We start from the raw sequence: 539871 nt of genomic DNA, 5'->3' as shown, positions 1-539871 counted from the left end.
TAAAGAACTTACTCAACTCCACTCTAAGAAGACAAGAAACCCAAGTAAAAAATGGGCAAAGGACTTGAACAGACACTTCTCCAAGGAAGACATACAGAGGATCCAGAGACACATGAAAAGATGCTCAGTATTGCTAGCTATCAGAGAGATGTAAATTAAAACCACAATGAGATACCACTTCACACCAATCAGAATGGCCATCATAAACAAAGCAACAAACAAGAAGTGTTGGAGAGGTTGTGAAGAAAAGGGGACCCTAGTGCACTGTTGGTGGGATTGCAGACTGGTACAACCACTATGGAAAACAGTATGGAATTTTCTCAGAAAACTAAAAATGAATCTGCCTTTGACCCAGCAATTCCACTGCTGGGATTATATCCTAAGAACCCTGAAACACCAATCCAAAAGAACCTATGCACCTCAATGTTCATAGCAGCACAATTTACAATAGCCAAGTAAGAGAAGCAACCTAGGTTCCCATCAGTAGATGAATGGATCAAAAAACTATGGTACATTTACACAATGGAATTCTATGTAGCAGAAGGAACTGGAAAGCATTATGCTAAGCGAAATAAGCCAGACAGTGAAAGACAAATACCAAATGATCTCACCTTTAACAGGAATCTAATCAACAAAACAAACAAGCAAAATATAACCAAAGACACTGAAATAGAGAACTGGCTAACAGTGACGAGAGGGGATAGGGGAAGGAATTTCAGGGGAAAATGGGAAGGGTTTGCAAGAATGAGTATAAAGGACACATGGACAATAACAAGGGGGGGGGGTGGAAATGGGAGGGAGGTGGGGAAGGCTGGAGGTGGGCTAGGATGGGGGTAAAAGGCAGAAAACTGTACTCGAACAACACTTAAAATAAAAAAAATTAAAAAGATACTCTTGCTCAATAGAATAGTTTTGGTTGCATATCTTTGCTTTTCATTAATTGAATACCTCATGCCAATCATTCCTAGCCTGAAGTGTTCTATTGAGAAATCAGCTGACAGTCTTATTGGAGCTACCTTGCAGGTAATTGACTATTTCTCTCTTGATGTCTTTAATATTCTCTCCTAGTCCTTAAACTTTGCCACTTTAATTATAATTAAAATGTGTCTATGATTGTGATGTGTCTTGGTGTGGGTCTCTTTGGGTTCCTCTTAATTAAGACTCTCTGTGCTTCCTGGACTAGTGTGACATCTTTCTGCACCAGATTAGGGATTTTTTTTGTATTATTTCTTCAAACTATTTTTTTATTTCTTGCTCACTTTCTTCTTGTATCACCATGATGGGGATACTGTTACATTTCACATTGTCCCCAAATTCCCTTAAACCATCTTCATTCTATTTTTTATTTTTTTATTTTTGTTGCTCTGATTGTGTGGGGTTTTTTCCACCTTGTCTTCCAAATCACTAATTCAATCCTCTGCTCCATCTGCCTGCTTTGAATTCCTTCTATTGTTTTCTTCTTTTCAGATATTGCATTCTTTATTTCCAACTGGTTATTATTCATGGTTTCTGTGTCCCTTTTCATAGTTATGAAGTTCCCAATAAGTTCCATGTATTTCTGACTAAGTTCCTTTTAACCATTATGACCATTATGAGCATCCTTATAATTATTACTTTGAACTCTATGTCTGATAAAGTGTGTGTTCCTTTCCTTTTGTTTGGGGGTTGTTTCTTTGTTTCCTCATTTTAGCTGATTCTTTTTGTTTACTTCTACATATCAGATAGTTCTGTTTTGACTGTCTGTCTTCATGGGGTATCTTTATTCAGTGGGCATCTTGTGGGACTCAGTGGTACACTTCTGAGTATATCACTCAGTGGTATACTTCTTGATATCCTGAGTTGGATGCTCTAGGAATGCCCTTTATATGGTTTATGTGGGCTCTCCTATTGTATTTGGGTCTTGATTATTGTTGGGCCATTCAATGGTAGATTCTCTAGCTGGATAACTGAGAGGTTCAGTCTCCACCACATCTTGTTCACTGTTATACTAGTGCTGACAGAACAAAACAAAATAACTCAGAAAATTAAACCTACACAAGCCTAAATACCCCCAAAGACAACAACAAAATCAATGACAAAAGAACTAAGACTAATAAAGGTGGAAAGGGAATAAGAATATTATAAGAAAAAAAAGAATATGAGATGACCAAAGGAAAGAAAAATGATTATGAAAGGATAAAGGGAGGAGAAACAATAAGAGTATAGAATAGGAACAGGGAATTGCTACAAAAAGTCAAAGAAAGGAAAAAAAATTTAAGTGAAATAGAAAAGAAGGAAGAAGGCAAAATGGAGTAAGAAAAGGGAACGGTAAAATATGAGAATTGAGAGGAAAATGAGAAATAAATGAAAAAGAAAATGGTAAAAATATATGTGAAATGAAAAATAACACAAATAAAGACAAAGAATGAAGTGGGTTCTTCTCAGCAGAATTTAGTGTTTGTGTGCTGGGTTTTTCCTCTTGCTGTGACTCTGATGTTGTCTGAAACTTGTGTAAACTAATGTCAGATGCTGTCCGTGTCCAGCTCTAGGCAGCCTGTTTGAAAATACAAGCAATCCACAGTTTGCATCTGTCTCCTTTGGGCATAGCTGCATCAAGGATGGGCCTCACTGCTCCGCAAGGCTATATTTTTATCAGCACAGGACCCAGGGGTGGGTCAACTAATGACCAAAGAAACCATAGGAACTTCCACCTGCACCTGTCTATGATCCTACCATTGGCCTTAGTCTAGCCTCTGACACATCTGTTTCTGAGAGGGCTTCTCATGGATTCAGGAAGATGGGACCCCTGAATCTCCTATGGGAGGTGTCATTTAGACTGCAGGAAATATAGTGGGTATTTCTCTGTCCCTATACCACACGTGTGAGTCTATCTTGGATTATTTCCCTGAACTCAGCAAGGTAAAGACCCTAGTAGAAAAGTGGGTTGGACTTTGAGAGCCCAGAGTTTGGACCTGTCAGAAATTGGGGGGGGGTGGAGGCATTTCTAAGCTCTCTCATGAGGAGAAAGTGCCAGTCTGGTTCCCTTGAAAGTGTATGGAATGGCTGTGCCCAAAAGTCAATCTCTAACACCACTGAGTCTGCCTATGTTGCTATCTCTTCAATAGAGGATAAGATGCAGGTTGGGAGATAGTAAGAAAAGAAAAAGTAAAAATAAAAAAATGTTTAAAGGATGCATGGTGGGGTGAGCAGGATTCCAGAGTATGTAGTGAGTGTGAGTCCTGATGATGGAGCTAAAATGATTCCAGGTGTGGGGCTGTTTCCCACAAGGTGAGGTAACTGTTTTTCCCCTAGAAGGGTTTTACTCTTCTCAAGAAAAATGGCTGCTATAGTATGGTGTTATATCTTGGCAACAGGAACATAGCAACTCTTCCCCATGCCTATCCCCCAGGCTTCCCATTCCAGACTGTCCTCCCACGACTCCAGACTATGCTGCCCTCCCTTTGCCCAAGCTCAAGGTGAGTGGCTGAGAACACTCAATGTGTGCATTGGCACTTTAGGAAAAAAAAAAGAAATGAAAAAAAGTGGCATTGTCTCCAGCAAGCTCCATCTCTCTCTGTTGGACAAAAACCCTGTGGTCTTTCACCACTGAATGCTGTGTGGGCAGGTGGTCCCAGCACTGGCATTCTGTGCTTGCAAGGCCAATATGGGGTCCAGGCTTCCTTCATCTCAGGGAGAAGCTACCACAGCCGTGCCACTCACTTGGCCTGCAATTGTGAAAGCAGTGCCAGCCCCTTTCACATCCCTGTCTTTTCTACTGGTTCCAAGGTGGTTTCTGCCTGTCCTTGGTTAAATGTCTCCTCTTCAGGTAATCTTCATTGTTTATTTTGGGTGAATGTTTCCATCTTTGTATTTATTTTCAGTTTGGTTCTATGAGACTGTGAGACAAATCCTATTCTGCCACCATCTTTGTTTCCCTGGGTCCTGATAGAAATATTTAATATTTGTCCCAGCTGAAACCTAATATGGTATTCAAAAGATTTTTTTACGTAGCTCTATGGTCAGAAGTTGGCCAAATTGGAAGCTAATATTCACAGCCTAATGGAAAGCCTTCTTCCCTAAGCTAAAATGAAAGTATGTACCTAAGGGAAAGAAAAACATTCTAATGCCTTTATAAAAGGATTTACTAAAACATTCCAAAGATATACAGCTCTAAATCTAAAACATAGAAATGTTATGATCTATGTTTTGTGAAGATCTATGTTTTGTGAAGATCTTCTCCCTGATATAAAGAAGCAAATTGAGCATAATATAATTAAATGGGTGGGGCAACCTCTTGATATCATTGAGGTTGTAATACAATTGCACTTGTCTTATAAATTTACTCTTTGCAAGACAGATATGAGGCTCTAGACACAGTACAAAGCCTGCCTATCCTTTTTACTAATCCTCAAACTTTTCCTATTTGTCTCACAAGATTTGCAGACATTGTAAAATATCTGGGCTTAGGGAACAAAAGTCCTTCTTGGTGGAACTTGCATCCTTTCTCTGCCTTTGAGAATTAAATACTGTACCTGGTCTTCTCTAAAACCAAGGTAATTCTTATCAGAAATAGAAAGAAAAGGAAAGGTAATTTTGAAAACTATGCCTATAAAAAATCTTAAAAGTCTCATTCACAAATATCAACAAAAAGCTTTAGCCCTCTGAGCAGGTAACCTTATCTAATTTCACTTGTACAAAGTACAGTTTGGGAGAGTTCTGGTGAAGATGGCAGTGTAGGTAAATGTGGTACTTGCATCTACTTGCATCCACCCACAACCACATTAAAACTACAACTAAACTACAGGACAAATATCATCCAGAACCTCTTGAAATCTAGCTGAATAGAAGTCCTACAACTAAGGATAAAAAAAAAAGAAGCCTCATTGAGACTGGTAGGAGTGGTGAAAACAAGGAACAGACTCACCCCACATCCAAATTTGATAGATAAAAACATGGAGAGTTCCATATCCAAGTGTGATAGATAAAAACCTGGATGAATATCTCAGCTGTGGAGGTACACCCTGAGGCACAAGGGATCCCAAGCCCCACAGCAGGCTTCCCAGCCCAGGATTCCAGTACCAGGAAGAGAAGTCACCATACCTTCTGGCTATAAAAAAAAGCCAGCTTGGAATGTGGCTGAGTGAGATGGAGGGCTGCTAACCATCCCAGGCATTCCTCTTAAAGGGCCCACACATGAACTTTACCTAAACTCACTCTCTCTGACTTCCAGTGGTGGGACACCAGGGACATATGGGAAGGAACTGAATTGTCTGGAATCAGGGTAAGAATGAAGGGGCAGCTTTTTTCCAAACAGACATGTTGGCAAAGGCCATTGCTCCTTTTCTGGGCCCTCCTCACACAGAGGTGGCAGGTGAGCACCATATCTGAGTCTCCATCAACATAGCTAATACCATTCATCCTGCCCTGTGATTCCCTGAGACCTCACCTCACCCAACTTGCAGGCCCACTCAAGCTGTTTCCAGTGGCTTTTTTGTACAAATGACCCATCGTGGCTCATGCTTTGAATTTTCCTAAAATCTCTCAAACAAGCACCATTTGGCCTTGGCATGTTGCATACCTCCAACTAAGTGGCTCAGCACTAGTGGCAGCCAGCCTTGGATCACAGCTTGGCCTCTCCTGGGCACCTGCAAGCCCAGCATAAATAACAAGTAGCGTCCATGCGCAGATCACCTTGTAACTCATGCTGAGGGGCCTGGGGTAGAGCACAAATTGTGGCTGACTTTGGCCTGTACCTCTTAGGAGGCCAAGAGTGAGCACACCAGGTGGACAGCTTCAGAAAGCACAGAAGAACCACTACAACATCCACAAGGGACACTCAAGGGGCAGACTCAGCAGGCACCAGAGACTCACTGAAGTAAGTCTTGCTCGGTGGGGTTGGCCCTGGCACAGCTGACTCTCCATGGTGGTCATAATAAGTTCTCACAACCAATCAGCCTGAAAATAAATCTCTCCCATTGAGGTACCAACAACAATCAAGGCTCAACTACAACAAGATGGTATACACAAACTATACAGAAGGTACACCTAAAATGCCCAGCTCAAATGAATGAGGAGGCTGTCATCTGAACCCTACAAGACATATACCAGGTAAGTCCACTCTACTATGAACAGAAGATGTAGAAGCTCTATCTAATGCATAGAAACAAACACCGGGAGGCTGCCAAAATGAAGAGAAAAGAGACATGTCCCAAATGAAAGAAACATAACAAAACTCAAAAAAAAAAGAACTAAACAAAATGGAGACCAGAAATCTACTAGGTGCAGAGTTCAAAATACTGGTTATAGAATGATCAATGAACTTAGGGGAAGAGTAGATGAACTTAGTGAGAACTCCAACAAAGAAATAGTTCAAATGAAAACAGAGATGGAAAACATAAAAAAGAGCCAGTCAGAAATTAAGAATATGCTAACTAAAATGAAGAATACATTACAGGGAATCAATAGTAGACTACATGAAGCAGAATGTCAAATCATGAATATGGAAGATAAGGAAGCATAAAACAACCAATCATAACATCAAAAAGAAAAAAGAACCCCCCCAAAAATGAGCATAGTATAAGGAATCTTTTGGACAATTTTATATGTGCCAACATTCACAACATGGTGGTACCAGAAAGAGAAGAGAGAGACATCAAGTAATTGAAAACCAAAATAGCAATAAATACATATCTATCAATAACTACTTTAAATGCAAATAAAATAAATGTTCCAATCAAAAGACGTACAGTGACTAAACGGATAACAAAACAGGACGCTTTCATATGCTGTCTACAAGAAACTCACTTCAGATTAGAAGATACCTGCAGACTAAAAGTAAAGGGATAGAAAAATATATTTCACAAAAATAGGAGCATTTGAACAAAAAAAAAGCTGGGGTAGCAATACTTATCCTAGACAAATAGACTTTAAAACAAAGACTATAACAAGAGACAAAGAAGAACACAGCTATTCCACTTCTGGGTATTTATCTGAAGAAACCCATAACACTAAATCAAAAGAATATACATCCATATGTTCATTGCAGCATTATTCACAATAGCATAGATATGGCACAACCTAAGTGTCTATCAATAAATGGATATAGAATAAGAGATGCATAAAAAATAATGAAACCTTGCCATCTACAGAAACACAGATGGACCTAGAGGGTACTGTGCTGAGTGAAATAAGTCAGATAAAGGAAGACAAATGCCTTATGATTTCACTATATGAGAAACCTAAATAAATAAAGAAAGAAACCAATAAGCAGAACAGAAAAAAATACAATTTGGATCCAACTATTCTTTTATAAACTAGTGAGTTTTGCCTTATTGCACCAGTTTCATTGCTAAAATTTTAGAACAAAAGCTATAAGGTCTCTGTTTGCATGTCTGTCTGTTTATGTATATGTATTTATATATGCTATAAATGTACAGTTTTCTTCGTACTTCTACATGGTATTAGCAAAATTAATGTGCAAAGAGTTATTTTTAATTGCCTTAGAGACAAACAAGTATTTATATAAATCAAGTATACTCTTAAAAATATAGAAACTAATCCAAATACTTTTCAAGTTTACATGATCTAGAATAATCTTTGGTAAATAAAAGCTACTTTAAATTTGCTGATTTAATTTGAACCAGCGTGCCTTTAAAGCTTTCAGAATTAAATATAATAATTTTATCACCTAGACATAATAAACATCAAATTAGCTCAGGTTATTTTTATTACAGAATTTGTCACCATGAAAGATAAGATGATGATTAGCTGTTTAATGTCTCATGAAATTTTCATGACTAATCTAAACATAATTGTTAAGAATAAGTGAATTAAATAGATGTAAAATTTAAGTTTATCTATGTACTTTTCAACAATAATTGTGATTTCTGGTATGTTTAGTTAAAAATAGTTTCCAAAATCATTTTGGTACCTTGAAACCTTCAACTTATACCTAGATGAGATAAATGATGGATACTCATTGAATATCAAGATCATTTCCACACAAGAAAAAATATTGAAACATTAAGTTTTAAACACAACTTTCTCTACTTTTAGTTTCTTATTACAAAGTAACCAAAGATATTGTCTATCAATAAACATGCCTTGTAGATTTCCAGCCAAGATGGAGACATAGGTGGACACACTGTGCCTCCTCACACAAACAAAATAAGGACAACAACAATTTAAAAATAAAAAACAACCAGTACTGACAGAAAATTGAACTGTATGGAAGTCCAACAACGAAGGAGTTAAAGTGGATACATTCATCCAGACTGGTAGGAGGGGCGGAGTCAGGCAGCTGGAACAAAGAGGGCTCGAGGCAAAGCAGCAGCTGTTGAAACCAGAGAAGTGCCAGATTGTGGAGGGGTGTGGTGTGCTAGGCGGCTGGTGGACTGTACGGTCCCACATTCATACCTAGATAAACCAGGCAAAACTGAAGAGCAAGACAGACTGTGTATCCCAGGGTGCCAGTGTGGGGAAATAAAGCCTCAAAGCACCAATTCAAAACACCTGTGGGGGTTGAGGTGCCAGGAGAAACTGTCACCTCACAGGACAGTTCATTGGAGAGACCAACAGGGTCCTAGAAAGTACATAAACCAACCCACACAGGAATCAGCACCAGAAGGGTTCAATTTGCTTGTGAGAATCAAGGGAAGTGACTGAAATCTGGCAGAGAGTGGAGTAAACTCAATTGTTCCCTCTCAAATCCCTGCCAAACATACAACCCAGCCACATGGATGGCCCCACCCTGGTGAACACCTAAGGTTCCACCCATCACTACATAACAGGTATGTAAAGACAAAAAAAAATGGCCCAAACAAAAGAACAGATCGAAGCTCCAGAAAAAATATAACTAAGCAACAAAGAGATAGCCAACCTATCAGATGCGCAATTCAAAGCACTGGTGATCAGGATGCTCACAGAATTGGTTGAATTTGATCACAAATTACATGAAAAAATAAAGGCTACACTAAGGGAAATAAAGGCAAATGTATAGGGAACCAATAGTGATGGGGAGGAAACTGGGACACAAATCAATGGAGTGGACCAGAAGGAAGAAAGAAACATCCAATCAGAAAAGTTTGAAGAAACAAGAATTTAAAAAAATGAGGAGAGGCTTAGGAACCTCCAGGACATCTTTAAATGTTCCAACATCTGAATTAATAGAGGTACCAGAAGGGGAAGAGGAAGAGCAACAAGTGGAAAAGTTATTTGAACATATAATAAAGGAGAATTTCCCAGTCTGGCAAAGGAAATAGATTTCAAGGAAGTCCAGGAAACTCACAGAGTCCCAAAGAAGTTGGATCCAAGGAGGAACACACCAAGGCACATCATCATCACATTACCCAAGATTAAAATGAAGGAGAGAATCCTAGAAGCAGCAAGAGATAAGGAGATAGTAACCTACAAAGGAGTTTCCATCAGACTGTTAGCTGACTTCTCAAAAGAGACCTTGCAGGCAAGAGGGGGCTGGAAAGAAGTATTTCCGGTCATGAAAGGCCAGGACCTACATCCAAGATTGCTCTATCCAGCAAAGCTTTCATTTAGAATGGAAGGGCAGCTAAAGTGCTTCTCAGATAAGGTCAAGTTAAATGAGTTCATCATCACCATAGCCCTTATTATATGAATTGTTAAAGGGAATTATCTAAGAAAAAGGAGACAAAAAACATGTACAGTAAAATGACAGCAAACTCACAATTATTAACAACCACACCTAAAACAAAAACAAAAGCAAACTAAGCAAACAACTAGAACAGGAATGGAACCACAGAAATGGAGATCACATGGAGGGTTAGCAACAGGGGAGTGGGAGGAGGAGAGAGGGGGAAAAGATACAGAGAATAAGTAGCATGGATGGTAGGTAGAAAATAGACAGGGGGAGTGTAAGAATAGTATGGGAAATGTAGGAGCTAAAGAACTTGTATATATGACCCATGGACATGAGCTAAATGGGGGGAATGTGGGTGGGAGAGGGTATGTAGGGTGGAGGGGCATGAAGGGGAGAAATGGGACAACTGTAATAGCATAATCAATAAAATATATTAAAAATAAATAAAAAATAATCCTGCCTTGTGCCATATTGAAAAATTTACCATGCACAATATACTTCTAGAAATTATAAAATATATTTATAAATTTGCCAATCAACAGAGTAGTAGTTTAACAGAAAATCCACACTTGCTTACTACTTGGTTTTAACTAGAAATAAAGGATTCTAATGTTAAGAATTGTAATCAATATATGTATTTAAAGTTACTGAGAAATAACAAATCAAAGGAAACACCTGTATTTGAAAAGTAAATAGGAGAAGTAAAATGACTGACTGTACCTGAATAAGAAAAAAGAAAATAGAGAGGGAGGATGGTGGCGTGGTAGGAGAGAGCAAATTCCACCTCTCTCTACACATGGGAGAAAAACCTAGCCAATCTACAGAGAAATAGAGCAAACAGCCAACAGTATCACAGCATATATGAAAATAGGAGATCAAAAACTGTAGTGGACGTTGAAAAACCAGATGGTAAGGAGAGTGATTCAAGACAATAAGGGTCCAGGGATCAGTGTGGGGACTAGGGAGGCTGCAGCCCCAGGCCGGGCACCCGCTGGGTTTGCCACGGGGTACTTGGGAGAGAGCCAGGTCAGCTGCTCCCTCGCTGGCCAAACAAGGCTTGAACAGCACCGGGGCAGGCCGGGCTGCTGAAAGGCACAGAGAGGGGAATGAGGACTGAGTGGCAAACACACAGTGGCTGTGAGTACCCATGCATAGCCCTGGGAAGAATGTGCACCCGAGTCCATGCGACCAAGGTCAGCCTACCCGAGTGCCCACGCCTGCAACCCGGGGAGAGTGTGCTTTGTGGAAGACCCAGAGCCCACACCCATAAATGCAGGGAAAGCGAGCTCTCCACAGGATCCCCACAGAAGACAATTGTAAACCCAGGGAAAGCGCACTCTCAGCAGGAGCCCCAGAGCTCACATTCATAAACACAATGTGTGCACGTGCTCCACAGGAGACCCAGAGCTCACACCTGTAAACCCGGGGAGAACACATTTAGGAAGGCCAGGGTCCCACACCCAGAGCCCTGCAGAGAGGTGCCAGATTGGCTCTGGGGAGAGTGCATGGCTAGCCCTGGGGAGAATATGCAGGAGGCTGACTGAGTGCTGAACAGAAAGAGAGAAAAGTGAAACCAATCGCCTTCAGCCTGCTGCAGCCAGCAAGACCAGAAAAACCGGTTTGGTCAGTTTGAAGCCAACAAGAGATTTTTGTTTGTTTGTTTGATTTTTTTAAGTAATTTTTTATTTTTTAATTTTTATTATTTTTATATCTCTCAATTCCCTTTGCTTCTCTTTCTTTCTACTTTTATTCCTTCTTCCTTTCTTTCCAATATTATCTCTTCTTCCTTCTTCTGCTTTTTTTCTTTCTTTTCCTTTTTCTTTTTTCTTCTTAAATACCCACAAGTGAGACAAAAAAACCCAGAACTGTGAAAAGACAAGAGTTGGATCCAATGAGGGGGAATCCCAACAGCTGAGACAGCAAAACAAATTTCACTTTGCTATTACAGAGAATCTGCGAGTTATTGCATATTTATATTATTATATTTTCATTATTATTACATCTTTTATTTTAATAGTATTTTGGTATTCCTCCTCTTTCTGTCTAGTCATCTTTGCTTGGCTGGTTAAATTGTATTGTTAGACAGGTTTCCCCTGTTCTCTCTTTCATAGTATTGCTAATTTACTGTCCTTCACTTCATTTGTGTTCCATTCGTACACTAATCAAGGTTCTATACTCCTTATTCTTGTTATCTAGATCTCATAGATTCTGTCATATGATTGTTGCTCTAATATGACTGTAAATAATAGCTATTCCATACAATTGTAAATACTACACAACACCCCTTCCCCCAGATCTTAGCCCATCTCACAATTTCCTGAACTCTATTACTGTAGTGGTTAACTCTATTCTCTCACACACTATACATATTTACTATCCTTTACCCTCACCTTACCTCAGAATCTGACCTGCCACAACCTCACTGCTTTCTAGATCCAACTCACAATTCTTCCCTACCCAACAAGAGTCTTATCTTCTTTCCATCTTTTCTAGAAACTGGCTAGTTGAGTGGAATATCACTGTTAAGACTATACACAGCCAAAGGATCTCCTATCTCTTCTCTATTGGCTGCTACTGAGAATATCATAGAATACTCTCTTGCTCTCTTAAACCATTTTGCCTTACCCCTCCAACTGATCATAAAAAAGAGTAGGTAGAAGCTGTGAACACCAGGATACCCAAAGGAGACTGCACCACTGAATCTCACAGGTATTCTACCACAGAAGTTCACACCATAAATCCAGGGAGCCAAAACAGATCAATTTAAGAAGCAGGGGCTAACAAGAAGAGTCTCACAAACAATTGGAAGACAAGAAACAATCCCCAAATGAAAGGAAAGGAGGAAGCTTTAGAAAGAAACCTAAATGAAATAGAGGCAACTCAACTATTAGATATTGAGTTCAAAGCAATGGTTATCAAGAAGCTCAATGAGCTCACAATGAGCTACCAAAAACTACAGGCAAACTACAATGAACCCACTGCAAACTATATCAACATAAAAAAGGAAATAGAAACTACCAACAAAGGCCAAGAGGAAATGGAAAATACAATTTCTGAACTGAAGAACACAGTAGAAGGAATCAAAACCTTGGACAACCTTGTATAAAAGATCTATACAGACTGAGTGAAGGGCTGGAAACAAAATTTCCAAGAAATGGACAGGAGAAAAAAGCTTGGGTAGCAATACTCATATCAGACAAAATAGAATTCAAAAAAAGGTCCATAAAGAAAAACCCAGAAGGTTACTTCATAATACTCAAGGGAAGAATCCACCAAGAAGACATAAACATTGCAAATATATATGCGCCCAACATAGGAGCACCCAAATACATAAAGAAAATCTTAGAGGACTTAAGGAAAGATATTGACAGCAATGCAATTATAGTAGGGGATTTTAACACCCCACTGTCAAAAATGGACAGATCTTCCAAACAAAATATCAACAAAGATACTGTGGCATTGAACAATGCCCAGATGAAATGGACTTAATTGATATATATGGAGCCCTTCATCCCAAAGAAGATAAATACACATTCTTTTCAAATGCACATGGAACATTTTCAAAGATAGACCACATGATAGGACACAAAACAAGCCTCAACAAATTCAAGAAAACTGAAATCATAACAACCATTTTCTCCAACCACAAGGGATTGAAACTAGAAACCAACCCCAAGGGAAGAAACCCAAAACACTCAAAATCATGGATATTGAATAGCATACTATTAAACAATGAATGGGTCAAGAATTAAATTAGGGAAGAAATCAAAACATTTCTGGAAACAAATGAAAATGAACTCACAACAATGCAGAACTTATGGGACACAGCAAAGGCAGTCCTGAGAGGGAAGTTCACAGTAATACAAGCCTACCTAAAAAAGACAGAAACATTTCAAACAAACAACCTAACCCTACACCTACAAGAACTCGAGGAACAACAACAAAGGCAGCCCAGAGCAAGCAGAAGGAAGGAAATAACCAAGATCAGAGCAGAAATAAATGACATAGAGACTAAAAGCACAATTCTAAGGATCAATGAATCCAGGAGCTGGTTCTTTGAAAAGATAAACAAAATCAACAAGTCTTTAAGCAGGCTCATCAAGAAAAAAAGAGAAGACCCAAATAAACACAATCAGAAATGAAAGGGGAGAGATTACAATTGACACCACAGAAACACAAAGCATTGTAAGAAATTACTACGAAGAACTGTATGCCAAGGAATTTGAAAAAAACACACTGAAATGGACAAATTTCGGGCACAATATAATCTTCCAAAACTCAATGAAGAAGAAGCAGGAAGTCTGAACAGACCAATAACAGCACATGAAATTGAAGCAGTATTCAAAAAACTCCCAACACACAAAAGCCCTGGACCAGATGGTTTCACAGGAAAATTTTACAAAGCATTTAAGGAAGAGCTAACCCCTATCCTTCACAGACTATTTCAAAAAATCCAAAATGATGGAAGACTCCCAAACTCTTTTTATGAAACTCACAACTCTCAACAACTGAACCTAAAAACAAAAATGAACTAAGCAAACAACTACAACAGGAACAGAATCACAGAAATGGAGATCCCATGGAGGGTTAGCAGTGGGGAGAAGGAGGGGGGAGGATGGGGAAAAAGTACAGGGAATAAGAACCATAAATGTTAAGTATAAAATAGACAGGGGGAGGTTACGGATAACATAGGAAATGGAGAAGCCAAAGAACTTATATATACAACCTGCAGACATGAACTAAGGGGGGAATGCTGGTGAGCAGAGGCATGCAGGACAGAGGGGAATAAAGGGGAGAAAAGAACAGGACAACTGTAATAGAATAATCAATAAAATATAGTTTTAAAACAGAAAAAAAAATTAAATGCATTCTGGTCAAGATGGACGCATAGGTAAACATGGCTTGCCTTCTCACACAAAGACATCAAAATGACAGCTCAACTATAGAACAACCGTCATTCACAACCATCGGAAATTGAGCTGAATAGAAGTCCTACAACTACAGAATTAAAGAAGAAACTACATCAAGACTGGTAGGAATGGTGGAGATGTAGAATGGGTTGGTTTCCACCCACATGTCGTAGATAAAAACTAGGAGGGATATCTCAGGAGCAAAGGGGCCAAGCTCCACACCAAGCACCCCAGCCCAGGGATCTAGTGCCAGGAAGTTAAGTCCCCACAACTACTGGCTGTATAAACCAGCAGAAATTGAGACTGTGAAAAACAGGACCTGCTGGACTCCCCAGCAAATCCTCTTAAAGGGCCTGTGCACAGACTTACTCAGACTCACTCCCTTTGCTATACAATGTGAGGACAGCAGATTGAAAGGCATCAGAGACATATGGGGAAAAACTGAATTGATCAGGGCTAGAGGTAGGGGCAACTTTCTCCCAGACAGAGTGCTATCAGGGGCCACTGTTCCTTTTCTGAGAGCCCTCTCCCAAAGAGCCACAGAGCCAGCAGGAAGGTACCATATCTAAGACTCCATCAATTGGGCTCACACTGTTTGCCCCACCTTGGTGACTCCCTGAGGACCTGCCCCATCCAACTTTTGCACCCACCCAAGCTGTATCCAGTGACTTTTCCATACGAATGACTTGTCTTGGCCCATGCTTCAGATTTTCCTAAATTATCTCAAACAAGCAGCATCTGGCTTCAGGGAGCCCCATACCTCTCGCTAAGTTGCCCCATGCCCAGCACTACCAGCAGCTAGCCTTGGTTCATAGCTTGGCTTCACCTAGGCACTTCCAAGCCCAGTGCAAGTAGCAGCCATCTGTAGATCACTTTGTAGCTTATGCTGTGTAACCCCACAGACAGAGCACAGATGGTAGGTGACCTTGGATGTGCCAATAGCAATCAATTAAAAACAGAGGCTCAACTGCAAAGGAGGGTGTACACAGCCCACACAGTGAGTACTCCTTGAGTACCCATTTGGTTGATAGTGGAGGCTATGCCACTGGACCCTACAGGACACCTACTATATTAGGACATTCTACCAAGCCTTGGAGATGTAGCAGCTCTACCTAATAGATAGAAACAAACACAGGGAGGCTACCAAAGTGAGGAGACAAAGAAATATGGCCTAAATGAAAAAAAAAAAAACTCCAGAAAAAGAACTAAACAAAATGGAGACAAGCAAACTACTAGATGCAGAGTTCAAAACACTAGTTATAAAGATAGTTAACTTAGCGAGAACTTCAAAAGCATAAAAACAACTACTTACAGGATATCAACAGTAGAGTAGATGAAGCTGAGAATCAACTCAGTGATTTTCAGTATAAGAAAGCAAAAAACAACCAATCAGAACAGGAAAAAAAAGAATCCAAAATAAAGATAGTGTAAGGAGTTCTGGGACAACTTCAAGCATACCAACATTCATATCATGTGGGTGTCAGAAGGAGAAGAGAACAAGAAATTGGACACCTATTTGGAAAAACATGACAGAAACTTCCCTAACTTGCTGAAGGAAATAGACATACAAATCCACAATGTGCAGAGTCCCAAACTAAATGAACACAAAGAGGCCCACCCAAGACAATCAATTAAAATGCCAAAGGTTAAAATTAGAAAATGGTGGCAAGGTAGGTAGGAGCTGAACCCACTTGCTCATGCACCTAACTGGGACACTTAGCTGACATTCCAATGAACAGAGAGAACAGCCAACAGAATCCCAGCTGATATGCAGTTTAGAAGTCAAAGATTGCAGAGGACACTTAAAAATGGACAGTAGGGAGATTTTGTAGGCTGATGGGAAGCTCCCTGGGCCTTGTTCCAGAGACCACAGCTGCCATAGGTACATTGGAGGAAAACCAGGTCAGTGATTGCAGCTTAGCAGCTCCCTCCCTTCCCAGAGCAGGGAACTCACAGACCCATGCCAGGAGAGACCTGGACACTTAAAGTCACTTAAGGGATAAAGAGGCAGTAAGAGACACACAGCCAGCAGCATACCTGGGCTGGGACTGCAGTCACCAGCTGGGGCAGTGGTCACCAGCTGAGACAGTACCAGAGAAATTAGGGAGCCAAGTGACACTTGGAGGTGGGCAAAGAGATGGGCTGGGTTTGTCAGAGACTTAGTCTGTGTGGAAAGCCAAGCACTTGGTAGGAACAGCAGGCCATACCCAAGGGGACTTTTCTCAAAAGAGGATCTTAGCCACTGTGAAAGGACTGCACACACAGAAAACCTCATGCTCACAGGGTCCTCACATGCACAGCAGCCAGGCCAAGGAAGAGGGAGGAGTGAGGGTGTGATTTGGTCCCACTCAGGGCAACTCATGGATGAATCAATGTGGGCAGCAGGGACTTGGAGAAGTAGCGGCACCCAGAGAGACTTCTTTCAATATGGGAACTGAGGTACTCTGCAGCGACATCTCACACATGCAGTGCCCAGGCCAACAAAGAGGGAGGGGGCGCAATTTGCTCTCACTCACTGCACCTCATGGACTGATCCAAGTGTTGTAAAACAAGGTGAATTATCAGAGCCAGCCTGGTGCATATGCACAGTGTGGATAGTGTGGGATGCACATTGCTCTGAGGGCCTGGGCTGGAAACTGGGCACCTGTGATTACTGTAGCCCAGACTGAGCCCCCATCCTGGGGGAACCACAGGAAAAGAAAAAACCAGAGCCCACCCACCTCTGCCTGCAGGATCTGGGAAGACCTGCCTGCAAAACCCACTTGGCAGGTTTAATGTCAACAGGAGGCTTTTTTCTTTTTTTAAGAGTAAGACAGTAAGATCTGTAGCTATGAGAAAACCACAGACACATCCAAAAAAAAGTCAGAAGGTGAAGGCCAACAGCTGAGACAAATTTCACTTTGCTCCTTCAGAACTTGCATTTTTTTGTTATTCCTCTTCTTGATGTTTAATTAGTTTTGTTTGTTTGATTTCATTGTTTGATTTGTTTTCTGTATTCTCCCTTTCATTTTGCATTTTAATTTTTCTTCATTCACTTCACTTATATTCCAGTAGCATACTCTTGGTCTTTTAATTTTTACTCTTTTTATTCAGATTATACATTTCTTATCATACTATTGTTATTCCAAATCCCACACAGCAATCTTCCCTGGTCTTAATCCATTTTGCCATCCTCCTGAGACTTATTATTGTTGTAGTTAACTTTATTTTCTCACACGCTATGCCAAGTTTCTATCCCTTACTCTATTTCTGCTCCATCTAAGCTCATATAAGCACTTTGCTTTCTAAAGCCAGCTCACATTCTTTTTTCCTTCAAACAGGAGTCTTAATTCTTTTCCACCTTTTATAAAAAGTGGCGAGTTAGATGAAATATCATGGTTATTGCTGTACTTCTCCAAATGATCTCCTGTTTGTTCACTATGTGTTAGTACTTTAAATTCAATAGAATAATCTCCCACTGTCTTTCTCCATTTTGCCTTCACCCTGCCCCTGATCAGTTGAGTAAGGAGTATTATCTCATGTTTTCTCTCTTTCTTTTTTCTACTCTCTCAACCTGAAATTTACTCCTTACTCTTATTAGTTTGCTTCCCCCATCCTGTCAAAATCACTTTTCTTTACTGCAGACATCTCATATTCATTTTTCCCATTTGACAATATTCTTATTCCCATTCCACCTTTATTAAATTTCATTCAGCTGTCATTGCTATCAACCCTGCTGTGGGTTTTCTGCATTTTTGCTCCTGTTGGACCAGTATCTCTTCAATTTTACTTCACATCTCATAGTATACTCTTCCCTCTTCTTATCCCATTGTTCCTATTGTCATTTTGTGTCTTTCTTGCATTGTAAACATTGTTCTCTCCCCTTCTTCACCTTTGTTTTATCCCAACTCATCAATTCTCCTCCCTCTTACCACACAACAACATTTTCCCCTCTTCTAGTCATTTCATATTCCTTTTCTCATATCATATAATATCTGTAATTCCTATTCATGTTTATTAATCTTAGTCCTATTGCAGTTGAGACTGCTGATGTAGTTGGGTGGTTCTTTTTGCTGGCATAGGTTTGGTCATCTGGTAATACTGCTTTGTGAACCAACACCTGTACAACAGCATACAAAACAAGGTGGAAGTTGTGAATGCTAGTAAACACACCAGAGGGGAAAACCCAGCAATGAAGGAGCCACCAACAGGTAAAACCCAAGTACAACAAGAAAGCCCACACAAATGGAAGATAGGGCAACCCCAGGGCATCCAGACAAGGAGATCAAAGAGACTGCACCACTGAGTGCCACAGAACTCTTACCACAGAAGTTGACCCTATGAAGATAGCTGGCAAAAATAGAGCATCACAGAATCACAGAATAGAATCACAGAAACAAACAAAAAGAGGCACCCAAAAGGGGAGACAAAGAAAGGACATTCAATCAAAAGGAACAGAAGGCTCCCCAAGAAAAGAGATGAATGAATTGGAAGCAAGCAAACTGTCAGATATGGAATTCAAAAGAATGGTTATAAGGGTGCCCAAGGAGCTCACTGACAACTGCAAGAAATTGAATGGGAACTACAACTGTATGAAAAAGGAAACAGAAACTATAACAAAGAACCAGGAAGAAATGAATACAAGATCTGAAATTTTAAAAAAAAATACACTAGAAGGAATTATAATCAGGGTGGACAAAGCAGAGGACTGAATTAGAGAGCTGGAAGACAAGCTAGAAAGAAATACCCACATAGAGCAGTTGCACAGAAAATGACTAAAAAAATATGAAGATAGCTTAAGGGGACTGCAAGATAACATGAAACGCAACAACACTTGAATCATAGGAATACCAGAAGGAGAAGAAAAGGAACAAGGGGTAGAAACCTTGTTTGAAAAAAATAATGGCAAAATACTTCCCTAACCTGGAGAGGGGAAAAGCCATAAAAGTTCAGGAAGCACAGAGGGTCCCAACCAAGATGAACCCTACTCCACAAAGAGGCCTACTCCACAACACATCATAATTAAAATGCTGAGTTTTGAAGACAAAGAGAGAATCTTAAAGGCAGCAAGGGAGAAACAAGAAGTAACTTATAAGGGAAGTCTGATAAGGCTAGCATCTTACTTCTCAACAGAAACAGTATGAGCCAGAAGGGAATGACAAGAAATATTCCAAGCAATGAAAAACAAAGGCCTGCAACTCTATCCAGCAAGGCTCTCAATTAAAATGGAAGGCCAAATAAAGAGTTTCCCAGATGAAAGAAGGCTCAAAGAATACACTCCACCAAACCAGCACTGCATGACATGCTAAAGGGACTCCTTTAAGAAGAGGAAGAAAAACAGTGAGAGAAAGAGAGGAACAAAGGTAAAAATGGTAGAGAATGAATAAGTGTCTATCAATAATAACCTTAAATGTTAAGGGATTACATTCTCCAATCAAAAGATATAGGATAGCTGAATGGATAAGAAAACATGACCCACACATATATGCCTACAAAGAGATGCAATTCAGAACAAAAGACCTACACAGACTGAAAGTGAAGGGTTGGAAAAAATATCCTAAGCAAATGGACAGGGGAAAAACAGCCAGGGTAGCAATACTTATATCAGACAAAATAGACTTCAAAACAAACACCACAAGAAGAGACAAAGAAGGACACTTCATAATACTTGAGGGAAAAATCCATCAAGAAGACATAAACATTATAAACACATATGCACCCAATGTAGGAACATCCAAATATATAAAGAAAGTCTTGAAGGAAGTCATGAATGATATAGACAGCAACAAACTATGCTAGGGGATTTCAACACCCTACTGTCAAAAATGGATAGATCTTCCGAACAACATTATCAACCAGGATATTACAGCATTGAACAATACCCTACATCAAGTGGACTTAACTGAATATATATATATATATATATATATAATATATAATGGATATATAATGGATATAATATATAATATATAATGGTTATATAATGGATATATATATCATCCCAAAAGTCCTAAAGGAGAACATAGGCAGGAAAATCTCAGATATTCCACATAGCAATGTTTTTACCAATACATCCTCTAGAGAAAGGGACATAAAGGAAACAATAAGTAAGTGGAACTTCATCAAAGTGAAAAGCTTCTGCACAGCTAGTGAAAACATTAGTAAAATGAAAAGAGAACCAACTATATGGGAAAATATATTTGCCAGTGACACCTTGGAGAGGGTTTGATTTCCAAAATATATAAAGAACTCACACGACACCACACCAGGAAGACAAACAATCTAGTTTAAAAATGGGTAAAGGACCTGAACAGACACATTTCCAAGGAGGACACACAAAGGACCCAGAGACATATGAAAGGATGCTCAGCATCACTAGCCATCACAGAGCTGCAAATTAAAACCATAATGAGATACCACTTCACACCAGTCAGAATGGCCATCATAACCAAATCAATAAACAAGTGCTGGCAAGCTTGTGAAGAAAAGGGAACCCTAGTACACTGTTGGTGGGAATGCAGACTGGTACAACCACTGTGGAAAACAGTATGAAATTTTCTCAGAAAACTAAAAATAGAACTGCTTTTTGACCCAATAATTCCACTACTGGAATTATACCCTAAGAATCCTGAAACACCAATTCCAAAGAACCTATGTACTCCAATGTTCATAACAGCACAATTTATAATAGCCAAGTGCTGGAAGCAGCCTAGGGGCCCATCAGTAAATGAATGGATAAAAAAATTGGTATATTTACACAGTGAAATACTACAAAGCTGAAAGAAAGAAGGAGCTCCCACCCTTTGCAACAACATGGATGTATCTGGAGAGCATTATGCTAAGTGAAATAAGCCACGTGGTGAAAGACAAATGCCATATGATCTCACCTGTAAGTGGAACCTAATCAACAAAACAAGCAAGGAAAATATAACCAGAGACATTGAAATAAAGAACTTACTGGCAGTAACAAGAGGGGAGGGAGAAGGTGGATAGCGGGAGTGAAAAGGGTAAGAGTCATCAAAGAACATGTATAATGGACACATGGACAAAGCCAAGGGGGGTAGGGTGGAGAGTCAGAGGTGGAGATGGGTGGGGTGGGAGGGAGTAGTGGGAGGAAAATGAAGACAACTATACTAGAACAAAAATATTGGTGACAAAAAGTGGTGACTCTGGGCCAAGATGGAGGCATATGTAGATACACTTTCCCTCCTCACACAACCAAAAGAAGGACAACAACAAATTTAAAAACAAAAATAACTAGAACTGCTAGAAAATCAAACTGTATGGAGTTAAAGAAGAAACATTCATTCATATGGGTAGGAGTGGTGGAGATGGGCAGCTGGAATGGAAAGGACTCATGGCAAGGCAGTGGCAGCTGGTGGAGCAGGTGATTCCACATTTGTGTGCAGATAAACCAGAAGGAACAACTTGGGAGTGAGACAGACCATGCTACCCAGAGTTACAGCACGGGGGATGTAAAACCTCAAAACCTTTGACTGAAAAAATCTTTCATGGTTAAGGCAGCAGGAGAAACTCCCAGCCTCACAGGAGAGTTCATTGGAGAGACCCACAGGGTCCTAGAATGTACACAAGAAAACCCACCTGGGAATCAGCACCAGAAGGGCCCAATTTGATTGTGGGTAGCGGAGCACGTGACTGAAAGCTGGCCAAGGGCTGAGCAAGTGGCGTTGTTCTTCTTGGACCCATCCCCCACAAACAGCACCAAAACGTAGTGACCTGGGTTGAGCTGCCCTAGAAAATACCTAAGGCTCTACCCCTTACTACATAACAGGTGCACCAAGACAAAAAATAAGGCCCAAATAAGAGAACAGATCAAACTCCAGAAAAAATACAACTAAGCGATGAAGAGTTAGCCAACCTATCAGATGCACAGTTAAATACACTGGTAATCAAGATGCTCACAGAAATGGTGGAGTATGGTTGCAAAATAGAAGAAAAACTGAAGTCTATGAAAATTGAATTAAAGGCAAATGTGCAATCAACCAACAGTGAAGGGAAGGAAATTGGCACTCAAATCAACAGTTTGGAGCAGAAGGAAGAAATAAACATTCGACCAGAACAGAATGAAGAAACAGGAATTCCAAAAAATAAGGAGAGTCATAGGAACCTCTGGGCCAATTTTAAACGCCCCTACATCCAAATCATAGAGGTGCCAGAAGGAGAAGAGGAACAGCAAGAAATTGGAAACTTATTTGAAAACATAATGAAGGAGAACTTCCCTAATCTAGCAAAGAAACAAAATTCCAACAAGTCCAGGAAGCTCCGAGAGTTCCAAAAAAGCTGGACCCAAAGAAGCACACACCAAGACACATAATAATTATATTACCCAAGATTAAAGAGAAAGAGAGAATTTTAAAAGCAGCAAGAAAAAAAAGGAGATAGTTACCTACAAAGGAGTTCCCATAAGACCAGCAGCTGATTTCTCAAAAGAAACCTTGCAGGCCAGATGGGGATGAAAATAAGTATTCAAAGTCATGAAAGGCAATGACCTACATCCAAGATTATTCTATCCAGCAAAGCTATCATTTAGAATGTAAGGACAGGTAAAGTGCTCTCCAGATAAGGTGAAGTTCCAGGAATTCATCATCACCAAGCCCTTATTATATGAAATGTTAAAAAGATTCATCTAAGAAAAAAACAAGATGAAAAATATGAACAGTAAAATGACAACAAACTCATGACTATCAACAACTGAACCTAAAAACAAAAACAAAAACAAAAATTAACTAAGCAAACACCTAGAAAAGGAACAGATTTACAGAAATAAAAGAGCACATGAAGGGTTATCAGGGGGGTGGGAGCAGGGGAAGAATGGGGGGAAAGGTACAGGGAATAAGAAGAATAAATGGTAGGTACAAATAGACAGAAGGATGTTAAGAATAGCGTAGGAAATGGAGAAGTCAAAGAACTTGTATGTATGACCCATGGACATGAACTAAGGTGGGGGAATGATGGTGGGAGGTGGGTACAGGGCGGGATAGGGCAGGATGGTGGGAGGACAGGAACAGAGGGGAATAAAGGGGAGAAAAATGTGGGACAACTGTAGTAGCATAATCAAAATATATACTTTAAAAAGAAGGAGGAAAAAGAAATAACAGCAATAAATAAACACATACATACATACATAAAATCCCAAAAGTTAAAGACAAAGAAAAAATCTTAAAAGCAGCAAAGGAAATGCAAAGTAGCCTACAAGGGAATCCCGCCTAAGACTTCACCTGATTTCTAAAAAGAAATTTTGCAAGCTAGAAGGGGTTAGCAAGAAGTATTCAAGGTGATGGAAAGCAAGGACCTACAACCAAGATGACTGTCCTCACAAAAGCTATCATTTAAAATTAAAGGGCATTTAAATAGCTTCCCAGATAAGAAAAATCTAAAGGAGTTCATCACTACCAAACCAGTATTATATGAAATATTAAAGGGTCTTTTTTTAAGAAGAAGATAAAAATATGAAAAATAAAATAGTAACAAATATGTATCCTTCAACAGTTGAATCTAATAAACAAAATAAATAAACAAGCAGAACAAAAACAGAATCATAGATACAGAGAACATTTTGATGGTTGCCAGATGTGAAAGGTGTTGGGGGATGGGCAAAAAAGGTGAAGGGATGGGGATGTAAAATACAGTATAGGAAATGGACTAGCCGAAGAACACATATGAATGACCCATGGACATGAACAATGGTGTGAGGATTGCCTGAGGGACTGTGGTGGGGGCTGGGTGTAGAGAGACAAAGGGGGAAATTGGGACAACTGTAAGAGCATAATAAAATATAATTTTTAAAAATTTAAATGAGTTTTATCAAAAGCATACATCAAAATTAGAATTTGGTTTTCTCTGTTAATAAGAGAAAGGTTTTTGTTTTGTTTTTTTGGACTATTAGTCTTCTCTTGATAAGAGATTGCAAAAGGGATTTTTTTCACTTTGGGGTAATCTACCTATTAAGCAAAGATTTTGCGTCTTAACAAAATAAATTACCATGCTTCATGTTGTCTCTGGCATGCCTTTTACTAGTTAACAACAATCAGTCTTCACTTTATTAAAAGAAGTAAGTTTTGTTCACAAATATGTAACCTTCTGTATTTGCCTTTAAAACTTTTATTGCATTTTGCTTAAATATATATTATTTCAAAATAACCTATGATTCTATTTAGTCAAATATTCAAACCTTTTGACAACTTCCCAAAATCTTGCTTAGTCTTTTTGACCTCAAAGTAGCTTAGAGATTTCCCAGACCATCCCGGGAAAATTTCAAAGGACTTGTCTTCCACTTTATAGAAGAGAGATGTTAAACTAATTAGGTTTATTCAGTATGTTAAATTACATGGGAAGCACTGTCAAATAAGTGATTATAAACCTTCACAGGTTATATTGGTATGGATGTATGTTATTAATAGGTGTCCTAGAAATTGTATAACATTTCTAAAAAATTGATATGCTCTGGTATAATGTTATCAGTTATAATTTCAGTTATCATCCTAAAATGTTTAAGTCACAGATGTAACCAAATTTCCTTATTGATTACATGATAAATTCTCATCAGATCTTTAAACAGGGGCATTTTTAAGTCTTTTTTCATTCATACATAGTTATTGTTTTACTCAGATGCTTTTGCAAAAGAAAGATTCATGGAAAGGACCCTACCAAGTACTCTTGACAACTGACACCACTGTCAAATTACAAGGTATCAAAATTTGGGTACATATTTTACAACTAAAAAAGACTCCACCTGTTGCCTGGTCCTGTGCAAACACTGGGGAGCTCAAAATCAAATTGACTAGGAAGAGAGTTAGCCAAGCTTGAGGTAGACTACTTTCTCCTTCCTTCCTTTTATTTTTTTATTCTTATTTTTTAAAGATTTTATTTACTTTTAGACAGAGAGGAAGGGAAGGAGAAAGAGGGAGAGAAACATCAATGTGTGGTTGTCTCCCACGCACCCCCTACTGGGGACCTGGCCAGCAACACAGGCATGTGTCCTGACTGGGAATCTAACAGGGGACCCTTTGGTTCACAGGCATGCTCAATCCACTGAGCTACAGCAGCCAGGGAAAATTCTACTTTTAGTGGAAAACTGAAACAAAAACATTTGATTGCATAAACTCATAAACGGATTTTTTTTTCTGAGAATCTGTGACTGTGCTTAAGCACTGGGGGGTGAGAGGTGACTGCCCCAGACAAGAGAGAGCTACCAATGACAGAGGAGTACGTCACACTCACAGAACCGGGGGACAGGGGGCTGCCCTCGGTGAGCCAGGCCCCGTGGGGGACTGAGCTCCCTGGAGGAAGGCCCTAGGGGCTGGTGGTCCAGCGCTGCTCTACCCCCGCCCCCAGCATCTCCTGTCTTTGTATTTGCGCAGACATAAACGCTGTACTATCTGGACCAGCTGGTCTCGGCCCTGAATAAGCTGTCTCTTCACGAGCTCATGGTCCCGGTCCTGCAGCTGGGGGCTCTGATTTGGACCTGTGTGGTGGGTGGCAAGAGCCTCAAAGACCTCTACCACCTCTGGTTGGTGCACCTTCCTTATTTCCAGGGAAAATAAATTCCTCAGAGGGCTTGCGTGGCTTTTCTGCCAGCTTCAAATCCTTCCAAACTGCACTGCAGCCTTGCATGGAGACAGGTGGCTGGTTCTGTCACCATCAGATTATAAAACATTTCTTTCCATTTCTCTTTCCCTCGCTGAACATCCTTTTACTAATTCTTACACCCTGATAGTCTTTAACTTTTCTTTCATTCACCTTTTTTCTTGCTCTAGCCTGGAAAGACAATGCCACTGTTCACGTATCTCAAGGTATTGCAAGGGAGTGTAATCCAGCTTCCAAAGGACTGTTCAGTTTACTGTGCTGCTGCTGATCCTGTAGTTCTGCCTGTCACAAACTTCTCCATGATTTCCAAAGCCTCATTCATTCCTTCTGGAACACATTCATTCCCCTCTCTATCATTTACCTCTCACTGATCAACAACTCCAAATCAGGCTTGTATCCAGACTCTATACAGAGGAAATGACACAAGGCAAGGGTAATCAGAATAAAAACAGCTGTGAGGTCTACAGACCCTTGCATTTTACTGGCCTCCATGGCTGTCACCTTTCCAAGTCCTGAGAGCCACAGATTCAAATTGGAATTACCAGGAGCCATTCATAATTTAAAATTCACCTCCTTTGGCAGATCCCTATTCCTCTGACTTGGAGTAAGTATAAATGAGGCTATGATCAGGAACCTCTTTTTAACTCTTGAAGATAGTGCAGAATCTGCTGCTAAAGCAGTAGCTACCCAACAAAAATCCCTAGACTCTGGCAGAAGTTGTTCTTGATAACAGGGTAGCCCTTGATTATCTTTTAGCTAAGTAAAGAGGTATTTGTGTTGTGGCCAACACCACTTGCTGCATGCACTTGGATGAACACTTCTGGCAAAGTTGGGACTCAGCTGCATAAGATCACTGAACAAGCCAGATGACTTAAGAAAGTGACTCCTTCACCAGCCTTTCTCTGATGTCTTTGATTGTGATTAGTTTGGGTCTTGGGGACCATGGCTGCAAGGTGCACTCCACACATTGGGAATGATCCTGATTATCATAATCAATAATCCCTAGTGCACTATATTTTTCTCAAAATCTTTAAATACATGCTTGTAGCCACTAAGCACCAAGCAAATGATCTCCCTAAAACCAGAATGTCAGAAAAAGATAGAAGAAAATGATCAACTTAAAGAAAGTGAACCTAATGTCATGACCTGTGACTACCATGCAGAGGTTTAATAAAAACTACTAGAACTCCAGAGCAGGAGCTGGGAATAGAGCTAATGCTTTAAATTTTGATCAAGTCTCTCAGGCTGAGAGTCTGGTAAAAGAAGAGAATTGTTTTTAAAAAAAGATAACAGAAGGCCCCAAAAAAGCCCCATGTCACAAAACTGCAACTTAATTACAGTTTTAGCTCTCCCAGAAATGGAATCCTAAACCAGTCATTCAAGAATCACCTGATTAGCACTAGGTAACCTGCCTAATAAAGCCCTATCATTTCCTAAAGGAAAATAACCTTTCAATAACCAACCCACTTTTCTGCCCCATACAGCTTTTTTGTTCTGCTCCCTTTTGCCTATAATAGTCTTTCATCCTGTACAGCTCCTCTGAGCTTCTGTCAGCTAGGTTGGATGCTGACCAATTTTAATGGATTTTTGCTCAAATAAACTCTTAAAATTTGTAATATGCCTTAGTTTTTCTTTTAACAACACACATACACATCTCTCCCCACCAGCAGCCTGGAGCTTAAGTTTATAATGATTACATTCTTCTTTTCATGTCCACAACTCCTTGTCATAGGCAAAGGTGGTAATAGTTTCCCTCTGTGCACAGTCCCAGGAAGGTTCCCTAAGTTGATCCTCCACTTAGCCCACTGCATATACCTTCTCTTTCTTGCTCAGTTATTAACCAATACAACTTCCATGACAATGCACTGTATCTATGAGAGGAGAAAGAAACTGAGCTGAGTTAGTTCTCCTATTAAACCCTGATTCCCATCCACATGTGGGCACAGCTTTGTTTCTTGACTAACCAGTAATAAGGAAAGAACTCAAATTTCTTACTCCAAGAGGATGAGACATGGAATAGGAATGTTTTGATGAATGTACAAAATCAGTTTGCTGAGTGCCCACAGTGGTGAACATGGAGCAACTGGGGACAGCAGGCAGAGCAGCAGCTGGGAGGAGGGACTTTCCAAAAGAGAATGGGGAAAGTAGTAATCCTTCTCACACAAGATACCAGAGAAAGGACCTGACCCCCCACTTTTCAGTATTGCCTATGGCTAACTCTGCTTACCCCTTAATATCCTGTAATTTTTTAACTCAAAATTCAGTGAGTTCAATTAATAAAAACTATTGCTCTTTTTTAAATCTATTCTTTCTTTAATTTTTCTGAAACTTAGACCTTAGTGCCTGTTTTCTGTTTCTGTAATATGTATTTCATAAGATCCAAACAAAACTCATATTCTGCCTAGTGGGAGATTCCAAGATTAATATGATCACATACAAAAATAAGCTAGGATACAGGTGTGAATCAGCTATTATATTTCATATCTGTAAACACAATTTCCTTTCAACTTGCAACTCATGCCACCTAGTGATGTTATCTGGTCTTACAACTTGACATTTCCAACAAGTATACTGATTTCACCTCTGAAAAAAAACAACTTGTAATTCTTGGTTTCCTACTTAAATTAATGATTCTAAAAAATTTCTTATATTATGCCATCATGTGCTAAAAGCATTCCACAGAATGATACCAGATAAAGGCCTACTTTTTAAAATTAAAGCTAATTAAAATAAACATTAAAACCTTTTGTCTTATGATTCTATCTTACTTTTTTCTTCCCTTAATGTTAAGGCCAAGAGTCATTTAAATAAATTTAAGGCAAACATGTTTGAAAATCAGCATTATGACTGTCTTTGACCTATCTCTATTGCAGTTAAAAAATTGTTAAAAACTCTCCAGAGTTCCAGTCAAACTGTTATCATCCTATTTTATGTTATTTACTGCAAAACAATTTATAATATATTTTTAATTCAGAGACAGAGAGTTAAAGCAATAGCCACTTTTACTTTTTCATATACAACATTCTTTCAACTTCAACATTTATTTTGTGTAAGGTGCTGTTCTAGATCAATAGATTAATGCAGGGGAAGCAGACAAAATTTCAGCTTTCACTTAAGTTATAAATTATATTCTTGAATACTCTTAGAATTATAGACTTGTATGGTTGGGAAGATATCTTAGAGATTAGTTAATTCAACCTAATTGTCTGATTTGTAATACAAAGAGGAAAATACAAATGCACAAAGTGGACATGCACAAGTGTATCTTTGAGCATTCACAATACTTTGGGTTTATAACAAAGTTGTTTTCCAACAGACCTGGTACTTATATGAGAATAAGCCTTGGATGTAGACTCCACACGACTGCTTTTCCAAGTCCCATACCACCCTGTACTAGCTCCATCCATATTGGACTCCTCCTGCTTGTGACTATCCTGCGCTCTTCCCAGTGAACACATATACTTTTCTAGTCTGTCCCCAGCACTGGGGGCTTACCCTGAAAACCAGCCTGCTTGAGTAAAGCCCTGATACCTCATCTGATTTCCACTAGTCCTCCCTCAACTACAGGGTCAGATCCTTCCTGCTTTTTATTTGCTTTATATGGGCTTCCTAATGAGACTAGAAAGAAGTCCTGCAAGTCCACCTGAATTTGAAAAATACCTATATACATAGCTATTGAATTCATTTTCCAGATCCTGGAAGTGACACTTTAAAAACCATGCATGAGTGTAGCATTCTCTTTGGACATTGTGTCTTGAGTTTTCCTCATCAGCACCAGCCATTGCATATCAACTGCTCTATGACATCCCAACTGTAAGAATACTATTTTATGAAGGTTATACTCATTTGTTGATTTTAATTTATTTTATATATTATATTTTCACTATTTCCTAAAATTTGATCATGACATACTGAAGACAAACTCTGAAAGAGCTTCCCAGTGATTCCAATTATTGAAATGTCCTGTGTTCCCAGCAAACTGATAGCATCACTATCAAAAATTAAAGCACTAATTCTGTTACATTTGACCTGTACTGACCCTAATTCATCAATGTCAATCTTCATCATAATGCTTTATTGAGGCCAGAATGTTCAAAGAAAATGATAGACTCTTTCTTCCCTGACCAGGTCCCCCATGGAAAATAAGTGACAGTGTTATGACTGTCAGCTGCTTTCTCAACAGAACTTTTCAGGCCAGAAGGGATGGGCAAGAAACATTCAAAGCGATGAAAAACAAGAACCTATGACCAAGATTACTCCACCTGGCATAACTATCATTTAGAATCAAAAGACAAATAAATAGCTTCCCAGGCCAAAAAAAAAAAAAAAAGGTAAAAGAGTTCATGACCACCAAACAAGTATTACAAGAAATGTTACCGGAAGATGGCGGCTTTACTCTAGGCAGCGTTTTTCTCGGCTTCTGTGAAGAGGAGGGAAACTTGCGGATCGGTGGAGAAACAGAGCAAGTGGACTAGGTTACCGAATAACTTTTGAAAGCAGGACATCAAAAATTATTGTGATCACGGAAAAACCAGACAGTAAGGAGATTTCTTCAGGACAAAAGGGGCCCAGGGATCGGCGTGGGGATTAGGGGTGTGCAGTCCCCAGGCCCGGTGCTCTGGGCTCCTGGGAGAGGGGAGTCGCTGCTCCCTCCCCCGAATACGGGGGTGAGAAACTCCAGGGAAGAACGTGTTGCTAGAAGGAACAGATTGGCCAGTTGGACTGGGAAAAAATCGCCCAGGGACTATGAACACCCGCCCAGAGACTTGGGAGAAGTGAGGGCCTATAGCCGACAGGACCAGGAGCAGCCTGGAAGAGCGCCTGAACCCCTAGTGTGCACCCCTAGCCCAGAGGAAGTGCAGATCGGTGGAGAGCACAGAGTCGGAAAGCGCTGGGTTCGAGCCCCATAGGGAGGCCTGAATCTAGCGCCAGGATCCTGGGAGGGACGTGGTGCTTGGTGCGTTCCTACAGTAGTGGCTCAGAAATTTCCAGCCAGCCCGACCGGGGACCGGGAAAGGCGCCAACACCCAGTCAGAGTGCAGTTCAATGGTGACTACGGAGCTGGAAAGGGCTCGGCTTTCACACCATCGGGAAGACTGTCTCTCCCTCTCTGTGAACCCGGAACTGGCGCAGCGAGGCGCTTAGGGCGGTCCTAGACCCCGAATTTCAAAAGTTTGGGGGAAGGGCGCACCCTTTTACGATTCCCAGGGAGGGCACAGTGAATCCCAAAAAGTCTCGGGTGCCTCCTGAGATCATAGAGCTGGAATCCTGCAGGACCCCAGAGTCTGGAAGAACGTGGAAGTGAGAACCAGAGAGCCAGCATGCTCCGGAGCACCCAGGGTACAGCAAGTCTGTATTCTGACAGACTTACTGAGATTTGGGCTGGGAGAGAGAGAAGCATTTCAAAGGTCCCGCAGCCAGCTGAAGCCAGCAAGATCAGAAAAACTGGTCTGGCCAGTTAGAAACCAACAAGAGGTTTTTTTTTTGTTTGTTTTTGTTTTGTTTTGTTTTGTTCTTTTTTTTCTTTTCTTTCTTTTTTTCTCTTTTTTTTGTTTGGTTTGGTTTGGTTTGGTTTTTATGGCTCTTGTTAGTTGATTGATTTTATCTCGTGTTTTATGTGACATTTTATTTTTCAATTCTTATAATTTTTATCTCGCAATACCTTATGTTTCTCTTCCATTCATCCTAATATTATTCTTTGCACTCCAAATTTATCTCGCCTGCACTACATCTTCTGCTTTTCTTTCCTTTTTCTTTTTTTTATCTTGCAAGTTACTGAAAATTTCTATTATCGTTTTCTCACTTTTCTGACATTTTTTATTTTAATAGTATTTTGGTATTCTTTTACTTTCTGTATAATCTTCTTTGCTTAGCTGGTTATACTGTCATTTGATAGGTTCCCCCTGGTATCTCAGTTACAAGGTGTTGATAAGTTACTATCCTTCATCAGTGTTCCATTAACACAACTCTCAAGGTTCTACACTCTTTATTCTTGTTATCTAGACCTCATCGATTCTGCCACAAGACTGTCACTTTACTATTACTGTTAGTAAGACCTAGTCTATACAATTGTAAATACTTCTCAATACCCCTACCTCATCTCACCCCACTTTGCAATTTTCTGAACTATACTATTGTGGGGGTTGTGTCTATTCTTTTACACACTACTCCTATATACTAATCTTTAGTCCAACCCTACCTTAGAATCTGACCTCCCACAGCCTCACAGCTTTCTAGATGCAAGTAACAATCCTCTCGTCCCCAATAAGAGTCTTACGTTCTTTCCACCCTTTCTAAAACGTGGATAGTGGGGTGGAGGATCACGGTTAACACTATAAGGAGCCAAAGGATAACCCATCTCTTCTCTACTGGCTGCTAATGTAAATATCATAGTATACTGTCTTGCTATCCTAAACCATTTTGCCTTATTCCTCCAACTGATCACAGAAAAAGAGTAGGGGGAAGCTGTGAACACCAGGATACACGAAGGAGATTGCACCACTGAATCTCACAAATATTCTACCACAGAAGTTCACACCATAATTACAGGGAATCAGAACAGATCAAATTGACAAACAAGAAGAAAAAAGAAGAAACACAAGAACAATGAGAAAACAATGAAACAACCGCCAACTGAAGGGAAATGCGGAAGCCTCAGGAAAAATGCTAAATGAAATAGAGGCAATTCAACTATCAGACAGTGAGTTCAAAACAATGATTACCAGAAAGTTCAATGAACTCACATTGAGTTTTCAGAAATTAGAGGGAAACTACATCAATCTCACTGCAAACTATATAAACATGAAAAAGGAAATAGAAACTCTCAACAAAGGTCAAGAGGAAATGAAGAATACAATTTCTGAACTGAAGAACACAGTAGAGGGAATGAAAATCATGATCAATGAAGCAGAAGATCGGATTAGTGAGCTGGAGGACAAAGTAGAAAACAACATCCAGAAAGAGCAAGAAAAGGAAAAGAGGCTCAGAAAGAATGAAGAGGGATTAAGAGAAATGTAAGACAATATGAAACGTAATAATATCTGTATAATAGGGATACCAGAAGGAGAAGAAGGAGAGCAAGGGATCGAAAACCTAGTTGACCAAGTGATGAAGGAGAACTTTCCTAATTTGATGAGAGAAAAAGTCACACAAATCCAGGAAACACAGAGAGTCCTAATCAAGAGGAACCCAAAGAGGCCCACCTCAAGACACATCATAATTAAAATGGCAAAATTTCAACAAAGAGAGAATATTAAAGGCAGCAAGGGAGAAAACGGAAGTAACATACAAGGGAGCCCCAATAAGGCTAACAGCCGACTTCTCAATGGAAACACTTCAAGCCAGAAGAGAATGGCAAGAAATACTCCAGGTAATGAGAACCAGAGGTCTGCAACCAAGGCTACTATATCCAGCAAGGCTCTCGATCAAGATAGAAAGGCCAAATAAGAAGCTTCCCAGACAAAAGCAGTCTAAAAGAATACGCCTCGACCAAACCAGCTCTGCAAGAGATCCTAAAGGGACTGCTTTAAGGAAGGGAAGGAAAAGAGAGAGAGAGAGAGAGAGAGAGGAACACACGTACGTGAAAGAAAATGAATAAGTACCGATCAATAATAACCTTAAACATAAATGGATTAAATGCTCTAATCAAAAGACACAAAATAGCTGAATGGATAAGAAAAAATGACCCACATATCTGTTGTCTACAAGAGACCCACCTCAGGATAAAAGACCTACACAGGCTGAAAGTGAAGGGCTGGAAACAAATCTTGAAAGCAAATGGACAGGAAAAAAAAGCCGGGGTAGCAATACTCATATCAGACAAAATAGAATTCCAAAAAAGGGCCATAAAGAGAGACCCAGAAGGTCATTTCATAATACTCAAGGGAAGAATCCATCAAGAAGACATAAATATGGTAAATATATATGCACCCAACATAGGAGCACCCAAACAATTAAAGAAAATCTTAGAGGACGTCAAGAAACATACAGACAGCAACACAATTATACTGGGAGATTTTAACACCCCACTATCAAAAATGGACAGATCTTCTAAACAAAATATCAACAAAGATATTGTGGCATTGAACAATACCCTTGAGGAAATGGACTTTACAGATATATACAGAGCTCTCCATCCAAAAGAAGCTAAATATACATTCTTTTCAAATGTACACGGAACATTCTCAAAGATAGACCACATGATAGGACACAAAACAAGCCTCAACAATTTCAAGAAAATTGAAATCATACCAAGCATTTTCTCAGGCCACAAGGGACTGAAGCTAGAAACCAACCCTAAGGAAAAAAACCAAAAACACTCAAAATCATGGAGATTAAATAGCATGCTATTAAGCAATGAATGGGTCAAGAATGACATTAGGGAAGAAATCAAAACGTTTCTGGAAACAAAGGAAAACGAACTCACAACAAACTAAAACGTATGGGACACAGCCAAGGCAGTCCTGAGAGAGAAGTTCATAGTGTTACAGGCCCACCTAAAAAGGTTAGAAACATTCCAAACAAACAACCTAACCCTACGTCTAAAAGAACTTGAGGAACAACAACAAAGGCAGCCCAGAGCAAGCAGAAGGAAGGAAATAACCAAGATCAGAGCAGAATTAAATGACATAGAGACTAAAAGCACAATTCTAACGGTCAATGAATCCAAGAGCTGGTTCTTTGAAAAGATAAACAAAATCCACAAGCCCTTAAGCAGACTCATCAAGAAAAAAAGAGAGAAGACCCAAATAAACACAATCAGAAATGAAAGAGGAGAGATTACAACATATACCAAAGAAACACACAGGATTGTAAGAAATTACTACAAAGAACTATATGCCAAGAAATTTGAAAACCTAGGTGAAATGGACAAATTTCTAGAAAAATATAATCTTCCAAAACTCAATGAAAAAGAAGCAGAAACCCTGAACAGACCAATAACAACAAAAGAAATTGAAGCAGTAATCAAAAAACTCCCAACACACAAAAGCCCAGGACCAGATGGTTTCACAGGAGAATTCTACAAAGCATTTAAGGAAGAGCTAATCCCTATCCTTCACAGACTATTTCAAAAAATCCAAAAAGATGGGAGACTCCCAAACTCTTTTTATGAGGCCAACATCATCCTACTTCCAAAACCAGATAAAGACACAACAAAGAAAGAAAACTTCAGGCCAATATCACTGATGAACATTGACGCTAAAATCCTCAACAAAATACTGGAAAACCGCATCCAACAATACATTAAAAAGATCATACATCATGACCAAGTGGGATTGATTCCAGGGATGCAAGGATGGTTCAATATTCTCAAGTCAGTAAATGTAATACATCACATAAACAAAAGCAAAGACAAAAACCACATGATCATATCAATTGATGCAGAAAAAGCATTTGACAAGGTACAGCACCCATTCACAATAAAAACACTCGGCAAAGTGGGAATAGAGGGAACATTCCTCAACATAATAAAGGCCATATGTGAGAGACCTACAGCCAGCATCATACTCAATGGGCAAAAATTAAAATCGTTTCCACTAAGATCAGGAACAAGGCAAGGCTGTCCACTTTCACCACTTCTGTTCAATATAGTACTGGAAGTTTTAGCCACAGCAATCATACAAGAAAAAGAAATAAAAGGCATCCAAATCAGAAATGAGGAAACAAAACTGTCACTGTTTGCAGATGACATGATAGTATACATAGAAAATCCTATAGACTCTACCAAAAAACTGCTTGACCTAATAAATGAATCTGGCAAAACAGCAGGATACAAAGTCAATATCCAGAAATCAAAGGCATTTCTGTACACCAACAATGAAACAGTAGAAGCAGAGATCAAGGAAAAAATTCCATTTGAAATAGCAAAAAGAAAAATAAAATACCTAGGAATAAACCTAACCAAAGACATAAAAGACCTGTATTCAGAAAACTATATAACACTGGGGAAAGAAATCAAGGAAGACACAAACAAAAAAATATATACCGTGTTCATGGATTGGAAGAATTAATATCATCAAAATGTCCATACTATCAAAAGCAATTTACACATTCAATGCAATTCCTATTAAAGTACCAATGGCATATTTCACAGACATAGAACAAACACTTCAAACATTTATATGAAATTTAAACGACCCCGAATAGCCGCTGCAATTTTTGAGAAAGAAGAGTAAAGTAGGAGGGATCACAATACCTGACACTAAACTATACTACAAGGCCACTGTAATCAAAACAGCGTGGTACTGGCATAAAAACAGTCACATAGACCAATGGAACAGAACAGAGAGCCCAGAAATAAACCCAAGTCTCTATGGCCAATTAATATTTGACAAAGGAGGCAGCAACATAAAATGGAGTAAAAATAGCCTCTTCAACAAATGGTGTTGGGAGAACTAGACAGCCACGTGCAAAAAAATGAAACTTGAGCACCAACTTCCACCTTATACAAAAATAAATTCAAGGTGGATAAAACACTTAAATATAAACCGTGACACCATTAAAGTCCTAGAGGAGAATGTAGGTAGGAAAATCTCAGATATTTCACGAAGAAACTTTTTACTGATTTGTCCCCTAGAGCAAGGGACATAAAGCAAAGAATAAACAAATGGGACCTCATCAAAATTAAAAGCTTCTGCACAGCCAAAGAAAACAGTGTCAAAATTAAAAGAGAACCAACAGTATGGGAAAACATATTTGCCAATGATACCTCAGACAAGGGTTTAATCTCCAAAATATATAAAGAACTTATAAGACTGTACTCCCAGAAGACAAGAAACCCAAGTAAAAAGTGGGCAAAGGACTTGAACAGACACTTCTCCAAGGAGGACATACAGAAAATCCAAAGACACATGAAACAATGTTCAATATCGCTCGCTATCAGAGAGATGCAAATTAAAACCACAATGAGATACCACTTCACACCAGTGAGAATGGCCATCATAAACAAAGCAACAATCAACAAGTGTTGGAGAGGTTGTGGAGAAAAGGGATCCCTAGTGCACTGTTGGTGGGACTGCAGACTGGTACAACCACTATGGAAAGCAGTATGGAACTTCCTCAGAAAATTAAATATGGATCTGCCTTTTGACCCAGCAATTCCACTGCTGGGACTCTATCCTAAGAATACTAAAACACGAATTCAAAAGAACCTATGCATCCCAATGTTCATAGCAGCACAATTTACAATAGCTAGATGCTAGAAGCAACCAAGATGCCCATCAGTAAATGAATGGATCAAAAAACGATGGTACATTTACACAGTGGAATTCTATGCTGCAGAAAGAAAGAAGGAGCTCCTACCCTATGCAACAGCATGGATGGAGCTGGAAAACATCATGCTAAGCGAAACAACCCAGGCAGTGAAAGACAAATACCATATGATCTCACCTTTAACAGGAACCTAAATAACAAAACAAAAAAACAAACAAAATGTAACCAAAGACACTGAAATAGAGGACAGGCTGACAGTGACCACAGGGGAGAGTAGAGGGAATTTAAGGGGACAGTGGGAAGGGTTCACCAGGAACAAACTTAAAGGACACATGGTCATAAACTAAGGGGAGGGAAGTGGGGAGGGGTGGGAGGGGAAATGGATTGGGAGTAAAAAGGAGAAAACTGTATTTGAACAATGATTAAAAATAAATTAAATAAATAAATAAATAAAAATTAAAAAAGAAATGTTAAGAGATCTTTAAGAAGAATGAAAAGATTAAAAAATATGAATAATAAAATGGCAATACATACATACTTATTAACATTGCCTTAAATGCAAATAAATTAAATGCTTTCATCAAAAGACATACTGTGGCTGAAAGAAGAACAAAACAAGACCCTTATATATTCTGCCTACAGGAAACTCACTTCAGATCAAACAACACACACAGACTTAAAGAAATAAGAAAAGATATTTCATAAAAATGGAAACAAAAACAAAAGCTGTTGTAGCAATACTTATATCAGGCAAAATAAACTTTATTTTTTTATTTTATTTTAATCATTGTTCAAGTACAGTTTTCTCACTTTTACTCCCATTCCCGCCCACCCATCCAACCCTCCCCACTTCCCTCCCATTACCACCCTCCCTAGTTTTTGTCCATGTGTCCTTTAACTTTGTTCCTGTAAACCCTACCCATTCCCCCCTGAAGTTCCCTCTTCTCTCCCCTCTGGTCACTGTCAGTATGTCCTCTATTTCAGTGTCTTTGGTTATATTTTGCTTGTTTCTTTGTTTTGTTGTTTAGGTTCCTGTTAAAGGTGAGATCATATGGTATTTGTCTTTCACTGCCTGGCTTGTTTCACTTAGCATAATGCTTTCCAGCTCCATCAATGCTGTTGCAAAGGGTAGGAGCTCCTTCTTTCTTTCTGTTGCATAGAATTCCATTGTGTAAATGTACCATCGTTTTTTGATCCATTCATTTACTGATGGGCATCTTGGTTGCTTCCAGCACCTAGCTATTTTAAATTGTGCTGCTATGAACATCGGGGTGCAAAGGTTCTTTTGTATTGGTGTTTTAGTGTTCTTAGGATATTGTCCCTGCAGTGGAATTACAGGGTTGAAAGGCAAATCCATTTTCAGTTTTCTGAGGAAGTTCCATACTGCTTTCCATAGTGGTTGTACCAGTCTGCAATCCTACCAACAGTGCTATAGGGTCCCCTTTTCTCCACAACCTCTCCAACACTTGTTGTTTGTTGCTTTGTTTATGATGGCCATTCTTACTGGGATGAAGTGGTATCTCATTGTGGTTTTAATTTGCATCTCTCTGATAGCTAGCAATATTGAACATTGTTTCATGTGTCTTTGGATATTCTGTATGTCCTCCTTGGAGAAGTGTCTGCTCAAGTCCTTTGCCCATTTTTCACTTGGGTTTCTTGTCTTCTTAGAGTACAGTCTTATAAGTTCTTTATATATTTTGGAGATTAAACCCTTGTCTGAGGTATCATTGGCAAATATGTTTTCCCATACTGTTGGTTCTCTTTTTAATTTGATACTGTTTCCTTTAGCTATGCAGAAGCTTTTAATTTTGATGAGGTCCCATTTGTTTATTCTTTGCGTTATGTCCCTTGCTCTAGGGGACAAATCAGTAAAAAGTTTCTTCGTGAAATATCTGAGATTTTCCTACCTATGTTCTCCTCTAGGACTTTAATGGTGTCACGGTTTATATTTAAGTGTTTTATCCACCTTGAATTTATTTTTGTATAAGGTGGAAGTTGGTGCTCAAGTTTCATTTTTTTTGCACGTAGCTGTCCAGTTCTCCCAACACCATTTGTTGAAGAGGCTATTTTTACTCCATTTTATGTTGCTGCCCCCTTTGTCAAAAATTAATTGGCCATAGAGACTTGGGTTTATTTCTGGGGTTTCTGTTCTGTTCCATTGGTCTATGTGACTGTTTTTATGCCAGTACCAGGCTGTTTTGATTACAGTGGCCTTGTAGTATAGTTTAGTGTCAGGTATTGTGATCCCTCCTACTTTACTCTTCTTTCTCAAAATTGCAGCAGCTATTCGGGGTCATTTACGGTTCCATATAAATGTTTGAAGTGTTTGTTCTATGTCTGTGAAATAAGCCATTGGTACTTTAATAGGTATTGCATTAAATGTGTAAATTGCTTTTGGTAGTATGGACATTTTGATGATATTAATTCTTCCAATCCATGAACACAGTATATGTTTCCATTTCTTTTTGTCTTCCTTGATTTCTTTCCCCAGTGTTATATAGTTTTCTGAATACAGGTCTTTTATGTCTTTGGTTAGGTTTATTCCTAGGTATTTTATTTTTCTTTTTGCTATTTCAAATGGAATTTTTTTCTTAATTTCTGCTTCTACTGTTTCATTGTTGGTGTACAGAAATGCCTTTGATTTCTGGATATTGACTTAGTATCCCGCTGTTTTGCCAGATTCATTTATAAATCATAGGTCAAGTAGGTTTTTGGTGGAGTCTGTAGGATTTTCTATGTACAATATCATGTCATCTGCAAACGGTGACAGTTTTATTTCCTCCTTTCCAATTTGGATGCCTTCTATTTCTTTTTCTTATCTGATCGCTGTGGCTAAAACTTCCAGTACTATACTGAATAGAAGTGGTGAAATGCTGGACATCCTTGTCTTGTTCCTGATCTTAGTGGAAAAGATTTTAATTTTTTCCCATTGAGTATAATGCTAGCTGTAGGTCTCTCACATATGGCCTTTATTACGTTGAGGAATGCTCCCTCTATTCCCGCTTTGCTGAGTGTTTTTATCATAAATGGGTGCTGTATCTTGTCAAATGCTTTTTCTGCATTTATTGATATGATCATGTGGTTTTTGTCTTTGCTTTTGTTTATGGGATGTATTACATTTACTGATTTGCAAATATTGTACCATCCTTGCACCCCTGGAATGAATCCCACTTGGTCATGATGTATGATCTTTTTAATGTACTTTTGGATGTGGTTTGCCAGTATTTTGTTGAGGATTTTAGCGTCAATGTTCATCAGTGATATTGGCCTGAAGTTTTCTTTCTTTGTTGTGTCTTTATCTGGTTTTGGAAGTAGGATGATGTTGGCCTCATAAAAAGAGTTTGGGAGTCTTCCATCATTTGGATTTTTTGAAATAGTCTGTGAAGGATAGGGGTTAGCTCTTCCTTAAATGCTTTGTAGAATTCTCCTGTGAAACCATCTGGTCCCGAGCTTTTGTGTTGGGAGTTTTTTGATTACTGCTTCAATTTCTTTTGTTGTTATTGGTCTGTTCAGGGTTTCTGCTTCTTTTTCATTGAGTTTTGGAAGATTATATTTTTCTAGAAATTTGTCCATTTCACCTAGGTTTTCAAATTTCTTGGCATATAGTTCTTTGTAGTAATTTCTTACAATCCTGTGTGTTTCTTTGGTATATGTTGTAATCTCTCCTCTTTCATTTCTGATTGTGTTTATTTGGGTTTTCTCTCTTTTTTTCTTGATGAGTCTGCTTAAGGGCTTGTGGATTTTGTTTATCTTTTCAAAGAACCAGCTCTTGGATTCATTGACAGTTAGAATTGTGCTTTTAGTCTCTATGTCATTTAATTCTGCTCTGATCTTGGTTATTTCCTTCCTTCTGCTTGCTCTGGGCTGCCTTTGTTGTTGTTCCTCAAGTTCTTGTAGGTGTAGGGTTAGGTTGTTTTAAATGTTTCTAACTTTTTTAGGTGAGCCTGTATCTCTATGAACTTCCCTCTCAGGACTGCCTTTTCTGTGTCCCATATGTTTTAGTTTGTTGTGAGTTCATTTTCCTTTGTTTCCAGAAACGTTTTGATTTCTTCCCTAATGTCATTCTTGACCCATTCATTGTTTAATAGCATGCTACTTAATCTCCGTGATTTTGAGTGTTTTGGATTTTTTTCCTTGAGGATGGTTTCTAGCTTCAGTCCCTGTGATCCAAGGAAATGCTTGGTATGATTTCAATTTTCTTGAAATTGTTGAGGCTTGTTTTGTGTCCTATCATGTGGTCTATCTTTGAAAATGTTCCATGTACATTTGAAAAGAATGTGTATTTAGCTTCTTTGGGATGGAGGGTTCTATATATATCAGTAAAGCCCCTTTCATCTAGGGTATTGCTCAATGCCACAATATCTTTGTTGATATTTTGTTTAGAAGATCTGTCCATTTTTGATAGTGGGGTATTAAAATCCCCCACAATAATTGTGTTGCTGTAAACATCTTTCTTGAAGTCCTCTAAGATTTTCTTTATGTATTTGGGTGCTTCTATGTTGGGTGCATATATATTTACCATATTTATGTCTTCTTGATGGATTCTTCCCTTGAGTATTATGAAATGACCTTCTGGGTCTCTATGGTCCTTTTTTGGAAGTCTATTTTGTCAGATATGAGTATTGCTACCCCGGCTTTTTTTTTCCTGTCCATTTGCTTGCAAGATTTGTTTCCAGCCCTTCACTTTCAGCCTGTGCAAGTCTTTAATCCTGAGGTGGGTCTCTTGTAGGCAACATATGTGTGAGTCATGCTTTCTTATCCATTCAGCTATTCTATGTCTTTTGATTGGAGCATTTAATCCATTTACGTTTAAGGTTATTATTGATAGGTACTTATTCATTTTCTTTTATGTACGTGTGTTCCTCTCTCTCTCTCTCTCTTTTCCTTTCTTTCCTTAAAGCAGTCCTTTAGTATTTCTTGCAGAGCTGGTTTAGTGGTGGTGTATTCTTTTAGACTTCTTTTGTCTGAGAAGCATCTTATTTGGCCTTCTATCTTGATTGAGAGTTTTGCTGGGTAAAGTAGCCTTGGTTGCAGACCTCTGGTTCTCATTACTTGGAATATTTCTTGCCATTCTTTTCTGGCTTGGAGTGTTTCCATTGAGAAGTCAGCTGTTAGCCTTATTGGGTCTCTGTTGTATGTTACTTCCTGTTTTTCCCTTGCCGCTCTTTGTCTTGAAATTTTGCCATTTTAATTATGATGTGTCTTGAAGTGGGCCTCTTTGGGTTCCTCTTGATTGGGACTCTCTGTGTTTCCTGGATTTGTGTGACTTTTTCTCTCATCCAATTAGGGAAATTTTCCATCATTACTTTTTCAAATAGGTTTTCTACCCCTTGCTCTTCTTCTTCTCCTTCTGGTATCCCTATTATATGGATATTATTACGTTTCATATTGTCTTGCATTTCTCTTAATCCTGCTTTATTCTTTCTGAGCCTCTTTTCCTTTTCTTGCTCTTTCTGGGTGTTTTCTTCTACTTTGTTCTCTAGCTCGCTGATCCAATCTTCTGCTTCATCGATCCTGCTTTTCATTCCTTCTACTGTGTTCTTCAGTTCAGAAGTTGTATTCTTCATTTCCTCTTGGCCCTTGTTGAGAGTTTCTATTTCCTTTTTCATGTTGATGTAGTTTTCAGTGAGTTCATTGTAGCTTCCCTGTAGTTTCTAGTAGCTCATTGTGAGCTCATTGAGCTTCCTGACAATCATTGCTTTGAACTCAATATCTGATAGTCGAATTGCCTCTATTTCATTTAGCATTCTTTCTGAGGCTTCCTCCTTTTCTTTCATTTGGGGATTGTTTCTTTGTCTTCCCATTGTTTGTGAGGCTCTTCTTATTAGCCTCAGTTCTTAAATTGATCTGTTCTGGCTCCCTGGGTTTGTGGTGTGAACTTCTTTAATAGAATAGCAGTGAGTTTCAGTGGTGCAGTTTCCTTGATCTCCCAAGCTCACTGGTCTTGGCCTGTCATTTAAGTTGGCTTTGTGTTTGCCTTTGGGTTTTGATTGTTGTTGAGTCTTTCTTTGGTGGTTCCTTCCCACCAGCTGGTTAAATGAGGGTCACTCTGTTCACCACCTCCTGTATTTTGTTGTGCTGGTGAAGGCAGGTTGTGTTGAAACTGGTTCTTCTGTGTGTATAAGGTTTAAAGAATTCTCTCTTGCTCTTGTTCAGTTGTTTGTATTGAGTACTGTCTCTACTGTTTAGCTGTATTTCCAGATAGGTCCTGGATTGAGATTTGTGTGGTTACCACTCCCTCCTTCACCTTCTTCTGTTGTTATCTGTTAGTGGTTACTTTGTTGTTGGGCTTCCTCTTCCAGTGGGTATCCTGGTGTTCACCACCTCCACCTATTCTTTTTTGTGATCAGTTGGAGGAGGAAGGCAAAATGGTTTAAGAGAGCAACAGAGAATTCTATGCTATTTACAGTAGCAGCAAGCAGGGAAGAGATAGGGGATCCTTTGACTATGTATAGTGTTAACTGTGATTTTCCACCCTGCTAGCTGATTTTTAGAAAGGATGGAAAGAAGATAAGACTCTTGTTGGGGAAGGAAGGATTGTGATTTGGATCTAGAAACAGGAAGGTTGTGGGAGGTCAGATTCTGAGGTAAGGTGAGAGTAAAGGATAGTAAAGAGGTGTAGTGTGTGAGAGAATAGAGTTAACCACTACAGTAATAGAGTTCAGGAAACTTTGAAATGGGCTAAGATCTGGGGTGGGGGTGGGTGTTGTGAAGTAATTACAATTGCATGGAACAGCAGTTATTTACAATAATATTATGGCAACAATCATATGACAGAATCTTCGAGGTCTAGGTAACAAGAATAGGGAGTACAGAACCTCGAGTAGTGTGCTAATGGGACACAGGTGAGTTAAAGGACAGTAGATTAACAATACAGTATGGAAGGAGATATCAGGGGAAAGCTGTCAGGTCATACAATATATACAGCCTAGCAAAGCAGACTATACAAAAAGGAGAGGGATACACAAAATAAACTTTAAAACAAAAGCTGTAAACAAGAGTCAAGAAGAACCCAGCAATTTCACTTCTGAGTATTTATTTGAAGAAACCCAAAACACTAAATCAAAAAGCCATATGCATCGATGTGTTCACTGCAGCATTATTTAGAATAGCCAAGATATGATAGCAACTCAAGTGTCCATCAATACATAAATGGATACAGAAGAAGTGGTACATTTATACAATGGAATATGACTCAGTTATTTAAAAAATTAAATCATGCCATCTGCAACAACATGGATGGACCTAGAGGGTATCATGCTGAGTGAAATAAGTCAGACAGAGAAAGACCAGATGATTTCACTTATATGTGGATACTGAAAAAATTTAAAAATTTCCCTGGCTGGTGTGGCTCAGTGGACTGAGCACCAGCCTGCAAACCAAAGGGTCGTTGATTCGATTCCCAATCAGGGTACATGCCTGGGTTATAGGCCAGGTCCCCTGGTGCACACGAGAGGCAACTACACTTGATGTCTCTCTCTTTAACTCCATCCCTTTCTTTCTCTAAAAATAAATAAATAAAATATTATAAAATAAATTTAAAAAATAAAAAGTATAAATCTGTATCGGGGTGGTGAACATACAATATACAGATGATGTGTTATAGAATTGTGTCCCTGAAAATGTATATAATTTTATTAACCAATATCACTCCAATAAATTAAATTTAAAATTAAAACTAAATATTAAAAGAGCACAAAGTGGTAGTTACAGAATAGTCATGGGGATGTAAAGTACAGCACAGGGAACATAGTCAACAATATTGTGATAACCAGGTAGTGTCAAATGGGTACTACATCTATCAAGGTGACCACTCAGAAAATTATATAAATGTCTAATCACTGGGTTGCACACATGAAATTAATATAATATTATATATCAACTGTAGCTGAAAAATTAGAAAAGGATCTTATGCATACTGCCACTATTTGGTGCCACTGCCTTGATTCACTCAGAGATGACACACACCACTATTTTACTCATCACTGCTTGTGCCATCAGTGTAAATGCCACTGAAGAAGAAAAGGCACATGTTCTTTTAGTGTTATTATAAAAATAGTTCTGATCTCACATATCCCAAAAAAAGATCTTGGGAATGCCCAGGAGTGCATGGATCACACTTTCAGAACCACTGCTCTAGTCTTCTTGTATGTTACAATTAGATTTTCCTAAATGATTGCTTTCCTCCTGGTTGATTGTTCTCCCTCATCTATACAGCACAGAACTCAAACTTCTGAACTAGGTTTCAAAAAGATGTATCATACTCTAGCATCAATCTATAGTCTCAGTGTTGCTTCTCAGAATCCCTCTACAGTCACCAATAATACAGTCTCCTACCTTATAAGTGAGTCTGTTCTATTCCTTAGGTTTACACTTTTTCCTTATTTTAATATTGCTCACACTATTTGCTTGCATGGGACGCCTCACTCTTACCTCACTGGCCATAAAATCATAACCAGCTGAAGTTCACCTTCCTCCACAATGTTCTCCTTGATTGCTCCTACCCAAATTAATTTGTCCATCCAAACATTCAGCATTTATTGTCTAAATTGTCCTTTCAGCCCTTCTTACACTGTCTTTGTTGAAGATATCCTTTGTGGTTCTTTGTCACAAATTAGTCACACTTTTATGTGCTGATGCCTTCTCTCCTTAGTACCCTAAGGGCTGAGAGCATGTGGTACAAATCTTTGTATACAGTCCAATGAGGGATAAATAGACTCCAAAATAGTTTTTGGATGAAAAGTTGTGGTTGCCCCTGATTGTCTGCCCCTTCTCAATCTTTAAGAAACAGTTTGCTATGTAATCATTTATGAATATTTTTTTCTGCAGTGTTAAATAGAAAGAAAAAGAGCCATAAGTTTTTGCCACAATTATTTATATTACTCTAATACGGCCTTTAGGACTACACTATTTGAGATACATATTTCTTAAGAATTATAAGCTTGACAAAGAATATATACATGTCAATAAACTATCTAATGGTCATTTCTCTTCATGACAATACTGTTGTCCCACTGCAAAGAAAAGAGAAAGCTAATTAATTTTGTGCTCTTTTCTAGATACATTTTTACCAACTAGATGTTTAAAGACAATGCTGCTTCTGGGAACATTTGACAGCTTCCACTCTCTCTCTGAAGGTTTGTCATAGAAGAAACAAACAAAAGGATGCTTCAGCCATTGTAAGTGGTGAGAATGTTTTGTTTCTACCTCTCTAAGCAATGATATTGCACTGCGTATTCAGCAAACTCAGGCAAGAAGTCTTGAATTTCATAATACTTTAAGGCATTGTGTTCTCTTCAAAGCTATCACTGCATGCTGGAAGTTTATTTTTAAGTCATCAAAAATGTTTTTATAAACCTAGCCTTTTAAATGAGCAATTTTGGGAAAAATAAACATGCTCCAGCCAGATTTTAGTTTATCAGAAATTAACACTAGGGGGACCCAAGATGATGGAGGAGTAAGTAGAAGCTACACTAACCTCCTCCCAGGACCAATGCGGAATTATAACTATATTACAGAGAAATCATCTAGAATAAACAACTGAACAATAGTGGGAGAGAAACCTTATAACCACAAAGAGACAGAACAAGCTGCTTCACCATAGCATGACTGGTAGGAAGTGCAGAGGAATCATGAGAGGGCTGGCTGGGCTCCCATGGGTGGCAGCTGAAGTACAACAGGAATATTTCAGCAGCTGGCAGGTTCCCCCTGAGAAGTGTGGGGTCTAAACCCCAAGCAGAGCTCCCCAGCCTACAGCACCAGAGCCCAAAAAGAACCCAGATAACATCCAGCTGTGAAAAGCAGCAAGGTTTATCTCTACCAGGGACAGGCAGCTGGCAACGCAGAGAGCTTTTTAAAGGGCCATTTACCTTGGGCTCTAGCAAAGGGGGGAGGCAGAGTGGACTAGAGACACTTGAGAAAAGACTGGGGATGGTGGTCTTGGGGAGAGAACTGAGAGAGCAGTAGCAGGATCCTTGATGCTGAGTCATCCCTCACATTGCATTAGCCATCTTTCTCAGGCAGACCACCCCACTTCTAGTAGTATCAACCTGAAGCGAAGTAATAGCCCCACCCAGAGGAATTACTCTGCCCTACACTGTGGTGCTTAAGCCTCACTGCTGATTACAGATTGACTAGACACTACACATAAGTTAGCCATAGACTGTAGATCCCTGGTAGACTCAAACAGGTAGCCTATTGATTGGGACACCATCTGACATCATCAGAGGTGGATCAAGAAAGAAAAAACAGTGGTAAATACTAGATGCTACTGAAATTAATTCCACCATGGTCTTCTTCATGATTTGTGATATTATCTATCCTGCAAACTTTTAAATATTCATTTCTTATTGAAATCAAAGGCATTTTTGTGCACCAACAATCAAATATCAAAAAAATTCTGAATAAAATTCCCTTACTATAGCAACAAGAAAAGTAAAGTACCCAGGAATAAACTTAACCAAGGAGTTTAAAGACCTATACTCAGAAAATTATATGATGCTGAGGAAAGAAATTAAGGAAGACAAAAACAAGTGGAAGCATGTACCATGTTCATGGATAGGAAGAATTAACATAGTTAAAATGTCCATACCAGCAATCTATAGATACAACGCAATCCATATCAAAATACCAATGACACATTTCACAGATATAGAACAAATATTTCAAAAATTTATATGGAACCAAAAATGTCCCTCAACAATCTTGAGAAAGAAGAACAAAGTAGGAGGGATCACCATACCTGATATCAAACTGTTTTACAAGGCCACTGTAATCAAAACAGTCTAGTACTGGCATAGGAACAGACACATAAATCAATGGAACAGAATAGAGAGCCCAGAAAATAAACCCATATCAATTGATATTTGATAAAGGGGACAGAAGCATAAAATGGAGTAAAAATAGCCTCTTTGATAAATGGTCTTGGGAGATCTGGACAGCTATATGAAAAAAATTAAACTTGACCACCAACTTACACCATGCACAAAAATAAATTCAAGATGGATAAGAGACTTAAACATAAATCACAACACCATGAAAGTCCTGGAGGTAAACATAGGCAATAAAACGTCAGATATCCCACACAACAATACTTTTGCCAATACATCCTCTAGGGCAAGGAAAATAAAGGAAAGAATAAACAAATGGGACTACATCAAATTAGAAAGCTTCTACACAGCTAAAGAAAACATCATCAAAATGAAAAGAGAACCAACTGTATGGGAAAACATATTTGCCAATGATACCTTGGATAAGTGTTTGATCTCCAATATATATAAAGAACTCACACAACTCAGTGCCAGGAGACAAACAATCCAATTAAAAAATGAGCAAAGGACCTGAACAGACACTTCTCCAGGGAGGACATATAGAGGGCCCAGATGCATATGAAAGGATGCTCAACTTCATTGCCATCAGAGAGATACAAATTAAAACCACTAGGTACCACCTTACACTGGTCAAAATGGCCATCATTAACTAATTAACAAACAATAAGTGCTGAGGGAAATGTGGAGTAAAGGGAACCCTAGTGTACTGTTGGTGGGAGTGCAGACTGGTGCATCCACTATGGAAACCGGTAAGGAATTTCCTCAGAAAACTAAAAATGGAACTGCCTTTTCACCCAGTGATTCCACTGCTGTGATTATATCCTAAGAATCCTAAAACACCAATTCAAAAGAACCTATGCACCCCTATGTTCATAGCAGCATTAATTACAATAGCCAAGCGCTTCAAATAGCCTAAGTGCCCATCAGGAAATGAGTGGATCAAGAAACTGTAGTACATTTACACAATGGGATACTACGCAGTAGAAAGAAAGAAGGAACTTCTACCTTTCGCAACAGCATGGATGGAACTGGAAAGTATTATGCTAATTGAAATAAGTTAGGCTGCGAAAGACAAATACCATATAATCTCACCTATAAGTAGAACCTAATGAACAAAACAAACAAGTGAGCGAAATGGAAACAGAAGCATGGAAACAAGGAACAAATTGACGGTGACCAAAAAGGAGGCCAGCAGGTGATAAGGAAAGAAAGGCAAGGGCCTAGTTAAAAAATAAGTATAAATGACTCGTGGATATGGATGACAGGGTGGGGATTGACTGTGGGAGCAGGGGAATGGGCAGGTCAGGGGAGAGCAATGGGGAAAATTGGGACAAATGTAATAGAACAACAATAACATAAATAATATATATAAAATAAAAAATTATAAAGTCTTAATAAAAGTGAAAAAAGATAGATAGAAAAGAAATTAGTGTTAGAAATTCATCATTAATATAATTTGTAATCTCAGGTCACTTCTGAAGAATCAAATACATGAGCAGGAGCCTGGAAGGGAAATGGAGGAAGTGGTGGGGAAAGGTATTGAGACGAATTTGGAGGTGAAACTTTACATTTGCCTGAATACAATTTAATTTTTTGATGAAGTATATAACATACCAGATACTCTTCTGCATAGCTATTATGAAAAAGATAGGGGTTGGAGGTGTTAGCAACACTTTATCTGCACTTTTCAGTCCCGTGTGTCAGAAGTATCTTACGTAGAATTAAATTTGGCCTAATTCTTAGTGTCAGAATCAATTATTAATGATATATTTTTTCAGTTAAATAAAAATATTCCATTTAGGTATACAATTTACCTGTTTTTAATGACAGAAGGACATAAAAAAGAGTAATTATTATATAAAGCTTAAAGAAATTACATTAATCTGCAAATAAACCTTAAAGAGCCCTGCAGATTATTTACTCCAAACCATGTGATTTCAACGAGGAAAAAACATAAGTTCAAAGAGGTTGCGATTTTTTTAAAACCATATTCGTGATTGTAAGTAGAGTTAGGACTACACCTCAGGCTCCTGGTTCTTGGTCTAGTACTCTCCCCTTCAGTACACTGCCTCTTTCATATCACATTTGCATAATCAAGTATGCCCAGGAGTGACAGTTATTATAAATGCCAATATTGATTAACCACATTCTCAGTATTTCCTAAGTGAATACAAATTTCATCAATACGATTACTACAAAGTGAGGGAACTAGCTTTCCTCTTTAGCATAGTGATACCTAGACTAAATTGTAAGAAGTAATTGTCTGTGTTAATAAAAATCTAAATTACAAAGTATTTTGATTGTGACATATCTCAACTCATCCCACAGAGTACTTGGAGCTATTTATAGAAGTGCAATTGTTAAATATAAATAAAAATTTATATGTTTATATAAATAAAAATTTATAATCAGAACCACAGAAAAGTATAAGTTGGAAGAAAAAATTACAGATTTGGGTGGCATAAGGAAAGGGTTGTATGGAAGAATTAAAATATCTATGATGATAAAATTTATAATTGTTGCTCAGTTATCAGATTCATGCAAAGCTGCCTGAATGCCAAAATGAAAAAGGAAGCACAGGCAGTTACACATTGCATTATTCACTAAGATAAAATATTCTAGTTCTCCAGGGAAAGTAAACATTCCCCACATCTCAGACTAAAATTAACTTCTCACGGGGTTCATATATGTCATCTACTCTAATGAACACCTAAGGTTTTCTATACATTTGCAATTTTAGTGGTAGTTAGTAATAACAAGATTAAGTTTATAATGTTAGTAAATGCCAAATATATAAAATCTAAAAACAAGTGCTTCACAAAATATGGAGGAGCTATGACCATTATTAAAACCACTTGTTGTTTATTTAAAATGCAGATTCTTATGCACCTCTCTAAATCTAAAGAATCTGACTTTCTCAAAGTGGGGTCAGGAATCTGTATTTGATAAGTTCCATAGGCATTCTAAAGTTTAAGAACCACTGACCTAAACAATCTAGAGTTTTGATGAGTATGGAGATCTATGTAGTCTTCCCAGCATGACCACATGACTATGATCTAATTCTGAATGCAACTTCTGTGTTGTTAAAACTACAGGAAACTGAAATCAACCAATGTTCAGATTTTCCCATGGGAAAACTGGTGGTCATCACCGTAGTTCAAATAAACCTGTCAAATAGGGTTTTGGAAAGTGTTGAACAGTAGACTGCTATAGGCTATAGAACATACACTCATAAAAACAGCAACTTTGCTTTACTGCTACATCCTCCATGTCTGGAACTGGGTTGATCCCAGAGAAGGCACTCAGTAAATATTCATTCATTCATTTTTTTGTGTCAAGAACCCAGGAAATAAATATCCAATATTGTTGAATGTATATTTTAGCAATCAATTTTTTAGAATATTTTCACTTTTCTTTTAGGAAATTCTACCACCATCATTTGGAAACACAATAAAATCCCTTAACCTGAACTTTTTTTCTGTTTAGAGAAAAATGTAGATTAAAGCTATGGTTTAATGAGCATTGCAGAATGATTAATAATGATTTGTAACTGCCATTTTAAAGTCATCAGCTTAACAAGGAGATTGTTCTTATTTTGTCATTACAATGTTTTCATTAAAGTTGATTCTAAAATAACGTATTGCCTTAGGTAACTATCTCATTATGATCTTATTTTACTCTAACATTTTATGGCTACCACAAAAATCAAATTACAAGAGATCTTAGGGTCAAATAGTAAAACAAATATATTGCATATAAATTATTGAGGTCTTTTTTCTCATAGTTTCTCTTTTATGTCATAACAAATCCTAAATTACATGCCTGTGGTTTGTCACTACACTCCTTTTAAAAACCTAATGATGAGTGTCGATACTAATGTTACTATCATTTTGTTGACAAAACATTTCATTTTCCTGTGGAGATAATATTAAAACCTCTCAGTTAAAGCAATGAAATTAAAGCAATACATAAGCCATATACTATTTTTCTGCATTATAGAATTTCAAGCAAATTCTAAAAGGAATTGTTACCAGGTAATAATGACATCATGTCTTTTGCAACATCTAAACATCACAACTATAATTCTCTGTATATCACATCAGATTTTTTAAAAAGAACCGTTCATATGAACTCTTATAGTACTATTAAGTGTAAACCTAGGTGATTACAAACTCCATACACTGATCAGTGGACATAGTACATTTTACATCCTAAAATGGCCTCATTTTCAATAACACAAGCAGTTTCATGACATTAACAGATTGGTATACAGCAGCAATCAAGAACAAAGAACTAAAATCACCACTAGAAAGAAAACATCAGCTGTTCACAAAACCTAGTCAGGATCCATGTAATGTAGAAAGCTCTATTATAGTAACTATGGACTTAATTATTATTATGATAAGATTACCAATCAGAAATTAGTCCAGATGTATAAAGATAAACTAAGTAATTCTCTAAGAAATTAGGAGTATTTTGAAAATAGCTGTTAGAAGATATACTGCTCTAAGAACTGACTGATGAATCTTGGCCAATACACTAAGAGTTCTAGGATTTAGTAGAATAAATGTTAAAAAGCATTGTTCTAGTTCCACTGTATAGCACAACTCTGGCAAATGAAAAAGAATAATCTCTAAACTAGATGTGGAACTGAGGATTTATTATCTTAAATAATAAATTTATTATCTCCTCAGTAAAGGAAATAGTCAAGGGTCTTAGACATTTACATTTTTCATCCAGAGATTTTTATCCCAATGAAATTATTGAACTATGTCAAGGTATTAAGAATTAAAATAACCTACACTTAACTTATTAAGGATTTTTATAAAGTATTGTTATTACTACTCTTCTATAGAACTCTTTAAATCACTTTTGCATACACTATTCAATTTATCCTTCAAAAATCCCCATAGGGACTAGGCTGGAAATATGCTATTTCTACTACTTACCAAAAAAAAGGCTAAAAGGAAGAAATTTTCCAAAAAATTTTGCATTAGTTTAAATTCAGTTTGCTTCAGAATGATATATACAATTCAACCTAAAGATCTAAATCTTCTAATTTCCAGTGCTTATGTTTCTATAATTGAAGAAATTTGGAAGATTACTGTAAATTATGAATAATTCAAGTCATAACTAATAATTATAAAACAAGCAAAAAAGATTCAATTAGAAGGTTTGTTCACTTACAAAAACAATTCCTAGAGGATTCCTGTAAATGGCATTTTAAGAGGGAAAGAAAAGTACCTAAGTCAACTATGCACCAAGTAGGTTGCCAGGAACTTTCATGTTTTTCTTAAATTTATTTCTTATTAGTCCTAAGAGGTATGTATTATTATACCACTTTATATAAACTAGCTCAGTAAACTTCAAAAATTAAGAAGTCCAGAGCTTTCTCCATTGACCTGCTACTTCTCAAATTTAATTCCCCAAGTACCTGTAATAACAGAAGAAAAGGAAGAACACAGACGCTGAGGCTGAGGGTCTCAACTTCACTTTCCAGCCTTATCTCTTATTAAGATATTAGCAGTGACATCACTAACATTCTTGTCACACCTACACACAGCCTAGGTTACATCCCACAAGGCCACACCAGGTCAACACATATTCAGGCCATTTCACAACTCAGAGTTTCTGACTTCCTTCTCCCTTCTTCCTAGTGTATTATTTGGTTACCTTAGTACTCCAACATCTCCTAGTCCTCCCCTCAAAACCCTATTGAAATGTCACCTCCTGGAGGAATCCTTAAGCATTTTTGACTCAGACACAGTTTGTTCTGTGTTATAATGTTTTTATAAGAACGTAACTACTTCTATTGTGCTTTATTTACTTCCTATCTACCATGTCACTAAAATTTAAGCTGTCTGGGAGCACAGATCTCTCTGATTCATTCTGCTATCTTTAGTGCCAACCACAGTTCCTAAAACAAGATAGATTTTCCATACATATTTGTCGAATGAAGTGTCACTCATTAGTAGGTAAAACAGAAAGCCTTGTAACCACCAGCTGTTTGAATGTAAATATGCTCCCAAATTATTTTTAGGTAGAGGATGGGGAATAGTTAAAAAAAGTGTATTCTCATTACTCTTTGCGACATTCTTTCTACAATTTTGTTTTCTCAATGTATTTACTCTACTACAGATTTAAGACCTACTAAAAAAATTTACCCAGCCTAAACTATGAAAAATTTCTAATTAATATCACCCAAATTTATGAGGTTTAGGTGTTTTTTAAAGGAAAAAGAGTTACCAAAAATACATGAGTAGTTGTTTTCTTTTAATAATCAGAATAATCAGGTTTAACTAACCTATTCAATATTTTTTATCCTGTTGCCATGGAAATATATTTGAATAGTCTTTCTCAAACAAAAACCTTAATGTCATGAGAATAAATTTTATGAGGTGCTTAAAAGTAGATGATAAATTTCAAACATTAATGTATATCTTTTACAAAGTTTTAACAGAGCATACCAAATAAAACTTCTATTGAAAGGAAGGAATTAATAAATATCACTGTCCTCTTTTTTTAATGTATTTTATTGATGATGCTATTACAGTTGTCCCATTTCCTCCCTTTATTCCCTTCTGCCCCTCACACCCACCCACCCACATTTCCCCACCTTAGTTCATGTCCATGGGTCATACATATAAGTTCTTAAGCTTATACATTTCCTATACGTTTCTTAACCCCCCTATCTATTTCATAGACCATTTATGCTTCTTATTCCCTATACCTATTCCCCTGTTCTCTCTCCACCCCCTCCCCACTGATAACCCTCCTTGTGATCTCAATTTCTGTGATTCTGTTCTTGTTCTAGTTGTTTGCTCATTTTGTTTTTGGTTTTGCTTTTGTATGTTCGGTTATAGATAGTTACAAGTTTGTTGTCATCTTACTGTTCATAGTTTTGATCTTCTTTTTCTTAGCTAAGTCCCTTTAACATTTCATATAATAAGGGCTTGGTGATGATTAACTCCAACTTCATCTTATCTGGGAAACACTTTATCGGCTCTTCCATTCTAAATAATAGCTTGCTGCATAGAGTAATTTTGGATGTAGGTCCTTACCTTTCATGACTGAATACTTTTTTCTAGCCCCTTCTTGCCTCTAAGTTTTCCTTTGAGAAATCAGCTGCTAGTTTTATGGGAACTTCTTTGTAGGTAATTGTCTCCTTTTCTCTTGCTACTTCTAAGATTCTCTCCTTATCTTTCATCTTGGGTAATGTAATCATGATGTGCCTTGGTGTGTGCTTCCTTGGGTCCAACTTCTTTGGGACTCTGAGCTTCCTGGACTTCCTGGAAGTCTATTTCCTTTGCCAGATTGGGAGAGTTCTCCTTCATTATGTTTTCAATAAGTTTTCAATTTCTTGCTCTTTCTCTTGTCCTTTTGGCACCCCTATGATTCAAACATTTAAAGTTGTCCCGGAGGTTCCTAAGCCTCTCCTCATTTTTTTGAATTCTTGTTTCTTCATTCTGTTCTGGTTAAATGTTTCTTTCTTCCTTCTGCTCCAAACCATTGATTTGAGTCCCTGTTTCTCTCCCTTAACTGTTGGTTCCCTATACATTTTCCTTTATTTCACTTTTTATAGCCTTCACTTTTTCCTCCATTTTTCAACCATACTCAACCAATTCTATGAGCATCCTGATTACCAGTGTTTCAAACTGTGCATCTGATAGGTTAGCTATCTCGTTGTTGCTTAGCTGTATTTTTCTGGAGCTTTAATCTGTTCTTCCACTTGGGCCAATTTTTTTTTTGTCTCAGCACTCCTGTTACATAGTAAGGGGCAGAGCCTTAGGTATTCACCAGTGTCGAGCAACCCATGTCACTGCATTGTGGTGCTGTATGTGGGAAAGTGGTCTGAGAGGGGAAAATGCCACCTGCTCAGCTTTTTGCCAGCTTTCAGTCACTTCCTCCACTACCCATAAGCAAATTGGGCCCCTCTGGTGCTGATTCCCAGGTAGGTTTTCTTGTGTACATTCTAGGACCCTGTGAGTCTCTCCAATGAACTCTCCTGTGAGGCTGGGAGTTTCTCCTGCTGCCTCAACCCCCATGGGTTTTTTCAGTCAAATGTTTTGAGGCTTTATATCTCCCGTGCTGGAACTCTGGGTAGCATGGTCTGTCTCACTCCCCAGTTCTTCCTCCCAGTTTATCTGCATGCAAATGTAGGACCACCTGCTCTGCCAGCCACCACCCTCCCTGGTCCACGAGGCTCACCCTTGTCACAATTCCTCTCAGCTAGCTGCCCATCTCTGCCACTGCTACCAGTGTGGATGAATGTTTCTTCTTTAACTCCTTGATTGTCAGACTTCCATACAGTTCAATTTTCTGTCTGTTCTGGTTGTTTTTTGTTTTTAAATTTGTTGTTGTGCTTCTTTTGGTTGTGTGAGGAGGCACAGTGTATCTACCTATTATAGGGAACCATTTGGTGTGGCAGTGGCGAATGTAGCCCAGCCCCTGATTCAGAAAATTGGTGGGGAAAAAGTTGTCACAGAGGAAGCAAGCCCATGGATCAGTTTTCCTGTGGGGAATCAGGCCTGTATTGTACCTAGGCTGCTATGAGGCTTGTTTTTGCTAAAACTCCCTCACCCTGAATTGAGGCAGAAAATGTTTAATGCATATCTTTAAGGTAACTTCCTAAAATCTGTGCTAAACCTCCCAAGTATGGAGTGTAACCAGTTCAACCACTTTTCCCCTTGCATTTGCAAATATCCTTTTTCTTGATGCAATTAGCAATATCCTCTCCTTTGTTTTCTGTAAAAGGTAACCACTTAAAGAGAACCTGTGCACGGTAAGTGAGGACCATCTTCGATGTAATGTACCTAGGAAAACAATAAAAACCTGTCCAGGAAGGGGTCAGGGCCCTCCCTCTCACTTAGAGAGCAGCTGTGCCATTTCTTTTCTCCACAGGACTTCTGTAGTCCATGTGAATTTGTTTGTTACAGCCACAACACACGGACCCTTTGGGCCAGAGCCCACGTCAGCCTATGCCTCCATCTTGGCCAGAAGTCTATATCGTTGCCCTCTTGTTATTCATCTTTCTGCCTTAGAGAAATACACATTTTTATGGATATTACACACATTTTAAAAACCTACAAAGCAATGACAAGAAAACAAGATTGAAAAGCTTCTCAATTAAAATGAAAAGGAAGTTGTTTTCCTAGACTTCCATAACTTTGTCTAAGATTGTTGTTCCAATATTTCAATATAACAATGTTAATAATATGCTGAAAGAGGTGCTATCTTTTGGAGATTTGTTTTATTATGGGGTTCCTCTATCCCAAACCAGTAAACGATCCCCTGACCACCCCTAAAACGATCACAGTATATGAACCAAGGAGTATTGTAAGGAGTACTACAAGGCAAAGAGTACTGTAATGGGTTGCAGAGCCGAGAATTCCCCCAAAGTAGCAAAGCATATTCCCCACAGTCTAAGAGAACCTATAGTCAGGTCTTGGCCACATGGGGCAGACCAACCCTGGAGCATGGCTGTGAGGACCTCCCAGTCTCAGGGAATTGCCATGCACCCAAGCTCAAGGCACCAATCACCAGGAAGGCCAGAATGGTGTAAGTAAACAGGTTTGAGAAGGAAAGGAACCCCTGGAATCTGTGAGCCAAACCCACATGCATACTGGGGGTCAGACACTTAGCCTAAAGGGTGAACTACCTTTTGGGGTAGGTCATGTGAATGTTCCACCATGGAGGATGAGTCATGTGAGCATACCGCCATCTTAGATCTTGACAAGGTGGTGGGCTGGGCATGCCCTTCAGCTTATGTTCCACATGGCATCGCACTAGTTGGGGTCTATGTGCAACTGGGTTCTGATTGGTATGGCTCTTGTCCTGAAGGCCATGAACTTGTATCCAATGGGGAGAGTTCTGGTTCTGTAGAAAGTTATAAAGGCTATAAGAGATTGTGAAAGTCTTAAACCTGGAGGAAAGAAAGCCTCAGCTCTTGGGTGTGTTTTTTCTTCATTTGCTTGTTTTCTGAGCTTATGTGAATGTGGTTTCAACCCTGCTGTTTTGAGTATATCAGGAATCCTCTCTCTCTGCTTTTTAGCCAGTGAGACCTAGGAGAACTCACCTGTAAACTGGATGGGGAGAATTCCTTTGCTATTTGAAACCTTAAAAGGGTCATTTGGTGCTGGTGGAACTTGCACTGGGGCAAGAAGGCATGTCTCTGCCAAGAGACCTGGGCGACAGGGCACATGTCTGCCAGGAGACCAGTGAACACACTGGTAGATGAGAGAGTGCCTCTATCAGCCAAGCTTCAGCCCAGGTAAGACCTAGGAAATCTTACCTGTGTAACTGGTTAGTGGGACTAGTGGGAAATGAGACAAGATTCTAAAGATAGTTCTCATCCCCCTTCTTCTTTTGGAACTCTGACTTTGCTTTGAATTTTGCTCTGAATTTTGCTCTGTGTCTTTTCTGGAAGGAAATTGAGGTTTCCTAGGAAAAGTTAAAATTTTACACTATGTGGAAAAATGAACAAGTGAAAGTATAAGGCATGGAAATGCAATTTTAGTAGACAAAGACTGAAAGTGAATTAGGCTTCTTAATAGGTAAGAAGGTTTGTAAAAGATATATAGAAGGTTGTAGAAGTCTGTGAAAGTATTGGGGAAAAATTGTATAGTTTTAGTAATAGAAGGTATAATGCATAGAGATGCAATTTTGAAGGGCAAGGATTTTCCTTCACACTTTATATGTTTCTCCTTACTTGATCCCTCCAAAATTTAGCATTCTGAAGGACTAAGTAACAACATAAGGTTTCTTTGCATAAAACCAATAAGACCAGTTTCCAATGGTGGTTTTGTCAATCAAGACTTTAACTGGAATATCATACCTGAAGAAGACAGGCCTGGACCCTGGTTGTTACCAGAAAGCCTTGATGAACCAGGATTGGCTTTCAAAGATAGTAGAAGCCCACTGGAAAAAGCTTAGTATCTTATTCAGTTGTGCGGTTCATGGCAGTCTTCCAGGGAAGAAACAAGTTTGCTTTCCTGAAAGATGTCAAGGAGGAACCTTGAGGCACAATGGAGACATCAAGGACCTGAGAGAATCAGGTGCCATGAGAGAGGCTAGATGGCAGGTGTGTGGCTCAGCTTCTGTGCCCTGAAGAGTCACAGGGCACAGATGGGCCAGAAGGGCCGACTAAAGAGTCAATCTAAATGTTCTTTGTGTACGTTCTAGCAAAGCAGACTTAAAGATCATATGTGATCAATTGCTGCTCTTGTTGTATTTATGTAAATGAATAGGCTATACTAAAGCTGGATGTAAAGCAGTTCCTTTAATGACAATGAGGGTGATCTTAAGGAGAAAAATTGTGATTCAAGGAAAATCACAATGCTCAGTGGTAGACATTAGACTAGTGCAACTAACTCTTCAAAGTTTGTTTTCATTTGGAAGTTGAAACTGGGTTTGTGATATCATCAAAAATGCTCAATTTACAGGCAAGAAAGTTCTGTCAAATTGACACTGTTAAATGTCATGCTAGCAAAGGCCTTGCAGCTTCAGGTCTTCCCAAGAGACAGTCTTGCAGACTCAGAGACTGGTGTGTGGATTGTGTAAGGAGATGCCACATAGTTTTGGATTAAGAGTTAGAGTAAGAAAGAGGAGACACACTGGGAAACCTGCTTGGAGAACACAGCAGCAGAGCTGATGGAGCTGGGAATTGCAGGGACCTGCCTAGTGCTGAACTGTGACTGGGAATGCTGAGCCATGGACTTCTGCTTTTCTGAAAGGTAGTACCCCTGACCGGCATATTCTGAAACTGGCTCCTGGGTTGGCAAAAGGGAGAAGTACTATGTGTTTTGGGGTGTTTTAAAGGGAGTGGGACTTAATGGCAGAAATCTGCCATTATTCTGAATCTGTATAACCTGTAAATAAACAACCCTTTTTCTTTTTTACCAAACTCTTGCATTGGGTGTCACACTTCTTGGCGGTGGGCAATCAAACCTCACAGCTGTTCCAGAACAGCATAGGCAGGGTTCTGTAACAGTGCCTCAGAGGACTAGAGTACATTTGGCAGCCTTCATTTAGTTCTCAGAGCCACTTTTATGAGAGTAGATGTCCAATCATGGCGAACCACCAGAAAAATGACCAGAACCACCAAGCCACAGGAAAAGGTATAAACTAGTTAGAGAACACTTACTAATTCCTAAGTATGTGTGGCTGAAAGCTGCAACCACCACTCCTGGCAGAAGGGCTTCTTTGAGGGCAGAGTGACTGGTGAACATTTTTGACATTCATTAGCAAAATACAAAGGAAGAGAGAAAGGTAAAAAGCAACCTCTTGGGGTTGATTATAGTAAAAATATCATCCAGTCTCCAGCTCATGAAAGTGTTCTTGGGAACCCACCTGCTGCTTCCTCTTCCTTTTCCTTTCAGAGGATGTAAAGGCAGCCAATCAGAAGCAGGTACAGGTGCCACCCACCTTGCCACTCTTCCCTCATAGGCTGGCTAGAGAAAGTGAAAAAGGAGATAAATGCCACCCCCCTCCTACCTTTGCAGACAGGGTTAATACTGATAATTATTTGGTCACTAGTGAGTCTGCCACAGTAATTGCTACCTTTTCCTTCCTTCTCACATTTGCATTTTGATAGTCTTCATCCTAATACTGAAATGGCTCAAAGCTTTATTTTGCCTGACTTTGTATGGATAGCATGTACTTCCTCATAATCAGTCACTAGCTACCATCTGAGTCTTCCTTGAAAAATGGCTGGGTAATGTCCTCTTCTCCAAGCAGATGTTCTAAAAATAAGCAGGCTATTTTTTATAAGCACAAGTGCTTATAATATATGCATGTAAAATGTATACATAGGTACATATATATTTATATGTATGCAACCTAATTATATGTGCATTTACTTGCAAGCTGTTTGGTGATCACTCAGCTTTAAATGTTTTTTTTAAAGATTTTATTTATTTATTTTTAGAGAGGGAAGGGAGGGAGATAGAGAGAGACAGAGAAACTTCAATGTGCGGTTGCTGGGGGTTATGGCCTGCAACCCAGGCATGTACCCTGGCTGGGAATCGAACCTGGGACACTTTGGTTCCCAGCCCGCGCTCAATCCACTGAGCTACGCCATCCAGGCAAATGTTTTTATAAACAACATATTTTCATTTTGATTGAAGGTGAGAGTTTAATTCTATCTGTAAAGGAACTCTTAAATTACAGTATATTTATACAGTAAAGCTCGATAGCTAGGAAAGTCAAAGTGTGAGCTTCACTAACAAATATGGTTTGCCAAGTACTTTCATAATATTTGAGACACTAAATTAGACACTTGCTGCAGCCAGAAAAAAAAATAGCAGTCTTTTCCCTTGTTGGGTTTATATTCTAACAGATATCACCATCTGCTACTTATCTCCTTATTTTGAACAGGATATCACAGAGACAAAATAAGTTTAAATGAATTTACAAAATTTCATAGTTAACTTATTCCATCCAGAGAATAAGGAAGTTAGGTTTTTTGTTTTTGATTTTGTTTTTTAATTTGCTTTTATTGGAAGACATTCTTTCTCTTACACTAGGATAAGAGCACATCCTCTAAAAGCAGACCATCTGAGTTTAAGTTTCACCTAGCTCTACAATTTGATGGTTGTGGTAGCATCTTACTTCACTCTCAGTTTCCTCATCCACCAAGTGAAAATAATAGTCAAACTACTTTCCCAAGTTGTGGTCAAGGGTTAAATGTGTGGATGTATATACAGATTCAGGTTCACAGTAAATACCATGTCATCACTAATCATTACCCATCAGCTGGGAAGCCACCTAAAAGCTATGTCTTGAAATTCCAATGTCCAAGTCTACATATTCACCATTTCTTTATATCATTTTCAATTACAAACACAAGCCTAATTTAAATGTGAGTACAGCAACATTTCCTGAAAGCCCATTGTGTGTGTCTTTACCTGCTTCAACACTGTTAGTTGTATCCAATAACCAATCCCACTTTTTCCATACCCACATAATTCTTTTTATTTAGGAAATAGCAATATGCAAAAACATTTCCCAGACTCCTATTCAGATGGAAGATTCTTGTGACATAGTTGGGCCAATGAGATGATAAGTGGAATCTTTTGATTGAGATTTCTGAGAAATCTCCTTAAAAGGAGGTAAATCACTGTCATGTAGTTTTTTGCTCATCTTCTTTTATTCTGCCTGGAAAGCAGATGAAATAGCTGGAGCCCCAGCAGCCACCAAGTGATCATAGTAAAGAGCATAGTCCAAGGCTGGCTAAAAGAAAGGGTGGCAAAAGTCTGGGCCATGATTGCATATTAGACCTGCCATACAGCCTCTTCTAACTGATTTCTTTATATTAAATAGTAAAAAAAATCCCTTATCTTATTTGATAAGGGATTTGAACTACTCTATTTAGATTTTCTACATGCAGCAAAACTTATATCCCTAATATATCCATTTATATAAGTGGGGACAAGTCCCCATTCACAGACAAGGTTAAGATACATCTTGTGATGACAAAACTTGGAGATGACAGCCTGGATTTGGAACTGAAGAAGTTTGGGTCTTAATTATACACTGCATGTCTCTTTAAAAAGTACCAATGGATTAGATTTGGAAAACAAAAACTAACTTTTTCTCCTATCTGTAACATTTCTTACCTTGACCCACCATTCATTCCTTTGGACAACCAACAACCATCTAATGTATTAAGTACCAAACACGATGTACTGGGCACTAAAGATACCACACTGAACAAGCAGACAATATCCCTGTCCTCATACAGCCTACATCCATGAGTGGATATAGATAAAAACATAGACAACTGCAATATTGTAAGCACAGGTATGTGAGGAATACAAGGTACCATGTTTTCTCTCCCTTCCCCAATTTAGTTAGTAATTGTCCTGATACGCAGCAAAACTTCAACAATAGTGAACTATTTTACTTGAATGGGTTTTTTAGATGATTTTCTCCCCAAGGGGAGGAGAAGTAGCCTGGGCAACTTTCCCTTGCACCATTTTGATTAGACATGTGATTCCCAAGGCTTTTTCCACATTTACTATAGATTTACCCTTTCTCCTATTTATAATTGTTCTTACCCTTGACATTCGAAGGTGAGGAATGTTTTCCTATTCTCCCACATATGGTATTGAAAGGGCTGTTACTCTCTTAGGTCAGTCCTGCTTGTGTCTGTGCACAAGCTGGGTTGCTGTCAGTGCCTAACACCATCCCTTCAGTCTATTTTGTTTAGCGCTCTCACCACTGTATTTGACTTCTGGGTGGAGTGGCAATTGCAATGACAATGAGGACTTTTCTTTTAAATCTTCAGTATCAAACCTGAGTAAAATAATCCCCTTCTCTGGATCAGAAAGCCTGAGCTTCTCTTCGGACCCCACCTCAGGCTTCCTCTGTGATCCACATACCTAATATGTAAAGCCTTCCTTTGGTTAATCCCCTCATTGGGAAATCAAGTAGAAATGACTGGACTCTTTTGTTCTCACCCTCAATACCCTTCTCTCTCAATAGAGCAATATAGCTCAAAAGATTCTAAGAAGGAAAGGCAGAATGAGATTGCTAAAAATTCTGCGGTATTGTGATCTTATTTTATTTGGTTAATTGTCCACTCACCTTTTACCCACTGAATGTGAAACATAGAAAAGTGACACATCCTGAGAATATTATGCTCTACTTTGATGGTTTCTACCAATGATAAGAGTCACCGAGGAACCACTTGACAAACCTAAAAGGAAGAACAGGATCCCAGCAATAGAGACTGCACAAATAACAACAGCAATAAAAAATTAAAGATATATCATTGCTTTACTTGTCCCTCATAGCTTAAAGGCATGGCACAGACTACATTTGTTGCATGAATAATGGCTCCTTTTATCTTCCAGCTTTGTGCATCAATGGACTTCTGTGCATGTCCCACTTCTTAACACATTATCTCTGGTCATTCCATTTCTCCCTATAATTATGTGACTCAAAGGGCAATAATCTGGTTAAGCAAGGACTGTTGAGTTCTCATCCTGACTAAGCCAATAGTCTCTCTTATGACCTTATAGAGTTATCCAAGCTCTACATTAGCATCTTTAGAATGGAAGTGACAGTAATCTACCTCATAGGCTTCTGTGAAAACAAGATTTTTAAAATTATGATTATCAGATGTGTGCTACATTTCCAATTATAGAATGAGTTAGTTACTGATTAATTATTACTGGAGCAGTCATCTCATCCCATGAAGTACAACCACAGGGCAGAAGAGTGCCAAGATGATATATGCACTGAAATGTTGCACTCTCAACTTTGGATACCAAAAGCTGTGGTCAGATCTTCCCATTGTCATAGAAAGAACATGGGCTCTTTGCATCAAAAGCTTTTGTGTAGGGAAGCTTTTTAGGTGGGAGTCAAGGGTCAGAACATTGATTTATCTTTGCCGTGTTGAAGGAGAATCAGCAATGAGCATGAAACAGAGGCTGTTATCTCCCAGTCTTCTCACCTGTGCTCCATGTCCGACTGTAGCAAGTTTTAGCACATGAACAGAAAATTCAGATGCAGATGGTAATGGCAAAATTGTGCCTGTCACAAGACCCTGGTTTGCTAACCCTTTTCATTTTTTCCTCTTTCCTTGTTCATTTGTGTGTTTCTGGGTAAATTTTTGTACACTCTAGTTCTTGTCCTGCTCCAAAATGCTGGACTCTTTCCTTATTCCCAAAATTTCAGGATAAATTTCTATTTACAAAAGGTTTATATATGGTGAATATTTATAGTTATTAGAGGCAAAATGTGGTAGCAGCAATTAAACTTAACCCACTGGAATCATCTCTAAAGTTTTCTATGGTTTCTGCCTTGATATTTCCCACTTCTTCTGGGCCTGAACATTTTCTGGTTGCTTCATTGCCTTCTCTCTTGATCTATAATCCCTTCAGATTCTCAAGTGAAAGCTTGGAGTAGGATGAAAAAATTAGGAGCATAGAAAACAATTGCCAAGCTCATATGTTCTTGCTCTGATGCTTGCCCACCTGGCCCTTTTATGCTTTTCTCCACAAAGCCACTAGGGGAAGATATAGTAGAGTCTATTCACAGGATTACTGGGAGGCTTAAATCACATATAATATGTAAAGCACTTAGAAAAACGCCTGACATTTACTAAGGACTCAGTAAATATTAGCTATTCATAGTAGTTGAAATCCTGAAAGTTTCCTATAAATGATAGTTATTGCTATTATTGGGACAATAGTCATCTCTATTCCTTTTTTTGGGGGGAGGGGGGTCTCAATTCTTTTTTATTTAATTTCTTGGGGTAATGTTAATTATTAAGATTATATAGTTTCAAGTGTACATTTCTATGATACATGATCTGTATATTTCATTGTGTGGCCACCGCCCAGTCAAATCATCTTCCATCACCATATATTTGACCCCCTTTACCCTTTACTGGTCCCCCACCCCCCTTCACTCTGGTAACCACCTTACCGTTTGTGTCTGAGGGGGAGCCTGTCCCACAGTTTCCCCCAGTATCATGGATAAAATAAGACTTCCAAGACATGATCTTCTTGGGGAGAAAATGTTGGCTTATCTCTCAGAGGAGAAGAGCCTTGAGCACCTCTTTCCCTGGGCTTTTATTGGGTTTGTTTGCATAGGAATACAGGGAGTATATGTAAAGCTCATCAGTCATTTTCAGGCAGTAATGATCAAGGAAGAGAAAACATTCAAAGAACTAGAAGGGCTTATTCTGAGTCAGGGTCTGATAAATAGAGTGCCACCAAAGGGCCATAAAACTTTGGGAAACAAACTCATTTTATGTTGCAGTCTAAATAGCTAACATTGATTAAGCTAAGGGTATTCTTAGCAAAGCAGTACTCACAGGAATTCATGCATTCTTCTTCAGGCCTGATTGCCCCCAGGAACTGCTTGTAATAGTATAGGGCTGCACCCTGCCTTGTCTGGCATTCTTTCAACTTGAATCAGGCCAGAAAAACAAAGTAGCCAAGATAGTAGAAGACTTCCTGTAGTGGAATGAGGACTCAGGCTATAACAAAGCTGAGGGGTGAAGGTTATCACCCCTTTTCTATAGTCCCCTAAGTCCTTTCCTGATGGTCTCTTCACAACTGTGCCTTTCTTAAGTTGATCCTCCCTTGAAGAATCTTACCCATCATTGGCTAACCAGTCATCCACCTGGGCCAAGTAGGAGGATATGAGAGAGGGGATAAGTTTTTGTCTCCTTAGCAGCTTATGTCCCTAAGGCCTTTTTACTCAGCCTTAGCCATGGCAGGGTACAGCCTCTGAAATCAGGCAGGGTGGTTTCGAACATGTGTCTATGAGTTTTTGTTTGTTTGGGGGGTTTTGTTTGTTTATTTGTTGCTTTCAGTTTTATATTCCACATATGAGTGAAATCACAAGGTTCTTAACCTTTTCTGTCTGACTTAATTTACTTATTTTACTAGCATGATATTCTCATTGTCCATCCATGTTGTTAAAAATGGCTTTGAAAAATTAAGAATAGAGTTACCAACTTCTCTTCTGAGTATCTACCTGAAAAACTTGAAAACATTTATTTGCAAAAGTACATGCACCCCTACATTCATTGCAGCATTATTCACAGTGGCCAAGACATAGAAACAAAGTGTCCTCAATAGATGATTGGATGAAGAAGATATGGTACATATATACAATGAAATAATATTTCATCTCTATTCTTAACCTCTCTCTATCGCAGGGCCCAAGTCTTGCATCACTGATATTTTTATTGCATTGTCAGAAAGCTTCTTCAGAATTGTATACAATATATCTCATTTCAGCTAAATGAACTTATAAAAGTATAAAATACATATATACACATTATTTTAGAGTAAAATAATTTCTTGATATATTTTGAAAATCTTTTATTTGGGAAATAGAAATTATAAAGGAGGAGGCTTATTAAGGGAAAAGCTCTCATATCTGAGCTATATATGCAGGCTGAGGAAGATAGGGAGCATGAGGATCAGGATGTTGTTGGAGGCAGGTCTTCTTGAGAGATGATGTTTTAGCAAAAAAGTTAAAGAAACCAGCTGGAAGAAAACTAATCTAGAGAAAGAAAAGAGTTGAAAAAAGCCCCTTACATGGAAAGATTCCTAGTGTATAAGAACATCAAGAAGGCCTACAGGAGCTTTGCTTGTGGCTTTCAGTGTAGAGTGAAAGGGGAAAGCAGTAGAAAAGGGGTCAGAGGGATAATAGAGCATCAGAGTGTCTAAGGCCTCTGAGACTATTTTTTTTAAAGGCTTGATTTATTTTTTAGATAGGGAAGGGAGGGAGGAAGAGAGAGAGAGAGAAAGAGAGAGAGAGAGGGAGAGGGAGAGGGAGAGAGGGAGAGAAACATCAATGTGTGGTTGCTGGGGGCCGTGGCCTGCAACCCAGGCATGTGCCCTGACTGGGAATCGAACCTGCGACACTTTGGTTCGCAGCCCGCACTCAATCCACTGAGCTATGCCAGCCAGGGCTGCCTTTGAGACTATTATAAATACATTGGATTCTTGATATATTTAAAAACATAGCCAAATATTTCTTAACAGATTGTATATGAGCTACTATAGGCAAAATGAAGTCAAAGATAATTTCAAGAATTTTCACCTGAGCAAGTAAGCCTGAAGACAGAGTTGTCATCAACAGAAATAGGAAGGGCAGTGGGTAGAGGACAGGATATAAGTAGTTTAGTCTTTAACATGCTGATATTTATGTCTAGTAGGAAGCTGTATATATGAATCTAGAGTTCAGGAGGAAAGTCTGGACTTAGAAACCATAGGCCTGATATTAGATGACAGAATTAATATAGATAGAAAAAAAGGAGAAAATCAAGGAATGCAAAGTGCTCAGTCCTAGAGCACCCTAACATGGCAAGTTTAGAGCAGAAAAGAGTAGGGGACAGACAGAGGAGTTAATAGTGAGGTCTGAGGAAAACCAAAAGAGGGTGGTGTAATGGAAACCAAGTAAATAAATTGAATCAAGGAAATGATATAATAAGCACATGTCAAATGTGCTGATAGATAAAACAAGATGAGTACTAAGAACTGGCCACCAGATTTAATCATTAGTAAGATGGAAATCATTGGTTACCCTGACAAGAAATTCTTTGGAGTTTCTGAAGAAGATATCCTGATTGGAATGAGTTGAAGAAGAACTGAGAGAAGAGAAACTGAAGATAGTCAATGTAAACAACTCTTCTCAGAAGTTTTATAGCAATGAAGAGGCAAAAAAAGGGGGTAGCTATTAAAAGAATGAGGAAAAGAGAAGATATTATTTTAGGTGGAAGATGGTCTTGGAGATGGGATGCTCTGGTAGAGAGAAAAGAAAATAGGTAGAAGATAAAATTGCTAACTGAATGTCAGTGTAGCAAGAGGGAGAGGGACCAAGTGCACAAGAGGATAGAATGACTTTAGATAGAGCACGGCTAAGCTAAAGGGCAGGAAGGCAAAGTATAAAGATTTATGATGCAGACACCAGCCCTCAGTGTCCTCATCATTAGGGATGAAATGAAACATTCACACAGACTACTGAGTACGGTGGAGGAAAAAAGACAGCGTGGCTTTTCTCTCAAGGGGAGCAAAAGCCTCGGCCTCTGCCATGACAGGCCTTTAGTGGGTTTCCCTGCCCATTACATGATGGTCCTCATTTACTATACACAGGCTTGCTTAAGCTGGTTACCTTTTACAGAAAAAGGAACCAATGCTGCTAATCACATCATGGAAGAGGGATATTTGCAAATGAAAAGGCAAAAGTAGTCGAACCAGTTACACTCATCCTTGGAAGGTTTAGCATGGTTTTTAGGAAGTTACTTTGCAGTAAATGTTTGCCACTGGGAGCTGGGCCCACACCACACAGGATGATCTACTACAATTTAGATACTGGCCAATATAATGGTGGACATTCCATGGAAGCTGTCTTTTTATTTCTTTGATTGCCTTGGTGAGGAACTTGTGAGTGACAACAGAAAAGAAAAGAAAAGAAAAGAAAAGAAAAGAAAAGAAAAGAAAAGAAAAGAAAAGAAAAGAAAAGAAAAGAAAAGAAAAGAAAAGAAAAGAAAAGAAAAAGAAAAGAAGAAGAGGTTATAGGCTTCAGGGTGGAAGAGAAATGTGAAGAAGTTGTATAGGAGAATGGATGAGCTGCTACAATTGTCTGGCAGCATGAAAGGCCCACTAGATTTTCTCCAGCAATGCTCAGCTGCATGGTTGTAGGTTCAGAGAAAGAAGGATTTACCCCAACTGTAGTTTCATGAAGTAGTACAATGAAGAGAGAGTAGGGACAAGGGAGTCAAGAGTAAATGTGAGGGAGGTTATTATGATCACCCATAAATTACATTGGGTAAGAAGGGTAATGAAGATGTCCCAAGGAACAGTTTAAAGATGGTGGAACAATGAACTGTAGGTCCCAGTTGAAGTCAAAGGATGGCTTACGTGAACTGAGAGGAGGAGGTACAGATTAGAGAGTGAGATTATGAAGGGTTTGCATTTATTTCTAATCACAAGGCCTAGAACATAACCATGACAGTGAAAGGCTGTGCTAAGCTGGAGACAAGTTGTAGAGCATGCAATGAGGTGTAAATTTGAATGTGATAGGCAATAAGTTGAAAACAGCCATATGGTAATCATGATTTTTATAAGCCATTATAGACAATTTTATGCTTTTAACCATGTGTATGTTTTATTTTGATTAATATTTTAAATTGAATATTATTTTCTAAAATCCTGTATCCATACTGTAATTCCCTGATTTTCAGGCCTACCTATTAAGTATTTTCTCTTAGATATCCCACATGTACCTTAATTTCATAACTGAGTCATTCTCTTCCACTACTGCTCTAGAGGAATCCCATTTCTGCTTCTGCTCCTATCTTTTTGTTGTTGTTGTTCAGCTATAGTTGTCCCCACTTTCTCCCCATTTCTCTCCTCTGACCCATCCAACCCCTATTTCACAAAGACAATCCCTATCCCATTGTCCTTGTCTGTGGGTCCTTTGTACGTGTTCCTTGACTTGATCCTTCCCCGAAAGGAATTTCCTCAAAAATCTAAAAATGGAACTGCCTTTTGATCCAACAATTTCACTGCTGGGATTATACCCTAAGAATCCTGAAACACCAGTTTAAAGGAATCTATGCAGCCCTATGTTCATAGCAGCGTTATTTGCAATAGCCAAATGTTGGAAATAAGTGCCCATCAGTAAATGAGTAGATCAAAAAACTGTGGTGCATTTATACAATGGAATATGCAACAGAAAGAAAGAAAGAACTCATACCCTTCGCAACAGCATGGATGGAACTGGAGAATATTATGCTAAGTGAAATGAGCCAGGCAGTGAAAGACAAATACTATATGTCTTGTCTCACCTGCAAGTGGAAACTAATCAACAAAATTAACAAATGAACAAAAAAGAACCAGAGACATGGAAATAAAGAACAAACTGACAGTGCAGCCCTAAATCAGAAGGGTAAGAGATCATTTAGACACCCCCTACACAATCAGACACATTGATATAAACATTGCCACACACATTCACACTGCCACACACACTAATACACACACATACCTACATCTAGTTTGTCACTAAGTAAAATTATTCAGTGTTCTAATCTCTTTAAATTATTTCCTCCTTTGCTTTCCTTCGGCCTTACTTTAGACCCACATTGTCCTAACAGCCTCTTAATGGTCTTGTCACCACCCTCCAACATACTAGCCTGTACTTCACACTGCTGCCAGGAACACTTTTCAAAATTCAAAACATATGCTACAAAACTACAACATTCTACAAAATTCATCAACCAACCACCCTCAACTGCTTTCAGAATAGAATCCAAGTCTTTCACATGGTACACAGAGGCCTCTAAGGTTCTGGCTGTTTTTCTGGCCTTACTCTCATAAATCACCCAGGTGTATCTTATGCTCCAGTCACACCAAACTTTAGGCATTCCTCCAACAGAAAAAAATAAGCTTTTATAATGGGAAGCAGTTTGTATATAATGCAATCAATTAATTATGAAACCTACTTTGCATTTTGTAAACTATTGATTATAAGTCAATCTCTTTTGGGAATTAATAGCTCACACGTTGAGAGGCAGGGGGCTCATATGGACGAAGCAGGGAAACACGTGCCTGCTTTGAGTGCACAGCCAGATGCTCTACCAACATCTTTCTTTTGACTTTTGTTCTCAGGCTCTTTTTTTTTTAAATCTCTGGCAACTGTGATTAATGCGGTAAGCATAATCTTGAAGTCAGGGCTCAGCAAGAGAAGGAACTTAGGCTGTGTGGACCAAAGAGGAAATAAGAAAATGTTTAGTCTTGATGTTGCCTGTTTTAATTTTGATTTTGTATTGTTGTTTATTATAAACATATCCTTATAACAATAGAGATAGGTCATTATTAAAATTCCTGCAGGAGGGAAAAACTTCTATTACAATCTTGAGGATCTCTAACTATCTTTTTCTACCTATATTTTTTCACTGAAGCAGTTACAATGTGACTTTTAATAATGGGAGATTTCTTAGGCATGCAGCCAGACTCTACTTTCTCTGTCTGGCTTATTTCTGCTGGTCCTCCTTGACTTAACAAAAATATCACCTTTGGAAAGCCTTTTCTGATTCTTTCAGCCTAAAGCCAGTGTTCCTTTTTCCTGCTACCAAATCTAGAAACATTTCTCTCACTGAACTTCACACTTTATGTTACAATTATTTACTTAACACACTCTCTTTCCTGCCTGTTTAAAGTGGGAACTCCAGAGCAGAAGCCTTCCTCCATCTGTATATCACCATGGCTTTAAGTGGTGCTTCGTATATAGTACATTCACAGTACATGTTTGCTAAAGTGAAATGATAGATTGTAAAATGGCTATTGGTTGATTGTACAACTGTTATTCTTATTTATTTTGAAAATTTTAAATGGCTCAGGAGCCCCTTCCTGAAAATTTTCTTGAAGGTTCCAAATGTCTACACTACAATAATTTGCTCCCAGTATTTATTATGATAATTCACATGCAAATAAGAATAGTGCACTGTGGAAAACCATTCTATTCACTTCACATTCAGGGAGCTGGACCACACTTAAACCATTATCTTGGTTTAATTGGTAAAAAGAATGAGCTGGCATTGTCCTCTAAAATCTGATTCTCTTGCCAAATTGTAACGACATTTAGAAATCAATAACTCATAAAACATGCTAATAGCTTCAAATGAGCTTTTTCAGAATTGTACCATTAATGAAATTCCCTGGATAATATGTACTCTATCCACCTTCTCCCATATACATCAAACTAAATTACCAACTGTGTGCATTTATTTATTCATTTATTTACTTAAGATTTATAGTCTACCTTCCTAAAAGTAATTTTATAGGAGGGACTAGCTAGGATTATCTATGGTATCTATATTTCACTGACCTTATAACTCATGGGTATGTGGCAGTAGCTAATAGTAGCTTGACTCTAATCAGTAACTTAGTTTTATACCTGCCTTCTCCGGCTTTTGTATCAGCAATTTTTCAAGAATACTTTATAGATCGAGAATATTGTGATATCACATAGCTTGTGTGCAGAAAGTGACCGTGTGAGTCAGTGTGTATAGAAAACAAAGAGAATTTATTTAATGCTTTCTTACATAACAAAATGCTTGGTAAGTTTTTTTTTAAGATCAATAACTACAGTTGAGAATTCAGGAGAAAAATTATAGAGTAATTTTAATTTTAAAAAATTAATGGCTATGACAAACTGCACACTTGAAATGGTTGCATTATCTTGTACATAAATTATTCCTCACTAATTTGAAAAAATCAGTATTTACAGTGACAGAAAGTAGATTAGTGGATTCATAGGACTGAGGAGGTAGGGATAATACAAAGGAAGATGAAAGCACTTTGGGGGTTATTGAAATGTTCTATAGCTTGATTGTGTCTAGTGATTTTTTGGGTGAATATATTTGTCAAATGTATCAAACATAATAAGGGTTTATTTACTTTTGTGTAAATTATACCTCAATAAAGTTGAACAAAAAAATAATGGCTAAGCAAAGAAAATTATTATTTTATTCAAGTGTCATTAAATTACTATTTTAAAGATTTATAATAAGTTAATGCTGAGTACTGTATTTTTATGGTGGTGACTTTTCTTAGCCAGATATCTCACAGACAAAAATAATACACATAGATCTCATTAAATGACTAACATCATAAAATTTCTTTCTCTGTGAAAAAAAATTATTAATGTCCCATAATGCAAGGTCACTGAGTTGGTCATGTATATTAATATGAGTATAACATTCCATACATACAACAACTTACCATTCAGTTCTGAGGCCTGTTTAAAAGAAATGCAAATAGCTGATAAATTTGTGAATTCACAAATATAGTTCATACTGTGTTATATTTAGATGGAGAATTGTCACTTCAAAATGGAGAAACTATAACTGTAACACTTATCAATTAGATGATATCTGAATAAGAGCAAAGTGCTGTAAGTATGGATGGCACATTACAGTAGAGACCTCTCGGGTGAGGCCTCCCATCATTTTTTCAGTATCTTCTACATTTCATGAGTTTCTCCATTGTGAGTTTTGCCTTCCCATTATACAATCCAAAAAATCAAATCCTTTTTCCCACCATCCTATGCATCTAGGATCTTAAAGCAAAAGACCTTGGTACTAACAATCAGATGCACCCACATTAGGTTTCAATTTATAGTGAGAGGAAACAGAAAATGTGTTAGGCATCCATTTTCCTGGTGAAAGTGACAGCTGAATAGCTTGCTGTAAGGGGTAGCAGTAGAAACTAATTTGAAGTTGAGTACCTGGCATCTAGCAATCTTAGAGATGTTGCATTCCTTGTGTCTCACGTCTTGGTCGTGGCAGCAATGATGGTGGCAGTTTCCATGTGAGGCAAGTTCTGGAGTCAGAAGCAGCCATGGTTTGTTCACCCAGCCAGTGTGTGACTGGTTGTGAACATGGTTTTTGTTAATTTAGCTTGGTGCCTACTTCTTCAGACCTGTCAAGGATTCTGTGAGCTACTTCATTTTCTCTACTAAATTCTTTGTTAGTTTAAGCAGGGTGGATCGAATTATGTTTGCCCCTTTGATCAGCATGCACATTTTATATAGGCTTTGAGCAGCAAGGAGTAATCTCAGTGTTAGACATTTTCTAGGAAGTTAAGACCATGTGGAAATCACTCGATTCTAGCTTATTTCTGGGAAATTCTATTTTACTCTAGTGCCACAACAAGGAAACCATCTCACAAGCTCTTCCAGAGAGTTAACTGCTGTACTCCTAACCAGACAGTCTTAGTGTTTACTTAACTACTTAGGTTCTTTTTATCAGTAGTTTACCCCAGTACTCTGGGGCACACACTAAACCCCAGTGCTATGTGTGATAATTATAAATGTTATCTTTCAGGACTTGTCTACTTCTACTGTCTCTTTCTCTGTGAGTGATCCCATCAAGTCCCAAGGTTTTCAAAACTATCTACACATTGATTACATCCAAATTTCTATCCAGTTTTATCTCTCCTCTGAAATCCAGACACATATGCAACTCCTGACTTGCTACATCCATTTGTCTAGTAGGTAACTAAAATTTAACCTGCACATTTCTTAGATATGCCACAAAAAGCAAAAATGACAAAAGAAAAAAGTAGATAAATTAGAATACATCAAAATTTAAAACACTGTGCAGCAAGTAATACCATCATGGAAGTGAAAATACAACATAAAGAACAGGAGAAATTATTTACAAGTTAAATCTAAAATATGTAAAGAAGTCATACAACTCAACAATAAAAATTAGAAGAAACAATTTTAAAATGGGCTAAGGATTTGAATAGACATTTATTCAAAGAAGATACACAAATGAAAGAATCTAGCCATAAAAGGCCACACTTTATATAATCCCTTAACAGGAAATGCCAAAATGGACAAATCTATACAGACAGGAAGTAGGTTAGTGGTTGCCTAGAGGCAAGGTAATAGGTATAGAAGTGATAAAATGTTCTAAACTTAGATTGTGATGATGACTGCACAGCTCTGTGGGTATACTAAAAACTCATTGAATTGTGCACTCTAAATGTTATGTGAATTTTATGGTATGTGAATTATATATCAATACAGATAAAAAAACAACAAACCTTAACAATGCTAAAACTGAATGCTTAACTTCTTGTTCCCTCAAACCCAAACCTGTTTCTCTTATGATTTCTCCTTAGTTGTCCAGGACAATAGCATAAAAGTCATTCTTGACTCTTCTTTATACATCCCCTACATTTAATCCATCTATAAATCCAGTTGTTGTTACCTCAAACTGTATCCCAGTTATAAGAACCTCACTCCTTCGAAGCTCTAGTCTAAGTCACCATCATCTGTATTTCCACATAAATGCCTTCTAACTGTCATTTCAGCTTCTATATTTATCTTTATGAAAGTTTCCTCATGATAGCTAGCTGACATTTTGAAAACTGTAGATCAGACCATATCATCCCTGCTTAAAATTTCTGTTGCATTTAAATAAAATTCAATCTCTTTTCTGTAGCCCAGCAGTCCCTAGTGCTGCCTTCCTCAGAATTCACTATGTGCCCCCTGAATGATGCCTTCAATAGGCTAAATTTGTTTTGACCTCATGACCTTTGCACTTAGTACTCCTTTTGACTCTCATGACTGGTCCATGTCATCACTCAAGTCTCAGCTCAAAATTCTTCACCTGGGCTTCCTAAAATATCACTGTCTCTCAATGACTATCCTGTTATCTTGTTTTACTTTCTTTAAAGATTTTTTATTTTTATTTATTTTTAGAAAGAGGGAAGGGGGAAAGAAAGAGAGGGAAAGAAACATCGATTGGCTGCCTCTCACACACCCCCAACCCAGGACCTGACCCACAACCCAGGCATGTGCCCTGACCAAGAATCAAACCAGTGACTCTTGGGTTCATAGGCTGGGGCTCAATCCACTGTGTCACACCAGCCAGGGCCTACTTTACTTTCTTTTTTTTTAAATATATTTTATTGATTATGCTATTACAGTTGTCTCATTACCCTCCCTTCATTCCCCTCCACCCTGCACACCCTCTCCCACCCATATTCCCCCCTTTAGTTCATGTTCATGTGCCATAAGCTCTTTAGCTTCTACATTTCCCATACTATTCTTACCCTCCCCCTGTCTATTTTCTACCTACCATCTATGCTACTTATTCTCCATACCTTTTCCTCTTCTCTCCTCCTCCTACTCCCCTGCTGATAACCCTCCATGTGATCTCCATTTCTGTGGTTCTGTTCCTGTTCTACTTGTTTGCTTAGTTTGTTTTGGTTTTTGTTTTTGTTTTAGGTGTGGTTGTTAATAATTGTGTTTGCTGTCATTTTACTATACATGTTTTTTATCTTCTTTTTCTTAGATAAGTCCCTTTAACATTTCATATGATAAGGGCTATGGTGATGATGAACTCCTTTAACTTGACCTTATCTGGGAAGCACTTTATCTGCCCTTCCATTTTAAATGAAAGCTTTCCTGGATAGAGCAATCTTGGATGTAGGTCCTTGCCTTTCATGACTTGGAATATTTCTTTTTAGCCCCTCCTTGCCTGCATGGTCTCTTTTGAGAAATCAGCTGACAGTCTGATGGGAACTCCTTTGTAGGTTATTGTCTCCTTATCTCTTGCTGCTTCTAGGATTCTCTCCTTCATTTTTACCCTGGTTAATGTAATTATAATGTGCCTTGGTGTGTCCCTCCTTGGGTCCAACTTCTTTGAGACTCTGTGAGTTTTCTGGACTTCCTGGAAGTCTATTTCCTTTGCCAGATTGGGGAAGGTCGCCTTTATTATTTGTTCAAATAACTTTTCTACTTGTTGCTCTTCCTCTTCTCCTTCTGGTACCCCTATAATTTGGATGTTGGAATGTTTCAAGATTTGGAGGTTCCTAAGCCTCTCCTCATTTTTTTTCCATTCAAATTTCTTCATTCTGTTTTGATTCTATGTTTTTTTCATCCTTGTGGTCCACTCCATTGATGTGAGACCCAGCTTTTATTCCATCACTATTGGTCCCCTGTGGATTTTTCTTCATCTCACTTATTTTAGCCTTCATTTGTTCATCTAATTTGTGACCAAAATCAACCAATTCTGTGAGCATCCTGATCACCAGTGCTTTGAACTGTGCATCTGAAAGGTTCCCTATCTCTTGGTCACTTAAAAGTACTAATTGTGAGGCTTTCATTTCTGTTTGAGCTATCTTTTTCTTTTTTCTTTGTTTCCTTTGGTCTGGTCATGCCTGTTATGTATGAGGGGTGGAGCCTTAGGTGTTCACCAGGGTGGGGCACCCCAGTGGCTGGGTTGTGACATTGTGTGTGGGGGCAGGGTCCGAGAGGGAACAATGGTGCTTGCTCCACTCTCCGTCAGACCTGTCCCTTCTGCTGCTTCCCCCAAGCAAACTGGGCCCCTCTGGTGCCAATTCCCATGTGGGTGGGCTTGTGCACCCTGTGGGACTTTGCAAGGACCTCTCCTGTGAGGCTGGGAGTCTCTTCTAGAATCTCAACCACCACAGGTGTTTTCAATCAGTGCCCCAAGGCTCTATTTCCCAGCGATGGGATCCTGGGTTGCCCACAGTGCCTTGCTTCACAATCACCACCTCATTTGATCTGCCAGTTGCCACCCCTCGGCCGGGGTCTGCCAGCTGCTGCTTGTGTGCTCCTGGTCCATCTGCTCCAGTCTTGCACACCTCGGATGCCTTACCCACCCGGTCTCAATGCTCTCTGCTCTCTACGCGGCAACCTGTGCCCCACTGCCCGACTCCACCCCTCCTACCAGTCTGGATGAATGTGTCTATTTTAACTTCTTGGTTGTCTGACTTCTATACAGTTCAATTTACTGTCAGTTCTGGTTGTTATTCTGTTTCTAAATTGTTGTTCCTACTTATGCCTCCATCTTGGCCAGACCTATTTTACTTTCTTAATAACACTTCTAACTAGTTGAGATTATCTCAATTATTTCCTTTTTACTGTGGTAGAAACATAAAACATAAAATTTACCACCTTAATCATTTTAAGTGTACAGTACAGTTTAATTACAAGCACATTGTAGTGTAACAGTTCTCTAAAACATTTTGATCTTGCAAAACTGAAATCCTATACTCATTGAATAACAACTTCCTTTTTCCTCCTCTCCCCAGTCCCTGGAAACCAGCATTCTACTTTCTGTTTCTATGAATTTGACTGCCCTAGGACCTCATAAATGGGAAATCATGCAGCATTTGTCTTTTTTGATTGACTTATTTCACTTAATATAATGTCCTCCAGGTTCATCCATGTTGCCCCTTGTTAAGGCTGAACAATATTTCATTTATGTATATATTGCATTTTCTTTCTTTGTCGATCTGATTATTATCTGTCTCCCCCACTTGGACTGTAAGCACTGGAAGAGCAGAGACATTGTCTACCTTGTTCATTGCTGTATCTTCTCCACCTAGAACAGTTAAAGAAAGTTCCATAGGACTTCCAGTCAAGAAGGAGGCATGCTTCACTTGAGCAACCACAAAGAGAATTACAACTAAATCTCAAAACAAGACCCAGAATTGTCAGAAAATGAATTGTATGTAAGTCTGAGAACAAAAGATTTTTAAAAGTCACATTTATCCAGACAGGTAGGAAGGGCAGAGATGGAAGGATGGGCAGAGAGGCACTGTTTGGTGTGGAGATGCATCAGCAGTGGCAGAAATGGCATGGGTGGTCCCACATTCATGTGTGGTGGATAAAAATCAAGAGGGATACCTTGGGAGTGAGCAATCCCAGCCCCAGGCCAGACCGCACAGTTCAGGGTTCCCATGCTGGAAAGATAAGTCCCCCTAACTTCTGGCTATAAAAACCAGTGTGGGTTGGAGAAGTGGAAAAAACTGCTGAATTATCAGGAAACTCCACTTACAGTTACCTACAAAGGAATACCTGTAAGACTATCAACTGATTTCTCAAAAGAAACTTTACAGGCAGGAAGGGACTAGCGAGAAGTGTTCAAAGTGATGAAAAACAAAGACCTACAACCTAGATCACTCTATCCAGCAGAGATATCATTTAGAATGGGAGGACAGATAAAATGCTTCCCAGACAAGGTAAAGCTAAAGTAGTTCACCACCAACAAGCCATTATTACATGAAACATTAAAGGGACTTATTTAAGAAAAAGATCAAAACTATGAACATTAAAAAGGCAACAAATATACAACTATCAGTAACTGAATCTAAAAAAATAATTAAACAAACAACTAGAGCAGAAATAGTATCATAGATATGGAGATCATTTGGAGGGTTATCAGCTGGAAGAGGGAAGAGAGAGAATGGGGAGGAAAGGTGCAGGGATTAACAAGCATAATTGGTAGGTACAAAATAGACAGGGAGGTATAAAGTATAGTATAGAAAATGGAGAAGCCAAAGAGCTTATATGCATGACCCATGGACATGAACTAAGGGGCAGGATTGTTGGAAGGGAAGGAGATACCAAGCAGAGGGGAGCAAAGGGGGGGAAATTGGAACAGTTATAATAACATACTCAATAAAATAAGTCAAAAAACAAAAATTCCATAAAAGTGGCAAGATTGGACTTGAAAATCAGAACATTTAATCAAATAGAGGAAGTGGTATTCCCCAAGAATAGAGAGCAGGAATGGTGGCAGAGATATTAGAATGAATGTAGCCTATTTGTGGCATAAAGAGATTTGTGTAATTAAATAATAATTGGAAATTAGTGGAAAATAATTTGATATAGGCATTTAGAGCCAAACTCTTATGATATTGAATATCAGTCTGAATTTCCAGACTTTATCCTGGAGGCAATGAAAAGTTTTTAACATGAAAACATATTGGTAAAGATCATTTACTGACTTTGAGAGTTCCAGCCAAGGCAGAGGTGTAGGTAGAAACCATTTGCTTCCTTGCACAACCAAAAGGAGGATAACAACCAATCTAAAATCAATAAACAACCAGAAGTGCCAGAAAATCAAAGTGCCTGAAACTCTGACAACCAAGGAATTAAAGAAATAGTCAACCAGAACAACCAGACCAGTAAGGTAGCAGATGGAGAGAACTACCAATGAGGTAGGGGACCATGTGGGCAGGGCTGGCTGAACAGGAAAGTGAGACTCAGAGCTGACTGTGGACTACAGCGGTTGCTGCAATGGGAGAAACTCCCAGTCTCACATGAGAGTTCTTTGGAAAGTGGGCTAGAGACAAGCAGGTGACCTGCATTGTTCCCTCTCTGGCCCCTGCCCAGCAGGCAGCACTGCAGTACAGCAAGGAGAGTTGCCCTGCCATGGTGAATACCTAAGTCCTCACTGCCTTAAAACTTAGCAGGAGCCCCAAACAAACAAATAGGACCCAAATGAAAGAACAAAGCGAAACTTCAGAAAGAGAGCTAAGCAATGAGAAGATAACCAACCTCTCTGATGGAGAATTTAAAGCCCTGGTAATCAAAATGCTCACAGAACTGATTGAGTTTGGTCGCAAAATGAAAGAACAAATGAAAGATACCCAAAATGAAATAAAACAAAATATTCAGGGAACCAACAGTGATGGAAAGGAAAACCAGGACTCAAAGCAATGATTTGGAACAAAAGGACGAAATAAACATCCAACTGGGACAGAAAGAAGAAACAAGAATTCAAAAAAAATGAGGAGAGGCTTAGGAACCTCTCAGATAACTTGAAATGTTCCCGTGTCCTAATTATAGGTGTGCCAGGAGGAGAAAAACAATAGCAAGAAATTGAAAACTTATTTGAACAAATAATGAAGGAAAACTTCCCCAATCTGGTAAAGGAAATATACTTCCAAGAAGTCCAGGAAGCCCAGAGAGTCCCAAAGAAGTTGGACCAAAGGAGGAACACACCAAGGCACATGATAATTACATTAGCCAAGATTAAAAATAAGGAGAGAATCTTAAAAGCAGCAAGAGAAAAGGAGACAGTTACCTGCAAAGGAGTTCCCATCAGACTGTCAGCTGATTTCTCAAAAGAAACCTTGCAGGCAAGACGGGGCTGGAAAGAAGTATTCCAAGTCATGAAAGGAAAGAACCTACATCCCAGATTACTCTATTCAGCAAAACTTTCATTTAGAATGGAAGGGCAGATAAAGTACTACCCAGAGAAGGTCAAGCTAAAAGAGTTCATCATCACCAAGCCATTATTATATGAAATAAATGTTAAAGCAACTTGGCTAAGAAAAAGAAGATCAAAAATATGAATGGTAAAATGACAACAAACTCACAACTAGCAAAAATGAACCTAAAAAGATGAAAACAAAAACTAAGCAAACAAGTAGAACAGGAACAGAACCACAGAAATGGAGATCACATGGAGGGTTTTCAGTGAGAAGAGCAAGGGGAGAAATAGGAGGGTAAAGGTACAAGGAAGTAGAAGTATAATTGGTAGGCATAAAATAGACAGGGAGAGGTCAAAAATGGTATAGGAAATAAAGAACTCAAAGAACTTATATGTGCAACACGTAGACATGAACTAAGTTGGGGGGAAATGCTGGAGAGTTGAGGGGTTCAGGGAAGAGTTGCAATAAAGGGGGAAAAATTAGGAAAACTGTGATAGCATAATCAATAAAATATACTTTAAAAAAGATCATTTACTTAGCATCTTGTATATGCTACATATTCTGGCATACATTATCTCATTTAAAACTTATAGCAACCCTATTATTATCTTAATTTTCCTGGAAAATATTTTGAATAAACAATTAGTAAAGACAGTTGAGACTACAGAATAAGAATATTTATTTATTTATTTGTCCTCACCCAAGGATATGTTTATTGATTTTAGAGGGAGAGGAAGGGGGGCAGGAGAGAGAGAGAAACATTGATGAGTGGCCTCCCATGTGCACTCCAACCCACAACCTAGACATGTGCCCTGGGAACTAAACCCTCAACCTTTGGCTGTATGGGACGATGCACCAACCAACTGAGCAAACTGGCTAGGGTAAAAGTATTTAGATATTTTATTTTAATATTTAAGTATTTAATTTTTCAAAGGAAAAATAATAATATATGGTAACAGACTATGAACAGAGGGGGAAAAAAGGAAAAACTATTCCAAAATTTGTAACCAGGGTGTCAGTTGATTGGGAGAGTACAAAATTTGGTTTGTAATAGAGGGCAAAGTTTTAGCAGAAGACCTAAATAGAAAAGTCCTATAGATACACCCAAAAAATGAGGCACAAGTATTCACAAAAGACCTAAGCTGGAGATGAGCATTTGAGTATTTTTTCTCCACAGAATGATATAATTTTTAAAATGAATTCATAGCTTAGAAAAATTAAAGGTTGCCTCCTTTTCCTTTGAATATTATAACAAAAGCAAACTCTAGCTTACTCCCAATGATTCTACAAAGTTCTGTCCATGTGAGCTTCAACCTTAGGCTCAGCCTCTAGAGTCAATTGGCTAGAGACACACAGGGGAAGGAAGTAACACAGAGTGAGATCAGGTAAACAAGGAAGAGAGAGTAGAAGAATGGTGTGGTTTAAAGTAATAGTTTCAAAAGGCCACACTCACTCTTTTGCCCCAAGTTTACTTTTAAATTTTCCAAAACCAAACAAATACAGCAGATGTGTTCAGATGACCACAGATCAGTCTGTCATGGAAGCCTTCCAATGTATTTCAAATAGTAGAACCTGAAGTCTAAAATGTGTAATCTTTTTGTTTTTCTGATCATCATTACTTTTCTTCATGCTTTTTCATATCTGCTACCCCTGGGACTTTGTTTCATACTTGTGTTCACATCCAGTTAAATGCTAATTATTGTTCAACATCATCTTTTGGATTTTCTTTCCTAAATTATTATAGTATTGCATTGGGGAGCTTGAGGTTTCAAGGAAGTTGTCAAAAGGCTTAACAATGGAGATAAAAATAAAGAATAAGCTTTGTCAAACCCAGCTTCCCATTTGTTTTTCCAAAATTAACTTTTTGGTTCTATGTGAATATATTTGAATACATAAAACTTTTTTTTACCTATTTATCATTTACCAGTGTGATGAAAGTTTGAGTGTGCACACACACACATAACACAATGCACATTTTGTTTAGTCGATACCTTTTCAACCACTCCCTGTGCACTAGGCACTACACTGTTATTCCAAAAATAATCTTGTTCTTCCTTATATTAATATGTAGTTAATCATTCTTAAATAATACTTATACTTTCTTCCCAAAACCAATATCTCTACTAAAAATAAGACTAACATCATTAATCCTGCTATGATTCTTAATAATGTTCTATTACTAAAACTTTGTTATCTTACCAAAGTCGGTTTCCCTTCAAAGTGTAATAATCACCTACTGTCTGCTAGGTACTGGCCTTGTGAAGGCTCATTCCAAAGTCTGAGGCATTCAGCATTTTTCCTACAAGACTTGCACATGGGCCATATTACAAACTAGCTCTAATCTACCTTTTTAACCACCTTTTATTTCCCTATATACTCATGGGCTGTCTATTCCAGCCATATATAACTATTTCCCAAATTTTTGTGCAATTAAGTCAGAAAAGCCAAGAAGCTATATTAACATTTTATATTGATCAGAGAGATTAAATTTTACTGACTTAATTACTTAAGAGAGCAACACCTCTTCTTGGAGAATCTGTCACTTGAGGATCTCAAGGCACTTTATAAACCTTTAGTGAAAAATATCTTCTCTCCACTTTAAATAGTGAGAAACAAAGGCACACTTCATTTTAATAAAAATTTTCCAATAGAAAAAGATAGATGTTTGCTCTGACTTTAACACATTAGAACACAATTAAATTACCCGCAGTATTTCAAATTAGTATTAAATAAAACCTTCAAATAACAAAAGAGCTCCCTTTGTAAGGTATGAAAAAAACATCATTCCCCCTTAATAGTAAACCTCAGAGGAAAGCAGAAAGATAACTTACCCCAAAAAATTTTTGTGAAGCTTTGTGGTGGATTGTGCAAGGGCTATGAGCCAGGCAGATCTGGATTTAATTCACAGGACCAACTCCTAATAATTGTGCAACTTAGGCAAGGTATTTAACTTTTATAAGTCTCATTTGCCTCCTCTATACAATGAAGATAATAGCAGTAGTTCCCTCACAGGGTCAATGTGAAAATTAGGGTGTAAACTGAGTTGTACCTTGCCTGGCACATGGTGAGCACTCAATTTAGTGTACTTATCATTATCATCATCATCATCATCATCTCTAAGCACCTGTGAAGATTAATTTTATGTGTCCAATTGAAGGGCCATTTTGAATGAGATCAACTTTTAAATTGGTGAACTTTGAGTAAACAGATTTACCCTCCAATTCAGCCTCATTCAATCAGTTAAAAGCCTAAATAAAACAAAAAGACCTGTCTCCCCAAACAAGAGGAATTTTTCAGCAGTTTGCCTTTGGGCTTCATTTGCGTTCTTAGCTCTGCTGAGTCTCCAGCCTACTGGCCTTTGGACTACAACCAGAACATCAGCTCTCCTGGGTCTCTGCCTGCTGGCTCCCCCTGAAGATTTGGGCTTACCAGCCTCCACATAATCATGTAAGCCAGTTCCTTATAACAAAACTCTTTCTTTATGTATACATCCTATTGGTTCTGCTTCACTGGAGAGCCTTGCCCAATATAGTACCATATACAAGCTTGAGAACCTAAATAATAAAATAGATTTAATGTCATAAAATAGGTACTATTATCACTTGGAATACAAGGTCCCTGAGGGCAAAGATCAGCTTTTAAGTATTGACTATGCAACAAAAGTTCAGTAAATACCTAAAGAGGAATTTAATCAATCAGTATTTTTATCATAATCATGCAAATATTGTACTATTTTTAAAAAGTATATGTAAACTAATATGCATTAGACATAGCCTTAGGATTATAATATTAAAAAGGTATAGATGAAGAAGTGCTCAAGTCACTAGCTCTGCCACATGGCTAAGAGAGTATATGAGCTGCCCCAAATGTCATCCTAGGAAACAGAATGTCTCAAAGGAAATAGAAAGCTAGGGAATGGATGAATTACATTTGCTGTTGTCATGGATACTGTTCATCTTATCTGAGTGAACTTGAAACCTGAAAGCACTTAGGTAGATAGAGTGGCTATCTCTCTAATTGAGGCCTCATCTGTTGCTAAAGGACCTGGTTCAACAGAAGCATCCTTAATATCTAATATGCACTCAAAGTGTAGTTGGCCTTGTGCAGAATGTGCAAATTGTACAGAGTTTTTATTATCCTGCCCAATTGTTCTCTACCCTGGGTGCTCATTAGAGTCATCTGGAGAACTTTAAAAAATAATTTTGACAGAATCACATCCTCAGATAATCTGACATGGTGCAATGGGTTAAGACCTCATGAGTATTTTATTGTTTTTAATATTTTTATTTATTTATTTTTAGAGAGCCGGGAAGAGAGGGAGAAAGAAAGGAAATAAACATTGATGTAAGAGAGAAACATTGATCAGTTGCCTCTCATATACTACAACCGAGGAGAGAACCCACAACCTAGGTGTGTGCCCTGATAAGGAATCAAACCTGCAACCTTTTGCTTTCTGAGACAATGCTCAACCAACTGAACCACCGGTCAAGATGGTCAGTGAAACCTGACTGATATTTTAAAAGATCCTCAGGAGATGCTAATGTTATGCAACCAGGATTAAGAATTGTTGCTCTGGGCTCCTACAGTCTAAGTAATACCCAGAGACACACATACTGTGCACACACATTAAACCCTTTCACATATTAACACTTTCATAATCCTTCTCATATTCAACTCAAATCTTCAGAGAATAATTATCTATGACAATTTTCTCTCTTATAACTTGAGATCTTTTCTATCTTCTAGTTATTTCAATGCCCCTCATTTCCCCTTTCAGAGAGTCTATCAAGGTCAGCATCTAGGCAAATGGAAGGTAGTAGACTTTACTATGGATGAGAATAGGGCACAGATGGCAAACACAAGGCTCATGGGCTGAATTGAGCCCTCCACTTTATTTTATCCAGCCCAACACCTCATTTTTCCCTGGGGGCAGTGCCAAGATCCTTGCCCCTAGTTAAGGAGTAGTTACATTTATACAGTCCTAAAATTACACTCAACCTTTTGATGGCAACTGTGAGGCTGATGTGGCCCCCTGTGAAAATGAGTTTGACACCCGTGGAATAGGGGCTTAAAGCTAGTATTTAAAAATCAATAGATCTGTTAACCTGTGAAACCTAAGAGAATCACATAAACATCAAAAGACTCATAGAAGTCAGAGACAAAATAAAGTGTGCTTTTAAAGTGATCATTACCTGAAAATAAACTAATTTATGAACATGTATAGGGGACCAGTTTGTTTCAGTCTGGCAAATGTGACTCAGCTCTGTATGGAAAACCTACAGAAGCAAAGTGGTGGGCAGGAGCCAGATCTTCAAACGGAGTTTTCCCGTGGGAATCAGGCCTAGAAAATGCATGCTGACTGTTATGGCTTACTCTTGCTAAAACTCCATCACCCTGGTCTAAAACAACAAATGTGTATTGTCTGTCTTCAAGGTAATTTCCAAAGCCTGTGTGAATTCACCCAAGGACAGAGCTAATCAGCTCATTGCCATTACCCTCCACATGTTATTTTCATTTCCTTGATTGTACCTAAAATGTAGACAATAATATTCTATGTAATAGATAATAAATCTTTATTTGATGTAAGACCTAAAAAAAACAATAAAAGCTTGTCAAGGCAAGGGTCGGGGCGCTCTCCTCTTGAGGGAGTGGCCGAGACACTCACAGTCACTCTCCCCTTGAGAGAGTAGCTGCACCATCCCCTTTTTCTCCACAGGATTACTGTTGCCTGTACATTTATTCTCATCTCCAATCACAACAGGCGGACTCTGCTGGCCCGGATCTGCCACAAACATGTATTTACAATAATATTACAAAGCTCTGGAACATCTGCACTTACAGGATTTCACTGAATTTTCAATGATTTTTTTAAAAGTTGTCTCATTTTGACCACATATGCTGTGTAAGAACTTTAATTTGTGGAACATGTGATCATAATATCCAGTAAAAATATTTGTCAAATATTTTATTTAGAAAATTTATATTTGTATATTTAGTTATTTGTTTGCTATGTTTCCTATGCTAAAGGAATTGCTTATTTTTGACAATATTTATAGTTTGTCAGTATAGTATAGTTTGGTATACCCATAACAAATAGAATAATACTCCTTAGTTTAATTGATTTTCACTTTTCAGTAACAAATGACAGTGAGAAATTCCACTTTTGAGTATCCAAAATAATTGAAAGCAGGGGCTCAAGCAGATATTTTTACATCTACATTCAGAGCAGCATTATGCACAATAACCAAAGGCGGAAGAAGCAATCCAAGTGTCCATCAACCAAGAAATGAATAAATAAAATATGGTATAAACATGCAATGAAATATTATTCAGCCATAAAAAGGAAGGAAATTTTGACACATACTATAACATGGATAAACTCTGAGGGCATTGTGCTAAGTAAAATAAGCCAATCACAAAAAGATAAATACTGTATGATTCCACTCATTTGAGGTACCTAGAATAGTCGAATTCATAGAAACACAAAGTAACATGGTGGTTGCCAGGATAAGGAGGAAGGAGGAATGGAGAATCATTGTTCAGCACATATGAAATTTCAGTTTTTCAAGATGAAGAGTTCTGAAGATGAATGGTGATTATGGTTACACAACACTTAAAAATGGTTAAGATAAATTTTGTTATGTGTTTTACCACAATTAAAAATAATAAAAAATTAAAACACCAACAATCGTCATTTACTCTGCTTATAAACCCACAGTTTGGGCAGGACTGGATGGGAGTGGCTCTGCCCTATTGTGTGGGGTGTCAGTTGTAGCAGCTCAACTGCACCTGGAGGATCCACCTCTGTGATGGCTTATTCACATGCTTGGCAAATGGGTGCTGCCACTGGCTGAGAGCTCATCCCAGGCTGTCAAGGGGCCTGGGGCCTAAAGTCAGGGGCCTTAGCTCTCCACATGGGCCTTTCCATGAACCTTCCTGGTGCCATAGTATGTTACTTATTTCCTAGAGCAAGTATTTGAAGAGACTAGAATTGGATGCTAACAATCTCTTGAGGTTCCAAACTGGCATAGGATCACTTCCATTGTATTTTATTGGTCAAGCAGTCAAAAAAAAAAGTCCACCAGATGAAAAAAGAGAAGATATAGGCCTCACCTTTAGATAAGACAGTGTCCAAGAATTTGCAGCCATCTTTAGTCTACTACACCAAATAACCTAGTTTTCTCTCTCTGTATTCTAGAACTTTTATTCACCAGATAACTTCTTATAATTCAGATTGTCCTGCCCCTTCTTAAATCTAAACCTAATCCCTTATCCATGGCTCCAAATATATCTTCAGGGTTTCTCTCTATGTATCTTTGGCTTCAAGCCACCATTAACTGCCTGATTTTTTCTTTTCTCAACTCATGTAAATTGTACTAAGTGTATATTTGTCCCAAATCAACATTTTTCAACCAGTGTGCTACAAGAGTTTTTAAAACATTCAATACCTGACTAGTTAGTCAGGGGCACTGACCTATTTATCCTTAGATTGTCAAATGAAAAAATGATAACAGCCAACACAACAACAGCCATCCAGTGTGAATGAATCAAAATTATACCTATTTTTTTGTAAGATGGGCAAAAAATTATATATTTAGGTGTGCTGCAGAACTTTAGTAATTAGTTTATGTGTGCCATGAGATGAAAAAGGTTGGAAATCAGCAGTCCAGATGATCATTTCATGCTGTTATGCATGTCATAAGTCACAGACAGAACTATGCATTGGTGACCATTAGATCAAGTGCTCCTAATCCCATACCTGTAGCCAAAGGAGTAGGGTCATATAATATAAAATATGGCTGTTCAGTCTCATCGTTTTCATATATGCTGAGGTATTGATATGAAGGACATGGATAGAGTTGTGCAAGGATTGTGAATGCATCAGGCACCATAATTCATTTTTCTAGAATAAAATAAAGCTCCTAGTGGTTTTGATAACACTTATCTACTCCTTCCCAGGTCATTAAGGTATTGAAGGTTTAGCTGGTTTATTGCTTCTTATGCCTCCTTTGAAAAAAATGCATGTGGCTTTTCTATAACATTTTCCTTTTCCCTTAGGACTGCCTTTAACATCCTCTTAATAGTATTGCCTCTGAATAAAAATCATAGTGTGATTTTTTTCCTGGACCCTGCAGTCTACACAAGAATAATCCTTCTTATTCATGTTAGTAATGCAAAGGTAGCAATATATGTGTGATTATTTCTTCCTGGCTGACAAAGACTCTATGTGAACACCCTGGCCTGTTCTCAGAAGTACTCTTGTCAAGTTGGTTTAGCCAGAATCCTCCTTTATGCCTGATATTTCCTCTTAGGAATTTACCATAGTGACCCCCACCCTGCTCCTTGGCTCTAAATCCCAACTTGTCCTTATTGTACTCAGGACTGCCTGGTGTTAGACTGACATCTCTTTTTCCCTATTATAAAAATGCCTGAATAAATGTTTGCCAGCTTAATAAAATCTATGTTTACAATGAAGCTCTAGTTTTTCTTTAACGGTTCATTATTATTTGATTTTATACATTACCGTACTTTTTTTCATTTCCACCTTTACCTGTTCTCATTTAGAGGAGATAATCTACACAATAGACTTTGACTGGAGGTTTAAAGAAAGAGAAATCCTTAACAAGGGAAATGTTTTCTAATTTAGATGAGATACAGGGAAATAAGAAACCTCCAAAGGACATGGAAGATAAGAAACTAGAAAAATGAGTGAAGTCATCAAAAAGAATCACATTAATATGAGTTCTAGACATTCATCTAATCTAATGTGTGTGGGTTTATGAATGTGTGTTTAGCAAAAGCCAATATGGCCCAAAGGAGCAACGACTACCAGTAGAATCAGCATTTCTAGATTTTCCAGTATGTAAAGAGGTGTGGTGACCCTCCTTCTTGCCTATGCTATAGTTCGTTTTCCCCTGCTGATGCAGAGAAATGAATCCTCTCACTACTCCCCTTTCCATGTTCTGTACTGAAGCCAGAGTGATCTTTAAGCATTCATTAGATTCTCTCTCTCCTCTACTTAAATGCCCCCAGTGGCTTTCAATTACAATTAGAAAAAAAGACACAAGGGCATCCATGATCTGGCTCTTGCTTACCTCTCCAAAGTGATTTTGCACCATGCATGCTTTTAATCTAGCCATATCACTATTATTTTGGGGTTTTGCACCCCTTGTTTTCTTTAGTTTTTAATCTCAGCTCTAATGCCATTTTATCAAGAAACTTTCCCTGGCAGTCCTTCAAAGTTGTCCCAGTTACTCTGTGTACCATTTCCTAGTGCTTTTACAGGACCTACTTTTATCAGAATGACCTTATATTTGTATGTTCCTTCATTGTCCTCACCTATTAGCTCCATAATTACCAAGATTCCTTGTATTATCAGTTTCTAGATGGTTACCTAACATATCATAATGAGGCATAATTAAGAAGCTAGGAAAGTTCCTTGTCAAGTGGAATGGGAAGACTGAGACGGATAGATACAAGGTCACTGGGGCAGAAAGCCCAGATACCTAACAGGCAAGGTGTGGACCCTCCCCTGACCTTTCCTCCCTAGAGACAACATCTAGGCCTCAGTTGTATATTTAACTCCAGGCCCAGAAAAGCAGCAAAACCAGGCCTTCAAGGCCAGGGTCAGCTGCAATGGTGAATGCCCCACTGCCCTGGTGCCAACCAATCAGTGAAGAGCACAACCCTGAAAGGGCACACCTGGGAAAGCTGATGAATATTCTGTTGAGGTCTCCTCTGAGACCTCCCCTAAAATCCTTACCTTTGGAAAGCAGATAAAACCCCTCTAGAGAAAGAAGCCAGTGCATGCCCTTGTTGGAGCATGCTCATTCGAATCTCCCTTTCAAGTCAATTTTTTTTCTACTAGATTCTAAAGGTCCACACAAGACTTGCAACCAGAGGAGCAATGGGCAGTGGCAGCTTGTCCCCAAGCTAACCCCCAGAACCTGTCTCGAAGGCCCCCTTTTCTCTGGCTTCCCAGAGAGCTGACAGCAGCCCCACCTTGGCTCACTTCTTTCCCATAATGTTTCTAGAGAGACAAAGCAGCCCCACCTAGTCTCTCTCTTATTGCTTCTTCTGTCCTAACCCCTCCTTGTTTCTCTGTCCCCAGCTTTAACAAACATACTCTAAAAGTCACCGGAACTTGTGTAGTAAAATCTTTCCTGCATGAAGTGAAGAACACACACACTACTGGCTGGCCCAAGGCAGACTCACTCTGGGCCTGGTCCCCTTGCACTAACAATAAGATTTTAATAAATATTTGTTGAACACATGAATAATAAATGCCATCTTTTACAAATACCAAGCTTTTGACTGTAAAGCTCTTTCTCTGAGATATATAAACTTCTAATGACACAATATAGTAATGCTAATAAGGATTTCCTGTTTTTCACTGTGTTTTTAAATTATAATACAAAGACAGACACAAAAACTCAGCTTTAGAAAGACTAAGCCTTATTAATACTGATGCTTAGGTTCAATTTGAACATTGCTATAAATCATACCATAACTCAATTGAATTCAGAGCTTCCCCTTTTCTTATCTGTTATTGTGCCCAGACTTGTTAACATTCATTGTAAGAGCTACAATGCAAATTTACTTTTTTAAATTGGTCCACCCAGATGGAAAATAATGAAAATTCAAACAAGTGTATTGCCAAGTAATCTAATTCAAAAAGGTAGTCATTTTGAGAAAAGCAATATAGGGAATGCAATAAGCATCACACTGATATGTTATAAAAGAACTGGAACACCAAAATGATATATTTCATATTAATCAAGTTCTCAGAGAACTTAGAAACTTGGATTAATAGTTTTCATTTAGAAAGATACAGGGACCTACAGCATAAGAAAAAAAATCATTAGGAAGATGACAAGTAAAGAGGAAATTATGAGAATAACATATTGTTCCTAAGCAACATCTTTAAAATTCCTAATTTACAAGATAGACCAACTAAGTCATAAACCAAGGAAATAGACAATATATGATCTACATATCTTTATAATATTTAAAATACAGTGGGCACAAACAGTAGAATTTTAATATACTCTAAAACTTCATAAGTACAACATCAAATTATGCAAGCCTGTATCTTGTATTTGAGTTTATCATGTTTATGATAGAGCAATTTATTGTATTTCAGGCCCAGAAGGAAGACCTGCATGTTCTTCATAACAACCTAATCTTATCTACAGGAGATAAGAGAAATAAAAATCAGCATACAGCATCTGTTCTCAACATTTGGTTTGTAGCAGTGATCAGCTGATTACAGCTGAGATACTATATAGTGTGTGAACATTCCTCTTTCCACTGTGATAAATTCCAAAACCAAAATTCCATGGTTAGTAGGAAAGTGATGAAAACAACATGGGCAGGTATAAGCCTAAATGATAAATGTAACTTCAATATTAGTAGTAATCCTACTTTGTGAGAGAAAGTAGCAATTATAACTGAGATTCTACAGTGTGTGAATTTCTACCTTTACTCTGATGAATTTCAAAACCAGAATTCCATAATTAGGGGAAAATGGTAAAATTAACATGTGCAAGTATAAATAAAATTCCAATGCCAGTATTCTTCATATGGGAGAGAAATTAATAGCTAGTACACTTTTACTTCTATAGTTACGAGTTCAAGAAAAATTCTTCCTAGATTTTTAATATATTTTATGATCTCTTAGCAAATCACAACAAGCTGGCTCCTGAGATGCAGCACACCAAAGTAAGAATACATCTAGACTACCTAAATTACCCAGGCTATTTACAGTTACTACATGCTAACAAGAGTTTTTCGAGGCTACAGGAAGTAATCAGATTAACATGAATTTAAGGACACTATCTAAAATGACTTTATCCTATAGATCTCAGTTGCACAAATACTAGCCCCACTTGCAACCACCTTTCTAGTTCATTTTGAATCAGTTTCACTCTTCCTCTTATCTTCATGTAGTTTACATTCCAGTAAGGAGAAACAAACAATAAACAAATAAATACAAGGTGTATTACATATACATGCAAATGAGAAGAAATAATCTAATCAGAGAGATGGAAGACAAGTAACAGGAGATAAAACAGAAATGTAAAATAAAGTGGTTGTACACAACCTCACAGGAAAGTGACATTTGAGAATACAAACATGATAAGGAATCAGTTGAGTGGATACCTGGGAGAAACTTGTTCCAGCAGGAGGTAGAAGCATACTTAGACTGTTCTAGAAATAGAAAGAAGACCAGTGTGGTCAGATTGAAGAGAAAGATGGTATCATGAGATGAGGTCAGAGAAACTATAAAGACCAGATCATGTGGGTGAATGCTAAACTTTACTGGGCAATTGAAGGATTTGGGCAGAAGGCTGAGACCCAAAGTGTTTACAATTGCAACTCATACCATCTCACATACCCCAGATATCTTTACCCTGCACATTTTATTGAACCATATACATCATCTTCTTACATATTTTACTTTAACATATATATTATGTTCATTACTTAATTGCCTGTCTCCCCCAGCTACAACTTAAGTTCCGCAAAGGCAGGACATTTTTCCTCTTTTTTTCTTTCTTGTTTATTAATGTGTTCCAGGTACCTAGCACAAAGTAGGCTTTCAATAAGTAAGTATTCATAGAATGAATAACCTGATTTTTATGCAGCTACTCTGAGGCAAAGTTGAAGTAGGGAGGAACCAGACCATGTAAACATAAGAGAGACTCTCTAGGGGCCAAGCTATAAAATACCTAAGAACAGGATGAGATAGCAGATTCTATATACCACAGAGTAGACAAAGGTCATTGTTTTTGTATCTAGGCAAGATAAATTCTCCACTAAAACAAAACTAACAGTCCTTTGAACAAAACAGAATACAGAAACTAGAAAGCTCCTGGAAGAAAACAGGCATTAAAATCTCAAACATTTCTCTTAGCAATATTTTTTTCTGATATATCTCCTCAGGCAAAGGAAACAAAAATAAATAAGCAAATTAAACTACATAAACCCAAAAAGATTTTGCACAACATGGAAAATGATCAACAAAATCAACAAAGTGAAGATAATCTACTGAATGGAAGATGTTCAACAATGATACTTCCAAAAAGGGATTGATATCCAAAATTTATAAAGCACTCAGACAATTCAACACCAGAAAAACCCAAACAACCCAATTAAATAGTGGGCAAGGTCCTCAATAGATATTTCTCCAAAGAGGACATATAGCTGGCACAATTTCAGATGGCCAATAGACATATGAAAAGATGCTCAACATCACTACTCATCAGAGAAAGTTCTATTAAAAGAAATTCCTATTAAAACAACTTCCTATGAAACAAATTAAAAGAAATCCCTATTAAAATTAAGACAGAATATTTTGCTTATCTACTTGAGAAAAGTTTTTTTTCATAATTTACAGGGCAAGATTATGAGGACTTATAAACCTATACACACTGCTATTTAAAAAATTAATACAGCTTTTGTGGAAACTATCTAGTGTGATTGGGTTTTCATTTTTTAAAGTTACTCTGTCAGTGCAGTTGTGAAATATCAGAAAATACCACACTGAAGGCATTCCAGTTGTTGAGGTAAGATCATGTTTACCTGGTCTCCCTAGGGTGGTAGCAGTGGAAATGAGAGAACTGGATGGACTAGACAGATATTTTGATCATGGGGATAACAAAATTAATGACTGATCAAGAAGTGAAAGGTAACAAAAAGGAGGAATCAGGAAGAGCTTCCAGGTTTATGGCTTGAGTTTCTGGGTGGATTGTGACACACTCACTGAATACAGGACCCTAGAATAGGAGAGGGTTCTTAAGGGAAAATGATGGCTTTGCTTTTAAGAAAAATGGAATTTTAAATGCTTAAGAGAAAAGGTGATAAATGGCGGGGGGGAAGGTTAGTTTTGTTTTGCTGTTTTTGCCTACCTAACACCAATTTTGCCTTTTTGATAACACCCAGGTTTTTCCCTTCAAGGACTTATGTCTTCATCTTTAAACAAAATCCACTAAGAATATCATCAGAATCCTGCCCTTCTAGTTAGGGAGGAGACATATAAGCCTACCTGGGACAATTGGATGCTATCTTACCAGAAAGTGAATCTTGAGCGGAGACACTTAAATATAAGTAGAGTTCTTGCTCTAAGTTAATTTTAGTGGTTTCTTTTCTGAATCCTTGCCTGGTTCCTACCATTGTACTTTGACCAAATTCCACAACACCTAATATTCTGCCAACAATGTTTCCTTTGATTAAGTTAGCCATATTTAGTATCTGTTGCTTACAACCAAACAACCTAAATATTCATAGTTGGATATGAGCATCCATGGTTCAGGAAGATATTTGCCCAAAGTAATGAATTTAGCAAATAAGATGATAATTGAAGTCATGGATGAGACCACATACTGAGATTATAAAAAATGAGCAGAGAAGCACACCCAGGTATGAGAGTTTAGGAATGTGAACAGTGTCAGGTAGGTGAAGAGAGGTCAGCATAATAAAGGTAAAAGGAACAATCAGAGAGGGAACAGGAAAATCAAGAGAATATGGTAGCAAGAAAGCCCAAGAAACCTATAGCAATACTAATAAACATAAACTATTAAACTTTGTAAAAGATGTTCATTTTATTATTGTCTCTAATATCAAAACATTAGAAACAATCTAAACATCCAATTTAAATAATTTAGAGAGTAACCTAGCTATGGAATTCAATGCCATTATTGAAAATGACATGAAAATATTTAAGAGCATGCTTACTCAGTAAACATGATATTAAGTGTTACTGTTACTTTGAAAAATTGAAAATTCTCTATTGGGCTCAAGCATACGAGAAAAGGTTACTTGCTTTTCACTTGGAAAATAGTTTTCCAATAAAATAAATACAGGTAATGATCTTAGTAAAAACCTAAGATACATATTTATTTCTATAGTGCTACCTTTAACAGACTCAATAGACAAGAATTTGTAAACTACTGTGTTTAACCATTATGCCAGGATCTCTGAGAAATACCAAAAAATACAGAATAAAGTATTTTCGATTACAAGGAAATGGCACTAGTACTTGTAGTTTGTGAACTGAAGTTGTATCTCAAAAAGATGAAGAATTTGCCAAATTTTGAGCATCCTCCTCAGACTTTGGCTGAGATAAGCCTGCGGGAAATGCAACCTTTTTATGTGAACACAAGAGTGGATCCATACGGGCAGCACCTGGGGCCATCAGTCAATTGTGCTGCCTACAGTAGGAATCCTGAGTGCTGCATTTTCATGACCACAAATAAGGAGTAGCTACAAAGGAGGCCACAAAGTAGGTAAGCAAGGGTTAAATGTAAAGTACCTTATATTCAAGTGCTACAAAGTTTAGAATTTATACTTTTGGTCTTATTGTATAAGAAAGGGGTTGAAAAATTAACTGGTCAGAATGGCAAATTAGACTTGATAAAAAAGAGGCTTGGCTCCTAAAATTCCTGTCTTGGGAATATCTTATAGATATTGAATGAGGTTAATATTTTGGGGGTGAGATGACCTGGAATTTATCATTTACTATCAGGAGGGAAATTGCACACAGGCTTAAAGCACTGTTATCATATCTGACTCAATCTAGCATTGTTAAATAACTACATAAATAATATATCATCTCTGCCTTCCAGGGGCTTGTTCCCATCAGTAATTATAGCACATTATTAAATCTAGTAACACACTACTGTTTAAAAATAATCTGACATACATTTAAATTTTGAAGAGTTCATTTGAGCATACATCAATTTAAATGAGGCAGCATCAACCTCAAAGTGGCTAGGGGTGCTCCACCAATAGGAGGCAGATGAAAGACTTCTTTCTACACAGCAGAGGCACAAGCAAACCAGGGAAATTATTTTATTGGCTATAACTTAAGCAGTTGCCTTATTTGGTGAAGCTTGGTTGTTTGTTATTGGTTGTCCTTAAGTTGCAATTTCTCAACCCTGAGGTGTTCATAGGAATTGACTGTGGCTTAGGTTTTGATTTGTTCACATAGGCTGCCAAGGCATTAGAGCCACCTTGGTCTCGTGGCCTCCTTGTTTAATTACTTTAACCCTACTTACTATTTACTAAAGCTTCACATTGGAGTAATTGTAAGAGGAAAAATCTAAATTTTTCATGTTGGGAATAGACTGGTTTTATGTTTTTGTTGTTATTGTTTTTATTATTTATGCTACCAGTTGTCCCAATTTCCCCCCTTTACCCTCTTCCTCCCAGCCCTCCCATTCCTCAGGCAACCCCCACACCATTGTCCATGTCCATGGATCATACATGTATGATCTTAGGCTAATCACTTCACCTTCATTCAACCAGAAATAAACTGGTTTTTAGAAGAAAACTAAGATAGGTAAGTTGTGGTTTTGCTTAGGTAAATTCAAGAGGAAATCAACCTCACTGTTGGTAGAGAGCCTGAAGCAAAGTTCAAACATCCACCAACCCAGCTGCTGCTCCAGAAAACAGCACCCCTCCTGTGCCTGCAGGCTGAGAGACTGTAATCAGAAGGGAAGTGCTTGCCCACTGAAACCTATGACAGGAGAACTGATAGGAGGTATGAATGGCTCTGGGGCCAGGAGTCCCTTATGATTCTTCTGTTACACAGAGAGGGTTGTATTGGGTCTCATGTCACCCAAGGAGACATGAAGACAAGGGAAAGGGGAGTACTCAATAGAGGGACAGCAGGCAGAAGACAATGAGAGGAGAAAAAATTGGGAATGAAGATGAGAATGGGTCTTAAAATAAGGCTTCATCACTTTTCTGTGGAACACAGGAGAGGATTCAATTAATTAACGTAAAAACTCCCACCTTCCAATATTATACTTCTTTAGGATACCTATCTGAATACTTCAATTAAGAAAATGAAACAAACAGGACTTCTGGCCAAGATGGAGGTGTAGGTAGACACACTGTGCCTCCTCACACAACCAAACTAAGAACAACAATTTAGGAACAAAAAACAACCAGTACCCACAGAAAACTGTATGGAAGTACAACAACCAAGGGGTTAAAGTAGACACATTCGTCCAGACCAGTAGGAGGGGCGGACACAAAGAGCTGGAATGGAGAGGGTTGATGGCAGGGAAGCTGGCAGACCCCAGGCGTGACAAGCTGCAGCCGGCAGGCCCAGTGGAGGCAGCAGACTGTGGAGGAGCGTGGTCCACAAGGCAGCTCCCAGGCTGGGCAGTCCCACATTCATATGCAGATAAACCAGGCGAAACTGGGGAGAAACACAGACCTCCCAACCCAGGGTCCCAGCTTAGGGAAATAGAGCCTCAAAACACCAATTGAAAACACCTGTGGGGGTTGAGGTGCCAGGAGATACTCCCGGCCTCACAGGAGAGTTGGTTGGAGAGACCCACAGGGTACCAGAATGCACACAAACCCACCCACACAAGAATCAGCACCAGAAGGGCCCAGTTTGCTTGTGGGAAGTGGGGGAAGTGACCGAAATCTGGCAGAGAGTGGAGCAAGCACCATTGTTCCCTCTCAGACGCCTGCCCCAAATACAGCATCACAACCCAGCCACATGGGTTGCCCTGACCTGGTGAACACCTAAGGCTCTGCCCCTCACTATGCAACAGGCATGTCAAGGCAAAAAAAAAGTGGCCTAAATGAAAGAACAGATCAAAGCTCCAGAAAAAATACAACTAAGCAACAAAGAGATAGCCATCTTATCAGATGTGCAGTGCAAAACACTGGTAATCAGGATACTCACAGAATTGGTTGAATTTGATCGCAAATTAGATGAAAAAATGAAGGCTACACTAAGGGAACTAAAGGAAAGTGTACAGGGAATCAATAGTGATGGGAAGGAAACTGGGACTCAAATCAATGGAGTGGACCAGAAGGAAGAAAGAAACAGTCAAACAGAAAAGAATGAAGAAGTAAGAATTTTTTAAAATGAGGAGAGGCTTAGGAACCTCCAGGACATCTTTACACGTTCCAACATCTGACTTATAGGGGTACCAGAAGGAGAAGAGGAAGAGCAACAAGTGGAAAAAGTTATTTGAACAAATAATAAAGGAGACCTTCCCCAATCTGGCAAAGGAAATAGACTTCCAGAACTCCAGGAAGCTCACAGAGTCCCAAAGAAGTTGGACCCAAGGAGGTATACACCAAGGCACATCATAATTACATTACCCAAGATTAAAATGAAGGAGAGAATCCTAGAAGCAGCAAGACATAGGGGGACAGTTACCTACAAAGGAGTTCCCATCAGACTGTCAGCTGATTTTTCATAAGAGACCTTGCAGGCAAGAAGGGGCTGGAAAGAAATATTCCAAGTCATGAAAGGCAAGGACCTACATCCCAGATTGCTCTATCCAGCAAAGCTTTCATTTAGAATGGAAGGGTAGATAAAGTGCTTCCCAGATAAGGTCAAGTTAAAGGAGTTCATCATCACCATAGCCCTTATCATATGAAATGTTAAAGGGACTTATCTAAGAAAAAAGAAGATAAAAAAACATGTATAGTAAAATGACAGCAAACTCACAATTATTAACAACCACACCTAAAACAAAAACAAAAACAAAAAACAAACTAAGCAAACAAGTAGAACAGGAACAGAACCATAGAAATGGAGATCACATGAAGGGTTAGCAACAGGGGGAGTGGGAGGAGCAGAGAGGGGGAAAAGATACAGAGAATAAGTAGCATAGATGGTAGGTAGAAAATAGACAGGGGGAGGGTAAGAATAGTATGGGAAATGCAGAAGCTAAAGAATTTATAAGTATGACACATGGACATGAACTAAAGGTGGGGAATGTGGGTAGGAGAGGGTGTGCAGGGTGGAAGGGAGTGAAGGGGTAAAATGGGACAACTGTAATAGCATAATCAATAAAATACATTTAAAAAAAAAAGAAAATGAAACAAACAAATAAAAAAAAATGTCTGTCTTACCAAATGTTGGTTCACAACCTTGCAGCCTCCCCTAGTGAAATTTGAAATTGGACCCAGTAAAGGCAAGGAGAGTCTGAAAAAAGAGGCCAGTTCTCCTTGCTGGCTAGCCAATTATTGGTTCATACTCTCAGGAGCTTCCCAGGTGAAATAGGAAATTAGTCTAGATACAAGACGGGAATCAGAGAAGAACAGAGAGGCAGGCCACTTGGTAGGTGACATGTTTAATCAGAAAAGGAACTTAACATAAGAGGCTTATCCTGTGCATTCACAAAACAAAGAAATCTCCAGAGCCAGTGGAATCTTGAGTTTATATAGAGGCCTTATCCAGGTTCAGGCCTTATCCAGGTTCAGGAGAGTAATAGTCTGTGTTCAAGTTCAAGTTCAAGGTCCAGTTCGAGTCTGTGCTTGAACTGGACCACACTAGAATAGGAAGAGTTGGCAAAACTTACTTTCCATCAACAGAGAAGGCAGTAAGGATTCTCCATTTGCCTGTGTTCAACTTGCAGGTCAACCAGCGATCACAGCCTCTGGATAACCTTCTCCAACACAATACAATGGTGAGGGGAAAAGTAACATACAAGAAGAGGGGAGCAAAACTGCCTACTTACCTGCTGTCCCACCTTCATCAGCCTTGCTCTTTGACATTAGTAGGTTTATAAAGTTTGCCTTCTACAGAAGGTATTGAGAAATACTGTATTTTTCAAACCATAAGACGCACCTAGGTTTTAGAGGAAAATAGGAAAAAAAATTTTGAAGCAAAAAAAGTGGTAAAATATTTAATAACGTAAATAACATAATATTTCAACAATGTAAATGTAAACAGAACTCAACAGTGGCATTAACAATCATTATTCCTCCCAAATTTGGGGGGGTGCATCTTATAGTCCAAAAATAGGGCAATCTGTATATTTCTCCTGCTATGTGACATGAGAGAATAACCCAATTTTGAGTATTAAAGTGCAATGACTATTGTAGATGCTCAATCAAAATAACCAGAGACAAAAGTTAGTGTTTCCCAAAGCTTTTTTGAAATACAGCTTTGATTTAACTCAAAAAGTCAATAAACTTTTAACTTTTTAGTCAACTGTCATACATTTTTGTCTTAAAATATAATAAACAATTTGTGATGCTTTTTCTAGAGAGTAACAAAGAAGAACATGCCTTTACCTTATGACAAGAATAAGTTCTCAACATTTATGCTAAAATTACAAATATAATAAACTAGAAAAATTTTGATGGATAATTTCTAAGTGTAATAGTCACCTTATTCCTAAAAGCATTAGTTACTTACATTTTAGCACTTGTTCTGTATCCACATTACAAACCCCTTGAGGGCAGAAATGCAATTTTATTTTTGTATCCCTTCCATTTCCTAGCCAGTGCCCTGCAAATTGTAAAGTCTTAATGCTGGAACAAATCAGAGATGATGCTGATATGTTAAACCTAAAGGGTAGAAACAAGGAAAATGAAATTGATGAAAGGAAATATTAAGGGAAGATGATTTTAGACAAGTTGGGCCATTCACAATTGAAAGTGGAAACAAAGTATTACTCCGTAAAACAATATGTTATACCTTCATAAAGCCTTCTATTAAACAATACTATTGATTCGTTCTGGTGATTTTCTAAAGCTGCTCTTACAGAACAACATAGTCATGAGAGCTGAACCAGAGTATTATACCTCTCATGCAAAATAATGATGCTGATATTTGTATATATTCTAAACTTGTGATGATCATAATGGATTTATTGTGGAGGCTGAAAGTCTGATATATGATTTATATTGCACAGGAGGCAGAATGGCTGTTGAAATTTCAGTGCTATGGCTATGTTAAAAATGTTTCTTTCTGTATAATCTATTCTTATTCTCATTTTATTTCTTCTTGCTCTATTTTTGCCGAAAACATAACATGCCCTTTCAATGGAGAGGCTCAGATTATTACCTTAGCTGGAGGGTTCATGCAGATTATGCAAAACAATGGTTGCATGTTGTGCATATGGTATTCAAGTTTGACACATTCTCATTACAAGTCTCACTCTTTGAGAATTTTTCCCTCTGTGTATCGGACAAATCCAAGCACAAATGCTGCACTAATATCTGATTTCCATACCAGTCACACCTCCATGAAAATCTCATCCCTCAAATACCACCTTGAGGTTTACAAAAACATTAAAATGTATAAATATTCCCTATATTTTTTCAATAAATTCATGAAATACAGAGTGTATAATTTCCCATATGGTAATTTTTAAACTGCTCTCTTCTAAGTTCTGCCAGAGCTTCTCTCATGGGAGTGACACCCAGAAACAGGGGCAGAGCAATGTGCCCATGGATAGTGATGTCACCAAACATCAATATTTAGAATATTCTGTCAAATTAATATACAATGATAATAATTATCTTATGTAAATATTTAAATAATAGATAAAATGTTTAAATAATCCGCTATTTTGGACATTGTTTTATGTTTTGCTGTTTGTTTTTATTTTATTAGATACTAGTGTTGATTCCAATTTTTGCAATTATACACAAAGCTGGGATACTTGCAAGTAAATCTTTGAGAATACTCATAATTTTAAAAATTAAATTCTTACAAGAAAAATTGCTGAGCCAAAAATAGGGCAGAGATTAGCATGTATCCATAAAAATTTGTTTCTCCTCCTTTCACTTAGCTGCCCAGCAAATCTCCTTCCCCAGCATTCCGTGCAGATTGCTGTGGCCATGTAACTACATTTTTTGCCAATAAAATAAGTGGAAGTGATATGTGTCACTTCCAAGTCAGATCCTGACAACATTGGTCATGCCTCCTCAATGTTCCTTTTCCCCTTGCTGCCAGCTGGCAGTTGGATGTAGTGGTGACAGCTTTGACCATGCACATGACAACAATGCCTTGTATTGTGGCAGAGGCTCCTGCTAATCTGGCTTATTTAAGTCATTGCATTGTAGAGTATCTTTTTTACTGAAGAGAAAATATTTTTAAGGTTTCTATTGTGATTTGTTAAATTACTATCCAGAAAGCTTATATCACTTTGTATTCCCTTTGGCATTGTATGGAAGTTCCATTTTCCTATAACCTATTCCACAATGGGGCCATCAGTTATTTGGACCTTAACTTCTTATAATTTGAAAATGAATTATTGTGAAATTTGAACACATTTCCTGGTTTACTAATCACTTGTAATTCCCCATTTATGGAGTTCTATTTCCTGTCCTTGCCCATTTTTGTATCATATATTTTCAAGAGCTTTTAATAGAATGTGTACAAACTAGATAACACAAGATAAACAAACATTGATATCTGTTAAAACTGTATGTTGGCACATGAGGGATTTATTATGCTATTCTCCATCTTTTCAGTATATTTAAAATTTTCTGTAAGAGCTTAGCTCTATCTACTGAAAACATCTAAAAACAATGACCACAGCTAGTGTCAGAATGTGAGTGCTAAATTATATTCTCCAATAAAAGAAACTAAGGCTCCTTAGGGGAGTGGTCAGATTCTGGTCCAGGTAGAGAAATTTATACAATGAGCTTTAGACATTCTGCAGAGACCAAAGACAAAGACAAACCATCAAACTAATGGGGTTATACCAAAAGGATGTAAGAGCCAGCTTGGCCAAAGATAGGATACTTTGAGTATAAAACCAATAACTCCTCACAATGGAATACTACTTAGTCATAAAAAGGAAGGATCCTTTTACAATAGCATGGATGGGTCTGGTGAGTATTATGCTCAGTAAAATAAGCCATTCAGAGAAAGACAAATACCATATGATTTCAGTTATATGTGGAATCTAATGAACAAAATAAATGAATAAACAAAATACAAACAGACACATACATACTGAGAATAGATTGACAGCCATCAGAGGGAAGGGGAGTGGGGCTAGGTGAAAAAGGTGAAAGAATTAAGAAAAAATAACTCATAGAAACAGACAACAGTCTGGTGATTATGAGAGGAAAAGGTGATGTGGGAAGTAGAAGAGGGTAAAGGGGATATAAATGGTAATGCAAGGAGAGTTGATTTTGGGTAGTGAACATACAATACAATATATAGATGATGTAATATAGACTTATACACTTGGAACACATATCAATGTATTAACCATCACCTCAATAATTGAATGAAAATTTTTAAAAAATAATAAATTCAATTCATTGAAAATATTTTTTATAAAAATGTATGAGTCATAATATGTTCCAAAAGAGGAAAAGAGAGAGTCAAAAACAAAATATTAAGAAGAATCCATCAAAAATCACTGGAGGTTAGAACACTGACATTAGTTTGAAGATGACAATTAAGTAGAAAGAATTAAGCTTTTATCCTAACATTCCTGTATAAAATAGTCCTAGCTAATAAATGAAAGTTGTTCAGAGAAAAATTCCATAAAGTAAATGTAAAAGAAATGAGGGGCCCTGACTAGCGTGGCTCAGTTGGTTGGGCATTGTTCTGAAAAGCATGAAGCCACCAGTTCGATTTCCAGTCAGGGCACATGCCCAGATTGCAGATTCAGTCCCTGGATAGGGAGTGTCTGAGAGGCAACCATTTGACATTTCTCACAATGATGTTTCTCTCCCTCTTTTTTCCCTCCCTTCCCCTATCTCTAAAGATAAATAAATAAAATATTTTTTAAGAAAAAGAAATGATGGAATGAGAAAAATCCATTTGGAGAAAAATTGAAAGGAAAGCAATGGAAGGCCGACTAGAGATGCATGGTAAGTAGTTGTAATAACATTTGTCATTGATTTTATTTATGCATATCATTTATAAATAACACATAGAGGTACCTTAAATATAAATTTCTTTCATGTACATGAAAAATGCAGGTCACACCACTTTTAGAATATTGGTGCCTGTGTCCTGTAGAAATATTAATATATGATTTTTTTCACCCTTCCCCCTGCCTTTGATTTCAGTCTTTGCCAAATACAAGCTGCAGTTGGGGCAGCAGCTGATCTTCGTTTAACTCCACACAGCTTATTTTTTTGTTGTGTTCAGAGAAAGTAAATGACATGAAACAAAATTTAACAGGAAATGTTTACAGTGGAATGTTCAATTTGTCACCACCTAAAACCAGTCATCCAACACAAGCAACACTCAAAGTTGGACAACAACATACACTGTGTGTTTAGATACAATGTGATATGGAATATACAGCACAAGTAGTCCTACAAAAATCATAATGATGATCTGAATCTAATTAAAGCTTTTTTAAAAATTTGGTTTATTGATTATGCTATTACAGTTGTCCCATTTTACCCCTTCACTCCCTTCCACCCTGCACACCCTCTCCTACCCACATTCCCCACCTTTAGTTCATGTCCATGTGTCATACTTATAAATTCTTTAGCTTCTGCATTTCCCATACTATTCTTACCCTCCCCCTGTCTATTTTCTACCTACCATCTATGCTACTTATTCTCTGTATCTTTTCCCCCTCTCTGCTCCTCCCACTCCCCTGTTGCTAACCCTTCATGTGATCTCCATTTCTATGGTTCTGTTCCTGTTCTACTTGTTTGCTTAGTTTGTTTTTGTTTTTGTTTTTGTTTTAGGTGTGGTTGTTAATAATTGTGAGTTTGCTGTCATTTTACTATACATGTTTTTTATCTTCTTTTTCTTAGATAAGTCCCTTTAACATTTCATATGATAAGGGCTATGGTGATGATGAACTCCTTTAACTTGACCTTATCTGGGAAGCACTTTATCTACCCTTCCATTCTAAATGAAAGCTTTGCTGGATAGAGCAATCTGGGATGTAGGTCCTTGCCTTTCATGACTTGGAATATTTCTTTCCAGCCCCTTCTTGCCTGCAAGGTCTCTTATGAAAAATCAGCTGACAGTCTGATGGGAACTCCTTTGTAGGTAACTGTCCCCCTATGTCTTGCTGCTTCTAGGATTCTCTCCTTCATTTTAATCTTGGGTAATGTAATTATGATGTGCCTTGGTGTATACCTCCTTGGGTCCAACTTCTTTGGGACTCTGTGAGCTTCCTGGAGTTCTGGAAGTCTATTTCCTTTGCCAGATTGGGGAAGGTCTCCTTTATTATTTGTTCAAATAACTTTTCCACTTGTTGCTCTTCCTCTTCTCCTTCTGGTACCCCTATAAGTCAGATGTTGGAACGTGTAAAGATGTCCTGGAGGTTCCTAAGCCTCTCCTCATTTTAAAAAATTCTTACTTCTTCATTCTTTTCTGTTTGACTGTTTCTTTCTTCCTTCTGGTCCACTCCATTGATTTGAGTCCCAGTTTCCTTCCCATCACTATTGATTCCCTGTACACTTTCCTTTAGTTCCCTTAGTGTAGCCTTCATTTTTTCATCTAATTTGCGATCAAATTCAACCAATTCTGTGAGTATCCTGATTACCAGTGTTTTGCACTGCACATCTGATAAGATGGCTATCTCTTTGTTGCTTAGTTGTATTTTTTCTGGAGCTTTGATCTGTTCTTTCATTTAGGCCACTTTTTTTTTGCCTTGACATGCCTGTTGCATAGTGAGGGGCAGAGCCTTAGGTGTTCACCAGGTCAGGGCAACCCATGTGGCTGGGTTGTGATGCTGTATTTGGGGCAGGCGTCTGAGAGGGAACAATGGTGCTTGCTCCACTCTCTGCCAGATTTCGGTCACTTCCCCCATTTCCCACAAGCAAACTGGGCCCTTCTGGTGCTGATTCTTGTGTGGGTGGGTTTGTGTGCATTCTGGTACCCTGTGGGTCTCTCCAACCAACTCTCCTGTGAGGCTGGGAGTATCTCCTGGCACCTCAACCCCCACAGGTGTTTTCAATTGGTGTGTTGAGGCTTTACTTTCCCACACTGGAGCCCTGGGTTCTGTGTCCTGTCTCACTCCCCAGTTTCGCCTGGTTTTTCTGCATGGGAATGTAGGACCACCAGGTCTGCCAGCCACTTTGTATGCCAGGCCCCTCCACAATCCACTGCCTTGCTCAATCTGCCCACTGCTGCCGTGGGTGCCCGGGGTCTTCCAGCCGCCACTTTGCTGCAAGCACTCTCTGCCCAACTACCCAATTCCACTCCTCCTTCCAGTCTGGGTAAATGTGTCTTCTTTAACTCCTTGGTTGTCGGACTTTTATACTGTTCAATTTTCTGTCAGTACTGTTTGTTTTTCTATTTCTAAATTTTTGTTGTATTATTCTGGGTGTGCAAGGAGGCACAATGTGTCTACCTATGCCTCCATCTTGGCCAGAAGTCCCCCAATTAAGGCTTTAAAACCAACTTCTAGTTTTAAAAAAGTGTAAGGGATAAAAGACAAATTAAACAACAGCACAAGTAAATAATGAGACAAATTCAGAAAGTTAATAACCAGAGAGGAGGGAGGAGGGGACAGTGGGGAGAAGGATTTTCAGGAACTACTATGAAGGACACATGGACAAAACCAAAGGGGAGGGTGGAAGCAAGGGAAGGAGGTGGGTTTGGCTGGGGTGGAGGGAGGGATGGTGGGGAGAAAATGCAGACAACTGTAATTGAACAACCATAAAATAATTTATTAAAACAAAGACCTAAGACAAATGACCCAGTTTCTCCAATAAATTAATGGATCAATGACTACCAGATGATATCTCAAAAGAAATCTTGCAGGCAAGAAGGGGCTGGGAAGAAGTATTCAAAGTCCTGAAAGGCAAGAACCTACATCTAAGATTACTCTATCCAACAAAACTATCATTTAGAATGGAAGGGCAGATAAAGCACTTCCCAGGTAAGGCCAAGTTAAAGGAGTTCATCATCACCAAGCCCTTATTATATGAAATGTTACAGGGACTTATCTAAGAAAAAGAAGATCAAATCTGTAAATATTAAAATGACATCAAACTCACAATTATCAACAACTGAACCTAAAAAAGAAACAAAAACAAACTAAGCAAACAACTAGAACTGGAACAGAATCACAGAAATGGAGATCACTTGGAGGGTTATCAGTAGGGAAGGGGAGATGTGAGAATGGGGGGAAAAGATACAGGGAATAAGAAGCATAAATAGTAGGTACAAAATAGATGGGGGAGGTTAAGAATAGTATAGGAAGTGGAGAAGCCAAAGAACTTACATTTACAACCATGGATATGAACTAAGGTGGGAGAATGCTGGAGACTGGGGAGGTACAGGGTAAAGGGAGGGAAGGGGGAAAATGGGACAGCTATAATAGCATTATCAATAAAATATGCTTAAAAATGAAAAAAGTGAGACTGATCTAGATTAAAATAAAGCAAATAATATGTATGGCAAATCAACCATAAAAAGTTATTTGATGCAACTAGAGAAATTTAAATGTGGACTGTATATTAAATACTATTTTTAAATGTGTTCATTAAAATTAACATGATGGCCCTGACTGGTGTGGCTCAGTTGGTGGGGCAAAGTGAAAGGTTACCTGTCTGATTCCCAGTCAGGGCATGTGCCTGGGTTGCAGGTTTGGCCCTGGCTGTGGCATGTTGCACAGGCAAATGATCAGTGTTTCTCTGTCACACTGATGTTCTCTCTCTCTTACTCCCCCTCATCTCTTCTCTCTAAAAATAAATAAAATCTTCTAAAAAATAATCTCTGTATGTCATTTGCATATTTTGTGAGGATGAGTCTGCTTAAAAAATGGGCCTTTAATCCTCTCAACTAGGTATATGCAAGCTGCTCTGTGCTGTGATCCACTAAGAGGAGCAAACCAGAGAGGACCTCTGTGAAGTTGTCTGCATGTGCAGCTCCCATACCTCCCTTCAGAAACCTCTTGTACTCAGGCAGGGAGCATGATCACCTGACGTACAAACTGTTCAGCATGCAAGGGTCAGTCTATGTATTAAGTGTCAGTAAAATTTAATTTTATCTTACTTTCAGGTTTAAAATATAGAAGTGAGTGTTGTTTCTCACATTTAGTGGATTTTTTGTGCACCCCTTGATTCCATTGGGTAGAGACCAGTGGAGACCTCATGAACCTTTGGAGTAAAAGTAAAGAAACAACAACAAAAAAACTTAGAAATGTTACTTAACCTCTTAGCTCTATTTATTGTTCTTTAAGATGGTAATAATACTAATAATAATTCCATGCAGACTTACTATCAACATCAAATTAAACATTATGTAAAAGTATATTATAAAACATTATTAATTTTAGTTAATACTAATAAACATTTCAGTGAGACTTAAAAAAGCCTTTCAGGTATTAAAGCATAAGGTGAGTAAAAGTATTATATGAGATGATCTGTGTAATGTTATTTGTGTTAAAGTTTAACTGTTCCTAGGACTTTTAAAAATGACATTAAGATGTCCTATTATTGTTAATAGAACTGGGGGTGGGGGTGGAAGAAGATGTTTGATATATCATGGAATGCCAAAACATGGCAAATAATGAATTGTCTCAAAGAAAGTGATGTTATATTCATATAACATATGTATAAGAGTAGACTCAAACAATAAATAAGATTCCATGTCTAAGATTCAAAACCTATCCCACCTTGAAAACCATGAGGAAAGGATGGAGTGCCTTTACTCATCCTTAGTTCCATAAATATACTTCATGTCTGTTTAATACATTTATTTAAAGAGGTTACAACCAAGTTGACTTTTTTGGTAATGTGGGAAATAATTGTGAACACTAATTTGATAACCTTATTTTCCCCTCTACATTGTCCACAAATGACCAAATTTAACATAGATAATCCCAAAGTATAATATTTTTTTAAATTTTATTTTAATCATTGTTCAAGTAGTTTTCTCCCTTTTACTCCCATTCCAGCAGTATAATTTTTATTGCTCCTGTTTTTCTCCCAGTATTTCTTTTAGAGATATCTTCCACTCTCTAAAAATCATCTATTCTATACAGATTACTAGCAAATGTTTAGTTTTGATTAGGTTTAGTTCCTCATTTTAAACTGTGTGTGTGATATTTATGTTTATATAATTCACAATCTCCTTAAAATTACATTTTTAAAATTTATTTCTAATGCCTTCCCCTCCAAATCTGATACAAGTTCCTCTGTCACTGGCAATGGAATGAACAGTGTTTTTGTGATCCTGACTCTGAATGAGAAAGTCATCTTTCAAACAGTTCACCTGTGCTCTCCAAACCCAAACATAACAAAAATCCTCATCATTTTCCCTTCAAAACATTTCTTCCATCATCTCTACCTTGCTATTCTGGTACTATCACTCAAGTCCAGGACTTATTTTCCTTTATATCTCACATTTCAACCTCCAATCCCTCTCTAAAGCAGACCTTGCATTCTACCGACAGATTAATCTTTCTAAAGCATTGCTTTCCCATGTCATTCTTTTATTACCAATAGTTCAAACTTCCTACTATAACAAAGACCCAAACTCCTAAATCTAGCAATCAAAATGGGATTGAAATTTGACCACATTCAACCTTTCCTAATCATACATATTACAACTGACAAGCAAGCTGGAAAAATGCTTTATGCTAAGTATGCTTTTCTTTTTCTTTTCTTTTTTCCTTTTGCTTTTTGCCTCTCTGTTTTGTCATATCACAAACCAGTGGAAATGCCTTTTTTCAGCCTCTGTCCTGGCTGTTCCCTCCATAGCCACTGATTTATTCATTAATCAAATACACTCTGAGCATCGCCAATGTTCCAGACTCTACATAGAAGTGAGCAAACCATGGACCCTGACTTTTTAATCTGATGTATTAACAAGACAGGAAAATAGCTAATATAATAACCCTATAATGGAGGCATTAACAAATGAAATAATGCTCACATACAATTAGCTATTCTGCTGATTTTACTCTATTTTTATATTTGGTAAGAATGCCTCACACTTTTGATTTGGGAGTCCACATTGTCCACCATGAAGCCAAAGTAAGGACAGGGCACATAATTCAGGGAGGGAGGGATTGAAGCCAGTAAACCATAACTGAGAAAAACCAAATTATTCAAAGTGAATAAAAAATTCAGGAGGACTTCCAGTCAAGATAGAGAGAGGTGTAGGTAACATGGCTCACCTCCTCACACAATCACATCAAAATTACAAGTAAACTATAGAACAACCATAACTCAAGCCTACCAGAAATCGAGTTGAATGGAAGTCCAACTATAACTATGGAATTATAAAAAAAGACATCCATCCAGATGGGTAGGGGGGGTATGGTTGTGGAGATGCAGAGTGGGCTGGTCACATACCCATGTGTGGTAGATTAAATTCAGGAGGGATATCTCGGGAGCAATGGATCCCAGCCCCACACTAAGCCCTCCAGCCCAGAGTTCCAGTGCCAGGAAGATAAGTCCCCATAACTTCTGGCTGCAAAAACTAGCGGGGCTTGAGTTAGTGGAAGAAACTTCTGGAATCCCAAGCAATTCCTCTTAAAGAATCCATACACAAACTTTTTCAGACTCACTCCCTCTGAGCTCCAGCATTGGGATAGCAGCTTAAAAGGCACCAGTGGCGTACAGGGAGGAACTGAAGTGTCTGGCATCAAAGTAAGAACTAGGGGACAGCTTTCTCCCAAACAGAAAGGTAGATAGAGGCTGTTGTTCCTTTTCTAAGCCCTCCCCTCACAGAGTCATAGAGCTGGCAGACTGCTCCCATATCTGAGATTCCATCAACCTAGTTAACACTGTTCTCCCCACCTGGAGATTCACTGAGAATCTGGATCCCACCCAACTTATGGGACCACCCAAATTGTTAACAGTGACTTTTCCACATGAATGTCTAGTCTTGGCTCATGCTTCACAAATTCCTCAATCCTATCAAACAAAAAACAGTTGGTCTCAGTAAGCCCCCATCCCTGTACCTCTTGCTAAGTGGCTCCAGGACCAGCAACAGTAGCAGCCGCCTAGATTCACAGCTTGACTTCCCCTGGGAATCTCCAAGCCCAACACAAGTAGCAGCCATCTCAGATTGCTTTACAGCTCAGGCAAGGTTGCCCCAGGGAAGAACACAGGAGGGGGCTGATCTTGGCCTTCACCACCCAGGAAACATAGAGCCTGCGCACTCAGTGGATGGCTACAGACCGCATTGGAGTACCATCACCCTGGCCCTGCACAGCTGATCCTCCAGAGGAAGGAGGTAAGGGGTCAGCAGTCACAGCCAGCCCTTGCAGTTGAACTGGCCTTGGTAAGTCCCTCCCATTGACTTGCCAACAGCAATCAAGCTTCAACTACATGAGGAGGGTATACCCAGACTGCATAAAGAGTGCACCTCGAGTACCCAGCTTGGTTGATAGGGGAGGCTATGCCACTGAACCCTACAGGGCACCCTATTAGATTAGACCACACTATCAAGACAAGGAGTCATAGTGATGGGGGACACAAAAGTTGGAAAATTTTAGCTTAAGTAATAACTAATAAGCTTAGTAATCAGTACATGTAAAAGCTATTGCTCCAGGAGTTCAAGGTATGACCCACTCTGACTCCAAAAGACCATAAGCAATTTCACCTTTGTGCCTCAGGAGGACTGCAGGCAGTTCAAGGTAGTATCTAAGTCATTGTCCTCAAGAGTGAGATGACCACCACCCAGGACACCACTAAAGACCACCGCCTAGGGTTAGAATGCTGCAGTTTTTTAATCTAATTAACTTTCCCCTGAGTTTCAAACTTCTTATATACACTTTGTTTTCCTTATAAAAAGGACCATTTTAAAATGGAATCTAAGACAATCTCTTAAGATACAAACCTGCTGTCTCCTCAGATCGCTGGCCATGTGAATAAAGCACTCATAAAGATTCAATACCTATTTCTGCTTATTGAGTCTGGTAGGTGACAGGTAGCACAAACACCAGCTTTTCCAGTTACAACAACAACTCTACCTAATCCATAGAAAAAAAACACAAGGAGGCTGCCAAATTGAAGAGAGAAAGAAATATGGCCCAAATGAAGGAACAGATCGAAAATCCAGAAGAAGAACTAAACAAAATGGAGATAAGCAACCTATCAGATGCAGAGTTTAAAACACTGGTTATTAGGATGCTCAAGGAACTTACTGAGCACATCAACAACATAAAAAATATCCAGTCAGAAATGAAGAATATACTAACTGAAATAAAGAACAATTTACAGGGAAACAACAATAGAGTGGATGAAGCTGGGAATCACATCAATTATTTGGAACATAAAGAAACAAAAAAATAAATAAGAACAAAAAGAAGAAAAAAGAACCCAAGAAAACAAGGATAGTGTAAGGAGCCTCTGGGACAACTCCAAGCATTCCAACATTTGCATCACAGGGGTGCCAGAAGAAGTGAAAGAGCAAGAAATTAGAAACTTGTTTGAAAAAATAATGAAAGAAAACTTCTGTAGCTTGGTAAAGGAAATAGGCATGCAAGTCTAGGAAGCATAGAGAGTCCCAAACAAGTTGGATGCAAAGGGGCCCACTCCAAGACACATCATAATGAAAATGCCAAAGGTTAAAAATAAAGAGAGAATCTTAAAAGCAGCAAGAGAAATGCAGTTATCTACAAGGTAGTTCCATTAGACTGTCAGGTGATTTCTCAAGAGAATCTTTGCAGGCTGGAAGGGATTGGCAAGAATATTCAAAGTCATGAAATGCAAGGGCTTCCAGCTAAGATTTGTCTATGCAGCAAAGCTATCATTTAGAATCAAAGGGCAGATAAAGAGCTTCCCAGGCAAGAAAAAACTAAAGACGTACATCATCACCAAACCATTATTATATGAAATGTTAAAGGGTCTTATTTAAGAAAAAGAAGTAGGTCAAAACTATGAACAATAAAATAGCAATAAATATGTATTAACCATTGAATCTAAAAAGCAAACTAAGCAAACAAGAAGAACAGAGCATGAGCATTTTGATGGTTGCCAGATGGGAACAGTGTTTGGAGGACTAGGTGAAGAGGTGAAAGGGTTAACATAAATATGGAGATTATTAGGAGGATTATCAGCTGGGAGGGGAAGGGGGAAATAGGAGAAAAGGTGCAGGGATTAAGAAGTATAATTGGTAGGTACAAAATAGACAGAGGGATGTTAAGAACAGTATAGGAAATGGAAAAGCCAAAGATATTTCTATGGGCATGAACTAAGGTGGGGGGGATTGATGGAGTGAAGGGATACTGGGTGGAGGGAGTCAAATGGGGAAAAACTGGAACGACTATAATAGCATAATCAATAAAATATACTTAAAAAGAAAAAAAGAGGTGAGGTGATTAAGAAGTACAAATAGATAGTTTCAGAATAGCCATGGGGATATAAAATACAACATAGGAAATGGAGTAGCCAAAGAGCTTATACACATGACCCACGGACCTGAACAATGATGTGGAAATTGCCTGAGGGAATAGAGGGTGCTGGGTGGAGAGAGACAAAGGGGGGGATTATGATAACTGTAATAACATAATCAATAAATATAATTTAAAAAATTATATGGTGTTTCAAATATTTTGAGCCCATCATCTATCTACTAATGGAATGGCCAGTGGGATACAAGGCAGAGTGGCTACATCATGACTGCTGTTCTTTCTGCAGAGCTTCAGCTTTTAAGTCCTTCCTGATGCAGCCCTACACTAACCAGACTGTTTTGGGGGTGGAGGGAAGAAAAAGGTAAGAGTTTTATCTTCTTATTGAATTTTTAAGGTGACATTGATTAATAAAATTATACAATTTTATAGGTTTCAGGTGTACAATTCTATAATGCATCATTTGTATATTTACCACCTCAGGTCAAGCCTTCTTCTATTACCATTTATCCCCCAAACCCTCCTTTACCTCCCACACTAACCAACATTTAATGTATCTGCAACCACTGTTAGGAGTTGGGATCAAGTTAAAAGAACATATTATTGATCCAATAGACATGTTTCATGCTCCCTTTTACCAAGACAATCATTTAAAAAAAATAAAATGGTTGAAGATATAATAATGTTTGTTATAAACCTAAGCAGTGTTTGTAATTTGGTTGATGGTGGTGCTCTATCACTTGCTTCATTTGCATCTCTGTAGAAAATCTAATTGCGCAAAGTGTTTATTTTCTCAATATGTCATGTTGGAGTTTATTGTTTCTTCTCATTCTTGCAGGAAGTTACAATTCTCTTTGCTTTTTAAGTAGAGTCAGTAACCCTTTTAAATTATGCAGAACCAACCAATCAATCAACAAATATTTAGAGAGTAAATGTAATATGTTGGGAATAATAACAAAGAAGGGAATTTGGATACTGTGAAGAGATACCAGAGGTGAAGCAAATGCAGTGTAGGGACAGATGTTTTTGCAATGCCCTCTGGAATAGGGTACAAGAAGCTGAGGCAAAGTGGAATGACCTTGAAAAAGCAAGCTTTGTTTAAATTCAAGAGCTAGACACCAAGATCTGCCTGAATGGGAGGTTAAAGCAGTTGGATTAGAGACTTGATAGGCATCAGAAGAAGAAGGAAGAATATAGGGCCTTCCAAAAGGGGGCTGGGGGAGGTGGAAGATGAGGACAGTGGCCAACAAATTCTAAAAATAGGTAAGGATTATTTTTCTGTCAGTACTCATGAACAGAGAAATAAAGTTGCTATATATTCCCATCTAAACCAGCTGAGTAACTCTGTCTCTAGAACTGTTGGTGGAGCTCCCAGTAACCACAGAGGATTCACAAAGAACTATAAATACTTTGTCTTTGAGCTCCAAGGAATCCACACCCAATTAGAAAATCTGTTCATGTTTACCTAAGAAAACAACAACAACAAAAAATCATTCAATACAGCACAGTTATTCCTCCCCAGCTTTAAGTCTATTTTGTCAACATTCCATGATTTTTCTTCTGTATAATTTTTAGCAACAATTTTATCTCCATTTTAGATTGATTGAGTATACCTTAACAAGGACAATTAAAAGAATCCAAGGACTGGGTAGAGAAAATAGAGTAAAGTAGATGACAGAAGAGTTTATCATTTTTGCAGCCAAATCTTGAGAGGGACAAAGTCAAGGGAAAGTATATTGGGGGCTTAAACTATGTGAAGGAAGCATACACTGAACTTACAATCAATAAATCTCACTATTCACACAGAACTATAGAAAATCATTTTGATCTTCACTATACCTGATAATATAGCTCAGAAATTTTATAAATAGCACAATGGTATAGAAATTATCCGTTGCTTTAGGATTTTACAGTAGTGGCACAAAAGAATACCTGGGTCTTATATTTTAGGGGAGATGGCTATTTTCCACTGTGGTTATTGACACACTCAGGTTTCCCAATTCACTTTGTGTTAGTTTTGGACTATCATATTTTCCTAGAAATATCTATATCATTAATAATTATGAACTTAATACCAAAAGGTACCACTGGAACCATCATGTAACATTTGTCATCTCCTATGTCTCAGGGTAGAAACACTAATTCCTAAAGGCTTATGTTTGGGGGTTTTTCTCCATCAATTTTACAGAAGTTTAAAATTGTTACTGGTCTTTTACAAAAGGGGGTGGATATTCAATGTGGCAGTTAGGAGTGCAAGACCTACAGTTCAGGAAGTGACTGTATTTGAATCCTGACTCAGCCCTTCACCATGAGACTTAGGGTAAATTATTTGATCTTTATATGCATTTTTCTTGCCTGTAAACTAGAGGTCAATAATTGTACCAAATTTGTAGGGATATTATATAGATTTACTCAGTTAAACATGTCAAATGCTTAAAACAGAGCCTTGCATTACTGCTCAGGAAGTAATAGCTATTGTGGTAGAGTCTGGTAACTGGTACTCGGCATCCATTCCAGCCGACTTCTGATGTCATTTTCTGTTCTCTAGCACCTGACAACTTAAAAACCACATTTCCAGGTCTGTTTGATACAGGGTACTGGATAGGAAATAGGTTCCATCTAATTCAGCTGCTGCTGCTGTCTGTCCCCATCTTAGAAACTGAGTTTTTCTACAAGAGGAAAGCCCAGTTGTGAGTAGTGAAGAGGACATTGCAACCATAGCAGTGGTAGTCTTTGATCTAAGATTCCTGATTCATGTATAGTATTTCTGATAATTTGTTCTTGAATTCAACCATTTCAGTTGTAGCCTCCTGAACCTCCATCTCCTTGTAACCAAAAGTACTGTATTAAAGCTATTTCTACTGAAAATAGAATAGTTTCTGTTTGCTAAGCTAATTATTGCTAATAGTCCTACTATTTTCTAATTTATTTAGAAAATTTCTGATTTATCTTTAATCATTCTATGTCCTTATATAGTTACCTATTGTTATTTTTTGTGGTTCTTAGACATAGTATTTCATTCCTTTCCTTCCTGCATTCCTTCCTGCCTCTTCTTCCTTTCTTTTCCTTCCTTTCTTCCTTTCTTTTGCTTTCTTTCTTTCTTCCTTTTTCTTTCTTTCTTCCTTCCTTCCTTTCCTTCCTTCCTTCCCTCCTTCCTTCCTTCCTTCCTTCCTTCCTTTCTTTCTTTCTTCTTTTCTTCCTTTCTTCCCTTCTTTACATTTCCTTTCATTTCTTTTCCTTTCCTTCCTTTCTTTTCTTGTTTAAAAGTAAATACTACTTTTTTCTCAAGTGTAGTTATTTCTTATATTTCATTTTGCTTGTATTTGCCTGAAATGAAGTGGAAGGAACTGGTGAACTTGAAGTAAATGTTTCTTTAATACAAATAATATATTTTTAACAATTTTCTCTGAAGTCAAGAATACTATTAGTTAAAGACATGACTTTCTAAACTACATGATGCAACTTTCCATGGCACCCACAGCCTTTTTGTTTGGAAGACAGGGAGGTTTCTGCACTTATAGTTTCTTCCATAAGATGAGTATTTACTTTGTTATTTATTTTATAATGTCAAATTTGATAACTTTTACATTTTATTCTGCAGTCAAAATTTTTAACACATTTTAGTGGTGGCTTTGTACTTAAAGGAAGTCACTGTTCATTATCAGTTCTTTTACCTCAGCTTCTTTTCTCTTGAGTTCTGTGTTTCTATATACCTGTTAGTTGGCTAAATTAGATTGACATTTTTTTTTAAGAAGGCCTATAGCCAATGTATGTCCCCTGGGTTTCTGTACCCTTGGGAAAATGTATCTCTTCTTTAATGTTGAAGGATAGCTTGGCTAGGGATAAATCCTAGAGTCATACTTTTTTCCCTGAGAAATTTATGTAGACATCTTTCCTCTGTTTCTAGTATTCAAGTATTACTATGGAACAATAAAAATAAAGTCTGATTTTTTAAAACTTTGAATGATACTTGCCTTTCTTTAGATAATTTTCATAAAATTTTGTCTTTATTCTTAAAATTCAACAATTTGGATATTTTGGGTGCCAGGATACTTTTTGGTATATGCCATTCTTCATCAGTTATTCTCTTGGACAGAATTTGTTTGCTCTTTCAATATTTAAATTCTGGTCTTTATTTCCAGAAAGTACCATCTAAGTGTTTCTTATTATTTATTTAACTCCATTTGTTCTATTTTCTTCCTAAATTTTTAGTTCTTCATCAAATTTCTTCTTCAAATCTATTTTCTTCTCATGCCTATATAGTAGTATATTTTAAAAATATCAAATCTGTGTATTATTGTATTGATGTATTTTTCATTACATTGTGTGATTTCTATTTATTTTTAAAAAGATTTTATTTATTTTTAGAGAGAGGGAGAAATAGAGGGAGAGAAACATCAATATGTGGTTGTCTCTCACGTGGTCCCCACTGGGGACCTGGCCCACAACCCAAGCATGTGCCCTGACTGGGAATGCCCTAACCAGTGACACTTTGGTTAACAGACCAGCTCTCAATCCATTGAGCCACACCAGCCAGAGCACATTGTGGGATTCCTTTAAACTGCATATTCAGTCAAGATTTTTTTCTTTACTATTTTTTTTCCAATGCAGATTTTAATGTTTCATTTATTTTCTGAGGTTTTCCATCTCACTATTTCCATCCTCTAATGCCTTAAATTATTATTATAAACTCTTGACTCTTTTCTTTAAGCTCTTCTTCTACAGGGAACATTGTATTAGTTATCTATTTTTGCATAATGAGGTTACCACAAATCTAGTGGCTTAAAACAACACATACTTGTTTTCTCCTGATTTCAGTGGGTCAGGTGTCTGAGCACAGCCTCCTCAATTCCTCTGCTTCCAGATCTCCACGGCTGTAATCAAGCTGTCAGTCAAGGCTATTATCTTATCTGAGGTTTGACTGGAGGAGGATCTGCTTTTCAACACCAGAGTTGCTGGCAGAACTTCGTTCCTTGCAGGCTACTTGACTGAGAATCTCATTTTCTTGCTGACCACTGCACCCTCACCTCCTTGCTTTGTGGCTCTCTCCATATGACATAGAGCTTACAAAATGGTAGTTGCTTTATCAAAGCCAGCATGAGAGAGTCTCTGAGAGAGATGTGTTATAATCTTATGTAATGTAATAGATATACCTAATCATACACATCGTATCCCGTTCACGGAATTCAATTGGTTAGAAGCAAATCACAGGTCCTGTCTACACTCAAGAAGAGAAGATAACACAAGGACATAAACATCAAGAGGCAGAATCATGGTGGCCACTGTGGGGTGTGCCCACTACATTCATGTTGCTTATAATTCCTTGGAGATGGCATTAGTTTCCCAAGACTGCCATGACGAAGGACCACAAACTGAGTGGCTTGAAATAACAGAAATTTACTGACTCAAAGTTCTGGAGGCTAGAAGTCTCAGTGCAAGGTCTTAGCAGAACTAGGCTCCCTCTGAAGGATCTAGAGAAGAATCTTTTCTTGCCTCTTCCTATCTTCTGATGGCTTCTTCAAATTCTTGGCATTCCTTGGCTTCTGCAATAGATACTGCAAGCTCTGCCTCCACTGTCACATGGACTTCTTTCCTATGTGTCTTTCTGTGTGTCCTCTACTCTTCTTATAAGGATATCAGTAATTGGATTTGATCTTGTCTTAACTAATTGCATCTGCAAAGAATTCTTTCATAATAGAGTCATATTCTGAGATTTTGAATAGACATAAATTTGGAGACATTATTGAAAAACCACTAAAAAGACTATGAGGAAATATATTCTTTAACTCTTGGTCTATTAGGTAAATTATTGTGTACTCCATAAATCTCCTTCGCTCAGAGAATGGGCTATAAAGATGGCATGGCTGCCTGGTGTGTTCTTCAATCTACCACCCCTTCAAACTAGACATTCCACTTTTTCTGAGGCTCCTCCAGGCCCAGATCTTACCATTCAAATCACAATCTTTCAGGATGGTACCTCTTCCTTTGAGAGAAATCTGTTGCTGCTCAAGGGTAGAGAAAGAAGGTCATGCTTTAGTTCTCAGTACTCAGCCTCTTCCTTCATTTCACTTCATTGTTTGGTAAACCTGCTTCCTATTTTGCAAATTAGGGTTGTATCATTTCCTTGTTTCATTGAAGATGGGATTTTTCTCTATAAGTATTGTTTTTTTAATTTGTTTTATTAGTAGTAAGTTTCAAAGAGGGAAATAAAATTAAATATCATATTGCCATTTTGAACAGGCTTTACTAAACTATTTTTTAAAATTTTAATATAATTATCTAATCACTACTTCTATAATAATCAAAGTTGAGAGTAAATGATATAATTGTTAATTCTCTCTGTTTGATACAATTAAATTAGTAAAACTTTTCCCTTTTCCAACTTATTAGTCTTTGCTAAAATACTATGGAATTTAGAGCTAAGGTGTTACTATACTAATAGTTTATATCTCTTTTCTTGCAGAAATTATTTATGAACATTGCATTCAGTTTATAAGGAGATTCTCAACCATTTTTTCAGATATCACTCTTTTACAAAGTTTCAGTATTTGCAGACAGTCTTTTCAAACCCTGTTTTTCCCAGTAGCCCTAAATTTTGTTTCCTGTTTCACTTTTTGGTGAAAGCTCAAGAGACTTATTTTTATAAATTGTATAAAAATTGTCTGATAGGACTGAGAACACCTTTCCCTTGCATTATACATTATTAATTACATAGATGGATATAAAATTCTTCAGTTGAAACTTCTCCAGTCCCAGATTAGTCAGTATAGGCTAGGATGTGTTGTGTTTAACAAATGACTCTCAAACTTCAATGGCAATAATCTTGAAGCTTTATTTTTAGTCATGCTGCTGTTTTTTGGCAGGTTGCCTTTATCTTCATGCCAGCATGAAGTTGATGGAGCATCTAGAATATTGTTGGTTACCCTGGCACAGGGCAAAAAGAGCATAGAAGCGATGTTCTGGTTCTTAAGCATTTGATGGGAAGTGACAAAGTCATGCTTGCATTTCATTGGCCAGAGCAAGGCACATGGTTGAACCTGGTGTCAATACAGCAAGGAAATTCCTACTATTCCCCAGGGATGGACAACAAATATTTGTAAACAATAATGCAATTTACTATACTCTCCATATGTCACAGGCATTGCTTCATTATGCTAGTGTTTTCATTCAGTAAGAAGGTTGAATGAAGACTACTACAACTAAGACATAAGAAGTTAAGAGTAGGAATAGGTTTAGGGGAAGATGATAATTTTAGTTTTAAATAGCTGAGTACAAACTCTCTAGTGCATAATTGGATATGAGGCTGAGTGCAAGGGGAAAGGTCTAGGTTGGGGATATAAAGTTATTTAACCAGTGCATACAATTGAATTCGTAAGAATTACTGAAAGGAGCAATGGACAGTCCCACCTTGGAGAGCAATGACTATAAGAATCAGCCAGAAGAAACAGATTCAGTAAAGGAAAATGAAAGAATGAGTAGAGAATTTGAGAGGGACAGAAGTAAGCAATGTCATACACAGTAAGGAAGTAGAGAGTATCAAGGAAAGAAAGTATCAGCATTTCCAAAATAAGAATAGAGGACCTCTAGTTAAAAAATGGAAATTATTTGATGTTACCTTAGGAGATAATTGGTGCCTTTAATAAGAGCAATTTCAACAGAGTTGAAAAGTAACAATCAATTGAATGACTATTAGGGATATGAGTGAAGAAATTGAATATAAATGGAGTACAAACACACAACTTCTTTAAAAAGTTTTGAGGGGAAAAAAGAAAAGATTGGAAGATTCCCCCCTGGCCCCACTTAAATAGTGAAGAGATTTGAAATTTTTTAAAGGACCAAGGACTGTGTGTGTGTGTGTGTGTGTGTGTGTTCATTCTTATTTTATGAATAGATGAGCATACAAGATAAAATTGGGGTGGAATTTAAAACCAAAGCAATCAACATAAAAATGTTTAAATAGTGTAAAAGTCATGCACCTATAGTCAGTCTTGTCATTGTATGTGCATTAGTCTGGGTTCTCCAGAGAAACAGATCCAATAGAGTATATAGAAAATCACTGCATAGATATCCTACAGAGCTTCATTATAAAGAATTGATTCCCACAGTTATGGAAGCTGGAAGGTCTCAAAATCTGCAGTAAGCAAGCTGGAGACCCAGGAGAGTGAATGGTGTAAGTTCCAGTCCAAGTCCAAGTGCAGAGGTGGAAGACCCATGTCCTAGTGGGAAGACAGTTACACAGAGAGCAAATTCTTCCTTACTCTGCCTTTTTGTTCTATTCGGGCCTTCAACATACTGGGTGAGACTAACCCACATTAGGAAAATCAATCTGCTTAACTCAGTCTACTAATTCAAATGTCAATCTCACCCAGAAACACTCACAACTGACATGCCTGTAATAATGTTTAACCAACTGTCTGGGTGTCCTGTGGTCCAGATAGGGCTGACACATCGAATTAACCATCAGAGTGTGTCATTAAACTAAATTTGGATTTATGTTTTTAACAAATTTTTGGTATTGTATGTATAATGTAATTAATTGTATATAACCTCAATTTGAATCCAGAATGATTTAACTTCTTGACAAGGCAAGGAAATAGTCACTGATATTAGTCCTACCTGGAAATCCAAGCTATTAAAAATTTTTAAATAAACAAAGAAAGTGTAGGCTGTGTTTTTGGTTGATTTGTTTTTGTGTCTCTCTACCCCCATTCCACCAACTGAAAGTGTCTAAACTATAGTAAAACATGAAATTGACTTTTAAAAGCACATAATGATGGCAGAAATGTCTGGAGATATGGAAGAACAAAAAAGAAAGCACAAAGATTTCAGTGATGGAGAAGATCTAGAAAAATTACCTCTGTGTTTAGCATTATTGATAGTTACTCTACCATATAATATTGTTCTGAAGATAATGCACCCCAAGTTAGCAAGCATTCTGATTGAGATAACCAGATGCAGTAAGTAGTCTTAAAGAAAACTAATATGTGTTCTAATCTTATTGTGGCATATAGGAAAGAAGCAAGTAAAAATAATAAATTAAATTAGTGTTCCAATAAGAGAAAATAGTATGCATTTGGAATCATCAATAATCCAGCTAATTTATTCATCCCTATTATCACTACACTTCATTAAGTTATGATAGTTCTTAATTCCTTGATTTAAAACTTTTCTGTATGAATTGGAAAATCTTTGCAAAGCAAATAGCTTTGCCAAAATCAGAACAATAAGGAGTCAAATAGTCACTATCCTCATTAAAATTATATAAGTTATATAATACCATAAAATCATAAAATTGCATCTGTGATGGGTGCTATGAATAAAGGTTGACTGGTTCTATGAAAGCTTTTCATGGTGGAATTTTGTGACTTAGGTGTAGACTTTGGCAGTGAAGACTTGCTGAAGATAAGTGTCAAATGAAGGGACAGGGCAAAGAGCCCCTGGCAGAGGGAGCTGAAGGCAGAGCAGATTGACAGCAGCAGAGAAAGTGCAAGAAATCATGATGTGAGCTGATGTAGAGAGGTGTGTGATGGACCAACTGTGCCAGGTCCCAAGAGCCACTGAAAAATTGTAAGTGGGAACAATGAATTGGAAGGGGTCCAAGTGAATGTGGGTAAACCGGATAAGAGGTTTTTGCAGTTGTGAAAGTGAGACTAGGGTAGTGCCAGAGAAAATAGATATGTGTTAATATTTGAGACCTATTTAAGGATTAAAATGAACAGTACTTGGTAATGGATTTTAAGCCGGGGATGAGAGAAATGGAAGCATTATGGATTTTACCTTTTGAGGTTTCTAAGTAAAGCTCATAGAACAAAAGTAAAGCAATAGAACAAAAATCCCCATAAAGAAGAAAGTTGTAAAATGTAGTTCTTACATAAGGCCAAGGATTTCTTACAGCAACTGAGAATAGGAGCAAATGGTTGTTGAGTTTTAATTTATATGAACTATTGATCATGATGTGTGTGCTCCAATAGAGCAGAATGAAGTACTCTAGCACCTTTCTGTGTATGCTATTACATTTAAGACATTATAGTTTATGGTTTACATCTGTCTCCTTCATTGGGAACCACACAGAGACAGACATTAGGTTTTACTTAAATCTCCTGCAGACAACCAAGTTTCTGGCACACTAGCAACTCAAATATTTGCAAAGGGAAATCATGATGTCAAGAATCAAGTTTTAAAATTCTCTATTTTCCAAGCTATTTTTAGTATGGTTATATATTAATGAAAAAAATTATATAAAACTCACCAAATCCAAAATACCAAGTTAATAATTTCATTTACTCATTTATATTTTAGCCATAAAATGAAATATGGTTTTAGCCAATATGACTACATTATTAATGAGATTTAACTGTTGGCCAGCTTTAAAATAATGCTAACAGCAATTACATGCTAGTTTAGAATATAACCCCAAATTTTAGTACAAGAGACTGGTTAATTTTACATTACGCAGCATAGTACATTTTTAGCACGATTAAAAGACATATGGAATGAATTAGTAGCAGTTTCTTGAATTTTTTTACATAGGTGTGTCAGACCAACTACTTTTTACATTCTAGTCAGCAGATGGCACTGTTTTACTTTATTTAGTTAACAGAGGATTCTCCTGGGCCCTTGGACTCTTGAGAATTCAGCCTCACTCTATTAAATAATACAGTATTTCTGAGAATTAACTTTATACTTTTTGACTTACAAATATTATAGAACATGGACTGGTCTAGATTTTAAAAATTCATATTGTTTTGGTTGACTTGAACTTTCTTAATTAAAATTTTTTTCATATTGCTTCTTGGTTTATTGCAAACAATTGTTCTCATTTTTGTAAATAACAGGAAAGCTCGGTTTATTTTACCTTGTTTTATAGCTTTATTTCCAAGCAAGGTCAATGCTAAACAATACTGGAAATCATATTTAAATTATATTTAAACTAATGTAGCACAGTTAAAAGTTTTATTGTGCTTCAGTTTCCCACCTGTAAGAGTAACCCTTTCAACTCTGAAGTTTTTGAACTTGCAAGTGAGTTAGGAGATCAAGGTTTTACCCTGAGTGCCACAAAATATGCACTAAGCAACCATCAGCCATTTGAATTTGTTTTTTGCCCAAATTTTTTGTTGGGTGAATTAAATTTAGTCCGTATACTATTATATTTAACTTGTAAAAGCATTGTCAAGATACTTGGTTTTAGAGGTCTGGACTCTTCAAAAAGAAATATAAAGGAATTGAAAATCAAGAAGTCCTTCAGACATTAACTAGGAATACAATTTATTAATAATGAAGTGTTCAAAAACACTAATAATCATTATTATGATGCGCAAAAGCAGAAATTGTTGCTATTGACTTTCCTCATGTCTTCATGTTACTCTTCAAAATTTAAAGAACCTTTAAAATCTTGTACTACTTACCTAAGTAAAAACACAAAAACAATAACCAAGCTACAACCTCCTTCCTACCCTCTCAAAACAAAGCAAAAAATGCTTCAGTACCTCCTTTGAATGTATTTATAAGGAGAACAAAAAAAAAATCTGTAATTGGAACTTTCTAAAAGCATTTCTTCCCAATTAGAGTGCAGTAATGACTCTAAATGGCACTGTCTCGAGGACAGCTCATCAGTTAATTATATGGAGTTCTCTAAATTGAGGAGTGAAAAATGATACTAAATTTCAATCAGTGCAGATAAATATGGCTTGTCATTATTCACTTGATATTTTGGACAGTCCATCTAAAGAGAAACATGTGGAGCAGAAATATTAATCATCCTTTAAAAAAAGACAGAGAGTAGGAGATAAAAACTGAACATTTATCCAAGACTATATTCTTGTCTGGAATATGGTTTTTATAGTCATTGAATTCCCATGATCCCCAGAGACTTTCATTTGCTTGTCCAGTTTATTTTCCATCTGGCTCTTTCAAACAAAGAAAAACAATATGGCATCTCTATTGTTGTTCCTAATAGCCTGGGAAAATTGATGTACAGTATACTTTAAATATAGTAGTTATGTAATTTAAAATGTGAACCAAAACTTTAATTTCTTTTAATTTTTGTGTTCCAGCATAATTTAGTAATCTATATTCTGATAATAAACATCTTAAAATTCTATAATTTACTTATACTTTTCTCTGGGATTATTTTATCTGCCCAAGTTTAAATTACTTCTTACTTAGTCTTAAAGAAAATATTTGTCTAAATAACAAATTGTCTATATATATATTATCAATCCTAACACTTTTCTAATACTGCTCTTTTCTATTATTTTTAAAATTTCTTCCTTTTTTGATATTTTTTCATGATTCTTTTATCTCCATCTTCCTTCAGACTGATTCTTTGCTTATTCATGTTCATATAATTTTCAATCATGATAAAAACCAGTATGGGTTTTGCTTATTATCACAGATACTCTTTTGTTATTCTCCACAATCACCTTTTTCATGAAGTGTAAGTTAGGGGCCAGGCTCTGCCTAGCAATAGCCGTTCATGTTTGCTCCTCTGTTCCCAGGGGAGTTTCCTGCACATGCCTCCATCCCTTTCCATCTGGCCTCTGCACAAAGGCTTTATCCCATGCTAACACAACCCTTTGTTTTATGAAGGACCTTGAGTTTATCTGAGAGTGAATACAGTGAAACAATAATATTGTTGTGGGAGAACCTGGTCTGACCTTCTTTTGTACCTGGACCTTAACATGACAAAGAAACTACACTTAGGCAGCAACAAAGCCTAGAAAAAGGTAAAGGCTGACAGATCTGAAACAGAGCTGCCAAAAATAAATGTAAAGGGTCTGATTTCTCTGGAAACTATCCACTATTACATGCCTATGTTAATATAGCTTTAGTAAAAAAGAAAGAAGCTGGCTACATTTTTGTGTATATCACTCAAAAACCTTTGTAAGATTTTCAGTTTGTACTGCTGCATTTGTATATTAATCTACCTGCGAACTTTATTGCAATAGGTTTTTCAAGACAAATATTTGCAGTGTTAATTTAAAAAATAGAATTCTTTCGTGTGAATAAAATCACAATGATAAAATTACTGAAACCTTGTATTTAACTGAACCCCCGCCCCCTTTCAAAATGCATGTTGGTCTCAAGTGTTTAAAAGAAGTCAATTGATTTTTCTCACTCACTTATAACATGAATATTGAATTCATGTTATTCAATATTTTTATTTTTCTGCAAATATAGTTTTATAAGGCAATCCTTATAAGTTAAGAATTTTGTGTTAATTTTGACTGCAGAAGCACAAAATCTAAATAAAGGATACTAAAAGACCAAAAAAACCCCACACATCCTGAAACACATACACCCCACACCATATAGGTGCTTTGTTTTTTATAATTTATTCCAAAATGTTTTATACAAAGCTGTCTCAAAGGCTTTATTTGGGTTTAAAAGTTTTAGATGCTAATGTAGGCTGTCAATTTCAAATAGAATATTTACTGGTATTGCAAGATGGCAACCGAGATCTGGAACCTAACTGGGTACAGGGTACTTTGGATCAAAAAAAAAGATCAGAACCCCACATCCCTGCCCCGCAAAGTATAATAATATCTTTCATTAAAATATATTTTAGGTTTGTTTTGACGTGTTCTTCTTAAGTGCTCTGAAACACATTTTTATAACTGAATTTTAGATTTAAACCTAAAAAATGACTCAGTTTGAAGTAGCATCTAAAACTACATTTTAAAACATTTTTTTTTCACATTGGGCTTGTTGAAAATGACCTTTGAACACATCTACCAGTAGTCATTTTACTCTGAAAGGGCAAGGTGTTTTTTGATAGCCACTGTCCCAAAGAAGCAGAAACTGTGACTCCCCGCCCCTCGCCCGCACCCCCCCCCCACACTTACTTCACGCAGGGCTCACGTATATCCCCTGTATTTGTCAGCAGTGCTGAACCTTGCAGTAATCAGTGGTTGAATTCTTTCAAATGGGTCCAATATGACAGTATCTAAAAAGAAACAAGTCCAGCTTGCTTCATCCTTACTAGAGGAAATTCACGAGCCTCTGTAGATTGCAGTGTTAGGAAAAACAAGTTTGTCATTTGCACGGTATGACCACTTCCCCACTTTTAAGCCTGTTTAAGGGAGTCCACTCAGTAATTGCTGACTCAGTTTGCCTGCATTGTCAGAATTGAAGCCTCCCTATAATTGCCCACTGTATTGATTAGGAACAAACAACAGAGGGACAAACTTATGATCACTTATTGGTCACAGGTTTACCAAAGTGGGCTAATTTGGTCTAAAAACTGTGTTTGTTGGGTTTGCAAAGGTTTACAGGGAGGAAAGAAAAACCTGCAAATCTGAACGCGACCGGCTCAAGGTCACCGAGGGAACGCTACATCTGAAACTGGGCTCTTCAACTCCTGGATCCGATAATGAATGGACGGAAGCCAAACGCCATACCAGCCCGGACAGAGTTTCAAAACTGCGTAGTAAAACAGCTAGCGGGGGTAGTGCTTCTGTACTCGAGCTCGAGTGAAATGAACACAGTCAGCCGTTCTTCCATCGCTGTCTGACAGCATCCAGCAAACGGGTGCAGGGTTAAGGACAGCAGAACCCAGCTGTCTTTTCTCAGCTGTGTTAGGAGAAACTGGAATCGAGGAGGGCGAGGACCGCGGAGGCGACACGAGGCTTGGAAAGAGAACCTGCGGCAGCTGAGTGCAGGGCGAGGGGAAGAAAGCTGGGTGCGTAGGGATGGGAAGGGGTGGGAGGGGCAAGGGTGAAACCTGGGGCCCAACTCAAGCTTGTAGCATCCAGCGCTCACTACCTACAAAAGGGGGAGAAACCGGCCAGAGTGAGGGGGAAGCGGGAAGCCGGGGGAAGGGAAGGAAGTAAGGAAAGAGGAAGGAAAGACTGGAGGGAAAAGAGGAAGAGGGCTGCAATTTCTGTAGCCGTCTCAGTAGGAGGAGCGAGAGGGGAAAGAGGAGGATCCAGAGTCAGTCAGTCAGGCAGCCAGCGGGAGGTGGGGAAACAGGAGCAGGAGGAGGAGGATTAAAGATGGCCACCAACAGCTGCGGGAAACGGCAACAACCCCTCACTTTTCGGGATGGTTTCTGTGGGTCGGCTCGACCTTGATGGAGAAGAGAAGCCGGAGGATCGCCGAGGCTGAGGCGGCGGTGGGGACCCAGCGAGGAGGAGGACGCAGGGGACCACGGGCCCGGAGAGGAGAAGGGAAAGGCGGTAGCGTCGCTGCCCCGACCGCCTAGAGCCGCTGCCCGCCCCGGCTGACCGGTTCCCGCACTTGCGCCCGCAGAATCAAGCCCAGCCCGCAGCCCAGTCCCCTGAAGCGGAGGTCCGGCACCCAGCCGCGGGCGCAACGCGGCGCTCGCCGCCCCTTCCCCGTCGCCACCGCGCCCTCGGTGCGAAGCTCCGGCCCGCCGCGGTCCCCGCTGCCGGCCGGGCCTGCCAGCCCTCGGTGAGTGCCCCCCCCCCCGCCTTCCTCCCTGCCCCCCGCCCTGCCCGCGCCCGGCCCGCCGCGGCCGCTTTGTTCGAGAGGGTCTGAGGCGCTGCCCACTAGCGGCCCTGCGCCCGCTGCCCCTGGGGACAGGCCGCGGCCCAGCTGATGTCCTCCCTTGGGACCCCGCAGCCCCCGGTCGCCACCGCCGCTGCCATCTGAGCTGGTGGCCTGGCCTGTGCCCTCCACTGCGGCCTGGAGAGGGCGCCATCGCGGTGGGGTCAGGGTCTGGGTCACGCGCCGCTGGTGGTGGGGAGAGATGCTGGGTGTTTCGAGGGTGGGGGAGGAGAGGACTGGATATTGCAGCTAGTAAGCAGTGGGGGCGTAACCTGACTGCCCAGGACTGGCGCGGGGGGCCGGGGCGGGGGGGGACGGGATATGTTCTGCCCTGCGCCCCTCCGCCAGACCCCGCAGGATCTCAGCTTCTGGAGGCCCCAGCGTCCGGGCGCAGCCAGTCGAACAGGCCTCCATCCCTCGGGCGCTGCCCCCAGGGCTGCGGGCCTCTCTTGGCTTACTCTCTGGCCCTGCTCTCTCCCCCCCGCGACACACACACTGTGCTGGAAACCTTTGGTTTATGGAAGGAACCAAAGATGTTTCTGTGTTCTGTGTTTTGCCCTTTTTTTCTCTTGTACAGGGGATGCAATGGCCTCGCAAACATTCCCTGTTACTGTGGGGTTTTAAAAGCAGAAGTGACCTTTCAGATGAAAAAGCATATTTGGCCCACCTAGCTAATGTTTGATCGTCAGGTGCAGCGTTTCATAGATTTTTTACCCTTGAATTCTGAGATCTCCAGTATTAGGGTTCCGTTTCACTGGAATAATCTGAGGAAACCTGATTGAAAGGATGTTTACTGTATATGTGAACCCTTGCCTCGACTTCCAGTTCTTTAAAAATTGTTTCCTGTGAGAAAATGGTGCTAATGCATAGGAAAAACTATTTCTTGTTCAGTAATGGCATGAGTTGGTTAGTGCCAACTGGGTATTGTAGTCTGAACACCAAACAATTAAAGAAAAACAAAACCTTTTGTTTTGAAATAGCATATTTCCAGGTTGGAATTACTTGATAGGAGGTTGAGAACAATTAGTTTCCACTATCAGGCATTATAACAAATAAACATAACATTAAAACAGAACCAAAATATATTGGTTAATAAAAAAACTAGATGTAATACTAGTGCATAGGTCTAGGAAAAAATAAATCCAGCTGGAAAAAAAGAAAACTTTATCATGTGACCCTAAGAATAGGAATTAGCTTGGTATGTTTTTTATATTTAAAAAATATAATGCATTAGACTGACTTGAAAACTCTATCTACAATCTTTGAGCATCAGTACTGCATGTTACACTTTGAACCATTCATTCTCAAGCAGCTAGAAATACATGTTTCTGCTAGTTTTTCTGAGTTGAAATTGATTCATGTACAAAATTTGTTTCTAATTTAAATTTTCTGCAAAAATGAGATGAATTAGAAAACATGTTCTTTCTGCTCTTATAATACCTGTTTTAAAGAAGTAAATGACACATTTCAATATTAGTTGGATTCTCAATTTTGAAGATTCCTAAATTACACTGCTCAACTTGGCAAGTTTAAGAGTTTACATCAGGCATTTTTATACCAGTATTTCAGAAGGTCCTTGAATCTTCAGTTTATGTGCAGAATGTAGCATATACAGTCATACCTTGGAGATATGGTGGGTTTGGTTCCACACTACCATAAGAAAGTTCATCACAATCTTTTTCCTGGTGGAAAATCTTGCTTTTAATTTGTTTAAAAACAACAACAGAGAACCAATGTCCGTGAAGCACAATAAAGTGAAGTTCAAAAAAATGAACAATACCTGTATATGCTTTTTGGGGGGATACAGAAGCTTTGGAGTCATCTTATTCTCAAGATCAGTTTCTACAAAAGATTATGAATTAAAGAATAGATCTCATATTTGGAATGTTAAAATTCTTAGGATTATATTTGAGAATTTGTATTTTTTATTTATAAGAAATGTTTGTTATTGACAGTTTGGCACAGAGAAATCATTTTTCATGCATTCTTATGGAAACTTTAGGAAAGTGTTACTTCTGTTTTACAGATGAGGAATCTTTAGAGATACTTGTTCAAAGTCTTACAGAGACTGGGAGGGCCAACATTTAAACCCAGACTTTGTAAAGTCAAAACTAGCACTCCTAACAACAAGGAAGGCTGCACTAGGCTTTGAGTCAATGGTAGCATTTGTTTGATGTTAAAACTGGTAATTGATGTTTTGTTAAAATTGAAAAGTGAATCTGAGATGATCAAACACACAATATCATGGAATTTTAGAAGCACCAACTCCAGGTAAGAAGAAACCTTAGTATTAAACGACCCTTGATGATGCTAGTCTGAAATTGAACCCAAAGTACGGCCATTTCTACAGCATCCTTGAGAGGATCATCCAGACTCTGATACTCATACTCCCTGTGACTACAAGCTCACTGCTTTCAGCATTTTTCATCTTTTTCTATTTATGTGAGTTAAAACCTGACTTCCTGATATTTCCACTGATAAGTTCCAGTCTCCCCGTGTATGATGCATTCATCTTCCAGAAAATAAATAAATGATTCCTCTAATTGTTTTGTAGTCAGGTTTATTGAAGTGTAGTTTACATGCAGTAAAATTTCTGATAAATGTATACAGTTGGATAATCATCACCACAATCAATATATAAACTTTTCCATCACACCAAAAAGTTCTCATGGTGCTTTGTGGTCAGTCCTCTCCCTGAATCCCCATCCCCCAGCAACCATTAACCAATTAATGCCCCTATAGTTTTATCTTCTAGAATATCATGCAGTTGAAATTATACAATATGTGGTCTTTTGTGTCTTCTTTCACTTAACATAATGCTTTTGATACTTATTAAAAATTGTTTTTAATGAGTTGTTGCATGTATCAGTAGCTTGTTTAGTGGTGTGCTGATAAATATTGTTAACAACTTGCTCTCCAAAGGAAACAAAAATCCCTGATTTGTAGCATTTGGTAATCATTGCACTGTAAATACTCTAATCATGGCCTGTATTAAGCTACCTAAACAAGCTGGCAAAATTCCTGTAAATTTTTACCAGTGGGGTCTCACCCGCTGGTACCAGCCCACTCTAGCACACCACTGAGTTTGTTCCTTTATATTGTTGAGTAGCATTCTATTCTATTGCAGTGCCACAATTTGTCCATCTGTTTGTGAATTGGACATTTGAATCCCAGTTTTGGTCAACAATGAGTAAAGCTTCTGTAAACAGTTATGTAGAGGTTGCTGTGTGTGGGGGCAGATTTTTTTTTTTTGAGTTGTACCTAGGAGTGAGGTTACTGGGTCCTATAAATGTATATTTATCGATACCAGTAACTTTATGTTGTTCTGCCAAACTGATCTCCAAAATGACTATATCATTTTGCATTCCTACCAGTAGCAATATAAGAATTTCAGTTGTTTTGCATGTTCGTCAGCACTTAGTATTCTCAGTTATTAAAATTATAGCCCAGTAATTTTCAACCGTTTTCATGGCACACATAAACTAATTACTAAAATTCCACAGCACACCAAAAAATGCATTTTTTTGCCAATTTGAAAAAAAATAGGTATAATTTTGATTCATTCACAATGGACAGCTATTGTTGAGTTGGCTGTTGTCATTTTTTTTTTATGTGACAGTCTAAGGGAAAATGAAGTCAGGTATTGCATGTTTTAAAAGTGCTTGTGGCACACCAGTTGAAAATTGCTGTTATAGCCACATAACACATTTGTTATATGTGCAATGGTCTCCTTTAATGTTTTTTACTTAAGTTTTAGTTTCAGTATTTGGACCAACGTAGGAAGTTTATGATAGGCATTACTAAATAATTCTTTGTTGGCTTAATCATCAGTCATGATCTCATTCACTATGGCACTTAAAGAATGTTTTTTGAGTTTCTTATTGTGCAGTTGTCTTTCATATTATTAGAATTGCTTTTTTAGAAAAAAGCAATTCACCATATGGAATTCACCATAAAGGAATTTTAATACTTAGATTTTAACATTTTTTAATGTGGCTTTTATTTTATTTTCTTAAAGATTTTATTTATTTATTTTTAAAAAGAGAGGAACGGGAGAGGGAGAGAAGCATTAATGTGTGGTTGCCACTTGCGCAGCCATACTGGGGACCTGGCCTGCAACCCATGCATGTGCCCTGACTGGGAATCGAGCTGGCAACACCTTGGTTAGCAGGCCCACATTCAGTCCGCTGAGCTGCACCAGCCAGGGCCTAAATGTGGCTTTTATAAAATCTATGTAAACCTTGTTTTTTGTTTTTTGTTTTTAAGAAAATTTTAGAATTAAAATTCTCAAATTATAAAGTATTTTTTCAACTTTTACTACTTAGCTCTAGATTCATATATCCAACTGCTGATTTAGAGATAGCCCCTGAAATGTTCCCATAGTCCTTTCAACCTCAGCATGACCAACACTTAGCTCATAATCTTTCCCCCCAAATGTTTTCTCTCCTCCTCTCTTCTCAGTTTGAATGACTGTCATCTACCCTGTCACAAGATAGAAGCCGGGCAGTCATCTTCTACTCCTTAGTCTTCCTCAGTTTCCACATACAGTTAAGCATCAGATCAGGTCCAGTTGCTTTTATTATCTTCTAAATATTTCACTTATTCCACCAATTCCTCCTCAAAAGCCTTTTATTAAGTCCTGTATTCCTCTGATGAATTACTACAGTGGTCTTCTAAATGCTTTAACTTTACCCTCACCCCTTCTCATCAGTTCCCCTCACACCCTTTCCAAAATGATTCTCTTTTTTCTGTTTTAATTTTGAAAAATATAAAATATGGTGTTTCCAATATGCATTTTTTTTCTTCTGCTTAAAACCTTTTAATAGATCCTAAGTCGTTATCAAAGAGCCTTTAAAGCACTAGGTCTTGGTCTGTGCAGAGCTCTGTGTGGCCTGGCTTCAGCTTCTGCAGTCTCATCCCTGATGGCAGCTATTCTTTTGTTCATTCTTTAAAAATGGATTTGTGTGTGTCTGCTATCTGCTCTGCACAGTGCTAGGTGATAGAGTTATATCAAGGAGCTTAAATTCTGATGGGGGGACAGATAACAGATGCCTGTATTGTCAGTTGCCAGTAAGTGCCATGGAGAAGCAAGGCTGGGTGAGGGAGTTAAGGGAGTACTAGGGTCCTGAGGTGGGGGTGGGGTTGTCATTTAGAAGGCTCTGTGAGAAGACCTCTCTGTTAAGGCGACATGTGAGCAGAGTCGTGAAGCATTTGAGGGGATGGTTGAGACTTTTACATCTGAGAGAAGGGCAGGTGCTGAGACCCTGGAGCAGGAGGGAGAGCAGCCAAGTGTTGGCTGTCGGGTGGTGAGAGCTGAGGTCAGGGTGGTGGAGGCACTGGCAGATGGTGGAGTCCAGTGTAAGGACTTTAACTTCTGAACTTAGTGACTCTGAGCCTAGAGTGTGCCTGCCCTGGGCATGGACAGGGATGCATTCCTGTATCCTACCTGAAGTTTCTAAATATGCTACCCTATAGTGCCCCTGGGCCTTTCCTGCTACCCAGCATAGTGCTGTGTTCCCTTAGCACCCTTTGTTGTACCGCTACTTATTAGGTGCTTTACTTTTTGTCTCTCTTCCCTAGACTGAACATCACAAGGTTTTATTTTTTACCCCTGAATTCCACTTTCATTGAATTAATATCTATTGAATTATGGGGTTGCTGAAAATGAGATTAATCATTGAATACTGGGTAGGAGATAACCCAGCAGTATTGTGTAATGACTGCTAGCTCATATGGATGCGGATTCTGTCTGTTTTGCTGACTAGTGTACATTTAATGCTAGGACAATGAACCATGCATAACAGGTGCTCAGTAAGTGCCCAGTCAATGATTGAGTGCACATCTGTGTGACCGCCTCTGCTTTTTCTTTTCCTTCCCTTAAACACATGGGCAAGCTTCCCCCCAATCCCTTAACATAGGTGGCAAACACAAGGCCTGCAGGCTGAATCCGGCCTGGCACCTTGTATCTACCTGGTGGCAGCACTAAGCTCCTTGACCATAGTTAAGGAGTAGTTACATTTATACAGTCCTAAAATTACATTCGGCCCTTTGAAGGCAACCATGAGGCTGATGTGGCCCCCAGTGATAATGAGTTTGACACCCCTGCCTTAACGTGTTTCTCCAATGGCCTTATCCTTCCTCTAATTTCAAGCTTAAGAAATGCCAAATACTTAGGAAACTCATTCATTCATTCTTTATAAACAAATGTAATAATAAATATAGATAACTTCTTCCAAGCTAAATAGATAGGGTTTATTTACACTTATGTTTTCCCTTTATTGGATATTTCTTGAGGTTACTTTATTAGCCTCATAATCACTAATAAACAAGACACTGGATAGGTCTAGATTATCATTTCTATATACAACTCAGTAGGAGCCCTGCATAGCATGAAAAGTCTAGTACTGAAAATAAAGTACCAGAAATTTCTTAGTGTGTTTCATTGGTTGAGCAAGCAGTTGTAGTTGGTTTACTTACCTGACTGCTGGTGCAGGCGTTTAGGGGTGTTTTGGTGCTCACCATCAAGTCTGTAGAAGTGTCAGATTTCAGCACACACCCTTGAACCTCAGAGCTCTAGGTATCAACTTAAGCATAGAACTGTTCTGTAACTCCGAGTCCCTCAGTCCTTCTGTCTCAGGCTTCCATAACCTGCCTGACCCCTACAGGGGAAGGACATTGGGAGACCCTTAAGTATTGTATTTGCAGAAGCTGTAAGACTTGAAGCAGGACATTTAAGGTAATGTCTGTTAGTAATATGAGCCATTTTCCTCCATTTTTGGTTAACCAAAAATCATTATGAGCAGTAGATTTTCTTGTGTATAATACATCATACATATTAGATTATTGACCTTCCATAGTGTTGTAATCCATTGTGACAAGCCTAGTGATATTTTTACTATATGAAATACTTTGTATATCCTAGCCCACTCAATGTCTGTACTATTTGAATTTGACCAATTACACTGCAATTTCACTAAGTGCCGAGTTTGCTTTGTTTTTGGTTTAGATTTTTTTTTTTAATGGTTACATGTGAGTAGGTCCTTGGTTTTATTTCCGTAATAGCATGGTCTTACTGTTAAATTTGCACATAGCTTTTTTAAATCAAGGAGAATTATTAATGACTTGGGTTGAGTTTGCTCCCATAAAGTTTTAAAACTTTTTGTCACTTTCTATTTATATATAGTATATTAATTATTATATGGCACAATGCTAGTATATCTGGTTATTTTAAGTTTAATATATCATTGTTATGTGATATTCCACAAAAGAACATGATGGTGGTCAAGCTTGAGACTTGAGAGTGTACTGTGCCAATTCTCTAGGTATACTGACTCATCAGCAGTTACTTCTAAGCCTTGAGAGGACTGGATCCCTATGTAGAGAGGTACTGTAATCATGCATTTTGGTGAGGCTGTAAGCTTAGATCAGTAACTTTAAATCATTGAGATAGATGTGAAGCCTCAGTGAGTTTAAAGTACTATAATTGTATTTTGGGGTTTAGAAGACTACTCTGAATGAAAAATAATGAACTACAGTTGTTTGATCCTTCTGTGCATGGCCTAATTTCTTTAAGGTATCTATTCGTACTACTTATAAAAGATAAGTGGCTGTTTATAATGACACTTTCCGAGACCCAATTTGAATTCTGGTATGTCTGCTGCTAGAGAGCTGTGTTACTTTCAGCAGGTCACCCATCCTATCTGGCCTCTGGCTCTTCATCTGTTGGCAGTCCTTTCTACACCAGGTTCCTTAGAAAATAGTGATTACTGTATTTTGACACTAATTCTTTTAGCTTTCCTCTGTTTCTTAAGCCCTTGGTACTTAGGTTCTGAGTGGGATCATGTTACAGGGTGATTTTTGACATGTGTAATAGATGTATCTTCAACACTTGATGAATCTGCTATATTTTAAAATATCAGGCCTAGCTTCCTCTTCTTATATAATGTTTCTTCTTGTTTCCCTCTGTTCTCCAGCCAGTATGGACTTAAAGGCAGTCAATTAATTTGCCATTAGCCTAGGAAGAATAGGAATTTGGTACATAGCCATTAGCTAATATTAAAAGTCATGCCAAAGTTATTTTGCATAATCTGCTATTTTCTTCAGTGGAGGGCAGCTAATTTGTTTATCTGCAGAGAACCCTGTGGGTTTATTGCCTTGCCCTAAGTAAAGCATCCACGTGCATAAATTTTGCTTTATAAATTACATAACTTAGGTGGTGATTAATTATTGTATATAGGATCAACACTTGAAAAGGATCCCACAAGTATTTTCTCAATATATCCAAATTTTGTAGTACGTTTTTTAGTGTGTTTAGAAAAGCAGCTTACTTGTTTTATCTAACATTTATTCAAACTGCATTACTTTACTGATATATTTTTAAAGTTTGAAATAATTATAAACTCAGGAAGTTTTGAAAATTACCAGTAGAGTTCCATGTAACCCTGAACCATCACCCTCACCCTTTACCCAGTAGTAACATCTTACATAACTGTAGCCCAGCACTGACATGTTTCATTGCTAAAACTGTAATGATCTTGCTCCATTTAAAAAATGTTGACAAATACAAGAATGTTGTTATTTTTATTCTCAGAAAGTGAAGATGTTAGCGTGTACAAATTCAGATTCCATGCCTTGTTTCCCTAGGCAGCTCACCAATCTATTGTTTCTTCCCTGTACTTTCTATGAAAAGGGTCACAGGTAACCAGGCAGATGGCTGATTATTTTCCAACAGTTAGTTCATTCACAGCCTTAGGTATAGTCATGTAAAATCTCAGTTACGTGGCATTTTCTTAATTCCTCTTTGTTAGACTTCTTTATTTAATCATTGCTTGCTGGGACCTTTTATTCTTGCATGTAACAGAATATAAAGAAAAATATTGGGCAGTTAGTCAAGAGATAATTATTAAGTACCTGCTATTACTGTGTTGACTATAGAGGACACATTGGAAAAGTAGAAGAAAGGTTTATAGTGTAGTTGAATCAACAGCTGTAGAACATCACCATGTGTTATATAATATATTTCAACAAATTTTATTCTCTCTCTAACATAGAAATAGGCGTGTAATTGGCCTGCAATAAATATTGAGTGAATGAGTATACTTAAAGTAATAAGCATGTTGTTAGAAAATTCTGTAAGTCAAGAAAATAAATGTTTACTGTCATTCCTAGGAATTCTAAAACTACTCTTTATGGAGTAAAAGAATGATAATACAATGTTTTATTATGTTTCTTTATTCTCTTCACTCTAGAAAACCTTCAGTTAATACTCAGATTCCCTTGTTTAAAGCCTGGGTCTTTCTGATTCTGAAGCCCAAGTTCTTTCTCTGTGGCACATTGCTCATGAAAACACAGTGTTAGGTGACATGGATGATAAGTGCCATAGTTAAGTAAACAAGTATGAAATTAAACTGTGTCAGTTGTTTTCGGAAAAATCATGTATTGATTGCCTAATAATTTTATTTCACTTCATTTATTTATGTAATAACTAGTGACTAAATTAGATCAAGTATAAGGGATTAAACTTGCTCTTGAACCTAGGTCTTTTCACCCAGATGATGATACATTGTGATTAGACTCTAAAATGATGCTATAATGTGTATTAATCATCCTAAAAAAATTTCCTAAGTATTTATGAAATCTCTTATTGTGTGCTGTACTGGGTACTGTGGGAGCTACATGGGTAGTTCTGCTCTCAATAACTTTATGATGTAGTGGAGATAAGATAGGTGTATAAATACTTGAACATTATGTGATTAGTCTAAAAAGTACTGAAGTTCTGTGGACATTTCGTGAGTAGAAAAATAGTTTTAGTTGAAGTGATTACAGGACAGCTAAGGTGTTTGATCTCTGTATCAGGGTGATAGAATTTTTCTGGTGAAAACTGAAATTTACTTGTCAGAGTTATAGAAAATTATAAATCAGTAGATTTCACTATTAATGAATCAGATGAAAAAAATGTTTGTCTGAATTTATTGTTTAAGTAGTAAAGGTAAGGATTAGGGCCCTGGCCAGGTAGCTGGTTAGAATGTCCTCCCAGTAGGCCAAGGTTGAAGGTTTGATCTCCTGTCAGGGCACATATAAGTGTCAACCAATGAATGCATCAATAAGTGGACTTACAAATTGGTTACTCTTTCCCTCTTCCCCCACTACTCTCATTCTCCCTCTTTCTCACTTCCTCTCTCACTTTGAAATCACTAAATTAGAAATTTAAAAAAGATACGGCTTAGAAATAAAGTAAAACTCTTAGAGAAGACCATACTTTTAACACGAGAAACTTTTGCATCTGAGGCATTTTACACTAGGTGACCGTGAAAATTGAACTAAATGTGACTTCTCTAGCATGTATTCTTTTTAAAGATAGTTCGATCTGTTGGATCAATGACAGATGTGCTTTATAGATTGCATTTTATTTACTAAATAAATTTGATGAGTTATCTTTGTGGTCAGGATGAAAATTGATTTATTGCTGTTTTATTATTTCTGAAGTTCTGATATTTAAAGTATTTCTACTACTGCTAAGGGAAATATCCTTGAAAAAGTTATCTTGGCTTTGCGAAGTTCAGCATTGTTAAGGAGTGGCTGTTGAAGGCGGCTTAAAGAAGAGAGTGGAGAAAAAGGGAAAGGACAACATGGGTTAAACATATGGGGGCAGAGGAGAAAGGGAGAAATAAGAGTTCTCTGCAAAGGGGAATGGTTCTGCTGTGGGTCTTTCAGTCTTAGCAGAGGCTGTCCTGTGCCTGGTAAAACCTGAGGCATTTTGAAAGCTAGTTTCTTCATCAAACCTATATAAAGAGCAGACAATCTTGATGTTACTTTAGTTATACAATGAATATTAATGAAAAATGGTGTCATGACGTGTGTTTGTGTTTTCCACCTCTTTTCTGTAGAGACCTGGATTTAAATCTGAGTCACTAGAGTAAATAAGTTCAGTGATTCCCAGCCTGTGGTAGGTTGCATAACCACCACATGGGTTGGCCTAGGTGTTTATACTTTCAGGAGCAGATATGGAAGCTGGAAAAGACATGGCAGCTGCTGAAAAGTCACTAAGGCTGCCATTATGGCTGATGTGCACTTGTGCAGCTGGGGCAGGGCAGGGGAAATATGCAGAATAGCCTTGCTAGGATGACAGTATTAGTGATCTCTATTCATAGCCTGGAGAAGAGCATTATATTTTTGTAAACAGTATGTTATTTTTTTCTCTTTATGGATTTTCATGCACTTTGAATTTCCTCAGCCTAATACTTTCATAAAAAATGATTTACTTTTGACTGCTGAATGCCAGTGTTAAAAGATCTTTAAAAAGATCCTCATATTCTAGCCTTTTTTCTTTCTACAGTGCTTGTTGACATCTACTGTAATGCAAAGTTGAAGAGCTGTTTTGCATATCGTAATGTCATCTGACAAAGCATCATTCCAGTACAGTTCAGGAAGTGCTATTTTAATGGAAGATTGGTTGCATTCCTATACCTAATTGTGACTTTGTTGTTGTTAAGCTTACAGATACCAACCACACCTGTGTATGCCTTTTTCAGTTTTGTTAAAGTTTAGAAATGCTCTTACATACATGTTGGTTGCATTGATTTCAGTATTTCTAAAATTTTTGTCTTATCTAAGTAGCAGTGGTAAGTATTATACACAAGTTTTGAGTTAGACTTTTCTATTTTCTCATCTGTTACCATTCAGAGATCAATAAAAAATTATATTTTTATTAAAAAAAAAACAACAACTTTGAAGATGGCAAAGTGACTAGTTTAGTAAAGAGTTGCCGTGGCTTATTAGAGTTTCCCGTTCAGTCTGTTTTCTTCATGAGCACTCAGGTCACTATAACATCTCCATGAACAGCAATTTAGAAGCTAAATGAATTGGGTAGTGACTCATTCCTAGGTGCCTGAAATAGAAAAGTCATACCAAAATAAACAAGTAGTGAAGTAGATTTTTGAAAGTTAAATATTGAACATAGTGTTAGATTAAGGAAAGACCTATAGTAATGTAAAAATAGAATAGAGGAAAATAATTGTTTTGTGAAAGGGTAAGAGCAAATGAAATTAATCCATGATATGAGATGCATTTTGCATTATGATTATTATTCAGTAGGGAGTTATCTTTGGGAAAAGGGACTTAGAACTCACACTTGGTTTTCTTTGAGTGAGGTTGCAGTTATCCCTTGCAGTATCATTCCATGGTGGCTGTATTGCAGTGTGAGCTGGATACAGTTGACACTCCTTTACTAACCATCTGAATCCCTTGTTTTTTTCTTTTTTTCATTCAACAAGATTTTTATTAACTGTCTGCTTCGTGTGTTGAAATATTGAGATAAGATACCAATCCTCCTTTCAAAGAGCTAGTTTAACTTAGGAACAAATAGTTACTAAATAATGTGGTAATGACATTCTTTCCTCCCTAGCCCCAGTACAAGCCCATTGTACTTGTTCTTATTGTAGATCTTTGGTTTAGAAGGTACATACACATACCTTTTCCCTATAATCTTGGACAACTTTCAGTTTCTCCTTAATCTCATGATGATCCCATTTGCGACTTGATCTTTAGGAATCAAAGTAGACAAATCCAGGAAAGGGACAGCTTTTATAAGGGGGTAGTATTAATAACAAAGCTAGATTTTGGATAAGGTGATGGGAATCCCATTTTTGGCACTCAGTAGAATTAGAAATTTAAGTTTCAAAAAGAATTCAGCATTGATGAAAAGAGATACTAATTTATATGACTAGATAGATGTGCTGTTTTATTGCTCTAAGGTACCTTATTTGTTTTGTGTCAAGAAATTACAGCCAGAACTCTTGGGAATTAAATGGTTATTTCTATATGCTATAGTAGAGTATATTTACATAATAAAATGTAGTCCTTTTCTTTTTTCCTACTTTTAACAATATAACCTAGTGATTTAAAAAATAGGCACATATATGTCTAGGAATATTATGTTATTTTAATATTACTGTTTTACAAAGTTTCTGATTCATACCATTCAGAAAATATTTTTCTTTTGTTTATCTGTTTAATTCCTTTGTTTTTAAATTCTGTAAGTTTGATTACTTTTACCTCATCTCAGTAATTGATAAGGTTTTGTTGGCGTTTGTGATATGACAGAGTATGGTCAAGTTTAAGACTAGGGCAGAGTTACTGTTGTCTAGGGCAGACTAGAATGAGTTCACACTTTGAAATAGTGCTGCATGTTAGAGCCAATATGCCCTACTTTGCAGGTGTTAAGGAAAGGTTCTCTTTGGTAGGCCATGTCAAGAGTGGAATAGCCATAGAGCCATTCATGCAACCAGTTGTAAATGGGAATTCAAGGTAGAGAAGTACATGGCATCTTGAGAGTAGGGGAGAGAATCGGAATGAATGAGTACATACATGTATACATATATTTATTTGAATAGCCTTTGGAGGATTTTGTCTGTGTGAACTTGGTTACTGGGCTCTAAATAATGGCCAAGTACCAGTCCTTGGGGTTGGAACTGGTAATCAAAAAGAGGCATCCCAGTCCTAGGATGAGACAAAGCAGGGACCAGACGTGGAACTTCTGAAAGTGTCAAAACAGAAGCCTAGTTATAATTACTTAGGTATAGACAGGGCTAGAACAGCCGAAAGGGCAGGAGTAGAATAGAGTAGGTATGAGAACAAGCTGGGAACCCTAGTCATCTAACCTGTTCATAAAGGCTGGGTGAATATATGTTAATGATAACTTGATCTGGAATCACAGATTGGGGCTGAAACTACTTACGTATCTCGTCACAAATCTGTATTGGTGATGCAGGGTTTAAGTGATAGAAGAAGCAAGGCACATGGAGAGCAGAAACAGGCTGGGCTTGACATTCTTTATATATTATTGAGTATCTTTTAAGGAAGAAATTCATTTCCATGGTTAATCAGTAATCATTTAGTTTGCTTTATTGACACTGGTGTTGCATCACGAGATGTAGAGAATTGCTGATGCTTCACAGTAATGTCTTAACAGGAAGCTGCTGCTGAACTGCTGCTAAAATGAACAAACTGAAGCTTCAGAGTAAATATGCTTTCTTGCAGAATAGGAGGATGTAAAAAAGCACATTAGGCATGAGGGTTCTAATGTCACAATTCTGAAGGCAAAAGCACACTATGTTGAGTGTAGTTTTTGAGTGGGGTAAGAGGAAGCACCAAAAATGTATGAATGATAATTTGACGTTAAAATTAGAACCTTCTCACACCTTTTTTACTTCCTAGAAGAAATTGTGTTAGCATTTTTGGGGTTTTAGTTAGCTGATGCTCACTAGCATAAGGGGTGACAAAAGGCATTTATGGGAACTATACTGGAAGCTGAATGATAAATTGAACAAGCCCTGCTTGCACAGAGGAAACCAGAGGAGCTCTAGGAATTTCAGCAGGAGTTTTTATACCTAATTTCTAGACCCCTGCCATAAATGTGACTGTGCTCTAAAGATTTAATATCTGCTTTGCCTTTTTAATTTTTATATTCCAACAAGAAAGGATGTGATTAGTCCTGTTTAGATCAGGTATCTGTTTCCCAGAACCAGGGGACCTGGGGCCTTGGTGTGTAGTTACAGCACTAGGCATCTACTCCGTGTGCTGGGGGCCATCCCCAAAGAAGAAGAAATCAAAGCTTGATCCCTCCTAGGAGGTGTCTAGATGACCCCATCCTTTGTAATTTAACCATCTATTTTACCTCCTCTTTCCCCCCTTATATAAAGGTAGAGATAACCCTGCTACCGCATATGTGCACTTTCTAGTGGAAGAAAATCTAAATACAAGTTGAGGTACCAGTCAAGAAGCAGTGCTATAGGGCTACTGATTCTGGGTGATATGCCACCCTTCATTCCACTTGATATTCATTCTTGATATTTTACAGCCTAAATTTAATTCCTGCTGACTTGGCATCTACATGATTAGGGGAAAGGAAAAGGAAATAAAATGTATTTAAAGAGAAAGATGAGGGTACTTATTACACACCAGTGACTAGGAGGGAAATAAATGGTGACTACAGTCCATATTTTTGCATGAGTGTACATAACCTAATCAATTTTACTTCACATTTTGTATTTCTGTTACCTTCTGCTCATCAAGTTTCTTGGCTTAGCAAGTTCCTTCCAAACAAGTTGAGCCAGTGCTTCCTTCATGAAAGGGTCTGCTCTGGTAGTTCCAACTGTATAGAATTGTGATGGTCAGATTGTGATGGTCTGCCACTAACCTTAACACTGTGCACTGTACCACCAGAAAGTATTCCGTGGGAACCCTCTGCATTCTTCTCATGGTCTTTCCACCTCCTCCCCCAAAGGTATAGTAGCAACCTCTCTTTTCCTTGATAGTCAGGGACAGTTATCCCCACCCAATTCTGTAGTCTTTATTTTTGCTTATTTTCCTACTGTCATGCGGAAATCAAGCTGAACACTGTAAGCTCAGCTTTCAATATAACGAAACAGTTATTTTGTCTCCTGGTATAAGTATTTTTTTTCCTTGGGAATTAAAACTGGTAGATCAGATTACAGAGTTCTTGAGACAAGAATTCTCGAGACAAGAAACAAAATGCTATCATTGTTTGGTTCCCATATCCAGTGTATCTTGGAGATGGGAGACATTGAGTATTGGTTAATGATTCAGAACCTATTTATATCCTACAGGACAGCACCCCAACTTAATTTGCATAGTGATGCTGGAAGAGGCAAATTCAGAATTGGTGTATCTTATGGTAAGGACCAGTCATCACCATTTCTGTAATGCAGAAGTGCTTGTAATTTGACAAGAGGTAGTGCTTAGGGGGGACTCAAGCAATTGGGTTCTAAACAGTAGCATCATTGAGGTCAGTCCTAGTATCCAAGTAATTGATACCTTACATAACTGCTTCTCCTGCCACCTGGTTGTTTTCATGAACCTATTGAGCAAGGACCAGGTTGGCTGGAGAAGTTTGACTTGATTTGTCACGTGGGTAATCTTATCCACCTGTTCATTAGGAAGCTTTATATTTTGGTTTGTTTGCTTTGGCAGTGGCAGGATTCTGGTGAACACGTAAGAGAGGAATTTTTTAGGTCATCACCAGGTTGTGAGAGATTCATTAAAATGGTCATTCCATAAATCTCCCTATTATTTATCCTCTCATCTTTCATGGTAACAAAAAAAGGAAGGGTTGTAGGCTCTGTACGATTCTAAGAAGTGTCTTCTACAAATTACTATTACATTCTGTAAATCCCCCAAACTTAAGCATGTTTTCAAGCCACATTTAACAACTATATTTTAACTTTTAACTTATTTTTCTTATTTAACTCAGCTCTTTTCCTTTTTTTGATTTCATGTTCTATAGTTCCTCAACTATAAAGGCCCATTTAAATATTTTTAACATTTTGGCTTAAAGAGTTCTAAAATGCCATATATGCTGTGTTTGTGAAAGCATGTATATATTTATATACACATATGTATATGCTTAGTATAGAAAATGTCTAAAAAGGTACATACCACACTGTAAATAGTGATTATCTTTAGGTAATGAGTTAAGGGAAACTAAGAATTGGTATTGTGGTGGAGAGCAACTTTTATTGTTTGACGTCAAAAAGTATGTTCTGCTTGATATTTTATATTCTACTAAACACATACTTTTCATTAATACGAAAAAGGCCAGCATTTGGACCAGGACAGGTAAGGCGGCTGCTGGCGGACTGAGTGGTCCCACATTTGTGTGCAGATAAACCCAGACGAACAACTGGGGAGCAAGACAGACCAGGCAACCCAGGGTTCCAGCATGGGAAATAAAGCCTCAAAACCTTTGGCTATAAAAATCTGTGGGAGTTGTGGTGATAGGAGAAGCTCCCAGCCTCATGGGACACTTTGTTGGAGAGACCCATGGGGTCCTAGAACATACACAAACCCACCCACCTGGGAATCAGCACCAGAAGGGCCCAATTTGCTTGTGGGTAGCAGGGGAAGTGACTGAAAGCTGGCACGGGATTGTTCCCTCTCTGACCCCTCCCCCACATACAGAGCCACAATGCAGCTGTGTGGGTTACCACACCCTGGCGAATACCTAAGGCTCCTCTTCTTACAGCCTAACAAGTGTGCTCAGACAAAAAAACATTGCCCAAATGAAAGAACAGATCAAAACTCCAACAATAGAACTATGTGGTGAAGAGAGAGCCAACCTATCAGAAGCAGAGTTCAAAACACTGCTAATCAGGATGTTTATAGAAATGACTGAATATGCTTAAATGATTGCTCAAATGATTGAGCAAAATAGAGGAAAAAGTGAAGGCTGTACAAAGTGAAATAAAGAAAAATATTCAGGGAACCAACAGTGAAGGGAAGGGAAACTAGGACTCACATCAATGGTTTGGAGCAGATGGAAGAAATAGACATTCAGCCAGAACAGAATGAAGAAACAAGAATTCAAAAAAATGAGGTGAGGCTTAGGAACCTCCAGGACAACTTTAAACATTCCAACATCTGAAAAATAGAGTTTCTAGAAGGAGAAAAGGAAGAGCAAGAAATTGAAAACTTATTTGAAAAAATAATGGAGAACTTCCCCAGTCTGCCAAAGAAAACAGACTTCCAGAAAGTCCAAGATGCTCAGAGAGTCCCAAAGAAGTTGGACCCAAGGAAGCACACACCAAGGCACATTATAATTATATTACCCAAGACTAAAGATAGAGAATCTTAAAAGCAGCAAAAGGAAAGGAGACAAGTTACCTACAAAGGAATTGCCATTATATTATCAACTGATTTTTCAAAAGAGACCTTGCAGGCAAGAAGGGGCTGGAAAGAAGTATTCCAAGTCATGAAAGGCAAGGACCTCCATGCATGATTACTCTATCCAACAAAGCTATCATTTGGAATGAAGGGCAGATAAGTGTGTCATAGATAAGGTCAAGTTAAAGGAGTTCATCATCACCAAGCCCTTATTATGTAAACTGTCAAAGGGTCTTATCCAAAAAAAAATTTTAAAAATACAAACAGTAAAATGAAAATCAACTCTCAACTGTCAACAACTGAACCTGAGGGGAAAAAAAGAAAACAAAAACAAGCTAAGCAAACAACTACAACAGGCATAGAACAACAGAAATGGAGATCACATGGAGGGTTATCATTGGGGAGGCGGAAGGGAGAAAATGGGAGGAAAAGGGTACAGGGAATAATAAGCATAAATGGTAGGCACAAAACAGACAGGGGGAGGTTAAGAATGCTACAGGAAATGGAGAAGCCAAAGAACTCATATGTACGAGTTAAGCTTATGGACATGAGCTTAAAAGGGGGGGATGCTGGTGAGAAAGATGTGCAGGGCAGAGGAGAGTAAAGCGGTTAAAAAAATGGGACAAGTGTAATAGTATAACCAATAAAATATACTTTTAAAAATGCCAGTGTATGATTTTTGCTTCTTATAAAGTCAGAATTTCTGATTGATAGACTAATAAGCAATACTTATATATTGGGTTGGCCAAAAAGTTTAGTTTTATCTGTACAGTAACTCTAGGGGTGCTTAGTTGTCTTTAACTTCATTCAAAACAATTTTGTTAGATTGTATGTTGACAGCTGACATCAGCGTGTATTTAAAAAAACTTAAAGTTGGTGAATTTTTGTGCAGCCCTTTAATATTGAAGATATAAGAAGATACACAACATTTTTAGCATATTATGCTTTATTATTTCAAGTAAGCTAAAAATCTCAGCTGGAACACAAAAAAAGATTTGTGCAGCATATGGAGAAAATGCTATGACTGATGGAACGTGTTAAGAGTGGTTTGTGAAGTTTCTTGGTACTATTGACATTGTGTCCAAATAATCCTTTGCTGTGGGGCTGTCTTAATGCATTGGAAGAGGTTTAGCAGCAACCCTGGCCCCTACCCACTAGAAGCCAATAGCGAGAGATAGTTGACATACTCAAAATACCCAAATCAATAAAGTTATTGGTGAAAATGAAAAAGGTATCTTTTATTTTATAGAAAAAAACCTAAATGGACTTTTTTGGCCAATCTAATATATAATGTTATTCTGTGCTGTCAACAAAAGCAAACATATGTAGTGGTGTTTATTTTTATGTTTTAGCATATGTATTTGACAATCAGATGCTTATTGAAAGTCATTGCATGTGTTGATTTTTCAAAATTACATTTAGGCTGAATATCTTTTTTTATCAACCTAAGAATTTTCATTTAAAACTTACTCTGTAATTAACAAAAAGTATCTTCTGAAATGTCTGTAATTTAGAGGTCACATTGCAATACAGAATTGCAGGAAGGAGGCCTTTAACATGTTCCTCTCTCCCTTGCTAATTTTAGGTTTCATGTCTAGGCATCAGATAGAGATCCAATGCTATGAAGAGCTTAAAATTAGGAGTATAGAGACATATTTTCCAGTTTTTAGTATGTGCAGGCCTGATCTCCTCATCTTCAGGCTATCTACTAATTGATAAAGATTTTGTCACCTTCCAAAGAGCAGTCTATTATCCTTTTTAAATAATCCTACTCCTTCAAATATATATACATAAAGAAAAGTGAACAAATTGTAAGTGTACAGCCTAATGAATTTTCTTAGAATGAACATGCTGCACCATTTGAAAAATGAAAAAACTAGCCATAGGTTAGGAAAAATCTTTGCAAAACATGTATGTGGCAAGGATTGGAGCCAGAACATCTGAAGAACTTTTAAAATTCAGTAAGGAGACAACTCACCCTGTCAGAAAATGAACAAAAAAATTGCACAGACATTTCAGCAAGGGTATACGAATGGTCAGTAGACTAGCACAGAAAGATACAAACACATAGAAAGATGTTTAACATCACTACACATCAGGAGAAATGAAAATGAAAACCGTAGAGTGATACCACCACACACTCACTAGAATATCTTAAAATAAAGCCTGACAGTGTTAAATTTGGTGAGGATATGAAACAACTAGAAGTTTGCTCTCGTACATTGATGGTGAAAAGGTATAGCCTCATTAGCAAACTATTGTTAGTTTCTTATAAAGTTAAAATTATCCCTCATGAACTATGAATTTCACTCCTAGGTGTATATACCCAAGAGAAGTGAAAGGGCTTACCCGTATAAAGGCTAATGTTCATAGCAGCATTATTCAACATGGTTTTATTTTGCTTTTCATGAAAATTAACTGTACTGAACATCTTTTTATGTGCTTCATTTGTTACCTATATCTTTTTTTAAGTATTGGCATCTGTTGCTTTTTTTAAAATTAGATTGCTAGTTTTATTAATATTGAGTTATAAGAGTTCTTCATATATGTTGGATATACTCGTCTTTTTTCTGGTATGTGTTTTACATATACTTTCTCCCACTTTTGTGTTTTTTTCCCATTTTCAAAGCAGTGTCTTGAAGTGCAGAAGTTAATTTTGATGAAATAGTTTGTCAGTTTTTTCTTTTATGGTTTCTACTCTATATCCTATCGGAGAATTCTTTGGCTAACTTAAAGTCACAATGATTTCACATGTTTCCTTCTAGAATTTTCATAGGTTTTACATTTAAATCTCTAGGCTTTACATAAAATCTGTAAAGATTTTATTTATTTACTTTTGTAGCGAGGGGAAGGGAAAGAGAAAAAGAGAGGGAGAGAAATAATCAATATGTGGTTGCGTCTTGCACACCCCATGCTGGGGACCTGGCCCACAACCCAGGCATGTGCTCTGACTGGGAATTGAACCCACTACCCTTTGATTCACAACCTGGAGTTCAATCCACTGCGCCACACCAACCAGGGCAAATTTTTAAAAAGATTTTATTTACTTATTTTTAGAGAGAGGGGAAAAGAAAGAGAGAGAAACAACAATGTGTGGTTGACTCTCACGCGCTTCCCACTGGAGACCTGGCCTTCAGCCCAAGCATGTGCCCTGACTGGGAATCGAACTAGAGACCTTTTAGTTCATAGGCACTCACTCAATCCACTGAGCCACACCAGCCAGGGTTTACTGTAATTTTATAAAAAGTCTGAAAATCAAATAGTATGAGCCTTCCCGCTTTGTTCTGTTTCAAAGTTGTTTTGACTTTTCCATGTAAATTTTAGAATCATCTTTAAGTTTCCTAAATTAAAAAGTCTACTAGAGTTTTGACTGAGATTACATTGAATTTGCAGATAAATTTGGAGACACGTGATATATATCTTCACTGTACTGAGTCTTCCAGTTTGTGAATATGGTATACCTCTCCATTTACTCAGGTCATCTTTGATTTTATCTCATTGATGTTTCTGGAGTTTTCAGAATACAAATTGTGCCTAGTTTGTTAACTTTATCCCAAAGCATTTCATGTTTCTTGAAGTTCTATTATAAATGACATTCTATATCCATAAAATTTCTAGTTTCGTTGTTGACATGTAGAAACATGATTGATTTTTGTGTATTGAACTTTGTATACTACAGACTGGCTAAATTCCCTTAAAAAATCTAGTAGGTGTTTTTGTAGATGTTGTGAGGTTTTCTACATAGACAATCATGTTTCTGGAATAAAGACGTTTTTTATTGTAATGTATGGTTTTTGTTTTGTTTTTGTTTTTTTCTTCATACTTTTGCACTGGCTAGGACTTCCAGTAATGTTAAAGACAGAGAGCATTTGTTTTTTTGCCATTAAATACGATGTTAGCTGTATTTATTTGAAAGATGCCATTTATCTGTTTAGGTTTCATTTTATTCCTAGTTTACTAAGTGTTTTTAAAATCATGATTCACTGTTGAATTTGTCAAATTTTTTTATATCTATTGAGATTATCATATGGTTTTTCTTTTTTAGTCTATTAAATGGTGAATTATATTAATCAGTTTTTAAAATATTGAACCAGTCTTGTATTTTCAGAATAAACTCCACTTGGTTATGATGTAATATCTCTTTTAAACAATGCAAATTTGGCTAGCTAATATTTCATTAAAATTTTTATATCTGTGATCACAAAGGATATTGGATGTTTTGTCTTAATGTCTTTGTTTGGTTCGGGTATAAGGTAATGCTGATCTCATAAAATGCTTTGGGAAAAAGAGCTTCCTCCCTTCTGGATTGAGCTGGTTTATGTTAACATGCAGACACAGTGTGCTATCTTTTGTGTAAAAAAGGACAGGGGGAATAAAACATACGTGTTGCTTAACTTTACCAAAAGAAGAGATGGTGGGAGGTAATGGAACCAAAGGTTTATGGGAGGGAATGACACTTTTCAAAATATACCTTTTCACATAGTTTTGACTTTTCAAAGCCTGTTGTGTTTCATATTCAAAATCAGGATGGGAATGGGGAAGATCCTAATCAACAGAAACAAACGAACCAGATTGTATGTAAATTGTACTGTACCTATGTTGAAGGGCAAGAGTGACTCCAAATAACTTACTGACACAGAAGTTTACTGTTTACCCTCATCTTGTGTGGAGGTAAGAGGGAGGGATTGCAAACAAATCCTGAACTCTCTCTTTCTTTCTTTCTTTTTTTTTTAACTCTTTCTAGTAGAGATTATTTTTTGTTGTGATGTGGACAAAGCAACTCGAGGTTATTTGAGTGTTCAGTAAATATTTTGAGGTTGTTGGAGCCAGGACTTCAGGATGAAGAAACAAATATGGAATGGAAAATAGCAGAAATGAATCCTATGGGAATGGATTGCAGTTGAAGGTATTAGTGTAAATATGTTATTTTAAAAATCATTTTCATATGCATGTTTATATATGTGTGTATGTGCATACACACATATATGAACATATATGTGTACATAAGTTTATTAATATATACGTGTGTTCATTTCCTAATAGCTCTGTTCAACAGGAAGGCTAAGAAGCAAAGAGCAATGGACACACATACCTCCAAAATCTTGGCCTCTAATACTGTTCGCAACACAAAGAAACCAGAGTTCTTCAGAGAAATAAAAGGCTGATTCCAGGCCCAGTCAGGGTACATATGACATGAACTTCTTATTTTACACTAGAAAATAAGAATTTTTTAAAAAAACTGGAAGCACGTCACAATCCAGCAACAGTGTAGGCAGATGGATATGATGTAACTCCAGATATGACACCCTTAGGTGACGCATTATCATCTGTGTAGCATTCTGGCCAACACGTAGAACCTAAATCTAATCATGAAGAAACTTCAGAATGCTCTAAAATGAGGAACATTCTACTTAAAGTGGGTGGGGAGGACTGTGTTCTTCAAAAAAACAAAAACAAAAAACTATAGTAAGTGGCAAAGAAAGGCTGTGGGAGTTTAATTAAAAGAAGTTTAAGAGAGAACCACTGGCTGTAATATCTGATCCTAGGCTAGATCACATACCAAGTGGGGGAAATACTATAATCAATTGGGGAAAAATTGAATATAAGTCATAAGTTAATATATTTAACAGTGTTCACATTACTGAAGATACCTGTACTGTGGTTACAGATGAGTCTATCTCTGTCCTTAGGAAATGTACAGTAAAGCAAAGGAGCAAAGGGCCATGCTATATATAATTTGTCCTCAGCTAGTTTAGGAGGGGAAAAGTATGTCCGTGTGAATGGAAAGAAAGTGCAAGAGCACATGAACACAAATAATAAGCTGACATTAACCAGTGGTAATTTGGGTGTAAGGGTGATTTTTGTATTCTTATATTTGCAACTCTTCTGTAAGTTTGAAATTATTTCCAAATAAAATATTTAAAGCTTTAAAAAAAATACCTGCCCTTTACTTTTAGACTTTATTTACTTAGAAAGAGCTTGGTTCTTTGTCAGGAACCAGTTTGGAATGAACACTTAGAATATTTGCCTTTGTGTTGGTGTTGTGGCTCTGTAAACCAGTCATTGTTGAATGTGACAGTAGTTAGTGGAAAATAACTTGAGTCACGCTGTGGATGGCCAGAGTCAAAACACATCTGGGGGAGTGCAGGAGCTATTTATTATAGTGATTTATTTAAGTGTATGGAAGTATTAGCTACAATGTCTACTGAAGTCTTCAGAGTTACTGTTTCCATTTATCTATTGAAGAAATAGTAGAATGATCATTTTACATGAAGAATCTAGCTGTTGTCCCATGATTACTTAGATTATTTTGTTAACTCAGATTGTATTTTTTTTTTAGAGATTTTATTTATTTATTTTTAGAGAGAGGGGAAGAGAGGAACAAGGGTGGGGGAGAGGGAGAGAAACAGCAATGTGAAACATGTGCAAGGTTGCCTCTTACATGTTCCTACTGGGAATCTGTCCCACAATCCAGGCATGTGCCCTAACTGGGAATTGAACCAGCGACCTTTCAGCTCACAGGGTGCCAACCCAGTCCACTGAGCCACACCAGCCAGGGCCTAGATTTGTCATTTTTAACTCCAAGAGAGTAATATTTCATTTGTTTATTCAAAAAATGTTTATTGAATGATTACTATGTGCCCCACCCCTTTCTAGATGTTGAAGATGTAGCACCAAATCAAACAAAGCTCTTTTTTCTCTCATGGATTTTATGTTTTTGTTGGAGGAAATAGATGAACAGGAATAGAAGTGAAATAACTGAATGTTAGTAACGTTGGAGTAAAATTAATCAGAGAAGTGGGTTAGGGATTCTGGTAGCGGAATTGTTATAGCTTTAAATAGAGTGGATAGGGAAGACTTAGCTTGTCTCCTTAGTCTAGGAGACATTTGAACAAAGATTTAAAGGCAGTAAGGGAGTGAGACACGCAGAGATAGAACTGTCTCTTGGGAAACTAGGCAGAGAGAACAATACGTATAAAGGCTGTGAGGCAGGAGTATGCCTGTCTTGTTAAGGAATAGCAAAGGAGGTCAGTGGGGAATGAGGTGAGATGTAATGAGGAGCAAATTATGTTGGGTCTTCCATTCTGTTTTAAAGATTTTGGCATTTACTCTGAGATGAAGAACCAATTAGAGATTTGGGGCACAGATGTTACCTTATAAGACTTATGTAAGATTTTCAGGACCACTGGTTACTTTGATGAGAAAGGACTGAAATTGGGCAGGATAGAAGTTGGGATGCCGGTTACTAAATTATGGAAGAAATCCAATTGAGAGATGACCAAATTACTATTATGATCAAAGTATTGATGTAGGTGATGAGAAGGGGTCGGATTCTGGATACATTTTGTAGATAGAGCAATATATTTGTTGATGGCTGAGAGGGTAAATGCTTGAACTTCACTGATCAGTGAGAAGAGGAGGAATAGCAAAGGAGGCTGAGAAGGAGTGGCCAGTGAAATGGGATGAAACCAGGAAAGTCTTTGTTTTTTGGAAGCCAGGTAAACAAAGTGTATCAGGGCTTGGTGCCAAATGATCGGTCAAGAAAGATAAGAACTGACTGGCCTTTTGATTTAACAGTATCCAGGTAATTGGTAACTTTAGTAGAAGTTAAGTGGGTAAGTATGGATCTGGAAGCTCTTTTCTGAGTGCTTATATAGAAATCAAAGACAAAATATAGAGGATTCAGATTTTATGCGGTTTTTAAATTTTACTTTTTTATTTAATTATTATTTTTTATTTTAGAGAGTGGGGAAGGGGGGAGAGAAACATGGATATGAGAGAGAAACATCAATTGGGTGCCTTCTGTATACTCTCTGAGTGGGGACCAATCCTCCAACCCAGGCATGTGTCTTGACTGTGAATCAAACCGGCAGCCTTTCAGTTTGCGAGGTCACCCAACCAACTGAGCCACACCAGCTGGGGCTTAGGTGGCTTTTGATATTTTTCCTGTATGTTGCTCTTTGTCAGGTGATCTGCTAGGAGTCCTGAGAAGCCATAGGATGGCTATAGCCCTGCTTATTAATTTTTCCCAGACATTTAGCTTTCTGTTACTGTTTAATCTGTCTAGTTTGTGTAATTCTCAGAAAGAGATTCCTAAAACACTTTCAGGGCTGTCTGCAAGAAACGTTTTTCCTCGTTGATCTTCAAGCCAGAAAGCGTGACTCAAAGGTCCTTAAAATTTACCCAGCACAGTTTCCAGGTAAGGTATAAGAGAACCAACTTAAAGACATGGTTAGTCCAAGGCAGCACAGCTGATTGTCTAGGCAAGTCTGGAATCCAGGTCTCTGTGGTGTTTTGGTTTACATAATTTACTTTTGACATTTATTTTCATACCTATGTTCATATACATTCATACTTACCCTTCAGCAATAAAACTGACATTCTAAATTGGAGACAATGAAAGCATGAAATAAAAAATGTAAAATGTAAGGGTCAAAATGAGAACTCTGTCTGAATTGTGATTTAAAACTGATACCTAGAATTATACTATATTGCAGTTACAGTGCACTGAAATCTCATCAAAGCATTTACCCTTGGCTGAAATTATATTACAATAAAATATTCTAATAGGATCAATTACATGTTATTTTAGATTTCTGATACTTTCAGACATCTGTGGTGCATTAATTTACAAAAATGGGCTAGAGAAACCTTGGTACTCTAGCTTGCTCTTTCCAGTTCTGTCTGGCCTGCTGTTTCTGCGTCTGCTTCTCTATCTCATTGCTTGCCTGAACCTGGTAATGCATCGTTTATAAAACCAAATAATCAGCATCCAGAACACAGAATTTCTATGAAAAAAAAAGTAAGTAAAGGGTGAACAACTGAGGATTTGGGCAAAAGAGATGAATAGGCATTTCATAAAAAAGGAACACAAGTTAGCCAATAAACTTGAAGAAATGTTCAGTATCATTAGTTAACAGGAAATAACAAATTGATACCACAATTAGATGCCATTTTATACCCCCAAATAAAAAATATTGACATGACTAAATGTTGGAGAGGATATGGATCAATATGAACTACCTGTTGGTGGTGGATTATGAATTCTAAAAATAGTTTTGAGAAAATAAAAATTGCCATCCTCTTGAAAAGTTGAATATAGGCATATTTCTCAACTCCTAGGCACATACTTAAGAGAAACTTCGGCATCTGTAGAACAACAGATATGTGTATGAGAGTTTTCATAACATTGTTCCTGATAGCAAGGAGAAAAGGAACAAACCTAGGGGAAAGCAAGATGCTGTTATAAAGAGAATGAAATATTCAATTACAGTATGATCACACAACACAGAGTTTTTCTGTAGTGAAAATGAATGAATTACATGCACATGCAACAACCTGGATGGTATCTTGAAAATACAATACTGAATGGAAGAGACATTTCTTAGAGGACAGGAGCTACTTAATTTTTACAGAAACAAAAACAAACAAAATGAAAACACTGCATTGTTGGGGTACAGGGACATATATGATATACTTTTTAAAAGGCAAAAGAATGGTAAACACAATACAAGATAGCAGTTACAGGGGACAGAAGGGATAAAAGAAGTGGGGCATGGGGTAAGGGAGGAACAAATCAGTAGAACATTACCAATAACCTATATTTAGGTTCCTAAATTGGGTAGCAGGTACCTGGATGTTCATTCTGGTATTTTGCTTTGAGTTTAAGACATGTTACAAATAACTGTTGTATGTAGCAATTCATATATTAAAAATAGAGAAGGCGTATTCTGAGGTTACATTTTAGGAGACATTTCACTGTTTCTGCCTACTCCATCACTGCCACTTGAATTCCTAGTGTCACTCAGTACTTCACTAGGGGAATCTTGTTTTAAAGTCTTCTGTCTAATTAAGGCTGTGTCTGCCATCTGACAAGTCCCTCAGTGACATGTTGTTGGATGGGTAACCAATTTGGGAAAATAATTCAGGATGTTTCTCAGAAACTACCTAAGAGGTAGATTTTTAAAAACACTTTTCCTTCCACTTCCAGCTGGGTTCTTATTTTTTTAAAAAGTGAGATAGGCAGCAAAACTAGGTTATTGTTGCATAGGCTTTTGAATGATAATTAACTATATTTGAAGGCAGTATTACTGATTATATTTAAGCTATTGTAGTAACATTGTCAAAGAGATTAACAAAAATAGTTGATCAGAAAAGCATGATGTTGCTAAAAGATGAAAATATCATGTGATTTCACTCATATGTGGAATCCAATGAACAAACTGAACTAACAAGCAACGTAGAGACAGACTCATAGTGAGCAGGCTGACAGCTCCTGGGGCAGAGTTTGCAGGGTAGAGGGGTGGAGCAAAAAAGAAAAGAGGGACTCATGGACGTGGACAGCAGGGTGGTGACTGTGGAAAGGCATATAAAGGGGATAAATGGTAGTGGAAAAAATAAAATAAAAAATAAAAATCTTACATTTTTACCTTTAAAAAAAAAGAAGAAACTATTCTTAGGCAAAACATTGGAGAGTTAGAAGGCCCATGGGAATTAGTCCAAGCTCATTTTAGAATAAAGGAACTTTGGGACCAAAAAAATAATTAAAATTACACAACTTTTTTTTTTAAGATTTTCCTTATTTTTAGACAGAGGGGAAGGAGGCAGAAAGAGAGGGAGAGAAACATCAATGTGAGGTTGCCTCTTGTTCGCCCCCTACTGGAGACCTGGCCCACAACCCAGGCCTGTGCCCTGCCTGGGAATCGAACTGGTGACCCTTTGCTTTGCAGCCCCTGCTCAATCCACTGAGCTACACCAGCCAGAGCAAGATTATAGAACTTGATGAGAACAGAGATAAGAAGAACCAGAACCTAGATCTCATGACTCAAATACTAGTGTTTTCATATTAAAATACTGAATGGTAAATAAATATTTAAATATCCTACATAAGACATGCTAAACTCAAGATTGGTTTATAACCATTGAGTGAGGGAGCAGTGTTTTCTGATTTTAATTTACAGCAAATTAGTTCAACTCTATACCACATCTACAAATACACCTAGAGAAATAACATGAATTTTCTTTTCTTTTATGCTCGTATTTGTATTTCTAAAAAGAGACAGTGATCTGTGATGTACAAATGAATTTTGAACTGGAAGTGGGAAGAATTCAGTTCTGAACCTGGCTTTGCCACTAAATAACTGTGTTGACATTGATTCTTTGCATAACTATTCCAGGTCTCAGTTTCCTCACCCCTAAAAATAAAGAGGCTGAACTAGATGGTGTATAGAATCCATCATTAAATGACTCTATAATCTTTATGGATTTTGAATAGCAAATTTTATCTACCTTAAATAAAGTGTCATGTGTTCCATTATTAAACCATTGGTGACACAGAAAGAGATAAAGAGAGAATCAGTAAAAAATGAATGACTCATGATGATAAAAATATTCTGAAAATATTTCTTTTTTCTTTCATCATAGATATAATACTTCTCCACATCTGCTTCTGGAGGAGGGTGCCTGCCGCTCCTATTGTTTCTGTGCAGGTTCATGCCAGCCCAGAACAGAGTATCAGGTTAGTTTTAGGATTGTTTTGTCAGTTGAACCAGGAGCAAGAACAGAATCATGATAGTCTTTGCTGCACCACTGCACTGTGGCACGACCTCTTAACTGTGACTCAGAAGAGCTGAATTTCAGCCATTCTTTAGCACCGATTGCTGGGTAAACTTGGGTAACCCTCCTTTCTAGGATGGCTTTTAGTTTTCTGCACTAGAAGCAGGTATGTTAGAGTAAATCACCTCAGTTTCAATTCTGGCTTTATTGTTGTTACTTACATAGAATAAAATCATGTTTTTAACGCATTATTTCCTTTATTACTTTCCTGGGAAAATCTTGTTGTAAGCACAGGCTTTGGAACTCTATTGTATTTTACTTTGAGTGGCTAGTTTGAATGATCAACTATGTCGTGAGGCACTTTAAAGTACTATTGATACCTAGTGGCCTTAGTTTTAGTGTTTTACTTTGTTTTATTTTTACTGAAAAGCTTATTTTTTTACATTAGGTTACTAGTAGTTCAGTAATGTTCTGAAGATTTGGAGTAGAAACTTTCTGATCATGTTGGTTTTCTATTGATTGCATGTGAGTTAATTCAAATTAACTTAGGCTAAAGGGGACATTATCAGTCTTTTCGGTATGTCGGAGGATGTGCCAAAGGACCCAGGGACAGAAGTACAGAAGGGCTGTCTGAAGAGAACCCAGGGACCAAATGCAGTTAGGTTTCCCTCCAGCTCGCAGGGGAGAGCTGCTCTTTGGAAACTGGCTTACTTCACGTTTCTCCTCTCTGTTAGGGGAAGCCTGGTTGCCGCCACCGCTCACCTCCTGAGCTTTATATTTTGTAGTTCAGACTCCCAAAGAAAGGCTAACCCCTAAACTACCAATCCTTGTGGACAAGTTGTGACTTAGGGCAGGGCCATTTTAAAAAATTTGCCTTGGTTTTCTTGCTGTCTGTGTCTCAAAGCCTGTTCTCTGAGTTATTCCTACCAAAATGCAAGTGACTAATAATGTATTACTCTGTCCAGGTGCATTTGTACTTTAATTGATATGAAATGTTGAGCTTAAGCTCTATTTTCCAAATTGTGGAAGTGAAATCTTGTGTTCCAATCTATAAAAGTGACTAACATAGATGCAAGAAGGGTGCCAGGAATTGAAAACAGCATTTTAGGGTTCAGGCAGTGGAAGATAATGGGTAACCATATGTATGTGGGTATAGGAGGGGGGGGCAGATAATCAAATACACACATATTTTTAAGGTAGAAATACAAAGCTTGAATATAACACCTAAAAGAAAAGCTTTAGTATTTAACTTTTAAGAAAAAGATTTGAAGGTAGAAGAAAGTACTATTAGATTTAGTCCCAGCTCAACTACTAATTATGATTTTGGATAGTTATAAATCACTAATTCTCCGTGCAACTCAATTTACTAAATCCTGGCCACTTATTAGCTGTTTGACTTTAACTTCTGGACATCAGTTCTTTGTCCTAAAAGTAGAATTTATGATGGTGGTACTTCATATGGTTCTTATGAGGAATTAATATATGGTAAGTGTTTAAAATAGCTCTTGGCGCAGCAGCAGCAGCAGCAGCAGCAGCAGCAGCAATTTTTTTAATCCTCAGCTGAGGACATTTTTTCATTGCTTTTAGAGAGAGAGGAAGGGAGGGAGAAAAAAGTTAAGGCAAGAGAGAAGCATGATCAGTTGCTTCCCATACGTGATGATACCAGGGATTGAATTGGCAACTTAGGTGTGTGCCCTGACCGGAATTGAGCCCTCAACCTTTTGGTTATGGGATGATGCTCCAACCAACTGAGCCACACTGGCCAGGGCAGCAGCAGTTCTTGAAATGAGTAGATTAGATTATACGATTGCAGGAGTCCCAGCTAACTAAGGGGAAAAAAATATGTGGTCTAAGATTTTCTGATCTGGACTAATGTCTTTTTTACAGAATAAAAACTTGGAAGCTTTTGTTATCTACATGAGTCCTGCATTGAGACTAATTTTGGTACTGCCAGTAAAAGTTATTTTGAATGAAGTATATGTATTAGTTCTCTATTGCTACATGTATTAATTTGTTAGGGTTGCCATAACAGTGACCACAAATTGTGTGGCTTAAACAATAGAAATTTATTGCCTCACCGTCTGGAGGTTAGAGGTCTGAAAGCAAGGAGTAAGTAGGAATTGTTTACTTCTGAGGCCCCTGAGAGGTAGATCTGTTTCAGGCCTTTTTCCTTGAACTGTAGCTGGTCATATTTCCTCAGTGTACCCTCACATGGTCTTTCCTGCATGGGTGTCTGTCTCTTTGTCCCAGTTTCTCCCTTTTATAGAGATACCAGTCATGTTGGGTTAGGTCCCAACCTGATGATCTGTTTAACCTTTACGCTTCTGTAAAATTCTTGATTAATTTTTAAAAGCATCTGTCTCCAAATAAGATCACAATCTGAGGTAGAGTACAGTTTAACCCATGGCACCACATAAGAAATTATCCCAAAACTTAGTGACTTTAAAACAACACATGTTACCTGTTGTTGATCAAGAATCTGAGTGTAGCTTTGCTGGGTCCTTTGGCTTCACTAAGCATGTCTGCCAGGGCTTCAGTCTCATCTAAAGATCCTAGAGGAGGATCTGCCTCCACTTCACTCACATGGCATTTAGTTCCTCCTTGGTTGTTGGGCCAGAGGTCCCAGTTCTTTTTTTCTTTTTTGTCTAATTTTATTATGTATTATTTTCAGGTGTACAGCTTAGTGGTTAGACAATCATATACTTTATATAGTATTCCTCTTGATGTTTCCAGTACAGCATACATAGTCTTTACAATGTTATTAACTATATTTCCTGTGCTTTACTTACTTCCCGTGACTATTTTGTAACTACCAATTTGTGCTTCTTGGTCCTTTCACCATTATTTCCCAGTGCCCCAGCCACTGCTCCCCCCAGCAACAACTAGTTCACTCTCTGTGTCTAGGAGTCTGTTTCAATTTTGTTTGTTTATTTTATTCTGTGGATTCCACATATAAGTAAAATAATACAGTAATTATCTTTCTTTGATTTATTTCACAGAGCATAATACCCTCTAGGTCCATCCATGCTGTTGCAAATGGTAAGATTTCATTCTTTTTTTATGGCCAAGTCATGTTCCATTGTGTATACAGCTTTTTTACTCACTCGTCTCTTGATAGGCACTTGGATTGCTTCCATAGCTTGCCTGTTCTAAATAACACTGCAGTGAGCATATGGCTGCATATTTGAGGTCTGTACAGAAGGTATCCAGTTACGTACTATGAAAAATAGAGACACTTACTGAAGAAGGCACAAGATATAGGAAACATTGTACATAGGGCAGTGACACCTCAGTCCCCTTCAAAGTAGGCACCTTGGGACCTCACACAGTTCTCCCAGTCGCCATCATCTGCCCTGTCATATTTTCCTGAATCTCATCAATGGTCTGAAATCTCTTCCTTTTCATAGGTGGTTTTAGTTTTGGGAAAAGCCAGAAGTCTCAGAGTGCCAGACCTAGGCTATAGGGAGCCTGGATCACCTGGGTGATTTGATGTTTTGCCAAAAACTCTGCAAGTGATGCATTAGCAGGTGTGTTGTCATGATAAAACTGCCAATCAACAGTTGCCCATAGCTGTGGCCTTCTGAGCATCCAAATAGTTTCCACAGAATGTTCAAGCTTATTACAAAATTTGATGCAGATTTGTTGCTCTACTTGCTTAGTCATTTTGAATGTGATGGCCACACAGTACACATGCTCACTCAACAGCATCTACTGCCCCAACTAATACAGTGAAGTCGTCATTGTTCACACATGTGCATTCCAGTCCACTCTCCTTGACTGCCAGATTACATCAATGTAGCACAAACAAGTTCTTGTTACATTAACAATGGCAGGACTTTTTCTGGACAAACCTTCTATTCTTCATATTAGTGTTTTGGGGTTCTTTGAATAAGTCCTCAGAGGTAGACTCACTGGGGAATCACTGGGTCATAAGGGAGATCCATTTTTAGTTTTCTGAGGAAATTTCATACTGCTTTCCACAGTGGCTGCACCAATCTTCATTCCCACCAACATTACACGAGGATTCCCTTTTCTCCACATCCTTGCCAACATTTGTCATTTCTTGATTTATTGATGATAGCCATTCTGACAGGTGTAAGGTGATAATCTCACTATGTTTTTAATTTGCATTTCTCTGACAAATAGTGACATTGAACATCTTTTCATATGTATATTGGGCATCTGTATGTCCTTTCTATTTTTTTTTTTAAGATTTTATTTATTTTTAGAGAGGGGGAAGGGAGAGAGAAAAAGAGGGAGAGAATCATCAGTGTGTGGTTACCCCTCGTGCGCCCCCTACTGGGGACCTGACCCACAACCCAGGCATGTGCCCTGACTGGGAATCGAACCAGCCACCCTTTGGTTTGCAGGCCAGCGCTCAGTTCGCTGAGCCACACCAGTCAGGGCATATATGTCTTCTTTCAAGAAGTACACAATCAGATCCTCTGCTCATCTTTTATTTTGCTTGTTTCTTTACAAGTTAATTTAAGGTAGGTAGAGGTGTGTGTGTGTGTGTATGGCAGGCACGTAGAGTAACATTACAGTAAATTTAGTCTAAAAAGGTTTCAAATTTATTGGGAAAAGATTGTTTTAAACAATTTCATTAGAATAGATTGGTTATATACCTGTAAAGCATCTGATTACATGTCTGAATTTTCTAAGGAGTTGTTTAATTATACATTTGACTCTTGAACAACTTGGGTTTAGACTCCTTGGGGCCACTTATATACCTTTATATTTTTCGATAAATATACAATCAGCCCTCTGCATCCTCTGTATTGAGGTTTCACATTTGTGGATTCAACTAACGGCCTATCAAAAACAATATTTTGGGCCAGTTATATGGACCACTGTATATATTGTCCTGTGCCATTGTACATAGAGAACTTGAGCATTCTTGGGTTTTGTTACCTGCAGTGTGTCCTGGAACAGATCCCCTGTGCATACGGAGGGATGGCTGAAGTTCTGGGGAAAACAAAAGTTGTATGTGGACTTCCACCTGCATTGGGGGATCAGCGCCCCAATGCCAGCATTACTAAAGGGCTGACTATAATTATTTGTGAATTATTTTAGATATATCACACATTTTGGGACTTATTAACTCTCACTAGGTTTGGAAGTTTAAGTCATTTCATACTGTACAGACATTCAATGAGTATTAATTCAATAGAATTTTTGCGTGACATTCCTTCTTGTTAGTAAGATGTAGTTTAATAGAAACCATACAGAATTTTAAATTTAAGACTTTCTTTTGGTACAGACAGAATAGGTTGGGAAATCCATTCTTCTATTTGAACGAATGGTAATTTGTTTTCCCCTTTAGAGAAAAGCCTGTTACATTGATTATGGCAAAGAAAAAGTTTAACCCTAGGCTCTTAGGATTCTGTGTTGCTAGGATACTGACCTGAAAGGTTTTTTGTTTTGTTTGTTTTTTTAATAATTTGCCCTTTTTTAAATGAAAACTTCTAGGAATAGATAGAATTGTGACAAATTTTTGGGCTTTACACTCTGTGAGGAAAATAGTGTTGTATGTTTTATGGTTTAGAAAAATGTTACCAGGAATGAAATTGTATATAGTAGAATGTATTATTTCTAGAACCATGTATTGAGAAAGTTTAAAAAGTTCAAGAAAGGGAACTCAATAAAATATACAAAGTGCAAATATACTTAAAGTGAAGCTTATATTACAAAGTTTAAAAAGTTTCTATAATTGGCAAAAATATGTAAAAAAGTAAAATAGCATTACTAATTAAAGTATTCAGATTTTCAGATTTAACTAAATTGTTCTTTATTTCAAGAAATGAAACTTAAAGTTTGGGACTTTCATTTTAATCACACTGTTGTGAAACTCTTTTCCTCAGATTTTTGGTTTACTGACTAGGGCCTGCAGTTCCTATGCCTACATGATTGAGTTGATTTTTGGTTTCGATATCCCTTATTTGGCTGTCGTTTTGAGGACAAATTATGCATCAGTTTTTATTGACAATATGGTTAAAACATTATATAAAATATTAAAAGCAGATATAAAAGTAACAAACCACAGTATATATGTATTTAGTTATATTTTAGTCATATTTCCTGATTCAGATCATGGCATCATTGCTTATACTTCTTTGTCCTAGGACATACTTCTTAACTTCTCTGTAATTTCCTCATCTATAAAATGAGTTTACTAATGATATTTAATAGAAGAATCATGAGAGATAAATGAGATAATGCATGTAAAGTGCTTAACACTGTACCTGGCACATAGTAATTAAAAGCTACATTTATGTTAGCTGCCATTTGTTGTTACAAGCATTGGCCTTAAGTTGTTTTTACTGGTGAATTTTTTAATATTAGAATATAACTAAAATGATGTCCTGCTAATGATAACTTAAAATTCTTAGTGCTTAGTTGATTGATTATACAATTGATTAACATATTGATTTTATTTTTGAAAAGTAGAATTGAGTCTGCATAAAAGAATATGAGTTTGGAGCCATTGCTTAAATTGTTGACTGAGAAAGGATAGGAAAAAAGGTGACAGAGGAACTGAATGTGCTATTTCTGCTGGAGGTCTGAAAAGATATTTTTGTAGTCACTAAATACTTTTTTTTGAAATTGGTAACACTAGGATGTCAACTTTCTATTTTTGTTTTCTTTTTAAACTTTAGCCTCTAGCCTCTCCATGGGTTTTGTCTTGACCTCAGGGAAGGGAGTGGGAGAAGGGAATCCTGTTCCTTCCTTTGTCTTGTAAAGGACAAGTCATGTTGGTTATTCCTGGTAGGATTGCTCCTTGTGCCTCAGTTTTATAAAGACCTCTACTAAAAGGCATCTTTGCATGTGTTAATCTGATTGCGAGATGACCGTGGCCACATGGCACCCTCAGAAAGCTAATCTTCTTTTAGAAAAAGGATTTATGTGTAACTTGAGGGAAATACGGAATTGAGGAGGAAGTCTGCTCATGTACATTTTGCTCCTAATTTGGTCAGGCATCTGCTTCACCTTTGCCTGAGCAGATTTTTGTATGTGTGTACTTATAGGTAAATGAAAATGAAGAAGGCTGCTGCTCTCCTAAGAGTTTGTAATTTTGAAAGTGTTAATACAACATAAATGGTACAGAAGGAGAAGAAGTGGGGGGCATCAGAAATACAAGTTCTCATGCTGTTTTATTGTCTTCCATGTGTACAGTAAGTGAGGAACCTCAAAAAGCCTAGAATCACATGTTGAAAGTAAACAGTATTTTTTTTTTATTTAATGAAGTATTGTTGTGTATGTCTATATGCTAAAGTAGAATGTGAGTTACAGAGTTATTTGATTTCAAAATGTATAGGGAAGGAAGTACAGGCCCTTTAAAATTTTTGTTTGCTGTTTTATTTTTTACTTAATCATTTTGGGACTTCTTATAAAAATTAGGACATTTTGGTTCTTCTCCCCTCCAAATAGCTGACATTATTTATAATAGTGTGACCTTCCTCCCTTAACTTCCTTCCTTCCCTTTCTTGTTTCTTACCACATAATTTTTGACTTTTAGTTTGATTCTTTTATATTTGATCTTACTTCATATTTTGTAAGTTATGTATCATGTGTTCATGATGCAAGAGTTGTTTTTCTCCTTACAATAGCTTGAATTCTTTCTTAACTATATAATGCCTATTCCAGAAAATGTTTCAAAAAGTCCCATGGCAATGAATTTTTGTAGTTACCTCTGAACCAGTTGTGGTTCAAAATTTAAACTTTCTGAGATCAGAGTTAAGATTTGCCCTATTTTTTGGTCAAATCTCCTACAGATTTTTTACTTCCCTCTAACACCAATAGATTATCCTGAGGCTTTGCTGTATCTGGATAGTCATTCAGGAATAAGGATTTTGGGTTTTGAGGGGGTTTGTTTGTTTGTTTGTTTTAGTCAGAGAGTATTGAATAAAGGCTTTTACAAAATGTTTCAAAAAGCAAGCTATCTCTCATGAAAGAAAAACTCTTAGTTTATTGTTGTGAGGCCCCGTGATAGATATTATGGTTTTTCTTCCTTTCTTTTCTTTTTTAAATTTAATTTTGTTTATTTATTTTCAGAGGGAGGAAAAGGGAGGGAGAAAGAGAGGGAGAGAAACATCAATATGTGAGAGATACATCAATCCGTTGCCTCTCTCACGACCCCAGCTGGGGAACTGGCCCCACATCACAGTTGTGTGGCTGGACTGGGAATCAAACAGGCCAGCACTCAGTCCTCTGAGCCATACCAGTTGGGTATGGTTTTACCAGATATTATGATTTTTCTTAATGTGAGTTTACCATTATCTCCTGGGGTTTTTTTGGATCGTAAATACATCTTTGTGTTTTTCATTTTCTGCACATGCCAAGAGAATGACCTTGTTCAAGGAATTTAGTTTTCTGATGTCACAGATTATGAAATCTGCCCTCTCCCCCTGAGTGATAGCTAACAATAATGAAAATAATATTAATAGTGAACATTTACTGTTTCCTAGGTTTTTGCATATATTACATCATTTATTTTCTACAATAACCCTATAAGATTGATTCTGTTACCATATTCATTTTGTGCTGTCAGTAACAGGCAGGAGAACTTACTTGCCCAAGGTCACAGGGTGAGGAAATGGCAGGACTAGGATTCAAACCTAGGAGTCAGTCCCAGGACTCAGGAATTTAACTATCCTTCTATCCTGCCTCTTTACTTTTTTTTTCTCTAAAAGAATAGGATGCATTTAAATATATTAGAACATATATTTGATTATATTCATTATATTTAACATGGACTGAAAATGTTTTATCCTATTTCTGAGAAAAGTAAGCAAATACATACTAATAAAGCAAGTTTGGAGCAGAATGACTTGTTCTATCTTCTCAGGTAGCCCTATGTAAGGTTGACATCCTATTTTGGGGGAAGAATCAATTGATTTGTAATTGAATCCTAGGCTTTGCTATGGCCTAATGATTTTTTGGTATTTATGATGCTAATTTAACTTACTTGTTTTCTTTGGAAGTTCTTGACCTAAGTAGATGTCATTTCCTTTTTCTTAAGGAAATTATTTGAGAATTATTATCCTGGTACCAAAAACTATAGAATTCAAGTATAGGAAGTACAACCAGGCTTCTGTGGAACTGAATGTTTTTAGGTAATTATTCTCCATTTCTTTTTCTGGTGTTGCTTGTACTCTTGTGTTTTTTTAAAAAATATTTTGTTGTTGGTACTATTACAGTTGTTTCGGTTTCCCCCCTTTTACTCTTGCTTTTGTTTCTCTGCCAAATGGTTTTCTCAGCCTTCTTAGCAGTGTAGAGTGGTTGCTTGGGGGTGTTAAGATTAGCTAGCCCTTCTCCCCCGTAGCTAGTTAGTTTGATCATCATTACTCTAAATTATAACTTGCTGGAAGAGAGGATTAATTTGTCTCATGTTAGGAAGGATGTCCAGCACTATTCGGTCACTGTCATTGGAAGGACCCTTCACAAGAGTTGCCTATCCAGCAAGTGGGAAAAGGACTACTTCCATGTATAGGAAGAAAATATCTTTAGTATAGTAACTGAAGCGAACAATTATTTATGAAAAAATTTTCTTTGGTTTTTAAGTTTTGATACATTTTCAAGTGAATTTCACTTAACTCTTTTTTCTTACCTTTATGGGTATTTTGTGGTAAACATTTTTCAGTAGTTCATAAGAGTCTGGAATAGTAATACATTTTAAGTCTAATTATAAGTGGAAAATGGTCAGAGAACTATGTGAATGAGGTTTTAGTCATATATTATAATTGTGTCTTGAAGAAGTATGGGTTTCTAAAACATTTAAACAGTGTTCTCCCAGTCATGTATTCCAGCAAAAACTATGTAGTGACCTTAGCTAGCATTTTTTCTTTTTTATAAAGTTCATCATACTCCTCCTTTCTGCATGCTTTGCATGAGAGCTGGGTCTGTGGGAGTGGTTTGGCCTTTTAAGAGTAAAAAAAGTAATAATAATAATAATAATATAAAAGTATTTGACATGGAATTAACAGAAAAAACATCTGTGAGAGTGTATAAGGTATATGCAAAAACTTAAAAGATTTTATGAAAGTGTAATTTGTTACTCCTTTACCTTATTTCTACCCTTGTGTAAGACATTCTAATGGAGACTGTAAACCGTATAGTTTAAGGACATATTTGTGCAATACAAATTTTCATCTTTGGCAACATGAGACAATTGTATAGTTTTATGTTTAAAGTATTGTGATGTAAAATACATTGTGTGTACAGAGGAAAGAGCAGTGTCATAATTCTGTATACTTTCCTGCAGTCTAACTAGGGTGGTAACCCATTCTAAGAGTTAGCAAGCAGTCAGCACTTTGTAGATCAGAGGGGGAAATTTCTTATATCTGCCACATCAAAAAACTAGAAATCAAAAAACAAGTGGAAAGTGTCAAATGGTTTTTAATCTTTCTCTTTTTTAACCCAACTTTGCATTTTGAAAATGTAAAACATACAGAAAAATTTGATGAATTTACATTGTACGTCTAAATACTTTCAACCTTGACTCAACAATTATCAGTGTTTTGCCACAGACATTCTCATGTTTATATACATTTCAAAGAAGAGGTTTAGTGTTGCTGAACCATTTGAAACTAATTTCAGCCATCATGACACTTGGCTCATAAATATGTCAGTAAAATAACAACTCTGTATTGTCATATTAAATCTAGGCCATATCCAAATTCTCCAGTTGTGTCAAAATTTCATTTATAGCTTTTTTTCAAACAACAGTCTAGTTAAGGTCCACACATTATATTTGCTTCACTCTATCCTTTTAAAATCTAGATTAATTTCCCTTATATTTTTCCTCATTATGTCTTTTTCTCTTCTTTTCTTAATACTAACTTTTTGAAGACAGTCTAGGACAATTCTTTTGTAGGAATTCACATTCTGCATTTGTTTCTTCCTGGTGTCTGCTTAGTGAAGCTCAGAAATATTTTTCTCACATAAGCTATACAAGAAGAATTTACAGGGGAGTTCAATAGTTGCCGAAAGTTGTCATTACTAAGTCGAAGTTAACAAATGAGGTAAGAAAGGTTTCTTTCCGGTTAATGGAGCAGAAGTTGGGAAAAGAATAGGAAAAGAAAGAAATAAAAAGGAACAGTCATGGCACTGACAGATGGTATCAGGGGAGTTCCTTGATAACCAGAGGAGAGGGTTGGGGAATCACAGTTCCCAGCACCTACTGGGTTAGATGTTCATTCTGTGTTGGCCAAGAGATTGAACAAATTTAGAAGTGTTTCGAGTTTTTTGTGCTGTAGAGAGGCACAGTGAGTCTGGATCAGCTTAGCTGCTATTGGAAAACAAAGGAGGTTGTGTGCATTAGACCTTTTGTATGTTACAGTCTTCTATGGAAGTACAAATACCACATTAACATATTGTACTACTTCTTGCAAATTTTCAGGGGAAAATTTGGAGCCATTTTTACTGAACAGCATATTGGGTTCTACTGCTTGCTGCCCAGTAGGCAGACTCTGGAGGCAGAGGTTTGGTGGGGGATGGGCGGGGAAGAGGATCCTTTATTCAAAGGTTACACAATGTTGGAAGAAGGATGGGCTTCTGTCTCAGAGCCCATTCTCTATGAAACAACCAGACAAATTACCCTACCACCTTTTACCAGATTAGTTCAAAGCTGCACCTGGAATTCTTTTATCCATTTAAAATACTGTCCTTGGGGAAGTGCGTGTGCTGCAGCATGATCATCCTGGCGGCTTTCAGTGGCAATCAGGGTTCAGGCACCTTTTTGGAGTCTGTGCACTTGCCAGAGCCCTACTTGTTACACTTTGCCCTTTCCTCCACTCCTGCCCAACACAGGTACTCGTCCCTTTGGCCGTCCACTGGCCAATAAGTCCATGCAGGCCTGGGCCAGACAGTGTCACTTTGCCTGTACTGCAGGGCTGCAGGGCCTACCGGCCGGTAAGCTTAAAACCCATGACCTAGCAAGTGAGGGGACGCAGAAGGGCAAGATTTTGCCCATCTTCCGTTTAAAAAACCAGGCCCCAAATCCTATGCACTTCTGAAGCTACCTGTTTTTCTAGCCAAACCTGGCTAGATGGGCAGGTCTATCTCCCTTGCTGCCATGTTCCTGAGGGGCATATAGGAAGGTTTTTAGCCACACACAGCATCTCTGTCCAGGGACGGGGTCTCCTTCCCCGCCCACATGGTTTGTTTACCTTTTACTTGGGGTATGGGATTCTATCACACTTTAGCTGCTTCTGCTGCTGTGGTTTCATTCTGTCCCCCATGTCTTGTGTCCTCCGTCCATGCGTCTGTCTCATCGTCCCTGGCCCAACCCCCGCCCTGCACATAACTGATTCCTCCCTTCTCTGGGGCAGGCAGGCAGGTTTTCCTGCTCCCCAGCAATCTCACCAGAACCCTACCCCCCTCCTTGTAACACCAGCTTTTATACTTTGGCTATATCTTTATATTTTATAAAGATTTTGCACAGAAACGTCTAGGTACTATACAGGGACACAGAATCAGAAGATCTTAAGTTGAAATCTTATTTTACAACATTCTAGCTTTACAGTGTTGTTCAAGTACCTTAAACACCAGCTATTTTCTCCTTTGTGATGATAAGCAGCATAGTAAGAGAAAGAATAGAGGCTTTGGAGTTAGGCGGACCTGGTTCTAATGCATCTGGTTTTTTGGTTACTAGCATGCGACCTTGGGCTACCTCTTATTCTCAACATTCTCTTCTGTAAAAAGGGATTATTAATAATTAGAATTTCATGTGATTATTGTTAATGGTAAAGAGATAATTCATGCAAAATGTTGAATGTGGAGCCTGTCATGTAGAAGTACTTGATATATGTTGGCTTTCTTGCACAGAATTTTCCTGAGAATTCAGTTAAGTAGTGAAATCCCTTAGTAAAGAATGAAGAGCCCACCCCTGGCTGGTTTAGCTCAGTGGATTAAGTGCAGGCTGGGAACCAAAGTGTCCCAGGTTTGATTCCCAGCCAGGGTACATTCCTGGGTTGCAGGCCATAACCCCCAGCAACCGCACATTGATGGCTCTCTCTCTCTCTCTATCTCCTTCACTTCCATCTCTAAAAATAAATAAATAAAATATTTTAAAAAAAGAAATTAAAACCATTGAAACATATATATTTAAGAAAATAGTAGTTAAAGAATGAAGAGCCCTATGCAGGAAACTTAGCCAATGCCTAGGAAATAGAATATGGATAAAGAGTCATGTGGTGATTTCCATTTATTATACGCTAAGATCTCTGCAATGATGGTTACATAAGAAATACTATATAGATGTAATAACATTAAAGAAATCTGCATTTTAAGAAAGTAGAATAAGTTTAGTAAAAACTTGTGATTATGATTTTGCCTATAGAAAAGTTATTGATCTTTCAGGGCTGTGAGCTAAAGTCAGTGGATCTCTAGGTGAGTATTTTGCAGCTTGAATGCTTTTGATGTAGCAAACAGGCCTTTGTTTTGTTTTTAAAACTTTTTGTAAAAGAACAAAAGCTGATTAAAGATTTTGCAATTTGATGGTAGAAAAAACAGTAACTCATAGAGTTAAGGAGTATTAATGTTATCCAGTCAGAATTTTTATTTTTGATACCTTGGGACATTGTATATGGAACTAACAAGTAAGAATATGTATTATTACCATTACTGATTGGTCAAGACTTCATTAAGGATCTGATTATCTTTTCACCAAAAGACTCCGGTGATTTCCCCTTCTCCCAGTTTTTAAAAAACCTATAGAGGCAGCCAAATTGTCTTTGTAAGTTTAAAGATCTCTGAAAACATTTACCAGTGGAATAGAAGATAGGGCAAACACTTTCATTTTTAGCTGTCATTTAATTTTTTTAAGCAATATGTTTGGAGAGTAAATAAAACAATTTTGTTGCATATAAAAATTCTTGCTATGCTATTGGCCTTATATTTACATGCTTAAACCTATAGAAATCCAAGCAAAAGAGCCCATCTGTAAATTGATCTTTGATTCTTTTTCCTTCTCTTCCTCCTCCTCCCTGTACCTCCCTCCCTTTCCCCTACACACACACAGAGTTCAGACCTTTTTTTAAAAATCAGTACTCGCCTAAGGTTATGTATATTGATTTGAGAGAGAAAGAGAGAGGGAAAGAATGTATATTGAAAGATTTTCTTTCAGCGTTCTTGTCTTTTGGTTTTGTTTATGGTGTTTTTTGCTATGTAATGTTTTTTTAATTTTATGTTCTTAAAGTAATTAATGATTTCCATTATTACCCAGGCATTTTAGTTAAAAAACACAATGAATTTGAAATGAATTTGTAATACTTAAGAGTAAAGGAATGAGGTAATTATATATACTAGAAAAGTAGAAGTAATTCTCTGTACTCTATCACTGGCACCCAATCTTACATCTAAAGCCTGAACCATATCAGTCTTCTGTTGCATATGTAGAGTATGCCAGTTTATTTATTGATCTTTTAATTTTTATTATAGAAAATTTTGAACGTCCTTGAAATTAACATGTTTATACCTATCATCTAGCTTCTGTAATTATCAATTCTTATTTTTATTTATTTTTAAATTTAATCTTTATTGTAATTTTTTACATTACCTTATACCCTACCTCCCTCCAGCAATCACCACACTGTTGTCCATGTGTGAGTCCTTATTCCTTAGTCCCTCCACCCCCTAACTTCCCTCCCAACGCTGTGCCAGATAACCTAGATTTATAGGTTTTCAGTTATTGCAAATTATCTTTGTAAAGAGGAAGGTTTGAACTAACCTTATAGGCTTTGCCAACTGGTCTCCCAGGCTCTCTGGCCTCTTTTCAATAATATTGGCGCCAGACCTGACCTCTTCAGGCTTCTGTAACCACCATGTCCATAAATTGAAAGTGTTTAGAAAAATGAGTGAGGAAGCTAATAGGTAAGAGACTAATAATGTTGCCATGGATCAATGTGATACTCAAAGGAGGTCTGGCTAATTGATGAATTAAAAATTATATCTCTTATTTCAGGTCAGAGTAAATACTATTTACTTGTATATACACATGTTAGTTTGTATTTGTAGCTGTTTGTTTTCCATGGTTTAATGTTAGTAGAGTAGAACCAGCCAGCATCTGTTATCAGTGAGTCTAAGGATACAACTTAGAGATGTTTGCTAGCCAGAATCCAAGTACAACAGAGAAAACACTAAAAAAATTTCTCATGTGCTTAATTCAATTTTCTTTGCACTACACTTATTTTAAACTCAAATAATATTGCTTTCATTTGATAGCCTCCATGGAAATTGTTTTGTTAATTTAGTATATTAATTTTCACTTTATTAAGAGGTCATGATTAGTTTGAAAGAATGGCTAGAGATCATAAGAGCTCTGGCACTTTCCTTTAAAGTGCCTATGTTCTATTTAAAACAACATTCTTGATGACATTGAAACCCAGTTGAAGCACAACATGAAAGTTTTAGAATAGCTTTCCCTCAGGTAGAAGCAGACCAGCCAGTCACTTTCCAATGACCATATGTTAAGAATATCAGCATTCTTCTGAAAAACAAACAAACAAACAAACAACAACAACAAAAACTTTATTAGGCATGAAGGAAAAATTGCTCAGTGAATTCTTCATCTCATGATTATAATTGTTTTCATAAATTAAAACCTGTCATTTTTGTGTCTTTCTGTTTTGTTTTAGTTATGGTGGTGTTCATCCCTCTTCTAAAATTATAGCTTGTCCACTAATAAATGGTTTTTTTATTGGCTGCCCCACATGATGATAAAACATGACCATATTTTCACTAATATCTTACCTCTAAATATGACAGTAACCAGAGGGGACATAGGGTGGGGGATGATGGGGATGAGAAGGGCAACAGTTGTCAAGGAACTTGTATAAAGGACCCATGGACAAAGCCAAAGGGGGCTACTTTTGTGGATGTCAGGATTAAATTTATTATGAAACAGATTCTTTACTGATTTTTGGAAAACAGCATTCTTGATTAGAAAACAGCATGGTAAGGGATCAGTTTTGTGCTACTTGCCAAAAGCATGAGACACATTGTAGTATTTGTGTGTAATTAACACCTTTCTTTCAATTCCTATTCATAATTGAGGTTTGTGCATCTAAAGTTTCCACTACCTAGAAGTTCTACAGTTTGTTAAAATTTTACACATATTTTTCTCTTGGACGTTCAATTTTTAAACTAGTTGAAAGAGAAAATTCTAGATGTGGAAATAGAAACAAAGTAAAAATAGCTAAAAACTTCAGGCCTGCATGAGCTTGAGTTTTATTTCCATGTGTGAGTTTAGCTTGTCTTGAATGCCAAATTCTTGCTATAAAACCCAAAATCCCTTCAATTGGGTTAATTTATAGGCTTCTCTTTTAGTTTGGGTAGTGGGATTGGATGCTTGAGTTTAACATTGAATACACACTTTGAAGGTGGTACTGTATCAGTTTATGTTCTGAAAACTTTGTTGTGATGGACTTTAGATTTACTTAAACTCTGTGTTTCAGGAACAATATTGAATCTTAAATGCTTTGTGTTTTTAAAAATTGTGGTTAAACTATGGATAACCTAAAGGCTACCATTCTAACCATTTTCCACTGGTATTATGTACATTCTGAATGTTGTGTAACTATCACCACTGTCTTTCCTGAACTTTTTTTCATCTCAAGTAAAACTCTGTACACATTAGGCAATAATTCCCCCTTCTTCTTTCTCGTGGTCCCTGGTAACCTCTAGTCTGCTTTCTGTCTCTTTTGAATGTTCATTTTCTAGATATGTAAAGTGTGATCATATACTTGTCCTTTCTTTTGTATTTGACTTATTTCACTTGGCATAATGTTTTTAAAGTTCAGTGGTTGTTAAAGTCTGTATCAGAACTTAATTCCTTTCTCTGGCTGAGTAACATTTCATTGTATATGTATATCATGTATTATTTATCTTTTAAACTATTGAGGGATTACTGGTTATTTCTACCTTTTGCTCTTGTGAAAACTGTTGCTATGAATTTTGGTGTACAGGTATCTGAGTTCCTGTTTTCCATTCTTTTCATTGTATGCCTAGAGTGGAATTGCTGGAGAATATGGCAACTCTTCGTTTAACTTTTTGAGGAACTAACATACTGTTTTCCACAGTGGCTGCACCGTTTTATATCCCCACCAGCACTCCACAAGGTTTCCCAGTCTCTGCATCCTTGTCAACACCTGTTATTTTACATTGTTAATAATAGCCATTTTAAGTGGATGTAAATAGTATGTCATTGTGTCTTTCCTTGATGACTAATGATATTGTGCATTTTTCATGTGCTTATTGACCATTTGTTTTTCTTCTTTGGTGAAATGTCTTTTCATATCCTTTGCCCATTTTTTATTGGGTTGTCTTTGATGTTGTAGAAGTCTTTATGTATTCTGGATATTAAACCCTAGTCAGAGGTATGATTTGCAAATATTTTCTCTTTCCTGTGGGTTGACTTTTCACTCTCTTATTAGTTCCTTTTAATGCAGAAAAGTTTTTAGTTTCAATTAAATCCAATTTATCTGTTTTCCTTTCTTTTGTTGCTTGTAGTTTTGGTGTCATATTTAAAAAACCATTGCCAAATCCAAGGTGAAAAAGAATTGCTCTTTGTTTTCTTGTAAGAGTTTTAGTTTTAGCTTTTAAATTTAGGTCTGTGATCCCAGACAATAGTGCAATTATTGCCAGGAGGTGGGGGTAGGAGGGAACAGTGGGATAAGGCAAGTGGAGGGAGGTGGAGGAGGGCACAGGGCAGGAGGGGCAGGGATAAATGGTGATGGATGGAGACTTGACTTTGAGGTGGTGAACACACAGTGTACAGATGATGTGTTTTAGAATTGTGCACCTGAAACCTGTGTATAATTTGGTTAACCAGTGTTACTCCAATAGATTCAATAAAAAGGAAAAATTAATTAATTAATTTAGGTCTGTGATAAATTATATGTTGATTTTTGTGTGTGGTGTGAGGTAAGAGTTCAACTTCATTTTTTTTTTTTTTTTTGCCTGTGGATGTCTGTATTTTCCTAGTACCACTTTTTTAAAAAATTAAAATTTTTTCCCAGCTATTAGTCTTGGCCCCTTTTTGAAAATCAACTGGGCATGCATGTGAGGGTTTATTTCTGGGCTCTTTATTCCATTGGTTTATATCAGTGATTTTCAACCAGTATGCCACAAGAATTTTTAAAACATGCAATACCTATTTAAATAGTCAGGTACACTGACCTCTTTTCCCTTAGATTGTCAAATAAAAAAAAAAAATGACAGTAGCCAAAACAATAGCCATCCAGTGTGAATGAATCAAAATTTTTGTCAGATCAGAAAAAAATATATTTTTTGGTGTGCTGCAGAGTTTTAGTAATTAGTTTATGTGTGCCATGAGATGAAAGAGGTTGAAAATCGCTGTTTTATATGTCCATCCTATGCCAGAAGAACATTGTTTTGATTAGTATGTGGAATGTTTCATTTTTAATTGACTATTTTATCATTTTTAATGCATGCATTTTAAAATGTTTTTATTGTATACCTTTAAATTTTGCTTTTAATAGTTACATTTAATAGTTGACAGTACTCCAAAAAGAACTGCAAATATCAGATGAAGACTGTTGGAGTTAATATACCAGGAAAATTAATATTAAAGCAAGCAGATGCGGAGTTATTTAATTGAAATTTTACTTCCTTTGGAAAATAGAGGGAAAAGCATGAAGACAAAAAAATGAAACATTGTTTATACTTGCTCACAGAAAGAATAAAAAATGGGAAAGGCTGATTATATAATTTAGTAAGTGGGTCATTAATTTCATATTAAATATCACTATTTTAGTTTCAGAAGCAGTCTTTCTAATGAAACTCCTCAGAAACTATAAAAGAAAATATTGGTGTTTTGTGAGGAACATTTTCAATAAGGATCTAGCTAGTAATGGCAGGCTCTTTAATTATTAAGTCACGTCTGAATGACTGTTAGGCTGAGTTACAGATATCTGACTTAATTTTGTGTCCTTTCAGACTGCTTTAATGATTAGAAAATTAGAATGTCAGATATTGTTTTCTTTCTCTGTTGACACACAAATTTTTATTTTCACCACTTTATTCAAAGTGGGTTTGCACCCTCTTCCCTTAATTATAAAAGAATATGTCCTCCAATATTTTAACTTAGTCTAAATTTTGTAGCAAGAACACTGAATTATAAATTAAAAGCAAAAGCTTCTAAGATAGTATAATTTAAGCTTTTAAAGTGTGTTGTAAATTAGTTCATTTTACCCCAAATAAGAACAGTAAATTGCATTCTGACACCTGACTCACATGCTCAATGAGAGGTAATAGAAATCTTTGTTATCTTAAAAGGGGAAAAAATAGAACTGTACTTGATATCATCAATAAAAAATGTTAGTAATGTACAAAAGAGTTGGACCTATCAGTTATAAATGTCTATTAAAGTTTCAGATTCCGTGAATCAGAGTGATGCAAAACCACTTATACCTTTATCGTACTGACTTTATAACTTTTTTTTTTTGGAGAGTTGTGATTTTAAAATTTATTTTCCTTTTCAAAATGTATTGGTGATTCTTTTTCTAATTTAAAAGGAATACCATATATACTAATTAAGATTTAATTTTATTCTAAATATTTTTATATTACTGTGATTTTCCTTTTAGAGTTTTGGAATTATTGATGATATTTAATTTCTAATACAGTCACAAAGTCCTATCTTTATACCTTCTTAATATCTGTGGATTTCACCTACTACTTTTATATTTCCTTGTTGGTAACATATTTCAGGCCATTGTCCTGCCTAAACTGAATGGCTAGAATTTCCTCTTCACTGTCTGTACTGGAGGAAGAGCCTTTGGAGCTCTTCTCCGTATTACAAGAGTCTTCTTTAGAATGCAAATCTGACTTTCTTACGCTCATCTTCTAGAAATTCTCGGGGTCTCCCTATCGCCTTTAGATAACCCGCAGAATATGGCGTATAACACCTCTCTTTACCCAACTGGCACTTACATCCCCTGTCCCTTCCTGTGTGCACATACATACCTGACTCACTCTTCATGCTCTTGCCTCCTGCACCAGCTCTCATCCTCCCCACCCTTTGTCTTTTGAAACATGATTTTGCATGTTAGGTATTCAGGTAAAGTCTTATATTTACCCTTTTAGAGCACTTTTACCAGATTGCCAGACTACTTAATTTCTGTCTCCTCTATTATAGTTATACTTAGTGTCTTATTTTTCCTCTGTGTCTATGAATTCTGGTGACTATGACATGGCACAGATTGATATTTATTGAATGAATGAATATATATTATTTACCTATTGATGTAATATAAAATACCCTAAAACACTGGAGTTTAGAGAAGAGCAAGCGTTCGTTCATTAACTCAGTTTCTGTGGGGCACACACTCAGGAGTGGTTTGGCTGGATGATTCTGGGTTAGGGTCTCTCATTAGGTTATAATTGGAATGTTGGGTTGGCTATTTCAGGCTTGAGTGGCCTGGAGGACCCTTCACTCATGGTAATTGGTGGATGGCCTCAGTTTTTGCTGGCTGTCAGCAGGAAGCATCAGTTTTTATTGACGTGGAACCCTTCAGAGGGCTGCTTGAGTATCCTTACAAAGTGGAAGTTGGCTTCCTTCAGAGCAAGCCATCCAAGAAAGAGCAAGGAAGAAGTCGCAGTGACTCTTGTGTCTGGTCACACACAGCCACTGACACCATATTCTGTTCCTTAGAAACATGTCACTAAATATAGCTCACAATTAAGAGAAAGTAATTAGATTCTATCAAAGAACTTGTGGATATATGTTATAAACACCAGAGAATGTAGCAGTAATTTATGATTCTCTCTTGGACCTGACCCTCCTTATAAAAATACATTTGTCCAAATGGAAATAAGTTTTAAAAGCATACTTTTATTAAAATATTACATTTGTTTTTGATGATACAAAGTATCCAGTTCTACATAAATGTAATTATCTAAATTAACTAATTATTTAGATATTCATAATTCCATTGCAGTTCTTTCACTTATAGGAATAAAAAAATCATCTTTTAGGTTCTGTATTGCCTATGTAGAAAATCGACACAGAGTTCACTGCTTTAAACTTATCACAGGTGTTTTGAAAATCAAACATCTGTGAGGTGTATTTATATACTTTTAAGAGAGAGAAAATCATAGTATTTTAAACTTTGTAGGGTAAAGCAGCACAGTTTAAATTAATCGTACAAAAATTAAAGCCTCTTTAGCCTAATGTACTAGCTTGCTCATTCAGGAAAAATTGGAGTACTAAATATGTGCCAGGGAGTTTTACTCATTGCTGAGTATATACATTCATGAACAGAACAGACATATTCATGTCCACCTGGAGTTTATGATCCGTTTACCAATAATTGACAAGTGCTATCTACGGAATAAATGAAGAGGTGAAGTGACACGAGGTTATGGGAAGGTAGAGGTACTTCTGCACTTTCATAAAAGGCTTGTCTGGGGAGGTGGCCTTAAAGCTGAGATCAGAAGAAACTATCCCTGCCAACAGCTTATGGGGAGAGGGAGTGCCCCGCAGCGTGAACAGTTGGTGTATGAAGAGTTGAAAAGATGTCTAGAGATGTCAGGAGCGAGAGTGAAATGAAGCTTGAGAGGTAGAAAGGGATCATATTATCTAGAGTTTAAGAGACCAAGGTAAGGGGTATTGATTTTATTCAACACATTAAAAACCATTGAAGGATTTTGAAGTTACATATTATGGTTTGTGCTAAACAGACACAAACACAAGAAAAGGCCCTTTGGTTGTAAGTGAGAAAGTAGTAAAATGGTGCTATAATAATAGTCCATGTGAAAGATCATGGCAGTTTGATCTAGAGTAATGGGAGAGGAGAGGATGGATTTGAGATCTAGTTTGCAGGTAGAACCGATGGGACTAACATGAACTGTGAGGGAGGAGAAAGTAAGGGCAATATCCAGGGTTTTAGTTCAGCAGGTAGGTGAAGGGTAATATCCTTAAATGATATTGGGGGTCACTGACAAGGGAAATCAACAGTGTATTTTTGACATTGTGAATTTTGTGATGTCTGCAAGTCATCTGGTAGACCTGTCAGTTGACACATAGTTATGCAATCATGAAGCCCAGAGATTTGAGGATATATACAGATGGTTTTTAAAGTTGTGGAATGGATGAGATTCTTTTTCAGGAGGGAATGCCCTAGGAACTCTAGCTTTTAGAACTTGCAACATTCTAAAAGAATTTTGCAATATTGTGTGGGCAGCATTCTTGCTTTTTGGTAAAGATTACAAGACAGAACTCCAATGCAGAAAGTTTGGCTTACTTCTATTTAATATATATTAAAGACATACATACTTTTTAAAATTTGGCAACAGTAAGGTACATAAGAAAGACATTTAAATTTTTATCCGGCCACTTGTAAAATGAATGAAGACACTTACCAGCTGTGTGACTTTGGAATTTTACCTCTCTGAGCCTCAATTTCCTTACCTGCTAAAGGGAATAAAAGAAGAGTTGTTTTGCAGATCAGATAAATTAATTTACCTGAAATGACTAGGACAGTGTCTGTTACATAGTAAACATTCAGTATTTTTTTTTTTTACTTTCCCTGTCCTTGCTATTAATTTATTTTTGTGATTGTGAGCAGGAGAGCTACGCTGAAACAGAGGCTTTTTTAAATGCACATATTCCCCCTATTCTTACATGGTGCTAGAAAGATCGACTGACCAATATAGACATATACCATATAAATATGTAGATGTGTATAGCGTAGTTTTTCAAATATCTGAAAACTATTTTTTGCCACTCATACTGTTTTGTCCTGTTTTTCTTAGACTGTCATAACTATGCTGTCTTTGAAGAAGGTTATTTCTTAAATAATGAAACACTAAGATAAAGGTTTATTTTGAAATATTTTTGAAGTTTAATGAGCAGTAGAGTGAATTAAAACAGCATTATAAAAATTATTTCTACTCATGTATCAAAGCTTCATCTATATTATTAATATTATATCTACATTAATGCTATATTAATATATAACATACTTAATGTTATATATTATATAACATTATATTATATAACATTATATAACTATATATTATAATATATAACATTATACTTAATGTTATATATTAATATAATGATGTTAATATAAAATTCTCAGTTGCATATTGAATTGTTCAATGTCAGATATAAAATTGACTAATGTAATACTTTGAAGGTAAAGATAAACTGTTAAATTTAAATCCATGAGGTCTGTTTCTAATTCCTCCTCCCCTCTCCTGCTTCTTCCAAATAAAGGCAGTGACTCAGACAAAGTCTCTCTTTATGTATGATCTGTTGTGGAAGATATTTTAGAAGTGTTCCCTTACTTTGAAACATGTGATCATGTGTCTAATACCAAAGGGAAAAACACTTACTCCACAGGTGTTATTTCAGGTTTTTTAACACCTAAATGTACCCAGTACAGCTGCCAGTGTTTTGCAAAGACTGACCTATTTTGCAGGATGGGGCTTACGGTGGACCTCTTTATCTGGTGCCTTACATGTGCAAAGGCCACAAAACTTTAGTCCTTTGTTCTCTATTAATATTTCTTGGTTCTTATAGGTCCTGGCAAACTGTTACAGAGAAACCCCTTTGCCCAGTACCTGGGATAAAATGGAAAACCCTGTCGGGTATATGTATCACAGTCCTAGATTACTTTTTATTTATTAATTTATATCATTGTATAATGATACACTGTATCTCATCAATTCTGGGTACACATTTTTTTCTTATTTGCAGAATTTTGAAACTGGAGGCATTTTACAGTAGATAGGATAGGGAATTACCATGTTACTTTTTAATTTGTCGTGTTGGAACATAAAATGATCATTGTCTTACAATGAATGGTATTTTAGATTTGATGAATTATGTTAGCTCTTCAACTGCAGGGCTCTAGCCATAGAATAGACTTGATATTAATTTATGTTATGTAAAGTAAGAATCTCTTTTCTAAGATCAGACAATGTTCTTTACATTTGTGTTTCCTTTCTGCTTGGTATTCAGTTTAACACAGAGGTCAGCAAACTTTCTCTGTAAAAGGCCGCATAGTAAGTACATTAGGCTTTCCAAGCCACGTGGTCTCTGTTGCAGCTATCCAACTCCCTTAGAGCACAGAAGCAGCCTTAGACAATACAAGTGAGCACGGCTGTGTTCCAGTAAAACTTTATTTACAAAAACAAACTGCAGGCCAAATTTGGCCCATAGGCTGTAGTTTGCCAAGCCCTCATGGAACATTATAATGATCAAATCACTTATGAAACCTTTATTTCCAAAAATACATCTCCAGGATCATCTTTGAGCCTTTGCCCCCATGTTTTCTGTATTTAAAGTTTTCTTTTTGTTCCCATCTGTTGCTTGATCCATTCCATCTGCCTGTGCCTAGCTCAGGGTTAATGTTCTTAAGTTCATGAACCAGTAGATATTTTGTCTTTCTTCTCCATGGTAGTGATCTTTGGTTCAAGTCTGCCACCTACTCTAAAAAATGATTTGTCAGTTGTGATTTATTTGTTATTTTACAGATAGCTAAAATCAGTGAAAACTATTAACAGAGTAATGGGTCAAAGATATTTTAATACTGAGTCTGAGAAAAATAGCTTGTTTACTTTAATTCAGTTGCCTGACTTGATTGTCAGGGTTGGTACTAGAAAGTTGACCACTTTTGGATCCATGCTAATAAAGTTGAATCTTAGAGGAAACCTAATGAAGTTGACTATGAAGTCATTAAGAGCACTAACTCTCAGTAAGACAGCCTGATTAAATCTAGGTTCTACCACTTACTACTCTTGTGACCTTGGTTTAGTTATTTAACCTCTCTATGCCTCAATTTCCTCTTTCCTCAAATGTGGATAATAATAGCACTTATCTCTTACTGTTGTTTTGAGGATCAGATGAATATCTACAACTTAAATGTCATAAATAAAAATAAGATTTCAAACATAACATGTGGCATTTAGAAATATTTCCATTATTACTGAATTTAATCAAACCAGAATAATTTGCCATTTAAAATGACAAAGGAAGAGCTTACAACGAATAGTATTTTTCCCTATTACCAGGGACATATTTAAAGCACCGGTCTTTCTTTTCTGTTTACCCCATGGCAACTATCTAGTATCTGGGCTCTCAGTGTGTATTAATTAAATGAGTAGGAATTTGTATTTTTGTCTCGAGGTGCTAATTTTCTAGTCACTCTCCTAATTTTTATAGGATCCCTTTTTTCCCCTGATTTGGAGAAAGTAGTGGTCTATTGTTCGTTGAAAATCATGTTGTTTTGTATTCTACTATAAACTAAAATAATCCATGAATTGTATTTAAAGACTTTCTTTTACATAATTTCCCTCACTTTCAGTGTCTCCTTCTGATAGAGAATGCTGTAACTATGCACAAATACATTTAACTTTTGTATGGTCTCAGAATAGGTTGGGTTAATAACTGACACATTAAAGTGGCTATTAGAAAACTGGCTATATCAGTATATAGCAATCTTGGCTTCAGTTTTTCTTTTACCATAACTTGTGGGATACAAATTTATTTCAGTTTTTCTTGATTTGAGAGAGAGAGACATCAATTCATTGATTTGTTGTTACACTTATTTTTGTATTCACTGTTTTGATCCTTGTATGTGTTGAAAGTGGGTATCAAACCCACAACCTTGGCATATTGGGATGATGCTCTAACAACTACTTGGCTGAGGCCATATTTCAGTTTTTAATAATAAAAGAAAATACCTCTTCAATAATATTTCCATGCTCACCTATACTTTCTTTTTATAGCAATTATGTTTAACCATATAAAATTGCTGGTTATCTACCCCTTTGACCTAAACAAAAATGGCAATTTCTTTTGACTCAGCCTAATACAAAGTAAGAATTTTTTTAAAAGTTTTGTGTTCTTTGTTGTTTGGTTTGCTTTCAGCAGTTTATGACTTTCATTCATTCACAACATAATAAACTTTTTTCATCTTTAAATGTTGATAATAGTCATATAGGAGACCTTGAGGACTATGTGATTAGTTAGAATCTATTTGTTAGGCTTTTAAAGTTCTGGCACCAAATAAAAGGCTGCACATATGTTAAATCTCTAATCTGGACAGTGGACCTGAGAGAGGAATTATGTAAATGGCAGAACTAGGATTTGACTCTTTAATTACCTAGTCTTAGAGGTTACATGGTGTCATGCTTTATTTGTAAGAACTGAGTCCCAATTAGGAGGAAGTAAGACAGGCTCTTCCTTTGGAAGGTAGGAGTGGCAAAGAATTTGTTGACATTTTAAAATCACCACAGAAAGCTAGAGACTGGATGTGCTTTCTGTCATGATGAAAATTTTATTTTGTCCATTAAAATTTTTTTCTCTTTGATGTGGATGTAAATAATTTACAGATTAGTGGTCACTCCTGAGTTCTTTGTCTTTAGATTTTAACTTGAGACGTGACCTGTTAACGTTAGTTCATGGTCTGTACACAATGCAAGCAATTCTTCTGAATGTTCTTGCTGGCACAAGGATCTTAATCTTCCAGTTTTTTTTTATGTTTGATCTTTTAAAAACCTATGTTACTGGGTTTACAAAATATATAATGAATTTATAGGTTGTTTTCTTAATGATCCTATTAAAAGACTAACCATACCTCTTGTTTTCCTTGAAAATTATTTTATATGTACCAGAATTGTCGTTTTATTAATTCTGGTGACAGTTTATTTACATATGTGCACATGGGCAAAGGCAATCTCCAGCCTGGTTGCCTGAAAGATTGCAGACCACATACAGAAGTAAGATATACATGGCAGAGTCTCTCGGTGTGTGTATGGAATAACACTGGGATGTTCTGGACAGCTTGGACTTGTTAAAAAGCTTTGAGAACAGAATGAGTAAACATGAGTGTAGAAAGGGCTGAGAACTATGATGGTGAGCCACACCTTCATATTTATGGCTAGTCTGGAGAGCAGAATGCTGAGGTAACTTGAGTTGCAATATTTCTTCAGGAAAGTTTGTCATATTTGACGGGAAATATCCTCTGAGGATTTTATGTTTACCCTTAGATATCACCTGTCAAACTGTGTACACAGAAATCACAGAGAAATACTGAGTTGGGTTATTGATTTAATGACTTACAGAGAATCAATGGTACAACCTGGAATGAAACCCAAGAATATAGTGACCAAAACCACACTTTCTGATCTGATCTACTCTGCAAACTCTCATTCTTTGTCCTGAATTTTTAGAGATGGTTTCCATGTTAGTTTGTATTTCTTTAAACTATCAAACTGTTTGATAAAATTTTTATTTTTAAAAATTATTATGCAGTAAAATGTATTTTTCTTTGGTATACAACTCTGTAAACTTGGATACAAACAATGGTTTTTTGTCAAATTACTACCACAGTACAGACTTAGAACGGTTTTATGACCACCCCCAAACTTCTTTACCATCTTTCTGTAGTCGAACTCTCCCTCCAACTCCAACCCTGATAACCACTAATCTGTTTTCATCATTGTGGTTTTCTCTTTTCAGGAATGTCATATGACTGGAATCACAAAGTATGTAAGCTTTTGAGACTGGTTTCTTTCAGTCAGTGTAACCCCCTTGAGAATCATCCAAGTCATTGCATATGTACATAGTTTATTCACTTTTATTATTGATTTGTCTGCGTCTGCCGCCTCGCATGCCACAGTTTGTACATCCATTAACCTGGTGAAGGACATTTCAGTTGTTTTCCATCTGTTGAATAGAGTTGGTATAAACCTTTGTGTATAGGTTTTGTGTGATCATAGCTATTTCTCTAGAGCAAGAATCAGCAAACGTTTCCTCTCAAGGACTAGGTAGGCTATATTTTAGGCCACATGGTCTCTGGGGCAGTGATTTGGCCGTTGTAGTATGAAAACAGCCATATACAAAACATAAATGAATGGGTGTGGCTGGTCCAGTAAAGCTTTATGTACAAAACACAGCACATGGCCAGACACAGCATGTGGCCGTAAATTGCCAGCCCTTGTTCCATAGTACAGTAGATACCTGGGAATGGGATTGTGGGTACATGGTAAATATAGGTTTAACTTGATAAGAAATTACCAATTTATTTTTAAGTAGTTTAATAACATTTGAATTATGGAATGTTAATGAACTCATACCTTCTGGTTCATATATCAGGCTCACATAATTTATGATAAGACAAGCTTTGATCTTGTCTTAAATTGGGGATCTATTTTACCTTCTTTAATTCTATTCAAGTGAGGTCTTTTGGCTTGGATGGATCTTTTCTTCCCAGATGAAATGTATATCCTTCTTTCAGTCATTTTTATTTGACTTACTGAAGATATGGTGGGGCATTTTAGGGAGGTTATTAGGAGCAAAGAATCACAGCGAGAGCTGCTAGGTTTTTAAATCAATGAAACAGTTGATTTTATCCTAGATACTGAATGTAACTGGATAAGTGGCCATTACACCATGACACACAGTCTGATTGGAAGTGTTTATTCATTTTTTCAATACCAAACCCAGACTGTTTATCCGTAATTGCTGCTGTTCTTTTTGTTTTGTCTATGGGATGCACAGTTAGCTTTCCATAAACAGTATTTTGCTGCGATTCCCATGCCGCAAAAGCAAGGAAAGGGTGGCAAAGCTTCTTGAATATACCACTAGCTAATGGTGCAAATGGTGAATAAAGCAAAGGAGGTATGTCTTTCTGGTTGTGGTTGACGATTAGCTTTGCTCTTCTGGAAAAGCAGTGAGGCCCCGGGAACATGACAGCATCACAGAGTTGGAAGAACGTTTTTGCCCACCTTATGGCTGAAAGGTTATGTCTATGGGTGGAAAGTGCTGCTGTTAATAATACATGCTTTTTGTAAGGGGTGACTGTTTGGAAAAGCTCTTTTTCTACCTTCTGTGGACTTGGGCACTGTGCAATTCTATCAAAGATGGTCTCCTTTAAGAATCAAGTAAGTCATAGGCCATCTTCCCAGAATGTAAAACACACACACATGTTTTACATATATAATATCTCCACAAATTTAATATGTAGCTTCAAGGATTTACTTAGTTCAAGCAAGCACTGCTTAATATATCTTTCTGTGATAATTGAAATGTTCTGTATTGGTTCAGTCTAATATAGTAGCCACTGGCCACATTTGGCTATTGAGCATTTCAAATAAGGCTAGTACAACCGAGGGTTAAGTAATTTAACTGAGGGTTAATGCAATTTAAATTAATTTGACCTTAAATAGCCATATGTGGCTAGGGGCTGCCATTTTGGATAACACAGGCTTAAGCTCTTCTGTGCCCCCTCGATTAGAATCCCTGTAAAAGAGGACTTGGGTATTCTGCTTTTTGGGAGTTTACTTTGTTCACTTTGCTTCTAATTTTTTTTTGTAGCCAAGCAGTAGTCAGTATATCTGGTTGTATTAAATTTAAACACAAGTTTGGTTGTCTCTACTTCTTTATTACTCAGGGAGATTTGAAGGCATTTCCAGCCTTTGATCCTGTTTCTTACATAATGCTATATGTATTTAGAGCAGGTTTGTCCTGGACTGTTAGGCTTGTCCAAAGAAGGTGAGTTGAAGAACTGTTTAGTGCTGCACTGTGGGATCGATCCCCTGGTCACTTTGTCCTGCTTAGGAACACTCTGATGATTTAGAGACACCTTCATCCACGAATTTTTTAAAGTGCGTTTTTCATACTTGAGTAGTATTTAGTAACAACTAAAAAGGGTTAAGGCTGACCTACATAAAACCTCATTTTTAGGTTTCAGTGGCAGTGGTTCTTAATCCTACAGGAACAGTAGAATCAATGGAGGAATGTAAGAAAATCAATGCCTGGGCTGCAGCTCCAGAGGTTCTGATTTGAATGGGGTGGGCCCTGGGCATCAAAATCTTTTTGAAAGGTCCCCAGTTGATTCCAATGTCTAACCAGGGTTGAAAATCCCTTTTGTATAGGAGGATAATTATTAATGGACCTGGGCTAGCTGTGTCAAATAAAATATTCTGAATTCGAGACTAATTCATAGCCCTGTTCCTTCCAGGTGGATCCCAGATTACAAGTCTCCAGTATTGAGTACAGAACCATTGGGGCAATGGGCCCTTTTGTGCTCACACATGCAGAACTTTTTATCTAAGGAAGTCCTTTAAAGGTCAATGTGGGCAGAGAAACTAGCGGAACTTAGTTTTTAATCTTCACTACCATTAAATTAATTGGCAGATTAAGATTGTAAATTGCTAGTGAGTTGAAACGCCATTTTAATTGACTAGATGTTTAGTGCTCCCATTATAAATTTGATTAATATTATTTGAGAAATACAAAATATCTCAAGAATTACTTTTAATAGTCTGAAGCATGCGTATTATATGTACATGTATATGCTTACAAACATATAACATCTTTGCAAAGATACTCAAGAAGTTAATAACAGTTTGACTCTGGGTGGGACTACCTGGAGTCCTGTGTTTGGATATTTGTTGTTACTGCATTTTATTTTCAATATATTTTATTTTAACTCCATGCAGAAATTTTTTCAACAGCAGAGAATAGGTTTTTTTTTTATAACAAATATTTATTTAATTGAACCAAAACTTCTGAATAGCATCAAAATTAGGTTATCTTTTTAATTTTATTTTAATCATTGTTCAAATACAGTTTTCTCCTTTTTACTCCCAATCCAGCTCCCCCTCCCACCCCTGCCCACTTCCCTCCCATTACCACCCTCCCCTTAGTTTATGACCATGTGTCCTTTAAGTTTGTTCCCGTGAACCCTTCCCACTGTCCCCTGAAATTCCCTCTACTCTCTTCTGTGGGCACTGTCAGCCTGACCTCTATTTCAGTGTCTTTGGTTATATTTTGCTTGTTTCTTTGTTTTGTTATTTAGGTTCCTGTTAAAGGTGAGATCATATGGTATTTGTCTTTCACTGCCTGGCTTGTTTCGCTTAGCATAATGTTTTCCAGTTCCATCCAAGCTGTTGCAAAGGGTAGGAGCTCCTTCTTTCTTTCTGCTGCATAGAATTCCATTGTGTAACTATACCATAGTTTTTTGATCCATTCATTTACTGATGGGCATCTTGGTTGCTTCCAGCATCTAGCTATTGTAAATTGTGCTGCTGTGAACATTGGGATGCATAGGTTCTTTTGGATTGGTGTTTTAGTGTTCTTAGGATAGAGTCCCAGCAGTGGAATCACAGGGTCAAAAGGCAGATCCATTTTTAGTTTTCTGAGGAAGTTCCATACTGCTTTCCATAGTGGTTGTACCAGTCTGTAGTCCCACCAACAGTGCACTAGGGATCCCTTTTCTCCACAACCTCTCCAACACTTGTTGTTTGTTGCTTTGTTTATGATGGCCATTCTGTCTGGTTTGAAGTGGTATCTCATTGTGGTTTTAATTTGCATCTCTCTGATAGCGAGCGATATTGAACATTGTTTCATGTGTCTTTGGATATTCTGTATGTCCTCCTTGGAGAAGTGTCTGTTCAAGTCCTTTGCCCACTTTTTAATTGGATTCCTTGTCTTCTTAGAGTGCAGTCGTGTAAGTTCTTTATATATTTTAGAGATTAAACCCTGTCTGAGGTATCATTGGCAAATATGTTTTCCCATATAGTTGGTTCTCTTTTAATTTTGATACTGTTTTCTTTGGCTGTGCAGAAGCTTTTAATTTTGATGAGGTCCCATTTGTTTATTCTTCCCTTTATGTCCCTTGCTGTAGGGGACAAGTCAGTAAAAAAAGTTTCTTCGTGAAATATCTGAGATTTTCCTACCTACATTCTCTTCTTGGACTTTAATGGTGTCACGGTTTATATTTAAGTCTTTTATCCACCTTGAATTTATTTTTGTATATGGTGTAAGTTGGTGCTCAAGTTTCATTTTTTTGCACGTAGCTGTCCAGTTCTCCCAACACCATTTGTTGAAGAGGCTGTTTTTACTCCATTTTATGTTGCTGCCTCCTTTGTCAAATATTAATTGACCATAGAGACTTGGGCTTATTTCTGGGCTCTCTGTTCTGTTCCATTGGTCTATGTGCCTGTTTTTATGCCAGTACCAGGCTGTTTTGATTACAGTGGCCTTGTAGTATAGTTTAGTGTAGGGTATTGTGATCCCTCCTACTTTACTCTTCTTTCTCAAAATTGCAGCAGCTATTCGGGGTCGTTTATAATTCCATATAAATGTTTGAAGTGTTTGTTCTATGTCTGTGAAATATGCCATTGGAACTTTAATAGGAATTGCATTGAATGTATAAATTGCTTTGGGTTGTATGGCCATTTTGATGATGTTAATTCTTCCAATCCATGAACACGGTATACGTTACCATTTGTTTGTGTCTTCCTTGATTTCTTTCCTGAGTGTTTTATAGTTTTCTGAATACAGGTCTTTTACCTCTTTGGTTAGGTTTTATTCCTAGATATTTTATTTTTCTTTTTGCTATTTCAAATGGGATTTTTTCCTTGATCTCTGCTTCTGCTGTTTCATTGTTGGTGTACAGAAATGCCTTTGATTTCCGGATATTGACTTTGTATCCCACTGTCTTGCCAAATTCATTTATTAGGTCAAGCAGTTTTTTGTTTTTTCCTATTTAGAAAATATAAAACAACGTTACAGGCATTGAAATAGAAAAGCTCTGCTATTATTTGGTACATTACTACTTTTTTAAGAAAAAAAGAGATTTTATTTATTTATTTTTAGAGAGGGGGAAGGGAGGGAGAAAAAGAGGGAGAGAAACATCAGTGTGTGGATGCCTCTTGCCTGCTGCCCACTGGGGACCTGGCCCACAACCCAGGCATATGCCCTGACTGGGAATCGAACCAGCGACTCTTTGGTTCACAGGCCGGCACTCAATCCCATGAGCCACACCAGGCAGGACAGTACATTACTTCTTGCTTTGGATATGCTGTTTATGAATACACATCTGCTTCTTTCATTTCTGAACCCACATTGTAGGTTTTTATTTTACTTTGTATTTTCTCGTGGCCCTTTTATTTCATCAGGGCCAAATCTGTCTCTTTTTATGTTTCCTACTAATTTTTATTCTTTAGTTCTTAACTTAGTTAATGACACTACCATTCTTCCATTCACACAGGGTGGAAATCTTAGTTGTCTTTTGTTCCTTTTGACCCTGTTCTTTTTGACCCTAACAAACATCCTATTCCCAGATTTTTAATTCTGTATTGTTGACATTTCTCATATTCTCTCATACCATTGCTCCACACCCCTACTTCCACTGGCACTGCCTTGATCACTGAAGAATCATTAAAATATCCATTCTACACTTTACACTATATTTCAAAAGATTTTCTTTTTTATTTACTTTAAATAATTTTTATTTTCTCTTATAGTTGACATACAATATATTGGTTTCAGGTGTACAACACTGAAATGGTGATTATATAACACCCCAATACATCTCATACCCATCTGACACCACACATAGTTATTAGAATACTATTGACTCTATTCCTTGTGCTGTACTTTACATCCCCATGACTATTCTGTAACTACCAAGTTGTACTTCTTTTTTAAAAATATATTTTTATTGATTATGCTATTACAGTTGTCCCATTTCCCCCTTCACTCCCCTCTGCCCTGCACACCCCCTTTTCCCCACACCCCCCCTTTAGTTCATTCATGTCCATGGGTCATACTTATAAGTTCTTTGGCTTCTACATTTCTTATACTATTCTTACTCCTCCATTTTCTATTCTCTGCCTACCATCTTTCCTACTTATTCTCTGTACCTTTTCTTCCTCTCTCCCCCTTCCAATTCCCTGTTGCTAACCCTCCATGTGATCTCCATTTCTGTGATTCCGTTCCTGTTCTAGTTGTTTGCTTAGTTTGCTTTTGTTTGTTGTTTTTGTTTTGGTTGTTAATGATTGTGAGTTTGCTGTCATTTTACTATATATGTTTTTTATCTTTTTCTTAGATAAGTACTTTTAACATTTCATATAATAAGGGCTTGGTGATGATGAACTCCTTTAACTTGACCTTATCTGAGAAATACTTTATCTGCCCTTCCATTCTAAATGAAAGCTCTGCTGGATAGAGCAATCTTGGATGTAGGTCCTTGCCTTTGGTGACTTGGAATACTTTTTTCCAGCCCCCTCTTGCCTGCAAGGTCTCTTTTGAGAAATCAGCTGACAGTCTTAATGGGCACTCCTTTGTAGGTAACTGTCTCCTTTTCTCTTGTTTCTTCTGGGATTCTCTCCATTTTTACTCTGGCTACTGTAATGATGATGTGCCTTCATGTGTCCCTCCTTGGGTCCACCTTCTTTGGGCCTCTCTGAGCTTCCTGGACTTCTGGAAGTCTTACTTCCTTTGCCAGATTGGGGAAGTCTTCCTTTATTATTTGTTCAAATAACTTTTCCACTTGTTGCTCTTCCTTTTCTCCTTCTGGCACCCCTATAAATTGGAAGTTGGAATGTTTCAAGATGTCCTGGAGGTTCCTAAGCCTCTCCTCATTTTTTAAGATTCTTGTTTCTTTATTCTTTTCTGGTTGGATGTTTCTTTCTTCTGGTCCACTCCATTGATTTGAGTCCCAGTTTCCTTTCCATCACTATTGGCTCCCTGTGCATTTTCCTTTATTTCACTTAGTGTAGCCTTCATTTTTTCATCTGATTTGCGACCAAATTCAACCAATTTAATGAGTATCCTGATTACTAGTGTTTTGAACTGTGCATCTGATAGGTTGGCTATCTCTTTGTTGCTTAGTTGTATTTTTTCTGGAGCTTTGATCTGTTCTTTTGTTTGGGCCATTTGTTTTGTTTTGACACACCTGTTATGTAGTGAGGGGTGAAGCCTTAGGCATTCACGGGGTGGGGGGCAACCGAAGTCGATAGATTGTCATGCTGTATGTGGGGGTGGGGTCCAAGAGGGAACAATGGCGTTTGCTCCACTATCTGCTGGATTTCAGTCACTTCCCCACTTCTCACAACCAAATTGGGCCCCTCTGGTGCTGATTCCTAGGTGAGCTGGTTTGTGTACATTCTAGGACCCTGTGGGTCTCTCCAAGAGGAGAGGTGACAATTTCTCCTGCTGCCTCAACCCCCGCAGGTATTTTCAATCAGTGGTTTGAGGCTTTTTTCCCCCTGAGCTGGGGCCCTGGGTTGTGCAGTCCATCCTGCTCCTCAGTTGTTTCTTCTGGTTTATCTGCTTGCAAATGTGGACCATGTGGTCCGCCAGTCTCTACCCTCTCACCATCCACCTGCTGCTGCCTTGCCAGCCAGCCACCACCTTGCCTGCCCTGGTCCTCCAGCCACCACCTTGCCGTGAGTCCTCTCTGCCTGGCTGCCTGTCTCCATCCCTCCTGCTGGTCAGGATGAATGTGTCTTCTTTAATTCCTTGGTTGTCAGACTTCCATACAGTTCAGTTTTCTGTTAGTTCTGGTTGTTTTTTGTTTTTAAATTGTTGTTGTCCTTTTTTTGGTTGTGTAAGGAGGCACAGTGTGTCTGCCCACACCTCCATCTTGGCCAGAAGTCTAGAAGGATTTTCTTAAAACATATCATACTGCTTAATGGGTGTTTATTGTTAACCTAGTTTGTAAGGCCTTTTATGACCTGTGCATAGCTGTCTTTTCTGTGCAAGCCTCATCTCCCCCTTTTCCCTACATTCACCCTGTTCTCCAGCTATGCCAAACTACTAGCAAGACAGAGCGGCATGTCTTGTGCCTTCTCTTCTGTATACATACAGTGTGTTTGCTAAAAATGAGATCTTGCCCATGGTCAGCTGAATGAACTATTCGTTTTCCAAGACAAAGTTCAAATATCACCTTCTTTATTGATAGGTAAATTCTTCTTGCTCCGTTCTTACAATATCTTGTTTACTTATTTATTATTTTTTATTATAGAACTTATCACATTACTTCTGTAATATCTTTTAGGTTAACAATGAGCCCTTGTTGGTGGTGTCCAACCTGTGGCCATGACCACATGCATCCCAGGATGGCTATGAATGTGGCCCAACACAAAATCATAAATTTACTTAAAACGTTGTAACATTTTTTTGTGATTATGTGTCACAGTATATTTAATGTTTGGCCCAAGACAAGTTTTCTTCTAGTGTGGCCCAGAGACACCGAAAGGTTGGACACCCCTGCAGCGGGTGGGACATGGCCTGCTTATCTTCCTATTAGTAACACCTAGCAGAGTGCCTTGATTTAAAAAGTGTTGGTAAATTAACAGGAAATAAAAGTCAACACATTCAGAATTTTTGTGTCCTTTATGATCATTTAAACTCACTAATGCAGTATTTTTGATAATTTCATATGAGCTAAGCTAAGTTTTATATTTATGAAGGGTTTACTAGATCGGGGAAGATATTTACATATTTAAAAGAGTTGACATTTTTAACTACCTTTAGATGATTCAGAATACTTTTTTGTTTGTTTCAAACCCTTTCTTTTATTTTTCACATCATTCTATTGTTGTTTAATTACAGTTGTCTGCAGTTCCCCCCACTACTCCCCCCCAACCCCAGCAAACCCACTTCCCTCCCTTGCTTCCACTCTCCCCCTTGGTTTTGTCCATGTGTCCTTTATAGTAGTTCCTGAAAACCCTTCTCCCCACTGTCCTCTCCCCTGTCCCCTCTGGTTGTTGTTAGATTGTTTTTAATTTCAATGTCTCTGGTTATATTTTGTTTGCTTTTTTCTTTTGTTGATTATGTTCCAGTTAAAGGTGAGATCATATGGTATTTGTCCCTCACCTCCTGGCTTATTTCACTTAGCATAATGCTCTCCAGTTCCATCCAAGCTGTTGCAAAGGGTAGGAGCTCCTTCTTTCTCTCTGCTGTATAGTCCCTTGTGTAAATGTACCATAGTTTTTGATCCACTCATTTACTGATGGGCACTTAGGTTGCTTCCAGCACTTGTCTATTGTAAATTGTGCTGCTGTGAACATTGGGGGTGCATAGGTTCTTTTGGATTGGCGTCTTTTGACTCAGCAGGTTCTGCTGCTGGGATTATACACTAAGAGCCCTAAAACACCAATCCAGAATACTTTTAATGTAAACCATTTACATGGTAAGTACAAGATGTTTACCAAAGTAGGCCTTTATTAACATAACCAGAGCTCATGTTCTTAAAAGTAATAATATTATATTTAACATGTATTCTGTTGTTTCAATGCTTTACTTTCTTCTTACTGCGTATTCAGTTGGATATTGATACTTCTTTGCCTTTTATTCTTGGTTTAAAAGTATCATGGTAGAAATTTACTCTAGCTTCCAATTTTATATTCCTTTTAAATACTTTAATATACCTTTTAAATTGATTGTATGTATAACTTTTAAAATAAGTTATCAGATTACAGATTTCAGAGGTCTGTAATTTCTCAAGTTTTCAAGTAGGAAAATATGTTGATTGAAATAAAAAGTGTGGGGATTGAGTAAATTCTATGCCTCTATGTAGATGAAGGTACTCTTAATGAGTGTCTAAATTTATCTATAGTAGATAAGATGAAGGATTTCCATTTCAAGATCAATGTGTAAAAGCCTTTGTATTCCATTCTCCTTCCTAAGGCTAACTGAACATAACTAAAAGAATAATGAATAGGGAAGACCTCTTTTAACTTGAGTGAAATGAGGAGTCTTTGACTGCTGGAATAGCAACCAGGCAGTGAAATTGAGAACAAAGTAAGGAAGAGTGCAAACATCCTGAAAGTGGAATAGAGCTCTCCCAAATTAGGTGGCATGGGGACTACAGAGTAGAAGGCAAGATGAGGCTACAGGGAAAGAAACAGATACACCTTTTTATCCAGAAAACAGTGAGAAGCAGCAGCAGTGGAAGAAGTAGTTTACGGAGCTGTCCCCTTGGAAGCCGTTGATGCAAAGCAACTAAAAGAAATGAGTACTGAATTACTGAATCACAGTACAGAGACACTGGACAGCTTAACACTTTCCTCTTCTTTCTTAACTACTTCAGTCATACTGGCTTGTTACAATTCTTCAGTCATGCCAAGCACACTCTTACCTCAAGCCTCTGATTGTGCTTGTCACTGAGCCTGGAACATTCTTCCCCTAGAAATTCTTATTGTGAATTGTTCCCACATTTGTTCAGGTTTCTTTTCTGGTGGTAACTCCTTAGAAAGGCATTCCTTGATGGTGAAGAGTCAAACAGCAACCCTGGGAATATTTTATTTTTAAAGCTTACTTAAATTTCTTTCATAAGCATTTCACCACCAGAACTGTATATTTGTCATTTACATTTTTGTCTGTTCCCCACTGGCATCTGAGCTCCAAAGGACATGTACTGCGACTTCTGTTCCCCACCTAGAACACTGTCTGGCACATAGTGGTTGCTTAATAAATATTTATTGAATATGTTATTAAACAAACAAACAAACAAACAGCCCTCTAGTAGGCAACAAAGAATTAATTCCCGACTCTGAACTGGGAGAGCTGTGTTGAGACTTAAGAGATATTATCAGCAAGTAGCAATAATTGTTCTAAATTTGATCCTGATTCCTATAAAATAACAATGACATTGGTAAAATAATTGACATTTAAACACTGGATATTTGATATTAAAGAATGTATAATAGCACTATGAATCAGAATCTAGTTGGGGGAAAAAAAAAGGATTCTTTCTAGCCAGTTTAAGCAGATGTTTATTACAGGGTGTTTGTGACTTGCAGAGGGAAGGAAGGGGCAAAAGAAAGAGGTATTAGGCTCATGGTTGACCTTTTACAGGCATCTCCTGGTGCTGTGTCACAGAGCTAGGCCCACAGGGGAGCTGCTGCTTTTCCTGTGGGTCCTGATAGGGTTGTGGAGGGCAGCAAACTTGGACCTGCAGGCAAAATCTGGTCTAAACTTTTGTGTATGTCCTTTAGTTAAGAATGGCTTTTGCATTTTTAAATAGTTGAAAAAATTAAAAGAAAAATATTTTCTGGCAGCTAAAAATTATATGAAATTCAAATTTCCATATCCATGAATCAAGTTTTATTAGAACACACCCACATGAATTCATTTCCCTATTGGATAGGTTGTTTCACAGTACAGCAGAAACCACATGGCTCTTAAAGAAAAAGTTTACCAACCCTTACTCTAGAATACACATTCTCAGTGCCATTTCAGGAGGCTACCTCCACAGCTGCTTGGTCTGCAGCCACACCGCCAGCCTCTCCACAACCGGGAGGATAATTACTGGACACTCAGATCCCTGCAGCACTCCAGTTAAAATAATGTAGTATCAGTAAGACTGGGGCCTGTGTTGTGCTTCTGCCTTTTCAAACTTGGGCGAATAAGTTTGATTGACTGAACCTATGTTGCAGCAAGCCCCTGTTTGCATAGGAGTTTGTGGAAACCCTGCTGTTTGCTTTACAAACTTTGTAATGTTGCAGGTTAAGAACCAGGGTAGAATGGATGTTTAAGTCCAGTCTCCCCATATTTAACATATACTGACTATAAGAATTTGAAACAGATAGTGTCTTAACTTTTTAAATTAAAATAATTTTTCCTAATTCAAAGTCATGGATTGGTTTAGCTGTAACTACTAATCATGTAATAGTTAGACTGATTATCTACTTAGGAGACAGTCACATTGTATGTATCCCAACATTCCTTTTTTACACTATAAAGCCAGGACTGTAGTTATTATGCCCATTTTACAATTAAAGAAAATGTGGCTTAGGGTGGTTTGATTTATTTGCCAAATGTCACATAGAGGGCGAGTGGAGGAGCAGAGTTTAAACCTATGTCTGCCTGACTCTAGAACACTTTTACTACTATCTTCTACTCTTGCTAGTCTATTGCCTGTCTCTAAAGTGTAGCATTTTAATGAATCTAACCAGAAATTTCATCACATGTTGAGAACATTTAAACACCTGTCATTCAGTTCTCATCGCCTTGGCAGAACTTACAACCTCTTAGCTTCATTTATTCTTCAGTAAAAGCGGTCTAATAGATTTTATCTTTTTTACCATAATATTGATTTCTACTTCATACAAGAAGGTCTCTGAATCTGCAGTACTGTGTATAATTTAGTTCTTAGGCAAAAGACTGTAGACATTTATTTTTTAAGACAATATACCTTAATTTTTTTTGAAGAACACATATAATCTTCAAACAAAATCTTCATGTTAGGTAATAAAATTTGCTCTTAGCCACCACTCAAAGAACAGAGATTTTGACTTTAAAGTTGCAGACTATGATAAATGAGGCCAATCAGATTGAGACTCAGGAAACATTTCCTGTGAGAATATTTTGGTGAAAGGTTATTTTTAATTTAGATCCTTAGTCATAGTATCCTAAGTCTTTGAGGTTAAGTCTCAATATTTTCTATGTTAGAGGTGGGAAAAAATAAATAAAATTTAAAAATCAGAGTTTAAAGAAAAAAAGACAAATGAAATAAATAAAATACCTGAGTTTTCCTTTTAAATAAAAAATGATCATTTTATAAAACTACAAAAGTATTTTATTTGCAAAAGAATAAGATAATTTCTATTGATGTTGGAATAAATTTTTCTAAGATTAATTACCTCACTTTCTCTAATGAAAAAAATTGCTCAGAACATGCTGTTATGTAATACATTGTTGTATTTAATTGCTAATAAAATCAGTTATTTCTGTGTTTCTTTGATGAATTCTGCCAGGCAATTATTTTCTTAATATTTTGAATATTATCCATATTTGGATTATGTGGTTGAGTGCATGGTGTGAGGATTGGGGAAGACTTGAACTAAAGAAAACCGGAAACTCAAAGGAAAAGAAAATGTAGCTAGGTGTATGTAACATTTTCCTTCTGTGTCAGATCTATCTAGAGATACTAAGAATTCTCTGCCAAGATACTGCTCATGAATCATATTACTTGTTGCCATTCTGGTTACACACCCTTGGTGGAAGATACACAAAGTAAATATGGGTTTTGTGTCTGTGTATGTTTCTAATTTCTTGAGGACAAAAATACTTGTTCTTAGAATGGAACAATTAGTGCTGTCATTGCCAGGGATGGCTAGAAAATAAAATCACGCTTGCCTTCCTAAATAAAATTATTTCATAAAGACAGAGGCAGTTTTTTAAAATTATGTACAGCATGTTTAATCATTTCTTATTTTCAATTACAGTTGACATACATTATATTAGTTTCAGGTGTGCACCCCAGTAATTAGACATTGTATAACTAAGTGATCATCCCAATAAAACCTGTACCCATCTAACAGAACACATAGCCCACACTAAGACGCATCATAATTAAAATGTCAAAGGTTAAAGACAGAGAATCTTGAAACCAGTAAGAAAATCAGTTAGTTACCTACAAGGGAGCTCTCATAAGATTGTCAGTTGATTTCTCAACAGAAACTTTGCAGAAGGGATTGCCACAAAATATTCAAAGTGATGAAAAGCAAGGAACTACAACCCAGATTACCCAGCAAAGCTATCATTTAGATTAGATGGGTATATGAAGAGCTTCCCAGACAAGAATCTAAAGAATCCAAAAATCTAAAGGAGTTCATCACCACCAAACCAGTGTTATCTGAACTGTTAAAGTGTTGAAGGAGGAGGAGAAAGGAGAAGAGAATAAAAAGATAATATAAACAATAAAATGGCAATAAATACATATTTGTCAACAATTGAATCTGAAAAACAAAATAAATGAACAAACAGAACAGAAACAGACTCTTAAATAACAGAGAACGTTTTGATGGTTGCCTGATGGGAGAGGGGTTGGGGGACTGGATAGAAAAAGTGAAGGGATTGAGTACTGATTGTTAACACCCGAATAGTCATGGGCATGTAAAGTACAGCTTAGGAAATACAGTCTCTAATACTCTAATAACTATGTGTGGTGGCAGTTTCCATTTAATAGGAAGAGCACTGGACTTGGAATTGTGTGTGTTGAATTCAGATTTCAGGTAATTGTAGTTATTGGACCTTTTTGGCAAATTGCTTTAACATTTCTGAACTCCAGTTTCTTCATTTACAATGTAAGTATTTTAAAGCATTTTGTGGTAGGAAATAAATGAATGAATTTGTATGTAAATACCTACTATTATACTTAGTTATGCATCTCAAGTCTGTATTTCCTCCAAAAACTTAGAGGCAGGAAACAAAAATTCCTAAGGGATTAATTAACTCCAGCCCTAGCTACTAATTGCTTCTGCTGTCCCTTCAGACTCTTGAAATTATTCAAGGGCAGAACGGCTGGTGTTTTCCACTTGGAAAAAACTGATTACAAACTAATGTGTAGAAGAGTTTGCATGTAAAGAATTAACATAAGCAGAGAACAAAGCTGCTAAAATCTGATTGGTTAAAATAAAAGAGTCTGTAGATAAAGTGAAGTTCTAACAAAGTGAAGTTTTTTTGTTTTCCTCTATTGTTGAAAATCTTTTTAATATGTACTTATTTACTCTGATACTCTTCCTCCGTACAGTAATGCAGCTAAATCAGGTTTCCTTGCTATACTTTTTCCTAGTGTCGTGTTCTTGATAAACACACCAAGAACATGACACTATTGCCTATATTCCACCCAGACTCTAAGCTCCGTAAGGTCAGATATTGTATCTGTCTTAGAAGATTTGTCATTTGGTAACAAATGGTAAATGCCACATGTGCTAATTGTTGTTATTCACCACTGTATCTCAAGCAGCTACCTCGCACAGTGGCTGATATTTTATAATATACTCTTGATTAAGAACATTATAGTGCCAAAGTCATCATTCTGAGCCATTAATTCTTATTATATAGCCATAGAAAGAATGAGAAATTATGCCCAAATTGTAATGACTCCAAAATACTAATAGGAAGTTGCTCGCTTTTATTCAAGCCAAATCTAGGTTATCAAACACTGCAAAACTGTTTTGGCATTCCCAATAGGAATTTTTTATTGTTGGAGACCATGTATAGGCTTTTCTGGAGGTTGAAAGAAGCTCAGATTTATTTTCTCATTAAAAGCTACACAATTTATTTTGATGCGATAAAGAACCCAGTTTTATTTTTCCTTTTCTGATACTAGAAATCTTTCTGAATCTGAGGAAAGTTGACTTGCCTGGCTCTTTCCTTTCTGAAACAGGTCCTAATTTCCCTCAAGATTTATTTTATATGCCAAGTTTTCATCATTGGCCAAAGGAGTCATTTTCTCCTCCTGAAGAGGATGGAGAAGTCTATCCAGACTCTATTTTGTTTGTGTCATCCTAACAGTCACAAGTGTTTTTTTAAAAAACTTTCACCAAAAGGTTGCAGGTTTGATCCTTAGCCTGTGTGTGTATGGGAGGGAGCTGATCAGTGTTTCTCTCTCACATCGATGTTTTTCTCTGTCTCTCTTTTCCTCTCTCAAAAATCAATGAATATGTCCTTGGGTGGGGATTTTTTTTTAATAAAAAAAAATTTCCTACTATCTAATTCAAATGTGGTTCAATTGAGACTAATTTAAAAAAATGAAATGGTTATTATTTAAATAATTTTAGTTGACTAATTACAAAGTATTGTTTCCTTTAAAGGGCTATAAATTTAATGAATGATGAGCACAGCCTTTCTAAAGCATTGAGTATTATGTTTTGTTAGTATGTTTTCTTGCAAAATATTTGTGTTGAGTGTGTGTATTTCTGATATCTAAAAATGTGATTGCAAGAAATATTTCATTATATTTTTTAGTTCCTTTCACTCATAACAGTTTTTTAAGACACATCCATGTGAAGTATATACTTGTAAATGAATATGGATGATACCCATCAACCCTATTTTACTTACTGATTTTCATAGTGATGTGCAATGATTGGCCTTAGTAGCTTCCAAGTCCCCAGTTACTTCAAATAACAGTAAAATCACAGTACACTAAAAACCGATTTACAAGTCCTTACCACAAGAAGTTCTTTTGGATGTCTACTGAGAAGCAGCATGCAGAAATGCCTTTAGATCCTCTCTGCCAGTCTGTTTTCCCACTAGTATGCGGGTCCTTTCCACAGGTCTAAGAATACAGGGTATTTTCCAGCTTTCTGTTTATGCTAATGTAATAAATATAAAGTGGCACTTCCTTATTATAATTGGTATTTCTTTGATTACTAATTAAATTAAAACATCCCTTGATATGTTTTGTGGCCTTGCAGTTTCTACATTTCTTTTTCCTCATTTTCTCATTGGATTGCTGTATTTTCTTATTGATGTGGGAATTCCTTGTAAATTCTAAATTGTGATCCCTGCAGTTTTAGACATTTCAAATATCTCTTTCTATTGTGCTATCTCATTTTTTTTGCTTGGTTCACACTTCTTCCCTGAGCCAAAAGATTTAATTTTGATGTTATCACATTCATTTTATTTTTGCATAAGGTGTATGATTTGGAATTTATGCTTAAGAAATTCTTACCTACTTCTTAAAGATATTCTCATTTATTTTCTTCTATTAACTTTATTGTTTTACTCCTTATTTTTGGGTCTTTAATTCATCTAGAATCCATCTTTGTATACAGCTTTAGGTAGGAACCTACTTTATTTTTCTGTAAAGGTCAGTTTCTCGGTACCACCTGTATAACAGGCACCCCCTTTGCTGTGACCTTAATCATGCATTAGGTCCCCAGTACCTACATGGGTCTGTTTCTGAGCTCTGTCATCTGTGCCTTGGTTTGTTCTTATGTCATTCAGCCACTGGTTTTGTTACCATGATTTGGTAGAGGATTATTTTCAAAATCTAAAAATTATATAATTTAATAGTTCAGCTTCATGATCTTTGTTACTCTTACCTTCCTTAAGAACATTTATATTATCTTTAACACTTTAGTAACCATTATGATCCTTGAAACATATGTTTTAGAAATTCTTCATCTGTTTCTTTAAATATAATTATGTTAGAATTCTAAATTAATTTATTTAAATATAATTAAATATAATTGCTTTACAGATCTCTTTTTTCCATTTTCTTAAAATATTAAATTTTGCCTGATTTGAATTTCAAATTTTAATTTTAATTAAATGTGTTATCTTGTTTGTGGTTTGAGAATATACTAAATGGTATAAAATTTTTAGATCATTAAAAAAATTAATGGCAACTGCAATTTTTTTAAAACTTGTAGGAATAGGTTACTTTGAAAAACCAGTCCAAGTATTTTAAGTAATCAAAGTTGGTGTCGGTCTCTTATTTTTTAATGAATTAGCATGTGCTCTACTAGGGATATAAATGCATGCATAAACCAAAATCAACTGAAATGTCTTGGAATGACTGTTTTGACTATAGAATGTCTTTCTTTTGTCATTTCAAAAAGAAAAATAAGCTGAAAAGTAATTTTTATTTTTGAATTCTAAGTCTTTGCATATTACTGTTTCCTACCTAGAAAATTTTGCTCAATCCAAATTATGATTTTTAGAATGTTGTATGTACTTTCTAGAGGGAAGTTAGGTAGCAAAATAAAACTTAACTTTATACCCTTAATCTATGGAAAAAATTATTTCTTATAGCTTATATTTTTTCTTAAGCAATTAGATTAAAAAACCTAGATATTTGAAATAAAATATGTAGGTTATTTATTTAATTTCATCCTTCAAATTCTAATCCTGTAAGCACATATTTGAACTAGACATCAGCCTTTACTGTTGCTACCCCCAACCCCAGCTCTAGTTGAGGTTTTAATTGTGAAGTGTAAAAAGAGACAAACAGAGTGAGAATAATTGCTAAGTGCGCTTGATCCTCCTGTCCTGGAATAAAGTCAGTGCTCTTTTAGATTGTTCCCTCCCTACCTGACAAACTAAGAGTGAGGCTTTATTATGGCATGTTAAAAAAATAAATAGACCTGGGAAACCGTTATCTTTCTACCACTAGGAGGCTCTGTGCCATTTTATCCAGGGTAGCTTCTTATAAATTACATGGCATTCCTTCTGAGAGGTTGAGACTTATGAAAAAAATAAGGTAAACTCATTTGTACTTTGAAAACTTATTTCCCTAGAATAAAAGGCAGTATATTTAAAATATTATTGTTAATATTTCAGATGGATTTATAAAATGTATCAAATAGTTAACTGATCAGAATAGCATTTTTCCTCTTATTCCCAGAGGCATTTTTTAAAATAGGCTACATGTGATCAACAGTGAAATGATGTAATTAGGACATACCGATTTGTGATAATTGTCCTCATGTGTTGGTACAGTGGGAAGGTAGAGAGACATGTAGTTTTCTTATTCTTTCTCCTCTCCTTCCACCCTTTCACTCTTCAACACCCATCCCTCAACCCCTTTAGTGAAAATGTATGCCTGAGCCATCAGAATACAAATATATTTTTATATTTCATTTATAAAATATATGATGCAAAAATTTTAAGGATGAAATATTCTGATTATCAAAAGGTTATATCCAATAACAAGTCATTTTTTAAAATTTTTGAGATTCATATTAGTACCACCTTTATTTTAAGATATGTTTCTTTAAGGAATTCATAAGTGTTCTAATTGTTTTCATTCATATAATTCTATTAAGTAAATAAAGAGTATAAAGTAAATTGGATAGAAGGATTTATGGAGAAGCTAATAAAGTGTCAGCAGGAAGATTTCCTGCCTTTATCCATCTAGCCATCTATATTGCATTTATTAATCATCTTCAACATGTCATGTACTGTGGCAAACACTAAAAACTTAAGTATGAAACACTTAGGTCACTGACCTCACACTAAATTCAATTTCAGGGAATGATGGTGTAGCTGCCTATTTACTGGTGATGCCCTCCAGGAATTCTAAGGTGTTTTTACCATGACTGTGGTAGGTTAAGAAATAGCCTCAGATGGAATCAGACTAGGTTATTGGCTGTTGACTCTTAGCACAGCCCTGATGGGGAGGGACTTGATGTGGATACTTAGTGCTTGTCTTTCTAGGTGATAAGAATGAGTGTATGTGGATTTGGGGCTGGTGGGTGATAGGCAATGACACAGACATACCACAGGGTGAATAAATGCACATACTTACAACAGAGAGCAAAGTGCTATCAGAAAATTATATATTAATTTTCATTTCCTTTATTACTGATGAATCTGGGCAGCCTTTTATATATTTGTGCTCAGTCCTTTCCCTTCCCTGTGAATTTTTTTGTGTGTTTTTTTTTGTCCATTTTCCTATTTGGTGGTTTGCCTTTCTTTCATTGATTTGTAATCATTCTTTACATATTTTAAATCCAATGATTTTTTTTTTGTTCATTATAGATGTTGCAGATATTTTCTCCCCAATTTTTATCTTGTGTTTAATTTCTTTCTGTTGATTTCATGGACAGAAGTTTTTAATTTTGGTAAGGTCAGTTTTGTGTGTGTGTATGTGTTTAGTTTTTTTTTTTTAAGACATTCTTCCTTAACCTGAGGTAATAAAAATATTTCCCAACATATTCTTCTAGTTTAGATGTCTTATTTTTCTAGTCTGTAGTTTAGATGTCTTATTTTTCTTTTTTAAAAATATTTTATTTATTTATTTTTAGAGAGGGGAAGGGAGGGAGAAAGAGAGAGAGAAATATCAGTGTGTGGTTGCCTCTCATGTGGCCCCCGCTGGGGCCGTGGCCTGCAACCCAGGCATGTGCCCTGACTGGGAATTGAATCTGTGATGCTTTGGTTCACAGCCCACACTCGATCCATTGAGCTACGCCAGCCAGGTTAGATGTCTTATTTTTCAAATTAATGTCTTAGTTGCTTTGATGCAACGTTGTGTTGAATATAAACTACTGAAAGCAGAGCTAGGTGGAACAAAGAAATTTGGAGGGTAGGGATGCCTTGATAAATATTTCTTTAAATCAGTAATCAATTACTACTGTGGGGAAATGTTTAGATTGTTTTAGGATCAAGTGAGGTCATGAATTATCCATGGTTGGCTGCTGGGCAGTGAAAAATCAGAGGATGCTATTTCAGGGAGAGGAAAGACCATGTGGGACAAGCATCAAGGGTGTGAAATTCCTCGGTGTATTCTGGAACAGCAGCTTAGGTGGTGGAGTGTGAGCATAGAATCAGGGGAGTGGGACTGCAGAAGATAACTTCAGAATTAGATGCACAGCAGATTTTGAGGAGCCTCTTATACCTTGAAAAGTGTTTTGACTCTGTCCCACTTCAAGCACTTGTGTCACTTTTAAGAACAGCTATGTACTGATATGTTTGGGATTTTAGAAAAATGAATATAGCTACACTGCAGAGGGAGTAAAAACTGGAGTTGGTTCTCTCGCACCTGATACTTAAGGAATTAAATTTCAACAATGCTGTTGTTCAGAATCTATTTAGAATATTTTCCCCATAACCAACTGCAGTCTACAATGCATACTTTTGATTATTAGTGGTGAATTTTCAATCTTTTGAAAGGACTTGATGTTTAGTAATAGGCAGAAGTTTTGGAGGAAGTTTAGAAACTAGACAAATGAGCAAGCTGAGTAATTCCATTTTTGGTAAAACCTGATATATGATGACACTGAATTTCAGATGTATCTTAGAGAATGCTCTGAAAGCAGTCTTTAAAGAGGAATTTTAAAAAGGGTTTTGAGCCATGTCAGCACATTATGTGTACATAGCCTTCTAAGATCACTAATTGTTAAAGCACAGTTTATATGAATGTATACATTTTGGTATTTTGAGAAAATAAAAAGTATAAAAATTCATAATTAAAGCCTTCATTACTGTACAATCAATCTGTGCAGAAGCCAACATTTACTTTACCAGTCTTTTTTTTTGTTGTTATTATTTTATTACCTTTTCCACTTGTGAGCTTTCACTAATACAGTTCTACACAATCTTTTGCATTTGTCATTTTCCTTTTATCACTTTCAGATCACAACACATATTCCAGCTCTTTCAGGAATGATAGGTTGTTGGGATGGGAAGCTGACTTCCTCTCTCTCATACGTTCTTGTTCTCAGCATGTTGCTGATGCATCAGTCCCCTCTGGAAGATTCTGGCTTATTACCTTTGTTTTGTCATCATCTGCTTACCAGCCAAAACTAACCGTTAAGTAGTGTTGTTGTTTTTTTTTCTTTTCTGCCCCCTGACTTCACATTCATAGTCCTTATTTTCTGAATTTATACTTAACTTTTTGCTGAATACTTTAAAAAATACACTATGGGATATCTAACACCTCCCAACAAAAATGATCATACAGTATTGGTTGTTTACTTTTTCAGTTAAAAAAAATGAATTTAAACAAACCATAAGTAACAAAGTTGTCTTTCAAGCCTTCTTGTTTTAAAATAAAGAATTTAAAGAAAATTCTCCCCCTCTTTGGCTTGTTTTAAATGACCTTATCTTTGGATTGTGCTGCCTGTAATTAATTCATCTTCTAAACTTTTATTGATCATTTTCTTATTTCTTTATTAATCGCTTATTGTCTGTCTCTTATTTTATTTGCCAAGTACTGTACTGTGATAGATATTGGGGGGAAGGTGACTAGGGCATGATCATTGCCTTTCATAATCTCATAGTATTTGTCCAGTGTTGAAAAAAGACAAACAAAATAGTTACGTACCAATGTGAGGAATGCTATGATAAAGATATACACAGGATTGTATGGGAACAAAGGGAAAGATCTGGGAATGTTTTCTACAAGAGGGACAGTTGAGCTGAGATTTTTGTTTTTTAATTTTTCTTTTAGGTTTTACTGATTTTTTTTTTTTTTTGAGAGAGAGAGGGGAAGGGAGGGAGAGAAACATCTTTGTGCCAGAGAAACATTGATCCATGCCCCTTGTACCCCCAGCCAGGGACCTGGCGAGCACCACAGGCATGTGCCGTGCCCAGGAATCAACCTGTGACCTTTCAGTTTGCAAGATGAACTTCCACCTACTGAGCCACACTAGTCAGGGCTGAGCTGAGATTTAAAAGGTGATTAGTAGTAATCCACTAAATGTAGAATTGCTGGAGGGGAAGGAGCCCCCAGGAGAGGGTTCAGGGTATGTGAAAGAACAAATGTGAAGACAATGCAAAGGAACCTGCGTGAGACAAGGTGTGGGTAGAGGAAAGTGGAAAGGTGGGAGATGAACAGAGTTAGATTCAGGCTTGGGCCTGGTAATCAAGACCCTTGAATTTGTGCTTTCCCTTAAAGCTATGGTAATCACTCCTACATTCACTTGTTTCTGCTGTGTAATGAATCCTCAGCTAGGTGTTAAGGATTTGGAGAGCACAGTCTACTTGCAGTTCAATGAGAGATACAGAAAGAAATCATGGTTACTTAAGCAACTTGTTAATTTTTAATTTAGAATATATGGTTGTGAATATAATTTTTGGACATGTTTAAGAATTTCAGTGTTTACAAACTATGTAGACTTTCTATAGGATAAGAACTAATATACAGAAATTATAATTTTTTTAAAAAATGTTATGTATAATATGTAAGTTTTGTGAGGAATAGTAAAACTAGCACATCCAGAATGTAGAATATCTGGGTAGAAATGTGTTGCCACTGCAAAACCATAGATTAAGTCTTTTAACATTTAGTACCCATCACGTTCTATGAACTAGGGATACAAAGTTAGTAAGATTTGATTCCTGAGAGTTCTGGCCAAGATGGAGGCATAGTAGAAACCCTTCGCTTCCTCACACAACCAAAAAGGATAACAACCAATCTAAAAACAATAAACAACCAGAAGGGCCAGAGAATCAAACTGCATGGAAATCCAACAACCACAGGATTAATGAAAAAGTCAACCGGAACAACTAGACCAGTAAGAACCCACAGTGCAGCAGCGGACCGCGAGGGCAGTGCTGGCCAAAGGTGAAACAGGCTGAGTTGACTGTGGACAGGGGTTGCTGCAGTGGGGGAAACTCTCAGTCCCACAGGAGAGTCTGTTGAAAAGTGGGCTAGGGACGAGCAGGAGAGCTGCACTGTTCTCTCTCTCTGGCCCCTCTGCCACATGCGGCCCTGCAGTGCAGCAAAGAGGGTTGCCCTGCCTGGGTGAATACACCAAGTCCTTATTATATGAATACCCTTAGGTAAGGATCTGTCCCCTTACAACTTATCAGGTGTGCCGAGATAAAGAAATTTGACTCAAGTGCAAGAACAGAGCAAAACTTTAGAAATAGAGCTAAGCAATGAGGAGATAGCCAACCTATCTGATGGAGAATTTAAAACCCTGGTAATCAAAATGCTCACAGAACTGATTGAGCTTAGTCAGACAATGAAAAAATAAATGCAAGATACCCAAAATGAAATAAAGCAAAATATTCAGGGAACTAGCAGGGACAGGAAGGAAACGAGGACTCAAAGCAGTGATTTGGAACAAAAGGAAGAAATAAACATCCAACTGGGACAGAATGAAGAAACAAGAATTCAAAAAAAGTGAAGAGAAACTTATGAACCTCTGGGACAGCCTGAAACATTTCAATACCTGAATTATAGGGATGCCAGAAGGAGAAGAACAACAGCAAGAAATTAAAAACTTACTTGAACAAATAATGAAGGAAAACTTCCCCAGTCTGGCAAAGGAAATAGACTTCTAGGAAGTCCAGGAAGCCCAGAGAGTCCTGAAGAAGTTGGACCCAAAGAGGAACACACCAAGGCACATCATCATTAAGTTACTCAAGATTAAAGATAAAGAGAGAATCCTAAAAGCAGCAAGAGAAAAGGAGACAGACAGTTATCTACAAAGGAGTTCCCATCAGACTGTCAGCTGATTTTTAAAAAGAAACCTTACAGTCAAGAAGGGGCTGGAAGCAGTATTCAAAAGTTAAGAAAGGCAAGGGCCTACATCCAAGATTATTTTATCCAGCAAAGTTATCATTTAGAATGGAAGGGCAGGTAAAGTGCTTCCCAGATAAGGTCAAGTTAAAGGAGTTCATCATCACCAAGCTCTTATTATATGAAATGTTAAGGGGGTGTATCTAAGAAAAGGAAGATAAAATCTATGAACAGTAAAATAACAACAAACTCACAACTATCAACAAATGAACCTAAAAGAAAAGAAAAACAATGAAAACAAAAACTAAGCAAACAACCTGAACACGACCAAAATCAGAGAAATGGAGATCACAGGGAGGGATTTCAGTGAGGAGGTGGGAAGGGAGGAATAGGGGGTAAAAGGTACAGGGAAGAAGAAGCATAATTGGAAGGCATAAGATAGATGGGGAGAGAGAAAAAAATGGTATAGGAAACAGAACTCAAAGAACTTAATTGTACAACACATGGACATGAATTAAGTGGGAGAATGCTGGAGGGTTGGGGGTGTAGGGTGGAGGGGGGATAAAGGGAGAAAAATTGGGAAAACTTTAGTGGTATAATCAATAAAAATACTTTAAAAAACAGATTTGGTTCCCACCATTGAGGAAATTATAAGTTGCAGAAAAGTAAATAACCACTTACTGGTGTAGGTTGGTTGGTTGGTTACAGTAGAATAATAGCAGTAGTGGCTGTCACTTATTGAGCACCTGTGCCAGTTCCATGCAGTAACTTGTTTGGTGAGTAACACTACAACACTGTAGGATAGATTCTGGTGGTTACTGGCTTTGAAGTCAGGTAGTTGGGTGCAAAGCCTGTATAACCACTAAGCTGTTGGACTGTCTCTCTGAATGATGAACATTTTATGACAGACTGTGACTGAAGTACGGTGGTAGGATGAAAGATAGGACTACAAACTCTGCCTGGAAGTTTGGGAAAGATTTTTCTGAGGCAACTTATTGCTTAGTCAGTAGGAAAAGCCAAGGAGGGGGGCATCCTTGGCAGAAGGAACAGCATACACAAGCACACAGAAAGCTCAAGAACCCAGTAAGGCTGGGAGATGCTTCCTGTGTACAATGTATAATTTAGTGAAATTGGTGGTTTAGTGAGAGGAGGCTGGAGATATAAATGGGGCCAGAGTGTCTGAGAACTTAGGTATTAGATTAAGGTGCTTCAATTTGTTCTTGAGACATAGGGAATCAACACATTTTAAATTGGAGAAGTGCTGTGATACTTGTTTTGTTTTGCAGGAGAAAACTGAAGAATTGTAGGGAAAGTGCATTCAAGACAAGGATGCCAGTCATATTCTAATGAGATTGAAACTAATATTATCAACTGTTTTGCAGAACCAGGTTTAGGTTTTCTTGGTTTTTCTTTTTTTTGTGATTTCATCATAGATTTGTTGCCCTTATTTGTTATTATTTCTTCTGCTTCCTTTACCCTTAAATAGCTACACATTTCCCTCTAAAAACACCTTTCACTTCATATTATACACATTGTTAAGTTATAGTTTCATTTACTTTGAAATGTTTTTAAATTTCTCTTGACACATCTTTGACTCATTTGTTATTTAGCTGTGTGCTGTTTAGTTTCCAAATATTTGGGGCTTTTCCAACCATCTTTTGTTACTGATTTCCTGTTTAATTCCATTGTAATCTAAAAGCATATTTTGTGTGGTTTCTATTCTTTTGAATTTGTAAGGTGTGTTTATGGCCCTGGGTGTGATCTGTCATGGTGAATGTTCCATGTTAGTTTGAAAAGAATATGTGTTTTGTTGTTCATTGGAATGTTCCATAATATCAACAATTTTTACTAGTATTTCTCTGCCTTCAAATAACACTTTATCACTGAGGTATAATGTGTGTGGGTATTCCCACACATACACTTAGGTTCCCAGTTCCTCTACTTCATCCTTTCAACATTGCTGTTATTCATCTTACTAATTTGTAAACTATGAATGCCCAATAATACATTGTTACTATTATTACTTTAAAAACAATTTTTAGATCAGTTAAGGATAATGAAAGATTTTATTTTACTTTCATTTATTCCTTTGATTGAGAGAATCATTATTGTTCTTTACTTTTGAAGGATAATTTCATTGGATATAGAATTCTAGGCTGATAGGGTTTTCTTCCAGCATTTAAAATATTTTCTTCCATTCTCTTCTGGCTTACATGTTTGGATCAGAAATCCACTGTAATATTTATCCTTGTTCTTTTCTAGATACAGTGCTTCCCTTCCCCTATTGTTTCCCGTACCCTTTTTCATGATTTCTGCTTTTGATTTTCTGTTGCTTATGGCATGCCTAAAAGTAGTCTTTTAGGTGTTTATCTTAATATTCTCTTAGCTTCCTGTATCAGTGGTTTGGTGCCTGTCATTAATTTTACAAAGTTCTAAGCCATTATTACTACAAATATTCTGCTTCTCCCTTCTCTCCTTTTGGAAGTTTCTGTTGATTTATTTTAAAGCTCACTGATTCTTTCCTTGGCCATGTCCAATCTGTTATTGAGCCCATCAAAACATTCTTTGTCTTTGTTAACATTGTTTTTAATTTCTAGTATTTACTTTCTTTTGTTTCTTAGAGCCTTGTTGTTGTGTTTGCAAAGTGTGGGAGAGGGAAACTTTTTATAATCATTTGATTAAATTTCAGTGTTTTAGTGGGCTTGTGACCCTGGGCTATTGCCATCCCCCCAACCCTCTTAGGTGAGACTGGAAAGCTGGTGGGGCAGGGTTGGGACAATGCCCTTCCCTCAGGGGAGACAAGGTAAAGTGTAAGAAGGTCCTTGTGGAGCATTTCACAATGATTAATCTTCCCCTCTACCTGCCAGAGCCAGCAGAGGATCTTTCTCAGATTCCTCTCTGTGAGAATCTCTGGCGGGGTGCCTGGAGGTGCAACCCAGGGAAGCTGGGGGAGGCCCTAGGACTGGCCCCCAGGAGTTTCTCTCACATGGTAGCCCCCTGTCAGTCTCCAATTCATCAGTTACCATGGAAGTGTTACTACCAGTTTATCTCTGGATTCCATGTCTTTTCAGATTTCAAGGGTTGGTTTGCCCTCCAGTGTTTGTTCTCTGATGGGTTCAGGAAGGATCTTTGCTTCCTGGTTAATTCAGCTCTTTCTTGTTTAAGGACAAGAGTGATGACTTCTAAGCTCTTTACATTTTGGTGCTGGAACCCTGATTTTTAAAATTTAACTTTTTTCCTCCTAAATGTTAAGAATTGTATTATTCCATAATGCAGATATACCGTAAGTTACCTATTTACCTGTTAAAGGACTAGCCTATTTCTAACTTTACATTACTACAAACAAGTAACGTACAATACAGTAAACCACCTTATACTGTGTTGCTGTGAATAACTTCCTGGAAGATGTCTTAATTAGATTGAGAGTAAGTATGTTGATACTATCAGATCTCCCTAAATAAAGACTGGATTTCCATTCTAATCAAGAGTGTGTACATTTTCATTTTTCCTATTCTTACTAGTATTTTATAAATCTTATTAGTTTTTGCCAAACTGATTAGCAGACAGTTGTATGTTGTTTTTATTTGCATTTCTCTGATTATTAGTGATTTTAAGTACTTTTTCATATATGTGTTGTGTTGCATTTCATATGTGTAGCATTTTTACTGGGAATAGTCTATTTCTATTTCATTCTTTCTTTTCTATCAGGTTGTTGATGTTAAGAGTTCCATGGATAGTATAGTTGTTAATACTTTGTTATAAGGATTGCTAATATTTTTGCTTATTTGTTGCCTATCTTTTTACTTAGTGGAATTTTTAGCAATATATTTATCTTCTTATCTTTTAAGAAAAATTCACCCTAAATTAAAAGTAATTTATATTTGCTTTGAACATTTTATCATGTTTACATTTAGATCTTTAAACCATTTGGAATTAATTTTTCTTCCAAATGAAGAAATATTAGCTTTTGTTTATGGAAATAATAATTTTAGAAAATTATAAATTGATGTTGTAACCAGTCTGCAGAGTTGTAGAATTTTTTCCACAGTATCCAGCAACCCAAAATTAGAAATGGAGAAATTGTGTGTTGGGCTTCATCCAGGCATGAATAATGGTTGGGAATGTGTATAGCCCAGGAGGTCAAGAGAATTAAAGGCCCAGTTGAGATTGTTATTGAAGAGATTAAAGAAGGTTTGATCTATTCTGAAGAACAAGTGAATTGGGAGAAGTCAAGAAAAATAGGTGATTCCAGCACAGATCACAAATTTAGGGAGTATGAAAGGTGGAGTGATTGAAAATAAATCAGAGGGAGATTTCAGAACTTGATGGTTTGAAAATAGAGAAATACCTAGTGGTGAAAGGTCTGGGATATGGCCCTGAGACTTGTAGTCCTGCTAATATGCATCTCACTCCTGAGGGTGGGTCTCCCCTGTACCACTGCCATCCACTGAGGATATTGATAAGTGATCACAGAGCTGATGGACTCCAAATAGAGGTTAGCAGACATGCAGAGAATGTAAAATGTGTCACTATTAGGCAGTCACAAATTAAAGGAACATTGTGCTACAAAACTCTTTTGAAGGTCTTATACAGAATTTCGAACAAAATTTGTGTGAACATACATTTTCAGAGAATAGTAGAGCTTTTTAGGGCAACTTACAATAAGTTTATTCCATAATATAATTTAATTGTGGTATGTTAATCATGTCAAATAACCTAACTGCCATTTAACTGTTAGGGGCCTCCAAACCAGTAGTGGGGCCCAAGAAGGAGGGGTTCTAAAAAGGTGTCAGATGGCAAAAGTGGTTACTCATAATTGGAAATCATAACTAAGTGTTTTTAAATGAAGGCATATTGCTTTTGAACTTGGAATAAATTTTTATCTATAAAGATGGAAAAATAAGCACATGGAAAAGATACTTTGAGAAATTGTTCAGTTTGGTATACGAGTTCTGTCTAGAAAAAAGTTCAGCCATTGTTAATGTAACAAGATTGGTTTGTGCAACATCAGTGTAACCTGGCAGCCAAGGAGAGTGACTGGAATGCACATGTGTGAACAATGAGGACTTCACTGTACTGGTCAGTGGGGGAAGTAGATGCCATTGAAGTGAGCTTGTGTACTGTGTGGCTACCATATTCAAAGTGACTGAACGAACGAGTGACAAAGCAACAAATCTGCATCAGGTTTTGCATTAAAATTGAACATTCCTCTGTGGAAACTATTCAGATGATTCAGACAGCTGCAGTTACTGGCAACTGGTGATTAGAAGCTTTATCAGGACAACATGCCTGCTCATGCATCATGTCTCCTGCAGAGGTTTTCTGGCAAAACATCAAATTACTGAGGTGACCCCCCCTATAACCCAGATTAGGTGCCCTGATACTTCTGGCTTGTCCCCAAACTAAAATCACCTTTGAAGGGGAAGAGATTTCAGATGTTGATCAGATTCAGAAAAATACAGTGGGGCAGCTAATGGCGATGGGGAGAACTGTGTGAGGTCCCAAGGTGACTTTTGAAGGGGGCTGAGGTGTCATTGTCCTATGTACAATGTTTCTTGTCCCTTCTATCTTCTTCAATAAATGTCTCTAATTTTTTTCGTGGTCCGTGGCTGGATACTTTCTGGACAGGTCCCATATATAGGATGGTGGGGTCACACATGGGGCGGGAAGGGTAAGGGGATGTTGGGAATATAAATGAGATGGCTGATCTGGTAATATCTCATAGGCGAGGCTAAAATCTGATAATGACTCTTGTTGAAAGGCAAAAAGCAATATTTAGCAGGTAGAAATTTTAAATTCTAATTCAGGACTATCTACAGTTCTTTTTCAGTGTATATGTTAGATTGCTGCATTATAAACCCAGTTCGTTGGGAGTCCCTCAAAGTTTTGCCTTTATGCTTAAAAAATATAAGAAGTTTTGCCTTTATTCTTCATAGTATGAGAAATAATAGGATTTTCCCCCAGAAAGTTTAAGAGAAAATTTAAAACCTGAGCAATTACAAAGAATTATAAAGAATTATAATTCTTTAAAAAAGAAAATCCTTTAAAAATTTAAAACCTGAGCAATTACAAAGCAATTATAAAGAATTATAATTCTTTAATGAAAGTATAAGACTTCCCTTAGCCATGTAATCTTATTTCTTTTCTCATGGAATTAAGGAGATACTTAGAAAATTAAGTATTTAGCTAAGCTACTCAAAGGCAGCTTGACAAATACATTTTTAAAATTTAGGCTATTTACTTGATTTATATCCTTCTGTAATTTAAATAATGACAAACTGTTTAAAGGATTTGGGGAGGACATGGTTAAAGTATCTGGGATTTTCAGTCATTAACACAAGATATTAAAGTAAGAAATACTGCCTAGCTCATTGAGGTAATTATCTCATTGCTATTTAAATAACCCCCTGTTGGCAGTACAAACACTTTTGTGAAACAAAGTGCAGTTCTTATACACAATAATCTTCATAAATATTTTGAAAATCCCTAATAATATTATCCCCAAAATAACCATTTTATTTGTCCTCATTATTATATTTTGCATACCTCTTCTGTATTGCTTTAGAAACCTCCTGTTGAGCATCCAACTAAGAAATAAATTTTCCTTTAATTTTTTTTTATCATTTTGTATGTCTCTAAAATATAGTATTGTACTATAAGGGCTTATGCCATTTCCTTTCTCTTGCTTAGATACTAACTAAAACTGTAACTAAAAAAATTAAAAAGAAATTTAAAAATTATTGAATGCAACTAATGTGTTTGACACTTTATAGAATTGATGTTATTTTATGTGTGCCTTACAAAGAGTTTGTGAAAAAAGATTTTACAGATGAGAGACACCAAAGATTCAGGGGACTTAAGAGCCTTTCACCTGAATTTACTTATCTTATATGGACATGTTTATACAGCTTTGACTAAAAAGTGCCTGGTTTTGTTTTGTTTTTTTTTTCCTAGTCTTTCACTCTTCAGGTAGTTCTTGTTCTGACTATGCTTTAAATATAAATTTTGAGGTGCAAACAAAGCAATGATTCAGCCAGCTGGTATGCTTATGTGTTTCTTAGGAGAGAGGGGGAGATCTTTTTCTGTCACCGAGATCATCTGAGTAATTGTGAAGTAACTAAACCCATTTTGCTGGTTGATATCTATGGTTTTGTATCTGGTAAATATTAAATAACAACGGTGCAATAGCTTGATTACATCTAGTTGATGTTTGTCAATATGTAATCATGTGGGTTTTTTTATAATTGGGATGGAAATTGATTAGTGTATATTCTGAAAAATCAGAAAGATTCCTTTCACATTCTAATTGCTACTTGGTGCTAAATAAGAAATATACTAGCATCACAGTTTCCGAGAATTCTGTAATTTAAAATAAGCAATAAATATGAGTAAAATGGGGAAGGGCATTTGACCAGGAGTTAAAGGTTTGGATTCTCATACAATTCCTCCTTATTGTTCTTGTCTTGGGCCTCACTTAAAGGCAAATTAATCCTGTGTTCAGCTAGCCCACTTACGTATGTTGCAATGAAGACCAAACAGAGGTAGTCTGAAAGTGCTTTGAAGTTTTCTGGATATAGAGTGATGCTTGATTTTTTTTTTTTTTTTAATGACATAGATGCCTTTGAAAGCTGAGGAATCTCTTAGAAAAACATTTTTGAAATATTGGAGGATCTTGAATTCCCTAATCCCTAACCACAAACTCCATATTATGAACTCTAGTTGCAGGCCAAGGAAAAAGAGTAGAGCTATGCATAATCTAAAATGTTAATTTACATTTTGTCATTCATTTCAAATTTTGTTCTTGTTCTGGGGATTTTCAGGACTACACATACCAGCACATAGCAGGCTATTTGAACATATTTTTGAAATCTCTTATTTTTTAAAAATATTTGGAAGACTTGCCTGTTTTCCAAAAACAGCCTTGAACTAGACCAACTTTTATTTGCCATTTTGTAGTTCAGAGGTTCCGCATGGCCTTTGCCTGTGTATCTAAGCATTCTCCCCTGCAGTTGGACCCCTTAGAGCCTATCAGGTGCTCTTTGCACAGCAGTCACCGGTCATGGAAAGGCCCTTGGCAGAGCTCTAAACAGAATCAGTCTTTCTGCTCCTCGTCTGTGATGAGTCCATCATGGCCTGCTGTTGCAGTCAAGGTACAGTGCATAAGCACATGTCTGTAGCCAAATATGTAATTCGCTCAAAATTCCAAAGGATGCATGTTTAAGATGCTAGTTCTTCTTATAGTTAAAAAAACAAACAATAGATAGATGTTTAGTAAATAAAGCTAGAGCCTTGTAGTATTTATTTATTTATTTATTTATTTATTTATTTATTTATTTATTTATTTATTTAAAGAGATGGCATACTGGCTTATGTGGTTATGTATTGCATTGGCCAAAAAGTCTGTATGGGGTTTTTTTGGAAAATAAAAGACATTTTCATTTTCACCAGTAACTTTATTGATCTGGGCATTTTGAGTATGTCAGCTATCTATCTCCTATGTGGTATAATGTTAATTGTTCTTAATTAATGTATTGATTTGACTGCTATCAACTTCATCTTATCTACCTGACCATGGAGCATCATCGTCCAGTGAGGAATCTCCAGCACAAAACTTCGCAAACCCCCATTGACACATTCAGTCAGTGACAGCACCTTCTCCACGTGCTGTACAAATCTATTTTTTTTTAATTTCAATTGCATTTTTACCTTTCTTGATATAATAAAGCACCATATGCCGAAAATGTTACGTATTTTCTTCCATCTGCAATATTAAAATGGCTACACAAAAATTCACTAATTTTGATGTTTTTTTAATACATGCTGCTATGACAGCTGTCACAGTACAATCTAACAAAATTCTTTCGAACAAAATTAAAGACAACTAAGTGCATCTTACAGAAAAACTTAATGAACTATCATCAGGTTATTCCTGCTTTTCTACAGATTAAAAAAGCAAATTGCCTTTCTTCTAGATTCTTTATATCCATAATGTCCACCCAGCCTTCCTTATTTTTTTGTAAGATATCCTGTTTTTGCATCTGAGATTAAACTACCACTAACTGTGCCATCAGTTAGCTAAAAGGACTGATGATGCTTTTTGAAAACATAGTGTTATTGAATCTGTTATATATTCTAAACCAGTGGTTGATTTGTTTATTTATTTATTTCTTAACTGCAGCTCCAGCCAGGGATACATTTTGATGCAGTACACACAAAAACCACCTTACCCAAAATGTTTCATGAAATAATAATTATCCTTACTATATATGTTGCAATGTCTTTTATTTCATTTTTAAAATACTCATCATGACCTCCTAAATGAATTTGCATGACCTACCAAAGAGTTTCAAACTGTAGTTTGAAAATTGCTTCTTCAGTTATACAGTTTTCCGTGTCATCTTATGATTTGTAGAATATTGAAGTATTGTTTTATTTAATTTCTGTATTTTTAAACTGTAACATAAGCTCTTTAGCAGGTACCAAAGGGTAACCCTGCATCTAGAAATAAAATAAATTAAAAATAGAAAAACTTTGTGGGCTTTTTTTGCAGGGGGGAGTTCTTGGTTTGTATGTTTTGAAGTAAGGGTGAAATTTCTGTTCTTTTATTATTTTACATGTGCTTGGCTATTAAGCAACGTAGTAACAGTAAGATTTGTGATCCCTTATTTGTATTTGTTGATCCCTTATGATCCCTTATGTATTTGTTGAACCTGATAGGACTAACTTAATTGGAAGTCTAACTTAATTGGACTAACTAATTGGAAACATTTGTTACTTGTCCAGTTATTGTTTTACATTTAATGGTTTATAATTTTTTAATTATATTTTATTAATTATGCTATTATAGTTCTGATTTTTCTCCCCACAACACTGTTCATGTCTGTGGGTCATGAGTATAAGTTCTTTGGCTACTCCATCCCATTCTGTACTTTACATTCCCATAGCTATTCTGTAACTTCCTATTTGTACTCTTAATCCTCTCATCTCTTCATCCATTCCACCAAACCCCCTTTCCCTGTGGCAGCCATCAAAACGATCTGTATCCATAATTCTCTCTCTGTTCTTCTTGTTTTGCTTAGTTTTTTTATTCAATTGTTGATAGATGTGTATTTATTACCGTTTTATTGTTCATAGTTTTTATCTTTTTCTTAAATAAATCTCTTTTAACATTTCATATAATAATGGTTTGGTGATGTTGAACTCCTGTACTTTTTTCTTGTCTGGAAAGCTCTTTATCTGTCCTTTGATTCAAAGTGGTAGCTTTGCTGCTAGGGCAATTTGGCTGTAGGTCCCAGCTTTTCATGACTTCGAATATTTCTTGCCAATCCCCACTAGCCTGCAAAGCGTCTTTTGAGAAATCATCTCGTGGTCTTATGGGAACTCCCCTGTAGCTAACTAACTTCTTTTCTCTTTCTGCTTTTCAGTAACCTTTGACATTTTAATTATGATATGTCTTGGAGTGGGCCTCTGTGAATCTGCCTTGTTTGGGATTCTGTGCTTCCTGGCCTTGCATGTCTATTTCCTTCACCAAATTAGGGAAGTTTTCTTTCATTATTTTTTCAAATAAGTTTCCAATTTGTTGCTCTTTTCTCCTTTTGGCACCCCTATGATGCAAATGTTGTCCCCCTTGAAGTTGTCCCAGAGGCTGCTTACACTTTCCTTACTTTTTTGGATTCTTTTTTCTTGTTGTTCTGATTGGTTGTTTTTTGCTTCCTTATGTTCTAAATCATTTATTTGATTCTCACTTTCATCCACTCGACTGTTGCTTCCCTATAAATTGTTCTTTATTTCAATTAGTGTATCCTTCATTTCTGACAATCTTTTTTATGCTATTGCGGTCCTTACTTGGTTCCTTGAGCATGCTTATAACCAGTGTTTTGAACTCTGCATCTGATAGATAGCTTATATCCATTTAGTTTAGCTCTTTTTCTGGAGTTTTGATCTATTCTTTCATTTCAGACTTGTCTCATTGTTTTGGCAGCCTCCCTGTATTTGTTTTTATGTATTAGGTGGAACTGCTTTGACTCCATATCTTGGTAGTGTGGCCCAATGTAGTAGGTTTCCTATAGGATCCAGTGGCACAGCTTCCTCTATCACCTAGGCTGGGTACTACTCAAGGTACACTTTTTGTGTGGGCTGAGTACATGCCCTCTTATAGTTGAGCCTTGGTTGCTGTTGGCAGGTGAATAGGCCAGTCAGCTGCAAGGATTGGCTGTGACCAGGTACCACCAATCTCTGCCTTCTGTGGAGCATCAGCTGTGCAGAGGGAGGGTGGTGGTGGTCCAGTGTGGTCTGTAGCTGTCCACTGGGTGTATAGGCCAAGGTCATCCCTGACTTGTGTTTTTTCCAGGGCCTCTCTGCCTGAGCCATAAAGCAATCTGAGATGGCTGCTACTTGTGCTGGGCTTAGAGATTCCCAGGGGAAGCAAAGCTGTGAATCTAGGCTGGCTACTGCTTGTGCCAGGCCTGGGGCTCACTGAATCCACCTGTTGCCTGTTTGATAGGATTTAGGACACAGGTGGCAAACCCCAGGCTCACAGGCCGAATCCAGCCCTCCACCTTGTTTCTACCCAGCTGCAGTGCAGAGCTCTCACTGAACTGTTAAGGAGTAGTTACATTTATACAGTCCTAAAATTACGTTCGGCCCTTTGAAGGCAACCACAAGGCTGATGTGGCCCCCAGTGAAAAGGAGTTTGACATTCCTGATTTAGGAAGTTGTGAAGCATGAGACAAGACCAGCCTTCATATAGAAAAGTAGCTTGGGTGGGACCATAAGTTGGGTGGGGTGGAGTCTCAGGTATGGCACCAGCTTTCTGGCTCTGTAGGCAAAGGGTTTAGAAAAGGGACCATGGCCTCTGCTCTCCCTGATGCCAGATACTTCCATTCCTCCCTTTACGCCACTGGTCCCTTTCCAGCTGCTACCCTGGTGCCAGGACTCAGAGGAAGTGAGTCTGAGGAAGTGAGTCTGTGTGTGAGGAACTGCTTAGGGTTCTAGAAGATTCTTTTACCAACTCCCACTGGTTTTTACAGTCAGAAATTGTGGGTACTTATCATGCTGACACTGGAACCCTGGGATGGGGGAACTGGTGTGGGGCTGAGACTCGTCGCTCCCGAGATATACCTCTCGAATTTTTATCCACCACATGTGGGTGAGAGACCAGCCTGTTCTGCATTCACACCCCTCCTGCCAATCTGGATGGATGTGGTTTCTTTCATTTTATAGTTGTCAGAGTTCCATTCAACTCAATTTCTGACAGTTCTGAGTGATTATTATTCTATATTTTAGTTGTAATTTTGGTGTGGTTGTGCTAAGAAGCTAGCCATGTTTGCCTATGCCACCATCTTGCCTGGAAGTCCTAAAGGTGAGCATTTATATAAATTGTGTCAAAGCTAGTAGGATACTGGAGTGCCATATCATAATTTATCTTTTAGGGAAATTTATCAGAATTAGCTTTGCCTTTCTATCTTTTTAAAGTAGAAAAAATATTTTAGTCAAAATTTCCTATTTTTTAGACTTTTTATGAGCTCCTTATGCATGTTTAACCTGATCAAGATAATGACATTGTGACTCGTTCTTGGTTAACATCTTCCAACAGGATTAGAAGTGCTTACCACCAACCTGCCAAGATGAACATGGTGAAGAGGATCATGGGTCGGCCAAGGCAGGAGGAGTGCAGTCCTCAAGACAACGCCTTAGGACTGATGCACCTCCGCCGTCTCTTCACTGAGCTGTGCCACCCTCCTCGGCACATGACTCAGAAGGAACAAGAAGAGAAGCTGTACATGATGCTGCCAGTGTTTAACAGGGTAAGTCTAGGTTGCAAGCACACTTTCCAGGACTGGGTGGCACTGCCAGAATCTTAAGGTTATAATAAGTCACAGGTAGGAAAAATGATACAGTGAATTACTTTTTAAGAAGCTTGATGTTTTCATTCCTTCCTTTCAGTTTGCTATAAAGTAGTGTGACTTGATGTGAGACCTGGTCAAAATGAACTCTATTTAGTTTTAACAGACAAAAGGAAGTCTGAGCACTTTGTAAAAGTTTCCTCTAATGATTGAGTTTGGGAGAATGGATAGATTATAAATTATCATTTGTTATTTCCAGTTTTTAATGATTTTATTTCTTTATTTCTAGAGGGAGGGGAAAGGAGGGAGAAAGGAGAGAAACATCAATGTGTGGTTGCCTCTTGCACTCCCCCTACTAGGGACCTGGCCTGCAACTCATGCATGTGCCCTGACTGGGAATTGAACCAAGCAGCCTTTGGTTTGTAGGCTGGCACTCAATCCACTAAGCCACACCAGCCAGAGAGCCATTCATTTTTTGAAGTGACCGTTTATCCCAACTAATGGTGCAGTTGCCCAAGGGCTTTGTACACTTTTAAAGAATCATCTCAGTTTTCTTTGTTGTTAGGCAGGTTTTCTATCAGAAATTGAAAAAGGATAGTTATAGGCCCTGGAAAATCTAAAATAGAGTTAATGTTTTATTGTATTTTAGTTGATTACAGGTAGCCATCTTGGTGAGGATTTTTAAAATAATTTTTAAGTTTTAACAAAGGTGTTACAAGTACAGAGTTTAAAAAGTCAAGTAGTTCCACAGGCTAATGGATGCCCTACAGCTCTCCACTGCTAATTGCTGCTGTCACTTTGAGCTCTTTCAGCTTTTAAATAACATATTGTACTGCTTTTTTTCTTGATTATTCAGTCTTAATTGACTTCCTACTGAGGAATATAAAAACTAGTACATATCACCCTCCTTATCATTTCCATATAGTATACCATTTGTTTAAACAGTATTTTGTGTTTATCCTTTACTGATCATGGAGTAAATAGTATTCATGGATGGACTACAGGTAGTATACCACCATTATTTTTCCACTTTTATAGAATTTGTTTCCTCTAGACTTCATATTATAACTGTCTTCATTTCTGTCTTTTCTGCATGTCTCTATTTCTCTTTCTCTCCCATTTCTGTCTTTCTCTCCCTCACATTCCTCTTTCTCTTTCCCGTCTTTCTCTTCCCTGTCTATCTCCCTATTTCTCTTGCTCTTGTTCTGTCTCTTTCTCCTTCTATCTCTGCTTCTCTTTCCCTTCCCTGTTTGGTCTCTATCCCCAACTCTGCCTTTCCTTCTCTTTCTATGCCTTCTGTCTTTATCCCACGTCTGTCTTTTGCTCCCCCCACTATCTGTTTTTCTCCCTGTCTCTCTTGCTCCCCCTCTTTTGTTGTCTCTTCTGATTCTCGTTTCTCTCTCTCCATCTCTATCTTTTCCCTTCACTCCCTGCCTCCCTTGAATCTGTTTCTCTCCCTGTGATGATGCCTTTGTCTCTACCCCATCTCTGACTCATTGTCTCCCTTCCAGTCTCACCCTGTCTCTATGTTGTTTATTCTCTATGTGTTAGTGTTCTTGCCTGAAATTTTCTAGGCTTTTTTTTCTTAGTATTTTAAAATTTTACTGAGGCTTCATGATGACTCTTCTTAATCAAAAAAGTTTAACCCTGGGGAAATATTTTGAAATACTTCTTTGTTAACCTCCCCATTGTTTTATGTTTCCTTTTCTGGAACTGTTTATCAGTCATGTTAATTCTTCTAGGTTAACCTTATGTTATATTTTATTTTCCTTGAATCCTTCCTTTTATTCTTCTAAAACTGTGTAGTATCTGAAACTGTGTAGGACATCCCTCTGAAAATATTAAAAGTTTTAAAAATGTTTCTTAAGGTTCTTACATTGTTATTTTTCCAAATTCCTTTTTTTCTTCTTTTTTGGTGTATGTTATTTTCTTTCATGCCAGAGTAACCTTCAGCTGTGTGATGATAATTGTCCATACATAGTCTAATCTTATGAAGCTAAAGTGTAATGAGGGAGATAAACATATAATTGTGCTGGAGAAGAAGTAAGCACAACAACAGGTAATATAACAACAACAAAGAAATGTAGCATCAGAGACATGGGAAGATATAGCAGCCCTGCAAAGAGAGTTGTCTCAAAGTGTGGGGGACAGGGAAGGGAAGCTTCCCTCAAGAATGTAATAGAATTCTAAGCATTAGCCAGATTGGAATTAACTGGGCTAAATTAACCAAGAAGGTAATTATGGAAGAAGTTAAAGCATGAGTCAAGGTAAAAGGCAACAAACATTTTAATATGTGCTGGTGTCTATAAGTATGCCATGGAGTTGATTTTATATCAGGGAGGGGCAAAAAATAAGACTGTCAAGATGGATAGGAGGTATACTTTTACTCATCCTTTCCCTGGAGGCATGCAGAGCCAATGAAGTATTGTAAGCAATAGAATAAGCGAGTAGAAGGGGCCAAGACAAGGTTTTCTCTGTGGTTTCTAATTTGGGAAACTGGGTAGATGTTTCCCAGTTTCTGAGAAAGAAAGTTTTAGGGGATAGATTCAGTATGGGGCATGGAGTCTGAATGATTTGTGAGCTTCCCTGGCAAAGGTATTCAATAGACAGTTAGAAAGGAGTTGGCTGGGCACATATTTTGGGGACTCATTGGCAAAGATGTGGTCATTGAAACCCCGGAGGGGGACAAAAGATTACTAATGGTTCATACTGCTAAGTGAGAAGGGCAGCAAGGTAAGGATGAACCATGGAGAATATGAATGTTAAATGAAAGAAGGGGAACCCATAAAGGATACAGAATAGGAGCTGGTCCCAGCAGTACAAAAAGGATCAGGAGAGGGTGGTTATAGAGCTTGAGATAAAAGTTGCAAGGAGGAGAGCAGTTAACACTGTTATGTACAATGAGGACTGAAAAATGTTCTTGAGATTTGCCAGTTTAGATGTTACTAGAATGATGGAGCCAGAAGGCAGATAAAAAGAGACAGTAAATATATACTTGGCTCAGAGAAATTTGAAAGAAAGGAGAGCAAAAGAGATTGGTAGAAGTGAATTTGGCAATAAAAGGGTGTTTGTATGTTTCTATTGTTTCGCTTTGGTTTTTAAGGTGGGAAAGATGTAGTCATGCTCATAAAGAGAAAGGAAGAAACCAGCAGGGGGGAAAGTTTGGAAATTTTCAAGAGAGATCAAAATTGATTGAGGGAGGAGAGCATGGACTCATATTTCAGATGGGTGGTTGAGCCTCCAGTGGGAAAAAGAGACCTACCTCATCCTGGAGAAAGGATACAGGGTGGGGTAAAAGTAGGTTTACAGTTGTTTGTATTGAAAAAGACATGCAGGCTATGATTATTACAATAGTTTTATTAACTCTGAGTACTTACAACTGTAAACCTACTTTCTATTAACTCTGAGTTGAGTACTCACAACTGTAAACCTACTTTTGCCCCACCCTGTATTTTGTTGGGTGCAAACATGGGTTTGTAGTTAAGATGGTGGGAAGTTGAATGAGATCTTGCTTAATAACCTGTTTCCTGTAGTTGTCAACAGGAGATGTGGTCTGTTAAGAGTCTTGAGGAAGTAGGTTGACTAAGGGATTTAAAGAAATTGTGGTGGTTTGGAATGTTAATGAAAGGGAATGAGATAGTTGAAAAGGAATGATAAAAGAGGGTCCAGTGGAAGTTGGCGATAATAAATTTACAACAGATCTTATCCAGTCTTGTGTGTGATTTTTCTCTTGCCAGGGACTCAGCAAGGTGTGTGTAGAAATTAGAGAGGACAGATAGATACATTAAAGAGTGGAGAAAGCAGACATTTATTGGGATTGAGATTTTGCTGGGCTGGTAAGGCAGAAGAGCAGAAGTAAAAGGAAGGAGCATGGTAAAAGAGAGACTAGTTCACAAGACACCTATGGGGTTAGATAGGGTAGAGTAAGAATAGAGGATGGAAACAATCCATTTAGAGGATGTTCATTTTTTTTTAAATATTTATGTTTTTAAATACTTTTTTTAAAAGATTTTATTTATTTGTTTTTAGGGAGGGAAGGGAGGGAGAGAGAGAGAGAGAGAGAGAGAGAGAGACATCAATGTGTGGTTGCTGGGGGTTATGGCCTGCAACCCAGGAATGTACCCTGGCTGGGAATTGAACCTGGGACACTTTGGTTCCCAGCCCACGCTCAATCCACTGAGCTACGCCAGCCAGGGCGAGGATGTTCATTTTTTTAATCTATAAAATAAGAGACTAAGAATGGTAGAGGGAGGAAATAGAGAATCGGAACATGAGGAAAGGGGGGGTAAGATTTAAAATAGCACTTTTGGAAACGGGAGAGAACTGATTGTGGACAAAAACATTTTTTCAAGCCCTGTTGAGGTAACCAGTCATTAATTTTTTTGGAATTCTAGGAAGTTTTTCTATTGTTTCATTTTGTTTATATACTGTTGGCTGAGTATTTTTAGATAATCTCCTTCTCTCAAACTTACAAACACTTACAAAGGTGATATTTAGAGTGGTTAGGACAACTGTTGTTTTGTTCTATTAACATAAATTAATAAGTAATATCCTAGATACATATCCCATCTATTTCATTAGTTAGGTTTCTACAGCCAATTCAAGTATTAGGATAGAATAATTGTACAGATATGTTTCTTTAAAGAGTATATTTGAGATGCTTTAGTGATTATCCTCTCTTGCTTAGACAGTTTGACTTCATTTTCTTGTATTCTAAGTTGTCATAAGTCTCATTAACTATTAAATTCTTTTAAGTCAAAAGTTTTTAATTGGCTGATGAAAAACATATGTATTGCCTTTCATCTCTAATATAATGAGTGAAATATCATAAAGGTTCAGTCATCTCTTAACTAATAAAAAGATAGGAAGTTATTTTTGTGCCATTGTGACCAAATAAAAAGATATATATTATATTCACTGGGTTATCATTAACCTAAAAGAATACTTATATAAGCCCTCACATCCACTGAATTTTTTAAGTAGATGGCCATATTTATTCAATATTTAACCATTTATACATGAACATTCTCTACTAGTAAGAAATAGCTTTGATAAATGAGTAGCTCATTATGGCTCAAGAGCTCTAACTATGATTGCTAAAAAGGAATTGCACTGTTCACTTTTGAGACTTTGCTTGTTTCATGCCAAATAGTAAATAAGTCATATTACTATTACTGTTAGACATAGGCATCTATCTCCAGAATTATTTTTAAAGTGTGGTCGGTAGTGTTATTTCAGTGTGTGGTATTTGCTTTGAAGAGGCACAGGTTGAGAAATGACATATGTTGAGCCCTTTTTCTGGGCCAGATCTCATGCTGGGTTCTTCAGCTGCCTCCTGTGATCTTCCTCACAGTCCTGCAAGGAGACTGCTGCTGTCCTGCCTCTCAAACTGAAGGGTTATTGTGGAGACTGAGAATAGCTGAGTAGTACTTACCCAGCATTGTTAAAAAATAATTAACCTTTAGTCCCAAGAACAAAAGCTTACAAAGAAAATACTTGATTTAAATTTATTAAAAAAGAATAGCATTTTAGTCATCTAAATAGTAACTGCTGTTGTTAATTACTTTGGTGGATGTTATCATACTTTACTGTGTACTTTAAAATGTACTCTTTGCTAATTAGATCTTCTTTTAGAAACCCCCCTAGCTTTTTAAATTCTAATTTATATTTGAGAAGTATCTAAGTTGAAAACTGTTTTTTTGTCTCTTACAAATGACCTTTACTTTTTAAGTTGTTGGCTTTAGAGAAAGGAGATTCAAGTTTAGAACCAAATGAGAGACAAGATAGGAGTCAGAAGGTGAACTATTTACATATATACAGCTTTAATACTTATTACATAATACCAGTACAGTTGATATTGGAGAAAAGGTCTGTGCAACAAAGGACTAAATTTACCCTTGAAATAGAAAGGGACAGTTGTAGGCCGCACCCAGAGCAAATGAGAGTGTGTGTTCTTCTGAGGCAGGCATATCCCAAAAGAGAGGAAGGAGAGAGGCAACTGAGGGAAGGAGTCTTGTTTCTTTTCCCCTAAGTCAGTGGTCCTTCTGAGAAATAGGAAGAGTATAAGATAAATGTTTCTCTAATTATTTATATTAATTGATAAGAAACCTTAGTTCATTTATAAGATAAAAATAACACAATTACACTTTATTAATTTTTAAAGTCTGTTTTATATTGCAATTATTTAAGAACTAATGGAGGTCGCACTGTGTAACTTATTTTAGATATGACATACACCGTATTTAGGAAACAGAAGACAGCATTTTAGAAAACTTTCAATATTCCAACCTTTTTTTTTTTTAATTTTATTGATTTATTTATTTATTTTTAGGGAGGGAAGGGAGGGAGGGGGAGAGAGAGAGAGAGAGAGGGAGAGGGAGAGAGAGAGAGAGGGAGAGGGAGAGAGAGAGAGAGGGAGAGAGAGAGAGAGAAACATCAATGTGCGGTTGCTGGGGGTTATGGCCTGCAACCCAGGAATGTACCCTGGCTGAGAATTGAACCTGGGACACTTTGGTTCCCAGCCCGCACTCAATCCACTGAGCTATGCCAGCCAGGGAAGATTCCAACCTTTTTTGTTAGTCATAGTTAATTGGTTTTTATTGAATGGTTTCATTCTGTAACAAATGCATATCAAGCCTCTACTTTATGCATGCTACATTAGATATCACCATTAATTTGTCCTTTCTGAGTACGCCAGAAATGTTTACTGGAGGTACCAGGAAATTTTCTGAAATTTATTTGAATGCATATTAAAAATGACCCTTCTAAAATCAAATCAAACCATGTTGTTCTCTTAAGGTGGACGTTGCAGAGTTACAGTGGTAGGGTTCGGGTGAAGTTTAATTGAGGTGATGTAGTACTGAGTGATTAAGAGCAGGACTTTGGACCAGACAGGCCTAGTTTAAAATTCTGGCTCCAGCACCTCCAGGCTTACATTGTTTAACTCCTCTAACACTTACTTTTTTAAAATGTGTGAAATGAGGATACTGTATAAGATTTTATGAGTTTTACATGATATCACATGTCAAGTATTTGAATAGTGCTAGGCAGATGGCAAATGATCATTATATGGTAATTATTTTTATTGAATTTGCTAGAAGGCATGTTTGTTCCTCAGTACTGTTTTTATTTTCATCTGAGTTATGAATGTCACATATCTCTTATGGAATTATCCCTTCTGAGTTGAATATATCACCTACCAGTCTCTTGTTCTGTTCTCTCCCTTGACAGATAAAGAAATGGAAAAAAAAAAAAAACCCCAAAAATTTGACCCGTAGTCCCTGAGGAGAGGAGAATCTAAGCCTCCTGATTCCCAGCTTCATGCTCCATCCTCTACGGCGCACACTTAACTACATGGTGGAAGCATTGTGTGTTTTTAAGAAATACCACTGTTTGTGAAAGGTGGTATATACATACCTAATATTCTTAGATTTAAATGCTGATTTCAGTCACCAAAAAAATCACTTTCCTTTGCTACCTTATGTATTTAGTATTATCTAAAATGTCAGATCTGTGTTTTAGTCCCTATACCTCTCCAACCTCATCTCGTATCATTTTCCTTCTCATTTAAAACATCCAGCCTCACCAGCCTTTCGATTCCTCAACTGCCCTAAAAATTTCATGTCCACTTTGAGGTCTTAGCACAACTCTTCTCACTATCCAGAGCCCAAACATTATGATTCCAAACATTGCCTGACATATTTAGGAGACAGTACATATTTATGACTGAATAAATGACAGAATGAATCAATCATTAGTACTGTTAGATCCCTAGACTAAAAATTGTTTATGTCATTTCAGATTAGCAAATACAACATTGTCTTCCATAATATTGATTTTGAGTTGGTCAATTCAAGTAAGACTTACCTTTTGAAAAAATTTTCATATGAAAATAAAGCAGTAAATGTTAGGATTTGTGTGAAAAGTTACTTGCATTTTTAACAGCATTATTATTCACCCAGCATGAAAGACTGCTTGAATAACCATATCCTTATATCTTCTAAGACATGATCTATTAATTTATGAAGTTGTCTTAATAATGCTTAGGAACAAAATAGCTCTTAATTCTTAAGAGCAAAATATATATCAATATATTCTTGGTAATAGAAATGTTTACCTACTATATGTCTAAATTAGTTTGATGAAAGGCCTAATAATTTCCTGAGCAAAATACACATTTGTTTTATAAATGCCTTCATTAAACAGTTACACACTCATCTGTGAGTAGAGGTAAAATGGCAGTTCATGCAAGTGTTATTGTTTCGTCTCTCAGTTTCTAATGTATCTACAGTTTGTTAAAGAATGTGAATCTTCCTTAACAGGTGACACACAGGTTAACTGTAAACCTACAACATTTATCAAAATATTAGAAGAAAAACAATTTATTGAGATCTTGAAAAGTACTGCTTATTGCTCTGGCTGCTATGGCTTAGTTAGTTGTAGTGTTGTCTCATGTTCTGAAAGGTGGAGGGTTCAATTCCTGGTCAGGGTACATACCCTAGGTTGCAGGTTTGGTTCCTCTTTGGGGTGCATGTGTGAGGCAGCTGATCAATGTCTCTCTCTTCCTCCCTCAGACAAATCAATAATTTGATTATTACCATCAAATAATCTCCCTTTTTTTCCCTCCCTCCCATTTCCTCTTTCTTCCTCCATCATCTTCTCTCTCTAAAATTAATAGATGTGTCCTAGGACAAGGATTATAAGAAAAGAACTGTTTATTTGTTCTTTGAAATCATTTATAATTACCCCTGTGTTATGTTAGTGAACAGACTTACATACCTGGACAAAAGTATACCCTGTAGAATTGAATTGTTGTGGGTTTTTTTATGTTTTTAGTACTTGCAGTTCAATTTGAAGGAGGTTATAAGAAACACAGTATCTATTGTAAGAATGTAAGGAATATTTCTATTACAAGATATTACATTATAATTTGGATCTTTTTATTAGGCTCTTTGGAAGAAAAGTTGTATAGTATGAAGAATAGAGGTACTTCCTTAAATACATATTTTTCTTTCCTAAGGACATTGTGAGCCATATGATTGACTAGGTTTTCTCTTTTGTATTTATAAACCAAATTCATGACTAAAACATGGCAAATATAGTTTTTTAGTTTTAGATTTTTATTTAATGTTTTTTTCTAGTCCATTCCCTAGTCTTGGTCTTTTATTTGCTTTTTTTTTCCTTTCTTTTAGTTTATATTCTCATGTTATAGTTCATGTCCTTCAATGCTACCTGAACACATAAATGAACAGCCATATTTAGGGAACAAATGAAAGGCAGAGTGCTAGCTTGGTAGGGAATACAAAGATGAATGAGAGAGGTTTCTTCCCTTTGTAATCACATATGAACATACAAGACATGGTGCAATTTGTTTTGTAATAGAGAGCTATCATAATACTTTTAGAAGACACCGAATTTCCTTTTAATTATAAAAAACATTATTGAAACTGTTTTAGAATATGTCCACGTACATAGCCATTATAGTATCATTTCTTTTCCTATGACAGTCCATCTAGTTTTCTTTTATTATTATTATTTATTGATTTGTGAGAGAGAGGAAGGAAGGGAGACAGACATCGATTTGTTGTCTCTGACCGGGGATCAAACCTGCAACCTTACTCTGACCAGCTGAGCTACCCAGCCAGGGCCCAGGTTTTATTTTCTATTCTCTTATTGAATCTGTATTGGTTTATCTTTAAGATTTATTCTGAAGTTCATTTGTCTTAGATTTCTGAGGAAGAGAAATTTATTTCATGACCCAAATACCACTTATGGGGTTGAGAAACAAAAAGTAGTTCATAGCAGAAAGGTTTTTTCCTTTGAATAAGGAAAACAAGAAACAGTCCATCAAAAAGGTGTGACTTATTGCAAGCTGGGAAGATTTGGACATACTCAGATGAGGAAGATTCTGACCCTCTCATTCTCTTCATTCTAGTCTTTGCCCTGCCAGTCTTGTTTTGGGAATTAATTGCTGTTAGATTTAGAAATTCTGAGATATAAGATGAGGTTAGTGAATTCTTTATTTACTCAGCCTAGAACTTAGTAATAGTAGGTAAGTCTTTGCTTTTCACTATGTTATGTTATCTAATGTTATCTGTGTACCATCAAATAATCTTAATTTCCTAATTTAGATTTTTTCATAGAAACATTGTATTTTCTAAAGCTTCTAAAGTAGATTGATTCAAATTCTATAGATAACTAGTCTTTGACTTTTAGATTATATTTATTTAATCATTCAACAAATTAATATGTATTAGAAAATGTGGCTAGATGTGATTTACTGAGAGTTGTATTTTTAAACATATATTCAGATCCAAAGAAACTGTTTAAGCATATATTTTGTAACCTGACTTACAAGTCATACCATACTTCAAGATGCACAGAATAAAAGAAAAAAGTTGACAATGCTTTATTAAAATTTTTTTCTCCACTCACAGGTTTTTGGAAATGCTCCGCCAAATACAATGACAGAAAAATTTTCTGATCTTCTGCAGTTCACAACACAAGTTTCACGACTGATGGTAACAGAAATTCGAAGGAGAGCATCAAACAAATCTACAGGTATTATTACAGAAACCAGCAAAAACTGATTTATTTGACTGGACAGTTTGGTAAAAGTGTTACTTAAATTAAATAGAAAGTTGACCTGATTCTAGAATTACTTGTCTCATTCACATTCTTAAAGTTATATTCTTCTCTTGGTTTCAATATCTTTTAAATAGATTAGTTGTATCAAGGCTACTTTCCTTGGACCTCTACCACCCTCTCCCCAACCCTTTCAACAATACTCTGTTTTCTTCTGAACAAAATCCAAATTCTTAGCATGACATTTAAGGCAAACCCAGAAACTGGCCATATGTGTTTTTTTTTCTAGCCTGCACTTTTTAATTTGTTTCCTTTTCTATATTTCAACCAAACCAAGTTGTTTGGAGTCCCAAACTCATCTATGCTCTTATTTCTATTCTTTTCTTATGATGCCTTACCCAGTAAAGAGAATCTTTCCCATCTCAGCATGTCTGAATCTTCCCAGCTTGGATTAAGTCACACCTTTTTGATTGGCTGTCTCTTGTTTTCCTTATTCAGAGAAAAAACAACTTTCTCCTCTGAACTACTTTTTGTTTCTCAACTCCCATGAGTAGTATTTGGGTATGTGTCTTTATTTTCCTATTTGACCATAAACTGTTTAGGGGTGTCTATGTGACCTATAGTCTTTACCACAATGCTTCACATACACTAGGCCTTTTATGAATGCTGCCTGAATACTATTCTTTTTTATAATTAGTTCATTTTAAACTTATAAAGTATCTTTCCTTCTGCCCAAGATTAAAATAAGCTTTCTTGATTTTAATTACCATTAGTCATTTTCTAAATTAGCAATATGTTTGAGGGATTTTATCTTTATTTTATTTTATTTTGTTATTTTTGGATTTTTTGCTGGTTGTTTGAATGATAGCTTTCTTGTTGAAGCATTAGGCCGAGAAATTGATTAAGTTCTGTTTTTAATGTCTCTTTGGGAAAATCACTTATCTTTTCAACCCATCAAATTATTATTTTTTCACTAATAATGATAATTGCCTTTGTTATAAAATCTTTTGTTTTTATTTTTATTAAAATTAATATAGGCACATAATTTTGAGGGCCAAATAGTTAAAGGGTTAATTAAAAACAGCGTGTCCCTTCTATCATCCTGGTTCATCTCCATTTTTCACTCCTGACAGGAAGTAGTTTTTGAACACTTAACTTTTTTTCGATATTTATTTCGCTCTCTAAATAACATTTATAGTGTGTGTTCTTGATTAACATTTTGATCCTGTCTTCTGACTTTTCACAGGAGAATGAGACTGACTCTCTTCAGCTCACTGCTGTGGCCCCACAGACACTTCCTGTGCCCCTGCAGTGCTGCTGTGCCCCAGTTCTGGTTAGGTCAGGATTCCTGGCTGGGAATGGGAAAACACCATTCTAAGATGAGCCATGCAGTATGCTATGATTACTTTTCTGTCCTTGAAAACTTCTCCCTTGCCTCCATCAGACTTAGTAATTAGTTAATTTTTACTACTTTTCTACATTTTTATTACACATTCATCTCTTATTCCCGTTTTTTGTGAATCTCTCCTCAATAGGATTGAAGACATGAGACATTCTGTCAGTTCATCTGTTTGCACACAGCTTTTGCAGAATCTCCTGGCTGCTTTAGTCTACAGTAGGTGCTGTCTAGGCCATCTGCACAGCTGTCATTTTACATTCCCACTCACGTCATCCTGGGATGCCTTACCACTTCTTTGAGATAGAGTCTCTCTTTCCTGAATCTGATGTCATCTTTTTTTTTTTCCAAATTAAGTGGTAAAGCATCTTTTCCAGAAGCTTCCTGAGAAAGGATGCAGGGGAATTATCATTTTTGGTTTGGGGATTTTTTCGTTTGTTTACAGAAATCCCATGAATGAAAATTTGACTGTTGCTGAGTAAGCTGAGTTCCTCCATTGTCACTAAAGAAGGTGATGCCATTTGGCTAACAGCCTTTCAGATACCAAGGCTTGACACGAATCCCATCACATCATGTACTGTGGCTTTCCTGCAGAAAGTGGAAACTAGAAGGCACGAGTCCACCACCCTCACTATCTCACAGAAAAGTGTGCTTGGGAGGTCTCCCCAAACACAAAGTATAAACATGAATGCAGTTTTATCAGTGAGAAAACAAACTGCTTGTCATCTAGACTCCTTGAGCACTTGCTGGATGTTTATAGGAGTTGTTTGAGAATGCTAGCTGTTTAGCCCCAGAAGACTTTGGGTCTAGGGGAAGTTACAGACCCTCCTACCAGGGAGTGGGAGCTACCAGTGTCATGGGAAGTTGAGCTCAGGTGCAGCACCTCTGAGGACATGGTCAGTGAAGGGGGTGGAAGGGGCCTTATCTAGGTCTTTCTCCAGGCAGCCCAGGGTGAATGCTCAGGGTCATATTGGAAAATCTTGCAGCTTACATTATATTTATCCTCCTTTCAGCTGGTATCGGACTCTTGGTTGGAAATCATTTTTTCTCAGAACTTAAAAATCATTTCTCAGCATATTCTAGATGCCTATGCTACTGTTGAGAAATGAAGCTTCCTGGATACTTAATTCTTTTTCTGTGTCCTTTTTTTTTTTCTATAAAAGCACTTAGGATCCATTTTTTGGCCATTCGGTTCTAAAATTTTATGATAGCCTGCCTTGGAGTAGACCCGTATTTGTGCACTATGCGCCGTACTTCTTAATCTAGGAATTCATATCCTTTAATTTGGGGGAAGTTTCATGAATTATTTAAATAATAATATTCTCCCATCTATTTTCTCTCTCTAGTCAGAGGTACCTGTAAGACACTCTCATTTTCTTTTCTTCGTTGCTTATTTTCTATCTTTGTTTTTTTACCCTGCTTGCTAAGAGAGCCCTTCAGTTTTTACCATCCATTCCTTCTGTGGAATTTTTTTTTATTTGTGACATTATAGTTTTAATTTCTAAGACTTTTTTCTTTTTTATTGGTGTTTTGTTTTGTTATGGATTCTCTTCTCTTAGCTGAGTTTTTGTTTTTCATTTTTTGTTTTCATAGTTTCATGTCCCTGCGTAGTCTGTTTAAGGTTGCCCTTTTTTGTTAATTTGTTTCTGTCCCTTGTTTCTTATGTTGGAGAATGTCCTCACATATCTCATCCTTGGCCATCTGCTCCTGTATAAGAATGGATAGAAAGCTGCTGGGTAGCTTTGTAATTATGGGTAGAATTTGCAACTCTGGGCATCAGCCCAGGGTGATCCTTGTGGGCCATTTTGTTGGCCATCTTTCCCTGGCTAGACAGAGTCCCCAGAGAAGAATATCTAGTCTTTACCTAGACCATATATGTATGATTCTGAACATTTTGGAAGCCAAGGAGAGGAAAGGTCTGAGGACCCTGAGCATTCAGCACATGAGTTTTTGCTTTATCTCCCTGAGCCTACAGCTGTGCCTGATGTGCTATCATCCCTCCACCACCCCAAACACTGTCACTTACTCTTTGCAGTGAATAAACCTCCAATCTAGTGCCCTCTTTGTAGTGAGGATCTGGGGTCTAGCTGCTTTTTAAAAAGAAAAAAACCTGTTTACTCATTCTACAGAATGACATTCATTCATTCCATTCATTACATTTATTGGGTGACATTGGTGGACAAGGTCATACAATTTTCAAGTGTAAATTTCTAAGATACATGATTTGTATGTTGCACTGTGTTCCCAGCTGCTCGCAAAAGTACTTTCCCCAATCCTCTGTGTACCATTTCCCATCACCTCTGCTTCCAAAGAAAGGTAGCTAGTGCCAATTCCTGAGCTGCATGGTAGTTCTATTATAGTTTAGTTGTTTTTCCTGCATTTAATTTAAGATTCTAGAATTTACTAAGTCAATTACCATTAGCTTCTGTACTATTTTAGTATTCAAAATTGTTTTTATCTTTACTATTCTCTTTGTCTTTACAGGTTTATGCTTTTTAAAAAATCCCTCTACAACTATTTTAGTGGGTCTGTTAGCATGCTCCAGCTGACATTAAAATACCATAGACCAGTGGCTTAAACAACAGAAATTTTTTTTTGCAGTTCTGGAGTCTGAAAGGCTAGATCCCAGTGTCAGCTGATGGGTTTCTGTTGTGATCTTGGTTTGCAGATGGCATCTTCTGGATGTGGCCTCACATGTAGGAGAGAGAGAGAGACAGTTCTGGCCTCCCTTCTTACAAGGGCACTCGTCCCATCATGACCTCTTTTATACTTAATTAATTTCCATAGGCTCCATCACCAAATACCATTACATTAAGAGTTAGGGCTTCAACCTATGAATTCTGGGAGGGACACATTTCAGGCCATAGTTGTGGGGTTTCAGGAGAAAACAGGTAAATGCTTGTCTCAATGTTTTATCTTTCACTGGAGCCAATTATGAGGTCTTTGGAGCAACAGCCATTAAATGTTTTTAGATTAAGGACAAAATCCCTTATTCAGAAGCATTACATTATATGAATTGATGTATGGATTTTCAAGTGTGACAGTTTTAATTATCTTTGCAGTTCTCGAAGGAGGTCTAATGAAAGTTGTCAGGATACTTTCCTGCCCTGTCTTCTCCCGCCTCGTCTCCAAATTGCTTTGCATCCTTTTTTCTTTCCTGATTTCAGTTCCTTCTGTGGAAATGATAAGGTGGTCTGAAACAGAAGATACGTGTTTTATACTGATTCGGCTATTTTAAATAAGGCAGATTTCTCTGTCACAAGTTGACTCCTGTCATTGCATTTTGTTTCTTCAATGGTATTCCTAGATTAGAAAAAAATTCCCAGAACTTTATTTACTTCTCTGTTGCTCTGTTTGTGAGTACCTAGCCTGCATGTTTGTAGGAAAACCTTTTTCTGTGTCAGAAATTTGTTTTCCTGAATTCCTTTATAATTTTATATCCATAGGGCAATGTTTGAGAAATAATGAAAAGTATCCTAAGTGAAGTAGATGTCTCACTGTAATTTATAGTAATAACTATATATGTTTTTTAAAACTTCTCATTTTAAAGTAATTACAGGCTCCCAGGAAGTTATAAACCTAACTCATAGAGCCCCCTGTACCCTTTACCTACCCTTCTCATCGATAACATATTATTTCCCAGCTATTTTTAGATGCATTTTTCATATTAGGTTCTTCCATGTAATTTTTAGCTTTAAACTTTTGAAATTTATTAACTTTAGAATCCAGCGGAATTAAATTGAATTTGTATGAATTTTACCTCTGTAAGAGGAACCTTTCTTGACCTCCCTGTCTCAAATAGATCATTTCTATTCTACCTGCATACCAGTTAGTATACTTTTATTTAGTCACTGAAAATACTTCCTTTAGAGCTTTGTTATCATCTAAAATATCTTGTTCATTTATTTATTTAATTTTATTGTCTGTCATGATGACTTCTGTATAATTTGGAACAGAGATTTTCAACCTTTTTCATCTGATGGCACACATAAACTAATTACTAAAGTTCTGCGGCATACCAAAAAATATATTTTTTGTTGATCTGACAAAAAAACTGTATAATTTTGATTTCATTCATATTTGATGGTTATTGCTGTCTTGGCTATTGTCATTTTTTTTATTTGACAGTCTACAGGAAAAGAAGTCAGTGCTTCTGACTAAATAGTCAGGTATTGCATGTTTTAAAATTTTTTGTGGTACACCTGTTGGAAACCATGGAACTAGAAGAATGCTTGTCACAGATTAGGCACTCAATAAATTTTTACTGACTGACATAGAATTTCTCTGCTCCTCGTTCATTTTAATGCTTTGAGAATTGGAGCAGTGTTAGAAAAGCCAGCCTTACTGATGTTTAAGAGAGAAAAGCATAATTTTGGAATATCTCCTAAACCTGCCTTAAATTATCTTGGCTTTGGGAATCCTTGTTCTCTTACTTTTAGTCTTTAACATTGGAAGTTTCTTTTGGTCAGTGTTATCACAAGTACCTTCATGGGGATTATTTTTCTTTTTTATTTATTGATTTGAGAGACATAAACATTGATATGTTGTTCCACTTATGCATTTATTGGGTGCTTCTTTTATGTACCCTGACCAGGGATTGAACCTGCAACCTTGATGTATTGGGACAGTGGTCTAAACAGCTGAGCTACCTTGGCCAGATGTATCATGGAGATTTCTTCTCTTTTCTTTTTTAAAGATTTTATTTATATATTTTTAGAGAGAGGAGAAGGAAGAGAAAAAGGGAGAAAAACATCAGTACGTGGTTGCCTCTTGTGTGCCCCCTACTGGGGACCTGGCCTGCAACCCAGGCATGTGCCCTGACTGGGAATCGAACCAGTGACCCTTTGGTTCTCAGGCCAGCACTCAATCCACTGAGCCTCACCAGCCAGGGCAAGATTTCTTTTCGTTTGTGGGTAAAAAAAAAATCACAAAATTGTGTGTTCAAGATCTAGGTATATCCTGAATCATCTCATTCTTTCATATCCCCTTCCTTATTTTCTAAATTGTTTGATTGATTTTTATTGTAGTAAAAAACACCTAACTTATATCTGCCCTCTTAACAGATTTTTAAATGTACAGTTAACTATAAGCAGTGTTCTACAGTAGATCTCTAAAACTTTTTCATCTTACATAACTGTAACTTTGGACCCATTGATCAGGAACTCCCTGTTTGCTCTTCCTCCCAGGCCTTGGGAATCACCATTCTATATACCCTCTGTTGCCATGAAATTGGCTACTTTTGATTCCTCACATAACCTTTTATTTTATAGGAAGTTATTGATGGTAATTGTTACAATTACTATTCAAATTTTTCTCCAAGAAAGCAGGTGACATGAGCCCTCTATTATTCCTTTGAAAAAATAGCTATATGTGTTGGGCATCAGAACAAGATTATTTTTCCAGGACTCCTGAATTTGGTGTGGACTACTCGTTATTTTCTTTGTTACCTAGTCACTACTCACATACCAAGTCTTTTTATCAGATCACCTCCAATATGAATTATAGATATCTTAGTAGGAACTATGCTTATCTGGAATTCTCTTGTTTAAATCTATTTATCAGAAGTTACTAAAAATGGAAAGTTTTAGGAAATGTCAATATACAACATGGTACATAGACTGATTTGTAACACACAAAGCAACTTCACAGTTCTAGTTCTCTGTCTTTCTTAATTCTGTCTTCACTGTTGCCTCTGTGTGGCTTTTGTTAAATATATAGTAACTCTAAACTAATTTGAGAAAAACACATAATTTTGTGGCTATATTGTTTAAGAGGAGTAGCTTAAGATTTTTTCCCTTCTTATGTAGTTTTAAGTTCAAACATGCAATCTGCTTAATTTTAAGGTGACACAGTCAATTTATGTCATTGAAGCAGAAAGTTCCCACCTGTGAAAAATTTTTAGTTTATGATTAATTACTTTGGTGCATGTGAGGTGCCACTGTTAAACCTAGCGGTGCAAGAAAAAGTGGGCAGCAGCACAGTGATGGAGAAGCCAGGTGATGCTGAGTATGGTTGGTGTCTCATGCAGCGTGTTGCTGTGGGATTAGTATACTGTAGTGAATCCCCATTGGACAACATAGCCTTTTTTTTAAACAGAAGAACATTGTACCCCGCTGTCCTCCAGGGATTTCAAAACCACAACACCTTCAGGTAATTTTATTCCCAAGGTGTAGTTATGCATCATCAAATCAAAAGAAGCATGGAACTTGTGGAACCTAATCCCGTGTTTCTGACTAACTTACGGAAGGTTTTGGGGGAGTGGAGGAGGTGGATGGGAAGGGTTGTTTAGGGCTTGGTATCTTTCTTAATGAGCTAAGTGTAATAATACTATTAACATGTCTTACATTGTCATCCTGAAGCATAAGTTGGAAAATGATTATGCTTTAAATGGACTTTGCAAAGGAAAAAATGTTGCATTGCATCTATTATTAACAAATTTTGTTTTCCAAATTGTTCTGAATGCTAATGGAATTCACTTAAATTCTCTCAATGTAGACTGGGAACTTAAAGTTCTTTTAAAACTGTCTACATTCTATTCTTATTTGCTCTAATAATGAGTTCTAACTCCATTTCTGCATTGTTGAGTCTAACTATATATACTAAAATGCAGTTGTGAGAGCAAAAGCTTGAATCAAATGATTGGCAGTTCGCAATATAGGACAATACATTTTTACATTAACTCATAACTTTAAGTTAAACCATCATTTAAATTTGTAGTTGTTGAATATAAATGAAATTAAGAGATCCTAATGCAATATTTTTTTTGACTAGGAATGTTTTTCTTTCTAAGTTTTAAGAAATTGATTTATGGAAATTTAATTTAAAATTTCTTTTTAGTATATATATATTTTTAAGCTACCACTAAATATTATATACTTTTATAATCAGCTTCTTAATTTATTTAAAATAGAAAGTGGGAGATCCCATTAAAGTGTTTTGAATGGCAATATTCTGAAATTAGTAGGTGAAAATAAATTAGTTCTTCTGAATACTTTTGTTACATATAGAGGATTTGTCAGTTACAGTTTTAGATCTGTTCCATATCATTCAACCACAACTACTTATCCAGATTTCTTTGTCTGTATATCATTGAATATCATATTTGTCTGTATACCATTGAATAGCATATCATTGAAAGCCAAATAATAAAATTTTACATTATTCCTGAAGTAACTTAAGTCTTCTCCACTTTCTCAAAAAGAGTACTTATTTAGTTGGTAAAGTTGTTAAAGGGATACTGTCAATAATTATACTGTCTTGATCTTGTTCAGAGTTTTTTCACATGTATTATTTATTCAGAACAGTAATTGGTTGAACTATTGTAATATTTAATAACAAACAGAACAGTTTTTCTTCAGGTTTTTTTTTTTGACAGTACCTTTATTAAAGCTCAGGACAGTGGAAACAAGGAAGGGCTAAGGGTAAAGAAGCAAGAGGAGAGCCTACGTGGGGCTGCTGTCAGCTGACTGGAGAGTCAGAGAAAGGGGGCCTTGGAGACAGGATCAGGGGGTTAGCCTGGAATGAGCTGCCACTGCCTGTTGCTCCCCTGGTTGCAAGTCTTGTGAGGACCCTCAGAGTTTAGGAGAAGGAAAATTCACTGGAAATGGAAATTCGAGTAGATGTGCCCTAAGGAGAGCAAGCTTTAATCCATTATTTTTCTTGAGGAATACTTTAATGTTCATTGTCAACCAAAACACTACTGTAAGTGCCGTTAGTCAAATAAGTAGAACTTCTTCAAGCCAAGAGTACATTTTTGGTGTTTTGGTTCTCAAAATAGACATTAGCATTCATTGTATAATTGGCAACTTATTCAATAACAGTGAAAATATGTATTTGTCCAATTTTGTTTTAATAGTAATAATATGGGTGGAAATCATATTCACTCAGAATGGTCTTATCTATAGGTTTCTAGCTTCTGTACCAGGAAAATAACTTTAATTATCTCCTAAAATAACTTTAGTTCTTGAAAATCTCTTTTTCTCAGTCTGTGAGAAGCATAGGTGGTAATGACCAGTTCATTTGTAATGATTTTTTTTCGTGATATAGAATTTCATTACATTGATTTAAGTGTGAAGTTATCACTTGAAGATTCCAGTTAGTTTTTTGGAGATGTCACGTTACAAAATTAGAAATATACAATTTAAAACCAAAGCTGCCTAATTATGAAGAAGCCTAGGAAATGAAAGCATCACATGTCAGCCTTCAATTGATCATTGTAGCTAACTGGGAAGGAGTTATCTTCCTTACATGAGCATTTAGTTCCTATCAAAAAAAGAGGGCTCATGTAATGTATCAAATGACAGAGTCCCCTGTAAGCTTGCAAGAAAAATTTGCAGGTCACCTTTTACCAGTGGTCTCAAACCATGATTAGTAAAGAAGTTTTTCTTAGTGTTATTCTTTTATTTGCTTTCCCCCTCTCTCATGAACCTTCACAATTTAATCAGTCTTAAATATTGCTTTCTTTTTATTACTCCTCTTTTCAAAACTGCCAGGAATCTCTATTATTCATAATAAATCCAAACCTCTTAATGTTCATTAGAAGTTGAGCTCAGTGTGTCCTTTAACCAACTTAGGTTGGTTTATTCCCTCATTTAACAGGTACTTACTAAGTGCCCATGTAGTGCAGCGATGTGCTTCATACTGAGGATCATCAGTGAATAGCCAAGGAGACTGCTCTCTTGCCGTTTATTTTCTAGAGAGAGGCTAGGAACGGTAAATCAGTGAACATATGAATATAATTTCAACGTTTGAGATGCAAAATATTAAAATAAGCCAGGCTTCTGTTGGCATCTCTCATTTCCAGTAAATTCTTTTTATCACTACATTTTGTCTCTTACAGGTTAGACAGTCTGGACTTAAATGTAAGTTCTCTCACTGACTAGCTGTTACTCTAGGCAAATTATTTTCCTTCTCCATTTCTTAATTTATATATTATAAGGTGTATAATAATAGAGAGTAACTCATGATTCTTGTAACAAATAAGTTGCATTTAGAAGTACTTAACAGTGTTTGTTATATAGTTAAGATTCAGTAAAAATAAGCAATCAAAATTTTTTTCTTATTAAAATATTCCTTCAGATGAAAGTATATAAAGATAAAATATGCCCAGCACAGTACCACATGTAAGTTTTGTATTCATTCAATTCTTTAATAAAACACTTTTATCTCATTTGCATTAAATGAAAGAAAAAAATTCCTCTAATGCAGTCCAATTCTGTTCTACATTCTACATCTCCATGAAGTGTGTTAAGTGTACATCAGTGACTTACCAGTTGATTTAGAATAAACAGATAGGACTTATTTTCTGACAACTTTAATTCATCTTGGTTATCAATATAAAAATTGATGAACTCTGCTTATGAAATTAAGTATATGGTTGGAGATTTATCCATTTTCCCTTATCTCTAAAAACATAATCAACTAAATTTACTTTCAAAGATTCTTGAAACATTACAGTTCTGTGAATGATTCTCTCCCTATTTCTCTGTTCTTACTGTCAGCTGCTCACATCACCACTTGTGTGTATCACAAAGGCACCCTTTCCAGTTTTTTGGCCCCATCACCATCACTGGTCTCTGCCTTCGCAGTTTGTCATATATATACACATTACTAAGTTAATAGTCTTAGAGTAATTATTTCATCATCTTTGCTCAAGAAACTGCATTTCTCCCTCTTACCTAAAGAGTCACCTTAGTTATCTTCCTTCATGAATAGGTATCAATTTTCTATCACTACTGTTGATATTTGAATCTAATTCTCAACATATGATGATCTAGAATGTTAACCCAATGTTATTACCATTCTTTATCTTGATGTGTACATGTTATGTTCTTTCCTCTAGCTGCACTTCTCTTTTAATACTGTTCTTAGTCTGTCTGTTCTCTTCCTACCCCACCCCCCACTTCCTAGACAAGCATACATAGGTTTCCCTGTTTCCAAAAGTAGAGCTTGCCTGTGAAGCCTTTTGTAAACTGAAATGGTATAACATGAAGAAACAGTGACCTTTAATTTATATGGAAAAAAAATTGATTATTCTCAGAACCGAAAAATAACCTTTCAAATCATACCGCATCACACCTAAAACCTAAAATGACACTAAAACACAGTAAAAGCAGGAATGATATAAATGTACACCATGCTTTGTACCCATTAATCCACTCAAGCAACAGAATTCCCATTTTATTCATTACTGGATGCCACCTAAAAAAGACCACTTTACTCCTAGCAGAACCAATAGTAACTTTGGTACCTTTCAAGATTCTTTGTCTCTGCATACAAATAGTATGAATACTGGATGCAGGCAAGTTCAGCGCGCGCGCGCACACACACACATACACACAATGTGTTTTGTTCCCCATGATCAGAATGCTTAACCACATCCACTTTTACACTAAGCGTAACATCCTTAACAGCTCTCTTAGGCTTTTCCAATGTCTTAAGACACATCTTGCTAACAAGTGCACAGAGTAAATGGAGATAAAGCACAGTTGCTCACAGACACAGTTCAAAGCTATGGGGCTTGATGCTGAGATGCAGAGTGTGGTTCTCAGGGAAGGAGCTTGGCAGGGCCATTCCCACTGCTCCTGGCTCAGTGACCTGGCCTTTATAATGGCCCCCTGAAAAACAAATGCTGAGCACTGTGTTTACTTTTGCCTTTTTTTATAAAAGCAAAAATCTTTTTCTGATTTCTTTTGGTTAGCAACAGCAGATATTAATGCAGGTCTTTCATAAGAGCAAAGTAGCCTAATATCAACTTTAAAAGTAGAGTATGCCTTTACTTTTTTTTTCCAGGCAGGGTTAGTTCAAATTTTACCTTTTCCATGTCCCTTTTGACTAGTTTGTGACATACCTTTTCCTAGAATATATAGGTTGACTTCTACACTTCCCTACTGATATGATGATATATGAGTACTATAAAGATCTGTGTGTGCCATGAGAACATTGCTCTTTTTAACATGTTTGACATAGAGCATGCAGCAGTCTGATTTAAAGGACATGCTTAGTGAATGATCATTTCTTTGCAGATTTTAACGAAAACCCTCTTTATATGTGATTCCCCAACCCCCACTTAAAGCTGTCCTTTGGTTTTATAGAGGCTGCAAGTCGGGCTATAGTCCAATTCCTAGAAATCAATCAGAGTGAAGAAGCCAGTAGAGGCTGGATGCTTCTGACAACAATTAATTTGTTAGCATCCTCTGGTCAGGTGAGTTCTTTGGTTTCAAGTTTAATAACTCAAACTCTTTTTTTATCCTCTCAGGATTTTGTAAAATGAAACTTACTTTAATTTCCAAATTAGATTTTATGATAATCATTATACTCTTCTAATTCTTATTACATATTATTTCATGCTTCTGACAATACCTGTGTGAGGAGGTTGATGTCTGAACACATTTTACACATGAGGAAATGCCTAATCTAGAAAGCTGTTTTTTACCTTTGTCATATCATAGCACACGTAGAGCATGATACCATTTCTACAGAACACTGGGCAAAAGATGGACCACCTGTGGCTGGAGATAAATAGCCCAGGACTCTGACTTCATCAGGCCCAGCCCAAGAATCCTGTTACTCGTGTTAGGGAAGCTCTGACTTAGAAGAATCATCTAAGGTTCAGCTTAGGGTACTTAGCTAATAAATAAATGAAAAATACATTTAAATATTTCTAATTTTTAAGGAAAATCAAATGCTGCCATTTTCAGTATAATATATAGCCACTTACCACTTGATTTATTCTGGAGATTGTTTTTTCTTCCCCCTGTCAATCTGCTTTTAACATCTGTCAGGATATATGTTGCTTTTACTCATTCATGAGCTGTTTGGATACCTGATTTTTGACCTGTGATATTTTTGGGATGAAGGAAATTTTTTCAACCTTCTGAATTAACCTTCAGAGTTTAATTACATATCAAAGTCAATACATTTGAGAATGGCAGTTGTCTAAATTAGAGTGGCTTTTATATACCTCACTTTATCTCATAATGGACTCCATGAAGGTGACTGTGACTCTGTCATAACAGAAACAATGTATAGTTCTTAGTAACTGTATTCTGAAATTAGTCACTAGCTCAGAGTAAGTAGCAACTGGACTTTTTCCCATTTGGAATGCATCATTTCCCTTTTTTGTTTGCTGGTTTGTTTTTTCTTTTTTAATCAGAAAAAGAATCTGAACAACTTGTCCTGATTTACCTAGTATTTTCTGAGTTTTGAGATAGAAATCTCTCATCCCAAGAAACCCCCTCAGTCCTGGGCAAATGGAGATGTTTATTCACCCTAAGTAGCTAACTTTCAGATAGCCCTAAAGTGGCCCATTATTTTCATGTAGCTCTGACCATATCAGACAACTATCAATATACCAATTTTATTTGCTGTTGATGATAGTTATAAATGCTTCTATATTACTGTACCAAAATTAGGTTTGGTTTAGTATAAAATTATAATTTTAAATATAAAATATAAAATTATAATTTCAATTGGCATATTTCTATTTTATTCATTATTTCTGTAGATACTATGTTTTTCTTTCTTCATTGTGAGCCAAGACTATGTCCTAACCATAATACCTAACACAGTAGAAAATAATTAAATGTGGTTTAATTAAAACATGTATGAATGGATAGATTGCCTTAAAAGTATAAGAAAAGAATCAGGAGAGAAACCTAATCACTCTTTTAAAAGTACAATGTTGCAGCCCTGGCTGGCGTAGCTCAGTGGATTGAGCGCGGTCTGCGAACCAAAGTGTTGCAGGTTTGATTCCCAGTCAGGGTACATGCCTGGGTTGCAGGCCATGACCCCCAGCAATTGCACATTGATGTTTCTCTCTCTCTCTCTCTTTCTCCCTCCCTTCCCTCTCTAAAAATTAAATAAAAATAAAATCTTAAAAAATAATAAAATAAAAAATAAAATAAAATTACAATGTTGCCAGTTACCAGTTCGAATTCCAAGTTGTACTTACAGTCTATCAGTTATAAGATGAGAATTGAAAAATTATACCTTTTTGCTTAACAGGAAGGGAAAGCTTATCAATAATCTAACTGCAAAAAGAGACCTTTAAAAAATTTTTGTGTTGTGTCTTGAGCAGACATTTTTGTTTGTGTTGGCAGCTGTGAAATACAGAGACAAATAAAACATGGTTCTGAGTCAACATGTAGATGACAGACAGATGAAGTGGATGAAGATAATACTATAAAATGCAGTGGTGGGGTATATGTAGTGCTGTAAAAGTAGAAATGTGAGAGTTATAAATTTTGTAGGTGAAGATGGGAGGAAAGATGAGGAATAAACGAAAATTTCAGACATGAGCAGACATTTAAACCAAACATTGGATGTGTGTGGAGACATGGATGTCTAAAGAACAAATTGTAGGAAAAGCAGAGGGTTTTGAATATTAGAGATAGAAAATGATGTTGACTCTGTGGAAGGGGGCCAGAGCTTGCGACAGATTGTTCTTCAGGCTCCCTGTCTCCATCTTGCTACTGCATTAGTGCAGTCCCTGTCTCAAAGGGTTTTTCGTATTTGTTTCTTAATCATAAGACCTGCCTTCCTTCTCTGTATAAGTTAACTTGTGATCTACATTACCACCGCTAATTCTCTGAAATCTGGTTCTGTTACTTCTTTGTTGGTTTCACTTCATTGAGTCTCTGATGCCAGCAAAATAAAAATTAAGTCAGAATGGGGGACAGGATGCCTACCTCACTGTGAACCACTTAACCAACACTAACATAAGGCAGGATGTGTAAGTGATGAGCCTCAATCCCTTTATTTGTACAGTAAGAATCATGATGTAATAGAATCTGCCTCATAGGGATGATTTGAGGAGAAGATAAGATAGTATAAAATGTTTAGCCTTATGACTGTTACAATATATAATAAACACTTCCTAAACTTTACACATTACTGTTATGACTTTTCGGGAGTCAGCAATTTTGGATTCAGGTTCCCGAAACATACTGTATCATATGACCTAACCTTCTTTGTACCTTCCCCTCTTATTTTAATTTTTACACTTTTTCATTCCACCCCTAGCATTGTTAATGCTTCCCTTTTACATTACCACTGTTACACTTAAGAGATTAAATTGGTTATTGATGAGCCTGCTTCTGCTGGTAAACTACAGTCTCCTGAAGGACAGGGATGCATGCCCAGCTTGCAACACACTGCCTGGTACACACTATGCATCAGTAAATGTTGAAAAAGCTAATAAATTAATCAACAGACAGTGCCAACCTATTGACCTCCAGCATGGTTAAACTTTTTATTACAAATTGTACCATGGAAAAAAATTGATAATTATTATAGCCTGCTTCTTAAAAATACTGAGATGTTCACCATAAGAAGGTCAGGAATTTCTTCCTCTAGAAATCCTTGAAAATAATATAGAGATTTGTGTGTGTGGGTCAGTGATGGCTATATTCCTCAAATGCCCTTCTGGCCCCACAGATCTATACTAAAAATAACATAAAAGTGATAGTAAAGTGATGACTAATATATAATTTAGTTTTTAATATGTCTATGCATTTGTTATCTTATATAATCCTCATATTAACCTAAGAAATATGTACCATTTTATAGGAGAAAAAAGATCCAACAAAATTAGTTTGCCAGATTCATCGTTAAGTTCCTTTATTCTAAATCCTAAAGCTTATGTTCTTTGAAACATGTTACCTCTTAATAAATAAATAGCAAATTATGAAATAATTAATAACAGACACATTTTAATATTTAATTAAAGCAAATTTGTCCAAGTGAGAAATGAGTATTTGTCAGCATGCATTCATTTTTAATTTTTTCAGGCACTTACAATGTTATTTTGATACATAATTTTCTGGGTTAAAATTAGAGTTTGTGATTTTGCTTCTGGCTTAAAATTTGTGAGCTTACTCAGCTGTATCAATTACAGTTATGTCTGTCTTTCTGTTTATCTACCTATTCAGTTATTTATTGGTTTGTTTTCCAGAAAACTGTGGACTGCATGACAACGATGTCAGTGCCTTCCACCCTGGTTAAATGTTTGTATCTGTTTTTTGACCTTCCACATGTGCCTGAGGCAGTGGGAGGTGCACAGAATGAGCTACCTCTAGCAGAACGTCGTGGACTACTCCAGAAAGTTTTTGTACAGGTATGGATGGTGCTATTCACCTGGCCATCTGTACCACTCTGTTTAAAGTGAGACAGGTGCACTCCTTAAATAGATGTCTTCCCTATTCCATTTCCTATAGTATTTCATGTTGTTTAATATAAATTGTCCTTATCTCATGTACTTGTCACATTTGTTGAATTTGCACGCTCCTTTTGAGGAACATTTGAGTGAGGCATTAAGTTTGTTTCTCTGACAGATTTAACTATTAAGTTTACCTTGAATATAGCAATAACATTTGTGAAATGATCTAAGCAAGGAAAACTATTGATAATCATTAAGTTTGGAGTAATATTTCTTATAATGTCAAGAAATTCTCTTCTGTTGCTATCTATATACAGGAAGCCCCTAGTCTATAAATAATTCACTTAGAAAAGATGGTTTTAGTGGCTGCTGCTACCTCCTGTGTTCCTTGCCTGTAAATCCCTCTTGTCCACCCTTGCACCATTCCTTTAATAGCATTAGCAGTTAACAAAAATTTAAATAGACCTTTGTTACCCAGCCTGGAAATATGTCATCATTTTGATAATCCTTTTTGGGGGAGAAAAATTTTAAAGCAAACAAATTAAAAATAATTAAAGTAAATGCACCTATCAGATCTATTAAAGTATTAGAAAACACATTTGATACACGGAGACAAATAGTGTATGATTTCACTTACGTGTATCTAAGGTAGTCAGACACTTAGAGAATAAAATGATGGTTGACAGGCTGTGGAGTGGGGGAAAAAATTGTTTTCAGTTAGTATAGAGTTTCAGTTTTGCAAGATGAAAGTGTTCTAGAGGTGTGTTGTGTAACAGTGTGCTTACAGTTAACACTAATACACTCTATACTTAAAAATGATTAACATGGTAAATTATGTCATGTGTTTTCACCTCAGTAAAAAAAAACTCCTTAAATACAGTCTCTGAAATTATGTAACCTAAGATGCAGATTTCTCACTTCTAAAATGAAGATAATCATAATTACCTAAAGGGTTTTTGTGAGGATTTAAATGAAATAATATACAAAGCTTCAGCTTTCTGCTTAGGAGACAGTAGATAGGAAATGAAGTGCCTGTGATTGCCGCCATTGCTGTCACCAGGTGAGGGGACAGTAGATGAGGTGGAGTTGGTACAGGTGACAGTTGCACCTCCTGTAACCAGGACATTTTCTGCAGGAAGGACTCAACTCTGTAGAGGTGCTGGCAATGAAAGGAGGGTAAAAGGAGCCTAAGGCAGTTTTAAAAAGGAAAAGGCAGGTTAATCAATAAAATACTAGTTTGGCAAATACTTACGGAACGCTTGATTTATTAGGTTCCTTTGTGCTAGTGGTTAACCTAAGTGGTTTACCTCTTATTGCAAAACAACCCAAGACTTTAAAACACTTGCTTTTTCCCCGCAAATGGTGATGTGAGCAAATGGCAGAAATAGGATTAGAATTCAGGTTTGTCAGACTCCTGGATTAGATTGGATGAGAAAAGCAATGGGAATAAGTAAAGGAGTAAATCTCATAGGATTTAAAGCTGCTTGTGGACATTGCTGATTAGACTAGAAACCCTATTTCAATAAAGCCTTTCTCAAGAAGTAATTAATGTTTAGGCAATAAATGGAAGCTGAATTGTGTATTTTTAATTCTAAATAAGTATAGCAAAGAATTCTTCTAAAACTTAGTTTTTTTTTCTGTATTTGAAAACAGTGAGTACTAACTTTCAAGTAAATGTGAGATTCATTTTAGCACATTGGAATCATTGAATGTGACAGCCAAGAGGAATTCCAAGAGAATTAAATGAAACTCCCCATTTACAAGAAGCTGGTAATCTGGCTGTGATGCACAGCAGAAGTAGGGCAGTGATTTAAAAACCAGGCTTTTCCTGCCTGGCATGGCTCAGTTGGTTGGATGTCGTCCAAGTCATCCATAAAGTGAGAGGTCACTAGTTCGATTCCGGGTCAGGGCACATGCCTGGGTTGCAGGTTTGGTCCCCGGTCCAGGTGCCTGCTAGAGGCAACTAATCGTTTCCCTCTCTCATAAATCTTTCTCTCCCTCTCTTTTTTGCTCCCTTTCCCTCTCTTTTTCCCTCCCTTCTCCTCTCTCCAAAAATAAATAAAACCCAAAAGGAAAACAAAACAAAACAAAACAAAACAAAAAACAAGCTCTCCCACTGCCTCTCCCTGTTCTCCTTCAGTGCCTCACATCATCTCCCTCTCTTACTTTCTCAGCACAGGCTGGACTTTGTTCTCATCATTTTGTCTAGAAAATTAAACTTAAGTGTTTTCTGAACACAAAGTGTTTTTGATAGGTGAAATCCCAGTGTTTATATTATGTGACAGATGGTTTCCTGGGACCTTAGCAGTTGGTATTGTGTCATATAAACATTCAGTTCTTGGTTTTTATTTTTATTTTTCATTTGTGTTGATGTGGCCAGTTGTTGCCCTGCCACACTTGACTGGACTTGGTAACAGAGCCCCTACAAGTAGAAGTGGTAGTAGAGGGGCAGAAGAGGAATGAGATGCATGCTTCAGTTTCCTAGTTTACCGAATGATTTATACTAGGTTATTTATAAGAATACTTTTGCCTCTAAAGATTAAGAACAGAATGGTTATCTTAAGAGTCAGTAAATTCAAGGAATTAAATTCAATTTATTTTTGAGCACACAGATTTGATTTGGAAAAAAGTGTGAGAACCAAGGAAAAGTAAAATCAAGACACTCTTCTGAGCATATATCTTTTTGTTGCAACTAACTCTTTATTTTCTTATAGCTATATGTTGCATTTGATACATATGAGAAAAAAATACACATATTACACATGTTAATGCACATTAAGTATCCAGTAGGATCTCCAGGCATTGTTTTGAGAGGGAATGCCTGTATTACTGACTTTGTAAGTGTTGTTGTTTGTCTGAATTCTTAATCCTTTTTTATCTTCCTGATATTTGGCATCTGTGATTTAGAAAGCTCTTATATTTAATTAAATTTGTGCCCTGAAGGAGATAGTAAAAAGCAAGACTTAGCTTTCTCAGACAAAACATGATATTTCAACTATTTATTTTTCAGTTACAACTTTCTTTCAATATTGCTTTGTATTAGTTCCAAGTGTACAGCATAGTGGTTAGACAATCATGTACTTTACAGAGTGTTCCCTGCAATATCTTCAGTACCCACCTGGCACCATATATAGGTATCACAATATTATTGATTATATCCCCTGTGCTGTACCAAATACTTTTTTCTATGTAGCAGTTTCCCCACAGATAATGAAATAATTAAATTTCCTGAAACATTTTCTTTCAAGAGAATAAAATTACTTCATAAATTATAGTTATTTTATTTATATTATATATATTTTAAAATATTTAGGTAGATGAGATAATTTACCACAGAGAAGAAAAGCTAACCTTGCCTTCCACTGACTTGAGGTTTGAAGAGAAAACCCTTTGAGGTATAGGAACCATAGCTGAACTCCCCAAATAGCTGGCACTTGGTGCTGTGAGCACTATGCACTATATATCTTGCAATTCACAGTTAAGAAAAGAGTTCTCATTCCAGAGTTTATGAAGTGTTGAAAGCTAGACTTTGGAAGAATGTTGGCCACTAGACATAATTAAAAGTTACTTATGAATTAAGATGATTTTGTTATTCTAATATCCCCTTCTACTTGTATAGAAATGGACCAATTTGAAAATACTTCTGTTTTTAAGTTTTACTGTTTTCACTTTCTCTTTTCTCTAAAACTGCCCTTTTAGAGCAGACAGTTACATTTCACCTATGACGAACTAAGAATTAGAGAACTAAATTAGAAATATAAAATATTGACCTTGATTGTTATTGTTGATTTATGCCACTTAGGATGAGGTATACAAAATACCAGGATGAAGAGAGTATGGTAAACATAGAACATTTCTTTTAATAAATTGATCAAAGTAGGTCTGGTTTACTGTCTTAGCATAACCCACTTCTAAATTATAGTTGTTATTGTTAATGCTGCTTAAGGTAGAGCACTCATCATTGTGGGTTTAATGGTATTGCTCAGTACTAACCCCAAACTTTCAGAATTTTCAATGGTCAGATGTAGTCCTGTTCTGGCTCCTATCTTTTCCCAACCTTTCATTTATATACACATTTATTGTGTTTTATTTTTTAGATCTTAGTGAAACTCTGCAGTTTTGTTTCCCCAGCGGAGGAGCTGGCTCAAAAAGATGATCTCCAGCTTTTATTCAGTGCAATAACCTCTTGGTGCCCACCCTACAACCTGCCTTGGAGGAAGAGCGCTGGGGAAGTCCTTATGACCATATCCCGCCATGGTCTTAGTGTCAATGTAGTGAAGTATATTCATGGTGAATATCTCTTTATTTATTTAGGTGCTCTAAATTTCTTTCACTTTTCTCTTCCTCATATGATGACATGTTTATTTTTATCTCTTAATTTTCCAAAAATTCTGTTTTAAATTAAACACTGTATTTACCAAGAGAAAAATATTTATTTTTTATTGTGAGGCATTTCAAATGTCAGAAGTTTTTGTCCAAGCAAGGATACAAAAGTAAAGATAATTTCATTTTTGTATAAATATTCATTTATAATGTAATGTAAATTCTGTTTCACATCCTATTCTTCCCTTCTCTTTTACTGAAGAGAAGGAAAAGGTTTTTTGAGATGCTATAGTTAAAAGTCTTTTTGAAGATATTTCATAAGTAGACAGATAATAGTCTGCTTAATGCAGCATAATTGAATTAAGGTGGATTCTTTAGCATCATTAAAGAGAAATTGTCCATTGTGATTCTTGCCTCCATTCCTGTGTTCAGTCTTTGTTGCATTTGTTATGTGAAATTGGGTTACTTTAGACCAATGAATTTCGTTAAAGGAGAGGAAAAGTTGAAATGACTCAAGTCACCAAAGTCAGTGGTGATGTCTGACTGTGTTTTAAACTAGTAATATATAGCACAAACACAATTTTTAAAACTTTGTTTCCTGAAGTATTTCTGTATCTCATTGGTCTATATTCACTCTAATTTGAACTGTAAGCTAATTATTGGATTTGCCTTCTTAAACTTAAAAGTTTTTTAATTTTTTTACATCCTTTTACTGTATTAATGTAAAAATATCAGAAATATCATTTGGCAGCAGACAGGCATTTTGTTTAATGATGTAAAAATATAATAAAATGCAGCTATCTTTCCACACTTCCTTCATTACCCTTTGTTTACTACTTAGTGGCAGAGCTTTCCAAAGGAATTTGAATTTTACATTTACTTTAAGAATGTGTAACATTTATCTTACAGTATTTTATAGATATATTAAAATTTGATGTTTCATTAAACAATGGTTCAGAAACTCAAGAAAGTTTTTTTAAGCAATTGACATAAATAATATGTATTTATTTATTTATTCTTACAGAAAAAGAATGTTTATCTACATGTGTTCAGAATATGCAGCAATCAGATGACCTGTCTCCCCTAGAAATTGTTGAAATGTTTGCTGGGCTTTCTTGTTTTCTCAAAGATTCCAGTGATGTTTCCCAAACTCTTTTGGATGATTTTCGGATATGGCAAGGATATAATTTCCTTTGTGATCTCTTGCTTAGGTAAAATCCCACAATTCGAGAATATATTTTAAATGTCTACTCAGTGTTTTGCATCAAAGGAAACTGTGTAGTTTGTGGTTAGAAAAAAAAGGAAGCAATCACTTATTTAATGTATACTTTTTCTACTCTTGGATTTAATCACTTCTTTTTATTCCTGTTCTGCCAATAGAGTACAAACAGTGAATTTAGAATTAAGTTGTCAAATATAGGCTGCAGACGTGGTGGAATTAGAGGTTAGATGTGAAGCAGTTAGTAGATGAGGAAGTAGAGTTTATCTACTAAATAATATCTCTGAAAGTACAAGCTCTTCTTGTTTAATTGTATTTTTGGTTTTACTTATTAGTAATTCAGTGTTGTTACTAATGTAGTTAATAACAAGAATAATTATGTAGATTTAGTGAGACCTTACAAATGTACGTGTAAAACAAATTAATCTAAAATGTTTCACTAGCCCCACTTTCCATCCCAAATGTTTTGTGCATGTACAGAAAGTGGCTGGTTACAAATTTATTAGGAAAAAGATGCTCATGCCTCACTAGTTGTTCCCTGAGCAGTCAGTTATTTTTAAGTCATTTGATGTATTGTAAACCAGCACTATTTTTAAACTTTTTATTTTGTACACCAGTTTAGCCTAGTTGCTTTTTAGTACTAAGCAATCCCCAAGAATATAATTTTGCATATTTTTTCATAATTTACAAGCAACATATGATAGTTGATGAAGAAACTATTTCACATTCCTAGGTGGATATTAATTGGTGCAAACCTTTGAGAACACAGGTTGACCAGATGTTATCAAGAGCTTCAGAAATGTTAATACTTTGACACAACAGCTTCACTTGTGGTTATATTATAAAACTATAATCTTAAATTTAGATGAAATTTTATGTATGTTAGTGCTCCTGTGTTATAATTTCCTCTAGCTGTCCTACTTCCCTCTCCCCAAATCTGTGGTTGGCTCTCCCTGACTATTAAAAGCATATCTATAGAGAGCTACACTAACATGGAGAAATGTGTATAACACTAGCAAATGAAAAAAAAAAGTTTACAAAATTCTGGGTATGGTATGAAAAATTTATTAAAACAAAACCTTCACATTAAAGAAAGACAAGTTTAAATAATATAACAGAATATTAACCATGTCTTTGAGTTGTGAAGCTAACCATACTTTTTTATTTTACTTTGTTCATTTTCAAAATTTATTTTAATGGGAGTAATTACTTCTTGTTGAGGAAAACACCAGTCTATCGTATTATTTTAAAAATGTGTTTTTGCACCCCATTTTGTATTCTCAGTAAAGCCACAGTCAAAAGATGATTCCATAATAACTACAGTGTTCCTTTAAAGGAATTAAGATTGTTTCCAAAAATTGTTAAGACTCTCAGAGCTTTATTTAAATGTACTCTAATGAGTATCTGAGTAACAAAATACAGATAAAACTGTTAGAACCCTCCTCAAGGAATTCATTTTTAAAAATTATTAACAGAAAAGGTCTTATGAAAGAAATGGTTAATAAGGATTTTTGTTGACCTTAGAGCTTATAGGGAATTTAAGAGACATTTAATCTATTTCTTTTATTTTATAGAGACTCTCTATCAAAGATCATTCATTTACCTAAAATAACACTGCTAGTGCCAAAATCAGCACTTACTATCAATCAGGTGTTCTAACTATTGGTGTATTTTTTTTTTCCAAATATACCATAATGTCTTAAAATGTGTAGATTTGAAAAAAATGTTTTTATATGGGAAAAATTGTAAGAAGAAACTTCTTGGTGTACTTTATACATTTACTTACTGCATATAAATACTGAAAATTTCTTTGTTAAATTTGAGACTATAACTACAAAAAATATTTGCTAAATTATTCTTTTCCTAGATTGGAACAAGCAAAAGAGGCAGAATCCAAAGATGCCTTGAAAGATCTGGTTAATCTGATAACTTCCCTAACAACATACGGTGTCAGTGAACTGAAACCAGCTGGGATTACCACAGGGGCACCCTTTCTATTGCCTGGATTTGCAGTACCTCAGCCTGCAGGCAAAGGTGAGTCTTTTTTTTTTTTCCGTTTTTACTCAGCTATAGAGAGAGAATGAATTTTCATCACACTTAGCTCTTTATTTGTTACTTGGATATAGGTAATCTACTGTTTTTCACTAAAGGTCGTGCTTTTTATAGTATAAATTTTTTGAGTGACAGTCTTTACAGATCAAGTACTGAAAATGATATTAAAATATATCAAAACAGTGAAATTTATATTTTAATATTTCATGTTAACATATAAATAATGTAATGATCCAAACATTCCTCTTTTGATCTTGGTACTCTATGCATTTCCACTTTATTTGGGTGGACCTTGAGAGTCACACACTCTCTATGCTTTTCTCTGTGTTTGTGTGTGTGTATACATCTCACAAAGTGTAAATGTTTATATTTTATTTAAAACTAAGCAAACCGAAGTACAAAATAAGTTACATTATTTCTCACGTGTCAGAAAATAAATTTTGTAATTCAAATTTCCTAACTTTGGCTTCTCATCTAGTGATCTCTTACTAAGATTACTTATTGTATAGTTAATAACATTTAGTTATATTAAGAGTGCAAGCTATTTTTAAATGCCATGTGATTTTCATTTAGGTAGAATCTAAAAAGACAAAATAAACAAACAAAACAGAAATGGACTCAGAAACAGAGAACAGACTGATAGTTGCCAGATGGTAGAGGGTTGGGGGACTGGGCGAAAAAGGTGAGAGGATTAAGAAGTACAAATTAGTCACAAAATAGTCACAGGATGTAAAGTACAGCATAGGGAATATAGTCTTTAATATTGTAATAACTATGATGCCAGGTGTGTACTAGACTTATTGGGGGGAATCACTTCAAAAATTACATAAATGTCTAACCACTATGCTATACACCTGAAACTAATATAAAATAATATCAAATATCAACTGTAATTGAATATCAACTTTAAAAAAGGGTACAAGCTGGTTTTGCTGTTTCTTTATTTTTTTAACGTGTAATAACCATTCTGAAGTAATCTGAGCCTGGGAGCTTCTAATAGTTTATTTTACATGATTGTCACTAAGTATTCAGTACAGTTATATGTGCATGTAGAATTTAATTAGTGAAGAAAACAGCATGTCTGTTTAAATTCCACAGTAAGTTATCTATATATTTATGACATAGGAGTTAGCAGTTAAAAGAGTTTTTTGTCATTTTAAAGATTTAATTTATTTATTTTTAGAGAGAGGGGAAGGGAAAGAGAAAGAGTGAGAAAAACATCAACATGTGGTTACCTCTCACGCATCCCGCACTGGGACCTGGTCCACAACCTAGGCATGTGCCCTGACTGGGAATCGAACCGGTGACCCTTTGGTTCACAGGCCCACGCTCAATCCAGTGAGTTACACCAGCCAGGGTCACAAGTTTTTAAGTCTTTGAGAATCAATGAATTTATTACAAAATCCTAAATGTGATTTACTGGAGAAAATTATACTGAGAAGTCGTGACTTAGATTGGTGTCCTCAGACTTACTGAGGTAAGATGCACCCTTCAATGTGTAGGTTGTAATCTGTGCAAGAGGTAGAAATCCAGGAATATCTTCTGAGCAGTTTAAGCTTCATTTTATTTAATATTAAAACATAGGGGTCTCAAAAAACTTCTAATTTATAGACTCTAGTTTGAGTACCCACAATTAACTATTTCTTTGAGTTGATTTAAAAATAGTTAAGCAGTGTACTTCCTATTTTAGACTTTTGTTCTTTCATTTGGTCAATTTGATCATGACACTGGCATCATAGTGAGTTACAAAGGTATAATTTTGAAATGAGAGAATCAATGCAGCAAAATTACCCTTCCTTGTTTGTCACCCTGATGTTGTCTCATCCATAACAGGGATGATAAATGTATGACCTAGCATCTCCTGGGCTTGTTCTGAGAATTCAGTGACACGTGTAAATAGAAGCGAAGTTAACTAAAAAGGGTCTTGCCCTAAGAGTCCGAATTCAGGGGACCACAAGTGACCTAACCTTTCTAAATATCAGTTTCTTCTTCAGAAAAATTGTTGTAATTTCTGTAGAGTAAATATTTAGATCAAGTTAGATAATTTTGAGTTATAAATGAAACTCAAAATTTATAGCCTACTTTGGCCTACTTTGTAGTGTTTCTCATGGCCTATTTTGTAGTGCATGGACTAAAGGATATAGTTCTGTTCTACAGAGGGAATATAGAATATCTTTCTTTTAAATAAGTTAATTTTTATATATACTAAGAAGCAAGGTTTTTTCTAATATGGATATCTAGGTGTGCCAGGTCCCTTTGTTGAAAAGACCATATATGAGCATAAATCTGGGACCCTTTTTTTCCCTGCTCTATTTGGTTAATGTGTGTGGCCAATACCACACAATCTTAACTACTCTAAAGTAAGTCTTGAAATAAAGTCAAGTTGTCCAATTTTGTTCCTTTTTTTCCAAAATTATTTTTGGCTATTTTAGGTCTTTTGGACTTCAATATAAATTTAATTATGGAATGATTGAAAACATAAAGAGCCAGATGAGATGTTGATTGGGAGTACATTGACTGTAGGTCACAATGTTTTGGGGAGGGGGAGGTAATTGACTTCTTAACAGTGAGTCCTCCAATCCATGAAGATACAGCTTCTGATTTATTTCGGTCATCTTTTTTTCTCTCAGCAATGTGTCATAGTGTACATTGCACAAGTGTTTCAGTTATTTTGTTAAATGTATTATTAAATATTTTTATGAGGCAGGGCAGGGGAGAGCAATGGGAAAATGGAGACAAACTGTAATTGAACAACAGTAAAAAGTTTTAAAATATTTTCTTGATACTGTTGTGAATGAAATGGTTTTCCTTATTTTATTTTGGATTGCTTGGTGCTAATTTATATAAATACAGTTGTTTTTAAAATATCTCTTTTTACCTAAGACTGTTAAGTTGCATTATTAGTTTTAGTGGGTTATGGGGGGGTACATTTCTTATCAGTCTAGTTTTAGTTAAGACATGATGGACTGTTTGTACAGGAATGAAAATTAGGAAGGCAATAGTGATGATGTCATGTGGAGCATTGATACAATGAGGCAGTGAGTCTTTTACAAATTTCAACTGTTTGGTTTGGACTACTTATAAGTTGGAACTGTGTACATTGTGATATATTTGATGCTGTTTATGTTTCTGTCAGCTATTTGTTTAGGGTACTTTGGGAGATATTTTGTTTGATTTTATCATCTATGAAAAGAAATTTTCTATTACCAAGAAATTCTTACCCATTTATTGATAATTACATTTAAGAAAGGAAACATGAACATATGTGCCTTAGTTGCTCTCTCTACAGAGATATAATTTACCAACCTTATTTTTAGTGCTGTTTTTAGATCAGGTGAAACAGTATAGAAATCTAAAATTTAAAAGAAAAAATTAAGTTATTAATGAGGGTGGTAAACTTACTGTTTCTATATATTAAAGCTTGAAAATGACTTCTGTTTCTGTATTTAATAGCAGAAGCTTTTATAAAACTTTGTATCCTTACCAGCAGAGAGATTTTTCTAAAGAAGGAAATTAAAGAAAAATGTAGCAGTCCTTTCTTTTAAGTAAGAAATATTCCTACTGTTTAATAACAACTCAATGGTGATTTTTTTATCTTAATTATTCCAGAAACACCATTGTGAGGTTGTGCATCATAATTCATAGCTCTCCATAGCTTCTAAATTTGTTTGCTGAATAGAGCAAGTGTTTTTAATAAAGGATATTTCTCTTCTTAAGAGTAGTTTGTTTTCTTTTGTGTATGTGTTTTTGTTAAAGCTTATACCTGAAATGCCTTGCAGTCCCTTTCATGAACTTACTTTGAAGAGCCCGTGGTCCACTTTATCTGTACTGAATGCACATGTGGCCAAGGCTGATGTCAGCTTGCTGGAATGTAACCTTGTAGATGGTTTAGCCATTCTCCATTCTCGCTGGTCATTCACAAATTTCATTTATTCATCACTTCTAAGTGTTTTATACTATCTAAATGTTGATTGATTTCTTTCCTTCTTTGCCAGCCCTGCTGCCACAGCTTTAATTGAGATTCTATAGATCATTCACCTGGATTATTAAGTGTCTTGTTAACTGTTCATCTCACCTCTTCACATCCATCCTTGACAGAGTTGTATAATTATGGTGACTTCCAATCTAAAAAAAAATAGTGATATTTAGTGTCTCACTGGGGAATGAACTCTTGCATTCCCTTAATTAGACCTTCAGTCTCATTTTATTTTGCTTATACCTGTATCCTTTTGGTTCTTTTTTCAAACATGCAACTTTTACAACATATTCTGAAAATAAGAAAGATCTTTTTTGTTATATATACTTATATCCTTTCAAACCTTATTCATTTTGGTTTGTTTCTGCTTGTATAGACTTGAAAGTAATAAGATGGTGTCATCTTTTAGAATGACTTTCTCACTTAACCTTTATTTCTTTTAGTTATTTGTGTACTAAACAGATTGAAATCAGTGCCACATTTGAAACTTATACAGGATAGATTGTTTAGGTAAAATATTAGAGCATTTATGTATTAATATTTAATAAGGGATATTTTTCATTCGTATAGGTAGAGCAGTATCTTAATTATCTTTTAGATTTAACTATTAATCTCTTTCCCCAATTAAATATTGTAGGAATTTAGTGGTTAAGACAGTCCTGAATAAGAGCAGCATTCAAAATATAGTTCAAATTTATATACTGCTTATTTTGGTGTTATTATTCAGTCATTTTTTTAGGTGCATTTTATGATAGAAACCCAAAATATCAGATTTTGTTTGGTTCCATTGTATATAAGAACTACTAAATTTAAAAATATTACAAATAGAAAATTTCTTTTTCTGGATTAGTTGCAGAATGATTGAGTTTTACATGTACTATAAGACTTACTGGGTTTTTTCTCTGTGTCTCTTTTTTTTTTTTTACTACAATTCAAGTATAGTTGTCTCCATTTCCCCCCTACCATTTCCCGCACCCCAGCCATCTGCACCTCCCACCCTCAGTCCTACCCACCTTCGGCTTTGTCCAGGGGTCCTTCATACATGTTCATTGATGACCCTTCCTCCTTTTCTTCCTCCCTGCCACTCCCACTTCCCTTCTGGTTACTGTCAGTTTCTTCTTTATCTCAATGTGTCTGGTTATATTTTGCTTGCTTGTTTGTTTTATTGATTAGGTTCCACTTATAGGTGAGATCATATAGTATTCATGTTTCACCACCTGGCTTATTTCACTTAGCATAAAGCTCTGCAGATCTATCCATGCTGTCACAAAGGGTAGGAGCTCCTTCTTTCTTTCTGCTGCATAGTATTCCATTGTGTAAGTGTACCATAGTTTTTTGATCCACTCATTTACTGATGGGCACTTAGGTTGCTTCCCGCACTTGGCTATTGTAAATTGTGCTTCTGTGAATATTGGGGTGCCTAGGTTCTTTTGAATTGGTGTTTCAGAATTCTTAGGGTATAATTCCAGCAGGGGAATTGCCAGGTCAAAAGGCAGTTCTTTAGTTTTCTGAGGAAATTCCATACTGTTTTCCACAGTGGCTGCACCAGTCCGCATTCCTACCAACAGTGTACTGGGGTTCCCTTTTCTCCACATGCTCAACAGCTCTTGTTTGTTGATTTGTTAATGATGCCCATTCTCACCGGTGTGAGGTGGTATCTCATTGTGGTTTGAATTTACATCTTTCTAATGGCTATTGAGCTAACCATCCTTACATATGTCTCTGGGCACTCTCTATGTTCTCCTTGGAGAAGTGTCTGTTCAGGTACATTGCCCAATTTTGGAAATACATGTTCCCATACAGTTGGTTCCCTTTTCATTTTGCTGATGTTTTCTTTAGCCTTGCAGAAGCTTTTTGTTTTGATTAAGTCCCATTTGTTTATTCTTTTTTCTTTATATCCCTTGCTCTAGGGGACATATTGGTGAAAATATTGCTGTGTAGAATATCTGAGATTTTCCTGCCTATGTTCTCCTCTTAGACTTTTATTTCATTGTGATTTGTGTTTAAGTCTTTTATCCATCTTAAGTTTATTTTCATATATGGTGTAAGTTGGTGGTCGAGTTTCTTTTTTTTTTTTTTTTTGCATGTGTCTGTCCAGATCTCCCAACACCATTTATTGAAAAGGCGATTTTTACTCCATTTTATGCTACTGTCCCCTTTGTCAAATATTAATTGACCATAGAGACCTGGGTTTATTTCTGGACTCTTTGTTCTGTTCTGTTGATCTGTGTGTCTGTACTGTGCCAGTACCAAACTGTATTGATTACTGCAGCCTTGTAATACAGTTTGATATCAGGTATTATGATCCCTCCTACATTATTCTTCTTTCTCAAAATTGCTGCAGCTATTTGGGGTCGTTTATGGCTCCATATAAATTTTTGAAATGTTCTATATCTGTGCAATATGTCATTGGTACTTTAATAGGGATGGTGTTGAATCTATCATTGCTTTGGGTAGTATGGACATTTTGATGATGTTAATTCTTCCAGTCCATGAGCATGATACATGCTTCCATTTGTTTGTGTCTTCCTTAATTTCCTCCTTCAGTATTGTGTAGTTTTCTGAGTACAGGTCTTTTACTTCCTTGGTTAGGTTTATTCCTAGGTACTTTATTTTTCTTTTGCTATAGCAAATGGGATTTTTTCCCCTGATTTCTGTTTCTGGTGTTTCATTGTTGGTGTACAAAAAATCCCTTCGGTTTCTGAATATTGACTTTGTATCCCACTGTTTTGCCAAATTCACTTATTAGGTCAAGCAGTCTTTTGGCTGAGTCTGTAGGATTTTCTATGCATTCTATCATGTCATTTGCAAACAGTGACAGTTTCGCTTCCTCCTTTCCAATTTGGATGCCTTTTCTTTCTTTTTCTTGCCTGATTGCTGTGGCTAGGACTTCCAGTATTGTGTTGAATAGATGTGGTGAAGTAGACATCCTTCTCTTGTTCCTTATCTTAGTAGAAAGCTTTTAGTTTTTACCCATTGCATATGATGTTGGCTATAGGTCTCTCATATATGGCCTTTATTATGTTGAGGAATGCACCCTCTATTCCCACTCTGCTGAGTGTTTTTATCATAAATGGGTGCTGTACCTTATCAAATGCTTTTTCTGCATCTGTTGATATGATCGTGTGATTTTTGTCTTTGCTTTTGTTGTGATGTATTTATATTTACTGATTTGCAAATATTGTTCCTTCTTTGCATTCCTGGGATGAATCCCATTTGGTCATGTGTATGATCTTTTTAATATATTGCCAGATGTGGTTTGCCAATATTTTGTTGAGGATTTGAGCATCTATGTTCATCAGCAATATTGGCCTGAAGTTTTCTTTCTTTGTTGTGTCTTTATCTGGTTTGGAGTTTAGGATGACGCTGGTTTCATAAAAAGAGTTTGGAGTCTTCCATCTTCCTGGATTTTTTTTGAATAGTCTAAGAAGAATAAGGATGAACTCTTCCTTAAATGTTTTATAAAATTCTCCTGTGAAATCATTTGGTCCAGAGCTTTTGTGTGCTGGGAGATTTCTGATTACTGCTTCGATTTCATCCTCTGTTAGTCTGTTCAGGCTTTCTGCTTCTTCATTCAGTTTTGGAAGATTATATTTTCCTACAAATTTGTCTATTTCACCCTGGTTTTCAAATTTCTTGACATATAATTGTCCATAGCATTTTCTTACAGTCCTTTGTATTTGTGTGGTATCAGTTGTAATCTCTCCTCTTTCATTTCTGATTTTGTTTATTTGGTCCCCCTCTCTTTTTTTCTTGATGAGTCTGCTTAAAGGCTTGCAGATTTTGTTTATCATTTCAAAGAGCCAGCTCCTGAATTTATTTATCCTTAGAATTGTGTTCTTAGTCTCTATGTTATTTGATTCTGCTCTGATCTTGTTTTTTTCTTCCTTTCACTCACTTTGGGCTTTGTTTGTTGTTGTTCCTCCAGTTCTTATAGATGTAGGATTAGGTTGTTTGTTTGAAATGTTTCTGTAAAGGTAGGCCTGTATCGCTATGAACTTTCCTCTCAGGACTGCCTTCACCATCTACCATAAGTTTTGGGCTATTGTGGGTTCATTTACATTTGTTTCGAGAAAATTTTTTATTTCTTCATCTCATTCTTAAGCTATTCATTGTTTAATAGCATGCTTTTCAATCTCCATGAACTTGAGTGTTAATGATTTTTTTCCTCGAGGTTGGTTTTTAGTTTCAGACCATTGTGGTCTAAGAAAAGGCTTGCTATGATTTCAGTTTTGTTGGATTTGTTAAAGCTTGTTTTGTGTTTTCTCATGTAGTCTATCTTTGAAAATGTTCAGCCCTGGCTGGCGTAGCTCAGTGAATTGAGCACGGGCTGCAAACCAAAGTATCGCAGGTTCGATTCCCAGTCAGGGTGTATGCCTGGGTTGCAGGCCATGACTCCCAGCAACCGCACATTGATGTTTCTCTCTCTCTTCCTCCCTTCCCTCTCTAAAAATAAATAAATAAAATCCTTTAAAAAAAGAATATATATATTTTTAAAAAATGTTCCATGTGCATTTGAAAAGGAAGTATATTTTTCTTCTTTGGAATAAAAGGTTCTATATATATCAGTTAAGTCCATTTGATCTAGAATGTTAATGCCGCAATGTCCTTGTTAATATTTTGTTCAGGAGATCTATCCATTTTGATAGTGTGGTATTAAAATCTCTAGTATAAGTGTTGTTGTTGTCTGTGTCTTTCTTGAAGTCCTCCAAGATTTTCCTTATATATTTGGGTGCTCCTCTATTGGGTGCTATGTGTTTATAATGTTTATGTCTTCTTGATGAGTTCTTCCCTTGAGTATTATGAAGTGTCCTTCTGTGTCTCTCTTTCTAGCCTTTGTTTTGAAGTCAGTTTTGCTTGATATAAGTATTGCTACCCCAGCTTTTTTTCCTCTGTCATTTGCTTAGAATATTTTTTTGCAGCCTTTCACTTTCAGTCTGTGTAGGTCTTTTCTTCTGAGGTGGGTCTCTTATAGGCAGCATGTGTGCGGGTCCTGTTTTCTTATCCATTCAGCTACTTTATATCTTTTCATTGGAGCATTTAAACATTCATACTCTGAAGCCTGGACCTGTATGATATGCTTTATTCTCTAAAACTGACTATTGTTTCAACATATGCTATTCTTGAACCAGAATATTTTCAGTGATGCGTTGAAAGTTTATTCAGTATTGTTACCTGTTTTTAATAAATGACTGAACCTGATGAAGAAAAATAGAGTTTTTTGAAAAACAGTATGTGTTATCAATAAATAGTAGATAAATGTTATGATCTGTCTAAATAGACTAGGTTGCCATGATTAAAATATCACATAGCACCTACTTTGTGTTCTTTTTTCTATTTTAGGTCACAGTGTGAGAAACGTTCAGGCCTTTGCAGTTCTTCAGAATGCATTTTTAAAAGCAAAAACCAGCTTCCTTGCCCAAATCATCCTTGATGCCATCACAAATATTTACATGGCTGACAATGCCAATTATTTCATCCTAGAGTCACAGCACACATTGTCACAATTTGCAGAGAAGATTTCTAAACTCCCGGAAGTACAAAACAAATACTTTGAGATGTTGGAGTTTGTCGTGTTTAGCTTAAATTATATCCCCTGTAAAGAACTTATTAGTGTTAGTATTCTCTTAAAATCTAGTTCTTCTTACCAGTGTAGCATTATTGCAATGAAAACACTTCTTAAGTTTACACGACATGACTACATATTTAAAGATGTGTTCAGGGAGGTGGGCCTTCTAGAGGTCATGGTAAACCTTTTGCACAAATATGCTGCCCTCCTGAAGGATCCAGCTCAGGCACTAAATGAACAAGGTAAAGCATTTTCCATAATTTTATTTTCATTTGACAGAGGGCTTTAGGCAGGGTATTTTGTTCATGTTTTGCCTTTCATTTGGTTATTGACTTGAATGACTTACTGATGTGTATTTTATGACATCTTTGTGAATATTTCCCAGAGTTGACTTGTTCATTTAACCTCTGCTGGGGAGTTGGGGAAGGAGTGGGTAGCACCTAGAAATGTATCACCATGGTGAAAGAAAATTTAAGGTAACAGCTGAGGAAGACATTTATGATCCATATGACTAGTGTCTACTAGTTTTTTTAGAGCGAATTCAAAAAGCTTCTAGAAACAGTTGGAATGTTTAGGTGTCTCAAAATGTTTTTATTAATTACAGAGAGCAAGTAGATATATCTCTTGTGATATGTATGCACACCGTATTATCAAATTTTATGGTTTTTGTCCTTTTTGATAAAGCTGATAAAAGCACAGTAGTACTTGGCACTTAGTTAAGCATTAAGTGCATTGAATGAATTAATACAAGTTAAACAGATAGCACTGTTCCTAAACTTTTCTTTCTCTTTGGTGCATTATAACCTAGCATTCTACTATTGACCTTTGCAAGGAAAATTGTAGTAAAAAGAATACATTTAAGTTTGATTGACATTTTCCTTTTTAGTATTTGTTAGATAATTGTAACTTTCTAGCCTCATCAAAATAAAATATGTAAACATGGATTTTGACCTTAGTTTTGATAGCTGGTGGACATGTGTATCATTTTTAAAGGTTGTATTATGTCAGTTGTATTAGTGGTAAAAGTGAACATTAAACCAATATTTTTTTAAATTATTAAAAGAAAACTGAACCAAGCAAAATACAAGCTTATAACTTTGTGATTTGGATCTTTGTTCCTTTTTTCTAGGGGACACAAGAAATAATAGTTCAACTGAAGACCAAAAACACCTGGCTTTGTTGGTTATGGAAACCTTGACAGTGCTTCTTCAAGGATCCAACACAAATGCAGGTAACTAGAAAAGCTATTAGCAAGTGCTTTGGGGGGATCATACCTCTGGTTATATCTTCTCTAATTATTCTTGCTTCTGAAATACTCTTATCATGTAAGAGAAAACAGTATTGATTTAGTGATGGTATTATCATATCTCTAGAAATGCAGTTCTTTTGACCTTTATTAGTATATTAATTACAAAATATATAACAGCACTATTATTTCAAAGTATGTTCTCATATTTTGTTTCTTTTTATAATGTGCCTTGTGTTTGAAGTATTCTTTTCTGTATTTTTTTATTTAGGTAATACAAACTCTTAGTCAAATAACTTTGCTTATTTAAATATTTCCCGACTTCTGGCCAAGATGGATATGTAGGTAGATACACTTTACCTCTTTGAACACCAAAAAAAAGGACAAAAAATTTAAAAACAAAAAATAATCAGAACTGCCAGAAAATCAAACTCTATGAAAGTCCAACAACCAAAGAGTTAAAGAGGAAGCATCCAGACCCATAAGAGGGGCAGAGCCAGGCAGCCAGGGCAGAGACAACACGTGGCAAAGTGGCGGCTGGAGGACTGGGGCAGGAGAGGCAGCAGCTGGAGGACTGGGTAGTCTAACATTTGCCTGCAGGTAAACTGAGAAGAACAACTTGGGAGAGCAAGACAGACTGAGCAACTCAGGGTTCTAACGCAGGGTAAGAAAGTCTCAAAACCTCTGGCTGTACAAACCTGTGGGGGTTGTAGCAGCACAGAAACTCCTAGCCTCACAAGAAAGTTTGTTGGAGAGACCAACTGGGTCCTAGAACATACACAAACCCACCCACCCAGGAATCAGAACCTAAAGGGCCCAATTTGCTTGTAGGGCAGAGGGGAAGTAACTGAAAGCCAGCCAGCCAAGAGCTAAACGTGGGGTATTGTTCTCTCTGTGACTCCTCCCCCATATAGAGCAAACTAGGTTGTTGTGCCCTGGCGAATACCTAAGGCTTCGCCCTTTACAACATAATAAATAGGTACACCAAGACAAAGAAATATGGCCCAAATGAAAGAACAGATTAAAACTCCAAAAATAGAAGTAAGTGATGAAGAGATAGCCAGCCTATTGGATGCAGAGTTCAAAACACTGGTCATCAGGATGCTCACAGAAATGGTTGAGTATGGTCATAAAATGGAGGAAAAAATGAAGGCTATGAAAAGTGAAATAAAGAAAAATATACAGGGAACCAAGAGTGAAGGGAAGAAAACCGGGACTCAAGTCAATGATTTAAAGCAGAAGGAAGAAATAAATATTCAACCAGAACAGAATGAAGAAACAAGAATTGAACAAAATGAGGAGAGGCTTAGGAACCTCCGGGACATCTTTAAACATTCGAATCATAGGGGTGCCAGAAGAAGAAGAGGAAGAGCAAGAAACTGAAAACTGATTTCAAAAAATAATGAAAGAGAACTTCCCCAATCTGGCAAAGGAAATAGACATCCTCAGAAGCTCAGAGAGTCCCAAAGAAGTTGGACCCAAGGAGGAACACAGCAAGGCACATCATAATTACATTACCCAAAATTGGAGATAAGGAGAGAATCTTAAAAGCAGCAAGAGAAAAGGAGACATTTATCTACAAAGGAGCGTCCATAAGACTGTCAGGTGATTGCTCAAAAGAAACCTTGTAGGCACGAAGGGGTTGGAAAAAAGTATTTAAAGCCATACAAGGCAAGAACCTACATCCAAGATGACTCTATCCAACAAAGCTAACATTTAGAATGGAAGGGCATATAAAGTGCTTCCCAGGTAAGGTCAAGTTCAAGGAGTTCATCACCAAGCCCTTATTATGGGAAATGTTAAAGGAAGTTATCTAAGAAAAAGAAAATGATCAAAAATATGAACTGTAAAATGACAATAAACTAACAGCTATCAATAACTGAACCCAGAAACAAACTAAGCAAACAACTAGAACAGAAACAGAATCACAGAAATGGAGATTATATGGAGGGTTATCATCGGGGAGTGGAGATAAGGAAATGGGGGAAAAGATACAGGGAATAAGCATAAATGGTAGGTACAAAATAGACAGGGGGAGGTTGAGAATAGTATAGGAAATGGAGAAGCCAAAGAAAAATGTACGACCCATGGACATGAACTAAGGGAGGGGAATGCTGGTTGGAGAGGGGGTGTGGGGCAGAGAGTAAAGGGGAGGGGAAAAAATGGGACAGCTGTAATAGCAAAATCAATAAAATATACTTTAAAAAATAAAAATGGTTTCCAACATAGCTGTTTCATATGGTGGTTTTGTTAATTTTTTAATATTCAGGTTAGAGTATTATAATTTACAACCTTGGGAAATATTGAAAAATGATTCTCTAATAAAGCTTGCCTCTCTTAGGTAAATTGGATTTATTAAGTCTTACTTTACCTTTGGCCTCAACTTGTCTTCAGTCCTTTTCTACCTATGATTAATAGGTAGTCCAACTGTATTATATAAAATATCACTCTTGCTTTGAAGAAAGATACTTGAGATTTTCACCAACATCCGAAAACTGTCAGACAACAATGTCAATACAACTTGAGAGAGGAGTAAGTGACAGGGAGGTGAGTCCAGATGAGTGGGTTGTGCACAGGTCATAGAGAGCTTTTTAGGCCATGCTGAGGGATTTGAATTGTATTTTAAGAGTTTTGGATAGCCAAGAATGAACAAACGAATGAACGGAAATGATTGATCAAACAAGCAAATGCACAAGTGCATGCCTATTTGCCTGAATGCAGAAGAACTCAGTATTCAACATGATTAAAATATATTTTAAGAATAATAATAATAATAAAAATGAAATATATTGTGTTCCTTACACAATACCAGGTGTTCAAGCTACAAAGATACGATAATTTTTGCCCCAAAAGAATTACAAACTGATGGGGAAAAGATGGAAACGTAACCATATAAGTAATTCTGTAAATGCAGTTGGGGCAAATGCCAAGCAAGATACAGTTGAATGAATTTAATAGTTAAGTCAAACAGTGAGTATGGTGAGGTTTAATGGGTATGATTTTAACAGTTCATTCAAGATATAATGCATAATCTCCTTATTTCCACTAACTAGGTTTAGTTGACTGAAATAACCAGAAACGTAATAAGGGTATACTAACAAGAATTTATTGACAACTTAGCTTTTGGTGCATGGCCCACAGGGAGGACCTGAATAGTTCTAATATAAGAGAGTGAAGAGCTTACTCTGTATGACTAAAAATCACTTACTTTATCTCCCAGACCACCAGACATTTTCACAAAATTCTTTTCTCATCAACTATCTTCTTGTTACAAAAGATATTACTGTCCTGGCTGGCTAGCTCAGTTGGTTAGAGTGTCACGCGATGTGCCAGGATTGCAGGTTTGATTTCCAGTCAGGGTACATATAAGAATCAATGAGTGGACTGAGAAATTGATGTTTCTCTGTTTCCCTTTCCCTTTCTCTCTGTCTCTCTCTCTTTCTCTCTCTCCCCCTTTGCCCCTCTCCCCACACCCTGTCTTCCATCCCCCTTTCCCTCTAAGATCAGTTTTAAAAGTGAAAGATGTTATGAGCCCTGTGATTTCAGGCACTTAAAACAATGCTGTGCTCATAGAACTATTAAAAAACATTAGTCATTATGATCATTTCATGGATACCAACTGGCAATCAGGAAGTAAACATGGTCTTCCATGTGCAAAATCTCAAGCATGTAATAACTTATATGTAGTTCAAGGTTATAAAATCCTTAAAAAGTTAAGAAATAGAAAGTCACTAAATAAAGAGGTCAGTGGCTGCTACAGCAAAATATGCTGACATTTATTTTCTCAGGAAATATTTATGAAACACAAGCCAGAAGTTTAAAGGCAGACCAAACATATAAACAAATAATACTAAGACTATTTGATATATAAAGTATTATAATAGTGGCATATACAAGGTATCCTAAAAGCATAAAGGATAGAATGATTAGTTTGGAGAAAATATTAATTGGTGATTTAGATCAGTTGGTCCATTTTTTTAATACTTGATATCTGGTGTGAGAACAGTATCACTTGTGGACTGGAACACAGGCTATGGAGCTGGGCTTTCTAGGCATAACTCCTACTCTGTCCTTTGTTAGCTGTGTGATCTTGGCCACATTACTCAGCTTCTGTATGTCTTATCTCATCTGTACAGTAGTGAGGATTAAGTAAATCAACTACATAAAGCATTTGGAGCATTATGGTGATGTTTTTAGTGCTTTGCCCAACTAAAAAGTTTGGTTCCCTGTAATTTTTCTCATCATAGAATAATTATATTTCATTTATTTCTTTAATACTATTTTAGAAGCTTTGTTCAATTTAAATCTCATTTACTTGAGGGTATTGTTCGTTTGAAAGCTTTTTATGAAAATTGATTTCAAATATTATTCAGCTTAAAGACTTAACATAAAAAAATGGGTCTCTTCATTGTTACCTTTGGAATTTTTTAATGTTCTGGCTTTGGAGAATAAGGACATGGTGAATATTAATCTTGCGTTTAAGGAAATCTAGAGAAAATTTGCTTTTTTTTTTTTCTGCTGACACTATCCCTAGTAGAATTTTTTATTATAATTTAACAGGTAAAATAGCTGTATAGGTTGTATGTGCATTCTTTTGAGTTACTCTTCATACAAAAATATCAAATTTAATTTTTTTCTCTCCAGGAATTTTCCGAGAATTTGGAGGTGCAAGATGTGCACATAATATAGTGAAGTACCCTCAGTGCCGACAGCATGCTCTGATGATTATCCAGCAGTTGGTGCTCTCTCCAAACGGGGATGATGACATGGGCACTCTCCTGGGGTTGATGCATTCAGCCCCACCAACAGAACTACAATTGAAGACTGACATTTTAAAGGTAAGTTTGATAAGCGTGTTGTTACTACTCTTTTACTACTAAAATCCGTGGTTATTTTTAAGTGACTATAAACTATTGTGAAGTATTCTTGCCATTTTTGTTCTAAAATTATGTCAGTATACTGGCATAATAGCAGAAGAAAAGGCAGTGTCTTTAACTTTGCCTCTAAGGACCTCAGGATGCCGTCTTCCTCCCCTCTGACATCCTCTTCTTGTATCTTCACACCATCCCTGCCACAGACATCACAGAAATACTGTATTTTGCTGCATATAATGCACACTTTTTGCCCAAATTTTTGAGGGAAAAATAAGGATATGCATTATTTATACATGGGTATAATGATTACATGCCATGGGTATAATAATGGGCACCCTAATCCCATGTATAATGCGCACAAAAACACGGGTGTGCACTACACAAAGGAATGCACTATACACAGCAAAATATGGTAATAGCTACTTTTGAGAATCATGTATTTCTTTTTACTTTTGCTTTAGTCAGTTACTTTCTCATCAATAATGAGAAGTTTGTGTTTTTTCTTTGTGCTATTATATATTTTATCCTGTTTTGATTGAGCATAATGACACTTTGAGTGTTTGTTTTATTTTAAAGCAAAATTAATCTGACCACAATTTTTCTTTTAGACAAGAAGGAAATCTACATAAGTGTTAATATCAGGGAACATATATGTATTTGAAGGATTACTGGGGAAACAAAACAAGTGTCTTCAAAAGATTTTAAGGTTGCCAGTGTTTTTAACATACATTTTCCTCTTTTCTTGGATTGGATTTTCCTTTTTGATTGGATTTGCAAAAATTAGTAGCTAAGCTACTAAGAGGTAATTAGCTGGCTGCCCTGTACTTTTAAGGCAGTATTGTTCTGGTAAATGGTAATAACTGACTCAGATTGGGGGTGGGGGGAAGTCCTGATGTGTTACATTTATTAATTTCTATGATGTAAATATTTACACTATGACATGTTTCAGGCAACTAATGTGTTACTGAATGTGGATTGAAAAAAGATATACAATAGCACCCCATTATATAGTATTGGTTTGGCCAAAAAGTCCATGGTTTGTTTCTGTATGGTGACTCTAGTAGTGCTTATTTGTCTTTAACTTCATTCAAAACAATTTTGTTAGATTATATTGTGACAGCTGTCATATCAGTGTGCATTAAAAAAAAACTTAACAAAATTGGTGAATTTTTGTGCAGCCATTTTAATATTGAAGATGGAAGAAGATACGCAACATTTTTGGCATGTTATGCTTTATTATTTGAAGAAAGGTAAAAATGGAACTGAAATGCAAAAAATGATTTATGCAGTGTATGAAGAAGGTACTGTGACTGATCAAACATGTCAAAAGTGATTTGCAAAGTTTCTTGGTACTATTGACATTTTGGCCAAACAAGTATTTGCTGTGGAGCCATCTTACGCATTAGAAGATGTTTAGCACCCCTGGCCTCTACCCACTAGAAGCCAATAGCAGGAGATAGCTGACATACGCAAAATATACAAATCAGTAAAGTAGTTGGTGAAAATGAAAAGGGTGTCTTATTTTATGGAAAAAGTGTAACGGACTTTTTGACCAGTGCAATATCAAGAAAACAGTTAATTGCAAAATGTGGAAAATAACTAGGAAGCAGTGAGTTTTGGGTATTTATTACTTTTGCTTTTAAAGTTATTTAGTTGTAAAATTATAGAACTTAATTTTTATTTATGGCTGTGTTTTAACAACTGGCATGCAAAATTCCAAAAATAAAACAGTTGGTTCTCAAGAGGCAGTATGAGAGAGTTCCAGCATTCCACTGCTATGAGGGCATGAAGTAGAGTTGAGAGACAGTGTGGAGCATTTGGGGAATCCCAATTTCAGTTTCCATTTTTGCTACATTTAGAACTGCTTCTCCGTACCCCCCATTCCATAGACAGACACAGACCTTTGTAATTTAGTTTGTAGCTATTTGTGCACAAACCCAACATTTCATGAAATGTAGAATTTTTTAATTCTGCTAATGCACAAATTTTAATTATATGCATTATATTTGTGCAAATGTAGGTAATATATAGCCCATGATTTTGTCTAACCACCTAGCATCCACAGCTCATTTTAACTTTGGTGTTTGCTACATCTCATTAGTTACAGATTTCAGCAGGATGTTAAATTATTCATAGTATTTGAAATTTTTCAAATATTGAGATTATGCTGATAATGTAAGTGTGCCAGTCCTGAGGTGGTAGGAGATGGACTTACCTAGGAAGTACATAGTATATAGAGCATTGGACTAAAGATTAATAAGCACAGTTTTTCTAACTCCTATCATAATTCTAACCTGTGATATGACTTCATACATCTTACTTTAGCTCTGAACTCATTCCTCTTCATGTATAAAATAATACTTGGTTTCCACCAGTGTGTTTTTGAAGATTATGATAGTGATGGGTTTCTATGCCAGGCACTTTGCTAAGGGTTTTACATGAATTTCCTGCGAAGTAAGTTGTTGCTGTTGTCTTGTTTATTGTCTTAGTTTTACATAAGAGGAAATTCAGGCACAGAAAGGTTAAGTAACTGACCGTGGCAAAATACTTTTTAATGTTGGAGTCAATTTCAACCCAAGCATTACTTACTCTGGCCTTTGCATTTAATTTTCATGCTTGGTTATACGATTTTTTTTTTAAGTTATAAAATCTTGTGTCAATATGAATTGATATCACAAGTATGAATACAGTTCATTAAATTTGACATGATATGGAAACTTCATTATTACCATATCCTGTTAAAATGGAAGTTTATTAGTTGCAGAGTAAAGAAAGAAATACACTGTTTTTTAATTTTATTTACATATATAGATCACATATTTCCTATCTTTTAAATAATAAAGTATAGGTATGTATAATGAAGTGTTAATAATTTCTAAAGCAGGATATTTCAAAAAAAGGTAATCATATATATTAATGTATAGCCTTTCCCTTCTTCAGATGTCATTAGAAACGTGTGAGAGATATTAATGAAATGGACTTTTCACATGTAATGATTATAAACTGGTCTGAAATAATATTAAATACCCATGGTGTTCCAATGACTAAACAGGGAGGAAAGGAGCCCCTGTATCTGCAAACATTTCAGATTACTGTTTGGGGCAGTAAGGTCAAGGTTAAGTACATAAGTAGGGCAGTCAGACTGCCTGGGTTTAAATCGTCCCTCGCTGTTGTGTAAGCTATACTGTCTTTTACCATGTTCAGCCTCAATTCCTCTTATATAAAGCAGGGATAATAACACTGCCTAATACATTTAATGCATAAAGGCACTTAAAGAAGTGCCTAGTACGTAGTAAGGGCCCAGTACTTCATAAGTGCCCCATAAATTGTTATGTAATTTTATAAAATGTTATTTTTAATATTAAACTAAGATGAAAAGTATGACAGTTCAGAAAATAGGTGATAAAATAGGTTTTATTTATTTGAACTTCAGGTTTTATTTCTTAGTGCTTACACCTGTTACGGAAAAAAGAATCCTTTAGGCCCTCGGGCTCATTTCACTTTGCAAGAAAGAATGTTGGATAAGAAATGTGAGTTGACTCCTCTTTCCAGAGCATCAGTATATGGCAACTTCATATGAATTGATATTCTTAAGGTCTTGCCTGCACTGACCCTTTCTAAAATAACTCAGTTTATGTACACACACATTTGTAAGTTTTCATGATTGTGTAAAATTAGACTAGATTAAGTATTTTAACTGATTTACCAATGCAACTTTGTAAAAATTACTGAATTCATTGATGCTATCAAAGACATAGGAAAATCTTTTCAACCATGATTTGGATATAGACTTATCAAAAGGAATGTGTCTAGTGTTTCCTAAAATATCTTCTGATTTTATGGCAGTTTTTAATTAGGAAACTATTTGATATGCTTCACAGGACTGTGTATTGGTTAAATGACAAAAACATTAATGTCAGATGTTCACAGAATGGTGTTGTATCCTTTGGACATTCCAGTATGATTTTTTTATTTGAATTATAAGATTTTTTATGTGGGTTTTTTTGGTTTTGTTTCATTTTGTTTTTTGTCCCCCATAGGCCCTCCTGTCAGTCCTTCGAGAAAGCCATCGGTCAAGAACAGTTTTCAGGAAAGTTGGAGGATTTGTGTACATAACGTCCTTGCTTGTTGCTATGGAAAGATCTTTGAGCTTGCCACCGAAGAATGGCTGGGAGAAAGTGAACCAGAATCAAGTATTTGAACTTCTCCACACTGTGTTCTGTACATTGACTGCAGCAATGCGATATGAGCCAGCCAACTCTCATTTCTTCAAAACAGAGATTCAGTATGAGAAGTTGGCAGATGCTGTTCGATTTCTTGGCTGCTTCTCAGACCTAAGAAAAATAAGTCCAATGAATGTCTTCCCCTCCAATACACAGCCATTTCAAAGACTTTTAGAGGAAGACATAATTTCAGTGGACTCAGTTTCACCCACTTTACGGCACTGCAGTAAACTCTTTATTTATCTCTACAAAGTAGCCACAGATTCTTTTGACAGGTATGGCTCTGCTGTGCTCTGAATTAAAGGGTATACTGTGTATGACTTCATCATTAAGGCTTGAATTATAAGGTAACCTGAAGGAAGATGAAAACAAATGAATTTTCTCTCTTAATTACTTGTCTGTCACTTTATTTGTGAATATTACTGTTGCTTTGATGTTACATTTTTCAACATGGACATCTGTGTATTATTTGTAAATCTAGGGTCAGTTAACTCTTGAAGCACTTAATGAAACAGTTTCTATGAAGTTTTCTTTAATGGTAATGTTTATTATTGTTCTGTTTTTCATCTATTGTCAACAATGTTAGGTACATCTGGACTGAGTGATATTAGTCATCAACAATAGAATATGATTATGATTGTATTTATTTCCAGGCACATGGTATACTCTCAACATACTCCTTGAAAAAATGAGGAAAGCTCCCTAAGAGTCATTGATAGGTTAAGAGATAATTCAGACTCAGTTACTCATTCTTCGTTAAACAAATGCCAAGTCATTGTGCTAGGCATTGTGGGTTCAGCTCAACATAAGACTGCTGAGGTCATGGCCATTCTGTAGCTTAAATCCAAACACATAAATAATTACAATAGAGCGTGGGGAAATCTATGAGGGAAACCCAGAGTCTAAGAGAGATCATAGGAGTGCCACTTACCTAAGTAACTCACTTCAGTTTTTAAACTGTGCTTTCAGTTAAGTCCTCACTTTGAAAGTAATGTAAGAGTGATCATGCTGCTAAATTGTCCCAAGCATTATCACTTTTGACAGTTACCATAGTTTTATTTCATGAAATAAATGAATTATTTTTATATTGCCCCCATAAATAAAGCAAGTAACTCTTGCTTTATAGATAGAGTTTCTATTAGGTTTTACTGTCTTTATTATGAAATGTCTACTAGCTGTTTCTTGTTTCTTAATAATATTTTAGACCCTAATGTTTAAATAAGAAAATAAAAGTGATGTTAGGAAAAATTGTTTTTCAATTTTTTTCCTATCTTGAAAGTAAAAATTCATATAATATACATTCATAGGAAACATGGGATAGTTGTGTTCATGGAATAAGCTATTTAAAATTGAATTTTATGCATTTTAGATTCAACCTCTTTTTCCTTGTTTTCTACTTTTCTTAGTTGATGTGCCTCATTTTTAGTTTGCTTTGTCAAAAACAAGGCTTATAGCACTCTAACAAATGCGTTAAATGTTAACATTAATAGATAAGCATCGCCCTTAAGCATGCTTTCTCTCAGTGTGTGTGTGGTAGTCTTGTTCCTTGTTCCTGCTAAGTATGGAGGATGTTCCTTATTAAACTTTTACTGGTATTTCTTGTGAAACTAACCGACTGCCACCTGGTGTTCTGTTCTAACCTCTCTAAACCACCCTGTCTGTTTTGTTGTCTGTAGTCGTGCAGAACAGATCCCTCCTTGCCTGACAAGTGAGTCTTCTCTCCCCTCTCCTTGGGGTACACCAGCCTTGTCCAGGAAAAGGTACTGATCTTATAACAGAAGTTGATCTTTATTTACATGGGCTTTTTTCTTTTGTGCTTAATTATATGTTAATGTGTGATTGTGCCTTGTAACAATTTTGGGGGCTATTTGATTTTTTTTTTTTAGGTTTGAAAATACTCAACTTCTGAGGATATTTATGAGAGTAAACTGTGTTGATGCTGAGAAGATAGGGAGGACGTGTCATCCAACTCTTATTTAGACTAAAATACGCATTTTGCTATAGAGCAGCATTTTTTTATTAAAATCAGTGTAGAAATGAGGGTTTAATGCCTCTTTACATAGAGTACTTTCCTGCTTTTTCTTTTTACTTTAAATGTGCCATGGGATCAGTTTTTTTTGGTTTTTACTATTGCTCTCCAATGAACATCACAGCACTGGCAAAGAAATGTGTGTTTTCTCAGCCAGCTGAAATGCAATGCTATTATGGAGATTTGTCACAGCTAACCAGTGAAAAAGACAATAAAAAACCTGTCCCAGCTCTTGCTTTCATCAGTTCTGTGTAAATCTCTTTCTAACTGAAGTCTCATATATAAAACTTATGGGATATAAAGAACCAGCAGTTGATTGGCAAGAGTCCAGTTAAGGTCCATATTCCGTAAGTACGATCCATGACCATATTCTGTGCACTTGGAACCAAGTACTCTACCTTCTCCTCTTTTCCTTATGACCAAGTATATATAAGTCCTCAAGGCTTGCATTAATATGGCTTCCTAAAAATGAATCCTGAAGTTCTCCTGTGTTGTTTAATTTTATTGCTATTGTTCTGACATTGAACTTGAATATAATTGGAGTATTTATGTTAAAAGTATTTGTTACAGATTCTGTATTTTAATGTATATCAGTAGTAATGTTCATTAGGTATATAGACTTAATGTTTCCCTTCTGTTAAATTTACACTGGGACTTACAGCTCATTTTTTTCCAGTAAAACATGGCATAGTTCAGAATAGTTTTAAGTGAATTTAGTATTGTTCAACATATTTGTGTTTTAAACCTACTACTACTTTTCATTTTTTTAAGAGCTCTTCTTAATTCAAGAAACCATAACATCAATATGAGTTGATTTAGTGTTTTTCTTGTGTTGCTAAAATGAATGAGGCAAACGCTATTCTTAAGGTTTGAAGGTTCATGTGTTCTCACTATTGCACAGAACTACTGAATGTTAGAAAATTGTTTCAGTTACTAAATAGTTATAATTATTTTTAAAAATCATATTTATAATTCTGTCACAAATGTAAAGGCTTACAAAACACTGTTTAAAAATATTTAATCCTTTTAAACTATTAAAAATACACAATATTTTAATAGCAATTAACAGATTAAAGGAACACATTAAAAAAGAAATCTGTCAGAATTTACCATTTATGTAAATGGTAATTTGATAAAGGGAAAACAGCATTTTATTTCATACCATGAAAGCCTTAGATCAGAAACATTTGTCATCATTTGCAACATACCCATCTGTAAGGATTCTTTGTCTTTGGTATAACAGGAAACTGTCCCTGAATCAGCATCAGTGGTTGAGTGGATCTTGTCTATTAGAATTCTAATCGGGCTTACACGCTGATGTCGCCTCAGAGAAGCTCCTGAAAATGTTCATGCTAATAAGACCAGTGTTGACATTTTACACTTGCCATTCTGGCTAGGTTACATAAATTTTGTTCAGTGATAAGAATCATAAGCTAAAAAGAAAAACAGTTTTTTTTATCTTACAAATACAATATAGTAACTTTCCAAATTAGAACATTTCAAGAACATAACAAATTACATCAGCTAATGGGTATCTTGTGGCAAAACATATTTTTGTTGGCAAAAGGAGAAACCAACATTGTATTAGTGTTTATGGCTTGTGGAGTATTCAGATACTACGGAAGTTTTGAGCTTGTGAGACTTGTCTGATATATAAAATCGAAGAGAATATTCTCAAATTAGTTTAAGAATTGGGAAAGGAACTAGGAAACTATATATTTTGAAAACTAAAACTCATAATCTTTTTCATTATTATTCATTATCCAGAAGGAATAATGGAATAGGATATAGCTGAACAGTGTTTAATCAGAGTTAGAGGAAGTACAAACAAAATGCAGAATAATAACCAAGACACTCCAGAACTATCTGGAATGGAGAAAAAGGTGGCAAGTACTAGTTATCATTAAACATGGTACCCATTACTTAGTGCCTCTGCACACTAAATGATAATTTCTGTGTATGTGTGCTCGTGCATGCGTGTATGGGCTTAGTTTGAAATATGAAACAGCAATCAATTATTGTAGGTTTTAAAAGAAACTGCAACATAAAAATTAAGTAACTCATTTTATTCTGTATTTGAAAATTGTTAGGTCTTGCTTGGAAATTATCCATTTAATAAGCTTACTATAATCTCTAAATTTAAAAAGTGGCAATACTTACGTTGATAACTAAGTGACTTAGTAAGAATTAATGCTATGTAATTCTTATAAATATAGACCTAATTTAGCCCTGGCTGGTGTAGCTCATGGATTAAGCCCGGGCCTGCAAACCAAAAGCTTGCCAGTTCAATTCCCAGTCAGGGCACATGCCTGGGTTGAAGACTAGGTCCCCCAGTAGGGGGTGCATGAGAAGCAACCACACGTTGATTCTTCTCTCCCTCTCTTTCCTCTTCCCTTCCCCTCTCTCTAAAAATAAATAAATAAAGTCTTTTAAAAAATAGACCTAATTTTAGTTAATAAATACCATGTTTTAGATTTATACAATACTTGAAATATGTTTCTAGTTTGAGAAAAATGGATGGATTTCTGTATCAGGATATTGTTTCCTCATGTAAGATTTTTTTAAAGGCTTACTACTGTAATAGTTATCTATTAGTAAAGAGTTTGAGTATATTCATAGTTAAAACTCAAATCTATATTAAATCTGGAAATTCAGAAATAATTTTGGAAGGCCTATAGCTTAAATATTCAATTAGAATCTATGTTTTTCCTCAAGTATGGGTTATTGTTTTATGTGTAATGAAAACAGTCTTTATGAAAATTCTTAATGGTTAGGAATTCTTATTATACTATAGAGGAATTAGGAATCTTTTTCTAGATGGGACAAAATATTTTAAAGACTAAAAGGAGTAACATAGGAGGATAGCTATTGATAATAAGCATTTAGTAATGTATCTTAACTTAGAAATTAAATCTTTCTGAACAAAATCCAAAAAACAGGGAGTTGAAAAAATTAGTGGGTGGAAGATATTCTGACTTTAAATAAACTAAGAGAGTCCCTGTGCTTTTTTTATACATGAAGCTGAATACTTTCGTAGTCTCTATTAAAAAGAAAATGGCACTTTAAAAAAAGAAAGAAAGAAACCTGGCAGTGCCAATTCTTTGCTTCTAAATCACTGACTTAAAGCATCTGTTTCCCAAGCTGCTCTTGTGCCAGAGAGCTGAAACTGCACTGCTCTCAGTGACACAGCTCAGCACTAGACAGATTATGCTGAAACCAATTCATTGAAACAAAGAGCTTCCATAGGCTAAAGCCACAAGCATCTATTTTCTAGAGCCGAGATACAAAATGTACAAGACTTATGAATTGTAGGAGAATAGTATGAAATAGAAAGTGGAGATCATTGATGAGAAGAAATGTTGTATATTTAGGACATGACTAGGCTTTCTAATTCACAAGAGCTTGTTATATAAAGTATGCTTCTAAGTTTTTAAAAATTGTGACAAATATTTTCAGTGGAAGGAGAGAGAATGTAAAAGACGGTGAGTATAGTTCCCAATAAGCTAAAGGAAAACTCCCTGATGCTAATGGTGGCTAAGATTCTGAGCCAACCCTGGCTCCACTGACCCAGTTATGGAGTAGGCCAGTTTGGTCTTGTTCTTGATTCTGTTACCTATGGTTTAAAGCCAGGTTAAAAAAACATAAGTATTCAAAAGGTAACAATTTTATTGAGGGATTTAACTTAACTTGCACTCTCCTCACCTATTATCAGAACTGTCACCTTTCCTAGAGCTATGATTTCACCTATTCACTGTAGATTCACCTATTTACATCTTCTGGTACCGGTGCCTTTCTTTTTTTTTTCCCTAAAAGCTTTATTGAGATATAACTGACATATAGCACTGTGTACATTTAAGGTGTACAACATAACTTCATTTACATATATGGTGAAATGATTATCGCAGTAAATTTAGTTAACATCTATCATCTCATATAGATACAATAAAAAAATGTTTTCCTTGTGATGAGAACTTTTAGGGTCTACTGTCTTAGCACCTTTCAAATATATCATAGAGCAGTGTTAACTCTAGTTACCATGTGCCATTCTTTAATGAAACTATCCAAAGAGTAAATGGTAAAGACATATAAGAGCCTAAAGAAAGTGACCAATGAATTGTCTATATGTGACTCATTGGAAATTGACAGTATATTGCCTTTTTATATCCCAAACTTAAGGCATGTCATAGCCCAGCCTTGAATTACAAGGCTTTTTGCTTATCAGTGGATAAAGGAAACAGATGAAGAAAATGAATGGAGAATGTGATTGGAATTAAATACCAAATTACCCTTCTTTCTCTTGTCATAGGCATGCATATCATTGTGTTTCAACTCCTCCCATATACCCTCCTAAAAATGACCCGAAACTACATGTGGCAACTTCATCTCTCCAGAGTTCCGATGCTGTCATCATCCATCCTGGAGCCATGCTTGCTATGTTGGACCTCCTGGCCTCTGTGGGGTCAGTGGCACAGCCAGAAGTAAGCTTGTATATGTTAGCTCCTTTATATCTCATTGAGTGACAGGCTGTGAGTGTGACTGCATGAGAAAGGGATCGGGGCCCAGAAAGTAATATGGAAAGTAATATGAAGCCATCTGTTTCATATACCAAAGTGGGTTAAGGAAAAAATATAGAGAGTTTTTCTATTAATTTTCATTAATTTAAATTAATTTTATTACTTGTCTTAATGATAGCTATGAATGTTCTAGAATATAATTCTTTTCTAGTGTGAAAATTACTGTGTTTTTCCTTGTAAATCCTGCTTCACACTGGAAGTCATTAATAAGTAGTACAGAAAGAAAAATGATTGAAGATACCACTTTAAAGCTATGTGTTTTGACTTGTAGCACTCAAGAATTTGGATGAACTAGAGTTTGGTTGACAAATTTTGTTAAAATATATGGCCTCTAAGGCTTGAAGTGTCACAAATGTAAATAATAGGACTTCCTTTAGACTGATTATTTACCCACTGTGGAAGGGCTCTGCAGCCACTATTTCTGTAAAAATAAAAATACTATTATTAGGTATATGGTCATATAATATAAAAGACTTGAAATAGAATGGAGTCCAGCTGGCTGTTCTTGTAAAGTGTGGATAGGAGTTGTGTGCCTCGATCTCTTCTGGACTTGCTGTATCTCTAAGCCAGCTGCTTAAAACATCTGAATGTGATTTGCATCATGTTGAGACCTCATAGTAAAAGGTGCGCTTTGTGTGCAGAGAACTGTCACCTCTCTCATTAAGAATGCCCTGGTGGTGTGGATTTCTTTAACTTTAGCATGCTTTGGACCTTCAACTTGCTGTGGCAAATATTTTACAATCCCTGGTGCACACAGAAAGAAATCAGCAAGTCATGTGTGAAGCTGGTCTTCATGCACGACTGCTGCAGCGGTGTAGTGCTGCACTGGCTGATGAGGACCATGCACTGCACCCACCCCTCCAGCGGATGTTTGAAAGATTAGCCTCTCAGGCTCTGGAGCCCATGGTGCTGAGGTCAGTAGTTCTCTTTTTCACATTGCAGTATCCACAAGTAGTAATTAGTAACAGTAGTTCTTAGGGCCTTTATATGCAAGAGTTCCTGCTTTAATAGACATATATTCAAGTATCTGTGGGAAAAACCAACAGACAACAAAAATGGGCAAAATGCTCAAAGAATAGCACATATAAACAGGTAAGTCTAGTTGTTAATGAACAGAAGATGTTTCTGTTTGTTGGTTTTTTCTTCCACTTGAATTCAGCAAACTCACTTTGCCTTAAAAATAAAGTCATACTATGTCTATGACTTGCATCTACTTTAAGAACTTTTTATATGTAAGAACTCCTTTAAGAAATACTTGTTTCACTTTATTATTTTTAAATAATGATAGATTCAGAGGAAGTTGTAAAGTCAGCTCAGAGAGGTTCTATGTCCCCTTCACCCAGTTTCCTCCAGTGCTTACAGCTTATGTAACTATAGCACAGTATCAAAACCAAGAAATTGGCATTGGTACAATGTAACCACGTATGCTCTGGTTCCTTGATGTTGACGACATGTGTAGGTTTATATAACCACCACACAAGATACCACAGAGATCTCCTTGGTGCTGCCCCTTTACTGTCATGTTCATGCCCCTGCCCCCACAAACCACTGGTCTGTTGCCCATCTCCATAATTGTGTCACTTTGAGAATGCTATACAAATAAAAGCATAGTATGTGACTTTTGAAGTTGTCTTTTCACTGATCCACCTTTGAAATTCATCTAACTTTTTGTGTATCAATAGTTTGTTTCTTTTTGTAGCCAAGTAGTATACCATGGTATAGATAAACCTTATGTAGTTTAAGCTTTCAAGAAATATTTATTTTTAAATAACCTTTAAATGGAAGACAAACAGTGTTCTGTGTTTAAGGGATGAAACAACATTTTTAAAAGTATTTTTCTTAAGATTACTTAGCCAAACAGATTTAATGTATGTCATCTTGTCCCTCCTTATAAAAATACACTTACCACTTACATATCTTGTCACTTAAAATATTAGTAGCCCTCTTGGTAAGATAAATTTTTTTCTGCTACCAAAGTACATCTTTTTCATTGTTTTTTTAAGGAACTTCCTTAAAAATGGTTGTACTTTATATGTAATTTATATTTTTTAAGTAACTCCAAACTAATGATAGATTTTTTAAAAACCCATGCAGTAAACAATTAAACTATGTTGTATCAGCTAGTTGGCTAGGCCTTGATAACACCAAGGTGAATTAGACAGTCCCTACTCCTTCCATCATGTTATGGATATGATCAGAATCCTAAAATACTGAAAATAGCATGGGTATTTTCCTCTGATGCTTTTTGGTAATCTGCTACTTTAAAAGTAGAGAATGAGTGGGAGAGAGACTGTCTCATACCCAGTTGTAGTATTTTACTAAGTGACTTAAATTGCCTATTTAGATAAACAGCAAGCAACAGAAAGCAGCCATTTGGACTTGCTCAGTTTTCACAGCTAGTGAACTCTCAGAAGGTCACATGATGGTACTGGTAATCCAGTGCTAGTGAGCCATAGGTGATAAACTAATTGCATGTCATTGCATTCTACATGAAAAGCTAGCAGAGGACACGTCATATTCCAGAAAAACATGCTCCTTAGATTTCATTTTCTAGCCCTTCACAATATTCTGTTTTTCAGTCTTGGTATTTAACACGTAAAATTAACATTGTATTTTATTTTAAAATAATTGTTGGGATTACTTTTGTATTTTAAGTAATGTGGTTTATTAAATCAAATATTTTGTATATTTGGTTTATGATTTATGTAACATTCTCAATCAAGAAATAACTTTGTTTTTTCTTTAGGGAGTTTTTGCGTTTGGCCAGTCCATTAAATTGTGGTGCCTGGGACAAAAAATTGCTAAAACAATATAGGGTCCACAAACCAAGTTCCCTGAGTTACGAGCCAGAGATGAGAAGTAAGTTGACCTTTGAACTTCCTTCTTTTGGTTTATTTTAAAAATGAAAATCCCGTAGGGGATAAATATTATTTCAAGAAGTTTGACTGTGATAAAAGAAAGTAGAAGAGTTTGTTGTTATCTGCTGTCGTTTAATGGAGAGACACAAGAGCTGGTTGATTAACTGATGCAGGTAGGGAAGGGTTCATTGATGTGATAAGTGAGATCCAGAGGAGATGAGAATTGTCTCCAGAATAACCCTGGGCTTGGATAGGGTAGTATTCTTTCCCAGACGGTCCATAATTACTTTGCATTTCTCTAGTGGTCCTTCTTGCCTGGACTAAAGAGTGGTTGATTGGAATATTAATAGACCATGGGTTTGCAAGACAGCTGCTGCAGGAAATTTTAAAATGCTAATAAAAGTAGTTGAGATACACCAAGCAGTATAGGCTAGATAGGGAAAGATGTGAAGCCAAGCAGCTAGTGATAGGCTGGGAGGAAAAGGACGGATCACTGGACTGGAGAACAATGGCTCAGTCAAAAAGCAAATGTAGTCAGATAACAGGAATGAGAAAACTGGAGGAAGGGGGTGGGACGATGGCAAACAGAATTGGAGCAGTGAAACAAGCAAAGAGGACTGTGCCCAAATTGTGACTGGTGTTAAGTAGAGGTGAAGCTCATTGGAGGAAACATAATCACACAACTGAAACTGAGCTGTTTGGTGGTTTGTTCATGTGGACCTCAGTATCCTCAGTGCACTGTAAGAGTTCATACAGAGAAGAAGACTGAGAAGGAAGTGCCAGCAATAGGAACTGGCAGTTTCATAGAGAGAGGGAGCAACTGATGAGGGAGCCTCCAGGGAGAAGTTTTGCATCAGGCGAATGGAAGGGTAATGGCAGCCTGGGTGTAGCAGAATGCAGGCACTGCTGACTCATCTGGCATGATCCTGGAGAAGCAACAGACTCCATCCACTCAAGGGTATGGGCAGTGTTCTCAGTTGACACCTCAGTTGCACTAGATTTCCTCCCATTGCTAATTTTGTAGTTTTGTTGGTCCATCACTTTATAATTTATTTGGTATTCCTGTTAGCCATGATGATAAGGCATTTGTTTTGATGGATTGAAGTGACCATTACTATTGAAGCAGGAAAGAATAAAACTTAGAAAACTTAGTAGAATGGCTGCTGTGCAAGAATGTAGTGATCACTTAGTTCAGCCCTTTTTTTCCAGGTGAGAATCAGAATAAACAATCGTTATTTCAATCTGGATTTTTTCCTCCTGTAAAACTTTAAGATCTTCTGAGTTTCAGCATAATTTTATTGGAAAACAAAAAGTATTGCAGTTTTTATATCAATATACTAGATATGTATGTATATTTTTGTTATTGTTATTATTGTACTTTACACAGTTCCTTAGAATTGAGTTGTGATTTCCTTTGTAAAGAATAAAAACAAAAATAGTTTCTTTTTCTCAGAGAATACTGAACTGTTTTTATGGTTGCCTAAGCTTAGCACATTTAAGAGGGTAACAGTTACATTCATATAGTTTATCTCAAGAGAATATCTTTTTCATTACATTTATAATGCATTTCTCAAAAATAGAAGTTTGTTTAAAATTTGTATTTTCCTTCTTGAAATTATTATTTACATTCATATAGGAATTGTTCAATTCAAGTACTTTCATGATCACATATTTAATTTTTTAAGGATTTTATTTATTTATTTTTAGAGAGGGAGGGGGGGAGCGAGAGAGAGAGAGAGAGAGAGAGAGAGAGAGAGAGAGAGAGAGAGAGAGAGAGAGAGAGAGAGAGAGAGAAACATCAATGTGCGGTTGCTGGGGGTCGTGGCCTGCAACCCAGGCATGTGCCCTGACTGGGAATTGAACCTGCGATACTTTGGTTCGCAACCCACACTCAATCCACTGAGCTATGCCAGCCAGGGCTATTTATTTATTTTTAGAGAAAGGAGAAGAGAGGGAGAAAGAGAGGGAGAGACATTGATTGGTTGCCTCTCACATGTGCCCCAAGCAGAGACCAAACCACAACCCAGGTATGTGCCCTGTCTGGGAAATAACAGGAGACCTTTTGTTTTACAGGACAACCTTCAACCAACTGACTCACGCTGGTCAGGGTGACATATTTAATTTTAATAGTTGTAAGAGAAGAATTAAAAATGGGACAGAAAATGAGAGAAGTTTCTGCTATTTATCTCTGACTTTTTTCATAAGATGACTTGTTTCCATTATAAATGTTTTCAGCAATTTTGCTTTCTTTTCTTAAAGAGAAATAATAAATAACTTTGTGGCATAAAAGTATAACCTGTTTTTATAAAAATTATTAATTATAATTTATAATTAAATTACATGTAACAGTGGCTTAGATAGTGGTTATTGGTGATTTTTGTTTTTATTTATATTCTAGCCTCCAACATTTCTATAAATATGTTTATTTAATAATAAGTAAAAAAGGAAATACATGCTATTTAAGTTTTAAAATAAGTACATTAACTGGATAAAAGCTTTGATGTTTATAATAAAATTATTATATAATCTGAAGTGTGATATTTAAACATAAATCAGCCTTGTAAAGTCATTATTATAGAAACATACATGCTATTTTTCTTTGACTTACAGGCAGTATGATCACATCTGTGGATGGTCTGGGTTCTGATAATGTTTTCAGCTTACATGAAGATAATCATTACTGGATATGCAAGAGCCTGGTAAAATGTGCAGAAGGAAGTACTGTACCTCTGACCCGGGTAAAGTGTCTGGTCTCCATGACAACTCCACATGACATCAGACTTCATGGGTCATCAGTTACTCCGGCTTTTGTTGAATTTGACACATCCCTTGAGGGGTTTGGGTAAGGAATTTGTAAGATAGCCAAGCCTTACTGTATTATTTTATGACTCTCACTTGCTTTTGAAAAATAGATCTTTGGTTTTAAATCTACTTGATTAAAATATACTACCTGTTATATATTTTCAAATTATTGAGTTATTTGACCATGTTATTTTAAGATTTTTAGATTTACTTATTATACCAAATAAATATATATGGTATTAAAGTTATTAACCTAAAGCCCAAAGTTCAGATCTATTTGTAAATTTGATTTTTGTAAATAAAGTTTTACTGTAGTGTAGCCAACTCATTTATGTATGTATTTTCAATTGTTTTCATGCTAGACTGGCAGAGTAGAGTAATTGTGAAAGAGACTGTCTGGTCTGCAGAGTGTAAAATATTTATGGTCTGGCCCTCTCGAGAAAATGTTTGCCAACCTCTGATTTAGTATAATAAATGTATACATAATATGCAAATTAAAATCTAATTAAAAGCTCTTTGAGTGTTATCATCATCCTTTCATCAAAATACCTAGGTTAGGCTCTTATGCATTTAATATCCAGTGACTCTCACATCCAATGGGTGAATACTTTCAAGTGGCAAAAAGGCAATAGTAGCAGAAGCAACAATAAGTAAACTATAGAGAATCTAGAAGAGTTTATAAAGTCTGTCTTCTTGAAATGGACACACATACTAATAGAATAGATCTGTGTCCAGTTATTTGTGGGATTCTTATACATTGATCTAAAACTATAAATTATCTTTTAAGAAGATTGTAATGGGTTATTTAACAGTGTATTAAAATATATTTGGGAAATGGCAAAATGAACCACAACAGTGGCAACAGAGGAGAGTGACTCACTGGACAGAGACACAAGAGAATTTTTCTCCAGTAATGAAATTGTTCCAGTGTCTTGAACAGGGGTATATATTGGCACCTTTACCATATGCAATTTATACTTGTTTTTTTTTATAAAGTTTAAATGAAAAATGATGCTATTGAAGATTTTTAAAGTATATCTTTCCATGTTCTCACATAATTAAAAGAAGGGAAGAACTTTGTTAGGCATGCAGATTTATTCCGTAATCTGTTATCCCTAGGTACTCCTTAAATAATGGCAGTTTATTTCATTGTGGTAAGTGCATAGTGATGACACACGAAAACAGTTGAACTGTAATATGTACATCATCTTTTTGTAATAGCTGCCTGTTCCTGCCCAGTTTGGCCCCTCATAACGCCCCTACAAACAGTGCTGTTACAACAGGCCTTACGGATGGGGCTGTGGTCAGTGGCATTGGTTCTGGTAAGTATTACTTCCTTTGTTTTTAAGAATGTTGTTTTTTGGGTTTTGTTTTTTTTTTCCAGTAGATTACGTTGTAGTTCAAGTTGATTGCTTTTAATGTTTGTTTTTTTTAACTGTAAACATGAGTTAATACAAACTCTTTCACTGTTATTTTCATAATTTTATTTTAGGTGAAAGATTCTTTCCCCCTCCATCTGGCTTAAGCTACTCCAGCTGGTTTTGTATTGAACACTTTAGTTCTCCTCCAAATAACCATCCTGTCAGACTTCTGACGGTTGTGCGTCGAGCAAATTCTTCTGAGCAGCATTATGTGTGCCTTGCCATAGTTCTATCAGCAAAAGACCGATCTCTGATTGTTTCCACCAAAGAGGAACTACTCCAAAGCTATGGTCAGTATCTGTCTTTTTCTCTTTGCTTCTTGTGATCATTAAAAGTATTAACATTCATTAAAATATTCATTTTTAAGGCTCATCTGGTAATTCTTTTCCAGTTTAAATTATGGAACAGGTTATATGAAATCTTGAATGTATTGTTTACCAGTGAATTTTAAGGCACTTATAAAAGAGACTTAGAAAAACAGTGGAGAGAATCTCCCTTCTCTGGTGTAGCTCAGTGAATTAAGCGCTGGCCTGCAAACCAAAGGGCTCTGGTTCAGCTCCCAGTCAGGGTACATGTCTGAGTTGCAGGTCAGGACCCCAGTAGGGGGCACACTACAGGCAGCCACACATTGGTGTTTCTCTCCCTCTCTTTCTCCTTCCCTTCGCTCTAAAAATAAAGAAATAAAATCGTAAAAAAAAAACAATGGAGAGAATCCTTAAAATAAGGATTCGTTTCTACTTGCCAAGAAATCACAGCTTTTGCTAGGAAAGCAGGTTGCTGGTTTGGTATTTTTTTTTAAAGACCGGTTCTCAATTATCTGGTCTTCATAGATTTTTAATTCTTCATTTTTATCTGTCTACCTTACAAGAACTATAAGTTCTTGCATACAGTGCTATATTACCTTGGTAATCTAGGCCACCCTGCCTCCTAAAGCAGTGCCTAGCACAGGTTAGGCCCATAAGTGTTATTTAAATATAAATGAATGGACAAGAAGAAAGAAAAAGAAAAAAAATATGGATGGCTATATAGACTTCTGGCCAAGGTGGAGGTGTAGGTAGACACACTGTGCCCTCTCGCACAACCAAAAGAAAGACAACAACACACTAAAAAACAAAAAACAACCAGAACTGACAGAAAATTGAACTGTATGGAAGTCTGACAACCAAGGAGTTAAAGAAGGAACATTCACCAAGACTGGTAGGAGAGGTGGAGACAGGCAGTCAGGGCGGAGAGGACTCACAGCAAGGCAGCAGCTGGAGGACCAGCTTGGACAAGGTGATAGCTGGTGGAGCAGGCAGTCCTACACTTGGGTGCAGATAAACTAGGAGGAACAACTGGGGAACGAGACAGACTGCAGAACCCAGGGTTCCAGAATGAGGAAACAAGCTTCAAAACCTCTGATAGTAAAAACCTGTGGAAGTTAAGGTGGCGGGAGAAACTCCTAGCCTCACAAGAGAATTCATTGGAGAGACCCACAGGGTCCTAGAATGTACACAAACCCACCTACCCAGGAATCAACACCAGAATGGCCCAATTTGATTGTGGGTAGCAGGGGAAGTGACTGAAAGCTGGCAGAGAGCAGACCAAGTGGCACTGTTTCCTCTCATTCCCTTCTCCCACTGACAGTGTCACAACACAGCAATGTGAGGTGCCCCGCCCTGATGAACACCTAAGGCTCTGCCCTTTACTACGTAACAGGTGTGTTAAGACCAAAAAAAAAATGGCCCAAATGAAAGAACAGATTAAAGTTCCACAAAAATACAACTAAGCAGCAAAGAGATAGCCAGCATATCAGATGCACAGTTCAAAACACTGGTAATCAGGATGCTCACAAAATTGGTTAAGTATGGTCACAAAATAGAGGGAAAAGTGAAGACTATGCAAAGTGAAATAAAAGAAAATATGCAGGGAGCCAACAGTGAAGGGAGGGAAACTGGGACTCAAATCAGTGGTTTGAAGCAAAAGGAAGAAAGAAATATTCAACCAGAACAGAATGAAGAAACAAGAATTCAAAAAATGAGGAGAGGCATAGGAACCTCCAGGACAACTTTAAATATCCCAACATCCTAATCATAGGGATGCCAGAAGAAGAAGAAGAGCATGAGATTGAAAACTGATTTGAAAACATAATGAAGGAGAACTTCCCAATCTGACAAAGGAAATAGACATCCAGGACACTCAGAGAGTCCCAAAGTTGGACCCAAGGAAACATACACCAAGACACATTGTAATTACATTACCCAAGATTAAAGATAGGAGACAATCTTAAAAGCAGCAAGAGAATAGGAGACAGATACGTACAAAGGAGTTTCCATTAGACTATCAGTTGGTTTCTCAAAAGAATCCTTTTAGACAAGAAGGGGCTGGAAAGACGTATTCAAAGTCATGAAGAGCAGGGACCTACATCCAAGATTGCTCTATCCAGCAAAGCTGTTATTTAGAATGGAACTGAGAAAATTTTTATTAGTAATATTTTCTACAGTCTGTTAAATAGGGGTAGGAGAGGGAAGGATTCCTGGTTTTGTCTATACTTTTGGTCTTTTGTTTTTTTCTGCATCCTTTGGTGTATACAATTAGACCTTTCAAAGCTGTTTGACCCTGATTTTTACCTACTTTATTTAATTCTGTTCCTATATTAGGTCACCTACAGAGAAGATTGTCTTTTTACTAGTCTTAACTCATCAACAGATATATATTCTGAATTGTTTTTAAAATATAATCTTGGCATTTTAACATATGCAGATATTTTAAGATTAAAAAATAGAAATTAGTATTTTTCTGCATATAATTCAAACTTTTCATTTCCAGTATATTTACTTATATGTGCCACTTATACTGAAAAATGATGGGTCTTCTCTAAGTTACATGGTTATGGATTCGCCCTTTTACAAAAAGGGTGATGAGTTTTTAAAATCTGGATTTTCAGTGTTACCCTGCCCCTTCTTGAATAGTTAGGAAAGGTAAATTAAGTTTAGTTAACATTACAACTAAATTAATAATAACCTATTATTTCCTAGCATGATCTGGCAACATACTGGGTAGCTCAGGGAAGCCAGATTGTAGTCAGGAAGTGATTGCAGAATGTTAGCAAATCACCAGAATTATCTGGAGAAGCAGGAAACTTGGATAAACAAATACTTTTCCATTCCATATCACCTTCTTACTACCAGCTATTGTCAGGTGAGGGTCAGGACTGTACAGGCATAAGCGAAGAACAGACAGTTGCCCCCTGGTATCACTGAGCAGTGCATATAGCAAGAATCAAATATTTAATTTTCTTGCTTCTTTTTCTAATCAATGCTATAAATAAATGTATGTCAAAGTACAATTTAGAAAGACCTTCTTTAACAGACAATGATAAGTAATAGTGGACTAGTCTCTTTTTGTTTAATTTTATTTATTGTTTTTATTTTACATACTATTGTTTGGTTATAACTACATGTATTTTGAGCAGAAGAAAGCAAAAGTGTATCCCAGGTTTTACTTTTCACTGCAGATAAAATTACTGAACAGATAGGGTATTTTCATTTACACCATCATCATATTATCCTAACAAAGCCAGGGTCTACAGATGAAGAATTGTTGCAATAAGGATGATGAGGTTTTGTGGTTTTTTTTTTCAATTTCCTCCTTTGTTTTAGTTGATGATTTTAGTGAAGAATCCTCTTTTTATGAGATTCTCCCATGCTGTGCTCGCTTTCGATGTGGAGAACTTATAGTCGAGGGGCAGTGGCATCACCTGGTCCTGGTGATGAGCAAAGGCATGCTGAAAAACAGCACCGCAGCCCTCTACCTTGATGGACAGCTCGTTAGCACCGTGAAGGTAAGCATGCCTGTGCTTAGAAATATCAACCTGCTTTACAAGGAAGTAGAGGGTGTGTTTGTGGGTGTGTACATATGTGTGTTTGCAGGGGTATTTTTTAAATTGTCTCAATTTTAAATTGACCTTCGGTACCCATTCAGACAATATGTTAGAGGCATGCGGCTAGCTAGTTCGTATCACTTTATTAGAGAAGAATGAAAAGGAGGGGTTACAAAATAGCCAAGAATTAGTGAATGTGTCAGTGATTGAGCCAGGCTGCAAAGTGCTTTTTTACAATAGAGAAACAAGTTGAAGCATACCTAAATAAACTGGGAATACACTATTTTTGGTCACTTCATTGTTTTTATTTTATGCAGTCCAGTAGATAAGAGCTGGGGTTGTTTTTATTCATCTTTGCTTTCAGACCACCCAGCTTAGTCCCTATTAATAATAATAGGTATTATTGTATGTTGAATGAATGAGTATATAAATACTACTTTAGATAGCTATACTGAAGTAGTCAGGAGAGAGGCAAGAGCTGAAGTAACCAGTAACAGTATCCCTTTTGAATATCGCCCTTTGTAGCATTATTTAGTTTATCTGTATTAGAGAGTTGAGTAACACATTTCCAACTTCCATGTCAGGTTCCAGAATATTGGTCTGCCCTTGTGTTTCTTGACACAAATGCTTTTGTACATTTATAAGGTTGTATGACCTTGAGATAATGAAAATACACACCAAAAATGCTTATTTTCCTGGGGGAGAATTTTTTTTGTCATAGCTTACACATTGGCTTTTGTTTCTTTCTAGCTTCATTATGTTCACAGTACTCCTGGGGGTTCAGGCTCTGCTAATCCACCTGTGGTCAGCACAGTCTATGGGTACATTGGTACTCCACCTGCCCAGCGCCAAATTGCTGCACTGGTTTGGCGCCTAGGACCCACACATTTTTTGGAAGAAGTTTTACCTTCTTCAAGTGTTACCACCATTTATGAGCTAGGACCAAATTATGTTGGAAGCTTTCAGGCTGTATGTATGCCATGTGAGTAACTTTGTTTCCTTCTTAAAGTTGTATAAAACTGAACTCCTACAGTGTAGATGGATGAATTAAGTGCATGTGTGTTGTATATAAGATTTACATTGTTTCTCTAAAAAGAATAAAAGGGACCTTCTCTTCCACGTTTCTAACATGATGCTGTTGACCACTCACTCCTCTTCATAGTGTTCTCCTCTACCAGTCATAGTGTACTTTCCTGATTTTTATTTTTCCTACCTTACCACTAATTTTCCAGTTTCTCTTATTGATTCTAAGATGTTGGTGTACATTCTCATTTGAGAGTCTAACCTCAGCCTTCTATTTTCTGTAAATTTCTCCTATTACATGAAACAGTTTAAAGTGTACCGAGAAAACACACCCATATATTCTTTAGGTTTGAGCAGTTAACATCAGTTTTTCTCATCCCTTTATTCCAGCTGTTCACTTCTTGTTATCCTTTCTCCCAAAAAGAATTTAAAATCAAAGGAACTGATGTGAAGCTAGAGTTCCTTTGTAGTATTCTTTTCAAATAATATCTTCCATCCCCTTTTTCCCATTCTACCAAAGTTCTCAGAAGTTAGAATAAGTATATTGTAAATGGTAATAACCCTATGGCTAAGTAATTTGTCTTTCACTCATGCCCTTGATTTAGATAACACTATAGTAGCTAACACTCACGGAGCACTTAATATGTGCCAGGTAAGTTAATACGCATGAAGGACATAGCTGTTCTGAGCCTTTCACATTCATCTCCTCAAAATACTGGGAGTTAGGTGCTGTTGTTATCATTCCTGTTTTATAGATGAGGATACTGAGGCATGGGAATATATAGTTCACACTGCTTTTTTTGTTCAATCCTCACCTGAGGATATATTTATTGCTTTTAGAGCAAGAGCTAGGAAGAGAGAGAAAATGGAAAGAGAGAGTGAAAAACACATTGATGTGAGAGAGAAACATTGATTGGTTGCATCCCATATATACCGCTGCTGGGATTAAACCTGCAACAACCTTTTGGTGTACAGGACAACACTTGAATCAACAGAAGCACCCAACCAGGGCTGTCACACAGCTTTTAAGTGATGTAGCAGAGTTTCAGACTTAAGCCATACAGCTCCAAAACTTGTGTTCTCAGTATACTGCTATGCTGTATAAGAATACAGAGAGGCATAAATAAGGATTCTCAGTGGGGAGGAGGCCTAGCACTACAGAGCTCTTGGGCATTACACTCATTGTAACTCTCGTTTCCTTTGAACCTAGGGGAAGTGTTTTGTGATATGTTTTGTACCAATTAAAACTCTTCCTTTATACTATGCTATATGTTAAGCATATTTTCAGAGTAAAACTTGGAGTATAAGCTCTGTGGCTATGTGATTTTCTAGTTAAGGAAATAAATGAAGAGCTGAAAATTAAATAAAATTTTTCCAGTTTAGCTCCGTTCCACTTTAGAAGATTTTCACATCTGCCAATATAAAAATAAAAATAAATACTTATTAGAATAATGATTTTGAAAAGGATTATTTTTCTTTTAAAGGTAAAGATGCAAAATCCGAAGGCATAGTCCCATCTCCTGTGGTGTTAGTACCAGAGGAGAAGGTGTCATTTGGCCTCTATGCACTCTCTGTGTCTTCCCTAACGGTGGCAAGAATCCGGAAGGTGTACAACAAATTGGACAGCAAAGCCATTGCTAAGCAGGTAAGTAGAATGATTTCCCAGTAAGCTGTGGCTGATTCTGGAGAGATGTTTCAGAACTTCATTACGAGTCCCACCCAAGGATGAGGGGATGCTGAAAACAGTGCCTTTCATGTATTGTTTGTATTTGGTTTCTTTGGCTTTGCGTTTAAGCCAAAACATGTTTAGATACTAGCTTAATTTGGGAAAGTAAGAATAGTCTTCTAATTGCATGGTTTATATTCTTATGTTCTTATTGGTTACTTGAGAAATTGAACTTAGAAAACTAAAGAACACAATTGCTATTTCTAAGACTACAACTTAAGGTTTTTCTGGATCACCTACTATGTGCATTATTTTGTTCAGAACACAGCAGTGGAGAAAAAGAAGAGTCCTGCCTTTATTGTTTTTACATTCTCATGGGAGAGACAATAATAACTAAAGAAATTACTTAATGATAGAGTATGTTAGAAGGAAAAGAGTGCTATGCAGAAAAACAAAGAAGGGAAGGAATAAGAGATAAGATTATAGTTTTAAATAGGATGGTCAGGGCAGGCCTCACAGAGACTCGAAATTTGAACAGATTTGGAAAAAGATGAGGCAGCATACAGTGAGAATATGGGGAAGGGATGTAATGTAAGTGTAGGGTGGGGATGTAGCGTGTTCCAGAAATACAAATGCTAATGCCATGAGGAAAGTGCATGCCTAGCACAGAGGCCCATGTGACTAGAGATAGTGAAAATAGGCTTGGGCAGCAGGGAAGGAACTCGAAGAGGTAGTGGGGATTCTGTTGTTAGAATGTATAGGCATTTGTGAAGGTGTTGGCTTTAACTGAGTGAGGTAGAAAGCATTGTAGGGTTCCAGACACAGGAATGAAATGTTACAACTTTTAAACCAGGATTACTATGACTTCTACTGAGAATAAATTGAAGGGAGACAAAGATAGAAGCAGGGAGACCAGTTTTGAGGCCAGGGCAATAATAATTTATGTGGGAGATGATGGTGGTCAGAACTGGGGTGATAGCAGTAGCCATGAGCAGATCTGAGGTATATTTTGAAGATCAAGCTTAGACTTTTTTATGCTAGATTGGCTCTTAATTGTGAGAGGAGAGGAGTTAAGGATAACTCCAAGGTTTTTTGCTCTAACAATGAGGAAGATGGAGTCATTTTTTCTGATTTGGAGAAAACTACAGGAAGAGTAATTTGGGAATAGGAGGGGATATTGAAGATTGTATTTTGGAAAAGTTTGAGAAGCATATCAAACATCTTAAAGGACATTGGATGGACATAGGAATCTGGAACTGAGGGGAGGGGCTTGAGTGTCCTGGATATTCATAGATGCTGTTCAAAGCCATGAGACTAGGTACATTTGCCAAAGTGCAGATGTAGATAGAAGAGAGGAAAGATTTTCAGAGTGAGACCTGGATATTCCTGTGTGATGGAGTTGGAGAGATGAAGAAGAACCAGCCAAGAAAACTGAAGAGTAGCAGCCAGCAAAAAAGGAGGAAAACTTAGGAGAACTGACCATTGGATTTCATAAGCTGGGTTTTCTCAGTGTGTGTGCTTCACCAGCTGTTCTGGTTGATAAGGGGAGATAAAGCCCAAAGGGAAGGGAATCAAGGCAGGGATTTGGGAACAGTAGTTATTGACAACTCTTGTGTTGAGGTTTGTATGTGAATATATTTACCATCTTCTAAGGAACACAACAGTGCATAAATTTAGTTCTACAGGTACCAATAAAATTAAAGTCTTAGGATTGCATTTGCTTGAAAGCACGTTGTGTATGTGCATGTCTTGGATAATTTATGTGACGTTTACTTGGATATGGAGTAAAGCTAATTATGTTCACTTATCAGAAATACTGTGCAGCAGTAAGTGATCAGAACCTTTAAACCACAATTGAGTTTCATTCAAAAAGACCCCTGAAGCTGTGTTTCCCAAGACCCCCTCACCATCTTCTCAGTAGCTAACTTTCTGTGAATTAACACACTTTTGAAAGTATTTGCACGTTAAAAGAAAGAATGCTTATGTTTTTAAGAGGAGAGAGAGAATATGTATTATCATTCATTTCTTTTTTTTTTTTTTTCCAATCCAAATGTTCATACTGAAATCCTGCCATTTGCAACATCATGGATGGACCTAGAGGGTATCATGCTAAGTGACCTAAGTCAGAGGGAGAAAGACAAATACCACATTATTTTACTTATATGTTGAGTTTTTTAAAGTCAAAACAAATTAATAAACAAAACAAAAACAGACTCATAGAAACAAGAACAAACTGATGTTTGCTGCCTGGGTCGGGGGAGTGAGTGAAAAATGTGAGGGGGAATATAGTCATTAATAGTGTGGTGACTTTGCACCATGACAGATGGCTATTAGATTTAGTGTAGTGAGCTATCGTAAGTTATATAAACGTCGAGTCATTGTTGTACACCTGAAACTAAATACAGCATTGTGTGTCAGCTGTACTTAAGTTTAAATTTTAAAAATGTTCAGACTGTTCTTCTATAGTTATATTTCCTTTTCCTTTCCCATTCTCCAGTTAGGCATTTCCTCCCATGAAAACGCCACTCCTGTCAAGCTGATACACAATTCAGCAGGGCATCTTAATGGGCCTGCCCGGACAATTGGAGCTACTCTGATTGGATACTTGGGTGAGTAATGACCTTTATTGTTCCAAACTGCTTTATTTACCTTCAAATCTGCGTTCACTTTCCTCACTTAAGGGGTGATTCATCTCTACAGTGCTGACCTGTACTGTTTTTGCAATAGTTAGACATTAATGTAATTATCTCAAACTCCAGTCTGCTTAAAAAAATTGTAACCTCTATAAAATCCCATTAACTTTTCCTCTCTTGTCAGCACTGATGAGCACTGACTACATAGTTCTGTATAATTTGAAGGTAAATGTAATAGTACATTTAGGGACAGATATTGATGGTCGTTCCAAGATTTGGTGCAGCCATGGTAGTGCCCATGAGTGCTTCTGTTATTTGGAAATGAGCTAGAAGTAAGAGCTTCAGAGTGAAAACACTGAGAATCCAACTCTAATAAAAGTCAGAACTGGTAGGAATTCTGCAGAGCCTTGTACCTGATGTCTGCTTAAAAAGAGTTGATTATTCTTCGGTTAGATAGTGTCTTGAGGCATAATCCAATCACGCCTTCCAAAATTCAGAGCCAGTGATTATATATTTTAATGTGCACATCAGTTCATAATATTGGTTCCTTTTTAGGTTAACAAGAACAGTTAACGAGCTAATGTTATGCTGGCCAGAATCCTACCTGTTTAGCCATCCCTGTGAAATTTTATTGTCCCAATGATGTGCACGTAACTTTGTTTTTCTTTTCTGATCATGTTATAGTGGTAGAATAGTTTCCTTTATGCTGAAGCACATGGTGGTTTCTTTATCACATCAGCAAATCCTTACTGAGCTCTGCTCTATGTCCTTTGCAGAATGACAGCAGCACTATGGTACAGCAGAAAGAGCAGTGATGGAAGAGTTCAAAGATTAAGGTTCCAGCCCCTGCTCTATCAGTGTCTGGCATTATGCCAGGCATTTGTGTTCTGCAGACCTCAGTTTTCATACCTACAAACTAGTAATTCAGGCCCTGTTTACCTTGGAAGGTAGTTTTCAAAACCCAGTGCTATAGGTATGAAAGCACTGTGAATACTGCAAAGCACATAGAAATATAAAATGCATATTAGTTATATTTTTAAAAATCTCAATCTTGATCAGACAGCAAACAACATTCAAACAGTGACTTTTTAAAAAAATGTTAGGAATGTAGATGTGAAATTTTTTTTTAATTGACAAAAAGTTAGTTCCAGTGCTGTTTCCTCACAATTATGCTCTCTCTTCTGGGATCACTGTTAGACACTGCTTGGATTACATAACTGGGAGAAGCCCTGAGCGATGGTCAGTAATGTGCTTCGCATGGCTTATCTGTAGAGAATATGTCATCCTTGCAAGGATGGCCTCTCCATCCCATTGCCCAGTTCACAGAGTTAAAGTGCTTTTGTTCCCCTCAAGTTTATTCCCCAACAGTTCCTTGTGAGGCATTCTTTCTTTTCTCAGAAATGCATTCCCAGCACGTCTGTGCTTTTGAGTCTTAAGTTTCCCAAAACCACGTAGAAACATTTGTGCTTTCTCTCAAACCCAGCTCCTCTCTACTTGCTCCTTCACTCCCACTCTTCTCTGAGAGTGTAAGTGTTCATGTTTATTGCCTTCTCCCAAATTCTACCATGAAGGTTTTTTTAGAATTTTTATTTTAGGATTGAATAGTTTTTTTTTAAGTATCATTTATAATTAATTAAATTTTCTTAAGATGATTTATTCAGTTCTTGTTTAATTGGGGATTTTGTTTTAATTATTTTTCACTGTCTTTTAATCAGGAGTAAGAACATTTGTCCCTAAGCCTGTTGCCACTACTTTGCAGTACATTGGTGGAGCTGCAGCCATCCTGGGCCTGGTGGCCATGGCTTCTGATGTGGAAGGGCTCTATGCAGCAGTCAAGGCCCTGGTTTGTGTGGTCAAGAGTAACCCACTAGCCAGCAAGGAAATGGAAAGAATCAAGGGCTACCAGGTTTGTAACCATAAAGCTTTTCTTTCACTTTACTTTTCATAAAAATAAAATCTAATTTTTATTATTCTTATTTTTTTCAAACTCTTAAAGAATTATGTTACCAAGTAACCTTTAAAAGTTAGTAGTTTTTATTAAATGAGTACATGAATTGTTTTCTTTATTGTGGTTTATCCTTGTTCTCCTGTCTCATCAAATCCCACTTGACCTTTGTAATAGGCCATGATACTTCACTATAACTTTGATATATTTGAAAGTATTTTCAGAACAATGGTTTGGTAGTTTGGAATTATTTTTCTTTATGGAAATAAGAATAAAATTAAATAGGGTCATACTACCACCTGCCCTAGAGACTGCCAGATCAGTAATAGATCCAGAGCTCTCCCCATTTTCCTTATTTTGCCCCCACACCCAGTCATCTTTTACCCCCAGTCCCTCATTTACCTAGAGGAGGTGAGAGCCCCCATATAATAGGTGTGCCAGTGCTAGTCTTGGATTAAAAATATGCAATGTTCATATATCCACAATTGCTAATAAGTTTAAGCAGCAAGTTACTTGTAAGAAGAGAAACAGGTATTTGGAGAAGATTAAATCCCTCTGGTGTAAATGAAGTACAAATGCCTTCTCTAGCTTTAGCCAATAGTTGATTGGGAGCAGATGAACTATTTATTACATGGGTTTTCTGTGGATTTAATCACACCGTTTTGATAAGTGTTTTGTTTTGCAAAACTCTTATAATGATTCATTGCAGCATTGTTTATCATAAAAAAATAGGAACAACCTAAATGTTGCAGTAGTATTAGAATGACTAATAATACTGTAACCATTTCATATAACAACATATTCAACCTTTTAAAACTGTAATTATGAAAACTATGTTACAAAAGAAAAAATTCTTTTGATACAACATTATGTACAAAAAATAGAAAACTATACATATGATGACAACAACAGTTTAAAATTTATAAGTAGATTGAAAGGGTTTATATAAAAGTGGATATATGTATATTGATATGTGTATGTTTATTTATATATAGTATGATTGATTGATAACAAGCATTTGGTATTGCTTTCTTTTAGTTGCTGGCAATGCTGCTTAAGAAGAAACGTTCCCTTCTTAACAGTCATATTCTTCATCTAACTTTTTCCTTGGTGGGAACTGTTGACAGTGGACATGAGACCTCCATCATTCCCAATTCAACTGCTTTCCAGGACCTACTTTGTGATTTTGAAGTATGTACCTAAATACTAACTTCTAATGTATAATCAGTGAACCCATTTCTTATTCTGTATATTGACAGAGTTAACTATTAAACAGTTTTGTCCCTTAGATGTGTTCTATAATTTTATGATTCTCATGTTAATATCATTAGTAAAATATGAAAAATGGGGTAGCGATGGGATTCCTTCTCCCCGAGGAGATTCAGTTTTACAATCAGTATAGAAGTGAAGTGGCACAACACACAGACCTAACTTGAGCTAATGTGCTGCTTCCTCTGGCATTACAAAAGGCAGACATATTTTCATCAAATAATTCTGATAGAGACTTTTCCTTAAAAAATAGGACCTAGTTGTAGAATTTCGGTTAATAATAGCTCCATAGTAAAACATCATTCATTTTGCCAAAGTAACAGGTTTTTATTTCTGCTGTCTTATCATAAACCACTTCTACCCTATCTTCTCAAAGCAACACTTAATCTTGCATATCCTTTGTCAATTAAGTTCTTATTATTCCCAGCATTGTTTATTCCCATCACTATGTATTTTATAAGTACAGGGTGGAGCAAAACTAGGTTTACAGTTGTGAGTATGTGAAACAGTTTATTCTTGAATTATTTGTTAATTATTGTATAATTTTCTATAGGAACAACTGTAAACCTATTTTTGCCCCTCTTGTATATATATGTATCTCCCCCCATGAGACGATAGGCTTTGTGAGTGCAGAGATCATATCTAGTTTCTCTTCTTTATATTCCTACCATCCAGAATGGTATCTCGTACTTAATATTGGCTAACTATAGTGTCTAGGCCCTAACTCTTCTTTCTCATAGTATCTGTAAGCTCTGTCTTGACAGTTATTTTGAGTCCTTCACAAGAAGGCTGTGTGCCCTAATTGCTTTGCTGAAACTTTACTTTGAAAGCTTGTAGCGGCCTGGCCTTTGTACTCTGTACAATGAACTCAGTTCTCAGTATGCACAGCTCTAGGTACATGTGACGCAGCCTGTTTCCCTCTTCTTGAATTTCCTGGTTCTTTTGCTCCTTTTCAGGTATCACTATCCTGGTTCTAATTTTTCTCACTACTTTTCCCACAATTGCATGGCCTGAAAATTTTATTATTTTAGATAAAAGTGTCCAATTTCACACCCTTATTTTTTCTGTTATTTGTTGTTTTTCTTTCCTTTAGATTCTCACCCAGTTCTGCAGCCTCATCTCTAGTTATTTCTCAAATCTAAATCTGTAGTTTGACATCTGAATGCCAGAGTTATTTCTGACTTTTTGCTCAACATTTTTATTTTTATGTCCCAGCAACACCTTAACATCCTTCCCTAAATTAATTCTTCCCTCTAACTTCTGTTTCTATTATTAACAGCACCATTCCCCCAGTCACTGAGGCTTGAAATTGAAAAATCAGCTTCTTGCTTCCTCACTGTTTATAAACAGTTCAATATCAAGTTTTATAAATTCTACTTCTATACTTTAGATAGTCCACCATTTTTGTTTCTACTGCTATTAACTAATCTAGGTCCTAATCAATTCTCCTTATCTCACATCTGTTGCTTTCCCTTTCCTCATTCCATCCTATATTTTTTTATCTCATTCTTTCTAAGACATAATTATATCAGTTATTTAAATAAAAACTTTCAGTGATTTCTCCTTCCTACACAATTAAGTACATGTTTCTCAGCCTGACCCTCAAAGTTCTGAAAACAAACCTCTCATTCTTTCAGCAAATGTCTGTTGAGCATCTTTGAACTAGGCATTGTATTAGGTACTAAGGATGTAAAAATAGAGTTCATGCCTCAAGGCATTTAGTCCATTAGAAAAGAAAAACAAATCAATAAACAATTAACAACTTGTGAAACAGACAAAGCTATGCAGAAAGAAGTATGGGACAGCTAAGGCGCCCTGCTTAACCAAGCTTAGCTTTGTTTTTATCTAGTAACTGACATTTAAATCACAGATTATCTTTAGTTTCAGATTTTTTATTAAAATCTAATACATAAACATCAGAACTTCAGGTGCTTGACAAATGTTGGCTTTCTTTATATTACCTTGCTCACTTTTGGGCTTTATATCGCATTCCTAATTACCTCAAACCACAGTTACCTATAAATATATAATTCATCCTATTTTATTAGAACAGCAATTTGACAAATATAAATAAAATAATTGAAATGGCATCAAGCATTTTCCCTTTCAGTGGTTGTTCTAGAATTTATAATATACATACATGTGTAATAATTTCGTCTATCTTCAATGTATATTTTACTACTTAACCTACAGTATAAAAACCTTGTGACATATATTTCCATTTTTCCCTCCTGTTCTTGGTGTCATTGTTATCCAACATTTTACTTCTATTGTTTATAATCCCTACAATACTCTGTATTATTTTAGCTTTAAACAATTATCTTTTAAAGACATTTTAAAAATTATTTTGTATTTTCCCACATATGTAGTTTTTACGGCATTCTTTACTCCTTTGTGTAGCTCCAGATGCCCATTGGGTACAGTTCCTCTGCCTAAAGAACTTGTTCTAACATTTCCTGCAGTGCTGTCTTCTGATAATAAATTCTGTGTCTGAAGAACTCTTTATCTATTCTTTTTGAAGGATATTTTTGCATATACAATAAGTCTCATTGACTTTATTTTCATACTTTAAAGATATCAGTCATTGTCATTTTTAGTATCTTCCTCTTGGAATTTGTTGGTTTTTTGAGATTGTGAATTTGTCATTTTTGTCAAATTGGAAATTTATTTGTAGTCATAATTTCTTTTAACTATTTCCTGGTGCCTTCCCCCACCTTTTCTGGACTCCAGTTACACATAACTTAGGTTGCCTGATAGTGTCCCAAAGTTGCTAATGTTCTGTCTACTAATTCCTTTTCAGCCTTTTTTACCTCGTGCTTCATTTTGATCAGTTTGTGTTCTCAAGTCTTCAAGTTCACTGAATTTTTTTTCTGTAATGTCTAATTTGCTGTTAGTTTCATCTAGTATATTTTTGGTTTTCATCAGTAGAAATTTATTTTGGATTTGGTTATCTTCTATTTCCTCATCATGCTCATATTTTTTATTATATACTTTACCATATGGATCACATTTTTAATGGCTTTTTTAAGGTTCTGATAATTTCATCATCTCTGCCATTTCTGGGCTATTTATAAAAATTGATTTTTTTCCTATTTACGAGTCATATTTTCCTTTTTATTTGAGTACTTGGCAAATTTTGATTGCATGATAAATTTTCCATTAGTGAGTGCTAGATTCATTTGTATTCCTTTTAAAGAATATTGAACTTTGCTCTGGTTTTGCACTTATCTTGATCCTTTTGAGACATGCTTTTAAGCTTTGTTAGGGTGAACCTAGAAAAACCTTTAGTCTACAATTGATTTAGCCCCACACTAAAATATTACACTTCTGAGACTCTAATTCCCTATGTATGAGGAAATCTCTACAGTCTTGTTGGTGGGGTGCTCTGTGTGGGTTCCAGGAATTCTTTGGTACACTGTGTTTACACTGGTTAATTGCAGTTTTGGACCCCACATAAGATTCCAGTCATTCAGTCTTTGTATTCAGTATTGACAAAATAATATCCAGTCATTGATTCCAGAGAAACTTTCTGTAGATCTTGTCTTTTCCATTGATTACTCTAGTAGGTTGATTTCAATAGGAATTCTTTATTTATAAACAGAAGCAGAAGTTATATATACAGGCAGGTTTTTTAAAAGATTTTATTTATTCCTAGAGAAAGGGAGAGAGGGAGAGAAACATTGATGGGAGAGAGAAACATCAATCAATCGCTTCTTGTATGCACCCCCAACCGGGGACCAAACCCACAACCCAGACATGTGCCCTGACCAGGAATCAAACCAGCGACCATTTGTTTTGGGGAACTACACCCAACCAACTGAGCCACTCTGGTCAGGGCTACAAAAGCAGTTTTAAAGGACTTCACCAAATAAAAAGTATAATAAAAGTGGTTAATTCAGTTAATGAATGAAATAATTTTTATGTGCTGCATTTGTATTGCAATGTTCATTGACTTGGCATTTGGTGTGTTTTTTAACCCGAAGTATACTACTATTTATTTTTATTATAGGTCTGGCTCCATGCACCATATGAACTTCATCTTTCTTTATTTGAACACTTCATTGAACTGCTCACAGAATCCAGGTATTAGTTAATACCTGTGTAGTCAGTTGTTTGCCTGTAGGAGAGAGGAAAGTGTAGTGTATAAAGTCGTCTTTCTCTTACAGTGAGGCTTCAAAGAATGCCAAATTAATGAGGGAATTCCAGCTAATCCCAAAGCTGCTACTGACTCTTCGAGATATGTCTTTATCCCAGCCTACCATTGCTGCTATTAGTAATGTCCTGAGCTTCTTACTGCAAGGTTTTCCCAGCAGCAATGATCTGCTCAGGTAGGGAAAACTTCTGTATTTGTCTGTTTATTAACTGAAAATAATCAGTGAGTTTAAAATGAATGAAATGATTGTAATGGGTTCTTATGCACATATATATTAATATCTGTAATATTAATATTATTCAAGATCTTTATAAGGTACAGAATGCATGCATGTCTCAGTATCTTGCCTTTGTAACACAAAGCCAATTGTTGCCACTAGTTAATAATATAATATTGCTGAGAAAAGATACAGGAAAGAATCCAGTGGATTGATTTTCCTGGACATAACAGTGTTCAGTATAGGGATTCTCTGTCCCTCTTCCCCAAGCCCTGTTAACTTCTCTGTGTACAAACACCCCCCCTATAATGAGTATGTGTCTTCTCATCTATATTTATTCACTATTATCCAAAACAGATAATAGGGTGTTTTTTTTTTTCATTATTCAAATCTTTTATATAATATGAGTATTATTTTGCTGCTAATGAGAATATGGCTTAAGGCCTATTTATGGGCTTTAGAAATGTTCTAACATTTGTATGAGAATTCCCATCTTAAATGAAAATGGGAGGAAAAAACTACCCAGCTAAAGAACTTTCCTAGTAAAGAATTACTTAAACTGATCTTGGCCAGCACATTTCATGTAATCTTCTAGGCAGCAGTGAAATCATGCCTGCTTACTCGAGTATTCCCAGTAAACTAATCTCTAATCTTTGTAACATGTAAATCACTCGTGTTTATATTAATTTACCTTGAAAGCATTTTTAAAACTTAATGACAGATTTAAAACTGAAGTTTAAAAATTATTTTTGTGATTGTTGCTTTTATTAACAATATTTATTTCAATCTTATCCTGGTACTATAATGACCTCTTTGCTAAAATTATCACTGAAACCTATTAAGCTTTTAGTTTTCTTTACAAATTAAGAAACTGAGGCCTAGAAAGGTTAAGCTACTTGCTCCACAGTTAAAAACTGGTAAGAGCCAGGATTTTAACCTTAACTTATGTTTCCAAAACCTGAATTTTTAACTACTACAGTGTATGCATATAAATATTAGGACATTTTAATTTGGATCATGCTGTTTGATTCATGAAATCATTTTGCTTAGTGCATTAAAGGGCTCCATTCTAGAGAAGTATATTTTAAAGCATTTTAACATATAAAGGGTAGGGCAGGAACAGCTTTACAGTCATTTGTATGGAAAATAATATAATAATAAGCAATAATACAAGAATAAACTTTGTGTTTTACGTACTCACAACTGTAAACCTACTTTTCCCTCACCCTGCATAATGTTCATTGCAAAGGTCCTAGGGGAAGTAAACCGAATGTAATCACCTGCAGGTCTATAGATTACTTAAATAAAGAAGTACTATTTCGTTTTTCCTTTGTTTGTTTGGGGGGGGGGGGTGTTTGTTTCTAGGGGGGTGTGTTTTGTTTTTTGGGGTAGAGAAAAAAATAAAACTTATAACCTTTTTTCCTTGTACTTAAAGGTTTGGCCAGTTTATTTCTTCTACTTTACCAACCTTTGCGGTTTGTGAGAAATTTGTAGTTATGGAAATAAACAATGAAGAGAAGCTTGACACTGGTGAGTGGATTCTGGAGCTTGACCGCTAATTACTGTGCCCTCTTCTTCTGGCACAGGTTAGGCCTGCATAAGGTCTGATGCTTTTGTATCTCTTGTCTCCTAACATTACTGTATTTAGTCTTTTACAGTTGTATTTGCCTTAAATCAAGCCTACACAATATGCAGAAGTTCAGAATTACCCACAGAATTTAATAAGATGTGACTTTTACTTTAAAAATAAAATATTTCCCATTTTTAGAGGACTTACAACATCGTTCCTTTTAAACAGCAAACTCTTCCAGGGTGATATTTTAACATTATCTGATTTTTTTTTTAAAGATTTTATTTATTTATTTTTAGAAGAAAAGGGAGGTGAGAGAGAGGGAGAGAAACATCAACTGGTTGCCTCTCTTACATGCCCCATTCAGTGACCAGACCCACAACCCAGGCATGTACCCTGTCTCGAACCAGTGACCTTTTGCTTTGTAGGATAGTGTACAACCAACTAAGCCATGCTGGTCAGGGCAACATTGTTTGATTTTTTTTTTTAATTAATGTATATCTCTTAAGAAACACAGATGCTTGCTAATGTGAATTATATCTGCATTATTGTTATTTTCATTTTCCTGTTAAATATTTAGTAATGACTTAGGGAAGGAACTTTTCACCAGAATCATTTTGTGTAAATATAAAATAAAAACAATTTCATAAGTTGTGAGATTCTGGGCCCATGACAGCAACTTTTTTTTAACTTTTCTCATTTGGTGCATATTTTTCACCTCTGTTTCGATATTTTTTTCTCCTATATATTCTAGGACAGGAGATTTGTTTGCAAAGCATTGGAGGAAACTTTTAGATGGACCTGTAATCAAATTTACAATATCTTATACTGGTCCAACATTATTACATTATTATCCTGTTAAATTATTCCAAAGTCATATCACATAAATGATTTCCTTCAAACCCTTACAACATCCACCTAGAGTGTAGAGGGAGAAATGCTCTCAGTATCTGCAGTATCACTGTCTCACAGAGAAGTGTCTGTGTTGGTTCTGCCATCTGGAGCACAGACTCTCCAGTGCTTTATGAATAAGAAGAGAAAGTGGTGTACCGTCATGTTTTTGAAAGGAGAATCCAAGAGATTTGAGAGACTAAGTGACTTCCTGCGAATCACTGAGCGGCAGAACATAAGACCCTGACCACTTATCTACTGCTAGTCATTTGGAACACTACTAGTAATTTGATTTCTTTGGTAAATCAAATTAGTAGTGGATGAGAAGCAGAAAGATAAATGAATAAATTATTGAGTGCTTTATATCTGCTAGGCACTATGTAAGCACTTTATGTGATGTTATAGCAACCCTATAAAATAGGTATTATTGTTATCTCAGTTTTATAAGGGGGGAAACTGAGGCCCAGAACTTAATCTTAAGTAAAAGAAAAGTACCTGAAGTCATACTACTGCATGTGAACCCAGATAGTCCAAACAAACATTATTAACTTTCTAACCACTATATTTTTCTATCATATACTGGGATTATTTCTAGGTTCTGAATTAATATAAGCTAAGTAAATAGGAATTAAAAGTGAAAGTACTTTAAAAATCTTTGGAAATGCATAACATTTTTTTCAAGTATAAGAGACGTGGGAAAAATATTTTTCTAGTCTTCATATTTCTAGGTTGGTGTTGAATTCAGTAATCACAACTAATGTAAACTTTTCTTTAAGAACACAGTAGTAGAGATGTATAAATTAGCTAATTTTTCCATTGATCTGCAAAGTTCATTGGTATTCTCATCACTTCATTGCTGTTTGAAATAATAGAGAAAGTTTGAAGCTCCTTACTGGTCTTGTTAGTATTGACATTAGTACATTTATTGTGTATTTGCTATGGATAAGGACTGTATTAAGTATAATATGTTCCAAAAAATGTAAAACATACTTTTTTTTTCTTTCAAATAGTTTACACAGTATACAGGATAGTGCTACAAAGAAGAAAATGGCTTGAATAATGCTAAACAGTGATATAATAATCAATGCAAAATAAGAAGCATGGAAGGGCAGTGCAGTATGGAATAAATAAAGCACCAGTGCAAGTGGGAAGAGTTGATCTGAAAATTCAGAGTTCATTGTTTTAAACTATATTTGAAAATTAGGGGAAGCATTACTGACAACAAGAAAATGAGATATAAAAATTAAGAATTTTAAATTTCTGTGTGGATTGTCATTTTAGTGAAAAGAAATAATTGAAAGGAAATAACTCCTGAATCAATTTTAGTTATATGGCATGCTTTCATTGAGACACACTGGTAATTTGTGAGTTACCAGCCCTGTGCCTCTGAGAAGGCGAGCGAATCTTGAGTTCCCCTTGGTAAGCTTGAAGTACCCTTCCCAATGATTAAGCACTAAGTTAATGTTTAAAAGAACAATGTTTAAGGGGACAAATAGTCCCTTACCCAAACTAGTAAAAGCATATACCCATAGTAGTTAAAGTTAAGCCTGAGCTGCAACACTGGAATGAAGAAAATCATGTGGCTTGTGACTTAATGAACTCATAGCTCATTAGTGGCAGAGCTACACCCAGAACACTGGGCCATTGATGCCCAGTCTTATGTGTGCCCAGCATTATCCATTGAGAACCATAAGCTTTCTGTTTTCTGCCCTTTCTTTTCCAGTTTCTCTTGTGCATTTGTGTGCCTTTGCCTCTTTTCTAAGCTATTTAGTTTTAACTTTTCTTTAGGTATTATGTTTATTAAATAGTGTATGCTGCTTCTTTTCCATTTTTAAATCTGGTTAATTTAACTATTTATGCCAATCAAAAAGAAACTGGAAATTAAGGAATTGGATTGTTAGTTTTGTTCATGTGATTGTTATTTAATTACTTCCCCCCATTGGTAAGGTAGGGAAATATTAATGTACAAAAGAACTCACAGCCTTTATTATCACTTGTTTAGATTATATCAAATGTAAATAAACAATTTTCAGGATTTTAAAGAGAGCTGCTTTAACAGATTCTTTTCTTTTTTTGTCCACTTTAGTGGCAAGTACTTCTGGAGAAACTGTTTTCTAAAAGATACACATTTCAGTGAGATTTTCCATCCAACAGTTTTGGATATTTTATCCTGATTTATCTGCTAGGGCAACTTAATGTATTTATTTTTATTGTAGGAACTGAAGAGGAGTTTGGAGGTCTTGTATCTGCTAATCTTATACTTTTGAGGAACAGACTTCTAGATATCTTGCTAAAACTAGTTTACACATCTAAAGAAAAAACAAGCATTAATTTGCAGTAAGTAAAATCTTTTTAGAATTGATGGTACCGATTGCTATTACTAGTTACAAAAGAAAGAATTTTCACTGACTTTTATATTTTTTAAAACCTGAAATTTATAGTATCTCAAGAATAAAACTTAGTCTTATTTTTCTTTATAACTTGAAATCCTAATCACTGAAATTAATATGTTTTCTTTCTGATCCATCTCTCTTTGAATAGAGCTTGTGAAGAACTGGTCAAGACACTGGGTTTTGACTGGATTATGATGTTTATGGAAGAGCACTTGCATTCCAGCACAGTTACAGCAGCCATGAGAATTCTTGTTGTCCTACTGAGTAATCAGTCTATTCTCATCAAGTTTAAAGAAGGACTCAGTGGTGGAGGGTGGCTGGAACAAACAGATTCTGTCTTGACTAATAAGATTGGAACTGTATTAGGTATGAGACTTTTGTAGTCAACTGCTTTAAAATAAGCTATTGTGTTTTGTTTTGTTTTGTTTTTGTTTTGTTTTTGAATCTTATGTAAGCTTATACTAACCATGAAGAGTCTGAATTTTAATTAATGACAGAATTAAAAGCTTAGAAGTTTTCAAACTTAGTTTTTTTTTTTAATTGCAAATTAAACTGAAGTCAGGGACAGTATTGAGATGTGAAAACTCAAGGGATTTCCTTATGATCTGCTTGTTGCATAGTTCCCTTTATGATCTGTAAGTAAATAACTAGCAAGTTATCAGAACGGAATCAATGACAATAATATTTTGAGTTCTTATTCTGTTCCAGTTAACTAAAACCTTCATTTTCACACTAGCCCTATGAGGTATAAATGCTGTCATACCCATTTTATGGATGAGAAAGTCAAGGCATAGGGGTGAAGAAGACATGTGTCAACCAGGAAGAGTCAAAATTTGAATCCAGGTTACTCAGAGCCAAAGCCCCTGTTTTTAACAGCTATGTTATATTGCCACTCAAAGATTTAAGCTCAGAGTTTCATCCAAAGCTGCTTATTTGCTCACCAGTTTTATGCTGTTTTCAATGTGGAACTGAGCATTTAAGTAATACTAGAAAGTTATAGTTTGCTATGCTAGATTAATTTAAACTGTTTTATTTCTGTTGGTATTAATGATCTTACTTTGGAAAATACATTTTCAAGATAATGTTTTTATTGACAATTATAATCATTCAATTTTTAAAGTTTTAAAAAATATATGTCTTGATAACATTCTATTTTAAAACAATGTAATTGTATTCTGCAACAAGCATCAAGAATATCTATTTACCTTGTCAAATGGGGAAATTGGGGACCAGAATTAATTAATTTGTTTGTTTGTTGATTGATTGATTGATTGATTGTCACCCAAGAGGATTTATTCGAGAAAAAGAAAGGGTTACAACTCAGTGTGTACAGACACAGCAAACCACATGCACACTCTCGAGATCAGAATTCAGTATGTAATTTATCTGTTAAGAAATGTAAAATATCAATAGGTAGGCCTTGCCTGTACTAATTTCTCAAATATTAAAGCAAATGACAAGAAGGCAGCTTTACATAGGGTTGTTTTTTTGTAGTTTTACCTGTGGAAAATGTCTGAAGAAACTTTGTGTGTGCTGAAGAATGAAATTCACTGTAAAATGATTTCTTGAGAAAACTTCTGCTTTACAATATGAATTTTAAATTATTATCATTAGATACTTTTAAGGACTTAAAAATTAATCACTATTTTGAACTGACTCCAGGGAAGGGATATAGCCAACAAATGTTATTATTAGAAATCGTTTGGTAGCAAAAAATTTAGTTTATTTGCCTTACTCATAGCTACTAAGGGAATAAGTAATGAAAGGCACAACTGAATGGGAGTTTTTAATGCTAGTCTTCAGCCCTGCTTCTCTCTGAAGGCCGAGAACTCCAGTAGTAATGACACCTAAGATTCGTGTAGCACATTGTGGTTTGCAAAATTCTTTAATATCATCTCATTTGACCTTCATCATTCTGGAGACAGATACATATTTTATGGTATATATGGTACATTTTATAGGAAATAAACCTAATAAGTATAAATTAAGGATTAATTTCTCTAATTAAGAAAGTGAGACTTTTAATTGCTCAAGGTTCCTGAGTGAAACGGTAATAGTGTCCCTCTCTTGACTGTTGATCCTGTGCTTTTTTCTGTCCTGTGTGACTTCGGTGATGTCAGGAACAGGTGGTTGTAGCACATCTGACCTACCCGACTGTATGCTTTAGAATTAGTATATCCTTCACTGATAACTGCTTATGCATAGCATAGGCTGCTTTAGTTCTAAAAGAGAAAGCTAGGTATTTATATTTAAATTTGATTCAACTTAATTTTTAATTTTTTCCGAATATCTCTCTGATATATATAAATGTGTATGTATACAGATACATATATATATATAATCTCATTTGATTCTGTTTCTCTTTGATGAGCAGTCTAATGTTTTTGAGTGTTTTATTCACATTTATTTATATCAAATTTTTCGTTATGAAAATATCTATGTAGCTGTAATTTGAACCTAAATTAATGCTTAATTGTTAATAACATATTAAGTATTCCCTAAGGTCAATTATAAGGAAAAAGAGAGTGTGAGAATGTAGAAAGGAAAATGATCCCTAGTATTCATTTAGGAGCTGTAGTTTAATCAAAATTTATTTTCCTATTAAAATATAAAATTTCATTTTATGTCTTTTGATTTCTTAAAGCTAAAGATTTTATACTCATAATTTCATTTAGAATTCACTATAAACAAAATTCACCCAGTTTCCTAATGCAAACAGTCTTTCAGAAATGTGGCAATGCCATTAAGAAAGCCCAGAGAGACGACGTGACTGTACAGGCCCTAAAACAGAGTTATGGGGCTCCTGTTCCTAGTGCCACCACCCGGTACCTTTATAACTGTGAGCATGTCACATATTTTCTGTGTCATGAAAAGGATAATAGCCATTTCTGACTCACATGTTCATTGTGTTTGAGCAATGAGATGAGATGTATTAAAGGGGTTGGTAAATTGTTGTACAATTTTTTGTTAATTAGAATAGCATACTTCAGAAGATTAATTCATATCATACAGAAAAGGCAGTTAGTATGAAATATTTAAAAAACCACCTAGACACAGATTTCTTTTTTACTATAAATAGAAGCAGGTATATGCTTGCTTAATCCTAGAAAAACAAGGTTGTATATTCATTGAAATGAAATTGGTTCAGAGTAAAATCAGTCCTTCCCCTCTTGGTTGCTATTCACAAAAGTTTTCCATTGAAACGCCAACGAGCATTCATTCTGTGCTGTGCACTGTTTTGGGTTTGGGGTGGCAAAAGAAATAAGTGTTTGAGTTATATCCTGAAGGCTGATACTGTGAGCTACATTAATAAGCAATGACTGTCTCCTGGCAGAGCTCTATTTCTAGAAAGGACGCTGGATGTTCAAATAGCCACAGTACAAGCAGGCTCAGATTTGCTTCCCTGCTGCTGGGCAACTTTCCTGCAGAATTACAGATCATGTTGTAAGGAAAGATTATTTTGTTTAGTCTTACCTCTGAAGTTGTAGATAATGTAAGGTTAAGTAGTTTATCATGATTTTCATGACAAATAATATATTATCTAAATTAGGACAATTGTATAGAGAGAGAGGGGATGGGAAGGAGAAAAAGAGTGAGAGAAACATTGATGTGTGAGAAAAACATCAGTCAGTTGCCTCTCACACGCTGCCTACCAGGGACCTGGCCCGCAACCCAGGCATGTTCCCTAATGGGGAATGAACCCCCAACTTTTGGGTTTCCAGGCTGGCACTCAGTCCACTGAGCCACACCATGCAGGGCAGCAATTATATTTTTAAGTTACATTTTTGTAACAACCTGCACTTCAGGCCATATTTTAAATTTTACTTTCTTCTTATAGAAATGTTAGAGCTCTTTTGAAGTCATTCTTTTAATGAGCAGAGTTTATATTACTTCTTGTATCTGATTATCTCAGCAATGTTTCAAGACCTGGATCCTAATAGGCAGGCTTGCTGAAGTCAAAGAGAGGGGAGTAGAACTTGACTGAAAGATTAATTTATTTAACAGTTAGTTGCTTATATTAATATGAATGTTCTGGTGGAAATGTCACACGTACTGAATTACTCCTGTCTTTGTTAATGTAGCAGAGTAATCAATTATTAATTTTGTGCTTATTTTATTTCCTCTTCTCTTAGGATTCAATGTGGGCAGGAGTGCTGGTGGAAGATCGACGGTTAGGGAGATTAACCGGGATGCTTGTCATTTTCCTGGTTTTCCAGTTCTGCAGTCATTTCTTCCTAAACACACTAATGTCCCTGCTCTCTATTTTCTGCTCATGGCATTGTTTCTGCAGCAGCCAGTTAGTGAGCTGCCTGAGAACCTGCAGGTCAGTGCGCCTGTCATCAGCAGCCGATGTAAGCAGGGTTGCCAGGTAGGAATTACCTAGTAAGGTGTAAGCATAATTATGTGTGCCCCCAAATCACTACAGGGCAATGGGTTAGTCACAGTAACACCACTGATTCCATATCATTTTCACATTTAGGGTTCAGGGACCAAATAATCTGCAAGTATCATAGAAAACTGTCCAAAAAAGAAATCCATTATCTCTATTTGGTCTTTTTTTTTTTTTCATTATGGTTACATGATTATATATGCGTAAAGACTTTAGATGACATTTTAACAATGATATAAAGAATTCTTTTGAGTTGTGTGATTTTATTTAAAAATATGAGTTCATTTCTGTAGAATTAAAGAAGGGAGTGATATGTATACCATAAAATTAATTGGGTAGGCATGGCAGGATTCTTAGTGCAAGTCTGATTAGAAAACTATTTTTGATTTCTTAATGGTAAAAATATCCACGGTAGGCAAACAGTAAGGCTTTGCTTGATTTCTAGTCAAAGACTTATGGATATTTATATACAGACTATGTGTGTAGCACTGCCAAGACTTAGGAATTTAGTTTTAAACTCAACTGTATGTGTGTCATAGTGCCATGTGCAGTTCAAATCAATTCCAGTAATTGACAAAACCTTTTAAGTGAAACCACTGAGTCTATATCTATACGCTTACATTAAGTCAAGATAAAGATTTATACTTAGCAGAGTTTGGTTGATTATATAATTTTTCAAAATAACCATGACACCATAGTCATAAAGTGTTATATAAAACTTCTATGAATAAATCTCTCCAAACTGATTTTTATTTTGTCCGATCTTATCTGTATATCATCCAAAAGTGAATTAGATCTCCTGGCTAATTAGCATGTGTTCTTTTTTTTTTTTTTAATTTCCTATGGAGAAAAAAGTAGAAAACAACGTTTTTAACATAGGGACCTAAGATAGGAAGATACATAATTTCACTTTTCTTTTGTAAATGTAAAAATGAGTTTTAAAATATAGGAAGGAGGAGTGCTAGGTCACTATTTCTTCATCATTGCTCACTTTGAAAAAACTAGTTTCAAAGAAATTATAGAATGTTAGAACTTCTGAGGATATCTGCTGAAAAAATTGTTGGTGGCTGATTCTTCACTTTCACTTCTGCAGTTTGATTTAGATTCCATTTGGACATTTATCTTTGGAGTTCCTGCCTCCAGTGGAACTGTGGTCTCTTCTATTCATAATGTGTGCACTGAAGCTGCTTTTTTATTACTGGGAATGCTCCGCAGCATGCTGAATTCAGTGAGTTTACTGAGATACACCTGTTGATAGTTCTCTTGCTTGTGATATTTTTTTAAAAATGGAGGGATCTTTTGGAAACATAGCTGTGTATTTACAGCATGGTCTCTGGAACCTCAGCCTTTCTGTTTTGTTATCTTTAGTGTAATAACAAACTATTCAGTAGTTAAGACCATTAAGGCTGGAACTCTGAGTTCAAATCCCATCTTTGATACTTAAGTTACACTAGCCTCTGTGTACCTACTTTCCTCATGTATAAATTGCTGCTGATAATAGAATATATCTATTAGGGTCATTATGAGGATATAATGATTTATCTGTATTTTGCTGTGTATAGTGTGCACCCACGTTTTTAGCCCAGACTTTCAAGGGAAAAATATTTCATTTCAATTTTTTAATTCAATTTTTATTTCTTTATATTTAGAAACAAAACTGATTATTGTATTTCAGGGTATTATTTTGCATACAGATATTGTTACTGCCTTCTAGAGTTACACTTTTAATGCATAAGCATAAATAAAAAATTTAAAACATTTACATAAATACAGAATTAGTACTATCCATTTATAATGTGCATCCTTATTTTTCCCTCAAAAGTTTGGGCAAAAAGTGCACGTTATATGTGGCAAAAATACAGTGTATACACAAAGCACTTATAAGAGTGGCTGGCATATAGTAGGTCTTTCATAGGTGTTAATTGATATTATTAGTGCTAAAATATATATTACAATGTGTGCATTTTATATATTTAATATAATATATATTGTAATATGTCCTTATGCTAATGTTATTTGAAATTTTAAAATTACTTTTATTAAGAGGTTAAAAATCATTACAAGTTTGTATTTGTTTTTCCTAATTATTTTTATCTTAGATATGAAGAATTTAAAGAGTAAATGACAAAATGTATATTTCTGTCTCTTAACAGGAATACTGTGAATAGTAATTTAATTTGTATACATAATTTAGGATCACACTGTAAGAATTATTAATGAGAATCTTTGGATTACATGTACATAACAGGTCTAATTTTAGTCAAAACTACTCATGTCATTTTAGAAAAGAACATTACTATCACATGTATTAATATGGAATGCTTTGGGATTTTTGTTTTAGTTCCTCTTCATAAACAAATATAAACTTCTAAGTCTTTGGGGAAATATCAAAGGATAGGCATTGTTCAGGTATATTATGTTTTTGTTACTTTTTTATCATCATTATTGCTATTGTTACTATATTGCTGTTAAGAAAAAACACACTTCTGTATGTCTCCTGTGCTCTAACTCTAGTCACCAAGTATGTGGAGGCTTTTGTCACACTAGGTGGCTGTCCCACGATTTAATTCAGTGCTGACATTGTCTACCAGGAGATAGCATTAGACTCCACAGGTTAAGGAATCGTTCTCCCAAGATGGCCCCCACAACTGCAGGCACCAATCACCAGTCCAAGCTGTTACCTGTGCTTCTGACCTACAACTATAAATTGGAGGTTTTCATGGTTTGGAAAAATGTTTTACTTACTAGATTACCAGTTTATTATAAGAGGATATGACTCAGGAACATCCAGATGGAAGAAATGTATAGAGCAAGATACGTGGGAAGGGACATAGAGCTTTTATTCTGTATCTGCCCTGCCATTCCCCCAGCACCTCTATATGTTCCCCAGCCCAGCAGCTATCGGAATTTGAGTTTTCAGGGAGCCTTTATTACATAGCACAGCTGATTAAGTCATTGGCACTGGTGATGAGCTCAGTCTGCAGCCTCACTGGAAGTTGAGAGGTGGAGGGCTTCAGGACTGAAAGTTCCACCCTTTCATCATGTGGTTGGTTCCCTTTGCAGCCCTCATCCTTAGAGCCTTTCCAAAAGGTACCTCATTAACATAAACTCAGCTGTGGGCCTTATTATGATTAACAGAACACTTTTACACCTCTTATCACTTTGGACATGCCAAGGGTTTTAGAAGCGATGTGCCAAGAATGGAATGAAGACCTAATACATATATCTTATTATAAATTACAGTATCACAGTTGTATAGTGGTTAAAAGCATTGTAATTATCATTTTACTTATGACAGCGAGAAGCTCAGAAAGGTGAAGCAACTTAACTTCCCCATCTTGTATCTTACTCACAACTCTGACATGATGGAGAGTGGAGCAACTCTTGATAATTCAGCCACTATTGTCAGCAGCCGTGTTCATGCTGATAAGTGGTGAATAATCTAAACCACTGACTCATTACTGTGCTGTGAGCACTCCAATGATGAGACAAACATCCTGTCATTTTTAGGGGTATTGTTTGGGGGGGTTTTGTTTTAGTTTATTTCAAGTTTTGTTCTTGTGTGTGTTTTGTAAAAGAGTTATGAACTATCATATCTAGTTTTAGAAGAGTAGTGAGTAGTGCATTTTGTAAAAGTAGTTTCTAACAGTGTCAGTTTTTCTAACATACTGTTTTTTTTCTTGTCCCTATGACAGCCTTGGCAATCAGAAGAAGAGGGATCTTGGCTCCGAGAATATCCTGTGACCCTCATGCAGTTCTTTAGATATTTATATCACAACGTTCCAGACCTGGCCTCCATGTGGATGAGCCCGGACTTCCTGTGTGCATTAGCAGCCACAGTCTTCCCCTTCAACATTCGCCCTTACTCCGAGATGGTAGGAAAGGGGGAGGAAAATGTCAAACTGGAATTAGTCTGCTTCGGTGGTTAGCAGATTTTTTTTCTGCCAATCTTTTAAGCTTCTTACTGAGTTAGAGTTTCATAACTTTCTACTTTACCTCTTACATCATTATGTGGTGTCTAGCTCCCCACACTCTCCTGCTTTCCCCAAAATAACAGTGAACTCTGCTTCCTGTTCTCATTTACCGTATTTTGTAAGTTCCTTATTAGTAACTTCCCTCTCCCAGTAGCTATGAACCCAGTTCTTATTTTATGTGATAATATAGCTATGTAGTTGTGAAATGTTGTTCCAGGTTACAGAACTCTGGTCAAACCAAATTTATCTCTACTTTATTTATCTCAGCAATAAGGCATTTTCTAGATTTAGGCTATACAAGTTAGTTAGAGGGTTCTTTGTCTTCATAAAAAATGAAGTATGTTTGTCCTTTTTTTAAAATATATTTTATTCACTATGCTATTACAGTTGTCCCATTTCCCCCTTCACTCCCCCCTGCACACCCCTTCCACCCACATTCCCCCCCTTTAGTTCATGTCCATGTGTCATAAGTTCTTTAGCTTCTACATTTCCTATACTATTCTTGCCCTCCCCCTGTCTATTTTATTCCTATCATCTATGCTACTTACTCTCTGCACCTTTTCCCCCTCTCTCCTCCTCCCACTACCCTGTTGCTAACCCTCCATGTGATCTCCATTTCTGTGGTTCTGTTCCTGTTCTAGTTGTTTGCTTAGTTTGCTTTTGTTTTGTTTTAGGTGTGGTTGTTAATAACTGTGAGATTGCTGTCATTTTACTGTTCATATTTTTTATCTTCTTTTTCTTAGATAAGTCCCTTTAACATTTCATATAATAAGGGTTTGGTGATGATGAACTCCTTTAACTTGACCTTATCTGAGAAGCAGTTTATCCGCCCTCCCATTCTGAATGAAAGCTTTGCTGGATAGAACAATCTTGGATGTAGGTCCTTGCCTTTCATGACTTGGAATATTTCTTTCCAGCCCCTTCTTGCCTGCAAGGTCTCTTTTGAGAAATCAGCTGACAGTCTGATGGGAACTCCTTTGTAGGTGACTATCTCCTTATCTCTTGCTGCTTCTAGAATTCTCTCCTTCATTTTAATCTTGGCTAATGCAATTATGATGTGCCTTGGTGTGTTCCTTCTTGGGTCCATCTTCTTTGGGACTCTCTGAGCTTCCTGGACTTCCTGGAAATCTGTTTCCTTTGCCAGATTGGGGAAGTTCTCCTTCATTATTTGTTCAAATAAGTTTTCCACTTGTTGCTCTTCCTCTTTTCCTTGTGGCACCCCTATAATTCGGATGTCAGAACATTTGAGGATATACTGGAGGTTCCTAAGCCTCTCCTCATTTTTTTGAATTCTGGTTTCTTCATTCTTTTCTGTTGGGGTGTTTCTTTCTTCCTTCTGCTCCATTCCATTGATTTGAGTCTCGGTTTCCTTTCCATCACTATTGGTTCCCTGTGCATTTTTCTTCATTTCACTTAGTGTAGCCTTCATTTTTTCATCTAATCTGCGACCAGAATCAACTAATTCTGTGAGCATCCTGATTACCAGTGCATCTTTGAACTGTGCATCTGGTAGGTTGGCTATCTCTTGGCCACTTGAAAGTATTGGCTCTGGGGCTTTGATGTGTTCTTCCATTTGAGCCTTTTTGTGGGGCCTTTTTAGGGTCTGGTCCCGCCTGTTACGTAGTGAGAGGCGGAGCCTTAGGTGTTCACCAGGGTAGGGCAACGCAAGTTGCTGGGTTGTGATGCTGTATGTGGGGGCGGGGTCAGAGAGGGAACAATGGCGCTTGCTCCTCTCTTTCAGATTTCAGTCCCCTCTGCCACTTCCCACAAGCAAATTGAGCCCTTCTGGTGCTGGTTCCGGGTGGGTGGGCTTGTGTACATTCTAGGACTCTGTGGGTCTCTGCAACGAACTCTCCTGTGAGGCTGGGAGTCTCTCCCAGACCTCAACCTCCATAAGTGTTTTCAATCAGTGCTTTTAGGCTTTATTTCCCAGCGTTGGGGCCCTGGGTTGCGAGGTCTGTCTCGCTGCCCATTTTCACCTTGTTTATCTGCGCACAAATGTGTGACTGCGGGCAGCCAGCTGCCATGGACACCTCACTGGGTCTGCTCGTTGCCTCCCCACACCTGTGCCTGGGGTCTGCCACTGTGGTCTGCTAGTCATCACCTGCGCCCTGCGCACCCAGGACCACCAGCCACTGCTTTTTCCTGCTGCGACCCCTCTCCACTGGCTGCCAACTCCACCCCTCTTACCGGTCTGGATGAATGGTTGTTGGGACTTCAGTACAGTTCAATTTTCTGTCTGTTCTGGTTGGGGTTTTTTTGTCTCTAAATTTTTGTTGTCCTTAATTTTGGTTGTGCGAGGAGACACAGTGTGTCCACCTACACCTCCATCTTGGCCGGAAATCCCATGTTTGTCCTTTTTGTTCAGCTTTTCTTATTTCTTTCAACTTTTAGTTTTCATATTTTATACTGAGCTTAATAGAAAATTATTAGACTGTAATCACATATAATATAGATACTTCTTTTGTCCTTTTAAACAAGCCCAAAAGACAGTTATTCCTCCCTAGTGGTTCCAAAGTTTTTGATGTTTCCTCTTACTTCCACCTCTTACTCTGGGCCTGGAATAAACTAAGTTCTTCATACTGATTTTTCTTCATATATAAAGGTGAACTATTCATTCTACAACTGTAGGGATTTGTAGGATAAACACAGGTATAGCACATGACTTAACCACCATGGCTTGTTTATAATTTTAAAATCCTCATTTTTGGGTAAAATAGACCTTCAGCAATACCTCAGTGTCTTGCCTCGTCAGCATCTTGTGCAGTGTATTCTAGCCCCTTTTTCTTTTCTTTTGGCTCAAAATTGGCACTAGTTTCATTGTTTTGTATTTTTCATTTATTTGGGTTTTTTAGGTGCCACCAGTATGCCAGGTCTTTATCTGAAACTTTATGATGTTTGAGTGCTCAGGTTTGTTTTAAATATGCAAATGTGGTTATTCTTATTTTATTTCATTTATTTTAAGTGCAGTTATCAGCAGAAGAGATAAAATTCAGCGTAAAACAGGTGCACAGCTAGTGGGCAGTGAGTAGTTTCATATTAGAAAGAGATGTGTTGGGTAGCCATGGCCCACAGTGACGCATAGCATGCAATCACCACTGCCTTTGAAAGAGGGGCTGAGTAAAGCAAAATGAAGTGCTGGTTGAATAGCTTAATAAGAGGTACACGTTGAAGAAAAATACCGTTGCTGCTACAGTTTCGTTTTTTGGAAACGTCGAAGAGAAAACATCAAATAAAATTGAATGAGACTAGCATACATTTCCACTTAATTTTACTAGGTGACAGATCTAGATGATGAAGTCGGATCTCCAGCGGAAGAGTTTAAAGCCTTTGCAGCAGACACAGGGATGAACAGAAGCCAGTCTGAGTACTGCAATGTGGGCGCCAAGACGTATCTGACCAACCACCCAGCAAAAAAGTTTGTGTTTGACTTCATGCGGGTTTTAATAATAGACAACCTCTGTCTTACCCCTGCGAGCAAGCAGACTCCATTAATTGATCTTTTGTTGGAGGTAAATACAAAGAAATACATTCACATCTGTTTTGCATTGTTTTTATAATTAGAACATGAATAACCAAGAAAGCTTTATGCCAAATGCCTTTCAGATTTCTAATTCTTCTGGGTTGTATAGGTAGAATATGTCATGGGCTATGAAAATTTTTAATTTCAATGGGCTATATACCCTATCAATTTGTTTCTCTCCTTTTCATCTCTGCAGGTGTGTCCCTTTATCACTTTTCATCATTGTACCCCTACACCAGGAATTGACAGAGTTTTGCTGTTATGATTTTATGATTTTTCCCGTTATGACTTAGTAATGATTTTAAGCTTTGCAGATTGTACAGTCTCCATCACAGCTAGTTAACGATGCCATTGGCACTAGAAAGCAGCCACAGACATAAATGAATGGGCTTGGCTATGCTGCAGTAAAATTTTATCTGCCAAAACAGGCAGAGGCTGGATTTGGCCCAGCAGTTTTAGTGTACCAGGGCTCTGAAAAAAAAAAACACATTTTATGAAATATTCAATCAGTGCAGAAGACTAATTGCTTTTCTGTTTGAGGAACTTCCTAGTGGCTCTTAGCAGAATGGCAACTAGAACGGTACTTTCATGTGCTCCCTCTAGTGGCTGTTACAGTTAACTCTTTATTTGAAACACTAAAACCACAGCAGATGTTTTATCTGATTCATGGGAAAATATCTGGTCAATTAAAAGAAATCATTAATATAACTTAGGTTCCAGTCACGTTAAGTATTTTAACTAGGACCACAGTGTTTAATATTGTCGGGAAAATAGTCAATTTCATCAGTAATCCCTGTGGTAGAATTTAAAAGCATTTCTAATAGGACATGCCTTTGGAGACTTTAAAATTAAGAAAAGAGATGGCCAGCATCTTAGTGCATCAGGTAAGTATTTGAAGCATTCTATGCAGAATGAAAATAACAATAAAGTTCAGAGGCGGTGTGTGTAATGGAAAAAGCATGGGTTTTGGAGTGAGAAATGACTGGTCTGAATTCTGGCCCTGTTTGTTATGTGAGTGTTTTAATCTCACTGAGCTAAACTCATTCTCTGGGAAATGATACTATATGCCATCTTCTCTGCATGATTGTTATGAAAGTTAAATATGTCTAAATCACCCAGCAAAAACTATTTTGAGAAATTGAATGTGTGCTGATTATAGCTGTGTGACCTTGGCCAACATCAGTTCTCTTCACCCCTTACTGTTTGCCGATCATTAAAAGGCATAAAAATAGAACCTGTCTCTAATGACTGTTGGGAGAATGAAATGAGGTGATACATGTAAGAGCTCTAATACAGTGCCTGGCATATAAGACATACACAATCAAGTGGCTGGTGTTAGCTTATTGTAAGGGTTTCAGGGAGTCTTCTCCCAGCTTCCATTCATCATCATCCTCTGCTGTCACCACCAGGCATCTTATGGAGGGTCAAATGGATTTGCTGCATGTGAACACCACCATGGCAGCAGAAGGAAGGTGCATAAAAACAGATCACAAAGTATTCGAAGGAAAGATAAACTAAGGGGGCCAAGTTGGGGTGTCCTATCTGATACGATAAGCAAGTTTCTATAGCCTGAGGAGTTTGCAATATTGAAATCAGAATGAAAAAGCTCAACACCCTCTTTTTTCAAGGCTTCAGCCCCTTACGGAACCAGAATATCAAAGACCCTTCCTCCAAGAGCCAAAGTGCTCTCCCGTGGGCAGATGACACCCATGGGCTGTTGGACTGTGTACAGGAAGGTTCTGCATAGTATTCCAGGCCTCAGAAAGGAGGCTTTGATTCTTCGCGGACTAATGTTGACTGGCTTCACTGTTTTCACAAGGAAGACAGGTCTAACAGCCAGAGGCCGGAGCAGATCATAGTGTTTACCACATCTTCATTCTGCTCTGAACTCATCCTGGTTGTCAGGCAGACCAGGCAGATTTATCTAAAACTTGTGAGCAGATTGTAGCACGGTTGCCCTTGTGTATTGGTTAACTTTAAAATGGAGATTTTTTTTAGTAGACTTAAAAGAGTATGGTACTGCAGGGGAGGCCATGGATTTTGACATCAAAGAAACTGAGGTTTGAAATCCTATTTGTGGCTTGACCAAGTGACTTAACCTTTAGAAGCTTCAATTACCTTATTTCTAAAATGGAGCCCTGGCTGGTGTGGCTCAGTAGATTGAGCACCAGCCTGAAAACCAAAGGGTTGCCAGTTTGATTCCTAGTCAGGGCAAATGCCTGGGTTGCGGGCCAGGTCCCCTGTATGGGGTGCATGAGAGGCAACCACACTTCGATGTTTCTCTCCCTCTTTCTCCTTCCCTTCTCCTCTCTCTAAAAATAAATAAATAAAATCTTCAAAGAAAAACTCTTTAGTGATAGCTTATTCTTTAAAAATAAAGTAAGATATAATAGACTATCAGATATTCTATATTTGTAATATTTAGAATGCTACTTTTGGAAGAACTGATTCAAAAGAAGATGATGTTTCATCTTTGCTTCATTTTATTTTTTATTCTATGGTCAGAAATATAAGAGAAAGGGATTAAGAATATTTATGTTGTGTTATTAATCAGTAAGATTTTTAATCCTTTGTTACATTTTAGTAATATAATTATGGTTGAGCCCTTATCTTTATTTAGTTGGTTCTGTTTCTAATTCTACACTTAATTGATTAGGCTTCCCCTGAAAGATCTACAAGAACTCAGCAAAAAGAATTTCAGACTTACATTTTGGATAGTGTGATGGACCATTTGCTTGCAGCTGATGTGTTATTGGGTATGTTGTATTTTCACTTTAAAAGTATTTATAACCACTTTCTTTCTCTCTCTAAACCCCAAGTGTACCTCCTTTTTAAGTTTATCTATTTTCTGTGCATTTTCAACTCTCATTGATATTTTTCTATAATGAAGAAAAGGCCCATCCAGCTCTTTCCTTTGAGTCTGGGATAAAGGTCAACAATAGGAAGTACTTAAGATGGTTGTCCACACACCTGTGCACTCCCAGGTGGCAGGAAGAGGACAAGGAGAAAAAAATGTTTTAAAAACAGTATTATGGCCCTGGCTGGCACAGCTCAGTAGATTGAGCGCGGGCTGCGAACCAAAGTATCGCAGGTTCGATTCCCAGTCAGGGCACATGCCAGGGTTGCAGGCCATGACCCCCAGCAACTGCATATTGATGTTTCTCTCTCTCTCTCTTTCTCCCTCCCTTCCCTCTCTAAAAATAAATAAATAAAAATCTTTAAAAAAACAGTATTACATGAACTGTTAAATTTTTATGAATGTCTAAAATATTAGACATTCATAGACTCATTCATTCATTCATTTAGACTTTAGATTAACTTTTTCATTATAATGCTTATAAAAGGTAGAGTTCCATGAATTATCACCCAGACAACATACCTATATAAAACCTCTCAGGAATGTGTTACCAGTACCCTCAGAAACTCCCTTTCTCCCTGATCCAGTTACAACTCACTATATTGTCCCAACTTCTAAAACAGGTTTCATTTTTGCCTGCTTTTGAACTTTGTATAAATGGAATCACAAAGTATGTATCCTTTTTAGTTTAGCTTTTTACACTCAATGTTGTATCCATTGGATTTATTCATGTTGCACATGGCAAGAGTTCATTGCTATAAATAGTAAATATATATCCATTTTACTATTGATAGATATTGGATAGTTTCCAGCTTGAGACAATTAAACATAAAGCTGCTGTAAACATTCTTGTTCATATGGGTTACATCTACAGGGCAAGACAAAAATAGCTTTACAGTTGTGAGTGTGTGGAACACTTTAAGCTCGTGTTATTATTTATTAATCATTGTGTTCTTTTCCATATGAACAACTGTAAACCTATATTTCCCCACTCTGTATGTACAACATTTATAAATATCTGTTGAGTATATATCTGTGAATGGAATTGTTGAGTCATAAGTATGTATATGTAATTCTTCAGGATGGCTTCCAGGACATAAATTGAAAACACATTAATTTTTTTCTGAATGTCTCTATCAAGTTACAATAAAAGTATAAAATCTGTACATTTACAGTGGAGCTAATATTTATATGTAAAATAAGGATTAAATTTAAAGAAGGAAAAGTAACAATTTAGTGTATTTGTTACTTGAGTTCCTGGTAATAATATTAATCATAGAACCTCCATGTTATTAAATTACTAGTCTTTTGCAAAGTAATTTGCCAAGAAATCTTTAGTATTGACGTAACATGCAACTTTCAAATCATTGTGTGAAGTCAACCTTTGTTTTTATCACTTGCGATACTATTTATGTAGTTTTATTTCACTACGTCAAGACACAAAATGAAGAGTTTTGCATAATGTGGTAATTTAGAGTGTGGTAGGAATAATCAGAGGACTTATCAGAGGCTCTAGAATTTCTAGAATCAATGGGCTTAGAGGGGGCATTCTGGTAAGGGAGAGAAGCTTGAAGAATTAGTCCTGAAGCAGTAGAAGCAGTGTGTACTAGCAAGAACCTGAAGAAGCTGTGATAGCTTTACAAAAGAGACATTGCTTGTGGCAGACATGGAGGGGGGTGAAAGGCAGCCCTTGGACCACCACACTAATTACACTTGATTATTCACAAATCTGAGCCTCTTTTCTGCCTACATTGCTTCATCACTATTGAAGACTTACTGCAAAATCGAGGGTTGTGTTTAATGGTTTGTTTTACCCTTTATTAGTTTACAAAGTCAATTTACAGCTAATAAACTGCCTTAACTTTTCTCTGAAATGAAGATCATCTGTCACTCACAGTTTAAGTTGAAGGACTGTTTGCTTATCATAGACTGTCTTAAGGCAATAGACTTCACTGTCTCAATCTATAACACTTTTATCCTGCAGACATTATTCATCCAACATTTATCATGCTTTCTAGCCATGAACATCATTTATGAGAGTAGTACATAAGAAATGTACTTCTCAGTGTAGTAGATGTACTCATTTTGCCTTAGCCTGATTTGTTTGAGGATCTGGTCTTATGCTGGTAGATACCAATTTTCTTAGGCATCCTTTTTCTGTTGGAATTTAGGGGAAGATGCATCTCTACCTATTACCAGTGGAGGAAGCTACCAGGTATTGGTGAACAATGTGTTTTACTTCACACAACGTGTGGTGGACAAGCTTTGGCAAGGCATGTTCAACAAAGAATCTAAACTTCTCATAGATTTTATAATTCAACTAATTGCACAGGTAATCGATTGTCACTATTACTTATAGATTACATGTTTCCTGATTGAAAAACTAATAAGATAATGAATGTTAACATTTAACAAAAAAAACTCAGCTTATTAAAAGTGAGTAAAAACGGTAGACCTGTAACCCTTTTGCCCTTAACCATACCTGGCACCAGTGTGTCCTTTGTGACAGTGTCTGGTTTTCTCAAGCTGTGGGCTCTCATCATCTCCCCACAGGTAATGCTGTTTGCTGCCCACATAGCTAGCTTCCTTTTAATTTAAGTAATTTAAGTGAATAAAATTTGGTAAGTTTTTTACCGAATGATACATCAGTGTATAAAGGCTAACAGCATGAAAGAGTTGATGTCAAAGGAATCTTCTCTTGTAATGGAATCTTTACAAAGTCCATTGTGGTTCTTGTTCCTTTAAAGATGTCATTTTAATGTGTGTTGGTGGTAGCTTTGACTAAAGAATATTGGCCTGGTTTGGCAAGAGTGATTAATATTATTCAATACTTAATTTAGAAAGTGGGCAATACTATTATCATGTTTTATTAGCATGTGGTACATAGGTTTTTTTGTGTGTCACCTAAGAATTCTTTTAAGAGTTAAATTTATATTTAAGCTAAAGAGAAAAGCTCTCAAGTAAGGGGATGAAACTGGAATATCCAAAGTTTTTTACTAAAAATTTTAGGTAATTTTTCTCAGTAATTTTTAGTAGATTATTCACCCTAATTCACACCTCATTCACGTGTGAATGATAAGCAGATCTTTTGTGTTTGGCCATTTTACTGAATAAAATATCTTTCATACCTTTAGTCAAAGAGAAGATCACAGGGATTGTCACTGGATGCTGTTTATCACTGCCTCAATAGGACCATCTTGTACCAGTTTTCACGGGCACACAAAACTGTCCCACAGCAAGTAGCTCTCCTTGATTCACTCAGGGTCCTGACTGTAAACAGGAACTTGATCCTGGGACCTGGGAACCATGATCAAGAATTCATCAGCTGTCTAGCTCACTGCCTTATTAATCTTCATGTTGGAAGGTAATTCCTTTAGTTTCAGTTCGTGACCTTGAATTTGTCTTTGATGTTACTTCACCAGAACTTTTTGTTTTATTTTTATCAATAGCAACATTTCTTTTTCCATTAATCTCAGTTTTATTTAAACCTTCATGCAAAAAGTAAGACTAGTGTTGCATTTTTGCAATGAAATGTGTATTTTCCTTTAATTTTCTGTATCTCTAAGTTTTTCATTAGTCACCATATGTCACATTTATAATTTTAAAAAGTAAGTTTGCTTTTAAAGTAAATAACGTACACATTGTTAGAAGTTAAGAGGATTAAAAGGAAAAGAATGCAATGAATAAACACAATGGCATATACTAAATGAATGAAATTAGTATTTTTCCATTGATTGTTTTGACAGATACTTCTTTAGTGTCTGCTGGTGTCTAGGCATTGAATTAGTGACCAGGATGTGATCAAGAGGGACCCTGTGTCAGGGTTTCGGAGCATGCAGTCTTCAAGGGTAGGGCAGTTAACTAAGCAAGCCCAGTCAGGTGTGCTGAGTGCTCTGCTAGAAGCTAGAAGCAAGGTGCTTTGGGAGCCTGCAACAGGTGTCCCTAACCTGGAAGAAGCACCTGCTGAGTTGCATCTTGAAAATGGTCAAGGAGGTGGTTAACCCTCTTAGGAGGTCAAGGAAGAGCGATGTAGAAAGAAAGAGCCATCTATGTGATTGCCCAGAGGGAAGGAAGTATGTGGCATGTTTGGGAAACTGCAAGTACTTCACTGCTGCTGGAGCAAAGAGTGCTGCAATAGGAGACTGGAGAGGGGGCAGGATGCACAGGCCTAGGAGGAGAACGTTCTTAAATGAACTTTTTGTAATTTTTAGGTAAAAATGTTCGTCAAAAAGCATCTTGAATATTAGGGTGTTCATCTTGATGCTATAGTTTAGTTACTTTTAGTCAAGTGGATTTGTGAGCACACCCCTTAAAAATGGCATTTTTATTAAAAACTGGACATTTTGTGCATCTGCTGAGTGTATGTCAATTATGGAGCTTTGTAAGGGAGCCAGCCTTATATCTGCAAAGAATAGTTATTAGAGTTTTTTAGCTACCATTATTTTCTTCATACAGTTTAAACTGACTAATTTTTCAGCAACGTGGATGGATTTGGACTGGAAGCAGAAGCCCGCATGACTACATGGCACATTATGATCCCCTCCGACATTGAACCAGATGGTGGGTACAACCAAGATATTAGTGAAGGTTAGTACCTCAACTTTTTTCCCCTTTCCTTCTCACTCATTAATTAACAACATGGACATCCAGTCTCCCAGTAGAACATACCTGTACATAGACTGATATGCCCACCAACATATACCATCATGTGGCTGTGTGTGTCCTGTGCCAAGGTGGTAAAACCACTAACCACTGATCTTGCTATACCTCAACATTTTGTAGTAACATTGGGAGACTTAATGATATTCACATTTGCACAATTAATAGTGCAGATGCTAACTTGGCACTTACCCTGAAGAGAGCTGCCTATTGGTAGAGTTAGTCATATTACATTAGAGGTAAATGTTGCCTGAGACAGGTTGTCAGTACTATCATTTTTATTTTTATTCTCTCTTTATTTTTTATTTAGTTTTCTGCTGATTTTGTATTATGCATGAAAGTCTTTGGGTGGGTTGATTTCTTATTACCACATTGTTTAGTAAAACAGATGAGATAATTACAGTTGTATTTGTCTTTGCAGCAATACAGTGTGGTAGTTTTGCATATGATTTTATGCTTTGGCAGTCCAGCACTCATTCTTTCAATCATTTAAGCATTAACTTATTCTGTCTTCTTTCACAAAAAGTTCTTGAACCCCAGACACTGAGGACACAGTGATTATTTTCACCCCATCCCCTGTACCCCTCAAAGAATTAACAATTAAGAACATTGGTACTCAAAGCAAGGTTCTCAGACTAGCAACATCAGCATCACTTGGGAACTTGTTAGAAAAGCAGACTCTGACCTCACTCGGAACTACTGAGTCAGACCTCCAGCTGACCCTGATGCTTGCTGAAGATTGACTGGTCTAGAGCAGGGGTAAAATTAGCAAGGAGTCCAAAGCAAGAGAGAATTTACTAGTAAAAACTTTTTAAAAAATATTTATTTCTTTTTGGAAAATATTCAAGAACAACTTAAAAAAAAAAACTCCCATTGAACAGCTTCCTAAGCAGTGTTCACTTGCGATAGCCACTCTGTGCTGCACCCTCACCAAGGTTTCAGAACTAACTCCCCATACATATAATGAGAAGGGTGAGAATGAAATATTTCTGTGGTTTCATTAGGTATTTTATTTTAATCATAATGCTAATACACTGTTATGAATTAGTGCATTACGAACCTTCAGCTTAAAGCCTTTTACCCTTTTAATTATATTTCTTCATGAAACAGAAAAAAAAGTAAATTAAAAAAAAGAACAACTTAGTTTTGAGCTTAAATATTGAGGTCTAAAAATTTTTAATGAGGGATATGTTTTTTCTTTATATAAAAGAAGCTAGATAATGAAATATGAATATAATTTCCAATTTTATAAATAAAAATACAGTCTTTTGCATGAACATAAAATTTTTTTGTTTTTTGGGTTTTTTTAGTTGTCCAAATAGCCAACCACATTTTTGGTTCCTGAATAATCCCTTTTACTCATCTGGATAGGATATGAAGCATTTTCTTTCTTTTTTTTTTAACAAGTACTATACTTTAAATTCTTAGATGAAATTCATGAAGAAAAATACTAACTTTATATTGTGTTTTTGATCAGTTGCTTTTTTTTTTTTTTTTCACTTCTTAGGGCGTCAGCTTCTCATAAAAGCTGTCAACCGAGTTTGGACTGAATTGATACATAGTAAGAAACAAGCCTTGGAGGAGCTTTTCAAAGTCACTCTACCTGTGAATGAAAGGGGCCATGTGGATATAGCTATGGCAAGGCCACTCATTGAAGAGGCTGGTTTGAAGTGCTGGCAGAATCATTTGGGTGAGAAAGTCTACAGAGATCTCATGACCAAGAAATTTACACATGGCTGTTATATATGGGTGCACTTTGGATTTGTAATGAAAACTTTCTGAAAGGCTATTTTGACAGCAGAAGTAAAAGTCAATACAATATAATCCATTGTAGAGTGGTTATACCAAGACAGGGTTTTTCTTAGATTTTTTTTTAATCTAAGGTGTGTTATATATTAGGCATCTATGAGTTTGGAAAAGAATACACTGCTTGTGCAGCTTTAGTATGCTCACCATCTTGGCTATAAAGTCTACAGTTCCCCATCTTTAATTCTCAAGTTCAAAAAACCCTGAAAACTCAATTTTTTCATTATTTTGGTCCCAGAATTCACTTAGTAGCAAAAATTCACCTATATTTATTTATTCTACTTGGTATGAATATTCCAAGAAATGTTAACATGTTAAATTATGGTTCACCACTTTAGACCCTGTGGTAGTATTATGTAATATTTAGGAGTGTACCATATTGTCTTATTAAAATTCAAACCATTCTAAATTCCAAAGCATACCCAGCACCAAAGATTTTAGTCAGGGGACTGTGAATTGTTATGAATACAGAAACTGATTTCATTAAATTTGCATATTATTGGAGAGCTAAGTTGCAACCAAGTGCAAATTCAACTGCTATAATAATTGTCAAGCAGCTATCCTTATCCAAGATCACCAATAAGTAAATATATAATAGCTAAGTAAATGTATAATAGCTAAGAGACTGTCTGTGTCTGTGCTATAAACTGCTTTTGATTACTACAGAATTGTAGTTTGTCACCATGATACAAAAGAATTAAAAATAAAACTAATAAATACATGGATAAATTGTAAAATAATCTAATTTTACTTTCATAGCCCATGAAAAGAAATGCATAAGTCGAGGAGAAGCTTTAATCCCCACCACCCAATCCAAGCTGTCCCGCGTCAGCAGTGGCTTTGGTCTTTCCAAGTTGACAGGATCAAGAAGGAACCGGAAAGAAAGTGGTCTCAGTAAACACAGTCTTTCCACCCAGGTACATTGTTTAGAACACACTTAACATATACAAGCAAATGATTTGAAATGAACTTTTCCACATTTTTGCTTTAAAAGAAAAATAATTGTGGGAACTTCTCCCATATTATTATGAAAAAATTGCATGATGTGTGTTGTGGATTTACATCCCTTTTATAAATGGATATAACATGAGATTCAGATATTGATACATGATCAGACTATCGATAATTTTTACAAACTTGCGCTAAATTTGTTACTGATAATTATCATTTAAAGCAGTGGCAGAACAAAATGGCTTTTCAAAAAGGAATCTAATTGTGTATACCTCTGACTGATTTTTTTTAACTCATCTACTTCAGTGTTAATTTCTTCCTCATCATACTTCCTTTACCATCCCGGAGTCTTAGTGGGAAAGGGCCTGAGAGAAACAGTATGTATCTGTCACTCCATGTGTCAGCCTGAGTTTTCCGGGAAGCACACTCTGAGACAGTCTGGTGTGCAGGAGTTGATTAGGGGTGCCCTTGTGGTCATTACGTGTGGAAGATGGAAGCAGGGTTGGTCATGGGGAAGTGTCAAGCTACACTGCAGGTCCACGGCAGCCTCAGCCACCCTAAATAGAGCTTTAGGTGTCAACATGGTCAGACCTATTTGATCTGGACTGAGCTGAAATGGCTGATACTGTTTACCCCCAAATCAAGCAATCATCGGATATGGGGTGGCCCGCAGCTCTCTGCAGCTGAGATGATCCCTGAAGGTACTGACAGCATTCCTGCAGGCTGGGCAGCAAGCATGTCCTTGAAGGGGCATTGAGATGGGGACAGAGTGTGAGTTTTTGTGTTCAGCACACATTCTCCATTAGTTTCATCATGTAAGTAATCTTCCAGAGTTTTTTGTGTTTATTTGTAGTGGTGCCTTTCACAGAATTTTTAACTAATTGTTCAGCGTTAATTTCAAGGTCAGTTAACTTATTTTTTCTTCCAGGAAATACATGTGTTATTAAACTTCTCTTTCCATCCATCATTAGGAGATTTCTCAGTGGATGTTTACACATATCGCTGTTGTTCGTGACTTAGTGGACACGCAGTATAAGGAATATCAGGAGGTAAGAATTAAGAATCACAATAATGTTTTGTTTTGCATTGCTTGAGTGGATTAGGACTCTGTTTCTCCTGATACTTTCCTACCCATTTGAAGGATAAGCTGTGGAACTGCATTCATTGTTAGATGATTTTAATTACCCCTGCCAATAGCTACTGTGGCTATTGGTTTTAAGAAACAAATTCTGAATTTCCTAAAGGCAAACTGCATTAAAAAAATCAGCAAATTTGAAATCAGCACAGCTGGATCCTGTTGACATTCAAGAGTGACATACAGCATTGTTCCAATAAATAGTAAAATAAAATACAGATCCCTGTCTTTCAGACTTATCAAGGAGATTGTGAAAATATGCATCAAAGTTACTGAGAAATCTCTTAAAATTCTAAAAACTTAAAGTACTAAAAATAAAGTTTTTTTATTGCAGGGACTTGGTGATAATGTCAGTAAAAAATAAACTCAGTGAAAGCTTGTTGGTGAATTGATTATTAGTATGCAACTTAATCCTAAATATTTTATTTCCAATACAACTGTTTGTGGGGTCTATTAAAGATTTCTGAATGATAAAGTGCTAACATTTTATGGTCATAACATTAAATTAATTATTATAGGGAATTCCACTACCCAACCCGAATGCATAAGTACTACTATGTTGTCTTATAATTTCATGATTATTCATTCAGTAAGCTTTACTATTGGTTGTATAAAGAGATCTTTATCCTTAGACTTAGGTTGTATATATATATATTGAACAAATCATTAAATAAGTTATAACCATCTACTGTTAAAAAATTTTAGGTGAAGTTCCCTGTCAGAGCTGCATGTTTATATTCTTTACCTAAAATCTTTGGAAATGATACAAAGCTTGTCAGTAATCTAGTGTATTGGCAATACTTTTTTTTAAATCTGATTTCCTAGATTTTCTCCTATTCTGGTAACTGCTTTGCAGTTTTGGGGTGGGAATGGACTCATCCTTAAATTGCCATGTTTTTTTAGTTACTCACACTGGACTAACCATTTCAGCATATGTTCATAGGTAATATTGCCATCTCCCTGTGCACTGGTCACTGAGTTCCTTCAACTTGCTGTTCAGCTGCACTCACGTCCGACCCCGTACACGCCTGGTCGTTTACTTGGTGCTAAAACAATCACCTTGTACAACCACAAAACCCCCCCTTTTCACAAAATTGGTGTGCTTTAACCATGAACAAGTATAAATGATAAGGATTGGTTTTACAGATATTAACTTGGTTTTAAGGTGTTTGTAGACTTTTAATTATTACTCCTGCTTTTACTCAAAAACCAACCTGGACCCTTTCCTCCTAGCGTCAGCAAAATGCCTTGAAGTACGTGACAGAAGAGTGGTGCCAAATTGAGTATGAGCTGTTGCGGGAGCGAGGGTTGTGGGGGCCCCCCATTGGTTCCCATCTAGACAAATGGATGTTGGAGATGACAGAAGGGCCCTGCAGGATGAGGAAGAAAATGGTGCGAAATGATATGTTTTATAACCATTACCCTTACATGCCAGAAACGGAGCAAGAGACAAATGTGGCGGTGAGTATGCAGAATTAAATGTTTGTAATCGTGCTTTCAAGTTATTTTTTCTTTTTTGTAAGCATCTTTCCTTATTAGGTCAATTACCTAAAATATCGAATTTTGAAAATTCAATATATTATGTTAAATTGATAACATCAGGGTGGTGGCAGTGGAATAAAAGATGCAGCAGTGAAAGAAGGAGACATCATAGTGGAGTGGTTTAGATCACAGAGTCTGCAGCCAGACTGCCTGGATTTAAAACCTTCCTCTGTCCATCTACCTGCCAGGTGACTTAGTACAGGTCATTCAGCTTCTTCCGGTTTCTGTTTCCTTATGCCTAATGGGGAGAAAATAAGGGTTTCGTCTCAAAAGCTGTTAGAAAGGAGGATTGAGTTAGTTAAAATTAGTAAAGTACTTAGAATAGTGCCTGGCATAAAATGATCACTACATGAGGGATTTTTAAGTGAATAAAATGAATATTGGTACTAAGCAATATTCTTGGACAAAATGTCAAGAGCAGCTAATAAACAATAGTCTGAACATACAGATCTTTACAGTTATGTTAAGAAGCTTCATCACCAACTCCATGAGTTTAAAAGACAGTATTTGCCCAAGTTCCTTGTTATACAGACAAATTACCCTTCCCAAACCTTCATTTAGTATTTTTCACAAAAAAACATTTGTGTAAGCTGATAATGATACAGGAGTCATGTATTTACATATGAGAAAACACTGTCTTTCCCAATAAAGTCACTACAAATTTAAGAAGAGAAAACACAGGACTCTAACATCTACTGAATTTAATTGTGAGAATCATCATAGCAGTTCTAAATAGCAATTCAGCTCGTCAGTGTCCAAAAATAATCCTTTGCCTACAAAATGAATAGTGGCTCCCTCCTTAGAATTCACTTTTGTCATAGAATCACAGCTTTGGGAATTGGAAGGAGATGTCACAGGTAATTCCATCCAGTCTCCTAATTCTGTCCTGTCAGTGTGTGATGAATTATGAAAACATCATTTATGGGGCATTTTACTTTTTTGTACCTTGTCTGTGTATTTCCTTCTTAACTGCACCCTCTGTTCAGAGTGGCTACTGTCATGGACAGGGCTGCTCCAGAGAGTGTCCTGACTTTAGTGTCTCATGGTTTCTTTTTAAAATCCATATTTTTTATTGATAAAAATAAGGCTTTCATGTTTTCCTTTAGTCATTTAAAATTTCAAAAAAATCTGACTTTTCAAAAAGATAAGTCTGGAAAAACATATTTTAAGATTCTCCCCTTCCCCAAGAACTTGACCACACCCTATGCTTAACTATCCCTGGACAGAACGTTACTAGGGGATATTTTTCATATTTTGTTTCAGCCCTAGTTTTTAGCTGGCTCTAAAACAAAGTATTCTAAATAAATCTAGTGCAACTCCTATTCCCAGTTAGGAACTCATATCACTACAAAGAATCATCCACTGAAGAACATATTGGGATGGTTATTCTTGGGTATTTGGTTAATAGAAACCTGAGAGATAAAGTTCAACCACTTGCCCAGTGTAATATTTTATTATATTTTATTAAAAACTTCATTTCAAAACTAAGATTTATAAAGGAGACTTGAAACATGGGTCTTTTAATAAGTAGCTCAGATCATCTAATGTGAGGCAATTTGCATTGTTCCAATTTTTTTTCTTCTGCCAAAGCCCTAGCTTCATTTACTTGTACTCACTGATTCCACCTCTGTCCTGATGCTACTTCCAGTGTAGGTTGTAGACCTGCTAATATATAGTCACTTCTAATTTTTCAAGATAGCTCCCTAAAGTCTACTGTTCTGGAAGCTATTCAGTGTTGTCAAGAATGTCATATGTGGTACAGCTATAACTTAAAATGCTACATAATTTCTAATACCAGGGAACTATAATTGTGAGAAAATTAAACCCATATTTTTGCAGCTTTTTACTAGCACCTACTTGTGTCAGAGCAAACCAGCACTATTTTCTCTAGTTTTTAATCTTTCCCCCCCAAATAAATCATTAAGAATTTAAACCTGATTTGATAACATATTTCTTATTGAATTGATACTTGTTTAAGGAGAATCCATTCAAGAATACTAAAGGACAGAGTGGAGCAAAAGTAGGTTTACATTTGGTGAGTATGTGAAACAGTTTATTCTGGTATTAGTACTTAATAATTATTGTATTATTTTCCATATGAACAACTGTAAACCTGTTTTTGCCAAACCCTGTATAAGTATACTTTCTTAAATATGTGAATAACTATTTATAGTTCACTGAAGTATATATATACTTTCTAAGTTATATAACCATATTTTTTTACTGTACCCAGTCCTATATAGTGTCATTTACTTTACAGACATATATTTGATTTTCTATATCAGATAAAATCAAAATGACCTATGTAGAGTTTACACTTACAACCTTAATATATCATTAGCATTTTACCTATGCAAAGGAGTTCACCAGCCTAGAAAATCTAAACAGACAATCTCAGAAATAGGTATGTACCATATGGAACTTATTGTTTAACCAGATGGGTTACATAATGGGATAACCAAGGTAGGAGATACATTTTGAAATAGGAAAGAGCAAATGGACAGAGGGGATTGTTACAGAATGCAGAATTCATGCCCAAGTCTAGGTTTGTCTCCTAGGATGAAGTTTTCTAAAAGAGTAGTTTGCTTTTGCTAGTTTAAAAACTTCTGTAGCTATAACATGACATTAAATATGCATTTTTGTTTTATGGAATATGCAATCTGGCAACATTGACAGCAAAGAAATTCCAAAAACTAGAAGCAACTGATATCCCACTGACTTATGTTGTGAAATCAGAAAAGAAGAGTGAATACTTAAAGATGCAGTTTTATTTACATCTCTAGCAGCCCTTGAACTATAGTCAATATTCTCATCCCAATTTTACAAATGAAGAGTAGAAACCTAGAAAAGTTAAGGGAATCTTTTGAGGTCACAGCTACCAAGTAGTGGAGTAGTATATGCAATGAGTGTAGGGTGACAATTCTTCAGAAGTTGAATAATTTTTGAAAAAGAAAAGGTTCTGTCTGATGTTCTCAGTTTTGTGACATTATCTATAAATAGTGAATTTCTTTCACAGAAACCACATACTAGGCTTTGTCTTTCTGATGCTAGCAGAGTACCTAGAACTTAATAAATTTTGACTGAGTTGACTACCAGCATTCACTCTTCCTGAGTTTTAGATTTTATCCATTGCTTCTTGTTCATTCTGTAGAATTTTTCTAATTCTGAAATTTTTACACTAAAAAGGGATAAAGCCAGATTTTATGGGGCCTGATGTTTATACAACTGTGGGGGGGGCTTTATGAGAAAAGGAGTACAAAGGTATGAATACAAAGTTACTAGGGTCAGCCCTGTTTCCAAGGTTTTGAAGGGAGCCTGTGGGAAGTGAGGGCTGTTAAGTTTAAGCTTTATTTGCTTCATAATAAATCCACCTCCACCCTGAACTGTATTATATTAAAATATTGCCTCCCAGAGGACAGCTTAATCTTTCTTGCCTATCGGCTCTTATAAATGTGGTGTCCTCCTGCATGAATCTTTGTAAAATATAGCCCATACTTTTTGCAATGTAATGGATATGTGCCAACCTAAAAATGTCTTTTGAAGCCTCTTGATGGGTAAGTAGGCTTTATCTGGAGTAAGGGCAAGTGGTTTGATTATTTGCCTTATTGATTAACAATAATTACTGTTTCTAAGTAACATTAATTTTCATACTTCTGTTGCTTAAGCTGAAAGAATACAATGATGATTAAAAAGTTATTTTCTTGTTTAAAATCTTTCATGTGTTAGAAATGAAACAAGGGATTTTTTAGTCACTAAAGTTTTTTCATAAACCTTGATAATATTACAAACTGTCTAAAAAATAATGTACCTATTCTAAGTTTTGAACTTTCATTTCTTATTTTTGAATTGGATGTTTGTTTATAGAATATAGAACATATTTTAGTGTTTTATTTGCCACAGATTCAAAAACTTTGGAAATTTCTCAACTAAAACTATTTTTTTAAAAAAGCAACAGTGATAATGATTATGTCCTGAGAAGAATTGGCATATGTGGAAAATTCTGTATTCTACATGAAAATAATTTATCCTCTTTGCACCATGACTTTCCTTGGAGGATATTTTCATAACTGAAACAACTAAGTGAAATTACAGTATAATTCCACATTTAAGTAGTAATATCAGTTATAGATATTAAGATGTGAGCCTTGGATATGATGAAAATATAAAATCTGGTTGTTTTAAAACAGTTGTCTTATTACCTTGAATCCTATGGAAGGAAGGAAGAGTACATGTCTTGCAATTAAAAAAATATTTAACCATTAAAACCAGGTTTTAATCTGTAAACCCCTTATTTTCACAGAATAATAATCTTGTACAAAATTTATTATTCTTGCAAATATCATTAGAATAAAATCCTCAACGTCTACCTATTAATGTTGGGCTTCTCGGGGCAGAAGGGTAAAAAACTTACTGAAAGGTTCCTTTTCTAATTAAGGGAGTCTGTTATGGCTGCCTCCATATACATTTTTATATGACATATAGATGTCATAGGACTCAGAAATTAAGCAACTCATTCAGGAAATTCTATTGCCAGCATTATAGAAAAATTTGAAGTAAAGGAACTAAAAAATTATTGTAGAAATTTTGACATTGAGAAATTGAGATTTCTATATAAACATAATTGTAACAATACATAAAATAAGAGCTGTGGAAATACTAAAATTATTGGTATAACACATATCTAAGCTATTGAATGCTTTACTACTTTTAGTAAAATAAGAATTTTACTTCATCATTGAGTCAGTGAACACGTATGTTATTGAACCATCAGCGCTGAATCATATGCTGCAGAAAAAATATAAGAGCATACAAGTCAGACCTTGCCCACAGTCAGGTTGGGGATATATAGTGGATATCAGTGTTGGTTTTGACAGTAGTTATTGGTCCATTTTGCTATATTGGCTTATCACACATCTATCCAGCATTTTGTCTTATTTTTTGGGAATTTCAAATGAGTTGTAGAATCCTCCACATGCATATCAGTAGAGTTCAATATTTGTTTATAATTTTTTATTATGTAAATTTTACATACATTGAAACACACAAATCTTACGTGTACCATTCAGTGAGTTTTAACTGATGTATAGTATACACTTGTGTAACCCAAATACTTATCAAGATAGAGAACATGCATGTATATTTTTAAGATTATTCTTCAATATAAGATATGCTTTTAAAAGTTTGCTTTGAAAGAAAACAGAGGGTTTGCTAAAACCATGTGAGGTATTTCAAAGTATGCCCAGTAGTCTAGTATTTGTTTTGCTCAGGGAAGCAAACATCTGTGAAAATATTTTGCCTGTTCATGTTTACTGTAGGGAAAGATGGTAGAAGCCATCTTCAGATAGAAACCATGATAAGCAAGAAAAATTGGCAGTAGTTCTTCGGTGCATTATTGTCTATCTTTAGCTCTCTGTGTGTTTACCTGCATATGCCACACACTACAGCTCAATAGAAATTTCCTTCTTGTTAATCAGGATTTTATTCTGAGAATAAAATATAAAGCAGCTGCCTAATTCTTTAAAGGTACTCTTTATGAAAAACTTTTGATTTGGAGGCTGATGATCCAGTCTGCCTTCTGCTTTCAGCCTTTCTGGGCTTACAGCTGTGCAGGTACTGAAGGAAGTAGTAGGATGTTAGGCTTTTATGGGAGGACTTTTTTTTTTAACAACAAGCATTTAGTGATTTCTGTGGTGTGGGGGTACCATATATAATTCCACCAGCTGCTTCTCTTACAAAACAGAGCTGGGGGATAGGCACAGTGAGAGGTAGGTGGGAGATAATAGCTAGCATTAGATTCTGTTGTCCAATATTTTCCCTTTGAAGCCATATAAAGAGTTGCCTGTAAATCATTTATGACCATGGCACATGCGCTGAAGTCATGTCTGTGTGATTTTTACGTATGTCTTGTTCAGTAGCCTTGAGAATTTTACTGTATTTTAGTTTCACTCTAAAACTACTCTTGATAATTGAAACAGTCACAGGATGCTCAGTGATTATTTCAAGCAGCTTAGGATATCCTGTTCATTTTATTTGAGCAAGTACATGTTCCATATTCCATACAATCCTCAAGAAGAATTTATTTTTTGTGTTGTTCTTTGTTTTTTTTCTGATGTGTTTATACTTAATACCCTATTTTCAGTCTGAGATCCCAAGTAAACAGCCTGAGACACCTGATGATATCATTCCTCAAAAGGTAAAATACAAATTACCATAAAAGAATGCAAACCACTTGCAGTTTTATTTTGGGGGTTGTTTCCTTTTGTTTTGGTGCATGGTAGATTAGACTAACTTGAAAGATTGACTTCAAATTTGCTCTTCCTGTAAATTTCTTAGAGTTGAAAAGTTGGTTTCATTCATGCTGAGAACAGTTGTAGTCTTTCTTGGCTTTGCTCTAATTGGCTTCCTAGGGTCTGTGTGCTGCTCACTAACAGGCAGAATATTCACTGCTCTCACCGTAAAATGTGAATGGCTTCATACGTAAACTAACAAGTTCTGACGCATGTTAGTAATGGGCAGCCTAACACCTTCAACTTTTTTTTCAATAATCATTTTTCTAGATAACAAACTACATATTTTGAGAATGCAAGAGTATTGTCTTTTAAAATTATATACTAAGAATATATAATCACTTTCAAAATACAATTTAAGTTTATTTTAATTTGTTAAAAAAACTTATAATTTCTTTTTGTTTCTGGAAGATTCTATATATAATTCAGTGGGGGGAAAGTGCAGTTTTTTAAAACAAAGAAATATACCCCAAAATATTTAGGGTAAATGCTTATGGTTCCAAGTTTAAATCTGGAGAGGTTCCAAGTGTTAATTCACTGTCTTGCCCATCACTAACTCTGCTTTCATCTTTTTAAAAATGAATAATTTTGAGTTGAAGATAACTGTTATACCTTATGTAGGAGATTTGTGACAGTACAAAGTTTACTACCTTTCTTTCACTTTACAGATATTACAATATTCTTATTAGTTTGCTCATCAGATTGATCTTTCCATAATTGTAATATTATTTTACATCATCTTAATACTTTCCTATGTTATGAAATAGATTTCAGTTTCCATTTGGGCATAGCACTCTTTAGTTAGCTTGTGGCGCTCTTTATTCCCTGGCTCTGCCTGAAGTTAAAAGAAGGGCATTGTAGCTTTAGATAGGTATCTTTTTATCTCAAAATTGATTTATTATTTTATATTCCAGCCAACTGGACACTTGTGCTCCATTTCAGTTTGAAATCATTGTCACAGACAATACATACTGACTACCTGAGCTTGAAGAGTAGGCCGACAGAATATTTTTAATTACATGCTCTATTCATAAGAAAGGAGAAGTAAAATAATGTTTACAAAGGCAACATTTTAAAGCTTGTTTCAAACTCCATCTTTTTTTTTTTTAAGATTTTATTTATTTATTTATTTATTTATTTATTTATTTATTTATTTTTAGAGAGGGTAGGGGGAGAGAGAGAGAGAGAGAGAGAGACAGACAGACAGACAGACAGACATCAATGTGAGGTTGCTGCTGGGGGTCATGGCCTGCAACCTAGGCATGTGCCCTGACTGGGAATCGAACTTGTGATGCCTGGTTCGCAGCCCGTGCTCCATCCACTGAGCTACCATCTTTTTTTTTTTTTAATTGTTAATCCTAAGTCTGAGTCTAATTCTGGTTGAGGAATGTTTGTACATATAAACTTTTTCCTCTGGCTTTATGTTTCTGTAGAAAATTTTAGACAATTTTTTTATTGTATTATATTTTTTAAAAAACAGGCTTAGGTCAATTGGGGAAACTGTTTTTAGGGTAAATATTAGTTATTCTGAAAAAAAATGCTATATCATGCCAAAAAGTTAAATTTTTCTGATGTTCCTAGGTAATAAATTTATTTTTGAAAATGGACTTACCATATTTTTCAGACTATAAAAAGCACTTTTTTTTTTACCACATTTTTTGCTTCAAAAATTTTTCCCCTATTTTCCTCCTCTGAAACCTAGGTGCGTCTGGGGTCCACACCATAAAACTCACCTAGGTTTCAGAGAAGGAAAATAGGGGAAAAAATTTTGAGGCAAAAAATGTGGTACAAAAGTGCATCTTAGAGTCCGAAAAATACGGTGCATATGTTCTTGATATACTTTTAGTCAGTAAGATTATGGGTCACATTCTTCTGCACAATAAACAACGAGGATGTTTTAACAAATTGGAGATACTACCTCGGAATGGCAGACCAACCAGAGAGCGCCATCTGGCCTGAAGCTGGTTGATTCCATGTTAGATCAGGACTCTCTGAAGGTTTGGGCCATTTCCAGAGTTCCAGAGAGACCTGGGAATATGTGAAAGAACAGGGCAATTCTGAGACTGTACTTTCCAATATCTGAAATAAACAGTCATATGGATGACTCCAACTGAATGGCTGGCCCTTAAGGCCTGACCCACATACTTTACTGGGGTGGAAGCAAACTTCCAGGCCCTTCACAGGCTAAACATCTCCTTGGAACCTGATGCTCTCCGACAGTGGGCATTCTCTTCACTTTCCTGGATAGGGAAGTTTTCTGATACAGCAGTGAGGTGGTACTATACTAACATGAAGTTATTTGGCTAGATATGATTTATTTCTATTTCAGGAAGAACAAAACTGCTAATATTGTTTTATATGTCTTTTCAAAATCAAGGGAATTTAAAAATAAACAACCCCAAAATCTATGGATTTACTGTGTATTTAAAAACTTACTAAAAATCCTATAACAAAAAAAAAAAAAGGTGACACACAAAGAGGTCTTGACACCATGCCTTCCCTTGGGAAACTTATATTTTAATTCTTGAAGATAATTATTTGAGTTCTTGTCTCTTGTTACTTCTTAGAAACCTGCTAGGTACAGAAGAGCCATAAGTTATGACAGTAAAGAATACTACATGAGACTAGCCTCTGGCAATCCAACCATTGTACAAGATGCCATCGTAGAGACTTCAGAAGGTGAAGCTACTCAGCAAGAACCAGAGCATGGTGAAGACACTATTGCCAAAGTCAAAGGTCAGCCTTCTTGATTTTAGTTTAAAATCATTAGAGCAGTCCTTGTATTTGAACTTATAGGAAAATGTGAGCAGCTGTAAATGGTGGGGCCAACCTTAAAGGTATCCATAAATATTATACCATATCACCCTACTTAAAAATTAATTTCTGTACTGAAATTAAAGCTACTGGCTCTTATTTATTGCCGACAGATGAATGTATTATACCCGTTGGCTTGATAATCTTTTATTGTATTGTGCAGAATTCTCAGTGGCACCGGATACTTTCAGTGCCCTAATAAGGCCCTAATAAGTAAGTAAATATTTGTAAAATTTAAACAACCACTAAATATGTGCCATTAGTGCATGTTAGCCAACAGTGAGCAATAATGGTCTTTCTTCCTGTGATTATTCCAAATCTCTACTTCATGGAGCTTAGTAAAGCAAACATACGGTGGTGAATAGTGCTAAGATGGCCATGGGCTTTTTTAGTTGTTATTTTGTTGTTTTTAATGTATTTTTTCCCATTACTATTTAATCCTCTTCTACTCCCCTCACCACCACTCCTCTCTGCATTTGCCACACTGCTGTCCCTGCCCATGAGTCTTTTTCCTTTTGTTCAATCCCTCCATTCCCTGTACTACCCTCAGCTATAGCTATCATCCTGCTCTCTATCTATGAGTCTGTCTCTATTTTATTCTGAGTTCAGTCTGTTCATTAGATGCCACATATGTGTGAAATCATATGGTATTTGGCTTTCTCTGGCTTATTTCACTTAGCATAATGTCATCCAGGTCCATCCATACTGTCACAAGGGGTAAAATTTTCTTTTTTTACAGCCAAGTAGTATTTCATTGTGTAAATTCCCCATAGTTGTTTTATCCACTTATCTGCTGATGGACACTTGGGCTGCTTCTATATCTTGGCAATTGTAAATAACATTACAGTGAATATAGGGGTGCTTATGTTCTTTTGAATTAGTTTTTTGGGTTCCTTTGAGTATATTCCTAAAAGTGGTATTGCTATCTCAAAAGGCAGATCCATTTTTAATTTTTTGAGGTATCTCCTTACTGTTTTCCACAGTGGCTGCACCAGTCTGAATTCCCAACAGTGCAAAAGGGCTCCCCTTTCTCTACATCCTCTCCAGCACTAGTTGTTTGTTGATTTACTGATGATAGCCATTCTGACCGGTTGAAGGTGATACCTCATTTTGGTTTTAATTTTCATTTCTCTGGTGATAGATGATGAGCATCTTTTCATGTCTGTTGGCCTTCTGTATGTCTTCTTTGGAGAAGTGTCTTTTCAGGTCCTTTGCCCATTTTTTATTTTTTTTGTTACTGTTTTTTGTGCTGAGTTTTGTAAATTATAAATTTTTTATATTAACCTCTTATCAGATGTATTGGAAAATATATTCTCCCATTTTGTGGGTTGTCTTTTTATTTTGTTAATGTTTTCCTTTGCTGTGCAAAACCTTCTTAGTTTTATGTAGTCCTAATTGTTTATTTTTTCTTTTGTTTCCCTTGCCTAGGGAGATAATAAAATATTGCTACAAGCTATGTCTGAGATTTTGCTGCCTATGCTTTCTTCTAGAGTTTTTATGGTTTCAGGTCTAACATTTCAATCTTTACTCCATTATTCTTGTGTGTGGTGTAAGAAGGTGGTCTAGTTTCTTTTTTTGGGAGGGGGACATGTATCTGTCCAATTATCCCAACATCATTTATTGAATAAACTATCTTTAGTCAATTGTATGTGCTTGCTTCCTCTATCAAATATTAATTGACTATAAAGGTGTGGGTTTATTTCTGGGCTTTCCATTCTGTTCCATTGATCGATATGTCTGTTTTTATGCCAGTAACATGCTGTTTTGATTACTCTGGCCTTATAGTATAGTTTGATATTAGGCAGCTGAATTCCTCCAACTTTGTTCATCTTTCTCAGGATCCTTGTTGCTGTGTGGGTCCTTTTGTGGTTCCATATAAATTTTTGAAATATTTGTTCTAGTTCTATGAACTGTGTCATTGAAATCTTGATAGGAATTGTGTTGAATCTATAGATCGCTTTGGGTAATATGGACATTTTAATGATATTAATTCTTCCTATCCATGAACGTGGTATATGCTTCTACTTAATTTGTATCTTCTTCAATTTCTTTCTTCAATGTCTTATAATTTTCATAGTATAGGTCCTTTATATCCTTGATTAGGTTTATTCCTAGCTTTTTCATTCTTTTTAGAGAGGTTGTGAATGGGATTGTTTTCTTAATTTCCCTTTCTGTTCATTACTGGCATATAAAAATGCAGCTGAGTTCTGGATATTAATTTTGTATCCTACTACTTTACTAAATTCATTGATCAGTTCTAGTAGATTCTTAGTGGAATATTTGAGGTTCTCTATGTACAGAATCATGTCATTTGCAAATAAAGACAGTGTTACTTCTTCCTTTCTAATATAGATGCCTTTTATTTCTTCTTCTTGTCTGATTGTTGTGGCTATGATTTCCAAAACTATGTTGAGTGCAAGAGGTGAATGCAGGCATCCCTGTATCATTGCTGATCTTATGGGGAATGCTTGTAGTTTTTGCCCATCAAGTATGATGCTGACAGTGGTATTGTCATATATAGAGTCTCTATTATGTTTTGGTATGTTCCCTTATTCCCACTTTGTTGAGAGTTTTGATCATTAATGGGTGTTGGATTTTATCAAATGCTTTTTCTGCATCTATTGATATGATCATGTGGTTTTTATCCTTCATTTTGTTTACTTGGTGAATCACACTTAATTGATTTGCGAATATTGTAGCAACCTTGCATTCCTGGAATAAATCCCACTTGATCATGGTGTATGATCTTTTTGATGCATTGCTGTATTCAGTTTGCCAATATTTTGTTGAAGATTTTAGCATCTACATTCATCAGCAATTTAGCCTATAATTTTCTTTTTCTTTTTTTTTTGTATTGTCTTTATCTGGTTTTGGAATTAGGATAATGCTGGCTTCATAAAATGAGCTTGGCAGCCTTCCCTCCTTTTGAATTTTAGGAAATAGTTTGAGAAGGAGAGGTGTAAGTTTTTCTCAGGATGTTTGGTAAAAATCACCTGTGAAGCCATCTGGCCCAGGGCTTTTGTTTGTTGGGAGTTTTTTTATTACAGCTTCAATTTCACTAGGTGTAATCTGGCTAGTCATATTCTCTGATTCTTCCTGACTTAGTTTTGGAGGATTTTATGTTTCTAAGAATTCATCCATTTTGTACAGGATGTCCAGTTTGTTGGCATGTAGTTCATATTTTCTTATAATGCTTTGTATATCTTTGGTGTCAGTATTTTCTCCCCTTTCATATGTGATTTTATTTGGGTCCTTTGTGTGTGCATCTGGTTAAAGGTTTGTCCATAATGATTATTTTTTCAAAGAACCAGCTTTTGGGTTCATTGATCTTTTGTATCATTTTTTTCAGACTCTGTTTTTTTTTCTGCTCTAATCTTTATTATTTTCTTTCTGTACTCACTTTGGGCTTTATTTGTTGCTCTATTTCAGGTTCCTTTAAGTGTAATGTTAGATTGTTTATTTGAGTTTTTTCTTGTTTCTTGAGATAGGCCTGAATTTCCCTCATAGAATTTCTTTTCCTGTGACCCACAAATTTTTTTGGTTGGTTGTGTTCTTATTTTCATTTGTTTCAAGGTATCTTTTGATTCTACTATGATCTCGTTGTTGACCCACTCACTGTTGTTACATATTATTTATTATGTTACATATCATTTATTTATTACATATTATTTATATTGTTGTAAATAACATATTATTTACATCCATGTGCATTTTTCAGTGTTCTTGTGATTGATTTCTAGTTCCATAGCATTGTGGTCAGAGAAGATGCCTGATATGATTTCACACTTGTTAATTTTATTATGACTTATTTTGTGTCCTAAAAATGTGGTCCATCCTAGAAAACATTCCATGTGCATTTGAAAAGTATGTATATTCTACTGCTTTGGGGTGAAATGCTCTGAAAATATCAGTTAATTATATAAGGCCACTGTCTTCTTGTTCATTTTCTGTCTAGAAGATCTATCTATTTAAGTTAAAGCGGTGTTAAAATCCCCAACTATGATTGTATTTCTGCTAATCTCTCCCCTTATGCCTATCAAGATTTGCTTTACATATTTAGGTGCTGCTATGTTGGGTACGAAAATATTTGCTAGGGTCATATCTTGTTAGATTGTTCCCTTTATCATTATAAAGAAATAGTGTCCTTCTTTGTCTCTTACTATAGCGTTGATTTTAAAGTCTATTTTGTCATAAAAAAGTATTGCCACCCCAGCTTTTTTTCTTTTGCATTTGCATGAAATATCTTTTTCCATTCCTTTACTTTTAGTTTGTGTGTATCTTTTGATCTGAGGTGGCTCTCTAGGTGGCAGCATATAGATGGGTCTCATTTATTTATCAATTCAGCTACCTTATGTCTTTTGGTTGGAGCATTTAAGCCATCTACATTTACAGTGATTATTGATAGATATGTATTTAGTGCCATTTTATTTCTTAGACTATTTTCCTCTGTTTCTTTTTTTTTCTCCATTTCTGTTTTTCTCCTAAAGCAAGCCCTTTAACATTTGTTGCAGTACTGGTTTGGTATTAACAAACACCCTTAGCTTTTTCTTGCCTGGGAAGCTCCTTATTTCTCATTCAATTTTAAATGATAGCCTTGCTGGGCAATTAGTCTTGGTTTTGTAGGTCATTGTTTTTCATCACCTTGAATATTTCATGCCACTCCCTTCTGGCCTGAAATGTTTCTGTTGAGAAATCAGATGATAGTCATTGGTGCTCCCTTATAGGTAACTCTCTGTTTTTCTCTTGTGGCTTTTAGGATCTTCTCCTTGTCTTTAGGCCTTGCCATTTTAATTATGAGGTGTCTTGGAGTAGGCTTCTTTGGTTCCAATTTGTTTGGGACTCTCTGAGCTTCTTGGACTTGTGTGTCTTTTTCCTTCACCGGATTAGGAAAGTTTTTGATCCTTACTTCAAATAGGTTCTTGGTCCCTTGCTCACTCTCTCTGGTATTCCCATGATGCAGATGTTGTTATGCTTCATGTTGTCCCGAAGGTTTCTCACACTCTCCTCACCTTTTTTCTTTTTACTGCTCTGCTTGAGTGTTTATTTTCCACCTTGTTTTCCAAATCACTGACTCTATCTTCTGCTTCATCTAACCTGCTGTTTATTCCTTCCAGTGTATTATTTATTTCAGATACTGCATTCTTTATTTCTGACTTGTCCTTTTTTATGGGTTCTATGTATTTTTTTCATGCTGTTGAGTATCCTTAGAATCATTACCCTAAACACTCATAAATCTGATAAATTCTCTGCCTCCATTTCATCTAGTTCTTCTTCTGGAGAATTTTCTTGTTCTTTCATTTGAGCCGTATTACTTTGTTTTCCCATTTTGGGTGGCTCTTTGTATTTGTTTCTATGTATTAGGTACATCTGCAAAACTCTGGTACAAGCCTAAGTCAAACCCTGCCTGTAACCAGCCCTGAGCAACCTGTTTGGAGCTATCAGCGATCCATAGTGTGTGGCTCCCTCTGGTAGCCTTGTGTGCACAGAAAGAACCAGGCTGCCCACCAAGGCTAGCTTTTTATCAGCACCAAGCCTGGGAGAGTGTCAGCTGAAGTCTCAGAGCTCCCAGTGATCCACCTCTGCCTACAGGCTTTCTGTAGGGTTAATCAGTGAATGTCTTCCAGCTGTACTCCTCAGCAGCAGGGCTTAAGCCCCACAGGGTGGGGCAGAATAATTCCTGTAGGTAAGGCTGCTGCTTCCCCTCAGGCTCACACCATTCAGAGAGGAGTGCTCAGCCTGAGAAAGATGGCTCCTGCAGTATGGGGAATAACTCGGCATATGGATCCTGGCCACTGACCCTTCAGTTCTCTCCCCAGAGCCACCAGCCTCAGACTCTCCTCACATGTCTCTAGTCCACTCTTCCCTCTGTCTGCCAGAGTCCAGGGTAAGTGGCTGGAAATGGAATTTTTGTGCTTTGGCCCTTTTAAAGGCTCTCTCCATCTCCAGCCGTCTCTCCCTGATAGACAGAAATCCTGCTGCTTTCCATAGCTGTATGATACTTGGGTTCCTTTCCTTGTTCTGGTGCTGTAGGCTGGGGAACCCAGTTTGGGGTTTAAACCCCATGCTTTTCAGGGGGAAAGCCCTGGCCACTGAAATATCCCTCTAGAACTTCAGCTGCTGGGACCCCAGCCAGCCCTCTCTTGTCTCCTCCACACTCCCTACCAGTCATTTTGCGATAAAGTGGTTTCTTCTGTCTGTCCTTGGTTATAAGGCTTCTCTGCAGCTAGTGTTTGGTTGGTTATTCAGGATGATTTTTCCGTAATTTAGTTGTAATTCCAATTTGGTCCTAGGAGGAAGTTAGTGTAGTTTCTACTTGTTTCTCCACCTCTTGAGTCCTCCACTATGGATGGGCTTTTTGATTCTTTTACATATGTGTACTCTCTGCCACCTTTGTACAGCTTCTCTATGATGTGGACCTTAACCCCTCCCCAGTCTTAAAGACACTGGTAAATAATCAAATCATCTTTCTCTGAAGCCTTTTCCAACTTCTCTGTCCACCAAAAATAGCACTTTGCTCATATCACAGCAATTTCAGTGATTTTTCTTGGCTTCATGTTTTTCTGAATTATAAGTTTGTCAGAGGCAGAGATTATTTTTCATTTCATTTTATAGCTTTTGGCACTTGGCTATCTGAAAATGGAGATTCAGTCATTACTGAATAAATCAATCCATTGTTTTAACTTTTTTAATTCTCTGATTCACCATAAATTCAAAAGTCTTGGCATATTTTATAAATAAAGCCCCAGATTATAAATTAAGAACTGTAAAGTAAAAATCAGTTCCACATTCTACAGATTAAATTAATAGTATATGACCATCTCAACAAAATACACCTTGAAAATTGTGATTCATTTCTCCTATTATTCTAGTATACCTGTCCTCTCATGATGACTCTGACTTACTAAACATTTCATAATTGATATAACAGAGTTTACGACCTTTTGAATTTTCTTGACATTGCACCAGCAAAATTATTGAGATGGGTCCAAAGCTATATTAACTGGGTGAAGCCCCCAAAGTGTAATTCCCAGAGTTAGATGACTTGTGTTTGGGTCACTTTATTTACCAGTGTTTGGGTCATTGGTGCTTCACTTCTCTGGGCCTCATTTTCCCAATCTCTAATTGAGCTAACCCCACAAATACTGGTGTCACTACTCTGATATTCAAAGTGTTATGCTAGACATAGAGTTGGAGGTTTTGATTCACCAGACAAAAAGTTACGTAGTTGTAAGCTTTCCCCCATTGTGAATGTCCTCAGCAGGACTCAATCTCTCTTGTTTACTGACTATACTCTTTTATATGTGAAAATAAGGTTCTTCCCATGGTAAAGCAGAACATCTGGTAACACATATTCAAAGCTTATGATTCTAACAGGCTGACTTACACTTTGTCAAAATTCTTAGAGCAACTATCATTCATAGGTGTAACATGACTTTTTTTGGTACAACTAAGATGATTACTTTAATGAAATGTGAGATTTAGAGTGTATTTTGAGTGTTGCTTATATTTTAGGATCTCATCAACTGATTTTAATGTCATCTCCTGTGACTATTAATAAAGTTATCAAAATGTAGGCAGTAAAATGGTTCCTTAATCTGCAAATTAAATGATTTGTCCCTGTAACATAAAGAATTCTGTTCTTGTTCTATCTTGGCTGCCATGGCTCTCTGAATTGAGTGCTTGCTGTCCTGTGACCCGAAAGGTCACTTGTTCAACTCCCAGTCAGGGCACATGCCTGAGTTGAGGGCCAGGTCCCCAGTTAGTAGCATATGAGAGGCAACCAATCGATGTATCTCTCACACATCAATATTTCTCTCCCTTTCTTTCTCTTTCCCTTCCCCTCTCACTAAGAATAAATAAATCTTTTTTACAAAAAAAATTCTGTTCTTATTCTTTTTTTTTTTTTTTTTTAGAGTGAGGGGGAGAGAGAGAGGGAGGGAGGGAGAAAGGGAGAGAAACATCAATGTGCAGTTGCTGGGGGCCATGGCCTGCAACCCAGGCATGTGTCCTGACTGGTCTGTTCTTATTCTTTATGAACTGAGGATATGATCAGATTCATTCATGTATGAATGACCATACTACTGCTTGTGACATTAGTCTTAAAATAGCCCTTTGTGGGCCCTCTAAGTAGGTGGGTTCTCTTGGAGTCATGTTTGTAAATTGTAATTTTTACTTGTTTCTGATTGTAACTGATCATTTATTCATGGTACCCCCTCAGTGACATTTGTCCATAAGCAACACCATTCTTACCATTAATTATGCTAAACTCTCTATCATCATTATCCGATACTTATTTAGAATTTACTGTTCATTAACCATAATGCTAAGTGTTTTTTACATAATTACCTCATACCTCCAACAATTCTCTAAGATAGATAGTATTTTTATCTTTGTCTTATATATATAAGAAAACTGAGGTTCAGAAATGGCAAATGATTCTCCAAGGGCACACAATTGTTTAACTCCAGAGTCTGTATTGTTATACTGCTGAGCTGTGCTGTCTCCATCTACCTTGTGGAGTTTTCAGATGGGAACTGTATACGAGGGACCGCATGGGACTGAAATGCTTCCCAAATGGCAAGCTCACATGGCCTTCTTGGTCATTGTCCTATAGGTCTGGTGAAGCCTCCTCTAAAACGGTCTCGATCTGCACCTGATGGAGGAGATGAGGAGAACCAGGAGCAGTTACAAGACCAGATTGCTGAGAGCAGCTCGATAGAAGAGGAGGAGAAGACAGATAATGCCACCCTCCTGCGCCTGTTAGAGGAAGGAGAAAAGGTATTGTGCTTCTAAAAAGTAAGGATTGTATTTAAGTAACTTGTTTCCATTTTACAAGACTAGGTGATAGGGTGGCAGAAGATGAATATTTCAGCCTCTATGATAAAACACAGTATTAAACAACATTTTGGGTTCAGTACTCTGTTCATGCCATCTTCAGGATGGTCTGACCTAGCAGAGCACAGTAAACAGCGTGAAGTTTCATCAGATACAATATTTACAGTTGACACGTAGTTCACTATCTTCCTCTACAGCCTTTATTAGACTGCAGTTCTTGCTATAATTCTCTATTCCAAACTCATGTACACAACCCATTCTGGCATTGTATTAATACTTTTTTCTACACCTCTGTAATTCCAGAAAACACATTCAAGAAGCTTCATCCAGTCTGTACTATCTCCTGTAGCCTTGTGCTTGACCCCTGCTCTCCTTCACTCATAGAATATTACCTTGCCTTCCCATTTCTCTCAACCTCCTAAACCTTGCCCATCTTTCCAAGTTCATTTTATTGACTCTTTTTTTGTAGCCTGTGCCCCCTGCAGTATTGTGTGTCTTACAGTTTCCAGCATCTGTGATGTTATTTCCTCATTCTGCACTTAACTCATTGTCACCTTTGCTAAAATGCCCCTCTCTCCATTGTTTGCATAACCTCCCCTTGCAACTCCCATTGATGCAGCCTCATTGATTTGGATGTCTTTAATACTCAAAATGTAAAAAGTGTTTCTTGACTGTTTTTGCCATCTCGGTCTTGATTAGCTACCTCTCCTGTATGCTTTTATAATACCTTGCGTATATACTGTGACTTATCACATCATGATGATTTGTTCCTGTGTCTGTCTCTGCCCATAGACAGAGAGCTTCTGACAGACAGGCGCTGTTTGTTATTTCTGTCCCGTTGTTTCACACAGCTCCAGTCTCCTAACAGACACCAATAAATCTTTGAATGAAGGAGTGATTAGTTGAGTAGATAAAAGAATAAATGAATAAAGGAATGACTAAATGTATAGTGATTATCCTCTTTATAAAGGATGGCCTTTTTGCCAGTTATATTAGATCTTAGAATAACCCTTGAAATTTTACCCACTAAGAAATAGTAACCAGAAATCAGAATATATCTTTAAAAATTCTGTCTGAATGCATGGGCTTGTTAATCTAGAATGAGAATATTTTTAAAAATCAAAGTATATTAGGTATGAAGGAAGCACAAGAAAGGCTCTGGGGTCTTAGGAAATTTTCTGTTTCTTGATTTAGATTCTGGTTGCATTATATTTAGCATTTGAAAATTCAAGCTGTGTATTTATGAAAAACATTTTTCTTTATGTATGTTACGCTATGATAAAGTTATTTAAAAAGCACATCAGTATTTTTTCTGCAACATTCTACATTTTCATTATAGAAGTAGTTCAAATGTGGCTATGAAAATTGACTCATATTTGTATATTTTAGAGAAAATTATTTTCTAATGCTGTCATTTGTTAAACTTTTAATCTCATGAGTACACTTTTTTCTCTAATTGCTTTAAGTTTCAATAGTGCAGGAAGTGTGTTCAAACTGACATTCATTTGACATTTGTTTGCCTCTGGATTAGTTGTTGATTTTTTTCCTTGATTCATATTGAACTGAGTTTAAACAAGAAAGAATTGTTACTAAGGACATGTCCTGCTCATTGGAAAGAAGACAATACTTACATTGAGAAGTTTAGCAACCCCTTCCTTCTGTGAGGAAAAGACTACTACTGCCAATTTGGGCTTGTTATAAAGGCACAGCAAACAGTCTGCCAGGCAGGCAGGATCCAGGTTGGAGCAGAGAGGGACAAATGCCCCAGCTCTCGTTCCAAATATTGTTATGGGAAAAGGAAGTGAGCTGTGTGGAAGACAAGACAGACAACAACTGCTAACATGGTTATGTACATTATCTTGCTCTCATGACCAGTGTACATTTGAAATTTACAAAGACAGAAGTCCAGAGAAATTAGGAAACTTGGTTAAATCTATAAGTAACAACTGCTAATTCACTCAGGATTGTTAAGCTCTGCAGACCTTTTTCTTTTTTCACTTTTCTTTTTAATTTTATTTATTGATTTAAGAAAGAGAAAAACACTGATTTGATGTTCCACTTACTTATGCATTCATTGGTTGATTCTTGTATGTGCCCTGACTGAAGATCAAACCCTCAACCTTGAAATATGGGGACAACACTCTAACCAACTGAGCTTCCTAGCCAGGGTTGCAGACCTTTTTCACTCTGTATCCTCCTGCCTCACAAAAGGCACAATTCTGATCTGTTTACATGTATGCCTCAATACCCTTTCCTGCCAAGTTTCTAACTTGTTTATCACTTGTAGAACCTCAAACATATGTGCCCGGCTTATAGTGAGTACTCAGTGAATATTGAAAGAAAAGGATGAATGGATGCACATGGATGGATAGGAGTGAATGGTTGTTTCCTTTTACTGAGATCAACTGCAAATCAGACTATTGTCTTAGCAGATTCTTCCCAATATGCTTAAACCTAGATTTCATATGCTTAGCTCAGGGGATGCCATCACAGAGCAATAACTCGGTAAAGGCCTGTTTACCCATGAAACCTTTTGCTTCAGTTATATCAAAAAAGAAATTATCTCAGATTTTTTAAAAATCTGTGTTAATGAATGTATATGGTTTTCTTTCTAGATCCAACACATGTACCGCTGTGCTCGAGTACAAGGCCTAGATACTAGTGAGGGGCTACTTCTTTTTGGTAAAGAGCATTTTTATGTGATTGATGGATTTACAATGACAGCGACAAGGGAAATAAGAGACATTGAGACTTTACCTCCCAAGTAAGTAAATGAATGAAGAGACACAAAGTACAGCTATCCCTAGAAAACAACATATTCAAATAGATTTGTTCATCCAAAAATTGTGTTTTAAATAATATTACCTCTCAGTTGGTACGCATCTGTTATTAAATATTCACAAGGGTAATTGTTATTTACTGATAATAAAGAAAAAATTTTCCTTTTATATCAATGAAAATTAATTTATGGCTGAATAACATTAGACACTTAATTCCTTATATTTTCAAATTGTTCTTTCATTTTTTTCCTTTGGACCTGTTTTTTGTTGTTGCCTTTTTTCCACTACAATTTATCCCCCTTATACCCTCTTCCACCTCCACCTGCCCCACCCCCACAGCCACCACACTGTGGTCCACGTCCATGAATCCTTTTTCTTTTTTGCTCACTCCCTCCACCCTCTAACCCCACTCCCAAGAACTGTCAGCCTGCTCTCTATCTGTGAGTCTGTCTCTATTTTGTTCATTAGATTTCACAATGCGTGAAATCATATGGTATTGGGCTTTCTCTGACTGGCTTATTTCACTTAGCATAATGTTCTCCAGATCCATCCATGCTGCTGCAAAGGGTGAAACTTTCTTTTTTTTATGGCCAAGTAGTAGTCCATTGTGTAAATGTCCCATAGTTGTTTTAGCTATTCATCTGCTGGTGCACACTTGGACTGCTTCCAAATCTCAACTGTTATTAAAAAAAAGCTGCAATGAACATAGGGGTGCTTATGTTCTTTCAAATTAGTGTTTTGAGTCTCTTTGGATAACTTTCCAGAAGTAGGATTTCTGGGACATAAGGCAGATCTATTTTTAATTTTTTGAGGTAACTCCATACTGTTTTCCACAGTGGCTGCACCAGTCTGCTTTCCCACCAACAGTTCAAAAGGGTTCCCCTTTCTCCACATCCTTTCCAGCACTAAAATGTCAGTACAAACACAGTTATAAAGAAAATGCAGGTAGGTGCACAATATTCTAACAGAGGAAAGAGCATCCGTGTCCTCTGAGTGCCCTACAAGCAGTGTGACTGCAGCACAGGCAGGAATTAAGTAAGTTTTATCCATCTTCCTTTTCTTCTGCCAGACAAAGCTAGAAGGAAGATAAAAAGCTAAAGGCTTAGAACGTCAACATGTTCTTCTCTTGAACATCTTACACTGCTGAAGTGGACATGGTCACTGCAGTTCATTCCCAGGAGATATTTCAAATAATTACTTTCAACAACAATCAGGGCCACATTATGACTTTCATGGGCCTCTTCCTCCATATAAAAATGATAAAAACTATATTTTATGACTGTTGATTTAAAGATGAATGTATTTATATCATATATTAAAATATTTTCTTTCACCTAGTTTAATATTTTTCTGATTTTAAAAGAAATTAAAACATTTTCTTGAGCTCCTAGTACTTAGACTGGAGCACTCTGCCTGATAAGTTGACCCTGATAGCAATAATGGGATTTTTTTTTAATTAACTTCATCAAAGGAGGTGCTTTATATGCAGAGTAGCTGACAAATTATTCTCTTAAACATCTTTTTTGAACTGAAATTTCTGATATACTGTTCCCCAGTATATATGTTAAAATATGTTCCCCTGTTTATATGTTGAAAATAACAGCTTTTGTTGGACTGCAAATTTGTCTCTTGCTGTGTTTTTGTTTACATCCTTTCTCTTGGCTGCCTGTAGTATGCATGAGCCCATTATCCCTAGAGGAGCCAGGCAAGGCCCCAGTCAGCTCAAGAGAACATGCAGCATTTTTGCGTATGAAGATATCAAGGAGGTACATAAGAGGAGGTATCTCCTGCAGGTGGGTTGATTTAGTATTACTAAATGTTTTGTCATGTTCCTTCATTCAGAGGATGTATTATTTTAAAATTGGCACATGCCATGAAAACCCTCTATAGGACCTGCATTATCCCTTAGAGTATTTCTTAGGTTATTCCTTAAATTTGGTTATGTGATAAGCAAATTCATATTACATCGACACGTAACTCTGAATAATGCATCTTTTTTAAAAAATACAACTTAAAACATTATAATTGCCTTTTAATTTAAAATTTATACCCTCATTATAATTTTACAAAATAATAACTTTATAATTATTTTATTTTACCATTATTCTATTATTAAATATTTTAGAAGCAAATTGAGAACACATTCACAACAAATTGTCTCTGTTTATTTTATAATTGAATCTGCTAGGAATTTATGATTCAGTGTTCTTCAGTGGGTTAATTTTTTTCAACATTATAGAAATTGGTAGTGGAGAAGTTAATATATAACCTTATTTTTGTTTTTCTTGATGTTTTCTTCTCTGATCATTTCAGCCTATTGCTGTGGAAGTTTTCTCTGGAGATGGACGAAATTACCTCCTTGCTTTTCAAAAAGGAATTAGAAATAAAGTCTATCAAAGGTATTGTTTATTACAGATACTTCATAATGCTATGCTGGGAAGAGATGCAAGGGAAACTATTATTAGTTTAGGTAGTTTTTAAAAATCTAGAATTTAGATCAGTGAATTAACTTCTTTGAAAAAAATGTTTGTTTCATTTTTGCCAACTTCTTAAAGCAGTGTTTTTCTAACTAGCTTTTATAATGATGCTATTTTATTTTGTAATGCCTTTTTTTCTTCTGATAACTTTAGTTATGATCAAAAGCTACTTTCATCACTAACTCCTATGTCTACAGATGTAAAAATGGATGCTGAAACTGTAGCTTTAAAAATTATACTCAAGGTTCAAAATAGGCTTTCTTCACATTGAATAAAGGGACTGAGTTTCCTTGGAAATTACATTCATATGAGACTTTCTCTGAACTTGGAAGGGAAGTTGGATGCCTTCATCACTGAAAAAGTAGCACAGCAAAATAAAGCAGTCAATCTAATGTAAACATATTTTACTTTTGGTAAAATATATTTACAATTTTACATTGTAAAAAGCAGTACATATCCATGGCACTCAAAGATATTTCTGTTGGATGTATGAATAGTAAAGTTTTTATGAACTGATTATAGATATGAGAGACCTTCTCTTATTATTTGAAGGGTGGTATAGATGCTGCAGCCGGCCCTCTGGTAAGGGAAGTTTTGTATTTTAAGTGATTGCCATGAGGAATGACTTATATCAAGCCACATTGCTTATCATTACACTACAGTAATATTACCAGCAAGCACCTGGGGGTAGGGTTGTTCTTTGAATCAAGGGGTTGTGCATGTGGATTGGTAGCTCACATATGGGAAGAACTAATAAAGTGACTGAAATTTTAATTATCTGGTTTTAATCTCTAAAGGAGATACTGTTTTCAACGCTAAGAAATTATTTACTCTTCATAACTAGACACCATTACAAGGAGACAAGTTTCTCTGAGAAATTTTTGTGTCCCCATTCATTCCAAGAATTTCCACATAATTCTCTTTGCCTTTAAAAAAATTGATGTTGACATTGTAAGCAACTGAAAAAATTTTATGAGTATCACATAAGTTTCTTATCTGTGTGTACTTTCATTTGTTCAATGACATGTCTGTTCTGTCGTTTGCTTAGCTATCATGATTTTCTTCATGTCTTGTGCATATTTAGCTGTTAATCACTCTGAGACTTCATTAAGTTGGCTCAATTCCTGTGAATTAGTGTTGCAAGGCCTTTTCTTCCGGTAACATGGCAGCATAGGTAAAAATCCCTCATGACTGGTTTTGCTGTGGACCTTTGTTATTTGGCTTTGAAAGGCACCATCTTATCTATTTTTTGTAACAGTATTCTAACTATTGTGTATCCCTGTTGCCTGCCATTTACTGGAAAATGGAGAGGTAAATGCAACAATTAAGATGTAAATGAACTATCCATCCTTTTTTATTTTATTTTATTTTATTTTATTTTATTTTATTCTATTACAATTGTCCCTATTTTCCCCTTTTGCCCTCCTCCATTCCTCTCCACCCCCACTCCCACAGTACATTCCCACCCTATTGTCCATGTTCATGGAGCTTTCATACATACTCTTTGACTAGTCCCTTCCCCTTCTTTCCACCATTCCCCCCCAACTCCTTTCTTCTGGCACCTGTCAGTCTGTTCTCTGTTTCCATGTCTCTGGTTCTGTTTTGCTCATTAGTTTATTTTTCTTTCATTAGATTACTCTTGTAAGTGATATCATATAGTATTTGTCTTTTACCTACTGGCTATTTCATTTAGCATAATACTGTCCAGTTCCATCCATTCTGTCACAAAGGGTAGAAATTCTTTCTTTCTGCTGCATACTATTCCATTGTGTAGATGAACCATAGTTTTTTCATCCATTTATCTATTGATGGGTACCTAGGCTGTTTCCTACTTGGCTACTATAAACAGAGCTGCTATGAACATTGGGGTGCATAAGTTTTTTGAATTGGTGTTTTGGTATTATTAGGGTGTATTCCCAGCAGTGGAATCAGTGGGTCATAAAGCAGTTCCATTTTTAGTTTTTTGAAGAAACTCAATACTGTTTTCCACAGTGGCTGTACCAGTCTACATTCCCACCAACAGTGTACTAGGGTTCCCTTTTCTCCATAACCTCACCAGCACACAAAGCAGTATTTTTGACAATATATCTCCCATGCAAGGGAAATCAAGGAAAAAAACAAATGGGACTATATCAAATTAAAAAGCTTCTGCACAGCTAAAGAAACCATCATCAAAATGAAAAGGCAACCAACTGTATGGGAGAACATATTTGCCAATGATACATCAGACAAGGGTTTAATCTCCAAAATGATAAAGAACTCACATGACTCAACAATCCAATCAATCAAATCAAAAAATAGGCAAAGGACTTAAATAGACACTTCTCCAAGGGGGACATACAGAAGGCCCAAAGACATATGAAAGGATGCTTAGCAAAGGATGCTCAGCATCATTAGCCCTCAGAGAGATGCAAATTAAAACCACAATGAGATATCACCCCACAACTGCCAGTGTGGCCATCATTAATAAATAGTCATCCTTTCTTAAGCTCCCATTAGATTCTAACTGAGATTTCATTTCCAATTTTATGCTGTTTTTAAATTTCCCAGGTTTTTGGCTGTAGTGCCATCTCTAACGGACAGTTCAGAGTCAGTGTCTGGGCAACGACCGAACACAAGTGTGGAGCAGGGGTAGGTCGATTTAATAGTAAAATTAGAATGTTTTGATCGATTTCCTTGGAGTCTTTTAAGCATGCATATATGCCTATATGTATAATTGAGTACTTACTATACAGATTTCTGTTCTGCTTCTTCCATTCAGTGTTTTATGTAAATATTTCTCCTGCTTTAAAAAATTCTTCAGAAATATTACTGTATTTGCTGCCTATTCATCATATGTATAAAACATCCTTTTATTTGTGGATATTTCATTTTTATCATGTTCCCTTTTTATAATAGTGGAAATGTGATTCCTGATTATTTTTTAGAGTTATTTTAGTAAAATAAGGGGGTGTGAATTTGAAGGGTTTTGGTACATAAAACCAACTGAATTTCCATAAAAATTATACATGTTTATATTCCACTATTTGTGAATAAGTTTAATTATTTCCATAACATGCTTGTCAACTTTTTATATTTTTTAAATTTTTACTGATTTTATAAAATGTTTTTCTTTAGTTTTTAAATATGCATTCTTTTATTAGTACTACTAGAGCTCTATAAATGTTTGTTAGCCACTTAAAATCAACATTTGTGAATTATATATAACTTTTGACCTTTTTTTTCTGAGTTTCGTGGTGGTGATGGTGCTTTGATTACTTTTTCTTTTAATTGAGATATAATTGACATACAACATTTGATTAGTTTCGGTATACAATATGATGATTTGATATTTTTATGTATATTTTGAAATAACCACCACAGTAATTAGATACTTAACCTTTCCTCTTGAGTTTTTACTATTAATTTTTATGGAATTTTTCTAAAATAATGTGTTACTCTTATGCTTGTCATGTTTGTTGCAAATTGCCTAGTTTTCCTCTTAATTTTTTTAACATTTAAATTTAAACTTACACTTGTATGTGTTCAAACCTATCAATGGATCCTTTTGCTGTTTTTAGCTGCTGCTACTCTTAGAAAGTCCTTCTAGGTAATGTAGCATTTTAAGAATCCATATACCCACCTCAATTTACAGTCACTCAGGACTTCAAGTCCTTTATAATCCACTGGAAGAGAAGCACTGCTTTTGGCTACAAATGAATTATTGCAGCATGCAGGAAAATGACTTAAAACATTAGTGGATATTGTGCAGTTTGTACATAAAATTTGAGTCCTGGTCTGTATATATCTAAATATATTAAATTCGTATATTTCTCTTTAGGTTGTTACTTTTATTTTTCTTTAGCTGAGATTTAGCAAATACAAATGCTAAATATATGCTTTCATCAACCTCAGAAACATGTTCTGTTTCTAGTCATCTGCATTATTAATATAAACACAGGAAGTGAAAGGTTCCCTTAGAGCACAGTGAGCCTTTTTTCTACTTGTGATCAAATTGCTAGTACTTTTACTGCCCGGATAATCTTAGCTTGCTATATTATTTCTACTACTGTTTGTGGTGAATTGGCAGCTCTTAAAGAACTTCTAAAAGCTCAGAGGCAAGAAACAGATATTTGTTTCCAGCTTTAATCTTCTAATTGTTCCCATTGTTATAAACTTGAGGAGTGATTGTAGCTCTTTTTTTAAGGGAAAGTACCCTCTGTTCCGCTTTTCCTAATGGGAACAATTTGTCCAGGAGTGCAAAGGGTGTCTCTACCATTGAGCTGAGTCTATTAATTTCCTTTCAAACAATAAAATATATAATTAAGTGTTTGCCTACTGGTTCAGTAACTACTTTATAATCTTCAAAATATTAATTAGCAGTGTTATAGAGCTGTTAAGCCTAAAGAAGGGCTTTATAGCATTCTAGAAAAGGCTGCTATCAAAAAAAAAAGTCCTTAGCCCTGGCTGGCGTAGCTCAGTGGATTGAGCGTGGGCTGCATGTGAACCAAAGTGTCCCAGGTTCGATTCCCAGCCAGGGTACATGCCTGGGTTGCAGGCTATAACCCCCAGCAACTGCACATTGATGTTTCTCTCTCTCTCTCTATCTCTATCTCCCTCCCTTCCTTCTCTAAAAATAAATAAAATCTTTAAAGAAAAAAGTCCTTAATACTGAATGACATGAGCAGGAATGACTTTTCTGTCAGTATATTCATATTCTCATTCACTTATCGACATCTCAGGAAATATGCAATGCAACTACAATGTACAAAAAACTGTGTACTATTTCAGTTATTACAACATAATGTATTTAAATCCTTTTACGCAGTGATTATTGGAAAAGGTAGAAGGTTGGACTAGATGGATGTTTTTCAAACTCTTGCCATAACCCACAGTAAAAAATATGAGGCCTGTCCAGAAAGTATGCAGCCATGTAATATGAAAAATAGAGGTATTTATTAAACAAGACACAAGATACAAAAAACATCACACACAGGACAATTATACCTCAGTCCCCTTCAAAGTAGGCGCCTTTGGGACCTCACGTAGTTCTGATCACCATCAGCTGCCCCGTCATATTTTCCTGAATCTCATCGACAGTCTGAAATCTCTTCCCTTTCAAAGGTGATTTTAGTTTTGGGGAAAGTCAGAAGTCACAGGGCACCAAATCTGGGCTGTAGAGGGGTTGGGCCACCTGGGTGATTTGATGTTTCACCAAAAAACTCTGCAGGAGACGTAATGTGTGAGCGACTGTGTTGCCACAGTGAAGCTGCCAATCACCAGTTGCCTATAACTGCAGCCTTCTGAATCATCCAGATAGTTTCCGCAGAGGAATGCTCAAGCTTAATGCAGAGTTTGATGCACATTCTTTGCTCTACTTACTCAGTCATTTTGAATGTGACAGCCACACAGCACACATGCTCACTCAGTGGCATCTACTGTCCCCCCCTCACTAATACAGTGAGGTCATCATTGTCTGCATGCACATCCCAGTCCACTCTCCTTGGCTGCCAGTTTACATCAATGTTGTGCAAACCATTCTCATTTTATAAACAATCGCTGGAGTCTTTCCAGACAGACTTCGTATATTCTACAGTGCATCCCAGGACACAAATTGAATTAGAAAAACTAAGATAAAATGTGCTGAAAATACTTTCCATTACTATCTGTGTTGCCTTCCAATATTCTATTTCCTTTTGTTTGATTCCATGTCATTTCATATTTCAAATTGCTAACTGTAACCCACTAAACTGATTTTATGACCTATAATAGGTCCTCCATAGTTTGAAAAATTCCAGGACATGGTGACTTAAAATTTTCAACACTATCATTAGTCAGATTTAAAATGCTATTGCCACCCTGGCTGGTGTAGCTCGTGGATTGAGTGCTGGCCTGAGAACCAAAGGGTTGCCAGTTTGATTCCCAGTCAGGGCATATGCCTGGGTTGCGGGCCAGGTTCCCAGTGGGAGTATATGAGTGGCAACCACACATTGATGTTTCTCTCCCTCTATTTCTCCCTCCCTTCTCCTCTCTCTAAAAATAAACAAATAAATAAAATCTTTTTAAAAATAAAATACTACCGCCTACAATTTAATTATTTTTTGTTTTCAGATCTGGATTGCTTAGCACTTTGGTTGGAGAGAAGTCTGTCACTCAAAGATGGGAGGTAAGCCTCCTTCGTAATTTATAGTTGGATAGTGTAAATCATATAGTTAAAAGCACTTTAATAACCCATAAAATATGTTCCACAGCAAAAAGAAAAGTGTTGTTTTTGTTCTTTGGAGAAAAAAATGTTGATGTTCTGAAATCTATAAGAAAAGAAATTGTCCTTTACCTCACTTTGCATATCATTTTTAAAAGTGAACATAGTGGAGATAATTGATTGCTCTAAAATAAACCTCTATTTATCTTTCTCAAGAGAGGTGAAATAAGTAACTTCCAGTATTTGATGCACTTGAACACTTTGGCTGGCAGATCATATAATGATCTCATGCAATATCCTGTCTTTCCTTGGATCCTGGCAGATTACGACTCAGAGGTAAATCTCAAATCATTTTGTGCAAGTGGAACACATTTGAAAGTAATTAAGAGATAATGCAGTGGCTCCAGTGTTTTATTTGCTTTATAGTTTAAAGTTCTCAGCAGCACTTATTCCAAGAGGATGAGAAGAGCTTTAGCTTGGGCTTATACAGAATGTGGATAATTAACAAACTTCTTGGGCATTATTTCATAACTTCTGTTTGGTTTCTTAAGTGCTAATCAATTTGTATCCACTGGTGGATGTCTCTCTCTTATCTACACTGCAGCCAGTTTCAGAAACACAAATCTAATTGTCATCCTCCTGTTTAAACTAATTCAGTGAGTCATCATCACAATTTGAAGATAATTTAAAAACCTCTGTAGCATTCCCTTTACAAAGTAGCTCTTACAAATCTATCCTTTATTTACTCCCAGGATTGCTATTCTGGGCTCCCCTGTTAGTCTCCTGATGTATGCCCCCAGTAGCTCTGCAGCCGCTATGCTCCTGGTGTGGAATTCTCCCCAGTGCTCATGCACAGCTCTCCCACTTACAGATTCACCTGGCTAAGCTCCATTTCACCCTGCAAGACACACATAAGTATCACCTCTGGGGAGCCTTCTGTCCTCTCCTCTTCTTGGATTCACACACTGCCTTGAAGATGTATTGTGGTATTTTGTTTCATAGCATGTCATAATCATGACTTGTGTCTGGCCCTACTTGACTGAGGTCCTTGAGTGCCAAGACTATTTTTTGTGTCTCTTAATTCCCAACATCTAGAGTAATGCCTGGTACTTAGTATATGCTTTAATGTTTGTTGAATTAACAAAAACAATTAATGAAGTATTTTGCATATGGAATATAGGGGAAAATGTACTAACTTGACTTATATTCATAAATGTGGATCAGTTTCTCCTGCCCAAGGCTTTTGAAATACAAGTTTGGCAAAATTGGTCAGCTTTATGCCCTATAAAAGGAATACAAATTAAATATCCCACAGGTGCATATTTCAAATTTCTACTTTTAAATCCTTTAGGAGGTAAATTTCGGTTTCCTTTCAAATATGTGAATTATGTTAACTAGAGATGAGTGTTTGAAATAATCCGTGGCAGGCAGCCTGAAAGATTCCATCTCAGTTGGAGAGTTACTTGATCTTGTTTGATGCTGTGTTTTAGATGTGAACAAACTACTGACTGCTCTATTTTCACTTCCCAATCACCTCTAAGAAGGAAATGCTCAGAAGTGAAGTTAGAGTGAAACAGAGGAAGAGGGGAACAGAACAGCGAGGAGATTTGATCCTCCAGTTATGCAGGTGATGGAGGATAAAGATGAATCGGAGCTTTTGTGTCCAGAGTCTCCTCCTGTGTCCTTGCCAAGCATGGGAAGGATTTTCCATCCTCCTCCTCCTCTGCTCCAAACGTGGATCCTGAGTGCCTTCCTCTGTGAACACTTAATTTCCAAAGTAGTTGCCTCCAAACTGAATCAGTTCACAAATTGCCATGTGCCTCTCTGTAAAGTGAGACTGACCAGTAGGTACATAGCCTTGTTTTGGAGTCCAGTTCTGCCAAGGTGACCTCACATATAGTAGCACATTTATGAGTCGCCGTAGTCTGCTATTGCTGCCATATGTCTATGATGGTAAGAATAAAGGATGTATAGTGCTGTGTTTTGTTCTGTATTTTAGGAGGTAGATCTTACTAACCCCAAGACATTTAGAAACCTGGCTAAGCCGATGGGAGCACAGACAGATGAACGATTAGCTCAATATAAGAAGCGATATAAAGACTGGGAAGATCCTAATGGTAAATAACTTTTCTTGTCATTAGACTTTGTACCTAATTTCAAAACTCAGCCATTATTTAGTGGTCTGACATCCGTGCATCTTTCCACAAATTGCTTATATATCATTACATCTGTCTATGTTATATATCCATATATCTGTACAACTATCAGAGTAGAAAATCAGGTTTTATATGACGACGTAAGGCCCTGCCTAGAAGGGATTTTTTTAGATAGCCTGTCAGGTATTGACAGAAGTCTAAGTATGTGTGCTTCATATAGGGCCAAAATTTTCTATCATAACATGTCTTTAATATGAATCATATTTAGGCCAGGAACTGTACTTTTTCATTTATTAGCTTTTTCAAACCCTGTACAAAAAATTAATTGACTACTTTCTGAAATACTATTCAGTGTACTTAAATTTACTATATTTAATGTTTGTCATGCATGCCTCACAAACAAGCAAAACAACGAAAGAAAAAAAGAAAAAGAAAAGAAAACCCTAAGCCTAACAGTATTCTCTATGTGGACTCTTTTCCCCCTGTCAAGGGGAGTAGTAAAACTTGTACACTATTTGTAGACAATTTAGAGAAATACAGATTTTCAAAGCCAGAACCTAGTGAACAGTATCTGTAAGTCAATAAATATTCTGCTTCAGTGGAGATTGTTTGCTTTTAAGAGTTATTTATTACATAAAAGCCTCAAAACACGAATTGCTAGATAGGCTTAGTTTTGGGGGAAAGGCATTGAATCATATTTACTTCTGATTACTACCACATATGTGAGCAGTAGCAGTGTCAGCATAAAGTTTTCATGGTACAAATGCCAGCACTACTGTATTTAGTGTCACAGTTACCACACATGTTAGCATTTTCAAGCCTATTAATACCGACTTTTTAATATTTACTCTATTGTTTTCAATTATGCTTTAATCTTCTTTTGAGCAGGAGAAACTCCAGCCTACCACTATGGGACCCACTATTCATCTGCAATGATTGTGGCTTCATACCTAGTGAGGATGGAGCCTTTCACACAGATCTTCTTAAGGCTACAGGTAGAACTCTGAATTTAGAATTTTTCGTTTTATACGAGCCTTCTTTCTATTTAAAATTGTTGCTTATTTTAAAATATTGTTATCCTGCTTCACAAGAAGGCTTGTGAAGTTTCAATCTCAAAAGTAAGCAAATATAATTAAAGTGAAACATTGCTGGGCCAAAATTAATGAATGAACTAGAATTTATTTATAATAAAGTGTCAAGGTCCTTTAGCCAAAAAAGCAAGTAGTACATGAGGTCTGTCTGGAAAATGTCCAGCCGTTGTTTATATAACAAGAATAGGTTGTGTGACATCGATGTAGCCTGGGAGCCAAGGAGAGGGGACTGGGATGCACATGTGTCAACAATGACAACTTCACTGTCTAGTCAGTGGGGGCAGTAGATGCCCTTGAGTGATGAGCATGTGTGCTGTGTGGCCATCACAATCAAAATGACTGAGCAAGTAGAGTAATGAATCTGCACGAAATTTTGCATTAGGCTTGAACATTCCTCCATGGAAACTATTAAGATAATTGAAAAGGACACAGCTATGGGCGTCTGACAATTGGCAGTTTCATCATGACAATGTACCCACTCATGCAGCACCGAAAACTCGACAGAGAAACATAAAATCACCCAGGTGACTCAGGCCCTCTAGAGCCCAGATTTGGCACTCTGTGACTTCTGGCTTTTCCCAAAACTAAAATCACCTTTGAAAGGGAAGAGATTTCAGGCTGTCAGTGAGATTTAAGAAAATACAGTGGGGCAGCTGAGGTCCCCAAATGCCTACTCTGAAGGGGACTGAGGTGTCATTGTCCTATGTACAATGTTTCTTGTTTCTTCTTCAGTAAATGTCTCTATTTTTCATAGTACATAGCTGGAAACCTTCTGGATGGACCTCATATGCTTTCTCACCATGTGTATGGAATTCAGCCTGAACTGGTTGAATTTAATAAACAGTTCTTAAAAAGACATTTGCTGTCTTTTTTATTATAATTGCTTTCCTCCATGTTCTCCATTTATTCAGATAGTGTTCTAGGTGCTTAGAGGACTTCCGTTGAATAAAGACAAAAGCCCTGCCATGTGGAGCTTACATACTATTTGATTGAGGGAGATAGACAAGCAAAATAAATAAGTATATTGTCAAATGTTTTAAAATATGGTAAATGCTATCAGAAAACTATAGATCAGGGAAAAGGGAATGGAAAGTACAAGAATTGGAGGTGAGGGAGATTATGATGCAGTTTTAAAGAGTCGTCAGAGTAGGTCTCCTTGAAAAGGTGACATCTGAACAAAAACTGGAAGGAGGTGAGGGGGTTTCATGGTAATATCTAGAGAAAGTGTGTTCTAGACAAAGGGACCACCAGCCCATGTGAGCACCCTGAGTGTGGTGTATACCTGAGATGTATGAGGAGCAGCACAAAGGCCAGAGTGTGTGGAACAGAGTAAGTGTGGGGAAAAGTCAGGATTGTGGCAAGCCTTGATGGCCATCATGTGGAGGTTGGCATTTTCCCACAGTGAACTGCATCATAGAGACAAATACTCTGCCTTCTCTTCAAACACAGCACAGGGAGTTTGAGGAAGAGGATGGTGTATCTGTGAATCGGTGTTAGCAAAAGAAATCCCATTTCTGTTTGAGTTTGTTTTATCAATCTGTATCTTTTCTGTCACCTATCAGGTTCTCCATTTAATTCTTACTGGTATGAGAACTTCAGTGTCATATTATTTATGAAACCAGTCAAGCACATATCTAATTTGAGCATCTCCAACTATAAATGACTACAGTACAGTCTTTAGGAGAGCATCATCAAAATGTGGAAGAATTCATATTCCTTATTGTGTTTCCGCTCTCTAAAAACTATTTTTTAAATGACTTTACATTTGCATTTTATCTTTATTACAAAGCAAATGTATTGAGTACCCTTTGTAAGGAATATCCCAAAAAGAATTTTCTTTTTTTGGTCATTTAAAATATTGTGTATTTGACATAGGATGATGGGAAGTGGAACTATCACCCAATATTTCTTCAGGGTGTTCAAGCCTTTGCTTGCGCTTGACGGAAGCTGTGAGGTGGGAGTGGTTCTCTAACAAAGAGGTGCCTTCTCATTCTGTCCACAGGGGGGCCACTTTGACCTGGCTGACCGGATGTTCCACAGTGTCCGGGAAGCCTGGTATTCTGCATCAAAGCACAACATGGCAGATGTCAAAGAACTGATCCCAGAATTTTTTTACTTACCAGAGTTTTTGCTGAATTCCAACAACTTTGATCTGGGTATGTAGAGCTATGGCATTATCTTAGAAATGTTGTCCAAGAAGAGACTGGTAGAAATAAGTGACTTTTCTGAAGATTGTCTGCAGTGTACACTGACAAGATGTCCTTGTGGTTTCAGCTGCTGCTAGTTACTATAATTGGATGTCTGCGATTAAATATTTTTTTCAAATAGCTGTTTCACAACCCAGTAAATTCAATAAAATTTAAAATGTAAATTTAAAGGAAAAAAGGCTTTACTAGGTTGAAATCCAACTTTAAAAAAATGGAGAAATAGCTGTTTCAAACCTAGATCTGGGAAACATTTATAAACTGACATACATTACATCTACTGGTTAGAATATTGTTATTTTAATTAAAACAAATGTGAGGCAAAATTTATTTGAAAATTATTCCAATTGAAACCCATTAGTAGTCGAGTGGTGTACCCAGATTTTTATGTTTTGTTTTAATCTTATGTATTGCTTGAGGCATTCTCAGCTTATATGCTAATATGTTTTAAAATTATAATTTCAGCCCTGGCCAGTGTGGCCCAGTTGGATGGAGTGTCATGCTGTAACCAAAGATTTTATTTATTTATTTTTAGAGAGAGGAGAAGGGAGGGAGAGAGAGGGAGAGAAACATCAGTGTGTGGTTGCCTCTTGCACACTCCCAACTGGGGACCTGGCCCATAACCCAGGCATGTGCTCTGACTGGGAATGGAACTGGCGACCCTTTGGTTCTCAGGCCGGCACTCAATCCACTGAGTCACACCAGCCAGTACTGTTTTATATTTTTTATATCTCATACTTTATACTGTAGTTAGAGTTTAACATATAAATCATTTCAACATTACCTCAAGATGTTTTATAAATAGAAGCTTCTAGGAACTATTCATGTCTAATCATTTGAGTGATTTCTCTTTTTAAATTTCTTAAAAATAGTTTTTCCTTAGTTTACCCATCAGCAGTCCTAACCTTATGAAGTTATAGCTGCAGATCTAATGGGAAAGACAGTACAGTTCTCTCAGTAGCCCCAGCAGAAGTCCCGAAATTGAGTTTTATTACCTCTGGTTGGACCTGGAGCTCACCCTCCAGTAGCTAAAGACACCAAAGTCTAGGATTTAGAGTTGGAAGGAGTGATGGTTCCTGGAAAGGGCAGAATAGATGGTAAACAAGGAAAAACAATGAATGCGTACACAGCATATGGATATGGCTACACATTAGTGTTGCATTACGTTCACTTACAATTTTTCTTTGGAGAATATACTCTTTTCCCTAGAGACACCACTTTCAGAGAGACAAATATGGAAAGGTACAGAAAGAAAAAGATACCCTCAATCTTTCAGAAACACTAGATTTGTTATAATAATCTGTGTTGCAAAAATATTTTAGCCAGACTACTGACAAATCCAACCAATGCTCCACTTTTAAATAAGCAATGAAAGAAGGGTTGTGTATCTGTCATGCTCACCTTCATAACAAATCATCCTTCTCCCATGGAATCATATAAAAGCTAAAGCCATAAAACTCTAAGAGAAAAACAGAGTTAAATCATCATGATCTTGCATTTGGCAATGGATTTTTAGATAGGATATCAAAAGCACAAGCTACAATAACAGAAACAAAGATAAATTGAAATTGATCAAAATGTAAACCTTCTGCATTCAAGGACATTATGCAGAAACTGAAAAGAAAACCTTTAAATATTTGCAATGATATATTTTATAAAGGCCTAGTGTCCAGAATATGAATAACTCTTACCACTCAACAACAAAAAGATAACCCAATTTAAAAATGAGCAAAGTACCCAAAAAGACATTTCTCCAAAGAAATGAGTCAAATGTTTAGTAAGCACATGAAAGATGTTTAATATCAATAGTCACTACGGAAATGCAAATCTAAACCACAATGAAGTGTCCCTTACATCTAAGTATGACTTAGAATGAAATAAAAAAATGCACACTCACAGAAGATACCATGGACTGGCAAAGATGTGGAAAAGTTAGAACTCTTGTGCATTGCTGATGGGAATAGAAAGTAGTTCAGCCTCTGTGGGCAGCAGTTCGGTGGTTCTTCTAAAAGTTAAACACAAAATTACCATATGACCTAGCAGTTTTACTCCTAGGTACATGTCCAGAAGAGCTGAAACAGGGAATTAAGTCCATGTACTTGCACGTTCAAAGGTGCACTGTCTGCAATAACCAAATGGTAGAAACAGCCCACCTGCCTGTCAATGAATAAACAAATTGTGGAATATATGTATAATAAAGGACTTCAGCAATACAGTATGAAGTACTGATAAATGCTGCAACATGGTTGAACCTCAAAACATGCTAAGTGAAACAAGCCAGACACAGAAGGTCATGTAATGTATGATTCCATGTATATGGAATATCCAAAATAGGTAGTTTCCAAGGGGGGCGGGGGGGTGGTGAGAGGAATGGGCAACAACTGCTTAATGTTAATAAGGTTTCTGTCTGGGGTGATGAAATGTTCGGGCTAGTGAGGTACAATGGTTGCACAACATTGTCGACATACTAAATGCCACTGAGTTGTGCACTTCAAATTAGTTAATTTTATGTTATGTGAATTTTGCCCCAATAAAATACAAAGCATTGGAACACTGTTTGCCTCTTCTCACAGAAAAGATAGTAAATGATTTAAAAGAAAAAGCACTTGGGTTTTTCCCCACTTCTGGAGTGAGGAGCATTCATCCCTGGTCGTCTTGTCCTCAGACCTGTGGACATATACAGAGGGGAGCTGCAGGGCGGCAGGATTAGATAGGCCACAGGTTCTCTGTCGACCTTGTTCCTTGAAGAGACATTTTAAAACTGCAGATAGTGCTCATTAAATACAGTTATGTCACATAGTTATGTAGGGATTATGAGCAAAATTTTGAAGAGTAGATTATATCTGAAATAGCCTGGAAATTATTACTCGCTCCTCATTCTCAAAAAATTAGTCCTGGAGAGCACATCAGCAGGGCTGGAGTAAGGGTATGATCAGGGGAGTGGTTATAATAACTTGATTATTTTTTTTTTCTTAAAATCCTATGGTAATTTTTCTAACCAAGTCAGGACATTCCTTTAAACAATAAACTGATTTTTGTATCTCTCGCTTAATATCACATTGTAAATAAGCCATGAAATAACAGTGATGAAAACAAGATTATTTCTAAGGGAAATATTTTTATTGGCCCTTACTTAGAATGCCTTTGTGTTCCAAAATTTGAACAATTGCACTTCTCTATGAAACTTTCTGATCTAACTATTTATGTAACCAACTCCTGTTAAGCTAGTGAGACAACATTTTTGTTTATAGAGTCACTTTTTACAATGATCACCTGATTTGTACCTAAGAAAACTGTATGCTAAAGTTAACTTTTTCGTGTTATTTTTAAAAAGAAGAAAAAACATGTTTTCCTTAGATGCCAGTCCCATTTAATGTGTTTTATTGTGGATAGATTTCATAGCAAATGGTTTATTTAATATCTTAAAGATTATCTTTGGCTATGACTTAAAATAACAAAATACATTATTTTAATAATACATTAAAATAACAAAACTGTGGAATTAATATCCCTTGATGTGCGCTATCACAACTTGATGTTTTTGTTTCGGCCAGGTAGCCCCATAGTCTTCCCAAACATTTTTTCTGTTAAATGATACACTAACAGCAAAAATGTTACATTTTAGATTTTATTTCTTTTTTTTTTTTTACTATGAGAGTAAGGATTTTTTTTTCAATCTCAACTGCCCTTTTTTTTTTTTACAATTTTTTTTGTTATTTGAGTATAGTTGTCTTCATTTTCCTTCCGCCACTCCCCCCAACCCCAGCCATACGGACCTCCCACCCTTGATCCTACCCCGCTTTGGTTTTGTCCATGGGTACTTTATACATGTTCCTGACAACCCTTCCTCCTTTCCCCTTCATTATCCCCTTTCACCTCCCTTCTGGTTACTGTCAGATTGTTCTTCATTTCAATATCTCTGGTTATATTTTGCTTGCTTGTTTGTTTTGTTGATTAGGTTCCACTTATAGGTGATACCATGTGGTATTTGTCTTTTACTGCCTTCCTCATTTCACTTAGCATAATGTTTTCCAGAGCCATCCATGCTGTCACAAAGGGTAGGAGCTCCTTCTTTCTTTCTGTTGCGTAGTATTCCATCGTATAAATATATCAAAGTTTTTTGATCCACTCATTTACTGATGGGCACTTAGGTTGCTTCTAGCACTTGGCTATTGTAAATTGTGCTGCTATGAACATTGAGATGCATAGGTTCTTTTAACTTGGTGTTTCAGGGTTCTTACGGTATAATCCCAGCAGTGGAAGCTGAGTCAAAAGGCAGCTCCAGACTGTTTCCCACAGTGGCTGCACCAGTCTTCATTCCCACCAACAGTGCACTGGGGTTCCCTTTTCTCCACATCCTTGCCAGCACTTGTTTTTGTTGATTTGTTTATGATGGTGATTCTCACCAGTGTGAGGTGGTATCTCATTGTGGTTTTCATTTGCATCTCTCTGATGGCTAGTGATGCTGCACATCTTTTCATATGTCTTTGGGCCCTTTGTATGTCCTCCTAAGAGAAGTGTCTGTTCAAGTCCTTTGCCCATTTTGGGGGGTTGGGTTTATTTCTGGGTTCTCTATTCAGTTCCATTGGTCCGTGTGTCTGTTCTTATGCCAGTACCACACTATTTTGATTACAGTGGCCTTGTAATACAGTTTGATATCAGGTGTTGTGATCCCTCCTACTTTGTTCTTTTCTCAAAATTGCTGTGGCTATTTGGGGTCATTTATGATTCCATATAAGTTTCTGAAATGTTCTATATCTGTGAAATATATGCCATTGGTACTTTAATATGGATTGCATTGAATCTGTAAATTGCTTTGGGTAATATGGACATTCTGATGACGTTAATTCTTCCAATCCATGAACACAATACATGCTTCCATTTGTTTGTGTCTTCCTTAATTTCTTTCTTTAGGTTTTAGATTTTATTTCTTTAATGAAAATCTTTACAGCAAAATATGTATCAGTTCTACAGTGCTCTCTGAAGAATTTAAGGTAATCAGAAATACAAGAAACCATATATTCCAAATATGTCAAGAAGACATTTGTACTTTCATTTCTTATGCAAAGGGAACAAACTGAAAGTTACTGAGGAGTTAGGTACTCTTTCAATAACCTCCTCCATGTGAATGGCAAATTTTGTCAAAACATTAAGATAGAAATTTGGTACTAGTTAACTGTTGATGACACCCCAAACTGTAAGCTTTCTGGAAAAGCCTACAAAAGGAAGAGTTTAGAGAAATGCTAATGGTCTGCCAAATGAGCCACCCATCCCAAGGGGATTGAATCTGAGGGGTTTTTTTGAAACTCAGAACAGTAGCCCTATAAAATGTTTCATTAAAGACTCCTGTGGTCAGTTAAATTTCAGGCATTGTGTCTAATGCACCTCCTAGCAGTAGCTCTGAGGAGTCTTGCAGGAAAGAAACATGTTCAACTTTGCATAAGTCATCATTTTCTGAGGTTATTTGACTGTCAGCACCCCTCAGTTTTGCTTATATGTAGTAAATCTCTCTGAGGAAATGAACTAAGAAGTGTTAGGGAAGTAACAGGGTAGATGATTTCTGAGGGTCCTTCCAGGTGGTAAGATTTCACAGTTCTGACAGTGCACTTAAGCCCACTGTTTCCCTGTTACTTAATATGAACTTATTATTTATCACATTTTTTCATTTCCTTTCATGTATCCAACTGCACAGGCTGTAAACAAAATGGCACCAAGCTTGGAGATGTTATCCTTCCACCCTGGGCAAAAGGGGACCCAAGAGAATTCATCAGAGTCCACCGAGAGGTAATGAGAGTACACTTTGCAGTTGAACTGGATTTCACTGGGTCATTGACTGCAATACAAAGAGGACCCTGAGCAATGTGTCACCCATTTGGTCAAGTTACTAATATGATTTTTATGATTTTTAGTTATTTTAGTTCCTGTCGACCTGTGGCCAGTTCTTTACTTTCTGAGGAATTAATAAATGTCAGGCAGTGATTGAACCTTTGTTTTGAAATTATAGGCTTTGGAATGTGATTATGTGAGTGCCCACCTGCATGAATGGATTGACTTGATCTTTGGCTATAAACAGCAAGGTCCTGCTGCAGTAGAAGCTGTAAATGTCTTCCATCACCTGTTTTACGAGGGTCAAGTGGATATCTACAACATAAATGACCCACTAAAGGAGACAGCCACCATAGGGTTCATTAATAACTTTGGTCAGATCCCTAAACAGGTATGGATAGTCTTATGATCACTGTCCTGTTTCATTTTTTTAAACACTGTAATATTTCTTTAGATGATCAGTGACCATATAATACTTAAATTTAGACTGAGTTTTCAATAAAGAGCTGTAAATATCACCCAGCAGGTTACAAGAGTATTATTTTCTCCTTCCTTTTACATACAAATAAATAAATAGAAATGTTGTTGTTCAAAGAGAATTTACCCTCGCAGACTAGTGCAGGGTGTGTTTTCCTGCACCTGCACAAGACCTGGCAGGGGGTCGAGAGCACACTCAGGAAAGCAGATGGTACCTGTGGGGCCTTAGTATGCACAGAGGTGGGGTTCCATCCTGAGGCCAGTAATACCTTGCTGAGTTAAAGCAGAGAAACTTCATGGCCATATCTAGACTTTAAGGATCATTCTGGCTAAGTTATGTACACACATGTAGTCATGTGCGTACACACACACACTCTCTGTAGGACAGCCAAATTAGGAGCAGAGAAACACCTAGTGAACTCATACAGTAAGTAGTTCACTGAACAGATATTGGTGGTTTAAATTAAAGAGGGACGATATGCTATTGATAAACACTGATCACAGGTTGAAGGATCTTAGTTAAACCTTTCTATTTTCCAAGGGTTACCAGCACAGAAACTGTTTCATTCCCTTGGGGGAAAAATATTCTGAATAAGAAAAGTCAAGATGCATACACTGTTGCAGGGTTTTTGTTCCACTTTTGAGTATAAGAGACAAGCAGTCTGGAAGATAAGAGTCTGGATAATAATATATTCCTAGAATATTCCAGTGACTAATATAGAGTACTGCCAAGTATAGCAACCGTAGAAAAATATAAGCCTCAGGGCCACCATATCCACACCTCTCTGTCCCCTACCCTGGCTCCCATTGGGCCCTCATATAAAAGTTCTTCAGTGAGTGTTCATCCATGAACGTGCTTTAAAATGTAGGGGTCTTTTTATAGAACTTCAGAGGCTTGTATCATTATTAACTTTTGTAGAAAATAACAGAACTCTGATAGATAAAATAAGAACAATATGTAACATGTGTAGAAGCCTGGGAGCCTAAAATGTCTTTCTTTCTTTATACATAGCATTTTTTTCCTCCTGGAAATCCAGAATGTCAGATTCACAAAGTGTGATTGTATTATATTCATCTTAAAGCTTATTTCATCTAAGATTTCCCAAATATCTTCCTCTGATTTCAGTTCTCTAACAGAAATAACTCAATGAGTATTTTGAAGGTGAACAATATTTGAAAAATAGTAATCATAAATGTACAATAATACTTTTTAGCCCTGTAGAAATAATGAACAGAGGTGCCAAAGACTGTCTTCTTGTTTTATTTTTCTTTACAGCATGGCAAAGTAAAAAGGCAACAAAGTTCAGACTTGCACCAAATTAGTAACACCTAAAAGAGACCAAAATGATGTTGCAGAGAGAAAGAAAGGCCATGTTGATGCCAGAAATAGCCCAATTAAACAGGATGTCTGCTTTCCCTCAGTGGCACAGCCTGGTTAATTTTTAAGTATCATTGGAAAATAATCATCAATTGACTATAGTCTGAGTTCATTGTCAAAGCTATTATGAAATCAGTGTAACACAGTAATTCAAGCTGTGGTAGTGTAGCCCTGTCCATACTTAATGAAGGTCTGAGATATCGGGCAGCCTCTGAGCCACTTTGGATTTCTTCCCTTATACTGTACCGACTGGTTGCTATGATGCATAAGTGAAATAACGTAATACCTGACCTATAATGGGGCTTAATAAATGTTAGCTTTCATTATAAAATGTGTCGTCTTTTCTCATATCAGTTATTTAAGAAACCTCATCCACCAAAGCGAGTAAGGAGTAGACTCAATGGAGACAGTGCAGGAATCTCTGTCCCACCAGGATCTACAAGTGACAAGATCTTTTTCCATCACCTAGACAACTTGAGGCCTTCTCTAACACCTGTAAAAGGTAAAAAGATAGGGAATAAACTTCTGATCCATGATTCTGTGGAATCATTTATTAATCCTAATTGAGCAGTCATAACTGTTTTTTTATATTCGTGTAATTTGTAATAGGTGCTGTATTTTTTTGTGTTAAATCACTAAATACTCATTAGATTTTCTCCTTTTACTTTTCTGTTCTGATTTTTTTGATTGTTGAGTTTTGTATCAAATAGAATTGAAACATTTTCTCCCCACCAAGATAACAAAAACTCTAAAATACCAAATCTTGTAGCTCAGCTTTTATATTATATAGGTAAAAAACTTCTGTCACCTTCATTTATACATATTCTGCCTTTTTAGAAATAGTGATAAGACTGTATTTTTAATATGCCAATTAAAAGCATTTATATCTAAAAGTACTTTGTCAAGTGTATTTTCCCCCTTAGAATTTTTTTAAAAATGTATTTTTGCAAAGTGTTGAAGTTGACATCGAAAAAAATCCCAATATTGGAGCTTCAGAGTCTGGTAAATTGGACTGGGTGCCAGCTCTAGGCCATCTGCCTTGTTACACAGACTTCACCTGTGCTAGCTACAGTCACCGCCAAGCCGTGGTGCTGGAGGACTGGTTTGGTCAGCAGAGATTTGGAGCAGAGCAGGGAATCTGGGCCTCTTAGAGGACATCATGGCCTTTAGTCTGGAAGTCTAAGGATTGGCTGTAACTTGAGAGGTGCTGAAGGACTACATTGGTGGAAAGTCTCTGTGTGGCATGCTGGGGAGCACCCAGGTTACTCTGTGCAGCTCCAGAGATCAGGAAAGCAGGCCTGATTGCTAGGAGCCAAACCCAAGTACTCGGAGACAGTGAGGCTAGAGGGAAGCCTGGAGAACACCAGTCAGAGTCACCATCACTCCAGCAGGGCTGTGGGAGACTGAAAAGCCAAGCTCTGCCGCTAAGGTTATATTGTCTTAATGTGGGTGTCAGTGTGCTTGATTTGTATGAATATCTGAGATTACTTTACTATCCCCCACAGAATAATGAAGTTCATTTTCCCTGTCCCTGTTGTAATGTGATGATTTGTTTTGCGTAGAACTCAAAGAACCTGTGGGACAAATAGTGTGCACCGATAAAGGCATTCTTGCAGTAGAACAGAATAAGGTGCTTATCCCACCAACCTGGAATAAAACTTTCGCTTGGGGCTACGCAGACCTCAGCTGCAGGCTGGGCACCTATGAGTCAGACAAGGTTTGAATCATTTTTCACTCATTTCATCTCACCCTTGCGTGGCTGGATATCCTGCTTAAAAAGAAGGTAGGGTGAGCCTAGGTCAACTTCTTGTCAGCTGTTTCTCCAAGGCCCAGAGGAAGGGAGAGCTGTCTGCTTAGATCAGAATAAAGGAGCTAATGGACAAGTCCCATTTCTTACAAAAGAAAGAAGCTTTTTGGGAAGTTGTATTCTAGGGCAAGCAGTTTCCCCCCTACTCAGAGAATTCCTCCAAGAGAACCTAGCCAGCCAGTAGTCAGCATTTCTTCCAACCAGAAGAGCCTCCTTTTGGTGAGTCATCACCTGGCCCATTTATTATTTTAGGACTCTTAAATGGCTAACAGAAGACCTGTCACCCCATCCCCAAGTATTAGCAGCCCCGTAAGTATCTCTTGGGCAAGACCTTGTGTAATGATCCTTTAGTGCCCTGTGTTTGCCCTCTGACACTCCCCTCCTGAAAGCAAGATGGATGTAGTCTGTGCAGGTCTCTGTGTTGCACTGTAACAAATTTAGTTAACATTTTCATCAGCAGCAGTCATGCTTTCCTTTTATATTTTAACTGGCTGTGGCAAACACATCCTTTTACCGAATTATCCCACTGCACCTTACAGAGCATCATACAATCTGAACCCCATTTTCCTGGATTAGAAAAACTGGAGACCTCCATTAAGGTTTTTAGCAGCAACCATAGTTAGGGGTCTATAGCAGGTAGTTCAGAGTAGAGCTTCAGTGGAAAAGTTGCTAAATTGGAACCAGCCCAGAATGTACTCAATCGTTTGTACCTGCATAGAGATCTCTGTTCTTCTCACACAGTATGCTCATTGTGTTTCAGACTTTTTAGTACTTGATGGTATGTGTGTCTCACATCTGTTTTATTTTATAGGCAGTGACTGTTTATGAATGTTTGTCTGAGTGGGGCCAGATTCTCTGTGCAATCTGCCCCAATCCCAAGCTGGTTATCACAGGCGGAACGAGCACAGTTGTGTGTGTGTGGGAGATGGGCACCTCAAAGGAAAAGGCCAAGACCCTCTCTCTCAAACAGGTAACATAACAGGTGGAAGATATTCCATCTCTCCTGCCCACACTCTAGAGAAACGAAAAAACCTCCTTAATTTCAAGGTGCTTGAGACATAATGGACAAAACCAAAAAATATGTGTTCTTTTGCTAGGAAAGGTCTCAAATGTAAAAGAAATGAAATCAGGAGATATTGTTTCTAAAAATGACCTAAGCTGGTCTTTTTTAAAAATCTGAAGCAAACTGTCTTTAGGAAATACATTTTAAATTATATTTAAGTACTGTAAATGTTTCTATAAAGTTATGTGTAAATTGAGTTTTTACAAACGAGATTATATTAATGCTGTTGATTCATATTAATTGCCTTTCTGGGTGATCTTCATTCAGCTAAACCATGAAATCTTTTATTCTTTTGTCTTTCTCTTTTTTCATTTATCATATCCCTAAAGATATAACAAATTTATGTATATATTCAGTAGAACCATTGATGATGTTACTAACAAGTATTTTTCATCACTTACATGCCAACTATTATAAATTTTTACTTAAAGCAAAAATCCTTTTATGATTAAGTGATCACCTTTTAGTATTTGGTTTGTGAGTGAATTTATCATACAATTTTTAGTGGACTATACATATACTTTTGTTATACAAATTTGAAAATTGGTACAATATTTTCCATTTATTGAGCCCCTACTATGTTTAGGGAACTGTGGTAAAGATTTAGAAATGTAAAATTTCAGTCCTCAGAATTCTACAAGATAGTTATTAGCTCCAATTACACTTGGAAAAAACCACAGCTTAGAGAGGTTAAGATACGTGGCCACATCACACTTAGATGTAAAGTGAGGATATAAATTGAGTTCTGTGTGACTACAAAGTTTATTTCAAAGCCAAACTCAAACAAAATATCTCTAGAAAGAATTGAACCTCTTGTACTTACATACCAAGAACCATCTGTGTAGGCCAAGAACTTCACTGGGTGCAAGGTCCAAAGGTAAGTCACATAAAGAGATATGGTCTTGACATGAGCAGATACATATAAGGTCGATGGTGCGGTTGCTGATCCAAACTCCTGCTTACAATATTGTCCATTTAGAAAATGGACTTTGAAGCTAGTGTGTCAGTAACTCCAGAAAGTATTTCTTATTAAGAACAGCCTTCTAGAGTTAACTAAGCAACAACAAGGATATCTGTATGTCCCAAATTTTAAGTCAGTTCACTATTTAAATAGTAAATTCAGATTATTGTTAGGAACTCCTAACAGTATTTTCTTCAAAATACTTCTTTTCCCTCATTGCCATTTCCAAGGGTCCTGTTTCTCTTCATATTCTCACAAGAAAGGTCTTATTCTAGTTTGAAGAAAGAATCCCTCTTGGGCACAAATGTCCTGATGTCTCCAGTTCAGTGACAGGAGGTTACAGACACATAAGGACCACATTTTCCCTTTATCTTCCCAGGACCATGTACCACAGCCATGCAGCTCTCACAGTATGTGCACTTTAAAAAATCCATCCAATCGTAGCTCCTTACAATGGACTTAACAGGAATTGGTGGCATAAATGAATAGATGCAGAGTATAAAGTCTACATTTTGGGGGCCATAATCGACACATCTCCACATAGAAATGGTAGGAAGAAACCCAAGCTGTGTAGCAGTTGCTATTCTCTCTTCCTTCTAAGACACTGGCCCAAGTACAGGACAGAAGTAATAAAAAATGGAGACTAGAGCCTCCAGAGTCCTCTAGACTGCTCCTTCAGTTGGGGGGTGAGGCAAGGACAGTTGGCAAGAGGAGAGTGAAAACTCCCCACAGACTGCTGCCTGAGGCATGTACCCCCAGTGCACACGCCCCTTGTTTCCTGGTGCATCCAGGATCTTTGCTGTCCCTTAACCAGTACTGTCACTGTGATCAGCCTGGGTTTTTCTGTTCTACTTTGTAGGCCTTACTTGGCCACACTGATACAGTCACCTGTGCCACAGCTTCATTAGCCTATCACATAATTGTCAGCGGGTCGCGTGACCGAACCTGCATCATTTGGGACCTGAACAAGCTATCATTTCTAACCCAGCTCCGAGGCCATCGAGCTCCAGTTTCTGCTCTTTGTATCAATGAATTAACAGTAAGTAGTAAATTGCCCTTTTGGTTTATGTCTAGGAAACCAAAAAGGTCTAGCCAACATAAGAACAAAATGACTAGTTGATAAGGACTCATTTCTTTGAATTTTGTGTTGTTTGCAAAAGCAGATGGCTATTAAAGTTTGTAACTCAGCATTTTGTCTTAAAATTCATTCACTACCTGCATACTTTAATGAGCAAAATTTGGTTCAAAACAAAACATTCTAAAATAGGCATTTTTAAAAACAGAATTTGTATGATTTCTTCAGAATGTTAAAATTGCATTGAATAAAAACACTTAGCAAAGTGGGAATAGAGGGAGCATTCCTCAACATAATAAAGGCCATATATGAGAGACCTACAACCAACATCATACTGAACAGGCAAAAACTGAAAGCTCTCCCCTTAAGATCAGGAACAAGACAAGGGTGTCCAATTTTCACCACTTTGGTTCAACATAGTATTCAAAGTCCTAGCCACAGCAATCAGACAAGAAAAAGAAATAAAAGGCATCCAAATTGGAAAGACGGAAACAAAACTATCATTGTTTGCAGATGGCATGATAGTGTACATTAAATCCTATAGACTCCACAAAAAAACTACTCAACCTAATAAGTGAATTTGGCAAAACAGTGGGATACAAAGTCAGTATTCAGAAATCAAAGGCATTTTGATTTACACCAACATCGAAATATCAGAAACAGAAATCAGGAAAAAATTTCACTGAATACATTTTTATTTGTTTGTTTGTTTATTATGTAAAGTGAAAAAAGTAACATTTGGGTACCCAAACAAGAGAGAAATTGTGACAGAACTATTTCTAAAACATCTCAAGGTTATCAAAGGATATTATCACTTGTCTAAAATTAATATTTTATATGCAGACAAATAAAATAAATGTACTGGCCTAGGAGCCCCTTGTGCAAACCAAGCCCACCTGGGGAGGGGCCAGGCGAGGATACTCACTGTTGCTATAAGGTATGTTGATAAGTAAGGAAGATAGGCGTAGATTTATAAAAGTCAAGGTCTCTGTGTCCAAGGGACAAGTTATCACTTCCATATGTGGAAGATGCCTACATAGACACACCAGTCTTGCAAACCAACCAGAGGTCCCCAAGCCTCACTTCTTAGCTGTACCTGCTTCTCACCCCTGCCTACCCTTAGCCCCACCCGAAGATCATCCTGCATGACACAGAGTAGCTCTAGCCACGTCATATCATCACCCACACAGACATCTTTCCTTTTGAGGGATGCTACATCCCTTTTATTTCTACCAGAAGATATTAAGTCTGATGATTTTAGTCAGATACCTTGTAGTCATTCAAAGAAAAAAGAAAAAGATACAGATTTAGTTCTAGTGAATGGAGCTTAGATTGTCTGATTACAGTAAATGTAATCAGAGTTGGCAGTGAATGGGTTTATGCAGGATAAAGAGTCAAATTTGCTTTTTGGTATATTTGAAGGGTTTAAGATATTTTCAGAACAGCACATAGGGCTGGTCATGCAAATGTCTGTGCAGAGAGCCTTACCAACATGTCAGTGCAACAGAACCTCTCAGATGCAGTGTTGCTCTGAGTCAGGCACTTGATCACTCTTTCAAGCACCTTGTTTGGGCTTCTTCATTTAACTACTGAGGATTTTATTTATTGCTAGCTGTTATTTGAGCCAATATACACCCATTGGATTGCAATAGTTGCTGCAAACACTATAGAAAGTGATTTTTTTTCTGGTAAGATGCTTTTGTAATCTTTTAATAACATATGGGGAAAAGCCTCATGAAAAGATTTCTAGTCAGTTATATTTTTGCAGCCAATATTAAGTCTGCTTACTTCAGCCTACATTTTGGGCCTAAGGAACCTCACTGTTGCCCTTCAGTTCCTCCTCTTACTGCCCAGCCCTCATGTCCACTGGAGGGTGTATTTTCTCTAATGCACTCTCATGGAGGCTCCCTGGACCCATCGAAGAAAGTCTTGCTCAGTGCAAGATGGACAGGCTGTCCCTCATCTCTTGCAGAAACTGAGGCTATTAATTAAAGCTTCGCTGCTGATACTCATTGTCACACATGACTCAGTGACCAATAGAGGTAGACATACTAATGCTTTGCTAGGTATTGTTTTTGTTTGGGTTTTGGTTTGATTCTTGCCATCTTGGTGGAAGAAGAGCAGAAAGAAGAAGGGCAGGAGGGTTTCTAAATTCAGTAGCTAGCATCAGGCAGGCTATCTTAGAGAAAAGAGAGGCATTGTGGTATGGTGTATAAGCTTTGGGGCCAGAAAGAGCTGGGTTCAGATCTTCTCTCTCTGATATTAGGCAAGTTACTTAAGCTTTTTATACTTCACTTTCATCCTCTCTAAAGCAGGACCTCTACCAGCTAACCTCACAAGGTTGAAATGGAGAGTCTAAGGGTCCACCACAGTAGCTAGGAACTGACACAGTAGATGCTTCAGGAAGCATCTTAATTCCCTTAACAGTAGTGAGTTGTAGTCTCACTAGGTTGGGTGGAGCCTAGCCTGGTAGAATTTGAGGGGAAAGCTCATTCTTTACTGTATTTGGACCTCACGAAAACCTGAATTATAACTTCTAGGAGACTTAGGGTTTATTCTCTTTGCCAAGTGACTTGTATACCAGGTTTTACCTTTTTTGCCTTCTCATTCCCCCACTCTCCTGTGAATACAAATTTTAAAATAGGATATTACAATGTTACCAAGATCTCATCTTTTCTTTTACTGAAGAGAGAGGCAACTGAAGAATTTATCTTTGAACCTATGGTTTTTGTGTTTAGACTCATTTTGTAAAATGAAGTGGAGGTGGATTCTCACCTCTAAATGAAAGGTATAAATAGATTTTGTAAATGATGGGGGATGAAGAGTAGTTCACCTTCTCAGACAACTTTGACATGGAAGAAACCATTACTCCATTATTCAGCAAGATGTGGAAGCATAAACATGAAAGTCCCGCCTTTGGCACCATTTGAAATCACTTTGGCTGCAGCATCCTCTCAACCTTGAATTCTTAAAGAGGCCTCTGTTCAGGCTATTTTTTTAAAGTTAGCAAGCACTGAATTCCAGGCTTCCTCAGAAATTACCCACTCTCTCTCCTTGAGAGCCAGGCCAAGGATTCAGTTTACTTCTGAAACTGGAATGTAATACAAAGTGAGTGAGGAGTTTTTCTCTGCCTTCGCAGGGGGACATTGTGTCCTGTGCTGGCACGTATATCCACGTATGGAGCATCAACGGGAACCCTGTCGTGAGTGTGAACACATTCACAGGCAGGAGCCAGCAGATTGTCTGCTGCTGCGTGTCAGAGATGAACGAGTGGGACACACAGAACGTTATAGTAACAGGACACTCAGATGGTGTGGTGCGGGTAAGTCAGCTGTATGAGAAACACACATTAGGATATCCACTGCCCTAGTTTTTCTGAAACTCGTGCAGCTGTCCACCATTGAAGGACACCTGAACAGGTTGTCATATTGTTCGCCAAACTCTCTCTTGTATTCAGACAGACCTGAGCCACTGTGTTCTCAGACGTGGAGCACGTCAGTGACTCAGCCTCTTTTCTTCCCATCAGGTAGCTCTGTTAGTGCTACTAAGCACCTGGCAGCTTGACACAAGCAAGTCATTTACGCATGATTTCCATGTCACCTTGGGATTGGTAGAAATATAAATGTGCATGTAATGGGTCTCGGCTTACCAGACGACTTCTTAGGGAAAACTGGGACTGTCTCTTTTCTACCTAGAATCAAAGAGCTAGAAAACATTTGAGGCCTGAGGTCATTCATTCCCTCGCTACAGTCCTAGGTGATCCCCTGAATCCTAGATAGTTTACCCTTGTTTTAGCTTTCTCTGTGGGGCCGCTACAGAAAATGGAATCCACAGAGTGTTTACCTTTGTAGTCTGTTCTAATATTTGGAGATTTTTCTCTGAGATTTTACTTGGTGCTCCTTTTCTGTAGTCGCACCCAGTGGAAGCAGAGTACAGCCAATTGCTACCTGTTAGTCACAGTGACATGTAGAGCCACAGTGCAGCTGTTCCCACACCACACCTGCACCTTAGATAGTAGGCACAGCCCAGAGCCGCTCTCCCAGAGGGAGGTGGCTTCATCTCTGAGGCCTCATGAAAAGCTCCATTGCCAAATACGTTTGGGGATCCCGCTTCCTGAATGCCTTCTCTGAGATTCAGAGTATGTATTGGTATATATGAGGCTGTCAGATGTTTTCGTAGGAAGCAAAACAGTGTACTTAGTTAGACCATGTTTTCCAAACTTTCTCAACCACAGTCCTTTTCCCTCCACTAAGAAACACCCGTAGGCATCTCCTCGAACACAGTGTGGGAAGCGCTGTTTATGTGTAGTCAGTCCCTGGACACATTTTTCAAGATACAGGGAAATTTAATTATACATAGTGACAGAAACTAAGTTACCTGTTTAACCCTGACAGCTCATTTTTATCCAGTAACATGTCCATTGTTTAAATTCAGTTTTGGAGAATGGAATTTTTGCAAGTTCCTGAAACACCAGCTCCTGAGCCCGTTGAAGCCCTAGAAATGCAGGAAGACTGTCCAGAAGCACAAATAGGTATTTAATATTTTCTAAAATGTTATTTGACAGTTTTCATATTTTAAGTCATTATGTATAAACTTACATCAAACAATAAACCGGAGCCTGAGGCTGGTTGGGCGTTGCTGCTAGAAGCTTGCTAGGCACCTGGTGTGTAAAGTAGCTGGGTGGGCGTGCGGAGCTTTCTCTGATTCACTGGGCAGCACTCGGCGGGGTGAGCATCTTGGAGTGGCTTCCACATCCCATTGTAAACACAGTTACTAGCTTCTTTGAGTATCAAAGGCTAGGACTTTCAGTTGTAAAAATACAAAGCAGAATCTGGAGGGCACAGTGTTGGATGAGTCAGATGGCCTGCACCTCAGGCTCATGGTTGTCTGCCCATCACTTGGCAGGCTCAGTGTGGATGACAAGCTGGCCTCGTGTTTGTAAACTCTTCAGAGATGGGCCAGTGTCCCCACCCTGGGCCTGCTCAAGAAGGGCATTCATTCAAACTGAAGCCTGGTGTCTGTTATCTGTGAAGCACTTCAAAATGAACTATAGAGATACCTGGTTTCTGTACAGAATGATTGGCCATGAAGCCAGGCTGATGTACAGAGAACTTAACTCCATTTGATTTAGAACAGTTTTTGCAAGAGTCTTCCTGGAAAGGGTTTTAAGTTTGGCCTTTTGATTGTTTCTCTGTGGTTAATTTTTGTACATTGAGAATTCGGTCTGAGTTGGACAGTTAGGAGGGGATTACTAAGGGAAAAGACTTACTATCAGAAAGGCACAAATAGCTTCTCCTTGTAAGCCTGAAGTGGTGTTTACTTTGCCATGAAACAGCAATGATCCGATGGACAGGGCATCTTAATGCTTCTGTTACTTTAATGTGTGTAAACTTCTACATTGTCCACTGTAGCTCCACTGAAAAGGTCATCTGGGTGTTTCAGGATATAACAGTTCAGTTGTGTATCAGACATTGGATTAATTCCAGTAAGAAGTGGGTCACTTTCCCTTCCTTTAACGAAGATTTTAAGTAAATAACAGTGGAAGATGAGTTGAATAAGTGAGATCAAAGAAGGGGTCAGATTGCGGGAGGAGAGACATTTGTTGGTCTTCTTCCTGCTTGTGCACTCATGTTGTCGACAGGGTTTGGCAGAAGTGGCAGACGGGAGGGCAGCCCCCAGGAAGGGTTGGCCTTGGGCAGTGTGGACGTTGGGGTTGAGGGCAGTTGCCTGGGTGAAAGGGAAAACAAGCTGGCAGTTCCTCAGAAATTAGAACTGTTTCCCAGACTGCTTGTATGAAGACCTTAAAGCTCATACTCATAAGCCATTAGGGTGAAAAAAGTCCACTCAAATTAGCCACCTACTGCTAGTGTTACTGAGTAGAGGGAGGCAAATGAAGTGTTGGTCTTGCTAAAAAATATGTATGCTTAGTGGGCTGGTGCTTACACCCTTGTTCTTACTCTCATTTTTTCCAATTATATGTCTTTGTTTTTCATAATTTCCCTTCCAGTACACACTATTGTAGGGGAGTAGGGATTCATGTGAGGAAATAACAAAGTAACAATGGAAAGAAGAAAGAAACCCAAAATCCTAAATTAAAGTTTTCATCAGTAATTTATTCATCTGTATCATCATTTATATTGACTGCTACATGGAAGGCACTGTGTTTGGGGCCCCTTCCCTCAAGCTGACCTCTGTCTTTAGAAAGACTGCCCAAAAGTAAGTTTGGGGTGAGAGTTACAAATACACAAAAGGCATTAAACTATTGAAGGAGTCCACGAGAGAGGATTACTTTCTGCTACAGGAACTAGGTAAGAGTTTAGGGAAGGAAATAGTTGAGCTGTGCCTTGAAAGATACGTAACATGGGAATGCACAGAGATTAGGAAGTTGGCTCTAAGTAGAACTAACGGCATGCACAAAGTTTACCATAAGAAGGGGCCAGGCTGCATGGAGGAGAGTTGGCACCATCTAGCTAAACAGTGGTAGTGAGGCAGATAGTGAGAGATTTGCAACGGTTGTGACCAGACTCTGAAAAAATGAATGTTTTGGCCAAAGCATTTTATGAACTCAGAAATTTTGCTGTTTTTTTTCTATGTGTAATCTAGCTGAAAATTCTGCCAATTTTTTATTGTTATAATTACCTTAAAATACTATGTCTATTCTGTCTTAACTGATAGAGGAAAAATACCAGTGGAACAAAGTATTGTTCTGTGTTGTAGATGTGTTTTCTGATTCTCCCAATGCATTACCCAGGACAGGAAGCCCAGGATGAGGACAGCAGTGATTCAGAAGCAGATGAGCAGAGCAGCAGCCAGGATCCCAAGGACACGTTCAGCCAACCCAGCAGCACCAGCCACAGGCCCCGGGCAGCTTCCTGCCGAGCCACAGCCCCCTGGTGTACTGACAGTGGCTCCGATGACTCCAGGCGCTGGTCAGACCAGCTCAGTCTAGATGAGAAAGATGGCTTCGTGTTCGTGAACTATTCAGAAGGGCAGACCAGAACCCATTTGCAGGGTCCCCTTAACCACCCTCACCCCAATCCCACTGAAGTGCGGAATTACAGCAGACTGAAGCCTGGTAACTTGGAGTATGGTGTCCTTCGGGTCCTTTGTGGGTGGTGTGAGGGTTGGTGGAGGGGGCAAAGGGCTCTAGCTCTCCCTGAGCCCGTCCCTGTGACCTGGACCACCCACAGAGAAAGCCTTGGAAATGTTTACACCCCACAATAGTCTTTGCAATGTGTTTGGCATTTTTTAAAGAGAGATGCCTCAAACCCATAACTTCACTCACAAATCATGAAAGTTTTTAAAAATAGACAAATTATTGTTTACAGATAAAAATAAAACTGTATTCACAGGTAACTTTGAGATAGAGGCAAGGTTCTCAACTGGAAAAATTTTATGTTCTTGCATTGATAATTTCCCCTTCTCTGTATTCATCTTCGCCTGGCCATGGTAGGAGACATTCTCCCACCTGGCCCATGGTAAATGTTAAGCTAGATTGCTTTACCTTCCACTGAGGCAGCAGCTGCTGAGAACTGGAAAAGTAGTAATAACTGTATCTTATTTTACCCCAACTTTGGAGAGCACCATATTAGGGTGTACCTACCAAACATTGGCTTCCGTCACTTCCATTTGCCATGTCTTGCACTTTTCCATTCCAGGGTACCGGTGGGAACGGCAGCTGGTGTTCAGGAGTAAGCTAACTATGCACACGGCCTTCGATCGGAAGGACAACGCACACCCAGCGGAGATCACCGCCCTGGGCGTCTCAAAGTGAGTGTCAGACCTTCTCCAGCTACTCTTACAACTGACTCATCCATCGGCTATGCCCGGGGCCACATACTCTAAGCCTGTCTTTGGGGAAAACAGATTTCATTTTCTTATGTGGCTCGAACAGACGAATCAAAAGACCTGGCAGTGTGTAGATTTTAATTCCAAATTAACCAAAAAGAAAAAAGAAACTTTGTCTTCCTCCTACAGAGATACGGCAAGGTTTGATCCAAAGAGAGTTGAGATGGAAGTGTAAATTCAGGCTCAGTTCCTTTTGTATCTTCATGGACACGACCCCTACTCCAACACATATCCCCACTGAAAACTGGAGACCCTCAAGGGCAACGGAAAGAGCCCTTCAGCCAGAAGGCTGTGCTGAGGCCGCCCCTGAGGTGACTCTGTTGTGTCTCCTGCAGGGATCACAGTAGGATCCTCATTGGCGACAGTCGAGGCCGAGTTTTCAGCTGGTCTGTAAGTGACCAGCCAGGCCGTTCTGCTGCAGACCACTGGGTGAAGGACGAAGGAGGTGACAGCTGCTCAGGCTGCTCTGTGCGGTTTTCTCTCACAGAAAGGCGGCACCACTGCAGGAACTGCGGTCAGCTCTTCTGCCAAAAGTAAGATGAGATGCAAGCTTTTTGAGTTTCTGTGGGTTAAGCTCTAAGGATATTAATTATGCCCAACACATAGGTTCTGATTTGCTCTAGGCCCCCACTCCAGAATACTGTGTCAGTCTAAATCAGTCTTCACTTTCTGTCCTTTTTCGTTACAATTGTGATATATTTCTGTCATACTGAAAAGTGCAGTAATAATCACCAAAAACACCTGTCATACTGAAAAGTGCAGTAATAATCACCAAAAACACCTTTGAGGAGACTCCTGAGGGTCTCCTCAAAGTCCAATAACAGTCCTTTAAATCTCTTATGCTGGTAGCATAAGAGATTTATTATTTCACTGAACACTTATTTATTCGCTGAGCACTTTTACTCGTAGATTAATCAAAGAGATAGAATTCTCTATTTCAGTCTTGTGAGAAGCCAAGCTTAACGTGATTAAGTGCCGTGTCCAAGGTTGCACCCTGCTTTATTCCAGTAATAGGAATACTTTTTAAAGAATTTGAACATCTCTTAAGTATTGTCTACTTCAAGGAATTTATCAGAATAAACAGAAAATGAAAACGTTTGGACAAACTACTTGTTTAAGAAACAACTGAGGATCAAACCAAGTGTTTACAAAAGCATAAAAGCCCAGAGGAACTTGGTAGTGACCAACATGTTGTTTGAAATGTGTAATAAGTCTTCTGCCAAGAGAAAAAAGTCAAGCTCCAGTAAAGATGCTGGCATACCTGTGAGTTCGTAGGGCCTAAGGAGCGGGCCTGCACAGGGAGGGTGGCCACGGCTGTCCAGACCCCGTGGCTTCATCCTGTAGGGTAATCTCGACATTGTTTTAAATTTTCTACAGTCAAATAAATAGCCTGCCTCGATTTAATATTCCTTTCCTTCATAGACTGAAACAAGAAATACGGCATTCCTTTTGTCCTTGGTCAACCATATGACCTCAGTGTGGCCTTTGGCACTGTGCTGCAAGCTTCCCTTTTGATTTTCGAATGAGTATTTCTCAGCCAGTGGTCAAACATGGAGAGGACTTGTAACTGCTTGATATTTGCCTTTTCTTTAGGTGCAGTCGGTTTCAGTCAGAAATCAAACGTTTGAAAATCTCGTCCCCAGTGCGTGTTTGTCAGAACTGTTACTACAACTTACAGCACGAGAAGGCTTCAGAAGATGGGCCTCGAAATTGTTGAAGATTCCACATGCCGATGGAGACCATGGTCTCCAGACCCCTTTCCCGGTTCCCTGTTAGAGCTCGGAAGGCATCAGTCTCCGTTTACACATCTCTTCATGCCGCGTGTTTGCAGTGTTGCATTCAAAGGGATCACTGAATAAATGGGTGTAGAGTACAGTAATGGAACAGACACTATTCGGGTGAACAGCACAAGAAGAACATGAGGTGGTTCCTCAGCAACAGTATCAATATCCGATTCTCCCTGCTAACAATAGCTGTCTCCAAGAGAAAATCCTCACTTATTAACCATCTTTTTTGTGTATGTGTGTCTCATTTTTGTAGAGCTACTCATCCTTATTTGGAAAAACCAACAACAACAAAAGGCTTTGAGAAAATGGTTGTAAATCAGACTTCTTTGCAAGTAACTATGTATATTGTAAATAGGTTAAAGGCCTTTTTTCTAAATAAGGACTTTACTGCCTGTAACATGAGACTTCAAACTTAACCACTAACTCAATGAACTTCTTATGGTTTGTCTGACATCTCTCACCAATTAATTATAAATATGTTTTTTTGCAATCTTCAAAAGACATTATATGTGGTCTTTCCCCCACCCCTTCCCAAACCCAGCCCGTGTGCCTGATGTTCTTTCGTTTACGTTGCCCACAGTATCTCCACTCCGACCAGGCTAGTAACCAAAATAATGCAGACCTTCTTCAGAAACAGCGTGGGAGAATAAGAGTCCAGCCGTAAGATGCCCTGGAAATATCTGGGCATCTTGCACCTGGCTACACACCACCTCAATGTTCTGGTGTCACAGGGCCCCTTGTAAACTGCTATCGGGACTGCCATTTGGCCATAGCATACCTTCTCAGCATTGCACGGAGGTGGTCCGGAGACCAGCGCGATGCAGGAAACAGCTCTGCCTCAACTAAGGGAAATAGAATTGCATGTAACCCAAATTAGCTTCTCTTGCATAGAACATAGTAAGTATGTGTCTTTGCTGACACTAAAAGTTCTACTATAGCTTATTTTCAAAAAAGGGTAAAAAAAAAAAAAAACAATGTACAGAGTTAACATATAAACCTTGTTATAAAACTGGAACATGTCAGAACTGCTTATAATTAACCTTTACCATTTAATGCCATCTACCTGAAAACAGTGAGATTTATACTGTATCAATGTCTATTTTTTTGTTTTTGCTATGAATATAATTATAGTATTTTAATATTTAGTTATTTAATTTGTTCTACTAGTTGGTAACAGAACACACAAATCCAGGGAGACTAAAGCTGGTAGAGTCTAAGAGATAAGTTTACAGAAAAAAATGGCTTTGGTGAAGGGATTTTTTAAAATGTGTGTAATGTACATATATCTGTGTGTGTGTGTGTGTGTATATATATATATATATAAACAAATGAAACAGTTAATCTAGATTTTAACATTTTCAGATATTTAGTGATAATATTATGAACAATTCTAAAAGCCCGGTGATTGAAAAAGGTAGAATCATTGATGGCCCAGAAAGGAAGGACAGGCCTCCACACCCTGTGGAGGCCCACACACAGGACAGTGGCTTTGGCTCTCCCGACCGTGCGTCTTCAGGCCCTGGTGACAGGCACCCTTATGCACTAAAATGCACATATATGCACATGCATTCAAAAATAGGCAATGGTACAACAGTAATCTTGTACCTAATGGGCTGAAACCAGCTTAAGAACAAATATGTTCTTCCTGATAACTAGGTCTCCAAGAGAAAATATAAAGGCTGCTTTAGTGCCTTATGCTTACTAAATTTAAACCTTTATTTACCTAGGTTTGAGCCTACAGTCTCTTTATGATTACATATCAAAATTGATTAAGACACTTCCATTTCTAAAAGTTCAAATATACTTGTTAATAAAAGGATTATTGGCATTAATACTTTAACTTGAAGAGAAGTTGTGTTCTGTTTTCCTTTCTGTGTCTTATTCCTCCCCACGCTCTCCCTGTCCCTCCCCATCTTTCTTCAATTCTGATAAATAGTACTGGATGTTCGGCACTTGCAGGAGCGGGCTTTGCCCCTGTCCAGGCCTGTAGATGAGTAGTAGCAGTGTTATTCTACACTTTTGAAAAGAAGCGTCCTCCTTGTGTCCATGAACCATGTTTACCCCAAACCCAGTGGCAGAGGTGTTCTTTAAAGACTTGAATATATGAATGTGTGTTATGTAGTTACTTAAAGGTAATTCCTCAATTCCTCTTTGTAATAAGTTACATGGGATGAACACTTTTAAACTTTCCGACACAACCTCCATGACCAGAAGGTGGAAACCAAAACCCTCATGATAGTATTTCCTCTGGCAGCTGGTGCTGTGGGCAACTGTTTTGTTTAGTGGGGTTTTCTGTTTTTTTCTAATGCAGAAATCACAATCACTCACACATACAAGTACACTCATATACATAAACTAATTGTTGCTCTGAATGTCTTTCTTTGGTCCATGTAAATTTGTTTACCAACCTATATTCTCAGCATGTACATCCACATTCGTGTGGCCTGACTCTTTCTCTGAGAGTACCTCACAGGGCTCCTGCCTGACCTTTGTAGTTCCTTTGTTCACCCTTCCACCTATTCACCTCTTCATCCCCATGTTCTAACGTGTGTGTAGTGTGCCACTGTAATGCCGCGCTTCAGAAGAGGAGAACAGCTGCCCATAGCAGCCATCCATCTGGATAATAGCAAAGCACTCTAGATAAGTTATTTTGCACTTTCTTATGTATAAAGTTGGTAGAAACTTATTTTTTCTTTGTATCATTTAAATACATTTTGTTTTTGGTAAATGAACTGTGTATAAAATATTTATGCCGTTAAAACTGTTTTTAGAAAGTATTTTTAATTTCAGCAAGTTTGGTTACTTGTTGCATGACTATTATTAACATGGCTGACTTTTTGTGTCAGTGCAATGTATATTTTTTTTGTCCTGTTATTAACTTGTAAGCCCTAGAAATTGGCTAATTATTTGTACAGCAACAGAAGTAAATTGAAGATACTGGCTAAGACTGGATTCATTGTGGACTTTTGTACTATATTGCAGAATCCAATATCTGTTCTTTGGTGGTTATGTAAAGGCCTGAAGAATTACTACCTAGTGTGCAATCTGTGATAACCGAATGTTCATTGTATCTCTGTCTCTGATGCAAAAAGGTAGAGTAACACAATTACAATACATGATTAAATGCAATAGTCCAGGTACTTTTCTTTTTCATTTCAAATAAATACCTACTATGTATCATTCCCAAAAAAGTTTTTAAGCCAGTTCTTCAGGGAAGGAAAAAGAAAGCAAAACTGAGCTCTAATAATTCCCTAAACTTTGTTAGCTTTTTAATAGTGTTCAGTATATCTATCAGAAGCACCTGCTTAAGATCTCTGCTTGCAGAGATAGTGGCTGTTAATTTTGGCTCAGGTTCCAGTTTGGCCCATCTGTACACACCAGCCTTTCTGCATTCTGAGCACCCCTGCTGTGCTGGATGGCCGGGCCAGGGAGTGTGTGTGGACAGCCCTCAGGGAGAAGCAAGTGACTTTTGGGAGACACGATGGCTTTTGACTTTTTTCCTGAGCCTTGTTCTGTATCCATCATACTGTGAGAAGTGAGCAAAGTAAATTATGTACCCCACTGTATCCACACTGGAGATATCCTGGTGTCCTGCCCCTTTTCTGTGAGCACTGCCCCCACTGGCATCAACCAGCTAGTCTTCCATCACAGACTTCAATCTGAGAAGTTGGGATTCACAAGCCCCTGTTCATAGTTACTAGCTTCTTTGGTTGTAAACTGCCTTCCCAGTACTTCAGTGACTTGACTTTCCCTCTTTTTAAAGGTATTGTATTAATAAAAAAAAAAGTTCATTTTCATCTTGAACAGCAAAGCCCCAAATTTGAGCACATTGTGCTTATTACAAATTCCACCTAAATACAACTTCACTTTAGAGTCAGAAGATACAAGAATGCCAAAAGAACTTTTAAGACAATAGCTGTTTCTTCAAAAATAAAAAAAAAACAGTGGTAAGAGAAAACAGGCAGCTCCCATTACTTGGATGTAATGTTGCCACCTGATGGCCTCAGGGAGAGCTGCAGTCAAGGTGGGGCGTTGCCGAGGGGTGTGAAGGACACACAGACAAAGTGATCTTAAGTAAGTCCCCTCTCTGCCATTTACTCCCCATCACCACTAAAATTTCCTCTTCACCCGTCACTTGGGTCCATTTGAGGCCTCAGACAGGGAGCAGTACGATGGAGTTAGTGCAGCATTAGAGCAGTCCTGTTCACTTTATCAGTATGGTTATTTTCCCCCACCCATGGTAAAAAGGAATGTTATTTATTGTTCCTTTTGACTTTTGCTAGAAATGGCACCAAGCTGGCCTGTCACACCCAGGGACAGCATGGTGCTCCACAGAGCTCTGGAGTGGAAATTAAGAGACTGAGGCTGTGGCAGTCACCAGCTGTGAACTTCTGCCTTGGGGACACCAGGTTTGCCTGTGTCGAGAGCTGCCTGTGAGGATGCGAGGTGGTGTTTCTCCCACTTCTTGGTTTCAGGACCTTTGGATCCTTAAAATCTATCCAGGACTCCAACTGCTTTTGTTGTGTGGTTTGCATCCATCAATAGTCATTGTATTAGAAATCAAAACATTTTAAAATAGATATATTCACTTTTATATAATGATGTAATTGATGATATATTAACATCAATTACATATGTCTATGAGCAAGAAACTTGTCTAAACCCCCCCCCAAAAAATATTAGTGAAGATAGTGAAATCGTTTCATAGTTTTGCTAATCTCTTTAATGTCTGGCTTAATTAAACACAGATGGATTCTCATATCTGCTTCTACATTTAATCTGGTGACAGTTTGCTTTGGTTGAAGCATATGAGGAAAATCCAGCCTTGCACAGGTAGGTGGTTGGTAAAGAGGGGCATATTTTAAAAGCCTATTCAGGTCATTGTTTCTTAAAGATAATAGTTTAAGTTTCTTAAAGATTGCCTATGATATGGCATCTGAAACTACATTGATGATTTTTTCATACTCTATTACCTTAAAATCAATTGGTCTGTCTTGCATTTTGTATGTATCTTTTACCCATGCATAATTTTATAGCATGCATTGGTCATGTAGAAAATAATGCTTCCTTAATGTAGTCATGAGCTATGTCACTACTGTAGTGTATGTAGATCTCACAAGTGTTGACATATTTCATTATGTGTCATGTCAGAAAATCACATCATTTGTATCAAAATGTCACCAGAAGTCTCAGGAAATTCTAAGTCCTATTCACAGTGGTGGATCCAAGTTTTTCAAAATTAGAAATTTTGCTTCCAATCTAAGATGTTATCACTGGCAATAAATACTGTTTGATGTTTTCTTTGAAGCTCACTTTGTTCATTTCAAGAACATCGCTACCAAAAACCATAGTTTGTCCGTCACGCTTTCAGGCAATGATGGTGCGCCCCACAAGGGAGCTGCTCAGCCCACAGCTCAGTGCTTTCTTCTGAGACACTGCTCAGAAGTACAGGATGCGGGAGCCTTGTGGCACTTAGCATTTTGTCACACAACTTAATGTTTAATATTTAATAAAAGTAGTCATTTTCACTGCTCAGGGGACATTCTGAAGTGAAACAGGTCTTTTATTTGTACTTGGCAATAAAAAATATCATGACTGCTACCAGGAGTTTGGTGCCACTGGCCTGATTCATGCGTAGATGCCAGCAGTTCTACTTACCATTGCTTTTGTACTTAAGTATGAATATCAGTGCAGTAGCAAAAGACAGATAACATTTTAGTATTATTATGAAAATAGTCTTCATAGTCATAGACCACAAAGGGGTCTCAGGCCTCCCAGGAGTCTGAGAACCAGACCTTGAGAAGCAATGTTCCAAGGAGAAGGTGTGTGACATGCCTTCTAAAGTATAACATGGCCTGTACACAACCTCATTTGGGAACAAGATTCCTAACCATGGGCCTTTAGCTTTCAGCTGGGCTTCCATTGCCACCTTGCACCTGCCACCTGCCAGGCTGGCTCACAGGTGGTGGCCACACCAGCTCTTGGAATACCAACTCCACACTCAAAGCCATGCAAAGAGCAAGAGTGCATCTTACGGTCTTTTTTAAATCACGTTGTTCTACTCAAGACTAAAATTTTGCTGCTGTAAAAAAACTACTAATGGTAAACTTTTTATATAAGGTACAGTTCTTCCTACTACTATACACTGGTCAGGAGCTTGGCTGCAGAGAGCTGCTCTGGAGTTTAAGTTCCCCTTCTACCAATTAATATGTGATTCTGGGCAACTTGTCCTTATCTGAGGTTCCTCAAATGCATGTTCTCGATATACTGGAGTGTTGATTTAGAAGTGAATATAATAGAAATGATACACTAAAACATTTAATAAAGCCATTCACACAGTTCATCTACTTCAAAAACAAAATAGGCAGAATGTTAGTCTGGAAAGAGCCCTGAGAAATCATCCCACCCAAACCCTCATTTAACACAAAAGGAAATGGGATCTGGTGGTCCCAAAGCCATTCTGCTTATCACCATTAACTTGAATCCCCAGCTCTACCCCTGAATTTCCCGACTCCCAGGCCAATGCTTGTTACAAACAGCTCCCAGTAGCTGCTCAGTGAGTGAGCTTACATCTCTCTCTCTCTCTCTCTCCCCCCCCCTCCTCTCCCCCTCTCCCTCTCCCTCTCTCAGCAACTACAGTGAAAATGTACTTAGGTTGTTATTTCTGTACCATCCATGCATAATTATGCTCTGCTTTATCAAGAAGATAAAGATTAGAACTTCAACCTTGGGTTTCAGCTATCATACTTCCTGCTTAACAAAGACAAGGGAAAGTTGTGTTTCAGAGCAAAGGACAGAGGTATTTAAAGAAAAACAACTCCTTTAGGATCTTGCCCTCAAGCTCTGCCACAAATTAGAAATAAATCAGGGAGCAATGGACAATGTAAGGAGTCTTTGGCTGTAAACTTAGAATCATCACAGTCAGGTTCTGCAGGCTGATGTAATTGAGTAGGCTTGTGGTTCAAGTTTTTTTTTTTTAAGATCTTTATTTATTTTTAGAGATAGGAGAAAGGAGGGAGAGAGGGAGAGAAACATCAATGTGTGGTTGCCTCTCACACGCCGCCCCCCTCCCGGTAACCTGGTCACAACCCAGATATGTGCCCTGAGTGGGAATTGAACCAGCAACTCTTTGGTTCGCAGGCCAGCACTCAATCCACTGAGCCACACCAGCCAGGGATTCTTTCTCCTTTTGAAGTAGTAATTGATATGTCCATGCTGATACATAGTCTGCTGGGCCTTAGGAGGGTAATACAAAAATGACAAAACTGCCCTCTTCAAGAACTTTCTAGCCTGTAAATGAGAGGCTTGCATTCCTGTATGTATCTGTAACTAAATTTTCAGCAAATCTATTTCATTCTTTATTGTTTCTAATTCACAATTTTGTTTTCTTAGCTCTGCAATATGTATATTATCATCTTACTTTTGGTCCTTTATTCTTACTAATTTATATACTACAAAGTCTTCCCAGAAATTCTCTTTTATGTGGGTTGTTTTCCCCCAGATTGGCCTCTTGGTCCTTTTGCAAATATTTGCCTCCCTCTTGCCTGCCTTTTTGTATAGGTGACATGCCATTTTCATCTTCCTTCTAAAGGTGGATACTGCTACCTAGACTTTATATCCGCTCAGGTAGAGTGGAGTGAATTCTCCTTAACAGTGTTCACCCTTAGTTTGAAGACTGCTGTTGGGATTTTTGCACTTCTGCTGTTGCCAGTGATAGTTCTCAGCAACAACAGTGAGCTTGCAGGTGCCAGATCTTACCAGTCCCTGCTTACAACCCCACAGGGCTCCTCGCCTCTTTCCCCTCCTACAGTCTGCTCTGCATGCATGCTTACATGCCCTGACCCTGACTATTACCTCTGCCCAGGAAGAGCCTAACACAAGTGTGCTCTCCCTCTTTCTCTTGCTTTTGGTCACCTAGAAGAAAAGCCTCCCCTGACCACCCTGCACCATTGACAATTGCAATTTGCCTGCCTATCAATTCCCCATAATATGAGATACTATATAATGTTTGCTTGCGGTGTTTCCCCAGTAAAGTGCAGGCTAATTGGAGGCTGATATTTGTAGCTGTTTTGGTCACAACTGTGCCTGACAGAGTAGCTGCTCAATGAATATCCTAAGGGAAGGAATGAGAGGTGAACCCTGACTTACTAAGCTTCCACTTTCATGTTATTATTATCATCATTGTAAGAACATTTAACATGAGATTTTTGTAAGTATATAATGTTAACTCTAGGTACAGTGTTGTACAGCAGATCTCTAAACTTGCTCTTCTTGCACAAATGAAATTTTATGCCCATTGAGTAACGCCTCCCCCATGTCCCCCACCCCTGGCCCCTGGCAACCATCATTCTGCTCTCTGCGTCAGAGTTTGACTCACTGAGATACCTCATGAGTGGAATCATACGGTGTCTTGTCTTCTGTGCTTACCCATTTCACTTTGCATGATGTAATGGATCCTCAACATTAATGAACTATGTTTTTGCGGGAATCTTACATCCTCTTTCTTGTGCTGAATTTGGGCTTTTATATACCACATATACCTGTGTTTCGAACTTTAACTGGGATTTCATCTTAAACATCCCATTGCTTAATTAACCCTTGAGGGCACCCTTGAGAAAGGCATCCTCGCCTTACAGGGGCACCACCTGCCTGCCAGGCCTGCACAGAAGCTATAGGGTCTTTGCAGCAATGCCAGAGAAGAAAGCCTGCCCTCCTCCTAGTCTACCCCACCCAGGATGCTTAAATATTCCAGTGCAGCCCCACCCCTGAACAGTGCCCATCAGACCATTTAAATAAGTGCAGCTGGACCAGCTGTGGGGTCCCTGGCTGTGGAGTCAGCTAGCAGCCCTTCCCTGACCCTCCACAAGCCTGGAATATTGTCCCCTGCTGATCCCGTTGTTATAGATGCTCAGATTATCAGATTGTTTAACAACTTTACTGAGATATGATTAACATGCTACAAAATTCACCCATTTAAAGTGTACAACTCACTAGGGTTTTGTGTATTTACATAGGTGTGCAATATCACCACAATCTAATTCTAGAACATTTTCATCACCCCAATGGAAAATCCATATCACAAGCAGTCACTTTTCTCCCCATCTCCAACCCCTGGCAGTCACTCATCTACTTTCTGCCTATGGATTTGCCTATTTGGGACATTTTTTATAATGGTGGCCTTATTTCACTTAATATTTTTTAGATTTATCAATACTGAAATATGCATCAGAACTTTGTTCCTTTTATTACCAAGTACAATACTTTAGTCAATTGTTAGACAATCCACGGTTTTATCCATTCCCTACTTGATGGACATAGAGATTGTTTCTACCTTTTTTACTATTGTGAATAATTCTGCTATAAACATTCATGTACAAGTTTTTGTGTGGATGAGCATTTTCTTTCTCTTGGATATATAGTAAGAGTGGAATTGCTGGATCCTACAGTAACTCTATGTTTAACATTTTGAGGAACTGCAAAACTGTTTTCCAGAATAGTTGCATGACTTTATGTTCCCTCCAGCACTGTATCCAGTCCATTTTTATTCTCAGGGAACAGCACAAACCAACTCATGTTCCCTCTCTGTGTCACCTACAGGCCCCTATTAAAATGCTTTTTTGATTTAGAGACAGGCTTCTTTCCAATATATGTACTTTCAAAAAGGTGTCTGGTAAGGTAGCTGTGATGGGAACAGCCTGCACTAGCAGCCTCAGGGTGCTGCTGGGGCCTTTCCCGCCTGTTTTCCCTCCTCTCCAGCTCCAGGCAAGCCCAAGGGCTCTTCTGCACAGACCACAGTCACAGCAACTTCTACAATGTGGCCCCAGGTAGCCTGGGAATTCTGAGGACTGGAAGGTGTATTTGAAGGTGCTCACCTAGAACCTCCATGAAGTTCTTCTGGCTGTGGTTTTATTTTTATATTTCTGATAGTGTGTGCACTTGGTCATGCCTCTTCAGCTGAGGGTGGCATATTTGGATTAAGGGTGATTATCCCTTCTCTTCCTCCTATAAAATAGAATTGCCAAGGTGGGATTCCCAGCTATGGCCAAAGGAATAGGTTAACACAGCTTCTCTCCCAAGAGGGTCTCTGCACCCAGAAAACACTAGTCATTTCAGTACTCTGGAAATCCAGGAAATATGCACAGCAACATCAGAAGCATTTATGCTCAGAAAGCTGCTGCACAGTGGGCGTCTGTGGGGAGTTTTCCCCTGGGCTGCTTCCGTTCCCCTGCCAGCTCATTTGGTCTGGGCAGGACAGGACTGTGAGGACCTCAGCAATCAAAGAGAGCTCACTTGATTGGAAACAGTGGGTGACACTTGTACACAGAGAATTTGTCAGCAGAAGTGACAGTCTCAGCAGGGAGTGGATTGGGTGGGCTAATGCCCCATAGGCCTGGCAATGTGTGATTAGACAAGTGTATTCCTGGGACAGGCGGTACACATATAGAGTGGGACCTGGAGGTGGTCGGAGTGACCCACACACTTCCCACCAACCCTGAGGTTGCCCACAGAGTCCTCAGAAGACAAAAAACCGGTAAGTCGAATATCATCAAAATTAAAAGTTGTCACACTTCAAAAGACACCATTGAGAAAACAGTCAAACCATGCACCTACCTAACAGCAGAGTATCAAATTACTTGAGACAAAAAAAAAAAGGAAAGAAGTGTGAGGAAAATCAGATGAATGCACTATCATAGTTGGAAACTTCAACACACCACCATCAAAAATGGACAGATCCAGCAGGCAGGAGGTCAGCAAGGAGCTGAACTCAACAACTGGATGTCACTGGCATCTACAGACAGCGTCACCCAATAGCAGATTGCACATTCTTCTCAAGCTCACTTGGAACAGTCACCATGGCAGACCAGATTGTGGGCCATACAACGCATCTTAATAAATTTAAAGGAATAGAAATCATACAATGTCTGCTATCTTACCAGAAAGGACCCAAAATAGAAATGGGTAACAGGAAAATCTTAAAAATTGTCTTGAAATTTCTGTTTTGACTCATGTGTTATTTAGAAATATGGTGCAAAATCTCCATGTACTAACTTCCGACCAAGATGGAGGCATAGGTAGACACACTGTGCCTCCTCACACAACCAAAATAAGGACAACAACAATTTAGAAACAAAATAACCAGTACTGATAGAAAATTGAACTGTATGGAAGTCTGACAACCAAGGCATTAAAAGACACATTCATCCAAACCAGTAGGTGGAACGGAGTCAGGTGGCTGGGCAGAAAGGGGTCACTGCACAAAAAGCAGTGGCACCAGGCACGCAAGGCACCCTGGGCACGCAAGACCATGTCTGGCAAACCCCGGGTGTAGGGTGACAATGGGCAGACCCAGCGAGGTGGTGATTGTGAAGAGAGGCACTGCATGCAAGGCAGCTGGCCGACCAGGCGGTCCCACATTCGCGCTCAAATAAACCAAGTGAAACTGGGGAGTGAGACAGAACTGCGCAACCCAGGGTCCCGTGCCAGGAAATAAAGTCTCAAAACACCAATTGAAAACACCTGTGGGGGTTGAGGCACAGGGAGAGACTCCCAACCTCACAGGAGAGTTTGATGGAGAGACCCATAGGGTCCTAGAATGTACACAAGCCCACCCATACAGGAATCAGCACCAGAAAGGCACAGTTTGCTTGGGGGAAGCAATGGAAGGGACTGAAATCTGACAGAGAGCTGAGCAAGTGCCATTGTTCCCCCTTGAATCCCACTGCCACAGTGTCACAACCCAGCCACGTGGGTTGCCCGGTCCTGGTGAACACCTCAGGCTCCGTCCCTCATATGTAACAGGTGCAACAAGACAAAAAAAAATGGCTCAAATGGAAGAACAGATCAAAGCTCCACAGTAAATACAACTAAGCAACAAAGTGATAGCCAACTTATCAGATGCACAGTTCAAAGCACTGGTGATCAGGTTGCTCACAGAACTGGTTGAATTTGGTCACAAATTAGATGGAAAAATGAAGGTTACACTAAGTGAAATTAAAGAAAATGCACAGAGAACCAATAGTGATGGAAAGACACCTGGGTCTCAAATCAATGGAGTGCACCAGAAGGAAGAAACAACCAAAGAATGAAGAAACAAGAATTCAAAAAAATGAGGAGAGGCTTAGGAACCTCCAGGACATCTTGAAACATTGCAACATTTGAATTAATAGGGGGTACCAGAAAGGGAAGAGGAAACACAACAAGTGAAAAAGTTATTTGAACAAATAATAAAGGAGAACTTCCCCAATCTGGCAAAGGAAATAGACTTCCAGGAAGTCTAGGAAGCTCAGAGAGTCCCAAAGAAGATGGACCCAAGGAGGAACACACCAAGGCACATCATAATTATATTAGCCAAGGTAAAAATGAAAAAGAGAATCCTAGAAGCAGCAAGCGATAAGGAGACAGTCACCTACAAAGGAGTTCCCATCAGACTGTCAGCTGATTTCTCAAAAGAGACCTTTCAGGCAAGAAGGGGCTAGAAAGAAGTATTCCAAGTCATGAAAGGCAAGGACCTACATCCAAGATTGCTCTATCCAGCATAGCTTTCATTTAGAATGGAAGGGCAGATAAAGTGCTTCTCAGATAAGGTCAAGTTAAAGGAGTCCATCATCACCGTAGCCCTTGTTATATGAATTGTTAAAGGAAATTATCTAAGAAAAAGGAGACAAAAAACATGTACAGTAAAATGACAGCAAACTCACAATTATTAACAACCACACCTAAAACAAAAACAAAAGCAAACTAAGCAAACAACTAGAACAGGAACAGAACCACAGAAATGGAGATCACATGGAGGGTTAGCAACAGGGTAGTGGGAGGAGGAGAGATGGGGAAAAGGTACAGAGAATAAGTAGAATAGATGATAGGTAGAAAATAGGGGAGGTCAAGAATAGTATGGGAAATGTAGAAGCTAAAGAACTTATGACACATGGACATGAACTAAAGGGGGGAATATGGGTGGGTGAGGGTGAGCAGGGTCGAGGGGAGTGAAGGGGGAAAATGGGACAACTGTAATAGCATAATCAATAAAATATATTTTTTAAAAATCTCCATATACTATCTTGAGCTAAATGAAAATGAAAACACAACTTATCAAAATTTGTGGAATACAGGGGAAGCAATGCACATCTTTAAAAAAAGAAGAAAGATCACCCTGACCAGTGTGGCTCAATTGGGCACCATCCGGCAAACTGAAAGATTGCCATTTTGATTCCTGGTCAGGGTACTTGCCTGGTTTGTGGCTTCAGTCTCTGGTTGGGGCATGTATGAAAGGCAGCGGATAGATGTTTCTCACATTGATGTTTCTCTCCCTCTCTTTCTCCCTTCCTCTCTCTCTAAAAATAAATAAAACCTTTACAAAAAAGAAAAAGAAGATCAAAGACCAATAATCTATTGCCTTAGGAAACCAGAAAAAGAAAACAAATACAAAGTATACAGAGGAAAAGAAATAATTAGATCAGAAATCAATAAAATTAAAAACAGGAAATCAATGCAGAAAAATCAGTGAAACCAAAAGTTCTTTGAAAAGGTCAATGGAATCAATAAGCCTCTAGACAAGCTACATTTAAAAGGACAGGAAAAGAGAGAGGACACATGTTACTAATATCAGAAAAGAAAAGAAACATCTATCAACTGTATGGGAGTTAAAAGATAATAAAGAAACTATGTCCATAAGTTTGATAGCATAGATGAAATAAATCAAAATTCCTTGAAAGACAATTTGCCTTAACACAAGAAGAAATAAAATGTTTGAATAGGTTTCTATATATTAAAGAAATTGAATCACTCATAAATAACCTTCCAAAACAAACCACCAGGCCCAGATGGGTCCACTAGTGAATGCTACCAAATGTTTAAGGAAGAAATTATACCAATTCTGTACAATCTCTCAGAGGATAGAGGTAGAGGGAATACTCCCTAACTCATTCTATGAGGACAAGATTACCCTAATACCAATACAGGGCTAAAACATTGCAAAAAAAAAAATCTGTAGAGCAGTATTTTTCATGATCATAAATGCAAAAATCCTCAACAAAATGTTAGAAAATCAAGTCCAACAATGTATAAAAATAATTCTATACCACAATCAAATGGGATTTATCCCAAATATACAAGGCTGGTTCAATATTTGAAAATTAAAGTACTCCACCACATCAATGAGCTAAACAGGAAAAGTCACATGATCATATCAATAGATGCCACAAAAAAAAAAAAAACATTTGACAAAATCCAAAACCCCTTCATGTAAACTAGTAATAGAGGGGAATGTCCTCAACTCTATAGAGACTATCTACACAAAATTACAGTCAGCATTACACTCGATGATGAGGAGCTCATAGTTCTACCACTAAGATTAGCTACAAAGCAAGGATGTCCTCACCTCTCCTTTTCATTATCATACTGACAGTTCTGTGCACTAATGCAGTAAGACAAATATAAATAAATAAAAGAAATAAGAAGTATACAGTTTGTATTCAGCTTGGGAAGAAAGACAAACTTATCTTTTTTGACAGCTGACATAATCTTAGGCAAGACATTTTTAAAATTTTTGTCAAAAAAACCTCAAACTAATTACAGAAAAGTTTCAGGATAGAAAGGATGATATACCAAAGTCAATCACTTTCCTAAGTAACATCAAAGAATAAGTGGAATTGGAAGTTAAAAACAATGCCATTTACATTAGCACCCCCAAAATGAAATATTTACCTATAAATTAACCAGATATGTACAGATATCTGTGAGGAAACCTATAAAATTCTGATACATGAAATGAAAAAAACTAAATAAAAAGGTACTTTATGTTCCTGGATATTTCTGTTAAAGACTCAGAATTGTCAAACAAGATGTCAGCTCTTCCCAACACGATATCCAGAGACACAATTCAATCCCAATCAAGCTGCAGCACATTGCTTCATGGGAACTGGCAGACTGATTCCAAAGTTTGTGTGGAGAAGCAAAGACCCAGAACAGCCAACACAATGTCGTGGGAGAACAAAGTTGGAACTTTGTTCCACTTTGGGTGGAGTCAGCGCCACCCGACATCAAGAGTTACCATAAAGCTACAATAATCAAGACAGTGTGGTATTGGCAAAACAATAGACAAATAGATCAATGGAACAAAATACAGAGCCCAGAAATAGAAGCATATAAATACAGTTAACTGATTTTTGACAAAGGAACAAAGGCCATACAATGGAGCTAAAATTAGTCTTTTAACAAACTTTGGTAGAATAACTGGATATCAATATTCCAAAAAAAGTGAATCTAGAAACAGAACTTACATCTTTCACAAATATAACTCAAAACAGCTCATAAATTAAATGTAAAATGTGAAACTATAAAACTAGACCATAAAAAAACCTAGATGACCTCAGGTTAGGCAATGACTGACAACATCAAAGTTGTTCCATCATAGTAACTACATACTCCATAGTAACTACATCATCATTACGTCAAAGGCATGATTCATGAAAGAAAGAATTGATAGACTGGAATTCATTAAAATTAAAACTTCCTGTCCTATGAAACATAATGTCAGGAGAATGAGAAGACAAACTATAGATCTGTAGAAAATATTGCAAAAGATTCATCTAAGAAAGGATTGCTACTCTAAATATACCAAGGACTCTTAAAACTCAAAAGTAAAGAAATAGTTTTGTTTTAAAAATGAGCCAAGGAGCTTAACAGAAGATATACAAAGAGCAACTAAGCATATGAAAGATGTTGCATATCATATGGCATCAGGAAAATGCAAGTTCAAACACTAGGTACCTATAGGAATGGTCAACATCCAGAATATTGACAAAATCAAATACTGGCAAGCATGTGGAAATATTGGGTCTCTCATTTATTGCTGGTCAGAATGCAAATTGGTATATCCACTTTGGAAGACAATTTGATAAAGTTCATACAAAACTGAACACGAGCTGGGGCTGGTATGGCTCAGTGGATTGAGTGCTGGCCTGCCAACTGAAAAATCATTGGTTTGATTCCCAGTCAGGGCACGTGTCTGGGTTGTGGGCCAGGTGACCAGTTGGGGGCACTCAAGAAGCAACCAATCAATATATCTTTCACACATTGATGTTTCTCTCCCTCTTTCTTCCTCCCTTCCCCTCTCTCTAAAAATAAATAAATAAATAAATAAAATATCTTTAAAAAATAGCTAATTAAAGTCAAAACCAAACATGAACTTGCCATCTATGTATGGCTATCCAGTAGCCATAATTGTTGAATTTTACCCAAACGAGTTGAAAGGTTATGTCCACTAAAATCTGCACACTGATGTTTACAACAGCTTTACTCATAACTGCTACTCTTGGAAGCAAGCAAGATGTCCTTCAGTAGGTGAGTGAATAAATAAACTGTGATATATCCAGACAATAGAATATCATTCAGCACTAAGAAGAACTAAGCTACCAAGTCATGAAAAGACATGGAAGAACCATAAATGCATGTTAGTAAGTGAAAGAAACCAATCTGAAAAAGCTATATACTATATAATTCCAACTATATTATGTTCTGGAAAAGACAAAACTATGGAGATAATAAAAAGATCCGGTATTGCGGTAGGGGGAGGAATGAATAGGGGAAGCACAGAGGAATTTTAGGGCAGTGAAAATACTCTGTATGATACCATAATGATGGATACTTGTTATTCGTATGTTCAAACCCAAAAAAAGTGCACCACCAAGAATGAACCATAATGGAAACTATGTTCCTGGGGTTATTAAGATGTGTCAATGTAAGTTCATCAATTGTAGCAAATGTACAACTCTGGTTGAGGATGTGGATGATGGGGGAGGCTAAGCATGTGGCTGGGGGTAGGGGGTCCCAGAGCAGAGGGTATATGTGAATCTGCTGTATGTTTCCCTCAGTGTTGCTGTGAACCTGAAATTGTTCTTAAAAAAAAAAAAGTCTAAGAATGGGACTAAAAAAAAAAAAAAGCTACAACCTGGAAGGAAATATTTGCAAGTCTACACAGCAGGTTCTCAAATAAAGTTGTTTTGTTCAGTGTCATTTTGTTATAATGTTGATGAAATACCAGAGGAAATTAAGTCTCATATATATCAGTTAGCCAATGATAAACTTGGTTCTGTTATACATTGTTTCACTTCAGTTCCAAGAACCTATGACAACATTAAGTGAAGACTTACTGTATCTAATAAGGGGTTTGTATCTAGCTTATATAATGATCTCTTATAACTCAACAAGGAGAAAAAAACCCATGTACAAATGAACAAAGATATGAATAGATATTTCATTAAGGAAGATGTACAAATAACAAATAAGCACACAAAAAAGATTCTCAACATCATTAGCCATGAGGGAAATGCAAACTAAAACCACCTTGTGGTACCTCTACACATGAACTGGAATGGCTGTCTAGATGACCAACTTACACCACACACAAGAATAAACTCAAAATGGATAAAAGACTTAAACATAAGCCACAACACCATAGAAGTCCTAGAGGAAAACATAAGCAGGAAAATTCCAGATATCCCAAGCACCAATATTTTCACTGATACATTCTCTAGAGCAAGGGAAATAAAGGAAAAAATAAACAAATGGGACTACATCAAATTAAAAAGTTTTTGCATGGCCAAAAAAAAATCCGCAAAATGAAAAGGGAACATAATTTCCAATGACACCTCAGACAAGGGTTTGATTTCCAATATATATGAAGAACTCATATGACTCAACATCAGGAAGACAAACAATCCAATTAAAAATGGGCAAAGGACCTGAGCAGACACTTCTCCAAGGATGACATACAGAGGGCCCAGAGACATAGGAAAGGATGCTCAGCATCACTTGCCATCAGAGAGATGCAAATTAAAACCACAATGAGGTACTATTTCACAGTAGTCAGAATGAGCATCATTAGTAAATCAACAAAAAAACAAGTGCTGGAGAGGGTGTGGAGAAAAGGGAACCTAGTGCACTATTGTTGGGAATGCAGACTGGTGCACCCTCTGTGGAAAACAATATGGAGTTGCCTTAAAAAACTAAGAATGGAACTGCCTTTTGATCCAATGATTCCACTGCTGGGCTTATTCCCTAAGAGCCCCGAATCACTAATTCAAAAGAATTTACACACCCCTATGTTCATAGCAGTGCTATTTACAATAGCCAAGTGATGGAAACAGCCTAAGTGCTGGAAGCAGCCTGAGTCCCCACCAGTAATGAGTGAATCAAAAAAACTAGTACATTTACACAATGGAATTCTATGCAGCAGAGAGAAAGAAGGAACTCCTATCCTTGGTGACAGCATGGATAGAACTGGAAAATTCTAAGCTAAGTGAAATAAGCCAGGTGGTGTGAAAGACAAATACTGTGTGATCTTGTTACAGAACAAAAAAGGGGGGCCTGGGACGATATACTATTATTGAAAGAACCCCCCAGGTCCGTTATGTCTGCTGCCAGAGGAAAGACGTCTCTCAATGCCAGAGATTTGTGAAAAGTAAAGGAAATGTTTATTTAATGCTATACAGACTTAAAGTAGTGACGTAATGTCTTCGCCAAAATCCTAAAGTCCCTTAAAACACCCACAAACAGACACAGTCCTTCCTTCCTTCGCCTTTGCCCAGTCCAGAGTACCGTATCTCCTAAAGCTGCGGGGGTCCCCTTCTGGCAAAGGCACGTGGTCCTCTCTCCCTGGGCCACGGGAGTCCCCACTCTGCCAGAGCCATGTGGTTCTCTCCCTCAGGGCCGCGGGAGTCTTCACTCTGCTAAAGCTGTGTGGTTTTCTCTCACAGGGCTGCAGGAGTCCTCACTCTACTAAAGCCTTGTGGTTCTCTCTCTCCAATGGCTGCTGCATCTCGGTTTAAATCCCCGTGCCAATCTTCCTCTGCAGCCCCATTTCCGACTCCTCCCACACTCAGCTTCACATGCCAGAACTCATATCCTTCCAGCTTTACTGGACTGCCATCATGAGTCTGGGCAGGTGTGGCCCCATGTCCTGGAGCCAATCTTCTCTAAGCTCCCATGCAGGCACTGTAGCTCTGGGGACCTGCCCCCAGTCACATCTTGGTGGGGAAGTTACTTCCATTCCCCTGGCTCAGAGCATGGCCACAGCTATTTAACATATCTAAGCGACCAGCCAAAGGCTATAGATATGTTATATGACCACACCAGAGGGTAGCTGCGAGGCTGTTGCCATGCAAAACAGCTCTCAATGGCCTTGCTCCATTTGTCCCTTCCCCCAGCCCACACCTGGGGGTAGGGGTGAAGACATCTTAAAATCTCCTGGACACCTTAAGTTCTGGACCTCATTTCAAATGCCCATTTAGGGACCCCCTCTTGGCTGCACCCTGTAACAATCTCACCTATAAGTGGAACCTAATCAACAAAACAAACAAATTAGCAAAATAGAACCAGAGACATGGAAACAAAGAACAGACTGACAGGGACTAGAGGGGCTGAGGAGGGGGATAAGGGAGGAAAGAAGGACAAGGGCCTAAATAACAAATATAAATGACCCATGGACATGGACAACAGAATAAGTATTGACTGTGGGAGTGGGGGTGGGATGGGGTAGGGGAGAGCAATGGGGGAAAATTGGGACAACTGTAATAGAACGATAAAAAAGACAGACAATGCCAGGTTTTGTTAAGGATGTAGCAAAGCAGGAATCCTTGTACATTACAGACAGGAATGCAAGATTGCACAGCTGCTTTGAACAGTCTGTTCATTTCTTAAAAAGTTAAACATAGCCCTGGCTGGTGTGCTCAGTGGACCAGCCTCTGAACCAAAGGGTCACTGGTTCAGTTCCCAGTCAGGGCACAAGCCTGGATTGAGGGTCACGTCCTCAGTTGGGGGCATGTATTGGGAACCGCCTTGCCTGGTTTCAGCAGCTGTAACTGCCCCGCTCCCCCACCACCCAAGGCTAAGGCTGAGGGAGTGACCTTGGACCATAAGCCACTAAGGAGACAAAGCTTATCTCCCTAGCAGGAGCACCACTTCTGCTCCTTTTACTTCATCCATAACTGGTCCCCAATGCTTGGTTGGTTAGCTAATGACAGATAAGATTCCCCAAGGGGGGAATGACCTAAGACAGGCACGATCATGTAAGAGGCCCCCAAGGAAGGACTTGGGGGGTACAGAAAAAGGGGGTGATGGACCCTTGCCCCTCAGCTATGACAAAACCTGAGTCCTCATTCTGTTTGCAAGAAGTCTCCTAATCTCTTGGTTGCCTTACTTCCCCTGCCTGACTTAAGCCTGAGACAATGACAGAGGGTGGTGCAGCCCTGTGCTGAAAAGGGTGGGTTTCCCAGACAACCAGGCCTAAGAATGAATATGTAAAATCCTGTGAAACCTGTTTTGTTTAGAATGCTCTCAATTAAATAAGGTCCAAGCAAGAAGTGAGTTTGTTCCTCAAAAGTTTTATTGCTCTTTAGCTATCTGACCCTGACTCAAAATAGGCCCTCAGAGTTCTTTCTTATCTGTTGTTTAATCCTTATTGCCTGACAATGATTAATGAGCTTTACCTGTAGTCTTGTGCAAATGAACCCAATAAAAGCCCATTGAGGAAAAGTCTCTTGGCCCTTCTCCTTTGAAAGATCAGCCACCTTTCCTCCCCAAGCAGATCACTTCTTGGTAGATTTACACTCACCTGGGGTGGCCAGGGGCAGTAGTGGGGGGCCTGCGGGCGGAGCCTCCCCCTACACCCGCAGGTGAGCACACGGGGAAACTACACACTGATGTTTCTCTCTCTTCCTCCCTTCCCCTCTCTCTAAAAATAAATAAAATCTTTTCAAAAATAAATAAAGTTAAACATAAATTTATCACATAACCCAACAACTCCATCCCTAGAACTCTGTCCAAGAGAAAATGAAGACATACCCATACAAAGACATGACTACAAATAGTCATAGCAACATTTCTCATAAAACCCAAAAATTGGAAATAAATGTCTATCATCCAGTAAATGGGTCAACAAAATATGGTATTAATAAAAGGGAAAGAAGTACTAATACATTTAAAAATATTAGGCCTGATGCAAAACACTACATGTTGTATAGTTCTATTTATATGAGTTGTCCAGAAAAGACAAATTTATAGAGACAGAAAGCAGGTCAGTAGTTGCCTTAAGGCTGGGGGTTGGAGTAGAGATTAACTGCAAATGGGCCCCAGGGAATTTGAGGAGTGAAGGAAATGCTCTCAGACTAGATGTGGTGGTGACTGCACAAAGTAATGGTATGTGAGCTCTTTCTCAGTATAACTGTTAAAAACATAGAGCTGCCAACAGTTCAAATATATGTCTTTTTAATTTAATTTTATAAAGTTAAATACAGTTGCTGTGCAATATTATACAGTTATATTAGTTTCAGGCACACAATATAGTGATTCGACATGTTTATGCCAGGCAATGTGACCCGCACACTAGTTTTAGTAGCCACCTGTCACTGTGCAAACTTGTCATGACATTATCAACTATACTCACCTTAGCCTTTTCACCCCTCCCCACCCCTGACTCCATTCCAGTAACCATCCCTTTGGTCTCTGTTACTATGAGTCTTTGTTTTGTTTTTTGTTTTGTCATCTGGTTTTGTTTTTTAGATTCCACATATAAGTGAAGTCATAAGGTACCATATTTTGCCATGTATAATGCACACTTTTTGCCCAAATTTTTGAGGGAAAAATAAGGATGTGTAGTATACATGGGTAGCACCTGAAATATAACTATTCTTGTGTTTTCTAATTATTTGTTCATAAAATTTCTTATAACACAATTTGTTCAAAAATAAATGCTAACATTCCTTTATAATACAGAAAACAAGTGTCTAAATATAAATAAATAAATAAATGAATGAATTTAAACAATTAGAACAAAAGATTTTTCTCCTGAAAGTTTGGGCCAGAAACACGGGTGCACATTATACATGGCAGAATTGGTATTTGTCTTTCTAAGTCTGACTTATTTCACTTAACATAATACTCTCTAGGTCCATCCATGTTGTCAAAGACAAGATTTCATTTTTTATTGCCACATAATATTCCATTGTGTGTGTATGGGTGTACGTGGGTATCACATTTTCATCCATTCATCTCAACGGACACATGAGTTGTTTCCATATCTTGGCTATTGTAAATAATGCTGCAAAGAACATAAGGGTACATATATCTTTTTGAATTAGTGTGGGGTATTTTTTTTTTCAGATAAACACCTAGAAATGGAATTCCTGGGTCATATGGTAGACCTATTCAATTTTTTGAGGATCTCCATATTGTTTTCCATAGTGGCTACAACAATTTACTGTCCCACCAACAGTGCGCAAAGGTTACTTTTTTTCCACATTCTTGTCAACACGTGTTATCTATTTGTTGACTTTATGATAATAGTAATTCTGACAGGTGTGAGGTGACATCTCATTGGAGTTTTCATTTGCATTTTCCTGATGAGTAGTGGTATTGAGCATATTTTCATATTTCTGTTGCCCATATATTTGTCTTCTTTGGAGAAACGTCTTTTCATAGCCTCTGCCCACTTTTTAACCAGACTTCTTTCTTATATACTGGGTGGGCAAAGGTAGGCTTTCAGTTGTGAGTACATGAAACACAGAGCTTATTCTTGTATTATTAATTAATTATTGTGAGTATTTTTCCATTCAAACAACTGTAAACTTTCTTTTGCTCACCCCTGTATTGTGGATATCAACCCCTTACCAATAAATGGTTTGTGAATATATTCTCCCATTCAGTAGGTTGTCTTTTCATTTTGTTGATGGTTTCCTTCTATACAGAAGCTTTTTAGTTTGATGAAGTCCCATTTGTTTACTTTTGCTTTTGTTTCCCTTACTTGATGGAACATATCCAAAAAATTTTATGCAGACTGATATCAAGTTGTTTACAAGGAGTTTTATGCTTTTAGTCCTTACATTTAAGTCTTTAATTGATTTTGAGTTTATTCTCATATATGGTGTAAGAGTGGTCCAGTTTCATTTGTTTGCATGTATCTGTCCAGTTTTCCCAACTCCATTCATTGAAGAGACTGTTATTTCATTGTATGTTCTTATGTCCTTTGTCACAGATTAGTTAGCCATATAAGTGAGCATTTATTTCTTGGCTTTCCATTCTGTTCCAATGATCAATGTGTCTTTTGTTTTGTTTTGGCCAGTACCATATTGTTTTGATTATTATAGCTTTTTAGTATAGCTTGAAATCAGGATATATGATACCTTCCATTTTATTCTTCATTCTCAAGATTGCTTCACCTTATTCATGGTCTTTGTGGTTTTATATAAATTTTTGGATTACTTGTTCTAATTCTGATAAGAATGTCATTGTTATTTTAATAATAATTGCATTGATTTGTAGATTTTTGGGGGGTAGTATGTTCATTTTAAAGATATTCATTTATTTGTGTCCTCTTCAATTTATTTGTTCAATGTCCTATGCAGGGGTGTTCAACCTGCTGCCTGCAGTCTGCATGTGGCTCAGGATGACTATGGATGTGACCCAACACAAAATCATAAATTTATTTAAGACATTATGAGTTTTTTTTGTGATTACATGTAGCAATGTATTTAATGGCCAAAGACAACTCTTCTTCTTCTAGTGAGGCCCAGAGATGCCAAAAGATTGGACACCCCTGTTAGTTTTCAGAGTATCTCCTTCATTAAACTTATTCCTGGGTATTTTATTGTTGAAGTAATTATAAATGTTATTGTTTTCTTAATGTTTCCTTTTTTTTTACAATAAAAAAGATTGTGTTTATTTATTTTTAGGGAGAGGGGAAGTGCAAGAGAAACATCAATCAGTTGCCTTTCACATACCCCTAACCAGAGAGCTGGCCTGCAACCCAGGCATTTGCCCTGAGTGGGGATCAAACTGGTGTCCTTTTGATTTGCATAATGATGCCAAATCCACTAAGCCACACCAGTCAGGGCCTTAATTTTTCCTGATTGTTATTAGTGTGTAGGAACACAGTGGATTTCTGTTTATTAACTGTGTATCCTGCTACTTTACAGAATTGTTTCATTACTTCTATTAATATTTGGTAGATTTTTAGGGTTTTCTATATAGATTATGTCATCTGCAAATATTGAGTTTTACTTCTTTCTTTCCAATTTGAATGCCTTTTTATTTCTTTTTCTTGCCTGCTTGCTGTGGCTAGGACTTCTAATACTGTATTGAATACTAGTGGTGAGAGTGGGCATCCTTGTCTTGTTCATGATTTTAGAGAAAAAGCTTTCAGCTTTTTACCATTAAATATTGTATCAACCGTGGGCTTTGTTATGCATAGTCTTTGTCAAGTTAAGGTAATTTTTTTCTTTACCTACTTTGTTGAGAGTTTACGTCTTAAATGGATATTGAATTTTGTGTAACGTTTTTCTGCATCTATTGAGACAATCATGATTTTTATCCTTAGTTTTGTTGATGTGGTGCATCACATTAACTGTTTTGTTAATTACAGGTTATTATTTTTCATTTATTGAACCACTCTTGCATTCCTGGTATAAATCTCAGTGGCTCATGGTACATAATCCATTTAATGTTCCATTCAATATTTTGTTTGCTAGTATTTTCTTGAGAATTGAAGTACCTGTATTCATCAAAGTCATTGGCTGTAATTCTCCCTCTCTCTCCCTCCCTCTCCCTCTCTCTGTCTCTCTCTCTCTCCCTCTCTCTTACAGTCTTTGGTTTAGTTATCAGAGTAGTGCTGGCCTGATAGAATGAGTTTGAAAATGTTTCTCCTGCCTCTATTTTTCTTTGAATACTTTAAGGAGGATAGGTACTAATATATTTTGCTGTGTATAATGTACACCCACGTTTTGAGCCCAAACTTTAAGGAAAAAACTTGTTTTAATTTTTAATTCAACTATTTATTTATATTTAGAAACAAAACTGATTATCATATTACAGGTTATTATTTTTCATGTGGATATTGTTATTGCTTTCCAGAGTTACACTTTTAACACATAAGCATAAATAAAAGAATTAAAAACATTTACATAGATACAGAATTAGTATTACCCATGTATAATGCACATGCTTATTTTTCCCTCAAAAATTTGGGCAAAAAAAAGTCTACAGTATGCATGGCAAAATATGGTAAATCTTCTTTAAATGTTTGGTGGAATGCACCTGTGAAGTTACCCAGTTCTTGGCTTTTGTTGTAGAGAATTTTTTGACTATTGCTTCAATTTAATTGATTCTTTGCTTCTTCCTGGTTTAGCCTTGGAAGGTTGCATGTTTCCCAAATTTTATTTATGTCTTCTAGATTGTTTCATTTGTTGCTGTGTAATTAATTGTCCATAGCATTGTTTAACAATCCATTGTATTTCTTGGTGTTGATTGTAATCGCTTCTCTTTCATTTTTGATTTTCTGTTCTGTTTTTTGCGTGATGAAACTTGTGAAAGACATGTCAATTTTATTTATCCTTTCAAAATTTCATTAATCTTTTATATCATTTTCCTTTGTTATTTTGTTTATTTCTGCTCTGATTTTTGTTATTTATTTCTACTTATTTTGGGGTTTGTTCTTTTTTTGTTTCTTCAGGTATAAGTTTAGATTATTTGTGATTTTTCCTATCTCTTGAGGTAGGCCTGTATAACTATAAACTTTCCTCTTATAACATCTTTTTTTTGCACTCTGTAAATTTTGCAAAGTTATGTTTTCATTTTTATTTGTCTCAAGGTAGTATTTTACTTTCTCTTTGATTTCCTCCTTGATCTTCCTCCTTATCCACTTCCCCTTCCTTTTGGAATTCCTATAATGAAAATGTTAGGATGCTTGATGTTATTTCAGAGATCACTTTTACTATCTTTGTTTTTTAAAATTTTTTTTTCATTTCTTGTTTTGATTGGATGATTTTCACTGTTCCATCTTCCAGTTCACTAATCTATTCTTCTGTATTAACTAGTCTGTTATGGATCCCTTGTAATGCTTTCTTCATTTCAGTTATTATATTCTTCATCTCTAATTAGATCTTTATTACATTTTTCTATCTCTTTGTTGAAGTGTTCTCTGAGTTCTTTTATTGTATGCTCAAATTTGTTGAGCATCCTTATGATAATTTCTTTGAATTCTTTTTTTTAGTAACTAAACTCTAACCTTTAGTTGGATTTCTTTTTAAAATATATTTACTGATTATGTTATTATAGTTGTTCCATTTTTTTCTCCTCTTTGTTCCCCTCCACCCTGCACCCCGCTTCCCACCAGCATTCCCCCATGTTAGTTCATGTCCAAGGGTTATACATATAAGTTTTTCAGCTTCTCCTTTTCCCATACTGTTCTTAACCTCCCCCTGTCTATTTTGTACCTACCATTTATGCTTCTTATTCCCTGTACCTTTTCCCTCATTCTCTCCCCTCTCTGTCCCCACTGATAACCCTCCATGTGATCTCCATTTCTTTGATTCTGTTCCTGTTCTAATTGTTTGCTTAGTTCATTTTTGTTTTTGTTTTTCTTTTAGGTTCAGTTGTTGATATTTGTGAGTTTGTTGTCATTTTACTGTTCATATTTTTTATCTTCTTTTTCTTAGAGAAGTCCCTTTAACATTTCATATAATAAGGACTTGGTGATGATGAACACCTTTAACTTGCCTTTATCTGGGAAGCACTTTATCTGCCCTTCCATTCTAAACGATAGCTTTGCTGGATAGAGTAATCTTGGATGTAGGTCCTTGCCTTTCATGACCTGGAATACTTCTTTCCAGCCCCTCTTTGCCTATAAGGTCTCTTTTGAGAAATCAGCTGAGAGTCTTATTGGAACTCTTTTGTAGGTAACTCTCTCCTTTTCTCTTGCTGCTTTTAAGATTCTTTATCTTTAATCTTGGATAATGTAATGATAATGTGCCTTGGTGTGTGCTTCCTTGGCCTCATCTTCTTTGGGACTTTCTGAGCTTCCTGGATGTCTATTTCTTCTGCCAGATTGGAGAAGTTCTCCTTCACTATTTTTTCAAATAAGTTTTCATTTTCTTGCTCTTCTTCTTCTCCTTCTGGCACCCCTATGATTCAGATGTTGGAACATTTAAAGTTGTCTCAGAGGTTCCTCAGCCTCTCCTCATTTTTTTTTTTAATTCTTATTTCTTCATTTTGTTCTGATTGAATGTTTATTTCTTCCTTCTGGTTTAAACCATTGATTTGAGTCCAAGTTTCTTTCCCTTCACTGTTGACTCCCTATGCATTTTTCTTTAATTCACTTTGCATAGCCTTCACTCTTTCCTCCATTTTGCGACCATACTCAACCAATTCTGTGAACATCCTGATTACGAGTGTTTTGAACTGTATATCTGATAGGTTGGCTATCTCTTCATCACTTGGTTCTACTTTTGGAGCTTTGATCTGTTCTTTCATTCAGGCCATATTTTTTTTTTTGTTTCGACCTGCCTGTTATGTAGTAAGGGGCAGAGCCTTAGGTCTTTGCTAGGGTGGGGCAATCCCTGTGTTGTGGCGCTGTATGTGGGGGAGGGGTCAGAGAGGGAACAATGCTGCTTGCTCAGCTCTCAACTGACTTTCAGTCACTTCCTCCACTACCCAAGCAAATTGGGCCCTTCTGGTGCTGATTCCCAGGTGGGTGGGTTTGTGTGTGTTCTAGGGCCCTGTGGGTCTCTTCAACAAACTCTCCTGTGAGGCTTGGAGTTTCTCCCGCCACTGCAACCTCCACTGGTTTTTTCAGTCAGAGGTTTTGATGCTTTATGTTCCTGCACTGGAACCCTGGGTTGGGTGATTGTCATGCTCCCCAGTTGTTCTCCGGCATGCGAATGTGGGAGTACCCAGTCTACCAGTTGTTGCCTCTCCTGGTCCTCCAGCCACCACCTCACCATGAGTCCTCTCTACCCTAGTTGCCCATCTGTGCCCCTCCTACTGGTCTGGATGAATGTTTCTTCTTTAACTCTTTGGTTGTCAGGCTTCTGTACAGTTCGATTTTCTGGCAGTGTTGGTTAATTTTGTTTTTAAATTTGTTGTCCTTTTGGTTGTGTGAGGAGGCAAAGTGTATCTACCTCCACCTCCATCTTCAACAGAAGTCCCATTTCTTTGAATTCCTTATTGGGTAAATTACTTATCTCCATTTCATTAAGATTTTTTAAAAATATATTTTATTGACTATGCTATTACAGTTGTCCCATTCTCCCCCTTCACTCCCCTCCCCCTGCCCACCCCCTCCCACCCACATTCTCCCCTTTAGTTCATGTCCATGTGTCATAAGTTCTTTTGCTTCTATATTTCCCACACCATTCCTGCCCTCCCCCTATTTTCTACCTAATATCTATGCTACTTATTCTCTATATCTTTTCCCCCTCTCTCCCTCTCCCACTTCCCTGTTGCTCACCCTCCATGTGATCTCCATTTCTGTGGTTCTGCTCCTGTTCTCTTTGTTTGCTTAGTTTGCTTTTGTTTAAGGTGTGCTTATTACTAACTGTGAGTTTGTTGTCATTTTACTGTTCATATTTTTTATCTTCTTTTTCTTAGATAAATCCCTTTAAAATTTCATACAATAAGGGCTTGGTGATGATGAACTCCTTTAACTTGACCTTATCTGAGAAGCACTTTATCTGCCCTTCCATGCTAAATGAAAGCTTTGCTGGATGGAGTATTCTTGGATGTAGGTACTTGCCTTTCATGACTTGGAATACTTCTTTCCAGCCCCTTCTTGCCTGAAAGGTCTCTTTTGAGAAATCAGCTGACAGTCTGATGGGAACTCCTTTGTAGGTAACTGTCCCCTTATCTCTTGCTGCTTCTAGAATTCTCTCCTTCATTTTTACCTTGGCTAATGTAATTATGATGTGCCTTGGCGTGTTCCTCCTTGAGTCCAATTTCTTTGGGACTCTCTGAGCTTCCTGGACTTCCTGGAAGTCTATTTCCTTTGCCAGATTGGGGAAGTTCTCCTTTATTATTTGTTCAAATAACTTTTTCACTTGTTGTGTTTCCTCTTCCCCTTCTGGTACCCCTATAATTTGGATATTGGAACATTTAAAGGTGTCCTGGAGGTCCCTAAGCCTCTTCTCATTTTTTTAGTTATTTCTTCATTCTTTTCTGTTTGATTGTTCCTTTCCTCCTTCTGGTCCCTTCCATTGATTTGAAACCCAGTTTTCTTTCCATCACTATTGGTTCTGTGTGCATTTTCTTCATTTCACTTATTGCAATCTGCATTTTTTCATCTAATTTATGACCAAAGTCCACCAATTCTGTGAGCATCCTGATCACCAGTGCTTTGAACTGTGCATCTGATAGGTTGGCTATTTCTTGGTTGCTTAACAAAATTGGCTCTGGGGCTTTTAACTCTGTGGGGCAGCCTGGTGTGTGCATGCTTTCTTGCCCTCTAATCTGGGTCAGACTACCTAATATAGATGGAGCTGTTTGGTTCGCCCATGGCATGCCCTGTTGCTTTAACTGTCTGTGATCAGAACAAGGTCTGGGTAGGGCTGCTTTGTATGCTTGCCTCTCAACATGCCACCACCTCTGCTCCCCATCTGGACATTGCAGCTCCTCGTGCATTCAGCTGTGCCCTTGTCCACAGTAGCAGCCCTGTGTGAGTGCTGTGTTGCTTTAAATATCCACAGTCAGAACAGGGTATGGGCAGGGCCACTCTGAGTGTCTTCCTTTCAATGCCCTACCAGCTCCACCCTTTCACTGGGTGGAGCAGTCTTGAGTGTAGGCTGAGCTGTATTGAGATAGTTTTTCATGCTTTCCAGACAGGGCAACCCTGCATACACACAGCAATACCCCACTTACTCTACAAGGGGTAGCCCTTCATGTGGGTACTGCAAAGTTTTCCTAGTTCCACACTCTCTCCAGGAGGGTCAGCCCCACATAAGTACATAGGGCCCCACTATCTCTGTAGTATCTGGGCAGGGTATCCCCTGCAAGCATCACAGCATTTTTCTAGTTCCACATTCTCTCCAGCTGGGGAGTTCCTTGTGCACACAGCAGCACCTTGCTGTGCCTGCTGAATCAGTTTTCAGGTGGAGGGGCACCTTGTGTGCACTATAGCTCCCTCCTGTTTCTAGCTACAGACGGGTGGCTGGGGACACACTACAGTGCCCTGCAGGTTGGCAAGAGAAACTGGATGCAGCTCCTGCCCTTTATCCATGTGCCAGGGAAATGTAAACAGTGGTGCTCACCAGTTCCTCTGATCCTGGGTCCCTCAACTCCTGGAGAGCTCTTGTGGTTTCCTGACCTCTATGCACCCCTTTTTCTTGCTTTTTATGCAGCTGTTCAGTTGACTCACAGTTGTCTGTCGGAGGAATTGCTCTAACTATAGGTGTACATTTGACGTATTCCTGGAAGGGGGCAAGCTCGGTGGCTACCTATGCTGCCATCTTGGACTCATCCCTCAAATATGTCTTACCTATACTAGGGGAAGCCTCTGGTTTACTTTCATAAGATTTTGAGGTTTATGAAAACTGGTAAAAATATACTAGATTATTCAAATATGTTCTTCAAACTTATTACTCTTCTAGGTTCTGTCAGAAGTTTGGTATTGTACATTCTTGAATAGAAAACCACCTGGATTCCTTAAACTCCAGCTGAGTGCACAGTGGAGAGGAGGGTCTGAGGACTTCAATTCCAAATCCCATACCCTGTTGTGCTATAAGTTTGAGATTTCATTCACTCACTAAGATACCTTCAGCTGGACTGCCACTCAATGATTTTCCCTCTGAGCAACATGGCTCTTACTTTACCCATCCACGTCCTTTGTACACATTAGAGAACCAGGCTGTATTCTCTCTGCTGCTTTTGAACACTACCTTTATCACCATCAGATAATTATCCATTCGTCAACCCTCACTCAGTGAATCTCAATGTTACCTGATGATTTAAGGTTCTCCCTGTTACAGAATGGACCCATGGGGAGGGGGGGACAAGATACTGTTACCAAATGGACCCCCCTCTATCCTGGGGTTCTCCTGTACTAGGTTGACCTTGCCCACTGCCCTTAGGAATTATAGCTTTTAATGTCAGAGTTTGGTGAAAAGGAACTATTTATTCAAAAGTTACATAGACTTAGAGTAATGACTTAATGTCTTTGTTATAATTCCAAAGTCCCTTAAAACACCCATGAACACACAGTCCTTCCTTCCCCACTTTGCCCGGTCAAGGGTACCATATCTCAGGGAAAAAATGGAAGTCTCTGGCTCAGCTAGCCCATGGTTCTTCCAAGTAATCCATGCTTGGCTGGCAGGCCTCCTGTAGTTCCCAGCACCATTAGCTGTGTCACCAAGATCTCCAGTTCTTAGTCCAAAACTACATGGCACTTTCTCATGGCCCACCAGTAAGAGTCCTTTCACCCCTTACCTTCCTGCAACTCTCTCCTGGATTTTTCCTAACTGCTGAGAGACAGAGAGCTCTACATGGCTGCTACATTTTGCTTTCCTGCTTCCTAAACTGCACAATTTAGGGAGCCCCAAAACCATATGGTTCCCCCAAACCTATGTGGCCCACCTGCATGGCTGCCATGCCTGCACAAATTCCAGCACAAATCTTCCTCTGCAGCCCCATTTCCGACTCCTCCCACAACCGCCTACACCTGCCAGCATTCCCATACTATTCCAGCTTTTCTGGGTTGCCATAGTAAGTCCGGGCAAGCCTGGCCCTGTGGCATGGAGCCAACAATCTCCAAGCTCTTATGTAGGCTTTGTAACCAGGGGAGCTTCCTCCCAGTTACATCACAGGTCCAAGTCACTCCCATCTTTCTGGCTCAAAGCATGGCCACATCTACTTAACATACCTATGAAGCTAGCCAGCTGTTTTAGATATGTACAGTAACCATTTCTGCATGTCAGGTAGGAAGCTGGACAACTGCTGATATGCAAAATAACTCTCAATGGCCCTGCTACATGTGTCCCATCCCTCGGTTCAGATTTGTGGGGGTTAGGATATCCTACATTTTTTATATTTCCAGGATACCCCAAGTTCTAGACCTGGTTACAAATCCCTCTTTGGGAGGGGGTGGCTGGCTGCACCGTTACATCCCCTCTGTTGGCAACCTTTCTGTTCGGTTCTACCAACCTGCCACTTCCCACAGCAGATGGGCAAAAAGAGAGGAGGAGAGAGCAGGAAAAGAAACTCAGGATTACTAATCAGTTCCTCTAGGCTGGACGCAAATCAAGGCCCACTCATAAGTTTTTACTTAACCCTTAAAGGGACCCCTACAATAGGAATTATGAAGCCAATCTCAAAGCTTTGTTAAAAAAATGGGTTGGGCAGGGAAAGGCTGTTCAAGAGACACAAGTGGGAATGTGCACAGTTCAGTCTTAAGACTCCAAACCCATTAGTTTGTTCCAAAGCTTGAGGGGCTAGGGAGTGCTGGGATTCATCCAGACACAGAGAACACAATAGCCAGTCAAAACAGGTGCCATTTGGCATCCACACAATTTAAAGCTCTAGTGGGACTGGATCTAGTGGGGACTAGATCGGAGTCACAAAAGTAAACATGTATAACTGTGGCAAATGACATAGAAATTCAGTACTTACTCTTTACAGAATAGCCATGGGGATGTAAAGTACAGCCTAGGAAATGGAGTAGCCAAAGAACTTACACAATGACCCAAGGACATGAACGATGGTGTGGGGATGGTCTGAGGGAGTGGGAGTGCTGGTCGGAGGGGGATTAAGGGGGAAAAACTGGACAACTGTAACAGCATAAGCAATAGAATATAATTAAAAAATAAAATTATCTTAAAAATCAGTACTTTATTAAAAGGATGTCACCTCTCGGCAAACACACATGTTCAGTCCTCACCAGAATTTAGTTATCCCCATCCCTGAATATGTCACTGTAGGTACTGGTGATGGAAAATATACAATATACAGTATTTATATTTATCCATCATTATTTTGTAAATGCTTGAAACATTTCTTCTCCAATGACAAAATGGCACAACAAAGTCAAAATGTGATTTACTTGTTTTATTTTCCTGTTTCAGTAAAAGATTCAAGAACTGATTGACACATATCATAAGCTATCTCCTGTCCATACACAATATATGTACATTGTTTTGAATTTTTCTTTTTCACTGAACAAGGTGATACTATCTTTGTTCAAATCAAAGTAAATAAAAAAAACGGTGGATAGGTGTGGTCTTTTTATTTTCAGACAGTAAATGTATACGTACCACCACAAAAGGAAAAACACCAAGGAAACATTTTCATCCACAGATTAAATGTTAAGCGATTAGTACCATTAGAGTCCCTTTGAAAATAGCAAATTTGGAACAACTAGTCATTACTTTGAAGGAAGTTCCTAGTCTTTCATTTTTCTGTCACCATGTTGCTATACTAGAATTCAAGCCCTCCTCACAGTGCAAATATAAAAAGGATTTAAGTCAGGGTTTTATGGCTATCTTTGATAAAATATCTTCTATTTTAATATACATGTTATAAAAGTACACTAAAAAGTTAGAGTTCTGTTAAAAGAATTTACTTTTTTTACATATAGAATAATGTACACCCAATTCTAAAAGTATATCTGAGGAAAGCTATTACTGTGACCCCAAATATTTCTAGCTTATTATAATATTGATTTTATCACTGAACATGTATTCAGTGATGCTCTCTGATAATTCTGCATTGCAGTGTCTCACCAATTACTCTAAAGAAAATGCAAGGGAACTGTGTATCTCCAAGGAGCTCTTATTGTGCAAATCACCAAGTTTTCAATGTGAGCTACTATTACAAAATTTTCATTTTACTTTTAAACTTTGGTATGCTAAATTCTTTTATGATCAACATGTGCAGCTTTTATGAGGCAAATAATGAGAGATGATGAAAATTAACTTGTAGGTAGCCTAATTTTAAAAGTGATCGTTTCCTCTTGTAATAACATTTCTGATGTCAGTTCTAGGTTTTTATGGAATAGTGTGAAATAATGCTGACTAAATACATCCAATTGTGATGAATTGACTGAATGCATGCCAAACCAAGCAAACAGACTCTCAGTACTGAGTTTAACTATATCTACTATAATCATGTACTGCACATGATGAAGCTGCTAGTTATAGTTACAACCCAGGAATATAGTGGAACCCAGGCATAGCTACAATCTTTGATTGCAGGTATAGTAGAACAGAAATATAAAATAATTGAAATTTGTTTCTGATTTAAACAAAAATATTTACTCTTTTCATTAGTAAAACATTCTTTAAAATATATCTATTTCTCCTCTGAACATTTAGCTAAGGAACAATAGGCAATTTTCAAAGGTTTATTGCTGACTCTTCAATAAAATAAGTATGGTTATAAAGAACACACAGCAACATTAGCTTATTTACATTCACTGCTAAGAAACTTGTTCTCATCCAGTTACAGTGTCCAGTCCATCAGAGAAGGGTTTGGCATTCGTGTGCTTTTGTTCTTGGTGGGCATCACTTCCTGCTTGATTTTCATTCTTGGAAGAAAAATATCATCAGCTGATGTCCTCAGGTTTTATGACATGATAAGAGAGAGGAAAGGGTCAGAGATTAGCAGCTACCATGGAGTGAGTCTGAGGCTGGGTCTCCCTTCTTGCCAGGTGAGTGTCCCAAGGGCTGCATAGGAAACTGGGAGGGAGGCACCCAGGACACCAACATGCAGAGCCTTATCCAGAGATGGGTCATTCGATGAGCTGAGCACCCTCTTCTCTGCCTCTGCCGCACCCCTACTTACTCCCCTATACATTGATCTTTTGTGCTCGTGGCTACAAAACCTACAGAAACCAGTTCACAAGGAAAAGTGCAGAACTTGACCAAGAGGTAGCCTGTGCCATATGTCATTGTCTTATGCTGTCTCCTGAGCTACTGTCATCTGTTGATAATCTGTGGAGGATACATACATTATGCTCTTCATAGCAGAGCTCTCCTTTGTTCCCCTTGAAAAGTTTTTGTGATGTTACATTTGCAAACAACTTTATCAGAAGTAGAGTTTGATGTCAGCCAATAAAGTTAGAAATTTCAGCCTACCTCCCTTGAATTTCAAACCTACCTGAAGTGGAAAGTTTTCCTTCAGCAAATGATTACTTACTTACTTTGAAAAGTAGACAACTTTTTTTTTTTTGGATACAACTCAGCCCTTCACATAATACTTCAAACTAAAAGAGGAGAACTAGCTTCCTATTGTGCCTTACGTAAAACATTCTGCTAAAGCTGAGAGCAGCTCCAAGTGCAAAAGTAAATATTTGTGCAAAGGGCACACTACCAGAAGCACTCTTAAGACCTCTTCAATGTACTCATTTTATAGTATTTGACTCTTTAAAACAAGTCTTTTGAATTGTGAAAATGGCAAGTAAGGGAAAGGAAGTTCACATCAGAAAATACACTTTAGAAAAAGTACAGGATATTTTGGTGATGATTTGCTACATATTTCTTAACTTAGATCAAGTAAGTGTTTGTTCAGTATTCACAGCAATTTCAGAGAAGAAACACTCATATCTGTAAATCTTCAATCTATTTCCTTTTCAACCCTTTTCCATATATTTACAAAATTTCATCAGTCAGAGCTTTTCTGTAGAATTCTTTATTATCGATTCAGCCTTTTCCTCTCTGGATCCAGTTATGCCTTCAAGGTAGGCTGCAGGATTCCTTTCTCAATGAGGTGAGTCTTCAGGGTTTTATATATATTTAACTGTTGTTCTGGTTGAAGCACCAACAACTGCTGTAGCACTTTGCTGGGATTTGGACCCCTGATAACAAAGCAAAAAGGAAAGTTCATATTACTTTAAAAGAGCCAAAGGAAGCATATACCCACAATTTAAAATAAACCCTGCATTTAAGTTGTAGAGGATCAGTCTTTACAGAATTGAAATAACTCTTGATCCAGAGCTCACTTGAATGCCCAATGATAGTGTCAATAGCAGGAAAGTAAATCCAAATGATTCTCTATTCAGAGGCACACAGTCTAGATATGGTAAAAATGCACAAACACAAACCCAGGAACAATACTAGGCAATACAGGGGTGCAGATCTGAGCTGTACAAAAAGCCTTAGAAGGGCAACCTGCAAATTAGAGGTGGGGATGGGTAACGAATCCTGAGATTGACCAAGACACAAAAACTATCCTGTAAGGAAAGAAGTGAAATTTCTGCGGGGGGGGGGGGGATGGGGAGGGGGGAGGTTGGTATGAAAATATTCTTTCACTTGTTAGCTTAAAAGAAATGTCAGAAGTGGAAGGTATTTTGTTGAAGAAACACCCCAGGGAACTATGAAGATTCAAGAGGCAGGCATGGATTCTGAGCCTGGCCCTGAATTCCTACCTGGCATCGCCAGCAGGTGCCACAACCACTGTTCAAAGAGAGTCTTAGGTAAACTCCATTATAAGAAACAAAAGAACAGGGCTCTGCTCTAAATGAAAGGAGGAGGACAGTCTGCTTCCCTCACCCATTGCCCCCAGTAGTCCCGGTGGGGAGGAGATGAGCCCAGGTTAATCGAAGTGTCCAAGGCCAGTGATGTGATGCACTCTCTACAGCCAGCACAGGGACCTGTTCTTGAGGGTTCCCTTTAGGTGAGCTCCTCCAGTATTCCTGCTCCAGCCCTTGTCTTCCCACCCTTCACTGGTGCACTCTGAGTCAGAAAAAGCCAGAACAGGACTCCTACCCTCTCGCCTTTCCCTGCTATGACACCCCCTGGGCTCTCCACTTATAAACTGGAGATCACTTGTGTGATCTTCTGAAGTGCTATTTTGTCAAATTCAGAATGAACCTAATTCAGATTTCAATGTATGTATATTATCCTTTGACATTTCTAGAGTTCACTTGGAATAGAAGAGTATGGTTTACTTTTTTGTGAAGAGCAGCTTGTAAAATCCAATGGGAAAAAGACGTAAGTAACATTTGCAGAATGGTACAGAGAAAGGCATTTACAGGGGTAATTAAATTTATGACTTATAATAAGAACTGTTCAGTTCAAATGGAATCATGGGAAGTAGACTACCTAGCAAAACAGAAATGCCTGCTACATAGTGATCTCACAAGGAGGATATTGGATTTCAAAAATCTCACAGGACTCGGATGCAGCCATCCCAGGGGCCACCTTCCTGCAGATGCCAGGAAACTGTGGCCACGTGCCTTTCACAGACCCAGTTTTCTCAAGTCAGGACACAGCTTGTCTAATATTTCTTCAAAAGACTCAGCAACTTCATAACATAAACCCCAAGTAAAGGCCCACAGAGAAAAGGAAGGCTTTTCTAGCAAGTTCAGCTAAATGCAAAATTGTCAGCAGGTGCTCCCAGCTGGCTGCATTCTGGCACTAGCATTGTATTTCTAATAGTCTAAATATTTGCTTTCAAATGGCACACAGCATGGCTCAGCATGACTTCTCCCTCCTGGGAGAAACAAAGGTTCAAGAAGAGGAGAGGAGAGGAGGGGCGGGGAGGGGAAGGGTGTAAGTTGATGCCCTAAAAGCGGACATCTGCTGAAAAGAGTCCTGAGGGCTTAACTACCAATGGCTAATACTCAAATATATCAGTTAATACATAGCAGAAACAGACTGAATACTCCAAATAAAAAGACAAAGATTGTCAACTGGGCTATAAAAAAACAAACAAAATCCAGCTGTATGCTTGTTAGAAAAGAAAAACATACTTTCAATATAAGGATAAAAGAATGCTAAAAAATAAAATGATGGACAGAGAAATATATGCGAACACTAACCAAAAGAGGCTGATGTAGCTACTCTAATAGCCAACAAAATAGTTTTAAGCAAGTAGTTTATAAAGGTGGACATTTTATAATGACATTCAGAGTGATTCAACAGGGAGATATGACAGGCCTAAATGTGTATATATTTAATACAAACTCAAAATATATAAAGCAAAAACAATTGAAAGTCGAAATAGGTAAATCTACAATTATCGTGGGAGATTTTTTGACAAAGCTCTCTCTTTGAAACTGAGAGAGTAAGAGGACAGAAAAAAACACAAGATCAGTATGGATTTTGCTAAACTTCACCCAACTGACACACATGATACACAGACCAGAAACGGCAGAATGCACATTTGTTTCCTGTATGCACAGAACAACTTCCTGAATAGACGATATACTGATGTATAAAGCAAGTTTCAACTGATGGTAAATACTGATATAATAGAGTGTTTTCTGACCGTAGTGGAATTAAGGCAAAACCCAACAAAGGAAAGAGAATGAGAAAAATCTCCATTTGTTTGGAAATGAATCGATATAGTTCTAAATAATCCACATGTCAAGGAAGATATAATACTGGAAATCAGAAAACATTTGTAATGGAAAAATGAAAATACAAATACAACATCTAGGATGAGAATAAAGCAGTACTTTAAAGGACATTTATAATCGTAGATGAATATATTAGACAAGAAGGCTGAAAATCAATAATGTAAGCTTCATCTCTAGAATCTTGAGAAGGAATAGCAAATTGAACCTAAAGAAAGATTCAGGAATGAAAGATGAGAACAGACATCAGCAAAATGAAAAATATACAATAAAGTTCACAATGCCAGAATTTGACTCTTTGAAAAGATTAATGAAATAAATAAACTAACAACTATGCAAAAATAGATAAATTCCTAAAAACACTATTCATGGAAAATAAGAAGTTTTAATACAAAAATTTACATGCTGTTATCGGTATATATTTAAAATGTGTATTTAGAGATATATAAATATGGGTTTCATTTCAAATGAGTCTATGAAGAAAATCCATGGTTTCTTAGGCACTAGTAGAAAACACAGAAAATGAAGTTAATGTGTGGTTAGCTTTCACACCCCAAAGGGGCATTTCAGGGCAGACCTAAAATATTAAGTTTTAAAAACAAGAAGAAACCACCCTATAGGAAATAGCAATACCCCTCCACTTACCCCACTCCACCCACACAACCATAATCCCCTGGCTGGTTTTATTTTTCTCTATGGCACTTATAACCACATAAGAAGCTATATTTATTTGTTTATTGTCCACTTCTGTCCCCTCTCTCCAACTCTCCAATAAGAATGTAAGCTCTGAGGGCAGGGACTTGGTTTGTTTTCCTCTTAGCTATCTTCATGTCTTGAACATTACTCAACATATACAGGCCCTCAAGCAATAATTTGTGAACTGGGTGAAGTACTATATCTGCCTTTTTAATTCTTTATATTCACCATCATTGCCATACCCACAATTAAGAAATTAAATCTTCTGATGTTCTAATCTAGTACCATCCATAGCAAATGGATTTAACTTGGCCCTATACAGACCATAGGACATACTACTTTTTTTCAGTTCAAATGTACATAAAGTAGTTATAATTTAGCCATGCTGCTCAGGCTCCAGTGTGACTGGCACAGCTCCAGGGGTCACTGTGCCCTTTTGATATTATCAGTCAGCACTGACAAAAAAAATAACTCATTCAAACTGATGCCTATGGAATGAGAGATTCAAGAAACCAAGTATGAAAACATTTTTTTAAAATCTCAAAGTACCTTATAAAACTTGTGATGTAGACATGCACAAACGTTGCCATCAAATACTGACAATCAAATCTGTCCATTATCCCGCCATGCCCAGGGATGGTGTTTGCAAAATCCTTCAAAAACAAACCAACAGATTAGCAAATTTTCAAAAAGATCAATTGCTATAAAACTCTTAGCTGAAAATGTCTTTTTGGCATCATGGACACTAAGAAAAATACTTTACTATTGGAATTTCCCACTAAGTACAAACTTCTTAGAACATGTCTAACAAATTAAAACCACATCTTACGAATACGTGCCCACATTAGAATAATTACTGAATTAACCAGAAACATTCAAATAACACTAATTAAATATTAATTAAATCTGGCACTTATTTAATAAAACTTTTTCTAAATCAAAAGACCCATCAGCTATTACTAATCTAATATTTTTATGGTCTATTTTCTGTTTAAGCAGATACTCTTTGGGGAGCTATTTTAATGCTATTGACAGATGTACATCTGTTTCTAACTCATATTTACCCTAAGAGTTCTGACTCTGAAATAAATATTTTATTACTATGATAAATGTTTCTTCTTTTTTTAAGTGTTGAAGTAAAAAGAAAATCAAAATAGATAATTCATTTGGGACACATTAGTCCATTAAATTGAGGGAACGGTTAGTAAGCTTCTGCAAATTGATTGTACAGATATATGCACATTTCTTAGTGTCCAGGAAATGGCTGTGACTAATTCCCTCTTCCAGTTTACTCAGACAACCTGAAAATATCTAAACTGCCATAGCAATTACACCTTCATTGCAGACATGCAAAAAAGTCTCACTATTCAACAGGAAACCTTGGACTAGAGACCATTAAAGAAAATACCATTCTAAATATAACACTTTTCTGTTTAAAACAATTTTCTGAGAAATCTTTGGTTAATTTTTGCCAACACATTTTCTTCCTTCTCTTCTCTACTAACCAAAGCACAGAGAGCCAGGGTAACTCAGTCCCCCTTTGCTGTGTGCAGCCCTTACGGGACACCAGCCATGCATGACTGTTACTGTGGTTCTTTGTGGACGAGTCTTAACTGCTCTGGTGGGCAGTGAGCATCTTGAGGACAGGGACATCATCTTACACACCTTTGCATCTCACTTTACATACTATCTGCCCCATTTCAAGTCTTCACTGAGTTCACTTACTTCCCCGGCTTCTGGGGCCCTACGTAATCTGGCCCCACCAGCTTCTGCAGTCTGATCAGCACCACTGTTCTTACTCCTTTCAACATGCAACTTAGTTCCTCTGTGCCTTTGCACTCACTGGAATGCTCTTCCTTAAATTTCTCTGCAGGACTCATTCTCCTCCTTTTCTCAGATCCCTGCTCAAATGCCACCTCAGAGAGGCCTGCCCTCTCTAACTTCTAATGGCACAACACTGAATCAACTTAGAGAAGCCACGTGAGGAAAGCTGAGATAATAGGGTAAATATGTGTCACTTTATGAGAATCTAACTTAAAACATAGGGCAATTTTAATTTTTAAAAGATTTTATTCATTTCTAGAAAGAGAGGAAGGGAAGAAGAAAGAAAGGAGAGAAACATCGATGATGTATGTGAAACATGGATCAGCTGCCTCTTGCACACCCCCAACTGGTGAACTGGCCCACAACACAGGCATGTGCCCTGACCAGGAATCCAACCAGAGACCTTTCAGTTCACAGGCCAGTACTCACCCCACTGAGCCACACCAGCCAGGACGAACACAGGGGTAATTTTAAGTATCTGAGACAGGGATCAGCAAACTATGTCCCACAGATTGAATTAAGTCTGCTGCCTGTTTTCATAAATAAAGTTTTATTACCTATTTACAAAGTAAATAATACACTTACTCATTGACACATTGTCTGCCAGGCTTTCATACAACAATGGCAGAGTTCAGAGTTGAGTAGTTAAGATATAATTAATAAATGTAATTTTACAAAAGAAGTTTGCTGGCCTCTGATCTAGGAGGATGGAAGACTACATATTCAAAGGTTCCCCTGTCTGTTCCTCGAAGTGACACTGGCACTCATCTTCAGACAATTCTTGGCTGGATTCTTGGATGAGCACTGAAGGACCAAGACTGTGTGCCTGTCCCAACATTCAGTAACACATGCCATTTTGCCATTTCTATAAAAGAGGCTGACATGACATGGCTTGACCAAAACCTAACAAGAAAGAATACACTCAAATCAACCAGGAAGCATTTCTGTGAGGCTGAAACTAATGGTTTTTGCCCAGAAGCTTAATGTGTGAGACCAATAGAGAAGCAAATTCTAACTATATTACATTATCTAATTATATTCTTTAATGATGTAACAAAAAATATACCTTGATTTTGAAAGCTCTTTTGAATCCACTGGCAAAGAAGCCTCCAAATGGACCAATCAAAGACGCAAATGTTGAAAAAGCGATGCTATGGATCTGGAAGGGGTACAGGCTCACTGTTTCCTTAAAGGGGCACAAAAGAGGAGAGGGCTTGGGGCTAAGCGCATTAAGATTTGTTTGAGTATGCCACCTCCACTAGGAACCATGGTATGAACAGTCAGTCGAAGCATTTACCACATTTTTGTTACTTTCACAACCTTTCAGGATCATGGGAGAAAAACAGCAGGAGCTCTCACAGCCCCCCTCCCCTCAGCCAGCACTCTGCTGTGTTCCCCCGAGCACTCACAGCACCTGGCCCACCGGCTGCTTCACAGTTCACCCAGAAATTTCTACAGCATTTGAGTTGTACACGTATCAAGAATCAATTGAGTCAATTTCTGAATTTGTTTTTTACCAGCAGCACTTTGTTTTTGTAATTATATAATACGTTAAATTTTGTATTTTATTTCACTTTAATTTTATACAACAAAGTGAGGGAAAAGTTGATCTTTCTCTTAATACTAAGTGCTGTGGAAACACATGAAAATAAGTTGGAAAATTAGTTGCTTTTAAAAGTATACCAAAATGTGCATCCATAAGACAATTATTAAAGACTAGTGGAGATCATAAAAACTGAGAATTCTGCAGTTGTTTTCTAAATTCTTGGTTCTTCCTCCACTTCTTTTCTTGCTCCACTTTAAATAAACTGAAACTACAAAGTGTAGACAGTGCACAGCGGGTGTGGTTTTATAACCATTATTGAGAACACCAATCTTTGGACCTGCTTCCAGACCTAACCAAAGACTGGCACTATCAAGTTTTACAGCAGATAGCAGATGGCTTGGACATTGAAAGAAAATTCTTGGGATCCATGTACAGAGTACCCAAGGAGAGAAAAATTTTTGGTTAACCTCTTCTCAAAAGTTATGGACTTTAGCTAAGATGTTTCAGATATACACATGTACACATGTGTACACACAATTATCTGCTTCCTCATTCTCAGTAAGTGCCCTCCAGTCTTGACGGCATCCCTCAGCAGGGCTCTGCAAGTCAGCATGTTGCCATCCTTAGTGAGAGACCTCAAGTTTGCCTTTAAATGGCAGCAGTGTGCTTTTGGAAGGGAAAATGACTTTTTTATTGAATTTATTGGGGTGACATTGGTTAAAAATGTTATATAGGTTTCAGGTATACAGCTCTATAATACTTCATCTGTACACTGTATTGTGTGTTCACCACCCCAAGTCAAATTTCCTTTCATCACCATTTGTCCGCCGCCCTTTACCCTCTTCTACCTCTCCACCCGCTTTCCCTCCTGTAATCACCACACTGTTGTGTCCATTTATGAGTTTAGATTTTTCCTTCTGTTTGTTTTGTTTAATCCCTTTACCTGGGAAACTGATTTTTAGAAGCAGTAGCTTTCTATACTAGTAAAGGTCCCCTAAAGAAAAAAATCAAGGAAATTTTTGAGCTGTGAATTTTAATTAATTTTTTAAAAATATATTTTATTGATTATGCCACTACAGTTGTCCCATTTCTCCCCTTTATTCCCCTCCTGCCTGCATTCCCCCCCTTTAGTTCATGTCCATGGGTTGTACATATAACTTCTTTGGCTTCTACATTTCCTATACTATTCTAAACCTCCCCTTGTCTATCTTCTACCTACCATGTATGCTACTTATTTTCTGTACATTTTCCTCCTCTCTCTCCATCTACTCCCCCACTGATAACCCTCCATGTGATCTCCATTTCTGTGATTCTGTTCCTGTTCTAGTTGTTTGCTTAGTTTGTGTTTGGTTTTGTTTTAGGTTCGGTTGTTAATAACTGTGAGTTTGTTGCCATTTGTTCATATTTTTCATCTTCTTTTTCTTAGACAAGTCCCTTTAACCCTTCACATAATAACAGCTACGTGATGATGAACTCCTCTAACTTGACCTTGTCTGAGAAGCACTTTATCTGCCCTTCCATTCTAAATGATAGCTTTGCTGGATAGAGCAATCTGGGATGTAGGTCCTTGCCTTTCATGACCTGGAATATTCTTTTCAGCCCCTTCTTGCCTGTAAGGTCTCTTTTGAGAAATCAGCTGACAGTCTTATGGGAACTCCTTTGTAGGTAACTGTCTCTTTTCTCTTGCTGCTTTTAAGATTCTCTCCTTATCTTTAATCTTGGCTAATGTAATTATGATGTGCCTGGGTGTGTTCCTCCTTGGGTTCAACTTCTTTGGGACTCTGAGCTTCCTGGTCTTCCTAGAAGTTTATTTCCTTTGCCAGATTGGGGAATTTTTCTTTCATTATGTTTTCAAATAAGTTTTCACTTTCTTGCTCTTCCTCTTTTCCTGCTGGCACCCATCTGATTCAGATGTTGGAATGTTTAAAGATGTCCTGGAAGTTCCTAAGCCTCTCCTCATTTTTCAGAATTCTTGTTTTTTCATTCTGTTTTGGTTGAATGTTTCTGTCCTCCTCCTGGTCCACACCGTTGACTTGAGTCCAAGTTTCCTTCCCTTCACTGTTGGTTCCCTGTACATTTTCATTTATTTTACTTTTCATAGCCTTCATTTTTTCATCTAATTTGCGACCATATTCAACCAATTCTGTAAGCATCCTGATTACCAGTGTTTTGAACTGTGCATCTGAAAGGGTTGGCTATCTTTTCATCGCTTAGTTATATTTTTTCTGGAGCTTTGATCTGTTCTTTCATTTGGGCCACTTTTTTTTTTTGTCTCAGCCTGCCTGTTATGTAGTAAGGGGCGGAGACTTAGGTGTTCACCAATGGGTGGCAACCCACACTGCTGAGCTGTGACGCTGCATGTGGGGGAGGGGTCCGAGAGGGAGCAATGGCCTTGCTCAGCTCTCTGCTGGTTTTCAGTCACGTCCCCCGCTACTCACAGTCAAATTGGGCTCTTCTAGTCCTCATTCCCTGGTGGGTGAGCTTGTGTACACTCTAGGACCCTGTGGGTCTCTCCAAGGAACTCTCCTGTGAGGGTTGGAGTTTCTCCTGCTGCCACCTCAACCTGCACAGGTGTTTTCAATCAGAGGCTTGAGGCTTTAATTCCCTGCATTGGAGCCCTGGGTTGTGCAGTCTGTCTAACTCCCCAGTTGTTCCTCCTGGTTTATCTGCAAGGGAAAGTGGGACTGCCCAGTCCGGAATCCACCACCTGGCCGGGTCTGCCAGCTGCAGACTTACCAAGAGTCCTCTCCACCTGGCTGCCTGTCTCTGCCTCTCCTACCAATCTAGATGAATGTATCTTCTTTAACTCCTTGGTTGTCAGACTGCCATACAGTTTGATTTTCTGTCAGCTCTGGTTGTTTTTTGTTTTAAAATTTGTTGTTGTCCTTCTTTTGGTTGTGTAAGGAGGCACAGTGTGTCTACCTATGCCTCCCTGTTGGCTGGAAGTTTAATTAATTTTTAAATTGAGTCAATTCTTGCCAGTTACATGTGAAACTTACTGTAATTCATTCAAGTTTTAGAGATCTAAGAAATATTTTTAAATATTTTCAAAACAAATACAAGATAAATTATCATCAGTATTCAAACCATTAGGCAAGTAAATTCTTAATAAACAATAGGTTTATGACAGTAATATTCATTTTATGTTCAAGAAAGGGAATTTACAAACTGCTAAAATATATTAATGATGCTAAGCAGATAAACTACTTACGTATTATATAATTAAAAATTCTACAGAAATCAATTTCTTATAAAAATCTTAATTTGGGGGATAGAGGATCCATACCCAGATTTATCTTACCTGTCTCAACACTGACTTCAGAAAGGGAGGAAGTGAATAACTACGAAGCTGAAAAAGTTCTGAAGGCTCACAATCTGTAACGAAGGAGTTTACATCACTTCGGTATTCCACTGGACAGACAAAGTACTGGTATTTGGATAACACATAGGCGGCCTGAATAACAAAGCAAGAGTTCATGAAACATTAAATGAAAAAGTACGTGTGTGTGTTTTGCATCAACACAAAGGCCAGAAATAGAATGCCAAAGTTTCTCTGCATTCACATTCTGCTATGTATTCTCAAAGTTCAACAGTGAAACCTGATCCAATAAAAGATTATGAAAAGTCATTGGAAAACCAAAGGCATTTTGGAAATCAATGAGATTATCTCTATGCGACCATAACAAAAAGAAGGAAAGGGAAAGAGACAAAGATGCTGATTTAAACATTCAAACAAGGATTACAGCAAGATTTGACTTTTCTAAAGCACACATCATTAATGTTAGTAGAAGCTACCAATTATTGAGGTATGGGAGAGTAAGGACTGAAGTTCTTACACCATTGTTCTTACCTGACCTAGAAACCTTTGACTAAACTTTATTCTTTTCCTGACCATATCACTGCAATTTTTAATGTAGCTGTTCTTAGCCATGGAAGAAAATACATAAATCAAAATATGTTATTTTAAATTGAAATTGTTAGACAACAGTCTATTCTCTCCCCGTTTGCAGCCATTCACCCAATTATATTGCTCAAGAATGGTTAACAGAAGTGCAAACTGACACAAGGAAGGGTAATAAACTGATTTTTGCTTCTAACCAGTTTCCTCAAAATTATTTATTAAAAAATATATCATGTTCTTCCTCATATTTTTTGTCATGTATTATATTCTTACAGGGTAGCTATTCATGTTTTTTCCAATGATATGGCTATTCTTGTGGTATTTCTAAGTTAGTCTTTAATAATACCAAGTTATAGTATTATTTAACTTAATAATGTTCTAATTATCCCTGTTTTGTAATGTATAAACATATTAATCTATCAATATTCTACAACATAAACACTGATTAATTTTATCAAATCCTATTGGAATTCTCATTGAGAATGAACTAAACTAGCAAATTAAAAAGAGAAATTATGACAGTTTCCCATCCAGGAACCTGATACATTTTCATTTACTTGTATAATTGCTCTCTTTCAGAACTCCATGTTGTTTTGAGTTACTCTGTATTTGGCTATGGAATACATTCTAGAACCGTCAGGGACTACACTCTTAAAAATTTAAACTTCCCAACAGTAATATTTAAAATATATATTTATCTTATATCCAGTCATTTTACTTTATTGAGTCCTTTGAGATGCCTTTTAACAAAAATCTACACACCATAACTGTAAACTAATTTTTAAAACATTAACAAGACCTATTATTCATAGGTAAAAGTGAGTATCAATTATTTTTAATCAATTTTCCTGCATGTTGGTCTCACAGCAGGAAACACTTGCTAAGTCAGTAGTACCAGGTGTAAAGGAGGTAGAGCTCTTCCCAATCATTTGTATTCTCTGCTTTTACTCAAGGCCACCACCTGGCCCAGCACCTGTGTCCCCCACAAGGCGGAACAGCTGCTCAAAACTGCTAAAACCCAACAGTAATGCAGAGGGTCCTCAGGCCTAGTGGTACATTAGAACCACCTGGGGCAGTTGACTGACCTGGGCCAGGGCTGGAACAGAGACGTTGACTACGCTCCCCAGGTGGTTCTGATTTGGAGAGTTAGTGGGGTACAGAATAGACTGTGTAGTGGGTTTCAATAAATACATTATTAGCATTTTGTGATTTATTTTTTTTCAGGTTTAGGATAGACTGATAAACTTGTTAACATTTTTCAAAATGTAAATAAAATAAAAATCTTAATCAAACTCACGATGAATCCAAACACGACTGTGGAAAAGAAACCGCCAATAAATCCTTCCCAAGTCTTTTTAGGAGACAACTGGAAAAGGCAAATAAAGTTAAAAAGAGTTACTGCACTTACAAAGCACACAATCCTCATGGCAAGCTCTGTTCAGTGACTTCCCACAGTACCTTGTACATCTCTGCTTTTTTTTCTTGGAATGGCTTTGCAACCCTTTTTCCTCTTTCCATGATGCTAATTTATTTGCAAGTTTCTCTAGTAGTATGTAACACATAGTAGGCCCTCAAACATTAGACATACAGCAAAAATAGAATGAGGGTAACTAAACACAGACATTGCAGCACATAGATTTCCATGTATTCCTAAGGTCATGTGGACAACAGAGTTCCTTCTGAAATGGCAAAACGGTCCACAGGCCCAGATACAGATTTGCTCCCCAAGTATTTGCATATCCTTCCTTTGGTCACAATCTATGTCTCCATGAAGAAATAAAATGTATTTCTAAGAATAGAGACTGTTAATTTCAGATTAGAGCAACTGTTTCTCAGTCAATGAGGCATTCAGGCAGAGAAATCTGGAGAGAAGCCTGGAACTTGGTGATGCAGGGGCAGGAGGAAAACATGGAGGAGCGGGCGGCGTAACTGCCTCGGGTGCCCGGAAAAGCCTAAGCACTGATGCACAGGCAGCTGGTCATCAGATCACTGACGGCTCCTGTGACGAACCTTTCAGTGGAAGAACAGTGGCAGAAGCCAAATGAATATCCCAGGGAAGTTTCTGCAAACAGAAATGGGTAATAGCTGAGCTACATGAGCTCTTTCTAGACCTCCTGTGATGTTCAAAATGCTCAAAGTCAAGAGGGTTGGCAGAAATGGTTTCCTGACATCCTGACATCGCAAAGGGATGGCATACACTTTCTCTTAACACAATTCAGTATTATTGTCATGAACTGAGTGTTCACTGAAATTCAAAAGTGTCTGCTGATTATTTTAAAGATAGTTTATGAAATTAAATTGTTCCATAGCATATTGATTTAGGGGTGAACTTCCTTAATTACATCAGAAGATATTGTGTAACTAATCCAGCCTTGTAAATTCACTAGAAATCTATGTTCAAAACCAGACAATGAGAGTCTTCTATAGCCGTTAACAGCCTCTCCAAAGGCTTCCTAAGCCAAACTCTGCACAGCTGGTGTAGAAGTCTTTAATCACTTGCTTTTGCGCTGAAGCAGTGTTAAACTTGAGAGAATAGTTTCCTTGTACCCCTAGTGCTCAGCCTGAGGCCGTGTGCTGGGCTGCTCTGTGGTAAAGAATTTATGGAAGGGTTTTAAAGAACTGGTTTGTTTCTTTCTCCCCCCAAATGAGAACTGATAACTTCATTCATTTCCTTCTTTGCCTCCTGTCAAAAGAACCAAATAAATCTAAAGCAAAACAACATGGTCTGCTCACGTGTACTTTTCCTTATTACTTATGTTACCAATATTTTCTTGTAGAGCCTTAATTTTTTTTTTGAAGTAAGTTTGGGTGTAAAAGTCTTACAAATGGACATGAATAGGTATAGATGGTATAATGTACGCTTTCAAAACGTTTGGTAAAGGAGCAAACGGATGAGAGACCTGAGGGGAAGCAGAGTCAAAGAAAGGCTTTTCTGGAGAACCACACAATAGCTGAAGGAAGACACCAGTGGAAAGAGGCACTGGGCCTTTATAGGAGACAGTAACTGATGGTGTCGAGGGCACATTGAGGAGCCAACAGAAAGCTTACTGGAGAGCCCAGGCGACAGCACAGGAAATGCGGCCCTGCCCTCTGACTGCTGATCACAGCTCAGGGAAATCCCAGCCCCATGGAAATCGAAAATGAGCATCAGCTCTAAGTTGGAAATTCTCTCCTGTGGCTAACCTTTATGGTTAAGGCAGTGGCTTGCTTCTGATATTTTAAAATTACCTTAATTAATGGAGTTCTCCCAAAAAAAAATCCAAAAAGATAAGCAGTTATGTCGTTGCAGATAACACTTGATATTGGGACAAGGAACCTAAAAAAGAGTCAGAAAAGTTCATATGATTAAGTGGCAAATAAATAGATATACAGTTTCTGACTCCTACTGAACCAGCACAATAACCCTTTGAGTTACACTGTATACTAGTTTAGAATGTAACACTTGCCAAAGCATTACTAAAAACATCAAATATCAACTAAATTTGCTCATTTAGCATTGAAGTAGAGCAAAATCTATAAATAAACACAGTAGAAGAATAGTACTATGGGAGATATTAGTCAACCTAATTTTAATATTAAATAATTAACTTCTATAGCAATGGACTTTTAAATTTCAGTTTTATGAGGACCAAGGTATGTAGTATAAAGAGTTTTTTAAAAGCAGCCTTTCAAAATGGAAATGAGTCATTTGATTTAGACAGAGTATAATCTGAAAAATTAATACCAAGTTCTTAATACAAATTCTATTTCAGGAAAAATTTAAATTCTATATTAGCCTTTTGTTGCATTAAACCCTACTGATTATACAGAATCCACAAATCTTGTAACTTGCACCCATTGATTAAAAGTGTGTATACACACACAAACACACACATACTTGGCTAAAAATCATGAAGCTGTTAAGGAAACTATTTTTACAAAACCGCTCGTAAAGAGTTTTAATTAATGTCTTTTTTAAAAAATGTGGGGAAAATATGGCCAGATTTCTTAAAATCATTTTCTCCACTCTATTTTTTAAACTAGTAATAATTTTTATAATTTTAAACTAAATTTTAACTTAAAAAATGCTTTCTGAATCTGCAAGCCACTGCTATACAGCAAGTAACTCCACACATCTGAAATCTGAAGAGCTACTCCTGCAGGCAGAGGAGAGCCTGCCCAACTTTCACTTAGAGAAAATGCATTGCCAGCACACTATTGGCAAGCAAACTTTCATGTTCTTTCTTCATTCCACATAAATAATATGCTCTTTTATAAGCTATACTTTGTAAAAAGAAAGTCACATTAAAATGTAGTAAAACCTGAAAATGTAATTAATTGTTTGGAATGTTTATAAGGACATTCTTCATTTTATTTGGAACCTGATAAGGAGTATTCCCAGTTAACTCTCCATTTGTCTTCGATGTCAAATACTAAAATGAACAAAAGTTAGTAAGGAATTTTAATGGAATAGAGTGACAACAAATAGCACAGTTTAGTAGAAATCTTTATGACACTGTTCAATGCTAAAGAGCCTTAAAAATGCTATGACATAAATATAAAGCAGCACAATTCTGTTCCCTTACCATATCATGCCTTCAAATAGATTTTGGATGACAAGATGTGATTGAGTGACTGTTATCAGTAAAGTGACATGAGTCCATGCGAACTGTTAATAGCCCAACAACACAACAGTTAGTGAACACGACTGATCAGTATGGCTCCGGAAGCAACAACAATTTTTAAACATGAATTTCTAGCATGATTTTTGGTTAAATTTTGTAAGATAAGGTCATACAAAATAAATGCTGTTAGCAAATTATATTCATTTTGGTGTCTACTGGAACCTTAAAACCATAAAAACATCTTAAAAAGCAATCTTAATTTATATACAAATGGAATACTTATAATACTGAGATAAATTTAAAAACACATAAAGATAAACTATAATCTTGAACCATCAGATTAAAATGATAATGAGAAATCTCTGGTGCTGCTATGGCATTTAGGGAAGAACATTTTACTCTGGCTGCATTCTGCAGTTATTAAAAATGTGAAACTCTATTTTTCTTTCCAAATTCATTATGGTATGGTAACTTCTTCCATAAAGAGTTATTTCTAAATTCAAATGATTCAAATGAGCAGAGATCAACTGCCCTTAAATTCCATCTTTTGATACTTGAAGGCTGATCCTCACAGCTCTGTTCAATGGTACAATTTCAAACTTTCAAAGCCCTCTGTGCTTCAGTTTCATCTAGCCCGAGAGATGCCACCTCAGTGACTTTTAGCATCACAGGTATGAGCAGAATGTGAATTAAAAAAGGCTAACATTTCTATGTACTAGTGTCATAAGTTTGGAATTTATAAAGTGCTTTTTCAAAATAAACCTATTTTTCTATTTCAGCAAATAATATGTTATATTGGTGTTTCATTTTATTTATCTGCTTAAAGGATCCAATTGTCTTTTATCCTGGTTGCTTAAAAGTGCAAAAATGGTATTTTTCCAACAGGCACCATTTCCATTTTCATAGGAGATCCTATTATTTCTAATTTGTCTTGATGGTTGCTAGATTTTTCATTGAGAATTTTACTTTTTTCCTCTCAAGATCTCCAGAAATTAGAAAGGTAAGATACATTACAATTTCTCAACACTAATGCTCAGCAGGAAGTCTTAATGGAGAAAAACAAAGCATAACGAATAGGAAATATATACCAAAACCAAAACAAGCCTTACTAATACATGAATTCACATCTAAATGCTGTATTTTTCATTTTAGTCATTTAAGTATCTATCTTTTAAGAAAATAAGAAAAGTTCATCATACACATGATAAATTTCACAAAACACTGAACACTGTTCCATGATAAACTGGATAAAATACCCTAGGCCAAAAAGAATTACTCAGTTTTATGACTAACCATAGCTACTAAGATTATAAATGCTTAGTTCCTTGTTGTAGTCAACTAAAAGAAAGTCAAGCATAGTTACCTCCCATAGCAAGAAATAAATGCTTCCCAGACCTACTATTTAGGAATCTCTGGGTTCCTATATTTCTACAAACTTAGGGAATCCAAATACTTGGCTTTAATTTTATAGCCTTTAAAAATATTTAAAAGAAAAAGTTTTAAGGAAACTTTGAAAACAGTTAAACTTTCAAAATTCTCAAAAATGTTTCATCTTCAACATTTTATACTTAACAGTCATCCAAAATTTGAAATATCCTTCATATTTGGACATTAGAAATTGGTTACATTTTATCTTCTTACTACAGAAAAAAGTAAAGTTACGTGTTTCTATGATACCTACAGAATAATGATTAATACGTACCATATAAAACTGTAGTCGATAATGCTTCTTCACCAAGCTTAGCACAAACATGCAGAAACCTGCTCAAGAAAAATAATGTGCTTGTCATACAATTTTTTACCAAGTGTCAGATTCACTGAGTTCAAATAAGCCAGTTTTCCATACCACATCTGATATACTCTAGCCACTTACTCATATGGCATTTCTCCTTCTCTTATATTAAGTGTTTTAAGTAAAAGTTTCTTGAGAGAAATGATCTTGTATTCTCCAAAATGCCTAATACATTCCAATGCATGAATTTAGTAAACATCCCCTTAATTAGTTAAGTGAATTAGCTTCTTGCTAATATGTAGACATGGAAAAATAGATCTTGAATTTCAGTTGAACAAAATTTATTTGCTAAACCAATCCATCAACTATACGTAAAGAATGTTTCAATCTCTACAAAATATAAAAATTAATAATTCTTATTATGGTGGCTAACATCTATTTCTTAAGTTCCAGGCTCTTGTCTAAATATTTTATAAGTATTAACTCATTTAATTCTTACAGGATCTCTATGATACAGGTACCTATTACTAAATCAATTTTACAGATGAAGAAAAATGCACAGAGGACTTTATTAATCTACACAGGGCTAAAAAGTAGTTAAATCTTCAGATCCCAATGACCCTTAAAAGTTGGTGGTTCCACAAACCATTATCAGCAAGAGTCAGGTTAAGAGGGGATTTGAAATTTTTCAGAACCATATTATAATAATTACACTAAAACATAACAATAATTTCAAGGTTTACAAAGAGCAAATTTATTATAATGAAATTTTACTAAATAAAAATCCTACCTAATCAAATGAAATCTAGTATGTACCAAATAATGGGAAGCAATATGAAACACCTTTTGCCCAATATATCAGTAAGCTTCTAAAGATAACTATTTTGTTTTACAGAGGTAGATACTGGCAATGCACACACCAAGTTTAATTTCAGATAAATAGTCACTAAGGCATTCTATTCTGCAATGTCTTTAGAAAGTAAATTCTGAAATAGAAAATTGTCAGCTGGCCCATCCTATTTGAAATAAATATTATACTTAGCACATCTGAGTTATACCTACCAAGACAAGTCTACCCACTTTAAAGTAAGCAAGGTGGATACTTCTCTGACCAGAGCCATGGACTAAACCACAGCTGCCTTTAGTACACTTTGATGACATCAGTGTAAAGGATGGTGATAAAGGAAGAGAATTTGTACTGGCTCCCAGACCTTATCACACCTCCTACTCAACACCTACAGAGTAGTCTGACTGGTTGAACTACAAAAGAAATACAGAAACATTTTGTGTGTAGAGGCACAACTGAAAGCCATTATGTCACTTTCTTGAGAGAAGGAGAGAAAGTGGAAGAGGAGGGATTAAAACATGGAATTCATAGCATTGAAATCAGCAGTTTAAAAAACCTTTTCAAAATGATTGCTTTTAAGCTTTTCTTCTATAGCAGGTAGACTTATTTTGTGGCTTAAGTAATAATGTAATTTCTATGTTGTATTAAGCCATTGGTCCATGGTTAGATTAGACTTAGTTCAGAGAGAGCCTAATGATGTAACAGCAGAGACAAGACAGATGTTCTATTCAAATGGACCCCTCTGACTCTCCCAGAAAAACCTTGGAACCTCTCAGCATCATTAACTCTGATTTATCTCCTCACAAATACTACTGCAACATGCATGGCATGTATTTTTCTTTCTTTGAGTTATATAATACCACTCACTCTTAAATGTTTCTTCAAACAAAATTACCAGTAGGATCATTTGATACTGTCCTAATAGTGACTTTATCTGGGACACTGTTGGCAATTCACTTTCACCTGATCCAGTCTCACCATTAAGTCAATTGGTAACGTTCCACTTTTCAGGGTGCTTTAATAGAACACATAATTATATAACTCCTAGATATATTAAGGTAATGCAGTTCTCTCAATTTGCAGGGATGGGGAGGGATGATAGAAAATGTTTTCCTAGCATAGCTAAGGTTAATATTCGTTTTAAAGAAAAGCAATCTGGGGACATGGTGGTCTTCCCGATCTAGCCCCGCTGCAGGTGGTGCAGACTGCACTGCATGTTCCAGGCTAACATATGGCTCAAAACCCTTCCTTTAAGAGGGAATTTCAAGGGAATTTCAGGGGGAAAGGGGAAGGGTTTACAGGAACAAGTATAAAGGACACATGGATAAAAACTAGGGGTGAGTGGAAATGGGAGGGAGGAAGGGAGGGTTGGGTGGGTGGGCTGGGATGGGAGTAAAAGATAGAAAATTGTACTGTAACAACAATTAAAATAAAATAAAAAAAACCCCTTCCTTTAAGGACAAAAAAAGAAGAAAAAGAAAACAATCTGAAAAAGAAACACATGAATTTACTTTCTTGTTCACAATAATAAAATTGTGTGTGTATTTTATGTTTAAATGGCTAAAAATACATATACACTATATTTCAATAAATCTATGGAAGGATAACTTTGTACACTTGGATCCATAGGTTTACTTTTCCCCTCATTACAAGGAGTATTTGTATGGTAATACTTCCAATTAAAATCATACTATTTATTAAAGTATCATAAATAAAAGTATTCATTAAAAAACACTTCCTAACATACAGTTCTTCATACATAATTATGTTTATCTGATCGAGCACCACGTATGCATGCAGCACAGTGCCCAGTGCTGTCCACATAAATGTGTGTACATCCTGATACACAGTATCAAGGAGTTTCTGGGGGTGAGGAAGACCCACCTACCCAATGGACTAAAGGGAGGGATATTCAAAAAGAACAAAAGAGGATGAGATTTCTAAAGTAGTCAAGAGAAATAAAGGGGAAAAAAGACATCGAAAAGTCCAAAAGATGGGATAGAGTAAATTTCAGAAAAATGGACAATCAAAAAATACTTATTGAGGTCCTGGCCGGATAGCTCAGGTGTTGAGAGCACCATCCCAACACACCAAGGATGTGGATTTGATCCCTGGTCAGGGCACATACAAGAATCAACCAATGAATGCACAAATAAGTGGAACAACAAATCAATCAATCTCAATCTTGATCTCAGTCAATTTCTCTTTCTCTCTCTCAGTCAATATTTGTTGAGCACTTAAAATGAACTAGACATAAGATACAAAAATTGAATTAAGAGGCATTCCCATTCAAGGAGCTCATCATCTAGTTGAAGTGAAAGAAAATACAAAAGAAATAATAAAGTTGTTTCTAAATTTACTATTGGTAATTAACCAATTCAGTAAACACACACAGTCCTTAATTAAAAAAACAGACAGTAAGATAGACATAGGATTAAATGGTGGAGCCCACAGACTCATCCCTCATTCTTTCATGTGGCTGTATTTTTCATTAAAACTTACATAACTAACCATATGCCAGAAATGTGTCAAACATTATGTTAAACAAACTCATAAGCACACATTATGTGTACCCACATTCAGACATTAGGCTACATCTAAGTTATTTAAAAATGATTCTAAGTGATTTTGCATTGTAAAAATTGTCACACAAACCAAACTTATTAGCTAAGATATATCAGCTGAGATAAAAGTTTTCTATTAATCTTCATGGTGAATAGTAGCATGTATATAGTTTCTAATAACCTTTATATCAAAAATTACAAGTGATTTTGGAGATACAGTCTCCAGTTATTTGTGACATCTTTTAAGAATTCATCAACATCCTTTGAGATAACACATATTCAGGATGTTTGGGGGAAAATTCTTAATTACACATCAATTTTTCTATAATTTAATTTTATATGTCCATTGTTTTTTTTTGCATTTAAAATATCACACTCAAGCTTCAAGGGCTTTAAAAAGGAAATCAAGAGTTAGCCAGTGATAAACTCTCAGTAAAGGCAGCGGCACAGCTAAACACGGCTTGCCTCCTTGCATAACCACATCAAAATTACAACTAAACTATAGAACAACCATCACTCAGAAGAGAAGACTAAAAACTATGGAATTAAAGAACCATGTCCATCCAGACTGGTAAGAGGGGCAGAGATGTACAATGGGCTTGTCCTACATCCACATGGGATGGATAAAAACTTGGGATGGAAATCTCAGGAGTGAGGAGTCCCAGTTCCAGACTAGGAACTCCAGCCCTGGGTTCCAGTGCCAGGAAGACAAGTTCCCATAACTTCTGGCTGCAACAACTAGCAGGGACTGAGTTGGTGGTAGAAACTTCTGGAGTCCCAAGCAGTTCCCTTTAAGGACCCACAGACAGACTTATTCAGACTCACTCCCTCTTAGCACCAGCACCAGGGTAGCCACTTGAGAGGCACCATTGGCACACGGGGAGGAACTGAAGTGTCTGACATTAAGGTGAAAGCTGGGGGACAGCTTTCTACCAGACAGAAATGCAGGTACAGGCTATTGTCCTCTTTGGAAACCCTCCTACACAGAGCCACAGAGCCAGCAGGTGGGTACCATATCTGAGATGCCATCAACCTGGCTAACACTACCCCACTCAGGAGATGCCCAGAGACCCAGTCCCATCCAACTTCCCTTGGTGGGGTGGGTCCACCAAACTGTTTTTCCATATGAATGGCAGGTGTTACCTCATCCTTCACAACTTTCTACATTTCTCAAACAAGCAAGATCCCCTCAGGGAGCTCCTAGACCCAGTACCTCTTGCTAAGTGTCACCAGACCTGGCACTAGCAGAAGCCAGCCTAGATTCACAGCTTGGCTTCTTTGGGGAAATGCAAAGCCCAGCACAAGTAGCAGTCGTCTCAGATTGCTTTATAGCTCAGGTAGGGTAGCCCCAGGCAAAACACAGGTAGTGGCTGACCTTGGCCTGCACGACCTGGGTAATCTCAGAGCCAGCACACCCAATGGACAGCTACAGACCACAACAGAGCCCCAGCACTCTGATCCCACACAGCTGACACTCCACGCAGGGCGGAGGTTGGTGGTCAGTGGTTATAGCCAGTCCTTGCAGCTGACTGGCCTGAGTAAGTCCCTCACATTGATCTGCCAATAGCAACCAAGGCTCAATGACAAAAGGAGGGTGTAACTCAGCCCACATGAAGGACATACCTTGAGTACCCAGCTTGGGTGACAGGGGAGACTGTGCCACTGGACCCTAAGGGACATCTACTACATTAGGCCACACTACCAAAACACGGAGTCAAAGTAGCTCTACCTAATACATAGAAACAAAGACAGGGAGGCTGCCAAAATGAGGATACAAAGAAATATTTCCCAAAGAACAGATCAAAACTCTAGATAAAGACTTAACAAAATGTAGATACGAAATCTATCAGATGCAGAGTTCAAAACACTGGTTATGGAAATGCTCAAGGAATTTAGTGAGGACTTCGACAGCATAAAAAAGATCCAGACATAAATGAAGTATACACTAATTAAAATAAAGAACATTTTACAGGGAAACAAGAGTAGAAGGAATGAAGCCAAGAATCAAATCAATGATTTGGAACATAAGGAAGCAAAAAACAACGAATCAGAACAAAAGAAGAAAAAAGAATTTAAAAAATGAGGATAATGTAAACAGCCTCTGGGACAAGTTCAAGTGTTCCAACATTTGCATCATAGGGGTGCCAGAAGGAGAAGAGAAGGCGCAAGAAATTGGAAATCGATTTGAAAAAATAATGAAAGAAAACTTCCCTAATTGGTGAAGGAAATAGACATGCCAGTCCAGGAAGGACAGAGTCCCAAACAAAACGGATGCAAAGAGGCCCACTCCAAGACACATCATAATTAAAATGCCAAAGGTTAAAGATCAAGAGACAATCTTAAAAGAAGCATGAAAAAAGCTGTTAGTTGCCTACAGGGGCACCTCCATAAGACTGCCAGCTGATTCTGAAAATAAACTTTACAGGCTAGAAGGGATTGGAAAGAAATAGTCAAAGTCATGAAAAGCAGGGACCTACAGCCAAGACTGCTTTACCCAGCAAAGATATTTAGACTCAAAGGGCAGATAAAGAGCTTCCCAGACAAGAAAAAACTAAAGGAGTTCATCATCACCAAATCATTATTATATGAAATGTTAAAGGAGCAAACTAAGCAAACAAGAACAGAGAGAGAATCTTGGATATGGAGAGTATTCTGATGGTTGCTAGATGGGAGGGGGTGTGGGGGTATGGGTAAAGAAGTGAGGGGATTAAGAAGTACAAATAGGTAGTTACAGAATAGCCATGGGGATGTAAAGTACAGTATAGTAAATGGAGTAGCCAAAGAACCTATGCATGACCCGTGGACATGAACAATGGTGTGGGGATTGCCTGAGGGAGTGGAGTGCCTGGGTGGAGGGAGGTAAAGGGAGAAAAATCAGGAAAACTGCAATAGGAAAATCAATAAAATTAAAAAAAAAGATTTAGCCACACATGAATACAAACACACTTACACACAAAATCGATGGTTGGCTAAAGAGATGGTAAGGTAATTATATTAGGGGTCAAACAGCTTAAGCTTATTCACTCATTACTAGACATGTAATCACATAGCTGCTCTGGTTTCTAAAGAGCCCTGTATCCAAATCACCAAGATTTTAAAAACATATGTCAAGACTCTAGAAAAATGTCTGTCCTATTACTTTGTCTCACCGATTTTCTCTTTGTTATCAGTTAAATTTATTTCACAACAAAATTACGTGAGTGTCAGAATGTCTTCCTGGATTTTAAAACATCATTAATCTCCTGAGCTATGGTGAGGGTGTTAGGCCTGAGATACCTACATTTTATTTTAATAAAAGTTAGTGTCAATGAAATAGACTGGCTGTCTCTACTTTTTAAATCTGCTAAGACCTATATTTTCCAAAGTCAGAACTAAAATTTTCACAGGATCCTTGGAATATTACAAAAAAAAAAGTTTTCACAGCAAAATTTGAGAGAAAGGTACACAATTCTCAATATCCCGGCAGTATACTTTCCATTTTCTCACTCCTGTTTTAAAGTCTAACACCATTTGCTAGAGCAAGCTCACAAATGTTGTTAACCATTTCATCACCAATAAGGCCTCGAAACTCAGCAAACAAAACACCGGTGCTGGGAAAACACCTCTAGGAAGCACTGTGTGTGCATATGCATGTTCTCAGCCTCTGCATCATTCATCCAGTAAATCTGTATTGGGAACTTAAACTCCAAACCCTGTGTTAGGCACTGGGAGTTAGAAAAACAAGAGAGACACAAGTTGGTGTTTGTGGTCTAATAGGACCATATTTAGGCCACATGTAAAATAGTAGATAAAGAATACTACTGGTGACTGATAATGAACGTTTTGTCAGTTAACCCAGTAGCTCCTAGCTTACTACACAGTTGCATCTTAAAAGTACATTTGTAGGGGTGTAATAACATCAATATCCAGGTATGATATTATACTGTAGTTTTGCAAATTATTACATTGGTGGAAACTGGACAAAGTGTGTAGGGGATATCTCTATATTTCTTACATCTGCAGGTAAAGACGTAATTATGTCAACAAAGAATACATTTTGAGCCTTTAACTTAGATAAAAAAACAACTTTTCATGCACTGCCACAAACAGAAGTTGTGTCTAAGATCAGCCCATAGTATTTTTTATGTAATTTATAACACTCTTAGTATTAAATACAAATCTAAATGGCTCAGGTCCTCATTCTATTTAGTAGGATGACAGCAGCAGTTTCCTACAGTCAATCTATTAATGTCTTCCAACTCATAATTTAATTAAAAATATGATTATATCATCTCTTAGATTAAAATCTCAATGGTTTCCAAACCCTATATATAAAGCTTCTCAAGATGTGGCTCTTGCCTACCTTTCTAACCTTTAATGTCTGCCACCAGCCCAGAATATGATTTCTCTCTCATTTCCAAACCCTGCACAACTGTTTCCTCTGCCTGGAATGCCTTGCCCACTATCCGCATGGCAAATGCCTGCTTGTTCTTTACTCTTCATGACTCCTGTTTTCTCTTCTCAAAGACCTTCCCATCCCCTAGCAGAGCAAAGCCCTTCCTCCCCATCTGCCTGCTCTTAGGGGTCCTTATGCATGCTTTAGCAATGCACAAGGGGACTCATGTCTCACCCGTTTTAAAACTCTGGAAGGCACACTAGCAGCCATATTTCCTTTTATTTCCTCAACACCATCCACAGTACCTAGCATTTGGAAAGCACTCCAGTGTTTGTTGGAAGAATGGCACTGATGACCCTCAATGAGGTTCTGAGTCCATGAGCCTAAATTGCAAGTGGTAGGCTATTTCTCTGACAGAATTTAGTCAGAAAAAAAGAAAGAAGGAATATTGGTTTTATTTTAAAAAGAAGAGTTGAAAAGTAGTGTATGGAACAATTACTGAAAAAAGGTTGTTTGGGAGGCTGTCATGCACATAATGTATAAAATGAACAGTAAAGAAAACAAAGTACATCTTCTATACTACTCAACTGAGAAATTATTCTTAAGTATAAGTTATAGCAAACAACAAAGGGAAAGAAAGCCAAGGCAACGGTAGTCACATTATTTCCTGGCATTCTACCCAGCAGAGGTTCCTGTATGTATGTTAATATAGATGTAACTCTACATATGGAAGAAATGAGATAGATTTAGATCTGTCAAGATAAAATCATCCATAAGCTACATTAAGTGGGAAAAAGCAAGTACAGAACAATCAGTTCTCATTTGTATAAAAAAAAGAGGAGGAATGGAAGATAAAAACCTGTAAGCTTGAACAATAAAAAAATACCTGTAATAGTTCTAGTGAATCCCTAGAGGTAGTAAATAAGGCTTTGAGGTAAGAGGGAAATTTCACTGAATATTTCCTTTTAGCAATAATATTTACTATGAGCGTGTATCATGTTTTCATTTTTGAAAACCAGTAATAAAAAAAGTAACCCTAGATAAGGATGCTTGAAACACTTGGCATTTGTCACACTCAGAACCCATCCATGAGCTTGGAGACATCCAAGCCCCATGAAGAGGCCAAACATATATGCTCAAGTCAGCAGCCAGCACTGACTGTGGCCTGAGAGCAAGCCATCCACCCAAGACTGAAATGACTGGCACTACCTCCATCTGACTGCCACCACAGGAAAGGCCTTCAGTTAGAACTGCCCACTGAAGCCCAGTCAACTCCCAGGACTATCTGAGAAAATATTAAATTTTTGTTTAAAGCCACAGGAAAAAAATATAAAACTAGTTAGGATTTCTGTCTTAAAATGTCAGTTTGACCTCATGCATTGATTTCTATTCTGTCCTGGTAGCCCACTAAAATAACATTAAAAATTTTTTTAAGGTAAGAACCCACAGAGCAAGAAAACAGTAAAGAAAAAACCCACAAAGCAAAGAGCACTGCAGAAATGTCAAGGAAAACAGAGGAGAAATAGCTGCAGAACCTGGAAGCTGGAAAACAGATTGCCTAACTTTTAGCAGACCTAAGAAATCAGGGACAGCTACTAGTATTTTCCAGAGAAAACTGAGCAGAAAAGGCTCAGTGGAAGGCAAGGATGAGGCCTGGGCTTCTAAACTAGAGTATTAAATAAAAATCTATTAATAGCCCTGGATGGGGTGGCTTAGTGGGTTAAGTACTAGCCTGTGAACCCAAAGGTCACCAGTTCAATTCCTGGTCAGGGAACATGCCTGGGTCGCAGACTAGGTCCCAATTGGGAGCATGCAAGGAGCAACTGAGTGGTGTATCTCTGGCACACTGATGTTTCTTTCCCCCTCTTTCTCCCTCCCTTCCCCTCTTTCTAAAAATAAAAATAAGTTTGAAAAAAAATCTACTAAGTGGAGGCCCAGCCAGAGTAGTAAATTGTGAGTAGAATAAATGTATTTTTATATTTACCTTCTAATCACATTTCATAGTAAACCATTGGAGGCCATGCTTACAACAAAATGAGGGTATAAACCCAGAAATTGGAAGGCACAGGACAGAAGAAATGAGGAGGCCAAATGGTGAGGGCAGGTAAGCAGTAGGCCTGCAAGTAGCCAGTTCAAATAGGAACAGGACCACAGACGTCTCCAGAACAGAGGCGTCTAGGAAAAAAGAGAGAACTGATACGCTATCTGATTTGTGTGCACATTTGAAAAAGCTACCAACAGACATGAAACAGATCCAATGGAAAAATTAAGGACTGCTGCACAAAAATTTACAAATGTGGAGAAAAGGTGAAGCAGTTATTAAGTTCTAGAAAAATAATATGTTATAAAGGAAAGAAGATTTAATCACAAATGCTATATAGAAAGTGATATTTTAGGCACTTGTTTAATGATGCAAATCCAACTTTTAAAAAGCACATGTCTAAATCAATTTCTTAGAAGTTTTTATGATGAGGAACTTTAAATCTATCATTCCAACTTTATCCTAAGTATCTGATTCTTAACATAAAAATCATTAAAAAATGTGTCACAGCATACTATAAACAAAGATAATACATATATATACATATTGTGAATATATAATAAATCATGTCAGGAAAACCAAGTACCCTAACTAATTCTACATGAAAACTCTATTAACTAGGAACAAATAAAGCAATATAAATGTGAAAGTTTCTTTGGAAATTATACCTGGTTGTATCAATCTACATATTTATAGAAGTTTCTTTACTACAATTTGCTAAGACAGCTTTCAAATGTATGGAATGACTATTAAAAATGTATTTTTTAAAACCACCATTGCAGAATAATTGCTATTTAAGACTCTAATGAAAATGAATAGCTTTTTACTTGGGAAAATTAAAAAAAGAAGCTGGATTAAAATGTAACAAATATAAGATGTTATGAATTTAAATAACATAAATAAAAATAAACATGTAAAATATATTAGCTGCATTACCAGCACAAAGTATTTTCCTTAACTTACCTGCCAGATAGAGGGCAAATGATATGAATCTATGGTAGCGAATGAGGAACTGAAGTTGCTCTTCTCTTTGAACAAATGTAGCAAAATAATCAGCTACAGTCTCTCCATAGAAAAAGTAGTTTACACAAAGTAGAAAGTACCTGTAATTTAAAAATGATGAATTTTTTAAGTATTTGATGCTTTCCCCCCTCAAATACCTTAAAACTATACACTTTGATGATGATACAAAGATCAAAACCAAAATCAGAAGACTGGTTCAGGATATATTCCACCAAATGCTTTTCACTTAATTTAAAAATTATCTGTCAACAAAAGTTTACTGAATACGGTTCATGCCTTGACTTAGCTCAAAATCTAATGCCAGAGACAGATAATTAAAAAACTATATAGAAAATATTTTCTCTCACTCTCTTAACTACTCACTGCTCTAGTGCTTTTTCATAGTAGAGATCCTAAGCCAAATTCCCACCTGCCCTGCACACATTGACATCTTTCTCCTCTCCTCAGTGTCCCAGATGGACTCCCTCCTCCGAGCTCTGGCTTATCTCTTCCCCCAGGGAAAGGTTGGAACCACGAGATTTTGTTGATGGGAGTGCGTGTGAGCCTGGAAAAAAGGCTGAGGAACACTGTCCTAGAGTTCCTAGGTGTGTCCTTTGAAGGGCAGACTCCTAGGTAGCCAGGAGAGCAAAAGAGGAAAGGGATGCTTCCCTCGAATCTCACGGCTAGAATCAGGTCCTACTGTTCTCAAAGTAGAGTTAAGTATTTTTACTTGTACCAGCTGTGCTACCATTTTTCTATTCTCCCACACTGGAAACTATCTCTGACTCCTCTGTAAGGCTATCTGGGCCTACTCTAACCCACCAGTACAACTTCTTGCCGTCTGTTGCCTAATGAATACCTTCTGCTCAGGGGGGCCAGGAATATCTCACCAAGTGGGGCACATGCCTCCTCAGTCCCATGCCTAGAGTGTGATGACGGCTGCTTCCCCAACTAGAACGCTCCTCTATCAAAAGCTTGCTTTTACTTTAAGTGACAGGGTTTCTCTCATCTTCTTTCTCCATGAAGCCTTCTACAATCACTGGAGCCTATCCTGACCTACCCTTTTCCCCTACATTTACAATCAGTCCTGAATGGTTTCACACTTAATTATTCTCCAACTAATTAATCTACCTAACATTTCCCGTATACTTTGCCACTCATGAAAATCAGCTATTACCAAAAATCAAGAAACTGTTTTTTACTATTCCGAACAAAAACAATCAGTAATTTGTTTTAAAAAACACTGGCCCCTCTGGCTGATACCAATCAAGGAACTATATTCAAATGCATGGCTAATTAGGTTAATCATGAACTGTCATATCATCATGTTTCCTGGTCAAGTTCTTGATAACTAAGGATTATCCTTGAAAAGTATGTAAAATATATAAAAGTTTAAATATTAAAACCATTACATATTTTATTTTACTAATTTTTACATGCATTTGTGCACATGCAATATGTCATGGGCAGGTAACTCAGCCAGCACTGTTTACAAGGGTGCCTCTACACTGCCCCCATCAGAGCCCTCCTCTCTCCCATCTACTCTCGTATCACCAGTCATGGGGCCAAGGGCCTGGAGAGGAGACTGAACCAGGCAACAGAGGTGGGGTCACCCCTCCTTCCACTGCTCCCCTCTCCCACCCTGGGCCTATGACGGCTGTGGAGACAGTGGGCCCGACTGCAGAAGGAAGTCCAAACATTCAGCTTGGACTTCTTCTTCCTGAATAAACCACTGATCGTTCAAAAAATAAACAAAAACACTGCCTTGGCCAGTGTGCCACAGTTACTTGGGAGTCATCCCGCAAACCTAATTCCCAGCAAATCCCTCTGGGAATTGCTGGTTCGATTCCCAGTCAGGGCACGTGCCTGGGGTGTAGTTGAGGGTGTGTGAGAGGCAATCAATGGATTTTTCTCTCTCACATCAATGTTTTCCTCCCTCTCTCTATCCCTCCCTTGACCCCTCTCTAAAATCAATAAGCATGTCCTAGGATGAGGATAAAATAAAAAACAACTATTTTTATATCTCATCTTTCATTCTTTGTAGAGATATTTAATTTTGTGTGTGGTTTCATGTCAACTGAAGGAGGGAAGCAAAACATCACACAATTGTAACATTTTACAAAATTAAACTTTTGTTAAAATTTTAACTACAAAGGATGTAAAATGTGTCCAATATAAGAGGATTTTTTTTTTTACTGGACAGAAATGGTGTATATGTTCAATATAAACTGGCTATCTCTATAAAAAGCGAAAGATGAGATATAAAAATAGTTGTGTTGGAATGGAGAGTTGAAAGTGATTTTCTGCTTATCAAAATTCAGTTGCATTTTTTAATTAATCTTTCTCCAAAATCAATCTATAAGGTCAACTACATGAACACTCTTTGATCAGATGCCACTCTTATAAACTTTAGAAAAGAGTCACATTTCATACCTGAAAGTCTTAAGTTACTTACCAGCTTAGTGTTCTAAACCACGGTAGGTCATAAGAATGATAGACTCTGTAACCAATAGTGATAATTTCATGGAAGCATTTCACTTGGATGCCTAGAACCTGAAGACAAGAGAAAGCACTGACATGCATTCCTCAAAGCTTACATTTGTGCTTAACTGTTTAGTAGGTAGCTTATTGTATGTGTTTTAGCCTATCCATTTTTGATTATTCTAAATGTCTGTAGCAAAAATTCAATATTCAACATCCCTGAACTCAAGTGATGCCCCACGGGGGTAAGCAAAACAAGTTTTATTGAGAGACCCTTCCTGGGGCCGGATGTGCAGGGTGGTTCAAGGTTGAGGGGTATCATCTGCTTGGTCACAGGTAACTAGGCTTTATCACTCATTACAACTTTGTTTCTTAAGGTTGTCCATCTCAAGATGGACAATCTTTTTGTCCATTTTGTTTCTTGAGCTACCCGAGGAAAACAATCATATGTGAAAGTTTTCCTGATTATATTCATGATGAACCATACACTCTGGAATACTTGCCAAGGATAAAGGTACTGTCAGGAAAAATGGCTGACACACTTACCCATTCATCCAGGGGCTTGGCATGGTCATTTCACTCTTCCAGCTGGGCTGACTCTCCCATAGCCAGCCACACACATCTCTGATCACCAGGCATTGCTACCTTGGCAAATTATGAGCAGCTTTGTACATTTGCAGCCACTCTGGCCAATTAATCATGTCTATGCTGTTCTATTTGCACAATTTTAAATATACACACCTACTAAATCAGTTTATATTTATGAGTCCCTTGTTTTGATGGTCTATTTAGTAGTCCTTCAAACTGCTGGATCCACCAATCTGGGTAAAGGTAGTCCTGAAAATGTAGCAGCATACACAATGCTTGGCTTAAATCGATTCCAAGACTCAGAGTGAATGGTAAGTGGAAGGCTTATTTTCGTGAACTAAGATTAAATCTTTGTGAATATAGCAGACTAACTCTTTTAAACTTTTAAGAGTACAGAGCACACCAAAGGGCTTTTTGAATAGTCCTGAAGCTAAGAATGGGTTTTATATCTTTTAAGAGTTAAAAACAAACAAACAGGCTCTGGATGGTATGGCTCAGTGTGTTGAGTACCAGCCTGTGACCAAAAGGGTTGCAAGTTTGATTCCCAGTCAGTGCACATGCCTGGGTTGTGGGTCAGGTCCCCAGTAGGGGGCATGCAAGAGGCAACCACATATTGATGTTTCCCTTCTTTCTCCCTCCCTTCCCCTTTCTCTAAAAATAAATAAATATTTTTAACAATTAAAAAAAATTTAAACAAAAAAAATCAAAGATTATGTGACAGAGACATCTGTACCTTTTTTTGGTCTTTCTTGTATGTAGTTTCTTAAAGCCTAAAATATTACTATCTGGTCCTTTACAGAACAAGTTTACCAAACTCTGCCCAAGAACATACTTTGAGATTTCTTATATGATCTCCACAAATTAGCATCCCCACACTTACTGTTCAGAATATTTCCCCCACTATACCTACTACATGTTCAACCACATACATAAAAAAGTCATTGTGTCCCATCAGCCACACGGTAAGAAATTATTATACTGAACTACTATAAATAGTTATTTTAAGGAAAAAGCCATAAATGTGTTATAAAGACAAGAGGAAATTTAAATACTGTCCTTCAAATAAACTTTGTACATAACACCAAAATAATTTTTAAACAAAATAATCACAGACAACTTTAGATGTTAAGATAAAATAGCAAAGCCATGCTGTTTATAGAAATAAGGACTATTAAAACATTAAACACACTGATGCAATTTCTATGAATACATTTGCTCAAAAACCATTAGCTCTATATGTGGTATTTCACGGAGAGGAAAAAAAGTATTTTTAATAGCACATACATATATTTATATGATTGTCAACTATAGCGTACAAGTAGAATTGACATAGAACTGCTAGCAAAACAGAAAAGAGGACTCAGACACTAGAGTTAAAATCCTTAAAATATATGTATGTCTTCCAGGGCTGGGTGAATACACAGAAACCGACACTCCACGCCGTCAATACTGGTAGCAATGCATATTAATAGAACTCTGTTGGCCCAGTTAATGTGTTAAGAGCCTTAAAAACAACAACTATTACATAGGTGCCTATTCTGCTAGTTACTGACAATTCACAGAAATAATATAGGACATCTGTTCTCAGAGAGGCATTGTCTGTCCGGGAGGATACACACAACTATACAGTAACACCATGTGGCAACAGGCACATGGGTATAAATGAGCACAGGCAAACAAAAAACTGTGGAAGGGGGTGGGGATAGGCCCCAGCTGGGGCCCACAGGGAGGATCAGAATTCTGTTTTTAGGAGTGGACGAGGCATGTGGTTCAGAGTTGCTGGCACACTCAGGTGGGGTAAGAAGTGGAGAGAGACAAACCTAGTCACAGAATCAGGAAATAGCACAAAAGAGTTTGTGCTGATTGTGAAAGGACATGATTAGACGTGAGTGTATGGGGAGCATAGAAGCGGAAAGAACTGACTGGAGAGGCAAGGCCCCAGCGTCTGGAGGAATGTGGACAAACATCTTACTGGAACAGTGGCAGTAGGGTGGAGTACAAGAATAGGAGACATTGAGGAAAAAGAACCAACAGGCTTTGGTGGTTGAGGAAATTGGGGACCTAAAGGAGAGAGAGGAGCACAGAATAACACTAGGAACAGCTTGGTAAATAGATTTATGCAGAATGGCTATGGTTGGAATAGAAGTTCAGGTCTGCATATATTGAGTCTGAACTATGTATGGTACCTGAAGGTTATCCAAATGAAAGTGCCTATTTTCAGCCCTGGCTGGTGTGGATCAGTGGATTGAGCACTGGCCTGTGAACCAAAGGGTTGCTGGTTCTATTCCCTGTCAGGGTACATGCCTGGGTTGCAGGGCAGGTCCCCAGTTAGGGGCATGTGTGCATGAGAGGCAACGACACATTGAAGTTTCTCTCCTTCTCTTTTTCCCTCCCTTCCCATCTGTCTAAAAATAAATAAATAAAATCTTTTAAAAAGTACCTGTTTTCATTTTGGGGGAATCTATTCAAAGAAAATTATACTGCATATGAAAAGGTTTTACATTCTAATATGTTTAGGATAGTGTTAGTCACAATAAAGAAACACCAGCACATAACCTGAATATCTAAAAATAACACAATGGTTTAAATAACTTATGAGGGCTCCACTCCATTGAGCAGATTAATGTACTAAAGCTGATGGTTGTAAAAACTGTAGAATAACACAAAATATTTGATACAACACATAGTTTACAAAGCAGGATACAAAATTTTAGTCACATTATGACTACAACCATGGTTTCTAAAACACAAAAGAAAAAAGGATTAAAAGAGGCATATCAAATGGCAGTATTAATTGGGTTTTGGTGGTTAATGATTGGGTTGGATGATTTTTAAAAATTATCTACTTTCCAAAGTAAGCTTAATATACTTTTATACTATTGCAATGGGGAAAAATTTAAATATACTATTAAAAAGTAATTTATATAATATACATTAAAATAATTATTACAGGAATTTCTAAGAAGGTGTGGGGGAGGGATTTCTACAATATCTTCTCTATCTGCACATCTGCTTTAAATCGAAATATGATTTAATAACTCCGTCATTTAGAAACTGTGATTCTAAGCTGTGAATGCAATAATCAAAGTGCTGTAAACAGAAGTCTGAAGGTAAAAAGTTCACTTTAAGGAACATGAGTATGAGTTCCATCTTAAAATAGTAGCTATCATTTCCTAGAAGTAAGTTTTTAATAATATTCTCTTGAATTAGTCATTTTTAAGTGCCAATATTACTAAGCAAATGCAAGCTAGATACAATGTATATGACTCAAAATATAAGTGACCTAGTTAGGGATATAAATGTAAATAAGGCTTTAAAACACAGAAAAGTAATATCAACTGTGTACTCACAGCATGTGTGTCTGTGTGTATATGCATCCATATTCCCTTAACATAATATAAATACAGCACATGTATGTATACAGGTGTAGGTGTGTGCAGACATGTGTGTGCATGCATGTGCTATAAACCTCAGAGCAATAACTGTTCAAATCTTTAATATTCTTATATATGCTTTAATACTCTTATATTCTTCTCTGATTAAGGTCAAAGAAATAACTTGTAATAAAATAGTATTTTCCTTTCATAGTAGAAAAAAATTAACAAAAAAGCCCAAGTGCTTTAGGCATACTTATGATTCTCTTTTAAAAAATCAGAGTCCAAACATGCAGGGATGTCTTTAAAGGTGTTTTGAATTTTGTCATAAAAGAGTAGTTAAAAACTAGCCTCTATCTACAAATTCTGGCCCTAGTTACCACACCAGACAGTTTAGTTGGAAGACAATGTCATTCATTCACAGGGAGCCCGCCAAATCAGTCTGAGCCAGGGTATCAAGGATGTGGGTGTTTTGTAATATCTTGATCAAAATGATCTTCTAAAGGAGAATCAAAATTGAAATAATCCATAATATTTTCAATGGCTCCTCGATACTTTACAATTAAATCCTAAGCTTCTTCAGGTAGCATTGTAAGGTCCTACAGAATCTGATGCATAATTATTCTTCCAGGTTCAAAGGCCCTATGCTCTAGGAAAAGGGCATCACCTGCCTTTTCCTGACATACCTCACTGTGTGGACCTTTGTTAGGACCTTTGCTCACAGCAGGCACTCACTCCACCCTAATAGAGCCTCAAGGTCCACTCAAAGGTTCCTTCATACACAAAGCCTTATGAGCTGCCTGCCATTATCTAATCCCTTCTTCCCCAAGCTCCACCACTCACACAGCACTGAGATGTGCACACACTCACTCTTTAAATGCCTATGTCTGGGCCAGTGGCAGTCATTCAGCATAGCCCCCAGTGGGTTCAGACTGAGAAGACTAGGAGCTGGGGCCCTTCTCTCCCATCACGTATGCACAGTGCTCACACTACCTACCTGACTTTCAGACTTAGCATCTGCCCTCATATTAACTCATCCCTATCCCTTATTCACTTTTCTTTGTTAGAAAAAAAACAACTCTTCAAGATGTCATCAAATTAAAAGAACACAAAGAAATTTCTTACTCATTTTTGTGACCCTGATATCCCCAAGGAAGTACAAAGTTAATCACAGGACAAAAAGAAAAGTGAAAGGGCTTTGTGGTGCTTAGAAGAGCTACTTTAAGTGGTTTTTAAGTGGTTTCAGGGTTTGACAGAATTTTTTTCTAATAGTGTCTATTTTCAGTTCAACATGTTTTCTTTCGTAAACCAAAAAGAAAACCATATCATACTGCCTGCAGCTTAGTGCTCTGAATAGGACTGAGCACGGTGGGGGAGGGGTTAGCCAGGTGAAATAGGTAAACAGACTTCTAAGTGGGCAAGGGCAACCAGGAAAGAGGAAGGCAAGTACATACGAGGAGGCTAAACTAATGGAGATGGGATGAAGAAAAAGAAATAATAAAGGGATACGGTCTGCATATTTCTGAGAGCAGGCTCTCACTGTTCACTGCTAAACACACTGAGCACCCGGTAATGAATCTATTGAACAGATGCATTTCTCCTTCCACTCCTGCCACTTGGGGTTTCAGATGCTTCATGCTGCTTCAGATATCAAGGCTTTTACACACAGGAGTCCTCCACTGTGACCCTCCTTCCCCCAAGCTCCCTCTGTCACCACGCTGTCTGTCTTCTTCAGACCACAATGCACATGCTGGGCTCATGTCTCTGAGAAGTCTCCCAGATCACGCTTTGCTTTCATCAAATCCTTTTTTTTTTTAAATTAAATGCTCAGAGCAATTTGTAATTATATGTCTGATCAATTGTTTGTAATGTAGATAATGAGCTCCAGAATGGCACAGACAGCTGCGTTTTTCTCAGCACCACTGTACCACACCCCAGAACAAGCACAATGCCTGGCACATAGCAGGCATCCTAGAAGCATCTGCAAAATGAATGAATTAAAAGCTTAAAATACTTGTTTGGCTTTAAGATTTCTTGGGCTTTCCATACACGACAAAACCCCCAACTCCCAGAATAGCCTCTACTTGCCTCTGTGGTTCATCTCTAGATGCCCTCCACGTGTACAACTAGCAGATCCCCACACAGACCACATGCTCTCATTCTGCCTCTGCCCTGCCCAGGATGCCCCACCCTGGATGGCCTTCCCCTGCCCAGTCCCTCCTTCAGCACTCAGCTTTGTCATCACCTCTTCTGAAAGTCTTTCTTCATCTCTGTCTCACATTGTTTTAGGCACTTTTCACTGTGCTCTCCCAAGTTCTATCATGAGACTTACCTCATTTATTGGCTATCCTAATTGATTTATAAGGTTGGTTGTATGCCTCTTCCATTTGATTGAATTCCTTGAAGTTGGGGACCTAGCTAACAGTCACATATGTTGAAGCCATGTATGTGTTAATCTCATGCTTGGCACAATGTCTGACAAAGAAACATTAACTTGATCTCTGCTAAATGAACACATTCAATGGACATTTTTCAAACAGACAAAATTAGCCCAGTTCATTTCATGAACTAGAAGATGCTTAAAGGAACTAAATTTGCTGTTACCAAGTCTTAAACTACTTTCTTTTTCATGACATGCTCAAATGACTTCAATATCAATGCTGAAAAACAATGCAAGAGACACTTAAGGAAATGTAAAACACTTACAAGAAGCATCAGCATAAAAGATCCCATATAGATGATCAGGAAAAACAATGAAATCATAGTTAGAGTAAGAATGCCACGAATCCACCAGTTTTTCCACCTGCAAAGAAAATGTTTATAAAGTCATAAAGTCAGCACTTAATGTGTTCTTACAGTATTTTTTTGTGTGTGGTTTCAGTATCCAGTTGCTAGACCTAAGGATTTTCCCCAACTATACTTTAAGACCCTTACTTCACCTTATAACAAAAAACAAAACCCAACCAACCAAAGAACATTCACTCACTGAGAGCTAAATTATATGTAAAAATTATGTTAGTCAAAGAAAAAAAAACCTGATTTTTGTTTATTCTGAATAAGGATGAATCATGAGGCTAGGCAATGAAGTGGTTAGTGTGGATATGTGTTCTGCCATGGTGATTCAGAAGGGAAGAAAGAACAGGGTGCAAAAGCCCTCTATAAAGGTGGCTATAAAGATGATGGCCAATCATCTGGGGTACCACATGATTTTAAGGAGGTACAGAAAGCAAGCATGACCTTTTAATGAGAAAAACTCAAGAAAGGCTGACACAGAACCTAAACTGGAGGACAGAGCCATTTCTGTGAAATGAAGAAGGTGCAAAAAGGTCAGCCCCAGAGGACAAGGCCAGATTGAAAGTCACTTCCTTCTATTGCTGAGTGTGCTGCCTACTTTCCTTGATTAGAGACAGCAGTAGAAAAATATTTTCTTTTTTTTTTTTTACTGTTGTTCAAGTACAGTTATCTCCATTTTCCCCTCACCACTCCCTCCCACCCCAGCCATCCCCACCTCCCACCCTCAATTCTACCCCTCTTTGGTTTTGTCCATGTGCCCTTTATACATGTTCCTGACAACCCTTCCCCTTTTCCATCCATTGTCCCCTCCCACGTTCCCTCTGGTCACTGTCGGTTTGTTCTTAATTTCAATGTCTCTGGTTATATTTTGCTTGCTTGTTTGTTTTGTTGATTATGTTTATTCTTGGGTCCTTTCTTGTTCCTTAGAGCAGAGCAACCCTAGTGGTACACCCAACTAGTTCCTGGCCAGCTGAGAACAGATCTCCCCCAATCCCTGGGCAGGGCCTGGGGTGCCCAACTGCTTCTCCACCCCCAAGAGACTCTCATGTCAATCCCCAGTGTACCTGACAAATACTGTCACTCTTTATGAGGCCATGTCATAAAAACGTCACCAGCAGCTGCTGTATGAAACATTTAAAATGATTCTAATAATACCTCTACATGGATGATGATTTCTGAATGTAAAATTGCTGCCCGTCTGCTTTTATTCATTCTAAATGCATTTTATATTACACTCACAATGAAGTCTTCTTCTTCAAGACTTTTCTGATTTCTATTAATACTAATGATAGTATCTAAATTAGTTACAAAAGATCTGTATTCAACTTTTTAAATATAACATATACGTACAATATTTAAGCAAGTCTGTTATTACCCTTCCCATAGAAATAAATATTTGCCAATTTTATCTATTTATCAAATATCAACATAGTCCAGATACTTTTAAAATACCCCTTTTGTCATGTCATTTCTGCACTCAAGATCTAAAATGCCAAAATTAAGTCTAAACTCTTTTATCTAGCTTCCAAGATTTTTCAAGAGGTGGTCAAATTGTACTTACCCAACTTTATTTCCCTCTATTGTTTAAGAAACTGTGTAGACTCATAATTTCTCACAGACTGTAAGCTTTGGGGCTGAACTGAAGTAGACTGAACTGAAATGAATGTAGAGTCAAAAATTCTCTAGCTGAAAGGTTCTATTTAGTTTTATAGATATAACCCTCTATAGATTAATGAATGGATTAGGAAACTGAGCTACGTCACAGAGCTGATCAGAGGTAAATAAAGGATCATAAGCCAGTCCTCTGATAATAATCCTGACCTGCCTGCACAAAATCCAGACATGTCTTAGTCCTTCTTTATAACTGATCCTCAGACTTAGGATTATCGAGAACCTATTCTAGTCAAGAGGACAAGGCATGTCGGAAATCAGCCCCTAGGTAGATGTTGCCAGTGTCTGAGTCTACCTATCTTAGATGCCTGGCTTTGATCTTCAGAGGATGGTAGCCACCCAGAACCAGAGATTTTAAACAGGGAACCTACTCTCTTCATATCACCCAAAATTCCATAATAACTGAAAACGGGGATCTTAGAGGAACATATTGTGTCTGGCTGTCTTTGATATGGATATTTCCCTTCTGAGAAAAATTCCCTTCCCCCCAAAAGACCAAAGACTTACTTCCCTTATTTATTTTAACTGACTCCCCAAATTCCCCCAAAATACCTACTACAAAGTTAAACACATACTTAAACATAACATATGTATCCACTGATATAGTAGCCAAAAGTCATCTTTCAGGAGAGAAGCACTGAATTTGACACAACATGATATAAAAACATAAAATAAAATCATTGTTACTAAAAATCAGAGTCTGAGTCTGAATTTAAAATTCTCAATTTCCTTTACCACACTTCCATGATTACATTAGAAAAAGTCTCAATTTTGATTCCAAGTCATCGCCTCACAGACTGTTTCTATAAAAAGGAACTTAGAATTAGTAGAGGAGAATTTCATTCAAGTTTCATGTCTCCAGGAGCTACCTGAGCTAGAAATGACATTTCCAAAAAGTATATAATTAAGCAATACCCTTAAAAGTGATCATAAAAGTGGTTACACACATTGTTCAAATCAATCTGGATATGTACAATGACTTACTGTGACTACCACTATTAATTAGTTTCTATTTCAAAAGTAATGACAAGTTAAAACAACAACAACATAAAAAACTAGTGCCAAAAGCATCAAGAGGCATCAAGAACCCGGGCTGGCAAGCAGTTCACCTGAGCAAAGAACTGTGACACAGAGGCATGCCTCAAAAATAAACAAGAGCTCAGCGGGCCATCTGGCAAATAGAGGGCGATTTGAGAATGTCTATCCACCACCCTTAGAGAAGGTGGACAGGAAGTCTGCAGGTTCCCAGAAAAGAAGGAAGATGGCTCATGCAGTATAAGAGCACCAGTAAGGCTACATACCTGGATATTTCCTTGGTGTCTCAGCCTCAGAACTAGCATGTTTGTGCCAGATAATTCTTTGTTGTGAGGAGCTGTTCTTATGTACTGCAGGGTGTTTAGCATCCTCCCTGGCCTCTACCCCACTAGATGCTAGTAGTAATGTCTCTCATTGTGACAACCAAAAATGGTCTCCAGACATTGCCAAGTGTCTACAGGGGAGGTGGGGACAAAATCCAGGGCACTGTCTCTGGATGAAAACTTCTAAACTAGACTGTGGCTAAAGAGGTGCACTAAAGGATAAAGCCAGACTTAAATGACTAATGAATATTCACACACACAGGTCAAGAAACAGATTGGGAAAACTTGCCAAGTGACTGAAGACCTTTCAGGCCCCTTCTGATTTCCACAACTTAAGATTTTTTGACATTATATATTAAAACCTCAAAAGTGAGCTTAAATCTTCAACAAGAATTTCACTTTTAAGATTTTATCCTAAGGAAATAATTATAGACACTAAATAAAAGCATCTGTAAAGAAAAATGTTTAATGAAGAGTTGTTTTTGATTGTGAGAATTTATAAATCAGCTAAATACCCAGCAATAGCTGGTTGGTTGAGTAAATTGAACTACAGTTATACAAAGGAATATATCATGCAGCCATTCAAAATATTTAAATATATTTAAAGGTATTTACTCCTAATATGACAGAATTATAATAAAAATAGAAAGGCAGGGAATGGCACAACACTATTTTATACCACACACACACACACACACGCACAATGCATACAAGAAAAAATGTTTCAGAGTGAATACCACAATATTTTAAATATAAACATTTTGGTGAGAGGATTATAGGGTTTTTTTCCTACAAGTTACAGACATTTCTTATATAATTAGTACTTTTTTTGTGGGAAATTTCTTTTTAATATATTTTATTGATTATGCTATTACAGTTGTCCCGTTTTCCCCCCGTACACCCTCTCCCACCCACATTCCCTTTAGTTCATGTCCATGTGTCATACTTATAAGTTCTGTAGCTTCTACATTTCCCATACTATCCTTACCCTCCCCCTATTTTCAACCTACAATCTATGCTACTTATTCTCTGTACCTTTTCCCCCTCTCTCCTCCTCCCACTCCCCTGTTGCTAACCCTCCATGTGATCTCCATTTCTGTGGTTCTGTTCCTGTTCTAGTTGTTTGCTTAGTTTCTTTTGGTTTTGCTTTAGGTGTGTTTGTTAATAATTGTGAGTTTGCTGTCCTTTTACTATACATGTTTTTTTCTTTATCTTCTTTTCTTAGATAAGTCCCTTTAACATTTCATAAAATAAGGGCTTGGTGATGATGAACTCCTTTAACTTGACCTTATCTGAGAAGCACTTTATCTGCTCTTCCATTCTAAATGAAAGCTTTGCTGGATAGAGAAATCTGGGGTATAGGTCCTTGTCTTTCATGACTTGGAATATTTCTTTCCAGCCCCTTCTTGCCTGTAAGGTCCCTTTTGAGAAATCAGCTGACAGTCTGATGGGAACTCCTTTGTAGGTGACTGTCTCCTTATCTCTTGCTGCTTCTAGGATTCTCTCCTTCATTTTTACCTTGGCTAATGTAATTATGATGTGCCTTGGTGTGTTTCTTCTTGGGTCCAACTTCTTTGGGGCTCTCTGAGCTTCCTGTATTTCCTGGTAGTCTATTTCCTTTGCCAGATTGGGGAAGTCCTCCTTTATTATTTGTTCAAATACATTTTCAATCTGTTGCTCTACCTCTTCCCCTTCTGGTACCCCTATAATTCGGATGTTGGGACATTTAAAGATGTCCTGGAGGTTCCTCAGCTTCTCCTCGTTTTTTTGAATCCTTATTTCTTCATTATTTCCTGTTTGGTTGTTTTTTCCTTCCTTCTGGTCCACTCTGTTGTTTTCAGTCCCAGTTTCCTTCTCATCACTGTTGGTTCTCTGTGCATCTTCCTTCATCTCTTTTATGGTAACCTGCATTTTTTCATGTAATTTGCGCCCAAAATCAACCAATTCTGTGAACTTCCTGATCCCCAGTGTTTTGAACTGTGCATCTGATAGGTTAGCTATTTCTTGGTCGCTCAAAAGGATGAGTTCTGGGGCACTGATTTGTTCTTCTATTTGAGCCACCACTCGCTCTTTTTTCCCGGTCTGGTCGCTCTTGTTACGGTGAGGGGTGGAGCCTTAGGTGTTCACTGTGGCTGGGCACCCCAGTTGCTAGGTTGTGATGTTGTACGTTGGGGCGGGGGCAGGAGGGAACAATGGCGGCAGCCCCACTCTCCTGGGATCTCAGTCCCTTCCCTGGGATCCTGGGCTGCGCGCTCTGCCCTGGTCCTCAATCGCAGCCTCACTGGGTCCGCCAGTTGCCGCTTTGGTACTCAGGGTCCACCCGCTGCGTGCCCCAGATGGTTTACTCGCTCCTGGTTGCCTTAGGTGCCCAGCTCTCCCCGCACTCCACGTGCTGCGGCTGGCGCTCGTCTCCGCTCCTCCTACCTGTCTGGATGAACGGGTCTACTTCAACTTCTTGGCTGTCCGACTTCCATTCAGATAAATTCTCTGTCAGTTCTGGGTGTTATTCTGCTTCTAACTTGTTGTTGTTCTAATCTTGGTTGTGCGTGGAGGTACGGTGCGTCCACCTATGCCTCCATCTTGCCGAGTACTTTTAATCTTATGTATCTACAACTCCTACATCACTGCAAGGCAGATTATTTGAGGTAATAAAGAGCCTAAAATGAGTAAGATACACATTTTGAAACATTCATGTAGTCTTTATAATGAATTTTCATGAGAAGATTGAAAGCAGTCACATACCATCTATTGTTAAATTTGAAAAATGAATTCTTTTATAAATAGAGCACAATGTCTAGGTTCAGAATGTGGTTCTATTGTTTAATAGCTACATGCCTCTTGATATATAAGTTTTCTGTGCCTTGCTTTTTTCATTTTTAAAATATGTATGTAACTATATCTGTGTTACAGGGTTGCTGTGAGGATAAGTTAGTCCATACATGCACAGGGCCTGGAGCAATGCACAGCACAGAGCATATGCTCAATAAATATCAGTTGATGTTATTTGCTTTTGTTACTTTACATGCAGAAAGGAGGGCTTCAGAAAGAGCCTAATTGCCCATAAGCAGATGAGTGGATTGAAAAACTGTAGTACATTTACCCAGTGGAATACTATACAACAGAAAAAAGGAATTCCTTTTTGTGACAGCATGGATGGAACTGGAACATTATGCTAAGTGAAATAAGCCAGTTGGTGAAAGACAAATACCATATGATCTCACTTATAAGAGAAATCTAGTGAGCAAAATATAACCAAAGGCGTAGAATCATGTAATAGACTAACAGTGATAGGAGGGAAGGAGGGATATAGGGACTGTTTGAATTTAGGAGAAGGGATTAATCAAAAAACTTATATGAAGAACCCATGGAGACGGACAACGGTGTGGGGGTGGAGTATAGAAGTTGGGGGTGGGCTGTGCCAAGTGGGTAAAGAGAGAAAAATTGGAAAAATTATAACAGCATAAATAATAAAACATTATTAAAAATATAATTGTATAAAGAAGGAATGATTATTAAGGAAACATAGGAATCCAGCATCATTTTAATATAAATATATATAAGAAATTTTCACTGAGATAGACCTGATAAGATTTTAATGCAAAGATACAGTTGTCAATTAGGTCATGAAAACAACTGGGATCAAGACTATTAAAATAATCATGCTTTTAATAATGGACACAAAATGTGTTCTATTGGTTAAAAAACTATAGAAATTTTGCATTGAAGGAATTAATTCTAATATAGTTATCTCCTAGAAGTTAAAAATAGAAAAACTCATATTACTCATACTGAAACTCATACTCAGTAGATATGAGTAAACCATCTTTTTCGTTATGACTCAGGGGTAGTAAAAACCAATTTAGTAAGTTACATCCAACATATTTTGTTCAATAACAATAATATCAAACAGCAAAGAAATTAAGGGACATCACATAGTAATGGCAAGAATTGCTTCATAACATTTTTGCAGCAATTAATACATACATTTGTGGACTTCTAGTCAAGATGGTGACACAGGTAAACACAGCTTGCTTCCTCATACAAACACATCAAAATTACAAGTAAACTAAGAACAACCATCACTCAGAACCATCAGAAATTGAGATGAATGGATGTCCAACTATGGAATTAAAGATACCACATCCATCCAGACTGGTAGGAGGGTTGAAAAGGCAGAATGGGCTGGTCCCACACCCATGTGTAGTGGACAAAAATTTGGGAGGGATATCTTGGGAACCAGGAGTACCAGCTGCACACAAGGTCTCCCAGCCCTGGGTTCCACTGCCAGGAAGATAGATCCCCGTAACTTCTGGCTGCAAAACACCAGCAGTGATTGAATCAGTGGAAGAAACTTCTGGGGTCCCAAGCAGTTCCTCTTAAAGAATCCACACATAGACTTACTCAGGCTTACTCCCTCTGAGCTCCAGCACCAGGGAAGCAGCTTAAAAGGCACCAGTAGCATACAGGGAGGAACTAGAGTGTCTGACATAAAGGAGAGACCTGGGGGACAGCTTTCTCCCTAACAGAATGGTGGGCAGATGCCATTGCTTCTTTTCTGACCCTCCCCGACAGAGCCACAGAGCCAGCAGGTAGGTGGTGCCATATCTGAGACTCCATCAACCTGGCTAACACTGTTTGCCCCACCCTGGAGATGCCCTGATGTTCTATCCCATTCAAGTTATGTGCCCACCAAAGCTGTTAATAGTGGCTTTTCCATATACAAGGCTGGTTTCGGCTTATGCTTCATAACTTCCTAAAACCCCTCAAACAAGCAACAGCTGGTCTCAGTGAGCACTCAGTGCTCATATCCCTTGCTAAGTGACCCTAGGCCCGACACTAGCAGCAGCCAACCTATGCTCACATCTTGGATTCAGCTGGGAACCTCCAAGCCCAGCACAAGTAGCAGCTAGCTGCAGATTGTTTTATAGCTCATGCAGGGTAGCCCTGAGCAGACAGAAGTGGGGGTTGATGTTGGCCTGCACCATCCAGGAAACCCCAGATCCTCTGCACCAGTGGACAGCTACAGACCACATCAGAGCACCACCACCCTGACCCTGCACAGCTGATCCACCACAGAAGTTGGGAGTCAATGGTTACAGCTAGTCACTGCAGCTGACTGGCCTGGGTAATTCCTCCCATTGACCTGCCAACAGTAATCAAGCTTCAACTACAAAATGAGGGTATATTCAGCCCACTTGGGTGATAGGGGAGCTGTGCTACTGGACCGTACAGGGTACCTACTACATTAGACCACCAAGACAGGGTGTCACAGAAGTTTTATAGAATACATAGAAACAAACAGAGGGAGGCTGCCAAAATGGGGAGACAAAGGAATATGGCCCAAATGAAAGAACAGATCAAAACTCCAGAAAAAGAACTAAACAAAATGGAGATAAGTGATCTATCAGATGCAGAGTTGAAAACACTGGTTATTGGGATGCACAAGGAAATTAGTGGGGAACTCAACTGCATAAAAAAGATTCAGTCAGAAATGAAAGATACACTAATAAATAAAGAACAATTTACAGGGAATCAACAGTAGAGTGGATGAAGCCAAGAATCAAATCAATGATTTGGAACATAAGGAAACAAAAAACAGCCAATCAGAACAAAAGAAGAAAAAAGAATCCAAAAAAATGAGGATAGTGTAAGCAGTTTCTGAGACAACTTCAAGTATCCCAACATTCACATCATATGGGTGCCATTAGTAAAAGAGAATGAGTAAGAAATTGGAAATCTATTTGAAAAAAATAATGAAAAAACTTCCCTAATTGGTGAGAGAAATAGAATGCAAGTCCAGGAAGCACAGAGTCCCAAACAAAATGGATGCAAAGAGGCCCACTCCAAGGTACATCATAATTAAAATGCCAAAGGTTAAAGATCAAGAGATAATCTTAAAAGAAGCTAGAGAAAAGCAGTTAGTTACCTATAGGGGCATCCCCATAAGACTGTCAGATGAGTTCTCAAAATAAACTTTGCAGGGTAGAAGGGATTGGTAAGAAATAGTGAACGTCATGGACAGCAGGGACCTAAGGCTAAGAATGCTCTACCCTGTAAAGCTATCATGTAGAATCAAAAGGCAAAGAGCTTCCCAGACAAGAAAAAACTAAAGGAGTTCATCATCACCAAACCATTATTATGTGAAATGTTAAAGTGTCTAATTAAGAAAAAGAAGATCAAAACTATGAATAAGAAACTGGCAATAAATATATATCTATCAACAATTGAATCTAAAAAAACAAACTAAGCAAACAAGAAGAACAGAAAGAGAATCATGGATACAGAGAGTGTTTTGATGGTTGCCAGACAGGAGGAGGAAAGGGGAGAATGGGTAAAGAGGTGAGGGGATTAAGAAGTACAAATAATTGGTACAGAACAGCCATGGGATACGAAGTACAGTATAGTAAATGGAGTAGCCAAAGAAACTATGCATGACCCATGGACATGAACAAAGGTGGGGGATTGTCTGAGAGAGTGGGGAGTGCTGGGTGGAGGGGGGTAAAGGAGGAAAAATTGGGGCAACTGTAATAGCATAATCAATAAAATACAATTAAAAATAATAAAATAGACATTCATGCATCTCTTGGGAAATGGTGTAAAATGTTTCTTTTACTGCATGGCACCATCAAAAAAGATGTAAAAACTGTTCCATACCAATATTTAAGATTTCATATTAATCTAAATAAAAGCTTACATTTGTATTGCTTCTATAAATGTTATAGTTTATATTATTAAAGTATATAATGGAGGGCAATATAAAACTAGGTTCAATTTGTTGGTGATTTCACATTTTAAAATATAGGACAAATATGAAATGGTAAAGGGTTGTAGAGTTTTGGACAATGATTTTAAACTCAGTTAAAAGAAAAAAAAACCTATTTCTGTATGGCATTTAAAAAAAAAAGGAAACAAAGGATATAGAATGTTCTAACACCAGGAAAGGAAATCTGTTTTGGTAAACAGATCACTGGCTTGGGAAATCAGACATACTGGAACAAGAATCCCAGGTCCCTTTCTTACTAGCTCTGTAACCTTCACCCAGTTAACCTCTCTGATTTGGTTTTCTCATACTTCACAAAATTTTAAGGATTAAATAAAAGGATACACATTAAGCGTCTAATACCATGTATGTCTAATATACAATGAAAAAGTATAAGTCTTCTCTTTCAGAGCCCCCAAACTTGGAACTGGTAAAACTTATTACATGGATCCAGATAATGTCACACCTTATCTTGTGCCCCCATTCATCTTCATGCAATCATACCTTGAAGATAAACCAGACAGAGCTTTCTTGAGGATTTCAGGGGTTCTATCTGAGGATGGTGGAATTTCTGGAATATCAGAATCTGTTCTGGAATCCAAATCTCCATATCTGTCATCAACATCTGTTTCCTAAAATTAAGGAGCAAGAAGATCACTTTGTAAAACAGAAAAAAAGCACACACTTGCCAATGCATTTATTTATTGATGTGTGTGAAATCTCAGTTACATAACTTGAAACAAAGAAATAACTATTAGCTTACCTTGACTGCCCCAGCTCTATTGTACTTCCTTATTAGGAGAGTTTGATTATCTTTGCTAAAATCTATCAATATAAGGAATTCATTTTAGAAGAGATACAAAAAGAAATTCCTATATTGTCTAAATCATAAATTTACCACAAAAGTCAAATATTTATTCTTTTGCTACTTAACTGGGAGAACATCATGTTAATTCCATGTAGATTCTGATCAGCTATGCAGATTCCCTCTTTTTATTTGATTACCATCAAACATCAACAAGAGTAATATCTTACACTGGCACAACATTTTATATAAAGTACATATAACTCAGTTTTGAAGTTGTTCACTATGCTGTCATGTAACAGTCTCCACTCCTATGTCCTCCCCTCCCTAACCCACCACACAAGCAACCTTCAGTAAAGAATGCTACACACACATGTACTGGATTGGCCAAAAAGTTCATTTAGTTTTTTTTTCTATGGGATGGCTTTAGTAGTGCTTAGTTATCTTAAACTTCATTGGAAACAATTTTGTTAGATTGTATTGTGACAGCTGTCTTATCAGCGTGCATTAACAAAAACCTATCAAAATTGGTGAATTTTTGTGCAGCCATTTTAATACTGAAGTTAGAAGACAGTATACAACATTTTCAGCATCTTATGCTTTATTATTTCAAGAAAGGTAAAAATATAACCAAAATGCACAAAAAGATTTGTGCAGTATACGGAGAAGGTGCTGTGACTGATCAAACGGTCAAAAGTGGTTTACGAAGTTTCCTGGAGCTATTGACATTTTGGCCAAATAATTCTGTGCTATGGGACTGTATTATGCATTAGAAGATGTTTAGCAGCACCGCTGGCCTTTATCCACTAGAAGCCAATAGCAGGAGATAGCTGACATACTCAAAATATACAAGTCAGTAAAGTTATTGTTGAAAATGAAAAAGGTGTCTTATATTTTACAGAAAAAAACTAAACAGACTTTTGGCCAACTCAAGACTTTGGGAAAGTGGTTTACAGAGGGGGAATTTGGGGCAAGGGTGCTGAACTGGAGGACAGGAATGAGAATGTTCAGAGAAGGTGAGTACAGGCAGACAGAGAATTGAGCAGAACATTGGGTAGGGAGTGACCCTAGAAATGAAAGTACTTAGGAATTCAGAAGGTTCAGGAATCTCAAACCAAACAGTCCATATTAGTGCCAAAGTATCAGCAGATTTCATCACCCCCTTTGACTGTTTCTTTACCCATAAAATGGGAGTTTTTAATATCAATATATAATATCAATATAATGCCAAGGACTTAGTAAAATCAAAGAAGTGAGCTATTACATGATTGAAGCAAGTCTTCTAATTCCTCATTAAGTAGCTTATCAATTAAAATTTTAGCCTTGGGGAAATATTTTCAGTTTTCATAAAGTAATGATAAACTTTTGTTTACTAACTGTAACTTTCTAACTCTATAATTATGAATTTAAATGACATTATACCAAAAAATGACAAATGAAACAGACATGTCTAATGACACTATGACACTGAGAGTCAGTTGGCCCCAAAACAGCTTAAACAGAAAGAGATGTTGACTTAATAAAGCGCCAAACAAAACATGCCCTGAGCATGTCGGGGCACCCACTGTCAGTGTGACATGCCACCGCCTGGTCTTTGACTTCTAGAACAATGGGGCACATCACTTTTTTCCCCTTTTCCCTACTACTCTTTTTTTCTACCTCAATAACCCAGAGTGCCACCTCTACTCTGCCCAGCAGAGTAACAAAGGGTAAATCACTTAACCCTAAAAGAAGTCAGCCTTTGGTTTTCTCATAAAATAAAAGCATTGGACCAGAATTCCAATTGTGCTTCTCAAAATGGTAAAGCCTCTTCAAAGTCCACTTGGAAATAATGGTGATGTATTAAGACCCCTCTCTCTACACCCTGAAGAAGGCGGTCCTGCTTTTATTGTTATTACTCAGGCTTCTGTTTTCTATTTTATACACCTGGAAAAACAAAATGAAAAACTTAAGATTTAACTGAGCTTCTTCATTTTATGCTAATAACTACAGAATAAAGGACAATTCTTAAAAAGTGGCATTTTAGGCCCTAGCTGGTGTGGCTCAGTGGATTGAGCACTGGCCTACGAACCAAAGGGTCGCTGGTTTGATTCCCAGTCAGGGCACATGCCTGGGTTGCAGGCCAGGTCCCCAGTGTGGGGCATGTGAGAGGCAACCACACACTGATGTTTCTCTACCTCTCTTTCTCCTCCTTTCCCCTCTCTAAAATAAATAAATACAATCTTTAAAAAAAGTGGCATTTTACAGCAATTTTACTCAATTGCTGGAATTAGAAGCAGAAACTTGTGTTCCTGCATTTCTCATATGGATCCTGTTACAAAGATGCCAGATCTGACAAGTAGACAGGAGTTTGATTTGAGATAATGGAAAGAAGGAAGCAGTACTTTAATGAGCAAGTAGAGCCATGCAGCATTGTGCATGCTGAATGAAGGTACTTGAAATGTTTAAGAAAATCAAATTAGGAGCTTCTTCTCCAGGCCATAATTTAAATACAATAATCCTCCACTTTCTATTATAAGCCCATGTTCTCCCACCACCTGCCAGGTGATAAACACTCTCATAGCTCCCTTCACATCTCTATACACTCATGACTCCCCATAAACCTGGGTCTCTAGCTCCCAACACACCATATCTCCAGGTGGATTTTTCACTAGCATATGAAACTCACATATGAAAACTGACCTCTCTTTTTCCACACCAAACTTGCTGCCCCTGCTGTATTTCCTATTCAGGTGAAGACACCACCACAACCACAGTTAACCAATGAACTCAGGTCAGGAAACTGACTGTGAACTTAACACTTCATCTCCTTCCACCAAAACACATCCACTTAGCATCAGCTATCATTCATCTTTCCCCCATGTCCATCCTCACCCACAGCTTCTACCCTTCCTGAGCACCATCCTCTCTCTGGTACCTGAGTACTTCATCCTCCTGCCCTTTCTACTTTATTTTCAACATAGATGGAATCTTTCTAAACTGCAAATCTGACCTTAAGACTCCTCAGCCTAAAACCAGAGGACAGAGTCAAACTACTCAACACTGCTTTTACTGTTGTTCATGATGAGACCTTGTTCTTCTGGCCCCTGTTTTTACACCACACCATTCTTGCTCTTGCATCCAGATGTTTGTCCTCTATAAAATGCATGCTGTACATTTCCTCTGTTGCCCACATTCTAATTCCAATCCTCCCTTCCTCATTGCTAAAACCTGGCTACTGCCCACTCATTCTCAGGCCCTGGTTTCAAGGTCAGTTCCTTTACAAATGTCTTTCCTGAACCTCAGCTCCAGGTTAGCTGCTCTTCAAATGTGTTTCCACAATTTCCCTAAATTTTTACCTATTAGTGCATATTAAAGGTATCTGTTTGCTTTACTGCTATCTGTATTTTCCAGTAGTCCACAAGCTTTGTGAGAAGAGGAAATACAGACCATTGGCCTCACTCTTGAATCCCAAGAAATCAGCAGAGGACCTTGTACAATGGCTGGCATTTATGAGGCAACACATAAATGTGACAAATGAATTGAGTTTGTCAACTCATGATAACATTTAAGATTAAAATTAGAAGTTCTCATTTGTTCTTGCTCCTGAGTAGTCTCTACAAAGTCACTTTTGGCTTGGGACCTTAGTTCCACTTATGTAAAGCGAGGGATTACTGATTCTTGTCCAAATATAAAATTAAAATGTCTGGTAAATAATGGCTGAAAGCTGAAAAAATAAATTTCTGTATTACACTACAAATCAAATCCCTAAGGGAAAGAGATTAGAAAATAAGAGCAAGAGCACTCGATAAATATTGATTTATTTATTCCTCATTTTACTGTGTTGGTAAGTTAAATAATCACCTCCATTTTGTAGGCAAAAATAATTAAGCCTCAGAAAGATTAAGTGCCCAAGATTACAGAGCTCTAAGCAATGTGGCTGGGATTTGAAACCACCTAGGAGCGTGATTAAAATGACTGACAATTCTCTCCCAAATTGATCTCTAGATTTAGTGCAATGGCAATAAATAAATAAATAAATAGGCTTTTTTTTTTTTTGTAGAAATGCACAGGCTGATTCTAAAAAATACATGAAAATGCAAAGGACCCAGAAGAGCTGAAACAGTGGAAAAAAGATCAGAATTGAGGAACTTACACTACCTACAGTAAAGCTGCAGTATTGATGTAAAATGAAAAATGATCAATGGAAAATAGACTGAGTAGAGTCCAGAAATGAACCCACAAAAATATGGTTGGCTGATTTTCAATAAAGTTGAAAAGGCAATTCAGCAGACAATGTTGAAACAATGGATATCCATATGCAAAAATAAGGAAGTAAAATATCTTTGATCCATACTTCACATTGGTTACAAAAATTAATTTAAAATAGATCATAGGCATTTATGTAAAATGATAAAACTTCCATAAAGTCTCTGTGACCTTGTATTAGACAAAGATTTCTTAAATATAACAAAAGAATGACCCATAAAACAAAAAATTGGTAACTGGAACATCAGAATCACTGCTTTTCAAAATACACTTTAAGAGAATGGGAAAATGAGCCATAGACTGGAAAAAGATATTTTCAAGTCACATATCAAATAAATGTCTTGCATCCAGAACACATAAAGAACTCTAAAATTCAATTAAAAACAACTAAATTAAAATACAGGGGCAGCCCTGGCCATGTGGCTCAGTTGGTTGGAGCATCATACCGTGCTCAATCTCCAGTCGGCCGTGTGTACAGAAGGCAATCAACTGATGTTTCTCTCTCTCCCTCCCTCCCTCCCTTCTTTCCTCCCTATCTTTCTAAAAAATTCAATGGAAACATGTCCTTGGGTGAGGATTTAAAAAATACATGGGCAAAATATTTGAAAAGACTTTTCACCAAAGGCAAATACAAATCTGGCAAATAAGCATATGAAAAAATGTTCAACATCATTAGTTATTAGGGAAAAGCAAAAAGCAAAACAAAACCACGGATATCTCAAGGATAATCAGATCCTATCCTTTGCTTATTGATTAAAGGATTGATAAAGCCTTTTTATCTTTTCCAAATTTAAATTGAAATAGAAAAAATTGGTCCTCTAAATTTTCCTTTGCAGCTCTTCTAATCCCCACTGAGTGAAGAGTGACTTCCTGTATAGTCCGCCACCATACTATTCTTGTCAGGCATCACACTATATAGTGGAGTCCAATGCAGGGATCCAAGAAACCCAATGTGCATCAGTGGCACACAAGATACCTTTGTAAAAGGCAAACCTCATTAGTTAATCATCCATTTAAAATCTTCCAGGAGCTTCCCACTGCTCAAATCCAACCTCCTCCTCTTACTTTCCAGCCAGGGCTCTTGGCATGCCCACCCTGACACTTTGTCTTTTGCAGAAGTGAACTTCCTGGACTACCCAGAGTGAAAACAGTCTTAACATCTCTACAGTTTAGAGTTTGTAACACTCTTCCTCCATGGAGCTCACTGAGTAGTATATATTGAGTGATGACCAGCCATCCCTTGATCCCCAAATGGAATTAAGCTAACTCTCCCAATCTGTGACACCACTGCTTTTACTGTTTTTGTTTGTTTTTTTGGTTTTTGGTTTTTGGGGTTTTTTTTTTGGCCAATCCTTAATGCTGACTACAATATTCAAATCCTATCTGATTTCAAAGCCTGTTTTAAAACTTTCCTAAATTGGGGGCTCCTTTTGACCTTTCCCAGTGTCACACAATTCTATGACATATTAAAATTGTACTATGTCTTACAGTTTCATGTAAATAAGTGTTAAATTCCAAATTAGAAAGAAAGAACCCTGAAGGCAGAAATACAAGGGGTAATACAAAAAAACTTAGAAATTTGAAGTTATATTTATTTGTGAAATATTACTGTCATCACAAATTTGTTTTATTTGAGATTTTATGAGAGCTGGGTTCTCCACAGGTAGGTACATCAGTTTTCCAGGGCAAAGAGAAATGATGCTTACTGCTCTTCTGCCATGCCCCGGTTTGGAGGGAAAAACAAGTTTATGAACTAAGAATGATTAAACTTGCAATGTGTGAACTTGACTGGATCTTAGTTTGAGGGAGACAAAGAGATCTCCAACAGACATTTTGGCAGCAATAGGGAAAATTAAAATATAGATTGTTTGTAGATAAGAAAGTTACAATTTTTTTTAGATATGAAAATGTCAGTGTGGCTCCCTAGGAGAATGTCTTGAAGACGCATACTTTAGTATTAGGAATGAAGGGCCTACAACTTAATGCTGAGGTCTGCAACTTATTTTTAAATGGTTCACCAGCAAAATATTTGCATATACATATATGGCAAGATAAAGCAAATTTGGCATATTCTTTACAGTTGTCAAATCTAAGTGCAGGATGTACTAATCTTTTGATAATTCTGTTATTAAAAACTTTTATAATATGACACTCAGGAAAAATTTAAAGCTTACAAATACATTGGGAATACAAATATGTTATAAACCTATCAAGAGAAGGAAGGAAATATTGAGAATAAAATTCAAGCTATGATTACCTAGGTGCCTGAGGGGTTCATTGTATCATGATCCTTTTGTACTGATCCATATTTATTAATAGCAATATAAATTATTATAAGTAGTACTACCACATGCAGAATTCCAGGGGTACCAGCTACACTGAATTCTACATGAGTTGTGTACCAGAGTCGTTTAAAGCCTCAACCCAGAAACAGAAACAGTTAGTTCACATACAAACACAGTGGCAGTGGCGGGGTGGGGTGAAAATAAAATAAAAACCAAAACCTCAAGAGAGACATGAGTCTAATTTTGCTTTCCACATCTCAATTTTTGTATTTCAAGATAAAATGCTAAGCCTCAGATAGGCTTATTAAACATTTGCTGCCCCAACCACACCACCACGTTGTTTTCAGATCACCTGCTTGGAACAGGCGGTAAGCCCGATCTTAACCACCAAAGTGCTTGGCCCCGCTGGAGCCAGCCAGGTGCTACATAAAGCTCTTAAATAGCCGGACATGGGTCGTGGCAGATGAAAAGGAATCGCAAGCACAGCCAGGAAGCAGAAGAGCAGCAGTGCTTTCCTAGCCACCGAGTTTGCAAACATCAGCTTTCAACTTCCATAGAGGTGACCTTCTCTCACTGTGCCAGCCTCTCGCTTCTCCTTTCCTGTGCACTGCAATTTTCTGTTTAAAAGAAAGCTTAAAAATCTTTATAGTTCTCACAAAGTCTTAAGGAAGCATTCAAAGACATGACATGAAAAATAACTTTGACCTCTCCTTGTAGATAAGAGGGAAAACATTTAGAAAGGTAACTAAACTTGGCATATCTCAGGAACAATCAACAACCCAACGGGTCATTAAGGAAATTAGTTCCTCTGCTTTTCTGGAGTCACTTCTAAATGTGATGTCATTCTCATTAAACAGGTTCTGAAACACCTCCCAACTAAATTAATGAAAACGTGAACAGCTCTAAAATAAAAACTAATGCTATTTCATCCTAATCAATCGTAAAATAATCAAGGGAATAGTAGAAACAATTTTGTTTGATTTAAATCCAAGTGCCTGAAATCACAGAAGTATAAGTTTCCAGCTAAAAGTTTTTAGCCAACTTCAGAAAAGCCAAAATAGTTCAAAAATCACACAAAGTAATGAATTTTTTAAAAGTTTCTAAGTAAATAGTTCATTAATTTTATAAATTTTGGACCACATACCTAACTTCTCCTTTACACTATTTTATTCAGAAAATTGGGAAAGGAATTTAGGTTTTGTGGAGGAAAAAGGGGCTACATACTAATGCTGCCAAGCTCAGGGGAGGCCTGCATGGTGGCCCCACAAACTCAGAGACTGAAAGGAACCACCCCGGATGGTCTGAAATTAAAACTTTCTCATCAAAAACAGGTCATCTTGAGTAATCACGTCCTAGGCTGGTACCTTCCTTGACAAAGTTCAATCTTTATCTTAACTGAAACTGTCTATTTTCTCTTTGCATCTAGGATAACACACCTTTGGAACGTCAGGGTAATTTCTTTTTCTCAGAACCCTTAGGGCACCCCAGAGCACAAGACCATAGAAATCCCTCATTGCATGTTACCATGTTAATTTGTTGACTGTTAACTATCCTATACCTACCATGGTACAAGGACTATGTGTCTATTCCTTTTACTTTTTATCCAGTCCTAGAGATTCTCACACCCTCCCCCCACTTTGCTTTCTACCGCCTCCCTAATCTATCGCTAATGGATTTCATGTGACTCTCCTTATGTTTTCTCCTTTTACTCTAATGTCTAATGTATAAAATAAGGTGCAAAACTGCCATTCTCTGGCTCAAATAAACTCATAAAAATTCTTACAGGTGTGGATGTTTCTTATGTAGACAGTTTTTAAACCTTTTTTCTCAAGTGTAAACTGGCTTTTCCCCTTGTCTACACAATTATTAAAGAGATTCAAATTGTTATTATATACATGTATTTTGCAAACTATTAGCTAGTTTCTTATCTTTATTCCATTGACAAGGAGAAAACTCTTAGACGTTCAAAATTAAAATTACCGTGACTGAAAGGAGAGGGAGGGGAATGGAGAGAGAATCAACAGCCTGTTAATAGTTGTAGACCAGCTCTAACAAAAGACTGCTCACATTCCTGTGTATCTATCAGAACTTCAGATTAACCCCAGGTGGCTAATTCCAAAGATTGTTTTTAGCCAGGCTCCATCAAACTAGGGTCCTCCACTTGTTTACACATGAACCTGGCAGACTGCTTTGCAGCCAACCAAGGAGTGGCCTTTTCTTTGTGCACACCCTGTGCCTATTCCAGAGCTGGCCCAGCCTGCTTCACCTTCTCCCACCCCTTTGCCTACAGCTAATGTTAATTCTTTCAAATAATTTACTTCTTTCTTCCTCTTTCCCCCTACTTATTGCATAAAAGCCACCTGCAAACTCCCAGGTGAAGGACATGGATGCACATATTGTCTTTCCTACCTAGCCATGCTGCTGGTGGTTTAGACTCCATACCTGAAGACCAGTCTTCCTTCTTTTTGCTAGCAGTGGCCTGACTAATAAACCTTTCTTTTAAAAAGAGTTTCAGCTATGAACGTTAAAAATTTTTATTGAACACCATGCAGTTAAGGTCCACAATCCACGATGATTAGTACATTCTTTCATTAGTTGTTGCAACAAACATAGTAGCAACCAACATATCCTGGTCCCAACCCCTTTCTCTAGTATATTGTAGAAAGAGCCACAAAAAAGGTGACATTCAATCAGAACTTCAGATATAATAGTCACCCAACAAGCATTTACTGAATGCACAGAACCAAGTAAAGCCTCCCTCAAAATGTCTATAAATTCTTAAATGACCTATTTTCCCTATACTGACTTAAAATTTGCATAAAAAGACATACTCAAACACATAATAGTTAAAAGAAAACAAACACAAAACCTGTGTTTAGCTGTGCTCACCTGAAAAAAACATGTAAAAGTCTGTTTTACAAAAATGCATAAAAGTATATATGTATAGACATAAATACAAAGAATCATCACACTACACATATATATTTTATAATTTCCCTTTACAATATCATTTTCCATAGTAGTGCCACTTTAAATTGTCCCACTTTTCCCTAGTACATTTATGAAGACAAAATATTGTTTGTATCAAAAATCCATTGCAAAAATTTCAAAAGACCAAAGCTTGATCTAGCTGATGACATCCTATGGTAAAATTTCTCAAAATTTTAAGAAAACAAACTCTTTAAAGTCAAGATCACAAACAGTAAGTAAAAACTCAGTAACACCTGAATATTTTTTATAAGTTTCAAGTATAATATAAAACATACTTTAAAGACAGGAGAAAAAACTATTTACCCTTACCCCCACATAGCTGACAGCCTAAATCAATATGACTTTAGAATTTGACTGACTTGTTAGCATAACTTTACTATTCCTGGAGTCTTGTTTTGGAGTGCACGGTTCATCACAAAAACTTTTCAAAGACACATCTCCACTTTATAGGGAGCATCAACAAATAAGTTTTCTCCAAAGATTAAAAATCCACCCCTGGCTGGTGTAGCTCAGTGGATGGAGCGCGGGCTGTGAACCAAAGCGTCGCAGGTTCGATTCCCAGTCAGGGCACATGCCTGGGTTGTTGCAGGCCACGGCCCCCAGCAACCACACATGGATGTTTCTCTCTCTCTCTTTCTCCCTCCCTTCCCTGTCTAAAAATAAATAAATAAAATCTTTAAAAAAAAAACGATTAAAAATCCTTGCTTGGCTATTGCCACCAATCCAAAACTGTTACATTGTGATCCTTAACCAATCTCAATCAAGCCTCTGCACTGAAAGACCCCAGAATTTTATTTCCAATTCTCAAAAAATCCAACAATGCCTTTTTCCCTACAAGACTCTGCCAAAATTGTCAGGGTGTTCTCTCTCACCACATGAAGCCATAAACTGAATTTTGTCTTATAATTTGGATGGTTGGTGGTATTTGGAGAGGCAGCATTCAAAACATGTTGTTAAATAACAAAATGAATATGCTGCAAATGACAAAGAATCATGGACAATTGTTTAGGTGTTAATACTGACTGGCAATCGATCAACAATTCAGAAGTATCAGCCAAAATGATATTCTAGAAGTCTAGGTATAAATATTAGTGTTTTATTAATGGCCTAGGTTTATATAAAAATTATAGAAAATGTTTATTACACATGCAGGTGGCACCAAGACAAACATTTTGAAAAGCAGAAGAGGGAAGATCAAAGTGTTTGATGTTTTCAATTTTCTCAGTAAAGTGGGGTCTCAGAACCATAGAGCTGCAAGGGATCTTAGAAACAGTGTATTAATTGTTCAACGCTATCTATATTTAAAAATAATAAACTTGCTGTAGAGTGTGGTTGTTATTGCCCAAGATGATCTAGAGCAAGTGGCAGGACTGAAATTAGAACACATCTCTGCCAGGATACTTTCAGAATGTTGTGTTAGGGAGTGCGATATGAAATGACAAAGAGGCAACTAGTCCTTAACTCAGTAGCACTAACAGTCATAATAGTTGATATTTGTAATGATTTAGAGTTCAGAGAGTACTTTTACATCTTACTTTATTTGCTCCTCATAACAAGTATGTGTGTTAGGAATATTTCCCATTTAATAGATGAAAATAAGAAAGGCAATAGGAGTGATTTCAGTCTGGACATTCCAAGGCAAGGAAGGATGCCAAAGGAATGAGGGAGTCAGTGAGGCTGGGTTTGAAGTGGCAGACCATGAGTTAGGGCAGGCAGGGAACTACTGAAGCCCAGAGTGGGTTGTTGAAGTTCTGTGTGGACTTAAAGGGCCTGAGCAATTGCAGATGAAGCTAAAAGCTTATTCACTGGACCGGAGTGAGAGAACAGTGGGTACACATGGAAGTTGTGGCCAGTAAAGGGAAGCACACCTCAGCACAGTGTCCCTGCTGTGCTTATATGCGGGGTTGCTGCTTTGACAGAGTTTGGTTTGTGAAATTGAGGGTGAAAGAATTCAGAAGTCAGTTAATTTTTGTCCTTTCCTATTTCGGATGTGTGTAGTTTCTTTCATCAATACTCTAACATTTTTAAAATAAACTTAATTTTTGAACTTGTGTTTCTTCATTTTGGAACACTTCTCCGTGTTCACATACTTGTTATGAGGAGCAAATAAAGTAAGATGTAAAAGTACTCTCTGAACTCTAAATCATTACAAACATCAACCATTATGACTGTTACTGCTACTGAGTTAAGGACTAGTTGCCTCTTTGTCATTTCATATCGCACTCCCTAACACAACATTCTGAAAGTATCCTGGCAGAGATGTGTTCTAATTTCAGTCCTGCCACTTGCTCTGGATCATCTTGGGCAATAACAACCACACTCTACAGCAAGTTTATTATTTTTAAATATAGATAGCGTTGAACAATTAATACACTGTTTCTAAGATCCCTTGCAGCTCTATGGTTCTGAGACCTCACTTTACTGAGAAAACTGAAAGCATCAGTCAAACACTTTGATTTTCCCTCTTCTGCTTTTCAAAATGTTTCTGCATCCACCCTCCACTCCTTGTTCCTTTCCTTAGATATCCCAATCTTCTTCTTCACACCATGTCTGCTTTCTTTTTTCTGGGTCCTGCCCATCCTCATCAGCATCTTTACTCCCTCTTGACTTCTTTCACACAAATGTTCATCTTTCCTCCCATGATAAAGGAAATGTTCACGTTCCTACAGTCCTGTCCAGCTTCTATCCTGCATTTCCTTTTGCTGGACCTTCTTGACAATAACTACCAGTATTTCACCTCTCACATTCCTCACCTTAAAACCTGGCTTCTACTAAGTAAGATCTTTGCCAAACTCACCCTCTTTCCTAAACACTCCTGATGACATCCTCTAAGCACTCCCTCTCCCCTAGCCCCCAGGACCTCACAATGTTAGTTCCTTCCCTACATCTCCAAACCTGCTCTAAACATGGCCACATTCCAAGGTTCTGTCTTTAGTTCTCCCCCCAGCCCCACCATCATAGTCAAAAGTTGCCATCTCCACACCTAGCCTTTCATTTCAGTTTCCACCATCTCCTTGAGCCACCTTTCTATTTTAGAGAATGACATACCCTGTCCAATCCAGCTCACGCATGCTCACTTCTTCCCTGCAAAACTCCCCAATAATTTTTGCTTCTTTCCTAAAAGACTCCTGAGTTGTGGATTAAAATGTGTCTCCTGGCAGGCTCTTCTTTTATTAGTCTTACTTTGATCATCCTAGTCTAGGTCCTATCGGCATTATCAAACACATACATTTTCTCTCCCAACCCTCCTTCCCCTACTAGACTCACTCCAAGCCCTCATCATTTCATATCTATAACACTTGTACTATTCCACTATCTGGTTTCATTGTGGCATGTCTCTCTGCCCTCCAACACTTTCTCCAGACTGCTGAGTGATAAGCTACTGCCTTTGCAAACACTTTTCAGTGGCTTCCCAAAGTCCATGGAATAAAGCCTAACTGATTCTACCAGATTCTCAAGCTCTCAACCCCCAAACCCCACCTCCCAAGAATTCACAGCATGTGATCCAGGATTACCAAACTAATTTCAGGTCCCTGTGCCCACAATGCTGACTCAAAATAAAAAGCTCCTCATGCCCTTTGCCTAGAACGTCCTTCCCCAACATTTGTCTACCTAGTGAGTCCCCAGGCATCTTTCAGTTCCAAGCTCAACTCTCACCTCCTCTTTGAAGCTTTTCCTGCTGTCTCCATGTAGAGTCCAACTATGCCCTTGATGTGAACAATGAACCTTGCTCAGACTTCTAATAAATCTAACTTATATATGTCTCCCAGGGGAAGAGGAGTCCTTGAAGGGGTGGTCTTGTCATCTCTCAAGTATTTCTCCAGCACTTAACATAAGGAACATCCCCTTGCAGGTAAGAAGCACTTTTCACCTGCTAATTCTCCTGAGCACAGAGCCTTCTCCCAGCATAAGTCACCAGGTCCTGAACAATGAGAATGTCACATTAATAACACCATTAGTAAAGGACTACAAAAGGCATGGGAGTGTACCATAATAGAGTACAAGGCACTTTTCTCCACGTTTTTCATTAATTCTCTAAGTGTTTTTGCCTTTACCACAACTCGAACAGAGAAGAAATTAAATGAACCAAATATTAACCAGCCTCTGATGAGCAAAATAATTTTAAAATAGCCCTTGACCTGGAAATACAGGTGCATTCAAATATACATCCTGATAAGAGAGGAGAGACAGTAGAGTTCAATGTCTCAAACAAAGCTTTCTAAGACAAGAGTTCCTTATGATAAAGCCTAAAAATACAGCAATATTTAAGACACAATTTGAAAATGCTCATCCTTGTCGAAGAAATCTTACAAGATTACATATGGCAACATCTACTCTCAGAAAAGAAAATGCAGCTGGCTTTGTGTTCATAAAAACCAACAGTGCACTGATTATAAATAAATAAATAAATAAATAAGCAGTGAGGTGACCTAGTCACTGAGACATCCCTGTGTCTCAGGGTTTGAGTTGAGTCAAATCAAACCCTAGAAATAGTTTCCACATTAAATATATTGGGGTGTTAAGAAACTAAGTTTACTCAAAAGTTACTTTATCCATGGCTTCCTGAACATGTTTTCTCTTATTAAAAGCTTGTTAGCTTCTTCTTGTTAAGGAAGTACACACAGGGGGAGCTGGTATTTCCTTGATTCTAAACTATACCAGTGCTAAAACAAAACAAATCCCAACCTAATTAATTCTATTTTTGGTCTAGTTTCCAAGGCAGTTTTCACAAAGACTATTCTTAGCCTACTGTTTCTAGCTTTGTAACATCAATCTGCAGAAGCTGGAAACTGTTGTATTTTGTGTAATTCCTTGACATGTAGGTTTTTTCTATCACTGACTCTCATCTTATTCCACCAGCTATAAAAGGTAGAAAAGAAATAAAGGAGAATCCATTGATTCTAAAATTTCATTCCTGAAATCACTGTTAATTATTTCATGATATCATGTGATACGTTCTTACCAGGACTTTGTAATTTGGATTATATCAACATCAAGTTCCAGGTGGAGTCCTCCCCAAATCAGAACTGCCAGTGAGTCTCAGCAACAGTACAAACCACAAGAAAGGGAATCAAGAAACAGGTTCTAGTTCCAAAAGGCCACTGACTTGACCTTGGGGAATACATTTCACTTCCGTAATTCAAACTGCAATACCTACTTCCAAAACGAATGCTTCTAGGAACAGTTTAAGTGTTTTGAGCTTCTAAAATAAAATGAACTTATATTAACAGAACGTTTTATAAAACAATTTATTCTCTGTCCCAATTACTTAAATCATCCAGTCTAAAAGGTCATAACACTGCATTTGTTTTTGTTTTTGTTTTTTTTTTCAAAAATCCCTACCTGCACCACTGTATTAACGAATAAGCTAAACGTTGACGTTTTCTACCATTAAATAGAATAGGGGTATTACATCTCCTTATTCTTAAATGTGAAAGAACAGTAATCCATTGAAATGGGAGTTCGAAGTCCTCAAGGAGTCTCCTGTCAGGTCAAATAAAATCTACTGGCAGACATAAGACTTGCACCGTCTTCCGTGGACTCAAAAGAAGCAGGAGGATTCAATTGTGTCATGTGTATGGCACTCTTCAACCTTCAAAATCTATCACACTGAAAAAGGACAAGGAAACGAAAGTGCTGATGGGGGAGCGCGAGAAAGCCAAGCCTCCCGCGTCAGGATCCAATGACACGTTAGAACCGAAGGTGTTCGTCTTAAGTTCAGTCCCTGGTAACTTTGTTTCCCTGCCGAGAAGAGGTGTGAGGTGGCGGCTACTAGAAAACTGCAGCTGCCAGGGTGCTTGCAGGTTCCATCCACATTCCAGCGTCGACCCCAGACCCCAGGGAGGGCGAGGGGCTGGAATGGGGAGAATCTACATTTTAGCCAACTGGAATCACTCAGCTGTCCCGGCAACGGCCGCGGTCGTCCCGGGAAACGCACGGTCCCGGGGCCGGTTCTCCACCCCACTCCGGCAAGGAGGAAATACCGCCAGGCCGGGGGAAGGCGCAGCGGGCAGCCCACAGCCTCACCTGCTTCGGGAGCGCCCCACCCTCGCTCCCAGGCGTCCCGCCCAAACCGGACCCGGCCGCGGCGTGGGTGTGCGCTCCCGCGCGCCTGCTTACCTTGTCACTGGTGCTCTCGTTTTCGTGGTCGCCACCGGCCGCCACTCCCTCGCGGGGTGGCGGCGCCACTGCTCCCCCGGGGCCGGGGCAGCCTCCCCGGTGCCTCAGCTCCAACATCTCCCGCTCGAGCGCGGCCGCGGCGGCCTCCGGCGCCCCGAAACCCGAACTGCGCGCGAGGTCTCGCCGGCTGGCCCCCCACCTTCACCCCGCAGCAGCGCACCCAACGTCCAGCAGAGCCGCGACCACTGACTGGCCCCCCGCCCTGGAGGCGCGGCCGCCGCGGCGGGTCACCCCCAAAACGGCATCAACGAGCGAGCGCTCGAGGCCGCCTCCGGCGAGCCCGGCGCCGGCCGAGGGGAGAGGGGCCAGGGGCGGGCTCCGATGGCCGAGGACCGGCTCCGGTGCTTGCGGGGCAGACTCCCGGCGCCCGGCCCGAGCGGAGAAGGCGGAGACCCAGCGGAGTGCGGCCGCTGGTTGCCAGGTGCGCGTCTCCACGCAGAGGCCCAGGTGGGAAGAGAAGGAGGGGAGGGGAGAGAAGAAGGAAGCGTGACCCGATTTAGAGCTCCGCCGGGCGCCGCCGCCGCCGCCGCCGCCGCCGCCGCCGCCGCCGCCGGGGCCCGGCCACTCCCCGCCCCGCCTCCGGACGCCGCCGTCCCGGCCCCCCGACACCTTTCTCGCAGCCCCTGCCCACCGCGGCCAGGTCACGCGCCGCAGACCCCGCCCCTCCCCGCCCCGCCCCGCCCCTCCCCCCTGCGCTGCACTGCGGCTCCCACAGCCCCGCCTCCCCAGCCGAGGAGTGACGTCACGAGCCTTCCCCAAGGCTCCGCCCCATCTCTGCGAGCTCAAAGGTGGGGAAGTAGAGCTAAGGTGCGACCTGGGCGGGCTGGAGACTGGGAGGGAGGTGGAGGAGGGACGGGCTCCGAGTTTGGAAGTGCCGGGTAAGAGCTAGACTTGTCACCGAACAGCTGGTAAGACTGGAAGACGCCTGGCAGGTACTGACTGCAGTGAGCAGTACCCCTTCAAATGACTCCGCTGCCGCACCAGCTCCACTCACGGCGGTGTGTCAGAGGCTCACAGGCGTCCAGAAGCAGGAACTTGTCTGGCAGGATGCACTGGCTGACTTCGAGGCATCACACTGAAAATAAGAGATGCGTTTGCCTCACTAGACGTCCCGGGATGGGTTGGCCAGCGTCGATTACAAACCCAGGCTCTGTCTCTGATAAACTAGAGTACTAAATCTCACAAAATTCACTTCCTAGGGTTCAAAGACAGAACCCAGGCCCTGAGATACCGTGAGGTTCAGTTTCCCAGCCAGCTAATCTTTCTGAAGAGTCATGGACCTTGGGCTGCTAAAGCTGGAACAGGAAGGGCCCAAGATCCGCATTAATTCTATTCCAAATCCTGTTAGAAGGCGATTAGTTTTCTTGACACGCATCTGCCACCTGGTCACTAGAAAGAAGCTGAAAAATGGTAGGAGAAAAAGAAGAAAAAGAAAAACTAAATCAATAATATAAATATCTTCAAGTCGTTACTAACACATGGAAAATCAGTTTTTTTGAAAATGTAATAACAAGCAAAAACAAAAAATCAAAGTAGGATGCATTAAAAAAACAGAGCACGAGGACATCATTTTACTCCACCCAACAAATCTTTAGAGCTCTAGGTTCAGACTGAGTCTCCATATTTTGAGAAGGATATAGAGAAACAAGTCAGGCTTGGGGAAGAGTAACAAAGATGTTAAAAGGTATGAATATAGGTCTTTCGAGTGATAGTCATGGTGTGGTTTGCCTTAAGGAACAGAAGGCTGTGGGACGACTAGGTTAATCAATTGTTCTCCATTTCTTTGGAGGACCAGAAATTAAGGACTGCTTCATTGTTGAAAACATGTTTGAAGAGACTGCTGAAGGTAGTGGAATTTCCATCTCTGGCTGCCTCACCTACTCAGCATAAAAGGGGCACTTTTCCACTGGTCCATGCAAACCTTCGTAGAAGTTAAATCAGAGTTCTAGTCCTACCAATGCCACTACCTGGCTCTGTGGCCTTAGGTTAGTCATTAAACCTCAATGTCCCCAACTGTAAAATAGGAAGGAGAATGGCTTCTCTGGTCTCTTACAGCTCACATATGACTGCAACAAAACCCTCACTTTATCAGAAGCCAGCCCTTCCTTTCCCCCATGACTCAAGAAAAGGGGATGTAGTATAGCAAGGTGCTAAAATGGTTTCCTCTGTCTCCTTCCCCTAGTCAACCCTGTAGTTCCTTTGACTTTCTTTTCCTTTGCTGTAGGAGAAAAAAAAGATAGTGAGAGAAGTGGAAGAAGGGAACAAGAGAGGACATGAATGCATGACAGAAGAAATATTCCCTGACCCGAGAAAAGTGGGATCAGAGCACAGACTGCCAAAACAGAGTGGTTTACTACTTTCCTTACCCTACCTTAAGCTCTGCCTGCTTCCTATGTTTCAGCTGAGGTAGTAATTTCTTTCTGTCTTCATTATAGTATAGTCATTGCCGCTTGTTGAGTGATTACACTGAGCCAGACAGCAGGTTCCAGTTTATTCATCTTCAATGGCCAAGCCCTTGTCACAGTGCTGGACCCCACCCCCACAATCAACTTATGAGGAAGTGACAGAAGAAATGGGAGAATGGCAGAGGTACAGCATAACCAGGGGAAGATATATAATTTTGTGATTTTTAAATTAAAAGGTCTGTATTAGACTTCAGTATCCACTGTCTTCATTTTTACTTTATGTGAAATAAAGATTGATTTTAATATGTATTAAAAGGAGGTTCTAGTAATGACTTGCACATTACTTTGGATATATTATGATATAGTTGACCATACTGGCCTTACTGAGCTCTGTGTTCTCAGACTTTCTCAATGTCTTTTTTTTATTCTTTCTTTTTCATTTTCATCTTTCTTTAGTCTTTTTTCAGGGAACCTGCATTCTTGAAGTTTGTTATATTTATGTTCGGTGACACAAAATCTGGCACATAGTGGTTTCTAAAACCTCATCTGTTAGATCTACATTGCAGATTCTACAAGCATTTAATCTGCTAACCCCAGGCTCAAACATAGGCTAGTCACGTGGCACACACCTGACCAATACTTCTTGATTGATTAATAGATTTTCTATCTTAGTGATATTGCAATGATTTATAACTCTGAGTGAGGAATTTGCTAGAGGACAAAGTAGTACAGTGCTAACATTATTGTTTATAATGGTTTTTCTTTTTGTTTGATTTTTTTTAACCATCCCTTGCCCCAAGATGGAGAAACCTTGCTTGAAGTAGTAAATATGTGATGGAGAGACCCATTATCATTCTCTTCCCTGAGTACTCTCTGAATGTTTCCAAACTGATAAACATTCCGCTCTTGTGTGGGAATTTGAGCTGCTTTCCAATTCAGAGTCTCAGAGGCGCCTGTCTGGAATGTCCCCACCGTGCCAGGGTAAGAAGAAATCTTCCTCCGACAAGCATTTCTGGTTGCTTGGACACCTACTTTATACCTTTAATCACTTGACCTATCTTTCTCTGCTGCTCTCAGTTAGTTCAGTTTGTAAGTCAGAGGTAGGAATTTCTGATTTAGTCCTACCAGAAAAACACTTTGTGGGAAATTCTTGAAGGACAAATTATGTTTACATTATTTTTAATGAAACTGCACAGAATGGTGCACTATCAGATATCATAGTAACCAACTCTCACAGGAGTGAGTGCATTGGTGTTGTTAGAAGCACAGCTTTTATACACAGGCAACCCTGGGTTGGTTCAAGTCAGAGTTTTGCTGTCTTCTAGCTATGACCCAGTTCACTTTATGGAGCACTTCATCACACACAGCTGAAGCGACAGCCCAGCTGACACACCCATTCAAAGTTTATGTAGTGACTCTGTACATGACACTTTACAAAGCACTTTCACATACATTGTTTTATTCATTTTATTCAACAACCAATGAGGTAGGCAGGACAAATACTATTTCTGTTTTACAAGGAAAAAAATCAAAACATCAGTATGTAAACTGCCCAAGTTAGCAGAGGAAATTGAAACCTGCATTTTTCTACCTCAGATTCTGCCAGTCTATTATGTTCTGCAAATAGATCTAGCAAAACACATAACTTCTAAGAGGCGGCAACTTGTGATAATAACTAATCACAGGAATTCTGGGGCCAACTTGTCCGTGTGCAACACTCAGCTCTGCCACCTACTGGCTGTGCCTTCGTCAAGTAACTTAACCCCTCAGTGTGTCAGTGTCCTTGTATAAAAAATTAGGAAAAAGGGTAATGATATTTTCCTCCCACAATTCTTATGAATATTAAGGTTAATATACATAAAATACTTAGTGCCTGGTCATGGTTATGTACCATGCAAATATTGTGATTATTATCATTATATATTTTTAATTAGATTTTATTGATTATGCTATTATAGTTGTCCCAATCTTTTCCACTTTACCCTACTCCATCCAGCACACCCCACTCCTTCAGGCAATTCCCACAAAGGTCATACATATAAGTTCATGTGCATGAGTCATGGCTATAAGTTCTTTGGCTACTCCTTTTCTTATTTGTACTTTACACCCCCATGTCTATTCTGTAACTGCCTATTTGTATTTCTTAAATATATTTTATTGATTATGCTATCACAGTTGTTCCATTTTTTTTCTCTCCTTTATTCCCCTCCACCCTGCACACCCCCTCCCACCATCATTCCCCTACCTTAGTTCATGTCCATGGGTTGTACATATAAGTTCTTTGGATTCTCCATCTCCCATACTATTCTTAACCTCCCCCTGTCTATTTTGAATCTACCATTTATCCTTCTTATTACCTGTACCTTTTCCCCATTCTTCTGTCTCCCCCTCTGCACTGATAAACCTCCATGGGATCTCCATTTCTGTGAATCTGTTCCTGTTCTAGTTGTTTACTTAGTTCATTTTTGGTTTTGTGGTTTATTTTTAGGTTAAGTTGTTGGTATTTGTGATTTTGTTGTCATTTTACTGTTCATTGTTTCAATCTTGTTCTTTTTCTTAGATAAATCCCTTTAACATTTGATATAATAAGGACTTAGTGATGATGTACTCCTTTAATTTGATCTTACCTGTGAAGCACTTTATCTGCCCTTCCATTCTGAATGATAGCTTTGCTGGTTAGAGTAATCTTTGTTGTAGGTCCTTGCTTTTCATCACTTTGAATATTTCTTGCCAGTCCTCTCTTGCCTGCAAAGTTTCTTTTGAGAAATCAGCTGACAGTCTTATGGGAACTCCCCTGTAGGTAACTGCTTTTCTCTCGCTTCTTTTAAGATTCTCTCTTTATCTTTAATCTTTGGCATTTTAATCATGATGTGTCTTAGAATGGGCCTCTTTGTGTCCATCTTGTTTGAGACTCTGTGTTTCCTGGACTTGCAAGTCTATTTCCTTCACCAATTAGGGAAGACATTTTTTATCATTTTTTCAAGCAGATTTCCAATTTCTTACTCTTTCTCTTCTCTTTCTGGTACCCTTATGACGTGAATCTTTGTAATGCTTGAAGATATCCCAGACGCTCCTTATACTATCCTTATTTTTTTTATTTTTTAAAAGATGTTTATTTATTTATTTTTAGAGAGGGGAAGGGAGGGAGAAAGAGAGAGAGAGAGAAACATCAATGTGTGGTTGCCTCTCACGTGTCCCCCACTGGGGATGTGGCCTGCAACCCAGGCATGTGCCTTGACTGGGAATCAAACCTGTGATGCTTTGTTTCGCAGCCCATGCTCAATCCACTGAGCTATGCCAGCCAGGGCATACTATCCTTATTTTTTTGGATTCTTTTTTCTTCTTGTTGTTCTGATTGGTTGTTTTTTGCTTCCTTATGTTTTGAATCATTGATCTGATACTTGGCTTCATCCACTCTGTTGATTCCCTGTAAATTGTTCTTTATTTCAATTAGAGTATCATTCATTTCTTTTTTTAAAGATTTTATTTATTTATTTTTAGAGCGGGAAGGGAGGGAGATATATATAGAGAGAGAGAAACATCAATGTGCTGTTGCTGGGGGTCATGGCCTGCAACCAAGGCAGGTACCCTGACTGGGAATCAAAACCGTGACACTATAATTCACAGCCTGCGCTCAATCCACTGAGCTGCACCAGCCAGGGCCAAAATATCCCTCCTGAAATTTTATCCACCACATGTGGGTGTGGGAAATATCCCTTTCCACACCTCAGCATCTTCTCCCCCCCTACCAGTTTGGCTGTATATAGTTTCTTTAATTCTTTGGTTGTTGAACTTGCATTCAACTCGATTTCTGATGGTTCTGAGTGATGGTTGTTCTATAGTTTAGTTGTAATTTTGATGTGGTTGTGCAAAGAGACAAGTTGTGTTTACCTATGCCACCATTTATATTATTGAAAGCCTCATTTCTTTAGAGAACGATATTCAACTTCTAAACTCACTGAAGCTACAACACCCTACAAAACTTTGAAGAAAAAAGAATACGCTGACATTGCTCTGAAATTATGAAATAGGGTAGGGCACCTTTGCAAATCAGTACAATAAAATCATCAGCCAATCAAATTAATTTTTGCTAGCAGTAGTAAGATGAGAGAAATTGGCATTCCCTATTATTAGATAGAATTGATTACTACCATATATCTTGTATATGATATGATGACTACAGAATTCATCCACTAAATCATAGTAACTCTTGGAGTTCTGGCCAAGATGGAGACATAGGTAGAAACCTTTCACTTCCTTGCATAACCAAAAGGAGGATAACAACCAATCTAAAATCAATAAACAACCAGAAGTGCCAGAAAATCAAACTGCATGGAGCTCTGAGAACCAAGGAATTAAAGAAACAGTCAACCAGAACAAATGGACCAGTAAGAGACCGCAGTGAGGCAGCGGACCAGGTGGGCAGGGCTGGCTGAATGGGAAACTGAGACTCAGAACTGACGGTGGACTACGTTGCCAGGGTTGGAGGAACTCCCAGTCTCATATGAGAGTTTGTTGGAAAGTGGGCTAGCGATGAGCAGGTGAGCTGCCTTGTTCCCTCACTGGCCCCTCCCCTACAGGTAGCACTGCAGTGAAGCAAGGAGGGTTGCCCTGCTCTGGTGAATACCTAAGGCCCTACCCCTTTACAATTTAATAGGTGCCCCTAGACAAGGAAATATGGCCCAAATGAGAGAACACAGCAAAGCTTCAGAAAGAGAGATAGGTGATGAGGGGATAGCCAGCGTATCTGATGGAGAATTTAAAGCCTTGGTAATAAAAATGCTCACAGAACTGATTGAGCTTGGTTGAAAAATGAAAACGCAAATGCAAGATACCCAAAATGAAATAAAGCAAAATGTTAAGGGAACCAACAGTGATAGGAAGGAAACCAAGACTCAAACCAATGATTTGGAACAAAAGGAAGAAATAAACATCCAACTGGAACAGAATGAAGAAACAAGAATTCAAAAAAATGAAGAGAGGCTGAGGAATCTCTTGGGCAACCTGAAACGTTTCCATATCCGAAATATAGGGGTGCCAGGAGAAGAACAACAGCAAGAAATTGAAAACTTATTTGAACAAATAATGAAGAAAAACTTCCCCAATCTGGTGAAGGAAATAGACTTCCAGGAAGTCCAGGAAGCCCAGAGAGTCCCAAAGAGGTTAGACCCAAAGAGGAACACACCAAGGCACATCATCATTAAGCTACCCAAAATTAAAAATAATGAGAGAATCTTAAATGCAGCAAGAGGAAAGGAGAGAGTTACCTACAAAGGAATGCCCATAAGGCTATCAGTTGATTTCTCAAAAGAAACCTTAGAGGTGACTAGGGGCTGGAAAGAAGTATTTAACATCATAAAAGGCAAGGACCTACATCCAAGATTGCTCTATCCAACAAAGCTTTCATTTATAATGGAAAGGCAGATGAAGTGCTTCCCAGATAAGGTAAAGTGAAAGGAGTTCATCATCACCAAGCCCTTGTTATATGAAATGTTACAGGGACTTATCTAAGAAAATGAAGATAAAAAATATGAACAGTAAAATGACAACAAACTCACAACTATCAACAAATGAACCTAAAAAAAATACATGCAACAAAAACAAAAACTAAGCAAACAACTAGAACAGGAACAGAATCAGAGAAATGGACATCACATGGAGGGTTTTCAGTGGGGAGGGGGAAGGGAGGAGTAGGGGGAAAAGGTACAGGGAAGAAGCATAATTGGTAGGCATAAAATAGATGGGGAAGAGATAAAAAATGGTATAGGCAACAGAGAACTCAAAGAACTTATATATACAACCCATGGACTAAGTGGGGGATTCTGGAGGGTTGGGGAGTGCAGTGCAGGGGGGGCAAAGGGGGAGAAATTGGGAAAACTGTAATAGCATAATCAACAAAATATACTAAAATCATAGTAAATCTTAGCAAATTGTATTTTGGTGATTTAGTTCCTTTGTAAAATAGGCAGGTTTGTCCTTCTATGACTTTATAAATTATGTTCTAAAAATGGGTATATGTGTGCTTTTGGTACTGAGTGATCAACTATTTTGTTAATGTTAAACATAGCTGGACTTATATCTGTTTGGAGGTGGTCATTTAGAGAAATGGAAGAGATTGGTGACTGTCCTTAGAAGCACTGAATCACTATTTGCTTCAAATTATATCAGTTATCTCTGATCAACAAACAGCTGAAATCCAGAGATATCAGTCAAAGTTCTTGGATACAAATCTGTCTGACTTAGGCAGACAGGAATTTATTCAAAGATTGATAAGAAGGTCACAGAACTCTTGAGAAAGCTGTAGTACCCAGCATGGAAAACTGTTAGAAACCCATAACCATGGTCAAAGTCATCACCCAAACCAGCCAACTGAGGCCACCATTACCAGACCCACTGGGGACAGGCCACCACAGCTTGCACCATCACTGTGGGGATACAAGCCACTGCATGCCCCATTTGCCATTGCAGACCCTTTTCCACTGAAGTTTTTCTTCACAAACTCTTGTTTTCTTATACTCTAACAATAGGAATGGTTTGCTTATAAGATGGAATACAGCCATAGAAACCTCTTTGAAAAAATTCTTACTGATTAGAAAAATAAAAGCTATAGTTCATGTCTGTTGGAAGATACAACAAATACATATTTCTTCTCTCATAGACCCCATTTTTATTCACAGTTTAACCTCTCTGAAATCATAGTGTATCTTACTATGTGATAAGAAACATTGTCATCCCTGACCAATGTGGCTCAGTTGGTGGAGTGTCAGCCTGTGAATTGAAAGGTCACTGGTTTAATTCCTGGTCAGGGTACATGCCTAGGCTATGGGTTCAGTGTTCCATCGGGGCATGTGCAAGAGGCAACCAATTGATGTTTATTTCTCACATTGATGTTTCTCTCCCTCTCTTTTTCTCTGCCTTCCCCTCACTAAAGATAAATAAATAAATATTTAAAAAGAAACATTGTCATATTTTACCTGGCCATTTTATTTTTGTTAGCAGTACATATAATTATGGTGCATTTTAAAATATATTTTATTGAGTATGCTATTACTCAATAATTCCCCTTCTTCACTCCCATTTCCCCTTCTTCACTCCCATTCACCCTGCACAACCTCTCTCACCCACATTCCCCGACTTCAGTTCATGCCCATGTGTCATAAGTTCTTTAGCTTCCACATTTCCCATACTATTCTTGCCTCCCCCTGTCTATTTTCTACCTACCGTCTATGCTACTTATTCTCCATAATTTTTCCACCTCTCTCCTCCTCCCACTCCCCTGTTGCTAATCCTCCATGTGATCTCCATTTCTATGATCTCCATTTCTGTTCCTGTTGTAGGTGTTTGCTTAGTTTCTTTTTGTTTGTGTTTTAGGTGTGGTTGTTAATAATTGTGAGTTTGCTGTCATTTTACTGTACATGTTTTTATCTTCTTTTTCTTAGATAAATCCCTTTAACATTTCATTAAATAAAGACTTGGTGATGATGAACTCCTATAACTTGACCTTATCTGAGAAGCACTTTAGCTGCCCTTCCATCCTAAATGAAAGCTTTGCTGGATAGAGCAATCTTGGATGTAGGTCCTTGCCTTTCATGACTTGGAATACTTCTTTCCAGCCCCTTCTTGCCTGCAAGGTCTCTTTTGAGAAATCAGCTGACAGTCTGATGTGAATTCCTTTGTAGGTGACTGTCTCCTTATCTCTTGCTGCTTCTAGGATTCTCTCCTTCATTTTTACTTTGGCTAATGTACTTATAATGTGCCTTGGTGTGTTCCTTCTTGGGTCCAAATTCTTTGGGACTCTCTGAGCTTCCTGAACTTCCTGGAAGTCTATTTCCTTTTCCAGATTGGGGAAGTTCTCCTTATTATTTGTTCAAATAAGTTTTCCACTTGTTGCTCTTCCTCTTCTCCTTCTGATACCCCTATAATTCGGATGTTGGATTGTTTAAAGATGTACTGGAGGTTCCTAAGCATCTCCTCATTTTTTTTGAATTCTTATTTATTCCTTCTTTTTTGGTTGTATGTTTCTTTCTTCCTTCTCACCCACTCCATTGACATGAGACCCAGCTTTCATTCCATCACTATTGGTTCCCTGTGCATTTTTCTTCATTTCACTTATTGTAGCCTTCATTTTTTCACCTAACTTGCGACCATATTCAACCACTCTGTGAGCATCCTGATCACTAGTGCTTTAAACTGTGCATCTGAGAGGCTGGCTATCCCTCGGTTGCTTAAAAGTACTGAGTGGGGAAATTTTAATTCTGTTTGAGCCATCTCCCCCTGCCCCCACCTTTGGTCTGGTCACACCTGTTGTGTATGAGGGGCGGAGCCTTAGGTGTTCACCGGGGCAGGGAACCCCAGTCGCTGGGTTGTGATGCTGTATGTGGGGGCAAGGTCCGAGAGGGAACAATGGAGCTTGCTCAGCTCTCCTTCAGACTTCAGTCCCTTCCACCATTTCCCCCAAGCAAACTGGGCCCCTCTGGTTCCAATTCCCATGTGGGTGGACTTGTGCACCCTGTGGGACTTTCCAAGGACCTCTCCTGTGAGGCTAGGAGTCTCTCCCTGCACCTCAACCCCCACAGGTGTTTTCAATCAGTGCCCCAAGGTTCTATTTCCCAGCGCTGGGATCCTGGGTTGCCCACAGTGCCTTGCTTCACAATTGCCACTTTGGTGGGTCTGCTGGTTGCTGCCCCTCGACCAGGGTCTGCCAGCTGCCACTTGCATGCTCAGGATCCACCTGCTGCGGTCTTGTGTGCCCTGATGCCTTACACACCTGGTTCCAATGTTCTCTGCTGTCTGTGCAGTGATCCACACCTGGCTGCCTGACTCCGCCTCTCCTACCGATCTGGATGAACACATCTGTTTTAACTTCTTGGTTGTCCAACTTCCACTCACATAAATTTTCTGTCAGTTCTGATTGTTATTCTGTTTCTAAATTGTTGTTGTTCCTATCTTGGTTGTGCAAGGAAGCACAGTGCATCCACCTATGCCTCCATCTTGGCAGGAAGTTGATGGTGCATTTTTAAAATGATGGCTTAATTGAGTCAGTGTAGTATAGCACTTTAAGGATTGACTGTTGTTGGTTAGCTTCCTAAGATCACATGTCTTAGATTTTTTTAGGTGGTCCCAATTACATGTATTTTTCTTCCTTTTAGTAAAGCGATTAGTGACCTTTCTATTAAATACACAACTATATATGTACCTGACTGTACCAGACTGAGTTCACATCATCTTTTTTCTGACTTGACAATTCAAGTGAGTTCAGTGACACAAGATGAGAAATGGTACCACATGTTTCTGCTGAGAATCTGTACTATTTGGATATATGCCCAGAAGAGGGATCAGCGGGTCATATGGTAACTCTACTGTTAATGTTTTGAGCCGCCATGCTGTTTCTTCCACAGTGGCTGTAGCAGTTTACATCCCTACCAGCAGTGGATAAAGGTTCCCTGAATCTGTCCCATTTGAACTCACCTGAAGATGTTTATAAACCAGACTTCCTGAGTACTTTGATACTATGGGCAACAGGAGACAGGATGTCCATACTCCCCAGGAAATGGAGTATGAAGCTGTACTAACACTGAAGGAAATTTTGTTTATACTGTAATATGAGTCTAGGTGTTTCATCTGGTATCACACTGAATTTGAGCATTCATTCGCTAAACCTCTATCTAGTTGAAAATTAGTGTCAATTCTGTGGTTTTCAAGTGTATTTAAATAAAATAAATAACTATGAACAGTACCCCCCCCCAAAAAAAAATCCTCTCTTGTTTAGTATTAAATGTCTGGTTTATGTTTTGAGGTAACCTACTTGCCTACTGGCTTACCCACTCTCTCACTTTCTATAGTACTGTACTAACTTCAGGCTATTTTCTTGTCTATAAAATTATTAAAGATATCTAACCAGGAACAAATGTAATTGCAATTGAGTTAGATAGAATATTATGTGCTCATGTGTGATTTTTCTAATTCAGGCATTTTTACTCTGGTAGATTTAATATCTTTATACATTTTGATAGTAAAGAGTACCTACTGTATGTCAGCACCTTGGAATTGCTGTAGAGTTTATACCCATTAACAAATCCAAAAGAGAAATAAATTCTTGGTCATTCATTTAGTCAGCCCACAAATATTTACTTTGAATCTGACTAGAAATACCCCTGGGAAGAATGGTAGCTAATCTTTATTTGTGTCATCCACTGTTCCAAGTGCTTTACATGTCAGTCATTTAACTCTCACAGCATTCTTGTGAATAGATAGTTCAGTAATCATCACCTATTTTACAAATGGGTAATCTGAAAATCACACATCTGGATAGGCAAGGAAAGGTTAAATAACTCACCCATGGTCACATTTGTAAAAAGTGCCAGTGATGGGATGAAACTCAGGCAGTTGGCGTTAAAGCCCAACTCTCTTAACAGTGATCAAAACAGGCATGGTCCCTGCTCTTACAGAGCTTACCGTATTTTCAGATGTTATTTTCTTTAACATATATGCTATGTGCCAAACCCAACATTGATTAAAAAAAGGCAAATATACCCACTAGCTTTCAAAGCACATAAATATATGTTTGCAAGCATTTATTTTTCATCTCATTATGGAGAAGTAATGTTTTAAAAAACAGATATTCATAAAAATACTCAGCAAATATAGTCTAGTCTAACATGTTTACACTTGATTATGCCTATTTATAAAATATGAACAAAAATCTAAAAAGATATTGGAATACAAATCAATTTGTGCTTTTATAAAACTGTTCTTACAGTTTCAGAACCTTTGCAAAAAAAAATTTACAAATATCTGTGAGTTAAAAACTTAAGGTAATTTACTAAATCATAACTTATCACTTACCCACTTGTTTTCCATGCTAAGAATTCTTAGAATTCATATCTCTACTTTTCAGAAACCTACTTATTCCAAAGCAACTCAACTGGTGGACTGAATGCTTGTCTGGATGTGCCATACAGCATAACTACTTGGTTATTTGCCTACACAGAAGAATTCACTTCATCCCTTTCAGAATAACCATCTTAGTCAGATGCCCTGTACATTTTGTATCAAGACCTTTTAAAGTAGTTTTCCTGTTTTTTATTTATAGGTAATATTTAGGCTTTGTCTCATTCCATTTACTCTTTTTAAATAAAATATTCTCTATTTCATAATAAGTCCAACAGGGTTTTTTAATTTTGTTTTTATTCTGTATTTTCTGACTGCCTAATTCTAAAATGTACTTTGCATGTATTCTATGTACCAATCCAAACTAAATATCAGGAAAGCAAAATTTGTCCAAATAGACAATGCATATGAGTACACCCACATGCACGTACTCACAAATATTGCCTTATAAGTGAATTATTTATGGCATTACTTTATTACTATTTTACTATTTATTTATTTATTTGACATTCAATATTATATTAGTTTCAGGTTTACAGCATGGTGGTTAGACAATTATGTAATTTACAAGGTGATCCCCCTGATAATTCTAGCTCCTACCTGACACCATATATAGTTTTTATAATATTATCGACTATATTCCCTATGCTGTACTTTCTATCCCTGTGGCTATTTTGTAACTAGCAATTTGTGCTTCTTAATCTCTTCACCTTTTTCACCCAGTTGTCCACGCCCCTCCCATCTGGAAACCATCAGTTTGTTCTCTGTGTCTATGAGTCTGTTTCAACCTTGTTTGTTCATTTATTTTGTTCTTTAGATGGCATGTATAAGTTAAATCATACAGTATTTGTCTTTCTATGTCTCACTTATTCACATAGCATGGTACTCTTTAGGTCCATCCATGTTGTCACAAATAGTAAGATTTTATTCCTTTTATGGCCGAGTAATATCTATTATATGTATGTACCACATCTTCTTTATCTACTTATCTACTAATGGACACTTGGGTTGCTTCCATGTCTTGGCTATTGCAAATAACACTGCAATGAACACAGGGGTGCATATATCTTTTCAAATTAATGTTTTGGATTTCTTCAGGTATATGCCCAGAAGTGGAATCACTGGGTCATTAGGCAGTTCTACTTTTAGTGTTTTGAGGAACACCTGTGCTGTTTTCCACAGTGGCCCCTCTAATCTTTGTTCCTCTCAACAGTGCATGAGAATTCCTGTTCCGCTACATCTTCGCAACATCTGTTGCTTGTTCATTTATTGATGATAATCATTCTAACAGGTATGAGATGATATCTCATTGTTGTTTTAATTTGTATTACTCTGATGGCTAACAATGTTGAGCATCTTTTCATGCCCATTGGCCATCTGTGTGTGCTCTCTGGAGAAATATCTGTGTGGGTCCTCTGCCCATTTTTAAGTAATAATATTACTTTAAAGACTAATTTCTTTCTGGCTTGCTTAAAATCATGTTCTAAATATGAATTCTTTAAAGAAAGTATCTATTTTCTTACCTCAGTCTGTCTGACCTCAGCAGAGTCAAACTTTTTAGCAGTTCTAGACTTGCCCTGTCTAGCCATCATGATCAGTGTGTAGCAGTCAATTGTGGAGCTGGTGGAGGGCGGGGATCGGGAGACTGTGAAGTGGGAAGAAGAGGTGACCTGACAATTTCAGCCATTTGGGGTGTTTGAGATTGTACAGCTGGCTGTGGAGAGTCCACATCATCTGGTGATTAGGACCCTGGGCTTCCCTGTCTGGCTGCCTTGGTTTGTGTGGCTTTGGGTGAGCTATTTATCCCCATAATTCCATTTCCTCCTCTAAAATGGAATGAATAATGCTATAAATCTCATAGAGTTGTTGTGAAATTTATAAAATAATACTTTCTATTAATATTATTCTAGTATTTAAGACTTGTTACTATTCTCACTAGCAATTTTATTCAAGCATTCTAGTTATGAATATCATTGGCTCCTCTGGGCAGAAAAAGAATGTGTCATTTTAATTATAGGTAGTAAGATATTACCACTTAAATGTGTAATTCCTGTTTTCACAGGCAGCCTACAATACTGCAAGTAACTTGCTGCTCTGAAAAAATCCTTAAGCACAAACAGCATCTCTTTCCAGGAGCAAGCTAAAAGCAGATAGTGATAGCCTAACTTCTCCCACCTCATTTCCATATGTTCACTGGCAAAACTTTTCTTTGTTTTCTTCTTGAACATTGCAATTCAAAGGGAAAGACTGAGCCCAGAGTATCAGCTTTCTGTGTAAAGGAAAAACAAAAGTAAGAGTTGTAGGGTTCTAGAGTTCAAACTTTCACTACCCTGCTGTCTTTTTCAGACACACCCAGAAAGAATCTTAAAGATCCTTATCTAAACCAAGAATCAAACTCTACCAATCAGCTGACTTAGGGTAATTTAGTTCAGTGTTGTTAGGATGGTTACTTTGATGTTTTTTGTTTTTTTTTTCTGGCCAATACTGAAGTGAATTTTGTGGGGTTTTGGTTAGTTTATTTATTACCTCTTACCCTTCATAATGGTTATTTTTTCCCCCCAGGATTTGGACTTCTTTGAGATCTTGCTTTCAACTTCAAATTATTGCTGATTTTTTTGCATATTCCCTTTGAGTCTTTTATGGAGATTATATACGATATACACGTACATCTCTATTCACTGCATTTTAATCTTTTCTTCCCCTTCTTTCATAGTATTTCATAAGCATGTTCCCTAGCACGATCTTAAGAATTGGAGTACACAGAATTTTTTTCTCCTAAGTCCACCTGCCTGTGAAGCAGACTCAAAAGCAGCTGGATTGATGTGGCAGTGTCAAATCTGTGGCTCAGCTGTAGGGAGTCTGTTCGTATCTGTGGGACCTACTCACTCATTACTGGTTTCCCAGCTTATCCAGTGGCACATTGGCATCCTAAATGGGCACTAGACTCACACAGCCTCAATCCTGGTTAGCTTGGCTATTCCATCCTCATTGGACCAGCCATCCATGCCTACCCATGTTATTGGGTGGGGGTGTCCATTTTGTTGTGTTTGCCAGATCTTCTTAGGGCTGAAGAAAATGGAGGAAAGGTATGCCAGCCAAGTTTCTTTTTTCCTCCATAATATTAAGGCCCCACAGCTCAGAACATAATGGCCAATTATCCACACACTGCTTTGATGCAGGATGGACAACCATTCCCATCACTTATTCCAGGCTTCCTCTACTTCTTTCACACACACTACAATTCAAACCAAAGAAGGGTTTAGGGTGTTCCATCCATGTAAGAGAGGAGGGACTACCAGTAGCTAAGTGGAGTGCCACTTACTGAGAACCTACTTCGGGCCAGGCACTGCACTCAGAACTTTACCTACATTCTCTTTTAGTTCTTATGATGACAGTTCCAGATATTGTCATTATGTAAATACACCTAGACTGAGCTTCAGAGAAGGTAAGGATAAGAGATTTGACAGAGACCTAATAGCTTGTCATCATCAAAACTAGGGTTAGAACACAGGTCTATTTCATGTTAAGGTTTTGTTCTTTCTACTATGACCATATAACTCCCAATATGTGGTGATTTTGGAGGCCTATCAAGTTAGTTTATTTCTTTAAAATCAAGAGATCTTCTTATATATTTTATTTATTTTTGAATATCACATACTAGTATGCATCTTTCTCTTTAACAATATACTTTGGAGCTCTTTGTATATGAGGACACATCAATGAACTTCATAACTTCAATATCTGGGTAGTATTTTATTTTTCATTGCATAGTATTTGTCTAAAGTCTTAGTTGTGAACAACAATACTTCCTCTGGTTGATTTAAACAGAAGAAAATCTGTGGAAGTTTATTGAGCTGCTTAATAAATCACCAGGACAGAACTTCTGGCCAAGATGGAGGTGTAGGTAGACACACTTCACCTCTGCACAACTATAAAAACAATCACAATTAACTTCAAAACTAAAACAACTGGAACTGCCAGAAAAGTGAAGTTTACAGAAGTTTAAACACCAAGTAATTAAAGAAGAAACATTCATCCAGACAGGTAGGAGGGACAGAGCTGGGGAGCCAAGGCGGAGAGGACAAAGTATGGCAGTGGCAAGGCAGCAGTGGTGAGGCCGTGACTGTTGGTGGAACAGGTGGTCCCACATTCACATGTGGCTCATTAACACTGGGAAGGGCACCTGGAGAGGGGGTGATCCCAGCCCTAGGCCAAATCGCACAGCACAGGGTTCCAGTGCCAGAAAAATAAAGCTTTATAACTTCTGGCTGTAAAAACCACTGGGGGTTGGGACATAGGAAGAAACTGCCAGTCTCTCAGGAGAGTCTGTTTAAAGGATCCACACAGTCCTAGAATGTACACAAACTCACCTACTGAGATTCAGCACCACAGCAGCACCTAGAAGGGTGCCAGTCTCATATAGGTAGTAGGGAAGTGACTGGAAATGGGGTGAGAGCCGAGAAAGTGGCATTGTCCCCTCTCTGACCCTTTACCTACATCCAGCACCACAACATGGCTAAGTGGGTTGCCCCACCCTGACAAACACCTAAGGCTCCACCCCTTACAATGCAACAGGTGTGATAAGACAGGGAGTTAAAGCAGCTCTACCTAGTACACAGAAACAAACACAGGGAGGCTGACAATTTGAAGAGACAAAGAAGTATATTCCAAATGAAAGAATAGAAGAGAACCCCAGAAAAAGAACTAAGTGAAGTGGAGATAGCTAACCTATCAGATGCAGAGTTCAAAACACTGGTGATAAGGATGCTCAGAGAACTTGTTGAGTACAGCAAATGTATAAGGAAAGAAATGAAGACTACACTAAGTGAAATAAAGAAAAATCCAGAGAGAATCAACAGTGAAGGGAAGGAAGCTAGGGTGCAAATTAATTATTTGGAACATAAGGCAGAAATAACCAGTCAACTACTACAGAATGAAGAAATAAGAATTCAAAAAAAAAATGAGGAGAGAATAAGAAGACTCTGGGATATCTCCAAATGCACCAATATGATTTGTAGGGATGCCAGAAGGAGAAGAGGAAGAACAAGAATTCAAAAACTTATTTGAAAAGATAATGAAAGGAAACTTCCCTAATTTGGTGAAGGAAATAGACATACAAGTCCAGCAAGCACAGGGAGTCCCAAACAAGTTGGACTCAAAGAGGACCACACCAAGACACATCATAATTAAAATTCCAAAAGTAAAAGATAAAGAGTGAATCTTAAAAGCAGTAAGAAAAAAGGAGACAGTTACCTACAAAGGAGTTCCCATAAGACTATCAACTGATTTCTCAAAAGAAACTTTGCAGGCAAGATGGAGCTGAAAAGAAGTATTTAAAGTCGTGAAAGGCAAGGACCTATATCCAAGGTTACTCTATCTAGCGAAGCTATCATTTAGAATGGAAGGACAGATAAAGCTTCCCAGACAAGGTAAAGGTACAGGAGTTCATCATCACCAAGACTTTATTATATGAAATGTTAAAGGGATTTATCTAAGAAAAAGAAGATGAAAAATATGAACAGTAAAATGACAAAAAAACTCACAACTATCAATTGAATCTAAAAAACAAAAAGAAACTAAGCAAACAACTAGAACAGGGACAGAATCACAGAAATGGAGATCACATGGAGGGCTATCAACAGGGGTGAGGGGAAGGGGGTAAATGGGGGAAAAGGTACATGGATTAAGAAACAAAATTGGTAGGTTCAGAATAGACAGGGGGATGTTAAGAATAGTACAGGAAATGGAGAAGGGAAAGAACTTATATGTGCAACTCAAAGACATGAACTAAGGGGGGGATGGCTGGAGGGAAGGGAGGTACCAGGTGGAGGGGGCCAAAGGGAAAAAATTGTGACAACTGTTATAGCATAATCAATAAAATATAGTCTAGAAAAATTTTTAAAAAAAGAATCACCAGGACATCCCAAGAGCCAGTCTCTGAAGCTCTGCAGCCAGCAACAGCACTCCTAAAATGCTGTTCAGAATCCCTGTGCATACCAGGCTTTGCACACCAGTGGACTCCATCTCTGCATGATCAAGGGGAGGCTCCAGAATATCAATATCCTCTCTTTGTTTTCCTCTCAATTTGATCAGTTTCTCCAGGCAGAAATTCTCCAATCTTCTTATTGATTTAAGTCTTCCTCTCCTGTTGTGGAAGCCATGTGGAGGCTGGTGGTGGAGGGGAGCAGGTTTGGAAGTCTCACTTTTGAGGATGAAGATTTCCATATTTGTTATCAGTTCAGTCCCTTGCTACAGCTGTGTCTAATGTCTCTAAGTCCATGGACTCTATGGTCCAAAGAGATACAACCTGCCTTCTGCCAGAGTGCGGAATGGTACTAGCCTGGTTCCACAGAGCATGGGGGTTTTGATGTTTATAATTATGTTTGCTTTTCATATGGAACCTCAATTAATCCTCCAGTTTTTAGCCCCACTTCTAATATCTTCCCCTGCAGATGGTCCTGGTGCTTCCATGCCTTTTCAGTGGCAAGGGTAAGAGCTGGAAGGTGCCTAGCTGCCTTGTAATGAGAATTACCTTATTTTTATTGGCTTTTCTCTCTGCCATGAATTCAATTTCAGCTTTCTCTGATCTGCTACAATTATTCATCTATCTCCTTTCTAGCTTCCAAAATTTTGTTGGCATTTCATCTACTGTCTTTTCATCTAAATTTTCTTTCTTTCTTTTTGTTTTTTTAATCTCCTGCTTTCTTTATTATTTTGGCTATATATCTTTTTGATTCCCTTACTGTAGTTTTAGTGGAGTCCGGTAGGTTGGTGATAAACATGTGTTAAAATACCATGTTTAAAGGGAGATCCCTATTGCAATATGACCTAAAATAATATTTATCAAAAAGAAGATTTCCAGCTCTGCCCACCTTTAGCAAGTGATATTGTTGTTAATGTTCCTAAGCATATCATATGAAGTTACTTAGCTAGTCCCTGAGGAAGCTAAGGTCATTGACTTCATTCCAGGACTGTTGGCCAAGCCATGCCTTATAATAGCTCGATTGTGTGGTAAACAAGAACCCTGTCTGTAAAGAGATGTCCTGATGTCAAACAAAGTATGGTGATAAAAACATGGGCTTTACTTCTTAAAATTTATTAGGGAGTCATAAGAAAACTTAGACACTATTTTGGAGTGTTCTATTTTTTTCTTTTAGAACTTTTATAAATTATTCACTTAGTCGGTACAGTGGTCATGATATTTCCCAATTTTTATCAACAGATTTTATTTAGAGGGCATAGAAAAAAATTAAATTTAAACGTTGGGAAAGAGGGAGATATTGTGGATTTAGGGGAAAACTATCCAGAAATGTTTAGACATGAAAGAAAGAAATCTAAAGGCAAAAAGTGCAATAACTCAGGTCCAACTGATTCACACAATTAGTCTAGGTGACTGAATATGAACTGAATGTATGAAATTTCCATTTTCCACTATTATATAATTAGGAAAATGATGAAGCTTTTTGAGACCCTTTGTTACATTGCATCCTTGCTCTGCTTAGCTCAGTCTTTCTCAGCTCCTTGAAATTAACCTGGATTGATAAATGGTTTGATATCTGGTATTTGTTTCAAAATAGCCCAGTGGGACTCTGGTCTGATAGCTCACTTGGTTACAGCATTGTCCTGATATGCCAAGGGTTGCAGGTTTGATCTCCAGTCAGGGCACATACAAGAAGCTATCAATGAATGCATAAATAAGTGAACAACAAATCGATGCTTCCTCTCTCATCAATAAACTAAAAAAAAAATAGTGATTGGTTTTAAAAAAAGCCCAGTGGAGTGAGTAGAGGGAATTGAGTAACAAGATTGGGTATGTGTTGCCCTGGCTTGTGTGGCTCAATGGATTGAGCACCGGCCTATGAACTAAAATGTCACAAGTTCAATTCTCAGTCAGGGCACATGCCTGGGTTTCAGGTCAAGTCCCCAGTTGGGGGTGTGAATTGAGTGGAAAATACAGAGAGTTCTCATATATACCTTGTCTCCCCTGTTCCATCCTCAGAAAACCTCACCCACTACTAACATCCTACAACAGAGTGGTACATTTTTTACATCGACAGATTATTACCACCCAAAGTTTATAGTTTACACTAGGGTTCACTCTTGGTGTACATTGTATGGGTTTGGGCAAATGTATAATGACATGATCCACCATTATAATGTCATACAGAATAATTTCACTGCCCTAAACATCCTCTGTGCTCTGCCAACTTATGTCTCTCTTTAACCCACTAACCCCTGACAATCACTAATCTTTTTACCATCTCCAGAATTTTGCCTTTTTTAGAACATCATATAGTTGAAATCAGAAATCACTTTTAATATCACTACTCAAAATTAAAAACCAATATCTTCACATATAATATTTATTTATGAAAAAGTAAAAGGAGTGCAAATATAATAAATTTTTTTAAATTAGAAAAAAAAACATAATTCCCACAAAAGCATGCATGGGAAATATGCAATGCCTGTTGCAGAAAGTTATACCCCATCTCAGCAATGATTACAAACCTACCTCCTGTTTGCCCACTTGAATCTGCTTCTCTTCATCATCCTATATGCCTCCTGATATTCTCAGATTCCTTTGATTTGGAGTCCTGCATTGGACATGCTTTTCTAGCTTGACCTTAACCTCCTTTAAGCCTCCACTTCACCTGACTGACCCAGGTAAGGTCCTTGCTCCGCTGTCCCTACAGAGGATCAGACAACAGGCTTGGAAATAAGCCAGGCCATATACTTCCTTGCTAAGGAAGAATTCTGTTTGCTCTTTTTACATTTGCAATGGTGGATAATATAATAATAGTGAGGAGAAGTATTTTTGAATATACATTTACTTGCCTTGACTAATTTCATCCCCACAACAACCTTAAGAAGGTAACCTTTAATATTATCTCCATTTCATAGATGAAGACACTAGGGCAGCAGAAGTGAAGGAAATGTGTCAAGTTTACCTTCTGGTAACAGGTGCATAAGCTCTGCACTGGGAATTAGGAGGCTGTGTTCTCCTCTTGCTTCTGCTGTGAACCAGTTATATGATTTGAATAAGCCTCATAAACTCTCTGAATCTGATGATCATGAGTTTGGACTAGCACTAGATTATCTTCTGGATCCTGGTCATCTCTCTGATTTTCTGTGTGAGGTTCACTCAAAAGGAGACAGGCCCAGCCTTCTGTGAGGCTCTTTTGAGGTATTATTTTGAGTTAACTTTTTAGTCAAATGAAATGTGTCCAAGTACCATATATTGCTTTACTTCTTTTCTTTCCTTTTTGCATCCCCAAATGATTCCTCAAAGTATGATTTATAACTGAATGGCAGTGGCAGTTTGTTCTCACTCAATGACTTCTTTCTCTAAGACACAGAACACAATGTATAATTCATCAGGACCCTTTCCTCTTACTGCAGACATCTATCTGGAATCCACTCATCAATCATTTGGTAATTCTCCACTCTGCTTTTTCTATACTTTTGAGGCCAAGCAAAAGGCCAGACAAAACAAATTTGCACTTGATAGCCAGCTGCCAAGACAGTACCCGATCCTTGCCTCTTGGTATTTGCACTCTTCTGTAGTTCCTTCACTCACTGTGCCAATTGGTTTGTGTACACTGTGCCAGTTGGTTTGTGTAGCCAACAGTACATGGCAGAAATCATATTGTATCACTTCCAAGATTGGGTTAAAAAGGCACTCTGCCTTCCATCTTGGTTGATCTATTTTTTCTTGGATCATTTGCTCTGGGGGAGTCTGCTGTCATGTCAGAGCAACCCTGTGGAGAGGTCTGCCATGGAGTGAGAACTAAAGCCTCCTGCTTAGAGGCAGATCTTTCAGCCAAGCCATGCTTGAGATGACTGTAGCCCCTGCTGACACCTTGAGTGCCACCTCCTGAGTGACCCTGGGTTAGATCTACATGGCTAAACCACACCTAAGGTTTGGGGTAATTTGTTGAGTGGCAATAGGAAATTACTTTTACAGATGAGGAAACTGAGGTACTGACAAGTCAAGTGAGTCATCCACTAATACTCAGCAAACAAGTGGCATCATTAAGTAAATATCATAGTATATTTTCTTCTCATTTTTACATTGTTTATCAGTAGCACATATTCTTGGTTGCTTTATAACGGCATTTTTTGTTTGGGTTAATGACATAAAAAAGACTCTCGTTATACCTTTAATTTTTAAAGTTATCCATTATTCCTTAAACAATGAAGGACAGATGTGTTTTTAGTTTTCTTACAGTTTTAATTATTCTAAGAGAATAATTACATAAAATGTTTTTTAAGAAGGTAAATTTATTTATTTTTTGAAGATTTTATTTACTTTTAGAGAAGGGAAAGGGGAGAGAAAGAGAGGGAGAGAAACATCAATGTGTGGTTGCCCCTTGAGCACCCCCCCACACTGCTGGGGACCTGGCCTACAACCCAGGCATGTGCCCTGAATGGAAATTGAACTGGTGACCCTTTGGTTTGAAGGCCAATGCTCAATCCACAGAACCACACCAACTAGGGCTAAAAAATAAGGTAAATTTAGAATGACTTTTGTGTATCTGTATTATACATGGTGCCTGGATAGCAGGATGACCAGGTATGCTCTGTGCAGTCCTGCTTTTTGCCTGCTGTCTGGCATAATTATTAATAATGCTCTTTTTCACTCTCAAAAGTAGACTATGAATTATATGTCCACTGTGGGTAGACCAAGACAACAGATTAGTAACTGCCTATGTCCTACATCAGTTTCCAGTTCAACCACAGCTACCTACTTGGCCCCTTAAGTAAGTCTTAAATCCATCTGCATTCTCAGGTCGGTTATGGCCTGATCAGGCCATCCTCAGTGAGTCCTTGTCTAAGACACTGTTAGCTGAGAATCAGGCAGTGCTCTTGGTGCCCATTCTCATGTTGGCAGAAAGAGCAGGCTTTGTAGTCAAACAGATCTGCTTTCCAACCACCACCCCATGAGTTACCAGTTATGGGATCAGGTGGAGTTACTTAAAGCAGGCTTTCCAATAGCACTTCTGCAATATTGGAAATGTTCTGTAATTTGTCACTGTCCAAAAAAAATAGCTGCTAACTTCATATGGCTATTGAGTACTTATAGTGGGACTAGGCTGAATGAAGAACTTGATTTTTAGTTGTGTTTAATCTAAAATAAATAATCATATGTGGCTAGTAGCTACTATACTGAGCAGCACAAAAAATCTTTGAGCCTTGGTTTCCTCTCTTAAAAACAGAAATAATTAAAACCACAATGAGATATCACCTCACATTTGTCAGAATGACTATTATCAATAAATCAACAAATAACAAATGCTGATGAGAGTGTGGAGCAAAGGGAACCCTCGAAAAGTGTTGGTAGGATTGTAAATTAGTGCACCCACTATGCAACACAGTATGGAGATTCTTAAAAAAAAAGCAGAGCTGCCATATGATCCAGCAATTACACTTCTGGGTATTTACCCTATGAAAACAAAAACACAGATTCAAAAAGGTATGTGTACCACTGTGATCATTGCAGCACCATTTACAGTAGTCAAGAAATGGAAGCAATCTAGATGTCCATTGATAGATGAATGAATAAAGAAACTGTGGGGCCCTGGCTGGGTAGCTCAGTTGGTTAGAGCATCATCTTGATACTCCAAGGTTGTGGGTTTGATCCCCGGTCAGGTTACATACAAGAATCAACCAATGAATACATAAATAAATGAAACAACAAATTGATGTTTCCCCCTCTCCTTCCCTTTTCTCTCTAAGAATCAATAAATACTCATTAAGAAAGGAAAAGATGTGGTGTTTATTTAGAATGAAATGTTATTCAGCAATAATAAAAAATAAAATCTTGCCACTTGTGACAACATGGATGGATCTAGAGGTTATTATGCTAAGTGAAATAAGTCAGACAAAGACAAATACCATATAATTTCACCTCTGTGTGGGATCTAAAAATAATAAAACAAAAGAATAAACAAAACAAAATAAAAACAGACACATAGATGTAGAGAACAAGCTGATGGTTGCCCAAAGGAAGGAGAGAAGGGATTTGGGAATAAAAAAGGAGAAAGGTATTTCACTGGAGGACATGAAGCAAATTTAGAGAGCTCAGAAATCATGCCCTCTGTTTTCTCAAAGATGGAGGTCATTAGGTCATCTTCAGAAAGTGAACAAGTCAGCGGACAATCTGATTAAAAGAAGAAGAAAGAATGAATGATACCTACTTTCCAAAGTGTGAGAGATTTGAGAAAATGCTTCACACATAATTGACACTCAAATTATTGTTATATTTACACACTAGACTCTTTGATAAACCCTGTTCCCCAGTTGACCACTCTTTTATTCTATGCCCTGAGATCTCCTCCTTCTTCACTACCCCCCTATGCAATCAGTTACTATCCAGTGTTACAGTATCTCCTAACAAGGCATTGTGTCCTTCATTTCCCTTCTGGTGCTGCCATCCTAGCCCAAGCTGCCTTCATGTCTGCTCAGTATGGACCTAAAGGGTCCCTCTGATTCACTATTTCTCCAAATCATTCATGACACTGTAGCCTGAACCATACATTAAAAACACAGTTATTTTCATTTCCCTACTTAAACTTCTTCCACAGTTTCTCAACTGTTAATGAAGGATAAAGACCAAGATCCTCTTTGAGACCTAAAAGCTGTGGAAGACTCTGTACCCCTGCCTCTCAGCTCTCCCTCCATTTCCCCCAGCCATACCATCCTCCTTTCTGATCATCAAGTGCAACATGCTCCTTCATGCCTTAGGGCTTCACATCCAGTTCCTTTTGGCCAGGCTGCTCTCAGTCCTTCCTTTCTTTGCATAGTTAGCTCCTACTGACTATTAAGACCTCTCCTTAAAATTTTCTCCTTCTCAGGACAGCACAGTCTTCTGACACCCTAAATTAGCTGGAGTCAGCTGTCATTGAACCCTGCCTTGTCCCTTTAAGGCTCTTATCACATTTTGAAATTCTATATTTATTCAGGAGATCATTACTTAAACAAAGGATTCCTTCTTATTATTATAAGTTCCAGGCACAGGCACTGTTTTTTTGTTTGTTTATTTTGTTTGTTGTGTTTTTTTTGTTTGTTTTTGCTAACCATTGTATTCTTAGTGCCTAACACACTGCCTGTCTTATAGCAGATGCTTGATATACACTTATTAAATGAAGGAGTGGAGCCATGGAATGTGGTGGGTTGTGCAATAGGTAAAGTAAACCCAAAGTTAGGATAGCAGCAAAACAGGACACAAAAACTAGAGAGAGCAAAGGGAGAAAGAGGGAAGGAGACTTCCGGCCAAGATGGAGGGATAGGTAGACACACTGTGCCTCCTCACACAACCAAGATAGGGACAACAACAATTTAGAAATAGAATAACAACCAGAACTGACAGAAAATTGAACTGTATGGAAGTCGGACAACAAAGGAGTTAAACTAGACAAGTTCATCCAGACTGCTAGGAGGGGCGGAGCCAGGCAGCTGATAGTGAGTCTCGGTGCAGACAGCAGAGAGCGTTGGCATGGAGCACATAAGGCATCCAGAGCATGCAAGACCACAGCGGGCAGACCCTGGGCATGCAGACAGTGGCTGGCAGACCCCAAGCGTGGGGTGACAACCAGCAGCCCCAGAAAGGCCGAGATTGTGAAGCAAGGCACTGCATGCAACCCAGGGTCCCAACACCAGGAAATAGAACCTTGGAGCACTGATTGAAAACACCTGTGGGGGTTGAGGTACAAGGAGAGACTCCCAGCCTCACAGGAGAGGTTGTTAGAAAGTCCCACAGGGTGCACAAGCCCACCTACATGGGAAGTAGTACCAGAGGGGCCAAGTTTGCTTGGGGGAAATGGCGGAAGGGACTGAAGTCTGAAGGAGAGCTGAGCAAGCTCCATTGTTCTCCCTTGGACCCAGCCCCCACATACAGCATCACAACCCAGTGACTGGGTTGCCCTGCCCTGGTAAACACCTAAGAATCCACCTCTCATATGTAACAGGCGTGACAAGACAAAAAAAAATGGCTCAAACAGAAAAACAGGTCAAAGCTCCACATCCAATACAACTAAACAACCAAGAGATAGCTAATCTATCAGATGCACAGTTCAAAGCACTGGTGATCAAGATGCTCACAGAATTGGTTGAATTTGGTCACAAATTAGATGAAAAAATGAAGGCTACAGTAAATGGAATGAAGAAAAATGCACAGGGAACCAATAGTGATGGAATGAAAGCTGGGTCTCACATCAATGGAGTGGACCAGAAGAAAGAAAGAAACAACCAAACAGAAAAGAATGAAGAAATAAGAACTCAAAAAAGTGAGGAGAGGCTTAGGAACCACCAGGACATCTTTAAATTTTCCAACATCCAAATTATAGGGTGCCAGAAGGAGAAGAGGAAGAGCAAGAAATTGAACAAATCATGAAGGAGAACTTCCCCAGTCTGGAAAAGGAAATAGACTTCCAGGAAGTCTAGGAAGCTCAGAGAGTCCCAAAGAAGTTGGACCCAAGGAGGACCACACCAAAGCACATCATAATTACATTAGCCAAGGTAAAAATGAAGGAGGGAATCCTAGAAGCAGCAAGAGATAAGGAGACAGTCACCTACAAAGGAGTTCCCATCAGACTGTCAGCTGATTTCTCAAAAGAGACCTTGCAGGCAAGAAGGGGCTGGAAAGAAGTATTCCAAGTCATGAAAGGCAAGGACCTACATCCAAGATTGCTCTATCCAGCAAAGCTTTCATTTAGAATGGAAGGGCAGATAAAGCACTTCTCAGATAAGGTCAAGTTAAAGGAGTTCATCATCACCAAGCCCTTATTTTATGAAATGTTAAAGGGACTTCTCTAAGAAAAAGAAGATAAAAAACATGTACAGTAAAATGACAGCAAATTCACAATTATTAACAACCACACCTAAAACAAAAACAAAAACAAAAACAAACTAAGCAAACAAGCAGAACAGGAACAGAACCATAGAAATGGAGATCACATGGAGGGTGAACAACAGGGGAGTGGGATGGGGAGAGAGGTGGAAAAGGTACAGAGAATAAGTAGCATAGATGGCAGGTAGAAAATAGACAGGGGGAGGGCAAGAATAGTATGGGAAATGTAGAAACTAAAGAACTTACGACACATGGACATGAACTAAAGGGGGGGAATGTAGGTGGGAGAGGGTGTGCAGGGTGGAGTGGAATGAAGGGGGTAATGGGACAACTGTAATAGTATAATCAATAAAATATATTTTAAAAAGAAAGAGGGAAGGAGAGATAAATTCAGCTTCAAATTAGTACTTCAGAAAAATCTAGAAATAACCTGTTCAATATCAACAGATATGTAAGTTTTGTTTTTGTGGTTAAGATAGAATTACATGGGGAGTGAATAAATAAACTTTTCAATGCTTGGAGCTCCTAATGTTCATAATCTGACCCCAATTATGACTGATTTTTTTTTTACTGTGTGTGTGTTTCTCCAATTTTAAAAAAGACATTGAATACTTTTATTTTTTAAAAACATTTTTTAAAGCTAGGTTAAAAGATGCTGTTACTTACATTGGTAAGAATTTTCAGATTCTCTGGGATGTGAGTAAAGGACAGAAAACTGTACTTGAACAACGATTAAAATAAAATTAAAAAAGAAATTTCAAATTCAGCATTACTTTATGATTTAGATAGTATGAATAATAGAACACATGAAAGTTGCCCTGGATATATCCATAATACCTTCTTACTCTTACTCTCAGAATAGTAGGCTGAAGTGACCAGGAATGAATATTGATCATGTGAAAATTTGTGAAATAAATCCATTTTTTGTGGGTAGAGATATGCACAATCAGAAAGAAAAATGGTTTTAAAAAGCAAGAACATTAATAATATTTGAGATATCAGATTTGAGCACCATAGATTTGATAAGTACACGAAAAATTTGAAAATGAAGTAGAAGTATCATTGGATGGCTACAAGTCTGAAATTTTCAAAATAGAACAAAACTATAAACATTGAGAATGAAGTTAACATCATAGTGTGTATAAAATGCATTAATATGATACAGTTATAACAGAAGAATGATATTCATTAGGCGTGACCAAAGACAAATGTGTTTTTAAAAAATACTTAATACTAAATAGTAGATGAAATAGAAAAAACAGACAGAAAGTATGCAAAAATTCTTAAAAGGAGCTGACACGTTCCTACTATATATAGAATGCTTTAAAAATGAATTTTAGGTGAATATGCAAATAATTCGAGCATCAGTTGAATTAGATTAAGAAAAATTGTTTTTAAAGCTAATCAGTTTATTTCTAAGGACAGAACAATGAGATTGGTGAAGAAGGGAAATAGAAGGCAAAAGATGCAGGACTGGGGAACTGATCAGTTAAATAAAGGTGATGCAGAAGGAGTCATTGACTCAGATTCGTTACTCGAACACCTCTGTAAATGGTGACACTGTATCTTGTCCTGAGAGGATGAGAACTTACCTACAATTTTGTTTGAGATCTGAGACAGAACCATCCAGCTCCCAGGTTTCCTGACCCCTCAGAAACTATGGGAAATAATACATTTTTTGTTAAGCTGCTAAATTTTGGAGTAATTTGTGTGCAGCTGTAGATAACTAATAGAATCATCAAGAAGAAAGGAAATGTCTTATTATCAAATTTTGCTGAGAGTCTGAGCAAAAGAAGACATAGAAAATAGCCATTAATGCTATGGGATGTTTTTAAAAAAGTGTTCTTTATTGCAGAGGTAGATGCTGAAATATTTAGGGGTGAGATGACACAATGTCTGAGATTTGCTTCAAAATACTATAAGGGGGAAAGAAATGTGGTATAGATGAGACATGTATGACCATGAATGGTTGACTGTTGAAACTGGGGGGTCAGTGTATGTGACAAATAGTAAATTATATTAGTTGGTCTATTTTGTGCATGTTTGAAATATGTCATGTTGAAAAACTTCAAAATGGCCATAATAAAATTGCTTTAGGAGATTATGAGTGACTTGTCAGAGTGAATTTTTTAGAGGTTTAGAACAGAAACCAGACTGCAGTGGGTTGAGGAGAAAAGATAAGAAATGAGCACGAGGAGTGGAGATTATTCCTTTCAGAAGTTTGATTTTGAAGGAAAGGAGAGAGAACAAAAACTTCAAGGGGAGAAAATGTTAACATGGAATTGTTATGACAGAGATATCCAAAGGCTCTCTATAAAGACATGATAAAGAATAAAGATAAGAATCCAGTTATTATAACCCATAACAGCCATCAACATCAACCCCAAGGCTATGAGGCTTCTAGTTGCTGTTCTTTAGTTTTGTTTGAAGACATTGTAAAATTTCTTTGAATTGCCTTAAGAGTCTCCAAACCTTTGAAAGTAATTCAATTACCATAACTGCAGTTGAAGCAAATCCTTGCATAAGCAATTAGTTATAGCAATATGTATAATGCTCAAGTGGTGAAGGTGAGTAGAAAATTTAAGGGTCATTTAATGAAATCTCAAGCAGAAATGATTAGCCCAAATCCAGTAATTCCAGCCATGGGTTTGTATGAGGATTAAGTAACATGAATGACAATACTCATTGTTGCTTTTGTTTCCTTCATTTCATATTTTCCAAAATGTGCCTGATGGACATGAATCCTAAAAGACGATAACAGAGTGAGCTGGGATGGGGGTAAAGGACAGAAAACTGTACTTGAACAACAATTAAAATAAAATTAAAAAATAAATAAATAAGACAAAAAATGAATAACAAATGTTATAAAAGAGGGCATATCTTCTTCTAGCCAAGATGGAGGCAAAGGTAGACACACTCTGCCTCCTCCCACAACCAAAAGAAGGACAATAACAGATTTAAAAACAAAAAGCAACAAGAACTGACAGAAAACCGAACAGTATGCAAGTCCAAAAACCAAGGAGTTAAAGAGGAAACATTCATCCAGACCAGTAGGAGGGCAGAGACGGGCAGCCGGGTGGAGAGGACCTGAGGCAAGGCAGTGACTGGAGAATCGGGAGACGTGGCAGCTGGCAGAGTGGTCAGTTCCACATTTGAATGCAAATAAACTGGGAAGAACAAATGGAGAGTGACAAAGACCGTGAAACCCAGGATTCCAACATGGGGAAATAAAGCCTCAAAACCTCTGCCTGAAAAAATTTGTGAGGGCTGAGGTGGCAGGAGAAACTCCTAGCCTCACAGGGGAGATCGTTGGAGAGACTCACAGAGTACCAGAATGTACACAAACCCACCCACCTGGGAATCAGCACCAGAAGGGCCTAATGTGCTTGTGGGTAGCAGCTGGAGTGACTGAAAGCCAGCAGAGAGCTAAGCAAGTCGCATTGTTCCCTTTTGGACCCCTCCCCCACATACAGTGTCACAACTCAGTGGAGTGGGTTGCCCTGCCCTGGTGAACACTTAAGACTCCGCCCCTTACTATGTAACAGGCATGCTGAGACCAAAAACAGAAAAAAAAAATGGCCCAAATGGAAGAACAAATCAAAGTTCCAGAAAAAATACAACTAAGCAACGAAGAGATAGCTGACCTATCAGATACACAGTTTAAAACACTGGTAATCAGGATGCTCACATAACTGGTTGAGTATGGTCACAAATAGAGGAAAAAGTGAAGGCTATACTAAGTGAAATAAAGGAAAATGTACAGGGAACCAGCAGTGACAGGAAGGAAACCAGGACTCAGATCAATGGTTTGGAACAGAAAGAAGAAATAAACAGTCAACCAGAATAGAATGAAGAAAAAAGAATTCAAAAAAATGAGGAGAGACTTAGGAACCTCCAGGACAACTTTAAACATTCCAACACCCGAATTATAGGGGTTCCAGGAGAAGAACAACAGCAAGAAATTGAAAACTTATTTGAAAACATAATGAAGGAGAACTTCCCCAATCTGGCAAAGGAAATAGACTTCCAGGAAGTCCAGGAACCTCAGAGAGTCCCAAAGAAGTTGGACCCAAGGAGGAACACACCAAGGCACATCATAATTACATTAGCCAAGATTAAAGATAAGGAGACAATCTTAAAAGCAGCAAGAGGAAAGGAGACAGTTACCTATCAAGGAGTTCCCATAAGATCATCAGCTGGTTTCTCAAAAGAATCCTTGCAGGCAAGGAGGTGCTGGAGAGAAATATTCAAAATCATGACAGGTGAGGACCTACATCCAAGATTACTCTATCCAGCAGAGCTATCATTTAGATGGAAGGGCAGATAAGGTGTTTTCCAGATAAGGTCAAGTTAAAGGAGTTCATCATCACCAAGCACTTATTATATGAAATGTTAAAGGGACTTCTCTAAGAAAAAGAAGGTAAAAAATATGAATAGTAAAATGACAAAAAAGTCACAAGTATTAACAACCGAACCTAAAAAAAACAAAACCAAAAACAAACTAAGCAAACAACTAGAACAGGAACAGAATCACAAACATGGAGAAGCACATGGAGGGTTATCAGTGGGGGAGTGGGAAGGGGAGAGAGGGGGAAAAGGTACAGAGAATAAGTAGCATAAATGGTAGGTAGAAAATAGACAGGGGGAGGGTAAGAATAGTATGGGGAATGGAGAAGGCAAAGAAATTATATGTACGACCAGCCCATGGACATGAACTAAATGGAGGGAATGCAGGTAGGAGGTGGTGTGCTGGCCTGGGAAGAGGGGAATAAAGAGGGGGAAATGGAACAACTGTAATAGCATAATCAATAAAATATTGATTAAAAAAAGAAAAAAATGTTATTAAAAAATTCCACAGTCAGGTAAATTTGGGACATATTGGATTAACAGTAAAACACCTGCCCTTACTGTGGAACTTCTCAAGATCATTTGCATACTGAAGTGCTTTTCTAATTTAAAAGAAAAACATGAAATATTTTCCAATTGTATTTAACCCTAGAATTCTTTTAGAAAGGAGAATTTCTCAGGATTGCTGTTTCTCAGAACTCATACTGGGAACAAATTGCACTAAATCATGTGATCCACCTCATCATCACATGACTCTCAATACAATTAAACACATCAGCAGTGACAGTCCTTATGAAAAAGTGATTGCTTTTGCTTTTCTGGTTTTATCTGTTACTAACAAATGCCTTGTATATTCTGAACAATGAAATGCATCTCCATGTGTCATTCAAAAGAGCTTATAAGGATACAAAATTCCCTTCAACTCTCTAATATAACTGGAGTGTTTTCATTTGTTTTTTTTAATCACATTCTTGTAAAGAGTCTGAGAAGACAGTTTTCTATAGTGTTTCAGAATATCAGCTCGGAAATCTGATACACACACACACACACACACACACACTTTAGTTAGGTATCTAGTAAATTATATTTTATTGACGCAGACACCCGCCCACAGTGTCCGAGGCGTCGTGAATGAGACATGAGACATTCACACAGACTCCCAAGTCCTGTGTGGAGGAAAAGGAATGGCATGGCTACCCTCTCCAGGGGAGGGCGCCTCGGAGCGACCTGGCTACTCTCTCAAAAGAAAGCACCCTGATCCTTCCTTCATAGGGTTTTTATTGGCTTTTAATTTGCACAGGAATACAGGTAAAGTTCATTAATCATTGTCAGGCAGTAAGGATCAAACAATAGATAGAATACAAAGAACTCTGAGGACCTATTCTGAGTCAGGGTCTGTTAGCTAATGGGCTACAAAACTCTGGGAAGCAAACTCATTCCTGCCCAGACCTTTATCATTTAATTAAGAGCATTCTTAGCGAAGTAGGTTTCACGGGAGTTTATGTATACTTTCTCAGGCCTGATCACTGGGGGAAACCTGCCCTTTCCAGCACAGGGTTGCACTGCCCTGTGTCATTGTTTTAAGATTAAGTCAGGCAAGGGAGTAAGGCAGCCAAGAGATAGGAGACTTCTCTCAGGCAGAATGAGGACTCAGGCTTTGTCAAAGCCGAGGTCCACCACCCCCTTTCTCCTTAGCCCCCAAAGTCCTTCCCTGGGGCCTCCAAGTGACCATGCCAGTCTTAAGTTGTTACCCTCTTGGGGAATCTTACCCGTCATTGGCTAACTGATCAAGCACTGGGGCTCAGTTATGAAAAGAGGAGCAGAAGTGGTGCTCTTACCAGGGAGATAAGCTTTGTCTCCTTAGTGGCTTCTGGTCTGAAGGTCGCTCACTCAGCCTTAGCCATGGGGGGTTACAGCTCCTGGAGTGAGGCAGGGTGGGTGCCAACATTTTATGAATACCCTCTTACAGCTTTACATCTTTAGAAGTAATATCTTTGTTTCTTTTATAAAATCTCTACGGGTATTATTAAAGATGAGAACCCTGAACTGAGAGGGCCTAGCCAGCCTACTATAAAGAATGACCTGCTGCTAAGATTAAGTGAGCAGATCTGTCTCTCCTTAATGAATGGTCAGCATCCTAAGGATGGGGCTGGAAATTGGAATCTGTTAGGAGAAATATCAAGAGTAGATAAAGCTAGAGGACACATGTCAAATTATATTCATGGAAGATTGCCAAGGACTAAGCTGAAGAAACAAAATCTATCATCAGAATCAGTAGGATAGATAGTTATAGATATATATCAGCTACAGCTACAGATTAGATACATAGATGGAAATTTATTTTAAGGAATTGACTCATAGGCTTGTGGGTGCTGGCAAGTCTGAAATCTGCAACTGAAGATTCAGGGAAGAGTGGATCCTGCAGTTCAAGTACAAAAGTAGTCTGCTGGCAGAATTGCCTTTACTTTGGAGGAATGCAATCTTTTTTCTTAATTAAGGCCTTCAACTGATTAAATGTGGCCCACCCACATTATGGAGAATAATCTGCTTTACACAAAGTCTGCTGATTTAAATGTTAATGTCATCTAAACAGTACTTTCACAGAAATATCTAGAATAATATTTGACAAAATACCTGGGTGTCAAGAACTAACCGAGTAGACTTGTACAATTAACTACCACACTCTTTTTTCTTCTTTCACCAAAAGCTGCCTGACTTCTTCTACCAGTTAGCATAGTAAAAAGAGAATTAGGTTGATTCTTGGAAACTTGTGGCTCATCTTAGAGATGAGTATTAATTTTTATGCTCTCATTAGTGGGCTCTTACATTAGCATGGCCTAATTTCCACTACCAGGAATAGGATGTGTGCTGTGCTAATGGGAAATGATATATTTAGTGTTTTGTATGATCATTCTTTAGTGTCTGTGTCCCTTTTATTGGATGAGAGCCCACATGGAGTGGCTGAATGGAAGTGTCCTTTCTGCTTGCCCTAGCATTAGGAATAAAAGGGAGAGAAAATATGTGTGTGCTCAGGGAAAAAATCCATTATTTTACAGTTATTTATGATATTATAATCAATATAATAATTTTCAAGTACCTTCTAGTTAGTAAGCTTTGCAGAGGATAAAGTAATTCCATATTAGCAGAAGCCAGTGACTACTCCCATGTTGGGTTCAATTCCAGTGATGCTTTAAACAGTATATGCTCCTCCATAAAGTTTGACAACTGAGTGTTATTTTTGTTTGGCAATGTAATTAGCACAATAATGACAAAATAGAATTAAAAACAAAGACAATCCTTTTTAAACCTTGAAAAAACATGATATGTTTTGCTGATGAATATTTTTTGAACTAGAGTAATTTCAATTAATTCAATATCTATATGCCACAATCAATTTAATTTTCACAATAGGTGAAGCAGCCATATTGGGTTTACCAAACAGCATATGGTGTGAAGCCAGTCTTTTGAAGCAATATGACATTTCTTTTTGTTAATGTGTGGGAACAAAAATAACATTTTCATATCAGTCCCATCAAAGATTAGTGGAATGACAGAAAAGGTAATAGAGATTCCTTAGAGATGAAGACCAAGTGTATTTCTCCAAACAAGGGGATTTAACATAACGTTTTGGCTCAGCTGATGAAGAAACATTTGCTGTTGTTCCTGGAGTAAACCAGGAACAGCCTGATCTGCTGCAGTTAGGAACAGCTGTAAGGTCTCCTTGGTGCCCTGTGCTTGCTTTGGGCTCAGGAAGGGCAGGTGATCATGAAAATAGGTGCACTTTGTTCTTGTTCCTGTAACTTTTTCATTGGTTTGTAAATGTAAGGTATAGAGCAGTTTACCCTAATGACAAAGGAAATAATGCAAAGCTGGGTAGTTAACAACAACAACAAAAAAATACAAATGTCCCTAAGCATATGAAGAAGATGTGCAAAATAGGACTATGCAAATTAAAACTGTACTGACACTCCATATTTCACCTTGATAGATAAAAATCCAAAGGTTTGATAATTCATCCTATGAAGAGACTTTAATGAAACTGTTACCATCAGTCATTGCTGCTGGGGCTGCAAAATTGACACTTGTGGCAGGGAAACTGCACATGTCTTCAAACAGTTCACTGCACTTATCTTTTTGCAAATCATTTTACTTTTGCCTCTTTCCCTCACCCTGACTCATTTTTTGCCCTTCCTTGTACTGCTCTGTACTGTGAGAGGCAGAGCCTTTTGGGAGGCCTCACCCAAGCTTCCTTATGATACCTTACTCCACTAAAATACCTAAGTAGGTTGTTAAAAGGCTGTTTGCTTCAATGGTGCCAGAGACAAGTCCACTAGACATGCTGGGTTTCTAGTCTGTCTCTCCTGTCTCCCATTAAATCTCCAAAGTCTTGTACATGTTGAGGGGGGATCTTTTCTAGAGTTTTGAAGTACAGGCCGTAAGTGAAAAGTGTAAAGAAATGGCACTGATATGATTAGTGGATCCTAAACCTGAGTGATGATCAGAATCATTTGAAGTGCTTTTAAAATTAATGCCAATTCCTGGGCCCTACTGCAGATCGACTGCATCAGAATCTCAGTGGGGTGGGGCTGGTGATCTGTCCTTTAAAGATCCACCAGGTTGGTTAACTTCAGGCCCAGAGCACTCAGGTTGCTACATCTGATTAGGTCACTGAAAGGTTAATTTGCAGTCCTCTAGCATAACACCTGGAACAACAACAACAACAACAACAACAACAACAACAACAACAACAAAGTAAAAATAATAATAATAACAGCAAACCTTTCTCTAGTGTTTTCTATGAGCCAGGCACTGTTCCAAACAGTGCACATATGTTCTTAACTCATTGAATCTTCCTAATAACCCAATAAAGTAGGTACTTTAATTTTTCAACTTTTCACATACAGAAACTAAGGCATAAGATAATTAAATAATTTGTTTAAGATGACACAGTTACAGAGAGCACTTGAACAAAGGCCATCTGGCTGTGGAGTGTGTGTACTAAAATAAGGATTTTATGGTCAAACATTTTGCTTTCTCTTAAATTTCTAATATAATAGTATAATGGTGCAAAGGTTTGAGAAGTCTCTTGGTACACAATCCTGATTAACATCAAATTATATGATATTTTACAAATTTAGCTCTTGAACCCTTTTATGTAAAACACTTATGAACATCTGGAAGAACTTGTCTGTCACAGTCTGACAAACATAATGCACAGCTGGGATGTCTTGATTATTCCAAAGAGGTAGAGGAGACAGTGTTTGGGCATCCATGGGGTTATTGTCCAGCTTTAACAGGTATCAGCTCACAGCCAATTTCCTTGCATCTACACTCCTACTTACTACCTGCCACTCACTCCCCATATCTTGCAAACCCCAGACTTCATACCATTTATTTCAGGAATGTTTTGATAATGATGCTTTATGTTATTTTGGTTAGAAACATCAGTGGGAAACAAATGAGGAAAAATTAAAAATATACCTAAATTTTAGCCAGAAGATGAAAACAAATTGATTTTTGAAGAATAGTCAATTGCCACCCATTTCCACAACAAAAGAAACAGGCAATGTATCTCTCTTTTGAATGAAGCAAAATAACATAATTGAATATTAATTACTTTTTCAGAGTGCTTTACAGGACAAATCACTTTGAAATAGATTTCACAATTGATGCTCAAATGGATCTATGAAGTAAGTAGGAACTTACTTTGTTTTAAAGATAAATAAGGCTCAGAAATGAGCTATTTAATGTGTCTTAGTCCATCTAAGCTGTTACAAGAAAATACCACTGAGTAGCTTATAAACAACAGAAATTTACTTTTCACAGTTCTAGAAGTTGCAAGCCTTAGATCAGTGTCCCACCCTGATAAGGTAAGAGCCTTCTTCAGGGCTGCAGACTTCTCATTGTACCCTCACCTGGCAGAAAGGCCTAACAAGCTCTAAGGCCTCTTTCATAAAGGCACCAGTCCCATTTAGGTGGACTCCACCCTCATGACCAAATCACCTCCCAAAGGCCACGCATTCTAACACCTTCAAAATAACATCACCTTGGTGGGGGGGCTTCAGTGCATGCATTTGAGAGGGAACAAAAACATTCAGACCATAAAACAATATCAACCAACTGAAAAGTGGCAAAGCTTAAAACTTAAACTGGTCTTAATTTCAAGTACCTCTTTTCTTTCTACTACACACTGCAAGTACAGTCTCAAAGAAGTACCAAATTTATATTAGCCTTTATAAGTGATCTTTTAGTTAAAGGTCAGCATATCAACTCAAATAAACTTATGGAAAAAGGGGAAATTGCAGGTTTAAGAAATAGAAAGGTGCAGGGGTAGGTCATGCCCAGACACTGCAGGACCCAGGTGCTTAGCAGGCAGAAATCTCTCTCTTGATTTTTGTCTTGGTTCTGCACTCTTCTTTTGATCTGATTCTCTGACAAGTTCTTCCCACTGGTGGAAAATATGGCCACAAATAACTCCAAGGTTACATTCTACCAGTTACCAACTCTAGCAGAAAGAGATTCACACTGATGGGCCCCAACTGAGAGGAAAATGTCCACTCTTAGAGTGAGTCTGGGGTTAGTCCCCTCTGTACTGTGACCACTTTGTAATGAGGACATTGATCTAGAAAGAGAAATTTGGGGGCCGGTACTAGTAAAAAATGGGGAAATAAGGCTGGATAGATTAAAGGCAGCAGGTATTCTCAACACAGTCTTTACAAAGAATCGGGAAATTCAGAAAAATATATTCGGAGGGGGCCGATGCCCCAGATTTTTTCAGCCATTCAGACAATCTGCCCACTCCCAAATTGTATTGAGGAGATAGATGACAAAGCTGTTACATAACTGGAATGTTTTCATGGTTTAACCACTGGGTGATTCTAAATTAAAGGGCATTTTTTACGTTACAAAGCACTCTTATGTATGTTATTTTTCGTAACCTTCACAACACTGTGAGGCCAATGTCATCAACCCTGAGGCCTGGAAGTGAGAACAATCTGTGGGACTGTGGAGAATGTGCTTACCTCTAGCTCTTTCTCATCTATAGCATCTCAATTCTACCAGTGGGAGTGGAGCACCATGGAGCTCCCAGGGTGCTTGGCCACTCCAAGCAAACACCTGGGCACTGAAGAGAATTCCATCTGGGCAGAGAAATTTACTAAGTACAAGAGTGTGGTGTGTTATCTATAAGGTTGCACTTCTGCTTTTGAGAGTGAGGAGGAAACCTGAACCAATGTAGCTGCACCCAAAAGGACTTATTAGACATGAGATTAAAAACTAGTTGAAAATCCAATTAGTTAAGCAGAAAACAAACTTGAGCGATTGTCCAGAATTCAGAGGAAAAGGACAAAATAATGAAAATTATGCAAGTTTTAAGTGGAATGCATCGAAGAGATAAAATTGGTTAGCAAGAGGAATTTCTAAAAGGAACAAAGGAATCACAGCAGAAACAATAATCAAAGAAGATGGATTTCTTGATCCAAAGATAGATCCCAATCTGAAAATTAAGAGCAAGTACCACATACCAGGCAAATTATCAGAAAAAAAGCAACATATCTGAATGCATTCTGACAGAATTTTAAAACATAAACGATGAAAAAATCCTGTGAGCATCCAGAAAATGTAGTTATGCAGAAAGTAGTGAAAATATCAGGCTGGTTTCAGCCTTCTATGTAACATCCAGTGTTAGCAGGAATCTCAGCCTGGTACCTCCCAGATTCATAGCCTGAGACAAGGGCTTGAGTACAGACCCTTGATATGGGGCACTGTCAGAATGAAACTGTGAAGAAAAGCAGATACTAAGTTGCATTTTGAGTCCCTGTTCTAGATGACTGGACTAGGGCTTGATGCCTCTGGAAGCTTCTGAGGATTTCCATGGAGAAGTCTCAGTAGTACCTGCTTAAGGTTGGAAGAGGGAGTATTTATCCCCCAGAAACGACCCCTCATCAGTTAAGGGTTGCTGCACTGGCAATTGAATGCAGACTGAATTCCCGCAGGCCTCAGGGCACAAAGAAGTGTAGACAAGCACTTGGATTGCTGGAAGACACTTTCTTGGCCTTTTTAAAAATATATATTTTATTGATTATTCTATTACAGTTGTCCCATTTTCCCCCTTTACTCCCCTCCACCCTGCATACCCCCTTCCACCACATTCTCCCCTTTAGTTCATGTCCATGTATCATACTTATAAGTTCTTCGGCTTCTACATTTCCCATACTATTCTTACCCTCCCCCTATCTATTTTCTACCTACCATCTATGCTACTTATTCTCTGTACCTTTTTCCCCTCTCTCCTCCTCCCACTCCCCTGTGGCTAACCCTCCATGTGGTCTCCATTTCTGTGGTTCTGTTCCTGTTGTAGGTATTTGCTTAGTTTGCTTTTGTTTTTATTTTAGGCATGGTTGTTAATAATTGTGAGTTTGCTGTCATTTTACAGTGCATGTTTTTTATCTTCTTTTTCTTAGAGAAGTCCCTTTAACAGTTCATAAAATAAGGGCCTGGTGATGATGAACTCCTTTAACTTGACCATACCTGAGAAGTGCTTTATCTGCCCTTCCATTCTAAATGAAAGCTTTGCTGGATAGAGCAATCTTGGATGTAGGTCCTTGCCTTTCATGACTTGGAATACTTCTTTCCAGCCCTTCTTGCCTGCAAGGTCTCTTTTGAGAAATCAGCTGACAGTCTGATGGGAACTCCTTTGTAGGTGACTGTCTCCTTATCTCTTGCTGCTTCTAGGATTCCCTCCTTCATTTTTACCTTGGCTAATGTAATTATGATGTGCTTTGGTGTGGTCCTCCTTGGGTCCAACTTCTTTGGGACTCTCTGAGCTTCCTGGACTTCCTGGAAGTCTATTTCCTTTGCCAGATTAGGGAAGTTCTTTATTATTTGTTCAGATAAATTTTCCACTTGTTGCTCTTCCTCTTCTCCTTCTGGCACCCCTATAATTCGGATGTTGGAACATTTAAAGATGTCCTGGAGGTTCCTAAGCCTCTCCTCACTTTTTTGAGTTCTTATTTCTTCATTCTTTTCTGTTTGGTTGTTTCTTTCTTTCTTCTGGTCCACTCCATTGATGTGAGACCCAGCTTTCATTCCATCACTATTGGTTCCCTGTGCATTTTTCTTCATTTCATTTACTGTAGCCTTCATTTTTTCATCTAATGTGTGACCAAATTCAACCAATTCTGTGAGCATCCTGATCACCAGTGTTTTGAACTGTGCATCTGATAGGTTGGCTATCTCTTGGTTGCTTAGTTGTATTTGATGTGGAGCTTTGACCTGTTCTGTTTGAGTCATTTTTTTTTTGTCTTGTCATGCCTGTTACATATGAGAGGTGGATTCTTAGGTGTTTACCAGGGCAGGGCAACCCAGTCACTGGGTTGTGATGCTGTATGTGGGGGCTGGGTCCAAGGGAGAACAATGGAGCTTGCTCAGCTCTCCTTCAGACTTCAGTCCCTTCCGCCATTTCCCCCAAGCAAACTTGGCCCCTCTGGTACTACTTCCCATGTAGGTGGGCTTGTGCACCCTGTGGGACTTTCTAACAACCTCTCCTGTGAGGCTGGGAGTCTCTCCTTGTACCTCAACCCCCACAGGTGTTTTCAATCAGTGCTCCAAGGTTCTATTTCCTGGTGTTGGGACCCTGGGTTGCATGCAGTGCCTTGCTTCACAATCTCGGCCTTTCTGGGGCTGCTGGTTGTCACCCCACGCTTGGGGTCTGCCAGCCACTGTCTGCATGCCCAGGGTCTGCCCGCTGTGGTCTTGCATGCTCTGGATGCCTTATGTGCTCCATGCCAACGCTCTCTGCTGTCTGCACCGAGACTCACTATCAGCTGCCTGGCTCCGCCCCTCCTAGCAGTCTGGATGAACTTGTCTAGTTTAACTCCTTTGTTGTCCGACTTCCATACAGTTCAATTTTCTGTCAGTTCTGGTTGTTATTCTATTTCTAAATTGTTGTTGTCCCTATCTTGGTTGTGTGAGGAGGCACAGTGTGTCTACCTATACCTCCATCTTGTCCAGAAGTCTCCTTTCTTGGCCTTTTATGATCATGACTTTTTGAAGTACACAGGCTTGTTGTTTTGTAAAAGTCTCATAGGTTTTGAAATTTTTGATTGGGAAGAACATTAAAAGAAGGTCAAAAACTGGGATTCTCATTGATGAGCCACCAGAAATTAGCTGTGGGTCATTTGCCATTTTTGAACCAGTTTACTCATTTTTAAATAGGGCATAATGTTGCCTGGCCAGGTTGTCTCACAGAATTCTTTGTGAAGTAAAATGAGACAATGGGTATGGAATTACTTCTGCCAATGAAAATTCACTGCTATCGATCCAATGCCAATAGGAGCCACCAGCCTGGGGTGCAGTGAAGGGAGAAAGGGCTCAGAGTGGCCAGCAGTGCAGGTGTCTTGGCTGCTTTATCTGCAACTTCTTCCAGATATGCAGTGTGTGTGAGAGCTCTCTCTAGACAATGATGTTATATGCAGAATTTGGACACAGTTAATCACAAAAAGTCCTTTTTGACAGGTATATTTCTTTTCTGGGTCAGCACTTCAAAACTGCAAGGCATTATACAAAATGAAGGTATTGTTTTAAGTTGTGAGTTGATGCTACTGACGTGCAAAAAAATGAAACTTGACCACCAACTTGCTCCATACACAAAAATAAACTCAAAATGGATAAAAGACTTAAACATGTCGAAACATCATAAAAGTCCTAGAGGAGAACATAGGCAGGAAAATCTCAGATATTCAATGCAACAATATTTTCACCAATATACTCCCTAGAGCAAGGGATATAAACGAAATAATAAACAAAGGGGACTACATCAAATTAAAAACCTTCTGCATGGCTAAAGAAAACATCAGCAAAATGAAAAGGGAAACAACCGTATGGGAAAACATATTTGCTAATGATACCTTGGACAAGGGTTTGTTTTCCAAAATATATGAAGAACTCACATGACAACACTCCAGGAAGATGAACAACCCAATTTAAAAATGGGCAAAGTACTTGAACAGACACTTCTCCAAGGAAGACATACAGAGAGCCCAGAGATATGAAAAGATGCTGAGTATCACTAGCCATCAGAGAGATGCAAATTAAAATGGCAATGAGGCATCACTTCACACTGGTCAGATGGCCCTCAAAAACAAATCAACAAACAAGTTCTGGTGAGGCTGTAGAGGAAAGGGAACCCTAGCGCACTGTTGTTGAGAATGCAGACTGGTGCAGCCACTGTGGAAAACAGTATGGAATTTCCTCAAAGAAACTAAAGATGGAACTGCCTTTTGATCCAGCAATCCCGGTACTGGGATTATACCCTAAGAATCCTGAAACACAAGTTCAAAAGAACCTATGTACCACAGTGTTCATAGCAGCACAATTTACAATGGCCAGATGCTAGAAACAGCCTAAGTAAATGAGTGGATCAGAAAACTGTGGTACATTTACACAATGGAATACTATGCAGCAGAAGGAAAGAACTCCTACCCTTTGGGACATCATGGATAGAAATGGAGAGTATTATGCTAAGTGAAATACAAATTGTCTTTCACCAGGAGGTGAAAGACAAATCTATCCTATAAGAGGAACCTAATGAATAAAACAAACAAGCAGGCAAAATAGAACTGGAGACATGAAAAGAAAAAACAAAGTGTCAGTGACAAGAGGGGTGGGGAGAGGGGGATGGGGGAAAGAAGGGGAAGGGGCAAGGAACATGTATGAAGGAACCATGGACATAGACAGTGGGGTGGGGATTGACTGTGGTGGGCAGGGCAAGGGAGAGAAACAGGTGGAAAAATTAGAACAACTATAATAAAATGTAAATAAATAAACAAATAAATAAATAAATGTCACCATTTATATGTGTTCTTTCTGATAGAAAGAATAACAACTCTGTCTTCCCTTCCCTCCTTCCTCTCCCCTTCCTTCTTCTCCCTTCCCCCTTCCTTTTTTACTTATCTTCTCACTCTCTGTACACACACACACACACACACACACACACACACACATCTTTACCTTTAGTTGCCCTAGAATGCGACATAATATAATACCCAAAGTTAAGTAGCAAGAGGAAAAAGTAACATGTGGAAGATTTCAGGTCTGCTGTGGCTATATCATTAGAGGCATATTGTCTACTTTCTTAGTCAGTGGCCTTGTTCTGAGAAACAGTAGATGTAACACATAAAATTGTAACACTAGAAGAGACCTGACATAAATTCCAGGTCAGAGTGTTCATCTCTCAGAGGTGGTGTGACTTCCTCAGGCCACATAGCTAACCCACAGAGCCAGAACCAGATATGCAGGCTCTACTGCTGCTTGTCCAGCACTCTTGACACACCCCCCCCCACCACTTCCTGAGTTTTTTCAGGCCCCAGGCAGTTCATTAAAGAATGTAGTCTATTGGGTCTTCTAAATCTCACACTGAGACTTTTTCTTTCTGTTATAACACAAGTTTAATTTATTCTCTTTTTTCCACTTTTTTATTGTTGTTCAACACAGTTGTTTCCATTTTCCTTCTATCACTTCCCCCATCCCAGCCATCCCCATTTCCTACCCTTGATCCTATCCCTCTTTGGTTTTGTCCATGTGTTCTTTGTACATGTTCCTGACAACCCTTCGCCCCACCCATTATCCCCTCCCAGCTCTTCACATCTGAGACTTTGAATGAAGTTTAAGAGTGACAGCACAGATGGCAACCTCCAGAGACCAGTTGCCATTGCTCAAAGAGAAGGCTTTACTGGAGAAGTGGGCAGAGCCACATGGTGGCCATAACTGGTCATCATTATTTATTTACATATAAAACTTTATTGTGAAAAATTTTAATGTTGCAGAAAAATTGCAAAACTATGAAAATGGTACAAAGAACACCTGAATGCTATTTATCCAAATTCACCTTTTCTTAACAATTTATTGTATGTATAATTTTTGAAAATTGAAATAAAATACACAATACTTAAGACTTTTCATGTTAACCACTTTTTGGTTTACTGTTCAGTGGCATTAAGTACATTCATGTTGTTGTCCTGCCACCGCTATCTATCCACAGAAATCTTCTTATCTCGCAATATTGAAACCGTTCACCTATCAGATATCTGAATCATTTGACAGGGAAAATTATGTCATCATCCTTTACCCCTTGAAATTTCCCTGTATATGTTCCAACAAGAGGGATATCATCTGATATAATCCCAATATAGAACTCAAGTTCAGTGAGTTTGCAATAATGCAATACTTTTAGTCTACCCTTTGTATTTCAGTTGTGTTAGTGGACTCACTACTGCCCTTTGTAACATTTTTTTTTTCATCAGAATCAAGTCTAGAAACAGGTATTGTATTTAGTCATCATGTCCCTTTAGCCCCTTTAATATGAATTGTTTTCACAGCCTTTCTTTGTCTTCTATGATTTTGACTATTTTAAAGAATGTATATACCCCTACCCTTTTTAAGAACAGAGCATCTATCATTTTGTTTTTTTTCTGATGTTTCCTTATGAATGCTGTCAGATCATACATTCTCAGCTGGAGTACTACATACATGATATGTTCTTCTGAGGGTCTCACACCTGGAGACACCTC

The 539871-nt window shown here is 37.4% G+C and overlaps 2 protein-coding genes across 9 annotated transcripts; one reads left to right on the top strand and one right to left on the bottom strand.

Annotated features, from left to right (window-relative positions):
* The first annotated feature begins 129045 nt into the window (after window positions 1-129045).
* WDFY3 (WD repeat and FYVE domain containing 3) lies at window positions 129046-400344 on the top strand. 8 transcript variants are annotated; one of them, XM_045820295.1, is made up of 69 exons: window positions 129046-129579; window positions 158779-158872; window positions 161910-161949; window positions 222985-223195; window positions 233671-233794; window positions 241311-241364; window positions 246308-246417; window positions 250168-250329; window positions 254469-254661; window positions 255719-255905; window positions 257781-257947; window positions 267285-267752; window positions 268640-268741; window positions 273401-273594; window positions 277671-278128; window positions 279530-279613; window positions 284189-284360; window positions 285156-285370; window positions 287203-287315; window positions 289925-290156; window positions 291338-291438; window positions 291609-291827; window positions 295179-295360; window positions 296150-296381; window positions 297907-298067; window positions 300586-300697; window positions 302437-302627; window positions 303705-303857; window positions 307945-308018; window positions 308102-308263; window positions 309741-309835; window positions 312983-313103; window positions 313308-313525; window positions 317293-317528; window positions 318643-318777; window positions 321245-321424; window positions 324802-325035; window positions 327703-327802; window positions 330075-330235; window positions 331038-331267; window positions 332381-332490; window positions 334070-334252; window positions 335128-335285; window positions 336291-336368; window positions 337688-337915; window positions 344136-344189; window positions 346851-347019; window positions 355712-355875; window positions 358548-358696; window positions 360385-360505; window positions 361026-361111; window positions 363740-363820; window positions 367280-367334; window positions 367587-367706; window positions 369370-369487; window positions 370415-370521; window positions 372620-372773; window positions 378514-378605; window positions 378826-379038; window positions 380857-381004; window positions 382065-382219; window positions 383121-383279; window positions 385193-385372; window positions 388548-388730; window positions 389843-389939; window positions 392160-392483; window positions 393067-393178; window positions 393592-393789; window positions 394850-400344. In XM_045820295.1, exons 4-69 carry the CDS (start codon window positions 223016-223018, stop codon window positions 394971-394973), a joined length of 10632 nt encoding a protein of 3543 aa, XP_045676251.1. In that variant the 5' UTR covers window positions 129046-129579; window positions 158779-158872; window positions 161910-161949; window positions 222985-223015; the 3' UTR covers window positions 394974-400344. The 8 variants fall into 8 exon arrangements, with proteins under 8 accessions (XP_045676251.1, XP_045676252.1, XP_045676253.1 ...); XM_045820296.1 differs by lacking the exon at window positions 158779-158872; XM_045820297.1 differs by lacking the exons at window positions 158779-158872; window positions 161910-161949 and having other exon boundaries at window positions 317293-317483.
* Window positions 400345-427884: 27540 nt separating this feature from the next.
* CDS1 (CDP-diacylglycerol synthase 1) lies at window positions 427885-493880 on the bottom strand. Its single transcript, XM_045820314.1, has 13 exons — window positions 493754-493880; window positions 477809-477936; window positions 467429-467525; window positions 460735-460832; window positions 458241-458380; window positions 447421-447479; window positions 445680-445762; window positions 444343-444430; window positions 442412-442480; window positions 440515-440667; window positions 436734-436853; window positions 434393-434496; window positions 427885-430645 (listed from the first exon to the last, which is right to left on the bottom strand). The coding sequence occupies exons 1-13, from the start codon at window positions 493868-493870 to the stop codon at window positions 430516-430518; spliced, it is 1386 nt and encodes a 461-aa protein (XP_045676270.1). The 5' UTR covers window positions 493871-493880; the 3' UTR covers window positions 427885-430515.
* Window positions 493881-539871: the final 45991 nt, after the last annotated feature.

The sequence above is a fragment of the Phyllostomus hastatus genome, unplaced genomic scaffold, assembly GCF_019186645.2.
Source record: "Phyllostomus hastatus isolate PE091 unplaced genomic scaffold, TTU_PhHast_1.1 phas_scaffold_39, whole genome shotgun sequence".
Classification (NCBI taxonomy): Eukaryota; Metazoa; Chordata; class Mammalia; order Chiroptera; family Phyllostomidae; genus Phyllostomus; species Phyllostomus hastatus.
Note: the sequence above shows the minus strand (reverse complement) of the source record. Positions and strands in the feature narration are given on the sequence as shown.

Excerpts from the sequence above, each read along its gene's own strand:
- WDFY3 (XM_045820294.1), top strand. The coding sequence starts at position 223,016 with ATGAACATGGTGAAGAGGATCATGGGTCGGCCAAGGCAGGAGGAGTGC. Across the intron at positions 285,371-287,202 it reads CTGGAGCCCATGGTGCTGAG|GGAGTTTTTGCGTTTGGCCA; the intron begins GTCAGTAGTTCT and ends TTTTTTCTTTAG. Across the intron at positions 389,940-392,159 it reads CTGTCCAGAAGCACAAATAG|GACAGGAAGCCCAGGATGAG; the intron begins GTATTTAATATT and ends TGCATTACCCAG.
- CDS1 (XM_045820314.1), bottom strand. The coding sequence starts at position 493,870 with ATGTTGGAGCTGAGGCACCGGGGAGGCTGCCCCGGCCCCGGGGGAGCA. Across the intron at positions 467,526-477,808 it reads CTGTCTGGTTTATCTTCAAG|GTGGAAAAACTGGTGGATTC; the intron begins GTATGATTGCAT and ends TTTTCTTTGCAG. Across the intron at positions 458,381-460,734 it reads TGGTTTAGAACACTAAGCTG|GTACTTTCTACTTTGTGTAA; the intron begins GTAAGTAACTTA and ends TTTAAATTACAG.